This window comes from Dreissena polymorpha, chromosome 11, assembly GCF_020536995.1.
Source record: "Dreissena polymorpha isolate Duluth1 chromosome 11, UMN_Dpol_1.0, whole genome shotgun sequence".
Lineage (NCBI taxonomy): Eukaryota > Metazoa > Mollusca > Bivalvia > Myida > Dreissenidae > Dreissena > Dreissena polymorpha.
The window spans coordinates 50,724,771-51,237,441 of record NC_068365.1 but is presented as its reverse complement, the minus strand read 5'-3'; the positions used below and the strand labels follow the sequence as shown (position 1 = coordinate 51,237,441).

Genomic DNA, 512,671 nt, shown 5'->3' with positions numbered 1-512,671 from the left:
CGAAACCTAAACGCGGACCCTAAGTTCAAGGTCAAGGTCAAAGGGGTCAAAATGTGTGTGTGTATGGAAAGGCCTTGTCCATATACATATGCATACCAAATATGAAGGTTACATCTGAAGCGACATAGAAGTTATGAGCATTTTTCGAAACCTAAACGCAAAGTGTGACGGACAGACATACAGACAGACGGACGGAAATGCGATCACTATATTCCCTGCTTCGGGGGCATAAAATACAATTTAAGACGGAAAGGAAATTCAAATCAACCCGTACAGCATGAGTACGAACGCAACAGACAGACAATTAAATCTCTATGCCTTTTATACATAACGCATCATCAAAATAGGTTAATTAAACTGTTGGAAATGATTATAGTTAGCTATTTTATTCATCAATCGAATTTTCGAAATAAAGTTTCAATTGTAATTATGATAAAGGCTTTAAAATAGATTAACACTACTCGAAAACGTGGTATGAAACATAGAATTCGTTCATTCTGGATTTGATCAATACTTGAATCAAGTAGTTCGATTGCATTTTATGGCAAATAAATGTACTGCAGCACTGAATTCCGTATGGCAAAGTGCGAAACCTCATATTGAAATTTGTTTTAGGCAAATAACATCATCACATTAGTTTCATTTCAATTTAATGAACGCTAAACGAACTTCAAAGTTTGGCAAATGACGGTGTACGTCTGCGTAAAAAAGCAAGTACAGTCGTTTTGTATTTCGTATCTTCAAAGTATGATGTTCATGATCAAAGCAAGCCCCCTGTCAAATGCATACCCAAATCCGTTGGCACGGGATTTAAAAGATCTTTCCGATACTATAGTTGAAACAAAATTTCTCACTTGGCTATTGTTGTACATACATCAAAGACCTTTTGGATTCCGGCGATTTTGCGGCCAACGTTCATCTATGATTCCGCTCTTAGATCTCGCTAGAAAACTGGTTCGTTTTAGTAACTTCCCGTCTGTTAACTACATTGCATCGTTAACGAACTAGTGACAGGTATCTAAAGCATGACAAACGCACAAGAAAACGATCCGCGGTAATGAGTCGCTAACTGGTAGGATACATTCCACATCGGAATAATTTTAGGTTACATCCGACTATGTCCATAGAATACATGTATATAAACCTCTATTGAGATATATGCGTGTATGTTTAAGTTAGTATTTTACTGTAAATATACTACCTTTATATTTATATTTATAATATATATATATATATATATATATATATATATATATATATATATATATATATATATATATATATATATATATATATATATATATATATATATATATATATATATATATATATATATATATATATATGGGCATTAATATAGCTTTATCAATTTACTATATGGGTATTATAAGTGACACTTTATATAAAATAAATAGTTATCTGTTCGTTTATTTCAATAGACACTAGACAGGTACCTCGCATTTATATAAATGACGAAATTTAAGCTAAGTACGATAACGTTTTAATAGCTTTATGCGATAATGTACCCCGAATTAAAAATAGTATTTTTTAAAATACGAAAATATGTCAAATGAAACATATACTCAACGGTAAAACTTATTATATCCATGTCAGTGTTTGAGGTAACCCATTATGCCTAGCGTTAAAAAAAATGCCTTGGCAAACAGCGGTAACCCAGATGAGACGCCGCATGATGCGGCAAACAGCGTAGACCCAGATGAGACGCCGCATGATGCGGCGTCTCATCAGGGTCTGCGCTGTTTGCTTAAATGAATTTCTTTAAGAAATATTCAAGATATAGAAATAAATATACTAGACATCCCTAATTTTGGAAATAAATTGATAAAATTTAGAAGAATGGGAGAGTCCATTAGTCATAAATGGGTTAATCTTGCGCTTGAATAGGATAATTGCAAACTACACGCAGACGATTGGATCGCTATTTTACAACGTAAAATCATAGTGTGGTGTAACTCATATTTGAATCTGTATAATTTGCCGCGTAACGCATCGCAAATGTTTGCGATTCGATTACACAAGTAAATAATCCATGCGTATGTTACAAACGCTGTTTACTTACTTACGACCGGTATGGGACTCGAACCGGGATACTAGTTTGGCATCCTACAAACTGACATATTTTTAAGCATGAAAAAAGTATGTTTCAATCTCATTGTGTTAATTGAAAATAGTTCGACCCAGTACCCATGCTTGGCGTAGTTTACACAAGTCGGTATGTGAGGAATCGAACACTAATACGTTGTTTGCGAGAGTTGTTAACCGGCTGGTCGCAAACTTGATAAATGTTTCATCACGTTTTTGTACGTTTTACAATTCACCGTAGAGAAGTGCGATAACTAACGTTTCTACATACTCAATGATCGTGTTACAATAGCGAACACGGGGTGGTTCGATTCATTAGAATAACCACCAACAGGTTTTCGGAAATATTTGCTGATAAAAACTGTGAAAGTGTGAACTTTTATAATAAATACATCTTAATTTCTGGGTTAAGGACCTTGGTTAGGTCAAATCGCCATATGACATGGTAGTAAAACAGTGCGCTCCACGTAAAGAGGCACTTCTTTCTATACTTTCTAATTTCAAAGTGAAAAGTTATTCTGTTACTTTGAAAAAACAACCTTAAAACCCGGGACCACTGGGGTAGTAATCCGTCATTCTAGTTACGGGCATTGATTCATGTCCATAATAATGGAAGTGTGTTACACTTTTAAGTTGATATAAAAGTGCTTAAAAGTGAAAGTAAAATTCATGGTCACATTTCATGGTTGAAATTGAAAATACATTGCAGTTCGTCCAAACACTCATAATGTTTGGCTGTAACTTGCATAGGTCCTTTCGACCCGGTGTGTAAACACTGTTTGGATGCAACACACGCTAATTAAATACGTTATTCGCTTGCTTTATCAACTTGCTTGTCACAAATTTGACAGACGTTCCGTAATGCAATTGTATTTTTTCGAATTCAACAAAGAGAGGTGCTACAACTAACGTGGCAACATTCGCAATAACTTGTTAACAACCGCGAAATCGCGGAGGGTCTATTCATTAAAATCAGCACCAACAGGTTATCGGAAATATTTGCTAATAATAACTGTGAAAGAACGTGTTAGCTTTTATAATAAATACATCTTCGTTTTGAGTTAAAGAAACCACAATTTCAAATCGCCATAAAACATGGTAGTAGAACAATAGTACATAATATTTTTTTATATATTCAATTTTGAAATCCATTTTCTTGCGTGTTTGTTTCGTGTTGTTTTGGGGTTTTTTGAAGTTCTTTAATGGTAAATCTCGCTATTCTTTCTAACTAAAAAAAATGAAAAATACATGTTATGCTGTTAAATCGGGAAAAAAATACATTTCAAAATGCCTCTTGTTTGAAAGTGTTCATCCTAAAAAACGTGTTTGACGTGGCGAACGTGTAACATGTAATATTTACAATAACATTTCGACACGATAAAAATGTTGATTTCCCGTTGCATTTCCCAAAATAAGTTGGTAGGGTACGGAGTATGTTTTATATTTTAGTGATCATCTTGAAATTGTACATCTCAATAAAACATTCTGCTGAATGAATAATGCACATTTTGTAAACATTTCGCTAGTGCCATCAAACGGTAATTTAAGGAGCATGTAATATACACAAGCAGTTATTAAACAAAAACAATTTTCAGTTACTAAAAATAACTGTAAAATCATAAACATAACAAAGTTATGGACAATCGGGTTGTTACTTATCTTGTACATGAATGAAGACAGTCGCAAGTTCGAGTACTTTATATTAAAATTGATCGTTTGTATTTTACGGTTTGAAATGCAGCGGACACCAAAAAACAATCAAAACCCACCCAAGTACGAGCTTCTCAACCAACAGAAAATATGGATATTTGCATTTAACAACGATTGAAAGATGGCGTTTAAATCCATCAAAAGCAACACTAAAAAGGTGATGTTTAAATCTATCTATAACAACACATATCACGTTGAAGGTTAATACGGGGTTACCCACTCTTGAAGGGAATAACGGCAGATTCAGTTAAACCGTATCGCCTGATGCTAATACGTGTATCAGCTTTCCCGATACCTCCCTTTGTGAGCGCGATGTGTGGCCCAATTTAAATACCTGAGTTTATTTCGTATTGACATTGTCTTTACATTAATTGAAGTGCTTCGTAGCGCTCATTGATGAAATTGCGAGCCAGTTTATCAAAACAATCGCTAAAATAAACTATTATGCTTACATCAGCGACAGGCAAATCTCTGGTCGGTGAATCTCCGATGAGTAACGAAAGAGGAAAGTGCTCATAGCTTCATATAGAAAATAATATTAATAATGATAAATATATAACTTATGAGTCTAAAACGTGCTATCAGAATTCATATTACCCGTTACATAATTTATTTTCCTTGTCGCTATCAATTGGCACATGGTAATTAATATATTTAAATATCATGGTAAAGTTACGTGTATGTACATTACAATTTTGATTACATTTTCCAAGAAAGAGCGACAAGTATAAAGGTTAAATGGGTTACATAATTACATTTGCGAAAAAGAACCTATAAATTACAAGTACAGCGAGTAAATTTAACATAGCGAAAAACCGATCACAACACTTACTGTATTGAATGTTTGTTATTAATACTAGTCAGTCATTTGCCATATACTAGTAAAGTAGTAAACCATAAATAACTCAATAAGCCACGTTATTTTCCTCCGCCAAAGGCGGTGAAATATAGCATTGGTGTTGTCCGTCAGTTCGTACGTCACACATTTTTCATGGCTATATCTCAGAAACGTATGAGATATCAACATTGAATTTCATGGGTGTATAAATATCAATGGGGAGAAGTGTGATGCATAAGAACCATAACCCTACACTTCACTATATAAGAGTTGTTGCCCTTTTTTGTATGATGTAATTTTTCCGATACCATACACGATTTCAACATATAACTGGGTGTATTAACATCATGGAGAAATGCCATGCTTATGAATAATAACCCTACACTTTCTTAGAGTTATTGCCCTTTGTTGTTCCACTATGATGCAACTTTTCAGGGCTATACGCTTCAAGACTTCAAAATGAAATTTAATGGGCTATTGCAATCTCAAAAACCAAAGAGAGAAATAACGAATCTTTCAAATAAAGGTGTTTCCACGTGCAGGCGAGTGATATTTGCCCTCAGCCCGTGCGTAATAACCCCATTCGTAGATAATGACACTTAAACAATCAAAGTCAAATGAAAACATATGAATCATTATGTCTGTAAAACCACATTTCTATACATCAAAGGATTTTTATCTACTATTTGATTAAATATCGTCCGATTTTTTCCTTCACGTACTCGACCCTTCCTTGCGACTATTATACATTTTGAAATTTCGCGAACCAGGGTAGGGTAAAGACCTTTAACGAAGCGATTAATTAACGTCGCCTCGTTTCTTCGAATTGGAATTTAAGAATCCATAAACTCGCGTACCAATTAAAACAGAAGGAAAACAGAGTGCACTTAAAGTCTGACTGTCGGTACAAAACAGACACAAATAGCACCAAAATGACATGCGTTCTTTGTTTTCTCTAATAGTTTTAATTAATATAATCTCCGTTTGTATATTTTAATGTACAGACGTATCCATTTCGAAAGGAATATAATCAAAAGGCTTTTATGAAAATACAATACCACTGTCTTAATTATTGTTTGCTTTGATCAGTAAGACTGAGGCAATAATAGCGTAGTATAAATGTCTCACGGAATCATCCAACAAACATCGGTGTTGTTCTATGCGCAATTTCACGCATGATGGGAATATATCATACTAGCGTCGTAAGATAGTCTTTAAGGTGTCAGGTATCTCTATTTCTGTAGAAGAGAGGCTAAAGCTCGTTTAACAGTTACTGGTGTATAAGTACGGACGTACGAAATCAACGCAATGTACTGCCGGTATGTAGTCAGGTTCAATATATACTAAGTATTGTATCGTAATTAAGAAGAATACACATAACTAACATACATCTCAAATATAAGGGTATCGTACGACGTTTCACGATAACGCGTGTGAGGGACTATCGCTTCTTCCAGTATAACGCTTTATACTAAGATATTTCTAATACATTAGGGTTGTATGCAATTAACATACAATAATTATGGCTCCTTAGTATGACCTTTAACGAAGTCTTCATTTCCAGCAAGCTTCAGACGAACGCGTAGTAGATTATGCAGTTTTAGAATATAGTGTGTTACGTAGTAAACATATCAGTATCCGGTGTTACGTACCGTAGAATCGCGTCTCATTAAAGCGTCATACGCAGCATCGCTTCCAATTATCTTGTAATAAGTACACTAAGAGTCGCTTCTCACTACAACGTGTTACGTAGAAACGCTTCACAGTATAGCCCAATTCACAGTATCGCTTTTCAATATCGCGTGTTACGTAGTATCGCTTCAAAACACCGAGTCTTACGTAGTATCGCTTCTCAGTACAGCGTGTTACGTAGTTTCGCGTCTCAGTATAGCCCAATTCACAGTATCGCTTTTCAATATCGCGTGTTACGTAGTATCGCTTCAAAACATCACGTGTTACGTTATATCGCTTCTCAGTATCTCTTAATAAATAGTGTGGCTTCTGAGAATCAAGTGTTACGTTGAATCGATTCACAGTTTTGCGTTTTTACATCGTTATCGCTCCAGATTATCGCGTGTAACTTAGGGTAAGGTTTGAGTGGTACGTAGTATCGCGTTTTAGGTTCGAGTGTTGCGTATTATCACGCATTACGAAGCTGTCGTTTTGAGTGTTGCGTGTAATGCAGGATCGTTTTGAACTGTCGTTTTAATGACATATTTGGGGATTGCGATTTCATTCCAAAAGATGATTTCCTAAAAATTTACAATTCATAAGCTTTCAATTTCCTTTATTTATAATCCCTCAAAATAATTGCATAACAATATGATAAAATAACAAACGCTTGTTGATTTAATCATGAAAGAGTTTTATCTAGGGTGGGGTATAACGAGTCAAGCTCAAAATAAAATGTATTTTTTCCTTGCGCCATTTTAGTTAATTATTCTATTTCATACAACCATTTAGCCTTCACATATTTAAGATACAATCTAAAGGGACTTTCATTAAGTTGAAAACGTCGATCCGCGCCGACTGGAATCCATCTAATTCCCATTAGAGAGTGGTAAATTATTCTCATCACAATGGCATACCCCACCCGCGTCTCCTAGCCCAGTAATCGAGTCCAAAATGCTGTTACTTTTCCCGCATAATGAGGCCGCAATAAGCATCTTGCGAAGATCGTATTGTTATTTAAGCCTTTGATCTACCTGGGTGCGAGGAATACATCAAAGCTGTCTCCAGAGATGTGTCAGTTTAAATGAATACGAAGCGAAAGTTAGGAAGGCGGGAATGGGGTTTTATTTGTGACATTGTATTGCATCCTACCTAAGCTGGAATGACACTCACAATTGCGCGTGCCTCTTTGTTGACACTATGTTAAATAAATACGAGTTGGAACGAATACAAACGAGCGATATCTTGGCAACATGGTTAAAGCTATAAGAGCTCAAGCTCTTCAAATATATGTGTCGCGTTCTGAGAAAACATCCGCGTTTATGGTATTTTTAAAGGAAGTCCCTTCTTACAGAAAATCTTGTTAAGGCGGAAAGTGTCCTCCCTGATTAGCCTGTGAGGACTGCACAGGCTAATCTGGGACGACACTTTACGCACAGGCATTATGCCCAGTTTTCTCAGAACGCGACACATATAATTGTCTGCAAACAGACTCAGTCCATAGAATATGGTGGCTGATTTCTGCCTATTGTGTTCTAGTTCGTATGCGGGTTTGAACGGCGACAACACGACGGCATGCCAGAACGACCCATGTACTCCGCTAAAACGAACAATAAAGCTACTGGTCGTTTTTGCTCCTCGTCCCGTGTTTGTGACTTTAAAACTAGCAAGCGAGCCGATAGAACAAATCCGAGGCGCCAACACGAAATATGTTCCAGAACGACAACAAATGAAAATCTCGTTCTTTCGCCCATTTTTGTCGTATTGAAGCCTCTCTGAATTGTAATAAACTTTAATTGTGCTTATTGTATGACCTTTAAATGAGTTCCGAGAAAACTGGGCATAATGCATGTGCGTAAAGTGTCTTCCCTGATTTATATATATATATATATATATATATATATATATATATATATATATATATATATATATATATATATATATATATATATATATTGTGACGTCACTGATGTTGTTTACATTGGTTTCAATGATTCAATAAGTTTCAAATAGCTGTCGCTTGTTTACAGACGCCAAGAATACCGTGTGTGCAAATGCACCTGAGGCACATCTTAGACGCCACGTAAATTAAGTAATATACACATCAACGTTGTGCATGAAAATCATCCTTGTTTGAGATGTCCGTAAGACACGATATATGTTTACACATTTTTACATTGTAGATACTGAAAGAACCCGGTGAATACAATAAATGTTTGCACTGATTGTCCCTAATCGTCCAATATTTAGCGCATTCAGTAGGCCCTACACTTCAATATTTAATCACACGGACGATGCAATACAGTTTCAAAGCATGAACCTAGAAAAAAAACAGAAACGGTACAAGTTTTCTTGCTGTTCGCCTCTTAAAGATATGTTTTTTGTTGTCAAAGATTGCCATGAATGACAGTTTACTTATACTTCCCGCGTTATACTGCATTGAACACCTTGAAATAGATGGTTATTGGCGTACTCACCAATATCAGCAACTGCCATGCAATTTCGCGGAAAACCAGATCCATATTTGGAGTTGCACAAAGACCTTCCTGCATGCATCTATTTCAAAGCGGATTTGAATGCATGCATTCAGTCCATATGAATCAGTGTACTAAATGCTCCGGGCCGTTATTTAGCAAAGAATTGTGGTTTGATACAACGTTGTCGCCGTAGTACTTTCCGATGTTAAAAAATATGTAATAAAGTATATATTTATTAATTTATAAACTGCACGAGAACAACTACGTAAACGCAATGTATATTATCCTATTAAATCAAAAGTTCATAAATACGTAAACATATATCGTTTCTTACGGACATCTCAAACACGGCACAATACCGGTAGTCTGTAGACACGGCACAATACCGGTAGTAGACATACATGACTCAATACTATTACTATGTAGACACGACACAATACCGGTAGTATGTAGACACGACATAATACCGGTAGTATGTAGACATGACACAATAAAGGTAGTATGTAGACATGACACAATAAAGGTAGTATGTAGATACGACACAATACTAGTAGTATGAAGATACGACACAATACTAGTAGTATGTAGATACGACACAATACTAGTAGTATGTATACACCGGATGTATGAAGACAAGGCACAATACAATTAGTATGTAGACACGACACAATAGAGGTTGTATGTAGACACGGCACAATACTAGTAGTATGTAGACACGACACATTACCGGTTGTATGTAAACACGGCACAATACTAGTAGCATGTAGACTCGACACAATACCGGTTGTATGTTAACACGGCACAATACTAGTAGTATGTAGACACGAGACAATACAGACAGTATGTAGACACGATATAATACCGGTCATATGTAGTCACAACACAATACCGGTCATATGTGAACACTGCACAATACCGGAAGTATGTAGACAGGACAAGCTTATTTTTTTTAAAGCGAAGCGACGCAACTTTGTGATTGACGTAATAATCAAATGACGCGTCTCACCAGTTTCAGTTGCGTATGAGATAATCGACGCGGCGCACTATTATGACATGCGTATAAGGCAATAGACGCGAAGTACTATTTTATTAAGCAATCGACGTTATTCAACGTTGCCACAGTCGCATAAGGCAATCGATGCGATTCAACGCTATCACATGCGTATTAGGCAATAGACGCGATTCAACGTTGTCACATGCGTATTAGGCAATAGACGCGATGCAACGTTGTCACATGCATATTAGGCAATCGAGGCGATTCAACGTTGTCACATGCGTATTAGGAAATAGACGCGATTCAACGTCGTCAAATGCGTATTAGGAAATAGACGCGATTCAACGTTGTCACATGCGTATTAGGCAATCGACGCGATTCAACGTTGTCACATTCGTATTACGCAATCGACGCGTACAACGTTTTCACATGCGTATAAGGCAATCGACGCGATTCAACCTTGTCACAAGCGTAATAGGCCAAAGACGCGAGTCAACGTTGTCACATAAGTTATAGGCAATCGACGTATTTCAACGTTGTCACAGTCGTAATAGGCAATCAAGGCGATTCAACGTTGTCACATTCGTATTAGGCAATCGAGGCTATTCAATGTTGTAACGGTTGTATTAGGCAATCGACGCGATTCAACGTTGTCACAGGCGTATAAGGCCGGTATTCCATGCATCCGCGTCCGCGCTCCGCGTTCCGTGTCCGCGTTCCGTATACGGACACTAAGTATCTATTCCATGCATCCGCTTATTATTTTAGCCTTTCCGTGTAAAAAGCTCATTCCGAAGGTGGTTTTACTTGAACTTAGATGTTGATATTAGAAGAGCACACAAGATGACTGCTGCAGCGGTACTGCATGTTAGTAGACGGAAACGGAAACGCGGAACGCGGATACATGGAATAGCTCCAACAGATTTCAACCAGTTTGCTTTTTCACGGACACACGGACAATGAACGCGGACGCGGGGACATGGAATACCGGCCTAAGGCAATCGACGCGATTCAACGTTGTCACAGGCGTATAAGGCAATCGAAGCGATTCAACGTCGTCACATGCGTTATAGGCAATAGATGCGATTCAACGTTGTCACATGCGTATTAGGCAATCGAAGCGATTCAACGTTGTCACAGTCGTAATAGGCAATAGATGCGATTCAACGTTGTCACATGCGTATTAGGCAATAGACGCGATGCAACGTTGTCACAGGCGTATAAGGCAATCGAAGCGATTCAACGTTGTCACATGCGTATTAGGCAATAGACGCGATTCAACGTCGTCACATGCGTATTATGCAATAGATGCGATTCAACGTCGTCACATGCGTATTAGGCAATAGACGCGATTCAACGTCGTCACATGCGTATTAGGCAATAGATGCGATTCAACGTCGTCACATGCGTATTAGGCAATAGATGCGATTCAACGTTGTCACATGCCTATTGGTCAATAGACGCGATGCAACGTTGTCACAGGGGTATAAGGCAATCGAAGCGATTCGACGTTGTCACATGCGTATTAGGCAATAGACGCGATTCAACGTCGTCACATGCGTATTAGGCAATAGATGCGATTCAACGTCGTCACATGCGTATTAGGCAATAGATGCGATTCAACGTTGTCACAGTTGTATTAGGCACTCGACGCGATTCAACGTTGTCACAGATGTATTAGGTAATCGATGCGATTCAACGTTGTCACAGATGTATTAGGTAATCGATGCGATTCAACGTTGTCACAGATGTATTTGGTAATCGATGCGATTCAACGTCGTCACATGCGTATTAGGCAATCGACGCGATTCAACGTTGTCACATGCGTGTTAGGCAACAGATGCGATTGAACGTCGTCACTGGCGCATAAGGCAATTTATCCTGCCTCAGTTGCAAACATTGACCAAATAAAGCAGGGTCGGATAAACTAGTTGATATCCGGCAGTACATCACGTGACCGTGATCTAACCGTAAGTATGTATTCATACGCGCCGATTAACATGTTCTAATATTTGACCTTTGAAATTTATTGGGACGCATCATGAAAGTTATCGTAATATTATATATCATCAGTTTTATCTTCTTAAAAATATATTACCGAACCAGACTTCCGTATTTATCATGTTCATTTACTTGATTACGCAATTTATGACGTATCTAGTGTGACGTCATTTCTCTTACAAAACATACTATCTAGTTTCTCTCAGGATTTTAGGGACAACAATTTTGACGTGGTGGTTTTTACAGTATTTTTAAATATTTTAAAGCATCGAACGAATCATAAACGATTTTCGGAGTGTGTGTTTGTCATTCATAAGTGTTAACTTCGATAGGAATAAAATAATTCGCCACGACAAGATTACAGTACGGTTTCGTTAATCGGGTTCTGGGTCAGAATGGTTAGCATTCGATACAAACGCTATCAAAAAAGAGTGTGGTTTAAAATACATTCCGATAAAAGAGATGGAAAAGCAGAAAATGGAATCCGACAAAGGGATGGAAGCACAGACAATGAATGTGTATATCGTTGTACATTTATTGTTATAAGCAATGGATTAAAGTTGTCATTAAGGTAAATAAAATTTAGTTTTTGTTTTGCTGATGCATTTTGATTTCATTTTTTTACCAAGAAAAATATCACATTCTCGATTCGTTTTTATTTCTTCTCTTAATAGTTTCGATAGGAAAGTATTAAAAGGAACAGTTTAATGTGGAACTATTTTTAGCGTGACACAATCGGTAGTTATTCGGTCGTCAGGAATGTAGGGGGCCCGACAAGAATAATTATATTGTTATGTAAATTAATCATTTGTCTTTGATAAAATGTGTCAACGGCATGAAGCAGGATAAATCATATACATGGTTGGTGCCGAGATGGAGAAAGTTTATCCGGTTCGGCCCGAAAAAGAAAAATAGGGCTCGCTAAAGCTCGCCCTATTTTCTTTTTCTAAGCCTCACCGGATAAACTTTCTCCATCTCGGCACCAACCATGTATTCTCTATTTACACGACTCTCAATTGGCGTGCACATCATATGCAACCGACGTGACATGCCAAATATTAGGCAAATAACGCAATGGGACGTTGAATGATGCGCACATGTATAAGGCTGCCTAAGGACGTTTAAGTAAAATCGACGCAAAGAAAAATTATTACCTGATGTCTTATATAAATGATAATTAATTATTTTTTGCTATTTCCTCGTCGAAAAAGAAATTTGCAATGTTTTAAACTGTTACCGGTGAATATCGAACTGTTGACCGGTCAACAGTTTGAACTGTTGCCCGCTGGAATAATGACGTCATTTCGCCGAAAAAATGACGTCATTTTACAGTTAAACAGTATACACTTATTTCATGGATGCGCGGTGAACAGTCAAAACTGTTTCACAATGTATCAGGGATGACTTTGGTACTGTTGCCCGAGGCCGATAAGCCGAGGGCAACAGTTCCAAATGTCAGCCCTGATACCGAGGGACAACAGTTTTGACTGTTCACCAAGCATCCATGAAATAAGTGTTTTATTACCTGATCAAATTTCCAACATAGAAATAACAGCAAACTAACTTTTTATTTACACACAACAGTAATTGATAAAATAGATAATTTTGACTGTTTAACTGTAAAATGACGTCATTTTTTCGACGAAATGACGTCATTATTTCAGCGGGCAACAGTTTAAACTGTTGACCGGTCGACAGTTCAATATTCACCGGTAACAGTTTAAAACATTGCAAATTTCTTTTTCGACGAGGAAATAGCAAAAAATAATTAATTATCATTTATATAAGACATCAGGTAATAATCAAAATTATTTATTTTATCGATTACTGTTGTGTGTAAATAAAAATTTAGTTTGCTGTTATTTCTATGTTGGGAATTTGATCAGGTAATAAAACACTTATTTCATGGATGCTTGGTGAACAGTCTAAACTGTTTTCCCTCGGTATCAGTGCTGACATTTAGAACTGTTGCCCTCGGCCTGTCGGCCTCGGGCAACAGTACCAAAGTCATCCCTGATACCTTGGGAAACAGTTTTGACTGTTCACCGCGCATCCATTAAATAAGTGTATACTGTAACAGCCTTATTATGCAATTACGGCGACTCACACTTGTCAAAGGCGTTAGAAATTATAGTCATAGGCGTATAATGCAATCGACGCGATACAGTTATTGCAACATATATATTAAGCTTTCGACGCGACTCTCAATGCCACATGCGTATTATTTAAAGCGATGTTGGCTGTATGAGTCTTATTACATATTTTATTTTGTCAGTTATCAATCGCAGCTTTTATATAAGTCCATCGACGTGTTAGTGTACTGTTCTCCGTTAGGTAAACTCTCAAGATTGGAGTACCAGGCTTATCATTAGTGTAGTCTCGCAGACTCTACGTTGGGGGCGGGCACTCCGATCAAGGCATAATCAGGGTCAAACAACAAACACTCCGAACAGATTAAAGAAACGATTTGCGTTATTCAAAGACTGTGAAGATCAATTAACATCAAAGACGCCAGTTAAGTGTATTGGCTGAAGTGGCGCACAATCATCCTGATGAGTGTAGTATAATAATCATTATTTACATAGCTAAGTAGGAAGGGACGGCGTGTTGAAAGTCAAACTTTGACCCATTCTGCAGCCTTTGAATTAACGCCAAAACGCTTGACTCACAGACAAGTCAGGTAGGTATACGAGTATAACTGGAGGCGGGAGCGACTTATTTATGTAGATCTTTCGATCCAGTTTCCCTTTGATCTTGGTAATACTAATTGGCGTTTGTGTTTGCCGTGTGATGTTGTTAAAACAATTACGACGTTTCGCGGTCAGGTACGAAATTCAAGCTATTATCAAACGAAGCCTTTACTTGTCGAGTGACCCATGACGTTTGCATGTAAACAAGGAGTATGTTGTACGTAAAATTGGTAACTATATGAAGTGATGAATAAAAACACCAGCGGAAGTAACATGCACTACGGCAGTATGTTCATAATGTCGTAAGATGTTGGGATAGTTGTTTTTATTTTTTGTAAAAAAATGTACATGGATACAAAAGTTACCAAGGACATATTGAGAATAAAACGTTAGATTGAGAGAACACTATGGAAATACTTGAATACAATGTTTTGTAAATAAATATTCAAAAAGAATTGAGCTTAACTCGGCGTTCTAAATTATACACAACGTCAAAATAAGTGTACAGAAAAGCATTGTTGACAAATTTTCAAACTATACTTGCCATGTATCGGGCTAATTATCGCTCCTTTGGTCATTGTCGGCTCGGGTACTGCTTATATGTACCCCGGGTACTCTAAAGTATACTTACATGTACCCCAGTCACGGTATATATACTAAAACGTACCCGGGAAATTTAACGCTAAATCGGTCGTTAATTATCAGTCTTTAACTAGATTTCTGAGAGTCGCGCGCTGTGTGAACGCGAATAAAAACTCGCACTATAATTACCTGCTATTAACATTTTAACTTAATGATCCCTGCGTACATCAAATGTAACACCTGTAGAAAAACCGTACGCTCGCTGCATGCACACGAGATCTTGCCACGCGTTTGAGAAAACCCAGCCGCACGTGGCAAAAGACAAAAATCTCTATTAAAATCTCAGTGTATGATGATTGTTAACCTACAGGGGGTCATAAATCACTAAAATATAAAATACCGAAACGAGCAATAGTCCGTGTGCTTCGAACATCTATTGTTCGTTGTAACTATCCCACCCCATTCGAAGGATCAAACAAGTTTAGTTTAGAGATTAATGTCTATTGCACAGTAAATACACGCCGTGTTGGTTTGAAACAAGGGTATCCGATGTCAAAATCGTTTACAGGGATCAATCACTCTGAAGCAAAGGTGGCGACTTTGGTGTCGTCAGTGTCTTTACTTAAAGGCTATAAATGCTATACATTTGCGATAATGCGCTTTTACGGTGTTACTCTAACAGGTTGATGTTCAACCCAGATGAAGGCTACGTCAAAGCGGAGTCAAGTGGCTTTTAAAAAATTATGTTAAAGCAGTTCACTCACCCATCGATGGCATTGTATTGCTGAAATGTTTGATAAATATTCTCGATCAATTAGACGACTGACTAATACAAGCGATCATGAAACGTATGGACCTTCCAACGAACGGACGGACGTACAAACAAAGGAACAGGCCGGAAGAGGATTGTTTCCCTCACCGAGGGAATTAATATAAGAAGAATAGTTCGACCGACCGACTGGCCTCCTATCCAAACGAACGGGCACGATGATGGTTACGGAGAAGAAAGTGTTTGGAAGGCTGAAAGTGTCAAAGTGAATTTATGGGCATTTTTCACTGTTGAATTGAGCTGAAAAGAATAAATAGGTCGAAAGAGTTAGTTAAAATTTGGTTACTGACCAACTATCTGCAACTCATCTTGCTTCCAGTTGTTGATAAAACATATATATTATATTCGATATTTTAGCTAAGCGGAACTGTTTTTTTATTAGGATCGGAGTTAGTTTTCGTGTGTAGTATGAATATACATCGTTGCAGGAAAACGAATCACTTCTGTCGTTAGTTGTCAAACGAAAGTACGGTTGCTATTCAAATTCTTTATTTTTTCTCTTTCCGGGATATTGATTTAGTATGTTGATGCTGAATTAAAAAATATAAGTTTATCTGAAGTGAAAACACCAAAAATAAACAACGTTTGCTATAGACACCTATAAACATCGCATATACTGTTGGATACGTCTAATGTAACTCTTCGAAACGATACATGTACTATATATGTACATACAACAGTGTTAATTTATGTTTGTTTTCTACAAATTACAATTCCTAATTAGAGAAAACATAAATTAAAAGTCCTTTTGTTAGCAATAGCCATGTAATTGTAAGTATATTTACGCCATTCATGTTCAAATAATGCGAAATACTTTGAATCAAATTATTGTGTAAATAAACAAAAGGCAGTTGCGTTTGTTGGCTTCCAGTGTTTTTTTTATCAGGGCCAAGTTTTTGATATGTGTTTCCTTTTCTATTTAAGGACAATTATGGTAAAAGAAATCGCTCGGCCTATTTCAAATGAAAGGGAAAACGTGAATTAGAGAGAGCTTCATTGTAATTCACATTTTATTGGGATTTTATTCCCTGGTTAAACCTTCAACAAGCACGCACGGGGCGGACAAGTTAATTACTCAAATTAGTTAACGGAATAGTATATTTAAGATATAGACGATAATCTACTGACTATAAATCGTTGTCAATCACTGCTGAGACATGCGATGTTCCAAATATATCACTGCGGCCAAGTCGGGGCACTTATCAACAACTAACATCTCCCTTAATTCAATAATTGATTATCAGAGAACTACACGCGGTAGGTCTAGGCCTCGTTCGCAGGTGAACGAATAATTGTACTTGATAATCCACGCTGATTATGTCCCACGTTAATAACTCGGCGAAAACAGATGGGATTCGTCACACGAAAGCCTGTATATTTCATTAAATAAATGCGATTCGCCCGATATTGTCTTTAATTTTCGAGTTAGGTCTCGCGGAATGACGTCACGATTATAATGCACATGGACAGGAGCTTCGCAGGATGTTTGCGGTTTGTTAAGATAATCAACCTGTCCTGGTCTTTGAGTTTGTGTTGTCATTTTAGAGAGATCGAGCGACGATATACTTTAGTTACAATATACCAGATTTTGCTGTTTAACCGCATCACGCCGGGTATGCGAATACTTCGTTTACGGATGGCACTTCACTAACAGAGAACAACAAACGCCACGCGCTAGAGGTAAGTTCCTCTGTTTTATTTAAAGTTATATCCTAAAGATTAGTTTTTAAGACAAGACACATGGTCGAGTTGATAAATGGTGTATCCTTTTGTATTGGGAATACACAATTTCACGGAAGAATGGTACAGTTTTGCCCAAAAATTAGAAAATTCGATCGGAAAACAGGATAAACGGGATGAACAGTAAACATTTTATCAAAATATAACTACTTAGAATTATTGCAAGAAATTGTTTGCTATTCCAGCATGTAGAGTAATCACTGTGCTTCAAATACTGAAATTTTGATAGTATTCAATGAAATATAAACAAAGATAGTGCATGTTGTAATAGGTGGCATACATAAAGTTGCAGCCACTTTGTTTACCGATAAAGGGCACTTCAGATTACGGAGACTTTCAACAAAGCGGGCACTCTAATAACTGAGTTTTATCTTCTACCTTAAATGCATTTATTTATATTATTGCTATTCATACGAAACATTTTGAAAATATATTTTTCAAAAATCCCATTACTATTAATTTATACTACGTTTATTATAATTGCAATTTTCAAATAAGACAATATTTATTATTAAGTAAATGTGTACGGATAATGCGGATCAACACAATCGTGTTTAATTTTACTTATAGCAGGGCTCTGGATAACGGTAGTGAAGGGGTCTTTATGAGGCAAATACACATTTGTTCTTCATAAAATCCTATGTCGGTTGTGCTTATTTGAATCGCATCATCAAGACGATACTTATGCGTAGCAACAAAATTAAAAAGAGAATGGTAAAACTCCCTTAATTTTGAGCCCTGCTTATAGGGAGCACTTCCCTTTACGCAACGCTAACGTTTGCTCGAAGTGCGATTCACTTGACCCTAAATCACTGTATTGGTTGAGTTTTAAGAATCACGGTTAAAATTAAATCGTAAAAACAACTGATTCTGGAAAAAGGAATGCGTACATAAAATGTTTAAATGTCATATTATGGAGTCAGTACTTAGTATACCCCCACAAACGAAGTTTAGGGTGCTATATAGGACAGAACTTCATATGCAGCATGTGTTGTGTTTATATTAAAAACAAAGACTGTTATGCATAATTTTTACACCACTGTCGTGTGATTAAATCAACCCCGTCCGTTCTTTTATTGCTATTTTCGTTTACTGGCATTGAGCCAAACAGTTCCAATAGAATTTCGGACCTGCATCGCTGCTGATATTAATCTCTGAGAGGCAGTTTAAGCAGAGTGATTATTCATTACATGCTATCTACTATATAAGTAAATAGCCTTAGTACCTTTCATTTGGACATAAAGATAAATGCTTTAGATCAACCACTTAGAACGTAATTTAAAATATATGGTCATATAGATTTTACTCATTAGACATATCCAATTTGTTTAACATTTATCTTTCAAATTTTTACCAAATCATAATCATATTTCAAAGGGATAAGAACATGCTTCGGTAATTCGTTTTTTATTTGCGTACTAAGTACATACATTTTTATTTATTGCCTGCTTACTTTAACAGTATTCCACAGCGAATTCTGCATTTTTGATTCACAAAAAACGAGTGTGTTACATCTGGAAAAAAGTGTCTAGATGTCGGGAAACGAAGTGCCATTGTTTTTTAGATGATCGGTAAACGAAGTGCAGATGAAAAATGTGCATGCGACTCTTAAAACATTTGAATTTTCTCAAATACATTAGTAAACTAAAATGTAACATGTTGTAACATTACTGGATATATTGATCTTTTATTTCGAATAGTAAGCACGTTCTTGATTTATTTCCAAGTATGTTTATTTTGTTTAAATATGTACTGATAATTCAATTCATGCTGATTATCGATCGAATTTTATCGTTTTTTTTAAATAATTCACCGTTTTTCCGCGAATTTCTTTCTTCGCAATACGAAGTGCTATACCATTAATCACCCAAACAATGTTCTGTGTTTAAAAACCAAATAAACAGAACATAAATACAAAAAAGCTGAAGAACTCACCTCTCGCGCGTGGCGTTTGTTGTTCTCTGTAAGTGAAGTGCCATCCGTAAACGAAGTATTCGCATACCCAGCGTGCGCATGCAGCGACCGATTGCGTGGGACATAATCCATTGATTTATACGGTCATTGAATGCTCCGGGCTGCAAACATTCTACAGCAGCTGCCCTGAAATACTTTTAACAAAATCAATCTTAATGGACTGCAGAGCGGCCAAAATACAAAAGAAATGTCATTCAAATTTTATCAACTAATAATTTTGTTATTTTATTCATATTAGCATTTTATGAAAAAGCTAATATCAAGCAAAGCTGAAAAATTACCGAATTTTCTGCCGAATGAATATCAAAGACTGTTCGTATAATAATTATGTTCTCTATCCTTGCTTCTAATATCATGAAACCATTCCAATCCGATCCCGCTGCTTAGATGGCTGAGTGTTACCATATGAGCCGTGCTCTGTGAAAAGGGGGTTTAATGCATGTGCGTAAAGTTTCATCCCAGATGAGCCTGTGCAGTCCGCGCAGGTTAATCAGGGACGACACTTTCCTATAAACTTGATTTTTGCTAAGAAGAGACTTTCTTTAAACAGAAAATATCATAAAAGCGGTAAGTGTCATCCCTGATAAGCCTGTGCGGACTGCACAGGCTAATCTGGGACGACACTTTACGCACATGCATTAAACCCCCTTTTTACAGAGCACGGCTCATTTTATTCCGGCATGTTTGCGTTTTTGAGGATAACGATAAAGTAAGAAAGACAACTTTGGAAATCCCCCCTCAATTACAAGAACGACAAAAAGTACATATATCATTTGTTCTATCGGCCGGTGATTGGCGTGTTTGCACCTCGAATACGTCGTTATTAGTCGAACAATGAAAGAAATACGGTTTGGGTAGTCTTTTCTTTTCGCGCCTTTCGCAAGCCATGCGTAAACACACACAAAAATCATATATGTGGTGTGTTTGTGAGTTAAATTGTGCAAAAAACAACAACAACAGCACACAATAAAAACAAGAAACCGTCGGAGACGGGTTATGCTCCCCAAAGTGTTTTTGTCACAATATTGCACTATATATTCAGATAAAAGGAAACGTCTTGAGGGGCATAACTTTGAACAAAATAATACGATGGATGGTTTAGCAACTTAAAAATTTCAAAGGGCCATAACTCTCTAAATAAATCACCTAACCAGAACCCACAAATAACATGCGCATCTCCTCCAGGTAGTTAAGCTTCCCATAAAGCTTCATTGAATTCCAGTCAGTAGTTGGGGAGAAATAGCCCGGACAAGAATTGAATGTATATGTACAGTTTATAGAAAATTTCAAAGGGCCATAACTCTGTGAAAAATCATCCGACCAGAACCGGCTGATAATATGCACATCTCTTGGTAGTGAAGCTTCCCATAAAGTTTAATTGAATTCCGGTCATTAATTGCTGAGAAATAGCCCGGACAAAAATTGTGCACGCACGGACGGACACACGCACGGACGGACGAAGCGCCGACTTTATGCTCAAGTCTGTGAAAAATCATCGGACCATAACTGGCTGATAATATGCTCATCTCCTTTTGGTAGTGAAGCTTCCCATAAAGTTTCATTGAATTCCGGTCATTAGTTGCTGAGAAATAGCCCGGACAAGAATTGCACTATATGTACAGTTAATGGAAAATTTCAATGGGTCATAACTCTGTGAAAAAATCATCTGACTAGAACCCGCTGATAATATGCACATGTCCTCTTGGTAGCAAAGCTTCCCATAAAGTTTCATTGAATTCCGGTCATTAGTTGCTGAGAAATAGCCCGGACAAGAATTGCACTATATGTACAGTTAATGGAAAATTTCAAAGGGCCATAACTCTGTGAAAAATCATCCGACCAGAACTGGCTGATAATATGCACATCTCATCTTGATAGTGAAGCTTCCCATAAAGTTTAATTTAATTCCGGTCATTAATTGCTGAGAAATAGCCCGGACAAAAATTATGCACGGACGGTCACACGCACGGACAGACGAAGCGGCGACTATATGCTCCCCCCAAAATTTTGGGGGAGCATAAAAATAAGCCCGCAAATACGAGAAATAAACCGTTTATCCTTTCATTTTTTTGGTGTGTCGGTGCCTTTTGTCAAGAATTTTCGAACACGAAAAAACGGCGTCCTTTAACCCATCAGGTTTACATCTGGCACTGAATGTCACTTCATTACACATTTGTTAAACCACATTCCGAACATGAGTTCACTTACAAAATCTTAATATCTTTTCCGGGGAGCACGCTTAATGATATTTCAAATGACATCACTTCCTCGAGTTTTTTCGCGGAAATACTTGAATTCATCACTTCGAATATTTTCGGATGAGTCATGCGAAATGATATAAGGTAAGTTGTGAGAAAATGAAAAACGCAAATTATCGATGTTTTTTTTTTTAAGTGACGCAATGAAATCGTTATACGCACATATAGAAAGAATACTTGTTTGTGTTAAAACAAGCCAAACATGCCCAAAATAAGATGTTCAGTTTGGGTGCCGATAATTTATTACGTTTCACCACCGTGTTTACCGGCATTTTTTTCAGTTAAAGGCCCTAGAAAGGTGACAAATCCAATTATTATGCATATAAACTGGTTTAATTTTTACCGGATGTCAGTTACTCTTGCATAAAAAAAATGCTAATAACACAGCTTAGGTGCAACGTTGTCAAGAATTATGGAAGATATACCCGTTTCATAATTGGAAGAAATGTTTACAACTTTGCAATTAACGTGATGTGTAACCTCAAAGCGGTTACGTATGCTAAAAATAGCCGAAAGAAAAGTAAATTTTAATTCTATTTTAAACAACTTTTCACCAGCAGAAAGTAACTTATTAGATCACTACAAACGTTTTAACCATTTAGAAGAGACCTACTTTGTTAGTGATACCGGAAAACGTTGAAAATCAACTATATATTTTTGGTGACCTGAGTCACTTTCACTTTCACTTTCTCGAGTAAACAGCGATGTAAATAAACTGATTGTTTGTAAACAATTGACTTGGAGGACACTGTATTTTGAGCTCAAAACAAGTTGTATTACTATTTTTGTATGGTAATGTCCAATAGCATATATATATTGTTTTTTTGATAACCTTTATAAATAAAATATGAAAAAAAATCGGTAAATAATAACGGATCGTCACCTTTATAGGGCCTTTAAGCTCTTTATATGTATATTCCACTGTTACACTGATTTAAGAAAAAAATATATAAGCTGTATATTTTATATAAATCCATCTGTACATACATTCCAAAAGTTATTAGTTTAATGTAAAAAATCAGTTATTTATAATGGATGTAAATATATCAAAGAAGCTCTTGTTATAAGAAATACGATTATAAATAATACTGTTCAATGAATTTCACTACCATCTTGTAAGTTTATTAGTATTTGAATTCGTTAATGTGTATTTTATGTTATTTAATGTTATGTTATTATACATAGTTACGTGACAGAAAATAATGTGTATACTTAAGTATGAAAATGATGTACTTTTGTATAAGTCTAAATTAACTGTCTGTCTGTCTGTCTGTCTGTCTGTCTGTCTGTCTGTCTGTCTGTTTGTCTGTCTGTTTGTCTGTCTGTGTGTCTGTCTGCCTGCCTGCCTGCCTGCCTGCCAGCCTGACCGCCCGCCCACCCGCCCGCCCGCCCGCCCGCCTGTCCGCCCGCCCGCCCGCCTGCCTGCCTGTCTGCCTGCCTGTCTGTCTGCATTACAGAAAATGCCGTAATTACTGTCCGGTTCGGAAGCATGTCAGGTACCCAGAAATTGTGAAGACAGAAGAAAGCACGTGAATTGGCCAAAGAGAACAGAAAACGTGAACTTGGAACAAGAAACACCAGAAAGCTCTAGATGCTAAGAAGAAGAAGAATCAGAGAGGACAAAATACAAGAGAAGCGAATAATGAAACAAATGCATGCACGTAAAACGTCGTTCCAGATTAGCCTAAGCAGTCCGCACAGGCTAATCAGGGACGACACTGATCGCCTAAACTGGATTTTCGGTTAGAAGAGACTTCATTTAAACGAAAAAGTCCATAAAAGCGGAAAGTGTCGTCCCTGATTAGTTTGTGCGGACTGCACGTGCTAATTTGGAACGACAGTTAACGCACATGTATTCAGACCCGTTTTCCCAAAGAATGTCTAAAATTAAATCGCCGACAGAGACAACGATAGTAAGGAGAGGTTACTTCTTTTCTGGGTCAGAGGAGGACGCAGATACTCAGAAGACTCCGTGGACGAATTTTATGTATGACCCTGGTGCTTCGTAGTCCATTTGACTGAATATTTGACATTTGTTCATTCGGTTGGCGCATCAAATGTGCTGATAGTTCGGAGTTTTTTTCTCCTTGAAAATAAAGGATGGGACGATGTTGCCTTCATCTTGCCAGTCTGTTTGGGTTTCTAAATGCATTAGTACTTACTACTTAGTCGATAGAATTACCACATTAATGTCTTATCTTATTTCTCAGTAATGTTACGTTAAACAATCATAATCATGTGTGATAAAGTGAGTGTCTGATATGTTCTTTTTATTGTAAGTTGCTTTTTCATGTTCACTTTAATAAATAACGTGCTTTATAATAGTGCCTTGAATGACCATTATAATAAGCATGATATATCCTGTCAGTGAAGCAATTCTAAAAATATTTTTTTAATTTTAGGATGCTGAAATCCGGATTTTTAATATTTATTTAAACGTTTCAGGGTGGCGATAATTGCAGAAGAAGCCGGTAATTTACATACCATATTTCCAATTGAACAGTTTCTAACATTTAAAGACATGCCCACAAATGGATGTAAAAAGCTAGTTGTATTGATGCCACTTTTAAGGGGACTGGTTTTTAAAGGTATCAGTTTAGTTATCGGCACATCTAAAATACAAAGTAAAGGGTTGATAACAGTAAGTGCGTTTAGTTAAATAACATATGGAATGAAGGGACAACTCGTGTCATATCCAATATCAATTTTCAATGCATTGATCTCCCTTATGTTACTACCACGCGTAAGACATAGTTTCCCCTTACCATAACCACGGTGCCTAACCTACGGATAATACAGGAAACTTGTGTGCGTTTTTAATTCATACGCAAAAAGGCACCAGATCATACCCGAAAATATTGACTGCTTTGAGGTAAGTGTGTTCTTTTATTCTAAATATTCTCTTCTTACTTTTGTGCGTCTCTAGCTCATACGCGAAACGGCACCTGATCATATAATAAAATATTGACTGTTTTGAGGTAAATGTGTTCTTTTATTTTCAATATTCTCTTCTTTAAGTCAACATTTTTCACCAAACCAAATTTCACGGGCGAGCGAAGACATTAATTCAGTAAATTTTAAACTCGTTCTCAGTGACGAAAACGTCAATTTGCCGATGGAACCTAAATTACCAAACAATGTGTGCACAAAACCTGTGGAAACGTTAGTAAAATGCAGATATTAGCCCTCATAAACAATGAAGTTCAAACTTCTGAACTAGTTTTCTTATGAAAAAAGGCGGCATAATTCTTGTTTAATCATTGTCTTGATAATAACGAGTCATTTACGTGCGTCAGATATTTCGTTGCCAGGTTGTCGTTATATGACACAATACACTAAATGTTTTTCTTATATAATTTAATGTAAAAGCGACGACTTAAGGCGAAAATAAATGCAACATTTTGCACATAGAGACTCCCATAACCACACCTTTTCTTACTTTTTAGAGAGTACAGCTCTACACACTCGAGTATTTAGTACACGAGTTAGTATGTCGTAAATAAATTGTGATAACGATATAAATAAAATATAAACCTTCATTCTCTTTGCCACCGTATCTATGCAACCGTATGAGACACATGATATTCATATGAGTATCTCAGGAAGTAAATATAAAAATTGTGAAACTTCAGCATCAGCAGCATGAGTGAAATTAGCATAGCATTTATGGCAAGGAACCAATAACCAACCAGTATAACACAAAACAAACTGTTACACCCTTTCCCACTCAGAAGCAAAGTCAAAAAGCTATGTGCAAACAGCATAAAAAAAAACAGAAGAGCCTGCGAGTAACACGCAGTCTGTTAAGGTTGTATGCTGTTTGCTACTCATCATTATCTTAGTGTTTGAAATGAAACCTTTAAAGCTTAAATCTAGTGAGAAAGGTTAAATAAAATTTGACTGTCTAAGGGACTACAAATGCGTAAAAATACGCATCTAAGTGTGGAAAAAGCTTAACACAAATGAGCCTCGCTCTGGGAAAACCGGGCTTAATGTGTCCCCGACACTTCACGCACACCCATTATCAGGAACGCACATCCGGCTTATCAGGAACGAAACTTTCCGCTTGTAAGGTATTTTTCGTTTAAATCAAATCTCTTCTTAATGGAAGTCCAGTTAACGCTGAAAGAGTCGTCCCTGAGTAGCATGTGCGGGCTGCACGGGTTAATATGGGACAATACTTTGAGCAAATTCAATAAGCCCGCTTTTCACAGTGCGAGGCTCATATGTAGAATGACAATATGGAGTCTCTCTCGTGAGACGGATCATGAAGCCTCCTGTTTCGCAGGAAATCTTCATCTCTCCATTTTCGTCACGTTAAAGGGGCCTTTTCACGTTTTGGTAAATTGACAAAATTAAAAAAAAATTATTTCAGATTTGCAAACTTTCGTTGTAGTTATAATATCTGTGAGGAAACAGTAATACTGAACATTTACCATGCTCTAAAATATCAATTATATACATCTTTTAGTTTAAACCTATTTATTTTAGCTCGATTGCATCGAAAGCCTAAGGCTTATATAAATGCTCTCGAGTCCTCTACCTGGGCCTAGAACCAGTACTTGGTGTCTTTGGGGGAGATCTAAAGAACGCTCCCACGGTGGGGATCGAACCCATGACCTCCCGGTCGCTAGGCGGACACTATGTCCATTACACCACGACGACCTTAAATATGCATCTTTTGACGATTTAAAAACCTGAAAATTAAAAAGCGTTGCAACGCGAAACGATTGAATAATTTGGAGTTTTGTTGTTGTCCTTATATTGTGTGATACTACGAGGATTGCGTATATAAAGTATAAAATACCTCACCCATGGTATGAGCACGGATGGCCGAATGGTCTAAGCATTAGACTTATATTCCAGGTGTCAGTGGTTCGAGCCCAGTTGAAGGTTCCTTTTTTCTTTCTTTAATTTTAGTCTTGTTTTTTCTGGAGCTTTTTAGATCCAATCTTTACATTTATAACTATAAAGCATTTAATGACAAACTTTAATACATGCAAAAAATTGTGAAAAGGTAACTTTAAATGCGATCATAACTATATCGGACAGTATCGATTATAAGATGAAGATCATATGATCACAGCCTACACAAGATATGTGGGAATAAACTGAACACAAAACTAACATTTGGTAATAATTGCAATAATCGGTTGCAGTTTATTTGAAATTCATTGATTTAAAGAAACAAAACTTATTATTTTTTCATTGGTCTTAGGTTACCACATTTGAACAGGGTTATGGGCAATATTGATCTATCGAGTATGGCTTTACCCTAAAATATAATATTATGCAGATATTGTGATGGTTAATCACTTGTTTTCGGGTTATACAGCGCTCTATCGGTAGTCGAGCGCCACCTCATGGGATTCATGTCAAAACGGTCAAGATGTTGTACCTAAAGGCACCTTTGGGAACACAAGATCATAAGCAAATATTGTGTATACAAAATGTCTATCATTATTATAAATAGTAAAACATGTCAAATGTTCTTTTTTTTTCATGACCAATTACTCAGAAAAAAATCAGCTCGCAGCAAATTCTAGCATCGTCCTTACATCCTGCAATTATTTGGTACAAATAACATTTGATTTCACGGCATGAAAATGTAAAGGCACTCTAATAGTTTAGTGTGTTCATACTTATTTCTACACATCACGCATTTACTTTTTGTATATATGACTTTTTAACGGGTATTGATTTTCTCCGGTAAAGACGGAAATACTAAGCGTCCTTGGGCCAATGAATAGTGTCGTCTGCTACTCTGCTACCTTCCGCGACATATACAAATACAACAGTTATCGGCAAACAAAACAAAAAACACAGACGTCACAACAATCGTCACCTCGGCGTCATGGCAACTACGAAAAACCTCTCTAAATCTTCTCATACATTCGCTAGTACAGATTGTCAATAAATAGGTCCTATATTACGAGGGTGTTCAGAAGACTGCCCGACTCGCACGAAGAGTGTCAGATAGTTACACGTATGTTATTTTAGTTATATGTTTATTTACTTGTTCATTTATCTATTTATGAATTTTAAATCATTATTATAATAATTATCTTATTTTATAACATCACCTTCATCAGCATATGATCATCATCCTTATAAATATAATAATAATCATCATCTGTGTTCTTTTGTTATTATTTTTGTTATAAAAATAATAATAAGTTTGATGTTGATTTGTACTATTATTAGTATTATTAGTATTAGTCTAGTAAAATTAGCCATTTTGTTTTTATAACGCCATGTCAGTTATACAAAAATTGCGATATAGTTTGCATAAATGGTCATAGAAATATGTGAATAAAAGGAAGTTCGTTAGACAGACAGACAGACAGACAGACAGACAGACAGACAGACACTTTATTCAGTCTTATATAAAAACATCGTCTTAATACACAAATATACACATTATTTTCCGTTAGAAAGGTTTACAGTAAAGAAATGGTAAATCATGCTAGGGACTGGTTTTTTCTACCCCTCTAACTATTAAGAGTGGTGTCCCTTAAGGTTTTATTTTGGGCCCTCTCTTGTTTCTAATTTATATAAATGATATTGGGTTATTACTAAACCAATCAGACATAGACTTGTATTCTGATGACTCGACACTATATGCTGCACGGGCCAATTCTTCAGAAATTCAGACTAACTAACAAAATTATATTTATTCCATACAAAAATGGTACACCCTCAATAACATGTTGATAAACCACAATAAATAAAAATGCATGCGTATTGGCTCGAAACAAAAAAAATAAGAATATCAACCTCGATCTGAAAATAAATAATAATGCTATTGAAAATGTCACTAGCCATAATATTTTAGGACTTTATATCGACTAACATCTGCAATGAAAGTACACATTGATAAAACATGCTCTAAAATAGGCAGTAAAATAACTCTGCTAAAAGATATCAAATTATCACACTTCGGATATGAGGAAATTATTTTATAATTCATATATTCTAACCACTTTCGATTACTGTAGTACGATCTGGGGCAACGCCAATAAAAAACAATTAAACAAAATTGAATGTTTTACAAAAACGCGCAGCAAAAGTAATTCTACAAAAGCCAAATACTAGTAGAACACCATGCAAAGAATTGTTTTTACAGCTGAATTGGCTGTCGTTTAATAATAGATTTAATACCACGGGAAGAGGACAAGGAAGAGGACAACGACAACGAGCGAGGCATGATATTATAATGCGCATGGGGGTTAGAGGGTAAGGGATAGGGTTAAGGGTCGGGTTTGGGTTAGGGTTAGCCTTAACCCTAACCTTAACCCTAACCCGACCCCTAACCTTAACCCTAACCCTAACCATTACCCAGGGTTATCACCCCTATACCATGCCTCGCTCGTTGTCGTTGTCCTCTTCCCAAATACCACACGACAATCTTGATATATAAATGTGTCAACAATCAGACTCCAGAATATTTAAATGATATTATAAATTTTTCTCGAAATCCCAAATATAAATTAAGATCTGCCACCCATAACGATATTGTTAATACCAACGCAAATAAAGGTTATAAGAAACGAGCTTTTTCGTATAACATGGATTTTTGGAACAGTATACCAATTGGAATAAGAATGGCATGCTCTATCTTTGCTTTTAAAAGGCAATATAAAACATATTTATGTTCTAATCAATGATATGTCATATTATTTTCTTATCAATGATATATCATGTGTGTCTGTCTAAAAGGCAAAATGTATGTTATGTATGGGTGTAAGAAATATTGTTTGGATGTTTTACTTGTTATAGACCTATATGTGTATGTTATTTTAAGAAGGCCACATTGTAAAAAAGTATTGATTCATCTGCGTAATATGTATAAAATGTCATTGTCTTTATGTGTAACCTTCTGTAAATAAAGCTTTTATTATTATTATTATTATTATTATTATTATTATTATTATTATTATTATTATTATTATTATTATAATTATGCATGGGCATAAATGGTAAGAGTTAAATGTAAATTTATAACCAATACATGCAGTAAAAATGGTAAACTGAGGTCAATAATATCATGCATAACAGAAAACAGTCATACTGAACGGAAAAAAACGTTTATGTATTCCGGAATACGTTATGGTTATGACCCGTCGTCGTATAACAACAAATTCCGATCTATTGGTCAATCACAGCAGTTATTGCGTTGTTAGTTATGTAGGTTGTAGAATTTAAGTAATATTTATCACATTTATAAAGCGCAGACTTGATTTAACTTAATTTAAGTACTTGTCATAATTATGTTTATAGGTCTATTAATGTTGTTATCATATCGCATGTACCAACATGTGTCCACATGGGCCAATGGCTTTCTGGAAATGTTGCAAATAAATCTTGAATCTTGTCATCATTGGGGTATTTATCGTGCGATACACTTAAGTCATGACAAAGCCAGCCTCATCTTGGTTAGGCAATATTTGCACACGGTCCAATATATCACTCCGATGTGTGCATACACATGGTCAGGCAATATTTGCACACAGTCCAATATATCATTCCGATGTGTGCATACACATGGCCAGGCAATATTTGCACACAGTCCAATATATCACTCCGATGTGTGCATACATATTTGCACACAGTCCAATATATCACTCCGATGTGTGCATACATATTTGCACACAGTCCAAAATATCACTCCGATGTGTGCATACATATTTGCACACAGTCCAATATATCACTCCGATGTGTGCATACATATTTGCACACAGTCCAATATATCACTCCGAAGTGTGCATACATATTTGCACACAGTTCAATATATCACTCCGATGTTTGCATACATATTTGCACACAGCCCAATATATCACTCGGATGTGTGCATACATATTTGCACACAGTCCAATATATCACTCCGATGTGTGCATACATATTTGAACACAGTCCAATATATCACTCCGATGTGTGCATACATATTTGCACACAGTCCAATATATCACTCCGATGTGTGCATACATATTTGCACACAGTCCAATATATCACTCCGATGTGTGCATACATATTTGCACACATTCCAAAATATCACTCCGATGTGTGCATACATATTTGCACACAGTCCAATATATCACTCCGATGTGTGCATACATATTTGCACACAGTCCAATATATCACTCCGATGTGTGCATACATATTTGCACACAGTCCAATATATCACTCCGATGTGTGCATACATATTTGCACACAGTCCAATATATCACTCCGATGTGTGCATACATATTTGCACACAGTCCAATATATCACTCCGATGTGTGCATACATATTTGCACACAGTCCAATATATCACTCCGATGTGTGCATACATATTTGCACACAGTCCAATATATCACTCCGCTGTGTGCATACACATACAAGTTCTTTATATGTGCCACTGGTAAATATCAGAATTTTACTTTAATTAAAAATGCAGCAACAAGTTATAGTTTATGTTAAGTTATCGTGTGTTCAACATGTACATGCACACAAACGACCTGATTCCGCATCATATTTGTAGGTTATTCCTCAGAATTCAATGTATCTGGGTACAAAGTTTACGAATATTAAAATATATATATATATATAGAGGTATTAAACTTCATGCGGTTTCTTAATGTGTTAAACATAGAAAAAAACGCATAATTTTCTTCAGTTACATTTCTAGATTGTTTGCCATCACGATATTAATTTGCGTTGCCACGCAACCAGGGGAATTGTTTTACGTAACACGCACGCCTCTGTAATTTTTTTTTGTAATTCAAGTTCGTGTGTCATTAACTTGTCATTTGTGGTTGAAATCTCTGCTCCGCAGAATCTTTACAGTACTCGGGAGTGGCTAGCCTTGGCGACATTTTCACAGATTAAGGTTGTATTGAAGTTTGTAAATAAATGTCATAAGGTAGCGCACCTCTAATGGGCACATATCCAAATATAATCTAAGTAATTATTTTCTTAATCAGCATCATTTCACTGAACTACATGCAAATTTGTAGGTAGGCTTTCCATGCTTTTTAAAAAAAAATACCGATTTTTTCAAAACCACCCCCACGCTCGGCTTTTGTCCAGTTTATTTTCACCCCTGGGATATATAAAAGTTCCATAATTTATTCAAATTTCCAAATATGGGCATGCAGTTGGTGTATACAGATGCTGTAAAGGTGTTTAAAGTTTAAACAAGATGAAATAAGTATTTCTTTTACAGACATTTATTTTTTACAAATTGTTATCTATGGAAGAGCGCCATGAAATGTAAGTGATTTCAGCCAAGTAAAAATTGGGTCGGTTAAAAACAAAGTGTCATAAAATTCAAAATAGTATCATTTAAGTCATATTTTAAACTTAGTTTTTTATAGAAACACTATATACAGCAAAAATACCAAGAAATAGACAGATTTACCGTTTACTTTTTGAAATAAAAATAAAAATGCAACATGCATGGTTCGTATTTTCAACAGTAAAACACCCAATTTCGCTATAAAGTTGTTTTAATTTTAATATTTGAAGAATATGCATAAAAATTGCAACATATTTAACAAGAAAAATAGCTTATATGCCATATTAAATCAAATTACGTTAGAAAATAAATAAAACGCGTCGCAAAAAAGTATACGTCGTCGGCAGGATTCGAACCTGCGCGGGAATATCCCAAAAGATTTCTAGTCTAACGCCTTAACCACTAGGCTACGGCACCTAATAGTAGGCTCTTCAACCTTCGAAGAAATCGCGGGAAATCATTAGATGATCAATGATAAATAATCATATTATAACGAAAAATCAACTTTTCTGAAAATAACAGCCATGACTTCGTCGAATGTGCAGCGATTTTCACGAGCTCGGTCTTATTCAACGCAGAAATGAATTTCCTTTCTGGAATGTACATGTCTTGCAATATTTTTACAAATACAGGGTCAACCTTTAAGAAATAACACGATACACAACTCGCATGACCCACTTAACATCGATCAGACATTATCTAAGACTGAAATCTTCACGGAGTAAAAGGCATTTTCCATGCAAAGCTCACGGACCTCGATACCATAATTCAATAAAACGTATGAAAAAAAACATTCTTAATGTGCTTGCCGTTGCATTATGCATCAAAACTAACTGTCCAGCGCCGTTTGAAACCTTTGTTTACATACATTTCAACTAACTGACATTTTAAACACACGAGTGATTTCATTGGTCCAATGCGAAGGTGTGTCTTTACAACTGGAGAATTCATTCATGAATTCTGTCTGATCGGTATCAAGTAGGTCAAGCGAGTTGTGTATCGTTTTATTGCTTAAAATTTGACCCAGCATGTGTAGAAATATAACAAGATATTTACATATTCAAAAAGAAAATTCATTTCTGCGTTGAATAAGACCGGGTTCATGAAAATCGCTGCACAATTGATGGAGTAATGGCTGTTCAAAGCGATGCACCCCGTTTTCGGGCGATTTCGAGTTGAATACCTTGTTACATATATATTTGATAGTGAATTTTTTTTTCCAGAAAAGTTGATGTTTCGTTATAATATGATTATTTATCACTCAAAATGATGTTTTCACTAATTAATATCATAGCAACACGGTAACCACCTGTGCTTTAAATTATAAATGTAAGCATTGAAACTTAATAGCTCCAATAAAAACAATAATACATTTTTTAATTCAAAAAATAACCCCACACTGGGCTCGAACCCTTGATCCTTGATGTAAAAGTTTATCGATCAAACTACCCGACCATCCTAGCTCTTAGAAACATTGGTGTATTTTATACTTTGTACAATCAATCCTCGTAATGCCACAAAATGTAATGATGACAAAAGAACTCTCCAAATTATTCAATCGTTTATAACAAGTATATTTGCTAGCCTTTTCGTAACCTTATACGATACTGCTTATGTTTATTGTATGACTATGTTTATCTCATTGACATAGTTGTGTGTGAAAGTGTTTAGACGCGGTACACGGTCTGACAAAATATGTGTCTGGTCTATAATTGTATGTGTTTTTAACCAGGTTTTCCGAAGGAAAAAACTGGTTATTAGATTGGCGAATGCGGGCGGGCTGGCGGGCTGGCTGGCGAGCTGGTGGGCTGGCGGGCGGGCGGAACAAGCTTGTCCGGGCCATAACTATGTCGTTCATTGTCAGATTTTAAAATCATTTGGCACATTTGTTCACCATCATTGGACGGTGTGTCGCGCGAAATAATTACGTCGATATCTCCAAGGTCAAGGTCACACTTTGAGTTCAAAGGTCAAAAATGGCCATAAATGAGCTTGTCCTGGCCATAACTATGTCATTCATTGTGAGATTTAAAATCATTTGGCACATTTGTTCACCATCATGGGACGGTGTGTCGCACGAAAGAATCACGTCAATATCTCCAATGTCAAGGTCGCCACGACTAAAAATAGATTTAAAAAAAAACAAACTTACAAAGGGGGTTAATTTTGTTTGTTCATTTCAAAAGTTCAGTTTGAGTTTTCTCCCTTTATCAGATTTTTTTTCACAATGAAAACCTGGTTTTGTGACAATTTTGTCCCTTGTTAATATATAATCGATGAATATAATTGCTATTTTGGATCATTGTAAATGTTCAGTATCACTGTTTCCTTGCAAATATCATAACTGCAACGAAAATGTGCGAATCTGAAACAATTGTTTTTAAATTCGTCATTTTACCAAAACGCTAAAACGTCCATCGTACTTTGGTTGATCATAATTTCTAATGGCGTCAACTTCAAACGTATACAAAGTCACAAATATCAACAAGTTTTGATACAATATAGTATTTTACATTAAGAAATTCTATTAAAATATATGTACAACGTGTTTGGTGTGTGCGAAATTAATGACTTAATTCGCAACAGAGACCGAGCGTATGTTCATATGTTTGCAGTATGTATTGATAGTATATCCGTCTTTGGGAATCGTATTGTACACTGTTATCAACCTTTGATAACAGAGACATAAGAAGTTATATGTTGCCTATGTATACTACACTACGCGTTCGATTTTGGGGTAAGGGATATTATTTGGTACAAACTAAACAAACTTGATGTAAGAGGTAACATGCTTAACATAATTAAACGTTTGTAGATGAATGTAAAATCAAGGGTACAGATGGGAAATGTAATAAGTTAAGAACAAATCGTATGCTTTGTTAAGGTACGGCAAGGGAGTCACTCTCACTGTTTCTGTTCTCGATGTATTTATAATTTTATATAATATAAAAGAACACTATATGTTGCATGGCTTTAATGGAATAGATTTAGGTATGCTGAAATTATTTTTACTACTTTATGCCTATGATATTGTCATAATGGCAGTAACTGAGGATGAGTTGAAAACGGGTTTGTCATTATTAGAACAGTTCTGTGATAGATGGAAACTACATGTTAATTCTTCGAAGACAAAGGTAATTATTTTTAAGAAAGGTGGAAGATTAACTTGCCATTAATCATTAAGTAAAAACTTACCATTCTTTTATAAAGATGAGCTATTGGAAATTGTGAGTAATTCTACTTATTAAGGTATGGCTTTAACACCGGAGGATTTTTTACACTTTGGAAGGGTAGGTATCAAAGGCAACTTTTAAACTAAAAGAATGCATGTTTAAATACCCTACAATGTTTGTAAAATGTAAACTCGACTTATTTGATAAGCTTATATTGCCTAATTTTCATTATGGGTCTGAGCTGTGGGGATTAAACGACGCTCATGTGATAGAAAGAAATCATTTAAATTGTTGTAAAAGAATACTGAATGTGAAAATACAGACTCAAAATTATTTTTTTATGGTGAACTAGGAAGAACTTCTCTCCGTACGATCAGAGCTGTAATTGAAGCTGAATATTGGTTAAACATTTTTAAGTTAGATGACTGTAAATATGCCAATGTATGTTCAACACTATGTGTAGAGGAATGGAATGCAGACTAAATGTTCAAAAATGGGCTAATTCTGTATGTTTCCTTTTGCAATCACTTGGATTTCAATATACATAGATATTACAAATTGTTGGCAATTATAAAATATGTTGTCTATGTTAAAGTTGCGATTACATGAGGAATTTCTATACAACTAGCAAAAGGAGCTAAATAATTCGTCTAGAGCTAGGACTAATGTAACTTTTTATATTTTTTAAATGCACCCTTATGTAACAATCACCGGACAAGTGGGGCTTATTCCAGGTTCTACGGTATCACCGAACAAGTAGGGCTTATGCCTTGTTCTACGGTATCGCCAGACAGGTAGGGCTTATTCCTGGTTCTTCGGTTTCACCGGTCAGGTGGGGCTTGTTTCTGGTTCTACTGTATCACCGGACAGGTGGGGCTTATGCCTGGTTCTACGGTATCACCGAACAAGTAGGGCTTATGCCTGGTTCTACGGTACCGCCTGACAGGTAGGGCTTATTCCTGGTTCTTCGGTTTCACTGGACAGGTGGGGCTTGTTCCTGGTTGTTCTGTATCACCGGACAGGTGGAGCTTATTCCTGGTTCTACGGTATCATCGGACAGGTGGGGATTATTCCTGATTCTACGGTATCACCGGATAAGTTGGGTTTATGCCTTGTTCTACGGTATCACCGGACAGGTAGGGCTTATCCCTGGTTCTATGGTATCATCGGACAGGCGGTGCTTATTCCTGGTTCTACGGTATCACCGGACAAGTGCGGCTTTTGCCTGGTTCTATGGTATCATCGGACAGGCGGTGCTTATTCCTGGTTCTACGGTATCACCGGACAAGTAGGGCTTATTTCTGGTTCTATGGTATCAGCAGACAAGTGGGGCTTATTCCTGGTTCTACGGTATCACCGGACAAGTAGGGCTTATTTCTGGTTCTATGGTATCAGCGGACAAGTGGGGCTTATTCCTGGTTCTACGGTATCGCCGGACAGGTTAGGCTTATTCCTGATTCTACTGTATCACCGGACAAGTGGGGCTTATTCCAGGTTATAAGGTATCACCAAACAAGCATGGCTTATGCCTGCTTCTACGGTATCGCCGGACAGATTGGGCTTATTCCTGGTTCTTTGGTTTCACCGGTCAGGTAGGGCTTGTTCCTGGTTCTACTGTAACACCGGACAGGTGGGGCTTATGCCTGGTTCTACGGTTTCACCGGACAGGTGGGGCTTATTCCTTGTTCTACGGTATCACCAGACAGGTGGGGCTTATTCCTGGTTCTACGGTATCACCGGACAGGTAGGGCTTATTCCTGGTTCTACGGTTTCACCCGACAAGTGTGGTTTATGCCTGGTTCTACGGTATCGCCGGAAATGTAGGGCTTGTTTCTGGTTCTACGGTTTCGCCGGACATGTGGGGCTTATTCCTGGTTCTATGGTATCAACGGACAAGTGGGGCTTATCCTGGTTCTACGGTTCCAGACAGGTGGGGCTCATTTCTGGTTGTACGGTATCACCGGACAGGTGGGGCTTATTCCTGGTTCTACGGTATCACATGGCAGGTTGGGCTTATTCCCGATTCTACGGTATTACCGGGCATGAGGGGCTTATTCCTGGTTCTACGGTATCACCGGACAGGTTGGGCTTATTCCTGGTCCTGCGGTACTATTTTATTATTTATTTTGACCTTGCGGTCAAGGATAACCCATGAAAGTGCAAGCACTTATTTCCAATAGGGTCCTTTTTTAAGTTTTTTTTCTGAAGAGACAGCATACAGAAGAGAAAAGAGATACAAGGAATCCGGGTGCGATACCCTAGCTCTTTGCGAATAGATCCCTAGGTTCTTTTACGTGTTCAGTGTATAGCACCGATACACGCGAGAATTACCTGGGTTTCATACCAGTACATCTCTAGTTGGGTGGGAAACACTTGAAGCATTTCTAACATTTCCAGTGCCCCGGCCAGGAATTGAACCAGGGACCTCTGGAATGTTAGACCAGTGTGTTACCACTAGACCACCAGACTGTTGTGGCTAATTCCTGGTGCTCCGCTTTTGAAACTTGCACGAAACTACAAAAAAATATGATATCTTCAGTAAAAAAACTGCTGGAAAATTGCAGACACAAATAAAACATTCAAATTTGATTTAATAGGAGGAATTTTGGAGGAAATTCCCTGATAATTTATTATTTCAGCTTCATGCAACGAATGGTGTCTTAATCTTGGTAAAGACACGCACCGGTTGTGAAACGGAACATAGGAACACAACGTATTTTAACATAACACTTGAACAAAATACAAGTGCAAATCGAAATTTGATTTTTTTAAAATATTTATCGCGTTATCTTGTGAGATGATCTTAGAAATCTCATGGGTTTTGTGTCAATGCTTATCAGTAAACAACAAAATACGAGTTTTCATTCTAACAATTTCTCGTGTATATGCGTAAGTCTCATACAAACCAAGTTTATTGGAACAAAAAAAACTAGAATTAAACGTGGTGTTTGGAGTTGGTCTGATGGTTGGCTGTTTCGTTGGTTGAGTGGTTGGCTAGTCTCCTAGCAGTATTTGTCCTTCGAACCACTGCATGTTCGTTTTCCGTAATTAAGTATTATAACCCGTTTTTGTCTTCACTTGTGTTATTGTAAATATGATTGAGCCATTAAGTTCGTTCTTTTTAATGTATAAATTTAAATGGATGACACAATTTTAAAATTCCCATTTATGAGAACAAGACCAGTTTAACCCAATACTAGCATGCATGCTTTTCAGACAGTAAACCTACTATCCTCTAAGTAAGTATCAGGCGATCAGCCTGAACAATTTTATACCATGTCGCTGCAATAATTAAAAGTGTTGAAAGATTAATATGTTGTCAATATTAAAAAAAAAGAAACAAAACACATCATATTGAAATGATGATAAAAATGTTATGAAACAGAGAAGGTCAAAGAAGGAGTCTTTTGTATGGTAGCAGATCTTTTCTTACCAATATTGTTAGTGGAAAGTAACCATTGTGCAACTTTTGCAACTGAACTATTTGCGTTACATAATAAACATTACAATAACAAAATAAAAGAATTTCGAATACAATTTAAAGGGTTGTCATGGTAAGAACCTTCAATTCAGAAAGAAAAATGATCATACAGTTGTTGAATTCATAAAAATGGCTCCTCTTATATTTCTTCATAATACCTACACATTTACCGTAATAGCAATAGTTTTCGGATAATACATTTTTCCGGACACTCTTTGTAAGCCAAACTTATTATTTTTGGAACTAAAATGTGTAATTTTGTTTTATTATGAACTTAAAGATTTATCCGCTAGTGTTAATTCACAATTCAGTTACCAAATGATTTATGTTCTTGCTTAAAGTGGGTATGCATGAATTTGATATGTGTTAAATTGTAATATATCCAGTCTTTGAAATTAGCTTTGAAAAGTAACATACCAGTCAGGCAAGTTACGTAAGAATTTTTACATGCCCAACATATTTTGTACATGCCCAAACTTTTTCTACCAAAAATATTACAAATCACAACATTTTAGCACTTAAAATGCTACTCATAGTAAAGCGGAACATTTGTTTCAATAGTAGTGAATACAACGAAATATGATCAGTCACTAGGATAAAGACAGTCGATAATTACACCAGTGCTCTTTTCTCTGGTGTCCTCGCACCGTTTCTAGGCTTCTAATTTATTGTCAATTTTCTATTTTGAAAGTGCTTTACCGGGCTAAGGCCCATCAACATACCTTAGATACTGCATAGCCTCTATGTCAACAATCACATTTGTTGACATTGACGAAAACGGAAGCATATTGCTTGATTGAAATAATCTATTAAAAAAGCATCTACTCCATTAATTGCTAAAGAAACCGTCGATAAGAACTGAATGTGACCGAAATGCACCGGTCAAAAACAATAATGATGACGTGAGCAAGCAGGTGCATGTTGTTAAACCAATCAAATTCTTGTATGTGCCCGGCAGTAATTTTACTCGCCAAGGGCGATCGGGCGTGTGCTAATTTCGAAGACTGTATATTGATAAAAATATGTTACAATTAAAAATAGGCAAGAAAAATTAAACATTGAAGACAAATTTTATTAACTGCAGCAAAGATAAATTAGCGCCCTGAGTCAATTGTGACAAAGATATTTCGTACATATTTTCCTACAATAACCAAAGCATTCGTCTTTTTATTAGGATCGGAGTTAGTGTTTGTGTGTCGTATGAATAGATACAGTTGCAGGAAATTAAAATGATCCGTAAAACTAAATTTAGTTTCACATCATATATGCATGATATACATACTGGCAAATTTGACTGTACAGACATGTTTGATTTCAGAATTGAATATATGGCTTATTTCGCATTTTTCGACACATGTTCTTCTTAACTTTTATTTTAATTTATATTGAAATTTATGTATTATAAGTGTTTTACACATTTTATATAAATTCATAAATATTTGACAAAATCGTGCATACCCACTAAGCGTGACAAACAAAATTTGATCACTGCATCAAATGTGAATGTCTTAAGTCAACAACAGTGCTTTCCAAAGGAATTTATCCGCGCCCCCGTGCTGTTAGGGATGGGTAAGAGAAGGGTTTCCCCCTTCAAACATTAAACTTTTCTGTTTGTAGAGTCAAATTAAGCTATTTGGATTGTTTTGACTTTAAAAAAAGAGCTTTAAAAATAATTGATTATGATATCATATATTTTTAGCTCACCTGAGCACAACGTGCTCATGGTGAGCTTTTGTGATTGCTTTTTGTCCATGGTGCGTGGTCCTTCGTGCGCCGTCAACATTTGCTTTGTTAACTCCCTAGAGGCCACATTTATTGTCCAATCTTCATGAAATTTGGTCAGAAGATTGGTCTCAATGATATCTTGGATGAGCAGCGCTTCTGTTAGCTTTTAAAAGTTGGAAGTCCTGACGTCCAAGCCTAAAATTTTGGACGTCCAAGACATACATTTTAAAGTCACACATTTATTTCAGAATTTTAATATACGTAAATGTTCAAACTCTATCCATTACCCGATAATCCAGTATTATTATGATTGCTATTTTCAAAACCAAAGTACGGCCAATATTGACGTCTGCAAATGTCCGCCATTTTAAGCAAGTGTTAAATTTAAATTTTACCGAGTACACTACGTTCCGAATTGTGATATAGCTTGTCAGGTCATTCATGCATGTAGACCAATATGTATGCATAGTTTGGCAATCTCAAAACACGTTATTTAACTACTTATTGCATTATGTGTTATGGCCGTTGATATAACAAAATACATTATTCAATTTTAGTATTTTCAAATGGGTATAATTAAACGTGTTATCCGAAATCATTTCCAGATTTTATAATTCACAGAAAGTTTAGAAAATTCTACCAACAAATAAACATTTCTCGTGTATTGCATGTACAGACAAAAATCATGCAAAAATGAGACTTCATGTACAACATCACGTCATTCTTCCTCAGGGAAAGTGTGGACTTAAATAAATATTTGATTGCTGAATGAAAACTTTCAGGGCCCTTGTTTTGCACTTTTTACCGCCGATACCGCTGAATATCGGCGGCTTCCCCCATGAAAAAGTATACTTTTTTCCCCTATTTCAGCTAAAAATTCCCCCCTCCAAAATTTTTTTTTTTTTTACTTTTAGACCTATGTTGCCAGCTGGTATCATGCTACTAACCTTTTATTAAATGTATATCTATGTAAATCACATTAAAATATTATAGTGCAAACATGTACAAAACAAGAGCTGTCAGAGGACAGCGCGCTCGACTATTTGACTTGACAGTATAACGTAAGCCATCATGGGGAAATTGTTCATATTGAATAATTTATTAAACGATCTTTCAAAAATAAAAATAAAGGAGAAAAAAAAATTGGGGGGGGGGGGGGGGTAGGTGGAGGGGTGAGAGAGGGGTATAATGTGGGGTGTGGTAATTTATTAGATGATGAAAAAAATAATGGGGGTGGGGATTCTGGGTAGGGGTGTGGGGTATTGTTTGGGTGGAATCCATTGTGGTATTCAGGTAAGTGTTGTTTTGTAAAAGTAATAATAAAATGTGATCATAAATAAAGAAGTTATGGCAATTTTAGCAAAATGTTCAATTATCTAAGTGTAAAAGGGGCCATAATTATGTCAAAATGCTTGATACAGTGGTCTGCTCTTGTTTATAGGTTGGGGTCATGTTGGTTAACAAGTATGCAACATATAAAAGCAATATGTCAAAAGATATAGGAAATATTTGGGGTAGTACACAAACTTTAACTTAGATTTATCAATAATATGCATATTCTAAGTATAAAAGGGGCAATAATTATGACAAAATGCTTGATAGAGTTGTCTGCTCTTGTTTATAGGTTGGGGTGATGTTGGTAAACAAGTATGCAAAATATGAAAGCAATATGTCTAGGGACAATGAAAATAAATGGGGTAGTACAAAAACTTTAACATTTGAACTCAGAACGGAAACTCCGATGCCGGGGTGAGTAGGATAGCTCCACTACATATATTTCATATATAATAGTCGAGCTAAAAAATGAAGTAATGAGAGACTAAGTAAACAAGAAACCGTCAAGACGGGTGATGCTCCCCAAAGGTTTTTTTTGTCACAATATTGCACTATATATTTAGATAAAAGGAAACGTCTTGAGGGCACAGTAGTTTGGGGGACATTAATTTTTTTATAGAAAATTTCAAAGGGCCATAACTCTGTGAAAAATCATCCGACCAGAACCCGCTGATAATATGCACATCTCCTCTTGGTAGTGAAGCTTCCCATAAAGTTTCATTGAATTCCGGTCATTAGTTGCTGAGAAATAGCCCGGACAAGGATTGCACTATATGTACAGTTTATGGAAAATTTCAAAGGGCCATTACTCTGTGAAAAATCATCCGACCAGAACCCGCTGATAATATGCACATCTCCTCTTGGTAGTGAAGCTTCCCATAAAGTTTCATTGAATTCCGGTCATTAGTTGCTGAGAAATAGCCCGGACAAGAATTGCACTATATGTACAGTTAATGGACAATTTCAGAGGGACATAACTCTGTGAAAAATCATCCGACCAGAACCCGCTGACAATATGCACATCTCATCTTGGTAGTGAAGCTTCCCATAAAGTTTCATTGAATTCCAGTCATTAGTTGCTGAGAAATAGCCCGGATAAGAATTGCACTATATGTACAGTTAATGGAAAATTTCAAAGGGCCATAACTCTGTAAAAAATCATGCGACCAGAACCCGCTGATAATATGCACATCTCCTCTTGGTAGTGAAGCTTCGCATAAAGTTTCATTGAATTCCAGTCATTAGTTGCTGAGAAATAGCCCGGACACGGACTGTGCACGGACGGAAACACGGACGCACGGATGGACAGACGAAGCGGCGACTATATGCCCCCCCAAAATAAATTTTGGGGGAGCATAAAAAAATCGCTCATAAAAGGTAATCGATGCAAAAAATTCCCCCTCATGACGGCTGTGGGTGGCTTCCCCTGGCGGCAAGATAGGGGCCTGACTTTGTAGCGCAGAGGTCGCTAAAATTATTGTATACAGCTTCATGTGGGGTCGGCGTGTATTCGGCTGTCTGAGCGCTGATTGGCTGATGCGCTTACCAAGAAGAATTTGATTGACAGCTGGACAATATTGGCCACTCGCTGAGAAATTCATTGATAACAGTAGCTCTTAGGTGGAGTTAACGGTCTGAATAACCCAATTTACTGTTGACATTAATTTTGTACGTGTTGTGTATTAGAAAATAGCGTACATGCATATTATCAGACTTCCAAAGTACATCCACCATTTGCATAATAGACGTACGACTGCCGTTTTGGGGCGTAATTTACGCCCGTACGCCTACTAATGGAAGTGCTGGATGAGTTCGAAAATGGTAACGTTTGCTTGAAAAAAATGGCTGCCAAGGTGCGGGGCATTTTTCCTTATATGGCTACATGTATATATGGCTATAGTAAAATCTTATTAACACTCTAGAGGCCACATTTATTGTCTGATCTTCATGAAATTTGGTCAGAAGATTCATCCCAATAATATCTTGGAGGTGTTCAAAAATGATGTCCGTTGGTTGAAAAACATGGCCCCCAGGGGGCGGGGCATTTTTCCTTATATGGCTATAGTAAAACCTTGTTAACACTGTAGAGGCCACATTTATTTTCCCATCTTCATGAAACTTGCTCAGAAGATTTGTCCCAATGATATCTTGGATGAGTTCAGGAATGGTAACCTTTGCTTGAAAAACATGGCTGCCATGGGGCGGGGCATTTTTCCTTATATGGCTATAGTAAAATCTTGTTAACACTCTAGAGGCCACATTTATTTCCAATCTTCATAAAACTTCGTCAGAAGATTCATCCCAATAATATCTTGGACAAGTTCGAAAATGATGTCGGTTGGTTGAAAAACATGGCCGCCAGGGGGCGGGGCATATTTCCTTATATTGCTATAGTAAAACCTTGTTAACACTCTAGAGGCCACATTTATTTTCTGATCTTCATGAAACTTGGTCAGAAGATTTTTACAAATGATATCTTGGATGAGTTTGAAAATGGCAACCTTTGCTTGAAAAACATGGCTGCCAAGGGGCGGGGCATTTTTCCTTTTATGGCTATATATGGCTTTAGTAAAATCTTGTTATCACTCTAGAGGCCACATTTATTGTCCAATCTTCATAAAACTTGGTCAGGTCATAAGATATATCCCAATAATATCTTGGACGAGTTCAGAAATGATGCCCTTTGGTTGAAAGACATGGCCACCAGGGGGTGGGAAATTTTTCCTTATATGGCTTTAGTAAAACCTTGTTAACACTCTAGAGGCCACATTTATTGTCCAATCTTCATGAAATATGGTCAGAAGATTTGTCTTATTGATATCATGGATGAGTTCGAAAATGGTTGCGTTTGCTTGAAAAACATGGCTGCCAAGGGGCGGGGCATTTTTCCTTATATGGCTATTTATGGCTATAGTAAAATCTTGTTAACACTCTAGAAGCCACATTTATAGTCCATCTTCATGAAACTCGGTCAGAAGATTCATCCCATTAATATCTTGGACGAGTTCAAAAATGATGCCGGTTGGTTGAAAAACATGGCCACCATAGGGGCGGGGCATTTTTCCTTATATGGCTAATTTAAAACTTTGTTAACACTGTAGAGGTAACATTTATTTTCCGTTCATCATGGAACTTGGTCTGAAGATTTGTCACAATGATATCTTGGATGAGTTCGAAAATGGTTTTGTGTGATTTAAAAACATTGCCACCAGGGTCGGGGCATTTTTCCTTATATGGCTATATATGGCTTTAGTAAAACCTTGTTAACACTCTAGAAGCCACATTTATTGTCCAATCTTTATGAAATTTGGTCAGAAGATTGGTCTCAATGATATCTTGGATGAGTTCGGAAATAATTATGTTTGCTTGAAAACCATGGCTTCCAATTGGCGGGGCATTTTTACTTATATGGCTATAGTAAAATCTTGTTAACACTCTAGAGGCCACATTTACTGTCCAATCTTCATGAAACTTGGTCTGAAGATTCATCCCGATAATATCTTGGAAGAGTTGAAAAATGATGCCGGTTGGTTGAAAAACATGGCTGCCAGGGGGCTGGGCATTTTTCCTAATATGGCCATAGTAAAACCTTGTTTACACTCTGGAGGCCACATTTATTTTCCGATCTTCATGAAACTTAGTGAGAAGATTTGTCCCAATAAAATCTTGTTATCTCATGTGAGCGACTTTGGGCCTTTCAGGCCCTCTTGTTTTATGTTTTGACCTTTCCAGAGTAAAATCTCCATTGGATTTGTTCCCCAATACCTCTGTATCAACCAGACGCTTTTTAAAACTGCATACTAACTACTTTTCCCATCTCTATTCATTACCCAATAATCCATTTTCAATTTTGTATGTATATTCCATTTTTAAAAGAAAATTCTGATATATAAGAAAAATGCTCAAGAAATTCACAAACAGAAGTGTTAGCATTTTTTCTAAAGATCCAAATGAATTATGGCATGTGTTTCTTGATGAAATAGACGTCCAATCGAGACAGGGGTATTCCCACTAAACATGCGTAAATCACCTTACCTGATGGGTGCTTTTTATTATAACATTCATTTCAATACACCAACAGTTTCCATGCTTATGATATACCATTGTACACGTGCTGCATAATTTTTGTGCGCTTTTTATTTAGACAAGAGATCAACTGGGAATATATGAGCACTGTTCATTTGAGGCTATTAATGTCGCATATACATTAAAATTCCGAAGTATGTTTCTGTTATAAATTTAAGTATGCTCATTTGAGAATTCAATCAAACATTTACAATTGTGTGTAATGAATTCAGCAATGATTTGTTTAAAGGTTATTTTCTAAAATTTAGTAATAAATAAATAATTGTCTGTAATTTGCCATGGTTGTATACACCTGCCAACGAGTTTTGTCACTCACTCAAATTGCACGCTCACATTGGCCAATATTGATTTTCCAATACAATGACGCTCCGACTTTAAGCAGGATTTAGATGGGTAAAGAGATACATGTAATTGAAAGAGAATCGCAAATGGGCTCTCAAAATTTTCGGCAAGTGGCTATCGCTATGATCTTAAGAATGGCTAGTTGTCGTTTCTAAAAAAAATACACTGGAAAAATTCCAGTGCCCCGCTACTCTGATTTTAACATTCAAGCACCTCGTCAAGGGACCGTTAAATGGCCTGTGGAAAGCTCTAAACAAAATGAAAATTTCCAAGGTTTGTTTTGGTGCAAATTATTTTTTTTTATACTGTTTATAAAATGCTTATCATTGCTCTCTGTGGTCAAAGTACAGCCTTGGAATATCTCTCAGTACAACAAACTATAACACAATGTCAATGAAATTAGATTTAATTCATGCAAACATGTCCTTTGGTAATTATGAAAACTAAGAGTAATTACGGTATTAAGTACATGTAAAAGCATTTTTTCATATAGTTATTTTGCTCCTACGAATGTGGTTGTTGGAAATTATATGATGATATGTGCTACCTTATTTACAGGAAAAGGCTTATTTTATCAAATTTAGTAATTCATGAATAATTTTAAGGATGTTATGTACAAAACTTTTGAATAATTTTGATTTAACAAAAAAAAACCTGTAATTTAGCAAACAAATGAAACGCAGTCAGTTTCTAAATGAAATAAAATGCTCCGTACATCTTTCAAGCTGTTAGATCAATTATACAATTGTGTGATTTTTGTTATATTTTTCTTAAGTCTCAGGAATATTAAAGCAGCATGATGTTTCAAATACATTTTTATGGTGAAGATATCTATCTATGTAGAAGTAGAACAGTATTTTTGGCCATTGAAATATTTCATAAATATGGGTATCTTGCTGGGTATAAATTTTCTTTCCCCACCAAATGTCTCCTGTTCAAAATGTGTTGCCATTCCAAAAAAAAATGGCCAATCAACAAGCAATTTTGGAGTAATTTGTAAATCAAAGTCTACATTTAATTACTATTTTATACAATGTAGTTGAATTGAATGCAAAGAAACATAAAATATTATCGCCCATTATTGCATTATTCTGAATTATACATTCCAATAACACATACAAGAAACATTCATATACGTACACAAATGTATCTGAATTCATATCAGGGCTCTTGCTGGGTTAACATTTTCTTTCGCCACCAATTTTTATCATTTAGATTGTTTTGTCACCACTAATAAAAATAAGAGCCATTTTGTAGCCATTCTTAGTAAATTCTTCTATGCGTATACAATTAATGTATTCTTTGTTTTATTATTCTTCGAAACCCACTTACTTGAATGTCATGTCTGTGGTCATTCAAAAAATTGTAACTCCAATAAAATCCACAAACAAACATGTGTTATTATAAGGGACCGCACTATTAATAAGTTTAATTCTTATATATTGCCATGTGGTGTTGTCATTATAAATTCTCCTGTATCAAAAACTGGATATGAGTCTAGTGTAAATGTATTTTTGATAATCCTATATAACCACACATTAAATTAAAAATTAATAATTCGGGTGGTCAGAACGTTTACCTTGACAATATCTAGAAAAAATGTAAATCTGAGTCACATGCGTCCAAAAACTAGGTCACGAGGTCAAATCTTAGAAACCCCCTCCCCAAATTATGAAAACATATCAAATTAATGCTAAAGAACATCCAAACAAAGTTTTCTGTTACAGGCGACCTCAACCATGCCACCGGCCCAGACTTCAAGTGACTCTGTGGAGGTAAAGAAGGTAGCCATCCACTGGTTTCGCCACGGTCTCCGTATCCATGACAACCCTGCCCTCCTGGAGACGGTTGAGGAAGGCTGGGAACTCTACCCGGTGTTCATCTTTGATGGAGAAGTAGCGGGTGATTTACTTGTTTGGATTTTTCTGTCATTCATCAAATTAGCATACTGCTGCATATTGAATAAGCAAATAGTAGCTAAAATGTGTTTGGTGACAACACTTTGTTCATTAAACTCTTTTAAACAGCCAAATGAAAAGATTTTTCAATGTTCTGTAGTTCTTTTTGTTAAAAACAATTGCCCTATGGTGACCTTTGCCAAGTCTGGGAAAAGCAAGTGTGTCTGTGTTGTTTGGGTTGTCCCATGGCATGAAATATGATCATAATTTACTAGTGTATTAATTGTTTTTTCAATCAATGTTGTTTTTTAAAATTATAGACGACTAGTCAATGTGAAACTTTGACACTCCTTCGAGTCCATTGTATTTAATCTGTCAGAATCCACACTATGCTATGCTATAAATATGAAAGAAAATGTACATTTTTTCAAAATAAAATAATAATATACAATTTAAAGCCACACACCTTGAAATGAAATACATGTTAATCAATACATAGAGATGCAATTTGAAAGTGTGCAAAATTGTCATTAAACCTATAGCCTAGTTAGCAAGTAATTTAATTATTTTTTAATTTTAAAATCGAAAGTAGGATTTCTAAACGTATACTTCCATTTCGACAAACGCGATTAGTTTTAAGTTTTAAAGCGCAAAAAGACAGATTTTTACCTTGTAACCACCAGATATATTCTAATTGGCATATATAAAATTAAATCTATAGCCTAGTAAGCAAGTAATTTATTATTATTTTTTTAATTTTAAAACCGAAAGTAGGATTTCTATACGTTTACGTCCATTTCGACAAACGCGATTGTTTTTAAGTTTTAAAGGGCAAAAAGACGGATTTCTACCATGTAATCACACTATATATTCTTTCTGGCATAGATAAAATTATATCTATAGCCTAGTTAGCAAGTCATTTATTATTTTTCAAAGGGTACTGCTTTTATAACAGAAAGTAGGATTTCTAGACGTATACCTCCATTTCAACTAGCGTTATTACTTTTAAGTTTTAAAGCGCAAAAAAGACGGATTTCTACCTTGTAACCACCAGTGATATTCTAATTGGCATAGATACAATATGTTTCTTATTTTTACTTAAATTAACTTTCATTTCAAGCTGTGTGGCTTTAATCTCTGATGTAGTTTGGTTTGAAATATCTTGCTTTTATTGATGAAACGTGTGCAATTATTGCAAAATCAAAAGAGAACCTTAGAAAGATTTTGTTTTAGAAATAATCTGAATTACCAGTAATCAAAATTACCCTTACTACCATTTTTTTGTACTTGAGACTGATATTTCAAAGCAGCCTAAATGAGTCTTATAATTGGAGCAAGCCTGGATTTAAAATTTACCAGGGCAGGGCTTCCAGTACAAATTTTGATTACTAAATAATGACAATAATTACAAATTATGCTTCATGAATTCTCTGCAGGGACGCGCACCGCTGGATACAACCGCATGCGATTTTTGATTGAGTCCCTTCGGGACCTTGACGAGACCTTCAACAACTATGGTGGACGTCTGTATGTGTTCACCGGAGACCTGATGAACATTCTAGGAAACCTTATCAAGGTATTATCAGGGCTTTCTGTAATATATAAAACTTATCATATTTGCCATTTTGTAAATCAGCTGTAATTTTTTAAGGAACATCTAGCCATTTTTTTACCAATTTAATGCTTCAACTTCAGTGACAAAGCATCATAGAACTTATATTTATGTGACTATTGATGAAAAACTTGAGGTGATAATCATTTATCCAAAACATTTTTTGGGGGTTTTGGTGTTTGCTGGTTTTCTCATGTCCTCTAACTGTAACAGTTGTTTCTCTTCATTTTATGACTTAGAGTTTGGTTTTGTGCATTTATATAAATAATGCCACATTTTTTGTGCATAAATAACAGACAATTTTCCATGCAGTAAATGCATAGGGTTAGTACAGCAGTCAAAGTTCCAGGTGTATCGAAACAAAAAAAGGACTAAATTACTGATAATAACTCTGAAACCATGGCGAAATACATAATAACAGTTTATTCTTAGAAACTAGGTTCTGAAAGTTGATATGGTGTTTTATTGGTCTGTGAGACATTTAGAATCTGACAATGCTTGCCAACAACAGGTCCATTTTCAGTTTTACTGATACATAATTTTCTGTTATTATTCAGAGAATATGGATGTACTTGAATCTTTGCATTCAGGTTTCTTGAAAAGATGTGTATAATAGTGCCTTTTGAATTGACCCGACTTGCTTTCTTAGATGGTCATATCAAGAAAATGTGGTTTGTTTTCAGATAAAAGAAAGTTCTGTTTTGATATTTATATGTGCACTGAATTCAAAAAAACATGTGTACTAAATTTAAAGATAATAGGTGGAAACTTACAGATCATCTGTTAGTCTAGCATCAAAGATTTATTACCAAACTAACAACTTTTGGCTAACGAATGGCCATTTATAGCTGAAAGCAAACCAGGATTCAATTTTTTCAGACCGTTGATTTAAAAACAGATTTTTTGTAGACCCAAGCATAAAATGGAGGCAAAGACCAATAACCAGCAAAATCCCTTGAGTCAGTTTTAGTTTTTGCTCCTGAATTTCTCAAAATAGGGCGTGGTCATGATTTCTGGTCTTTTACTCAATCAGTTTTCATCTTTTCCAACTTTTTGAAAATGTTTATTTGCACAAAATTAAGGCCAAGTTTACCCGGTAATAATAAGCCAAATCTCACCAGATTCTTAGGAGTTAGCTTAATTTCTAAATATATTGTGCTTTGATGATTTCTGCTCTCTAACTGAACCAGTTTTTGTCTGATTGTCACCAAATGTTCTGAAAATGTTAATCAGCATAGAAAGGAGGAAAAATTTAATAATGAGCCTTATCCCACATTGCAATGTGGAGTTATTGCCCTTTTATATCAAAATAGTGCTTTTGACATATGTGGAGTTTTGGGACATAAATGAAATGTAGGGGCATCCGTGGAAGCATGTCTTGTTTCACCATAGATAAAACATCTGTTAAATGCTAACTAACTGGGAAAAATACACAAGTTTTTTTCTGTGACAAGTTCTTGCATAAAGGTCAAACATTTGGTAAATGCTAATTAACTAGCAATTAGAGATTTGTGTGTCAAAATGACATGGGATTTAATTATAAATGTTACATAAGTACAGATACAAGGCAATTTGAAGGTAATGCCATGGTGCGGAACTTTCTTTCTTTTTTGTTTACCTATTTATCATACACACACAATATAATATAAAAAAATTATTATTCAATATAAAACATACAATGTATACATGTATATGATCATATAACTAAGTGATATCATGTAGCAGCAATAATGTTTAAACATGCGGAACTTTCTACACTGCATAAATATTTTATACCATTACTCTTCATAGGACTTCTTCTTAATTTGTTATGGAAACTTGTTTCCAAAGTTCAAACATTTTATGCCTGTCATTTGATTTTGAAATTTACAATGCTTAATATGTTATTTACACTTGTCTCCATAAATGGAACATTTTATACCTGTCATTTGTTTTTAAAATTAACAATGCTAAATTATTGACTTGAACTTGTTTCCAGGAATGGAATGTTTCCCGTCTGTCGTTCGACGCAGATGTTGAGGCAATCTGGCACAAACGTGACCAGGATGTGCGTAGACTGTGCTCGGAGCTCGATGTGGAGGTTGTGGAGCGCGTGTCACATGTGCTGTGGGACCCAAAGGAGTGAGTGCAGGCTGGGAAGTTGTTGGACCCTAGCAATTGTTATTACGAGCGTATAAGGATAGCTTAACCCATTGCTACTCAGAAACGCTCTTTGACGCGTTCAAAGTCTCTGAGAAACTCAAATTAAATTTAAGACCTTTCTTACTAGATTCAAAATTTAAAGTCTTCATTTCCAAGCTTAAGATGCTGATTAGCAGTAAAAAGCATAAAACTTGAACAGCCTGCGAGTTTTATGCTGTATGCAAATAGCCATTTTCACTTTGAATCTGAGAAGGAAAGGGTTAATCAGTGGCACAAAAGTCAAGGGCTGCCAAAAAACTTGATTGGCAGCCAAATGTTCTGACAATATTTGTCGATCAATCATATTTTCACACTTACAGAGGAACATGTTTGTTAGTATCACGAAGTAAATTAATTTTTGTAAAAACGAAATGATTTTTTTTGCATTCGAAAGGGATTTTTCAACAAACCTCAAGACAAACATTTTCAAACGAGCACCAGTTATTAATATTGCATAGAAGTAACCTTTTAACACATACGTTCTTGCCTTTTACAGTATTTTGGAGAACAACGGCGGCAAGCCCCCGCTGACCTACTCGTTGTTCAATCAAGTCGCCCGTGCTGTTGGGGATCCTCCGAAAACTGTTGATGACCCAGATTTCTCAAAGGTCACCTTCAAGGTCAAATCAAACCATGACAAACTGTTTGGGATCCCGGACGTTGAAACATTGGGTTTGTATTTATCATAACTGTATAAATGGACTGAACTTGTAATCATTTGGGTTTTGATAATGTTTTGATGACTTTGATACTTAATTGCTGATTTTTTTAGGACATTAATACTTGATTGGTACCATTTAAAGCCTCTTTAACGCTCAAAATGAACGAAAATATCGTAAAGCATTTCGTAAAATAAAGTTAAACAATTAAAAATCAGTGTTCCTTATGGCAATTGCTGAAATTTATACGCCAGATGTGGTCTGGTAAAATAGATGTTGTAGATACAAAATGCTCGTTTTTATTATTGTTTTGCATATGTAATTCCATTTTAATTTCCCGCAACGATATCTATTCATACGACACATGAACACTAACATGGTGTTTGTGTGTCGTATTAATAGATATATTCGCAGGAAATTAAAAGTGAATTAATTGTGTCACAAATAAATAAAAACGAGCATTTTGTACCTACAAAAACTTATGTAATCATACCACATTTAGCGTTGAAATTATGGCTATTGTTATAAGGAACACTGATTGTTTACCGGTGTGAACTTTATTTTATGAAATACTTCACAAAATTTTCGTTTATTTTGAGCGTTATAAAGGCTTTAAAAGTTTATATTTACATGCAACTTAGCATTTTAGAATTTTTGGAAATTTTAAAGATTTTTATTATCTTGTACATGACCAATAAATATGGACCTAGCTGTGGATGAACCAGCCTAAATGCAAGTGTGTTAAGTGTTGTCCCACATGAGTCTGTGCTGCTAGCACAGACTTATCAGGGACAATGCTTTTGGCCTTAAGTTGATTTTCACTAAGAAGAGACTTCCTTTAAGCGATTAATGCCATGAAGGTAGAAAGTGTCATCCCTGAGTTGCCTGTGTGGACTGCACAGGCTAATCTGGGATTTAACTTTTGCACATGCATTAAGCCCCATTTTCAGAAAGAATTCATTGAGCCTGTGTTTCAATAAGCAGGTGTTTTCCCCGAGTGTGAGCAGCAGAATCAGCGGCATAACAACTGGGTGGGTGGAGAGACAAGGGCCCTACAGCTGCTGTCTCAGAGAATGCAGGTGGAGAAGATGGTAAGACAGGGGCCTTGGTCCCTTGGTAAGATGGGGTCCTAGCCCATTTTCACAAACCTTCTTAAAGAAAACTTAAAGAAATTCACACACAATTCATTGTTTGTTATCATTCTTTTAAATTGAATAATTGCAAGCAACCAATTATGTCCCACTTTACAAACCTCTTTTTGGAATAATTATAGAGTTTCTGAAATTATGAAAATTCTTAAAGTCTGTGTGTGTTTCTTTTTACTGTAAAATGTTTAAAACAGTCAAATATTGATGAAATATCATATCCTTGTGTTCTGATAGCTGTAAACTTTATCTTTGTGAAATCTGAAAATATTTGATTTTAAATATATTTTTTCTGCTGAAATGCTCTCTACAGTACAACTTGTAATATAGTTAGTACCAGCAAACATATCTATATTACAAGCTTACACATTTTAGCACTATCTGAATAAAATTATTTGCAAATAATGATGTAACCAGTTATCATTTCAAAATCTGAAATGGGAATTTTGGGCTGTCTATTTATGCCCCTAAGTGCCAACTAAAATACTCAGTAACTGACATTGGTAACCTTGCATACATGAGTGACCTCCCCTCCCCAGGCATTCAGCGTTGGCATGGTGATGCCCAATCAGACGTTCCCCAATGTATCCGGGCCGCCTCTTAGCATGAGCGCCCACCTCAGGTTTGGTTGTCTCTCCATACGCAAGCTGTACTGGGTGCTGAGGAACGCATTTGAAAAGGTAACTGGACCAATTTTGAAGTAAATAGTAATATAAGAAGTGTTTGCTAATTGCATGACGTCTATTTCTTGCACAGTTTTAAATATTTATGCCCCCCTTCAAAGAAGAGAGGGTATATTGTTTTGCTCATGTCGGTCTGTATGTCTGTCCACCAGATGGTTTCCGGATGATAACTCAAGAACGCTTACGCCTAGGATCAAGAAACTTCATAGGTACATTGATCATGACTTGCAGATGACCCCTATAGACTTTCAGGTCACTAGGTCAAAGGTCACGGTGACTTGACACAGTAAAATGGTTTCCAGATGATAACACAAGAAAGCTTACGCCTAGGATCATGAAACGTCATAGATACATTGATCATGACTCGCAGATGACCCCTATTGATTTTCAGGTCACTAGGTCAAAGGTCAAGGTCACAGTGCCAAAAAACGTATTCACACAATGGCTGCCACTACAACTGACAGCCCATATGGGGGGCATGCATGTTTTACAAACAGCCCTTGTTATTTTTTAACTTAATGCATCTGACTTTTATGAATTATGGAATTAAATAAATAATGTACACAGAATATATATTTATTTGACCCGTTTATATATGAGGTCAGTAAATACCTACCCATATCACTAGATGATTTGTAGTGCTGTTGGTTTTCATATCCAGACAATCGACCATAAAGTAACTTTATGTGGCTTTGTTGCAATAATTACTTGTATTTATGCTAAATGAAACAATTGTAGTGAAATTTCAATATTAAACTGAACGACATGAGAAAGACCATTTGATGGATTGATATCAATTAAAAATGAAAATAAGAATAATATTTCTTTTACTTTTGCAAATACAAATGTATATCTTTGATTTTGAATGGGTTATTACAAACAATATTCCTTCACATAGGAAATGCACAACTTAAACAATTACAAACTGCATTTTATTTTGAAAAAGATATGGTGAATTATACAAAGTAACTAGCTATGTTTACCAAACCAAACATCAACTTTTCTCAATTGCATTAAGACAGAAACCCATAGTAATTGCATTTTTTTATGATTTAAACAAATGAATATAAATGGGCAGTGCTCTGTGAAAAGGGGGGTTTAATGCATGTGTGTTAAGTCTTGTCCCAGATTAGCCTGTGCACTTTCTGCCTAAACTGGATTTTTTTTAAAGAAGAGACTATCTTTAAAAGAAAGATACCATAAAAGCGTACCTGAACAAAGCATTCTTTCCCGCAGTCTCATCCCGGGAAGGGGTTCAGCAATTCCGCCATCGGTCAGCTGCTGTGGCGTGAGTATTTCTACACGATGTCGGTGAACAACATCAATTATGACAAGATGGAGGAGAACCCGATCTGCCTGAATATTCCCTGGTACAACGACCAGGAAAAACTCAAGAAATGGGAAAATGTATGTAGGGTTCCTAATTTTGTTTGTGATTTTTAATTCTGGGAAAACAGAAGAAATACATTTTGCTTTGTTTCAATGTGATTACACATTTGTTTTTCTGTCTGTCTGTCAGTGTAAAGTTAACACAAACTGGCTTATTCCTTATACCATCATTTATGCTTCCCACAAAGCCTTATTACTATAAACACACCCACATCACTGACCTCATGTAGACCTTGACATGCCTTATTACTATAAACACACCCACATCACTGACCTCATGTTGACATTGACATACTTTTGGACTTATTCAGAAGGTCTTTCTTAACCTTAAATGGTGAACTTTGTTTAACATCATTGATTCTCCCTACATATCTTTGATACTTGCATGGATGATGTTTATAAAGACTATTTAACCATATCAATCATCAGATCTCAATAATTTTAAAAACAAAATGAGATTAGGTGATGTGGGTATGTTGAGAAAGTTAATAATGACCTACTTTTTAACTAATTCAGAAGGCCCAAAGTATTGCTAATCGTAAATGAAGTATTACATCTATCTTCAATATCCCTTGCTACAAAGATTTGTTACTTGTATGTCTGTTATCTGGGAACTTTCTCAATACACCCACATCACCTGATCTCATTTTAAACTGAAATTGAACTAACTTTGGACATCTTCAAATGGGCCCATTAACCCATTTATGCCTAGCGTCTAGAAAAAAGGCCTTGGCAAACAGCGTAGACCCAGATGAGATGCTGGAACCGAATTTTGAAGGCCCTTGCAAACAGTTTGGATCCAGATGAGACGCCACAGAACGTGGCATCTCATTAGGATCCAAACTGTTTATTATTCTGATAGTATTCTTTGAAGAATAAAAATAAAGAAAATGCTAATTTTAAAAATTCAGCAGAAGACATTTTAGCAGACGACAAATTTCCCAGCATGCAAAGGGTTAAATTGGTACACTCATACAAAAGCAGCATTAACCGCAAGTTGTGAAAAGATACACATGAATACTTGTTATGTTAAACACACAGTATCTTCACCCGTCTAAAAATGGAACACCATGTTACTAGTAATCTTATGGATATTTACAATATAAAACATACAAGTAGTCTGCTGTCAGGGCTGTTGAAAATCAAAACAGTTTTCACTAGGTATTTAGCTAGAATAAAAGAACGGCAAAGGGCCTGAAAAGGGGCAGGGCAAGCTCTTCATGAGGTACAATGTTTGTTCCTTATTAAACATAATTTTGTTCTTGTACCAAATAACACTGTATTTTACTTGATAAAACAATCAATAGCCAATAAAAACACTTTTGATGTGTCTGTATTAAAGAATGTTGTCAAATGAAAGGGAACAACAAAAGAGTGGGATATATTTTAAATGTAAAACTTTTCAAGACTTTTGAAAATCTTTGAGAAATTTCAACCATTTGGCTTCATTTAATTTTTATATAGCAAGTACAATGTAAGCATAGTTAACGTAATTTGAAGAAAAAAATCCACATGTGCTGTTGTGACTTAAACAAGGTGAGACTTTTTTTAAGACAGTACACATGTTGTGTTGTAACTATAACAGGGTGAGACTGGGTTTCCCTGGATTGATGCGATCATGAAGCAGTTGAAACATGAGGGGTGGATCCACCATGTGTGCAGGCACGCCACCTCCACCTTCCTGACCAGGGGCGATCTCTGGTTGAACTGGGTTGATGGACTTAAGGTATGTGCCTGATAAGGGGCGATCTGTGGTTGAACTGGGTAAATAGATTAAAGGTATGTGCCTGACAAGGGGTGATCTCTGGTTGAACTGGGTTGATGGATTAAAGGTATGTACCTAACCAGGGGTGATCTCTGGTTGAACTGGGTTGATAGACTTAAGGTATGTGCCTGAAAAGGGGCAATCTCTGGTTGAAATGGGTCGACTGACTATAGTTATGTGCCTGACCAGGGTGAAATCTGGTTTAACTGGGTCGACGGTCTAAAGGTATGTGCCTCACCAGGGGATATCTTTTGTTTGAACTGGGTCGACAGGTTAAAGGTATGGGCCTTCTCCCTTTGCTGTGATCAGTCTTCATCTTAGTTTAAGTCCTGATTTTAAAAATGTGATCAATGAAGAAATGACCGAAATGCCACACACATTTTTATTTGTCATTATTGTTTATTTTAACCCATTTATGCCTAGTGTCTAGAAAAAAGGACTTGGCAAACAGCTTAGACCCAGATGAGACGCCGCATGATGCGGCGTCTCATCAGGGTCTGCGCTGTTTGCTTTAAGGAATTTCTGTAAGAAATATTCTAAATATTGAAATAAATGTACTAGACATCCCTAATTTTGGAAATAAACTGATCCAATTTAGAAGGATGGGAGAGTCACTAGGCATAAATGGGTTAAGTTGAAAGGCTATTAGCCAGGGGTTCTGAAATATGCTGTCCGAGTTGTCTGAGTCGTCAATTTCCCCTTCCCGGCAAGCAGTTTTTGAAAGCTGGCTTGTCCGGGGACAAGTAAAATTTCCGTGGTAAATTTTGTTTCGAGAACGAAACTTCAATATTTTCCGAAAATAAAAAACGAAAGTTTATATAAATAGCTTGTGATTAATCTGCGGACTAGCACACTTTTTTTAACTGGAGGTAGGTTATTTTCCGATAATAATTATTTAATGTAGTAAACAAGTCCACGCATATATAGCAAAAGCCAATCACGCATAAGGTAACATTTATAGTAGAGAAACCAGCGCACATGTATAGCAACAGCCAATAACGCATTAGATAACATTTTTCGTAAATTGCAAATGGCCGCAAACATGTTTTACCGACCTGCATTCGATTTTTAAAAATAAAACCACTTTAACGTCAAGCCATGACACTAATCAGACCAATGATAAAATCAGTTCGGCTTCGGAAAAGAAGAGAAAAGCCAAGTATGAATATGATAAAGCATACGACGCCAAGCGTAACGAGAATTTGTTGAGTCTTGGCTAATTGAATTTCCTTGGATTGAAAACGTTACCGGTGTGTGTAAATGTAAACTTTGTAAGGAGTTTCCTTCATAAGCGGAAAATTATATACTTATATTTAGCGGAGATTATTTTATTTCAAGTGAATTTTCTAGTCATGTTGAGATTATTAAATATCCGAGATGGTTTGTGACTTAAACGTGTTCTTATTGTTTGCACATCTTGCTTGTATTTTCTAGTTAACTATGTATATAATCAAAAATAGAACTTAACAGAAGTGTATGTTTGTATTATTTGCTTAATTAGTAATGATGTTTTCCTTTATTTATCTTATAAGTACGGACAAGTACTTCTTTGGTACGGACAAGTGAATTTGTGGGTCCAACTTGTCCGTGGACAAGTAGACTCATAAAATATTTCAGAACCCCTGTATAAGCTATAAGAATATGCACATATTCTTCCTCAAACTCTCGGTAAGGCGGACTCAAAACTAAAAAAAACATGGGCCAATACCAAAGTGAGCATTATGGGCCTAGTATCACAAACATTCTCAATTGTTCAGCTCATCTAAGAAGATCAGCTTTTAGTTTCCACTCAGCTGAGCATTGAGGATGTCGGCTCATGAATAATCTAAAGTCTCATCTGTACAAGTTGACACATATTTTTCTCAAACTCAGTGTTGGGTCTGTCTCAAAACTTAAAAAAGTAACTTATGTGAACACCAAATTGAGCATAATGGCCAACCTCATTGCTGAAAATTTAGAACAAACTCTAATGTTGAGTAAGAATATTGACTGAAGTATGTTCCTTATAAAAGGCCCTGGTTTAAGCCTTTTTTGTTACGCCCTTGTCGCCAGCCCAGTGTTCAATATTCCAGTGTACTGGCACACCATGTGGGAACAGTGCAGTGACCTTTATTAGGAGTGATCAGTACACAGGGGCAGGTCGGTGAAGTGCAGTTAACCATTAATAAGTCGGCTAAAAGAAAAGATTATAGATTAAGATATATTATGATGGATTAAAACACTGAGTTGAATGCCCCAAATAGAAGCCACACATTTTTTTTAGCTCACCTGATTGCTCAGGTGAACTTTTGTGACCGGTCTTTGGCCGTCGTACGTCCGTCCGTCGTAAACACTCTAGAGGCCACATTTATTGTCCGATCTTCATGAAACTTGGTCAGAAGATTTGTCCCAATGATATCTTGATTGAGTTCGAAACTGGGTCATGCTGGGTCAAAAACTAGGTCACTAGGTAAAAAAAACAAACCTTGTGAACACTGTAGAAGTCACATTTAATGCCCAATCTTCATGTAACTTTGTCAAAATGTTTGTCTTAATGATATGTTGGTTGAGTTCAAAAGTGGTTCCGGTCCGTTGAAAAACATGGCCGCCAGTGGGCGGGGCATTTTTCTCTATATGTATATAGTGAAAACATGTGAACACTCTAGAAGTCACATTTTTGGCCCAATCATCATGAAACTTGGTGAAAAGATTGGTTTTATATATATCTCAGATGAGTTTGCAAATGGTCCAGATCGGTCAAAAAACATGGCCGCCATGGGGGGTGGGGTAGTTTTCCTTATGTGACTATATAGAGAGAAACCTTGTGATCGAACACTATAGAAGTAACATTTTTTGCCTAATCATCGTGAAACTTAGTCAATACATTGGTTTTATTGATTTCTTGGACAAGTTGGAAAATGGCTTAGATCGGTGAAACACACTTTTTAGCTCACCTGATTGCTCAGGTGAGGTTTTAGGATTGGCCTTTGTCCGCTGTCCGTCTGTCCACATTTGGTTTGTAAACACTCTAGCATTCACATTTCTCAAGCATTCTTTATCAAAGTTGCTGAAAGATCTCAGTTTCAGTTTGATGATGAGCAAAATCACATAATGAATGCCATAATTATTGCCCTTAGATTGTCCTAATTTTCATTATATTATACAAAATCCTTGTAAACACTCTAGGGGTCACAATTTTGTTTCAGATTTTATTAATCTTGGTCATACTATGTATTTTTGTAAGCAAAGTTTGATGTTTGGTAAGTGGGGTCAACTCAAAAATAGGTCACCATTTTAAATCTTACAAAAACAAAAACACTCCATACGCCAGAGTTTTGGTTCAATAACAATGAAACTTGACCAGGATGTTTTCTGGTCAATATCTAGGTCAAGTTTGGCATAAGTTACATTGAATGAACCGACTCCTCTCAGGTGAGCAAACTAGGGCCATCTTGGCCCTCTTGTTAAAACTTGGCTTTTAAAACTTAGTTTAAGATAGTGGGAACTAGATTTTGTTATGACTGTATTTGTTTATTATACTTTTTGTACAAAGCAGAATTTAGTTTTCTCAGAAAATCTAGGGTTCAATCACAAATCTATATTCGATTGCTAGGTTGGTGCCAAGAAATCAGAATAAGTAGCCAAATTGACTGGTACTTAGAATGTTAACTCATTAAATGGGAAAATCTGCTTTACTTTAAAATAGTTAAGATAAATTGTAATAGCCAGTTAAAGGATTTAGGAGCCAATAGGTTATTTTGGCTAATGGTAACTCTAACATAGTAATTGGGTAGTGGGGCTTTGCCAATTTCTATCCCAACACATACTAAATCACTATAGACTGCCAAACAATGCTGCTGTTATTGGGCAGGTGTTTACCAAGTACCTGCTGGATGCTGATTGGTCAGTGTGTGCGGGAAACTGGATGTGGATGTCAAGCTCGGCATTTGAGAAGGTGCTGCAGTGCCCCAAGTGCTTCTGTCCCGTACGGTATGGACGCAAGATGGACCCCGATGGTGTTTATATCAGGTACGCGGTCCAAGTGGTGCCGTTTGTATATCAGGTTCATGTTCCAAGAGATGCCGTTTTATATCAGGTTGATGTTCCAAGTGATACCGTTTTTATGCCCCCTTTCGAAGAAAAGGGGGTATATAGTTTTGCACTGTCCCTCTGTCAGTCTGTCTGTCTGTCTGTCTGTCTGTCTGTCTGTCTGTCTGTCTGTCTGTCTGTCTGTCACACTTTTCATGTCCGCTCTCTATTTCAAATACTTTTCATCCAATCTTTACCAAACTTGGTCAGAAGTTGTATCTAGACAATATCTAGGTCGAGTTCGAATATGGGTCATGCCGCGTCAAAAACTAGGTCACGGGGTCACTTTGTGCATTTAAAGGATTAAGCATGGTAAAATGCTCATAACTTTTACAAAGCGTTGGCTATAACTTTTGCATTATTGAAGATAGAAACTTGATACTTGGCATGCATGTGTATCTCATGAAGCTGCACATTTTGAGTGGTGGAAGTTCAAGATCAAGGTCATCCTTCAAGGTCAAATATCAAAGGTAAAAAAAAACATTGTCAAAGCAGCATTCTCATGAAGCTGCACATTTTGAGTGGTGGAAGTTCAAGGTCAAGGTCATCCTTCAAGGTCAAAGGTCAAACAAAAAAATTCAAAGTGGCGTTCTCATGAAGCTGCACATTTTGAGTGGTGGTAGTTCAAGGTCATCCTTTAAGGTCAAAAGTAAAAAAAAAAATCAAAGCGGCGCAATAGGGGGCATTGTGTTTCTTACGAACACATCTCTTGTTATATCAGGTTCATGTTCCAAGTGATACCGTTTTTATATCAGGTTCATGTTCCAAGTGATACATTTGCCTGGAGGCCAGGGCCTGTATTCATCAAACAATTCTTAGAGTTAAGTCTTGAAATAAAGAACACTCTTAAGATATTTTATGATGGATTAAAACACTGAGTTGAATATCACAAAGAGAAGCGCACGTTTATTTAAAACTTGGCTTTTAAAACTTGATAGTTATGTCTAACATGTCAGTTTGGTGCTTTAAATACATCATACTTCATTTAGAAGTTGAACAATATGTGAATGACATAGGCACCAATATTATAATGCATATATTCACATTCTCAAGTATGTTTTCTTGGTTTTAAGTCTTTTCTTAATTCTTAAGTCTCAAAATGGTTTGGTGAGTACAGACTAGGGCCATAAGACCATAAGAATGAGAATTCTCGACTGGCTCTGTGGTAAAGCGATAACAAAGTGTTGCTGAAACTCAGGGGTTGCAGGTGCAATGACCTGCTCCATCCATACCTAATAACTTTCCTGTGAGGTGCAGCATACCAGATGTTTGGCATTCACCTTAAGATTCAGGGTGGTCTCTGCAATGGGATGTCTTTAGTATCTAGCTCATGTAATTCAACCAAACATTTTGTGAAGGCAGTGGTTTATGTTAGACTCCTGTACTACACAAACACATGAACATTCTTAAGTTCAATTTAAGTCTTAATCTTGCTCAGCAAATGGAAAGCAAAGCTCATCTAACTATCTGTCTTATCTGTCATATATAATGTTGGGATTATTTTTTAAAGTGCAATTAATGTGTGCAATTGCACTAATAATCATATAAGCCTCATTTGGGAAAAAATTGGCTTAATGCATGTGCATTAAGTGTTGTCCCAGATTAGCCTGTGAAGTCTGCACATGGTAATTAGGGACAACACTTTCCATTTGTATGGTATTTTTCGTATTAATGAAGTCTCTTCTAAACAAAAATCAAGTTTATGCCGAAAGTGTCCTCCCAGATTAGCCTGTGCAGACCGCACAGCCTTATCAGGGAAGACACTTTACACTCATTCATTAAGCCCCAGATTTCCCAGACCCTCATCATCATATCTTCAGGCGCTACCTACCGGTGCTGAAGGACATGCCTCTGCGCTACCTGTTTGAGCCCTGGAAGGCCCCAAAGTCTGTGCAGGAGAAGGCCAACTGCATCATCGGTGTGGACTACCCCCTTCCTATGGTGGAGCATGGCAAGGCCTCCAAGCAGTGCTACAACATGATGATGGAGGTCAAGAATAAACTCCTTGCCACTGGAAAAGGTGCATTGTCATTATGTGGTTACACATTTTACAACCTACCTTAGTATGGTCCCATAATTGGCGTTTTTGCGAGATTGAACGTGGGACAAAAGCTATAAAATAATGATAGAAAAATAAAATCCTTGCCACAGAAAATGGTGCGTTTGAATGATTTGTTTTTGTTATTTGAGTCATGTATTGTAAGCTTTAGGTGTGTGCATCTTAAACTTTCCAAAAATGATAAACATTATGATGGAGGTCAAGAATAACACCTTGCCACAGGAAAAGGTGCATTTTATAGTAGATTTGTTTTTCGTTATTTGGTTACACTTTGCTATAACATGATAATGGAGGTCAAAAATAAACTCCTTGCTACAGGGAAAGGTGTGTTTGGGAGTGGATATTTTTTGTTATTTGGTTGCAAATTTTACATCTTTTAACTCAGTATGATCCCAGAAAATTGGGGGTGGTGGTGGCAGACAAAAGCTCTACTGAGTTTTTCCTACCAAAGACATAAGCTCTTGCGTGATTTAACTTCCTGGAATAAAAAGCTAATCATAATATTTCTCACCTGTAAAGATGCCTGTGAGACATTTTGCAAAGTTACAAGCAATAAGATATTGCCAGAAAATCAATTAAGAGAGAAAGACTATACTATTTAATATTTAAATTATAAGACAAAAAAGCTTTCAATCTACCGTATAAGAAAAACATCACAAATACATAAAAGCCATTATAAAAATTATATGATACAAGCAGTCAGGTATTGTATGCATAATAAAAAAAATATTCAAAGACATAAAAATTATCTATTAGTTAAGTTCCCTAATGTTAAGCATACAGAGTAAAATTGTTAGCTAAAACATGCTCTGAAAGAGTGACCAGCCACCTGTGTATGCTAGTATAATGTGTTAAAATAATTTTATTTGTACATGGAGACATGTGTGGACTTCTTGTTAACACATAAATACTAAATGTCACATTTAATCATATTTACAATTAAATTGTGTTTGAGCATTAGACCCTCTGATCTAATTTTATGTGTGAGGGTATTATAATGGCAGGAAAGCTTTTGTCCTTTTTGTCCACACAACCCAAAACCCCAAACCCCTAACTAATTTGATGCGTGAGCTCCTCTCCAGGGTATTAACATGGCTGGAAGGCGTTTGTCCACACAGCCCCAAACCCCATACCCGCATCTTATTTGATGGGTGAGCTCCTGCCCAGGGTATTAAAATAGCTGGAAGGCTTTTGTTCACAAAACCCTAAACTCCCAACCCCCATCTTATTTGATGGGTGAGCGTATGTCTAGGAGAGCCTTTGTCTGGATACCAGCAAGATTTGATGGACGTTGTGTTCTGTCTGAAACCCAGGCATAAAATGTAGGACAAGCAGGTCTTGTAGCAATATGTGTTACCCTCAATGGCGTTTTACAGATCAACATTTAAGTAGGCTGGTATGTAAATCCCACAGGGTATCTGGAATCGTTGTAACGGAACTGAATTTTAACAATATTGTGTAATATTTCAACATGCCATTATCAAGCTTAGAAATTGTTACGACGGTAAATAAATCCCATAGCATGTAAACATCTTAATTTGACCTCTTGAGGAATGGACTGTTCATGTAAACTTTACAGTTCTGAATTGATTTCAACTGTATTACTTGCAAGTGCTGATTTGATTTATGATATACATAATTGATACTATATGTTCAATGAGGCTGATAAAAAATTATATATACATGCACAATGCGTTTGAAAATATAAGTGTATTGTGTATATGACGACCTATCAATGAACGGAAAATTAGGTTGGTTACTTAAAGTGTCACTTTAATTCACCTAAAATGAGCATAGAAAATGTAAAGAATAAACATTATGTTACATCTAAGTTTAATGAATTTTATGAATAAAAGCATAAAGGATGAAAAAAAAATGAATTATTGGAAAAACACCCAGCAAGTGGAGGACATATGAAATAAAAAATGTAGTCACAGTATGGCAAGGGTTAAGTTAAGGTGTGTACATGTTAAACTGATCTTCAGAAATGGAGCTGTGTGGCCCGGCCAACACGGAGGAAGTGGCTCAGTTTGTATGGATGCCTGGTAACCACGCAGGCACCTGTCACCAGGGTGAGGAGGAGGCCAATCCCAGCATGCTCTGTGATGGCCTCATGGGAATGTGAACTGTGGAACGTGAGAGGTTGACCAGCAGATTGGCTTGTTATGTGAGCTTTAGGTTTCAGGATTCTGTCTTATTAAAGTTTTAAATGTAATGGCATTATAAGTTACGTCTGGGTAAACAGATCAGGTACCATATTCAGATTTTTACTTATGTTAAATAACATTCCTCATTAAAATTTATATGTTAAATTATGATTATGAAAATAAATTATTGACATTACAATCAAAGTAATATATACCCGCTTTGGTGTTAAGGACATGTGAAAGATAGATAAGAAGAGCTGCATAACAAATTAACAATGACTGGTAATAAATTGTGTAGGTGTTGTTGCTTAGCATCCATCCCAACTTTTTTTTTTAAAGTAAAGCATAAACAATCAAAATGTGCTCCATTTTGTTTACTAAAATGGCTCCTAGACTTGTATTTTGTTACAACAGCCATGGTCTGCATTCATTGTGCAATAATTATATCTAGAAAAGTGAATCGATTTCTTAAGATAATTTCTGTTTGTTGGCATATGTACATGTATTTTCTTATTCTATTTTATTATCGAAATTCGAACTAGTTTCTCCTATCAGTAAAAATTGCTTCCTTTAAATGCATATGTGAGTTCCATTTGCATCGCACACAGTTTGAACATTTTTGTGTTGTTTTTTTTGCAATGATTATTAAAAATGAATTACAGTGTAACATTAGTATTGGATCTGGTTTTGTCATTTGTGTTCATGTATAATCCAGAATTGCTTAGTAGATGGTAAAGGTAGTTATGAAAATTATCGATCTGTAAATTTGCAGGCGTTTGTCTGGTATTTAAATTGACATTAGACATTGGTACATGTATGTGTTTGAAACAGTAAACAAATATTGAATTGATATATATGCATTATCACAGTGTATGAATATCTATACATTTTATTGCATTTTCTTTTAATTGTCTAAATTTGTACATTACATGGTTGTGTCAAAAAAAGATTATATTTTTGATATGTTGAAATCATGAACATTGTCTTACAATTAAAATTTGATTTATAGTTGATATATTCTGTTTAGGTGCATTAACATAGTATTTGCTTTTTGAAATAATAGCCATGATGAAATTGGGACCAAACATTTATAAATTTAATGACAAAAATGCCAATATACTACCATTTTGTAATGCTGATGTTTTTTCTTTACCTTACTTTTGTAGATCTAGTTTTAATTTTCTATTTCCTTCACAGTTTTCCCATGTGAAGTTGTAGTAGGCTTGGTGGTGGGGGTGGGGGGGGGGCTCAATGTTTGGTTGAGATTCTGTTTCTTGATGAAAGTGACCATTCCACAAAGGCACTGTTATTTCAATACCATTGGTTTTGTTTAACCTTTTGGGTGTTCATAAGTTTGCACAGTCTTGTTTTTATAGAATAAAACTTACAAAAGTGAAAATGTTTTTATGCCCCCGAAGGAAAGCATATAGTGATCTGTCCGTCTGTCCTTCCGTCACACTTTGTGTTTAGGTTTCGCATTTAGGTTTCGTAAAATGCTCATAACTTCTATGTCCCTTCAGATAGCAACTTGATATTTGGCATGCATGTGTATCTCATGGAGTTGCACATTTTGAGTGGTGAAGGTCAAGGTCATCCTTCAAGGTCAAAGGTCAAATATATGGCTTCAAAGCGGTGCAGAAGGGGGCATTGTGTTTCTGACAATCACATCTCTTGTTTCAGAATGTGAATGCTAGTGAAAAAAACATTTGAACTGTATATGACAAACAGCATTTCAATATCAGTATATATAGTATTGTCTAAAATTAATAAACACGTTAAACAATGAAAATATCTCAGTGTGTAAAATTATCTTCTTGATGTATGAATGTAACTATGCACAAAATGCATAGTTTTTTTATAGATAAATTGTAATTGCATAAATACTTTACACTTCCCTTGCCAAATTTGAAAACTTTAAAGGCACATGTCCACAGTTTATGGTTTAAAAGACAATTCTCAAAACATATAATAGTTTTTTATGCCCCCGAATCGATAGATCGGGGGTATATTGTTTTTGGCCTGTCTGTCTGTCTTTCTTTCTTTCTTTCTGTCTGTCATTCTGTCCCAAAACTTTAACCTTACAGTAAAGTTTTGCAATAACTTTTGAAATATTGAACCTAGCAACTTGATATTTGGCATGCATGTGTATCTCATGGAGCTGCAAAAAAAAAAAGCGGCGCATTAGGGGGCATTGTGTTTCTGACTAACACATCTCTTGTTAAAACTGTTATGCCTATGGTTTTTTTTTGTTGTATTGCAGAGCATATTCATTTCAAAAGTTTATGCCTGTTTTGGGCAAAAATGACAAGCTAGAATATGGCTACGAGGAAGCAAATTGTTCTGGAAAAACTACAGAAAAGTGAAAAACATTGAGCATTGCGCAATCATTTCCTAAACATAATCAATAAATTTAGAAGTAATGGAAGAATCAAACATGTAAGTCAGTTTTAGCAAATAAATTTAACCCTTTCGCCTCAAAAGCGAAGTGAAAATGGCTATGTGCAAACAGCTAAAAACCAGAACAGCCTGCGAGTAACTCGCAGTCTGTTCAGGTTTCATGCTGTTTGCTGCTCATCAGTATCTTAGGGTTATAATTGATGCCTTTAAAGGGTTATAATTGATGCCTTTTAAACTTGAATCTTGTAAGAAATGTTTTTAACTAAATTTCACTTTTGATGGACTTCAAATGCGTGAAAATACGTATCTAAGTGGTAAAGGGTTAACAGCCTCTAATGATGATACTGCCCAAGTTGACAAGCTACTTGTACACTTGACGTGATCCATTTCCTGTTACATGGTGAAATGCACAATCGGAAATGGTGAGCAAAATGCAGTCACTTTTACCACTTCTTTGTTTTGCACATTGTTATTGTGAAGTAAATAGATTTATTGTCCCATAAATGCTTGTTTGTGTTTTTTGCTAGTCATATAACATATATGGACTTTTTAGTCCATATTATGTACATGTATTTTCTTGTAACTGTTATTTTAAACTAAAAATAAGGGTATTTCGTAAGAAATATGTTTTATTTGTCATTTTTGTAAGCTACAAGGTACAAAAATTTGGAATTATGTTGCATCGGAAATAAATTACAAGGGCATTAGTCTGAGTCCGTTCAAAGCATCCTATCAGAAAGAAAAATATTTGTTTAATAAACAATAACAATTGGACAATTATTTGTATTATTATATTGTAATTATATGTAAAAAATCTGCAAAGAAACAATATTTTATTTTGATATTAAGGGCTGTATTTAGTAATAATTGGGCATTTTAACGAGATTAATTGTATTCTATTGTGTCTATAGTACAGATCTGAACAAATGTTTTGTTACTTTGTATAAGCTTGTGTTCAGATTTTTGTATTTTTGAAACATGTCATTAAATGAATTAACTTACAAAACTGCAATATTTGGAATAGTTTTAGATAATAAATAATAGTAACAAGTGTTAGGATAAAAAATTAGTGCCTTCCCCTGGGGTTTCAAACATGAGATTTCAAGAAGCAAAAGCATTCATGCTACCATTACATCATGCAGGATTTTGAGGATAGTGTTACCACTGTGACAGTTTTACACATTTTCGCTCAATTATCCAGTCTGCACTGCATGTTTTAAACACACAAATATGTATATATTATTCATAGAAAGTTTATCTATTCGTATTTGAGAGTAATTAACATAAATTATCTTAAAAACATATAGTTAACGTACTTTGTACTAATGCTATATTTGTATAACATATACATTTATATTTTTATGGTCTAGATATGCCCTTTGTAAGTGTGTTGTTAATATACATGTGAAGTTCCATTTGATGCTATATTATGCTGTTGGTGATGAATACATTGTTGTTCTGTCTACCATTCTATTAAGTTGCTTTTGTTCATACAATTTTACATTGCTTTTGTTAATACAATTTTACATTGCTTGTGATGTACATAATTCCAACCTGTACCTGATTATTTGGCAAAGTGAGATTCTTACAGGAATGTTGCGGCCATTAGTACAACACTAGTATGGTTTTAAAAGGAATCAAGATAGAGAATAACAAATTTTCAGAAAACATGCTTAATGCGGATTTTGCTTTAAAAACATTTGGGGTTGTTGGGTCAGTCCAGGTTTTAGGCATGCTTTTAATGGTTGCAAATTGAATAAAAACTTAAGAATTCATCTTATATTTTGATGAACCCCGTCACTAATTATGTATCACTTTAGTCAGTAAACGAGTGACTTTCCTTAGTCTGCAATATATTCATGCTGGTGTCTTCGTGTGAATTTACTTTTTGCATATTATATGGTCAATACATTTCTTTTGCTTATTTGAATTTTTCATGACTGTTGTACTGTTTCATTTTTGGAAAAAAGTATTGTACTGTAAATGTTTGTATTGTTGTGTTTGAATTAAAATTTTCAACAAAGATTCTTTGATGATACATTCAGAACAAAATGGGGATAATGTCAACATTAAGAGACATTAATTCTTTCAATCATAGGCTAACCATGCAGTTAAGTCACACAGGTGAACTGCATGGTTGCCATTGAAATCAACCAACCCATCGCTAAAACCAATTCCAAACAATTTTCCTTAATTTATTATATCGAAATTATCTCACAAAACTATTTGTAATGTATCAAATTCATTTCTGATCAGATTCAAGGCCAATTGTCTGCATAATATATTAGCTCACTTCACTGATAAATAACCACATTCCTTTCCTGGCATACTGAACATCATTGTTTCACATAAGAATTTCTTATTTTATTTTTATGCCCCTGAAGGGAGGCATATAATTTTTGAACTGTTGGTAAGTCTGTCTGTCCGTCAGTCAGTCTGTCAGTCCGTCCGAAAACTTTAACATTGCACATAACTTTTGCAATATTGAAGATAGCAACTTGATAGTTGGCATGCATGTGTGTCTTATGGAGCTGCACATTTTGAGTGGTGAAAGGTCAAAATCATCAATGTCAAATATATGGCTTCAAAGCGGCGCAGTAGGGGGCATTGCCTTTCTGACATACACATCTCTTGTTAAGTTCTTATTTTCATTTAGTGCCTGTAAAATAACTCGCTTTACCATTTTATATCAAGTTATATTCGTATCTTCATATATGTATACAAAATCTCATTGTTAAGTTAGAAACCATATTTTGCAGCAACCAATGACTTCATAAGAGAATAGCTCATTGTCTAATTGAAACACCTATAAATACTGGTACATAATCGCATGTATTACAAAAATGAACTGAGGGCACTTCATTTGAAACTTCCTACTCTGCACACTGTTGTTTTCTAAATGTCTTTAGAACGTGCTTATTTTTTTAAACTATAGCAGCCACTGAGTGCTCGATTTATTCTAGTTAAACAAGTACACGGTATAACTCACTGGCCGTCCGTTGTGACAAACGAATAGAGCTTTGAGTTGACCTTTCTTTTACTGACCTAAGTGGGGACGTTTTGACGAGGGGACGTTTTGACCTGGGGCTGGTTTGACTAGCTACCGACTGCTATCAAAGCCTCATAGGTAAGATTAACACATCTAAAATTCATGTAACATTTAATGTATAAACTTTGGAACTAGAGTATTGACATCGGAGCCGGAACTATTTTCCTACTAAATATTGTACGAATACAAACATAAAGGGCAGCACTGCTGCGAAATAAGTATCGGCTAATTTAAATTAGCTTTAAGTGAAGCCAAAGTACAAGTTTTAAAGGGATCTTTTCACGCTTTGGTAAATTGACAAGATTGAAAAAAGTTGTTTCAGATTCGTAAGTTTTCGTTTTAGTTATGATATTTGTGAGGAAACAGTAATACTGAACATTAACCATGCTCTAATATAGCCATTATATGCATCTTTTGACGATTTAAAAACCTAAAAATTATAAAGCGTTGCAACGCGAAACGATTGAATAATTTGGAGAGTTCTGTTTTTGTCGTTAAATTTTGTGAAACTACGAAGATTGCTTATATAAGGTATAAAATACATCATGAATGTGTACTCGGCGGAATAGCTCAGTAGGCTAAAGCATTTTTACTTCAGGACTCTGGCAGGACTCCAGGGGTCACTGGTTCGAAACCTGCTCCGGGCAATGTTCTTTTCCTTTTTTTAATTTTTTTCTTGATTTTTTACTGGAGCTTTTTTGATCCAATGTTTACATTTATCAATATAAAGCATTTAATGAATAAGTTAAAAAAATGCCAAAATCTGTGAAAAGGCCCCTTTAATGGACAACTTTTAATCTTAACAATCTAAATGGGTTTTTTTACCGAGAAGGACGATTTAAGTTGTCAATACGTCCCCATGCTTCCGACTCATCTGTAGGGCCACTTGGACCAGATTCTTGCCCACACACAACAAGGCTGTATTGACGCTTGATGCACAGGAAGAGCCTATTGACAAAACGCAGTTCACGGTATTATGACGGCAGAGCAATTAAAAAAACATATTGAAGATCTGACAATGTGTAGAGCAATTTAATGTGGAGGATGGTTATCTTTGATTGTCGCTTGTTTTAAATATTGAAGGTTCATTTAAAATATGGCAACTGTCAGTATATGTGTGTTTGTGCGGGTTTTCTTTGCATTTCTAGCTTTGGCATGTTTTGGTGAGTATTATTATGTACAATATGTGTTTACTTGTCTAAACAAATTACATATGTACATATTAGTTTAGCTCAACAAGATCTAAACTACATTATAGACGCTTGAACATTAAGAACAGTAATACGTTTTGGATAAATATGAATAAATTAGTATAGACCAACTTAAACGTATCAGGAGTCTAATCTTGTATAAAATATCATCACGACAGAACCGTTTATAAAAAGAATGTATTTTTGTAATGTTTTTAGGTCCGAATATTCTGTTTAATTGTATGTTTAAATATTCTTTTTATTTGTATGTTTAAAATAACTTACTATTGCAAAGCTTGACATCTCGCGCCACAGCAAACACATTGGAATAGTATTAGCCTCGATCTGGAAAAACTGGTCTAAATGCATGTCCGTCAAGTGTCGTTCCAGATTAGCCTGTGCAGTCCGCACAGCACATAGAAAAGACTTCATTTAAACGAAAAATACCATTAAATGGGAAAGTGTCGTCTCTTATTAACCTGTGCGGACTACACAGGCTAATCTTAGACGACTCTTCACGCACATGCCTCGTTATCCAAAAGCAAGGCACTTTTCACTTTAATGATATTTTTGTTAAAAGAAAGTCTCTCTTAAGCAAAAATCCAGTTTAGGCGGAAAGTGTCGTCCCTGATCAGCCTGAGCCGATTTCACAGGCTAATCTGGGACGACATTTTACGCACATGCATAAAACCCTATATTCCCAAGTTATGTAATTGTGATTCGATTCCAGTATCATCGAAGTGCGAATCCGATGAAATACCGGTCGCTAAAATGTGTCAAAACTCAAGAGTTTCCGGTTCTGCTGTGTACATTGACACTTCAGACGCCATGTTGACAGATCATACCAAGCAAGTTCCTCTGTGTCAATGCACTGCAACATTAGCTATGGCACATTTTTTCTCAGCAAATATTTTGGGACCGAAAAACACGTGTGGTTCAATCGTGAAATTTCAGACACCAAAGGACATTAAAACAACTGCTGAGAATTGCGAACTGACCAAGCACGATTTGATCGAGGTACGCGATGAAGACAACGCTGTCAACATCTCTTTGGTGAAGCTACACACTCCGTATGAGACAGACTTCTGTGTTCGTTTGACATTAGGTAACGTACCTAGGTCGGTCGTCAAGGTAGTTGGTACCGAGCGAAGTAAAAAAAACAACTTGCGTTAAATATATAGGAAAAATAACATTTGAAGCGAATGACATCTTTTTATGACCTGCAAACAGAAGTAATAACAATTTAGGCGTGCATTGAATATCGTTTTTATTTTCTACTGTAAATTTAATGCGACTATTCATATAACAATCGGCTGCTATATTTTTATGTTGTGAAATGTCTTTTAGATGAAAAGAGGTATTTGAAGTCAGGGTCTTCCCCAGGCCATTTAAGCGCCCCTTGCCGGGGCGCTTGAATTTCGAAATTAGAGTCCCCGGGGCGCTTGAAATTTTCCGATCAGTGTATTCTTCAGTAAAAGAAATTGGAGATTGTCCAAAAAAATCAAGGTTTCCCTATAAGTGTATCAATATTCCCTGTTTTAAAAGAGCACTCGGTACCTACTTTCACAAGTAATCGCCATAAACACCACATGGGGTAATGGATAATCCACTGATAAGAGAATAGCATGACGCGCATATCGATTATTCTAGCCACATTATATGGGATACCAAAGGGGTCGAAACTTTAACTTCTGCTCGAGCAGAAAAATCCTGCTCGACCAGCATTTATTTTTAGATTATGGCATTAGCCAATCAGAACTCTTGTTATATTTGCCTTTTGGTGCGAAACTGGTTTGTTTGGAAAAAATGGCTGCTGCCATGATGGTGCCTTTTTCACATCTTCTGCAAGTTTATGTGACGACCTGTTTAAAGTTTAACATTGACACGCGGTAAGTGCTTTATATTTTGGCTGCAAACTAGTCGATCAAAAAATTGTTGCCATTCGCTTAATAAGAAAATCGATCATAAATGTCTAACGGCTGTTAAAACTTTTGCGAAAATCACGACGATGACTGATAAGAATTGCTCAATGGGTGCGCAAGTGTAGGTTCTCTGTTTATGATTTATTTTCTTAATGATTCTTAATAATTGCTTCCGTCACAGGTGCCGATTGCCTGTGATTGTGCCTTTCTGGTTAACATTGTTTACGTTTCTCGTTCTCCCCATACATGTCCTAACTTTTACAATTATCCAAAATATCATGTCTGTTAACCAGTTCTCAGTGCCCCAGATAAGCTGCGTATCTGCGTCTTTCACCCTATTAAAATGTTTAAAAATGCAAAGAAATACAATATCATGAGTATTGAAAACGCAACCAATTTGACTTTTACGCAAATTCGTCAAATTAACGATACAAAACTTCGATTAAAAATGATTTGCTCATTTTAGGTATTTTCTCTTTGGAATTATTATCGTAACGCGGTGACGCTTACATTCAGCAAGCTCAGCAAACGGTCATAGTTATTCAAACGCTATGCGTTTTCAATCTGGCCTAATTCGTCGCTTATTGTGCATGTATTTGTAAAGCGTCTGTACTTTCAGTTTCTATTACAATGCGCAATAAAAATAGCTAAGAGAGGTCGAAAGACGTCCGAGAATGTTGCGCCAAAATATCAGCCGATCGCAAACTTTTTTGAATCAAGAAAGCAAGAGCCAATAAGTGCCGAATCATTCGTGTTATCGATTTTGTTAGAAACTGTGTATACAGCAGTTGAGTTGACATCCAAAAAACATGATGGAAAGTCTGTGACTTAACAAACCTGTCAAAAGTATAAAAAGGCATGTCATTGGTTAGAAATTGTCGACATTTTTTAAAGTTTATATCATGGACAGTTTAAAGGATTAAAGATATTAGGAAACATCAGTTTATTAAAATTTATGATGATAGTTTACAGTTCTATTGAATCAATACAAGTGTGCAGCGTCAACGGAAGTAAATCAGCAATTATTTTAAGGTATGCATTTTTATTACTCATTTCACTCTATATGAAGAATGAAATCACCCTATTTTTCAAAATCAATGGTTGAAAACCCTATTTCCCAAATAATTATCTGGGGCACTGAGTTCTCGAGGACTTTTCTCAATTTCAATGTAAATTATTTTTCACCGAGGCCAATTAGCTTGTTCAAAGCTAACAACAGGTAAAATGTGAGTTGTGTCTGAATTACAAGTTGTTTAATTTTTCATAATTGAAATGTTTACAATTTACTATTTATTGAATAACTTAGCAGTGGATAATTAAGTTCTGGGATGTTATTTTCAGCTCTGAACTGCGAAAAAATTGCATAATAATAACATTGGTGGCACTATAATGAGTTACCTTTCATCTGTCCTTCCATTTAAATGTCCCTAAAGCAGACTTCCCAAACTTTGCAGAAAGAGTTTAGGCATTGTTTTACACACTCATTTTAACCATGGCATGCTATTGTACAACATGTCTTGACGGAAATAATTTCGATAAAAAATATTTGCAGGAAATAATTTTTCCATTGCGAATCGTTTGTATCTTTTTATCTTTATTCTGAAATGCCCCTCTTAAGAATAATGTCATGTATAGCTGGTTTAGAATTAAGGATGATGATATGTCCTAACAGCATTTTGTCATGTCATTTACTGTACTTCTTAACCTACATGTATTTGAATATTCAGTCCCCATATAACTACGCCCATATGTTGTGGACATTTTCATACAAGAATACAAACAGGAATATGTATTGGAGTTTGCTGTATAAATTGACAGTCAATCGGAGGGTAACAGGTTTATTTTTAACCAGATGTGAGGAACTAAACGCAATTTGCAGGGAAAAAAATATATCCCTTAATACCACTTAAGTATATTTGCATCAAAGGAGCTCTGGTGTCGTGAGGTTGAAGAAACTAGTGTTGAATCTAAAACATTAAGCATCATGAACTCAAAAGTGAGAAGCCAAGTCAGACACCGCTAAATGTAAAAAAATCTGTCAGATGTTTGGTCTGACAGGCTAGGAAATTCTGTCAGACTGAAGGATAATTTTTGGATTCTACTTATTAGCATACCTGATAATAGCATATTTATGTTATTAGCATATAGAATGTCAAAGCACAGATTAATTCTTATATTTTAATGTATTTTTCTTCTATTAATAGCATAATTTTTAACCCCAATATTCAGAATTCACTTAAAGTCTTTATAGCATATAGAACATTCTCAGAATGCCAAGAAAATATGCTTTAAATCTGCTAAAAAATGCTCAAATGCAAATGCAAATACCTTAGAATACAATTCCATTTGATAAATAGTTATCTTAAACATCAATCATATACAATGTTGCATTTACATTTCACTTTGACGATCAATTATTAACAGATTTGACTTATTGTATGCCCCCAGTTGCTATATTTATGCTAAAATGTGTGTTCCTGTGAATAGCATATTCCTGTTATTAGCATAATTTTTGCTGACATGGTATGCTAAGAACAGGAATCCACTGTAGCAACATATTAATCAGGTATTATGGTTTGAATCCGTGAACTATTATTTTTAATGGTGAAAGAAAATCTCCATTGCGCGTTTTCAAAAATTCCTAATCAAGCTTGGTAAAAGAACACACAGAATAGCAAATTTATAACAGCGCCAAGTTCCGGGTAAAAATGATTGATATTTTTTATATTCCGTAAAGACAAATGCCGCATCATATCCTATGGGTGATTTAAAAAATAATGAAGCCTAAATAAAACATGCATTTATTTTCATACCATTAAGCATGTTTGAGTTCTTTTTCTATCTTACAGAAGTGTTTCCATGTGATTAACTTAAATGTGAAAATTCTTCTCAATAACTTGCTTCATTAACAAAATATATTGAACAATATCCTTAAAATTGCCCCAAGTGTACTGGTTTTGCGTGACATTTTTTGTAAAAGGCAATTTTCAATTTTATACTTCAATAAAACTTTCAGAAATATAAGGTATTGCCAGATTTGTTTGTTTTGGATTAAGCTTCAACACCTTGTTTCGGAGGCATTTTTTCTGTATTATATATGACTAAGTTACACAAAGTTAAAGCAGGTTTTCATCCGGGGATTCGAGAAAATATCATAACACATTCTATTTAAAAGGTAGATTCTAATTAGTTTGTATTATACAACAGCGGCTCGACTAGAGCCAATCAAAAGACTTGCTGGAGTCTTCAAGCCTCATTCGGTTAATTTAACTCAGCGTTCATTGCTACACTTTTGACTCATACACAAGATGGTTTGTGCTTATCGTGATTCGCGTATGCGGTAATGGATACAGTTCAGCAATGCGTCCGAGTGGACGCACATATTTCAAAACGATGCGTCTATTTCGATATTAATTTGTGCGTCATAGACGCGAGACGCACATGTAGATTATACCCTGGAATAACTAAATCAACAAAAGGTTACCAGACAACAACTTTTGAATGACCCACGTACATTTGTTCAAAACACATTAAATTAAAAATTTATATTTATTATAATGTGATACATTGTAATGGTTTAATTATACTCTTAGCATTGAAGTGCAATTTTATGCCTGGGACTTCCAAAATTTAATGCTTACAAATGGCTAACATGAGAAGGCTGAACTCCAAGGTCAAAGTCGCACTTACAGGTCAATAGTCAAATATGGCTATTAACAGGTTGTGTTTGACATAAGCGTAGTTTTGCGACAAAAGTGGAATGTGGGGGTAACTGTGCCTTATGAACACGTCTTTTTTTTTAGGTCTATCATATTTTTCTTTTACTAAGTTCATGCCTTCTATCAGGTAAATTTGTGTCCGTGAACTCATATGAGCTCTTAAGGGCCATCATGGCCCGCTTGTTATGTTAAATAGCTACTTTATTTCAAAAATCTGTAAAATTGATAATTTTTAAATGTGTGAAAACAACACAGACTTCAATTGGTATTAGTCTAATTAAGTCTACAACAAACATTTGACATTTTGCAATACATGTATAGCAAAACCATAATTTATATTTAATGAAATTTTATATAATACAGTTTAGAAAATGTCAATATGTGTGTCACACAAATAATAGAACATACATTATGCCACAGTGGATGATTGGTGTTTGAGACGCAGTTCGTAGTTCGGAAGACGCGCAAAAGCAACTCACAAAGTGTTGATTATTTTAGTGTTTATTTTCATAAAGTACTCAATTAACAGCAATAATAACAATTATCTTTAGATAACACAGTTCTGACACACAGTATTAATTGTTTAGTTAAATTAATGTTTGTTTAGAAGCAATGTTTTCTTGTTACGTTTAATGCAATTTATATATGTATCACAGAATAACACAAAGTCAAGTAAACAAGGACTTGACACATTTTCATCCCCTGCCAAAGGCGGAGGGATATAGTTCTGGTGTTGTCCGTCAGTCTGTCATCTGTTAGTCCGTCCATCACAAACTTTTCAGGTCTATATCTCAGAAACTATAATTATAAGAATTTGCATCATGAAACTTAATGAATTTATAGATATCAATGAGGAGAAGTGCCGTGTAGAAGAACCATAACCCTACACTTTCTTAAATAAGGGTTATTGCTCTTTGTTGTTTTTGTATGATGTAACTTTTCAGGGCTATATCTCAGACACGATACAAGATTTCAACATGAAACTTCATGGGCGTATAGATATTAATAAGGAGAAGCTCCATGCACAAGAACCATAACCCTTTACTTTCTTAAATGAGAGTTATTGCCATTTGTTGTTTTTGTATGATGTAACTTTTCAGGGCTATATCTCAGATATGATACAAGTTTTCAACATGAAACTTCATGGGCGTATAGATATTAATAAGGAGAAGCTCCATGCACAAGAACCATACCCCTACACTTTTTTAAATAAGAGATATTGCCCTTTGTTTTTTTGTATGATGTAACTACAAAAAAGTAAGAAAAGGCACAACCCTACAAATAAGCTTTAATTAAGTTATTCACCCATCAATAAACAAAATTTATTTGGTGGGGGATATCAATTAAACGAATTTTCTTGTTGTTTATATTATAAAAGTGAGGACTTCATATAAAATTTATTTATCAAAATGAAGACTTGCCCTAAATTAGTTGTTTGCAAATAAGAATTTTCCCCAAAAATCTTTATATAATTTAAAGTGAGGACTTAAGACACACAATTCATTTGATGAAAATAAAGACTTGTCCTACAATTTTTTTTTTTGGAAAATAATAATTTTCTCAAATAAATGTGAGAACTTGATACACAATTCATTTGATCAAAATAATACTTTTCCTTCAATTACAATGTAGTTTTTTTTTTTGTTAAATAAGATTTTTCTCAAAAACATTCTAATCAATCAAAATGAGGACTTTACACAGAACTTATTTTATTATAAAAGTGATTATGCACTTCTTAAATAACTTGCCAAATGTGTTTAACAGTTACATGTAGAAACCTCTTTCATGTTCCTTTAAAGGTTAAGGTAACACTTAGATGTCAGTTGTCATATTTGAGCATTATACAGCTTGGCGAAACTTAAAAATGGTCACGCATAAGGCATGTCTCCCTAATAATAATTACAGCGTATTATTTTCAGGTTTGCAAAAATGATATATTTTGATGTCAGATAGATCATGTGTTATTGCTAATTTAAACAAATTCATTTCAACATGCAATTTCAGCTAAGTAACCAGTTTATGTGATTTGCATATTAATAGCGTGTTCATGTCAACTTGTCAGTGTTATAGTTTATTGTACGTGTATTTCATATTCCTTTTTATTCACTTGTTTGAGAAATGGCTGAAATAAGGAAACATCAGACTTAATCCAAAGCATAAAGTTGTCCACCAAAAATGGACTGAATACAATTTTACATTGTGCTAACTTAATGGCAGTAATAAAAAGCTTGATGGGACAGTCAAGGTCACAAAGATGGCTTGGGACAGCTCTGGTTTGTTTACACCCCTTTTCAGTGTTTACATCCTGTATGCCAAGTAATAATTACTTTACCTTATTAGTGCACATAGCTTTTTAAAGGGGTTTATGGAAAGGGGTTTTATCCTCTGTATAACACTTGCTTTTTTCTTAATATTTTGTTATGTATTTCATTTTCATTTTATGTGATTCAATTGAAGGATGGAATTAACAAATTCCAAAGCAGGGTATTTATCATACAAAGAAACATGATATTCCCGTGGTAACTAAATTTACATTTATAATGATATAAAAATTTAACATTTCGTAACCATATCAGCTATAATCTCTTTACAGTCGAATAAAACTTTACTGCCATGTCATGTGGTGAATTAAAAAATAACATTTTTTTGGTGTTAATATGATACCATTAACAACTCTGTCATATAATTTTGATATCACATACCACATCAATTATGTTAATTCGTTTAGGATAGGTGGATTTATTTCAGTTGGATAGCATATATTCAGGTGTTCAGTAGCCTGGTAGGCGCCTTGTATATCATTAAAAGCGGGATAGCATCTTAAAATGTCACATTCAAATGAAATATCACTTTTCACATAGTCACAATGAAACATGTTTGTCTATATTTGTGTATTTGGTATTGCAGGGTGTGTTTGTATCACCTGTAGTGATAGCTCTATTCTGTTTACCCTCTGTATACAAAAAACGATCTTGATGAGAAAAGACAGAAACAAACATGTACCGGTATTATTTCTGTAATGCCTTTCTATAATGGACAAAGAAATCTTGATATAATACTCTTAATTTTCTTTTTTGTTTGTATTCAGTGTACTTATTGCAAATGCTAAACCAGGAAATATGAATAAAAGTATGTTTTCATATAACCTTGAAACCTGTGTTGAAAAAGAGAATGTTTTTTTTTAATTTAGGACAATTTTTTGGTCTGTGTAGCCCTTATTTCACTAAAATGGACATGTTTTATTTTCAATAATCAGATTTTTCTTGTGATCAGATGGCATCGAAGAGTCGAAAAATTGTTAATAGGTCAAACTAAGGATATCTGAGCTGAGATTCAATTTGTTAACTTATAATATGATTTGAAAAAATCTCAACAAGATGCTATGCAAACTATGTGTAATTTACTGATATTTTAGTCATAAAGCACAGTGTATTAGAATTTATCATACCACCACATTGATATCTGCCTGATAAAACGTTGCATGATATATTTTTAGCTCACTTGAGACTAGAAGCACATGAGGACGCTCCAACCCAACCCTCAAACCATAATCTGGGACAAGACTATACGCACATGCTCTGGGACAAGACTATATGCACATGCTCAAAGCCCAGTTTCCCAAAACGCGACTCAAATTTTAATGCTTCTCTTACTACATAGAAACCATACAGTGTGAACTTCATTTCAATTTGTAACCCTGATATAGTGATCAGTTATCTCAGCAGTCTCAAACATCTCACTTTTCATTATTCCCCTCAAAATCAGCATTCATATTGGCCGTAAAGAATGTCATAGTGGTATAAAATTGCATAAGCTAAAATTCACCAATCCATACAACTCCATCATCAGACATTCAGTTGCAACCATCAGTTATATATATGAAATTTATGCAACTTTTAATTTATTCAACGTTTTCAAATAAATGAAATTCTTAACATATCATATCTTATTATCCATTCATTTGTAGCCGACCGTCAAATATATATCATACATCAAAACATGATACAAAATATATCAAATTTAAAACGCATTTCTACCGAACAAATGTTAAAACATATTCTAGGTCAATCACATTAAATTAAATATATACCCTACAAACACATAACTTTTGTTTATTATAATTTCTCAAATATCAAACATATTTTTTATAGGTCAATGACACAAAATTTTAACCCATTTATGCCTAGCGTCCTGAAAAAAAGGACTTTGCAAACAGCGAAGACCCAGATGAGACGCCGCATGATGCGGCATCTCATCTGGGTCTGCGCTGTTTGCTTTAAGGAATTTCTGTAAGAAATATTCTAAATATAGAAATAAATATACTAGACATCCCTAAGTTTGGAAATAAATTGATCCAATCTAGAAGGATGGGAGAGTCCACTTGGCATAAATGGGTTAATGACTATTTGATTGAGAACATTACATCAACAAATAGCCTTCATCAGCTAACCAAACTGATGCGCTACCCTGTCTAATTGGGGATTAGCATGTGAGAACATCATATGTCAGCGCTAATTAGATAATTAATCTATTTCCAACCGTAATTAATTTATGTATGAAAGGTCTTGTATTAGCAAGGTGTCCCATCAAGCAAATGACACACTTAAGATCAACCCTTTGCATGCTGGGAAATTTGTCGTCTGCTAAAATGTTGTCTGCTTAATTTCTTAAATTAGCATTTTCTTCGATTTTTTTTCAAAAAATACTATCAAAATGGCAAACAGTTTGGATCCTGGTGAGACGCCACGTTCTGTGGCGTCTCATCTGGATCCAAACTGTTTGCAAAGGCCTTCAAAATTTGGTTCCAGCACTGAAAGAGTCAAACAAACCATCAACCACTTTTTCAAAGGTGTATCATGACCCAGCAGAGGTTTGTATAACCCAGCTATGCAGGTTTATGACAATAATACAATGACCCTGTCACAATTTCCATTGAAGTATTGCATTATTGACTCTATCATTACTTTGTATAATGATTGGGTTATGATAGTATAGGTATTGATGTTTGTGTTAATTTGTATGGTATGCCAGTAGTGTAAATGTTGTAGTTTACATTAATCCTTTGCCAGTTTGTTTTCTGTTTTCTTTGGTTGGATTCTTATTGAATGACACTTAATTGTGTGTATTCTTTTACTTGATTTCTCATTATTTGGCAAGATTGTATTTCTTATTCTGTGACTGGATTCTTTATTCTTTGACTTGATTTCTCATACAATTTAGCAATTTTGACTGTATTCTGTATTTCATATTCTGTGACTCCTAGCTGGTTTTATTAATCTTTGACTTGATTTCTTATTAAGTGGATTCATGGATTGGATTCCCTATTCTTTCAATGGAATCTAAAATCCGTCCTTTTTGTCTGAATTCCCATATTATTTGACTGGATTATGTATTTTTATATGTTTTTTTTACTGTCTTACTGAATTTCTTGTTTATGCTATATACTTTATTAATGTACATAGCCGGATTCCTCATTTGTTTTCTTAAATCTGTAAGCTTAGTAGTCTTTGGCTTCATTTCTTATCCTTTGGGTTAATTCTTAGATCATTTTGCTTATTTTATTCTTTGGATTAATTACAATTTGTTTGTCTGGATTCTGTGTTGGCTTCATTTATCTATCACCTTCCATTCTTTGACTTGATAGGTTTCTATGTCTATACTGCACTCTTGGGATGTATTGATATGGCTTGGTTATGTCATCAGCAAACTTAAGATTTGTTTGAACTGGGGTAACATAAACATTTAGTGCCTGTTGATGTTAAAGAAGGATGTCTAATGCTTTATCCTGGCACCTATCAACCAACCACATGCTGTTGTTTCAATCGCTTACTTTCATTTTATGAAAGTCCAATGTTTACTTCATGCATTTACTTCATGTGTGTTGTAAAGTACATTTTTAAAGTACATTTCTTTTAGGATGGAGATAAATTATTTTACCCTTTCCCACTCAGAAGCAAAGTGAAAATGGCTGTGTGCAAACAGCATAAACCAGAACAGCTTGCGAGTAACTCGAGTCACTTGCGGACTGTTCAGGTTTTATGCTGTTTGCTGCTCATCAGTATCTAAGGGATGGAAATGAAGCCTTTAAAACATGAATTCAAAGGTAATAAATGGCCATAAATGAGCTTGTCCGGGCCATAACTATGTTGTTCATTGTGAGATTTTAAAATCATTTGGCACATTTGTTCACCATTATTGGACGGTGTGTCGCGCGAAAGAATTACGTCGATATCTGCAACGTCAAGTTCACACTGTGAGTTCAAAGGTCAAAAATGGCCATAAATGATCTTGTCCGGGCCATTACTATGTCATTTATTGTGAGATTTTAAAAAAACCTGGTACATTTGTTCACAGTCATTGGACGATGTGTCATGCGAAAGAATTATGTCGATAACTCCAAGGTCTAGGTCACACTTGGAGTTCACAAGTAAAAAAATGGCCATAAATTTGGACGGCATGTCATGCGAAAGAATTCAAGATTTCAAAAGTCGAAATGGCCATAAATGATAATGGCATTATAATTCTAAAAAATTGCCATAAATTTAATTCTCTTGTTTTGTAAAGACAGCATGCAAAATAGTCTGTGTCAATGCGGCACGTGGGGGTATACATCACGTCTGTGACAAAGCTCTAGTTTGCTTAGTAAAGATCTTCATTAACTTTTATTCAACAAAATAATGGGAGAATGTAGAATATAATCATCGTACCTTTCTGTTGGTGCATTGGTTTTTAGAGCCTTGCATTTTCCTTTAATTTATAAAGGTCATGATATTTCAAACTGTGTTATAGAGTCCCACTTTTGTCAAATAACCCTGAAAATTAGGTTAAACAAGAAGATTACTCATATTTTAATTTATTAATGTGTCATATAATGAAATACAGCATTCTCTTTGCTCCATTATATTATTTTGTATAAAAAGTAGTTTTTTTGTGTCTTAATGTGATTGTATATTTATGATGCATAAAACATGAATACTTTTCACTGTCAAACTATCGTTCTTGCAATTTTATTTTCAGAAATAGTATTTTTTGTGAACACTTAATCTAGTGAATATAATGCTTTTCTTATTGCAAACAAATGTTGTTGTTTTTTACGTTATGTATGAATGACTTTTACTTTATTTCCAGACTGCCGAATGTTTGGTCAGGAAAAAGCATCCCACAATGTTGCGACAGGCCCATGTTTCAGTTTATCGAGACTAGTCGTGAAACACAGACTTCTGATTCATGGAGTGCGGCAAACATATCTGTGCGACTCGTTCACTCCACTGTAAAGACCCGCACGGCATTAAAATGGATATCATCCGACGTTTGCAAACGATGGCTGCATGAGGTCTGCGTCTCACAACCTACATCCCAAGATAGCTTTGTGTGTGATGTTTGTATTGCACAATATAGTTGATGTATTGAAACCAGGCTTTAAAAATAAATCAAGGTCAACTACAATTTAAAATTAAAACTAGAAATGGCGCGGCAGAGGCCGACGAGTATCCCCACGCCGCATGTTTGACCCAGGGGCGCCCTAGGTTTGGTAATGGGGCCATGCATAGTCGAGGCTTTGTTGATTCTGGTGGCGGTGAAAATGTTAAAATCGAAGTCCTTAATACAAGAGTAAAATTCACTTGGATTTAGGTCCTCATCCTGCTCTCCTAAAAAATCTAATACTGAATCAACTTCACTGACGTCCATTATGTACATATCATCCTCATTGGAATGAGATGGCTGAACTTGCTCTGTTATAGCCAATCTTCATGCTTCTGCTTTGGAAAAGTTATGTTTTGAGGTTAAATGGTTGACTAAATAGTAGCGTCTCAGAAATTTTATATCGCAATCTTGTACACAACAATGAAAATGTTAAATTTCATGTCTGTCATTGATGTGCCTGTTCAAGAGTCCTTTTTGCTTTAAATTGTTTGTCACATTTTTCACACTTGAACATTTTGAAAGATTTTCATAATGAGTCTAAAAGTGTGATTGAACAAATTGAAAGTTTCAGCCCTTTTATAGATTCTTGAGGCGCTATTCCATGAGTTTCTCATGCTTTATATGCTTGACTGCATTCTTTCTCTTCTCTAAAATACAGGTGTCCCTTTGCACCAATATTTTATAATCCCTTGTATAAACATTAGATGGATGAGCTAAACCATTTCACAGATGAATAAACACAAATAATTGACTACTAAATACATCTCTGCGCCACTACTGTGTAACTCTATATATGTTTTCAATACACAAGCTTCATTGTTGAATAATTCCTTTGTCCGATGAAAATGCTTGCACTTCTTCTGATTGGGTAGATAACCACTTAATAGATTTCGAAATTTAAACGCGGACCTTAAGTTCAAGGTCAAAGGGGTCAAAACTTTTTAATGCGCATGGGAAGGTCTTGTCCAGATACACATGAATACCAAATATGAAAGCAATATCTGAAGGTACACAGTAGGTATGAGCCTTTTTCGAATCGTGTTTGCAGATTTCGAAACCTAAACGCTGGCCTAAAGTTCAAGGTCAAGGTCACAGGGGTCAAAAATTGTATGCGCATGGTAAGGTGTTGTTCAGATACACATGCATAGAAAATATTATACCAATATCTGAAGGGACACAGTAGTTATGAGCCTTTTTCGAATCGCGGTCGCAGATTCAGAAACCTGAACGCTGACCTCAAGTTCAAGGTCAAGGTAGCATGTACAAAATTGTATGCGCATCATAAAAAGATGTTGTCTAGATACACATACATACCAAATATGACAGCAATATCTGAAGGGACTCAGTAGTTATGAGCCTTTTTCGAATCGCGGTCACAGATTTCAAAACCTTAAAACTGGCCCAAAGTTCAAAGTCAAGGTCACAGGGATAAAAATTTTCATGCGCATGGAAAGGTGTTGTCCAGATACACATGCATACCAAATATAAAAGCAATATCTGAAGGGACACAGTAGTTATGAGCCTTTTTCTAAATCGCGGTCGCAGATTTCGAAACCTGAAAACTGACCCCAAGTTCAAGGTCATAGGGGTAAAAAAATTGTGTGCGCATGGATAGGTGTTGTCTAGATATACATACATACCAAATATGAAAGCAATATCTGAAGGGACACAGTAGTTATGAGCCTTTTTCGAATCGCGGTCACAGATTTCGAAACCTTAAAACTGACCCAAAGTTGAAGGTCAAGGGTAAAAAATTGTATGCGAATGGATAGGTGGTGTCTAGATACACATGCATACCAAATATGAAAGCAATATCTGAAGGGACACAGTAGTTATGAGCCTTTTTCGAATCGGGGTCGCAGGAAAATCACTGACCCGGCCCCACCCTGACCCCAATAACTTTTGGCCAAGGGGTCAGATCAAAATTCCGTCGCTGTCACCGTCGTATATATGCTCATAGCTACCATGTGTGTAAGTTTAAAGGTTCTAGTGCTAATAGTGTAGGAGATAATAGTGTCCAGGACGGACAGATAGACAGACGGCGGAGCTAAACACAATATCCCCACGCTTTTAAAAAAACATGGGGATAAAAAAAAAGGGTAAAGATGAGTACTAAAATTTTGTGTGTACATGGTTTACCTGCATAAATAGTTTGAAATTGCATATATATTTAAATTTTAGAACAACAAAGTAAATGTTGAAAATGGTTCATGATAGTTCTTTGTATATTGTTAAATCACTCATTTTAGGGCAATTATAATTTTTTGTTTAAAAAGGCAATCTTACTCAACATCTGCGGATTTAAGGTGATACATGTATTGATACTGATTTTAAGTTGATGCCATGTTTTATACAGATAACTTGAATGTACCGATAGTTTTCAATTCATTGCTTTGTAACTGAAATAATGAATTTTTTACCACCTTCCTGTTACTTTTAATTTAGTGTTTTGTGGAAAATGAGATTTTCATGTTAAAAATTATGCATTATTCAAGATAGATTAAATCAAAGACAACTGTTGATACCTGCACATGGATATTTCATTCCTTATGTGTGTAATTTCCTATCCTTGACATGCATAAGTAATCATGTAAGAAACAATTTGTTTGCAGCTGGTTGTTACTGCATGTGTAATTTCTATTCAAAATGATGGTTTTAATAACATGTGATTCAATGAGAAATGCATTTCTCAACTGAAACATTTCTTAATTTATATATAAATCATATTTACTATATCATGTGCTCATGCATACATGTTGCTTATTGTTGATGTCTTAATAAATCAAGAGTATATTATCAATATGTGTTGTTGCTCGAAAATATGTTTTTGTAGCAGGAAGTGCTTTGGGCTCGATTAATCTGAGAACTCAACAAAATATTAATAAAATCCTTCTGTGCCTTTTAGTTCTGAAAACAGAAGTAGCCAGTTGGTATTACACATCTCCTAAACAAGTACAGCACAATGAAACTTAAGGTCCTAAAATCATAAATTTTATAAAATCTTTATATCCACACAAAAAAATTGATGATTGTGGTGCTCAGATTGCAAAACCACCTGTTTGGCAAAAATAATGCAGATGGTTAGATTATGATAAGTGCAAGAAAAAAAGAATAACTCTGGAGATAATAATTGATATGATAATCATTGCTTGACAGAATCACAATTGACCTAGATATTTATTTATGTAGTGATGTATTTTTCAATGAGTGCCTTAAGATTCCAAAAACATATTGACTTAAAATAAATAATCGCGATGGCGGAAATGACTTATCATTTCATGTTCATGAACCGGTTTTAAAATACTTTGTAGACTTATCTGCTAGGCGGTGAGGACTTTTAGACCACCTGATAAACTTCAACTATATTTGCCCTAGTTCAGTAATCGACTAAAGATATGCTAACATAATACTGATGACTGATGAGTCTGTTGTGTCTTATATTCTCAATGCTACTTAAAATATTAAGTCCATTTCAAAGTTTAGACTAATAATAAGCAAATTCGTTAAATTAATATCCCCCTCCAAATAAATTTTGATTATTGATGGGTGCAGAACTAACAGAAAAGTTTATTTGAAGGGTTGTACCCTTATCCCACTTATTTAAAAGTTACAGCATAAAAAAAAAACAACAATTGGCAATAACTCTTATTTAAGACAGTGTAGGGTTATAGATTTTGTGCATGACACCTCTCCTTATGATATCTTAACATCCAGTTAATTTCATCTTAAAATTGTGTATAGTATCTGTGATATAGTCCTGAAAAGTAACGTCAGACTGTTCATGTCACTTATTCTCATTGACAATTATACACCCATGAAATTTCATGTTGAAATCTTGTATTAATAGTTTCTGGGATATAGCCCTGAAAAGTTACATCATACAAAAACAACAAAGGGCAATAACTCTTATTTAAGAAAGTGAAGGGTTATGGTTCTTATGCATGGTTCTATAAATGAGATATAGCCCTGAAAAGTTACATCATAAAAAAAACAATAACAAGAAAGGGTAATAACCGTTATGTAAGAAAGTATACGGTTATGGTTCTTGTGCATTGATAATTATACACCCATGAAGTTTCATGTTAAAATCTTGTATAGTATCTGAGATATAGCACTAGTTACATCATACAAAAACAACAAAGTGCAATAACTCTTATTTCAGAAAGCGACGGGTTATGGTTCTTGTGCATGGCACCTCTCTTCAGCTATATTTATACACCCATAAAGTTTCATGTTGAAAACTTATATTGAGTTTCTGAGATAAAGCCCTGAAAAGTTTGTGAGTGACTGCACTGACAGACACACCGACGGTACGTTTAAGTATATTTAGCGTACCGGGGGTACATTAAAGTATACTTAAGAGTACATGGGGTACTTTAAAGCATTACCCGAGCCAAACCGACAATTACCAATCAAGCTTATTGACAAATAAATAAATGATGATAGTGGTAATTATGATTGTGTGAAATATAATACAATAGTTTTCCTGAATTGAGTGTACATGTGAATTAGCTAAAATAATGATAAAAACACTGATTGGGATTATACATTTCTGGAATATATATATATAATCTGAAAATATTTTCTTAAATCAATGTTATATCTTTGTATAAAAACACTGAAACACTCATGACTGTAAATTAGGCATTACCATATTTCTTTACAACGTAATGCATGTACATCATCGATATATATAACATTTAAAACGAAAATCGTTTTAAAATTCAAATGTTTGCATGGTGTTAGAACTACTGTTTTGATATCTTTGTTGTGAACAACGTGTTTAGGTTCAACGTCCGAAAAAAAGATGTCCGAAAATAACTGCAAGCTGTTAAAACGCGAAATTAAGTTGAATTGAAACAACATTGCGTTAAATATTATTTTTCATCAATCTGACATTTTTCACGGCGACTGATCGGAGAAATCTCACGGGGTACTATGAAAATCGTCAGATTTCCGATTTATGTGACAGATCTCACGATCAAACAATATTCACGCTACACCGGTCTATTTCGTTTCCGTAGAGATAGCTTATGTCGTCCGTTTGAAAGCTTAAATTTGATTGGCTGACGGGTTCAATGGTTTATTCTAAAAATAAATGCTTCTCGAGCAGGAAATTGCTGCTCGAGCAGCATTTAAATGCTGCTCGACCAGTAAATTGCTGCTCGAGCAGCAATATGCTGCTCGAGCAGCATTAAATGCTGCTCGAGCAGCATTTTTTTCTGCTCGAGCAGAAGTTAAAGTTTCGACCCCTTTGGTGCGCCATAACATTACACGGTCATTTAAATGCTGACAAGGATGTATCTGGTAACTTTCCAGTCGTCAAACTGTGAAGTTCATCGTCCAATCGGTTACGCGAATGCTTATGAGGGCGGGGTTAACTATCGACCATTATTTTTGATTGACGTCGGGCATGAAGTAAGAGTTTATCGCAGCTTGATTAGCAAGTAGTTGTACCATTTGAGTAATATAAAACCGGTAATTAGTACAGTTCAGAACATTAAAGACGGTTTCGGGCATCATCATCACACCTTTTTACTGTAAACAAGTGTTACCTATGACTCATAATTAATACGAGAAATTAATTGCAAGTGGTAAACAATTATTATAGCGGTTACAATTATGTGATAACAATTTATTTAATTCCAGAACATGTATATTTCAACATGTCCATTTATAGAACTGATTCACCTCGTTTTTCTGACATTTATTCGACACGTAATGCGCTTTAACAAATTTACGCACACTTGTAAATGTTTCGTCCGATAATCGATAGTTAGAAGACTGATGATGGCAACCGGCCGTGATCCTCGTGGACAACGTGAATTTCATGCATAATTCCGTCAAAACATTTATTCGACTCGTAAAGTGTAAACAAATTATCGTTGAATTTATAACGCAACGGTTAATATTTGTTGAAATCTCAAATGGGAATAATTAAATTTGTAATCCGAAACCCATTACCGTAAGTCGATGTTAACGCGTTTTTAATCCGAAACACACTTCCGAATGTGAATGTTACCGCAGCGTTTAATATTTTTGCTTCAAATTAGCAGTGCAAATTTATTTTGTGTCGAATCTTTTTCTCAATTAAAAAGAGCGCGAAAATTATGCAGCATGTACAACGTTGCGTCTATTGCATACAAATGGCGTGTATTGAGCGTTTTAACAAGCACACAACAGGTGAGGGGATTGACGCATATTCAGAGGCAATATTTCATCAAATCTATAAATAGTCACTTAAAAAATGTCAAGGTTTGTGTTAAAGAAATAACTGAAAACTTTTATCGTAAATATTTACCAGAAAGAGATTGATAAAAACGGAATAAACGGGATTATCGGGTAATAAATAGAAACTTGAAAAATAGTAAGTATACAGTAATAGAGTCGAGTTGAAACGGATGTATTGGGGAATCGTTCGAGTCGGGATTTTACTATCTGTGCGGAAAAGTTTTAAAACAATTAAACAATAAAAAAAAATATATTTTTAAATGACTGGGGGATTTTTTTGAAGAGTCATAGCGCACCAAATGACGTCTTTTGACGCTGTTTTTCTTTGAGTTATAACGCACCACAGAACGTGAATTGACACGTTAAATTAAAAAAAAATCAACGTCGGGAGGGGACCCCCCTCCAGAACCCACCCCCGGGGCGCCTGAACAAATTCCTGGGGAAGGCACTGGAAGTTTTTTAGAAGAAGTGACTATGAACGATAAAAACATTAGCAAGGTTAAAAATTATATATTGTCAAATGGCCACGGTGTCTGTAGTTGTCCTTACTGGTGCATTCTGGCTTACAAAGGCGTGAATCCATATCATGTTCTATTAGGGCCGTGTTATGTAAAACGGGGGTTTAATACATGTGCGTAAAGTGTCTTCCCAGATTAGCCTGTGCAGTCCTCACAGGCTAATCAAGGACAACACTTTACGCTTTTATGATATTTTCTGTTAAAAGAAAGTCTCTTCTAAGCAAAAATCCAGTTCAAACGGAAAGTGTCTTCCCTAATTAGCCTGTGCGGACTGCACAGGATAATCGGGGACGACACTTAACGCACATGCATTAAACCCCTTTTTCACAGAGCACGGTACATTTATATGTGTAAATGTTTTCCAGATCTCTGTCTAGATGACAAATACCAATGTCACATGACGGGAGAGTGCATTCCCAGGAAATTCATGTGTGACGCTAACCCAGACTGCCCAGACCAGGACGATGAGCTCAACTGTGAACGTAATAAAGCTTTTAATTGAAATTAACTTGATAGCCTTGTGGAACGTATGCATGGTCGAATTAACGAACAAATGGGTGAGATTAATGATTGTGTGGAAGAAATTATGAAAGGGAGAGAGAAAAGAACGAAGGAAGGGAGGTTATGAAAGGGAGAGAGAAAAGAGCGAAGAAGGAAGTAGGGGTGGTGGGAAAAAGGTCTTATGAAAGAAAGGAATGGAGTAATAAAAGAAAGAATAGATCTGTGTGGTATTGGTATATATGGCGATGGTCAGAAATCGAAGTCACTACAGGGTATAAACGGTGGAAGGAACGAAGGATATAGGAACGAAGAACGGGTTGCTTGCACGTGTTTAAATACGTCATACATATGTACATGCGCGTAGACATACAATTCTCCATTTAAATATTTCTGGTCATGTATTTCCGTGCAATATATGTTTTAGAACAAATGTGTGCAGAAGGAACGACGAAGTGTGGTGATGGCAAATGCTACGTCTCATGCGAAGGTATACATTTTATTGAAAAGGTGTCCCAACGTTTTTAAAGCAGTGTTTGGTACGCGAGATAGAAGAGATCCGTACTGCTGATACTCTTAAATTTGATGCATTTGGTTTGTGCATAAGGCGCTTAGATGTTGATTAAGATGTTGCTGAAGCACTTCTAATCTTCTTGCCAAATATATATTAATTTGCAAGAACACGTTAGTCCGTGCTATTTGGGGTTATTTTAAAATATCAACTTGTCTATTGCGGGGATTGCGGTCGTGCAAAAGAAGATCTATACTGACCCAGCGGACATTAAACTGATAATTGGTCAATGAGACGTAACTTGAGTGACAAAAAGTCACGACCCCACGGCCCTTGTTTGATTGTCAAAACTGTAATAAGTGGTATAATATGTAAGACTTGTGTTAAACATTATGAGCCGTGCTTTGTGAAAAGGGGGTTTAATGCATATGCGTAAAGTGTCGTCCCAGATTAGCCTGTGCACTTCGCACAGGCTAACCAGGGTCGACACTTTCCGCCTAAACTGTATTTTTGCTAAGAAGATACTTTCTGTAAACGAAAAATACAATAAAACCTGAAAGTGTCGTCCCTGAGTAGCCTGTGCGGACTGCACAGGCCCAGATATATATTTGTTCCCTTTTATATGCGTGAACAGTTACCATCCAAGTCGGTGCCGTCAATGTTGTAATATTAAACTCACCAGTGGATGTGCACATGTTAAGCCTTTTGGATTGTCTTTTGTCCGTCATGCGCACGCGTTTCGTTCAAACTACATCTTCTCCTTATATGGTGAACAATGAAACTCCAGGCTGAGCAGATTCATTAAACCTCAAAGTAATGACCATCTGTTTACCTTCTTACAAAATTGTTCAAACGTTTCGGATTTCTTATTATGTATTTCACTTGAGATCAAAATAGATTTTAAAATTGAAAAAATTACAAAATTGGAAAACCTCAAGGGTTAAAATTGAGGGTGTAGCATCGTCAAGTGGTCCTCGTTCAAATTCGTTCAAATCAGGTTCCTGTGGCCAAAACTGGCCGCTTATCAAGGTTCACATGATTTAATTTAGCAGTATTAAGCATAATAACTGTGAAAAATTAAATGTTCGTCTTGAAGCTTACAATTCCATCAAATGGTGCTGTTCTATAAAGATTGTTACAATCACGACCCTTTTATATCATTACATAGTTAAATTACTTTTTTTTAATCTTCAACTCAAAAACAATAAGTAAAAGGCTGAAACAGATGTGATATGTCATATGAAAAATTATATATGTAGTACTCCACTGGGTATAAATCTTGCCCCGGTGGCCACAACTGACCATACCATGGGTTATGGAGGTAAAATATTACACATTGTCGTATTAGCATAATTATTTTACAAAATAAAACGCTATCACAAAGCGACATATTTTATAGAGTAACTAGAAACTTTTGAGTTTGTCGCAACTCTTATCCGGAAACATAATTAAGATGTATTCATGTCGACATTTTGACAATACAGTATATTTGAAAACTAGTTATATTGAATAAAATTCATTTTATTAAAATGAATATATTTTCAGATGTGAACATTACCAGCACCAACTTAACAACACATTCATTTGGTAAGTATCTTGAGCTTTTGACAATATGTTGAATCGCAGTCTTTCAACTTTGGGCGATCTTTAATTTGCTCGATGCTTCGTGTTTTTAGATACACTGAAGCCGATCATCGAAGTTGTGTGTATACAAAGTACACACTTTTCTACGACTACACCAACAACGACTACGACAACAACAACAACTACTACTGCACCACCAACAACAACGACAACAACGCCCACCGCAACAACCACGCCGACCACAACAACAACGACAAGCACAACAAAACTACCGAAAACAACAATGGCAACAACAACGCCGACCGCAACAACCACAACGACAACAACACCAACACTAGCTATCAATATTCCCCCACGCACAACCACAGCGTCTACATTACCAGCATTCGAATCGCCCGATATAAGTTGGACACCAGAAGAAACTACGGCACTTAAGGAGCTGAAAGCAACAGCGACTTCAAAAACCGTTCAGGATGACATAGAAAGCGGAACACCGCAGACTTCACTCGATAAAACTGACAGTGGCAAGAAATCAATACTTACAAATCCCGGTCAGTATTAAAAACGAGCACTGCTTTCTTGGGGCTTATGACGGACTTTAATTACTCAAAAACTGTACATAAGTAATGTTACGTTTTTGAGTAATTGAAGTCCGAATGCAGTTCGCTAACATCGTTTAATTTTTATCAATATCCTTTTACATATTGTCAAACGGGAGTAAAGCCCAAGTCTCACTATTGCCGGTAGAGCCCCGGTCCACCCCGGTTTGCTAACGCCGGTAGAATTTTTTTAACGCGGTCACACTATTTCCCGGTTCCGCCCCGGTTGAAGCCGGTCAACAGCCCGGCAGAGTCCCGGTAACCCCGGACTGGCTTCGGTTTATCCCGGTGAAGCCCCGGCAGAGACCCGGTTGTCGCCGGTAATGCCCCGCTTGAGCCCCGGTTAAAGCCGGCAGCGTCCCGGCAGAGCCCCGGTATACCGTAACTCCGCCGGAACTCACCGGGGCTATACCGGCATCAGACCCCGGCAGAGCTACGGCAACGCCACGGTTTGACCCCGGTCGTCGCCGGTAATGCCCCGGCGGAGCCCCGGTGAATGCCGATGGCGTCCCGGCAGAGCGAAGGTTTACTTATGTACCGTAACTACAACGGGACTCTGTCGGCATTCACCGGGGCTCCACCGGGGCGTTGTCGTAGCTCTGTCGAGGTCTGTATGGGCCTCGGTGGAGCTACGGTGCCGTCCCGTTTGTCCCCGGAGCCGTCCCGGTTGTTCCCGGTGCCACGCTGGTCGTTTCCATTCCTTCCCGGTGACTCCCGGAGGTATTAAACATTTCAATACTTTCCCAGTGGAGCCACGGATGTCCCCGGCCATCCCCGGTTCATCCCGGTAAAGCCACGGTTCATCCCGGTAGAGCCCCGGTTCATCCCGGTAGATGCCGGATCAATCACCGGGTCTCCGCCGGTATCATAGTGAGACTGGGCCTTAAGATTTTTTATATTTGATACTGAAGTGATAGCTTGAAACTACATTGGAATTTAATGTTTTAAGTTAAAATATTATTTAATTAAGGATTGTTATTTTTCATTGAAAATATATTTGCGAGCATATATTTGCATGGGAAGTTTATCTTTTTTTTACATTATTACACTAAAGCCTTTCGTGATTTTGCAAAAAATTTTGTAATCAAATGCGTGAGAACTGTGATAACAGACTATTTATATTACGCGCGTTTATAAGTTTTCATTGACTGAAAAATAACAAAATAACTATTTACTTTCAGTTGCACTGGTCGGAATCGTAGTAGGTGCTGTTGCATGCGCGGTTATTACAGCTATTATTATTTACGCCGCCAGAAGACGCATGAAGAAGTAAGCCACCACAGGTTCACATATGTAAAATCATACTTGGTGCCTTTCTCTGTAGTGAAGTTGACTGTCCTAGACGTTTACTTCATTGTTGTACTTTTAAAATAATTTATACAAACTCAAACTGTTCTGACGTTAAACTTTCTTTCAAAATTATTTATTCCATGTATGGTTCCGTGATCAAAATACAAATATGTATCGAATAGCCAGAGAGTCAACGTTGCGTGTCGATCAGACGTATTGTTTGATTAGTTTTAGAGCTATACTTGCATGTTTACGCATTGTGTCTTACAACAGCCTTTTTGCCTCAAAAAGAGTTGAGTTGGAATATCGTCCGGAAATTTTTGAGAACATTATTATTTTCTTTACTGTATATTGCAGGAAAAAGTCCCATGACATTCCACCATCTGACCTTTGGATACCAAACGCTGGAGAACCCAATGAGCTGTCATCCATGAATACCTAAAATGGAACTAAACACAATGTTGTTACAAGATAACATTGACGTGATGCCAACGAAATGCAACTGAAAACGTATTAAGTAAACATTGTCTATATGTATTTTTACGCCATCCTGTCATTTCCCGAATTTGCATTGTATGCTGATTTTGTTATATATGGTGCATGACCGTACTGTATATTTATGAAAGTAATGAAATCTATTTATTTGCTGATTTTATTGTCATATACATTGTATTCGAGGTTTATGGTGAGGAGTAAAAACTCTGCGTTTCTTAGTAGGAACATGAAAAATGAGTTCATTGTGTTGATAGATTCTTCACTACTTTGATCTTTTTAGTTGAAATGGAAATAAGTTAGGTCAAGACTTGTAAGTCATACAGCAAAATTTTAGTGAACTCCAACACGGAACTATGTTGAACATTTCTATATACTTCGAATGCGCTAAACGCGTCTTTCTGTTATTAATTGCATAATTTTAATCACTGCTTAATTGGACTGGATGCATAAGTTCGAGACAATGAGGTGGATCTACACGTTTTTTGTATGCTTTCTATGGCGATTGATGTAAAATAAGTCGACGTGATTCATACACATAAGACGATGGAATCTATGTCCAAAATAGAATATTAGTCTATCTTAGTGCTGCTCATTGGGTCATTGTCGACCTGAAATGACTTGAAGTCACCCGGGGATGACTAGAAGCCGATTCTTGTCACCCTCAGGTGTGAAAGTAATAATTGCAGTCAGAACATTTTTAGTCCGGAACGGAATAACATAGTTGAAATACACAAATTGTGTTGTCTTACCCTTACAAATAACTCATTTTCTGGTGATATCTGGGAAAATGTCACTCATTTGTACATAATTGGTAATTGGAACACGTACGGCATATTAGTGGACGCTAATGCATTTGAAAGTCTCAACCGTTAAGAGGAGTTACGGTTCAGTGGTATCCCGCGCGTGACTTTTTATCCCGGCAGCTTCCGAGGGCTGGACAATCTCCGAACGCTGGATCTGAGCGATTGCGTGTACTTGACTCATGACCGTTTTATGTCCGCGTTTGAGTCCGATTCGGCCCTGCCTAAACTTGAACAACTTCTTTTACACATGACCGGTAACCAGGCGACAGAGCATTTTGTATTTAAAGACGCGTTCGCTAAGTTGCTAACGACTAGACCTGTGAATTTGATAGATATATCGGACATGATTATCGAAGCATATGATATGAAGGAGTTTGGTCGATATGCAAACCATCTGCGTATTTTAAATGTTTCTTGAATTTCTGTGATTAATGTACAAGACAGCAATGACGACATGGATTCTTTTGCAGCTCAATTGCAGATTCTTGATATCAGTCGTGCAGTTGCCATGCACAACATATTCTCTTTCATTTTGTGCATGTTCCCAAACTATATAACTTCTATGACTGATAGCGGTCAAATAGGACGAATGACTGAAACACTCTATCTGGACAATATATGTGATTCACAGCGAGAAATGCGGATGCCTTCAGGAATAAAATTGTATTGCATGGAAGGGACGAGTAAACTGAAAAGCTTGTATTTGCGTTGGAATCACTTTTTGGTTTTAGAATTTAATTTTATAACTGAATGTTTTCTGCCAATCAAACTTCTAGACCTTTATAACAACGATCTTTCGTTTATAAATCCGCGGATATGGTCAAATTTGACCGCTTTATCAACACTGATTCTTTCCAACAACAAGCTTGGCCAAATGATACCAAACTATGGAGAATTATTTACTCAGCTGTTTATTCCATTTATTCAACTTGAAAACCTGGATCTATCAACAAACACCATTGTTGCATTACCAAAGAAAACATTTATGAACAATCCTTACTTAAAGCTTCTGAATTTAACAGGAAATAATTTTGTCCACGTAATGTTCTATTTTAATGATCTGAATAATTTAACTATACTAGGCGTGAGCAAAACGCTTCTTGACTTGGATCCATACACTATTTCTAAACTCGTTTCAGTCTCAACGCCTAAATACGCATTAACAAAAAATGATTTTCGAGCAATACAATGCTCGACATGCAAACACCATGCTACCGTAAAATGGATCGTTGATAATGTGATTGGTAACAGTAATATTACCTGTATCGATATAAATACACACATCGTTGTATTTAGATAATCTATTTACTCAATCTATTTACAATATGTTATAAAGACATTTATATTAGAAATGCAATAATTATTTCAATTTTGACAACCTTATGTGGCGTCTGCATCGGTCTTTGTTTCCTTAGACGAAGGAGACGTACAGAACTTAAACGACGGCAAAAGAAACTCCTTATCAACAGGATAGCCTCTCATGAACTGCGTTATGCAGTGTTCATACTTTACTCAAGCTAGGACGAGGAATTCATAAGGTCATACGTCTACACAAAGTTTGAAGAATACATGCATCATGAAATCAACTGCAACCGGGAATTAGTGTCCTTTGGCGACAAGGATTTAAAAATCGGTCATTGCATTTTAAACGAGACAATTAGGTGCACAAAGCTGTCTGCAGTCATTGTGGTTATATTTTCAGACAACTTTTGTAAAAGTGGGTATTGTCTGCAAGAGTTTGATATAGCCTTTCGCGTAGGAAAGCCGATCGTCCTGATGCTGAAGGGGGATGTTGATATTAAAAATGCTCCACAGGCAATTAAGGACCTATTTTACACATATGTGCGAATTGTATGGCGCCTTAATGATGATGGAGAATACGAACTGATGACGAACTAGAATAATGTGTTCAACTCAATTCTGGGATTGGGGGGGGGGGGGAATAATATTATCTCCACAAATTCTAGCAATGATTTTTACTCACATAAATGTCCTCGACTCGATGATATGTAAAGAACATTATATAACATATACATGTAATCGAGGCTGTACACCTTTGTGTAATTCAGTCGCATACTACCATCACACAGGGCACCGCTAATTTATCACTCCGTAATTAATGTTTATGTATTAACATCATGAATATAAATGCTAAATTGTAATACTTAATACAAATGTAAATAGTTTTACTGAACGCTTAAGCGTTGTTTAAGCCTTCTTAATTTGACCTCTAGCAATCCCATAATTTAAATATTCCTTCAAACTGGAGCACTGCTGTGTTCAGAGTGCAGCGGACCTTCATCAGAATTAACGCATATATTCTCGGAAAGCATTGCGGTCAACTATTGATAAAGTGTAAACAAGTTGTGTGTGTGCGTGCGTGCAATTATATACCTTTTGTACTTGTTTATAATAAATATACGGTGTTTTATCAATTATTTATACATTTTTAACAATACTAAATTACATATACCGAAAAATATATATCTACACATTTAATGCGTTCCGATATATACATGGTTTTAAACGGAAAGTACATTATACTTTTTGTGTGTAAACGGTTAACACCTCACAAAAATATGCTATTTGTGTGAGACCTACCATTCTTTGTATTTGCTAGCTTCAATATTGCTTTTCATGAATTGATTTGGTCAAGTGTGTCAAAAGCATTTTAGATTTGCACCCATTGCTTTTTGTATCGAACAATGTCACTTTAAATATACAGTTCATATGTCTCATATTTCGCTGATCTCTGTCGACATAAGTCGAGCATAACTTAAATGATATTTAATACGACATTCTTAAATTTGCATGAGGTAATACATAAGTGACATACATGACTATGTCGCTCTGTAAAAAAATATGTTTATTGAATTCGTGATAGGCTATGTCTGTCAATTTCTGTAGCATCGTCCTGTTGCTCAAAACGTTAACGTCCAATAAAACTGAAGAGCCGAAAACTGAGCCCGAAACTGTGAAGTCCGTCGTCCGTCATTACAGGCGTAAAAGCTCGCATAAACTTTTTCTGTTGCAAAGTTGTTCAAATCGTGCGGTCGGCTGTATATGTAGGTCACCAGAGTTAAACATATATTTCACAAGTGGAAACCTAAACATTATTTTCATTTGAGACCGTACCACTCAAAGGTGTACTATTTGGTAAGTAACTTCAATCCAATCCCATGGGATCAAAATTGGCACCGCGCTCTGGGTAAAATGTTTAAATTTTATGTAGATTTTTTAAAATCTTATTTAGAAACTCTTAATCAGCGTATAGAAGTCTTCTCCTTATAACAGTTTAACAGTTTATCTTTTACACAATAGACAAGTGTCCGTGAGTATACAGCACATAAATGTTATGTATGTAACAAACGAGTGGTCAAGTGACAAGTAAATTGTATAAAAAATAAGTACATTTTCATATACAAACACATTCAAAACGAAAGGTCTATCCTTGTTATCATAATAAATCTACATTAAATGTACGAATGTGTTATAATTGTCTAAAGATAATCATAATAGAGATTAAAAAAGTTTCTTAGTTTAAAGGCTTTGTTCACATATAATGCAAGATTGTTATTGGTTCGAACATTTTCGGATTTCATTAATTCAACACATTTAAACATAGAAGTAGATTATTGCTATCTCCCGGACTCAACTTTCAGTCTATGTGAAGATACACAAAGTCTACTTTAGACACGTCTAAACTTGTTTTTTATACTTAATAGATGAAGTTACATTTTAAAATCACAAAACTTACGTCCTAGCTAAAGACGAATTATTTAGCTCATTTTGCCGTTTGTGTATAAATGTGTCATGTTATCGCAACTTAAACAAAGACAAAAATATTATATCATCGCCAATATTTTGATATAACCATGCATATTGAAATCCAAGTGATTGCAAAAGGCGACATAAGAATTAGCCCAGTTTTTAACATTCGGTCTGCTTTCCATTTTCCTAAACATAGTGTTGTACATACATTTAACATAGTATAGTCCTCTAACTTTTTAACCGATATCTAACTACATTTACAGCTCTAATCATACGGAGAGAAGTTCTTCCTAGTTCACCATAAACACATTTTTTTTTGTTTTAACATAATTATATCGGAATGCATAAACATTAATAACATACACAACAATATGTGGATTGACCTGGAAGCTAATGAATAAACGATGCATTAGACAAGAAGGACGTCAATTTATCAAGATGTTAATGTCGAGTGGTTGTAGTGGAAAGTACTTACTGGAAGAGATAGGTATGGGAATATATAGTGAAATGGAAGCGGACTAAGAGTGGAAGAACGAGGTTGGAGCAAGACTTGGAAGAGAGCTGGGATGTACGTGATGATTATGAGAGCATTGGTACCGAAGGCGTCGGCGTCTTTTCGAAGCGTTTAGATTTGTCAATAAAGGTATGTTCTGCTGCAAAAATATTGCAGTTGACCTCCAAATATAAAAGCAATACCTTTGTTGAGGGTATGCAGAAGTGCGATACAGAGTTCAAGAGGCGCACTCGAATGGCGGAGTACAATTGCAAGTGCAAAAAATAATGGCTACCAGTTTCTTTTTCGCCACAAGAGCAACGAGGTGATTGTATTATGATTTTACTAAAACGATCTTGTGAACGCACACTACAATTTGTGCATAGTCGCGTATGCATTAAAAGAGTTGTGGTAATGCGCAATTCTAGCTCTTGGGGTGTAAAGTGATTGATTTTTTTTTAATTAAAGCGTTCGTTGGTATTCATGGGTGGACATAAGTCAGAAAGATAAGTTGGGGTTAGGTTGTTATTCATTTTGTAATAAAGAATGAGTTTATGTTAAGCTCTACGATTACTTAAAGTTTCCCATCCGACTTCTTCCAAAAGCTTTTGAATTGAGACTTATTCGTGGCATCTGTGACTATAAGTGCAAGCCATCATTTAACCCATTGGTTGATTCTTTTGAGATCGGAGTAACGTGTAGCTGCAGCGTTGACTGGATTGTAGAATACAACATAAAGGCTGGTATCGTCGGAAAATAACCTGATATTTGCTTTAATCTCTATTACAATATCATTAATTAAGATTAAAAACAGAAGAGGTCCAAAAATTAAACCCTGTGGTACTCCAGCGTTGATACAGGACCAATTAAATTCTGCGTTTGGGAGAACAACTTTTTGCTTGCGGTTCGTAAGGTTAGATTTGAACCATGATAAAAGACTGCCTCTTATGCTTATATTGTTAAGCATAAACATCAATCCCTTATACCATACACGGTCGAATGCTTTGCTAATATCGCAGAATATAGCTCTTACCTCTTTTCCTAAATCGATAGTCTCGCTCAAGAAGTTATAAAGAAACGTAATCTGGTTAATGGTTAAGTCACCAGGGACAAATCCGGATTGTAAGGGGGAGAGGATATTATGAGTGTTTAGGAAGTTAAATGTATGTTTAAATGCAATATTTTCAAATAAGTGTGCTAAGTATTGAAATAGGACGATAGTTGTCCGGGTTAAATGGGTCTTCTGATTTGAAAATTGGGGTGACAACAGCTTCTTTCCATGGTTCTTGGACAGAGTTGCGTAGGGAAGTATTGAAAATATCACTTAGAGGAACAGAGAGTTCAGGTTAAAGTTCTCTCAGGATGCGGTTGTTAATTAAATCTGGGTTACCAGCTTTGTTTAAGAATAAGCCCCGTAGCACTTATTCGACCTCAGTTAGAGTACCCACGAGAGAACTCAGATATTCGTAGTAGTGGCTTAGGTTAGGTGCTTCTGCTTCATCAAGGAGCGTTTGTTCAGTGAAGAAGTTATTGAGGACAGTAGCTTTTTGTGTGTCGTTTTCAATTATTGAATCTTGATTGATAAGTGAGGGTACAGATGAAGTCGCTTTCGGTCGAACTAGGCTTTTTAAACATTACCACCATGATCTAGAATTTGGCGTTGATTGAAGCTTTTCATCCAACTTCTCTTGGTGATTTAGTTTTGCGTGTCTAATTTCGGCAACAACTTTATTTCACACAGTTCTTACGCGTTCAATGGTTGTTTGTTTTGCTTGGCAAAACAACCATCTACGACACCGAATCATATTTGGTATGTGAATGGTTCCCCAGGGTGGTTGGATGGGGAGAATTGTTATCAGTATGTTTGGAATATTGTTTTCCGCCGTGGATATTATGTACTCGGCTATTTTCTTTAATATATATTATTAACCAGGTTTTCCGAAGGAAAAAACTGGTTATTAGATTGGCGAATGCGGGCGGGCTGGCTGGCTGGCTGGCGGGCTGGCTGGCTGGCGGGCTGGCTGGCTGGCTGGCTGGCGGGCTGGCGGGCGGGCGGAACAAGCTTGTCCGGGCCATATATATGTCGTTCATTGTCAGATTTTAAAATCATTTGGCACATTTGTTCACCATCATTGGACGGTGTGTCGCGCGAAATAATTACGTCGATATCTCCAAGGTCAAGGTCACACTTTGAGTTCAAAGGTCAAAAATGGCCATAAATGAGCTTTTCCTGGCCATAACTATGTCATTCATTGTGAGATTTTAAAATCATTTGGCACATTTGTTCACCATCATGGGACGGTGTGTCGCACGAAAGAATCACGTCAATATCTCCAATGTCAAGGTCGCCACGACTAAAAATAGATTTTATTTTTTTTAAACAAACTTACAAAGGGGGTTAATTTTGTTTGTTCATTTCAAAAGTTCAGTTTGAGTTTTCTCCCTTTATCAGATTTTTTTTCACAATGAAAACCTGGTTTTGTGACAATTTTGTACCTTGTTTATATATATATTAAGGTTATTCTTCTTTGCGTCCCAGTCTATGTTAGCCATAACTTCGCGAGGGGTTTCGCATTGTACCTGATCGAAAAGCCATACTGCTTAAATGTGCGTTTATCTGCCTTTTTAAAGTTAAGACGGCCATAGATAAGACAGTGATATCTTATATTTTGATCAAGACAGGGGTCTCCCACCCCCAATGAGGGAATACGGTTAGGGTCAGGGGTAAGTATTATGTCATTTTGTCGAAGAGGAACGCTCAGTGTAATGTGTAGGGTCATTTAAGGTTTAGTATAGCCTGCATTGGTTGCGTAACAGTTTGAGTTTGTTGTTAGGGTCCTGGAAGTTAATATTAAAGTCACCGGTTATAACAATGTTAGTGATTCCCGTGTCAACAGAAAGATGTATAGAGTTTTCTATAGCTAAGTTCATATTTTCAGATGTATCTGGGGTCTGTAAAATACACCAAACAGGGTATGTTTAGAAAATGTACCAAGTTCAATCCAGATTGATTAAATACGATTGATTTCGAAGTCAGTGCGTCTTTTTTAATGAAGATTACGTTTAATGAAGACTAGAAAATCACCGTGGCTGTCTCCAGTCCGATCTTTTCTGTCAGGGAATGGAAATTGGTGGAAATCAGACCTTGTATTTTGGACGTTTCGGTAAGCCATCTTTCTGAGAACGATAAAATGTCAAAGTCCATAAATCAGTAAATTATTTTGAGTGTTTATCTTTACATTGAGTATTCTTTTACAAAAATGTAAATGATTTCTTTCTAAAATATGAGCTTCGTTTAAACCCCACACCTCAAATTGTCCCTAGTGACTCAACAATGAGTCAAATTTACATTTAACAGACATTGTAGGGTATTTTAACATGCATGCGAGGTTATAAGTTCTCTGTGATGCCTGACCTGCCAAGGTTTTAAAGGTTGATGTTAAAGATCCTCCCGTGGTAAAAACAATACCTGGTAAAATTACTGACAATTTCCAATAGTTCATCTTCATAACATAATGATATTTTTCTTAATTTACCCCCCTTTTTAAATCATTATTTTTGTCTTCAAAGAATTTACATTTAGTTTCTATTTATTACAGTTATGTTATAATAATAACAACTCGTCCAGAGTTTCTGCCATAATAACAATATATACCATCCGCATAAAGTAGTAAAAATAATATCAACATACCTAAATCTATGCCATTATAGCCATGCAGCATATAGCATTCTACTTTATCATTGAAATAAATCGAGAATACAAACGGTGAGAGTGACTCCCCTTGCCGTACCCCAACAAAGCATAAGAATTTTCGTTACATATTACATTTCCCACCTTTACTCTTTATTTTACATTCATATACATAGCTTTAATAATGTTAAGCATGTTACGTCGTACACCAAGTTTGATAAGTTTGTATCAAATAATATCCCTTACCAAAAAAACGAACGTTTTTGTGAAGTCCAAATAAGCAACATTTAATTTCTGATTATTCTGTAACAAATGATTTATTACACCAGGGAGCATAACAATATTTTCTACAGTACCCTTTTTTCTAAAACCTGCCTGAGCTTCTAAATATACATGATATTTTTCAGCCCAAACTTGTGTAACTTTTCGGGATTTGGGTTTCATGTTGTGGTAACGTAAGACAGTGAACTTTGAATATTTAGTTTATTATTGTTCTAGAACATATAGATGACGATATTCAATGTAAATGTCCAGATGTTCAATATAGATGTTCGATAAAAGATGTGGGATTTAGTCAAATTGTGAATTTGACTCGACCATACCGCTCTCCCAACTTCTCTCCGAACGTGATGTTAGATGGAATAATACATCTACTGCCGCCAGCAGTCAATTGTCCGCCCTAAACAAACAATTGCACGTGCAAATAATAACACACCTCACAGTAAATGCTATTTAAAAAGGTTACACTCAACAATTTAAAAACAAACGGCGATTGTCCAGTCTTGTCACATTCTTCCTCCATGTGAGAAATGACCTCCCGTCATTAGGTTGATCAGTTCGTAAATAAAGCTCAGACTCATACTTATCAGCAATCTTATGTTTGCCTTTATGAGCCAAGATTATTATGAATGCATTGTCACCTATATCCAATCTACTAGCTTTTGCCTTACTATCATAGTATTTCTTTTGTTTAGTTCGGGCATTTTCAATAAATCTACGGGCAACCTTTCTCGCTATACTCATTCTTTCTTTCAAATCACTGTTGTAAGTTGTTTCCGGTTTCTCAAACATGGCATCTATGGGTAATTTTTTGGTGAACGTCCGAACATTATTTCAAATGGACTATTTTTGTTGTTTCATGCTTGGTGCAATTAAAGGCAAAGACTAATGGTGCAATGTAATTTTTCCAGTCAGATTTTTTATCAGGCTCTAAAGTTCCCAACATGTTCAGTAGTGTTCTATTCATTCGCTCTGTACAACCGTTTCCAATTGGATGGTGTGGTGTTGTTCTGCTTTTTTCCTTCCTATTAGGTCACACAACTCTTTGAATAATTCCGACTCGAAATTTGCTCCCTGATCTGAATAAAGCTTTTTGGGGATTCCATAGTGGACAATACAATTACTGAACAAAGCATCTGCTGTTGTTTTGGCAGTCTGATTTCGAGTTGGAATGGCAACTGCAAATTTTGTGGAGTGGTCAGTGATCACTAAGATATTACCACATTCTTTAGAAGATTCAAGAGCCAAGTAACCCATGGATACTAATTCAAGAGGGAAAGATTATGAATGTTTACCAAATCAGCTTTGGTGTTGGTAGATGTTTTTCTTTTCAGACATCGATCACAGTTAGTAAAAAAAAATACCTACTTCTGATCAATAAAGTGTTCGGTCCCTTCCAGGATTACCAATGTCATTGTGTAAACCCTGCAGTATTTCACCCCTGTATACTTTGAGTAAAACTAATTTTTATGTCTAATCTTTTCAGAACTTTCAGGCGCCATTTCTTTGTACAATATTTCACTAACGATCTTGAAATTCTGGAAATGTTTCTGGAAAAGTTGTCTCATCATAAAGTATTCTTTTCTTCTCATTTGGTTCTTGTCCGGTAAAAAGTTATAAATAACCATGCGTTCCCATCTCTCAACCTGGACTTCAGACTTGGATAAAGATCTGTTGGCATATGCGAACACTTTTTTGTCCTGGTACAATACAGCACCTTAACCAGTGCCACTGGGATCAGTGTGAAGTTCAAAAGGTTTGGTGAAGTCGGGATATGCTTAGATAGGCGGAGATGTTAAAATATTTTCAATTCATCAAATATGTTTTGGTCTTTTGATGTCCACTTCCATTCATTTTTTCTTTTCGTGGATCCTTTCTTACATGCAGTTGGTGGAAGGAGATAAGTTAATGGTTTGGTAATAGAAGAAAAATTCTAAATAAATCACCAATACTATCCTGCAAAAGTAATGAATGATCTTAATTCATAAGAATATGTTGGTGTCGGCCAATTCTTAATATTGTCTATCTTTCCTGGATTAGTCTCAATGTCTTCACTTGATACAATATAACCAAGAAATCCAATTTTCTCTTTAATGCAGAAGCATTTCTCTGAGGCTAACTTCAGTCCACATTCAGCAAGTATCTTTAAAACTATCCCAAATGTTGTTTGTTCGGAAAAAATAATGAAATCGTCCAAGTATATGACGCATATTTTCATATTTAATTCGCCAAAACAGTCTTGCCTGAGACGTTGGTAGGTTGCAGGACTATTTGACAAACCAAATGGCATTTTATTGTATTGAATGAAACCTAAAGCTCCAATTGTTAAGGCTGTGCTTTGTGTGTCTCTTCTTTTTCTACTTGATGGTATGCTGCTTTCATATCGATTGTTGAACAATGTTTGGCTCCATTTAAAACATCAAAACCCTCTTCTATTCTGGGCAGAGCAAATGAATATTTTACTGTATTTTTGTTAAGTTCCCTATAATCTACATACATTCTTAAATTTCCAATCTTTTTATCTAATTAAAACAATATTGCCATTTTTCATCGGACTGAATAAATGTCAATCTCCAAACAGAAATATATTCAGGATACGTACAAATCAATGCATGGACAGCCCAATTACAAGACGATATGAACAATAGAAAAATGCAGATGAAAAAGACAAAGATATGTATATACTATATCAAAATCTACTGTTTATCAATTTTGTTAACAATTTACCAAAAGTGCTAAGCAGTGTAATACCCGCGTATTATTTACGTTGCTTTTTCTCTCTTTTTATGTAAAGGAACAACCCAACACTTATCATATTAATCATATCGTGCACATGGAGTCAACATTTTCCCCAATCCAGCGTGCTTACTTAAATGTATATATTTTTTTAATTCTGGGACCGGAAGGATTTGTATTTGGCATTTAATATTATACGGTGGTCCACTACCACATTTGATCAATGTATGCCCCCTGTAGTCAAAATTGACCCAGCCCTCATGGTTACATCTTTTCCTCATATGTATATATTATGAACATCTTAAAAATCTTCTCTCAGACCGCAAGGCCAAAAGGTTTGGTATTTCGCTTGTAACATCAAACGGTTGCCTTCTACCAACTCGCGCCCAGGGGTCCACATTTTCCCCCAACGAATTGGTATTAGGCATGAAATATCGTACGGTTGTACTCTACAAATTTCGTTAACTTCAAGTGTCTTGGTGAAACATTGGTACCGTCGTGAGGATGTCTTGTTTTTATTATATTGTATATAAGGATGTGTGTTTTAAATGTGCAACTTTGAATACTGAAGGCACAGAGGTTTGATATTTGCTTTGTATGATCATTTAATGATGTATTTAGTGAAATTAAAAAATATTATTCTCTGAATCTGCAAGGCACATTGGTGTGTGTTTTTTAACTTCATAGTTATGGCCATTTACCATGTGTGTTCTAATCATGTTTCTAGATTCAAACAGTTTGGATGTTTAGTATTTAGGCATCTTAGAGTTCTCGATCATGCGCTTTAAAAAACTAGCTATATGTATACGTTTGAAAACAAAATTACTTGATACCGCTTATAATTCACATATTTTCTATTTTGCATGAGGTATTCGCTACATGGCATTTGGTCTTCTTTTTTATGCGGGAAATATATATGTCATTATAGAATTTTAAGATAAATGGCAGCTGTATATTATATCATTTTAATATATTTTATTATTAAAACGACTGTAATTGCATATCTAGGTCTACTTTTATTGTGTGATTTGGCAACACATGAAAAAATAATAGATATGTACAGTTACATAATAAATCAGTGCCCATCGACAGGTTCTGTTCCATTAATAGTTATTTTTCATTATTTTTGTTTAGCCTTCAGAGCTTATTCCATTGATTTTGTTCACCAATGAGCAATAAGTATCACAAATTATTCTCCGTGAAATTGTACTTCAAAATCAAACGTAAGTTTAAAGTAGCTGTGTTAACACTAGTGTAGGTGTTATTTAGAGTAATATCCATATTTGCATTAGACTTTCAAGTCGAGTCAAGTCAATTTTAATTTGCAAATACATAAGTACATAGCCAAACAACATACATAAAACATGTTATAGCGGTGTAAAAAAATGCTTATACATCATGATGAACAGTATGGTTTATATAAAATTGGCATGAAATAATAATTAATAAATGGTTATAGAAGTATTTACCATAGTAACATATGAAAAGTGAAACCAACTCGTACACAACATAAACTAGATCAACTGTGGTAACATTGGTTGCCGTAATACTACACAGACACAAACAACAACGACCAAAAAAGAACACGAACACTTTATACATATATACTAAATTAATACTAATTTTGACTAGATCTTTGATGAAATGTCATTATAGTAAATTAAGCTAGGTTAATTATTATCTTCCTATTCGAAGAAGTCATAAGTTGCATAAATTTTATAACAAAAGGCCAATGTATTTAACTATTTAGGTAACAACAGTAAAGAGTTGGTTTATGTCGACTCATGTAGTACCATATGATAACATTATTCGGAATTGTTGACATCGCGCCTCTGTTTTAGATCTTGTTGGCACAAACGTTGGTCATCGTACGAAAATTTTATGGTGTTAACACGGTCGCATAAACCGATGCCAACTGTGTTTCATGAATTTAAAAGGCGCGGCCCTAAAGCCGTCTGCAAGCTTATTGCAGCCTTAAACCGACGTATGCGCTTCCGGAACAAGGCACTCGACTGTAAGTGGCGAATAACATCATCACAATACATGAGACAATAGGTTTAAGTAGTGCATATACGAATAGTGCTAGTGGTACTTCAGCTTGTACACATGAAGATTCATTTACACTACACTCTAATGAATTATGCGTTACATGATTAAATTATAATTTGTGGCAAATATGGAAATTATATGTCTCTTTTTGCAGATCTGCTTTACAAATCTTGTATGTGCATATCATGGTAAGTACGCGCACTTTTGACGATAAACCTTCCTTAAACTACTCATACGCTATTGCACTGTGATTTGTGCTTTATCAAAGTTAAGCTGTAAGTTTCTTTTTCTGCAATTATATTTTCACGAAAATCTATCGTTTTATCATAGTGTCATCTGGATGTGCAAAAGTGGAATCTGTTGCAAAAATGTGTCAGGCATCTCATGCATCCGGCTCCACCGTGTATATTGACACTTCGGACGCCATGTTGACAAAGGATTCTAAGAACATTCCCCTATGCACATGTACTGCCACACTTGTGATGACCAATTTCTTCACTGCGGAGATTTCTGGACCTCAAAGCACCTGTGGTTCAATATTGAAATTTCAAACATCAAATAAGGCCATTAAAACAACATCAGAGGATTGCGCACTGACACAGCACGAGTTTGAGGTACGCGGTGACGACAATACCGTCAATATCACTCTCACGAAGCTGCATCCTCCTTTTGAGGCGCAATACTGCGCTCGTTTGACATTAGGTAAGACATAGTGCCAATGTCACATTCGCATCTATCTTCTATAACGATATTCATTTATAACCGCTTCATATTAGATTTGTTTGTTGGTCATGTGAGAATATTTGCTTGTGTCTGATTACAAAACTTTTTCCTGAGATGCATTTCAATAATTTCTACTATAATTGAATATAGTGAATCAATAGCCTAAACTATTCTCAATGTAAACCGAGGATTTTTTTACTCCCCATTAAACGTTAGTTTAATACGTTATTTTACAGGATTGTTTCCTATAGTTCCTCTGTGTTAAAGCTTTGATTCAAATGGACCAATTTTCATATCGTCGTAATTCTGACAAAAAAATGTCATTTTTAATACCATGACAATAACAAATGGAATACTCAATAACAATACAAATAATGTCGACAACGACGACGACGACGACGATGACGATGATGATGATGATGATGATGATGATGATGATGATGATGATGATGATGATGATGATGATGATGATGATGATGATGATATCCAGAAAAGAAAGGTTGGATAAAAAATTGCCTTCATCAGGAATTGAACAAAGGACCACTGGGTGTAAAAGACCACTAACTACCTCTGTATTGCCCAGTCTTTCGTTTTTAACGGCGCTTTTTTAACACTTCGAGGCCGTCAATCACGGGCGCCATCTCTTTTTTAAATGTTTTAATAAATGAGCCAATGCAACTTGCAAAGTGGCGCTCATGCCCGGGTGTTTTGAAATTTCATGGATAATTTTACAGGGTGATACGGTTTTATGTTTTGTCAGCATATATCGCATTATTTTATTTTGTTTCTGTACATTTTTTTGATGAATTAATCTTCGCTGAATCGCACTACATTTGCCGATTATTAAATATAAAGAGAAGTATGTTGAAAAAAAACAACATATTTAACTTAATCACCCTGTACAATTATCCGTTAAATTTCAAATTATCCGGGTTTGAGCGCCACCTCAGAAGATGCATTGGCTCATTTATTGATGCATCTAAAACAAAGTTGGCGCCCGTGATTAACGGCCGTGGTTTAAAATCATCTAAAAAAATACGCGTATTAAGGCGTAAAAATTATGGGCGATAAGCGTTATAAACGATTTATAGTTTTATCGATTTCGTTTGATTGTTTCCCCATCTAAAGAGTGTGTTATTGGTTTTATTTTGGTTATTTACTAGTAAGTTTTGTGCATTATTTAATCTTTTAAATTTATGACGATATTCTTGGGAAACAAGCCCTTTAATTAATTTGATACGTATTCTTTTGCAGAAATGTGCCCAGAAGACAAATACCAATGTCACAGTAGTGGAGAGTGTATTCCCCTCAGCTACGTGTGTGATGCCAACCCAGATTGTCCGCTACAAGACGATGAGGAGAACTGTGACAACAGTAATATAGATTAAATCGAAAATTATATACATATAATATGCAATAATTATACTTGGGTGTCTATTTTATAACGCAATATTGGAATAATTATTACAAACCCAATGCACGGTATACACGTATAAATATAGTACATGCTTAATGTTTTGTTTAATGAAAAAGACAATAAATCAGATTTTAATATAAATAATTGTAATATACACATATGTGAATAAAGCATATAGCCTATCAAGTAGGTGTTTATTACATGTACGTTTATTTGGCGCTGCTTGAAATGCATAAACCTAAATTTAGCCTTAGCCTAAACCACACGTCTTTGCGAGTTGTTTATGCTTGATAATTTATGACAACAGGCTTATTTGTTATCAATGAACGATCCTGAGATACCTATATAGTTTTAGCCACTAACAACATTGACATACAGTACGAAAAAGTGAAGAAAACAAGTAGTCAACCTTTCTGTTTATTGTCCTTTTATATGTCGATTCATCACCATATATTTGGTCAAACATGTAACAACCTGGCAAACTGTATTGTATGAATCAATTTATTCATCAAAATTAAGTGTAGAAATACAGTATTATCAATTTCAGACGTCATGAAATGTAGCGAGGGGCTAACAATGTGCCAGGATGGAATTTGTCGGAATTCTTGTAATGGTATGGAGTTACATACGTATTTTATACTCTTGATCCATAGTCTTATTGACAACGTGTGTATCGAGCCGTGTACAATCAAAATGTTTACACGAATTCTGGAAAGTTTATGTATTGAAACGATACGAACAAATATACAAAAAATATATATATAATGTTCCGCTGTGTCTGACAAATACATGTCATCTAACTGACGAATATACTATATGATGTTTATATATTTATGAACATTTACATTAAAACCGTCCTCAAAATATCATACAGTGAGTTAGCAGCGAGAATTGAATCATTCTTTAAGTAACCATCAAGGATCATGTACATGTATTTTCACTTCTTGTAAGAAAAGCTTTGTACAATTTATAAATGTATAAATACAATGTATCAACGGATGGTTGTTATATTGTATGCAAAAAGATTAAAGTTCATTGAATAGTTATGTTGTTGTAATTATATGTCCAAAAATTCATGAAATCTCAGAATTAAGACCACCTCGCTATTAATACCACTTTTCATAAGTCCCACAAGTGGTCTTAATAAGGAAAGGGTTTCACTGTATTATACTTGCATTATTCATTATTCATTCTGCTTTCAGATGTAACCAAGTTAACATACCAACCGCAGTCCTTTGGTACGGATGTTTTCCTGAATATAAATGTTTTACTTATTAAAATAGTATGTATATATGTTAGCAGCATGGGTCGTTGACGACAGTTGAACAGCTATACATACGTTTAATATGGTAATTAGCACTCTTTCCTCGATCGCTCCTTTTCCAGACAAAGTAAAACATTGCACTGAGCGTAGTTTAATGCAAATGTATACAAATAAAATATTAACATTATATTTTCTTTGATGAATATTAACATGATGTTCATACAAAATGATTGAAAATGTATGGTAAAACAAAATGTGAAGGTCATTGTGTTCCTACATTGTGATGTCCTCATGTCCATTTTGCAGTGAAAGTAGAGCCAGTCATTGTGGTTGTGTGCGAGCAAAGTATCCACTTTTCAACGGCAACGACAACTCCAACTACTACAACAATACCAACAACTACGACAACTCAAACTACTGCAACTACTACAACAATACCAACAACGACGACAACTCCAACTACTACAACAACTATGACAACTCCACCTACTATAACAACTCCAACTACTACAACAACTACGACAACTCCAACTACTTCAACATCTTCGACAACTCCAACCACTACTACAATACCAACAACTTCGACAACTCCAACTACTGCAACAGTACTTACAACTACGACAACTCAAACGACTGCAACTACTACAACAATACCAACAACGACGACAACTCCAACTACTACAACAACCATGACAACTCCAACTACTATAACAACTCCAACTACTACAACAACTACGACAACTCCAACTACTACTACAATACCAACAACTTCGATAACTCCAACTACTGCAACAATACCAACAACTACGACAACTCAAACGACTGCAACTACTACAACAATACCAACAACGACGACAATGCCAACTACAACAACTACGACAACTCCAGCTACTACAACAATACCAACAACTACGACAACTCCAACAATACCAACAACTACGACAACTCCAACTACTACAACAATATCAACAACTACGGCAACGCCAACTACTACAACAACTACGACAATTTCAGCTACTACAACAATACCAACAACTACGACAACTCCAACTACTACAACAATATCAACAACTCCAACTACTACAACAATATCAACAACTACGACAACTTCAACTTCTACAACAACTACGACAAATCCAAATACTACAACAATATCAACAACTACGACAAGTCCAACTACTACAACAATACCAACAACTACGACAACTCCAACTACTACAACAACTCCAACTACTACAACAATATCAACAACTACGACAACTCCAACTACTACAACAACTACGACAACTCCAACTACTACAACAATATCAACAACTACGACAACTCCAACTACTACAACAACTACGACAACTCCAACTACTGCAACAACTACGACAACACCAACTACTACAACAATATCAACAACTACGACAATGCCAACTACTACAACAACTACAACAACTCCAACTACTACAACAATACCAACAACTACGACAACTCCAACAACTGCAACATTACCAACAAATACGACAAAAACACACTCTGAAATAACACAAATAATAACAACAATTGCTACATCGCCGATAACAACTATGCTTTCAAAAGCAACTACAAAAACAGCATCACAAATCCCTATATCACAAACTTCTTCATCAACAACAACTACTACAACACCACCGACTGCTCAATCTTCACTTACTACAGCAACGACAGAATCATCGAGTACGAAAACATACATCAACATGGGAAATGAAACGCCCAAAGTATTGGATGTATATGTTCGTCCATCAACAAAGAAAACTGATGACAGAACCTCATTCTTTATCAGTGTTGGTAAGTTACAAAACATTATTAGGCTTTGTAAACATGTATGATAAGAAATGCGTAAGTGAAGCATTTCAAGTTTAATGAAATTGCCATAGTTCATCGGTAGCGCCATGAGAAATACACCTTTAAAACATCAAAATATGCTCAGTCCTGCAGTACAGGTCACTACTTGCCGCGTATAGTATAGCAAAATACAACGTTAAAAAAATGCAAGCCATAAATGTGATTCTTAATGGATCTATGTATGGCAAGCGGTTTGACGCATAATCCCAAGAAACTAGGTTTCTAATGAGAAGCCTAGATTCTCAGAATGAGAACCTAGGTTCTCATGAAAACCTAGGTTCTCATTTGAAAACTTGGGTTCTTGAAGCCATGTGCAATCTTCAAGCGAGAACCTAGGTTCTCATTTTGAGAACCTAGGTTCTCATGAGAAAGCTAGTTTCTTGGGAATTATGCGTCGAACCGCTTGCCATATCTATGCCTTTTGACATCTGTCTGATTTTGGCAATATTTTAATTTTAAATAATAAGTCCATGTGATTTGATTAGGTTTGTCTGTTGCTGCTGCAGCTTTAGTTTTACTCCGTTCATACTGGAACCATCATAATTATTCAAAGAAATAGCTTTGCGGCTATGACAGTCATTTGAAACCGATTATTTTCTTTGCAAAATAGAATATACCGGTAAATAAGTGTTTATTATACATGCACAAGTTGCCTTATATGAAACATTTCCAAAGTTTTATTCAAAATTAATTCATGAACTATGCATGTTTGCAAAAACATGTTTTGACAATTAGAACATTATTCATGTGGACACGTCACATAAATGAGCCGTGCTCTGTGAAAAAGGGATTTAATGCATGTGCGTTAAGTGTCGTCCCAAATAAGCCTGTGTAGTCCGCACAGGCTAATCAGGGACGACATTTTCCGCCTAAACTCGATGTGGGCTAAGATGAGACTTTCTTTAAACGAAAAATATCATATAAGCGTTAAGTATCGTCCCTGATTCGCCTGTACGGACTGCTAATCTGGGACGACACTTAACGCACATGCATTAAACCCCTTTTTAACCGAACACGGCTCAAATGTAACTATATTGGCTGGCCATTTTCAGCAACATGGGCGGGCAGTCTGGTGGCAGTGTCGGTTGTGATTTTACTCATCGTAGCTTGTATTATAGCTGTCGTCAAAAGACGTCACAAGTAAGTGTGATAAGCTATAGGCAAAGAGCATTTACGTGAAAGTATAAGTAAGATACGAAGCACTATGACAAATAAGTGTTGGGGTGCAATAGTTAACTTTTCTTGTGTTCTATTACAATAAGCCATTGGCAAATTGGTCAATTAAATGTTTGATGCAATTAGCATCAACATTGTTGTGTTCTTTATCCATCATATAGCCTTCAAAAAAAGGTTTGATTTTTTTCACATTTTATACAAAGTGAAATACTCCAACCTAACGTTCTTAAGAACAACAACAAAAACAGTCTGTATGTACAATAACTTATCGTAAATTACAGGTACACATGTAATTGTTACATTGATAGTAACTAATGCAATCAAAGAGAAACATTCATACCGCCTAGTGTCATTAGCTTGCATTCTACTCGATTGTGCATTTCAGAAAAGATTCTTACGAGTTACCATCGTCGAAATATTGGATGTCAAACAAAGAGGAACCTAACGAGTTGTCGCCCTATGTTTAATCGGGAAGCGGACAACGACAACGAGCGAGGCATGGTATTGTAATGCGCATGGGGCGGGGGGGGGGGGGGGGGGGGGGGGGGTTAGAGGGTTGGGGTAAGGGTTAGGGGTCGGGTTTGAGTTAGCCTTAACCCATACCTTAACCCTTACCCGACCCCTAACCTAACCATAACCCAGGGTTATCTCCCCTATACCATGCCTCGCTCGTTGTAATTGTCCTCTTCCCCTATGGAACGTGGTGAGCACGTCTAGACCTCAGTAGGATATGCAGCAAGACCGCGAATAAGTGTGGGGTGGTAAAATTATACGGCTTTCTGGTACCTTCAACTGTGGACATGATGACCTAACAATTGAATAAGTGCCTCGTATACTATTTATAATATAAATTTACTACTTGCCATTATAATATGCCATTATAATAACACTACTCTAAATATGATATGGTGTGCGAGAAATCATCTTAACCCGTAGTAGTTTCTTGAAGGTAAACCATCTTAATTTTAAATTTAACGACGATAGTCTTAGTTTTAAGATATTTCTTGGTTTGAATGCTATTGCTTTCCTTTTCAACGTTAGAAAAATAATTGAACATGTCGCTTGAACATTAAAGCAGATAGTCGTATGTTGGCACGAGATATCATTAAATCATTGATAATATACATGTAATGGAAACCAACAAATTTGTATAAGCTCGCGTGTACTTAAAATTAAATTATGTAGAGCAATATTTCTATGTTTATGTAACCTAAGGGCCGAGTAAGAAAAAAATGTTTATCAACTATAGTGCGATGTAGTTTCATATAATTGTTTGATGTAAATATTGTGTATTTGAATTACTTATAGTTATTGATCTGGGTGTATTAAACGTATTTATATTGATGTATTGTTCTAACTTTGAATATTTAAAAAATAACACTACATGTGCACTATATTTACTATTAAAGCAAATATAGCTTCCTTGAAATATTATGAAGGCAGGACCTTTCAGGGCGAGTGTCCTTTTTACGTAGAACAGAAATAGGACACAGTATTGACATAAGTGTAATAAATATATCCGCAATTGGCAATGTTACCACTTAACAAACAGATGGCATCACTTCAGCGAAACTATAATAATAACAAAGGAAATGCCGCTAAAGCCATATATAAAATCAAGTATATCTTTACGATGCCGGAAATTCTTAAAAGTTTGAAAGACAAATTTACATACATGTATATTTTATTTATTTCTGAAATATATTTTATAAACTGTAAACTTGAATAAGAAGACAATAAATAGACAAAACTCTCAGATCAGCTAAGAAATCGTTTAAGTCCACACAAAAATCAATGATTGTAAAAGTTAAAAGGCAACCAACAAAACACTTGTAATTTGTAAACGATTGTATTAAAGAAGTTTAATAGTATATGTTAATTTATTAATATATGTTTTGTTTCAGACACATCAATTCATTACAATGACGTATCAAAGTCTTTTCTCCTTTTCCCACCATTTGTTCTCACACAACATTCCCATACGGCTGCAAAGTTGACCACTCCCTCGTTTTCATACGCCGAAATAAACGTCAACTCCCTGTTCGAACGCATTGTTGACTTCAGCTCGTACAAAAACCCATACTTGCTGACATCATGACGTTGGAACACGTTGCTCATAGAAGACGTCTTTTTCCAAACAGCGCTTATTTCTGGATTATCGCCAGTACCATAGAATTGGATGTACACCAGGCGAAACTTTTTTTCAATAATTGACTGAAGGTTTGCAGTGAAATGCTGGACATCCATTCGGGTCCATCTTTCACATTGTCTGCCGGTTACCTTCTGCATTCGTTTATCTCCATGCTAAAAAATATACAAGAGCACCGCCTTGCGGGTGCAGACCGCTCATCTATTTTTCTTTTAAAGGTGAAAGGACCTATCTCAATACTTCAATCACAAAGGAGGGAGGGGTGGGTGGAGAGGGTAGTATAGTGTGGGTGTGTGGTCATTTATTACATTATATTCCAAAAATGCAAAAAAATGGCGGGGGGAGTATTCTTGGGTGGGATGGTTGGACAGTATTTCAAATATACCGTAAAATAATTATAAAAAAAATAGTTTTTTAACCATGTTTAATAAAAATGGGGGCGGTGGGGGGTATAGTGTGAGCCTGTAGTCATTTATTAGATGATCTTTAAAAAAATGAAAAAAAAAATTGAGGGGGGTGGGGGTATTCTGGGGTGGGGGGCGTGGGGGATGGTCTATTGTGGTATGTCAGGTAAGAGTTGTTATGTCAAAGTATCAATCAAATCTAATCATAAATAAAGAAGTTATGGCAATTTTAGCAAAATTTAATAATTTGACCTTGATAGTCAAGGTCATTCAAAGGTCAAGGTAAAATTCAACTTGCCAGGTACAGTACCCTCATGATAGCATGAAAGTATTTGAAGTTTGAAAGCAATAGCCTTGATACTTTAGAAGTAAAGTGGATCTAAACACAAAATTTAACCATATATTCAAAATTACTAAGTAAAAAAAGGGCCATAATTCCGTCAAAATGACAACCAGAGTTATGCAACTTGTCCTGTACTGTCCCCTTATGATAGTTTGCGAGTGTTCTAAGTATGAAAGCAATATCTATGATAATTTAGTAGTAAAGTGGACCAAAACACAAAACTTAAATCAAATTTTCAATTTCTAAGTATAAAGGGCCCATAATTCTGTCAAAATGCCAGTCAGAGTAACATAACTTTGCCTGCACAGTCCCCTTAAGATAGTTAGTAATTGTTTCAAGTATGAAAGCAATAGCTTTCATACGTTAGGAATCAAGTGGACCTAAACACAAAACTTTACCAAATTTTCAATTTTCTAAGTATAAAAAGGGCACATAATTCTGTCAAAATGCCAGTCAGAGTTACATAACTTTGCCTGCAAAGTCCCCTTATGATAGTTATTAAGTGTTGCAAGTATGAAAGCAATAACTTTGATACTTAAGGAATAAAATGGACCAAACACAAAACTTAACCAATTTTCAGTTTTCGAAGTATAAAAAGGGCACATAATTCTGTAAAAATGCATTCCATAGTTATCTAACTTTGCCTGCCCAGTCACCTCATGACTAGTAAGTAAGTGTACCAAGTTTGAATGCAATAGCATTGATACTTTCTGAGAAAAGTAGACCTAAACACAAAACTTAACCGGACGCCGACGCAGACGCTGACGCCAAGGTGATGACAATAGCTCATTTTTTTCAAAAATAGATGAGCTAAAAATGGAAATATTCTGAAAGACAAATAAAGGCAATGACCCGAGAAATCATTGTGTAAGTATCCAATGCATGTAGCTAGCGGTGTTGATTGAAGACAAAGCGGTAAATTAAAGGCGATTAAATGATTGGCATTTGATTACTTGAAACGCTATTGAACTATTCGAAAGTCTGTGTTAGACCCCATCGATTACTCTTGTAAAACGTTTCCAAATACATTCATCACCAAGTTCCAGTTAGCCCCAGTGTCATATAGTCAGACTCGGATATTGTGACTAATCGTATAGTGACAATCAATACACGAGATTTCATCGGACGGTATTCAACCATTAGTGTTAATTGGTAACATCGCTTTCAGTATTGGTGAATTGATTCCATAACAACAGGAAGAACAATCACAAATTCAATCATATAAATGAGACACTTTGCTTACATTCACTATATAAAACAAGAGATTGTCAAGCAATATGGTCCCCTACCGGTGAAACTCCACCATTGTCAGAATTGTTTTATTTTCTTATTATATTTGTTTCCATAGCAACCAGAATTTTTGAGGTAGGAACAAAATGAAATGATGTGCATAATTTCCATATTGCCATCTATCCATGTTTCAAGTTTCATGAAAAAATATCAAAAACTTTCAAAGTTATCTCAGGATCCAGAAAAGTGTGACGGACAGACTGACTGATTGACTGACACACAGAGCGCAAACCATAAGTTCCCACGGTGAAAACCGGTACGGGACAAAAATGTATGCTTATATCAGTTTAGTTTTTTTACTTTTGTTTACAAGTGCTTTTCAGATGGGTCAAGTATTTTGTTAAGTTTCGTCTATAATTCATTTACATGTTAGCTTGTTTTTTAATCATTTATATGTTATACAGAAATGATGCGTGACTCTTAGAACGAAAAGTACAATGTAGTAAGCACATAGCATGCGCATATTCGATTATTTAATTTAATGAAAATGCGATTATTCGACCACCGATTTTGATATTCAAAGCCATTCCTAATATTTAGAGAATGGTCATAATCAACAACTATTCAGGTAAAAAAAGTTGCAGGAAAAAGTGAGATGGAATAATAACATGAACCACGAAGTCATCAAACATTGAACTTACCTGTTCAAATATGCAGGCAAGTATGGTCTTGTCTCCGTATTTCAGTGTTGACTGACTTTTCTGGGTATATCCCAGCTGCAAACACGCGTCACAGTTCAATAAATGTGCATCTACATTATCAACTGCATAAATATTTTGTTTCAAAAGATTTAGACTTCTGGAATCATTTCTTTTCATAACAAACACACACATAACGTCATTATTAAACGCATACACTTCAAGAGAAACCAATTTCCACTTATTGTTAATTGCCTCCCATTCTTTCTCTAAATTCTCTAAAGGTATATCCATTTTTATATCCCAAATAACAGTTGGGCAGTAATCCCAAATAATATTAAATTTCACGTCATTTTTCAACGTCAAGATATTTAAATGTTTTATACAAAACCCGTCGGACTTCATTTGCAAGACACAACTCCATATCATTCGATACGGAACTAAAATATGTACAGCATTGTCTCATATCGGCCGAGAGCACTTGAAGACCCCGTCCAACATGGACACCATGCCACAGTGGCAACCGCTCCACTGTTGACAGTGCATACTTCACAACTCCATCCAGGTCCATATCTTTGGACCAAGCGTTCAACAACAGTGCCCAAGTAAGGCCGGACGGACCATGGTGACAGGCAGTGCTTGACGTGCCCTCCATGGTCCCGGTGTGGCCATAGCTCTTGCCGCAGTCTTCAACACTAAGGCCATAACCGTACCAGGCAAACTCGTCTGTCTCATACCTGAAACATAGCATGATAACATAGCCTTGCTCTTTGAAAATGGGGCTTAATGCATCTGCGTTAAGCATCGTCCCAGATAAGCGTGTGATCCAGTCCCCACAGGCTAATCAGGGTCGACACTTTCCGCCTAACCTGGTTTTCGTTAAAAAGAGACTTCCTTTAAACGAAAAGTAAAATAAAAGTTGAGAGTGTTGTTCCTGATTTAGATTAGCCTGTGCAGTTCAGCGACACTTTACGTACATGCATTTAGCTCCATTTTTCAGGAACAAGGCTTAGCTACGGGTAAATCACATGACACCATCCAGCAGAAAACGAATAGACATATAAACAGTTACATAAGAAGTAAACGCTCTCTTACTGCTAGAAACGTACAACGTAGCACTTTGATAGATTAAACATGGGAACTTGTTGTAGAAAATCAATAGAGGCATATCAACATAAAAACAGATTTATTGCTTTTTTCTATGTGAGAACGAAAGTAGAGCAATAAAATAGAACAAGATTGTCAGAGGAACTAAAGATAAAAAATGACAGAAAAAACATCAACCCTATAACAAATGTGATGCGTACAGTTACCAAATAATGTACGTTAAAATAAAACTTTGAAATACAACATAACAGATAGATCACTACGGGAAGTAACTTAAAGGGAACATTGTAATGTAATATTGCAAACACAATAAAAGAATAACTTGAATGATGATTCTAAAATCTATTTTGATTTGTGTATTATATACAGGTCATTCACATTTTAAGGAAACAAAATCGATTTTGATCCAATATTAAACACAAAAATATTGATAACTATTTAAATCACCTGAAAACGTGTAGTATGAGCTTACTTCACGCGTGCACTTGCATGAAAACAGACAAGTACACAATTTTACGACACAACATGCAACCAGACCACAACGCCTACCCAGGCTTCGCCAACATTTGCTGAACCACTTCCGGTGGTAATATTGGCGGAACACCAGAAACACGTGCGAGACTCTCCAGAATGCGCACCAGGCTCCGCGCACATGTCACCAGACCCCCATAAGCCCCTGTCGTCTCTATTGGATACGAACCGTACTGTGGAACGACCAGACCTTCGTCTTGAAACACAGACTTCTGTACTTTAGAGTCTATGTTGTAGTATTTGACCTGTAAAAAGGGCAATAATAGATAGAATATAGAAACTGGATTTTGTAATAGTTGACCTGTAAAATAGTATACAAATTGATAGATAATATAAAAGGATATAGCCATATATGTATGTGGAATATTTATACCTACAAACATCTGATAACATGAACGCTGCGTCGCACAAACAGTGTCGAACAACTGCAAGTTTCGCCTTTGTTTTATATGGGAAACATACATTTTTGTAAAACAACGCCTGTTTTGGACCACCTCTCCGACGGACACCGTTACCAGTCTATCAATTCTTTAAAAGTATAACAATTATGTATTTATACCAAATGAGTCCTAGCTACTTTTCTAAATCGCAAAATACTATGTCATTTAAATAACTAACCTCTTCATAATGTACTACTTGCTGCCGCGTATTTCCAACAATGACGTCGTTAATATCTAAAACCTCCAACATCGCGTTGACGTATTCCTGATACGTCATTCCGGATACGGCCTCTATCACCATGCCTAGCACTAGGTAACCGAGGTTCGAATATGCGTGCTTGCTACCTGGAGTGGAGAACTCATTCAATTAATCTAGTATATGTTCTACATGTTATACATATTAAATAAGTTAATTCAACAAAAAAGAATAGAATTGAAACTTATCTATGCGCACCGATAATGTATTGATGAATAGAATCAGAGGAAGAAAATGATGTTAATACTCTAAGAAACATCAGAAGACTAAAACAACCTGGCACTAAAACTTAAAATTGTATTTTAAATTAGCAAAATATATTCAGAAATCTTGCACAGCAATGACATGTGGTAATATTAACCATCAATAAATCCCTGAAAAATCATCAGCGCATATGATTCGAGCAAAACAAAATTCATAAAAATGTCCTGTGTTTAATGTCAATAACTTTCTGAAAATCATTGAAGCAGAACAAGATGACCATATGCGATCTCCACCCTAGAGGGAGGTTACATTAAAAATTGGGATCAATATTTTCCCATATCAGCCAGGCAAACAAATTATTACTCAAAGAGCAATACGTCTCTGATAAAATTGGATTGAAACGACCTGACAACATGCGCATGTCTACAGTATGTTGATGCTGTAGTTAAATTTTTATCAAACTCAGATTTTTTTTCCTGGACAAAATAGAATCCTTAGAAAAAATTATATTAAAGAGCAGTTACCAACTTAAATATCATTGGAGCGGAACGACCTTACAACGTGCATATAACCACCATATATGGGTGCTGCATCTAAAGATTAATTAATTTCTGATCATTCGTTTCTGAGATTTTGCGCGGAAACGAGGTACCGGACAGACGAAAGGAAGGACGGACATCTACTAGGGTGGAAAATATTAGGAAATTCGATTTCATTTCTCACAAACTAATTTTCTTAAATTGAGACTTCCAACGGATTGGCAAAGCGTAGGCTATATGCTCCACCTTTCAGAATAAAATGAACATTACTTGAACGGACAAATACATTTAAACAGTTAACATTTAATTTGTCCCACAATTATACTATACTATAAGAAGCAGTTTAATGGATTATGCTCAATATACTGCATTCCTTACCAAGAGAACCTATTCCGTTTGCCGTTTGTCGTCAATAGGAGTTTCTGTAGTATGACATATAACATTGATCATAAACAAACCACCACCCATATATCACCTGGTGTAAAGTCCAAATCTCGCCGAAGGACATATTGAACAAGCTGACGTGCGTCCCAAGGGTCGAGGTGGGCGTGGCCTTCTTCCTGATACCAGAACACGTGATCACCGACTTGTTCCCGGTCCCAGCCCGCCGAGTGACGCAGGAGATCCTCTATCGTTATATGCAAGGAACCACCACAAGCCGAGAATCCGCTCAGTATCCCACTGTTGCCTGGAAATAAAAGCATAAATAAGGCATGGGAAATGGTCGGGCGTTTGTTAGATTTTGTTTTGAGAAAAAATTCTCGAGCCAAACAGATGAGCATGTAATGGTTAAATGAAATGTTTACCAATAATTTAGTATGATGAAGAGCTTGAAAACATGGACTTGAAATACGACAGACTGAATGTGTTATTTTTGAAAAGGGGTGTACAAAAGAAATATAAATAATAACGAGTTAATAAAATTATCTTGAATTCATTTCGTAAAAAGAAGCTTAATAATAACCGATAATAACCCAGGATATAACAGCTCATACTTTCATATAGGTCACTTCACATATTATAGTCGTGACTATGTATGATTCTATAAACATGTTAATGTAACATATAAATCCTTGAACGTCATGACTGTTGTGAAGATATTTAAAAAGATTCAAAAAGACTTTATAAGCAGTTAAGGTGACATAAGTTTTCATGGGCTGTCCCGTAAGACGAAATTGATATGGGATCAAGACACAAAATCCTAGCATTTGAGACAAATGTTCTTTAGATGTTTAACCAATGAAAATTACCTTTTTTATAATTAATAAATTTTAAATGTTTAGTTTTAATAAAACGAATTAATAAGTTATGGAAAAGGGAAATAAAATAACATTTGCAATGGTTCAAACGAATATTAATAACTGTATGTCAACAACATGCATGTGTTCATATTTCATGAAAGTACCGAACATACCGAACACCTGTGCAGTCAGTTCAAGCTTTCGTTCCTGGCACAGCTTCAACACTGCCATGGCAGTGACCACCTTGCTAATACTTGCAATGCGCATGAGCGAAGACGAGAGCACGCCCTCACCAGCTTGACTTGTGCCATAACCTTCACATGAGAACGAACAAAATAACAATCTTGACGCTACATATTATTTTCTCAATGTTCATTTTCTTAAATATACCTGAAATTAGCATGTTTGTTAAAAAAAACTAATCTAGCAACCGTATAAGCACTTTTTGTAGTGTTTGGCTTAGTGAAATTTTCATGACCAAACTAAATATTTACAAGCGATGGTATATATTACTGCCGTTGCTTGTTTCAAGTTATTCAACAGACCCGTGCCAAATAAAGGATACAAAAGTCAAAAAGAGCGAAGTCTAGTTATTAATAACGTTCACAAATACCACACACCTTGCTGGTAGAATGGTCTTCCATTCAATGACACGTACAGAGATGCTCCTGGCACCCCTTGCTCACGAAGGAAGTCGCATATGACGTCATCAAAGCTCCGCATGTAAGCAGGAGAGGGTTCATTTGGGACAACGCATGCTGGTTGCAACGAAATCATAAATTCAGCACGCAAGTGTTCATATACTTGTTATAAAACGTCATCAAAAGTCAACAAGTGAATATACAGCGTTGAATGTATTGATACTCTCATGTGTCCATTAAGTGGAATAAATCCATCGTGTTAGTATTTGACACTTACGAAAAGAAACTTACACATGTATATCTGTTACAATGAAAACAATAAAAAATGCGTTCTCATTTAATACATAAATAAAATAGGAGTAGCACGGATGATTTCTTATGCCCTATTCTAATAAAAATGTGTAAAAATGACAGTTAAGCAGCTACTTCGTACCTGATGCTATGCTGTATGTATGATCGCAATATGTTGCCCAGCATGTTGTTGTGTCCCAAAAAGCATTTTCAAGAAACGCCTGACTCTTGGATCCTACCTCTGTTGCATCCATCGACTGTAATTTTAATATGCAACAAACAGTTACAAACTGTACATATCCCTGTCGGACTGTGACGAAATTGAATTTATATTTTTTAACACTTCATATGGCGACCTATAACCATTAAACTCCCCAATAAATCTACGAAATCGGTTGTGGATATGTTTCCAGACGACACTGGTTCGAGTTCATATAAACATAATTATTAGTACGATATGATGTCAATTGCCTTACTGAGAAAGTGCGAGTGATTTCTGAAAATGCACGACGTGTGACGACATGAGTACGAGTGTATGTCGCATAGATATTAAAACGAAAATAATTGCTAACCCGTGTTATTTTCTTCACAAATAATACACAACAAAATTAAACTATCAGGGAACAATTTGTACTAAATGTGCTCGAGAGTATTGCTAGATTCCTTCAAGAAGTCTTCTAGACGCATTCGAGATTTAAAGTAGACGAGAGGCAACAATCAGTTGAACGGTGTTAAATTATGCCAATTGCCGAGAAATGGCAACATTAATACGAAGACAGTATACATTAGAATTACGTTGTGTGTTCATGTATATTCAATACAATATTAACAGATTCTCAATAAAATAATAAAAGCAGAACCCAATGGGTGCCTTTAAAGTTTATTGTTCTAGAATAGACCGCAATTGAACGTAGCCTGCAACCCGGGTGAGTCGCGGTACTTAAGGAATATACTGTGTGTGCATGTTTTTTACTCATAGCATTGTATATAACATATGAAACCAAACGTATGCCATTCTGTATATGGAATCAAACTGCTGACACTGTGTACCGGTATATATGGAGCCAAACTGATGACACTGTGTATAAATGGCACCAATCTGATGAAACTGTGTGTATCAGGTGCCAAACTGATGGCACACTGTATATATTGATACACATTGATAGCACTGTGTATACATTATATTGATTCAAACTGATTGCACTGTGCATGTATTGATTCAAACTGATGGCACTGTGTATATATTTATTAAAACTGATGACACTGTGTATGTATTGATTCAAACTGATGTCACTGTGCATATATTGATTCAAACTTATGGCGCTGTACATATATGGATCCAAACTTTTTTAACTGTGCAAGGATGGCTGCAAATAAATGACACTGTGTACAAATGTAACCAAACTAATGACACAATGCATATATGGCACCAAACTGACGACACTGTGCATATATGGCACCAAACTGATGGCACTATGCATATATGACAACAAACTGATGAAACTGTGTACCCATAAAACCAAACTAAAATCACTGTGTATATAGTCAGTGAATCAAACTGATGGCACTGTGTATATATGGCATCAAACTGATGGCACTTGGTATAAACCTCATCAAACTGAAGGAACTGTGCATATGTCTAACCAAACTAAACCATGTGGAGTTACAGCCTTTGATATCAACACACTTCTTAAAACACAGATGAGCACCCCTACATACCAGGCTGGAGAGAAACTATTAGATCTGAACAGTCTAAGTACATCAAAGCCACAGGCAGACATCCACAACTAAGTCCAATAAAATACAAGAGAGAAAATTACCTGTGTGAAATATATACCAAGAGACAAAGGGGCCAGTAAAATAGTATATATAGGAAAAAGTTCCTTTTTCTTATATATACTTTTTTTTTATAATTTTTTTTGACTGGCCCCTGTGCCAAGAGACTAATGTATACCAAGAGACACTTGTGACGAAGAGTCCGTGGATCGAGGATCGAGGAGAGAATGGTAAATTTTCAGCATTACTGTTCTCGCAAATATTATAACTAAAACAAACAGTTGCGAATCTAGAACATTTTTTTTTCAATTTTGTCAATTTAACAAAACGTAAAAAGGTGTTAATCAAAGATCTATAACATAGAAAAATGTCATATCATGCATGTTACGAGAAACCGTAAACCATTAAAAACAGCCTACACTCTTCACAATCAACCTCTGTCTGTTGTAAACCAAGCTCAACTTTAAACTGGTCACCTCACGTAAATAAAATAAGTAGTAAAGCAAGCCAGAGCTTAGGATTCTTAAAACGAAAAAACATTCATTCTTCTAAAAATGGAAACTAAGGCAGCGGCATATAACAGCATTGTTAGACCATCATTGGAATATTGCTCTAGTGTGTGGGACCCTGACCATCAGAAAGATATTGATAAAATTGAAAATAATCAGCGTCAAGCTGCCAGATTTGTAACGAATAATTACAGCAAGACACCGGGCACGGTCACAAATATAATTAAGGATTTTAATTGGAATACATTGCAATCAAGAAGACAACAAGCTAGACTCAATTTGTTCTATAAAATAGTATATAATCATGTTGACGTCAATCCCCTTCACTATCTCACTCCATACATTAGACACTCACGCCATCATCATCACATGGCATACCAAATACCACCAAGTACAGCTGATTACCACAAATTTTCTTTCTTTCCAAGAACAGTTGTACAATGGAACACACTTCCATCTTATGTAGTCAGCGCTGATACGATACCTGGATTTAAATCAGTGCTGTCTACATCAGTGTTCCTTCCTTAGATCACATGTTTCTGCTTTTATCCTGTTTTTAACTCGACTAATAATCTCACCACATGCACAGTTGTATACAGTATGTATATATTTAAGTCTTAAGGGCTTAAGGTGTTAGGTTTTGCACCTTTTTTTATCACTGTTGATAGGATTTTTCTGAGTGGATTGAGTAACTCGGGAAACCTATCAATCTATTTCTTTTAAACCCCCCACGCATGGCCATAATGTATCAGTATTGAACATAGCCATTATTATAAAAGAAGAACTTGAAAGATATTGCTTTAAACAAATCCTGAGGACCAATAATATTATTAATATATTATATCCAATTACAACTAATGTATTGCACATTGCTTGTTGGACAAAAGGTAAATAATTAGATACAAATCATTTATCACTGACCAAAAAAGTGTGCCCTTGTCACAAAACTTGAGTTAAATAATTTCCAAATAAGTACATACACTTTTTGTTGTTTGCAACTTTTACAGCGAATATATTTTACACACTGCTTATAAAATGTAGTGTTTTTACGGTTAGCTCTTTGGGGTTCTTTCACAACCACTACAGCAATTACTAGCAACGACAAGATACTAAACTACTCACATGGGCATCAACTGGAATGCTCGTCAGGATGGCACCAATCGTCCTCGTCGTCTTCGAGGGAACTCGTCGGCTATACTCGTCGGCTATACTCGTCGACTCGGCGGGTGGACACTCGTCGGCTACGGCTCGTCCACGTCACAAATAGCACTATACATATACTTCTGGGAATACACCTCCAGGCAAATACGTACTTAAACACACAGTCACCGGCTTACATACACATATACTTCTGGGAATACACCTCCAGGGAAATGCGTGTCATTGACACAATCACAGGCAACTCACAGACTCACATACACAGTCACAGACTCACTTATATCTTCTGGGAATGGCCTTCCAGGGAAATACGTGTTGAACACACATAAAATACAATATAATACAATATGATACAATATAACCTATACTCAGGCTCACAATTACTCACTCAGGCTCACAATTACTCCAAGCAATACTCAGCTTGGGAAAATACGTCTACTCGCATCAGTCACCCGTGCATAAGAGACCGTACAAACTCGTGCTGCCCAGCATGCACTATTCCGATTTGTCGCTGGTTCCCAATCACGAGGTATGTGCGCATTTTGTAGACCGGGCACCGGCACAACACTCCTCCCACTTTTCTCCTTTTGGGACGACGCCACACAGCGAAGGAATTATACCGGCGCAACCGATGAAGTAATAGTGCCCCTTGCGTAAGCACCTTGACCTAACACCTCAAAGTTAGGTCTGCATGCCGGCCGGCTTTCGTCCGACCTCTCTTTTGGCGCAACGCCTGCCATAGACCACAACTAAAGTTAATGCATCTCCATTAAATGACCATTTGTGTTTAGCACCTTCGCACAAATATGAACGCATATGAGCCATAATCTTTGTTAATAAAGAGTTAAAAATAAAAGTTCACAATAAGGTCCGGTAACTCTTGCTCCTTTTCTTGTCTGCACAATAATTGGACAAGTGTACCCACCTTACAACCTATTTTCACAAATTTTAACAAATAACATAACTTATCAAATAAAATCATAAAATATCATACAAATACATCCCCTCGCAGCCCATATGAGAAGGCCTACGCCCTCTGCATGTGACTGCATAATATACAATAAAAATCCTCTTGGTTATATTAAAATAAAAATCACAAGAAATGTAACTTTCTATAAGGTACTACAAATGCGTTAAAATAATATCTAAGTGACAAAAAGGTTAAAAATATAAGAATAAAAATAATCTTATTTTTGTCCAAATAATACATATAATTGCTTTTAATTTTATACAGAGAACGTATTTTGCAACATAATCATTGACATTATATGGAGGAAAAGACAATTAAAATAAAACTATTGTACCCACTACATTCCTCCCACTTTTGTCCTCTTGGGCCGCCGCCCTACGGTCGCACCCAAGGCAGAAGAGACAGAGACTCAAATGGGACCATGATCCCCCTCCCGCAGGCACAGGAGTGCCAGCGCATAGCGGGGTACATACAGACCGCTGCATTCTAGCGGTTAGTGACCAATATGTTTCTTGCATAAGAAAATTTCCATCACATTAGTTAATTAAAAAAAACAGTATTGTCGGCTATCGTCCGACAATTGCTTAATCAAGAAAAAAACATTCTTGTTGGCTTTCGTCCAACAAGTACAGTCACTTATGTATTAGAATGTGGTGATCACACTGAGAAATAATGTACTTTACAAAAATAAAAACAAAATAAAAGTGTACATGCACCGGGAAACAACTCCGGCAAATCAAAAAATTAAAATGACGCTACGAGACAGTTGCCGTCAAGCACGGTCACACACAAATTTAAAAAGACGTGCAAATATTGTTTAAAAGAACAACTCCGGGAAATACCACTTCCGGCCAACAGTATTGAGTGTGACAGTGGTCGTCAAGCACTGTCACCTATAAAAAACAAACTCATTCGACAAAATTCTACGACATTGCTCGGCATATGGTTGGTAGAAAAGAATTTATAGAAAATTACGGAAATAAATGACATGATACAGCAATGACGAAGTGATTGAAGTTAGATCGACTCACAAATCTTAACATGGAAGGATAAAAGGTGACGGAGGTGCCAAGACTGGGATATTGCAGGGGAAACCGGGTTCCTATTCACCATCTGCGTAGTTACCACATCCGATGGTGCGGTGTGACAGCGGTCGTCCGACAATGTCACACCCGACCATAAGGAAAAAAAAACACCAACAGACTTCACGGGAAATAATCAAACACATCCGTGACTGTGCAAAGCACTTCTTAGCGCGGTAATACAAAAATTACAGGAAGTTAAGCGCGGACGGCACAAGATAATTTGGGACGACACTTTATGCCTATTCATTAAACCCCCATTTCGCAGAGCACTGCTCAGATTAATTTCAATTTTATAGTTCCAACAATATTGCAATAAAAGACTGGGCTTAAACTGAGACAATAGGACATATATATATTCAAAACAATCTAATCAAACTAATCAAAATGTCTAAGAGAACTATTACTTTTATTATCCGCGTACTTTAGGTAATATTCATTTGGTATTTGGGCATAATATATACAACTATAGTAACAACTAGTACAGCAACTACTTTTACTACTACTACTACTACTACTACTACTACTACTAATACTACTACCATCACTACTACCACTACTACTACTACTACTACTACTACTACTACTTCTACTACTACTACAACTACTACTACTACTACTTCTACTACAACTACTACTATTACTACTGCTGCTGCTTTTAGTGTTACTACTAGAGTATACCCTAAATTTCACATGCTTATTATTATCGAAATGTTTAAGAAAAATATTACTTTTATACTCCGCGTACACCGTAATACATTATCAACACCGCGAATAGAATGTCACAGCAACTTTACTGTATTTTTTAAATTGGGGGAATATTGTATTTTGCATTGTTTTCCTAATTTTACTAACACTTAACCTCGCCATTTACAATTTTAGGCGGTACAGATTTTGGAAGTTAGACGCTCTGGTGGTCGCCAACCTAATTTCCACCGCTGGGACCGCTCCCAGCGGCGAGAACTAGAGGGTCGCCACCCTTTGGAACCACGCCTAACAAGTCTTCGAACACCACCTTCCCAGCTGTCATCTGGGGTAACTCGGCATCCGCATGCGCCGCCCTCACGGCGGTCACACGCGGCAACTTCTGTCGCCCGTCTAACAGGGACTGACCTTCCGGTGGCCGGAGTAGTTTCAGCAGCTTTTCGTTGGGCTATTTTGGCCCCCACCTGGTCGGCCCTGTCGGTCGCCATGCTTTTAGCCGCCTCCGCAGACTGAACCGCAACGCGCTGCACGCGAAATTCATCATCGCACACAGGATCTCCATGGTCTCCTTCAGTGCTCTCGCCAATGACCATCCTTGGATCACTGACGACATCTGGCACTGTTGGCAGCACCAAGGGAACTGCATCGTGCACGTCCTTGGCATGCTGCACCTTCATGCAGAACTGGGAAACTGGACCTAGCTGGTTTACATGATCCACTTCCGGTTGGCCCAACTGCTTAGTCGTCGCAGCTACCACAACGGGCTCCTTCTCCTTATGGTTGGGCAAGGACATGGCATGGAAATGTCCCCAGTTGGAACCATATCTGCCGCGATACGATCCCTCAGGGCGGACTTTTGAACTTTGGTTCCGATGCCCACGTAAACCTCCGCCAACCGCTCCCGCAGGATACATAACCTGGCGTTGGTCGTTGTACCACCGGTTCCGGACCTTCCCTGGGTAGGGGCACTCCACAGGGTATTCGGCATAGCCTTTTTTATTTCGAAACGGCTTACCCGGTTGTCGGACAAAGGGATCAACGGCCGAACTTCCAAAAGAGTTTGACAATCTCTCCACAGCATCCAGCAACTTCTCGACCACCTGGGTCAATTTGTCGACCGCCGACACACTGACCTCATCCGCAGTGGGTGCTTTCTTCACCTCGTGAACCCACATTGACTCTTCTTGCTCAGTCTTCTGGGTATACCTCGGAGCCGCGGCGCAAGCCGACTGAACATGGCAATATATCTTCAGCATGTTCATCGCATCTCCCATAGATGTTGGTAACTGCAGACTAACATGCTTGCCGGCCTCCTCGTCAATCAAACCGTGACAAAACTTCGTCACTGCCTGTTCAGCGGCGTATGCATAGGGCAGATCACGAAACGCCGCTGTTGCCAGCTTCAGCGCCCGATCTGACCAATTGTCTAGGGACTCGCCTACTTCCTGATGGGCAACGTGGAAACGGCCCTGCGCGGTGGCGGTAAGCTCCCTGGCGCCAAAACGCTCCTGCAGTCGCTGCATTAGCTCTGCGTAAGGTACCGTCCCTCTCCCTTCGGTAAGCAACGCATAGAAATCGACCGCCTTTCCTGTCAAACACCAACCAAGGCAATCGGCGCATTCTGCGTCAGACCAATCTTGCACCCTTGCGTAGCGCTCAAATTTGCTCTGAAAAACAAACCAATTGCTCTGCCCATCATATAGCAGGCTCTTAGGCAATTTTGTCAGAACATCCCGATCTTTCTGTGTCGGGGGAATACTTGGGCCAGGAGGGTTGCTTGGTCCGGGCAAATTATTGAAAACCGGTGCATTGCTGGGTATGGGAATAGTGATGGTAGATGGAATTAGGACAGGTAGACCATTCGGGGCAAGAGGGCCCCTTGAGGCACGATGGGATCCCGTAGGCCCATTGTCCCTACTCTGGGGCAAACCTAACAAAGGGGGCGAGGCGGGGACGCTTGATGCGACATTAAACGGTTTCGGTATGCTTGTCATCATATGGTCCGGCTGTAACAACAGACGCTTTGGGAACAAAGGCTTTGCAATCTGGGGAAGAAAATCGTCCCATTGAGCTACGTCCGCCTCAAGAGCCGAAAGTTGGGCTTCTAGTTGGGCCCTCTCGTGATCCTGACTTACCGACTCCTTCTCGAGCACAGACATATCTATCCACCTTTCGTGTGGGTCCATGGGCCTATTTGCGATTGACCGCCCCATTCCACCCTCCCCAACATGTTCCGCCCCATCCCCATACCCCAGGGCTTCTCTAAATAATGCGGGGTTAGTACTAAAATCCAACTCGGTCATGTCACCAAAGGTCAGCGGCCGCCCTATAATTGCCTCTAAAGTATGTGGTAACAAATTTCCCGTATTTTCCCGTATCAAAACAATGGCCTGTGCCAGTTGTCTGCCCACACCCAGAATATTGCATAATCTAGTGGGAGTTTCGTAGTTCACTCGAATTTTTCTTGGGGCTACCAGTAAAAATGGTGGGGTATATCCACTTCCCATATCCATTGTTAATTTAGAACTTTACAAGTAAATATAAAAAAGTTAAATTAATAAACAACCTAAAATAAATGGGCCGAGAAATTCTGAAATAAAAACTTTTGTATCTACTGGTAGACAATTAAAATTGAATTGCCCAACAACAACCAATTAACAAAATCGCTATCACTGTTGTTGCTATCAATAATCAATAAAAACTGAAAGTAAGAAACACGTCGCTTTAACTTAACGTTAAGCACCAATTTCCCGGGACCCAGTTTACATTCGCAATAACACTGCTATAAAAAAAATGCCAAGGACAAAACTCGTGCGTGTAAACTTCTATTTCCTCGGACTTTAGTTACCGATATATCAGCAATTTACACTGCTATATACAACAGTCAACCAAACACGTTTTTCATGAACTGCTGCGCACAGAATACGCGCCAACTAATCACGGGAAAATTGCCAAATAAAAAAAACACGTGGCCATCCGTTGATTACACAAGCAATTAAACTGTAACAAACAGCATTGGAAAATCACGTTTTTTAAGAAATATTTCACCAACTGATAACATGGCCAGCGAATGCCAACAATGGAAAAAAACTACGATGCCGTCTATTTGTTACACACTTCTTAAAATAGACGAACACTGAGTTCAACAAGTTAACAACAGAAATCACGTTTTATGAAACGAACAGTTTCTATACACTTCAAATTAAATTTGATCCGTCGATTGAAAATAAAGTATGCGATGCCGATTGATTTTGCAACTAGCCTAACCGTTAAACACAATTTTCACTTTGCCCCACGTTGGGCGCCATTGTAGTGTTTTTACGGTTAGCTCTTTGGGGTTCTTTCACAACCACTACAGCAATTACTAGCAACGACAAGATACTAAACTACTCACATGGGCATCAACTGGAATGCTCGTCAGGATGGCACCAATCGTCCTCGTCGTCTTCGAGGGAACTCGTCGGCTATACTCGTCGGCTATACTCGTCGACTCGGCGGGTGGACACTCGTCGGCTACGGCTCGTCCACGTCACAAATAGCACTATACATATACTTCTGGGAATACACCTCCAGGCAAATACGTACTTAAACACACAGTCACCGGCTTACATACACATATACTTCTGGGAATACACCTCCAGGGAAATGCGTGTCATTGACACAATCACAGGCAACTCACAGACTCACATACACAGTCACAGACTCACTTATATCTTCTGGGAATGGCCTTCCAGGGAAATACGTGTTGAACACACATAAAATACAATATAATACAATATGATACAATATAACCTATACTCAGGCTCACAATTACTCACTCAGGCTCACAATTACTCCAAGCAATACTCAGCTTGGGAAAATACGTCTACTCGCATCAGTCACCCGTGCATAAGAGACCGTACAAACTCGTGCTGCCCAGCATGCACTATTCCGATTTGTCGCTGGTTCCCAATCACGAGGTATGTGCGCATTTTGTAGACCGGGCACCGGCACAACAAAAATGAAAGTAGGATTTTGAAAACAAGAACAAGTATTTGAGATAATGGAAAATCTTTCCATCGATTATATCCTGCGGGAACTGTCAAGTATGAAGATTGCCACGGATGTGCCCAGGTGTAGACACTGTTTGTCAAAGGTAATAACCCAAAGTGGATTGATATTTCGTAAGTTTTTTTATTTTTGCTCGAGGGTTACACACCGCCTTAATAAAGGTTACAACGCACTATGTCATAAAAAGTTTTGAAGATCTGATATATTTGACTTAGTTCAATAAATATAGTCCTGTTATAATAATAAATTATTGTATCATGAACATTCAATCGTGATAAAAATTCCATTTTATATGTAGTCCTCTAACGCATATCCCAGTGTGACCCAAATTCGACGATGTAACGGTTACATGAAGCAATATTTAGCAAATAATGAAAGAAATAATGAAATGTTTAATAGCACAAAATATTAATTTTAAACTCGGCTGTATTACTTTGAAATGATTCAAAGTCAATAATCATCCATTTAATCAATACAAATAGAAGATCGTCTAATTTAGGTGTCGTCGAATTTGGGTTGCGGTAGGATATATACTGACAACTGTAATGTTCTGGGACCCACATCCAAACTGGACGAATCAGTGATCACTAAAGGTGAAGAAGCTGTATAAGTGAATTAAGTTTACAATGCTGCCATATGATTATAAATGTTGACCCTATTTAATAAAATCAAAAGCAGAAATGTCTTGATCCAAATGCAGTTGCATTTCTTAAAAAGGGCATTTAACAGAATCTCATGGATTTATGTGGTATTTTTGTATGGCTATTGGTCTCAAGCCAACTTGACTATCAACTAGAGCTTCTTTGTATATTTATATATAAATATATATGTTAAAAGTCACGTAAAGCTTTTAAGGGCAATATTGTGATTTAGATGGTAAATGATGTTATAAATGATAATGACAAAGGTGGCGATGGTGTAGTGGATGAGGTGTCCGCCTAGCAATTGGGAGTTTGTGGGTTTGATTCCTTCTCAGGGAGCGATCTCATCTCCTCCATAGACACCAAGTACTGGTTCTTCCCAGGAAACGGACTCGACAGTGTCCATATCTGCTTGTAATAATCGAAAGAGCGGTAAGCAGTAAACAGAGATAGATAGACTAACGTGTTTGACATTTTATTTAAACATTCAATGCGTACAACTTTCTTTTACATATATAAGCAAACAGTAAAGTATTTTCCTGCAGTACATAATCAAGTGGAGAACATTTATGTATGTCATCATTGACAAATATCTGATATAAGATTGTCAGATCACATAAATTGGAATACATGTACATGAAAAATTTACATTTCTAATTTCTTTAAAGTATTGGTATCTGATATGAATAATTCCATCATAATCATATTAGGTATACTATTCTTCTTCCAGGTTCTGCAACTCTGTTCGTCAATAGTTGCTCAGGACTTATCTCCCTTTCTTCCTCCTGTCGTTAACCTGATGGCACACTCTGATCTGCTCATCAAGAAGTCAGCATGTCTCATCCTGACCAAAGTTTCAGGTAACTTTAGAGAAAATTCTAGGATCTATCATCATAAAAAGTACTAGATGTTGCTCCAAAGTGGCAGCGTGAAAAGCTTGACCATTCCAGTGTAAAATATCAACATATGTTTTAATACATTGTTGTGTTTTACCAAGCAAGACTAAGAAGGAGATGAGGTTGGAACCAAAAAGCTACTTTAAAATCACCGAAGTTATTTTAATATTTAATTTTCCAATGTTTACATTAAAGAATAGCAATATTAAAGCCATGAATCTAAAGAATGTGTAACATATTCTTTATATTCAAGACTTAGCAGGGCTCAACATTAACAGTTGTCCTATTGCCCCTGGCAAGTAAAAGTTGGGTCCGGGCAAGTGATTTTATAATCTAGTTGCCCGCCCAGGCAAGTGCAAAAAAGAACAAAGAGCTTTTAATTTAGACTTTAATTGCTGTAATCATTTTGTTAAATGTGCAAAAATAAAAAAGATTTAGTGGTGTATCATTTTGATCTTTATTTAAAAATATGACTTATTATGAGGTTTACAGTTAATGTGTTATTTCATGGGCAAGTGGCTTTGCGTTCAGGGCAAGTAGATTTTCTAAGTACTTGCCCGGCAGGGCAAGTTGGTTTTTTGGTTAATGTTGAGCCCTGCTTAGTAAGTACTTTTCTTCAACTTGTAACTTGTTCCTTGTACTAAAAGTTTGTATTTGTATTCAGGGCTTTTTTCTTTCTTCAGCCTGGGCCTTATATAAACCCTTCCCCCTTAAGTAAGACCCTTCGTACACGAGGATTACTGTAAAATGAAGCAATTTTCCCTTAGTTTCAAGTTAACCTTGGGAAATTTCTTCCCTCTCTGGGTTATATAGATATATTATCCCAAAGAAAATGTACGGCTGTTCCATTAAATCCTCATCCAGAAAAAGCCTTTTGTATTTTGCTCATTGACATTCTGCACTAAAAATCCTCTTTATATTTAAAAAGCAGTAGTATTCATAAAACAGGAAATGTGCTTTAAATATTCATAACATTTACAGGAAATTATAAATTACATCATATACTGTTTAATTCATCTTGATTTAGTTACGATTGAAAAACATAAAGACATAATATTTAACAAAGGCATAATGTTTTTCTAATATTTTCTTTTTCCAGAGTGTAAGTCAGAGTTATTCCTGTTGGCTGTGAATACTTTGCTGAAGGACATTGAAGACAGTAACCCAACTGTTAGAGCCCTATCCCTACACACTCTGTGTGCCATGAAGCATGCAACATTTGTGGAACACCGCTACAGCTCTGTTGTCAAGCTGTTGAGCGACCCTAGCGCCTATGTGCGACGTGCTGCTGTCATGTCAGTGGTCACCATGTATCACGATGAGAAATCGGTATCCAAAGATGCTGTTGTTGTTAATAGGCTGTATGAACTTGTTCGTGATGATGACCCTCTGGTGGTGGTGAACTGTCTGACGGTTTTAGAGGAGATTCTAGAATCAGAAGGGGGTGTGGTTTTAAGCAGAAAAATGGTCGGGTATCTGGTTAAGCGGTTGGAGTCTTTTACGACTTGGGGTAAAGCATACGTTATGAAGCTTCTGCAAAAATATAAACCTAAGTCTGAGGAAGAAATTCTGGACTTAATGAATGTTTTGGATCCGTTTCTAGATAATAACTGTGCTACAATCTCCTTATATACCTTGCAGTTCTTTTTGCTGCTGATCAAAGATTTGCCTGATTTTAAAGACGATGTTTTTCTGAGGTGTCAGAAAATGTTTCTTGGTGTATTTACATGTGGTAACAGTGAGTTAATAAGCTGCTTTCTAGATTACTTACAGAAAGAGCACAAACCTGATAAGAACGCCATCCAGAAGCTATTTGCCGACCACTACAAAGTGGTGTTCTGCAAACAAAAAGAGCCAGGTTATTTAAAAATTCAAAAACTGAAGTTACTGGTCGAGCTGATAGAAGAAGAGAATTTTACTGCAATTTTGGAAGAATTAATTCTCTACAGTTCCGATAGGGATCCTCAAGTGTCCATATGCTCCATAGGCTGTCTGAAGAGGTTGGTCCTAGAATGGCCTGGCGTGAGTACCCAACTCTTGAAAGCTTTTCATAAGCTTCTGAGAAGTGAGAGAAATCATGTGGTGTCCAATACGCTTCAGGTCCTAGTGACTTTTTCACCTGAAACGCTGAAAAATTTGTCTGAGGTTTCGACGCAGCTGTGTTTAATTGCTCAGAAGATGTCTGATGCTGAGGCAGTGGTTGCTGTGCTTTATTTGATTGGCCAGTTTGAATTGGATAATGCAGACTCACTAGATGTAATCGAGGAATTTATAAACAAATTCTCAGAACTTGATGTCAAAGTGAAAACCCAGCTGTTGATGACCTCCTTCGCATTGTTTTGTAAGCAGCCAGCAATGTTTCAGCCGATTCTAGCAGAAGTGATAGATCTCTGTATGCATGATGACGACTGTGACTTGGTCTACCAGGCCAAGTGCTATTTCTCTGTTCTCCATACAGATGCTCAAACTGCTATGAAAATATTTTGTTAAGCTTCTTTTGACTGAAAACCCTGGTTGATGACCAGAAAATTGTTAATGTAATTGTTATGTTCAGACATCAGAATCTGAAAAAATATCAGACAAAAGTATATCTCAAGTCGACTTACTTATATATCATCACAACAAAATGAATAAGTAAAATATGTATATGTGTTTTTTTTCTTTAAATTTAATATCTGTTTAATGTAAAGATGCGAAGTAAACATACATTGTGATGTGTTTTAACCATCAATTAGCATACTGGATTCTATCTTCATTTAAGAGGCCTGATAGCTGGATTTCCAGTCATTACACCCCCAGACATTACACCCCTAGTCATTACACCCTCTAAGCATGGACATTACACCTCTCAAGGTGTAGTCATTACACCCCCAAGATATTAACATAATTGATTAGATCACTAAGGTGTGATCACACCTATAAATTATTGGGGCACACTTCAATTGATTAATGATGTTCCTGCTTTAAATATATTATATTTCATATTTGATTTTGTTTGTGCCGGGTGCCTATGCTTAAGTCAATATCAATTTGTGTTTCAGTGATAAAACTCAAATGAAGATGCAGAAAATTAACATTTACGAATGCATTTACTATTGAATATCTGTTTCTATTGTTTTCTGATATATGCTAATTAAGCCACACAATAACAGATGAGCAGATTACGTAAATATTTGTAAAATTTTCAGTGGTTCATAAGTTATCTATTGGAAGGTGTGATCACACCTTACTAATCTAATCAATATCATGGAGTGTGTAATGACTACACCTTGAGAGGTGTAATGTCCAGGCTTAGAGGGTGTAATGACTAGGGGTGTAATGTCTGGGGTATGTAATGACTGGATAGGGCTAGCCGCTGGAAAAGTTGTATTTCCATTGCACATGTGTGTTAAAGTTTTGCATGTTCCAATTGTAATATGAACGAGATACAATGTACATTAAAAATGCTTTTATAAGGGTTTTATTTAATTTCAATTCAAACAAAGAAAGTGTGAATTTCTTTACTTCAGATTTTACAGATTTGATCCAAGTATTTAGAACATTTAATAAAATGCGACAAAACATGTACATTGTATTTATGCACATAACATCTTAGTACGACTGGAAGTATTGAGCAATACGTTTGGATTTTTATGCCACCCTTCGAAGAAGAGGGGGTATATTGCTTTGCTCATGTCGGTCTGTCGGTCCGTCCACCAGGTGGTTGTCAGATGATAACTCAAGAACGCTTGGGCCTAGGATCATGAAACTTCATAGGCACATTGATCATGACTCGCAGATGACCCCTATTGATTTTGAGGCCACTAGGTCAAAGGTCAAGGTCACGGTGACCCGAAATAGTAAAATGGTTTTTGGATGATAACTCAAGAATGCATACACTGCCAACAGGGCGAACTCTGAACAATATAACTGAAGCAACTGGTCTGTAATCCTAAATCTATAATTATCAGTCCAACGAAACATCATCCTTTGAGTAAAATAAAGTGGATCAGTAAAAATATCAGAATATGATTTTTTTTGTATATTTTGTATATTAAATATTGTGTTAATGTTTAATTTTGTTGATTAATATTTATATATATAAGCAGTAAACATCATCTAATAAATAACCACACCCCACATTAAACCCCCCTCTCAGCCCCCACCCCCCTACCCCCCACCCCCCCACCCACCCCCCAATTTTTTTTAAACATCTAATAAATAACCCCACCCCACATTATACCCCCCCCTCTCACCCCCACCCCCCTACCCCCCTCTTACTCTCCACTACCCCCCCCCTACCCCCCACCCCCCCCATTTTTTTAAACATCTAATAAATTACCCCACCCCACATTATTACCCCCCTCTCACCTCCACCCCCCCTACATTCCCACCCCCTACCCCCCCCCACCCCCAAAAATTTTTTTTTTTTAAACATCTTATAAATTACCTAACCCCACCCCACATTATACCCCCCCTCTCACCCCCGCCCCCCCCCTACCCCCCCACCACCACCCCCCCCCAATTTTTTTAATATCTAATAAATTACCACACCCCACATTATTACCCCCCCTCTCACCTCCCCACCCCCTACCCCCCACCACCCACCCCCCACCCCACCCCCCAAATATATTTTTTATTTAAACATCTAATAAATTACCACACACACCACATTTTACCCCCCCCCCCTCTCAGTCCCCCTACCCCCCAACCCCCCCCCCCCCAATTTTTTAGACATCTTATAAATTACCCCACCCCACGTTATACCCCCCTCTCACCCCACCCCCCACCCCCCCCCCTTGATCATGACTGGCAGATGGACCCCTATTGATTTTCAGGTCACTAGGTCAAGGTCACAGTGACTCGAAATAGTACAATGGTTTCCGGATGATAACTTACATTAGGTCAAAGGTCAAGGTCACAGTGACAAAAAACGTATTCACACAATGGCTGCCACTACAACTGACAGCCCATATGGGGGGCATGCATGTTTTACAAACAGCCCTTGTTTTATACTTAAATTGCAATTTTGAACGTGTAATTAGTTCTTCAACCAAGGTCAGGTATAAATTATTTCCAAAATATGGATGCAAGTCATTTGTGCCTATTAAATTTTATAAAATACTTTGCATCCATTTTGGGTAGCACATATATGCACTGAATATGCATATGAACTGAAAATGCATTAATTAAGTTTATTTTCCTGATACAAAAACAGACGGTCACATGCGGACGTCTGCCTGCCCAAGAAGTCAGTGTGCTGATTTTGTATAATGGAGCTTTCAACATAAAGAAGTCCAATAAAACGCTGTGTATTAAATATGATTATTTTTATGTACAAATGTAAATTGTGATTGACATTCAACAGTTCAACAAGTTACAAATAAACACAAAATTACAATTTTCAAACTGTAATAAAGAAAGTTTACAAACATCGCTCTCTTTAAACTTAACACAAGTCATGTTCTTTATTGCTCGAATCAAACTCCAAAATACAAGGTGCAGTGTCATTTTTCTTGGATTCTGACTTGCAAATTGTTTGACACTGTCGCTTTACGATTAAAATCCCTAAAATGTCACTATGAACTGATATGAGACACATACCAGTGAGTCCATCTTCCCCCATAGTTGAACGGCAACTTTTTTTACATTCCCTATAGTCGAAATCCTCCTTTCGCATTCACAGCTTGTCACTCGAATTGCTGCTGCATTTTTTAAAATTGTATACATGTTTGGGAAACTTTGTATATGTCATGCTTTCAATGCAGCACTTAAAGTTGTAGGGGGTGGTGGATCATTACCCCTCGTGCATCTCCAGCACTCAACGTCTGCCGGACGTGTTCCTGGTGAAAGGAGGTCATCCAAGTATACTCCAGACTGGTGTTGTCTAGGTCCTGTCTACCTGGGGGATTAGGATAAGCGCAGAAGAAGCCATCTCATGAAGCTTCGTAACGCGCTCACTAAACTGCTGCAGTAGGTGGTCCAGAAATGGAATTGTTAAATTCGTTGTTGTTAAACTACCGGCAGTATGTTTCTGGAGTGCCTGCTGGGACGTTGTCTCGTGTTGTCTGTCTGCCACATCGCCGAGGGATGGAAGTGTCGACTCCGACAGCATTGGCTGCAGCCGCAGCCTCCTCATACAGACAGCCATGGAAGTTGTCAACAGAGTCACGCTTGGTTTGCAGGGTGTCCCTGACATGTAAGGTTATGGATGTAAATAGCGAACTAGCTGGGGGGGGGGGGGCACTTCCTCTGTCGGAAATCGGGGAATTCAGAAAATCTGACCAAGCTGGTTTCACAAAAACACACAAGATGGTTTCAGCTGCTGTGGGGCACGTGCCTCTCGTGCCTGTCAAATAATGATTCCAATTTATCATCTTTTCTTCAAATGCCGTTTGAAAAATGTAATTAGAAATATCTGGTTACATGTGATGTAGAAATTTAAATGAAACAGAAACATATTTAAATCTTTTTATGTATATTAATGTATTTCGAACTTCACCCAGAAGATCTAAATTGCAATATTTAAAGTTTTGTTTCGTATACAACTTTTGGGTTACATAAACCATCAATTCATCCCATTTATTTGTCACAGTCTAGCAAAAAACGCGATTTTGTTCAATTGCCTGAGCGGCACGGGAAGAGGACAATTACAACGAGCGAGGCATGATATAGGGGAGATAACCCTGGGTTATGGTTATGTTAGTGTTAGGGGTCGGGTTAGGGTTACGTAATGGGTTAAGGCTAATCCTATCCCTAACCCGACCCCTAACACTAAACCTAACCCTCTAACCCCCCATGCGCATTACAATACCATGCCTCGCTTGTTGTCGTTGTCCGCTTCCCGAGCGGCACAGTGGTTCTCGTTTGCTAATAAGATCCCATGTGGTCAATTTTTATTTAATCTGTTGTAATAATAGGAAACTGTACCAAATATCATAGATTTATTATATGAACGACTTTATTATATTTATAAAGCACACATTTGTGTAAAAGACCCTTTGAAAATGAAATTTCTGATGAAAAACTTTATCATCGCTTGGTTTTTCATCAAAGACATATTACTCTTCGTATGCCCATGATCCGCATGAAATAAATATGGCGGTAAAATGTACTACGCGAACATTATTACAAAACACAAATGACGTCATCATTGTATTTCAACTGACTGTAAAAAAAAAGCTCTTGACGTTGGAATAGATTGATTACGCTTGACAAATTTCATCAGATCGATAGGTAAGAAGTCGACGCATTTTATTCTTGGGATGTTTGTCAACATTGTGATTATTTGTAATTAGTTGTTTAACTTCACGTTAATGTTTTTTATATTATGAGCTCCGGCTAGGCAGTCTTCGACTTTTTTTCTTTTTTTTCTTTAAAAGCAACCATAGACTTGGATTGAAACCGACTGTAACAATTAAACGCAATTTAAAGAGGGATCTTTTCACGGTTTGGTAAATTGACAAAATTGAAAAAAATTGTTTCAGATTCGCAAATTTTCGTTTTAGTTATGATATTTGTGAGGAAACAGTATTATTGAACATTTACCATAGTCCAATATAGCCATTATATGTATCTTTTGACGATTTAAAAACCTAAAAATTATAAAGCGTTGCTACGCGAAACGATTGAATAATTTGGAGAGTTCTGTTGTTGTCGTTTACATTTACGAAACTACGAAGATTGCTTATGTAAGGTATAAATTACTTAACGTGTGTATACCCGGCGGAATAACCGTGAGGGCTAATGCGTTTTTACTTCAGACTAACTCCGGGGGTCACTGGTTCGAGCCCTGATACCTGCTACTTTTTTATTTTATTCTTGATTTTTTACTGGAGCTTTTAAGATCCAATGTTTACATTTATCAATATAAAGCATTTAATGACAAACTTAAAAATATGACAAAATCTGTGAAAAGGCCCCTTTAAAGCATGAAGCAAGTATAAATTGGCTAGATTGAACTTTACCGGTACGCAGTTGTTTACCACTATCGACAAAGCGGGGGTTTGGGGGCGGTAGCCCCCGATACTAAAGAAATACATTGGATAAAAGGATTATAAGGTGTTGCGTTAGTTGTTATGTGTTAGGTGTTAAGGGTTAGGGTTAGGGTACGCTGTTTGATGTTAAGTGTTGCGTACCGGTAAAGTTCAATCGTCCCTATAATTTAAATAGAATAAGAGTAACAACCTCCGTAAACTGTTATTTTATTATTATGAGCATTGTTTTCGTGGTTTGTGTTTATTTACTAGACCGATCTAGATAAAAAAATATAAAGATATGGAAAAGCTACAATAACAAAAAACTTTTTAATTTGGTGCTCAGAAAACGTTGAAAATGTTTATCCAATAGGTAATTCAAAGAACGAACTTAACGAGACAGTCATATGTTATGAAAGACAAATTAATTGTATAAAGCTCTTATTCAATTCGATCTAATGGCGGCCAGGGACGTTCCTGATGCTATTTCAGCTATACGCACGATTGAGCAGCGAAGCTGCGAGAGGGGGGTAGGTGCGGGAGGAAGGGGGGTCTCCCCCATGAAAACTTTGGAAAATTAATTGCAGATGGTGCGTTTTTGGTGTTATCTTTCAACCGTGTTATGGCAATTGTATTCATCAATTTCTTGCTTGAAAAAGACCGATAAAAGAAATACACATGTATTTCATTAAACATTGTCAACAGCAAATATGCTTTCGACTATAAAAAAGTATACAGTTTGAGTTAAGATAATTATATTTTTCTACTGAGATTAAAAATAAAAATAGGAAATGGTTATACTAGAAGGAAAAAAGTAAAGTAAAAGGTTCTAGTGGGGATCGAACCACTGCTCTTTATGTGAATAATGGGACAAAATGACGACGTGCTAACCGAATGCGCTACAGGGGAAAGTACTTCATGATGTCATAGATTTTTTATATATAAGCTAAATAGTGGTTAACAATTTCGAACAAAGATACCTATAATAATTTGAATGAAAATTAATTTGGGCATTCCCTATAATTGTATCATATGAACGTCCAGAAATGTGAAAATTCAAATAAATGCTCGATTTCAGATATACATAATTCAAATTCTAGATCTATAAATCGACTTACCTTAAGTGAAATGTAAAGCTGTGAACATTTTCCCACTTATCTGTCAAAACAGCTAGCTTCTGAGTATCATCTAATGAACATGTTTCTCGGACGCTATCTCTAAAACATCTGGATAAAACGGAGCGTTCACCGACATTTTGAAAATTTGCGCCATGTAAACATTATCTGGTACCCGTGTCCGAATATTGGTTTCCAAAAAATTGAAGGTCGTAAAACGAGTAAAGTCTACACAATCATTACTACCCATCATCCGTGAAAAAAGACTTTACTTCGTATGTTTGGAGTTAAGACTGTGTTGTGTTTTGTACCCACTGTTGTTTTCTAAAAGTGGACGTCTTGTTTGCTTGTTTACATAATTATACCCCTACACCCCTTCGCCCTCACTTTTTATTGCATTTTCGAATTTTAAGAGTTTTCATTTTTTAAGTTTGAAACTGAATTATACGCACGGGCGTACTGCCGTATGCCTAGGGACGCCCCCGAATGCTATATTTTATGTTTCAGCATAATATAGAAAGTGCGATACTTTCGAGGGTAATATATTATTTTACACGCTAAAAATTAAATCTAAACTCTACCAGGGTACGATAATGGGCGTTTAAGGGCTCTAAGCAAATTTTAGGGATCATGCTCTTATGGGCCTGCTAATGTATATTCTAGTAAAATAGTAGATATACGATGTTCAGGTAGACACGGGTGATAATTATTTACGTACAACGTATAACGACAGAGACGAAGGTAACACGTTGTCTACGTCTCTGATAACGCATATCAAATAATGTATGGTCGGCAAATAGACATATTATTATCAGATTGTATTATATTATTTGTTTAATCATATTTTAGTCATATTTTGAAATACACGTTTAAATTGTTTCCAAAATGAGAAAATGTTATCCAAATATGACAACAACCCAATTACTTTCATCAAATATACAGTACTTGTTTGTGATGTTAGATTTCATGAAAGATCATGATCATAGAGCTCTGTGCATACTACAAATCCTCTTCGATGAGCACTGAAGAATGCATGCTTTGCAATAACGGTTCATAGGCAACTCGCGATTGTAAGAGTTTATTGTAAAATAACGCGCGTGCCCAGATAATCACCCAATACGCTTTTCTGTGTTTATATTGAGACATTATTTAAATAATAATTTGAAACATATATTACAAAACTGGCTATATATATATATATATATATATATATATATATATATATATATATATATATATATATATATATTTATATATATCGACGAGTATTTGAATAAGTTGGTAATTTAGGTAATTTAATCACAATTACCTTATAAATTATATCATTTGATACGCGTTGAAAACCCACAACATTAAACCCTACTGATCAGGTTACATTATATTTCTGCTGTAAAGTTCACACTTTCGCTAAGTTGTAAGAACCTGTTCGAGAAGGATTAAAGTAACCATAATTTAACAAAACTTTCATGAACACACTTTTACATTAAGAACGTGTATTTTATATTTCCAGGCAACGCGGTTAGTGATGGATGGACCGTGCATTTGCGGAACGGTTTCTGTTGTGGAAACGACAACGAGGACAACCTCTGACGGGTTTGCTTGTTGAGAAAAATAGTTCTCTCCCTTTCCTCCCTCAATGTTATATTGCGCACATTAATCTTGATATTTAAATTCTTCAGCAATTAACACGTGAATGATATATTAAAATGTTAACAAACACGTCTCTATCGTGTAATTTTCAACTAAATAGACATATTGTTAAAATCAGTGAAAACACAAAAAAGTTGTATAATGTCATATTCGTTGTAATAAACCGATTAAAGGCCCGTCTCAATGTGTTTCGAGGCTTATGAGGTCTAGCCTCAATATGCGACTCACTGAAATACAACACGGTCGACGTGGCAGTTTATTGTTGCTTGTAGTACAGAGTTTTCAAGGTAGATTTTGGAGTTTATGAGACGTGAATACAGACTATTTCTTGCGTTGATTATCACAACAGTTTGTGTTGTACTGTTACTGGAACGGTATACGTTGAACTTTGAGGACCACAAAAGGTACATTTTCGCTTAAATTTCATTTTAATGCGCTGAGCACAAATGTCTGTCGTACTGATATAATCTTCTTCCTATTCGCCTTTGCAATCTTTTTTGCTTGTAAAATTATTACTTTGCATCCCTGTTTCTTCGTGACCATCACCGCTATCATCAACACAATCATCAGTTACAGGAACTCAATTCTGGCGATGCTTATCTGTTCTGTCTGTGTAAAAAATTGCTGTTGATTTCGATTAACACTTAATTAGTGTAACAATTTAGCATACTGTTAGCAATTGTTGCCTCCAAAAATGCTAATCTCCTGTCGATTTTACTGAACAGATTTATTGGAGTGTTATAAATCATTGATAGATGTATGTTTATTCATTTTTAACGCAATTCAGTAATAAAACTAAGCTGGGGCCCGCCAGACCGTGGTCCCTTTAATTTGTGGTAGGCGACAATACTTGCCGGAAAATCAAGTCAATAACTAGCTAGTAGCAAATAACAAAGCAGGTGAACCGTATTAGTTACATGTTAGTTAAAAATCCCGAAATGTGCGAACCCGATGATGCGTGTGAGGGGTATGGAGGGGGGGGGTCTGAGTGAACCGTGCTGTACAACTCCACATGTCGCGCCCACCAAACCAAATCCATGGTAGTACAGCACAGGCTCCGCGATCACAAATTCAGATACAAAGATTTATTCAAAACGTAGGAAAAAGCTATCGTTAGTAAGAAGAACAGTAATTATATTTTTGTCGAAAATAAAAAAGTGTGTCTGTATTCTAGATCAGATTAAATTCACATTGGTCCTGCACTTAATCCTTTTAGAACGGGAGGTTTTGCATGATCTAGATGTTTACTTTAAATTTATAAAAACATAAATATGGCTAACACAATAAAGGTCTTAAATTGCCATGCGCATTGTTTGAAACGGATTTGATTGACGTATTATTTTCGTTGCTCTACATGTTTAAAGGCGTGTGGTGATATGCAATGAGTTTGCTATGAATGCTATCTTAACTTGTGTTTTATCAATGTTTCCGTAATTTTCGCGAAGATGAACATAATAATGGAGAAAGCTGACCACAGACCCATATTTTAACTAACACGTATTTCAATATGACTGTATGTTATCTGATATTTAAATAACGTAAATAAAATTCAAATGCCAAGTTGTTCAATTATATAAAAACGCGTAGATACAATCTTTTATAAAATGTAACATTGGTCAATATGTATACATTGCACGCATACAATATAAGCCAAACTCTGGGAAAACCGGGCTTAATGCACGTGCGTTACAATGTGATCTACGTGTGATTGGAAAAACGATTATGTTGCAAAAAACTAGTTAAACCATTGTGAAATATAAATCCTACAGCGATTTCTGACACAAGATTGAGATAAGGACGGTCTGTCTACGTTATTCCTGTCCGTAAACCGATATGTTCAGCATACAAATGTGTATTCAATCGATAAATGTTTACTGTAGATACATAACTATTGAACGGAGCTTGTAGAAATCTGTTTAATCTTCTATGACCGTGGTTACTTACTAAGCTTAGGAAGCCTGTGAAAAAGGTCTGAGATTTCCACATTAAAAGCACACAATTTACCGGTAAATTCACGTGTTTTTCAAGCGTCTGGAAAACCTCGGATACTGTGCAGTGAGTAGCGAGCTGAAACAGAGATCCAATCAAATCGTGCGCTATTTTCACGCGCTTGCCTAGTAACCAGTCAGATTTAAGTATAGACCGTCGACTAACAATAGTCTGATATTCGGCTCACAGCCAGAAATTTTCCACCATGTACAGAAAATACGTCAGTCAGTTGGATCCGGCGCAGTCGAAAGGAAACAGCGGAGCTCACAACATGTCTGACGAAGATCAGTGGAGACAACAGTGGATTTCCAAGCCAGTGGAGGAACTATGGGACTCGCTGCAGAAGGGAAAGTCCCAGTCGCTCCTGAAGAAACACCTGACCGAGGCTACTTACAAAAAGCTAAAGGATAAGAAGACAACCCTCGGAGGGACCCTGGCTCAATGCATCAGCTCTGGTGAGTTGTATTTTATTTTATTATTTCAGCCGCGTTCTGAGAAAACTGGACTTAATGAATGTGAGTAGAGCGTCTTCCCAGATTAGCCTGTGCAGTCCATTCATGCTAATCAGGGAAGACACTTGCCGCTTTTTTATGGATTTGTTTGTTTAAAGGAAATCTTTTCTAAACGAAAATCTTGTTTAGGCAGAAAGCGGACTGCACAGGCTAATATGGGACGACACTTAATGCACATGCATTAAGCCCCATTTTCCCAGAGCGTGGGTCATGTATTGTATTATGCATACACAGTGTTTGGGTCTGTTCTTTTTCAAATCTGCTTTAATGACACATTGTGTTCCTGAGCGATGCGTTGTATTTCAATTGGTTTCCTTTTTTGCAAAAAAAACATGTGTTCATCGTTAGTGTAATTGATGTTTACATTTAATGTGATTGCGTTTTACCAACTGCTTGTTGACATGTATTACCCTTTTAATTGCATTTTTCTTCACGGTGTATAACACATGTGTAGGTACATGACTTGTAGAAAGTGTTAAAGCACCCATGCGTTCGTTTTCGACGCATGATTATTGTTTAAAGTTGTATGTATATATAGCGCATCCAAACCACGTTCTTTTCTGACCTTACAGGTTCACTGAAGTCACACACGTTTGTCGTTTAGTTACTATAACCACTTGGATATCTGTGTATCGATTATTCGATTTGCATGCTAGTTCAACCGTTGTTAAATCGATTGAGCATGTACCTGACACATACTCTGTTGTTCCTTTGACCCATGTTAAATACTTGCGAAGGGGTTCAGCAAAGCGGAGAAACTTGATATTGTTATTAGTTTCGCCCTATATGTGTTTTCTCTGGCTCACTTGAGATGAAAAGGACTTGTTAACAGTTTCTCAAAAATGACAATTTTCCACACACAAATGCCATAGTTTACAACAATGAATGCACTGTCTTGAAAGAATGAAAATAACACGCCTCGGAGGGACCCTGGCTCAATGCATCAGCTCTGGTGAGTTGTATTTTGAAAGAATGAAAATAACACGCCTCGGAGGGACCCTGGCTCAATGCATCAGCTCTGGTGAGTTGTATTTTAAGGGATCTTTTCACGCTTTGGTAAATTGACAAAATTGAAAAAAGTTGTTTCAGATTCGCAAATTTTCGTTTTGGTTATGATATTTGTGAGGAAACAGTAATACTGAACATTTACCATGCTCTAATATAGCCATTATATGCATCTTTTGACGATTTTAAAACCTAAAAATTATAAAGCGTTGCAACGCGAAACGATTGAATAATTTGGAGAGTTCTGTTTTTGTCGTTAAATTTTGTGAAACTACGAAGATTGCTTATATAACGTATAAAATGCGTGATTTATGTGTACCCGGCGGAATAGCTCAGTAGGTTAAAGCGTTTTTACTTCAGGACTCTGGCAGGACTCCAGGGGTCACTGGTTCGAAACCTGCTCCGGGCAATGTTCTTTTCCTTTTTTTAATTTTATTCTTGATTTTTAGCTCATCTATTTTTTGAAAAAAAAATATGAGCTATTGTCATCACCTTGGCGTCGGCGTCGGCGTCGGCGTTGGCGTTGGCGTTGGCGTTGGCGTCGGCGTCCGGTTAAGTTTTGCGTTTAGGTCCACTTTTCTCAGAAAGTATCAATGCTATTGCATTCAAACTTGGTACACTTACTTACTATCATGAGGGGACTGGGCAGGCAAAGTTAGATAACTCTGGCGTGCATTTTGACAGAATTATGTGCCCTTTTTATACTTAAAAAATTGAAAATTTTGGTTAAGTTTTGCGTTTAGTTCCACTTTTCTCAGTAAGTATCAATGCTATTGCATTCAAACTTGGTACACTTACTTACTATCATGAGGGGACTGGGCAGGCAAAGTTAGATAACTCTGGAATGCATTTTGACAGAATTATGTGCCCTTTTTATACTTAGAAAATTGACAATTTTGGTTAAGTTTTGTGTTTAGGTCCATTTTATTCCTTAAGCATCAAAGCTATTGCTTTCATACTTGCAACACTTACTAACTATCATAAGAGGACTGTGCAGGCAAAGTAATGTAACTCTGACTGGCATTTTGACAGAATTATGTGCCCTTTTTATACTTAGAAAATTTAAAATTTGATTAAGTTTTGTGTTTAGGTCCACTTTATTCCTACAGTATCAAAGCTATTGCTTTCATACTTGCAAGATTTATGAACTATCATAAGGGGACCGTGCAGGCAAAGTTATGTAACTCTGACTGGCATTTGGACGGAATTATGGGCCCTTTATACTTAGAAAATTGAAAATTTGGTTAAGATTTATGTTTTGGTCCACTTTACCCCTAAAGTATCATAGATATTGCTTTCATACTTGGAACACTCACAAACTATCATAAGGGTACAGTAAAAGGACAAGTTGCATAACTCTGGTTGTCATTGTTACGGAATTATGGCCCTTTTTTGACTTAGTAACTTTTAATATATGGTTAAATTTTGTGTTTCGATCCACTTTACTTCTTAAGTATCAAGGCTGTTGCTTTCAAACTTCAAATACTTACATGCTATCATGAGGTTACTGTACCTGGCAACTTGAATTTTACTTTGACCTTTGAATGACCTTGACTCTCAAGGTCAAATTATTAAATTTTGCTAAAATTGCCATAACTTCACTTCTTTATTTATGATTAGATTTGATTGATACTTTGATGAAACTACTCTTACCTGACATACCACAATAGACTCCACCCAAACCATCCCCCGTGCCCTCCCCCCTCCCCCCTCCCCCCCTCCCCCCTCCCCCCTCCCCCCCCCTATTTTTTTTTTTTTTTTTTTTTTAAGATCATCTCACAAATGACCACCACACCCTCACACTATACACCCCCCCCCACCCCCCCCCCCCATTTTTTTTTTTTTTTTTTTAAGATCATCTCACAAATTACCACCACACCCTCACCTTCACCTTTAAAAAGAAAATAGATGAGCGGTCTGCACCCGCAAGGCGGTGCTCTTGTTTACTGGAGCTTTTACGATCCAATGTTTACATTTATCAATATAAAGCATTTAATGAATAAGTTTAAAAAATGCCAAAATCTGTGAAAAGGCCCCTTTAAAAAACATTTTTTTAAATATGTTTGTATTTGATCATCAACATTGGAAAAAAAATTATCAAAATCTTGTAATGCCGAAAAAAACGGATTAACTTAAATTTTTATAATGTTGCAAAATACGAAATATGTTAACAAGTTCGTTTTAAAGCGTTGCGAAAGTAACATGTATTTTTGGGCAGGTTGTTCTATTAAAAGCTACTGACATTTGTCTAGTTTTATCAAATGTCTCACATATGGCCAAGCAAACTTAACGGTTTGGTTTAGGTTTAGCGTCAAGCTGAAAGTAATAAAAAAAAAACTAACGTATTGATCAGTGTTCATCACATGTATTAAATCTCAGCGTAACATAATGTTCTCTTCTTCACGATGCTAATAAACTATAATCAGCTTGCTGTTTAACATTGAAGAAGAGGACAATTCTTAATGAGCTCTACAGGCAAAGCTCTCATTACCGAGCGTGTTTTGTTGACGGGGGGTGGTTTGTATAAGCCGTAGGGGATGCTGTCTGAGAGACGTTTTACATCTTCCAATGCATATGAAAGTTGAACCTAAAGAGAAGAGAAAACGCATCAGCCGTGCTTAAAGTTTGTTCGCTTTCACGTGTTCACTTCATTCCATACATTTCGACTCTTAAGATTTGACTTCATTCCACACCGAATGACACAAAGATCTTTTTTTTGTTCTTGTTCTTTTAAGAAGAAAAACAACCACATAAATGGTAGCGTACAAATCTCATGTTCTTATAATTTATAGTCGCCCTAATGGCGTTAGATGTCGTCAAAATTGGGAATGAGTGCACTCTGTATGCACTATTCATTGATCGATCAGCAAGCTGTTACATTAAGTTAAACCTAAACACCCAGTGAACCTGCTATCGATGACTCAAACAGTGTGCAGTGTTTATTTGACAAAGATTTTTGTCGAATCCGCTTGGGAAAGCTCTGTATAGCAGTCACACTAACCGAGTGTATTTGCGTGCGTGTGTGCTCGATTCCGTACCAATCTTGTATGGACTGTAATCTAGTGTGCAATTTCACCACAAATGTCCCCCATCATGAGTCGACGTGTCGCGTGTAACACACGTCTCCCTGCTTCACCGGTCAAGGTCACACTTAAGAGGTCAAATGTTAACTTTTGCCATAGAACAGCTTATCTGGATCGTAACATTGTCATTCATTTTACAATCTATAATTATTTATCGCAAATGACCCATCTTGAGAAGAAGAATGCATGTCCGTGTAAACGCGGTCTCCCTACCGCATAGGTGAAGGTCACACTCAGAGGTCTTGCGTCAAATTTAGCCTCAAAACAGCTTATCCGGTCTGTAACATTGTCATTCATCATACATTTTGAAAGTAACTTAGTACATCGCATGTCCTTCCATGAGGAGATGTGACGAATGAAAAATCCGTCTCGTTACATAAAATGTCAAGGTCAAACTTAAAGGTCAAAATTCAAATTTTGCAAGTCAAAAACTAGTTCGCACTGTATTTTCGTCATTTATCAATAATTTACAACAACTGTTCGCCATGTTTAGACTGCGTTTCATGTGTAAAATCGTTGTCTTACCTCTAAGGGCACACATACATGTCAACGATTAAATTTTGCAAAAAAACGGCTTGTCTAGACTTACGCTTCATCATGCAATTATAGGATAAAAAAAGTCCATCATGAGAAGGATCGTCACTCCTTATTTAAAGGTCAAAATCAGACTTGAGCCGAAATGTCAAGCATACAAATGTTTTACTGGTTATATGCATTATTTACTATGGAATGACAGGCATCTAGTTATGCAGAGCTCTGGTAAAACAATTTTGGGCCATATCAAGTATTATGTAAGGATATTGATATACGCGTACTCGCCTTAGGAAAAGTTCAGTCAAGTTCGTTTTAAACTTCTGTTTATTTCATGTATACTGCGACATGAAGTAGCAGTTTTTCAGTTTAAACGCAAGTCTGAAGTTGTAAAAAACGTTTTAAATATTAACTTTAATCTTATGGCGAGAACACTTTAGCCTCGTTCTGTGAAAATTGGGCTTAATGCATGTGCGTAAAGTGTCGTTTCAGATAAGCCTGTGCAGTCCGCACCGTTATTAGCGAAGAGACTTTTAACCACTTTCTGTAAACGCCAGTTGTACATTATTTAAGTTCAGTTTAAGATGATACAAGGTTTAGAGTATTTTTTATTTGTTTTGCCCGCGCGCTTAAATAACTGCTCCAGGAACAAAGATGACCAGTGACTGAACTTCGCGAACTTAGGCGTCATTTTCAATCATCACTGACAAGTGATGTGAGATGATCATATCAAGGGGAAACTCCACTCTAGGTGCTTGATATAACGTACGTATCCTTTCGCCAACACTGTTGAATGATTCCCAGCACATTTCGTGAGCACTAAAGCGAGACCGTCATAAGTTAATTGAAGTTCTCAAACTAATTACTATGTATTTGATCGGGATTTTGAAAAAAGCATAAGCTCATTTTCTAAATGGTGTGTGATTATTTATAAAGAGGAAAGAGGAATTCAACGAAGAAAATATCATGAAAAACCGTTATCTCCACCAAATAAAGACGATATAAACTTTGGAATTTATTGGATTGCACTGTACCTTAAAAAAAAAGCCATTAAACTATCATTGCATTCAATCTAATAGGTATGTCCGAATTAACAGATGTTCGTATTGTATAAGGCTATTTTAGTGGTAAAAAAAGCGGTTTCGCTAATTACATTTTACATATTAATTGTTCCTATTTTAGTCAATACACATTAACTATCCTGTTCGTTTAAGCTTAAGTATTGGTTATTCTGATTTACTTAAATGGTCGGTACGTTGCTCAACTCGAGTTATGATCAACGTACCGTCTCGTTAAATAAGTCAAATTATATTTATGATAAGAAGTCGGACCGTCAACGGTCATGCTTGTTGCATCAGACATATTTCACTGTCATTAAAATCACCTCCACCGCCGGGTTACATACCACTATATCGCACCATCTGTAAACTTAAGCTGATTTACGTTTTCATGATTCCTACGACACACAGGACATCACCTGCCATCGATATTCATTATATATACGCGACATCGCTCTGGGGAACATGATACATAGGAATATTGGCGATCTTTATCAAAGCTGCGTCATTTGAAAATGGGGCTTATGCCATATGCATTGGAGCTTTCCTGTCTGTTCCCGTCCGATAATCATACCATGATACCTTGCATGACTTTCTTCGGACAATTGAGCTCATAACTAGACTGTGCAAATGCGAAGACTGGTCTGAAACTTCGCTGGGCGCATGTGTCGTAAGACCTATTTTCGCACGACGCGGCTAATTTGAACATGCATCCAGTTGAATGGATCATTAAGCTGATAAAGTACAGCATGCGATTTGATTACCGGTAATAACCTGTGTCTACTAAGCAGGACTCCAGCATGATAAAAACATATTTGACTTTTTTAATGCAATCTCAGATTGTTATATTTAATCGTCTTACAGGTGCTTAAAGGTGTAATTTATATGAAATGCTTTTGTAGCATTCATAATATGTCACTTCGCTTAATACCGGATTTATTTATTGTAAGCCGAAAATATTGCATGCATTAGTACGTGTTGTAACCGTATCATATGCAAAGCTGGAATGCTTTTGAAATCATACCTTCTGGCAATGTGAACAATATTAAAATAGGACTTGCGTCGTATAATATGACGCGATCTGATTATTCGAACATTTATTAAAGAAATAATTTCCGATAATGTGTTGGTAATTTCGGGTATATTAACATAATATTGATACTTTACTTTTCTTTAAGAGCTGTCTACTGTCATTATTGAAACATCTCCGGGTTTTATGGTTTGTCGAAATACTCATTGAATATAATTGATAAAATAAATAAATAAATGCTATCTTTGTTAATTTGTATATTCTCACACCGCACCATGCGCATGCTAGAACATGGCTTTGGCATTTTGCATTGGTTTGGCAGCTTTTTCGATTGAACAATCTTCATTAATCTCCACGTACAATGCCCCGCAATCTTTTTTGTCGGAGGTTATTTGGTTCCTAGCCAGGAAAGTCTATTCGAAATGTAAAAGAGGAATGACAGGCGGCTAAAATGTTCGCGATTGCAGACTGTGTAAGAAGCTAAACAGGTAGAAGACGAATATAATAACCTTGAAAATCAGGAACTGGTTATCTTGCTGACGATGCATTTTATAAACAATTTTAAGATAGAGAATCATGACTGGGGTTTCTGTAAAAAAATAATCAAATTTAAATATTCTGTGTCGTGTTTGATGCACTCAAATTTGCCGTCATGGCGTACTCGAAGTTCATACCTCAAATAAAAATATAATCAAATGCCCCCCTTCGAAGAAGAGGGGGTATATTGCTTTGCTCTGTCGGTCCGTCCACCAGGTGGTTGTCAGATGATAACTCAAGAATGCTTGGGCCTAGGATCATGAAACTTCATAGGTACATTGATCATGACTCGCAGATGACCCCTATTGATTTTGAGGTCACTAGGTCAAAGGTCAATGTCACGGTGACCCGAAATAGTAAAATGGTTTCCGGATGATAACTCAAGAACGCATACGCCTAGGATCATGAAACTTCATGGGTAGATTGATCATGACTCGCAGATGACCCGTATTGATTTTGAGGTCACTAGGTCAAAGGTCAAGGTCACGGTGACCCGAAATAGTAAAATGGTTTTCGGATGATAACTCAAGAACGCATATGCCTAGGATCATGAAACTTCATAGGTAGATTGATCATGACTCGCAGATGACCCCTATTGATTTTGAGGTCACAAGGTCAAAGGTCAAGGTCACAGTGACCCGAAATAGTAAAATGATTTTTGGATGATAACTCAAGAACGCTTTTGCCTAGGATCATGACACTTCATAGGTACATTGATTGTGACTTGCAGATGACCCCTATTGATTTTCAGGTCACTAGGTCAAAGGTCAAGGTCACAGTGACAAAAAACGTATTCACACAATGGCTGCCACTACAACGGACAGCCCATATGGGGGGCATGCATGTTTTACAAACAGCCCTTGCTCATTTAAATACATTGAGGTAAGATTCTAACGATAATTTGAAGCAGTCACTTTTGTTAAGTAGCTTATTGCTACTTGTAATCGTTTATAACTGATTTCAAGGGCCGAAAAAAAAACGAGAAATGTATCATTTGCATTGTGTCAATATTTGACAAGCCAGCATAAGGCATGATTTGATAATGGTTGAACATCCGCAAAAAAATATTTATTCAGATCGCGCGTGTATTGCTTCCGTTAGCAGCATTGGGCTTGAAATTGTACTGGTGGATTATGCAAACGGACATCAACATGTGGCACACGGCGTTCAATATGAACGTGTAATCGAAATGAACACATTTGCAAGCCAGGAGAAACATATCTTGAGGGAATCCCGTAAACATTCCATGGAAGTTGTTGATTTGAGGAAACATTCATTTGCAGGAAACCACATGTGAATGTTAAGAAGGATCGTTGACTGCCACTTTGCCATAGCCTTACATTTTTTGTCGTTTACGTATGTGCAGTCGCCAATAAAGTCCCTTATTGATATATTTGATGGGTTAAAATATCATGGAATCTTACTAGGAGGTGTTGGCTCCCTTTTGCTGCGGTGCAATTTTCTTCTTCCTTGCTATTGTTCACGCAATACCGATAGTTGGCCCTCCGTGGGATTGTATCCGTGTTGAGTCAAACTTACAAACTTACATCAAAACACGTAAATTATTTGCTATAAAATCACATCGTTTGCATCAACACAATACCGTATATTTCAGAAACAAATGTAATATAGCATTGCCTAATTGCCTGTCTGTTTTGCCTGTTCCGTGTTTTAGCAGCTGCTATTACCTGGAAATTGAGAGTCTTCTATAAAACGTTATTACGGCTCCGCTTCTCCTGGAACCGTTATTGCTATGCCATACAAAATGCGGAATGGTATTCCGCTTTTGAAGCAGTTAATACCGGTAGTTTACAACTATACTATAAATATAGGATAAAATGGTGTTCAAATCAGTGTTGTTCAAAACATATAATTAAATAATTAAAGTTGTTAACTGCCACACTGGACTTTACTTTTAATTCGTTATAGTAAATTAGAGTATAAAGAATATGCATTATTTGGAGCTTCAGTCTAAGAATGAGTTGTGAGCCCAGGGCTGCATCATATGCATTGTTTTCGCCATTGCCTTCATAGCATCTGCAGCATCAATCTTTGTCGTTGCATTTGTAAAAGGCATAAGCAGAACAGACAGCATACAAATAATCGTATCTTTTTATAAAACCTTGCACATATCAGTATCAGCACATAACGACAATTCATGACGGCTTGACGTAAGCGACACCAGATGGTTGGAAATATTCCAAAATTCTGTCACAAGCCGATTGAATTATTACACGAAGCTGTACTTTCTGCATCCTTATCGATATGACCTCGTGTATACCGCTTGGTGTAAATCATCATAAAATGGTTACTATTTAGCCTTTATGTTACACTAATCTTAATATGTTTTGCCATTATTATTGTTTAGATATTGTCGCAGACAATGTTGGAATGGGTTGATACATTTGGCATGGTTTGTCCAATAAATCAACAAACCCATATTGATTACTTTTTGTTGAGCTGGTCAACATGAGACGCCCGTATTTCAAATGACCAAACCGCATGATTGTCGTCTGTTATGTTTGCATTTTGCTAAGCAATTTTTCATTCAAAGCTGTTTGAAACAAAAGGGGTGGTAGCGTTGCTACCATGCTAATCTTTCTAAAAAGATCGAGTGCTTTACATTAGACGGCTTGTGGGTTCATTTTCAATGCCTCAAACGACGTTATTAGGTGAATGCCATTTGAAAACATGCATGTCTGGATTGAGAGCCATTCTGATCAATAAGTGTCGCGTATTTAGTGCACATGTCTTGTATTTGATTGTAGATTCGATGTTAAACCCCTTCATGAATATCCCATCAATCGCGTTTCTCTTTGCGGTGGTCTAATATTTGCGTTTATCTGTATTATAGAGTATTAAAAGACTGCTTACATCATGTTAAAGTAAATTCCACACAATCTAGTGAGCATCGGAAATATTGTATTTGTTCTATATTTTATGCACGAAGTAGGCATCGATTCTCTCGCCTTCCCGCCATTAATATCTTGCCGTTTGACTCGTCATTTATTGACAATTCTCTACATTATATTTGATAATGACATTGTAATGTCTGATCAGAAATGGAAGTTATGAAAAGGTCTTTGCATAGACCTATGCCGCTGTATGTTACTGCATGTGGAAAGCATTGTATGTGTCGAGAAACCCAATGAAAACGATATTTTTCTTTCAAAAGAAAATACCGATAAAATGTACACATGATTAGTCCATGCAGTGTTTAGAAGTACCGACAAAGAGCAAAACGGTACATGCTTTTTAAGTACGCCGTACATCTACATTAATAAGGGCATAATTACAGGGGGACAAAATGGTTAAGAACTTATTACTGTTTGTGCTTGAAATGATGCCAGCACAAACTATCTATTGTCATCCTCTTCTCTAAGCTTAACCAGATTTGTCGTCGCGCGTGTCTCCAGTGATATCTACGCATAAGCGTCGTATAATATACGTAGCCAACGAATAATCTGATGGAGTTTGATGCATCGATGCCAAAGGCTGCTTTGTATTCGCAAGCAGATAAGAAAACCCATGAATACAAAATAGGCACCTACAAGTAGCTGTAGTGCACAATGGTGCTGTCCGTAACATCCTTACAGTATTGAATGAAAGCCTTTCCATGACACTGGTCATTTTACGTTGATCGTTCGAAAAAGTTTCAGGCAGTACATTGTAGCGATGAAATGATACCCCAACGGTCGATGTCCATCCCCTAGGCACTTGAATTTAATCAGTTAATGTTTCACACATGTTTCTCTGTTGTCTATCAAATGTGTGAACAGATGGAATATGCTATGCTTAATATATGTCGGTAATACGAGGGAAAATAGGTCAATAAGTCCCATTAAAAACGGAAAACTTATAAAATTGAATTTTTTATATACATGTAGTAAATTAATTGAGCCTTGTTCCGAGAAAATGGTGTTTAATGAATGTGCGTATAATGTCCTCCCTGATAAGTCTGTGCAGTCCGCTCAGGCTAATTGTTGACGACACTGTCCGCCTTAGCTGGAGTTTCGTAGAAGCGTAAAGTGTCGCCCCTGATTAGCCTGTGCGGACTTCACATGTGTATCTGGGACGACATTAACACACTTGCAATCAACCCCGTTTTCCGAAAGCGGACCTCGGATACATATTATTATCAACTGTGCATTCTATGTTCTCTAACCCAGGCGCCCTGCACGAAGGCAGCAAGGTGGGAATCTACGCCTGCGACCCGGCCGCATATTCGGACCCTGACTGGAAGGAGCTGTTTAACCTCATCATCCAGGACTATCACACCGGAAATGCCGCCGGCACCGTCAAGCATCCACAGCCCAGTTTCGGCACAGACGCCGAGATAGACAGCCTCGGTGACCTTGATCCCACCGGTCAGTTCGTCGTATCCACTCGCGTCCGAGTGGCCAGGAGTCATGCGGGCATGCCGTTCCCTCCCGCTGCCAAGAAAGAGGTGATTACATGAAAATGCATATGTTGTATACGGTTTCCATGGACTGATTTTCTCATTTTTTCACTTGTTATGATTTGAACGAAAAATACTGATAATAAGCATTAGGAAATTCACAAATATGTATTTTGTTTGAAATGTTTGTTTAATGTTATTATTTAATTGATCTTTACAGTAGTTTAAGAGCAATGCAGAACTTTCTCACAATAAGCAAAATGTTTTCTTTCTATTACAGTGATAATTTATTTTTTATTCGAGTGCATGCGTGGTTCTCACATATAAACCATTATTTCCTCCGGAAACATTAATTTCTTGAAAAATAAATTATGTGTTGACCCCCATCCTCCGTCCCCCACGTAAAGTCATGCCTTCTGTCCTCCCCCTCAGGACTTCGAGAAGATGGAGAAGCTGGGCTGCGAGGGCCTGTCCACACTGACCGGGGAGCTAGCAGGAACGTACTACCCACTTCGCGGAATGGACAAGGCGACGCAGAACAAGATGATCGAGGACCACTTCCTGTTCCGTGCAGACGACTCGTGAGTTCCCGGATGCTATTGTCGTCTGTGTTTGGTTTTAATTTGGCCTTTCGAAATGTGACGTATTTGCTAATATGCAGTTATTCTTTGCAGTCGGTAATGTACTCGGGGTTTGTTTTCACTCCCAAATGTTATGTTTAAAATAACATCACACATGTACAGATGTGTCGCCGTGATATGTTTCTAACGAAATAACGAATATGAAACTTGAAAGAACAGGCTTGAAAAAAAAGTATATAAAATCTATTATGATAATTTTCATTAAGTTATTGTTGTGTTTCTTAACACTAAACATTCTAATGAATTCGTTTATAATAAATCCCTTATTGACTTATTTTAACCAACTTTGTTCCAATACAGAATGTTGCCATTCATTTGATCCATAACTGAGAGCTCAAAAATACTACATATTATGTGTTATCAATGCATCATTCACATTTTATTCACCGCTATCTTCAATTTCACAGCGTTCTCGGAGATGCCGGCGGATACAGCTGCTGGGACACTGGCCGTGGTATCTTCCACAACAAAGACAAAACCTTCCTCACCTGGCTGAACGAGGAAGACCACTTCCGGTTCATTTCCATGCAGAAGGGAGGCAACCTCGGACAAATCTACAAGCGACTTGTGTCGGTATGTGGAATTCGTGTACAATATCGTTTTCATGCAACTTTCGCAGTTAACAACGTTGCAAATTAATGCATTAGAGGGACTTTTTTCATAGATTCAAAAAGGATGTACCGGTATGCGCTATGTATAAAGGACGAAATGACACCCTTGACTAAGAAAAATTATACATGATTGGTTTATTAGTGAATAATCATCATTTAAAATCGGTAGAATAATAAAGTAGTTGTAATACTTCTTCGTTAATGTGGAAAATACGTGAAAATCTAACATAGCGTTTATAATTCGCAGATATATGTTTAAGCCTGCATTTGTAAAGTGAACTACTTCCTCATTTCTAAATCAATGAAATTAAACGTCGCCGTAAAATGCAGATGTTCAAGAAACTTTTTTCATGCCCAAACATCCATTTTCCTAAAATATTTGCAATTGACAAATCTTAGCTTTCAAACCCGTCCGAAGTATAAGTCGCGTTTGCGACAATAAGTCTCTAGTTCCAGTCTTATGTTCACCATCGCTGTACCTGTATTCCCAACTTTTTATAGGCCATCAAGCATATGGAGACCAAGATGAAGTTCGCCAAGATGGACGGCCTGGGCTACCTGACCTTCTGCCCCACCAACCTGGGCACCACGCTCCGCGCTAGCGTCCACGTGCGCGTTCCCATGCTCAGCAAGGATCCAAAGGTGCTCAAGGACATCTGTGCCAAGTACAACCTCCAGCCCAGAGGTACGTTAATCAAAATGTAATTTTTTTAGACGATTTAACACGTGCACATTGCTTAGATATAAGGAAAAGAAGAGCTTACGTGAAAGAAAGGAAAATACGGATTTATTGTATAAGAATTATGGACATTACAAACTTTTAAACTAAAACGTAAGTATGGGTTTTTCATTCAAAATTCAGACAATTGAGTTCTTAAAGTCAATCTTTATTTTTTTTTTACAAGTGTAAGGTTATTTTTAAATTAATCATGAACATCATATACATATATCAACAATTTGAATTCGTATATTTTTTATTTCCCTAACCCCGCCAGGCGTCCACGGCGAGCACTCAGACAGCAAGGGCGGCATCTACGACATCTCCAACAGACAGCGCCTCGGCCTCACGGAGTTCCAGGCCGTCACTGCCATGAAGAACGGCGTGCTCGAGATCATCAAGGAGGAGGCAAAACTCACCTGGTACGCCTGCAAGGGCTCATTGGTTCATTTACTTCTTTTATCCACGTATCACAGAACACATCAACCCTCGTTTTGTATTTTGTCGCGTTGTTGGAAAATTTAGCTTAATGCATTTGCCGTAAATGTCGTCCGCACAGGCTTATAGGGGACGACACTTTCCGCATTACCTGAATTTTCATTTCGAACAGACATACTTTTAAAAAAAAAACACAATCCATAAAAGCGGAAAGTTTCGTCCCCGATGCTCGGATAGCATAGGCTGACCTGGGACGATACTTAACGCACATACATTAAGCCCAGCACGGGCATTATTCATTGGTTCTTTTACTTCTTGTATCAGTCCGCATAGTCCACACGGGCTAATCAGGGACGAGGCTTTCCGCCTTAAATAGAGTATTTTTAGAAGAGTCATCATTCAAATGAAAAGTACCAAAAACGGAAAATGACATCCTTTATAAGTTATAAGCCTGTTCGAACTGCACGGGCTAATCTAGGATGATACTTTACGCACATGCATTAAACACAGTTTTCCCAGGTCGAGGCTAATATTATAATTAGAATTGTTGGTGTTTCTCTTGTAGGATGCCCAAGCCAATGCCGGAGCTCTGGGAGCGGATCAGCAAGAGCGACTCGCAGTCCCTCATGAAGAAGTTCCTCACCCCCGAGGTGTACGCCAAGCTCAAGGACAAGAAGACGTCACTCAACGGCACATTGGCTCACTGTATCAACTCAGGTAAACAATTGTGTAACCATATGGTTATATCTGGTATTTTCGGTACCAAATAGTCTGTGCAATATTTCGGAGCACTGAATATGTGCACGTTTATGTGCCCACATAGATGTTTGTTAACATTTCGGAGGTGTTTAGGTCTGACTGAAAAGAAGCTATATACCTTTCGGATTTTCGTAGAGACTGGGTTTAAGATTGGATCGTTGTTTCTATTTTATTGTCCGTGTAAAAGACGTATTCGTTTATTTATGCGCACGCAACGTAAATGTGTCTGAAACAACATTGGCAAGGTGATTATGGACAAGATAATATCCACACAAATCTGGGCTTAATTCAAGTGCATACAGTGTCGTTCTAACAAAAGCCTGTGCAATTTCTGCATTTAGCCATGTTTTTTTCCAGAACGAGGCTTATTATATAATAATTAAAATTTAAAGCACCAAATCTATATTCATTCCAGGCTGTTTGCACCTCGGCAGCAAAGTGGGCATCTACGCCTGCGACCCGGACGCCTACACGACGTTCGAGGACGTGTTCAACCCCGTTATCAAGGCCTACCACAAGGTGGACTCCATCAACCACCCCGTGCCCACGTTCGGCACCGAGGCGGAGATGAAGGCCCTCGAGAACATCGACCCCGAGAACAAGATGGTGCTCTCCACCAGGATCCGCGTAGCCCGCAGCCACAAGAAATACCCTTTCCCGCCCGCCTGCACATCCGAGGTACGTAGCTTGTGAGGCGTTAAAACAATTAGCAGCGCTCTGCGAAAACTGGGCTTATTGCTTGGCCATAATGTGTTCCATATTGCCCCATATTGCTCTATGCAGTCCGCACAGGCAGATCAGGGACGACACTTTTCGCTTGTTTGGCATTTTTTGTTGAAAGCAAGTCTCTTCTTAGCGAAAATCCAGTTAAGGCGGAAAGTATCGTCCTTGATTAGCTTGTGCAGACCGCACATGCATTTTACCCCGTTGTTCCAGAACGCCGATTAAATTGTCACCCCACGTTTAGGGTCATGGACTGGCTTTATTTCTATATGCTAGTTAGTTTCGAAGAGCCCTGTTAGGTGTCGATTACTTTCGCAAGAGGAGACTTCCTCTGAAACCAATACAATTTGTAGTTGTGTTTGTTAAGAGAAGACGTTCTTCAAATTGCTGGTCGGTTTTGATTTACTTTTGCAACTAACCGTTTCGTTCTGCCACGCTGTTTTTACGAGTAATTTTCGAGAGTATTATAGAAGAAAATCGTTATAAATGTGAGACAGTGTGTTGCATGGGCGAAAACGGTTAAGTTTTATGTCGTTTCTGCTAGAATCTATATTGTACAGTATTTTATTGCATTGAAAATTATATATAATATCATAGTCGCTATGGTAACGAGCTTCGTCATATGACTGTTTGTGTTTGCTATTGATATTCTTCAGCAAAATGCGTAATTGCTTATAAACTTAAAACATAAGGACATTTGCTGCTTTAAATCGTTCATCAGTCCCGCCATACTCCATTGTAAAGAGTCTCGCGCTGGAAAAACAAGGCTTAATGCATATGCTTTAAGTATCGTCCCAGATTGACCTGTGCAGTCCGCAGAGGCATATTAGGGACGACACTTCTCGCTTATATTGTATTTTTTTCGCTTGAAGAAAGTCACTTTTATGCGAAAAGCGGATAACACGGGTTAACAAGGAACGACACTTTACTCACATGCGTTAAGCCCCGTTTACATAGTGCGAGGCACATTTACATTTTGCTTTTATTATGTTCGTCAAGTTCTATAAAACGGATGGCATAACAATTGCCTCTTCTCATTTATGTGAGTTAAACAATAACTTCATCGAGATAAAAACAGAAACAAACTACTTTCTGTGACCTTACTGTGAGCACCGTTTTTGTTAACTAAACGATGATTTAAGGAGATTTGGATCAGTAATATGCCGATATTATTATGCATTCGTTCTTCATGCAAGATCGAAATAACCATTAATGAGCAAATTATCAAGTAGGTGTGATCTTGAAACCTTCGTACGGTTTAATGTATTATGACGTAATTCTAAAGAAACGTACACAATTACTGTTCACTGTCCGATGGTTGAACTACGGTAGTGAACATTATACGCGGGGAAATCAATAATGTATTGATTGGCGCAAATTTCATGGGGGTCGGTTCATTGAAAATTCATTGTTCATTAGCTGAAATTGTAATGGCCTATAAATGTTAATTGATCGAGCAATTTTATGGGCCTAATTAATGTTATTTGACCCAGAAATTGCATGGGTCTGATTAATGTTATTAGATTGATATTTGATCGTTAATTTCAAAGTGGCGTTCATTTACCTACCACCATTGTATGAACACCAATAGACAGATTTTCGAATGCATGAATTATTGTATTCATTATTGAACCAAACGCCGTGTTAATTTCGGAACATACATGAATAGCCTATAAGTACAGTAGGAGCCGAATTTGCAACAAAAACGTATCATGCCTGATGTATTTACACAATTATTAATGTGTCATATCAGGATTGGAAACATATCGGCCTTTTATATCACTTTGTTTTACAACTGAATGTTTTAAAAGTATGTGGGTATCCAGATATTTTACGCCCATTTTGGATACTATCGGAAACAGTAAAAAGATATCCGACAATCATTTAAAGGTACTGCTCGGTCCCAGCTAACCTGAATACAACATTACAAGCACTTACAAAGCAGTTGCTGACTCCATTGTAATAATTCAAATGGGTATTGTCTTCTGAAAAACCTAAAGTCTTACGTTACGACTGATAATTTAAATAAGTAGCGAACTAAAGATATATAACGAATAAGTTAATACGTTCACCAAATTTTGTATTGCGTAGCATCTTTTCAAAAAATTGTTTCGTTATTTCAATATGTTTAATAAGACGGACCATACGTTATAACTTATCAGCCTTCGTTTATTGCTTCGTCGTCCAATAGCTGTATTTTGTAAATACTGTATGCAAGCATGACCTTTGGTGACCTCGTTTCAGGACTTTGAGAACATGGAGGCGGACTCCGTGGCGGCCCTCAGCACGCTAACGGGCGAGCTGGCCGGAAACTACTACCCGCTGCGCACCATGGACGCTAAGACGATGGAGCAGATGATCCAGGACCACTTCTTGTTCAGGAACGACGACGAGTGAGTCCGCTCTAAATTCAACCTTTAAATTAGATCGCCGTGGTTTAGGTTGCTTGCATCACATGCATGTGGTCGTCTCGAAATCGCGACAAATTATGAAAACATTAAGATCGCGATCGTTTACCGTTTAGGGAATATTGGTTGACTTGTGATCGCGAAATCATGAGAACTTTATGAGGTCACTGAACTGCAAATACTGGTTCAATCTGGGAAGAAATTCAATAAGACTATATTGCTTATCCGACAATTATGCGCTCGATTGCACCTAAGGATATCAATAAAGATTTGAGTATTTTTTTCTTAGTTACATCTAGAGCAGGCTCGGCCGAAAGACAATCTTGTCCTTGATATGTTGGATAGACCAAGAACACATCAGATACAATTGATATGCGTCTTTTCACACTTTTAATGTGCGTGTATGACCGTGTGAACAGTGTATAAGCAGCGCTGCAATTTTATCTAGCAAATGCTATGATTCTATTGAGAATAATTATTCGTGCTGTTTTTGCTAAAATAATATGGTTGTCAAGAAAACGAAACAACCTGGAAAGTCTTCTGCTTAATTTACCTGTGCTGTTTACAAACTGCAGAAACATACGTTTCCTGCATGCGATAGTTTTATGAATAAACAGCTTCCGTGCATCTTTGACATTATAACATTGGAATGGCGTTTATTGTTTTTTTCTGACACCTGTTCACAGCGCGATATGCTGAGAAGACGGATCTGTAATTAAGAACAGTGAGACTTTATTCAGGGGCATGTTTGCATTAATTTATGGAAATCAAAGGGTGTATTCGTTGTACTTTGAAGTATTATTTAAAACTGAAATGTGTACCGGGTAATAAGCATTTCCACTTGTAACTCAATATGCCTCTATGTAAATTGATTGCAATCTGTTTTGTTCTGTTGAAAATTCTTTGTCGAATGAAAACGATTAATAATTCGAAATAAATGAATATTTTAACTTTCCCAAAACACCTTACGCAATCATTCCATTAAATATCATAAACCACAAAGCCTCTGTCCGCCAAAAGCTTCCTAACAAACATTAATAATGGTACTCAGTGCTTTGATTACTAAAAAATTTTGGCCGTTTTTATTACATATATTTTTTCGAATATTTCCAGCGTTCTTGGCGACGCCGGTGGCTACAAATACTGGGACATCGGGCGTGGCATCTTCCACAACAAGGACAAGACTTTCCTGACCTGGGTAAACGAGGAGGACCATCTTCGCCTCATCTCCATGCAGAAGGGCGGCGACCTGGGCACCGTTTACCGGCGTCTCGTCAAGGTCTGTTCACGTGAACCATGACATGATCATGTTGGTCATAAAAGTGATCCATATTGTCCGTTGATAAATGGTCCGTTTTTATCATAATATATTTCATGTTGTCCCTAAATAAAGTATTTTTAAAACAAAAATAACTTCATCGCCCAGTAATGATATTGGGAAATGCGTATATTATACAAGCATTCAGATGACCGGACAACAACACTTTATAATTCCAGCCTATTATTGATACGGAGCATTGGCCTAGTTTAACTCCCCCTTACGTGCCAATCTACCAAGAGTAGTATTTGCCAAGTAACAAAAGTTACTACTAATAACAAAACAACAAAACGCCGTGTTTGTTCCAACGACTAATTACTTACAGTTGCAGCTTGTGCAAATAGTCAGAAAATTGATTTTTGCTGAATCGGTGAAGACCTGCTTATTTAGCAAATGCGCGTTTTAAACACTTTGGCCGAGGTATTGATAAATATTTGTAATGATCTTAAATATCTCTATGAAATTTACTGAATATTGAAAACAATGCCAATACCTTGGATGAACAAAGACTTTGTAAAGTCCTTTGCTATATAATAAAGGACTTTTAATGTAGCAATGTACATTACGGCCCTTGTTGTTCTTTAAAAGGATTTTTATTGTCGTTTGATAAGTAAGTCTCCCATAATTGTGGCATACCATTCAGGACAAAAAAAAAAGAATTGTTCAAATCTCTAGAGAAGTTATATTGTAAAAAGCGTTCGGTTTCAAACTGTTTATACATTATTTTTATTATGGTTTTCTAGTATTTCATTGCATTACTCTTTATATTCCATATCATGAATGATGGAGTGATTTAACATTTACGCGCAAGTTCAAATTTTACTATTTTTTTAAAGTTGCATTATGAAATGCAAATTATTTTATCTTGACCAATTGTTGTGTTTATGTTAGCTGTTCTTGTAGAAAATTTACATAGGTCGTCTCAAATGTTTAACAGCTCTTCTTTCCCATCTAGGTTTTCTTCATTACCATGCTTTCAAAATTGTCCAACCTGCTCTTGCACAATTATTTTAAGTCCGCAAAACGCCGAAATATTTTTTGTTAAATAAACACATCCATTAAAATATAACAAAAGACGGGGAAAATGCAGAATATTATCAAGAATGATAAATCCACGTAAACCCTTTATTATGAGCCTTGTTCTTGGAAAACTGGGCTTATTTATTGTGCGTTAAGTGTCATCCCAGATTAGCCTGTGCAGTCCAGAAAACTGGGCTTAAATGCATGTGCGTTAAGTGTCATCCCAGATTAGCCTGTGCAGTCCAGAAAACTGGGCTTAAATGCATGTGCGTTAAGTGTCATTCCAGATTAGCCTGTGCAGGCCAGAAAACTGGGCTTAAATACATGTGCGTAAAGTGTCATCCCAGATTAGCCTGTGCAGTCCAGAAAACTGGGCTTAAATACATGTGCGTAAAGTGTCATCCCAGATTAGCCTGTGCAGTCCAGAAAACTGGGCTTAAATGCATGTGCGTTAAGTGTCATCCCAGATTAGCCTGTGCAGTCCAGAAAACTGGGCTTAAATGCATGTGCGTTAAGTGTCATCCCAGATTAGCCTGTGCAGTCCAGAAAACTGGGCTAAATGCATGTGCGTAAAGTGTCATCCCAGATTAGCCTGTGCAGTCCAGAAAACTGGGCTTAAATGCATGTGCGTAAAGTGTCGTCCCTGATTAGCCTGTGCGGACTGCACAGGCTAATTTGGGACGACACTTTACGCACATGCAATAAGCCCAGTTTTCTCTGAACAAGGCTCTTATGATCACCACTTAACAGGCCATCAACGAGTTGGAGAAGAAGCTGACGTTTGCAAAGCGTGACGGCTACGGTTACCTGACCTTCTGCCCCTCTAACCTAGGCACCACGCTACGTGCTAGCGTTCACATGGCCATCCCCCACGTCTCCAAGCAACCGAACTTCAAGGAGTTCTGCGAGAAATATTCCATACAGCCAAGAGGTAATGCCACCGATATTAATATGTGGGGCTTTTCGTAGGATGTTCTGCTATAACGGGGTTTAGAACTGTTACGTTAAATGTATGTGTTTAATCGTTATTTGTTTAGTATATTATTCGTGGGCATCGTAATCTAATCTTCTGATTCGCTATCTTACATGGGTTACCTTAAGTATTACTAGTTGATGTACATGCGAACTTTGTACATCTAAAATTTATAGAATGATGACATGGCTTTATTCGCGGTAATATTATTATAGCTCGCTAACATTAACATTAACACTGAACTTTTTTCATGATTTTACTAAAGTAACGTTTCGAAGTATATAACAGTTGCCGTTCTTGAAGCGATTTGAATCAATTGAAGCCTCACTGAGTATGCTGTTATGGTGACGTTAAACCTCATGCACGAAAGCGGCTCGTGTAAACCTCTCCGTGCGTTATTTCTTCCAGGAATCCACGGCGAGCATTCAGAGAGCGAGGGTGGCGTGTTCGACTTGTCCAACAAGCGCCGTCTGGGCCTCACCGAGTACGCCGCCGTGCGGGAAATGCTCGACGGTGTCCTCGCCATTAAGAAGTGGGAGGAGGAACTCGCCGCGAAAAAATAGACCGTTTAAAGACTATTTTTCAATTTTGAACAAAACAATCCTTATTTTGAATCTCATTTGTATGTGAACAAAATCTTCATTTAAATTGATTTTGGAATATGTGGAAAGGTTTTTGTGTTATCTATCGACTTTGTATTTACGAGAAAACAGTTGTGAGATTTCTATGCATTTATTTAGAGACTATTTGTGGGGGATTTTGTTGTTGATTACTATTTTAAGTCGTGCTTTGCTAGGTCTTTTAGATGTTACGTGATCAAAACGACCCAACCCCGTGGTGCAGTGTGGTGTGTCTACATATTGTTTTCCTATTTTATCAACTACACTGTGATTTTTTTCAAGTTGTTGAGTTTTCCTATTTATATCTGTGTTTTCCAAGAACCAAAGAAAAAATATAAAAACACCCAACAACATTGCTTATTTTCTTCCATAACGTTTCACCTACAATGTCAAAATAATGTCTGCCGTTACACACAGAATATTCATTATTAACGAGGGCAGGTCCACACTTAAACGTCTCTACTGTTAAAAAGAATTCGATTAATTCAAAATTGTATGTTCTTATATTCTTAAATACGGAAACAAAACATATTTTTTTTTAAAAACAACCGTAAAAACAGATTTTGTATGAATTTGTATGAAATATTTTAATCTGATAGAAATAATTGTTATGCGTTCCGCCTTCGCGGTCATCAAAGAAACCAGTATCCAATCGAAATCGTTAAATTTAATTTGACCAACGTATACATGCAATAGCCAAAGATTTATTGTAGCGATGGGGCTACAGTATACTCAACCTTTTTATGAAATGGTAAATATACTACTACATAAAATCCGTGTCGCGTTGCAAATATTACCCTGCACTATGTATGCCAAACGACAAGAGGGGTCAACAAGAATCTCCTGATCACGTTTCTAGTGATTACATAATCCTATATATTTGCACTCGAAGCTTTGTAATATAACTCCTTGCATTTAGGCCATAAGCAAGTTGTAGATGTTAACTGAGTATTTTCGCGCGATGCTTACGCAAGTCCTCATGCAAACCATCTAACGAGACATGCATCTAAATTTTTAAAAAGTTCAAGCAAGAAAGAAAGAAGAATCGCACCAGTTTTCAGCCAACGGCACCAACTGATTCAGATAACTAATACGATATTGTAAAATTGATAGTTGCCCTTCCTGGCACTAGGCTACAGAAGGATTGATGTTGAAATCGGACGAAAGTTTTGTGATCGCCGTTTGTCTGTCGTCCGTCGTCATTATTTACCTTGTTAATACCTTTAGAGGCCACATTTATTGCCAACTCTTCATGAAACTTGGTCAGAACATTTGTCCCAAAGATGTCTTGAATCAGGCCCGTACCCAGGCCATGGGCCCAGGGGCCCGGGCCCCCCAGCTGGCTGTCGAAGTATGATTATTTTTTAATAATCGGCCCACTGCAATTTTTTTCCTCGTCCAAGGGCCCACAGTACACATTCCCTTAAAACAAAAGAGCATCTATGTTTTATTGTTCCTGATAAACAAGGGGATTAACACTCGCCAATCGAGATAAGCCTCTAGGCAATGTTTACTTATCGCCTTGTACACACATCCCCGATCAGTCCCCCATTGTGGTCATGAATGCTCATCTATCGATGGTTGATGTAACATGTATTTAATACGTGCAGTGAATGGAAGCAACTGCTACAGGAGTTCGTAGACTATGGTCTGATAATTGCAGAAGTAAGTTTTTTTTCATTCTGCGAGAAGGCCCTAGACGTATTTTTCCCTTCTAAAAGTTTAATTGTTTTTTTTTTAACCTTTTATTTGGAATTTTTAGGTCCCAATATATACTTTTTGCATTGAGAATAGGGCCCTGAATTTGAACCGGAACAAAAACACAGACAAATGTATTAAAACTGAGTATTTTTAATTTTTGAAAGGAAATCACTGAAAAAGACTACGATGTTAACATGTTTGTTTAAAAGAAAAACAGATTCATAAATTTGCCGAGCAACAGATAAGAATTTGGCAGAATTCAGTATTTAAAATAATTGAGTACCGAGAATTGAGTAATATCAACTTATTAATGGCTCATTGGTAAAAAAATGAAAATTGAAACAACAAATTGATCTCATTATATAGATCCTGATCCAGTGTAGAAAAATATTGTATAACTAAATTATCTTTTTACTTGAATTTGTTTGAAAACAGTAAAATATGTTAAATTGATTATTTAAGATTTTCATTATTTCACCCAAAAATTAGGCGTTTCGCGCAATTTCTTTCCTCAAAAATGGCAAGGTCTTTCCCAAAAAATCAGATTAAAAAAACCTGTGACGTTATTGATTTGTGAAAAAAATGGTGGAAGCAATACGAGAGTTGATGTGGATAATCGTCATTTTAAACCTGTAAGTTTCGGAAATCTAAAGCTTTTATTATTGTTGTGAATTCACACCAATGTTTAAAGCTTAAGACTTCCGAAATGTGCTGATTTACTTGTTATATTCCATTAATTCATATCACAAAATACGTTTTTTATAAGCATTAAAATTCACCTTGCAAAGTGCCAAATAAAAAAAGTATATATATATAGGGAGGGGGGACCCCTCCCAAACCCTCCCCGGTTGGGCCCCCCAGTAAAAAAATCCTGGGTACGGCCCTGTGAATGATTTCGAAATGTGTTCTGGTCCGTGGAAAAACATGGCCGCCATGAAGCGGAGCAGTTTTCCTGGTATGGCTTTAGTAAAACATTGTTGATATTCTATAAGTATTATTTTAGCCCAATATTCATGAAACTTGGGCAGAACATTTGTTTTACAGATATCTTTGCTTCGTTCGAAAACAGTTCCGGACTGTTGAAAAACATGGCTACTAGGGGGCAGGGCAGTTTCCCTACTATGGCTATAATATTCCTAATATGGCTTTAGTAGTTAAACTGTACATGTCACATGTTTAATCCAATCTTCATGAAACTTGTTAGGAACATTTTTTTCTTGAGATATCGTGCCTGAGTTCGAAAATGGTTGCGGTCTGTTGAAACACATTACCGCAAAGGGGGAGGGGGGGGGGGCAGTTTGCCTTAAATGGCTATAGTAGCTATAGTAAAACCTTGTTAACACTGTAGAAGTCACATTTCTAGTCAAATCAGCATGCAACTTGATAGGAGCAATTGTTCAAATGATATCTGAGTCGAGTTTCAACAGGATACCGTTCCGTTGAAAAGCATTGCCGCCCTGAGGGGGCGGGTCAGTTTTCCTTATATGGCTATAGTGAAACCTTGTTAACACTCGAGAAATCACAATTACAGTCCATTCTTCATAAAAATTGTGGGATCATTTGCTTTAATGCTTATTTTTGAAAATGGTTTGGTACCTTGAAAAACATGGCCGCCATTGGGTGGTAAATGTGTGTATTGAAACCTTGTTAACGCTCTAATGACCACATTTATTGGCCATCCTCATTTAACTTGGTCAGAACATGTGTCAAAACGAAATCTCGGCTGATGTGAAACTGGTTCACGTTAACTCAAAAATAGGTCAATAGGTAAAATATTTTAAAAAGTATATGTATACTCTTAAAGTCTCTGTTATTGTAAAATCTTCATTAATCTCGGTTTGAACATTTGTACTAATCTTATCTCAGTCGAGTTCAAAAATAAAAATGGGCCGAAATTATTATTTTCTATCTTTCATAAGGTACTAGTACTTTCATTATTTTCAACTCCACTTTGTCAGAAAAGTTAAGTTCCTTTGGGTCCCAGGTTTAAATAAAAACACCGTTCGTTCCAAGAAAACGACGTAATGTGGTAAAAAACTTGGTCTCCGACCAGTTTCAAACTCCCTTACCCCGAAGAATATGTAATAGCCATTACAAATTTAAAATTCTAAAACATTAAGAATAACACGGATGATGGTTGACTGCTTAAAACTAATCGAAAAGATCGAATAAAATACCATTAATAATAAAACGTCTATAGTTATATAGTAAAATTATATTAACTTAAAAAAACTCTGATCAACGCCGTCTGAGTGTATTGCAAGTCGTCCTGGTATGATGCAACCAGTCCCAGTATAATGGACATAGTCTGAGAATGCTGCACCCAGTCCGAGTATATGACACCCAGTCCGAGTATGGTGTACCCAGTCCGAATATGTGGCACCCAGTCCGAATATGTGGCACCCAGTCCAAATATGTGGTACCAAGTCCGAGTATGATGCACCCAGTTCGAGTATAGGCTTATACTGGCTTAGGTGATAGCTCAAAATGCCAAGAGATGACATGGAATCCCAGTCAGGATGTACGCCGAATTTCTTTTTTAAACATATTTCTTGTTTATTCTATAAATCTTAAAATCAACATCGTAGCCATGCTGAGGAACAACGAGTCACAATTTTACGAAAGTCGGTAATTGTCTGAATTTAATCATGTAATTCTAATTTCATATGTAAGCAAAGCTGGCTTGTGGCGTTTAACACTTCTTGATAACTAGTAACTTATAAACATACATTTAAATTTTGAATTTCTTTCAAACATGCCCGTGTTTTTGTTAATGCGAACAAGGCCTCAATTTCTCTTCAAAAATCGTCGACTTATTTTATAACACAGACACGTTGACCACGGAAATATTTCAGTTTTGTGCAACTATTACTGAATAAATGGATTCAAAAACCGTTCCGTAGCACGAAGACCTATGTCCGCACCGTGATAGTCATAAGGGGGGGGGGGGGGCATAGGCACATCAGAGATGTTTTAATTCCAAACTTTGGAAACTCTTCACACATATGTTCTGTGTGTGGTCTGGTACCGGAGTATCTGAGGTGTGTGTGTGGGGGGGGGGGGGAGGGGAGAGGGCACCTGTCCGGTATGGCGACCACAAACGAAGTTCGCATGCTCCAAAACAGCGCGGAAAAAAACTAAATATTTATACCACAAAAGAAGTAAAACTTTGCACTAAGAAAATAAAAGTGACTTTTAACATGTATTTATTTCAATACAATTCGATATGCTTCATCATGAAATCTTCTGTAATCCGTACTCAGCCAGCGTATCAAAAAGATTTGTATGAATCAGTACGAATTGACGGTTAACATGTATAAAAAAGAGATGCATGAACTCGATATCATCTTATACTGCATGAATGAGGATATTATTCATATTTTGGCAAGATTTTAATAATAAGATACATTAATTATAAAGTTTGGTATTCACGCGCATGACGTACACTAAACATTCGGCAGCCATTTTGAAATTGAAGGAATTATTTTTGAGCGACATTGGATTATTACTTGAACAATCAACACTAGTGTGAACTAAACAAAAGGCACATACACGTAGTAAAAATGAGTGTACCTTTTCTGACCATATCCTGCTTAAACAAATTATTTTCGATACGACACAATTTTAACAACAATACAGTAGCGTAATTTCTGACGAAAATAATTCCGCAAAATATCATATACGAACATGTACATTACCGTGCTGGCCAAACAGGGCATAATTTTATTCAACTTGAACATGGTTTTTATATATTTTCTGAGATGATTCTAATCAACGCTCTACCCGTGTATCCGCTCTACCCGTGTATCCGCTCTACCCGTGTATCCGCTCTACCCGTGTATCCGCGATAACGTTTGGTAATATGAACGTCCAATCAATTGGCTTTTAATATTATTAATATTAACGGAAAACTCCAAATGGACCACGGTAATAATGTAGCTCATGTACGATTGGACGATTTAGCAACGTCACGACGGCATTGACGTTACTTCCATCATTCACGTTACTGCCGTTAGAAACGCCTTTAGCAATAAAAGAGAACAGACGAAACGACATATCGAGAAATAGTTAAATGAACAAATGTACGACATCGCATTGAATCAAGAGACGCGCAATTTATTCCAGCTTACCCCAGTTGGAAGGTATTTTGTATCCCAATGTGGCTATCCAGCTTTCACGAACAACGTGATTATGCCCATGATTGCGAAACTTGCAGTCGAACTTCACGAAGCAGGAGTATCATGCAGTGAGATGTACCCAACGGTACGACGGCGAGTGCAGAACTACGTACTGGAAGAGGCTACACAAGAAGGATTTCTATGTGCCAGGCCGCGTCGCAGAATAAGGCGTATGTTTTATCTTAGATCTTTTATTAAATGTTAAATAATTCCGCGTTTACACTTCAATACAATGCAAATGTATCGTCTTAATCGATGTCCAGTTGATATCATTATTTTAATTGTAAAATATATATAATTTTGTATCTAGTATTTTAAAATAAATATCCTTATTTCATGTCTCGTTGAGGCGCCGAAAAACATCTTTAGTCATTAATTCTAAATTGTATTCCACTGATTAACTTTGTTCGTGTTCTCCTTACCAGATAATATTCAGAATGGGAAGTAACGGTTTACTCCCCGTTTGTTTTAAACTTATAACTTTAGTTTATCGTCGTTATTTTGAAAACCGTTTATCCGAATTTCTGATTATTTCGAAGTATTGCATTTTCAATTCTCGTTCTTTCGTTAGTTAATTAGAAAAAAGTAATGTTTAAGTCGAACTCCGGTATTCCTTATTATCGCTATTTCAAACCCGGTCCTATCTCGACACTTATCATGGCTCGATTGCTCATTGTCGGCATAGGTATTACTTAAAAACTACCCCTGATACTCATGCATATTTTACAAAAAATTTAAAGAACCCAGTGTATGAAAAAAATACTAATACGCACCCCAGGAGTATGGCCGGGTGCTTTTAAACGTATTTTCCATACACGGTGTTCATGGACGTAGATTTAAGAGTACCAGAGGTACTTTAAGTAGTACCTGAGTCGACAACAACCAATGGAGAATTAAAACGATTATTTATTAAATGATAAATCGACATCTAATCGTCTAATTTCCAATTCTATTTTCACTCCTATTGATATAAACCAACGCTTTCCTCATAATTTCACAGAACAGAAGAGAAAAGAACAGAACAGAAAGGGCTGCACAGATGACAAGGGCTGCATTGATGACAAGTGCTGCATTGATGACAAGAGCAGCACAGATGACAGCGGCTGCATTGATTGCAAGGGCTCCGCAGATGAAAGGCGTGTAATGATGATGCCAAAAGCCGCCAAGATGACAAGGGCTGCAGAGATGACAAGAGCAGCACAGATGACAGGGGCTGCATTGATTGCAAGGGCTCCGTAGATGACAAGGCGTGCAATGATGATGCCAAAAGCCGCCAAGATGACAAGGGCTGCAGAGATGACAAGGGCTGCATTGAATACAAGGGCTGCAATGATGATGATAAGGGCTTCACCGATGACAAGGGCTACATTGATAACAAGGGCTGCATCGATGACAAGGGCTGCCCTGATGAAAAGGCATGCACCTATGAAAAAGAATGCACTGATGACACGGGCTGCAATGACGATGACAAGGGCTTCACTGCTGATGACAAGGGCAGCACAGATGACAAGGGCTGCATTGATGGCAAGGGCTCCGCAGATGACAAGGGCTTCGATGATGCCAAAAGCCGAATAGATGACAAGTGCTGCATAGATGACACGGGCTGTACAGATGACAAGGGCTGCGCATATGACAAGGGATGCATTGATAAAAAGGGCTGCAATGATGATGACAAGGGCTGCACTGATGACAAGGGCTGCACAATTGACACGGGCTGCACAGATGCCAAAGTCTGCGCAAATAACAAAGGCTGTGCAGATGACAAGGGATGCACAGATGACAAGGGCTGCGGAGATGAAAAAGGCTGCGCAGATGACAAACGCTGCGCAGATGATAAGGAATGCACAGATGAAACGGGCTGTGCAGATTACAAAGCCTGCGCGGATTACAAAGGCTGCACAGATGACAAAGGCTGCGAAGATGACAAGAATCTCACAGATGGCAAGGGATGCACTGATGACAATGGCTGCACAATTGACACCGGCTGCACAGATACCAAAGTCTGCGCAAATAACAAAAGCTGTGCAGATGACAATGGATGCATAGATGACAAAGGCTGCGCAGATGGCAACGGCTGCCTGGATGACAAAGGCTGCATAGATGAGAATGGATTCACAGATGACACGGGCTGTTCAGTTGACAAAGGCTGCGCAGATGACAAAGGCTGCCTAGATGACATAGGCTGCGCAGATGACAATGTATTCACAGATGACATGGGCTGTTCAGATGGAAAAGGCTGTGCTCATGACAAATGCTGCACATATGACAAAGGCTGCACAGATGACAAGGGATGCACAGATGACTCGGGCTGTGCAGATGACAAAGAATGTGCAGATGACAAGGGTCTCACATATCACAAAGACTGCACAGATGACAAAGGCTGCGCAGATGACAATGGATACACAGATAACAAGGGCTGCGCAGATGACAGGGGATGCACCGATGACAAGGGCTGCACATATGACAAAGGCTGCGCAGATGACAAAGGCTGTGCAGATTACAAAGGCTGTGCAGATGACAAGGGCTTCACCGATGACAAGGTCTGCTCATATGACAAAGGCTGCGCAGATGAAAAAGGCTGTGCAGATTACAAAGGCTGCGCAGATGACAAGGGCTACACAGATGACAAAGGTTGTGCAGATGATAAAAATGCGTAAATGACAAGGGTCTCACATATGAAAAAGGCTGCGCAGATGACAAAGGATGCACAGATGACAAAGGCTGTGCAGATGACAAAGTTTGCACAGATGACACAGGCTGTGCAGATGACAAGGGCTGCGCAGATGACAAAGGCTGTGCAGATTACAAAGGCTGCACAGATGACAAGGGATGCACAGATGACACGGGCTGCACAGATGACAAAGAATGCGTAAATGAAAAGGGTCTCACATATGAAAAAGGCTGCGCAGATGACAAAGGCTGTGCAGATGACAAAGACTGTGCAGATGACAAAGACTGCGCAGATAACAAGGGATGCACAGATGACACGGGCTGCGCAGATGACAAAGGCTGTGCAGATGACAAAGACTGCGCAGATGACAAGGAATGCACAGATGACATGGGCTGCGCAGATGACAAAGGCTGCGCAGATGACAAAGGCTGCGCAGATTACAAAGACTGCACAGATGACGAAAGTCTCACAGATGACAAGGGATGCCCTGATTACAAGATATGCACAAATGACACGGGCTGTGCAGATGAAAAAGGCTGCGTAGATGACAAAGGTTGTGCAGATGACAAAAGCTGTGCAGATGACAAAGGATGGGCAGATGAAAAAGGTTGTGCAGATGACAAAGGCTGCACAGATACCAAAGGTTGTGCAGATGGCAAAAGATACGCAGATGAAAAGAACCTGCAGCCATATAAGGAAGACGCCAATATTGGCTTTACAAAGAAGAAGGCCTCGGACACAGGATGGCAACTCATTAAAAGAATCCGTGCAGTATAAAGACGATTATGTTGTATTCAGAAGATCAAAGACTAACTCGAAAAAAAATGTGTGTGCACTTTTGTTCTTCAATCTAAATAAAGTTTGATAAACATACTTATCTTCATAATGTGTCTGATATTATTCAATTAACCAAATATGTATTACATGCAACAGGTTTGTGCATTCGAAATGTATTATATGTTACATGTATAAGTCTGCGATGTTAACATGCACAAATTTACACAACATAACCAACAGCGTATTGCCGTCGTAATAAACCCGACTGTATTTACCTTATAAATACATCTTTGCCAGTTTATGGGAACGCTAGTATAAAGTCCATCTATTTGGTGTTTGTTTTCATTTTTACTTGTGTTCGTTCCTTAAATTTGATTTATTCTGAAAGAATTTCAATTTCTGAGAATGTTTGATCTAAAAATGGTCGCGAAGATGTACCAAGTGTAGAGATTTTTGTGGTAACCACATACCAAGCTCGTATATTGTGTTCCACTCCCGAGTTTGTTGTAAGTAAAAATCAATAACAACAAAATAATCGTTTCAAAAGTGTATTCTTCGCATGCTAATGTTTAATTCAGACATAATTAGTAAAATTATATTTGGTATAGTGCATGATTATCATTATAAATTATGCTTATGTCAACCTTCTCTATATGCGCCTATATGAATTCCACCTCTTTTTGCCAACCAGTTGGCGGAGTCTAATATTTGCAGTTGCGCGTGACGTCACTCGTCAACTGGTCTATAATGCACCCAGTCTGAGTATGACACACCTAGTCCAAGTATAATGCACCCAGTCTGAGTATGACGCACCTAGTCCAAGTATAAAGCCTCCAGTCCAAGTATAAAGCCTCTGGTCCAAGTACAATGCATCCCTGTCCGAGTAAAATGCACCTAGTCTGAGTATAGTGCATCCGATCCGAGTTTGTGGAATCAAGTTCAAGTATGTGGCGTCCAGTCCGAGTATGATGCATCAGGTCCGAGTCTGATGCACCCAGTCCAAATATAATGCGCCCAGTACAAATATGATTTACTCAGTCCAAATATGTGATACAGAGTCCGATTATAGTACACAAAGTCTGAGTTTATGGAACCCATTTGGAATATGCGGCACCCATCCGAGTATAACGCACCCAGTCCGAGTATAATGTACGCAGTCTGAGTATGATGCACCCATTAACGGCCCGTGTATGTGTCACCCAGTCCGAGTATGTGTCAACCAGTCATAATATGATGCACCCAGTCCGAGAATGTGGCTCCTAGTCCGAGTATGGGGCACCCAGTCTGAGTATGTTACACCCAGTCTCATTATTTGGTACCCAGTCTGATAATATGACACAGTCCGAGTATGTGGAACCGAGTCCGAGTATGTGGGACCGAGTCCGAGTAGAATGTAAGCCTAAGTTTTAAAGACATATCAGACAGTTCGTTAAAAATGCTTTTTCCATACATGAACGTCGATAAACCAAACTTTTTCATATCGCTACACCTGAACATTGTTCACGTTTATACTTTCTGTACTCCGTGCCCATCCACCCTGGATTAAAACAAGAGGGCCTAAAAGGCCCAAAGTCGCTCACCTGAGATAACAAGATATTATTGGGACAAATCTTCTGACCAAGTTTCACGAAGATCGGAAAATAAATGTGGCCTCTAGAGTGTTAACAAGATTTTACTATAGCCATATAAGGAAAAATGCCCCGCCCCTTGAAAGCCATTTTTTTCAAGCAAACATAATTATTTTCGAACACATCCAAGATATTATCGAGACTAATCTTCTGACCAAATTTCATGAAGATTGGACAATAAATGTGGCCTCTAGAGTGTAAACAAGGTTTTACTATAGCCATATAAGGAAAAATGCCCCGCCCCTGGTGGCCATGCTTTAAAAGCAACCAAAACCATTTTTGAACTCATCCAAGATATCATTGGGACAAATCTTCTGACTAAGTTTCATGATGATTGGAAAATAAATGTGACCTCTAGAGTGTTAACAAGGTTTAACTATAGCCATATAAGGAAAATAGCCTCGCCCCTGTGGTGGCCATGTTTTTCAACCAACCGGCATCATTTTTGAACTAGTCCAAGATATTATTGGGATGAATCTTCTGACCAAGTTTCATGAAGATCGGACTATAAATGTGGCCTCTAGAGTGTTAACAAGATTTTACTATAGCCTTATAAAGCCATATAAGGAAAAATGCCCCGTCCCTTGGCGGCCATGTTATTCAAGCAAACGTAACCATTTTCGAAGTCATCCAAGATATCATTAAGACAAATTTTCTGACCATAGTTCATCAAGATTGGACAATAAATGTGGCCTCTAGAGTGTTAACAAGGTTTTACTTTAGCCATATAAGGAAAAATGCCCCGCCCCCTGGCGGCCATGTTTTTCAACCAACCAGCATCATTTTCCAACTCGTCCAAGATATTATTGGGATGAATCTTCTGACCTAGTTTCATTAAGATTGGACAATAAATGTGGCCTCTAGAGTGTTAACATGATTTTATTATAGCCATATATAGCCATATAAGGAAAAAAGCCCCGCCCCTTGGCAGCCATGTTTTTCAAGCAAACGTAACCATTTTCAAACTCATTCAAGTTATTATTAAAACCAATCTACTGACCAAATTTCATGAAGATTGGACAATAAATGTGGCCTTTAGAGAGTGAACAAGGCAAATGTTGATGTCGCACAACGGACAACGCACGACGGACAACAGGCGATCATTAAAGCTCACAATGAGCACATTGTGTTAATGCTTTAAACGGTGATGTGCACTGTGTACTTGAATCAGGAGACAGATATGAATGGAGTAGAATTAATTGTATGGCTTAATTTGTATTTTGATACATCAAGTAAGCATGTACACAAAACAAACAAACTGAACTGTATTAAAAATGAGTATTTATTTCTCATTAACACCGAGTAAACTTACATGCAAACATATTATTATTAACATATTGAACATTATTGAAACTTTCAAATGTTTGATTACATCACTTCTGTATGAAATATTCGTTTTAAAGTGTTAACTTTTAGTATAATACTGCATCTAGACTTATGTGACAGTCAAAATTGCCATATAAGTTGTCCGCAAATAATACCCGTTATCAATATGTAGTCACTTTGCTATACAAGTAGAATGTATATCTTCATTATCATATTTAACCAGTATGTTCATATTACTTATATTGGGCAAACAAATAAAAACATTCAGCCCTAAAACTGTATATCCAGACAACTTACATGTAAAATATACATTAAGTAACATTTGAGCCCCACTCTGTGACAACAGGGCTTATTTCATGTGTGTATTAGTGTTATCCTAGATAAGCCTGTGCAGTGTTGTCCCTGATAAGGATGTGATGACTGTGCACACAAATCTAGGGCACCACTAAAGGAAAATGCATTAAGCCCTGTTATCACAGAACGATGTTCATATTAACAAGTTCAAACTAATATTGCACATAATGACATCAATCTTTAACAACACAACCACTTGTTACAAAAAAGAAACATTGTTCATATGAATAATTGCGTTTAATATAAAACTGATATTTAATATTTGTATAAGGATGAACATGATAAAATGTACAAGAATGTCCTCTTTGTATTGAAATTTGATTCAATCAAAAAATGTGTCTATACTAAACTAAACCAGTACGTAACACTGGAATGCATGAAATTTTAGTATAAATGCCACAAATTTACTCGAATAAGAAGCACATTTTGTTCCAACACTGTATTTATAAACAAGGGACAAAATTGTCACAAAACCAGGTTTTCATTGTGAAAAAAAAATCTGATAAAGGGAGAAAACTCAAACTGAACTTTTGAAATGAACAAACAAAATTAACCCCCTTTGTAAGTTTGTTTTTAAAAAAAATATATTTTTAGTCGTGGCGACCTTGACATTGGAGATATTGACGTGATTCTTTCGTGCGACATACCGTCCCATAATGGTGAACAAATGTGCCAAATGATTTTAAAATCTCACAATGAATGACATAGTTATGGCCAGGACAAGCTCATTATGGCCATTTTTGACCTTTGAACTCAAAGTGTGACCTTGACCTTGGAGATATCGACGTAATTATTTTGCGCGACACACCGTCCAACAAATGTGCCAAATGATTTTAAAATCTGACAATGAACGACATAGTTATGGCCCGGACAAGCTTGTTCCGCCCGCCCGCCAGCCAGCCAGCCAGCCCGCATTCGCCAATCTAATAACCAGTTTTTTCCTTCGGAAAACCTGGTTAAAAACCTGGTTAAAAAATTCTATGAGGTCTTGTTACACAAACGCATAAGGTATACATAATGAAGATTGTAGAAAATAATATCTTTTCTTTACAGCGAAATCAACAGATTTCTTTCTATTTTCTTTCACATATAGTTGATCAATGTTAATTGGAACATAATTAATCTCAATACTTTGGGTTTTTTCAAAATATTCATTCGTCCTGATTTTTTTCTTAATTGTATAAGAAATTCGGTGTTAAATTCATAATTTGCTTTCTTGATTAATAACAGTTTCGCACCCATGAATCTTTTCTCAACTTGACTTTTTGTGCATATTTATCAGTTAGTAATTGAAATGCTTATCTTCACATTCCGAGTCTATTTTCACTCCTATTGTTATTCATAACAACAAATTGTTCTGTCCTCAAGAATTTACAGTTTGTAAGCATTTCAGCATTTAAAAAAATATTATATTCATTTTGCAAAAAAAAACTCATAAATTTGAGCAGAGTCAATGCATGAGTTCTATAAATGTAATTTTAATGTGTCACCTGTCAGAAAGTCTCATGAACAGGCTTTAAATGGGCCTTTATTTAAATAGCTCTAATTAATATAACTAATGTAACAACCACAGTTAGTCAAAGTCACTGTCATCTTCTTCTGACTCCTCATCCTCACTGTTGGAGCTAAAATCATCGTCATCGTTGGCCTTTGTGGTACCACCTGCTGGGGCTGGTGCATCCGGTGTGCTGAAATATTCATGTGTTGTGATGTTAGCAAAAATGCAATGCATTTAGGCTGGTGAAATAAAAAAATATGTACAAGTCAACACAAAAAGGCAGAACCAATTGCTTACCAAAAACAGTGCACCAAATGAATGAATAAACTGACATTTATATTTATAAGAATTGCTTTAAGAATGCATAGGTCAATACACCTGTGTTTAAGCCTAAAGTATATCTAACAAGAGTGCCAAACTGTCACAAGATACACCTGTTGGAAGGTTTTAGACAACTTGATAACTTAACCATGACCCATATTTGAACTTGACCTACATATCATCTAGACACAACTTCTGACCAAATTTGGTTTAGATCAGATGAAAACTACTTCAATTAGAGAGCGGACACCATGCTTAATGCTTGAAATGCACTAGGTGACCTGGTGATCTAGTTTTTGACCCGGCATGACCCATATTTAAACTTATCGAAGATATTGTCTAGACACAACTTCTGACCACATTTGGTGAAGATCGGATGAAATCAAACTTCAACAAGGGCTGTTTGTAAAACATGCATGCCCCCCATATGGGCTCTCAGTTGTAGTGACAGCCATTGTGTAAATATATTTTTTGTCACTGTGACCTTGACCTTTGACCTAGTGACCTGAAAATCAATAGGGTTCATCTGCCAGTCATGATCAATGTACCTATGAAGTTTCATGATCCTAGCCATAAGCATTCTTGAGTTATCATCCTGAAACCATTTTAATATTTCGGGTCACCGTGACCTTGACCTTTGACCGAGTGACCTGAAAATCAATAGGGGTCATCTGTGAGTCATGATCAATCTACCTATCACGTTTCATGGTCTTAGGAATAAGCGTTCTTGAGTTATCATCCGGAAACCATTTTACTATTTCGGGTCACCTTGAACTTGACCTTTTACCTAGTGACCTCAAAATCGATAGGGGTCATCTGCCAGTCATGATCAATGTACCTATGAAGTTTCATGATCCTAGCCATAAGCGTTCTTGAGTTATCATCCGGAAACCATCTTTCTATTTCGGGTCACCATGATCTTGACCTAGTGACCTCAAAATCAATAGGGTTCATCTGAGAGTCATGATCAATGTACCTATGAAGTTTTATGATCATAGCCATTAGCGTTCTTGAGTTATCATCCTGAAACCATTTTACTATTTCAGGTCACCGTGACCGTGACCTTTGATATAGTGACCTGAAAATCAATAGGGGTCAACTGCGAGTCATGATCAATCTACCTATCAAGTTTCATGATCCTAGGCCTAGGCGTTCTTGAGTTATCATCCGGAAACCATTTTACTATTTCGGGTCACCGTGACCTTGACCTTTGACCTGAAAATCAATAGGGGTCATCTGCGAGTCATGATCAATGTACCTATGAAGTTTCATGATCCTAGGCATAAGCGTTCTTGAGTTATCATCCAGAAACCATTTTACTATTTCAGGTCACCGTGACCTTGACCTTTGACCTAGTGACCTGAAAATCAATAGGCTTCATCTGCGAGTCATGATCAATGTACCTATGAAGTTTCATGATCCTAGGCATAAGCGTTCTTGAGTTATCATCCGGAAACCATTTTACTATTTCAGGTCACAGTGACCTTGACCTTTGACCTAGTGACCTGAAAATCGATAGGGGTCATCTGCGAGTCATGATCCATCTACCTATAAAGTTTCATGATCCTAGGCCTAAGCGTTCTTGAGTTATCATCCGGAAACCATTTTACTATTTCGGGTCACTGTGACCTTGACCTTTGACCTAGTGACCTGAAAATCAATAGGGGTCATCTGCGAGTCATGATCAATCTACCTTTCAAGTTTCATGATCCTAGGCCTAAGCGTTCTTGAGTTATCATCCGGAAACCATTTTACTATTTCGGGTCACCGTGACCTTGACCTTTGACCTCAAAATCAATAGGGGTCATCTGCGAGTCATGATCAACGTACCTATGAAGTTTCATGATCCTAGGCCCAAGCGTTCTTGAGTTATCATCCGGAAACCACCTGGTGGACGGACCGACCGACAGACCGACCGACATGTGCAAAGCAATATACCCGGAATGACCCATATTCGAACTTGACCTAGAAATTGTCTAGATGAAACTTCTGACCAAGTTTGGTGAAGATCGGATGAAAACTATTTGAATAAGAGAGCGGAAACTGCTGTGGACGCCGCCCGCCCACCGTTAAGGTAAAACTATAATACATTCCGTTTTTTTTTAAACGGGCGTATAAAAAGAATCAACATTCATGCAATGAGAGACATCCTGGAGACAAGAGGACCCTGAGATCATTGAACGCTCACCTAGGCAACTGTAGCTCAGTAGAATACATGTAGTGCTAGAGAACATATCTTGCTATGTAAGTCTATATAAAACATTTTACACCACCACAAGGATATGGCCAATTTCGACCCCAAAGTAACAGAAGAATTTGAAAAAAAACTCAGTTATTATAAACTAATTTTAAATTTAAAAGCCTTGTTCTTTTAAGGAAGAAAATTAATTTTCCTTCCAAAATCTATATTAACAAGAGATGAGTTCGTCAGAAACACGATGCCCCCTATTGCGCCGCTTTGAATTTTTTTTTTTTGACCTTTGACCTTGAAGGATGACCTTGACCTTGAATTTCCACCACTTAAAATGTTCAGCTTCATTAGAACGCCACTTTGAAATTATTTATTTTTTTACCTTTGACCTTGAAGGATGACCTTGATCTTGAACTTCCACCACTCAAAATGTGCAGCTTCACGAGATACACATGCATGCCAAATATCAAGTTGCTATCTTCAATGGTGAAAAAGTTATGGCCAATGTTAAAGTTTTTTTCGGACGGACGAACAGACTGACTGACATACTGACCGACGAACAGTTCAACTGCTATATGCCACCCTACCGGGGGTATAACAATGTGAAATATGGGGAGTGGCCTGAACAAAATTTCAACAAACTTTGGAAAGACAATTTTCAAAATTGCATATTTAATATTAAATCTATGTTACTTATTGTTGCAGGAAAATAAAATAATTTTTGTTGCTATATGTCCAAATTAAAAATGTGACTCCTGGAGTGAGGTCAATTTTGACCCCAAAGTCACAAATATAACAACTTTTTAGAGAATCTCTAGATGATGCTACATACAAAATATGAGAGGGCTTTGAGTTTCAGACTTGAAGAACTGTACAGGCTTTCGCTATTTAAATCAATGACCAATTGGTTAGCACCTGGGCCCAGCCAGTATTAACTGGGGAAAATTATTTTGAAACAACTTTGTAGAAGACCTTCAGATGATTCGACATACACGATTACACAACATTAGAGTCTTTGACTATGTAGTTTGAGATAAGATTTTTTCCATAAATAGGTCTTTGTCAAACTGATGAACAAGGGGCAGGGCCAGTTTTGACCAAATGGGCATTATTTACAAACTTTGTTTAGGACTTCTATATGATGCAACATAGCAAATATGAAAGTCTTGGGTTTACCATCAAGAAGATTTTAAAAGGTTTTCCATATACAAATCAATTAAAAAAAAGTGAAACCCAACTTTCCAAGGCAGAGCTTATTTTAAACAGAGAGGCATAATTTCAACAAAATTTGTAGGGGACCTCTAGATGATGCATTTTGCTCAGGGGTTTCAGAAACGATATTCCAGGATTTCCCTTAGTCTGTGTAAAACTAATGACCCCCAGGGCAAGGCCAGTTTCAACCAAAGGAGCATAAATTGAACAATCTTTGAAGAGAATCTCAATACATGACTACATATATTTAACCTCTGGGCTTTGCAATTTCTGAAATGTTCATGTTTAAAATCCTTTCTTTGTCTTCTATGACCTTATTTACCAAGAACCACTCAAGGAATTCTGACCAGCACTTTAGAAAAGTTCACAGACAAACTGATGCAGGCACAGACAGACGAAGGACATCCCTCTACCCCAGAAGCTCACCATGAGCATGTATTACTCTGGTGAGCTGAAAACAAAAGAAACCCATATATCATAAACAGAATACAATCTTGAACTTTCCCAACATGATTAAATATCAAACTAAGTTTTAAAACACACTAATTTTCAGATACGTACTCCAGAAGGTCAGGATTCAAACCTTCCACTGACATCTTGGTTTTTATAGCAGGCACTGGTACACCCTGGGAACAAATAAGGCATTAGACTGGTACACCCTGGGAACAAATAAGGCATTAGACTGGTACATCCTGGGAACAAATAAGGCATTATACTGGAACACCCTGGGAACAAATAAGGCATTAGACTGGTACACCCTGGGAACAAATAAGTCATTAGACTGGTACACACTGAGAACAAATAAGGCATTAGACATGGTACAACCTGGGAACAAATAAGGCATTAGACAGTCATTTTATTGCAAGTGACCATAAAATTAACCATTTACCACTTATTTACATTTTTTGACGCATTTGTAGTCCTTTTAAAGTTTACATTTAATTAAATACCTTTCTTACTAAATTCAAGTTTTAAACGCTTCATTTCAAACTCTTAGTTACTGATGAGCAGCGAACAGCATAAAACCTGAACAGATTGCAAATTACTCGCAGGCTGTTTTTATGCTGGTTTCAAAAGCCATTTTCACTTTGCTCCTTATGGGGGAAAAGGTTAAATCAATGAAGGGTGCAGATATCTGGAGTAAACTTTCTTGTTAGTTCCACAAAGTTTCTTGTTAGTTCCACAAAGTGTTTCACATACATAAAGGGTAATTCTCATATATATTTCCCTAAATGTAGTGTTTCTAATGTTTCAAAGTGAATATGGTGAGGTTTTTATTTGAAAATGTGCATGATAATTCAGATATCAAAACTTCTTTAAGGTGAAATTACATCAGGTTATTCTTGCAAAATACCCTTTGACTTGGTATTGTATAAATTTAGTTTCATCTTTAATATAAGTGTACTCACAAACTGAAGCATTTTGAAAAACTTTTGATATCGAGGGTCCTTTGATACAGGGTTTGCTGCCACAGGTTCTGCAGGGGGTGGGGGTGGAGCTTCCTGACTCCCAGGGGCCGGTGCCTGAAACAGGCAATATTCTGTCTAGGTTGGTGCAAAGAAATCTACATTTGAAGCCACTTTCTTTTCTTTGCCAATAAAACCTGTAACTGACAATTTTCCAACTGTGAGACACAATTTTGTTTATCCCTTTTCACCCCTTTCACGGTATTGTCCTGTTTGGTCTTAAATAGAGTCTGCTAGTCATTAGAAGGGGAAAGGACTGAATATACATGAGCTTGCAAATAAATTTGATTTGCACATGCAAACCATCATTTTTTTAATTGGTTTCTTGCTGGTCATAACAACTTGCTTTTGTTCTTACATTTTAAATGAGCCTCACTCTGTGAAAAGGGATGTTTAATGCATTTTGTAAAGTGTAGTCACAGGTAAGCCTGTGCAGTTTGCACAGACTAATCAGGGATGACACTTTCTGCCTTAAATGGATTTTTACTAATAAGAGACTTTCTTTAAACAGAAAAATATAATACCAGTGTAAAGTGTCGTCCCTGATAAGCCTGTGTGGACTGCACAGACCGATCTGTGTCGTCCCTGATAAGCCTGTGTGGACTGCACAGACCGATCTGTGTCGTCCCTGATAAGCCTGTGTGGACTGCACAGACCGATCTGGCACTTTACTTTATGCACATGTATTTTCTTTACCGCTGGAACAGCAGGAGCTGCAACAGTGGGAGGGGCTACAGGTCCCGCCCCTTCTGTTGGTGCTGCTGGTGCTGTGGAACTACTTGATGAGGATGATGACGATAATGGTGCCGTCACATTCTCTAAGCCAGGTATGGAATTGATCTGAAATATTACAAGTGCGTGAATATAGGCAAATGTCATTATATATTTGTGTTCATAAACTGTCAACTGACACACAGATGATAATAGATTCTTTACTCCTGAATGTGCTTAGTTTTACCAAAGTGAATTACATAAATTCTTTCAAATTCACATACAATATCAACTTAAATTATTTGAATAAAAATAAAATTAGTACATAATAGAGGCTACATTTGTATTTATGTAAAAACATCACCATTGGTACATAAAATTTGTTGTGTTGTTTTTAATTTAAAATTTGATATTTTTTCCAAAGTTGTGGGGATAAATATTTAAAACAAGGGACAAAATTGTCACAAAACCAGGTTTTCATTGTGAAAAAAAATCTGATAAAGGGAGAAAACTCAAACTGAACTTTTGAAATGAACAAACAAAATTAACCCCCTTTGTAAGTTTGTTTTAAAAAAAATAATATTTTTAGTCGTGGCGACCTTGACATTGGAGATATTGACGTGATTCTTTCGTGCGACACACCGTCCCATGATGGTGAACAAATGTGCCAAATGATTTTAAAATCTCACAATGAATGACATAGTTATGGCCAGGACAAGCTCATTTATGGCCATTTTTGACCTTTGAACTCAAAGTGTGACCTTGAGCTTGGAGATATCGACGTAATTATTTCGCGCGACACACCGTCCAATGATGGTGAACAAATGTGCCAAATGATTTTAAAATCTGACAATGAACGACATAGTTATGGCCCGGACAAGCTTGTTCCGCCCGCCCGCCAGCCAGCCAGCCAGCCAGCCTGCCTGCATTCGCCAATCTAAAAACCAGTTTTTTCCTTCGGAAAACCTGGTTAAAAAAAAGAAGATATGTTTAATGCTAAAAGAATAAACTTGCAAATTCAGGCAGGCATGAGATCATTGGTTAATTAATATGCCATAGTCAAGTGTCTGAATTGATTTTTTTTTCAAGATTCCCTGATCTCACTCTTAAGGTTGATTTCAAGGACAATACCTTTGCTTCAAGGAGGCTCATTGTGATATCGAGTTGCTGAATCCTGTGAGAAAGGTGCTCCAGTTTCTCCTCACATACACATGAAAACCTGTTCAGGAATCCTGCTGTGTGAGTTACAAAATGGTTGATGAAGGCAATCAAACGCTTTTGGTTAATGGCGTCTACCTGAAGAACAAATAATATACATGTGCTGTAGAAGGGTGAGGTTTAAGAAGCACTTTATATTACATGAAGTGGCTCTGATAAACTGCACATTAGAGCGGCAGCTCCAGTGGCTGATTAAAATTTTAAAAGGGGGACTTTTCTACTTGGGTTACAGTATTTTAAAATGATCATTCCTATTGAAATTAAAATTATGTAATGTTATTCTCTACAGAACACCATAAAACCAAGATGACTGAATTTTTGGACAGCCTTTGAATGGCTCTTCACTTTTAAGGAAGAACTGCAGTAAGTGCAAATGCCCATAACTACGCAGCAACAACTAATATTGTTTGGATACATAAGCATTTAAGATGATATCGAGAGACCGGACAGGAACTAACTCTGGCTTATGGAGTTTCGCCCCAAACAAGGCCCGGCAAACTGACATTTCTTGTATTGCAGTCCAGTATGGCTGTCCAATTTACAGGACAGATTGTCGGGAATATTAATTCTGGATCAAGACCATAAGTTAAAGCAAAAACTTTAAGAATATAGAACTATTCAAATGGAAAATTCCCATTCATACAAAATGTTTCGTACCCTTGTTTTAAAATAGTAAACTATGATGTCAATTAAACTTTCAAGATTGTGAAAGCTTGTGTTTATGTAGTTTTTAAACACACTTGTATTTATGTACATATTACTGTTGCTAATGTACAGGAGAATATATTTGAATTGAAAGAGATAAGAACATGTGTCTTAGAAATATCGTTACGCACAAAAAAGAAGATCCTTGAATGGATTTTCTGGCTAAAAAATTATGTATGAACACAAGAGTTAACGTTTTAGCATTCAGCACCAATATTTGGGCATGAATAACTAAATAATGTTCATATGTACACTTAATGTGACTGATGAAAGCATTTACACTAAAATGAAATTTAAATTGTGAAATGGCTGTTTTTGAAATTTGACACTTTTGAGCCAAAAGTAGGATTTTTACAGTTAAAAATGACCATTTTTAACAAATATTGTGGCTGTGTTAGATTTGTGAAATGTCTGTATCAAAATTGTTAAATGGTTGCCTGCGGCCGTTCTCTAAGAAGGAAAAAAGCCCTGATTACATACAATTGATTTGGTGCCTTTATTGCTTTTGTATATGAATTTTGCCCTATGGTTCAGACAAAGCTGTTGTGCAGGAATTTAAAATAAGTATCCAGTGCTTTTCACAGGTTTTTTTTCAGGCGCCCCCGGGCTTATAGGGGTGGCTTTGGAAGGGGTGTCCCTTCCTGACGTTGATTTTTATTTGTTTATTTGAAGCAAGAATCCGTTAAGGTAGAGTTTACATTTACATTCGGAAGTGGGTTTTGGATTACAAATTTAATTATGCTCAATTGAGACTTCAAGAATACATTAACAGTTGTGTAAAAATTCAACGATAATTTGTTAAAACGCTTTTACGAGTCGAGTAAATGTTTTGACAGTATTATAATATTCATGAAATGCACAACTTCCACGAGGGTTACAGCCATCATCAGCCTTCCAAGTAACTGACCAAGATTTCTGTGGCAATTACATGTACTTCACGAGTCGTCTGCATGATTTAACTGCATGTAGTGTCTGCCTTATAGTGCTGTCGCTTATACAAAGCGTACGCTCTCATTGGCCAATATTGATTCTCCAATACATCGACACTCCGCCCTTGTGCGGGCTTTAGTTGGGTAAAGCGTTAGATGTAGTTGACAGAGCATTGTAAAGCGGCTTTCAAAATTTTCGTCCAAGTAGATATCGCTTTTATCTTAAGAATGGCTTGTTGCAGTAACAGCCAAAATACAATGATCGGAAAATTTCAGGCACCCGCGGACTCTGATTTTGAAATTCACGCGCCCCTGTGAGGGACCGTTAAATGGCCTGTGGAAAGCGCTGGTATCGATTGTATATAGTTAGCAGTATACATTGGGTTTTATTCACAGGGTATTAAGGACTAGTCAAGCGAAAAAGTCAAGTTACACGTCCTGTTGTATTATTCGTTGAACTTGAACAAGTTGAAGGCCCCATTGGATTTGGTTTAACCCAGGCCAATGGTAAATGAAAAAATGCGCAAAGGAATATAAATAAGCAACATTACTTTTGTATAATCTATCCCTGGGCCAACTAAAGGAAGACCGTCAGCATCCATTTCTGTAGGTTTTGGTGTTAAATTCTAAAACAATGTATTAATCATGTCACTGCTCCCACTTCCGCTTTTTTACTTTCGGTTTTGTTTGAATAACTCGCAGTAAATAATAAATGGTGAATGAATATTAAAATTGTTTTTTTAAATATTTACTTGAAACTTTTTGTCGTTAAATAACTGTGCACTATTTTAATATATATAAACAAAAATAAATATTTTATTTGTTATTTTTTATTATTATTTTCTATTTATTCCGATCCTACAAATCTGTCAGACACACTTCCTGTTAAGGAAATTCGTGATTTGTTTGCCTTGCAAGGCATTTAATAGTTGAAAATGGAGAGTCCTCCGTCTATTGAGACGGTTCAACAAGCTCTCCAAGCCTTGTATAGCGATCCAGATGTTGTTGGAAAAGAAAGAGCTTCCGTATGGCTGGGAGAGCTTCAAAGATCGGTATTAATTTTTTTTATGCGTGATTTTTTTTACTATTTTAGCCAATACATTATTACTTATAAACCAGCAATGCTATTATTTTCACTAACTATTGCATTGTTTGAATTTAAAGCCACAATACTAAGATGTTCTTTAATAATGGAAGCCTAATGCAAGATTGTAAACATGTAACTCAAAGTTGCATGCATTCATTTGATTAAATCATTTATTGCTGAATACTTAAAATATCTGAAATTCCAAATTCGTTGGTCAAGATTTACTTACTTATTGTTTTCCAATGCAGATTCTGGGTGGTTCCTCTTCATCAGACTTGCATATGTTAAACTTTGTTCTGACTTCTGGTTATATTGATAACAGGGGTTCTGAAATATGCTGTCCGAGTTGTCCGAGTCGTCAATTCCCCCTTCCGGACAAGCAGTTTTTGATAGCTGACTTGTCCGGGGACAAGTAAAATTTCCTTGGTAATTTTTTTTCGAGAACGAAACTACTCTATTATCCGAAAATCAAAAACAAAAGTTTATATAAATAGCATATGATTAATCTGCGGACTGGCACACTTTTTCAACTGGAGGTAGGTTATTTTCCGATAATAATTATTGAATGTAGTAAACCAGTCCACGAGTATATATATAGCAACAGCCAATCACGCATAAGAAAACAATTTTAATAGAGAAACCAGCACACATGTGTATAGCAACAGCCAATCACGCATTAGATAACACTTTTCGTACATTGAAAATGGCCGCATACATGTTCTAACGACCTGCATTCGATTTTTATATAATAAAACCACTTCAACGTCAAGCCATGACGATAATCAGACCAATGATAAAATCAGTTCGGCGTCGGAAAAGAAGAGAAAAGCCAAGTATGAATATGATAAACAAACGACGCAAAGCGGAGACGAGAATTTGTTGAGTCTTGGCTAATTGATTTTCCTTGGCTTGAAAACGTTGCCGATGTGTGTAAATGTAAACTTTGTAAGGAGTTTCCTTTATTAGCTGATAATTATATACTTATTTTTAACGGAGATTATTTTATTTCAAGTGAATTGTCAAGTCATGTTGAGATTATTAAATATCCGAGATGGTATCATGTGTGACTTAAACGTGATCTTATTATATGCACATCTTGCTTGTATTTTTTGTTCATGTGAATTTTCTAGTTAACTATGTTTATAATTTAAAATAGATTTAACAAAAGTGTATGCTTGTATTATTTGCTTAATTAGTAATGACATTTTCCTTTATCTATCTTAAAAGTACGGACAAGTACTTCTTTGGTACAGACAAGTGAATTTGTGGGTCCAACTTGTCCGTGGACAAGTAGACTCTTAAAATATTTCAGAACCCCTGGATTACTTTTTCAGCTTTAAAATCCGTATATTTAAATTTTAAGTTCCTGAGTTTCCCAATATTTATCTAATCTATTTTTAGTTAGTATTTAGTGTTTTTATGCCATCCGTAGGGTGGCATTACGGGGGGCATATAGCAGTTGAACTGTTCGTTAGTCAGTCCGTCTGTCCATTGGTCCGAAAACTTTAACAGCCGTTACTTTTTCAATATTGAACATAGCAACTTGATATTTGGCAGCCCTGTTTGGCATGCATGTGCATCTCATGGAGCTGCACATTTTGAGTGATGAAAGGTTAAGGTCATCCTTCAAGCTCAAATGTCAAATATATGGCGTCTGTACGTCCGTCAGAAAACTTAAACATTGGCCATAACTTTTTCAATATTGAAGATAGCAACTTGATATTTAGCATGCATGTGTATCTCATGGAGCTGCACATTTTGAGTGGTGAAAGGTGAAGGTCAAGGTCATCCTTCAAGGTCAAATGTCAAATATATGGCCTCTGTCAGTCCATCGAAAACTTTAACATTGGCCATAACTTTTGCAATATTGAAGATAGCAACTTGATATTTGGCATGCATGGGTATCTCATGGAGCTGCACATTTTGAGTGGTGAAAGGTCAAGGTCATCCTTCAAGGTCAAGGTCAAATTTTGCAATATTGAAGATAGCAACTTGATATTTGGCATCTCATGGAGCTGCACATTTTGAGTGGTGAAAGGTCAAGGTTATTCTTCAAGGTCAAAGGTCAAATATATGGCTTCAAAGCGGCACAGTAGGGGGCATTGTGTTTCACAAACACAGCTTTTGTTGAATTTACAATGCTTTCTGGTAGAGTAATCCATATATATGCTGATCGCACTCATAGGCACTGTTTTCTTATATTTGTTATAATAATAAATACCTTTGTGGGTATATCTTAAGACTGTTGCCCCTCAAGCTTGATGGCGGCTTCGTTTCTCAACATCTTTACAAGAAACATATGTGTTGTTCAATCCTTTGACTATTTTATATTTCAATCATGTCCTTATTCTTCTATAACTGTCAAGTTGGGAGTTTGAGCGTATGTAGTCTTTCAGGATTTGACAGTTTACCGTAGGTTTCCACGTATAGCGCGCAGTGTTTTACCTCCAAAATTCAAATTTAAAAGCTGGTGCGCGCTATACATTGATACAACGCTGTCCTGGCTGCTAAATTGGTAAAAAATATGTTGTGTAATCGTAAATAATCAAAATGGCCGCCATGTTTTTTCTAGAAAACTTCCACCCTATAATCGTACAGACTGAGGGGCCATTGTCAAAACAACAAAAAGTCGCTACTGGTAGATATGGAAGTGGAAGAAGAAGTTTTGGTAAAAAATAAATTTGTTTGAATAAACTTGCGGATATTTCTTTGTTTGTGTTTTTACACTTCTTTATTGATGAATTCCGATGGGGATTGTTGTCGACATTCTGGAGAGCAGGCAAGGGTAGGTGAGAACGAGGTCTTTTTTGCGGGTAACGGTAGGTGTAAAGGGGGTCATTTTGCACTTTGTAATTGGCAGATGTTCTTGAGTAATATGTGCCACGACTTGTTAAGACGCTAATTGACATTTGAGACACTAATTGACACTTGAGAACATGAAGATATGCAATTTCATTTTGTGTTTATAAATATTGAACATTCAACAGTGGTGTACCTCAACAACTGTATCCCTGTCTCCCATGCCACATTCAAATTTACCGGTAATGCCCATGCTGTCCCCGAGGAAAAATCTCACGATGTACACTAATTCTTATTTTCTCACGTTTTTCACGAAAAGCACATGGACTGTTAATCTTTTGCTAGAAAATTACAAAATTGTCAGAAAAGTATAGTGCTATGCAACCCATGATCCTAATCATAATGACGCTTCCAATTTTGAATGCTTAATTAAGCTTTCCAATGCTCCCGATTATTGGATTGTGCAATAGTAAAATGGCGGCCATTTTCGGTCTGATTTGGTGGTTTTATTGTCTTTAAATATTTTTTTCTCCATTTTTGCATTTAAAAACGACCTGCGCGCTATACACGGGAGCGCGCTATATGTGGAAACCTACGGTACTTAACACTGGATTTTGCTTTGTGGCCCTCCTTTATACTCCTTCTATGAGATTAACGTGCCTTGCTTTGTATGGCGCCCAGAGAGAGTTAGCGTAATCCAAATGGACCCTTACCAGCAACTTAATTACATTTGATTAGTGAAATTTTGAGCTCAAGAAAAATTACTCTGGGGACTTTATTTGTCTTCTCTATTTACAGGTCCACGCTTGGCAGATTGCAGATCAGTTGCTGACATTGCATCAGAGTCTGGAGTCGTGCTATTTTGCAGCCCAAACTATGAGAACAAAGGTGATATTTGTATTAGAATATATATAAATTTTGCACTGGGATGTTTGTTACCATCGGTTTGTTTAGTGTATCACCAATGATTTCTGTTTGGAAATGTCTACCTTATGTATGGGGACTTCTGTGAAAAGAAAATTTCAATATAAATGGTAGTACATTAAGTGACAGGTATAAGTAACTACGGAACATTTCTTGTTTATGTATGCATTTGATTGTTTTTGCAAAGCACTAGCAAATGCATACTTCAGATAATGAAGCATGCACATTGTTACAAATATACCAACTAAACAACTTTATTTTGTTTATATTCTTAATAACATATTATTTTTAGCTCACCTGAGCACAACGTGCTCATGGTGAACTTTTGTGATCGCCTTTTGTCAGTCGTCCGTTGTCCGTCATGCGTTGTGTGATGTCAACATTTGCCTTGTTCACTCTCTAGAGGCCCCATTTATTGTCCAATCTTTATGAAATTTGGTCAGAAGATAGGTTTCAATGATATGTTGGATGAGTTTGAAAATGGTTACGTTTGCTTGAAAAACATGGCTGCCAAGGGGCGGGGCATTTTGCCTTATATGGCTTTAAAAAAAATCTTGTTAACACTCTAGAGGCCACATTTATTGTCTGATCTTCATGAAACTTGGTCAGAAGATTCATCCCAATAATATCATGGACGAGTTCAAAAATGATGCCAGTTGGTTGAAAAACATGGCCGCCAGGGGGCGGGGCATTTTTCCTTACATGGCTATAGTAAAACCTTGTTAACACTCTAGAGGCCACATTTATTTTCTGATCTTCATGAAACTTGCTCAGAAGATTTGTCCCACTGATGTCTTTGAAGAGTTCAAAAAAGGTAACTTTTGCTTGAAAAACATGGCTGCCAAGGGGCTGGGCATTTTTCCTTATATGGCTATTGTAAAATCTTGTTAACACTCTAGAGGCCACATTTATTGTCCAATCTTAATGAAACTTGGTCAGAAGATTCATCCCAGAACTATCTTAGACAAATATGAAATGATGCCGGTTGGTTGAAAAACATGGCCACCAGTCCAGGGGGCGGGGCATTTTTCCTTATATGGCTATAGTAAAACCTTGTTAACACTCTAGAGGCCACATTTATTGTCCAATCTTGATGAAATATGGTCAGAAGATTTGTCTTAATGATATCTTGGATGAATTGGAAAATTGTTATGTTTGCTTGAATAACATGGCCGCCAAGGGGCGGGACATTTTTCCTTATATGGCTATATAAGGCTATAGTAAAATCTTGTTAACACTCTAGAGGCCACATTTATATTCCGATCTAAATGAAATTCGGTCAGAAGATTCATCCCAATAATATCTTGGACGAGTTCAAACATGATGATGGTTGGTTGAAAAACATGGCCATCACAGGGGCAGGGCTATTTTCCTTATATGGCTATAGTAAAACCTTGTTAACACTCTAGAGGTCACATTTATTTTCTGATCATCATGAAACTTGGTCAGAAGATTTTTCCAAATGATATCTTCAATGAGTTCATAAATGGTTTTGGTAGCTTTAAAAACATGGCCACCAGGGGCGGGGCATTTTCCTTATATGGCTATAGTAAAATCTTGTTAACACTCTAGAGGCCACATTTATTGTCCAATCTTCATGAAATTTGGTCAGAAGATTGGGCTCAATGATATCTTGGATGAGTTCGAAAATAATTATATTTGCTTGAAAAAAAATGGCTTCCAAGGGGCGGGGCATTTTTCCTGATATGGCTATAGTAAAATCTTGTTAACACTCTAGAGGCCACATTTACTGTCCGATCTTCATGAAACTTTGTCAGAAGATTCATCCCGATAATATCTTGGATGAGTTAAAAAATTATGCCTGTTGCAGTGTCCGACAAATTTCCTATTTCTCAGGTAGCCCACTGGGCTACCAATAAAAATATTTGGTAGCCCATACAATTTTCCTACAAAATGATAAGAGACAGGTTTTCATCTTTATTTTATTTCTTCATTTACATATACATAATATGTATACATACATATACATAATACAGCAAGTAGTCTGATGTACACAGTCAATATCGTAAATCAATGTTACAGTACAGGAACCTTGTACTTCAATGTAAATGTACCAAAGAAAATCGTATACTACATGTAGATATTACATGTATGTGTACTTAAATTCGGACAGCACGTAAAATCAGAAACGTAAATGAAGCGTTTAGATGATCAATACGATTGACTCGTATGGTGTTAATAAATGAAATTGCCCTTTTTAACAACAAATACCGAGTTTCAAGAAATCAAGATTATTAAATCATTTTTTTACTTGTGTCCGACTTTATGTACTGTCCGAATTTACGTATTGCATCCGTATGTTACGACACTTTTGTGCAATCAGTATACAATACAATAATTGTTTCAGTAATGAAGGAACTGATACAGCGTAACGGTAACGAAACAGCGTGTTTACATTATATTTTATTAAGAGGAAATGTCAATGCCAAATAATTCGCGAGATAACCCGGTACTTTAGTTGAAATTCACAACGATACTTTTAATGGAAATTAAATGATCTCAATTTTGTACCCGCTACGAAATTTTTATTTATAAATAAATACACTAACGCAAATTTTCGCGCGCATTTTATCTGGACAAAGAAAATCATTTATTAAATGTAGAATTTTGTAACCTAAAATAGCGTGCACACAACGCGTGCAAACCGTGGCAGGTGATTTACGCATGTTGCAATACAACGGTCCTGATTGGGAGCTTATTTCATCATATCTTTAAATAGATCCATATGCCGAAATTCATTTGACACTTTAGAAAAATTCTAACGTTTTTGTTTATGACTCTTATCGTCTATATTACCCACCCATAATTTGGTTTTAAAAATATAAATCGGGCATATATGGGATGATTGATTAACAGTCGATTAATCAAATTATTAATTGACAATGCAAACTAATTAGCAGGTGTTAACCACGTTCACACCGTTGTTATTAATATTCCTTTTCGGTTTTGTTACCGTTTTGAAGATTCCGCTATTGTTTTGTATTATTTAATGTTCGGCGTCCTTGGATATTTAACGACATCAAAAACGTTGTCGCTTTTACTCATTGTTGCGGTTAACAAAGAATTCCATACTGCGAAATGATGTTGCATCATGTGCTATCCAACCAGCTCTCATTATATAATTAGCAGACGACAAATGTTGATTCTGATTGGATGATTAAAATACACTGTTACTGTTTACGACATTACCGCAAGTGATCGGTGACTGATTAGATAATTGATTGCACTTTGTTATCGGATTATAAGCAATACACAGTGTACAAACACATGGTCAGCGTGTTTATTCTACGTATGTCTGTCAATAAACTGGGCTACCGCTCTTATAGATTTATAGTAGCCCGGCGGGCGTCAGCTGGAAAATTTCAGTAGCCCGATGAAAAATTTCGGTAGCCCCCGGCTCCGGGCAATGGATTTGTCGGACACTGCTGTTGGTTGAAAAACAGTGCTGCCAGGGGGCGGGGCATTTTTCCATATATGGCTATTATAAGTAAAACCTTGTTAACACTCTAGAGGCCACATTTATTTTCCGATCTTCGTGAAACTTGGTCAGAAGATTTGTCCCAATAATATCTTGTTATCTCAGGTGAGCGACTTTGGGCCTTTCTGGCCCTCTTGTTTTAATTTTGTCTTTTTGTTCCAGATACAGTATGCCTTTCATGAGTTGCCTGAAAATGTGCATCAGGTAAAACTTAATTAGTGACGTCATTACTGGTGATCAGTTTGTGGATGGAATGAAAAATTATCTTTAATTTTGATTGTTAAAAATGAAAAATATTGATGTCTGTGGTGTCTTTAATCTGTAATGTCTGGTGGTGTGAAAAAAACCCACAAAATAACCCAAAACAGTAACAACATAAAACAATAAAGAAACGTACACATCAACAACTAAAAACAATTACCAACACATAGCAACAACATGTCACAACAATAAAAAATAAATAGAACATACAAAAAACAATTATCAAAACATAGCATCAACATAATATACCCGGTAGCCGCTTTATGAGCAAAATACAAATAATTGAAATTAATAGCAACAACTAAAAAACAATAAATGATTCATAGCAACATCATAAAACCCAGGGCCTTTCACCCTTATATAACTGGGGCCGAAATTCGGCCCCTTCCCAATTGAAAATAAGGTAATTTTTTGCCAAAATTGGTAGAGGAATTTTCCAAATTAATCCAAATAAAGAAAAAAAAAATTATTTTTTTTACTTAGACATATTGGGCAACTCCCAAATTGAAAGCAATGAGCTCTAATATGATTAAGAATGCACCACAATGTGTCTTTTAAAACGTCTGCACAATTAAAAAGACCCTGTTTCAAAACTTTGTTAAAACACGGTCTTCCCAAAATGAGCAGTTATCGCGCGTGAAATTCTCAATCTGAAAGGCTTGGGCCTCTTCCCAATTTCCTGATGAAAAGCCCTGAAACCATTGACAATACATGAGAACGACAAAAACAATTAATTTTTCAAATGATTTTTTTTTAAATTGCGCATGTTTTTTGCTCTCCACCTTTTGAAATAGAACAGACAAAAGTCATTTAAGAAAACTACTTCAATCCTTCTTCTTGCATAAAAAGAACAAAAACTTTGAAGCTGCCATTTTGTGATAAATATTGCATGTTAGATTCAAAACATAATTATACATTTTCACAGGTGGGTCTTATTTATAAATTTTAAAGTTTTATTAGTGGTTGAAGGTTTTATCAGAAATTCAGATCAAAAGTTGTAATCAATATGTTGAATGAGTAGTCATTTATGAATGCCATCTCATCCATGACATTTGTTTTAGGCTGAAACAAGTTTGAATACCAGCTTGTCCTGAAACTGTATCTTTGGGAAGAATCGTGGGTTGGGGAAATATCTAGCTACAAGAACTTTGCTCAAGATCTACTTCCAGAAATGTGTCTTGGCTGCTCTATAGTTGAGTGGGGTACCGTACATGCACTCTCAATAACAGAACAATTTAACACACCTCTGTTTAAACTGGGGAAACACTTGTGTTTAGGTCGGTAAATATATGTTGGTATGTTACATTTTCCAAACTGTGACAACTATTGGCGTTGATTTTCTATGTGTTATGTGTATGAAATGTCATGAAAGGCTCTTCATTTTCTTAAAAAAAAATTTTGAACAAGATATTTTCTTGACATGGCCTGTTTAAGATAATAAATTGTACATCCAATTTGAAAACTTGAAATACAAAAAAATATCAATAGAATAGACAATTGCTATTTCAATTGAAATGATTTGTTTGTGTTTTAATGGGTTTATAAATAACATAGTTTCGAGTCATCCAGTTGAAGTCTCTTTTTTGTGAACCCGCTTATTGGTGAAAATGTTTAAGAGCTATTCAGAAGAGTAAGTTTTGCAGTGCAAACAGTTTTTCACATTTTACCAAAGTTGGGGCCAACCTTCAGCCCATACTCTATCTCAAAAGAGTATGTTTGTTTTTTCAAAATGACTTCCTACAATTTACCATCTAAGGTTTCAAAAAATGATTAGTACATTTCTCTATCCAGCTCTATAAGTTGGACTTAGTTTATTTAATATTGAAAACATTTTGTTCTAAATTTTAAAGTTATTGTTTACAAAAACATAATATTACCAACTTCCTAATTTTTAGGAAAAACAAAGTGATTTTTTAAATCCTTATAAAGGCCCCAGCTCCATTCCCAAAACAGTGTGAAAAAAGGCTGGTTTATATTTCAGTCATTGAGGGACTCTCTGCTGGAACACGCTGGGAAGGTGACCTCGGACACTGCACATGTGATTGTTACCCAGGTGAGAAAATGTGGTCACCGTGAATGTGATAAAAATTAGCATTAGCACATAAACCCTGCATTTGATGTACAGCCTAGGCAATACTATTGATTTAATTAGCGAGGCTTTTTCGGAAAAAACTGGAGCTATTGTCATAGCCAGCTTGTCGTCCGACGTCCGCGTAGGCGTCGTGCTAAAACCTTCACATTGGCCATAACTTTTTAAATATTGAAGATAGCAACTTGATATTTGGCATGCATGTGTATCTCATGCAGCTGCACATTTTGAGTGGTAAAATTTCAAGGTGAACATCATCCTTCAAGGTCTAGGGTCGAAAAAACAAAGTCAAGGAAAGTAATAAGCTTTAAATGGACATAGTTATCTGACCTGCCCACGAATATATTTTTGTTAAATTAATCAAATCGGTGCAGTAGGCAGCATTGTGTTTCTGACAAACACATTGTGGTTAAAGGTCAAGGTCATCCTTTACGGTCTACGGTAAAAAATACAAATATAAGGGAAGTTATAAGCTTTAAAGGGAGATAATTATTCAATATTGAACATTGCCACTTATATATTTGGCATGCATGTGTACCTCATAGAGCTGCACATTTTGAGTGGTGAATCTACAGTCACGGTAGTGGCTTTTAATAATTTCTACTTAAAATAGAGATTTGTTACAGACAATTATTTTTAAGGGAAGTAATTTATATAATTATAAATCTCCCCCCCCCCCCCCGCCCCCCCCCCCCCCCCCCCGTTGGATTGGACAAAATTCAAGGGAAGTAATAACCTTTAAAGGGAGATGATTTCTATACCTGCCAAATGATAAATATATATTTTATTTCAATGCGGCGCAGTAGGCAGCATTGTGTTTCTGACAAACACATCTCTTGTTGGGTCACAAGGTCAAGGTCACTGTGACCTCTAAAAAAAATAATTTTTGACAAGCTTTCGCAGCCAAGCGTGGCACCCGTTATGCGGTGCTCATGTTGCATTTGGGTTGGTCAGTTTGATCAGTATTTTTTTGTATTTTTTTTGCTCACCTTAGCATTAACCCTTTACCACTTAGATACGTATTTTTAGCTCATCTATTTTTTGAACAAACAATTATGAGCTATTGTCATCACCTTGGCGTCGGGGTTCGGTTAAGTTTTGCGTTTAGGTACACTTTTCTCATAAAGTATCAATGCTATTGCATTCAAACTTGGTACACTTACTTACTATCATGAGGGGACTGGGCAGGCAAAGTTAGATAATTCTGGCTTGCATTTTGACAGAATTATGTGCCCTTTTTATACTTAGAAAATTGAAAAATTTGGTTAAGTTTTGTGTTTAGGTACATTTTATTCCTTAAGTATCAAAGCTATTGCTTTCATACTTGCAACACTTACTAACTATCATAAGGGGACTGTGCAGGCAAAGTTATGTAACTCTGACTGGCATTTTGACAGAATTATGTGCCCTTTTTATACATAGAAAATTGAAAATTTGGTTACGTTTTGTGTTAAGGTCCACTTTTTTCCTAAAGTATCAAAGCCATTGCTTTCATACTTGCAACACTTACTAGCTATCGTAAGGGGACTGTGCAGGCATAGTTATTTATCCCATTTTCACCGCGACATTGACGGTATAACACGTTGTGGAATATACTTGCTTGTATTCAACACTGTGGAATATACCTGTCGCGTGCACGGACTACTTTTTAAATGACGTCATGCGATATGCGCTAAAATTAGGTTGATATTGTTTGGTTCATTGATCGAATTTTAAGGTCACCCATGAAAATAAAATGTGCATATTTTGCAGAAAAAAATATATATGACATATTCACCAAAAGAAATGTTGAAATAAAATATAAAATTACACGATTTTTGTTTTGTTATTTTTTTATTTATATTTACTTTACCACTGAATGATTTTGCATAAGAAACAAAGTCGACAAAACTTGAGCTTCAAAATTATACGACCTTCAACCTTTAAATCTAGTCATATGACATTATTTAGTGTAATGTGCATTGTTTATAACCAAAGCATATACTTTTGACATGTAACTTAAATATTAAGAATGTACAACAAGCCATACACATATCGCACAGTTCATGAATAATCTGCTATGTTTGCTTTCCTATTTAATTAACGTTAGGCATAGAGCTGTGTAAAGTATAAGATGGTAAAAATAGCACCACACTGGAATTGGGAACGTCCCATTTGTACACGGGTATTTTCTACTCATTCATCTGTTGTGTACTTGAATGTTTTCCATTCTTTGTGTATTTATATATTAGATTATTTTTTCGTACAATAAGCGCATTTACCATAGATAAAAAAAACATTGTGCAAGTTTAAACATAATTATGTTTATATGCAGAAATCTGCAAATGCAACCGAGTTTACCAACGGCTATTATTAGATAAACTGCTCCGGTTCATTTGAACAGCAGTAATGTAGAGTACATGACCACTGGGGGCTGACGAGGTCAAAGCGTAGTCCGTTTCACTACGACGTCGAGTATATGTTTTACTACGAAAACATTGTTTAAATACACATGACATCGAGAACGGATTAGTCGAAAATTGTGTTTAAAACATGTAAGATTATGATTTTGTAATAACAAAACTCTGAATTTAAGCACAATGTCATTTAATAGGTCTGTTACATCAAATTATAATCCAAGATGAGTCTGGTTTATGCTGTTAAACATGAAATAGACCGCTGACTTATCAAACCGAAGTCAAGTTTGACTTAAAAAAATGCAATTAAGGTTTACAACTGTGTTTAATTGACACAATTTTACAATTTCCATATTGATCTATGTATTGTTAAGCCACTGGTGTGTTTAGAAATGTGTAGGGTGACCCAGTTATCAGAAATAAAGGCTACATATTATTATAAGGCATGATCATGTCTCTGACAGTATACGTATATGCCTCGCTACGACAACGCTTTAGCGTGCATGCGTTTCTCACAGAAGACATATTGGTTATCTCTCAAAGGCAAAATAAAGAAAAAAATATTTTAGTACCGAGTCATGGAGTGGCTGGATGTTTCCTTTGAGACAGAGGTAGTAACAACGGCACAACATGAGCCGAAGCGCACAGTCGACATGGTAATGCACATTATTATGATATAATTACATTCACGAAACGGAAACGATTAAAATCGAAAATCCATATATAAGATAAGATGACAGTTGAGAGTCGAGAACCTAATGTCGTCGGTCTCAATAAAAATGACGCATCTTCACCTTTTGACAATCCCTTATACGTTCATTTTGATAGAGACCGACGATAGGTTTTCAGCATACGGTACTCTTTATCAAATGACATTCGATTCTCGTTATCCCCAACTCGCTTATCTCGAAACTCTGCATATGTCAAAGTAAATCCCATGTCCTAACTTCGATCATTATTTATCTCATACGGATTTTGATTTTTACATTGTATATATCAAAGCGATTTTCTTAAAAATCGGTTATCGTCAACTAATTTTGAGGTGAATTTCATGTTCGTATACATGATTGTACCTGTAAAATCCACACCTGTAACAGCCGTAAGGTGTGGAAAGTAGGACCCCAATGGCACAAATCCGCAATTGCATAATCAATATATTGTTGTAAAGGTGTGGCAGTGGGTTTCTGTCACAACTGCGTACATGACGGCCGGTAAATTTACCTCGTGTTACAATGCGGTTAAGGCTCAGTCTCACTATGATGCCGGCGGAGCCCCAGTGCGTGATCAGGCATCTACCGGGATGAACCGGGGCCCTACCGGGATGAACCGGTGCTCCACCGGGATGAACCGTGGACGACCGGGGACATCCGGGACTCCACCGGGAAAGTATTAAAATGTTTAATACCTCCGGGGTGAACCGGGAGTCACTGGGAAGGACCGGCAACGACCTGCGTGGCACCTGGAACAACCGGCACTGTACCGGGAACAACCGGGACGGCACCTTAGCTCCACCGGGGCCCAAACACACCCCGGCAGAGCTACGGCAACGCCCCGGTAGAGCCCCAGTGAATTCCGGCAGAGTCCCTTTATAGCTACGTTACATAAGTAAACCGGTGCTCTGACGGTACCGTCCCGGTTGTTCCCGGTGCAGTCCCGGTTGTTTCCAGTGCCAAGCCGGTTATTGCCGATCCTTCCCGGTAACTCCTGGTTCATCCCGGAGGTATTAAACATTTGAATACTTTCCCGGTGGAGCCCCGGTTGTCCCCGGTTAAACCGGGGCGTTGGCGCAGCTCTGCCGGGGTCTGATGCCGGTATAACCCCGGTGAGTGCCGGCGTAGTGACGGTATACCGGGGCTCTGCCGGGACTCTGCAGGCTTTCACCGGGTTCAACCTTTTCGTTTGGATGTTCATGCGCACAGTGAAGCACGGCATCTTTTGCACTGGGAAATGGCAGTCTGCAGTAACTGCAAACTGCATGTGATATGTCCTGAAATGGATACAGAAACTTCGTTGAGCCACCTATACATTATATTTGTACTTCGTTGCGGAACCAATACATACTCTGTGCGAAACCTTTACATAAAGCGACTTGTAATTTCCTTCGAAACAAAGCATTTGCATAATTAAAATATATGTTCGTAACCTGTTTTGTACTTTAAAATGTGTAATGTACACTGAATCAAAGTAAAATGTAGTTTTATTTAATTTAAGTAACCGTAATTGGCTATTTTAACAGAATAACCACCTTATGCATTGCTTCAAATCAAAATATTTCGATTTTAGCTCAAAATAAACTTAAAGGTTGCAACTACGCGCATTTGTTATTAGTTTGTTATTGAAAATAAGTACCTACCATTACTGGATGTTCCGTTCTCTAATCCATAAACACCAGAAAATATGAAACTCGCCTGATTTAGTAGTGTATTTACACCATGTTTTCGTAGTAAAACATATACCCGACGTCGTAGCGAAACGGACTACGCTTTGACCTCGTCAGCCCCCAGTGATGACGTAGCGTGTGACGAAGAAGAAAGTTTATCGCGTTCATATACTCATTTGAATAAAGTGATAGAATGGCATAAGGGTCTTTATTTAACTATGCTAAAATAATTATTAAAGACCCTAGATGCAAAATCGTCAATAATTGAGTTAAATGGATTATTAGATGGATTTTAAAGGATAATTAAAGGTAAGATACTAGTTCTTACATGTTTTGATTTTTGATTGTACTTTTGTCGTTCCCTGATCTCGGGGAAATGATTTTAACATGGGCGCCATTGATGCATCGGATCACACACGGCATACCCATAACATTATATAAAAAACACGTTCTGCGCGTCCTGAAATTCGTCGTCCGAAGTCGGAAAACGTATTGCCCTGTATATTTTGTCAAATAAAGTGTCAGTCGCTGCAATTGTCTGTTTACTCGTCAAAATTGTCAAGGTCTTCGATAGCTAAAGAAACTTCAGCGTACAGTTTATTTAGTATTGACAGACCTGTACAAAGTCGCGCCAGTCAAAAATCATAAAAAGCGACATTTAAAGTAATGGTAGCCAGAACTAGGTCGTCGATGGTGTACATGTATGTTGACATCGACAGCATTTTGTCAGGAGTAATGGCCGCCATATTGGATTTTGATCATTTTCTTTCGAAAATAAAATAAATTGTAGTAAAGTAAAATCTTCTTTTCGCGGTCGTAATTTGTTAAAATTCGCATACTGCGTAAAATTGAATGTAGGCATATGGTGATATTTTTACTTGTTTTACAGTTTGTGTGTGAATTTTTTAAAGACTATTTCGCGTACCAGAACAAATACATGTATATCACTACGCATGGTTACATTTGTTAGATTTTAAGCGCTTTAATGACGGAATTAAAATTATTGTTAAGGTTATTAGCTCTATTTATGTTAAACGTCACGTTGAAAAATCAAATGGGATAAATAGAATACTAGGATTAGCGTTGAATACAGAGAAGTTTATGTTGCTCGGCTCGAACACCGAAAGCGCTCGCCAAGGCTCGCGCTTCCGGCGTTCTAAGCCTCGCAACATAAACTTCTCTGTATTCAACGCTAACCTAGTATTCTCTATGTAACTCTGACTGGCATTTTGACGGAATTATGTGCCCTTTTTATACTTAGAAAATTGAACATTTGGTTAAGTTTTGTGTTTAGGTCCACTTTTTTCCTTAAGTATCAAAGCCATTTGGTTAAGTATTGTGTTTAGGTCCACTTTTTTCTTAAAGTATCAAAGCCATTGCTTTCATACTTGCAACACTTACTAACTATCGTAAGGGGATTGTTCAGGCAAAGTTATGTAACTCTGACTGGCATTTTGACGGAATTATGGGCCCTTTATACTTGAAAATTTGGTTAAGTTTTGTGTTTTGGTCCACTTTACCCCTAAAGTATCATAGATATTGCTTTCATACTTGGAACACTCACAAACTATCATAAGGGGACAGTAAAGGACAAGTTGCATAACTCTGGTTGTCATTTTTACCGAATAATGGCCCTTTTTTGACTTTGAATATATGGTTACATTTTGTGTTTAGATTCACTTTACTTCTAAAGTATCAAGGCTATTGCTTTTAAACTTTAAACTTTAAATACTTTCATGCTATCATGAGGGTACTGTACCTGGCAAGTTGAATTTGACTTTGAACTTTGAATGACCTTGACTCTCAAGGTCAAATTATTATATTTTGCTAAAATTGCCATAACATCTTTATTTATGATTAGATTCGATTGATACTTTGACAAAACAACTCCAGTGCCTTCCCCAGGAATTTTTTCAGGCGCCCCGGGGCCAATCGGGGGTGGGTTCGGGTGTCCCCTCCCGTCGTTGATTTTTTTTTAATGTAACGTGTCAATTCACGTTCTGTGGTGCGTTATAACTCAAAGAAAAACAGCGTCAAAAGACGTCATTTGGTGCGCTATGACTCTTAAAAAAAATCCCCCAGTCATTAAAAAATATTTGTTTTTTATATTGTTTAATTGTTTTAAAACTTTTCCGCACAGATAGTAAAATCCTGACTCGAACGATTCCCCAATACATCCTTTTCAACCCGACTAGTACTGTATGCTTACTATATTTCACGTTTCTATTTATTACCCGATAATCCCGTTTATTCCGTTTTTATCAATCTCTTTCTGGTAAATATTTACTATAAAAGCTTTCAGTTATTTCTTTAACACAAACCTTGCCATTTTTTAAGTGACTATTTATAGATTTGATGAAATATTGCCTCTGAATATGCGTCAATCCCCTGACCTGTTGTGTGCTTGTTAAAACGCTCAATACACGCCATTTGTATGCAATAGACGCGACGTTGTACATGCTGCATAATTTTCGCGCTCTTTTTAATTGAGAAAAAGATTCGACACAAAATAAATTTGCACTGCTAATTTGAAGCAAAAATACTTAACGTTGCGGTAACATTTACATTCGGAAGTGTGTTTCGGATTAAAAACGCGTTAACATCGACTTACGGGAATGGGTTTCGGATTACAAATTTAATTATTCCCATTTGAGATTTCAACAAATATTAACCGTTGCGTTATAAATTCAACGATAATTTGTGTAAACACTTTACGAGTCAAATAAATGTTTTGACGGAATTATGTATGAAATTCACGTTGTCCACGAGGATCACGGCCGGTTGCCATCATCAGTCTTCTAACTATAGATTATCGGACGAAACATTTACAAGTGTGCGTAATTAATTCAACGAAAATTTGTTAAAGCGCATTACGTGTCGAATAAATGTCAGAAAAACGAGGTGAATCAGTTCTATAAATGGACATGTTGAAATATACATGTACTAGAATTAAATAAATTGTTATCACATAATTGTAACCTGGAGTCATTTGCACAACTTACTCGCTATAATAATTAATTGTTTACCACTCGCAATTAATTTCTCGTATTAATTATGAGTCATAGGTAACACTTGTTTACAGTAAAAAGGTGTGATGATGATGCCCGAAACCGTCTTTAATGTTCTGTACTGTACTAATTACCGGTTTTATATTACTCAAATGGTACAACTTGCTAATCAAGCTGCGATAAACTCTTACTTCATGCCCGACGTCAAACAAAAATAATGGTCGATAGTTCACCCCGCCCTCATAAACATTCGCGTAACCGATTGGACGATGAACTTCACAGTTTGACGACTGGAAAGTTACCAGATACATCCTTGTCAGCATTTAAATTACCGTGTAATGTGGCTAGAAAAATCGATACGCCCCTCATGCTATTCTCTTATCAGTGGATAATCCATTACCCCATGTGGTGTTTATGGCGATTACTTGTGAAAGTAGGTTCCGAGTGCTCTTTTAAAACAGGGAATATTGATACACTGATAGGGAAACCTTGATTATTTTGGACAATCTCCACTTTCTTTTACTGAAGAATACACTGATCGGAAAATTTCAAGCGCCCCGGGGACTCTGATTTCGAAATTCAAGCGCCCCGGCAAGGCGCTTAAATGGCCTGGGGAAGACCCTGAACTCTTACCTGACATACCACAATTGACTCCATCCAAACCATCCCCGACGCCCCCCCCCCCCCCCCCCCAGAATCCCCCCTCAATCCCCCCATTATTTCTTTTTTAATTAAACACACTATTCACACTATTCCACCCCCACCACAAAAAAAATAATTTTTATGCCCCCAGTAGGGTGGCATATAGCAGTGGAACTGTCCGTCAGTATGTCGGTCAGTCTGTCTGTCAGTATAGCAACTTAATATTTGGCATGCATGTGTTTCTCATGGAGCTGCACATTTTGAGTGGTGAAAGGTCAAGGTCATCCTTTAAGGTCAAATGTCAAATTTATGGTGTCTGTCCGTCGGAAAACTTTAACACTGGCCATAACTTTTTAAATATTGAAGATAGCAACTTGATATTTGAAATGCATGTGAATCTCATGAAGCTGAACATTTTGAGTGGTAAAAGGTGAAGGTCATACTTTAAGGTCAAATGTCAAATATATGGCGTTTGTCCGAAAACTTTAACATTGGCCATAACTTTTTTAATGTTGAAGATAGCAACTTGATATTTGGCATGCATGTGTATCTCATGAAGCTGCACATTTTGAGTGGTGGAAGTTCAAGGTCAAGGTCATCCTTCAAGGTCAAAAATAAAAATAATTCAAAGCGGCGTTCTCATGAAGCTGCACATTTTAAGTGGTGGAAGTTCAAGGTCATCCTTCAAGGTCAAGGTCATCCTTCAAGGTCAAAGGTCAAAAAACAAATAAAAATAACAAAGCAGCAATATCATGAAGCTGCACATTTTGAGTGGTGGAAGTTCAAGGTCAAGGTCATTCTTCAAGGTCAAGGACATCCTTCAAGGTCAAAGGTAAAAAAAAAATCAAAGCGGCGTTATCATGAAGCTGCACATTTTGAGTTGTGGAAGTTCAAGGTCATCCTTTAAGGTCAAGGTCATCCTTCAAGGTCAAAGGTAAAAAAAAATTAAAAAATCAAAGCGGCGTTCTCATGAAGCTGCACATTTTGAGTGGTGGGAGTTCAAGGTCAAGGTCATCCTTAAAGGTCCAACAAAAATAAAAAATCAAAGCGGCGTTCTCATGAAGCTGCACATTTCGAGTGGTGGAAGTTCAAGGTCAAGGTCAACCTTCAAGGTCAAGGTCATCCTTCAAGGTCAAAGGTCAAAAAATAAATTCAAAGCAGCGTTCTCATGAAGCTGCACATTTTGAGTGTTGGAAGTTCAAGGTCAAGGTCATTCTTCAAGGTCAAGGTCATCCTTCAAGGTCAAAGGTAAAAAAATAATGATTTCAAAGCGGCGTTATCATGAAGCTGCACATTTTGAGTGGTGGAAGTTCAAGGTCATCCTTCAAGGTCAATGGTAAAAAAAATAATATTTCAAAGCGGCCTTCTCATAAAGCTGCACATTTTGAGTGGTTGAAGTTCAAGGTCAAGGTCATCCTTCAAGGTCAAAGGTAAACAAAAATACAAAAAAATAATAATTTCAAAGCGGCGCGATAGGGGATATGTGTTTCTGACAAACACATCTCTTGTTGTTTTTCAAACATGTTTAAAAAACACAAATATTAAAAAAAAAAAAATTATTTTTGAAATACCGTTCAACCATCCCACCCAAGAATCCCCCCCCCCCCCCAATTTTTTTGTGTGCATTTTTGCATTTTTGGAAGATAATGTAATAAATGACCACACCCCACACTATACACCCCAATCCATTCCACCCCTCCATCCTTTGTGATTGAGATTGGTCCCTACCCCTTAAAAAAGAAAAAAAGATGAGTGGTCTGCACCCGCAAGGCGGTGCTCTTGTTACACATTTGTGGTTCCTTAGAAAGTTAAATGTAATTAAAGACCTTTTTTACTAGATTCAAGTTTTTATGGCTTCACTTCCAACCCTTAGATACTGATGAGCAGCAAACAGCATAAAACCTGAACAGAATGCAAGTTACTCGCAGGCTGTTCTGGATTTATGCTGTTTGCACATAGCCATTTTTACTTGGCTTCTTAGTGGGAAAGGGTTAAGTGGTCACCATATGCCAAGTGTCGTGTGTTGTCTATTGTCAACATTAAGCTTGTTTGTATTCACAATATTCTTGACAATAGTCTTCACAATATTAAAGAGTAATTCTAATCTGGATAAAAAGCCTCCAAAAACTAGGTCACCAAGCCAAATAGTAGAAAACTGAGTTTAAAGCAGTATGTTGGTCAATATAGTGTAAGAATATGTTACTTGAAATCGCAAGATCGGTCCTCTCTCCACAAGCCGTGTCTAGGTCTTTCAAAGGCACAAAATTAAATATAGGTAGAATGCTTGCAAAATGTACATATATATGACATCATCTTCTTGTTTCAGCTAAGTTTGGCGCTTGCAGACCTTTCACTTCAGATGCCCTCATGGAAGAATTCAGTACAGGATCTGGTCCAAAAGTGAGTTTGCTCAAGAAAATTTCTGGGTATCTTTACAATTATCCAAAGGCCAATTCAAAAGATGATAATTATTAATATATATATTCACACATATCGCCAGTTACGGGGTCTCTGATTTAGAAATAGGATATGGGGTTCCCACTTTAAATACATGTATCTCCATACCCTTTTTTTATCCAATATTAACACGGTTTAAGATATATAGGGGTACATAATATATATTATATATATATATATGTCATTTATTTAACGTCTTATACAAGAAAATATATAGCGACATTAATTGCGAGGCAGCGCCCTCAAACTACTTTGGGGGAAGAGGTATGCAGCCCTTAGGATGGGGAATTTTTCGTAAATGGGGGAATTTTTATAACGAAAAAAAAAACTAGAGCTTTGTCACAGACGTTACGAATACCCCCACATGCCGCATTGACACATAATATTTTGCATGTCGTCTTCACAAAAAACAGCGGACACCATGCTCAATTTTTAAAACGCACTAAGTGACCCCTTGACCTAGTTTTCAACCCAGAAAGGCCCATGTTCTAACTTGGCCTTAAGATCATCTCCATAAAACTTCTGACCAAGTTTGGTGAAGATCGGATGTAAACTACTTGAATTAGAGAGCGGACACCATGCTGAATGTTAAAAAACGCAATAAGTGACCCCGTGACCTAGTTTAAGGCCTGGAATGGCCCATGTTCAAATTTGTCCTAGAGATCATTAAGATAAAACTTGTGACCAAGTTTGGTGAGGATTGGATGAAAACTACTTGAATTTTTATTATTATTTTATGTTTAAACTTGTCCTAGAGATCATTAAGATAAAACTTGTGACCAAGTTTGGTGAGGATTGGATGAAAACTACTTGAATTGAGAGCAGACAACATGGTGAGGTTTAAAACGCACTAAGATACCCTGTGACCTAGTTTTTGACCCGGCATGACCCATATTCAAACTTGACCTAGACATCATCTAGATACAACTTCTGACCAAGTTTGGTAAAGATTGGAGGAAAACTGCTTGAATTAGAGAGCGGACAACATTGTGATGTTTAAAACGCACTAAGTGACCCCATGACCTTGTTTTTGACCCGGCATGACCCATATTCAAACTTGCCCTTGACATTATCAAGATACAACTTCTGACCAATTTTGGTGAAGATTGGATAAAAACTACTTGAATTAGAGAGCGGACAATGAGTGAGGTTTAAAACACACTAAGTGACCCCGTGACCTAGTTTTTGACCCGGCATGGCCCAGGTTCGAACTTGACCTACACATCATCTAGTTACAACTTCTGACCAAGTGTGGTGAAGATCAGATTTAAACTACTTGAAATAGAGCGGACACCATGCTCAATGTGTAAAACGTACTAAGTGACCCTGTGACCTAGTTTTTGATCTGGCATGGCCCATGTACCAACTTGGCCTTCAGATCATCTAGATAAAACTTCTGACGAAGTTTGGTGAAGATTGGATGAAAACTACTTGAATAAGTGAGAGGACACCATGCTGAATGTTAAAAAACGCACTTAGTGACCGCACTTAGTGACCCCATGACCTAGTTTTTGACGCGGCAAGGCCCATGTTCGAACTTGGCCTTAAAATCATCAAGATACAACTTCTGACCAAGTATATATATATATATATATATATATATATATATATATATATATATATATATATATATATATATATACTGGTTATATAAATCATCAAAACACTTATCATTAAAAATAAATAATTATCAATATTAAGTAAAAAGTGTTGCTCAAAAATGGATTATGCTTCTTACAGATTTGGTTCCAATGCATCACAGTTGTCATTCCTGCTGGAAGTCCTTATAGTTTTACCAGAAGAGGTTTGTTGTGCCAGTTATGGTGACGATTTTATCAGTAAAAATTTGTATTAATAATATTCTTAACACCACAATGTTACATGGCAGTAAACATAGATTCAATGTAAATTTAAATGACATCATATTAATGCTCACGATAATAATGAAAAACAGATACTATAATCATATAAACATAAGAGAACAAAGTATTGAACAAAAACCATGGCAAATGATAACAAAACTTAAATTGATTTTTTTAATGAAGGATCTATAATGTGAAACAGAAGAATAAGTAAAAATAATAATACAGTTAAAACACAAAATAAAGAGAACTAGTATCAATACAATTTTGTACCTTGTGTCTTGATATGAGCCTTATTCTGACAAAACTGGGCTTAATGCATGTGCGTAAAGTGTCGTCCCTGATTAGCCTGTGCAGTCCGCATAAACTTATCAGGGACGACACTTTCCGCCTAAACTTGATTTTCGGTAAGGAGAGACTTCCTTGAAACTAAAATTACCATAAAAGCGGAAAGTGGATTCCCTGATTAGCCTGTGCGGACTGCACAGGCTAATCTGGGACGACACTTTACACACATGCATTATGCCCAGTTTTCTCAGAACACGACTCATATATCCGACAGATCAGCAGTAGGTCGCTGCGTCTCGGAGCCAACCGTAGACAGGAGGTGATAGAGGAGCTGAAAACTGCCTCACAAGTCATCATGCAGCTACTGGTAGGGAGGCGTGTAGTTAAAATAAACATTCAAAGTATGTTGGTAATTAACCCTTTACTACTTAGATACGTATTTTTACGCATTTGTAGTCCGTTAGAAAGTTAAATTTAATTAAAGACCTTTCTTACTGTATTCAAGTTTTAAAGTTACTTGCAGGCTGTTCTGGTTTTATGCTGTTTACACATAGCTATTTTCACTTTGTTTCTGAGTGGGCAAGGGTTAACCTCTCTGATCTTTAGTAAAATGAAGGCTTTTTATAGCCATACAAAGATAACTTAATGCTTGTTTTACGCCCACATACATAGAAAATGTACGGCTTTTTGTACCACCACAATCATTGTTTAAACTTTTATCCTCCAACAATAATAGTAAAGTTTGGGTCTATTATCCCCACCACAATCCAGCGTTGTTTTTTTGCGCAATTGGGAAAAGTACCGGTATCGTAACTTTTGGGGAAATTTAGCATTAAAACCCCTGAAATTTGGAAAATGCAAGTTATGAAATCTTCAGATTGGGAAGTGTGGGTCTTCTTAAATTGCGCAAACCAATTCAATTATTCATTTATATGCTTTTTTGTCTTGAAGTGTTCAGTTTCAGTTCTCATTTTATTTGTTCACATGCAGATAATGCACTTTTGAAACAAAATTTCACAAAATTTTACTTCCATTTGAGAATTTTTTCTGACTGCAATTTGGAATTTTGTAGAACTTTTTCCTCAAGAGGAAAGTACGTTTTACAAGTACTTTATAAAGAAGGAAAACAAAATGCTGACAATCTTAGTAAACGTACTGCTTTTTATATCCCCTACAATCTTAGTAAGCTATGGGCTTGTTATACTCAACAAGCACAGAAAGCTTCAGGCTTTTTATTTCCCAACAAACTTAATAACTTCTGGCTTTTTACATTTACATTTAACTAGAGATGGCATCGAATACCAATATCGGTATTCGAATGTTCGCAAATTCATTCAATCGAATATTCGAATATTCGCATACAACGGCTGGATTGATTTTACCTTGTTATGTGTTAATTTCTATGATTTCCAGTCCTTACACCCCCTGGACGTTACACCCCTAGTCTTTACACCCTCTAAGCCTGGACATTACACCTCCCAAGATGTACACATAATTGATTAGGTTACTAAGGAGTGATCACACCTACCATAAGGCACACTTCACTTGATTAATGATGTTCCTGCTTTAATGTGTGTCCAATGGGGGTATGTCCAAGTTTTTTTATATTGTTTGTTTGTCTGTATATCTGTCATTTGATGTGCAGTTTTAATTAGGAAATAACAATTTTTTGGTGGGAAAAACATTGTTTTTTGATCTTTTCAAATAATTTGTTAATTATCAAAGTGTAATAATAACACCTAAAATTAAAGGACTTTGTTCACACCATTATTATTAAATTTCATAAGTCAGAGTTGGTCAATTGGATTTTTCTGGTCAAAATGTGTGTTGTTCAACTGTCACACCTTACCTGTCATGTATTCTTGCCTAGGTTTTTTAAATTCTTTTTAAACAAAATAGTGAAAAAAATATTTTATTTTCAATTGATATAAAAATAAAAAACATAATAAGAAAAATTATTAAAACAAAAAAATAATTGAATAGGAGATTATAGAGTAGACCCACAATTTGAAAACATTATTTGTTGGCAAAATCAAGAACTTTGATTGCTTATTCATTTGAAGACCAATTGAACTTTTAAATATGAAAGGAAAAAAACCTCGTAATACTCTGAAAGGAGACAAGTTAGAAGTAACTATTAAATTAATAGCAAGTTACCTCCTTTTGTTTGAGTGATATGAAATAGCCTAAGGGCAGATTTGCTTTAATGTCAATATCAGAGACATAACACTGCATGCATTTTATGCACTGCTAATCAAAGAGATATATCAATAGTGAAATACTATGGTTACTACAGTAGTAATACATTTAAGTAACAGATGTGATACACTGAGATAAAGATATTGCTGAAAAAAAGTATAAATGATTTAGATGCATATTATTACATAATGGTGAAATAAAAATAAATGTATAAATTAAAGATTGTGTTTTGTTTATTCTAAATATTTTTTTTATTTATCATTATTTTTATTTTATTTTCAAAGTTTTTTTCTGTCTGTTTATTCTTGAAAAAGTATTTATGATTTAGATGCATATTATAACATTATGGTGAAATAAAAATAAATGTATATTAATTAAGATTGTGTTTTGTTTATTCTAAATAATTATTGTATTTATCATTATTTTTATTTTGTTTTCAAAGTTTTTTCTGTCAGTTTATTATTGAAAAAAATATTTATGATTTAGATGCATATTATTACATTATGGTGAAATAAAAATAAATGTATATGAATTAAGATTGTGTTTTGTTTATCCTAAATATTTATTTTATTTATCATTATTTTTATTTATTCAAGTTTTTTTCTGTCTGTATATTCTTGAAAAAAAAGTATTTATGATTTAGATGCATATTATTACAGTCATTCAGGAGAAAAAAAAAATGTTTTAGATGATGGCTGCTCAATTAAATAATTTGAGCAACCATTAATCTCATCAGTGTCATCTTACATGACAAATCCAATTAGTGGTTCATAAATTGATCACACCTTTCTAATCTAATCAATATCTTGGGAGGTGTAACGTCCAGGCTTAGAGGGTGTTAAGACCAGGGGTGCAACATCCAGGGGGTGTAACGACTGGACACCATTTCCATTGGTTTGTAAGTTATATCCGTTTGCTAAATACGAGGCTGTTTATGAACGTTGCTATCGAATAATTGTATCGCTGTCGACTAATACTATGACCGATACTGTGATCGGGCACAAATAGAATGAAAAAAATCATGTCATAGAATTTTTATTTTTTTAATGATTCCACAGATTTGTAGCAGACCGCGCATATGTAAAAGTAAGTTTACACACATTACACCTTGCGGTCTTCTTATCCACAGACCGTGTAAAGTATTCCATACTGCAGAAGGGGCTGGTGGCATTTTCAGATTTGAATTATGAGTCCTTCATTGTTTAATTAATATCATCTGTTACTTTTGAGTAATTCAAATATTTAAATGTCTGTTCAAACTGTGATCACAAAAACTAAATTATTATTCGCAAGTAAATTGAAGCCCTTAATTGGTACCTAATTGACAAACAGCAGTTTGGGCCCTTTCTTATATTAAGTATATTGCATTGCGCGATTTGAGTTATTCACACATTTTAATGGCTGTACATACTGTGATCACAAAACTTAATTATTATTCGCCAGTCAATTGAAACCGTTAATTGGCACCCCATTGGCAAACAACAGTCGGGGCCTTTCTTAGAGCGTGTATATTGCATTGCGCAATCAACACTGATACGGGCCGCGTTATCAGTTTGACACGAAAAACGTCACGTCAAACATGTTGCTCGCAAGTGATTTCGGTTGCTTTTTAGTAAGCGGTTCGCAGGTCATTAAATATTGGTGAAATTACGTTTGGAAAAAAATGCGAATATGCGAATATCATTTTTAGTATTTGAATGCTGACCATTCAATCGAAAATTCGATGATTCGAATAATTTTGCCATCCCTACATTTAACGTAATAAACTTCTGGCTTTTTATACCCCCACAAACCTGGTAAATTTAGGGCATTTCATACCCCCTTAACATAGTAAACCAAGGCGTTTAAAAAAACTTTAAAAAAAAGAACACTCGAACAAATTTTACAAAGATGTATCTCATTGGTAAGAAAGCTTTTGGGAAATCTTTTGTTTTTTGCAAATGGTCAGTGGTGTGTAATTTTTTCATTTAAACAACTACTCCTCTTTAAACTCTGGGTGGACTTAAACTTAACTTCATAGGCATGCTACTTTTGTGACTTGTATAAAGATGTTGTACTGTTTCTGGTTTCAGAATGGCTGCATAGAGAATATGTCTTCAGATGTGCAGATCCAAACCAAGGTGCTGAAATGCATGAGCAGCTGGTACAACATTGACGCCATTCCGGAACATGTGGTGCACACAAAACTCTTCTCGGCTCCATTTGATGCACTGGTAGGGCGATATATTATCAATTAACACTGTTAGTTTGATTTCAAATTGTATTTGTAATGTAGGCCATTTATGCTGTTAATTACCCAGCACACCACAATTCTTGTCCCAATTACATGAGAAAATAAATCCTGTCTGTGAAGTGAGATTCTGCAGATGTAACACTGTCTATTTGATTCCTGTAAAATATGACTAGTGCAAAAAAGGTATGATCTTTTTGTTGGAAAATTTGACTTGATGCATGTGCACTCTGTAAATGCTTATCAGGGACAATGCTTTATGCCTAGACGGGATTTTCATTTAGAAGGGACCTCTTTTAAAGGAATAATTTCATAAAAGTGTAAATAATAGTCCCAAATAAGCATTTGTGGACTTAGCTGGCTAACATTGGATTATACTGTACACAAATACCTTAAGCCCAGTTTTCCCAGTGTCCCATCTCATATTATATCCTTACAAATCTTTACAAAAGTTATAGTGCTGGATGCTCAAACTGATGATGCCTTAATGGCCAATCAAGAGCCTAGACTACAAACTGAGATATCTCCCCCTATTGTTATCCATGTATGAAGACTGCTGTGTTTGCTCATTGTTGTATGTTGTGCTATTTAGGTGGCCAAGGACTGTTCCAGTGGTCTACATGAGGCAGCCACTGAATGTATCTGTAGTGCCCTCTACTGTGTAGAAGTAAGACAAACACTCCCAAGATGGGCTATGTATAAACAAATTTTTGTTGTTGTTTGCATCAATGGTTATGACATCAAAATAAGCCAACGTTCAGCGTAGTTGGTGACTACTTGGCTTAATGTTGTTATTTCATTGAAATAAGGCAGTATGTTTATGGCCAGATATTACAATTATTGCATATTGAATTACATGGGCTTGTCAATAAATTTTGGTTTGTAAAGTTATTGAGTATCTACAATTTTTATTATATATTTATTTAGGACCTAGTTTTGCAGTGATTATTTGCCTATGTAAACCTTGACTATTCAGGACATGTCCAGCCACCCTGCCAAAGCTGAGGCGTTGTTCAACGCTGTGCTGCATTTGTCAGAACCCTACCACAGAACTGTAGCAGAGGAAGATATTGACAAGTGGGTAACAGGAATCATAGCAATAGTTCAAACTTTACTCTTTTAGCTTTCGTTGATTTCGTTAAATTCCTCGTCGGGTTACAGATTAATGAGTTTAAACTGCTTATATCGCACTTTTTATAAATGAGGAAAATGTGGTGATTATTGTGATAAGCATATGAATGCAGTGACCTGTATTTACAATTATGCATTTTCCTTTTGAAGTTTTTTTTTTACACAAATTAAAAAAAATATGTAATAATTTGCTTGAACCTTTGATGAAATGAGGCATATGGCAGTTATGGCATCCTTTAACAATCTTGCAGAGAAATATAGTTAAACAAGAGATGTGTTTGTCAGAAACACAATGCCCCCTATTGCGCCGCTTTGAAATAAAATTTCAATATATCATTTGGCAGGTTTAGACATTATCTCCCTTTTAAAGCTTATTACTTCCCTTGGATTGTATTTTTTACTTTTGACCTTGAAGGATGACCTTGACCTTTCACCACTCAATATGTGCAGCTTCATAAGATACACATGCATGCCAAATATCAAGTTGCTTTCTTAAATATTGCAAGTTATCGCAAAACTTAAACCAAGGTTAAAGTTTTGGGACAGAATGACAGACAGACAGACAGACAGGCCAAAAACAATATGCTTCTGATCATTTGATCCGGGAGCATAAAAATGTTCATCAGTATATGAAATATATCTTTCCAATGTTAGATAACTATTTATTTGCACACACTATCTCTGTATGGGACACTATATTTTCAGGTCATTAAATTACACCAGAATATTCACAGAGCTAGCAGAGTCGTTTTTAGAAGCCATCACTACTGCACCAAATAAGGTGAGTGACCTCACTACATTGATACAAGCCTGACTCTCTGACGCAGGGCTTAGTGCTTGAGTGTAAAGCCCTGGCTAACTAGGGAAAACACTTTCCATCTAAACTGGATTTATGCTTATAAAAGTCTTCCTTCAAGCAAAAAGTACTATTAAAGCGGGAAGTTTCGTCCCTGATTAGCCTGTGCAGATTACACAGGCTAATCTGGGATGATACTTTACATACAGACATTAAGCCCCATTTTCCCAAAGCAAGGCTTTTATTTATTATAAAGAAATGTTTATAAGGCTGGGCAAAAGGCCAAGGCCACAAAAACTTACAGAAAAACATTTAAAATCCTTAAGTATGGAGTTGTTCTTATACCAAAAAGAAGGAAATCTTTAAAAGAAGTCTAAAATGAAAAAATATATATAATTATTTATCTTATACCAGTTTTTAGCTCACATGAGCACAACGTGCTCATGGTGAGCTTTTGTGATCGCCTTTTGTTTGTCGTCCATTGTGCGGTCTTCATGAAACTTGGTCAGAAGATTTGTCCCAATGATATCTTGAGTTTGAAAATGGTTTTGGTTGCTTTACAAACATGGCCACTAGGAGACGGGGCATGTTTCCTTATATCAGCCATTCTGGTTTTTTTTGGTGCCATTTACCTTGCAAAATAGTAAAAAATCAATTTCATTAGATCATACAATTAGAAACGGTTTTCAAAAGAACAATTATTCAGAAGTATGAATTTTTTTTGTTCTAATCAATTATTTACCGTTTTCAAAATATTCACAATCGTATTAATTAGAGTATTTTTCAAGTAACGGAATTTAAACTTCTACTTGGATCATTTTATTGTCAATCCCTCTGTTCCGGAGATATAAATCGGATATTTCTGGCAAATGACGATATCATGAACACATTCCAACGTATGGTACGATAGAATCATGATAAAAATCCCCAACAGCTGATGAGATATTTGACTATTGAGATGGCATTGCTTTTGTTTACAGTTATTCCTTCATTTTGCATTAGTAACATTGACATTGCGAGAAAAGAAAAAATCAACATAATAATTTTGTGTATTTTTTTTTTTTGAACCAGCCATTTATTATGTATCTGACATAACAGCATTACAAGTGCTAGAAACCAACTTATTTGCTGTGTAACACTTAAACAAACAAACAAAGGTAAAAAGTAACAGAAGTTAACAGTAACATCAACTTTTTCTAAATGACAAACACGGTCCTTATTTTCTTAGAATACAATAAAATATAATACAATATTTAGTAGCTAAATATAAATAAAAGTTTTAGTAAGGTTACTGGAAACATATTCGCACACATACAAGGCATTTTGGGAGCGTATCAACAACCTCACAAATAAGAAGAATGTAGTTTTAACTGAAACATTTTAATACAACACACAAATGACTTTCTAAATTGCAAATTATATCATACAAGTATTAATTTATATGTAGCGTTGCGTTAGAAACATATTGACACTGACCTTTGCGCCGCCACGTGTGAGTACAGTCCACTCTCGTTATCTCGAAGTCGGCGGGAACAAGAAAAAATATCGAGAGTTCGAGATATCCGATTAGGCGTTTTCAAAGAAAAAATGAGACGAAAATTTACCTTGTTTTTAACATCTTAATACCTGCTAAGTGATCTAACTAAAGCCGTCACCGCGTGGCATAATACTCTCTTCCTGATATATACGCGTTTTACGAGGCACGATTTATTTTGCAATTTAAATGCTTAAAATGACGTTTTAAGTATTACAGAACTGCATGAACACATGCAGTTATAATTTTTCTAAACTGTCGAGTAAACGACGGTGTATATACGCAAAAATTTAACTCAATGCATTTTGGAATGTTGTTTGTAAAAACAGTTAGTCTTTCGGCCTTCGGCAGGCTGTGTATTAATTGCAGTTAATTTATGTTAAAGTGACACTTAAAGTGACAGGCCTTAATCAAGAGTTAAAGGCTAACGACATTACACACGTGTGATCATTGATGCAATTAACGGATCAATTTCCTACCGCACAGTATTGGGAGCAGCCGGGCGAAGCGGGACGGTGATGTATCAAAGAAAAAGTTTCTCACCTTTTGCCGACACTGGGAAAGTTATCCGCACTTCGAGATAAACCACAGTAAATACATGTTAAATCGGGACTCGGGACAAAAATTTATATCGACATTTCGAATTATTCAACATAACGAAAATCGAGATAAGCGATGTTTATTTATATAGATAAAGAAGGGAAAAAAATGGGACATTGAGCGTACTATGACATATCGACAATATCGAGATATCCGATGTCGAGATAACGAGAGTGGACTGTATATATATTTTTAAGAAATGTGGAATGTAATGGAAGTTAATTTTCCGTCAACTTGTTGTAAATTTAAACAAAAAAAAACATATGCTAAGGCTAGTTTTATCACAACTATGTAAGTATTTGTCATTATACACTGCAGAAATGGCTGTTAATATTTAAATAAACATACATGTCACTGAATTACTGTGGTAACAGCCCTAAAAACTAGTAACATTTTGAACTCATGAATATTGGATCAGCTACTCGAACTTCACCATATTATATATAAATTCACACACAGATTCGATCGCCTAGGCAACATTCCGTACATGTTTAAGACGACAAACTTCTAAATAGTTAATATTTGCAAACTTTACATGCGTTAATGGTCTTTCAGATATCAGTATGTTTGGAAACGGAAGTTAATAATTTTTTACCACTTTTCATATATTCGCTCAATAAGATCAAGAAGATCACTCCCTGGTGTAAAGATTCTTTTTCTAGACCCATAAGGGTTACGGCTCTGGGATCTTCGTTAAGATATCCAAGTTTCGTCACGTTTTGATGGCCAGCGGAATGATATTTCTTTCTTCCCAACTTCGTCCATAAAGTTGATTTTGGTTTTGCTTTCTGTGTCATCAATTTCCGTAACAAACCCTATGTAACAAACCCTATGTACCACTCAGAATCGTACAAAGCTGCACAATAATCACCGATATCAACTTCATTCCATTCCTCAACGTTACTATTGTCAGTGTCTGTGACTCACTTAATGTTAATCGATTTATACCGATTTTGTAACAGATGTTAACGGTCACAGAAGTTAAAATATGGCAATGTTTTTGGCACTTTAGATAAGAAAACAATACAATTAAAGAAATTAAGTGGTCCCGGTTTTGTATATAAGCATAAAATTAAATTGAAATGCAAGCGGTAACATGCAAACTTATTAGAATCTGTACACGGCAATCACGGAGGTTAATTTCGTTTTTATCCTTCTGTATCCGTGATTCTGTATGTGATCATTACCATAAATATCTTTATGATTATATATAAAAGGAATCGATCTTTGAAAAAGCCGAGTTATACAACTTTCAAATAAAATCAACCACTGCTTTATATAACGTGCATCTGTGTAAAACAGTATTCTATAACAGCAATCATGGAAGTTAACATCTTTTTGGCGACAAGCAATAATGTTGTAGAAAAAACTTAAAAACTATCTTGTATTCAAGAAAAACCTTTTGTGAACTTCTGTTCGATATTGTCACGAATGTTTGGCCCGAACTAAGTGAGATAGGGTATAGACAATTAAGTATAAATAACTTCTATAAGTAAAGACCCATGCCGGCGACATCCAAAATTCGGTAATTTTCGCATATTCTGAGGCATACTGCGACATGATTTTGTGTTTAAGCAACGTAAAAACGGCTTACATATGAGGTTTACCATATGACATATGCATAAAAATACATACACCTTTTGTTTTAATGTGTAATTCAGAGAATGATAACGGCGACATGCAAAAATGCAAATGGCACCGAAAAAAACGAGAATCACTGATATGGCTATATAATGCTTTAGTAAAACCTTATTAACACTCTAGAGGCCACATTTATTGTCCGATCATCATGAAACTTAGTCACAAGATTTGTACCAATGATATCTTGGATGAGTGTGAAAATGGTTCCGGTTGGTGGAATAACATGGCCGCCAAGGGGCCGTGGCATTTTTCCTTAAATAGTAGGGATGGCAACGAATACCGATTTTGGTATTCGAATATTCGGTCATCCTTCCGAACGAATATTCGGATATTCGGTCAACATCTGTTGCAAAAAAGTCAACTTTGTTTACCGTACCATTACTCCAAGAATTCTACTTTCGTTTTTACCGGAAGTGCACCGGAAATGACTAAATATTGACACAGCATTGCCGTCGATAATTCGAAGCTGATTTTGTTGATTACTTTTTATTGTTAAAATTGAATGACATAAACTGTTTTTAAACTATTAATATTGTACATTAACAATAGAACGAGAAACATAATATTACATGACGACAAAACAATTACATGACAAAACAGAACTTAAACGAATTATGTACATAGGAGGTTTTGGGGATTCCGATAATGACGTCACGTTTGCGCATACTCAAATTTTGGCCGTCAAAACTGCGGCCATTCTGCTATTGTTTGCATGTGATGAACCGCATCGTGATAAGGTTACAATCATATTCGCGACCCTTTTGAAGAACAAAAAATACTCAGAACTTGAAATTCTTTCAGATTAAATTGAATCCAATGAACGAACACAAATAAGTACGAAAAACAAACAACAAATTGATTGAATTTATGTTACCAACATACAGTATAGAAACTGATTTGAACCTATTTGTCTGTAAAAACTTACCTTATTACAGATTAACTAAAGCCTCTTGTTAAATGTAAATGCTTTTATTTACTTGTTCACACCAGTTTTGACACGCCTTGTTTCAGCATTTTTAACCCAGTGTTTAATTGCCCCTTTGTTTATCACAAACCGATTATCTCGATATGATCGGATACTGTCCAGACAATTACTCAGAAAACAGTGTGTAATAAAACCAGGGACCTATACTTGTATGACTCTGTATGGGGTCTCTGCATAAACCACATGTGTCTGGTCATTAAACACAATTTATGATTCCTCCATGTCATCTCTTGGCATATTAAGTAAAAAACTTGACAGTTGCTTTAATAAAATATTTGAACATATTTAAAAAAAATAATAGACATTTGTCCGAAATGGATTAACAGCTAGGAACTATTTAGTATATATATTAGCCAGTTTAAACATAACAATAAAGTGTTTAATAACTATACATTTAAAATATTTTACAAATTTACTGCTACACAATTAACGTATTTAACGGGTACCTGCAAATGTAAACTCTGCTATAATGTGTAAAGATCGTGCGTTACTGCGGTGTTCGAAACATCATCATGAAAACAAGCAATCGAGTTTGGTCATTATACGGATATAAAATACTTGCGTAAAATAAATTAAATGTGTAGATTTATGGTATCATAAAATGCTAGATTTGTATCGCTCATTATCACTAGAGAAGAGTTTTCAATATACGTGTACATGCAAAGACAGTTCAATTTGCAAAATATGCAGGTGTTTTTTCAATTGGAATGCTTAAATTTATTAATATTTTCATTCAATGTAAACGAAACGAAAATTCATTCAATGTAAAAGAAAATTATAACTACATTTCAAGATTGAAATGTATTGAGCTATTTAAGGGCTTTGTTTTATAACTGATTCAATACACCCATTACACTAAATTTCAATCTCTGATGAAAAATAAAACTATCACATCCACACCACTTATAATAATATTCAAATTATTGCATGTTTTATAATTTTTGAAATATCATTTATTAATGTCTTACTTAAAATAGAATACGGGTATTTATAATTTTGTTTTGTGAAATTGTAAGTATTAAGTCTTCCGACGACCTTTACTCTGATACAACTTAATTGGCCGCGATCGAGAAGTTGACGGCCAATCTATTTTTAGTAACGGAAAACCCCTCTTGTGACGTCACACAAAAACCTCCTATAGCCGCAACACACTTTGAACCTGTTTAACAGACTAAACAGTCAGTCTTTTAAAGTTGCCACGTTTAAAAGTCACTTGGATCGGCGACTTCTTATCGGATGATGTCGTGAAATACTTCCAAGCATCGGAAGGCGTAGGTGGCATTTTGCTTGGACAGAGATTAACTTTGTGCGTGTAGCAATTATAATATTTTCAATTAAATGAGGGCGAACTACCAAAAACATTTCTTTAAGTATAATACCTGATTGAATATTGAGTAATAAATTAAAGTTTGGACCATACGATACGCAAATACTCGTTAGAGGTTGATTAAATTATTTTCTAAAAGCTTTTTTGATTGGACAACGTGATTATAACCATACGATCTCTTTGTTTTTCACACCAAGTCGGCACTTCCTTTACTCATTTAATCTTGGATCATTTTAAATGTAATTCGAGTTATTAGATCAAGACGGGTCGGTGGTTTAATTGCCATACGGTCTTATTCGTTTTTTACACCAAGTTGGCTTTTCCTTTACTCATTTAATCTTTGATAATTTTAAATGTAATTCGAGTCATTGGATCAAGTGCAGGTCGGTGTTTTGATTGCCGACGCGATTTGCACCTATCATAATTTTGACACAAAGTGTCTGTCTTTGTTAGGCAATTAGCGGGATTTATGACCGGTATACTGTCATCACCATAGCGACGCATTATCGCGCGTAGCAGGAATAAACATTATGACACGAGGAACAACTTTTTTTAACAATGTTTGAAGCAAATTTCACGAAAACAAAGTCTTTAAATTACTCGATTTTTTATTTTTTCTTCCGAATATTCGATTCGGAAAACTGTATCCGAATATTCAGTCCGGGACCGAATATTCGGATATTCCTTGACATCCCTATTAAATATCTATAGTAAAACCTTGTTAACACTCTATAAGCCATATTTATTGTCCAATCATCATGAAACTTTGTCAGAAGATTTGTCCCAATGGTATCTTGTTGGACAAGTTCTAAAATGGTTTCAGTTGCTTGAAAAACATGGTCACCAGGGGGCGGGGCATTTTTCCTTTTTTTTCCTATGGCTTCATGAATCTTCATGAAACTTTTTCAGAATATTTGTTTAAATGATATCTTGGATGTGTATAACAATGGTTCTGGTCTGTTCAAAAACATGGCTGCCAGGGTATTCAGTAGTCATGAAAGTTGGTAAGAACATTTTGTTCTAATGACATCTTGGGCTGCACAGAACAGGTCAGTTCCTTTGAATCTCAGGTGAGCGACTTTGGGCCTTTCAGGCCCTCTTGTTTTATGATTTTGGAAAATCAAGAAAATTCTATGGGTACATTAAAGTAAATATTTTAATTGCGCCAATAGCAGGCAGACATGATCAGAATCAAATGTATTTATAGGAATATATTAGTTTTCAATGAAACAAGCATGATTTTCTTTCATTTGAACTGATGGCATTTAAGCTTTTGATGTTTTTAACTTAAGTTGTTTTCTAGAATGTTAATGTAAGGTGATGTCTACAGGAGCCTTTGCTTATCTACTCAACTATATACCTGAACAATAATTTTGCATCACCTAATTTGTATATTTTTGCCCAGCAAATTACTAATTATTATAAGTTGCAAATTTAAAGTTTAATTGAATGTGGAATGTAATTATTGGGTTTTTGCAAAGTTTAATGTCAGATCAATTTATCTTGGATAAGTATATGGGCATTTTTGCATGTTTATCACCAAGTATTAACATATGTATGATCAATTTCAATATTTGATGTCATTGTCATGTTTCAGGGTCTTGGAGATTTCCGAGTCTTAGAACTACTGCTCATGTGTGTGGGGCATTACCAATATGAGGTAATGTATGTAGAAATCAGGGATCATATTTTCCCGCAACATCAATCGGTCCGGATATAAATTGGGAAAAAGTATCCGAAAAATTTATGTCCGAAATCATGACAAATTACGTTAAAATATATACCATTGATTTTGCCATTCATGAAGGTGGGATAATAAATGTACAAGTAAAATTCCCTTAGGCATTATTTTTAAACGGAACATACGAGATTTCTCAACTGGTTTTATCATTTGCTATTTCATTGTTGTTTCGTGTGCTTTTTTATCAGACTTTTTCATCGATGTCAATATTTAATCTGTGTTAGTCTATACCGATGTTTTAAATTGTTGTCGACTCCATAATAGCTTACAAACATGCACTGAACCAAACAAATGTCTGTGCGTAGGTTAGCTACTGACAATAACGAACCAAATAATAAAGAAATAATTCGTGTACATTATAGTTTGTTGTCAAATAACCCACGGCTGATAGTTTAGATGCGTAGGGATTTAATCGCGAGAGCGAAACATATGAAACCACGCATCGAATTTTCCGGTCGTGAGTTATTCAACAACAAAGTATAAAGTATACGAATTATTATCGATTCTTACAAGGTTTTACTAAAGATTAATACAATGCATAATATTTTTCTTGTGAACTATTTTATGTGAAGTTCCGCCCATAAAAATAACTTTCGGCTGTTCTGTCGATCAGATCTGTCGACTTTCATTCATAATTATATTACCGGATTATTACGCTGGTGAAAAATATATCGGCATGTTTTGTTTAGTTACAGCGCTAGCTTTCAGACGCGTCTTTTCCGATGCGTCTTAAATCCGCTGTTCACAAGTTTTTGATTCTTGTCTCACGTGCAATAAACCGGTCCTGACCGGTTTAGAGACTGCAGCGAATGGTTTATCACACATAATCGAGATAAAAATGTCATTAGGGTATGTTAGCATGTACACGGTGTTATCGATTTCATATAACATGGGAATTTAAGCAAACAGAACTGTTTGGGATTTTCAATCGGTCTTTCATGACCCCAATCGGTCTAGGACCGACAAAACCGAAAAAAATATGATCCCTGGTAGAAATATACTTACTCCAGCAATCCCTAATTATATTATATATATATATATATATATACCCGCTGGGGGCAATCCGTATTTAGCTGACCTGAGCACAGTGTGCCCATGAGGAGATTTTGTCACCGCCTATTTTTGTAGTGTGTCTTCTGTTGTTAACATTTGCTTTTGGAATATGTAAGAGACCAGATTCCCAATCTTCTGAAATTGTCCAAATGATATCTTGGCAGAGTGCAAAAATGGGTAGTGGTACACTCTAGAAGTCAAATTTTTACATACTCATAGTAAAAATTGTTGAAAATAGTGAAAAATATTTATCAGGACTGAGTTTGAAAACTATTTTGTTTTGTTCAAAGTCAAGGCTTGGCTGCGTTGTGTTGGGCAGTTTGCAGTGTTCTTATTATATATTATAGTTACACTAAACACTAAACATGTGATGATTGGATAATATTGCAGACTTAATTAATTATATATTACATGTATTTTGCAAAACATTTTAAACATAATATATAAGTGACCTAAGTGTAGAAATACATGTAATTGTATAATACTCTGAAACTTTAAATTAATTAATGTTATGTCATTGGAATGGCTTATTTGAATTGTTAAATCAGTATTAACTAATATGAAGAACAAAAAAAGTTAATAAATATTGCCATTTTTCCCTAGGTTGCAGAGGTTACATTCAACTATTGGTACAAGTTGTCAGAAGACCTGTACCAGAAGAACAGCAGCGAGTTGAACGAGGTGTTCAAGCCGTACATACAGCGACTGATCATAGCCCTGTGTGAACACTGCACCATGGACCCCGACCATGTATGGCATTAAGACAGCTTTTAGACTGTTTATACACTGAACACTGATCACCTTGTTCTGTATGTTTATATATATCTCCCCACCACCAGGAACATTATTGAAAATTGCGGCGTATCTTGGTTTGCTAAGGACAGTCCTGTCGCAGACGGAATTCTTATAATTTTGACCAATCTTACCCAAAATAATTTCTCTTCAAGTTCTCTTTAAACCTCGTAAGTGTATTTAACCCTTTCCCACTTAGAAGCAAAGTGAAAATGGCTATGTACAAACAGCATAAAACCAAAACAGTCTGCGAGTAACTCGTAGACTGTTCAGGTTTTATGCTGTTTGCTGCTCATCAGTATCTAAGGGTTGGAAATGAAGCCTTAAAAACTTGCATCTTGTAAGAAAGGTCTTAAATTAAAAATAATGTTCTATGGGACTAAGCATGAAAATATGTATCAAGTGGTAAAGGGTAAAGCTGTCTTTCAAACAGCCTTAGTTTTGATACCACTCATACTTGTGATGCCCATATTGCTCTTAGTACTATTTTGGGGGGAAATGGCTTTTCAAAGAGTCTTATGTGTGGAATATACATGATAGGTTAGCGTTGAATTGGTTCTTACACTTTCAGGGTTAACACTGTCATTCGCTGAATTGGGCAATAGCATCAAATTGACTAAAGAAATTTCTATTTGGCTATAATTGTTATTTCATAAAAACTCGTATATCAGGTAACCCATAAGATAGCAAAAATGAGAAACAAAATTGCCAATATGGAGCAAACTTTGCTGAAGAAAATATATTGAGACAGGGGAAGTCTTTATATCCCTTGTTCGTTCTAAGTAGTTTTGGTATTGAATGGGTTATTGTTCTATTCTCGACATCCACAGCTTTTTAAGTTTGTTTGATATTTAATGTGGTATACAAAACTTGTTTAGTTGTTATATAAAGAAACTCACTTTTAGTTAAAGTAACGCTCACTCTGTTCAGGTTTTATGCTGTTTGCTGCTCATCAGTATCAAAGGTTTTGAGATGAAGCCTTAAAAACTTGAATCTAGTAAGAAAGATCTTAAATTAAATGTAACTTTCTATGGGAGTACAAAAGAGTGAAAATACATACTATGTGGTAAAGGGTTAACCATTCTCAGTATTTTATCACCCATTTCAGGAAGGAGTTTTAGAGGCCTCAGATGACTTCTATGATTTTCGACAGCGAGTCTCAGAACTAATCAAAGATGTGATATTTATTGTCGGTTCATCAACCTGTTTTACTCATGTGAGTATAATATTACCCTTTTTGAGCTACTTAGTAACGATTTTCTGTTTTGCAGTGATTTTGTTGTTTAAGTAGTAATGTTTAGCTTAAAAACAATATATATTACTGTTTTGTTAGTTGAATTATATTTGTGACCCTCTGACTTTAAATGGAAATGTTAGTCATGTGCAGCCCAGCAAAAACAAGTTTAACACAGTAAATATGAACCAAGAAAAGAAATACAATAAAGCATTTCTAGTAGTGAGCCCATGATTGGTTTTCCAATCTTGGAAGTCATTCAATTGGACATCATAAGTAGCTAGGTTAATTCCAGGTTTACAGTTGAAATTATGGCATGGAATGGCCTTTTTTAAGATAAAATATTTCAATTAAAAATTTTCATTATAAGCTTCATGTTGTATGGTTAGTTGCTTGATTGCAGTGTTTTCTTGCAGATGTTTCAAAATTTGAAGAATCAAACAACGCAGTCCACGTGGGACATGTCAGAGGCGTCATTGTTCATAATGGCAGCAGTGGCGAAGAACATTCTGCCGTATGTATACTTTTAGTGTTGAGGCAGTGATGTTTAGAATTGTGAGCTTTATATTGGATTGATAAAGATCTAACATATATAAGGGTCACTCTGGGAAAATAGGGCAGAACGCATGGAAGTTATGAAAGGTAATAATAAGTACATGTAATATATGGGAGCCTTGATCTGATGAAAACAGGGCATAATCCACTTTCCACTTTGATTGTACTTTTCATTTAAATGTTTTCTTTCAATGGAAAACACCTTAAAAAAGTAAAGTGTCGTCCATAATTAGCCTGTGCAGACTTCAAAGACTAATATATTAGTCTATGAAGTCTGCACAGGCTAATTATATATATCCCATATATGGGACAATACTATACACACATGCATACAACCCTGTTTTCCCAAAGACTCATATGTATTACATGTACTTAATATTTATAACTACTTTCATAACTTTAGTTTACTCTAAATTATTCATGCAATAAATGTAAAATAAATTACAAAACAAAAACATATTAATTTAAGTGTTCTTATGTATTGATCATTTAAAATATTAAATAATATTTCTTGAACATTTTCAAAAGGACGCTTAATTTTGCATGATGTATTTTCAAATGTATAATTTGGAGAGGATTATTGAAAAATGGTTTTAAATAATTTTTAACTGATTACATCATAATGCTTAAAAATGCTTTCTCTTTATAGTTTAAATAACTTTAATACTTAATTTCTAGTAGGGCAGTTAATTAGTACAACTAGTATAATTGTGTGCAAGCTTAGGAAGTAAAAGTGTGAATAGCATAATAGGCTGTAATAATGTGATTAAAATACTGTTGAAAACAGTGAAATCTGTAAACAGTAAACAAACAAAAATGCTTCATAAGCAATATTATAATTTGCAATTATTAAAAGGTGGAAACCACAAATCTGCTAAATGATTCTTTCTGTGGGCAAGGTATGTGCCTTCATGCCTTTTCCTTGTGTTGCAGAGATGAGAACGAGGTTGTCCCCCAGGTAGTGCAGGCTGTAATGTCCATACCAAACACAGCGCACATCGCAGTAAGATGTACCACCTTGCAGCTTCTAGGGGAGCTCTGTGAATGGATAGAATCTCACCCACACGTAATTGGTATGTCCAAGATTCAATCACTTGTATTGTAAAATATTTTTGGGCCGTGCTCTGTGATAAGGGGCTTAACGCATGTCTTAAAGCGTCGTCCTGTGCTCTGTGATAAGGGGTTTAACGCATGTCTTAAAGTGTCGTCCTGTGCTCTGTGATAAGGGGTTTAACGCATGTCTTAAAGTGTTGTCCTGTGCTCTGTGATAAGGGGTTTAACGCATGTCTTAAAGTGTCGTCCTGTGGTCTGTGATAAGGGGTTTAACGCATGTCTTAAAGTGTCGTCCTGTGCTCTGTGATAAGGGGTTTAACGCATGTCTTAAAGTGTTGTCCTGTGCTCTGTGATAAGGGGTTTAACGCATGTCTTAAAGTGTCGTCCTGTGGTCTGTGATAAGGGGTTTAACGCATGTCTTAAAGTGTCGTCCTGTGCTCTGTGATAAGGGGTTTAACACATGTCTTAAAGTGTCGTCCTGTGGTCTGTGATAAGGGGTTTAACGCATGTCTTAAAGTGTCGTCCTGTGCTCTGTGATAAGGGGTTTAACGCATGTCTTAAAGTGTCGTCCTGTGCTCTGTGATAAGGGGTTTAACACATGTCTTAAAGTGTCGTCCTGTGCTCTGTGATAAGGGGTTTAACACATGTCTTAAAGTGTCGTCCTGTGGTCTGTGATAAGGGGTTTAACGCATGTCTTAAAGTTTCGTCCTGTGCTCTGTGATAAGGGGTTTAACACATGTCTTAAAGTGTCGTCCTGTGCTCTGTGATAAGGGGTTTAACACATGTCTTAAAGTGTCGTCCTGTGCTCTGTGATAAGGGGTTTAACACATGTCTTAAAGTGTCGTCCTGTGCTCTGTGATAAGGGGTTTAACAGCATGTCTTAAAGTGTCGTCCTGTGCTCTGTGATAAGGGGTTTAACGCATGTCTTAAAGTGTCGTCCTGTGCTCTGTGATAAGGGGTTTAACGCATGTCTTAAAGTGTCGTCCTGTGCTCTGTGATAAGGGGTTTAACACATGTCTTAAAGTGTCGTCCTGTGCTCTGTGATAAGGGGTTTAACACATGTCTTAAAGTGTCGTCCTGTGCTCTGTGATAAGGGGTTTAACACATGTCTTAAAGTGTCGTCCTGTGCTCTGTGATAAGGGGTTTAACGCATGTCTTAAAGTGTCGTCCTGTGCTCTGTGATTAGGGGTTTAACGCATGTCTTAAAGTGTCGTCCTGTGCTCTGTGATAAGGGGTTTAACGCATGTCTTAAAGTGTCGTCCTGTGCTCTGTGATAAGGGGTTTAACGCATGTCTTAAAGTGTCGTCCTGTGCTCTGTGATAAGGGGTTTAACACATGTCTTAAAGTGTCGTCCTGTGCTCTGTGATAAGGGGTTTAACACATGTCTTAAAGTGTCCTCCAAGATTAGCCTATTAAGTCTGCACAGGATAATATGGGACAGAACTTTCGGCTTTTATGTTATTTTTCATTAAAAGAAAGAATCTTCTGAGAAAAAATCCAGTTAAGGAGGAAAGTGTTGCCCCTGATTAGCCTGTGCAGTCCACGACACTGTATGCACATGCATCCCCTGATTAGCCTGTGCAGTCCACGACACTGTATGCACATGCATCCCCTGATTAGCCTGTGCAGTCCACGACACTGTATGCACATGCATCCCCTGATTAGCCTGTGCAGTCCACGACACTGTATGCAAATGCATTAAACTCCCTTTTCACAGAGTTCGGCTAATTTTTAAGTATTACTGAAGGGAACTATTACAAACTTAATAATAATGAACTTTTCCTTCAAAACATGATGCATGAACATTGATATGTATGATTTAAGATTGTAACTAAGTTATTTTACGGTATCAGTTTTTGTTTAATTAGGACTTTCATTGATAAGTGAAAGTAAATTGCATGGTGCCCATTTTAGACTCAGTGATGTTGTCATAAGTGTGTTATAAGTGTCAAATTTCAGGCAGTTTGTTTGCCTCATTCTCAATGTCAAAAGGTATATATTCTCACAAATGACTGCCTTAAATTCCCAATTCAAGATTTAAAAATAACATTTTGTAAATTTTTCTAAGCAGCTGTTGTGTTGAACTTTAATAAATATAATATTAAAACACTCTCAATTTTAAAGTATTTGTTAACAAAAAATAAACTTAACCTAGTTCCTTATTCTAGTCAAAGCAAAGCGTTTTTTCCCAATTCAAAGGGCCCTTGCCCCATCCCCAATATGGTGGAAAAAAAGATGTTAGTACCTACTGGTTCCCATTTCAGACCCAGTGCTGCAGTACCTGTTAGCTGGCCTACAGGAACCCAGACTGGCGTCTGTAGCAGCCACGTCGCTACAGAGCATCTCCACCGTGTGCAAGGATCACATGAAGACACACTGCGAGGGGCTCATACACATCGCGCAGGCTGTGGACACATTCAACATCTCCAATGACGCTGCAACTGGTCTTCTCAGAGGTGGGTTGGTGGCAACCATGACAACCATCACGATTGTCTCGTTTGTCATGTTGATGATTCTCTTGGTGCTGCTGCCTCTGCTTGTCATGTTGATGATTCTCTTGGTGCTGCTGCCTCTGTTTGTCATGTTGATGATTCTCTTGGTGCTGCTGCCTCTGTTTGTCATGTTGATGATTCTGTTGGTGCTGCTGCCTCTGCTTGTCATGTTGATGATTCTCATGGTGCTGCTGCCTCTGTTTGTCATGTTGATGATTCTCTTGGTGCTGCTGCCTCTGTTTGTCATGTTGATGATTCTCTTGGTGCTGCTGCCTCTGCTTGTCATGTTGATGATTCTCTTGGTGCTGCTGCCTCTGCTTGTCATGTTGATGATTCTCTTGGTGCTGCTGCCTCTGCTTTTGTTGTGGCCATCTATTAATAATACCAGGTTACATTCTGATCACTTACAATTAAGTTATCACTTGAGTTTTCGGTAATATACTGTTGAGATTGGCAAAAAACACACACAAAAAACATTAATTAAATTAAAGCAAATTACTGTAAAAATTTGCATAAAATATCTGAAGCAAAACATTCTTCATCATGATGTAATTTGATGTATGCATGGAGACGTGAATTATAAATAGTTTAAGCATAATTTGTTATAAGCAGCCAAACAAAAAAGTACTTGTGATCATAAAAAAGACTTTTGCAGGAGTTGCCACCATACTTGCCACGATGCCCCATGACAAGTGTACAGAGGGCATGAGTCAGCTGTGTAGCTTCCAAACAAATGGCCTCAGCAAGGTAAGAAAACAAGCAAGAATTGTTTCATTACTGCATCTCTTGGAAGCTTCTTTCGTATTACCTGAATTAAGTTATTTGGGTAAATATTAACAAAAGAATGACATGGAATTGATTTAAGTTTGATTAGCTTAAAGAAAGATAATACAATTCATAATATTTTGTGTGTGTAATATTCCTGAAGTAAAATTTAGATGTATGTATTTAAATGAAAAAACAAAGGGGGTCTTTTTTAAAGAAATTGTTCAACAACAGATTTTACAATTGAAAATAATCTTGGTAATATTACGATAATAATTAAGTTTGTATGCCCAAATGACTAATATGTGTATGTGATTCTCCATGGTGACAGCTGCTGACCGGTGGTTCAGATACGCCCAAGCAAGGGGCTGCTGATGACCCCACAGTCTGGCTGGACCGACTGGCAGCTATATTCAGGTAGGGAGAGTATCCAGGGCCAGTACATTTCATAGAGAAACTTAACATAATTCCTTCAATGCATACATGCTTATGTATGTTTAGCTTCCCAGAGGACAATATGCTCATGGAAGGCTTTTATTATCACCTTTGTTGGTTGCTATAGTTGGTTTTGCCTGGTCAATTGGCTAGGTGCATAAGCAGATCTTGTCGGTATAAAAGCTAGGTCACTTGGTCAGTTTATCTTAAGTGTTTTTTTTTGCACTTCAAAGGCCCCATTTATTTGCATCATCTTTATGAAACTTGATGAAAACATTATCCAAATAATATCCGTGCCAAGTTTGAAACTTGGTCAACTGAGTTAAAAAAACTAGGTCACTAGGTTAAATTAAAGAAGAGGTTTGTGAACACTATAGAATCAACATTTATTCTCAATGTTTATGAACTTGGTCAGAACATTGGTCCTAACCCTTTGAAACAGGGTCATGTGGGGTCAAAAACTAGGTCACTATGTCCAATTAGGAAAAAACTATTTTGAATGCTCTAAGTAGACTTTAGAGCATTCAAAAGCTTTTTAGCTCACCTGATTGCTCAGGTGAGCTTTTGTGACCGGTCTTTGTCTGTCAGTGTGTCCGTCAACATTTGTTCGTAAACACCCTAGAGGCCACACTTCTTGTCCCCTCTTCATGAAACTTGGTCAGAAGCTTTGTCCCAATGAAATCTCGGCCGAGTTCGAAACTGGGTTGTGCCGGGTCAAAAACTAGGTCACTAGGTCAAAAAAAGAAAAACCTTGTAAACACTGTAGAAGTCACATTTCATGCCCAATCTTCATGTAACTTTGTTAAAATGTTTGTCTTAATGATCTCTTGGTTGAGTTCAAAAGTGGTTCTGATCCATTTAAAAACATGGCCGCCAGTGGGCGGAGCAGTTTTCCTTACATGGCTATAGAGAAACCTTGTAAACACTCTAGAAGTCACAATTTTTGCCCAATCATCATAAAAGTTGGTCAAAACATTGGTTCAATTGGATCGGTGAAAAAACATGGTCGCCAGTGGGCGGGGCATTTTTCTCTAAATGTATATAGTGGCAGTTTTCCCTATTTGGCTATAAAGAAACCTTGTAAACACTCTAGAAGGCACAATTTTTGCCCAATCATCATGAAAGTTGGTCAAACATTGGTTTTATTGATATCTCGGACGAGGCTGAAAATGGTCGGGATCGGTGAAAAATCATGGCCACCAGTGGGCGGGGCATTTTTCTCTATATGTATATAGTGAAAACATGTGAACACAGTAGAAGTCACATTTTTGGCCCAATTTTATTGAAACTTGCTCAGAACATTTGTTTCCTTGATACGAGAGTTGAGTTCAAAAATGGTTCCGGTCAGTTGAATAACATGGCTGCTGGGAAGGGGGCAGTTTTTTTATTATGCCCCCCCCCCCCCCCTTTCGAAGAAGAGGGGGTATATTGTTTTGCTCATGTCGGTCCGTCCGTCCACCAGATGGTTTCCGGATGATAACTCAAGAGCGCTTATGCCAAGGATCATGAAACTTCAAAGGTACATTGATCATGACTCGCAGATGACTCCTATTGATTTTCAGGTCACTAGGTCAAAGGTCAAGGTCACGATGACCCGAAATAGTAAAATGGTTTCCGGATGATAACTCAAGAACACTTATGCCTAGGATCATGAAACTTCATAGATACATTGATCATGACTCGCAGATGACCCCTATTGATTTTCAGGTCACTAGGTCAAAGGTCAAGGTCACGGTGACCCAAAGCAGTAAAATAGTTTCCGGATGATAACTCAAGAACGCTTATGCCTAGGATCATGAAACTTCATAGATACATTGATCATGACTCGCAGATAACCCCTATTGATTTTCAGGTCACTAGGTCAAAGGTCAAGGTCACGATGACCCGAAATAGTAAAATGGTTTCCTGATGATAACTCAAGAACGCTTCGGCCTAGGATCATGAAACTTCATAGGTACATTGATCATAACTCGTAGATGACCCCTATTGATTTTCAGGTCACTAGGTCAAAGGTCAAGGTCATGGTGACCCGAAATAATAATGGTTACCAGATGATAACTCAAGAACGCTTATGCCTAGGATCATGAAACTTCATAGGTACATTGATCATGACTCGAAGATGACCCCTATTGATTTTCAGGTCACTAGGTCAAAGGTCAAGGTCACGGTGACCTGAAATAGTAAAATGGTTTCTGGATGATAACTCAAGAACGCTTATGCCTAGGATCATGAAACTTCATAGGTACAATGATCATGACTCCCAGATGACCCCTATTTATTTTCAGGTCACTTGGTCAAAGGTCAAGGTCACGGTGACCTGAACAAGTAAAATGGTTTCTGGATGATAACTCAAGAACGCTTATGCCTAGGTTCATGAAACTTCATAGGTATATTGATCATGACTCGCAGATGACCCCTATTGATTATCAGGTCACTAGGTCAAAGGTCAAGGTTACAGTGCCAAAAAACGTATTCACACAATGGCTGTCAAGGTGACGGTGACGCAACTTAGAAAAATGGTTTCCGGATGATAACTCAAGAATGCTTACGCCTAGGATCATGAAACTTCATAGGTACATTGATCATGACTCGCAGATGAACTAATGATGAAACTTGACCAGGATGTTTGTCTGGACAGTCACATTAGTGTACGCAATCTTTATGAAAGTTTCTCGAACATTATTTCTAATTATTTCTCAGCTGAGTGATATATGGCTCAGGTCAACTGAAAATTTCCAACCTCATGAGGCAGAGAAGTACACATATTTCAATGTTTATATTTTTGCATCAAATACCAATAGTTTTAATAATATTTCAAGTTTAAATGTGTAACAGTCTAGCTTCCAATAACAGAGATATACTATTTGACTAGGATAGTCTGGGACAGCCCTCATAGTTTTGTAAATATTACAAGCTATAGTTGTTCAAATTAGAGGTTACCTTTTATTGTTAAATGCACATCAAATAAAGGCACACTAATATGTTTACGAGTTTTTGTTTTCAGTATGACATGCATGATCGCCACATTATTGAAGGACTTTACATTGTCGAGGTGAAACTCAAAACAACAGACAAACTAACACTGCTACACAAATGCTCATTATGTACAAAGTCATAGGTCAATCCCATATTGGTTCGTCTTTCTGGCTAGTTCAGTTGTTGGCATACCCACTAACCACCTATGGGGTGTTATTGCGAGTCTAAATGAATGTGAGTTTTGGTGATGGTACTCTACCAGACAGGTGCAGTTTTCTTCAGAATGAAAAAAAAGAAAATCATTAGCTGGAAAACACAGCTAGAGAATGAGAATAGACGGCCACTTATCCAAATTTCAAAAGCTTTAGTTTGAGACTGTTGGATCTGTGTATAACATGCTGAGCTCTCAGTTGTCCAATTTCCAGTTTTAAATCTCATGTTTATATTGTATCCAGGCTTGAATGCATTATATTAACATCCTATGATGTTTTCTCCTTCATATGATGTACACCCTAAGATTGCAAAATATAGTTTCAATTGAGACTTTATACACCAGGACATATTAATACTGTTAATGTATGCTTATAACATCATTTTACTAGTAGAAAAATCAATTTAAACTCCCTTATTGTATTGTTTTCTTGATATCACAATATCAGTAAATAAATAAAAACCATTGATAATTATTATAACATAAGTTATTACAGGGCATTCTCACAATTACATGTATCAGGTAAATGGACAAACAATTTTAAGTTCATTTTGATAAACTTTGCGGAAAAAGAGTTTTAACAGTACCATTATCCCATGATATCAAATTTGAATAACCAAGAATCATTGTTCTTGTTAATTGTACATATATTTGCTATGTACTGTGGTAGTGCGTGTGTTTTTTTTAACAACTATTGATTTATTGAGCTTGTTCATGACAAGGAAATAAAACAGTTACTTTGTAGCATATGACCATGTCTATCAAATCTAGGGCCATTGTTGAAATTATGGTCACTCAAACATGTCAGGTTAAGAAAGCTAAAGTTGGTATTTATGAGACTTCAATATGGCCCCTTATCCAATTGTGTATGGAAATTAAACCAATGAAACAATGCTATTTCATCCTGTTTTAAAAGAGCAACTGGTCATTAATATTATCCCCCGCCATAGGCGGAGGGATATTGTTTTGGCGTTGTCCGTCCGTCCGTCCGGAGCAATATCTTGGAAGTGCTTTGGTGGATTTCATTGAAACTTGGTATGAGTATATATATATGGATAATTGGATGATGCACGCCAAATGGCATTGTACACCAACTGATAATAACAAAGTTATGGCCCTTTGTATCTTGAAAAAATGCTTTTTGTGTGTCCAGAGCCATATCTTGGAAGTGCTTTGGCGGATTTCATTGAAACTTGGTATGAGTGTCGAGAAGCATATTGGCGGGGGATATCAATTCAACGAATTTGCTTGTTTGATATCCTGTTCATACCATGTTCTTTTTAAGTCTATTTCAACTTTATTATTGTATTCAATGTGTCTTGTCTCACTTCAGATACACCACTCCATTAGTAGAGAATGGCTCAGTGCACCCATGTTTACCTGTGATACAAGAGGTACGTTGTCAGAAGCAACGTGAAAATGGCCATGTGCAAACAGCATAAAACCAAACAGCCTGCGAGTTACTCTCATTATTAAAGCAGGGATTTCCTAGGATCAGCTCTTTTATGTCATTAGAACATTCCAGTTTGTTGCTGAATCAACTAAACTTGTCTAAAGGCAAATTGTAAACAGATTTCTTATACCCATGATGAATCAATTCTGACAAGGCTTCCACTGGGAATATAGCGTTTATTGAATGCAGCAAATTGTTTTTAGTTTTCTTTGCTTATTATCTATTGAATTGTTGTAGAACCGTCCTTTTCTCATAGGTTTATAATCCTTTACCATGTTGACATGTTAATTTTCTATGGATAGCCATTTCTCGCATCACTCCTTGAATTTGCTTTTCAATGAATGTTTAAATCAGAAGGCAAAAGACAAACTTATTCAACAGTGTAATGTATTGTCCCGCCAGGTATGGCCAGTTTTATCCCAGGCCTGTACAAAGTACCAAGCAGATGTTCGGATCATAGAGAGATGCTGTCGATGTATACGCTTTGCTATCCGCTGCCTTGGAAAGTCCTCTTCACCGCTCTTGCAACCTTTAGTACCACAGGTATAATTCATCGGGGGTTAGTTTGTAAGTTGAAATATATTAGCTCATTCGATTTTTCAGAGATTTAAATAGTGAAGAAATGTGCATTTTTGGTATTTAGCAGGAGCATAGTTTGAAGTACATTACCAGCTTGAAAATTGTTCTAGAATTTTAAACATTGCTGTCATTTAATTTTGTCTTTTGCTGTTCTAATAGCATATTTCCCATGATACATCAGTGTATCTGTTAACCATTGTATTTATCAGTATTAAAAGACTTTCTCAATCTAATGCAGTATATATAGTAGCAATAATTGCTATTAATTTAATTTAAAGTATTCAAATTGAGGTTCTTTTCTAAACTAATGATTCTAGAACAGTATGTATTATATCTGCAGATGGTGACGCTGTACCAAGTGCATTCCCACTCGTGTTTCCTGTACCTGGGCAGTATACTGGTGGATGAATACGGTTCTGACAAGGACTGCACACAGGGACTAATTGATATGTACCAGGTGAGGTGTGCTTCGGTTGGCAAGATTTGGTGGCCAGTTTACATCATGTGTGACTGGCGTATGATTACATGTCAGTTAGTAAGAAGTTTACATAGAGACTACTTACAAGAACCAAGTGAGGTGTGATTTGGTCAGCCAGTTTTCTTCAGTGTAACTGGAATATGAATTCAAGTCAGGACTTCTATTTTTATTAATGTATAGCATCAAGATACAGATAATATTTGCAACAGTGAACTGTCTTTAATTGTACTGTTAATTGTAATAATATAAAATAATTCGAGCTATATTTGTCATGGCAACGCTTTTTTGAAATGATATGACGAAAATCATACATCATATTTTTAGAGCAGCATATCAGTATTGCAAGTAAATCAAGTGTAAGAATTGAGAAAGAAAGTTTAACTGTTGATACATGCCAATGTGTTTGTGTGTCAGGTGATACATGTCAATGTGTTTGTGTGTCAGGTGATACATGTCAATGTGTTTGTGTGTCAGGTGATATATGCCGATGTATTTGTGTGTGTTCAGCACTTCTGCCCGCCTACGTTCAAGCTCCTTGAGGAACAGAATGGGCTGCGTAACCACCCTGACACGGTTGACGATCTCTTCCGGCTTAGTCTAAGGTGAGAGAAAGAAGTGTTTTATCAAATAAAAAACATTGGATATCTGTTCAGGTTTTCTATTTGCTGATTTTTTTTTGTAAGGCGAATTCACCTAATTTTGTTCATAGAAATCAGACTTCAGCATGTATTACCACAATTTTGTAGGCAAATAGATTTATCTTTAGACAATTATTGTTTAGTTACATCAAAATTTGACATGATTTTTATGCTCTGGTAGAGTGGCGTATAGCATTTGCACTGTCTGTCCGTCTCGTCCGTCTGTCCGTCCGAAAACTTTAACATTGGCCATAACTTTAGCAATATTGAAGACAGCATCTTGATTTTTGGCATGCATGTGTATCTCATGGAGCTGCACATTTTGAGTGGTGAAAGGTCAAGGTCAATGACATCCTTCAAGGTCAAAGGTAAAAAAAAACAAATCCAAGGGAAGTAATAATCTTTAAAGGGAGATAATTATATGTACCTGCCAAATGATAAAAAAAAACAACAACAAAGCGGTGCAGTAGGGGGCATTGTGTTTCTGACAAACACATCTCTTGTTAATGTTACCTTGTTATTTTGAAATATTTATATGATTATTTATGAAACTGCTTTGCTTGTTAATAAATGCATTGCCACGCAGTCTAAGAACTGTGCTTATTACTGTTTGCACAGGCTAATCATGTATGACACTTTTCGCTTTTATGGTATTTTTTTGTTTGAAGGAAGTATTTTCATAGTGTAAATCCAGTAAAGGTGGAAAGTGTTGTCCCTGATAAGCCTGTGCATTATGTCCCGTTTTCCCACAATGAGGCTTTAATGTATCCTTCATTACATGCAGATTTATACAGCGGGCTCCCAGGGCGTTCCTGCAGAGTGTTGCAGCCAAGCCTGTGTTGATGTGTGCAATAGCGGCCTGCTCTGTAGACCATAAGGATGCCAACGCGTCAGTCATGAAGTTCATCACGGAATTGATTAGGGCAGCAACTAACAAAGATGTAAGGGAATTAACCCTTGACCTGTCAATGCATTTGAAGTCCTTAATCAAATTTAATCTAACACCTTTTCTGGTTTTATGTTGCTTGCATGTAGGTTTTTTTATCGTGCTTCTGAGTGGGAAAGGGTAACGTTTGTGTTATTGTTTTACTTGACAAGTCTGGTTTTAAATGTAAGACAAATGGTGATCTGACATAAAGGGTAGTCAGTTTGGTTTGTAATTTAGGATGTAAAATTAAAAACTGGATGATCATTCTTTGAGTAGATTCTACAATTGTTAAAACATCTGTCTCATTTATCCAGTATATCTCTAAAATAGAGTTTTCATATGTTTGTTACAAACCTATACCATATCAATATTATATTATACTGTAGAGTTTGATAACAGGAACTTGAATGAGTGTGTCAGGGTCCACTTGTGTTCAGGAACACTATAACGTTAAGTAACATTAGCATTTATCGATATTTTCTTTATATGTGAGTTTACCATGGTGATTTTTTTTAGGAGCGGGAGGACTTTGAGGTGAGGAGTACGCTGGTGAGATCTCTGCTGCAGGAGCACGGCCAGTCTCTCACCCATTCTCTCGTCCACTCTATCGTCTTCTGTCTGCCAACGTACATGTGTGCCGATATCGCAGACGTCATCTATGAGATTATGCAAGTTGATCGACCGGTATGTGTATCATGTGATTGTGGGTTGATAAACTGGATCATGTTGTTGAGATTTGACATATTTTTGCCAAAATTTAATAGTAAATGAAAAAGTTATCCTTAAATATCTTATTTACAATTGTTAAACTAAGAAATTGCTGCGATATGGACATGTGGTAGAAAATTTAATGTCCCTTTGAATGTTTCTGTATTGAAACTTTGTCTGGAGCGAATGTTGAAAACAATAAGATGTTTTAATTCAAAACTTAAAGCTAAATTGGTAGGTATATCTCTTTGCTGGGATTTGAAGTTTATGTTAGCCATTACTTCTGATATTTTTAGGTATTTCCCTTCACAAGTCTTTTAAAACAACTTTTTTTTTTGAGCATATCTTGAAAATTATAAGAGGTACCGAGTTTGTACTTACTGTGTAGGTAGCTCTCAATAAGGGGACATGCAGAACATAAGAATAATAACTCCTGCTTTCATAAATAAAAAGAAGTGAAATAAAGCTCCTGACTTGAAAATATGTTTTAAATATTGACTAATTAACGGATAAACATTATTGGAAATTAGTAAAATGTTAAAGCCTTTGTGGCGCTATTTTTGATTATTTGGTTAATACATTGATTATTAGTATATTGGTTATGTTTTGTCAATCGATAAGAAAGGCTCTGTGGCACAGTGGTAGAGCGTTGGCTTTTGCTTCCAGAGGATGTGGATTCAATCCTGGGAACGTCAATATTTTCTATTTAACTTTACTGTTTAACAAGTTATAATTAGGGAAGACTTAAAAACATTATACATTTGTTAATAAATATATTAAAGGAATTTTTTCAAAAATACGAATATCTGTGAACAAGTCCCTTTAAACTGAAGTGCCAATGCCCTCTGACAAGTGTTATTTCAGGCTCAATAGTAACAGTTTTAGTTCCTGTTAGATCTCCAGCTAAAAGTCAGATTTGAAAATATGTTGTGCATGGATTTTTGCAATGTCACTATAGTCGTTACTCATATTGTATGTTAAGAGTATTTATTTTAAAGAATGAGGTTAGTAAATTCAATATTTTATCGTCTCAAATTCCCTTTTTGTTTCTTTCAGACATTCTGTGTTTGGTTAGAAAACGTTTTGAAGGCGATGTCAACTGAGAATACAGCTGGTGCAATAAAGGTCACGCATAAACAATTGACAGATTTCCATAAAGCTGTGACTAGTGCGGAAAAAGTGACTCCAATATCAGACGCTCTTAGAGAATTTGCCAGACTCTACAGATAAAAGTGTGTGAAACAGTTTTATGGATTTATACTTGGGCTGTGCTCTGTGAAAAAGAGGTTTTATTTATGTGCATAAAGTGTCATCCCATATAAGCCTGTGTAGTCCTCACAGGCTAATCAGGTGCGACACTTTTCGCTTATATATTTTCGGTTTAAAGAAAGTCTCTTCTTAGCAAACATCCAGTTAAGGCAGAAAGTGTCGTCCCTGATTAGCCTGTGCGGACTTCACTGGCTAATCTGGGACAACACTTTACGCACATGCATTTAAATCCCTTTTCACAGAGCACGGCTCAAGTTTATAGATTTAATTTTTATAGATAGGCCCTATATGTGAGTCAAATTGTTAAAGCCTTGTTACTTTCACTAAAGTAGCTAATTTGGCAAATCTGTGGATGGTCGGTTCAATTGGCAGTAAGATTATTTTATGTTTTAGTGTTTTGTGCATGGTTATCTATTTTAATGATATATGTTTTTGTATTAATTTCAAAACCATGAACTTGTGTCAGTGACTGAATTGTCCATACTGGTTGGAAAAAAAGTGAAATCTATATTTAATTGTCCGAAAGGCACCAACTACAAAACGCTAAAACTAAAAAAAAACAGCCACTTTTATGAATCCAAAACCCTATAAAGTTAGGCCCTGATTTCCCAATAAAAATTATCTTTCTGATTATTGGCCCTGGTACACAATGGCACATTTTAAAATTATCTTGGCGTTTAAGAGCAGGTGTTGAATAAACTTCATTTTAAATAACATACTTATTTTCCATTGACAGTGCAATATTCAAAGATAAGATAAACACATTGATTATTGTAACACGAGTTTTTTTAAGGTGACTGACCTAGTTGAATCAAAGATAAAACAATATTTGCTGCTAACATAATGTCCTACATGGCTGCACAAATATTTACGTTTCTGTTTTTTATTAGCTAAAATTTTATTTTATTTTAAAAATGTATAATACATTGTGAAATCCTATATTGTCACTTTGCAATTGCTCAAAAGCTTTTCTATTTACTTTGTTTTACTATCTTTTTTTCAATAAATAAAATCAATTAACTTATTCACCAGAATTAATTAGGATATGTTTGTATAATATGGATCAGTACTTGATTAAACACTGATAAAGTGATGTAAATTATTGAACTAATTATTATCTAAAGGAAGGTATGTAGGGTTCAGGCAGGCTGAAATGACAGAAATCTTCCTGGTATAATTCTTTACCATTTGTTCAAATTATTCAGCAACTGGTGAAAACTTTGCTTGCCATGACCCATGAAAATAGTGGTAAACAATCAATTTGTATAAAACCACGATGATGAACTTCAAAATAATTTCAAACAAATGTCCCTGGAATGACCTTCTACTAAGTTTTCTTCATACTTCAATTTGATTGTTAAAAACATCACCGACAGGAGGTAGGGATTTTTCCCAATATGGGTTAAAAGATTTTGACAATCTGGTTGCACTTCAAAATAAGCTCTCACAATGTTCCTCGAGTGACCATTCACCATCAGTCTTTGACTCATGGCAAAACATTGCCGCCAAGGGAAGGGGGCATGACAGTTTTCCTTGTATGGCTCTTTGCGAACCTCTTGGTCATCAGTCGGTCAGAAACCACTTGGAGTTGGAGATAATATCAAGGAAATCTATCTCCATTTTACTAGTACACAATTATGTATTACATTAATTGAAATTATTTGTTGTGATTCTGTTAACCTTATACCGCTCAAAAACGCACTTTGATGCCTTTGAAGTCCTTTTGAAAATCAAATTGAATTTTAGTCCTTTCTAAATATATTCAAGTTTGAAAGACTTCATGTCCAACCCAAAGTTACTGATGAGCAGCAAACAGCATTAAACCTGAGCAGACTGCGAGTTACTGGCAGGCTGTTCCGGTTTTATGCTGTTTGCACAAAGCCATTTTCACTTTGGCTCTGAGTGGGAATGGGTTAAAAGAACAAAAATGAAATATTATACTAACATTTAATAACGTGCTTGCACATCATTATGGTTCCTTAAACGCAGTTGAGCGAAATGGGTCATTTTTGCTGTCTTGTAAAGAAATGTTGCAAACTATAATTTTCTTTAAGCCAAATATTCTTTCTGGTAAGTCTGCTATGTATTTTGCAGGGTAAATGAGATTTGTGCGTTAATTGTTTTGTGTTCAATTAAGATATGCTAGTTGAAATTAAAACATGAAGAATTTGTTTTGTGATCAATTATTATACATTAACAAATTATTTCGTTTGGTTGTGAAGGCAATGCCACATTTCTAGAGGTCTGGGTTATAACTGTTTACTATGTGGACAAAGGGGGAATTTAAACTTGTTAAAGTTACAACAATTTTTTATCCCTTGTCAACAGAATTTGACCCCTTAACATTGATACTAGCAAGCTCAATAACAACAAAAATATGTTTTATTCCATTTTCAATGTACTAAAATGCAAGTGCAAATGGCAGAAAATAATTTTGTGTACATATTTTTTTGACATATCTGCCAAACCCATTCAGCTTATTAAGTGCTGCCATTTTGTGCTGTTAATTTTTGGAAAAAAAGTATCTGTTGTAAAATATGTAGGCTTAACTAAATTGAATAAAATAAACAACAACAATGTTTAAAAAGATTTAGATGTGGGGCAAATAGACCATGCACATGCAATGTTTTTTTCATTACATTTTACAAATTTAAGGTGCAGCATATCTGACAAACATCTGATCAATTTGTTGTGGCCTATTTAGAATATTTCAAAACAAAAAAGTTTTTTTGTGAGAATTAAGTGTTATCTTAATAATTAGAATTGTATAGAATAAACTTGTTTTGAATGCAACGTTGAAGCTGTAAGCAAGCTACTACCATTAAAACTAAGCGTAACTTTAAGCAGATATCTGCAAGATACAAAGGGGCCTATGATTTTTTTAGGTCAGTAGGTGTGATATCACTCAATATTATGGGGTTTGTCATATAAATCATGACTGTTATTTTATTTGTAAACTTTACTTGATATTTTGCATAACAATAGGGCAGTCACCTGTTATTCTCAACATACAGCATAATTGGGTAGATTTTTGAGTACCTGGTCATTGTATGGTTTACGTTGAAAAACTATTATATGTAAACATATTTACAAAAATTTAAAATTGCATGCCAAACAATAGTGTGTTTTAATGAGATTAATAACTTAATAGTTGTGTTCAAAAACTTCACATACACACGTAATCTTTGTAATCGACTTTGACGTAGGTTGCAGCTGTTGCTTATAGATTCATTAGTTTTTATTGATAAATCATTATAATGGAAATAAATTATTTAAACACTGCAAGTTACAATTTAAACACATAAGCTTGTTTTGTATACAGATATTCTTTGTATTATCCTACATCATAGTGCAGCTTAACTTAGCTATATTGAAGTCCTGAGAATTTTAAACGAATTCCATATAATTGATGTTAAAGTATTTTGAATACATACCCAACAAAAATATTAATCCAAAAGTTTTAACTCTTTTATGATGAACTCAGAAATATATGTAAAAATACTACTTTAAAGAACTTCTTAAATATTGTTTTTCTAAAGAATTTGGAAATTAAACAGAAATTGTTTTCCTCTATCATTCATGAAGAACTCAGTTTTTTATTAGCTGTGTCATATAATAAGAGCATTTTGAATTTTCGCATCTCTAATTTGGATTCAATTGTTGGACAGTTAGTTGAATATTAGTTTATTTTGAGAAAATAAATATGTCATAAGTGTAATTTCTTTTGCATATATAATATGTCATTCTATGCTTGATAAAATGTATGTGTACATTTGTTAATGTATTGATCATGAACAAAATGTACCAGTAACCAACTTAGGTATAATCACATTCGTCAAGGCAGATACCATGGTAGTGTTCCTAACGTTGGCCTTATGTTGTAATCACTGTCCATAAGGCAGATACCATGGTAGTGTTCTCAATGTTGGCCTACTGTAGCTTTAATTTGTTGTGAGATACACATCATTTTATTTACAATTAAGTCTGAACAAGGTATTGCATTGTTTTAGACTTTTAGTTTTCTATTTTCAGGGACAAGAACTATTTTTATATAGTTTCATTTCAAGAATTGTTAAGCTTTATTGGGCTCTTGAATAGAGGGTCGGTTGTGCTTTTAAAGCAATTCATTGAAGGCATGATTTTGGGGTTTGAATTCCGGGCATTGTTTTATTACTTTTATATCATTCTTTTGGCGAAAGGCTCTTCATTAGCTCACCTGAGCACAACATGCTCATGGTGAGCTTTTTTGATCGCCTTTTTGTCCATCGTGCATCGTCCGTCGTGCGGCGTCAACATTTGCCTTGTTAACACTCTAGAGGCCACATTTATTGTCCAATCTTCATGAAATTTGGTCAGAAGATTGGTCTCAATGATATCTTGAATGAGTTCAAAAATGGTTACGTTTGCTTGAAAAACATGGCTGCCATGGGGCGGGGCATTTTTCCTTATATGGCTTTAGTAAAATCTTGTTAACACTCTAGAGGCCACATTTATTGTCTGATCTTCATGAAACTTGGTTAGAAGAATTCATCCCAATAATATCTTGGACAAGTTCGAAAATGATGCCGGTTGGTTAAAAAACATGGCCACCAGGGGGCGGGGCATTTTTCCTTATATGGCTATAGTAAAACCTTGTTAACATTCTAGAGGCCACATTTATTTTCCGATCTTCTTGAAACTTGCTCAGATGATTTGTCCTAATGATATCTTTGATGAGTTTGAAAATGGTAACCTATGCTTGAAAAACATGACTGCCAATGGCGGGGCATTTTTCCTTATATGGCTATAGTAAAATCTTATTAACACTCTAGAGGCCACAGTTATTGTCCAATCTTCATGAAACTTTGTCAGAACATTCATTCCATTCATATCTTGGACGAGTTTGAAAATGATGCCGGTTGGTTGAAAAACATGGAAGCCAGAGGGCGGGGCATTTTTCCTTATATGGCTATAGAAAATCTTGTTAACACTCTAAAGGCCACATTTATTTTCCAATCTTCATGAAACTTGGTGAGAAGATTCATCCCAATAATATCTTGGACGAGTTAAAAAATGGTTTTGGTTTCTTTAAAAACATGGCCACCAGGGGGCAGGGCATTTTTCCTTATATTGCTATATATGGCTTTTGTAAAATCTTGTTAACACTCTAGAGGCCACATTTATTGTCCATTCTTCATGAAATATGGCCAGAAGATTTGTCTTATTGATATCTTGGATGAGTTCGAAAATGGTTACATTTGCTTAAAAAAACATTGCTGGGCAGGGCATTTTTCCTTATATGGCTATATATGGTTATAGTAGAATCTTGTTAACACTCTAGAGACCAATTTTATTGTCCGATCTTCATGAAACTCAGTCAAAAGATTCATCCGAATAATATCTTGGACGAGTTAAAAAAAGATGCCGGTTGGTTGAAAAACATGGCCACCACGGGGGTGGGGCATTTGCTTATATGGCTGTAGTAAAACCTTGTTAACACTCTAGAGGTCACATTTATTTTCAGATCATCATGAAAGTTGGTCAGAAGATTTGTCCCAATGATATCTTGGATGAGTTCAAAAATGGTTTTGGTTGCTTTAAAAACATGGCCACCAGGGGCGGGGCATTTTTCCTTATATGGCTATATATAGCAATAGTAAAACCTTGTTAACACTCTAGAGGCCACAATTATTGTCCAATCTTCATGAAACTTGGTCAGAAGATTTGTCCCAATGATATCTTGGATGAGTTCAAGAATGGTTGTGGTTGCTTTAAAAACTTGGCCACCAGGGGCGGGGAATTTTTCCTTATATGGCTATATATGGCTATAGTAAAACCTTGTTAACAATCTAGAGGTCACATATTTGTCCAAATGAAACTTGGTCAGAAGATTTGTCCCAATAATATCTTGTTATCTCAGGTGAGCGACTTTGGGCCTTTCAGGCCCTCTTGTTTAATATTTATGCCCCCCTTCGAAGAAGAGGGGGTATATTGCTTTGCTCATGTCGGTCTGTCGGTCGGTCTGTCGGTCTGTCCACCAGGTGGTTGTCAGACGATAACTCAAGAACGCTTGGTCCTAGGATCATGAAACTTCATAGGTACATTGATCATGACTCGCAGATGACCCGAAATAGTAAAATGATTTTCGGATGATAACTCGAGAACGCTTTTGCCTAGGATCATGACACTTCATAGGTACATTGATCGTGACTCGCAGATGACCCCTATTGATTTTCAGGTCACTAGGTCAAAGGTCAAGGTCTCGGTGACAAAAAACGTATTCACACAATGGCTGCCACTACAACGGACAGCCCATATGGGGGGCATGCATGTTTTACAAACAGCCCTTGTTTATGTAGTTCTTCTGGGATTTTCTGTCAACCTGTGTACGATAACGTCTTTTTAGTAATTATCTGTTTTCCAAGAATAAGTTATTTCAAATACCGGTATGTTTCAGCAAAGAGGGTCAGTGTTATGCTTTTCCCATGTTCATTCAATATTGTTTTGTTTTTTTAAAGAACTTAGTTCTTCTCTATGAAACGGTAACAAAGAATTCTGGTACATGTTTTTGTGGTTAGTTCGTGATTTATAATGTCTTTTATCACCTTAATTTGATAAAATAGCTGTGACCATTCTTGTAATTGGGCCAAAGTGACAATTGGAACTAGAAGCCATTGTAAATTGTCTAGTACAGTTTAAAATCGGCTCCAAGAAAGTATTAATGAGATTGGTAGAATAAGACTTTGTTTGTTATTGAAGTTCTCCCTGTAAAGCACATGAAAATTGTCTCTAAACTGAAATCTTGGTTTATGTAACCAAACATTTAAAAATTTAATGGCTGACTCCAGTAGTTTAAATCCCAGGTTGAAAGTTTTTCTGCTGCTTATGTTTTTAGCAGCATGTGAGAAACATTCATTCAAAATGTTTTATTTGTGTGCTATAGCCCTGTACAGTCTTGATTTGTACAGCCTCTGCATTAGCAACATATTTTATACATCTGTTTTACGCTTTTTGTTAGCTTATCATGATTTTCAGTGAAATTATTGCAGTATGACATGGTAATGAGTTGTCATATGATTAGTAAACTGTTTTAAAATTTTGAGTTTGTGTCTCCTTCCAGTCAGATATAAAATATTATTATGCCCCCCTTCGAAGAAGAGGGGGTATATTGCTTTGCTCATGTCGGTCGGTCGGTCTGTCGGTCCGTCCACCAGGTGGTTGTCAGACGATAACTCAAGAACGCTTGGGCCTAGGATCATGAAACTTCATAGGTACATTGATCATGACTCGCAGATGACCCCTATTGATTTTTAGGTCAAAGGTCAAGGTCACGGTGACCTGAAATAGTAAAATGGTTTTTGAATGATTACTCAAGAACGCATACGCCTAGGATCATGAAACTTCATGGCTAGATTGATCATGACTTGCAGATGACCCCTATTGATTTTGAGGTCACTAGGTCAAAGGTCAAGGTCACGGTGACCCGAAATAGTAGAATGGTTTCCGGATGATAACTCAAGAACGCATACGCCTAGGATCATGAAACTTCATGGGTAGATTGATCATGACTCGCAGATGACCCCTATTGATTTTGAGGTCACTAGGTCAAAGGTCAAGGTCATGGTGACCCGAAATAGTAAAATGGTTTTCGGATGATAACTCAAGAACGCATAAGCCTAGGATCATGAAACTTCATAGGTAGATTGATCATGACTTGCAGATGACCCCTATTGATTTTGAGGTCACAAGGTCAAAGGTCAAGGTCACGGTGACCCGAAATAGTAAAATGATTTTCGGATGATAACTCAAGAACGCTTTTGCCTAAGATCATGACACTTCATAGGTACATTGATCGTGACCCGCAGATGACCCCTATTGATTTTCAGGTCACTAGGTCAAAAGTCAAGGTCACAGTGACAAAAATCGTATTCACACAATGGCTGCCACTACAACGGACAGCCCATATGGGGGGCATGCATGTTTTACAAACAGCCCTTGTTTCATTTATAGAATATAGCACAAATGTATTAGCAGGCTTTTGTGAGCATTTCTGTTGATCTGGGCAAATATTCATAAGGCTTTTTTTGGAAAATTCTTTGCCCAATCTCATGAAATTATCTTTTTATGCCCCCGGTAGGGTGGCATATAGCAGTTGAACTGTCTGTCTATCAATCTGTCTGCCCGTCCGAAAACTTTAACATTGGCCATAACCTTTGCAATATTGAAGATAGGAACTTGATATTTGGCATGCATGTGTATCTCATAAAGCTGCACATTTTGAGTGGTGAAAGGTCAAGGTCATCCTTCAAGGTAAAAAAATGCAAGCCAAGGGAAATAATAAGCTTTAAAATAAAGATAATTTCTAAACCTGCCAAATGATAGTATATTGAAATTTTATTTCAAAGCGGCGCAATAGGGGGCATTTTGTTTCTGACAAACACATCTCTTGTTTTTTTAGCTCACATGAGCACAACGTGCTAATGTTGAGCTTTTGTGATCGCCTTTTGTCTGTCGTCCGTTGTGCAACGTCAACATTTGCCTTGTTCACTCTCTAGAGGCCACATTTATTGTCCAATCTTCATGAAATTTGGTCAGAAGATTGGTCTTAATGATATCTTGGATGAGTTCGAAAATGGTTACGTTTGCTTGAAAAACATGGCTGCCATGGGGCGGGGCTTTTTTCCTTATATGGCTATAGTAAAATCTTGTTAACACTCTAGAGACCACATTTATTGCCCAATCTTCATGAAATTTGGTCAGAAGATTAATCCCAATAATATCTTGGACAAGTTCGAAAATGATGCCGGTGGGTTGAAAAACATGGCTTCCAGGGGGCGGGGCATTTTTCCTAATATGGCGATAGTAAAACCTTGTTAACACTCTAGAGGCCACATTTATTGTCCAATCTTCATGAAACTTGCTCAGATGATTTGTCCCAATGATATCTTGGATGAGTTCAAAAATGGTAGCCTTTGCTTGAAAAACATGGCTGCCAAGGGGCGGGGCATTTTCCTTAATATGGCTATATATGGCTATATTAAAATCTTGTTAACACTCTAGAGGCCACATTTATTGTCCGATCTTCATGAAACTTGGTCAGAACATTTATCCCAATGATATCTTAGACGAGTTTGAAAATGATGCCGGTTTATTGAAAAACATGGCCACTAGGGGGCGGGTCATTTTTTCATATATGACTATAGTAAAACCTTGTTAACACTCTAGTTATTTTATAAAGTGCTGCTTTCATGTATTCTTACAATGAAGACAATGTTAAGTTAATATCCTTCCTATTTCGCATATTAAACTTGCAATAATCTATAGATTCTTAAAATTAAATAACACCATTAATTCATTACCTCTTTAAAATTATTTATTTAATTCAGTTGCCCAATCTTCATGAACTTTGGTCAGAACATTTGTTTCCTGTGTAGTTAAGTTTGGTTTTATTATGTCATTATTATTTACCATTGACTGTATTATTTAATTTTTCATAACACAGAATTTTCATAACATTACTGTTTTAGTCATTATTACTTATTGTAAGCCTATCAACTAAGAGATAGCTGAAAGAAAGACAACATGTACACAATTTTGCAGTATCTATCTCCCTTGTTTTACCTGCTGAGTCATGTTTCCCAATTTTTTTTAGCGAGGCTGTTTTCGGAGAAAACCCGAGCCATTGTCATAGCCAGCTCGTCGTCCGACGTCTGCCTTCCGCCATAGGCGTCGTGCTCAAACCTTAACATTGGCCATAACTTTTTAAATATTGAAGATAGCACCTTGATATTTGGCATGCATGTGTATCTCTTGGAGCTGCACATTTTGAGTGGTAAAATTTCAAGGTGAACATCATCCTTCAAGGTCTAGGGTCAAAAAAACAAAGTCAAGGGAAGTAATAAGCTTTAAATGGACATAGTTATCTGACTATGTGTTTCTGACAAACACATTGTGGCAAAAGGTCAAGGTCATCCTTTACGGTCTATGGTAAAAAATACAGATTTTAGGGAAGTAATAAGCTTTAAAAAGGGAGAAAATTTTTCAATATTGAACATATCCACTTTATATATTTGGCATGCATGTGTATCTCATGGAGCTGCACATTTTGAGTGATGAATCTACAGTCACAGTATAGTGGCTTTTAATTATTTGCTACTAAAAATAGAGATTTGTTAGAGACAATTATTTTCAAGGGAAGTAATTTATATAATTATAAATCTCATATTATATATTTCCTTACTAAGAACTGAAGTTCTTTTCACAGTTGCTGTACAGATTTATTATTTTGATTATTTATAACCCAAATGATTGATTTTTCAAAGTTTTTTTTTAAATGATATAATTATAATTTCTTTGATGTTCATTACATACCTGTGGACTTATGTCCATAGATACTCTAGTTATGAAAAAGAAAAAATCAACTCTGGTTATGATCTCTTTTAAACCACAGGCCTTGGTTGTCGGTGATGTCTGACATGGTCATAATTGACTGTGAGACCCTCCCCTTCCCCCCCCCCCCCCCCCCCGATGGATTGGACAAAATAAAAAAATTCAAGGGAAGTAATAACCTTTAAAGGGAGATGATTTCTATACCTGCCAAATGATAAATAGAAATTTTATTTCAATGCGGCGCAGTAGGGAGCATTGTGTTTCCTACAAACAAATCTCCTGTTGGGTTACTAGGTCAAAGGTCAAAGTCACTGTGATCTCTAAAAAAAAAAATACAAAAAAAATTCTGACAAGCTTTCGCAGCCGAGCGTGGCACCCGTTATGCGGTGCTCTTGTTACTTCTGCTCTAGAATTTTCCTTATATTTATATAGTAAAAAAGCTTGTGAACACTCTAGAAGTCACATTTTTTGCCTAATCATCATGAAATTATGTCAAAACATTAGCTATGTGTATGTCTCGGACGAGTTTGAAAATGGTCGTGATAAGTGGAAAAACATGGGCACCAGGTGGTGGGGCAGTTTTCTTTATATGTATAAAGTGAAAACATGTGAACAGTCTAGAAGACACATTATCTTCATGAAATTTGGACATATCTTGGAAGAGTTTAAAAATGGTTCAGGTCTGTTAAAAAAAACAACAGGGGGCCATATGTTGTTCATTCTTCATGAAACTTGGTTAGAACATTATTGTGTTTCATTGATATCTTGGGCTGCAAAGAACAGGTCATTTCTTTTTATCACAGGTGAGCGACTTTGGGCCTTTCAGGCCCTCTTGTTTTAAACTTCACTCTGGAGATAAAATTTGAGTTTCCATTGAACTGCGCGATGCGAATTTTGGTCAGCTCACAAGCAATCTCAAATCATATAGGCAGATTACATATTCTTGCTCAAACTTAAGGTTGACCCTGACTCAAAAACTTGGTTGGTCGTCTCAAGAATTATGGACACACTTAAGTTGAGTGAGAATATTGACTTAAATAGGTATGCTATATGTTAATAACATTTCTAGTGTATGGTTACATTCTGAACCCCTTCATTCAGTGGGAATGTGATTTTTAGCGAGGCTGTTTTTGGAGAAAACCCGAGGTATTGTCATAGCCTGCTCGCCATCCGCCGGCGTTGTGCTAAAACCTTAACATTGGCTCTAAAATCAAAGTGCTTCCACCTACAACTTTGAAACTTCATATGTAGATGCACCTTGACGAGTTCTACACGCCTCACCCATTTTGGGTCACTGGGTCAAAGGTCAAGGTCACTGTAAAAATATAAAAAAATATAAAATTCTGATAAGCTTTTGCAGCCGAGTGTGGCACCCGTTATGCGGTGCTCTTGTTCTATTACTATTCGATTCTATTATCTAATACAGAAATGATCTGAAGACACAATTGCCTGTTTCGCAATAAACTTTCGATATTGAATTACACAGCAGAAAAGGTTCCAAGATTTCTTCCAAGAAAGTCAGTGGGTATCAATGCATTTTGCAGTTATGGAGGAAGTTAATATCAGGAAAACATTAGAAAATGTATTGACATTTCTTTTATAAAGAGAATGAATCTAGAAAAGAACACCTTTAAAGGGGCCTTTTCACAGATTTTGGCATTTTTTTAACTTATTCATTAAATGCTTTATATTGATAAATGTAAACATTGGATCGTAAAAGCTCCAGTAAAAAATCAAGAAAAAAATAAAAAAAAGGGAAAAAACATTGCCCGGAGCAGGTTTCGAACCAGTGACCCCTGGAGTCCTGCCAGAGTCCTGAAGTAAAAACGCTTTAGCCTACTGAGCTATTCCGCCGAGTACACATTTTTGACGTATTTTATACCTTATATAAGCAATCTTCGTAGTTTCACAAAATTTAACGACAAAAACAGAACTCTCCAAATTATTCAATCGTTTCGCGTTGCAACGCTTTATAATTTTTAGGTTTTAAAATCGTCAAAAGATGCATATAATGGCTATATTAGAGCATGGTTAATGTTCAGTATTACTGTTTCCTCACAAATATCATAACTAAAACGAAAACTTACGAATCTGAAACAACTTTTTTCAATTTTGTCAATTTACCAAAGCGTGAAAAGATCCCTTTAAGTATTAGCATGCAGCTTTGGTAATTGCAGAAAATCAATGTAGAAAGAAGAAAGGAAACATAGAGGACAGATTTTTCTTAATAATGCTGCATCAACAGAAAACTGAATATGGGCCGTGCTCTTTGTAAAAGGGGTTTAATGCATGTGCGTAAAGTGTCGTCCCAGATTAGCCTGTGCAGTCTGCACAGGCTAATCAGGGACAACTCTTTCCGCTTTTATGATATTCATTTAAAGAAAGTCTCTTCTTGAAAAAAAAAATTTGAGGCGGAAAGTGACATCCCTGATTAGCCTGTGGGGACTGCACAGGCTAATCTGGGACGACAATTTAGGCATATGTATTAAACCCCCTTTTCACAGAGCTCAGATATTGTTTTTGGCCTGTCTGTATGTCAGTGTATGTGTCTGTCATTGAATGTGTCACTTATAGTGATCGCCTTGCAATCTGGATATTAAGTTTGAATTGTTTTGAAATGCTTCTCATGGGAAATGTTCCTAATAGATTGATATAATATACTTAATGGGTTATTCAGAAACTGTATACAATACATGTTTATAGCGAACAGTTGAATGATTATCTGAGTGTTTCCAAACTTGAATCAGGAATTAAATGTCAACAGGGTTTTCGAGTTTTGTCATGTGGATACAATCTAAGAAATAATAATGAAAATAATACAGTATATGGATTTACTATACATAGAGATGTAACAATTTGCTAAATGTATATAACAATATGTAAAAAAAGTAAGAATATTATCCGTAAAATGGATAAAAAATGTTGTAATTGAAAAATGTAACAAGATCCAACATGACGCTGCAACATTTTGTATTACCAATGACAAAATCATGCAGAGAACCAAGTCAGTGACATTCTTACATTACAGCTATTTAAAATGACTTCCAATGCAAATTTTTTTTCAATAAAAAAAATGGACCCAGTTTTCAAAAGTCAATAATTCTTTTTTTTTACTCTTATACATTGGCTATTTTTGAGATGAAATGTTTAACTTACTTATCAAGGGCTACGTACACTTTACAAATCAAATAATGTACCTTTAATACATAATAAACATCATACTATAAATCTCCTCATGGTCATTTTAATTAATAATAATAATAAACAATGGCTGTATTTTGGTGGGTGTTCTATGAATCACAGAAAAAAAAAATCCTCAACTGGGCTCGAAAAAACTGACCCGTGGAGTAAAAGTCTATTGCTTAGACCACTTGGCCATCCATGCTTGTATACAATGAGTGATGTATTTTATGCTTTATATAAGCAATCCGCGTAGTATCCCAAAATATAAGGACAACAACAGAACTCTCCAAATTATTCAATTGTTTCTCGTTGCAACGCTTTATGATTTTCAGGTTTTTAAATTGTCAAAAAATGCATATAATTGTATTTTTAGAAATTGGTAGATGTTCAGTATTACTATTTCCTCACAAATATCAGACCTACAACAAAAATTTGCGTGAATGAAACAATTTTTTTCAGTTTCATCAATTTACCAAAATGTGAAAAGGACCCTTGAATTGGACATTTTCACAAATTTTGGCATGCATTGAAGTTTGTCATTAAATGCTTAAAATTTATCAATGAAAATATTATACCTACAGTAAAAAAAGGAAAGAATAAAAGTAATCCTTACCTAGACTCAAACCACTGACCTTTAGACTACAAGTCTAAAACTTAAACAACTCAGCCATCCCTTCTCATCCAGTGAGTAGTTTATTTTATACTTATATAATATAAGCAATCTTCAAAGGTTTCACAAAATATAATGATAACAACAGAACTCTCCAAATTATAAAATCATTTCGCATGTAACTCTTTATAACTTTCAGGTTTTTAAATCGTCAAAAGATGCATATAATGTATATTTTAGAGCATGGTACATGTTTAGTATTACTGTTTCCTCATAAATATCATAGCTACAATGAAAATTCTCGAATCTGAAACATTTTTTTGTCAATTTCACAAAATGTGAAAAAAGGTCCCTTTGAAGGACAATCATTCCATATCAGGAGGCAGCTGGTACCACCCAGCTTAAATGCTGACAAATGAAACCATCGCCACATAATACCATAGCAGCAGATTGTCTCCAATATTGTTCTCAACACCGTCACCAACATAAACCTCCAGGGGAGCTCAGGTAACTGCCAATCTAGGAGCTATAGCGAAAAACACAGGTTGCCAGGGAAACCAATCTATAAATTTCCATCAATACACCTGCTGGAAAATCCTCAGGGCGTTGTTTGATTCTTTTCAGCTTGATTTAAAGGTGGAAGAAAAGTATTTCAGTGAAAAAAATGCTTTTAAAGTGATTTACATGTATTGGTTAATGTACTATTAATACAAAATATGTAATTAATATGACTCAGAAATGTTGGTTATGTGTTTAGCTAAAATGCAGCCATTGTATGATCTAGCTGGATGTTAAGTTGAAAATCATAAAGATTTGTTAAATGTATTGGTAACAGTGGATACAACAAGTCCAAGAACATTTTAGACGGCATGATTCACATAAGTGCGGTATTTGCTAAATAATGAGGAGTAATTGTGGACACTGGTGACCACTAATTCTTGTGTTTGGTCATTTGATGATGCTCTGGTATGTTATTTCTGTATGTTCCCTGGAGTATGCATACACCAAAGGTAAGACAATGGTCTCAATATATTGAGTTAGTTTTTAGTGAATAAAAGACCCTGTACAGATAATATATACATTTTTAGCTCACCTGATTGCTCAGGTGAGCTTTTGTGACCGGTCTTAGTCTGTCGTATGTCCGTTAACATTTGCTCGTAAACACTCTAGAGGCCACATTTCTTGTCCCATCTTCATGAAACTTGGTCAGAAGCTTTGTCCCAATGAAATCTCGGCCGAGTTCGAAACTGGGTTGTGCCGGGTCAAAAACTAGGTCTAAAATAAAAAAACCTTGTAAACACTGTAGAAGTCACATTTCATGCCCAATCTTCATGTAACTTTGTCAAAATGTTTGTCTTAATGCTATCTTGGTTGAGTTCAAAAGTGGTTCCGCTCCGTTGAAAAACATGGCCGCCAGTGGGCGGGGAAGTTTTCCTTATTTGGCTTTAGAGAAACCCTTGTAAACACTCTAGAAGTCACAATTTTTGCCCAATCATCATGAAAGTTGGTCAAAACATTGGTTCAATTGATGTCTCAGACCAGTTCGAAAATGGTCGAGATCAGTGTAAAAACATGGCCACCAGTGGGCGGGGCATTTTTCTTTATATGTATATAGAGGCAGTTTTCCCTATTTGGCTATTAATAGAGAAACCTTGTAAACACTCTAGAAGTCACAATTTTTGCCAGTATCATCATGAAAGTTGGTCAAAACATTGGTTTTATTGATATCTCGGACGAGTTTGAAAATGGTCGGGATCGGTGAAAAAACATGGCAGCCAGTGGGCGGGACATTTTTCTCTATATGTATATAATGAAAACATGTGAACACAGTAGATATCAAATTTTTGGCCCAATTTTCATGAAATTTGCTCAAAACATTTGTTTTCTTGATACGAGAGTTGAGTTCAAAAATGGTTCCGGTCAGTTGAATAACATGGCTGCTGGGAGGGGGGAAGTTTTCTCATTATGCCCCCCCCCCCCTTTCAAAGAAGAGTGGGTATATTGTTTTGCTCATGTCGGTCCTTCCGTTTTCCAGATGGTTTCCGGATGATAACTCAAGAGCGCTTATGCCAAGGATCATGAAACTTCATAGGTACATTGATCATAACTCGCAGATGACCCCTATTGATTTTCAGGTCACTAGGTCAAACATCAAGGTCATGATGACCCGAAATAGTAAAATTGTTTCCGGATGATAACTCAAGAACACTTATTCCTAGGATCATGAAACTTCATAGATACATTGATCTTGACTCGCAGATGACCGCTTTTGATTTTCAGGTCACTTGGTCAAAGGTCAAGGTCACGGTGACCCAAAGCAGTATAATGGTTTCCAGATGATAACTCAAGAACGCTTATGCCTAGGATCATGAAACTTCATAGATACATTGATCATGACTCGCAGATAACCCCTATTGATTTTCAGGTCACTAGGTCAAAGGTTAAGGTCACGATGACCTGAAATAGTAAAATGGTTTCCGGATGATAACTCAAGAACGCTTAGGCCTAGGATCATGAAACTTCATAGGTACATTGATTATAACTCGTAGATGACCCCTATTGATTTTCAGGTCACTAGGTCAAAGGTCAAGGTCATGATGACCCGAAATAGTAAAATGGTTTCCGGATGATAACTCAAGAACGCTTAGGCCTAGGATCATGAAACTTCATAGGTACATTGATCATGACTGGTAGATGACCCCAATTGATTTTCAGGTCACTAGGATCAAAGGTCAAGGTCATGGTGACCTGAAATAGTGAAATGGTTTCTGGATGATAACTCAAGAACGCTTATGCTTAGGATCATGAAACTTCATAGGTACATTTATCATGACTTGAAGATGACCCCTATTTATTTTCAGGTCACTAGGTCAAAGGTCAAGGTCATGGCGACCTGAAATAGTGAAATGGTTTGTGGATGATAACTCAAGAACGCTTATGCCTAGGTTCATGAAACTTCATAGGTATATTGATCATGACTCGCAGATGACCCCTATTGATTATCAGGTCACTTGGTAAAAGGTCAAGGTCACAGTGCCAAAAAACGTATTCACACAATGGCTGTCAAGGTCATTGTGACTCAACTTAGAAAAATGGTTTCCGGATGATAACACAAGAATGCTTACGCCTAGGATCATGAAACTTCATAGGTACATTGATCATGACTCGCAGATGAAATAATGATGAAACTTGACCAGGATGTTTGTCTGGACAATATCTAGGTCAAATTTGGATTTGGTAAAGATTGAATGAACCGACTCCTCTCAGGTGAGCGAAATAGGGCCATCTTGGCCCTCTTGTTTATTTTAGTGAATCTGTGTATTTCAAGTTGAATAAAAACAGCAATATTAATCCTGATTTCATTAGCACTACGTTTTTCGTAATTCAATTTTCAAACGTTGAAACGAAATACAATTGATAACACATTTTTATGGGAAATATTGTTAGAGCATAAAGGATCACCTGAAACTTGACAGTAATGTGCACAGGAAATAAATTTAGTTTCATTAATCTTTATTGCAAAAGAGAATTTTATATGGTGGTTATCATAGCTTTTAGAATGGTTACAGGTACTGTGTCTGATAGGATATTAAGTTTTTTAAGGCCCTAAATCACTAAACAACTGCATGATGAATGAAAATGACATTTAATTTTGAAGATATATGGAGCCATGTTAGATAAGAACATGTGCTTTAAAGCAAAAAGGGATACAAATACTATGTAGCATAAACACACAGGACAGATTTTAATAATTTTTTTTTAATATCATATAATTACATAATATGAACAGATTTGGCATTTTTATAAGTTCTTTATTAGTTTTTTTTATTAAATATTTTATTCTATGATAATAAAAGATTGCAAACAACAACAAAATTGTACGAATTGCACTAAAAATGTTTGTTAGCTTCCCTTGCAATTTGTTTGCTGTCTGTCCATTCTGACTCATTCTTAAAATTTGAACAATGGGTAAGGGCCTTGCATTCAAATAGATGGATAATTGTTCAGGGCATTAATTTAATCAGTGACTATGTAAGCGGTTCTGTTAAAACCAACCGATAAGGATGCAGATAAATTGGAAATTATAGACTATCACTTTACCTAGCTACATTATAAGGCCAATAGAATTACTGGACCGGGTTGAGGTCTATATATCATCGGCGTTTTGACTGTTTTTGGCATGCTAATAATACACTATAACTCAACTGAAAAGAGTAAAATAAAAAGTTTGTGTCCCTTTTGAATTTTAGAAATAACAACATAAATTCAATATAGGAACTTTGATGTATGAAAATGGTTCCACTTTAAAATTTGTATTAAATCTGTTGCATTTTCATGCATTACTTATTTCTTTAAAATATATACTTTACTCATGTCTTTAATACATCCAGAACATTTTGTGTTACACTTGCAGTGTATCATCATTATTTAAAATCATTCACAAAAATCTATAAAGAAGCTTACATTAAATACAACACTATTATAAACTGATGTAAATACATAGTCATGTCGAGTTACCACATAGTATCTATTGGAAGCCCAACAATTTTATTATTGGCCTATCAATGTGGTTGACCATTTATTACTGAACAGGGAGGTAACACAGAGGGAGTTTTCATTGTTTTACGTGGTTTTCCTAATTTAGAAGACAGTCATGTTTCAGTTGATAAAAGTGGATGCAAAGCAGTGGACACATGTCCGTATTGAAATTAATTTTACTGATTAAATATTGTTTTTACCTGATGCTTGTGACTTTATCATTAACATATCAAGGCTACAGGAAAATATTGATACTTGTTTAGAAACTTGTGAATAGTGATCATAAATAACTCTCAGCTATAAGGAAAATAGAAAACTGAAGGGAACTAATTTGGATGCAAATCATTCAGGTACATTTATTTTTTATAGCTTGTTATTCCTTTGTTTATAAATGTTCTTTACACCTGAATTGAACAGAATAGGTTGTTGTTTTACAAGAAAAGCAAATAAATGAGTTACAAGTAATAAACAGCAAACTATTTTCATTATAACTTGATAGGTTCAACTAATTAAGATTTTTGGTGTACTCAATTAGTCATTCAATGTAATGTTTTGAAGGGAATTGACTATTGGTATAAACTTCATTCTAAGAATTCCTTTAATCTGGCTTTTAATATGGTAAATAAAAATAATTATAAACACTGTATATTGTATTATATAAATTTGTAATATTAGACATCAAACTTGGAATAGGCATTATTTTGGTGATTTTTTCAAATAGAAATGTTCAACTTGTGTGTTTTAAGTATTTTGTTTAAATTTTCTGTCTGTATTATTAGTTTAATTTGAACTTTTCCATGAAGTTTTTATTTACCGTTATTGTATTTTTTATCATATTATAACTCGCATTTTAAACTGTGTTGATGCACACTTGAACATGGCTTTTTGAGGAGTAAAAAAAATCCAGTTTTGATGTACAATCAATTGATATTATTGAATTGTGAATGCATGTTTCTATTTTACTAAATTATAATTTAGATTAAAAAAATTAATATAACTAGTAAAACTGCATATCATGAATTATTGACAAAATTGGTAAATTTAACAAAAATAACGCAATAGTTGTTGCTTAGTGTCACCCTCTAATAAGTATGAGTACTGTAGTTTTGTCCTAATGTTAATGCAATTCAACTTATTAATCAAGAAAACAGCCATATTATACAGAATTATTGGCAAATACCAAGGTTCTGTGAAACTGTGTGAGGAAGTTCAAGTTATGAGGTCAACAGTTAGGCTTGTATTCCATCTATCCGCATCCGTATCCGCGTCTGTATCCGCAAAATCATAATACGGACGCTATATTACATTATCTGCATACGTCAAACATATCTTTCTCTTATTATATGGATAAAACTGAAAATTATAATTGAGATGATTATTATGAAGGACAAGCGTGAATTTATGTAGATATAAGGTAAAAGTCATCATTCTGTCTGTAAAAGAATACAAATGGTAAATACCTGAAACATCTTCTTGTGTCTTGGCTATGCTTTTTCAAACATTTGAAGTGAAATCAGAGTCCCGATATGCAGAACTGCTTTGGTTGTATAATTCCGGGTAATTTTTCACGAATTTGATTAGTTTTTCAGTTGATTTTTGAGATGACACCTCCTCATCAGGCTAAATGCCGTCCGTATCTTGTCCGCATCCACATTAGAATGCTCACATGAGCGTTCTTTTGCGGACACCTATTGCACATGCAGGATATTCGGATGAATGGAATAAGGGCAGTGCATTTCAACTAGTTCTATTTTTTTGCGGATATCCATATGCGGATACGGACAGATGGAATACTACCCTTAAATGGCACAGTGCATTTTAAAGTCACTGAACTCAGGATTGACAATTTTATTATCTTATATGACAGAGTCCACAAGTAAAAAAAGTCTATATACAGGAGAAAAATACCTTTGCAGTTATAGAATATACTGAGAATGTTTTAATATAATGTTTTGGTAATAAGTATTTATGAGTTGATAAAAGTGCCTCATACCGGTAAAAAAGCTTAAGCTCCTCACAAGATTATAACTTTTGCCGAGTACCTGAGTTTTCATTACAGGGACCTCTTTTTTTTTTACAGATTTTGGAATGTATTTGGAATGTATTTAAGTCTGTTATGTAATGTTTTATATTGATAAATGAATACATTGAAACTTAATATGTGCAGTTAAAAACAAGAATAGCATTTTAAAAAGTCCCTTCAAAATTAATTCATGCAGCAGATTATAAAAACAATAGGCTCTTGACAAACTGTTCAGAGATGAGATATTTTGAGTTTTTTTACCTCTTACCTTGACTTGTAACCTTAACCACGCTTAAACCTAGAGACCCTTGTGCAAGACTGAGACACTGGCTGTATCAGCATGCTTGTCATCTTAAACGTGCTGTTGGCTTTGTGCGAAAAATGCTCTGTTGTCATTCTCATATAATTTTTCATTTTTATGGAGATATTTGATGTCACTTATTTGGCAGTCTGAGTCATTAAAATCATTATATACTAAATTATCAATCATTTTAAGAAATTTTCTGAAAAGCCCCGTAAATATTTCTGTTACATTTAGTGTTTAAAGCAACATTAAGGCATGCATAAGGCTGGGAATGTACTTAAAGTAGGTGAAGGGGCATTTCTTAGGAGAAATATGATTAAGGACTGTGTTTCTATGCCAATTAATGAACGTTCAGACTAGTACTTCTGCATTTTATGACACATTTTATTCGCAAACTTCCATGTTGCATCGGTAAATAAAGAACATAAAATTCTGCATGCAGGTGATCGATGGCTTCTTAATTACGAGGGAAGACTTTCTGACTTATGTTCTGGACATGGGAAATCTTTGGAAATTCGGTATTGATCCTCGTCAATAATTAATTAAACCAGGAATATTACATGTTCAAGGCAAATGTGTCGTTGGAACATTCAGCATTTGTTGTTGAGGGCGTGCAAAGTCAAATTCGCAACCAATACCTGATTAGGTTTTTTATTGGATAACATGTACAGAAATAACTCTAAATCTAGCTTTTATGCATTTATATGGCATATCTTGAGAAAGGTGTCAGATTTTTGTTGACTGTTGGTCTGTTGTTATTTTGTTGAAATTTCTTTTTTATATAATGAAGATTTGGATTGTGTTTATTATACTAGTATGTATTTAGTGGGGGTATTTAAAGAAGAACCCCCTTTTTGAGTTGGTTTTCATTTTAATTATCTTTGTTTTTATTGTTTTATTTATTTTAAAAGTTGCTACAAATATCGTGCCCAATATAAGCTTAAATGATAAGATATGATATTTTGTAAATATTGCATTGAAGGCATTTTTATTGGATTTCTCTCAATCAAAATTAACTATTGGTAATGGCTTTTAAAGAAATCAAATAAAGTGACTTCAGCCATTATTGTTGTGATTAATCTAATAGTGCAAGTAGGTAGTGTGTGACATGTATTGCCTTTTAACTACTTTTAAAATAAGATGTTGAAAAAGTGTTCATGGTACTGATACCTGAGGCTATGGAAAATACTTTACTACCAGAGATGCTACTCGCTATCTTTATCAAAATTAAGGTAATTACTCTTTAAAATACACAATGGAACAGCCTAAAGATATGTGGGTGATTGCTACTGGCAGTACTTAAGGTAAAACGTAATACAAAAACAAAAACCTCATTATGGTTTTAATGTTGATTTAAGTGTACAAAATTAATGTTGATTGTAAACTGTACAAATGTTGAGTTAACATTCCATTTAACGGCAAGGCGTCTGATTAATAGACGCAGCTTGTCCTTTGGGTAGATATTGCAGCTTTGAGGCAATGAAGACGGTATACTTTAACATTGATTTTTTGTTTACTTTCTGACAGATAAAAACAATGAAAAAATTTAGTTTGTTTGGCGTGTTAAGTGTTTCAAATGCTAACGGAAACGTTGACATAACAGTTACGACTGTTTGTCAATCTTCGCATCCATTAATAGCCTTCATAGTGCTGTGATGAGGAATACTTGGTGAACAAGGATTGTAAGAGAAATATTCAGGTTGTAATGCTGAGTTTTTATTTTATTCAGCATCATTTTCTTTATCTATCTTCAAGTGTCATTAAAACTGTTTATTTAAAGATATCATTGTTTTTGTCAAAAAGAGCGTGTTTTCTGTTTTTTTTTGTTTTACTGCAGCAGAAACTGCAGTTCTATTGGTAACACAGTGATAAAATTAATCCAGTTATTCTCATTATTATATGTGAGTTTTGTTTCTTTAATGATGACTGTTACAAAGATTTTTTTATTGATGAATGTGTGCAGTTGTGGCGGATAAAATTTTAATTATTTATTTCCTTTTGTCTTCCTAATCAATCTAAAAAAATTCATTTAATGAAAATTATTTTTAACTGCGGCAAGTATTGTTCCACTTGTTAATATCATATGCTATTTGCGCAATCATAAATTCAATTGGTTCACATTTACAACTGTTTAGTAATCTGCATCATTTAAATGAACTTCAACAAGGATTATGTGTGATTATTACAGTGTTTTCTTGTCTTATCTTTTCTAGTGACCCATTTACATCTTAAACTTTTACCACATTGAGGCAACTGTGTCACATGTGAGAATCTACTGCCTGCCAACCTAATAAAATAAAGTCGTCAAGTTGATCAAAAGACATATCTGAACGTTGAAAGTGTCCAAACACTGACATAGTTATGTAGCTATAAAATGCAGTTATTTGTTTTCAGGCCCTAGGCTAATTGGTCACTCAAAAACTGCTCACAGGTAAACACTGATATTTCAAGATGGATGTCTTTCCAATATCGATGAGCATAGGGGCTAATTATCTGTTAAATTGGAAAGTTGTCAACTAAGTTTTTTTTCAGTTTTTCAGCATTTTCACATATCAGTTGAAAACATCTGCTTAAATCGAGGTGTTGATAAAGATACGTTTATCATATTTGAAACTAAATATTTCTGACATTGTGTACTTGTTTTATCGAAGTAATTAACCGTCTAATTTGGAATTTTATTGGAAAACATTTTAGTGTATAGTATTTTTGTTATGAGTGAATAGAACAAGATTATCAGCCGTGTGAACATTTTGAAGAAATTTGGATTAAGATCATGACAGTTTTCAGGTTTGTTATTGTTACATGTAGTTTGCATTTTTATTAAAAGAAATGTGTAAATTTAAGAGTATTTAAATATATTAAATATTAAATCCTAAAATAGTACAATTTAGGCATAATGATTTATATTTTTTTGCTGTCATTATTGTAAAAAAATGCAATATTGAGTACCATTGTTTACTAAAGTCCCATTAAAAGGGCCTTTTCACAGATTTTGGCATTTTTTAACTTATTCATTAAATGCTTTATATCGATAAATGTAAACATTGGATCGTAAAAGCTCCAGTAAAAAATCAAGAATAAAATTAAAAATAGGAAAAGAACATTGCCCGGACCAGGTTTCGAACCCGTGACCCCTGGAGTCCTGCCAGAGTCCTGAAGTAAAAACGCTTTAACCTACTGAGCTATTCCGCCGAGTACACATGCTGAACGTATTTTATACCTTATATAAGCAATCTTCGTAGTTTCACAAAATTTAACGACAAAAACAGAACTCTCCAAATTATTCAATCGTTTCGCGTTGCAACGCTTTATAATTTTTAGGTTTTAAAATCGTCAAAAGATGCATATAATGGCTCTATTAGACCATGGTAAATGTTCAGTATTACTGTTTCCTCACAAATATCATAACTAAAACGAGAATTTGCGAATCTGAAACAACTTTTTTCAATTTTGTCAATTTACCAAAGCGTGAAAAGATCCCTTTAAGTGCCTAGATTTTGCAACTATTATTTTTTGTTTTCTAGTTTGTGAAAAGAATAGATACTGGTGCATAGGACTTTTCATCAAAGGTCATTGATGCCATTGTTTCTCAAAAAACAAGTCATTCCAAACTAACAATGCTTGTGTTGAGAACTACAATTTATAAGATGACAAAAGCACATACTTCACGTAACTTTCTTCTGTGCTTGTGCTAGCCGGTCTGAGAAGTAGTTGTTCTTGAATGCTTTGAGCTTTTATGAGTACATATGTACATCTGATAACGGCTTTTTTTTGTAAACTTTAATTGGTAATAATTATGAGCCCCATAAACTATTTTCTGGCATAAATAAACACAAACAGATCATAAATATATCTCTAATGCGCATTAGTTAAAACAACTTATTTCATATAGTGTGCTTGCAGAATAAGTGTTTTTAAATCCAAGTTTGAACCATGTCAATAGTTCATGGAAAATCTCCGAAATGTGTAAGTTTTTGCAATTGACAATACCGAGTATTCCGAATGATAAAATATGCCAAAATTATACATCAACTATGTCTGGAATTCTCAGCAAGATAGATCTCGTGTCTAATCAACCAATCATGCTACACTGACAGTCAACCTCCGTAAGATAGATCGAATTACAATTCAAAACCTTGGCTTATGGTATGACCACGTTTTTAGCTCATCTATTTTTTGAAAAAAAATTATGAGCTATTGTCATCACCTTGGCGTCGGTGTCGGCATCAGGGTCCGGTTAAGTTTTTCGTTTAGGTCATCCTTTCTCAAAAAGTATCAATGCTATTGCATTCAAACTTGGTACAATTACTTACTATCATGAGGGGACTGGGCAGGCAAAGTTAGATTACTCTGGCGTGCATTTTGACAGAATTATGTGCCCTTTTTATACTTAGAAAATTGAAAATTTTGGTTAAGTTTTGTGTTTAGGTCCATTTTATTCCGTTAAGTATCAAAGCTATTGCTTTCATACTCGCAAAACTTACTATCATAAGGGGACTGTGCAGGCAAAGTTATGTAACTCTGACCTGGCATTTTGACAGAATTATGTGCCCTTTTTATACTTAGAAAATTGAAAATTTGGTTAAGTTTTGTTTTAAAGTCCACTGTTTTCCTAAAGTATCAAAGCTATTGCTTTCTTACTTGCAACACTTACTAACTATCGTAAGGGGACTGTGCAGGCAAAGTTATGTAACTCTGACTGGCATTTTGACTGGAATTATGGCCCTTTTTTGACTACGTAACTTTGAATATATGGTTACATTTTGTGTTTAGATCCACTTTACTTCTAAAGTATCAAGGCTATTGCTTTTAAACTTCAAATACTTTCAAGCAATCATGAGGGTACTGTACCTGGCAAGTTGAATTTTACCTTGATCTTTGAATGACCTTGACTCTCAAGGTTAAATTATTAAATTTTGCAAAAATTGCCATAACTTCTTTATTTATGATTAGATTCAATTTAAACTTTGACAAAACAACTCTTACCTGACATACCCCACAATAGACTCCACCCAAACCATCCCCTGCCCCCCCCCCCCCCGAATCCCCCTCAATCCCCCATTATTTATTTTTCTAATTAAAGATCATCTAATAAATGACCACCACACGCTCACACTATACCCCCTTCCCCCACCCCCCCACCCCATAATTTTTTTTTTTATGCCCCCAGTAGGGTGGCATATAGCAGTTGAACTGTCCGTCAGTATGTCAGTCAGTCTGTCCGAAAAAAACTTTAACATTGGCCATAACTTTTTCACTTTTGAAGATAGCAACTTGACATTTGGCATGCATGTGTATCTCATGAAGCTGCACATTTTGAGTGGTGAAAGGTCAAGCTCAAGGTCATCCTTCAAGGTCAAAGGTCAAATTTATGGTGTCTGACCATCCGAAAACTTTAACATTGGCCATTACTTTTTCAATATTGAACATAGCAACTTGATATTTGGCATGCATGTGTATCTCATGGAGCTGAACATTTTGAGTGGTGAAAAGTGAAGGTCAAGGTCATCCTTTAAGGTCAAATGTCAAATATATGGCGTCTGTCCGTCCGAAAACTTTAACATTGGCCATAACTTTTTCAATATTGAAGGTAGCAACTTGATATTTGGCATGCATGTGTATCTCATGAAGCTGCACATTTTGAGTGGTGGAAGTTCAAGGTGAAGGTCATCCTTCAAGGTCAAAGGTAAAAAAAAAATAAAAAAATAAATGTCAAAGCGGCATTCTCATGAAGCTGCACATTTTGAGTGGTGGAAGTTCAAGGTCAAGGTCATCCTTTAAGGTCAAGGTCATCCTTCAAGGTCAAAGGTCCAATTTTTTTTATAAAATTTAAAAGCGACGTTCTCATGAAGCTGCACATTTTGAGTGGTGGAAGTTCAATGTCAAGGTCATCCTTCAAGGTCAAATAAAAAAAAAAAAAAATTCAAAGCGGCGCTATAGGAGGCATTGTGTTTCTGACAAACACATCTCTTGTTTTAGGTTATTTTACATTAACTTCTTTATTATTACACCAATTTACTTCAAATTGATACTAAACATCTCTTATGACAATACAGTCAATCTCGACTATGCCAGGCCCCATTACCAACCCTTGGGCGCCCCTGGGTCAAACATGCGGCGTGGGGATACGCGTCGGCCTCTGCCGCGCCATTTCAAGTTGCAACTACATGTAGTTGAGAAGAAACCAATTTCTGTGTTAGTGCTAGTGAGAAGTAATTTAATTCTGTGCAAGCCCATGTGAGAAGTTGAGCTGAAACATACTTGTCAATGAAGGATTCACTGGTGACCAATTGTGTGCTTTAAATTTATATCAACCTTGGGCAAACAGTTATACTTAGTTATCTATATTTGTATGTTGTAGTTCTTCTTATACATGTGTAATACAAAAATTATGTAAAATTAAATGTTTGACATATGGAAGTGAACTTATCCTGTTTGTTGCAAGTGAAAAAGCTGTTCCTATGATGTGGGTAACTAATTAAAGTGTAAGTATACCTAACTGAACCAAGAAATACTCTCTGAAATATGGTATATTTTACACATGTGGACCATGCTATCAATTATCAATACACTGTCCAATAGATGACCAGTACTCTATAGTTGATCAATATAATATATATATTATAGTCCTCCAATATTTGACCGCACACATACCGTAATCCATCTTCATTACTTGGTTATATGTAACATATTCACCTTTCCAATGACAGGTGAAATCTTGATGCTACATGTAATACATGAACTCTTAATTGATTGAATCACTTATAATTGAATTACATGGCTTTAATTCAATCATCAGGAATTAACTGCTTTAAATTTGTATTGATAAGTACTAGTTACTTACTTATTCTAATGTCGGTATATAAAGATGTAAATACAGCCCTGTGCTTTTTTTCACATGTTTTTGAGACAGCTTTTTTCCATGACAATTGGGAAAAAAATGTCTTTTTTGGCAAATTGGTGAAAACCATTTCTAGCAGGGCCACCCTTAAAATAGTTTGTTTGGGATGAACCGACCAATTCACCCATATTGACCTTATCCATTTGTGGGGGTCTTCATTTAAATTTGTGTTTGCCAAATTAACACAAAAAACGTTCTTGTTTTTTCACTCATTATTAGTGAACAAAAGCACAAAAAGGGTGCACATTATATCTTTCAGGTGCTAAGTTATACACACTAATGTACTATAGCTATAAATCAGTAGATCTTAATTAAAAAAAAAAAAAACAGAAACAAAAATTAAAAATTACCTACCTAACCACTCTCTGTGTTAAGGGTGGCATTTATTCCAAACTAGAGCTTTGTCACAGACGTGACAAATACCCCCACATGCCGCATTGACACATAATATTTTGCATGTCGTCTTCACAAAAAACAGCGGACACCATGCTCAATTTTTAAAAAGCACTAAGTGACCCCTTGACCTAGTTTTTGACCCTGAAAAGCCCATGTTCTAACTTGGCCTTAAGATCATCTCCATAAAACTTCTGACCAAGTTTGGTGAAGATCGGATGTAAACTACTGGAATTAGAGAGCGGACACCATGCTGAATGTTAAAAAACGCACTAAGTGACCCCGTGACCTAGTTTTAGGCCTGGAATGGCCCATGTTTGAACTTGGCCTTAAGATCATCTAGATACAACTTCTGACCAAGTTTGGTGAAGATCGGATGAAAACTACTTGAATTAGAGAGCGGACAACATGCTGAAGATGGTGTGGTGAAGATCGGATTTAATTTTAATACTTGAAATAGAGAGCGGACACCATGCTCAATATGTAAAAGTACTAAGTGACCCTGTGACCTAGTTTTTGATCTGGCATGGCCCATGTTCAAACTTGGCCTTCAGATCATCTAGATAAAACTTCTGACCAATTTTGGTGAAGATCGGATGAAAACTACTTAAATAAGAGAGAGGACACCATGCTGAATGTTAATAAAATTCACTAAGTGACCCCCTGACCTAGTTTTTGACCTGGCAAGGCCCATGTTTGAACTTGGCCTTAAGATCATCTAGATACAACTTCTGACCAAGTTTGGTGAAGATCGGATGAAAACTACTTGAATTAGAGAGCGGACAACATGCTGAATGTTTAAAACGCACTAAGTGACCTTGGACCTAGTTTTTGACCCGGAAGGGCCCATGTTCGAACTTGGCCTAGACATCATGTAGATACAACTTCTGAACAAGTTTGGTGAAGATCGGATGAAAACTACTTGAATTAGAGAGCGGACACTTAATATGGACCGACAGACCTACCGACCGACCAACCGACCGACCGACGGACAGACAAGTTCACTCCTATATACCCCCCTAAACTTCGTTTGTGGGGGTATAATAAAAATTTTTTGTAAGGATGGCCCAGGGAAAACTGCCTTCTTTAATAGAAATATTCTGAGCTGAGGACTTCTTGTAATGGAATCTGTTGTAGTTGGAAACAGCCACACCTTTTTTTTAAAGCTTGATTCCCAGGTATTGATATTAACATAAATCATTTTGATATTTAGGGCATATATTAAATGCATAATATTGTTAGATGTCTCTGATAGTTATTTAAAGTGTGTATTGAAAAGCAGACAGCATCTGGAAGTCAAATCTCTGGCATAGTGGATATGGTGTTTGCCTAGCGATCAGGAGGTCACAGGTTCGATCCCCACTGTCGGAGCATTCTTTAGATCTCTCCCAAAGACACCAAGTACTGGTTCTGGGCCCAGGAAATGGACTTGAGAGAGTCAAGCTAAAATAAATAGGTTTTAACTAAACTAAATCAGTAGTGAAAAATTCCATTAAAGCTGGTGTGTTTTTTAATTCAGATTGTTTGAAATGATTATTATTACAGTTAATGCACCTATGTTTGAACTTGTGACATTTTGTATGTAGGGCATCTTCCATATTTATAAGTGCATAACACCTCATTAGGTGCAAATGCTATTTTTAATACCATCAGACAAATTAAGTAGGTATGGATGGATACGCTGATAAAAAAAATAACTGCACACATTTATGTTGGAAACAGCTGTTGAATCTATTAATCAAAGTTATGAAAATTAACATGCCAAATTAATCACAGTTTGTATATTTTTGCACTCTTATTTATGCCTTCGTGTTTAAATTAACTTAAAATTGTTGTATTTTGCGCAACTATTAGGGGAAGCAACTCAAGGCAGAATTTAACTACCTTGGTTATGACAATTTCTCCCACACCCAGCCTGCTACAAATTAGTAAATTGCTATCAAGATTATTTTGTTTTTGAATTCAAATGGTGGATATCATGTTTGAAAAATAGGAAGATAAAGTAAATGACAAGAAAACACCCAAAGAAATTAATTTTGCCAGAAGAAGTCCGGTTATAAATGACATGCCTGTGTAAAATATAATGCATTACCCATTTGATTTTAGTTAGGGGATAGTTGAGTATCATTGCATCATATCTGTGGTTTCATGACAAACATTCCTCAAATGATGGGAGATTCATTTTCTGTTATTTACTTAAGTATAGTTGTAATACTACTAAGTGAAACAGCCCCAGGTTGACACAATAATGAACTGTAGGTGAGGGAAATAAAAAGACACATATATTTACTGCACTTGTTTTAGGATGTGGAGAAAATGATGTTAACAGGAAAACAATTCTTCAGATGAAAAAAGGTAGTTTAATTTACAGAAATAATGTATGAAGAGGAGATATTATACCTTACAAGGAAAAACTTTTCACTGATAAATAAAGTAAGTAATTATGCATAAAGAGTCGTAGCTCAATATTGTACAGATCTTTATCAACTGGAAGATAATTGCTAAAAGCTATTTTTGTTATTTGTGTTTCTCTGTGTTTGTATTATGATCTAGAATTAGAATAAATCAGAATTGGTCATAGCCACGAAGCTTTCTGTATCATCTATGTCTTGACATAAACATGTAATTGCTAATTGCCAAGTTAATTGTAAACTTTTGTTTAACAAGACTTCCATACATCTCCCTTGTGTTTAAAACTCAATCTGATCTCAAATATATTGCAGATTTTATTATGTCATCTTACGAACCCTTCAAACGAGTGTGATTTATAGACTACAAAAAAAGAAATAAAATCCAACTGAAGTTTCATTTTATGATTCTGCATGTACTCCTATAAAACAGAAGCAAGTTTTGAATGTATAACATTTTTATTAACTCCTATGTTGGTTATTTGTGTTTTTGCTAAGTAATCAATAAATAGCAAGGCTTTTTTTATTTTAAGCTCGGCTGTTTTCGAACAAAACCCGAGGTATTGTCACTGAGCCAAGCTTGTCCACCCTCTGCATCGTGATAAAACCTTAACATTGGCTCTAAAATTAAAGTGCCTTCCACCTACAACATTGAAACTTCATATGCAGCTGCACCTTGATGAGTTCTACATGCCACACCCATCTTTGGTGTCCAAGGTCAAGGTCATTGTGACCTCTATAATATTCTTCTGACAAGCTTTAATTTATTCAAAACTGTACCCGCAGCGGAGCCTTGTCGCCCGTTATGCTGTGCTCTCGTTATGGCTTGGATTGATGATGATTAATCCTTTGAGTGCTGGAACCGGATTTTGAAGGCCTTTGCAAACAGTTTGGATCCTGATGAGACGCCACAGAATGTGGCGTCTCATCAGGATCCAAACTGTTTGCTATTCTGATAGTATTCTTTGAAAAAAATCGAAGAAAATGCTAATTTTTGAAATTCTGCAGACAACATTTTAGCAGATGACAAATTTCCCAGCATGCAAAGGGTTAATATTGAACATAACATTTTTTAAGTCTTGAGCTTTCTTTTGATAGTTTGAATATCATGCATGCAATTGTTTTTGAATCCATGACAACTGTTTTTAACAATTATTTTGGTAAACTGTGAACAAGAACATATAAATGCTTTAATTATACTGCAATCTCAACTTGCTTATAATTTATAATGTTGAGCGAATCAAAATAGTTTGCCAAAATTAACCTGATGCTGACCTGTAGGTATGAATAATATGAAAATGCCTTTTAGATGAAATATGTGTATGCACAGGAATAAAGTTACATCAATTATAGTGTATCATTTATAATATGCTGTTATGGTATTATTAACATAGTGACAAACATGTAAGTTTTCTGTGTTTTCTTTTGTATATATATCATTGAATGGAAACACATGATGCAATACAATTTTAGCACAAAATATATATGCTGAAAAAAGTAAGTAAATAAAAAATAAGTTGATAAGTTTATATTCTTGGCACAAATTTATAAGTTTATACAGGGATTTTTTTAACTGAATTGGGAAATGTACCGGTACCAGCCCTGTGGGGAAGATTTTCGCGAAAAAAACCCTGAAATCGGGATTAGATTGCATTGTGAAGTCTTCATATTAAAAATATGTGTATTTGATTTTTTTGCTCCCAAATACTTGGAAATTGATAACCAAGTATTGTTAAGTTGTCAATATTTCTAGCTTGGCTGTTTTCGGAGAAAACCCGAGGTATTGTCATAGCCAGCTTGTCGTTCCCTGTCCAGCATCTGCCGTCCGCGTGGGGCTGAAACCTTAACAAAGGCTCTAAAATCAATGTGCTTTCACAACTTTGAAACTTCATGTGTCGTGTTTTGAGAAAATTGGGCTTAATGCATGTGCGTAAAGTGTCGTCCCAGATTAGCCTGTGCAGTCCGCACAGGCTAATCAGGGACGACACTTTCCGCTTTTATGGTATTTTTAGTTTCAAGGAAGTCCCTTCTTGCCAAAAATCAAGTTTAGGCGGAAAGTGTCGTCCCTGATTAGCCTGTGCGGACTGCACAGGCTAATCTGGGACGACACTTTACGCACATGCATTTCTCAGTTTTCTCAGAACGGGGCTCATATGTAGATGCACCTTGATGTGTTGTACATGCCACACCCACTTTTGGGTCACTAGGCCAAAGGTCAAAGTCACTTCTTACAAGCTTTCATTTATTCAAAACTGCATCCACAGACGAGCATTGGCACCCGCTATGCGGTGCTTTTGTATAAACTTTGGTTCAAGTCACAGAGCTGCAAAAGGAACTTATTAAATGTTGCATTTTATTAATTTTTTAACCTTCAATAGGGAATGTTTTAACAGCGATTGGGAAATTTGTATTTTTTTTCCAATTGCCGTTTTCGATACTTTATAAAAAATGAGAAAAAATCGCTGTTATTAAGTACTCCACACAAAATGTGAGTGTCTCCCAAGGCTTGTGGTTGGGTGGTATATATATTCATCCCATAATGGGGCGTAATAATTAAATTTAGCATGGTAACTCATTGGATATCAGGATGTCTAGATTTTATTGCCCTCTGATACAAATTGCTCATTGTTTATACATACATTGCATTCATTTGAGGAAAACCTTTTGAACTGTGGGGTTACAATCATAGTTGGAAATTATGTGAAGTTTAAAGATGCTGGTTCATAGATGGAAAGAAGGGATTGTTTTTTGGAAGAGTTCATAAATTGCTAGTTAAATGCAAGATGGTTTGGATTTTGATTAAGTTGGAAGGTACAGTGTGTCAACTTATTTTATCTGAATACATATGTGATTTGAGTTTTTATGTCCAGCACCACTATAGTGGGGGACATATGCGGTGGGGGACATATTGTTTTTGCCCTGTCTGTTGGTTGGTTTGTGTGTTTGTTTGCTCCAACTTTAACATTTTGCCATAACTTTTGAAATATTGAAGATAGCAACTTCATATTTTGCATGCATGTGTATCTCATGGAGCTGCACATTTTGAGTGGTGAAAGGACAAGGTCAAGGTCATCCTTCAAGGTCAAAGTCAAATAAATAGCTTCAAAGCGGCGCAGTCGGGGATATAGTGTTTCTGACAAACACATATCTTGTTTTTAATCATATTTAAACCTAACATTGCAACAAAAGCATCAGGCTTATTCAGAGAAAGGTTCTTGTCTATTTTCTTCAGGTAAAACTGGTACTTGGTGTCTTGAGAGGAAATCTAGGGATTACTCAGTGAGTGGGGATCAAACCCACATCTTCCTGGACCCAATTTGTTTACCAATAAAAATCAATGTACCACAGCGTCCTGACCGTAAAACAATTATGTTCTTAAATTACCAATAATATCTGAGAGGCCTTTTTGCTGGATTACAAAAACATCATGATCGATAATATTGGCCCCGGTACTCGTTATATCACTTAGCATAAATTATATGCTTGCATTAATTCCTATATTTGCATTCGGTTCTGTTTGTTAATGTTTTGCATGAGTTTAATGAAGGTAATAGCAGTATAATTAGTGAGGAAATTCTTCAATAGATTTAAATTGCTTTCATTACTGAAAAAAATATATTACAGCGTAAAGTTTTTTTAATTTAATCATGTATAAAGGTGAGTGCCAACATTTTAGCTACACTTAAAGGTTTTGACACGAGTAACAATATATACTGATTGTATTCTGTCAGCACATTAATGTACCTCTGATGTATTTAACAAATAGACTGGACATTTTGATAAGGTAGCTTTAATAATCACTTTTTAAAACAATTTAAATTCAAGTGATTCAAACTGCATTAATATTGTGTTTTGGGTGTAACACTAAAACAAGGAAACAAGCTGCTGTTAAGGTTGAACGTTATGTCTCAGAGAAAAAATGCAAAAATCCAAATGCCTTTTGATGTTTAGATTTTGGGAAATGATAAATTTATGTGCCTTTTAGAAACTATTTTTGAGTTGATTTGTCCACAAAGTTTGCTATTTCTTAGGTTTTTTACATTCCAATATTTTGAGTTTTGGGCTGTAAAAGGAAATGATTTGTGACTGTTATTATAGTTGTGTGTGCAAGCACACTTTTTTTATCAAAGGACTTTTCTATCATTACCTTTCATTTAAGGATCAGATCAGTTGAGTCCTTATAACAAAAAGGTGACCATAAAAGAAATTCAATGAGTTTAAATGTACAACTAACAGAAATAACGTGTATACAAGTCAACATAATTTTCACATCCAGTTAATATAATATAATACCTTATATAAGCAACTTGTAAACTTCAAAGATAATGATAGCTGTTAGATCACAGGCATGTTCCATCTGTTGAGGGCCATGTTGGCTGAACTATTTGTACAGGATATCAACTGTTTTATTGATATATAGGCAACTACAATCAGTTTATCACCAGATATTGGCAGGGCTCTCTCTTTGTGTCTGTGTACTTATCACATTTGCACCTGATGGCTTTGTTTTGTCTTACTATCTAAATAAAGGACCCGATGATTGTCATAATTATTTAAGTTTCCATAATTTGATGTCATTTAATACAGTGATAGGATTTGTGTGTGTAGCACTGTATATGGTAAGCCTGTTTTTTTTCCTGGCACTTTCAATATTTAAATAACCTATTACATTCATGCACTCATGTTTGAATTTATTATAATATTACATATTGAACTTGTTACAGAATGATTATTTATAAACGTCAATTTAAGGTTGTTCCTTGTGTTAGTCTAGTAATGCAAGCAACTGCTTATATTCATTCTATCAAAACCTTACACAGGTTGGAAGATTCTTTCTATTCAAGTCAGACTCATGATCAAATCAAGATGGTTAAAAATTAACTTGAAAACAACCAAAATATGTTTTAGATACAATGTACTATCTCCTGATTATTCAATTGATTTTTACTCTCCAAACATATTACAATCCGTGAAATTAATATCCTTTTTGTCTTATCTCATTCAGATATCTACCTGATAGTTCATGGTATTCACAAATGTGTTAATAAATTGCAGAATTGATGAAACTGGTTTTCATTTGTGTTTCTGTTCACCAATAAGACACCATATAGTTATGTTTTGGTATTGGAGAATTAGGCTAGTAATCTATCCGCATCCGTATCAGCATCTGTACCCGCATCTGTATCTGCAAAATCATAATACGGACGCTATATTCCATTCATCCGCATACGTCGAATGTATCTTTCTTTTTTGGGAAAACTTCTGAACTGAAAACATGTATACAGAAGAAGAGTTTTTACCATGTTTTGTTAATTGGTGCTGCTGTTGTTCATGCGAAGAAGTGTAAACGTAAAATATGTCAGTTTAATTTTTCACAAAATTGTGGAAAATCACGGGTTTTTACATTTGGAGTGAAATCAGAGTCCCAATATGCAGAACTGCGTTGGTTGTATAATTCCGGGTAAGTTTTCACGAGTTCGATTAGTTTTTCAGTTGATTTTTTAGATGAAAGCTTTTCCCTCATCAAGCTAAATGCCGTCCGTATCTTGTCCGCATCCTCATTAGAATGCTCACTTGAGCGTACTTTTGCAGACGCCTATTGCACGTGCGGATATGCGGATGAATGGAATAAGCGCAGTGCATTTCAACGTGTTCTATATTTTTGCGGAGATGCGGATGCAGATACGGACAGATGGAATACTAGCCTTATGTAATGTTGCTTATTTTTATGTCCTCCACCACCATAGTGGGGGACATATTGTTTTTGCCCTGTCTGTTGGTCTGTCTGTCAATTTTAACATTTTGTAATAACTTTTACTATATTGAAGATAGCAACTTCATATTTGGCATGCATGTGTATCTCATGGAGCTGCACATTTTGAGTGGTAAAAGGTCAATGTCAAGGTCATCCATCAAGGTCAAAGGTCAAAAAAACTTAATCAAAGCGGCGCAGAAGGGGACATAGTGTTTCTGACAAACACATTTCTTGTTTTGCCCTGAAATCAGATTATGAATATCTTAATAGTTGATTTTTGGTAAGTAGTTTAAGTAACAACAATTTTAATCAAAATGAGTTTAAACTTTGCTGAATAAAAAGATTAAAAAAACAACGTATTTCTATTTTAAAATGATGAAACATAAATATTATATGACTTCCCTTTAAGTGAATGGATTAGTTTTCACTATAAAGTCTTGCATAAATAAGGTTTTGGGGGAAACATGGGTATTTCTTATTTAAAGATTAATACATAATGTACTTCTGACCAGTCAAACTAAGGGATTAACCAATGAGGTACTGCTTCAGTGCAGCCGCATGGTATGACAAATAAAGAATGTCAGAGAAATGGAATAAGTGTTCTATGTAAGGACTCAGTTGGTGAGATGATTTTGCAACTCTAAATGTGTCATATTTGGTATGTAACAGGGAAGCGGACAACGACAACGAGCGAGGCCTGGTATTGGAGAGATAACCATGGGTTATGGTTAGGGTTAAGGTTAGGGTTAAGGCAACCCTTAACCCAAACCCCTAACCCTAAATCCTCTTACCCCCCTTTGCGCATTACAATACCAGGCCTCGCTCGTTGTCGTTGTCCGTTTCCCTATGTAACAAGGTATACTGGTCCCCTACTAAGTTTATTTAAATAATACCCTGGCTTTAATGCTGGAAACAACTCTGGGGTCACATGGTTAACTTAGACATATTAGCAACATGTACATTTCTGCATTCAAAAACATTTCAAAGGTGAGCAATCCAGAGCAATCTTTGCCCTCTTGTTGCAAATCCTCTACAAATTACGCTTAAACATCCTTAAGTAATTTCTGAAACATTTAAGTACGTTTAACAAAAACACGATGAAAAATCATACATACATGTACTCATAATATTAACCCATTTACACCTAACGTCTAGAAAAAAGGCCTTGGCAAACAGCGTAGACCCAGATGAGACGCCGCATGATGCGGCGTCTCATCAGGGTCTGCGCTGTTTGCTTTAACGAATTTCTGTAAGAAATATTCTAAATATAGAAATAAATATCCTAGAAATCCCTAATTTTGGAAATAAATTGATCCAATTTAGAAGGATGTGAGAGTCCACTAGGCATAAATGGGTTCAGTTTATTAATATTGAGGTAAGTGCTCTGCACATATGTCAAACAAACGGATAACTGCAATTCATCCACTGTATTTCAGCACCAACAGTGTCCTCTAGTAAGGTTTACAAGGTTTATTCCACTTCAATGAAGGGATCAGTGCAAAACTGTTGTATTTGCTTAACATGTCTATATCAAATAGGAATGTTTCTTGCTCAACCGTCCATATTTAATTTTAATAATAATCATACCAAGGTACTGAGGTGCTGACAGATGAGAAAAATATTTCATAAATAATAACAGTAAGGTGTTATGTTATCTTGCTTGTTTGCATATCTTTATGAAGATCAGTAGTAGAATAGATTATCAAAATTGAGTCAATTATATTATTTACATGGGTCTGTAGTCTAATGCAGTGACTGCAGTAAGACATCACATGTTCAGTTCAAATTCACACTAAGAGGTCAAAGGTAAAATTTGGCCATAAAACAGCTTGTCTGAACTGTATAACTATTGTAAAAGAGCATGAAAAATCAAAGCACTGAAGGCACTGAATTTGTTCGCTATTGTATAATCTTAGACGCAACTCAGTTTTCAAAATTATGTTATAGCTTTTTATATCGCATGTTTGAAATGACCACAACCCATTCAAATTTATAAAGAGTGTGTCTTAAAACACCGGTCGAGATGTGTGTTGTTGTTTTTTAAATCATTGATACAGCTAATCAGTGTGCACATGCTAATCTTATTTGACATGCATTAAGCCCCATTTTCCCTGAAAGCAATATGTACAGATTTCAATGATAAACTCTAGTCTAGACTGGCCAACGTTTTCTTACAAGCTGTTAAATACACACTATGTAGTGTACCAGTGAGAACAGGCAGATTCGTCGTCTGCTTAAATTTAATGGAGTTATCCACACACAGGCAGTCACGGGTTACGGTTCCTACCGTTGGTAAGGCATACTGATTTGCAAAATTGCATCTGCATAGCTAACGCTCACAAATAAAAACAGTTCACCAAACGTCAAAATTGGGCTTGAAAAACAGAATTTTTACATTAGTGGAGTTTTGAGACAGAAGTGGAATGTGGGGGTATCCCTGGCCTATGGTCACATTTTTCATGGCTTAAATTGGTTAATTATTCTTAGTATGGATATAATATAGAGATCCCCATATTTCACACCCACAATTACATTTCAAATGTTTTAAATGCACTTATAGATTCTGCATGTTGGCAATAAAAATAGCTTTAGACTTGTGCAATAAAATGTTGATACATTAAAAGAAGCATGTTTTAATTTAAGAGAAATCAAAGGTATTTTATTTGACTGTTAAAGGTGACATGTACAATAATTTAAAGTAATTTAAGTGCCAATTCCATTATGTAAATAAAGTATTGATTGTTATTTTCCAATAAGAAAAATCTGATTAAATACATTTGAAACAATTTCAGCTCAATAAATTACGTATTTACGCAATTTCGCATTAAGTATTCAATGCTTTGGAAAGATTGCAAAAAAATATTGTTCATTTTGTGCATGGCGCACAATTCAGTGATTACTTATTCATTGAAGTCTAAGAGGTTATCAAGTTATACATGCATCATTTTGCTGAAGAATTCCAAACAAGAATAAAGAATTACATAAAAAATACTTTTAATTTTCTGCATGGTGCACTATCAGGTGATAACTTATTAATTGAAGTCTACAATGTTATCAAGATATTAATGCAGCAATATTTGCCAAAGAATTCCAAACAGGTATGAATGATGTTTGAAGCTCGGTTTGGTTTAACTAAAATAACATGTACAACACACAATATATTTCACCAATTTGTTTGATTAAATTTTTCACATAAGACATTTTTGTTAATAAATACATTGCACCTTAAGTGTCAAAATATTAAATAAACCTTAACTGACATAAAAGTTATAGAATCCAATTGAATTAAATACTTTATTTATTTATTTCTCCACAATAACAAAGTCTGTATCATGATATTGCATGGCTCTGGTTCATAATGGCCTGAAGGACTGCACTGAATCAGAAAGTGAGATACTACTACTACTATCACATCAGAGCAATAACACAATATTTACACTGCAAAATATAAGAACTTTTGTAGTTACTGCACTAAAGAGTTTATATGTCATAGAAGGCATTGTTTTTGTTTAGTCACGTGCCTAACTACATGTATTAGCCTTATACAGTAACCAGTTTTATATGACTGTGACCTGTCTATATCTGGTAGGTCATCACCTTTTTCCTGTCCATGAATTGTAAAAGTTAATTAACCTTAAAGAACAATGCCTCACATTGTGGCCATATGCAGGTGCAAGTAAATAGACAGGTATGTGTGTAGTAGAAAGACATGTGGGATAACTACCGGTAGGTACCAGTAATACAATTACCGTATTTTTCGGGGTATAAGACGCAAAGACAAAAGTTACCTGCGACTTATTTACCCAAGCATCTTATTTATGAACAAAAAATAAAAACATGATAAACAGAATATCATTTTTTTTTAATCAGATATGTGTGAATAACCCCATGTAGCTATCTATCGATAATTTCAGGCGTTTATTGCAGTTATATGGCTTTGTTTTACCTATGTATCTATGAAGAACATAGTTGCTGTTGTATTGTGTGTCTAGGTTTCTATTGTGTCATTAATAGAAAGATTCATATCGTTAGAAATAAAAGACTTTTCTCCAAATATCATCATTTCGGATACAACGTTACGGACATATAACAGAGATTTTTTGGTGAACATTGGCCTTCAACCCCAGGTAATCAAAGCTATTTGTGATCTCAACATCGCCCGCCGCAAGAAACATCGGAGAGGCAAACGCGGAGGGATAAAAAGTTTATATTGAAACCTAACGGTTCGAATCATCTAAATCTTATCTTCCCAAAAACGGTCAGTATTGTTAGCAAATAGCTTGAACAGATAAACTGTGTAAATCTAAACTGCCGGTCAGTGGTGAATAAAGATGTGCTAATTGGTCAATATTTGAGAGAGAATAAAATCGATTTTGCACTTTTAACCGAGACATGGTATACGGATGATGAACAATATAAATTTGAATGTTCAGATTTGAATCAAAACGGTTACAAAATAAGTGTTGCAAATAGACATAACAGAATAGGTGGTGGCATCGCTGTTGTATGTAAAAGTAATATAAATATGGTTCTACTGAAACGCGGCTGTAAAAGAAGTTTTGAGTTCGGCATATGGAAGCTAGTATTCAAAAACATTACAATACATGTCATTGGCGTATACAGGCCCCTGTCATTATCAACAGTCAGTTTGTCAGAGATTTTTGCGACTTTTCTTAAACAATTCTCCCGTCATACTCCAATATTCTCATATCTGGTGATTTTAATATTCACATCGATGAGAACAATAGCCATGTCGTGTTGGAATTTCAGGAATGTCTTGTTGCCTTGGGTCTAGACCAGCATGTAGATTTTATCACTCATATAGGTGGGCATATTTTAGATTTGGTCATCAGTGAGTCAGTTCAGGGTGTTACTTTAAAAAAATGCGAAAAGGGACCATTGTTTTCGGATCATTTTGCAGTGAAGATTACTCTGGACATAGAAAAGGAAAACATAATACAAAAATCAGTTACAAAAAGAGACTTTAGAAAAATTGACAAAGAGTTGTTCTCGCGTGATTTACAAGATACTAATATTGATGCTGATGATGTCGATGATTACGTCGTTTCTTTTAAATCGCAAATTGAAAGCACAATTGTGAAGCATGCGCCTTGTAAGCAAGTTATGAAAATCTGTAGAGCGCCAAAACCATGGTTCAACAAAGATATTTACCGATTGAAATGTGCAGTGAGAAAGGCCGAAAAATATTGGTTACCTATTGTGAGAACCTAGGTTCTCATGAGAAACATAGTTTCTTGGGATTATGCGTCGAACCGCTTGCCATACAATTATATCGCGAATAATTTGACATTTCCTCTAATTTAATTTCAAATCAAACATGTGCTATCTTTATTGTTATGGTCTTTTAGTTGAGTAGTTATTATCCCCCGCCATAGGCGCAGGGATATTGTTTTGGCGTTGTCTGTCTTTCCGTCCTTCTGTCTTTCCATCCGTCCGGAGCCATATCTTGGAAGTGCTTTGGCGGATTTCATTAAAACTTTGTATGAGTATATATATGGATAAGAGGATGATGCACACCAAATGGCATTGTACACCATCTGATAATTACGGAGTTATGGCCCTTTGTATCTTGAATAAATGCTTTTTGTGTGTGTCCTGGGCCATATCTTGGAAGTGCTTTGGCGGATTTCATTGAAACTTAATGGAATGAGTATATATATGGATCAGAGGATGATTCATGCCAAATGTCATTGTACACCATCTGTTAATAATAACGGAGTTATGGCCCTTTGTATCTTGAAAAAATGCTTTTTTAAGTGTCAAATATAACACTTTTGTGTCCAGAAGCATATTGGCGTGGGATATCAATTCAATGAATTTGCTTGTTGAAACAGTTATTGTACTGTATACTGATTTAAGAGAATATCTGGACGAAGCTGGATTTAGTGTTGGGCCTTGAAAACACGCTTAGCACGTCTACTGACCTATTGTGTGGAATTCGGTCTGTGATGTTTCGACAAAAGGGATTAACATGTGTGAATGCAACTCTGTTGATTTGGTCCATAATTACCGGTAATACATTGTTTTGAATGTCATTATTGTTGATCAATACATTCTTATAAATATAATGGAGAAAATAAATAAAGTGATGAAAGATGTGAGGTCACGAATGACCACAATCCCTTTGACTAGGCATCTTCAATCTAAAATCAAGCATTAAAGAGAATTCAAATTTTAATGGATAAACATTTTGATTGCATATTTGGGATTATTTTAGCAGGGGATACGTGCGTTGTATACGCTGATGTGTCTTACATGTGGACAAAGTTTGAAAACGGTAAAAAAAATAGGGGATGCGTCTTACATTCCGGTGCGACATATAACACGAAAAATACGGTATTGTTTTGTAAAGGAGGAGAACTGCTTAACCCTTTACCACATAGAAACATACTTATACGCATTTGTAGTCCCTTAGAGAGTTGTATTAAATAAAACCTTTCTTACTAGATTCAAATTTTAAAGGCTTCATTTCCAACCCTACGATACAGATGAGCAGCGAGCAGTTACTCGCGGGTTGTTCTGGTTTTATGCTGTTTGCGCATAGCCTTTTTCAAATTCCTTATTAGTGGGAAAGGGATAAAGGTGGTACTAAAGCAGAAGAAAAAAAAATGTGTTAAACACAGATTTTATTTCCACCTATTTGTCTAAGAATCATTCCATCATAATCCTTTGCTTGTTGGTGACAGTCTTGAGTAAATTTACTGAAATACATGTACCTGCAGAAAGATGTCTTTGAAAAGATCTTGTAGTGCTCTGTATGTGGATACTAGTATTGCAACTGGGACCCCCTTGCCTGAACCTTATTGGTTGAATCGTGTACTGAATCTTTGATATTTGAATCTTTGCTATAGCAAACCTATATAATTTCAATATGAAGTTAATACTGTTAGGATCATTGTGTTAAAGGGATCTTTTCACGCTTTGGTAAATTGACAAAATTGAAAAAAGTTGTTTCAGATTCGCAAATTTTCGTTTTAGTTATGATATTTGTGAGGAAACAGTAATACTGAACATTTACCATGGTCTAATAGAGCCATTATATGCATCTTTTGACGATTTTAAAACCTAAAAATTATAAAGCTTTGCAACGCGAAACGATTGAATAATTTGGAGAGTTCTGTTTTTGTCGTTAAATTTTGTGAAACTACGAAGATTGCTTATATAAGGTATAAAAAACGTTGAGAATGTGTATACGGCGGAATAGCTCAGTAGGCTAAAGCGTTTTTACTTCAGGACTCTGGCAGGACTCCAGGGGTCACTGGTTCGAAACCTGGTCCGGGCAATGTTCTTTTCCTTTTTTTAATTTTATTCTTGATTTTTTACTGGAGCTTTTACGATCCAATGTTTACAGTTATCGATATAAAGCATTTAATGAATAAGTTAAAAAATGCCAAAATCTGTGAAAAGGCCCCTTTAACATAAAATAAGATTTTAAGATCACATAATGTATTTGGATGTATAAAATTTAGCTCATCTGATAATCGGTGCATATTAAGTATTCATATGACAATTCTATTATACATTTAAAGTGATTATTATTTAGTTCACTGAATTTTATATTCTGGAGTGTTAGTGGAACAGTTTTAATAGTCCTGCCGTTGAATTGTAGAATAAACTGTTTGTCGTCACGGTTGCAAGCAATCTAAATAAACATGCTAATGTCTCTAATGGCCCTTGGGACAACTGCAGGACAGCTAATGAGGAATCTCTTAACATTGGTGTAAATCAGTGGCAAACATGTCACATGCCCATGTTGACTTTCACATGATAATACATGGAAATGAGGCGGAGAAGGTATTCCAGGTTGTAACTGTATTCAGTAGTTACAAATTGAAGTGTGGGATGCAATAAATTAAAACCTTTACTGATAATTGGTGAAATAAGATTGTTCCACCTTCTTGTTTGGCCAAGGAAGTTTGACCTACAATTTGAAGAAAAATCATAAGATTATACAACAATTTGTGCTATTCATTTCCACTTAAATATTTGGTTGGAGTGATTCTTCACTTGTCCCTAGCATAGCCCCAATACACTATGAATACACTTGCTGGATCTCAATGTGGGTAGTTGCTATGCACTGTTAATACTCTGCCCCTCTTAATTGTGGAGTTAATGCCCTTTGTTAATTTTCATACTTAATATTTGTCCAGAGTATATCTGTGTAAGACTATGAAAGCTTTATTATAAACATAACATGCATCTCATACTAATCTTGACTTTCTATCGGTACCCTTTGTTTACTTCAAAGAGCTTCACAAAGCATGCTTCGCCATATATCTGCCCATACACCATACATCACATAAGCTATTGAAGGTTTTGTTCCACACATCTGACTTTCCGAGTTCTAAGTTTTGTCATGGAGTGGATATTTGCAAAATTATTAGTAACATTAACATTTATGTAATACTACTGCACAACTTATCAATTGTGTGAGATGAATGTGTCTGAAGATTTTTACCATTTAATTCAATAAAGTGAAGTTTAAGATATCAATAAAAAAATATTCATAAAATGAAAAGAAAAAGAAAATTTAACATCACAGATAACTTGAATAAGGGAAGCTATGGAGCTATAAATGGTTATAAATGCCACCATGATTTGGATCCATTTACAAAGGTATACATGCATTAAACTACTGGTTTGAAGATAACCATCTGAACCAATGATGACCATCACCATTAATGACTCGGGGCATCTATATAACCCTATCTGGGTGGGTCGCAGGTTGGCAAACAATATAAAGAAGTGAAACTTCGGCTGCTGCAGCAATATTTGCATTCTTATAATACACAAGTTTGTGAACCTTTATTTATGGCAAGTGACCAATTTCCCAACAATACGGCACAATACGAAACAACAAACCCACATAGTAGAATAAAGCTGGGGTTACCGCCTTGGAACGGTCTTATAATGCTTCTGTTTTCATTACACCACAATCAATAGTCCAGACATGACATGATTTACTTATGTTAACAATATATATGGCCCAAAATCTTAGAAAATTTTATTTGAATAAAAACTGAGTTGAAACTTACAATTTTCCAATGAAATCCATTGTCATTATGGTACAATGTAGGGCTTTTAAATATTCTTTATTTCATGGTTCAATCGCTGTGTGCAGTCTGCACTGGGGGTGACGCTTTGTTTAGATTGGATTTTTGTTTAGAAAAAAATTATGTAAACGAAAAAATTCGTCCCTTATTATTAGCCTGTGAAGAATCCCTGTGCTCATTAATATGTTAATGTATTTGATGTGTGATTGAAATGATATGTCTCCGGGACAATTAGATATGCAAATCACATAGGTGTTACTATCTAAATCTAAGTGTATTGGATCTGAATTTCAGTATAAACTGGGGTTGACTAGTCTAAGGTCTAAGTGGGTATTCACTTGTACTTGAATATTTCATTCATGACTAGGGGATGATGTTTTGTGAAACATATACTAAAAAAAAATAAAACTTGAATAACAAATATTTAAATCTATTTCTCATATGATATGTCATAATTATATTAATTATTATGTTTTTTAAAAATAACTCATGTACAGAAGTATGTGTGTAGATACATTGATATTAAAAGTGATGAAATTAACCTCTTTAACAATATTCTGATATATTTGACAGCTGTTCATCATTTGGCTTTTATGGTAAACAAACTGTCCAAGTAACAACCAATATTGTCGGACAAAGCTTGTATGCAAATATTTTTGACAGTTTGTGAACACTTACACATTGGCTGATCTGATGGATGGCACAGTGTCTTGTGACATCAACTTGTCAATTGTGGTCAATCAAATAAATTCAGTCTGCACTTGAATCATTGCAGTTTTATTGGTCTCCTCCATAGATGCTTGCTGTCATTAGAAATATGTTCAGAGACCTCAAAACCATGCAAAAACAAGTAACACAAAATTATTTAAAGAACCTGTGGTATTTAAAACCATTATTTTGTTGCCTATTGCATGCATTTTTTGTTTCTTGTAAAAGATGACTTGTTGAAGCACCTGTTGAAATGATTATTTGTCATGACTAAGATCTCATTATATGTTTTTGTCCAAGATTGATTGTCCAAGATTTGAAGAAAATTGATTGGACAATACACTGAGGCTTGTGCTTTTTTACCCCATGTAATATAAACCTATTATTAATGGTCAGCTCTATCCTGTATTGATAGTTTGCAGCTGGTCAACAAAATCAAGGTTTAATCTACCATGAAAATTATGAGACACACCAACTCTTTCATATGTCCCTGCACTTCATTATCTGTGATTGTAAAATGTGCAGCATTTTGTTCTTAGAAACATCATTTTTAATGGTTGGGGAGGGGGGGGGGGGGGGGGCGGGCTAGAATATTTTTTTTTAACTTTGTAAAATAATATGCATCTGTCTGTTGGACTTGAAAATTCCATTATTTTCCATACACAAATTTCATAACCTTTTCATAAAAAAAGAAAAACAACAACAACACTTTGTTCATGACAAAGTTCATGAACCAATTTCATGAACATATTCATGAACCATAGCAATCCTATTTCATTAACAAAGTGGTCATTTGTTGCTGTGCATGAACCAGGTCATGAACATGTCCTTGAACCAGTTAGTGAATTAGACTTGTTGCGGTTCATAAAAACATACAATGAGTTCATTTACTGATTAAATTGAACAATTGAATGCATAATGCCGTCGACAATTGTTCTGCGAACACATTTTAAATTCAAATAAACAAAGATAATGAACAGTTTCAAACAAGTTATTAATAATACTGCTGATACGTACAGGTATTGGTAATTACAATCCTTATGATCATGCTGCTGCTAGTGCTGTTGTTGATGATGATTATTAGTTCAATTTTTATTTTTTTAAATAACAATTTATCATTTTGAAGTATCCCTATTGCCAAAGGTAAATCAAAGAAAATTAAGCTCAAGTTTATTTTACATTTAAAGCAGTATAAGGTTATTGAACTGCAAAAATGGTTCATGAACAGTCCATAAACTCATGAACTTGTTTTCCCACGTGTAACATGAGTGTATACATAAACTAGAAAAAGGCATTGTTTGCAAAAGTGAGTTCAACAATTGTTATCTAAAAGGTATCTGATAGCAATAAAAAATCGATGTAAGCAGATGGTGTATTAGTCATAATCTAACGTCCTTTAAATTGTATATATTTTCCCGAAGACATTTTATTTCAGTACACTGTCATTATGTGATAACGCATGCTACAATATGACAGCTTATAATTATTGCTTGTGTCATGTTGTTAGCTTTGAAAACTGATGTCATATGCACAAAATTACTGCTTTCAGGTATGATGGATGTCTTTTATGTTTGTTGTTGGGGAGAGATTCAGTTGTTGAGGATAGCAAAATTAACATCATGTGCAGGGGGGGATGTTTAACAATCATGCCAGAACTATATTGTGTCGTGATTATGTAACATTTTATTGCAATTTTTCAGATTGTGCAATCAGTTATGGAAAATGTACTAAAATTTTGTCAGGATTTATACTATTTGTAAATGTTTACAAAATGAACCTGGAATTTTGTGACAGTGACGTTAACGGGATTAAATACAATTCTCAATTGTGAGACCTTAGCCTAAAGCTGAGGTTTTTCTTCTTTTCTACAAATTGATTCTAATGTTGTTGATGAGTCTAAGACATATATAATATATTATTTATTTCCTATTTTTTCACATTTGTATTTTTCTAAACAGATTTGGTGTATATACAAATAAATTGTTACTTGTAAGACAGAAAATCAGCTTTGTTGCCAAACAATATATAAAAAAAAATCCAGCAAAATGCAGCACCTTATTTTGGAGCGCACTTGAGGGGTGTTTCAATGTCAAACATCTTGTGTGTTTTCAGATCTACATTAAAATCAGAACGTGACTGAAGTAATTACACATTTTAAAGCAATCATGTCGACATAGAGAGACACAAAATGGCGGATGACCGTGGAGGTACGATGAGATCCATTGACCAGACGCCCCGGGGAACTCTACGAAATCGTGACGAGAATCCCACTTTGTATCGGGAGATGGCTGTGGACAGGCGATCGACATTGCGGGACGCTCAGTTTGGGACGATGTCCTCGTACATGTCTGAACATCACACAGGCACCGTGTTTATACGGGTGTCTGTGCAGGATCTAAAAGTACAGGTAAAAAAATCCACATGGAATTCTGAGAAACCTATTCCAAGCAGAACCAGTAACCCAAATAGCCAATTACAGTTAAACAAAATCTCAAAATGGCTTTCAACTAAAATTTCTTATAATATATTCACACTTTCTTGGTAAATAACTATAACTTACAGCATTCAACTAAGTTTCTTAGCACTAACTTAAAGGCCCTATAAAGGCGACAAATCCAATTATTATGCATAAGAACTGGTTTAATTTTTACCTGATTTCAATTACTCTTGCATAAGAAATTCTAATAACACAGCTTAGGTGCAACATCGTCAAAAATTATGGAAGATATACCCGTTTCATAATTGGAAGAAATGTTCACAACTTTGCAACAAATGTGATGTGTTGCCCCAAAGCGGTGACTTGTGCTAAAAATAGCCGAAAGAACATTCAATTATAATTCAATTTAAACAACTTTTTACCAGCAGAAAATAACTTATTAGATCACTACAAACGTTTTAACCATTTAAAAGAGACCTACTTTGTGAGTGATATCGGAAAACATTGAAAATCAACGATATATTTTTGGTGACCTGAGTCACTTTCATTTTCACTTTCCCGAGTAAACAGCGATGCAAATAAACTGATTGTTTTTAAACACGATTGACTTGGAGGACACTGAATTTTGAGCTCAAAACAAATTGTATTGCTCATATTTTACGGTAATGTCCAATAGCAAATATATATTGTTTTTTGATAACCTTTATAAATACAATATGGAAAAAATATTTAAAAATCGGTAAATAATTACGGATCGTCACCTTTATAGAGCCTTTAAAACAGACCGTTTGTCAGTCTGCCTGTCCTTCTGTCTGCCTGCCTGTCCGTCTGTCACACAATTTAATTTTAGCTGGGGATTTCAATGCAAAGAATTTGATTCTTTAATTTTAAAACTGTCCAGTTTGTCTGAAATCTTTTCAACCATATTTGAAGCCAAACCATAAATAAGTGGTATTTAACAGTTTAAAGGGGCCTTTTCACAGATTTTGGCATGTATTAAAGTTTGTCATTAAATGCTTTATATCGATAAATGTTAACATTGGGTCTAAAAATCTCCAGTAAAAAAACAAGAATACAATTTAAGAATTTAAAAAAAAAGTAACCCTCAACAGGGCTCGAACCACTGTCCCCTGGAGCCATGGAGCAAAAGTCTACCGCTCTATCCACTAGACCATCCGCTCTCATGCCATAATGAAAGAAATTTTTACTTTATTTATGCAATCCTCTTAGTATCAAAAAAATACAACAACAAAAACAGAATTCTCCAAATTATTCAATCTTATCGCGTTGCAACGCTTTATAATTTTCAGGTTTTTAAATCATCAAAAATTGCACATCATGGATATTTTAGAGCATGGTAAATGTTCAGTATTTCTGTTTCCTCACAAATATCATAACTTCAAAGAAAATTTGCTAATCTGAAACAAATTTTGTCAATTTTGTCAATTTACCAAAGCGTGAAAAGGCCCCTTTAACAACATTATCTTTGAATTTTACGTAACTGGCAAAATTGATAAGTTTTGATAATATTCTGTTCCTAAATTTGTCAATAATGGCTGGGAAATGTTTACTGTTTTCACTTGTTACCTTAAGGCTTTCAACATACATACATCAGCATATTGAACATATGTTACAATGTGTTATTATGCACAGCTGTTCCCAAAGTATACTAGTTATTGCATAACCTAACAAGTGTGGTGGGTTTTAGGAATAAAATTAATGACAGAAATTCTTTTAGAATGTCTGTGTTGGCATACACTCTCTCTTATTTAAGTTCCTAAAAAATGTCGGCATTTAAAGAATTCACCGTTATTAAACATAGAAAAAAATATAATGACAGGTCCTTAATATATATATGGCCAAATTTTTATTGTATTTTTCATTTACAGAAAGCCTCCTCTTTTCTTTACGCACATGCATTAAACCCCCTTTTCACAGAGCACAGCTCATATTAATAAATTTGCAGATGTTGATATGATTGTTCAGGGATATGTATCAAATCCCCTGGATAGGCAGAAATCTTTTATTGGAATTTATTGCAATTTACTGATAGGAATTGTTCAATCACATTAGTTTTATACAGAATGGAAATTTGGGTCTTTATTATTAATTGATTCATTTTCAAATATCAGTGTTGGTGATGATTTACATTATAATGACTATTATAATGATAATGATGATGCTGCTGCTGCTGCTGATGATGATGAGCGTATCAGTTAAATTACCTTCCATATCTCCTTTTGGGTCTATGGGAGCTTATAATATTAAAATTATTTTCCACAACAAATTCTTCTGTATCCAAGATGGACACTTTTAAGTGACAGTTGTCCATTTAAAGATAATCAAAGGTTCAGATTTAATCCTTGTTTACTTTTAAGAAGGGTCATGATATACAATTATTAAGGAATATTATGAAACTTTGTCATTATGGTCAGTTCCTAGTTGCTAAATTAATAGTGCACTTTTCTTTTAACTGAAAAGGTCAGATACATGTTCTTTATGCACATGTTTGAAGACTGTGTACATGTATTCCATTTTATTTTAACCCTTTTCCACTTAGAAGCAAAGCGAAAATGGCTTTGTGCAAACAGCAAAAAAACAAGAACAGCCTGCGAGTAACTCACAGTCTGTTCAGGTTTTATGTTGTTTGCTGCTCATCAGTATCTAAGGTTTGGACTTGAAGTCTTAAAAACTAGTAAGAAAGGTCTTAAATCAAATATATCTTTCTTATAGACTACAAATGCATGCAAATAGGTATCTAAGTGGGAAAGGGTTAATTTTTTGCTTAATTCAAAGATTTCCCATTATTTATTGTACAATCACTAATGAGTTAATGTCAAGCTATAATAGGACATTTTTCTACTGATGCCCTCAGTATTTTCCTTTAATTTGATTGATTTATAAACAGCTGGTAAAAAATTACAAGACAAGACATGACTTTCTGGTATATTCTTAATTGCTTTTCATGACGTTTTAGTTCACATGATATTATTACATTAATCTTTTGTCATGTCAACTAAATTTTCAACCAATTAGATTCAGCAAGATTATGGTTTTTTGAAAACAATATTAAATGACTCATACAGAGAGTGAAACAAAACGTATCCTGAAATATTACCACATACTAAGGATTTAAAGTATAATTTTTGCAAAAACTTGTGTTTACCTTTTCCTGTTGGTTTTCCAACACTGACCCAAGTGGTTCAGAGTACAATGCACTATCATACCTTTTTGTTGTCGTTGTTTAAACAGTTTTACTGTTGTTTTCAAAACAGTTTTGCCATGGTTGTCAAAAAACCTTTGCTGTGGTCCTCCAAACAGATTTGTTGTACTAGTTGTCCTAACAGTTTTGTTGTGTGTGTAAAAACTTTTCTACATAGGTTTTCCAAACAGTCTCACATCTGTTTTTCAAACAGTTTTGATGATTTTTTTCCAAACAGTTAAATAAAAAAAAAGCAATTTTGGTTGTGCTAGCCACTTTTGATGTCTTTGTCCAAACGGGTCGCAGTGTTAATCAAAACAGTCTTGCTGTGTTTGTCCAATGAGTTTTACTGTGGTAAGCTTATCTGTGGTACTTGTTCAAACAGTTTTCCTACGGTTGTCCAAATAGTATCATAGTGGTTGTTCATAAAGATTTTCTGTGGTTGTCCAAACAAATTGTCTTTACTTGTCTAAACATATTGTCTATTGTTGTCCTGACAATCTTTCTGTTTTGGATCAGTCTTTTTTTCCAATCAATCTTTCTTGACTTGACTTAACTTGACTTGATCCCGAGTTTATTTGTCATCTGCTGCGGGATAAGTCCCAGTAGCTGGGGTAGGCAGCAGGCGGCTAGAGCGTCTAACCCCTGATTTCCACGCTCCTCTGTTCTGTGGGTCTATGTCTCCCATGCCACAGGTGTGCAGGTCATCCTTAACACAGTCAGACCACGATTTTCTTGGTCTCCCTCTACCTCTAGCACCAGGAATGGCCATCTTCATGATAGAGTTGATGCAAGAAGTGGCAAGTTTGAAATGCCCATACCATCTCAGACATTTGGCTCTCAGTGATGCAATGACTTCTGGTATCCCTAATTTACCATACGCGTGTCAGTGTCGACTCCGTTGTCAGGTTTGACGCTGCAGTTCCAGCGGGCCATTGCTCTGTCGTTTCTACGAAGTCGTTGTAGATCAGAAGCAAATGGTGCCCACGCTACACTACCATGTAACATGGCAGACCGGACACAAGCATTGAACACTTTGCACGGGTTTTAAGGGAAACATGCTTTGATTTCAGTATTGGTAGTAGCTTCTTAAACTTTCCCCAGGCAGTGAAGCATCTGGTGATGATGGCAAGTTCGCAGCCTTCCCCAGCACATAGCGTTTCACCCAGATAGGAGAAGTTGGCCTCGACATCAAGCTGTGGGCCGTCGACGACCACCTGGGTAACTGGTCTTCCATCAATTGGACGTGCCTGGTCAAGGCATCTCGGACATACATAGTCCGGGATGCTGGTGATCCTTCCTTTGATGCCACTGCATTTTTTGTTTACCCACAGTTTGCACTGGGTGCACTCAATGGAGTTCACTCCCACTCCACTCCTACATACCACACAGGGATTTGCTCCAGCGTCACGCCTGAGATTCAGTCCAGGACCGGTGATCAAGAGCTTTGTCTTTTGCATATTGACCCTCAGCCCTTTGCTTTCCATACAATCCTTCCAACCTTTCAGTCTGGAGAGACACTCCTCCAGTGAGTCCGCGATCACAGCAAGATCATTAGCGTAGAGGAGCTCCCATGGAACCCCGGTGCGGAATTCCCTTGACAGAGCCTCAAGGACTAGGATGAAAAGCAGGGGACTGAGAACAGAACCCTGAAGCACCCCTACTCCAACTTCAAAATCCTCACTGTACTGTCTGTTGACACATACTCGGCTCCTGGTGCTTGTGTACATGCCCTGTATGACACGTACTGCCCATTCCATTCCTGAACCCCCAAGACTCCTCAGGGCCCACCAGAGGACCTTCCTTGGTAGTCTACCAAATGCTTTCTCAAGGTCGATGAAGGCAATATACAGTGGCTTGTTTGCAGCAATGTATTTTTCCTGCAGCTGCCATATGATGAAGATTGCATCAGTGGTACCTCTATTAGGAACAAAACCAAACTGCATACCATCGATGTCAACCATCTCGCGTAAGAGGGTGTCAAGTACACGCTCAATCAGTTTCACTGTCTGGTCCGTAAGCTTAAACCCACGGTAGTTTCCTAAGTCTAGAGCCTCCCCTTTACCTTTGTAAAGGTTAAGGATGTGGCTCTCCTCCTAGTCATTGGGGATCACACCATTGCTGAAAACGACCTCAGCCAGCTGTCTCAGCATTTCTGTTCCCTCCTCACCAGCTGCTTTCATCATCTTGGCAATCACTCCTGACGGACCAGCTGCATTGTCGCATTTCATCTTGCCAAGAGCTTTGTGAATTTGTTCTAGTGTGACTGGTGGAGGAGGCCCTTCTACAGGAGCAACTTCAGGAAGTAGCTCACTGGGCCATTCAAACTCGACATTTAGTAGCCTTGAATAGTGCTCCACCCAGGCTTTCATTTTCTCTTCATCACTGAGAGCCAGTTCACCCGCATCATTTCTCACACATTTCTCACCCACAACACCCTGATTTGTCCTGTCCATTTGCTTGGCCAGCTTGAAGATACCTCCATCGTATGAAGAAAGGTTGGCGATTTTCTCCTTATCAGCCTTAGATTTGGCTGACCAGACTGCTTGCTTAATAGAAGCACGTTTAGCCTCGCGGTAGGCAGCTTTGGCAACGTTTGTCTCAATGCTAAGGCCAGCTTTGTCCAGAGCTTTGAAGGTTTTGTAGCAGGTTCGCTTTAACTTCACCACATCTTCAAACTCACTGTCCCACCACCAGGTTTCCCTCTTCCACTGGTGTTTTTTGGAGAGACCTCAAACTTCACTTGCTGTTTCAAGTAGAGTGTTCTTTATCCTCATCCAAACCTCTCCAACAGTGTAGGCAGGATTGACATCACCAGTAACAACTTTTTCAGTGAAGGCATCATGGAACTTGTCTGCCACAGCCTTATCCCTCAGCTTCCAAGTGTGAATGGGAGGGGTGAATTTGCCTTTGTTGACTTTGGGGATGAAAATAGTGATATCACAAACAACAAGGTTATTTTGTTGGAAACACTCCTCAATTGGAATAACCTTTACATCGATGATTTCTCTGCGATACCTCTTTGGGTAGAGGATATAGTCAATCTGCGTTCTATAATTTCTCGAGAAGAAGGTAACAAGATGGCTCTCCCTCTTTACAAACCAGGTGTTGCTTACAACCAGATCGTTGTCTAAAGCGAATTCTCTCTCTCCCGCCTTGTTGCATTCACCGAAGCCTCGACCACCGTGTATGTCACCAAAACCATCACTCATGGCGCCGACATGGCCATTCCAGTCCCCAAGTGGTACAAGAATTTCTGAAGCTGGGATTTTGGTAACAACACTCTGAAGCTGGTCGTAAAAGCGGTCTTTCTCAGCCTCAGGGAGTCCAGACTGTGCTGCGTATACGGAGATAAAGGTGAATACCGCCTTGCCAATTATCAAACTCACCAAGATGATCCTGTCAGCAAAACACTGGACATAAAAGACTTTCTCAATCCAGCGCTCCGTAGTTGTCAATCAAGTCTTGTAATGGTTGTCCAACCAGTCTAACTGTGGTTATCAAAAAAACCCACCTTGCTATGGTTGTCCAAAAGTATTGCTATGGTTGTTTAAACATATTGCTATGGTTGTCCAAAAGTAATGAAATGGTTGTCCAAAAGTCTTGCTATGGTTGTCCAAAAGTCTTGCTATGGTTGTTCAAAAGTATTTCTATGGTTGTCCAAAAGTATTGCTATGGTTGTCCAAAAGTATTGTTATGGTTGTCCAAAAGTATAACTATGATTATCTAAAAGTATTCCTATGGTTGTCCAAAATTATTGCTATGGTTGTCCAAAAGTATTGCTATGGTTGTCCAAAAGTATTGATGTGGTTGTCCAAAAGTATTGATGTGCTTGTCTAAACATTCATTGCTTTTCATGCTGTGATTGTGGAAACTATTTTTCGTTGTTTGTCAAAATAATTAAATGGTGCAAAATGTGTTTTCTTGGTGCAGTGCTTGTTCTTAACAGTTTTGGTTCATGTACATACAGTGTTTTTTTGGTTTTCCAAAATAGTACTTGCTTTGGTACTTTTCTAAAACTTCTTCTTTGCTTAGGTTGTTTTAGAAAGAGGTTTAGCTTTGAAAAACAGTACTGTTGTCCAAGCAGTGTTGGGGAAAATAGTTTGAAAAATAGAAATTTTGTTTGTCCAAATTACTGAAAATTGTCCCAATAATTGCTGCTCTGGTCAGGAGCTACCTGTCTGCACTATTTGGCTCATACATGTATATGAATTAATCACCACAGTCTAGTGTTTAGCCTCATGCCATGTCATCAACACAATCTACATGTGGTGTATGTCCTCATAATGTCATTAATCAAAACATCGCTCAGCTTCATTTGTATTAGAATGTTGCATGCATTATAAAAACTGTTTACATATGTTTTAAATTGGGAAGAACAAGATGAAGATGAAGTTGTTGTGCCTTTATTGTTGTATCTTGACCTTATTTGAGTGTCCTTACAGCAGTTTGTAGCATTTAATAGGCAACAAAAAGTCCATGTAATATATAACTTATAATTTAGCCTGGCCTCACAAGAATATCCAGCGATCAGTATCTCTTGTTTTGTTATTAAAGAATATATTATATTTAGGGTCACATTCTTTGCACAGAGAAGACAGTTCAAAATGCATTATTTTGCTCTGTAGTTTAATGCCTACTCGGATATATGAAGTCGTGTACAGGAAACCAATGTACACCTATTTGATTGTTCTTCAATAAATCTGCATTATTTTTTAATTTGTGAAATCACATCAGAAATAAAAGTTTTTAACAAGAAATTGTTTTATCATTATTCAAAAATATAAAAAGGTGAACAAGAATATAATTTCTGCCACCTGAAAACCGGTATTATGGCTCTCTGAATATTTGCAAAGAAGGCTGATCTTCAACGAAGATTTTGCAGTACATGAAATTATCACAGGCTTTGCAGTGCACAAAAATAATCAAAGTTCTGGCAGTACACACAATTATCAAAGGTCTCGCAGTACACAGTTCTTGAGAAACTCACAATTATTTAAGACCTTGCAGTACGTAAAACTATCAAAAATCATTTCAAGTATCCAAAATTATCTAAAGAATTATTTCCAGAACAAAAACACGTGCATGTTCAGGATTTTTATTTAATGTATTGTTTTTCATATTTTAATGTACATTGATTGTATTTGTTCAGGTGGTAATAACATAGTTTTTATTATTTGTTTCCATGGTTACAGAAGTGTCTGCAGTTTGAGCTGGATGAGACAGTATGGGAGGCTAAACAGAGGATCTTGGCAGTGTTCTCCAAGGTAACGGCACTTCTTTTGCTGTGTTGCAAATTGCAGACACATTTCCCAAAGCAATTTAATTCAAATATCCAATGGTTCATTACCATAAAGAGTAATTATAAAACAAAAATCTCAACCCAAGGATCAAAATATTCTTGATTGCTTTGCTCTTAAACATAGCTTGCAATTGGTGCAGAGAAATTATGTTGTGAAAAAGCTCAAGTTTGTTATGCCTCTAAGGAGTTAGAGAACCAAAGAATTAGATTTGTTAGTCCGAACCTATGCACTTCCCCAAGATATTGTTATGAACTCCTCTTTAACTGTTGTATGAATCGAGGTTTACCCCTTTCCCACTAAGAAGCGAAGTGACAATGGCTTTTGCAACCAGCATAAAACCAGAACAGCCTGCGAGTAACTCGCAGTCTGTTCTGGTTTTATGCTGTTTGCATCTCATCAGCACCTAAGGGTTGGAAAGGAAGCCTTTAACTAAGTGATAAAGGGTTAAACGTTCACAGTCTTATGACCTTTATGTCTATGTGATTGGAAAGAAAGGAATTTCGACTATGACTATTTTGGGCTGAATTAAGGCCCTTTTCCTTTTTGAAAACTGTAGAATATATAGTAGATTTTTTGTGTATAAAAACTTGTTATGTGGGGACATTAGTGTCTGTGACACATTTCTAGTTTTTGTCTCTATATGTCCACCATTATGTCTGGACATTGTTATTTCTAGTCAAACTTTAGCTGCAAAGTACTGGTTCTACCCAGGAAATAGATTCAAACATTTTGACTTACTTTAGAGCTAAAATAATTCGTTAAAAGTAAGAAACAGAGCATTTTCATAAACAAGTTGCAGCAATATTTTGATAAACGCATATGACTACTTTTTTGTCACATAAAATTATTCTGGAGAAGGAAGACATATAACAAACCATGAGTTCAGCTCTAAATGGGTAACACTTTTTTATTGGGAATCCAACTTTGAAGGATGTTGTTTTATCTGATGTATTCATTTATCTGTATGTGTGTTTTTTGTGACAGCACATCTTCCTAGATATTAACCCTTAAAGCGCTGGAGCTGAATTTTAAAGGCCTTTGCAAACAGTTTGGATCCAGATGAGACGCCACAAAACGTGGCGTCTCATCTGGATCCAAACTGTTTGCTTTTCTGATAGTATTCTTTGAAAAAATTCGAAGAAAATGCTAATTTTAGAAATTCAACAGACGACATTTTAGCAGACGACAAATTACCCAGCATGCAAAGGGTTAATCATTTAGAAGCGGCTTTTTATGTTGACAAAAACAGGTCTTAATAAATGGAGACTATATTTATTTTGACATTTGTTGACACCATGTTAAGAGGAAAATTGCTTAACTTTACAGCATTTACAGCTTACGTTAAAAATTATGTGGCATGATTTTATAGGCTTGTATATCAAAATAACCCTCTGAAACGGCAGGGGAGTGTTTTGAATATAACATTGTTTTACGTTGTTCAGTTTGTATTGTAATTGTAATCCTTAAACTTGGAATGTTCCACAACGTGTCATTATATTATATTATATAATATTTTAAGGAAATTGATGTTTAAATCTCAGATGTTCAATATATAAGCCTGGGTAAAATAAAGCCCTCTAAAAACAAAAAAAAAACTTTTTGGACCCAATGCTCTTTGGTTTTGACAGGTTTCACAGTATATCCTGTCTGTTCTTGTGATTGTAACTATCCCAGTTTGCTATTTATTATGCCCTCCTTCGAAGAAGAGGGGGTATATTGTTTTTCACATGTCGCTCGGTCCGTCGGTCCGTTCCTAAGTCGGTCCATCAATCCGTCCGTCCACCAGATGGTTTCCAGATGATAACTCAAGAACGCTTAGGCCTAGGATCATGAAACTTCATAGGTACATTAATCATGACTGGCAGATGATCCCTATTGATTTTCAGGTCACTAGGTCAAAGGTCAAGGTCACAGTGATTCAAAATAGTAAAATGGTTTCCGGATGATAACTCAAGAATGCTTAGGCCTAGGATCATGAAACTTCATAGGTACATTGACCATGACTGCAGATGACCCTTATTGATTTTAAGGTCACTAGGTCAAAGGTCAAGGTCACAGTGACGCGAAACAGTAAAATGGTTTCCGGATGGAAACTCAAGGATGTTTATGCCTAGGATCATGAAACTTCATAGGTACATTGATCATGACTGACAGATGACCCCTATTGATTTTCAGGTCACTAGGTCAAAGGTCAAGGTCACAGTGACTCGAAACAGTAAAATGGTTTTTGGATTATAACTCAAGAATGCTTACGCCTAGGATCATGAAACTTCATAGGAACATTGATCATGACTGGCAGATGACCCCTATTGATTTTCAGGTCACTAGGTCAAAGGTCAAGGTCAAAGTGACTCGAAATAGTAAAATGGTTTCGAGATGATGACACAAGAATGCTTACGCCTAGGATCATAAAACTTCATAGGTACATTGATCATGACTGGCAGATGACCCCTATCAATTTTCAGGTCACTAGGTCAAAGGTCAAGGTCACAGTGAATCGAAACAGTAAAATGGTTTCCTGATGATAACTCAAGAACTTTTAGGCCTAGGATCATGAAACTTCATAGGTACATTGATCATGACTGGCAGATGACCCCTATTGATTTTCAGGTCACTAGGTCAAAGGTCAAGGTCAGAGTGACAAAAAACGTATTCACACAATGGCTACCACTACAACTGATAGCCCATATGGGGGGCATGCATGTTATACAAACAGCCCTTGTTTATGTTATTTATGCAGACATTTATCTAAAATTTCTGCACATATTTATTGTTCATTCAGGACTTGAAAGATGCTCTGAACTACGGTATCTACATGCCACCAATGAACGGACGCGCGGGAAAGTTCTTGGAAGAGGAAAGACTTCTCCGAGAATATCCTCTGCATGGACCAATAGGATTTGTGGAGGTATGTCCCTCATTGACCAGTTGCAAAACACATTGTTTGTTCTGCCTCTCTGCATGTCTGAGGTTGTTTTCCAAGGATTTCTAATAAATTGATTGAAATGTCAGTGATTTTTAAACGGATAATAATGTTGCCCGATTGTTCTGCTCAAAAAGAAAATATTTCCCCTACAATTGCCTTAAAATTTCCTGTTCATTTTAAGGTTTGTTTTGATAAAAATACTACTTTATAGGGACACAAATTTCGTTTGTCAATAAATACAAGTATAACAATATTAAGCATTTATAGTATAGCATTTGTTTTCGGTTTTAGCGACAAAGTAGAATACAAATATTTGTAATCATGGTTATCTGAATAAAAAAATATCCCCTTTTGTCATTTAATTCCCCATCCTAAAATACTGAATGTGCAACCATGGGCTGTTATTTATCACTGAAACATAAACCGATCAATGGCCAAATCACTTTGCAACCTTACGACATTTCACAATTTTAATCTCACTCAATTTAGCAATACATCAATTAATTAGGAGTTTTAGTTTTCATTTTCATAGAATCAAAGAATTCTATGATCAATATTAAATATATGACCACACCTCCCTAGTATAAACACTGACAAACACGTATTGCCAATCAAACTGAGTTTTCTCTTTACCACTTAGATACGTATTTGTACGAATTTGTAGTCCTCAGTTTACCGGTTACCACTTATATACGTATTTTTAGCTCGGCTGTTTTCGGAGAAAACCCAAGGTAATGTCATAGCAAGCTTGTCGTGATGGGTCGTGCCGTCTGCCATCCGCGTCATGCTAAAACCTTAATATTTTGTCAAGGTTTTGAACATTGGCTCTAAAATCAAAGTGCGTCCACTTACAACTTTGAAATTTCATATGTACCTGCACCTTGATGAGTTATACACGCCACACCCATATTTGGGTCACTAGGTCAAAGGTTAAGGTCACTGTGAACTCTATAAAAAAAATAATTCTGACAAGCTTTCATTTATAAAAAAATGCACCCGCAGCCGAGCGTTGGCACCCGTTATGCGGTGCTCATTTTATGCATTTGTAGTCCCTAAGATGGTTAAATTTAATTATGCCCCCCTTCGAAGAAGAGGGGGTATATTGCTTTGCTCATGTCGGTCGGTCGGTCGGTCGGTCGTTCTGTTGGTCTGTCGGTTCGTCCACCAGGTGGTTGTCAGATGATAACTCAAGAACGCTTGGGCCTAGGATCATGAAACTTCATAGGTACATTGATCATGACTCGCAGATGACCCCTATTGATTTTGAGGTCACTAGGTCAAAGGTCAAGGTCACAGGTGAAGGTCACAGTTACTGGAAATAGGCATTTTAAGGATTTACCACCACCACCACCACCACCACGTATTCACACAATGGCTGCTACTACAACTTATAGCCCATATAGGGGGGGCATGCATGTTTTACAAACAGCCCTTGTTAAAGACCTTTCTTACTAGTTTCAAGTTTTAGAGCCTTCATCTCCATCCCTTAGATACTGATGAGCAGCAAAAAGCATAAAACCTGAACAGACTTCGATTTACTCTCAGGCTGTTCTGGTTTTATGCTGTTTGCACTTAGCCATTTTCACTTTGCTTTTAAGTGGGAAAGGATTAATATGTTTAACGGCTTTGTATAGAACAGTATTTTCCAGGAACATACTTGTATCCCAACTAATCCTGTTCAAGAAGTTTTAATGCAAATTAGCAGCGCTCTGGTAAGAGATTAGCCTGTGCAATGGGACTACACTTTATGCATGGACAAGATTTGTGTTCATAATACACGTTAAGTTCAAAAAAGTTCCATGGAAATGGAAAGCATTGTACATCATTAGCCTGCGTATACCTCACAAGCTAATTTGGGACAACACTTTACATACACGCATTTAGTTGGGTTTTTTCAGACCGAGGATTCCAAACAATTCCAGCTTAATTAGGTTTTATGACAGCTACTATGCAACAGTGGTGATGAACACCAATTTCTATACGTAGATATAATGTCATAATGATAGTTGTTGTATTTTTTCACCAGTTCAAGTACAAGAGACGGGTGTACAAGGTGATACATCTGAATGCCAGGAAGCTCAAGCAGTTGCATAATAAGGTAAGTCATACTACAGGATGTGAGCGACACTCTGTGAACACTAGACTCAATGCATCTGCTGAACCCTTAGACTTTACCACTTAGATACGTATTTTCATGCATTTGTAGTCCCTTAGAAAGTTATATTGAATTTCAGACCTTTCTTACTAGTTTCAAATTTTTAAAGCTTCAACTCCAAACCTTTGATACTGATGAGCAGCAAACAGCATAAAACCTTAGATACTGATGAGCAGCAAACAGCATAAAACCTGATGTTTGGTGTTCTGGTTTTATGCTGTTTGCACATAGCAATTTTCACTTTGCTTCTAAGTGGGAAAGGGTTTAAGTGTCCTCCCAAATTAGCCGGTGTATTATGCACAGGCTAATCAGAAACAATTATTTGACCTGAATTCGGAAACAAGTATAAGTACACATGACGAGTTGCTTTTAACCCATTTATGCCTCGTGGACTCTTAACATACTTCTTAATTGGATCATTTTATTTCCAAAATTAGGGATGTCTGGTATACTTATTTCTATATTTAGAATATTTCTTACAGAAATTCCTTTAAGCAAACAGAGCATACCCTGATGAGTCGCCGCATCATGCGACGTCTCATCTGGGTCTACGCTGTTTGCCAAGGCCTTTTTTCTAGACGCTAGGCATAAATGGGTTAATAATATATAGAATAATGATTGTTTTTTATATAAACTATAACTTGTGTTTAAAAGGAAGCTAAGAGAAGTGGTCAAAATGGCTAATTAACGCAGGTGGTTGCTTAAAAGTCAGGTGACCACATTTTAGATGATCAGTTTGTGAGATGATAGTATCATCTAAATGCAAAGAAACATACATTAATAGCAAAATAACTGATAGTCTTTTAATGTCTAAAGAAATATACATGTACCATTTCCACTTATGTCTATATTTAGTTAATAAACTTTATCAAATATCATGTACATGGTCTAAAGTTGTATAAAAATCGTTCTGAGCTTATCAAAACTAAGGCTAATTGCAAGAAGGTAAAAGTAAAATGGACTTATGTTAAACGACATACTTTTTTATCAGATAAAATTAAGTTTTATAACACTTGTAAAACTTCTTTTTTGAATGTTGTGCATGTGGTTGATTGTTTTGTTAGCTTTCAAAAAATATATGACACAATTTCATGTGTTGCCTATCCATTAAACCAAGCAGAAAACTGATGCTGGCACAACAGATATAATGTTTGTCGGAAACAATAAGCTATAACTATCTGATAACAAACAATTCCTTAGAGCATGTGTTTATGCACTGACAGGACTTGATAAGCTCCAGTAAGCAGATGGATTGTGTTATTTAAATGCTGGCCTATGGCGATGGTGGTTGACAGCAAGTGACCGTTAATAAAACGTTTAATATACTCTGACATATTTTATTTTAAAGATATTCTTCTAATTATCAAAGTAAAACAAATCTTCTCAATACCCGAATATTAGTTTTTTCACAGATCCATAAATAGTTCTGTAAAATGGGTGCATGTGTCCCATCATTATTCCAGAGTACATACCACTGTAATTATCATATGAGCTGAGCTCTGTGAAAAGGTTTAATGCATGTGTGTAAAGTGTCGTCCCAAATTAGCCTGTACAGCCTTCACAGGCTAATCAGGAATGACATTTTCACCTTAAACTGGATTTTTGCTAAGAAAAGATGTTAAAACGAGAAATACAATTTAAACGTAAAGTGTCGTCCCTGATTAGCCTGTGAGGACTGCACAGGCTAATCTGGGACGACACTACGCACATGCAATAAACCCCCTTTTCACAGAGCACGGTCCATATATTTTTCATAAAATGGTTTGCACATGAACCAGATGAAATAATGCCATCATGATCAGAAGCCTCATAAAATAGTTTTCCTGATTATTGCAGACAAACTACCGTCAGTTCATGGAGAACGTTAAGCAAGGCAACGTGTCCAAGATAAACAAACTGACCACAAAAGGCATGGACCCGAACTTTCACGACTCTGCTGGAGGTATGAGTGCTGATTGATATGACCCTGGTTTTGTAAAAAATGGGCATATGCGTAAAGTGTTGTCCCAGATTAGCCTGTGCACTCGAAAAGGCTAATCATGGAAAATTCTTTCTGCTTTTATGGAATTTTTTGTTTAACGGAAGTCTTTCCTTAGAGAAAATCCAGTTTTTGTGCTGGTAATAGATAATGCTTAAAATGAAAATTATCCTTTTGTTGATAATGAACTAATTAACAGAAAAGACAACCAAACCTAAACCATAATGCTATTATTTATTCTGTATGCTTTTATATGGCTCACCATTTAAACACAGAACACATGAATTTTTTTTCCAATCATTACTGATCCTTCTCCGTGAAAAAGCTTTTAATCTGAAAACTACAATACGCCAAAATTTATGAACCCAAACATTGTTCATACCTTCTTGCAGAAACGCCTCTGTCATACGCTGTATCGTTGCCCAAAGAGAGATGTCGTGAGATGACGATAGCGCTCTTCAGTGGAGGTGCCCATCTTGACTTCCGTACGCGCCAGGGACAGACGCCAATGCACAAGGCCATCTTGAACGGAAACCAGGCTGCAGTGAAGGTAGTTTTTAAGGCAGCTGACAATATTAGAATGGTATTTGTTTTGGAGGGGGGTTGCATGCATATATATTATATGTAAACCTAAAGACTGAAATGATTAATCCGGAAGTGATAAAGATTAAAAGTGGAAAAAGTCAAAAGTGATAAAAGGCTGAAAGTGATTAAAGCTGAAATCAGTTCAGGCTTGAAGTGATTAAGGCTCAAAGTGATTGAAGCAAAGAGTGATTCAGACTGAAAGTGTTTAAGACTGAAAGTGTTAAAGACTGAAAGTGATTTAGGCTGAAAGTGTTTAATACTAAAGTGATTAAGACTGAAAGTGATTAAGGCTGAATGTTATAAAGGCTCAGAGTGATAAGAAACGAATGTGATTAAAGCTGAAAGTGATTAAGACTGAATGTGATTTGGACTAAAATGATTAAAACAGATAGTGATTTAGACTGTAAGTGGTTAAGACTGAAAGTAGTTAAGATTGAAGTGATAAAGAATGAAAGTGATTAAGACTGATTAAGAATTAAGTGATCAAAAATGAATGTGATTAAAGCTGCAAGTGGTTATGACTGAACATGATTAAGTCTGCAAGTAGTTATGACTGAACATGATTAAGACTGCAAGTGGTTATGACTGAAAGTGATTAAAGCTGCAAGTGGTTATGACTGAACATGATTAAAGCTGCAAGTGGTTATGACTGAACTTGATTAAAGCTGCAAGAAGTTATGACTGAACATGATTAAGACTGCAAGTGGTTAAGAGTGAACATGATTAAGACTGCAAGTGGTTAAGAGTGAACATGATTAAGACTGCAAGTGGTTAAGAGTGAACGTGAGTGCGACTGAATCTGATAAGACTGAAGCTGATTTAGACTAAAGTGTTTCAGACTAAAAGTGATTGAGGCTGCAAGTGTTAAAGGCTAAACGTGATTAAGACTGAAGATGATTGAGGCTTAAAGTTTTATAACTTAAATTGGTTAACACTAAAAGTGGTTAAGGTTTAAAGAGACTCGGAAATAATGCTTTTAAGGCCAAACTGATTAAGAATGACATTGATAAAGACTGAACAGGATTCAGACTGGAAGTGATTAAGAGTATGCGATTCCAGATAGGAGTTTGCAATGGTACTGAATCTAAGGGGTTAAGGACATGGATGGCTTAACTGTCAGGCTATTTGGTAGACAATAAGCATATTTCTGTTTGGAGATTCAGGCAAATATGCTGGACTCTAGAGTGTATAGCATCTGTTCTACATGTGTACATTATTATTATTTATGGGAATTTAGATTGATGTACTTTTGATGTGATCTTTGATCGTAATAACATAGTCCCGAAAGCTTTTAAAAGAAACATAACCATCAGATGTCCATTTTCCCATTGCCCATGGTTACACTGAGCTATAAAATGTCAAGCCATGAGCATGAATTTCTCTAAACAAGACACAATTAATACCTACTATAAGGGTTTGTGTGACTTAAACAAGAAAATGCTTTTAGTTTTTATAAAATCTATTCAAATTTGGGTCATATTATTTGATAATGAGAGTCAGATTAGTTTTTCTGTGTTACAATTTACATGTTTTGTATTGAGGTCATGCAGTTTACTGTATTGAAATACTTCTTGGGAGAATAAGTATCCTCACTTGTTGGTTTGTCTGTCGTCAATTATTGCCCAGATTGCGTTGACAAATAAAGACATTATTATTTCTTGTTTAAAATTTAAATTTTAAAAAGCATTATTTATTGAAAATTATTTGTCAGATGTTCAAATGTTATATGTCAAATGGAAAGAGAAGTGCCTGAATCAAGGAAACAATAGTTTTGAGTGAGAGTAGTATATATTGACATTTTAAAAATAAAACCATTGGTATGGCGTGAAATTGCCACATGTCTTTCAACACATCAACACTTCAAAAAATATGTTTATATTGAGTGAACATTCTTTGTTCTATGAATGTCAAAACTTGTAACAGCACTAAAATATACAACACTATGTTTGAGAGACTTTTATGGTGTGTGTTCTTATACCATCACCTGCCCGCCTATCTCTGTGTCACTACCACCAGTGACCACCACTGCCACCAACATCAGCAACAATAAATGCTGAAAAAGATGTCTAGAGAAATATCATATTTAATTGATGTATTGATATGGGAATCAATAAATCTGCAGCATTAATATCATAACATCAGTATTTGTTTTAAAATTGAAAACACACGGTTTGAAAAGTCAGAACCAATTAAAAACAAAACAAAATAAAAACACCTTAAATGCATAGGACGAATTCAACACCAGAAACACTATCAGGATAGAAATCCTTGTCAGCTAGTCTTTTATTTAAGGCAAATGGCTAGATATAAATAGCCTACGTCATAAAAGATAGATGTATACAACATTAAACATACAAGGACATGACCAATCAATACAAAGCAGTCAGTTAAATAAAGTCACTGATGTTAACAAGACTACATATATAACACACACCCTTTTCTCATGTTATAGCCTTGATAATTTAGAATGAAGTGTTCTCAGTAAGATAAATTTGTTACACAACCTTGCATGGTGTGATACAAGGAAGTAAATTTAGATTCGGCTCAGCTGTGCTTCAGATATTATTTCTTTACCATTAACATGTTACAAGCCCATCAATATAAAACCAAGTATCATGACCCTTTTCCCATAAGAAGCAATATGAAAATGGCTTTTGCAACTAGCATAAAACCAATAGCCTGCGAGTAACTCGCAGTCTGTTCAAGTTTTATGCTGTTTGCTGCTCATCAGTATCTTAGGATCGGAAATGAAGCCTTTAAAAGTTGAATCAAGTAAGAAATTTAACTTTCTAAGGGACTACAAATGCGTCAAAATACATATCTAAGTGGTAAAGGATTAAATACGTATCTAAGTAGTAAAGGGTTAAATACCTATCTAAGTGTTAAAGGATTTAAAGGCAAGATTGAAAACCAGAGCAGGGCTTGCAGACTTATGCTTATTTAGATCAATGTTTTTCTATTCTTCAGGCACTCCTGGATCTTGGTGCATCCACAAACTACAAGGATGGCAAAGGTTTGACCCCGCTCTACTACAGTGTGCTGTACGGGAAGAATGCCACATGTGCAGAAATGTTGCTTCACGAGAGAGCGTTGATTGGTTGCCGTGACGAGAACGGGTGGTATGAAATACATCAGGTATATTTGTTTATTAAAGAAGTTGGATGATAAGAAATATTTTTTAATTTGCTGTTGTTTAGAGGTGCCATATATGTCCATTTTTAGATATATAAAATAATACATAATTCAAAATTAGCCGTTGTAATTAATCTGGAAAAAATTGCCATTGTTAATTGGTCAATAAACAAGATATTTAAGTTCTATGAAAAACACCTCTTCACCATTATTTGCCCTTTTTTTTTCGAAAAATAAATATTTCTTTTTTAATTTTGATATTTTTATTGGCATATAAAACAAACATAAATCACTCTGTTAAATGCATTAGATAAAATTATCAAAACATTGGAAAAATTAAAAAAATGTTCATTTTACTGGCAATTTTTTTAAAATACATCAGATATGCTCATCTATATTTTAACATAATTTGACAAATAAACAAGTTATCTAAGAGTTCACTGATGTTCTGCATTACTCAATACACTGTAACTCCAATATAGCGCGGTCAATGGGGTCCAAGCCGCGGAACAGCGTTATAACGGATCCGCGTTATAGGTTTTGAGCTCATTTACTGCAGGGCGCTATAAAAAAACAGGTATAGAATAGCCTATAATATAGGTCATGTATATTGCCATGCTGTGTTGACGCAAATACATGCATATAAACCGAATCGTATCGATAACAATACCGCTTTTCTAATGTGCACATATATCCGATAAACCAATAAAATTGCAACATCACTTAAAAAATAATAATCTTGAACATTAATGACCATATATGTTTAAGAAATTCGTAAACACAACCGTACGCATATATGCCATTTTCAGAAGTGTTAAGAGTACAGTGCATTATGGGGCAGAGCTTTCATTGGACGAGCGACTTTAAATTTAGATTGAATGCAAAACGACTCATGTACAAAAAATTGTTTTATTTCGTCATACGCATGCAAAAAACGTGTTTCCCGGGGACTTTCTGATACCTCGCGAAAATGAAAGTGAAACTCTCTGTTAACAATTACCGGTACACTGCGATCGCATGTAAATAAATCGTCTGCATTATTTAATTTTTTATACACGAACTGAAAGATTAAATGACATAATACTAGAATGATAATGAAATGACAGAAAAAAGTTGTTTTATACAGTAGGCAGTATATTTCACAGCCGCTCATTTAATATAGTCAAACTTCAACCATATCAAAGTAAGAATGTTTCAATCGGTTTGAATTACTTAAAATTGTATAACTATCCCGCTTGCACTTAACTTATGGAAATTATCGCACTGAACGGCTCTGATGAGGAATACACGTAATAAACACTGACACGCGAGTTTTTAACACCTTTATTGACATTACATTACAGATTTACACCAATTAGCTGTTGGTGTTGTTAAACCTCGGGGCGATTATAATCGGTTCAACAGACGGTTGAATAAAGCAATCAACATGTGATTGCTACCATCTTTGAATTGTCTGAAAATACATGAAGTTGCATAATACGGATTTGAATCAGAAATCAAATGGAAGGTTGGAGAAAAAATGTGATCCAAGCACCCTCCGCGTTATATTGGATTCAGCGTTATAACGGAGCGCGTTATATTGGAGTTACAGTGTAGTCATCAAAGCTTGGTGGTTTAATTATATAAAAACAATTTCAGTCTTAAACAATGAACAGTTTATATATCATTATATCAAAAGCACAGAAAAAAGTCTTCTATAACATACAGGCATTCTATTTTGTCTTTTCTTATTATTTCCCCAAACTTTTCAAAATACCCCTGTGAACATTTATTCTAGAATAAGATCTCATTATTCAATTCTTAAAATGTAATTACTATTGTTGACATGTGTTTCTGAGATACTTGTTATTCCGCATTCTTTATAATTACAAAAAAATTCACTCACAATTTTGAGGTTTATTTTTGCATGATAAGAACACGTTTCTATATCACATTACCTATTTGCACATAACCTTACGTATATGTATAGTTGATTAATTGATGTATCACGTTACATACACAATTTGTCATTATACCTGCCAAATATTCCTGTTTAGGAACGTCTAAATATGGAACCTCATTAGAAAGACTATCCTGTCATCCACTGTGATATATTGTTAATTATTTGGTGATATTCATTTTTACATTGTGCATAGGAGAACATTATTTATATGAAAATAATTCTTAATTAGCTACTTTTCTGGTGGTGAAAGGCAAATGAAATTTATGTTGGCACAATGGAAATATTGTTTAAGGTGACAATTTTTGCATTCCCAGCTCTTTTGAAAACCCAATTATCTTTGAATCTTGCAAAATTTACCTCTAGCAATGTATTACACAATTGTATCATTGTTGAAAGTTCTAGGACTATGGTTGCTTTGGTGACATTGTTACTTTCTTTTTCTGCACGCTACGTATCACCATTACCATTAGTTACATTCATTATTGCGATATTTATTTTTGTTTGACTCTTCACATAAATTATATTCGTTCAATATAGGGTCACTAAATTGTTAGAAGATAGAATATATTGAAATAAATTAATAAATAATCATAATTTAACACAAAGAATCTTTGAAAAAAGAAGAAAAGAAAGAGATAAGAAATGCAGTAATTATAAATTTACGACACTGCACACATGTTAATCCTATGCATGCTGGGAAATTTGTCGTCTGCTAAAATGTCGTCAGCTGAATTTTAAAATTAGCATTTTCTTCGATTTTTTTTCAAAGAATACTATCAGAATAGCAAACAGTTTGGATCCTGATGAGACACCACGTTCTGTGGCGTCTCGTCTGGATCCAAACTGTTTGCAAAGGCCTTTAAAATTCGGTTCCCGCACTGAAAGGGTTCATTATTCAATATTTTTTCATTCCCTGTTCCAGGCTTGCAAGCTTAATTTGATCCAACATTTGGAACACCTCATGTTCTATGGAGCAGACCTCGACGTCACCAACGCAAGCGGCAACACAGCGCTGCACATCTGCGCAGTAAACAACAACGAGCAGTGCGCAAGAATTCTGCTGTTCCGGGGTGCGAACAAGCACGTCGGAAACTTTAACAACCAGACCCCTCAGCAGGTGGCAATAATTGCAGGGAACGTTGCACTGTCAGAACTCATAAAGAATTTCGAGGAAACTGATGTTGGTAAGAAAGACATGTGGCTATAAGTGAGAGCACTGTGAATGATATTTTAGCTAAAAAGGTCTAATTGTGTGTAAATTAATACCTAGACTTAATTAAAGGGAATATAACTTTATTTTTCCTATTTGGAAACTTTTAATTTTCTGGGAGAACTAAAGCATATAAATGGCATATAATGGCATATATAATCATACAATTTAAGGCTCTGAGGCCCAAATTATTTGAAAAAATATAATTTCCAATCATCAACCTAAACATGCCCATCATTTTGTGTTTGATGTATTATTTAATTATATTAATTTATTATTACACTGGCCATTTCATCCATTGTATATATATAAACCCTTTCCTGCTCAGAAGTGAAGCCAAATTGCTATATGCAACCAGCATAAAACTAGAACAGCCTGTGAGTAACTCGCAGCCTGTTCAGGTTGTATACTGTTTGCTGCTCATCCATATCTTAGGATTGGAAATGAAGGCCTTAAAATGTGAATCTAGAAAGAAAAGTCTTAAAAATGATATGATTTTATTAGGGGCTACAAACGCATCAAAGTGCGTATCTTAGTGGTAAAGGGTTAACAATTTTTGAACTTCCTTTATCTAGTGCCATTCCGAGAACTGCCATCGGTCAGTGAGCGTCGACCGCGCCTCTCCATGTACGCCAGCACGATGTCACTTATCAGCCGTAGCCGTAGCGACCCAAAACTTAACGTAACCATGGCGATGGACGACAGCAGCGTCGTTTCACCTCCTGGGTCCATGAGGAGTCTCCCACACCAGTATAACATGTACTCGGATTCTGGGTCGTATTCAGCGTCCAAAGGTTCCAACTCTCCGAGGTCCATGAGCATTTCTAGCAACAGTTCTGGTCATGGTATGTTAGGAAATGTGTTTTCTTTTGTGATGGTAGAAACATAATTTTATTTTGTGATGGTAGAAAGCGACTTTTTTAGATGGTAGAAGGAGAATTTTCTTTTGAGATGTAAGAAACAGAGTATAGGAGCTTGCTTTTATTTAAAAAACTTGACTCATCATGATTATTGAATGCTAGGATAGTTTTCACTGGTCTTTCATTGAGAAAGTAGAAAATGAAAGGAGCTTATTTATGTTTACATGATTTTTTTGCTTTTTCGCTAAGAATTTTTGCCTTTACCACCTGCCTTTTGCTTCATTTGAAAATAAAAAAACAATAGTTTGGCCTTGTGTTTGTATGGCTTTTTAAGGTATTTTCCATTTTATTAGTTTGTTTATTTTAGCAGCAAAGATTCCTATGCTTTATAGTTTGAGGTTTGAAATCATCCATAGCAACCATTTGGAATGACAGGATACATTTAGTATTGATTTTCACGATATTGTTTACGCTTTTATTTTTTAATCCAAGCCTTATCAATTTCCAGATATGTTTTCTCCAATTTTGTCCATGTTGTAATTTCTTTATTTTTTGAAATATCTTATTTATTTCTAGAAATATAAAATGTAGCTGTACAAAATAAGCTTGAAGAAAAAAACAAATATTTATAGTTTGGCATTTTTGTATAAATAAATAATTTATATTTTCTGGATAAAATTTCAAATATGTTCCATTTCTGTTCGTTGGTATTAGAAGCATAACAAGAAGCCACAGTATTCACATTAAATTTAAGTGAAGTTATATATTACGCTGAAAGGAAATAATTTCAGCTTAAATCCAATCAATGAGCCTGTTAATAAAAAGCGATACACACTAAACACAAGTAGCTGTTTACTCAAACCCATTAATGTACATTATTACTAACTTTCACCCATCGTTCCTACTTGCATTCTTGTTGTGCACTGTTGATGCATACTTTCATCATTCTTACACTTCATAATTTTCGATGTTGCAAAGGGTCCACAGGTACTTTGAAAAGCAAGATTTCATTGGTGGAAAGCAACCACGGAGAGGCCAATCATTTAAAGGAACAGGGAGGGACTTTGAAAAGAAAAACAGAGGCCAATAATAACAAGGAACTGGGTGGAACTTTGAAAAGAAAAACAGAGGCGAATTTGTATGCCGTTCATAAACTTCAAGTTCCTGATGTTGAATCAAATTGTGAGGACTCGAAATCCCGCCGACACACTGTTGTAGACCCCTCTCAGTTACAAATTGCGCTCAAAAACAGGCTCGAGAAATTACAAGAACGAGAGAATAGAGAACAAAAACTCGCATCACAAAAACTATTTCAGCCAATTGAAAGTGCGAAACCTCAGGACCAAAATGGAATATACAAAAAAGGAATGGATAAAAATATGAATAGTCATTTCTTAACTCTTCAATCTAGAAGAAAATTAAGTGATGGAAGTATTAGTGTAACAATGAAGAAGCCTGAAAGAAGGAAAAACAGTGATGATAATAATTATGGCAGAAATCTGTCCATCTTCATGCAGGAAGCTTATTCGACACAGAAAGAAGGTGTCAATAATGATGACGATAATGATGATGATGATGATGATATTAATGACCTTTTTGAGTTTCCTGAACTAGAAGAAGCTGAAAGGCGTAGAATAAGTTACTTAAAGGCAGCTTACTATCAGAATCACGTGCAATCAGCCATTCGTCAAAGATTGCCCTCGGATAATGTCTTTGATGACATGCAAGCTTCCAGTGAATCGGATCATTTTCAGTCTGATTCAAGATTTACTAACATGCAAACCTCCAGTAATTCAGATCATGCGAACGCTTCTGAAGGATTCTATGAAATGCAACCTTCATCAGACGATTTTCTAGGTCGAGTTGACCTTCAGAATGTTAAAAAGGGTCAAATGTTGCTGCAGACGACATCAGACCGAGTATTTGTCTGCATTGAAGCGTACAAACCGTCTGATGCGGAAGGTTTGGAGTTAACAGCTGGAGATATTGTTGAAGGTGTTATATTGAGTTTTACTCAGTTTTCTACTAACACTGTACACAGAATTGTCAGTTTACTGCAGTTAATTATTTTGCATGACTTCAAAATATTGGACACTGAATGGTCAGAGATGATTTCACTTATGTTTTGAACAAGTATTACTGTTGTATTTCCTTTCAATGACCCCCATACCAATTACTACGGTCACACGGCAGCTGTCTTTCAAGTTACCTAATATTTTGTTTAATTAAGGCTTAATAGACAAATTGGACTGTTATTATTAATTGATGCTGAAGTAAATATTATGGAGAATAGCTAGACATACTCTTAAATATTAATTCTGATGGTTGAGGTAGCATGTTAGTTTCACTTAAATGATGCGTGCAACGAAAGGCCAAGTTAATGAGTTATAACATTTTGGTTGATTTATTGAGTGACACTTTCCATAGCTTAAGAAGACGTTGTCAAATTTTAATAAGCATGGGCCATGCTCCGTGAAAAAGAGGTTTAATGCATGTGCTTTAAGTGTCGTCCGCGCAGGCTTATCAGGGACGATACTTCCCACCTAAACTAGATTTTTGCAGAGAAGAGACTTTCTTGAAACAAAAAATATCATAAAAGCGGAAAGTGTTGTCTCTGATTAGCCTGTGCAGACTGCATAGGCTAATCTGGGACGGCACTTTACGCACATGCATTAAACCCGTTTTTCACAGAGCACGGCCAAAATATTATATTTTTGGAAAATGTTTATCTTCTCTATCAAATATTCAAAGATGTTTCATTTTATATGAAATCACTATAAACACATATATGCCTTACTTTGGTTTTTAACGAACAAAATGTCCAATTAAATATCCAAAAGGGATGAAAACTTATGCATTTTTACTTGGTCAATTCAAGTTATATATCTCTGACCACGGGTTACACATGTACATGTGTATGCAGTTCTTTGGGTTATTTTGGTGTACATTTAATTCTTTTTACACAGGTTCCATTAGACAGCTTTATGTGTATGCAAGATATTATCATCAGCAAGTTTATGCTTAATGATGAAATAAAATATTTAGACTCTAATATATGGTATTTCTATTATATGTGTAACATTATTTATATGAATATGCAAGCTTTGTCATTATCATCACTTGTTTTAGTATGAATTCATAAAAAATACATCACAGCATAATAAAGATTTAAAATAAATCAAGATTACGAATTAAAACCTTATTTAATAAGTGTGCTATTTAAAAAAAAAAGCTTGAACAAAAATATAATTGAGATATTACAACAAGTAAATACTCATACGTATTCATTTTATTCAGAGTAATGTAGTATCTAATTGGTAGAAACTCTTTTGGAAAATATTATCAAAGAGACTGTAAGATAAAGCACATACAATTTTGGATGCATACACAAGTTTTTATGAATTAGATTTTGTTTACATTTACAAAGATCGTCATCTTATAAGTGATTGTATGATTCTTTTATGGTTTTAAATGACTTATTGAGCCTCGTTCTGGGAAAATGGGTTTATTTGTGTCTTGTTCTGAGAAAACTGGGCTTAATTCATGTGCGTAAAGTGTCGTCCCAGATTAGCCTGTGCAGTCCGCACAGGCTAATCAGGGACGACACTTTCCGCTTAAACTTGATTTTTTGTAAGGAGGGATTACTTGAAACTAAAAATACCATTAAAACGGAAAGTGTCGTCCCTGATTAGCCTGTGCGGACTGCACAGGCTAATCTGGGATGACACTTTACGCACATGAATTAAGCCCAGTTTTCTCAGAACAAGACACATTTCATGAGCGTAAAGTGTCGTACTAGATTAGTAGAGCAGTCCGCACAGACTAATCAGGGATGACCCTTAAGGCAAATGCATTAAGGCCAGTTTTCCCAGAACTATTCTTGAATAATGTCCACACTTTAGCACAATTAAGCATGGCATGCCCCACAACTTTGAAATGCTTCCGCTGGATTTTCCTTTGCATGTTGTTTAAAGATGCCTTGGCTTTTATTTTCAAATACATTTAGACTTCATTGAAGCACCTTAAAACATTATAAGCTTTTTTTTAAAAACTTTAAATGTTTTTTTTTCAGTTTTCAATGACCGACAAAAAAGAAAAAAAATAAACCATGCATCTTTAATGGACTATTTAAACTTGTTTTCCCAATCTCCCTATTTTCCCACCTATATTGTTGTATGAGATGCTTTGATTCTGAATGATAAAATGTTTCTTCTTTTCCATTATAACACAGGTTGACATGGTATCTGTTTTCTTTGTGGCAGGTGTAATAATGTTCTTTCTTACTTTTGGAAATTTACTGTTTATACCTTATCATAGTATATTTCATAGCACCATAATAATATTATCAAATATACCAGTATATAGCATCATACCTTATTAGCCTTATCAAATATTAACTATTAATTACCGTTTTTTTTAATTATTATTTTGTTCACAAAGTTTTATACTACAAGAATTTCTCAACTGTAACATTTTGGCTTTGCTAAGACAACTGAATATTATGTTGTCCTTTTTGTCATTGGATACCAGTATGTATGAAAAAAATATTCACATGTTATATGGTTATAAGTTCTTTTGTAACTGTGAATTTTTAACCCATAATGTGATAAAGTTAGTTTGTTTCTGACATTTCGTCATCAATGTAATTCTAGCACTTTATGTAACAAGCATTGTCATTGGTTGATATTTGATAGCCCATGGGTTTGATTGGCTGTTACAGTTGCCAGTGTTGCTGACACAGGATACTGGGAGGGCAGTGTGGGAGATAGAGAGGGGTGGTTCCCGGCTCACCATGTGCAGGAAGTGAGACTCAGAAATAAAGGTACCAGCTGTCATACATTTAAAATGAGCCTTGATCTGGGAAAACAGGGTTTAATGCATATGCTTAAAGTGTTGTCCCAGATATGCCTGTGCAGACTGCACAGTCTGATCAGGGACAACACTTTAGCTTTTTTGTTTTTGTTCGAAAGAGTCCCTTTATAGCAAAAATCCATTTTAGGCGGAAAGTGTTTTCTCTCATTTTCTCTCATCTGGGACGAGACGAAACAAACATGCATTTAGCCTAATTTGCTCAGGGCATTTAGCTCAATCTTTTTATTGATTGGTTGTCCCATATAAGGCATCTCATTCTGGACAGTATAAGCTTTCCTCACTGTTACCTAGTTTCCCTTAAATGATGATTCATTTTTATCACTAATGTTTTTCACTAAATTTGATAATGAATGTCCACTTAAAGATAAATATTAGCTATAATTATCCGTCAATTTGTAAAGGGAGGTAATATTTCGATTTGAACATTCACACAATTTTGATGTAGTTACTCCCCTTTGATTTTAAGAACACATTCTCTGTTTTATGTTTGTGAAATGTGTCAAGCTTGAATTGTAAAAATTAAACTTGAGTGAGCCTGTTTAAATAGTATCTGTAGCAGCTGAAAACCCAATAAATTTAAGTTCAATTTAACAATTGATATTGTTAATAATAAAATAACTGGCGTGCATAGAGTGTCACATTCTCTACTTTGTTAACATTTACGAAATCATTGTATGCACCTTTTGTTAGAGTGGGTAGTGGGACTCAAATAGTTTAAGATTGAATTTTGTTTTGAAGCTCTTATTGTTTTTATTACTTGAAATAGAAAGCACCTCACCCATTAATTAGCAATTCATAAAGTTGTTTTTTTTGGATACCAGATATCATTATTTTTTCATCAAAGAATGTAAATCAAACTTTTAAGAGAGTTGATAGCAAAATCTCAATCATTCTGCACAGTAATGTAATCTAGGATGACATTAACCCAAATAACTATAATGTAATGAATAAATAAACTTGAGTAAATCAATTACCATACAGAGACACTAGTTTGGCACAAAAACAATTACATAGTACTTCACACAGTATCAATTGTCATTAATGGTTATATCTGTTGGAATTTGACTCCTTGAGGTATTACAATGGGTGAGTTAACAAATTGTTTTACTGAAACTATCTTTCTTATAAGTTATATCTTGATCATGATTTGTCATAGTATTCTTGGAAGGTGTCAGTTTCTTTGAAAATGGAAAATTATTTCTGCTATTGTGGATTGTTCGCGGAATAAAATTTATTTAATCCTCTTTCTCTGTTTGAAAGGATCTGAAGTATTAGTCAGATTGTATGTAGTGAAGTTTTTATATTATTCCTTTCATTTTTGAGTGGAAATACTTGTAAATAAGTTTAAACATTGTTCCAAGTATTTCTAATTGATGATAACAAGCTATTGAAGTAAATAAATTACCACATTTATAAGTCAATACCTAATAGTTAATGTAATCAATTGAACAGCATTTTGGGAAGTGTGGGTTTAATTCATGTGGGTAAAGTGTCATCCCAGATAAGCCTGCACACATACATTTGCCGAGTTTTCCTAGAACGAGACTCAAATATTTTGTAAACCGATGTTGTATTTGTAAAGTAATACAATGTAGTGGCGTATTGTTTATAATTTCTAAAGTAATAAATAAAGAAGTAATGGTTTGATGTTGATTATTTTGAAGCCAACTCCATGGGCGATCTTCTTGCTGAGGATTCTGGGGTGACCTTGAGAGCCCACAACAGAAACACCCTTGCCACACTCGTACGCCAAGATACCAGGTAAGAAGCATAGGACTAGAATGTGCTCTTTGCATGTTTTTCTTAGCTCTTTCAGTGCTGGAACCGAATTTTGAAGGCCTTTGCAAACAGTTTGGATCCAGATGAGACGCCACAAAACGTGGCGTCTCATCAGGATCCAAACTGTTTGCTATTATGATAGTATTCTTTGAAAAAAATCGAAGAAAATGCTAATTTGAGAAATTCTGCAGATGACATTTTAGCAGACGACAAATTTCCCAACATGCAAAGGGTTAGCCTGTATTATGCAGACTACTTTGACTGATCCAGAATAAGACTTACAGCAGATGCATTTTAACCCTTTGCATGCTGGGAAATTTGTCGTCTGCTAAAATGTCGTCTGCTGAATTTCTAAAATTAGCATTGTCTTCCAAAAAAATTCAAAGAATACTATCAGAATAGCAAACAGTTTGGATCCTGATGAGACGCCACGTTTTGTGGCATCTCATCTGGATCCAAACTGTTTGCAAAGGCCTTTAAAATTCGGTTCCCACACTGAACGGGTTAACAGGGGTTTCTGCAGGAGTCACTTCATATTTATTTGTATGAAAAAAATATGCTTATTTTGTTGTCGTAAATAGGAAAAGTCAACAATATCTAGTGGTACAAGTTAATTCATTTATTGATGTTTCAGCTGATGCCTTGATCAGGTTCTTAGATGAACCGTTATTTTCTTTATTTTTATTCAGAATATACTTTACTTGATTTATACACTTAATTGATTCACTGACTGTTTTCACCGCAAAATACAATCTGAGACTTGTTAAAACATAAAAAGTGTTTTATTTCTCTGATATTATTTCCTGCTGATGTAAGTATTATGCTTACAACAACGAATAAAACATAGTATAGATGAGAGTAGAACAGTTTCCTGGTCATCATATTTCATTGGTATTCATGATGACCACAGAAAATAGTCTAACAAATAAATATGGGCTGTGCTCTGTGAAAAAGGCGTTTAATGCATGTGTGTCAAATGTGGTTCCAGATTATTTTATTGGTATTCATGATATTAATAGTATTGCTACAGAAATGTTCTAACAAATATATTTATTTGCGGACTACACAGGCTAATCTGGGACGACACTTTATGCACGAGCATTAAACCCCCTTTTCACAGAGTGAGGCCCATAAATATAATTAATAAAAAATATCTTCTTTGACATTATAATATTAAAAGTTACATTTATTTATACACAAAGATCAATCATGTCAAACAAGAAAGATTTAATCAGTTGAACCACTTCCTTGTATAGGAAATAAAAATTTATGAAGGTAGATCTAGAAATTTATGGATATTTTAGTTCTTGTCAAGAGATATTGAGATGAATGTCTTTACTTTATTATGGAGAAAAACATGAGTATACTACAAGTGGCACACATTTAGAAGACAACAGTTGTGTTATAAACATGAGTATACTACAAGTGGCACACATTTAGAAGACAACAATTGTGGTATAAACATGAGTATACTACAAGTGGCACACATTTAGAAGACAACAATTGTGGTATAAACACGAGTATACTACAAGTGGCACACATTTAGAAGACAACAATTGTGGTATAAACATGAGTATACTACAAGTGGCACACATTTAGAAGACAACAATTGTGGTATAAACATGAGTATACTACAAGTGGCACACATTTAGAAGACAACAATTGTGGTATAAACATGAGTATACTACAAGTGGCACACATTTAGAAGACAACAATTGTGGTATAAACATGAGTATACTACAAGTGGCACACATTTAGAAGACAACAATTGTGGTATAAACATGAGTATACTACAAGTGGCACACATTTAGAAGACAAGAATTGTGGTATAAACATGAGTATACTACAAGTGGCACACATTTAGAAGACAACAATTGTGGTATAATCCAAGATTTTACTGAAGCTGAACAAAAAGCCACATTTTTATGTCCCCCACCACTATAGTAGTGGGGGACATATTGTTTTTGCCCTGTCTGTTGGTTGGTCTGTTGGTTGGTTGGTTGGTTGGTCTGTTTGCGCCAACTTTAACATTTTGCAATAACTTTTGCTATATTGAATATAGCAACTTGATATTTGGCATGCATGTATATCTCATGGAGCTGCACATTTTGAGTGGTGAAAGGTCAAGGTCATCCTTCAAGGTCAAAGGTCAAATATATAGCTTCAAAGCAGCGCAAAAAGGGACATAGTGTTTCTGACAAACACATATCTTGTTTAATATATTTTTTTCACACTGTTTGATACGGACTATTTAGTGTGAGACTAATGTATCTCATATAAAATGTAGATAGGTTCACATGGAACTTTAGATACATGTATGGTTTATTGAATATCCCCTGTATATTTGTCTAAGGTACATGTAGCAACGTGGTCTTAGTTATGAACAAGCCTTAAACTTGTATAATTAAACGACTACTCATTTCTTGTTTTGTAGTATTTGAATTCAGTTATAGAACATATCTTGACCCCTGGTATTTCAAGCCTCGTTCTGTGAAAACTTGGCTAAATGCATGTGCGTATATTTTCCTCCCAGATAAGCCTGTGCAGTCTATTCAGGCTAATCAGGGAGGACACTTTCCAATTTTATGGAATTTTTTGTTTTAAAATCAGTATCTTCTAAAGGACAATCAAGTCTACTTTACTATTGGCACTTTACACACATGCATTAGGCCATTAGTTTTCCTTATAACCAGGCTCCTATGAACTTATTTAACGGAAACTTAGTTCTGTCTTTATTTATAAGTTTGTTGTTAGAAAAAAAATTGACAATGAAATTGGATATAGAATCAAGCAATAGTCTATGACAGCTCATTGTCTAATATGTATTTGATATAATGAAATAAAATACATTATGTATTATGTAGAAGTTATAGATAAAATCAAGATATATTCTAACAAAGTTAAAATCAAGATCAAAGTACTCAGCTATGAAAATGTTAACAAAGACTAACAAAGGCAACTACAAATACATTGTATATGAACTTGTTATGATATACAGCTTGCAAGGGTACTCATTCAGGAGTCATTCAGGTGTTATCATGTTCAGAATGTTTTGAAATATGACTTGAACTAAGGTCTGAAGTGTCATCATACTTGGCTTGCCCAAAGCTTGGAGAAGAGGAAACTAGAGTATGGTAAAAACTGTCATTAAAGTTGCAATATATTCTATCTATCTCAAAGCTTGGAGAAAAGGAAACTAGAGTTTACTAAAAACTGTCATTAAAGTTGCAATTTATTGCATGATTTTAAAACTTATGCTTATAATTAGAAAAAAGCAGCTTTTAACATTGGTTGATTAAAATATTAATACTAGCACAATTTAAACTTGCAAGCTATGGAGGTTTTCCTAACTGAAAGGAGGAAAACATATAATTAAATTAGATAACATACTCAGCTATTATTAATTATCAGCTCAAAGCATGTGGGAGATTTTTCATTCGTCTGTCTGTCTGTCTGTCTGTCTGTCTGTCTGTCTGTCCGTCCGTCCGTCCGTCCGTCCGTCCGTCCGTCCGTCCGTCCGTCCGTCCGTCCGTCCGTCTGTCTGTGTGTGTGTCTGTTAGTCACTAGGGTTTCAGCTCTTTAATTTATCTCTTATAAAATTTGCCAGATATTTGTTGGTGAGGCATTATAAAACAATTAATTTTCTGTATGTGACTTTTATTTTTATGTCCCAACTTCAAATGCATGGACATAAATGTTTGCTCTTGTCTGTCTCTCTGTCTGTCCGTCCGTCCATCATCCGTCCATCCGTCCTTTACTAGAGAGGTTCATAACTTGTTCATGGTTGTAGATGGTATTCTCTGATTGTGCCTTTAAAGCAACTAGAGCATTAAGATGTTATCAAGACTCCAAAAATAGTAAACAAGACTTTATGGTAAATTAACCTTTATGAGTCGTGAGAAAAAATTATTTATCACATTATTGTTCACTATCGCACATTTACATCTATGTAATATTTAAGCAAAACAGCTTTACATTATGATGAAAATAAAATCGAAAATAAGTCATAATAATGGCAACACATTTTTGAGGACCAATTTAAACTCATTTAAATAACATGCATATTTGGGAAAATGTTTTACCAAGCATCTGAGTAATTGACATGGCACAGTGATTTAAATAATTACATGCAGTATAATATGAGGTATTGACAAAATGAAGCCAGAACTAAATTAACTCATAATTGGACCGTTTGTATTTAAAAAAAACATGTACACATGTTTAAGGGATTTTTTCATGTGAGGCACAAAGTGAAATTTGGAACAAAGTGAATGGAAGTAATATAACTTGACTATAAGCGTACAATTTAGTGCAGTGTAAGAATTGTTTACCACTTAAAATGTTTGAGGTGTGTTTTTTATTGTGTCTCACTAGATCTTTTACTGAAAATTTTATTTCTGTAATCCTCCAGACAGTGAGTGTAGTGCTTAAGGGATTAACCAGTGTTAGTAGTGTTAAAATGTAAAATATGCACAAACATGTATGAATTAAGGAATGTTATAGTACCTTGCTTCTCTTTAATGACGTAGGAATTTACAGTCTAGCCAAAACCATAATTCATGAAATTTGGCTTGTTTTAGCCTTTCACATTTCATGATGCATGGTAGTATGTAGCCATTTGCCAGTCTGTTACTGGTAGTTCCTTTAAGGTTAACAGCAAAGCTTCGATACTTGAATAATGCTGTCTTTGAATACTATCAACACATCTACATCACCTGACCTCGTTTTGCTCTTAACCTTGACCCACTTTATAACTTTGACCTCTACAGAGGTTGACGCATATAGACGGTCCAAATTCTTGGTTAACCCATATTGAATCTATGCTTAAGACCAATACTACTCGATGAAAAGCTTTGATACTTCCATTCAATACATACAGAACACTCACATTACCTGGTCTCATTTTGACCTTGATATTTGCCCTATTTTTGATGAATGAGTACCGGTAAATACTGACAAGATTTCCAACAGGGGCATCTGCATAAATTCAACACATTATCTTGTTCAGTCAGCAATTTTTTGCCTTCTACAGAAAAAAATTTGGTGGCAAAATTGGTACTCAAAGTGCCATGCCTGATTTTCAATTTGTCTCGCTTGATTAAAATCTTTTGTTCTGCAAAATATAGTGATTATGTGCAAACATGTACAACGTGCAAACATGTACAGCGGCAAAACATCCAGACGAAAATCATGAAATGCGCAGGCATATTAATAGTTGAATAAAATCTTTGTGGCACAAAGAACCATGATATCTTCATTACTTTATGAAAGATTCGTAGTGCATACAAACTTTTTTATCCATAGCCAAAATAATATTTAGTCAATAGTACTGTTCCTCTTTACAAATGAAACTGTTTCAAATAAATGAGGTGGTAATCATTCAGATTGGTCAGTTTTATATTGTGGGCGATTGTATAGACCTGTTGATTGGACAGCGAATAAAACTGCTGCTTATAAAAGGTACTTCTTGAAATGAAAAGAAGTTATCATGGACAGAACACGTGATCTACTTCTTACTTTTTCAATTTAAGCGACAAGATAAGTTGATCACTAAACATGTGATCTGACATGTGTCTTGTGGGTGTTGTAAAACAAATCAATTGAGGGTATTGAATTGTTGTAGCAGTCCGGCTAGCGAATTGGTTGGTACAATCGCTTCTCACTAACTCAACCGGGTTTAATTCCTGATTCAGGCAGCATGTGAGTTTGGTTGGTGGTCACCATACCGGACAGTAGGGGTTTGCTCCGAGTTCTCTGGCATGTAACTTCCATCAGTGTTTTTGTTGATTGACTCAGGGACAAACTGAATCTCAGCCGGATGCAATCTGTCACTTTTTGTGCCAAAGATGCTGATATTCCAATCATCAAAACAATTATCTTATTAATGACAGCTGTTATAAGATCATACATTTCTTCCCTTCCCTGCTATTATTATTTAGTAAACACTGGCTCCTTTTTGCTAATATCTTTGCTTGGATTAGGTCAGTCAGTATTGTCATGCGCTTTGACAAGTTCACGCTAAATTTAAGGAATATATTATAGTTTATATTATCCTGGCTCTTGATGAAGTACCTTGTATAATATACCTGTACATTATGGTGTCAGGAAACTTTCCAATTCATTTAACTTCTTTATCTCTTTATAAATGGATTTCAAAATCTGACCACAATTTGATAATTATAATATGGGCTACCCCATTTGCTATTCAAATATTCTAATGCCTGCGATATTGTCATTTTATGAATTATCTCGAACTTGAAAACACCATTTTCGATTAATATGCTTTAAATGGTTTTTTATAAACTTAAAGCCATCAAACTGGTTTATTGATAAATTTATCAATGGATTTCAATTTCATTTGACATAGAAGTTGATTTATTCAATATTGATCAGTTAATTGATCATTGAAATTGGAATTCTAAGTTGGCTATCTACCATATATTAAATCCTAAAAGTTTTTTTAAAAGATTACGAAAACAACAACACATATTTGAGGCTGAGAGTATACCATACACAGCTTTCTGCTTTTATATGTGAGAATGCATTTGATTTATGTCAAACATTGGAAAGGTAAGCTGTTATGACATTCAAGATTTTTATGCTCCCCTAAAATTTTCGGCATATAGTTGCCAGTTTGTCCTTCCTTCCTTACTTCCTTACTTTCTTACTTCCATCACACTTTTGTTACAGTTTCTCATAGCACCTTCAATACTTTACCGTCTCTTTGATATTTGGCATGTAGGTACCTTGCATGGACCTCTACCTTTTGATGAGGTTTGAGGTCACTGGGGTCAAGGGAAGGTCACCAAGGCTAATAATAGATTTTTCCGTCACACTTTTGTTACAGTTTCTCAAACCGCCTTCAATACTTTACCGATCTCTTTCATATTTGGCATATAGGTACCTTGCATGGACCTCTACCTTTTGATGAGGTTTGAGGTCACTGGGGTCAAGGTCACAGAGGCTAATAATAGATTTTGTCACACTTTTGTTACAGTTTCTCATAGTACCTTCAATACTTTACTGATCTCTTTCATATTTAGCATGTAGGTACCTTGCATGGACCTCTACCTTTTGATGAGGTTTGAGGTCACTGGGGTCAAGGTCACTGAGGCTAATAATAGATTTTTCCGTCATGCTTTTGTTACAGTTTCTCAGAGCACCTTCAATACTTTACCGATCTCTTTCATCTTTGGCATGTAGGTACCTTGCATGGACCTCTACTTTTTGATGAGGTCACAGGGGTCAAGGACAAGGTCACCGAGGCAAATAATAGATTTTCTGTCATGCTTTTGTTACTTTACCGATCTCTTTCATATTTGGCATTTAGATACCGTCCATGGACCTCTACCTTTTGATGAGGTTTGAGGTCACTGGGCTCAAGGTCACCAAGGCTAATAATAGATTTTCCGTCACACTTTTCTTACAGTTTCTCATAGGGCCTTCAATACTTTACCAATATCTTACATATTTGCCATGTAGGTACCTTGCATGGATCTCTACCTTTTGATGAGGTGTGAGGTCACTGGGCTCAAGGTCACAGAGGCTATTAATATATTTTCTATCAAGCTATTGTAACAGTTTTTCATAGCACCTTCAATACTTTACTGATTTCTTTCATATTTTGCATGTAGGTACCTTGCATGGCCTCTACCTTTTGATGAGGTTTGAGGTCACTGGGGTCAAGGTCAAGGTCACCGAGGCTAATAAAAGATTTTTTTTTTAGGTGGCTATTAACACATAGATTGACAAAGAGCATCATCGGGAGCATCCATCTGTTTCACTGATATTCTTGTTTTATAAAAATGTTTGCCAACAAAACATGAACATCATGCAGTTATGTCTAAATTAATTAAAAAAATTCTTCACATAGCATTTTGTTCAACACTTATGGATAGTGACAATTGCTATCATTTTTGGAAACACCAGTTCTTCTTTTAACAAAAATACAAACATGTTAACATGAATACATACTTAAATTTACAATAATAAAAAGACAATATATGATACACGATAAATTGAAATAAAATACTTACACAAAGGAAGCACAAACATGCAGCATGCATATATTCATACATACATTTACAACTAAATTTGATAGTGTTATATCTATGAGCCGTGCTGTGTAAAAAGGGGATTTAATGCATTGTGCTTAAAGTGTCGCCCCATATTAGCCTGTGCCGCACATACTAATCCGCTATTCTCCGTTTAAAGAAAGCCTCTTCTTATCAATAATCAAGTTAAGGCGGAAAGTTTCACAGCTGATTAGCCTGTGTGAACAGCACAGGCTAATCTGGGACAACACTTTACGCACATGCATGAAACCCATTTTTCACAGAGCACGGCCCATATAAATGACTCCATACAGCAGCCCTTACTGTTCACACACAGACTTAAGGTCCCTGTGTAAGGTCCCTGTATCAGTTTGAATAGGCTCAGACCAGTCTACTTTTTCCTTGAGCTCGATTGTTCCTAACTTTATTTATGACATAACATAGTATGTTTGCATTTGAATGCTTATTTTAAATTGCTCTATTTACATTATTTTCAAGATTTAGTGGAAGATAATGCTTACAATGGGTGTTCTAAAATATTTGAGATTCTTTACATGTTTTTTTGTTCAGATATCATTCAGGTTTTAATGTTTATAAAGATTTAGGTTATCGACATGTTGTCAATTATTTTGTTACGGTAAAAGCCTTTAAAAATGGGGCTTAAATGTACTTGGAGGATTGTTTTAAATCTTTAATTCCACCAAAGACCTGAAAAACCTGCTCAGGGTTTAGATAAATATTTATTCTCAAGTGCAGACAAAGGGAGTGAAAATAAATGGATTCTTTGATTTGATAATTGGCAATTTAGATTCAAATTTCTCGAAACTTTTCGATATATTCTTGTCTTGGATGTATTCTTGTATTGGGCGTATTATGGTACTTAAAATGAAGTGTATACGTCATATACTTTTTTAGTATTGTAGTTGTTGTTTTTTGATAATTTTGTGTTTTTCAATAAATAAATGACACTTGTCTGTCTTTCCATACTTTCCATACAGCTTGACTGTCTTGTTTTATAAATAAGGGTATAATTTGACAATTTCTAAAATAGTATCCGTTATTCATTTAAGTATAATATTAAATGAAATGGAACATTTTGATGTGTATTTTATTTGATTTGGATTAACCTTATTGTCATCGAATTTGAAGAATTTTTAATATTGAATCTCTTAATGTTATTTTCATTACAATTCCACATTAATATTTTAACACGCTATTTTGTTGAAATAGAATTAGACCTCAAGCATTGACACAAATTCTTTATTATATAGATATTTCAAATATGCATCGAAAAAATGTTAGTTTTAATAAAACTTTATCACCGATAATTGCGTACTATTCAGCTAGTGGAAATGTTTTATTTGGCCATCCCTTAAATGTTTGTAAACAAATTCACAGGTAGGCAACAGTATTTTTTAAATTAAGACATCCCAATATCCCTGTCCTACCGCTTTATATTCATTTAAATAAGCAAAATAGCTTCATCAGTCTTATTATTTATATCATTTACTGAAGAATTTCCAAGTGAGATATACTATAAACCTTGATGAAGTGTGTGTGTTTCAGAAAATACGTTACAACAGGTTGGATACTCAAAATGAATTTATAAATAAGCAAAATTACTTCATTATATTCATTTTATCATTTATATCACTTTAACAAGAATTGCCAAGATTTGTCATAAACATCCATGTTGTGCCTGGCAGAAAAAATGTTGCAACAGGTTGCAAACTTCAGAAATTGTTGCATGGGGGTTTATTTATACAGCATGACAGTCGCATGGCTATTGCTTCTGTCAGGTGATTGATTCCATATGGTGCCATGTAAAAGATTATTGACATTTTAGTGCATGAAAGTGTGAAGAAATTCTGCCAATAGGTGATAACTGGGGATAAAAATTGTAATGGGAATGTAAAAATCAATAAATAGTCGTAATTTACTTGTGTGCTTTCTATTTTTATTGTAAATGTTGACCTCAGTGGAGTATGAAATACGGATATGACATGAACGTGTTAAGACAACATCTTAGGAATGAGACATTTTTAAAGAAGCGAAATGTGTATGGGACAGTGTTTGTTGATGAACATGTTTGACTGGACAAGTGGCAGTGAATGGTTTGAAAACTTGCTAAGTGTTTAATAGGCTTTCTTTACTTTACTTAAATTTGATGCTGTATTTGACATGTTTCATAATAACAAGAGCTGTATATTACTATGTGTTAAAAGCTTCAGAAGAAATTTGTGTGCACACTATTTTGGTAATGAAGTTTTTCAATCGCAAATACTGGTTTCAACAACAGAATATATCAATAATTGATTACTGGGTCAATACATTCAACCATTGGACCGTTTAATGGATTTATGGATGGATTAATGTTCAATATTGTATATAACCTAAATATTTCAAACCAATATGGAATGTTAAGCATGATTTAAAGTACGGGTATGTTTTTTTTGTATAAAGAAATTGTACAATTATTTTTTAATCAATTTGTGTTCAATTTTGCTTCAGTTATTTATTGTTATGAAAGCAATAACTGTATGCAAATTATTTTAGGAAATTAATTATTTTATGTTAAATATTCTTTAATATTGGTAAAATGAGATCATGCAAGACAAACAATAAAATGCTGATTTATTTATATGCTAATAAATTTTCTACAAGAGATCGGTATAAAAATATGACTTAAGAGCATTTTTTTTACTTCAATGATATGGAAGTATCTTTTAGTCAGAACTATGGCATTACAATTCTATGCAATATAAACACATTTAATTTATAATAAAGTTTTAGCTGGAGATTTGCACAATCATGATAACTTGTAACAGCCTTCTGCACATTTTTTGTTTGTTTGCACATGTAATTAATTTCATGGAAGTAATTAATGCTTTCATAATTATCAAGGCTTAAAACGTCAGTTTTGTCTGAATCAGTGCAAGGAATGATTCAGTGGGACAGGACTGTTATCTTTCGAGATTTTCCAACGAAACAAACATCCATTATCTAACAGACTGATAAGCGTTTTGTGGATTGATTTTTTGCGGAGCAGTGTCGGATATCATCATGTGACAAGAAGTCAATAACAAAAATGCATGTGGAGTGATGGATTGAATTGAATGGACAAAAGTTACAGAGGTTTGATTCAGGCTGATACTAATTTTCTAGAGTATTGATGGTAATGTTCAATGATCCTCTGTTTATAAGACAAGAAATTTCACTTTGATGTATGTTTCATAAAAGAAAACCATTCACTAAATATGGACTTAAATGTTTAAAAAAACACTTTTAGAGCATATGAACAATCCTTAAATTGTTTCAAAAGTTACATTTGATTATGATAAAGTCTTAAAAGTATATTTTCCTATTGATTAAATGAATTAATAAATCTCTGTCAGAGAATATTCAGTAAAATTACCATGTTTTGACAACATTTTGTAGAAGAGAACACATGCGTTTATTTAGAGTCAAGTATGAATGTTTCTATTCAATCATTATATAAAAATTCCAAAATGCAAAATATATAAAATTATTATGTGAAAGAAAATCAAAACTTTCAAATTAAGAAAATTGGAACTATAAAGTGGGGTAATGGTTTGTCATGTAGGAAAGGGTGTAACTCAGTCAACCTACTTTCATGTTCAATTAAAACCTAATTAGTTTTCTGATTGACTTCACTGAACTCTGGAGTATTTGTCAACCAATATAAATAAAAGTTGCCAGCCACAATAATGATAACTTTTATTGAGATTTTTCTGTTGAAAGATTCTTATAAAAAAGGAGAACTTAAATGCAACATTAAATACAAGAATAATATAACTGAAAACAGAACATACAAACATAAAACATATAAGGCAGAAAAGAGTTGAAAATATTTTCAATGTATTCAAATGTGACTCCAATTTAAATAACCTCTGTGCTACAATCATTGGTTCAGCTTTATAACTTGTAGGTAATTTGATCACTGCCTTTGCATGACATCATAAAAAAAATACTATTGAAAATAATTATAAATTTGCAAACACATCCAATTTATTTTCTTCTTCTAAATATACTTTTGCCTGTTAATTTGTCTGTATAAAGTGGTCTTTTCTGTTCTGAACATACCTGTATTTAGTAGTACAACATAAAATAATATCATACCAAAACGATGTGGATGTCTGATATCTGTTATTTGTAACAAAAGGTCCAGTTAAAAAATGGCACAAAGTGTTTACAAAAATTGTATATAATTGTATACAATTAAGCAAACAGTTGTAAACTCGTTGTTATTGTTTACGTGTGGTATTTAGTATTGTCTATTTATTGGCGTCGCACTGAAGTGTGGCGACTCGTATGTAATACGTTTTTTTTCGCTTATGGGAGGAGAAGTTATATTACGGATCAATGTATATATTCTTGTTGTCAGAATATCTTGCATAGTGGTGATTTTTTGTTTAAATTAGTGTAAATAAGTACTGCATTTGTGCCTTATATTACATTAACTACAACATTTATTGCCAATAATGCTAAGCTAATTCTTTTAATTAATAACTGATCACAGGGACTGGGCAATAATAAAAGATCACAGGGACTGGGCAAATACGCGAACCGGTGAAACTTTCTGGTTTTGTATAAAAACAAAACATAATCAAAATATATTTATTTTGTGGTTTTTGTAACAAAAGCGCAGACTTTTGCTGTTTGAGTTTTGTTTAACGCGTATTTTCTTCAATTTTACAAGACGACAGCAATTAGACGGTTTATTGCTTTATTGATAACCGTTACACAACAGTCACTCATTTATATCTTAGTTTGAAGGCGATTTGTCGAGCGGTTCGTAGTGTAGTGGTTACACGCTCGCTTCACATGTGAGAGGCCCAAGGTTCGAGCCCCAGTAGAATCAAATTATTATCCCCCGCCAGAGGCGGAGGGATATTGTTTCGGCGTTGTCCGTCCGTCCGGCTGTCCATCCGGCCGGCACTTTTGTGTGGGGAGCCATATCTTGGAAGTGCTTTGGTGGATTTCATTGAAACTTCATATGAGTATATATATGCATAAGAGGATGATGCACGCCAAATGGCATTGTACACCATCTGTTAAAAACAGAGTTATGGCCCTTTGTATCTTGAAAAAATGCTTTTTACTATAGGCACTTTTGTGTCCTGAGCCATATCTTGGACGTGCTTTGGCAGATTTCATTGAAACTTGGTATGAGTATATATATGCATAAGAGGATGATGCACGCCAAATGGGATTGTACACCATCTGTTAAAAACAGAGTTATGGCCCTTTGTATCTTGAAAAAATGCTTTTTACAATAGGCACTTTTGTGTCCGGAGCCATATCTTGGAAGTGCTTTGGCGGTGTTCATTGAAACTTGGTATGAGTATATATATGCATAAGAGGATGATGAACGCCAAATGGCATTGTATACCATCTGTTAAAAACAGAGTTATGGCCCTTTGTATCTTGAAAAATGCTTTTTACTATAGGCACTTTTGTGTCTGGAGCCATATCTTGGAAGTGCTTTGGCAGATTTCATTGAAACTTGGTACGAGTATATATCCCCCGCCAGAGGCGGAGGGATAATGTTTTGGCGTTGTCCGGCTGTCCGTCTGTCCGTCACTTTTGTGTCCGGAGCCATATCTTGGAAGTGCTTTTGCGGATTTCATTGAAACTTGGTATGAGTATATATATTGATAATAGGATGATGCACGCCAAATGGCATTGTACACCATCTGATAATAACAGAGTAATGGCCCTTTGTATCTTCAAAAAAATGCTTTTTTAGTGTCAAATATAACACTTTTGTGTCCAGAAGTATAAAGGCGGGGGATATCAATTCAACGAATTTGCTTGTTTTATTTGTGTTCTATGTTAACTTTTTGTTTTGATGTAGACATTTTAGTTTAAATAAATATGATGTTTTATTATCACCCGCCATAGGCGGAGGGATATTGTTTTGACGTTGTCCGTCCTTCCGTTCCTCAGTCCGTCCCTCTTTCCTTCCTTCCCTCCTTTGGCGGATTTCAATGAAACTTGGTATGAGTATATATATGGATAAGAGGATAATGCACCCCTATTGGCATTGTACACCATCTGTTAATAACAGAGTTATGTCCCTTTGTATCTTGGAAAAATGCTTTTTTTATCCGGAGCCATATCTTGGAAGTGCTTTGGCGGATTTCATTGAAACTTTGTATGAGTATATATATGGATGAGAGGATGATGCACACCAAATGGCATTGTACACAATTGGATAATAACGGAGTTATGGCCCTTTGTATCTTGAAAAAAACGCTTTATTGAGTGTCAAATATAACACTTTTGTGTCCAGAAGCATATTGGCGGGGAATATCAATTCAACGAATTTGCTTGTTGTAACCATTTTTAGTTTTTATTATGCCCATGAAATATATGTGTGAGAGGGTGGCGTGGGGGTTCGTAAACACATTAAAACTTTTACAGTGTTTTCATATCAATGAGTACTCAACCCCTATCGTAAATGAGCAACGTAAGAATAAGTTCAGAATCATCTCCCCTTGAAGTTGAGAAAAATATGAGATTACGCTTACAAGATGAAGCAGATTTTTTAAAACCTACACAGTTCTGTTCCATTAATGAAAACTGCACACGGATGCCAGTAAAAAAAAAAAGGAAACCAATGTTAATAAAATGAACTATGAAATATTTGGGGGTTACAACACAAAATCATATATTTGGAAGTTATAACACAACATCATAGATAATGGTTATTTGGGGGTTATAACACAAAATCATAGATAATGGTTATACCAGTATCTTTTTCTATTTTGTTTAAAATAATCGGCCAATATATGAATATTTACAGTAGAAAAAAAAGTTCCATGTAACTTCATTGAGTGCCTTTTACACTGAAATTCCCGACGCCCTTTGATGCTTTGCATCAAGAGTTATCTTGTTTGGTGTTTTTATATTGAATTTTGCAATGTCAGGGTGTCACATTATTTTGGTTTCTTCCACTGACTGCCTTTAAATTAAATTTAATGTTTAAGGTGCAATTAGCTTAATTCTAATGTAATGGTGGATCACATAGATTTATTTAATAGAGTTTACAAACTTGTAAGGTGCTGATGTTGCTTACAAAAGTACAAAAACATAACAAAATAAAACAAATACTTAATTTACCTTCATTAAATGTATGTCATATAGCATATAACATAATTGTTGCTGTTTCAAAACTTTAAATGTGGCCTTTACATAATAAATTTGCTGTGTTTTATCAGGAGTACTTTTTTCCATTTTTTCAAGGGAGGCTAATCAAAATGCCTTAATGCTGTAAGTGCATATGGTAATTACTGCCCTTGCATCAGTTACATTGATTAAATCTTTCTGAAACAACTATCCCGCAAATCAAATTTAATTAAATAGCCACCCTTTATACAGATTGCGCAATGTTGGGAAAACGCCTCTTTATTTAAACATAAATATTTCCAAGTCAGTCCATTGTATATTGATTTTATCTTCATTTTTCCTCATGGTAAACATTGGGGCGTCAATTAACAGATGTTGCCATGTATTGATAAATGAATGATAAACTCTCTAAACATTGGGAAACCTGTGTCTTACTCATATTAACCAGTTATCGATTCTGTCTGAGCTTTTATTGACGTAATCTAGGAAGAACAACTTAACAGCACATAATTGCTATTCAGTACTAATAACATCTTTATTTTGTTAGGTGTAATTGCCAATTCTGTCATATTTGAAAGAAATTTTTAGCCAACACCCAGAGATTTTCTACCATACGTGAATACTTTTTTAAATAAATAAAATGCCAAAAGACATGTCAAATTATAACAAAAAATTCTAAATAAAATATATCTGTATATCATGCCCAGAAAACACTTCTTGAGAATGCAATTTTTGTTATCACCATTTCCCCATATAAAGGCCATCGTATTTTTGGGGGAAACAATTTTCATTGCAAATTCTATAACCCTTAATGTATTGACAGTTGGTATAAATGGACACCTCTTATCAACAAATATTTGAGATTGTTCCCTAAAATGGTCTGAATAACCTTAGCAGTGGCTTATATTGAAGCCTGTTATCTATTTCACACATTTTTAACTGCCAATAACTGACGTTACACAAGACGTGCATCGTTAACTGTGATGAAATTGTTGAAAAAGTTGGACAGAATTAAATTATAAATGTATTAGATCTCAATATATATAATGTATATTATATTACCAATCTATTAATAAAAAAAACACATATGAAGACAAGTGAAGATATTTATTGACCCCTAATCTTAGTATATTTCCCTCAAGTATGTTTCTAATGTTTTGGCTCACCATTTTCCCTGCTTAATTATTAAATATTATCCAAAGTCGATGGTATCACATGTAACACAAACCAAAGCAGTAGCTAATTTAAGCCTTGTTCTTGCAGTTTAATGATTAGAGATAAATTAGTTTAAATGATAATTTAAACGTTTCTGACATTACTGATGGTTGTTATGCTGAAAAATGTAAATCCACCAACTATATTTATCAGAATTTCATCCTAACAAATGGGCCGTGCTCTGTGAAAAGGGGGTTAAATGCATGTGCGTAAAGTGTTATCCCAGATTAGCCTGTGCAGTCTGCAGAGGCTAATCTGGGATGACACTTTCTGCTTTTATGATATTTTCTATTTAAAGAAAGTCTCTTATCTTAGCAAAAACCTAGTTTAGGCGGAAAGTGTCATCCCTGATTAGCCAGTGCCTACTGCACAGGCTAATCTGGAATGACACTTTAAGCACATGCATTAAACCCCCTTTTCATAGAGCGCGGCCCAAATTTATGCGTAAAGTCTCTGGTGGCAAATCCTTCTCAGATAGGATTGAGTGACAAATTATTTGTTTCCAATAAGCCTTCCTTGCTAGCAACAATAACAACAATGGCAATGACTGGTGTTCGATCAATTTCAAGGAGCTACATTCCTGCCCGGAATCAATACGGTGCGATTGAAATAGTTGTGATTCATTTGCACCTGGAATTTTCTGTTAATATCACTTAGCCTCCAAGTTTGATTCTTTTGTTACTTCTTTTGTGCAGTTCTTTCCATATTTGGAAGTTATAATGTCCTTTGTGTGTACTTGAGTGTGTTGGTGTCTGAGCAGGACTCGAAGTCATGTGTAAGAAATATCATGGAACTTTGTGAAATTTTATGGGGAGTATTAGTGTTAAGGTTGTCAAAATGACACTGTATGACACAACTGACAAAGATGAAAATGACAGATTTGATATGTTACAATACTTCTTGGAGGTTACAGGTTCAGTCCATTGATGCTTGAAGTTAAGTACCGGTATAAAATATGATTCAAGTGTAAGTGTGATTTATAATTGGCTGTAAAACATAGAAAAATAATATATAACATTGACTAAGCATCAATCATCATAGAACAACTAACAGGTTGACACAAAAATAATATTAAAGACTATGACTTGTATTATTTTACCAAATATCCATAATTATTGGGTTATAATGAGGTAACTGTGAGTTTTGATTTAGATATAATTAATATTAAGATATTATTTGAATGAAGGAAAGAGACAGTATGAAACAAATGGGTCATATTGTTTTACCTTTCTGAAAATCATTGCGTGCGAGTATTTAAAATTATATGCTGCTCTGTCAGTTATCTAGTAATAGGCATCAGCATGCAAAAATGGGTATTATGCCATATGCGGCCAGCATAGCTCTATTTTAGCCTGCGCATCCGGTTAGTCTGTTCAGGAGCTGCCCTGTCCAATTATGAGGCCAAGAGAACTTGGGTGACTTAATAGTGGACACCGTAGCTTTGTACTAGACTGTGCATTTTGCATAAGACACCTGATGACGATATTAAAATAACAGTACAATTAACATTAAATTGTATGACAAAAGCAATGTAAGAAAATGTTTCTCAACTTTTGATGTGATGTTTTGAGATATTAGGCTATGCCATGGCAATCATAATATTTCATATGTAGGAAATTGGCCGATTACATGATGTTTTACCGACAGGTTATTAAAAAAAACACATTTCCGTTACTTACTGTAGGTTAAGGCATAAATCGTAAAACAACTGTTAATGGCTATCTTTTAAGGAAGTTTATTAATACTTTAGGATTATTTGACATTTTCCTTGAGGAAAATGAAAGTTGATATCATAGTTTTTAAGGCTTATACTGAAGGTTTAAAGACACGGCATGTATTTGCAATACAGGTTTCCTTTTGAAATCAATAGGCACTGAAACACAAAGCATTTCTTTAGTTTAATATATTTGGAAACATGAGACGAAACTCCGGGTTAATCCAGACTAAATCCTAATTGGCCAAAACAAATGCCTGTGTATTGGGAAACCGAAACTTATGTTGGACTAGACAATTTTTAGAACAACGCTAATTTCTAGGTACAAACAATATTTAACTGCTATTATTAGGCATATGTTTCGCATGAATATATTGGTATATTGACGAACAAGTGATCACCTGATTTGAATTACAATTGGATATGCTCATTTTTGTTTGTACCTAATGTAAATTTGCGGAAAAAAACACTGTTTACAGAGTTTTGAATGACAACTACTCAGCTTAATAAATTATAGTTTTTCCATCAAAACCAAGTTGTAATTTTTGATTTACCAAATCACATAGAAAACAATTTATTTTCCAGCAATCCATTAAATATTCATGTTTTTGTTATCCATTAAAACATAAAACATTGACATGTGATACCTTAAAAGCCTTAATATAAGTGCCGGAATTTCAAAGGAGAAAAAAGTAATAATCTTATTCATGGTATATGGTATTTATTCTGCGTTTTTAAAGCACTTCTAAATAAGTGTATGTGTCTGACCATAAAGATTTACAAAAATAAATAATTGTTCCAAATATGTCTGAAAACATAGCATTACAGTTCTGGAATATTGTTTATAAACTCCTATCAATAGAGAATCTCCATGGCTACATTTACTTTCCATAACTATTTCTATTAATTGCTTTAGGAATTAATTTATGACATATTTCCCTGTACTGGAGCTGTTAACCCTTTGCATGCTGGGAAATTTGTCGTCTGCTTAAATGTCGTCTGCTGAATTTCTAAAATTAGCATTTTCTTCGATTTTTTCAAAGAATACTATCAGAATAGCAAACAGTTTGGATCCTGATGAGACGCCACGTTCTGTGGCGTCTCATCTGGATCCAAACTGTTTGCAAAGGCCTTTAAAATTTGGTTCCCGCTCTGAAAGGGTAAAAGAACTCCCTCATTGTCAATTAAATGGCATGCATGGTCAAGCTACTACAAAGCAAGTTTCAATACTTAAATCATGGGTAATAAAATGCCAGTAAATACGTGAACTGCTATGTTTACAAAATTGAATTATAGTTGTAATAGTGCTGTAAGCAAGTTATTATATATTTTTGAAAACTTAGTTAACTATTCATTTCCTTTATGAAAGAAAATGTCAGAAAATGTAGATTAAGTAATGAATTGTTTTCGGTCCCTGGCATTTACACGATGCCAAGTGGCATATCAAGTTTTTTAGGCTTCATTTCCAACCCTTAGATACTGATGAGCGAAAACACTTCATAAAACCATAGCAGACTGCATGTTACTCGCAGGCTGTTCTGGTTTTATGATGTTTGAACATACCCATTTTCACTTTTCTTCCTAAGTCGGAAAGGGTTAATGAATACAAAAAATGCCCCATTTTCCTTACATCAATAATTCTTCATACACAGCTTTGATACATGCAAAGATGATGCCTTTAAACACAATCAACACAACCTCCTCACTTGACCTCATTTTTTCCTTGACATTGACCTACATTTGGACTAATACTAATTCAGAAGGTTCAAATTCTAGCTTACCCAAAATACAGTGTATCGTCTAACCTCATAACCTTTAGCTACAAAGCTTTGATACTTGCAAATATGTTATCAATAATCATTCTTAACAAAGCAACTTCACCTGACCTCATTTTCATGATTTTGACCTGGACATTCACCTACTTTTTGACCTAGACTTACAAAAGGGTCAATTTATCAATACTCACCGTAGGCTTCTTTCTACCTGGGGCATTATTGCACACAGCATCTTGTTCTAAATCAAGTCAGTGTCTGGAGAAATTATTATTTACTAAAATCATAAAAAAATCAATGAACATTTCCAGTAGCTTTTATTATGCAAGCTAGATAGATAGGATCCTGCTTTACATAGAGGAAAAACATTTACGAATAGTTATTGTTTTGAAGCGAAGTGCAAATGACTATGTGCAGCCAGCAGAAAACCACTGAAAAGCCTGCAAGAAACTCTCAGGCTGTTCAGGTTCAACCCTTTGCATGCTGGGTAATTTGTCTTCTGCTAAAATGTCGTCTGCTGAATTTCTAAAATTAGCATTTTCTTCGATTTTTTTTCAAAGAATACTATCAGAATAGCAAACAGTTTGGATCCTGATGAGACGCCACGTTTTGTGGCGTCTCATCAGGATCCAAACTGTTTGCAAAGGCCTTCAAAATTCGGTTCCCGCACTGAAAGGGTTAAAAATGAAAATATTAAGAAAATCTTTAATTTAATCTGGTTATCTGATATTCAAAGGGACGTGAAATGTGTATCTTAGCCTTAAAGGGTAAACATTGGATTTCAGACTATTGTATTGGTATACCTCGTCTTAGATTGCATCTCAAAATCTTGAAGGTATACAGTTCTAATGCATTTAATATAACCTGGTCATGCGACAATGGGCCTTAGGCCATATCTCAAATGTCTCTGTATCAGCATCCAGGGATGAGGAGTTGTAATGTCCACAAACGAGACCATAACAATTTGAATGACTTTATATCAAACAGAGTGGCTTGTGACCAGACTGCGCAGATGCACAGGCTGGTATTGAGTTAAATTGGCTGCATATGACATAATACCCGTTTTCGCATCGCATGTCTCATTTTTGATACACAACTAAGCTTGAGAGTAGTTAATAACAAGACATTAATGTTAAAATGAATCTGAGCCAATAAAGAAAAACATCATTTGCTTAATCTAAAACGAAAACAAGTAGTTAATGACAAGACCTTGATGTAAAATTGATACTGAGCCAATAAAGTAACACATCATTTGCTGAATCTAAAAAAAATAATAATAAATCTTAAAGTTTCTCACATCAATTTTATATTCTTTCCTAGTAAGTTTTCATACATTGATCAGCAAAATAGACATTTATACAATTATGTAGGTTAATACAGACAATTAAAACAAACACAACAATACAAATAATCATGAAAGATATTTTTTTATTGTTATGTTTCAAATAGGTTTATCTTCTGTGTTGTTTGCACTGTATGTTAGGTAAGGACAAATATTGGAAAGATTGTGAATGGCTGACAATCAATGATCTTGGCCATTGTTCTGCTGAAATCTTTTGTCCATTCATTTCAAGCCAGACATGCCTGTCATTGTAGTACCAGACATGTACAGACATATAAAGTTATATTGATCAATGTGAACTATTTCCAACTTGAGTATTTAAATACCAATATTTGCGGTTTGTTGACCAAACAGATCGATCTGGACTTGCTTTGATAGCAGTGTGTTTCTCAGTTGTTGACAAACAAATAAAAATAGACAACTATGAGTCAAAAGGCAATTAAAAAGAAACAAGTGAAAGAGGTTAAACATGCGGTGTCCATTGCTGTTAAATCCATCAAAGAAAAGGAGGAAAGCAACACAAAGCAACCTCCTAAGTCTCTTCCTGAGAAGAGTTTCCCCCTGAACAAGTTCATCGCCTTGCCACTGAACGGTTTGAGACCCAAATCCAGTCATAACACTAATGAAATATCAAAACCACCGAGAAAAAACTTGCCAGTGAAAGCCATAGCTATCCCCCCAGGGACTTCCTCCAATGACAGGAGAGCTCAAGTTTATATTGTTGACAAGCCTGAAGGGTCTATACATGACCTGTCTAGTGAGCCGTTCACCATAATTACAACCATAAACAATACCGACTTTGAGTCTGTCAATCATCAGACATTGTCCACAGGTAAAGGTGTTGAGGGTAGTAGTGTTTATGGTGGTGTTGGGATAACTGATCGCCTTACAAACCAAGAAAATAGCAAGGCGTCTAGCGAGCCATTTGCGACCAGCACACCTCGGGTTTCTAGGAGAGGATTGTTTAGTGCCCAGAATTCACCCCTGCGAGACAAAAGGGGTAGTAGTGGAAGTGTCAACTCTACAGACTCTTATCAAAGTGTGGCTAGCGCTGATAACACTCGGAAAAGACGTTATAAGAAACGGAGCCAATCGGCACCAGTTGATCAGAACCGCAGAAAATTGCAAGACACTGATTACGTGTTAAGGAAGTGGTCTGATAATGAGTCAATTCCTGGCTTGGTTTATGATACAAATACCAAGATAGTCCAAGATGGAATAGTTATTCATCGAGAGAACTGGACCTCAGCCAAAACTGGATTGCAGTCCACTGGAGCAGTACAAACTATTTATCGGAGTAACAGTGCAAATAGACTGTCCCAAAGTGGTGACGAAGTTAAACCTCCACCACAGCTGAATGGCAGTGTTTATTCAGAGGTGGAATTTACCAATCTAATAAGTCATGTACAGTCTTCTGAGGGGACTGATAGCCAAATTGTAAAATCCTGTGATAATTCATTTCAGCATGGTAGTCTGTCGAGCAATGACCCCACCTTGGATAATTACATTTTAACAGGTATTGAAGGTAGAAATAATCCCAGCCATGCATGGGATAGTAAAACCGAAATTGTAAACACAAAGGGGACTCTGTCACATAATGGATTTACACTAGTTCGAAGTAAGAGTGATTGTAACATGAATAAGGCAAACATGGAGTTTAATCGAGATAGAAATATGTCATCGTACAATTCTAACACTTATGTCATGAATGGCACGCCACAGAGTGGAATAGTGATTCGAAAACCTGGGGGAGATAACATTATGATAGATGATATGCATGGAAGGCCACTCCATTCAGATTATTACGGGCAAGAGTTTTATACGATTGGCAGAAAACAAGGAACATTAATGCAGTCGAGACAAAAATTTTCAAGTATGCCGACCTTACTTACAGAATCGAAAGGTGATAAGAAATTGTTGAAATTGTTGAAAAAACAAGAAAAAGAGGAAAAGAAAAGACGTGAAAAGGAGGAAAAGAAAAGAGCTAAGGAAGAGAAAAAGAGGTTAAAGTTGGAGAAAAAATTGAAGATTAAAACTCTACCAAGAAATTTCGAGAGGTCCAGTCATGCATTCACAAATGGGCACGTGCTTAGTCAGGGAATGGAAAACATGTACCGGCGGCCGAAACTGTCAATGACAGCGGTGAATATTGACATAGACGGGGATGATAATGTCAGTGTTGCTTCACGGACCCCTGCCCCTAAAATGGCCCCTCCCCCTCTCCCAGGGCCGAGTCAGAAGACAATGGCGCTATACGCGAGCGCGCCGGATCTGTTACGAATTGAACAGGTTTACGGGGCCACTCTTAGAGGAACCCAGAAGGAGCAATATACAAGACCGTCTTTAAATTTAAGGTAGGTATTTTATGTTTAAAATATATCAATTTTGATGTGACTGTTGATATTATGAGTGTGATGTTCTTGGTGGGTAAGATATTGTGTTCATTTAAAACTTTCATTTATTTTTGTTTTTGTATTGAAAGGCTGCTTGTGCTTGAGGATTAATTGTCATCTTAATTTTACTCAATTTAAAGTTATTAAATTTAACTTAATTTAGTAACAATAAAGTGTTTTTTAAATGAAGTGTTTGCAAGAGGTTTTGTTTTTTTATCACAGGAATGTGCCAAATTTATGTTCTTATGGCGAAACAATCACTAAAGTTTGTTGTTTATCTTTATGATAAGGAGTGTTTTATCTTTCATACAACCATACCATTGGTTTTGAAAGATTTTTTTAATGCAATTAATAGGTGTGTGTGTTAAACATCATTCAGTGTGCATGAATGACCTCATTTGGGTGTATTTACATTGGACCATTCCTTCACTAGGAATTTTACATCCACTATGATAAATTATTGTCTGGTTCAATGTGAATTGAAATTCTTGTTTAAATTGAACATTCTTAAGGATACATCGAGCATGAAAATGATTATGAAGTGTTCAGTGACCGCAATTCTTCACATCTTTGCTATGGGGTCACATTTGTACATATTTTAACTGTTAAATTTTATAAACAAATAACCCAAGATCTATAAAGAATTTTCAAATATCATTAATGAAAAATTATTGAATTACCTTATGTATTACATGTATTATAAATAATTCGTTTATTGCTTTATGTGATGAAAGATATTATTAAAATAGCAATTTAGGTTGGTTAAAACTGGTTAAAACGATTATAAAGATTTCAGGTGCTATGAGGCTCATTGTGAAATAATAAGAACAATAATGAACTTATTGTACATGTAATCATTTAAACAGCCAATCATTACATGATGTACTTTCAAATTACATAAAATATTGATTTGGAATGATCTTCTTTAAAGAGCTATGTTTGTGTTGATATCAAATATTTTGAAACACTCAATTGTTGTATATAATCCTGGCTTACCCTGTTTTTTAATTCTCATTTGTAGCACAAATAGATCATAAAAATGTGCACACAAAGTTTTAATACATCTGTGCCTGAATTTTGGGTATTTAAATGTTTCTTTTCTTCTTAAAATTCTGTAAATAATACGGCCAATTATGCAATTTCAAGTGCCTGAATTTTGGGTATTTAAATGTTTCTTTTCTTCTTAAAATCCTGTAAATAATAGGGCCAAATATGCAATTTCTAGTGCCTGAATTTTGGGTATTTAAATGTTTCTTTTCTTCCTAAAACTCTGTAAATAATACGGCCAATTATGCAATTTCGTGTGCCTGAATTTTGGGTATTTAAATGTTTCTTTTCTTCCTAAAACTCTGTAAATAATACGGCCAATTATGCAATTTCGTGTGCCTGAATTTTGGGTATTTAAATGTTTCTTTTCTTCTTAAAATTCTGTAAATAATACGGCCAAATATGCAATTTCGTGTAACATAATATGTTGCTTGTCCATGTATTATGTTCTTAAATGCATACTAATCTGTTTTATATACTGGAAACTGAATGGCATCTTCCCATGCAAATTGTCAACAATTTTTATTAATATTTAGGATTTTATAAAAAAAAATAGTTATTGAAAGAAATAATATCATCTAGTTATTACAAAATGGCAATGACAATTTTGTCACCTTATATTATAAGCTTTTTGGTATATTTTTGTCCCACAATGTTATTAGATGAAAGAATTTATCTGTTATGAATTATGAAGGTTTTGGTATGTTTTGTCTCACGATTATATCAGTCCGCATGTAATATGATACCCATACTCTAACTCTGTTTTGTTAAGGACTATTCAAAACATGATCTTATCTTATAGGCTTGTTAAATTCATATTGCAAATTTATGAAAAGGTTCTTAAGTGTGTTTACACAAATTTCAGCCCATATTGATTAAGACTCCAAAAATATTTAAATGCCCTGGGCACAGGAATTTGACAGTTTATTGAAGTTTAGAACATATTGACAAATTTTATAATGAGTAATTGAGAATGGACATTTAAATTCATTTAAATTCATTTAAATTACTTTTATATCTATGAAAAAATCATAATACCGGTAGATGGAAGATTGTACTATTTCTCCAATTCTTAAATAATATAAGGGTATACTAAAAAATATATACCTCACATTATACATGTAAATGTGTAGGTTTTCCAAAAAAGACATCATTCTGTAAAGTTTATGTTTTAGTGTCACTATCAATTATCACATCATGTATGGCATAATACATAATTATTACAAAGTGGACAACAATATATACCTTGTTTGAAAAATGACCAGTTAAAGAAAACTTAAGTGACCAACCTAAGATTCAATAAATGTGTAGAAATGCCATAAATATTTATGGAACCCTTAACATGTAAGGTATTTAATCAAATAAAGGTTATATGTTAAAATGTCTTTGAGGCATCATACTTGCCAATATATATTAGAAAATGTTTAATCTTGAACCAAAAACTGGAGTGGATTCCTTGGGTAAATATTGACTCTGGTCGAATGTTAGGCCGAAACCTAAGTTTATAGCTTATCATGTCGCCATTTTAAAACTAGGTCAAGCATTGTGTTTCAATATTATGGGTGCTTCAGACCTTTAACTTTTTGAACCAGGTCACAATTGATATTTTATATATTTTTTATAGAATTATATTATGTGTGTATGTTGTTCATTTTTCAATTTAAATCAAGACATGGTCCGAATATTTACATACGACTTAATTCTGCTGGAAAAATGTTGTTACAATTTTACTATTTTACTTGCACTTGCTAAAATGTTACAACTTTGGTCTACCAATTGTGCAGCCGTTCAAATAGTTTTGAGTCTGACCACTTTAACAATCTAAACAAGCTTAATATCAAAATAAGCATCTCTATAATGACCATAATTTATTTTTTTCATGGGCATTGTGAACTAGCACAATTATGTTATATCACTTATACTACTGGGAGTATTTATGTACTTTTATCCAGTATTACGGATGTTTAAAGGGTTTTATCAGCAAATATACCTAAAAAAACACCTTAAAATCTACCAAAACTGTCTTTTTCTCTGAACTTGATGTTGGGATGGTTTGTCCAGTTAAGGTGGTTTTTATTCTGTTTGACTGCATAGATAGTTGTAATTGTATATTTTATTATATAATCAGATGATTTTTTTCCTCATTTTGTATGATATCACTGGAATAAGATTACTGTTAAGCACTTTCTATTGGATACCCCTAAAAAGGATTCATGAACAGTTCATGAACAGCTCACAAACTAATTACCATGATGTTAGAGAAATGGTTAGTGAAATTCATTAACCTTTCTGTATATAATGCATTTATTAATGAAGGGTTTTGATTACAAATTGTTAAAAATAATACATTTGGTGTTTAAAGTTGTCAACATTATTTTTTTACAAGATTAGATTACCCTTAATTTCATTCGTTTCAATGTGAAAATATTGCTATCAGTGATGAATAAATGCATGGTTCTTAGTGCCAGGTTTGTCCATTTCTTAGTGCCGGGTTTGTCCATTTCTTAGTGCCGGGTTTGTCCATTTGTATACATGAAATTATTTTATTTTTCTTCTGGTCAATTACTAGAGTCAAACCATACTCAAATCATGATCAAAATATTCCGCCCATGAAATGTGAACATTGAATAATGTTTGACCATGGTTAAATATGATTAAAACATGGTTGGCAAGGTTGTAAAGCTGTCGATTATGAATCAAAGTGATTTGACTTTGGTCTGACCATTTGAAAAGTCTTGTTTTTTAAACTAAGAAACATGGCCAATCTGAAATATTTACCAAACATACTTATAAGTCAGCATGCCTTCACAAAACTTAAAACTTCTAAGACTTCTTTGCAATAATATTATATTTTATGATGTTTGCCATATATATTGTACACTTTTCAATAGTGTCCATGATTTTAAATGATTCAGACTAGCTTTTAAATAAATTTCTCTTCGTTTTCCATGCACTATTATATAATAGCTGTGTAATGTTGTCCATATTGAATCTTAATCATTTAATGTATAATAATACTTAATTTTGTTATAGGCTAAACATTACCAGTGTGCTATGTGTGCAATTTTTACACCTGTCCCCTTGTTGTTTCTGTACTTATTTCCGTGCAGGGGATGATTATAGAGCTACATTTGCTCAGGTGACAATGGTAATGTGAAAATAATGATGGAGGATTTTATATTGACCAATTGACCTGTTTGCACGCCAACGCATCTTTGTTCCTTTATGACCAAGCCATCGTATATATTTGTTGGGTTTCTATGGTAATAGCAACCGGGTGTGGTGTCATTTTTAGGGCTTAAAATATTGGGGTTTAAATGGTACTTTCCAACTTTTTCAAGCAGTTTCAATGCTCTAAATTGTGTTCCCATCATTTAATACTTTCAATTTTAGTTTGTCATTTCAAACATCAGGTCATTGGTCAGTCTATATCACTCAATCTCATATCTGAGTTAGCTTCATGGTAATTTTTGGGAATTCAGTATTTTGTATTTTGTAATCTAAATAATGAATGATGTTTGTGTGTGAAAAATTACAAGTATTATAAAAACATAAGACCAAGAATACATTTTATGATACTATGTTTTTTAAAGCATTAACATTCACAATTCTTAATAGATATTTTCTCTCTGTGAACTTTGCAAAAAATAATGGCCAAGATTTGGGTGTGAACACCATAGATGGTATTTCATGTGACAGGGATATGCATCATCATCTGTTGTGGATGTTTAGTGAGGATGCAATCTGGGTCAATTATAGTAAAGCATCCTAGATAAGTCTTAACTTAGGTTTAAGATCAATTATTATCAAATTGCCTGTTATATTTGTAATCATAACTTTAGGTTTAAGAGTATTTATTGTAAAATGTTCTTTTCCAAAGTCAAAATTTTACATGACTTTTGTGCTGTATTATTTTGCACATATTTTTTTCATTATGAAAAAAGTGTGCCTCTTAATTCTTGACCATAATAACAAACATATATGTATAATAAATGGAATTGAACATTTTCTGTAAAAATCGCTAGGAACACACATTATATAATTGGAGGAAAGTTTAAATTGTATAGTGTCAACCAAAATTTAACATGTTTTTGAAAGTTTGTAGAAATAAATTTAGAGCAAAATACGAAAATTCTCTTAATACATCTACATTACAAATTGTCAACAATGGAGAACTCTACTATTTTAAAATGGATTACTTTTGACTTAATCATTATGTTGTCTGTAACAGGGTTTAGTTATCATATTTCTTCTGATTAAAGTCATTATGTTGTCTGTCAGAGGGGGATTGGTTATCAGATATCAATAAATACACAAGCAAACTGTTTTGCACTACTCTAACCACTTTTCCACCAAAGAGTGGGTGTGTCCTGCTTTGTTTATTTGCAATAGGCTCTTGTTGAAATCCCTCAAGATTTGTTAAATAAATTCTTCCAAATAGAAGACTAGATTAAAGCATTGACAAAGAGTGCATTTATTTTATGATGCTTACATTTGATGGTAGATTTAATGTGTGTTCAAACAGTTTCCCAAATAAGTGTGAACTAAGCAAATTAACAAATGTAGCTTGTAAAAATACAGGAAAAATAAATATGTGACCGCTTTGTACATTTGATGAACCTATATTCAGAATTTATTTCTGGGCAGCCCTTAGGACATCACAGGTCTTTTAGCACTTAGTAACATATAACTTTGTTAGTATAATAAATTGGATTTGCAGTAAATTGATGGCTCGTTTGTATATGGTTAAATTCACTGGAACTTGTTCAGTAAGAAAAGTTGCGCTTAATTGTCCATTATGTAAAAAGTAGCGGTCATTTCAGGGCATATATTGGTATTGCTATAAAGTCGGAGTAAATTGCAAAATGTCCAAGTGACCCAATTTATTATACAGAGGTGTTATTATATAAGTGTTCATATTTTTTTTCAGCTTTTCGGAAAATATTTTTCTCCAGGTGAAATAGAAGAAACAATAATTTTCTTCAAAGGGAATCTTAAGTTGGTTGACATGTTTTTTTGGGACGCTATTGGCAGCATTTCCATAAAGGCTTGGTGTCCTATTTCACATCTGCTGTAGCAATTGACATCATCCCCAGTGTCACATGACATGAATGAGTCAGAGGATATCCGCAGCATTTGGGAGTACAAAAGTTTAGAAAAAGTCGTGAAACCGTAATTAATCCTTGACATGCAAATTGGTAATGTTAAGGTTTCAAAATATTCAACTTGTAGAGTCCAGTCTTATAATACTGTTGAAAAAACTGTTGAGTTGACAGTTTTGGTTTTTACTGGGTATTTTATCAGCTCGAGTCACATTACCTGATGTATTAGCTTTTCACATTCAATATTTTATGCGTATACTATTTTACATTCTGCATATCTCTTGTTTAGTTCAATGGGATGTGTGTAACAGTTGGTTAGGCCTTGGAATGGAATTTGGTTTAGAAAAAAATTGCGAACATATGTAATCTGAATGAAAAGTTGGAATTTCATATCTGCTGGCCTGAGTATTTCAGCATGCATGTTACACTTATTAAATGGTATGTTTTACTTCATATGAATGAAGCATGTTTTGTATTCATTGTTAATTCATTTCTGCTTTAAAATTCCAAATTATTCCATAGTTTTGCATTTCACCCAGTTTATATTAGTTTTCAACTGATTGTTTATGCATTTATAAAACAGTAATGATATTATATTTCTTTCATTTATTTGAATATCTGTATTGTACGGAAGAGTATATGGTACACCCCAATAATATGGTCATGCCGGATTAATTTATATCGACTTACTGTAAAATAACACGGTATCTAGACATAGTTTTGTTGCTTTTTCCTACTTAATTTTACTTGCCATAACAACATTAAGTTAAAGTCTTGATGTAAATGTTTCCGGCTTTTCCCAAAAAAATATTTGGTCGACATGATCTAAGTTGACAAATCAACATAATTTTTTGCGTCATGCTCTAATGTGAAAATGACTTGCCATCATAGTTTTAATTGACACGATGAGTTATTTTTTACGCCATAACACCTTTTTCATATCATGCCATCATAGAATGTTGACATCATCACAGCATCAGGGTGTACCATAACGCTTCCATAGTATTTTGTTTTTTTGCTGCTTTTATAAAATACACAATTTTTTCATAAGGGATCTGTTTCCAATACAAGGCAAATTGTCAATTTGATAATTATGTAATCTGGTCCCTGTGAGTGATTGTCGCACAACAAGATGCTAAAGAAAATGAGTAGGTGACATATATTATAAGACTGAGAAAACATCATAATAAATTGATGACCCTTAAGAATGTTAGGGAGGTGGGCTTGTCATTGTTATCTTTGAATTTACACCTAGATTTTTGGGTGATTAAATGCAGGTGTAAAATGGTTTATGTCAGACTCAGGAATTTTGAAATTTAATTTTGATTATCATGTTTGTGGGAGGTAAGACTTGAACCAAGCTGGAATGCCCATGTCTTCGATATAAAGTTTTGTTAAAATAATTAAAATCAATCTTAAAGGTTAAAAATTGTCAATAGTGTATGACCCAAACCTTATAAAGTTTTATTACAAATCATTGCAGTTTTTATTGGACACAAAGATGCAATGTTTTGATGCAAAGATGACATTTATTATGGTATGAATTTGTCAATAATCTTATCATGTGAAAAACTAGACTAATAGTACAGGTGCATAAAACTGGACAAGGGTTCATGTTGTCTGATTTGTATGATACTCTTCAAAACAGAGCTAGGAGTCTCAAGAATACTTTTAACTCTTTCAGTGCGGGAACCGAATTTTGAAGGCCTTTGCAAACAGTTTGGATCCAGATGAGACGCCACAGAACGTGGCGTCTCATCAGGATCCAAACTGTTTGCTTTTCGGACAGTATTCTTTGAAAATAATCGAAGAAAATGCTAATTTTAGAAATTGAGCAGACGACATTTTAGCAGACAACAAATTTCCCAGCATGCAAAGGGTTAAACTTTACAGATACTGAATACATTTATAACACTGCAACAGCTGACAACTGATTTTGAATTACTTTAGTAAAATTTAATGAGCGTAGGTACTATAAATTATTAGGTTGACTTTTGAAAAGTGTAGTAATCTTATTTGTTTGTCGTTTAATCCAGGCCTAATATGTACCATCTTATTGAAGTTTGCCACCTTAAGGTCCTTGGGTATTACCTGTAACAAAACTCTGCTTGCTAATGAGGTATATAAATGCCTTTTGATTCATGCAATGTAAATACAATGTAAACCTGGCTGTCTAATATGGTGTTGATACATAAATTTATGACTAACCCCTTGAGAAATATGGGTGGACTATTATCTACACCCAGCTACTAGGGAGCTTTGTAAACATGGGCTCATATTGTCAAGGGTGGTATTACAAGATCCACTTAATATTGTCTAGGGTGGTATTTCACGCTTTGGTTTTTGAAGTACAAAGAAGACACCTTTTTTATTTGTTTAATTGCTGAAGTTTAATTGATTACATCATAGCTTTCGTAGCTCATGAGTGCACCATTATGTTATTTGTATCAGCATATGTGTAGTTAAATGATTGTGTTGTCTTTTTAAATAGTTTGAATTTAAGTAGCACAGGTATTTAGTGGTTGCATGTTATTAATTTCTTACATAGCTAACAATTATCTTGTAATTTTGGGACAACAAATTTAACCAGTCAGTTCCAGGTCATATTTCTTTAAAATTAAAACACAGCATATTATTATTAAAGACAGGAAATAGATGTTTTTGTTATCACAAATAAAGGACACTACTGACGCATTTGGTATCATTAAGTAAGGTTATCTCCAATATGTTATAGTGTCTGATTAGTCTTGGTAGATAAAGGGCTTGTCCGTAGATAAAGGGCTTATCAAAGATATAAAAGATATAATTAAACACGGAGACTTAAGTGGTCCACTCCAAGTGAGACTCAACCATCTTGACCAAAACGCAACACATATATATTATCAAGACAAATCTATCTGTCACACTTGACAAGTTTGCGTAAAGGACATTGAATGTATTTTTAAGTCTTGTAATTAAGTGCTGTATGATTTTAAAAGCAAATCTTGAAAGTTTAAAAATCCAGTAAAGTTTTTAATATCTATCAATAACACATTTTTGCTTAACTTGTGTCAATTTGCCGTTAACCCATTAAGTTGGTCATTAAACCATGTTGTCAAATTTCAGTCTAAAAAATGTGTGCTTTTATTTCTTGCAAAGCAATACATGCTGATCTGTTCACTACAATATTATAATGCTTTTCTAAAAAAAAAGTTATTTGTCTTTAAATTCTGCTTTTGAAAGGTCAAGGATCAGATGCTACTCCAAAAAAAATAACAAGACAACTCACTTATTGTCCATCATTTGTTATGTCCTTTTAAATGTTCATTAATTCTCATTCTAAATTGTCGAGGTTGTCACATAGTTAGGTTGCCCACAACAATGGGACAAAGGTGGCTTAATAGTGCAAAGAGAAAATACCATGTTTCTTGTGATAACAATAACATTATTGGGCAGGTGTGTTTAACTGCTGACCCTGAGTTACAGCAGGACACATTTGCATTCCACCTTGATTTCTTTAATTAACCTTGCTCTTGGGAACCGGGGTTGAAATCATGTGAGTAAAGTGTCATCCCAGAATAGCCTGTGCAGTCCGCACAGGCAAATTAGAGTCAACATTTTCTGCCTAAACTTGTTTTTTTTTCGCTTAAGATTATAGGCATCCTTTAAACAGAAAATACGATAAAAGCAGAAAGTGTCACTACTGATAAGTATGTGCGGACTGCTCAGACTAATGTGTGGCGACACTTTATGCACATGCATTAAGCCCTGTTTTCCCACATCTGTGTATATTCCATGCAAACAAAAGTTTTTGGAACATAAAGACAATATAAAAAATTGGCCTGGCATAATTGATATGGTGCCTACTTTGCAACCTAATGGTCCCTGGTTCAATATGCACTCAAAGATCAGTCTCAAGATCCTTCCAAAGACACCATGTACTGGTTCTTCCCAGGTAAATGTCTTCAGAGTGACTCTAATTTAAGCCCCCCCCCCCCCCAAAAAAAAAAAAAATAATTAGCAAATTGTAGGTTTTAACTGAAAGCATTTCATTCACAAGAATTAGCTAGTTGTCAGTAAAAACAAATGTCATTAATGTTCATAAAAAAATAAAAATGCATTCACTCATATTCTAGTTACTGTTGCTTTAATGAGCACAAGATGAATGGTTTTTGTTTGCTAAAGGAATATAAGATACTATGAATGTTTGATAAGAAGCACAGAGGTGGTGAATAATTTAACAGCAGTCTGCTTAATTATTCATTAAAGCAACCTGAACTAAAAGTGCCAGAAGTATGTTAATTTGTACCATATCAATTTGTTTCCAGTTTAGAGTATGTCATTAAACTGTATGTTGTGAGAGCAGAGAATTGATGGAAATGAACTTTTTCTTGCATAAACAACCTATCTGTGTTTGTTCTTTTATTAGTGATGCAAATAGTACTTTTGCAAAGGTCAAGATTGTTTTGGATGACAAGCCATTTTTAGCTTGTCTGTTTTCGGAGAAATCACGAGGTATTGTCATAGCCAGCTCGTTGTGTCGTCGTGCTAAAACCTTAACACTGGCTCTAAAATCAAAGTGCTTCCACCTACAACTTTTAAACTAAATAATTATGTAGCTGCACCTTGATGAGTTCTACACGCCAAACCCATTTTTGGGTCAATAGGTCAAAGGTCAAGGTCACTGTGACCTCTAAAAGAAAAGAAAAAATATTCTGACAAGCTTTCATTTATTCACAACTGCACCCGCAGCTGAGGGTTGGCACCTGTTATGCGAAGCTCTTGTTACAAATGTTTGCTACAGCTGAGCGTTGGCACCTGTTATGCGAAGCTCTTGTTACGAATGTTTGCTACAGCTGAGTGTTGGCACCCGTTATGCGAAGCTCTTGTTACAAATGTTTGCTACACATCATTATAGCCATGCTCTGGAAAAAACGGGTTTTATGCTTGTGTTTACCCTTTGCATGCTGGGAAATTTGTCATCTGATAAAATGTTGTCTGCTGAATTTCTAAAATTTGCATTTTCTTCTATTTTTTTTCAAAGAATACTATCAGAATAGCAAACAGTTTGGATCCTGATGAGACGCCACATTCTGTGGCGTCTCATCTGGATCCAAATTGTTTGCAAAGGCCTTCAAAATTCGGTTCCAGCACTGAAAGGGTTAAAAGTGTTGCCCATTAATTAGCCTGTACCGTCTGCAGAGTCTAATCAGGGACTTTTGGCCTTAATTGGATTTCTGCAAAGAAGAGGCTTCCTTTAGCAAAAAAACATTTAAGTGCTAAGTGTTGACTGTGATTAGCCTGTGCAGATTGCACAGGCTAATCTGTGATGACCCTTTAGGTACATGCATTAAGCCCCATTTTTCCAGAGCAAGGTTCATATAAATTTCTTTTTTCAAAGTGTTTTACCAATAATTGATAATGGTTTTGTTACAGACAATTTATTGTTATTCCACAAATGTTGATAAATGTATTTATCACATGCTATACCCTGTTTCCCATGTAATATAACCATTACATATTTTTTTGTATTAATCATGTATTACAACATTTTTAAGCGTTTTCATTGGCTTAGTTTTTGTTTATTGAACATTTTGCTGAAGTTGCGTTCCAACGTCAAATGACGTCACAAAATGTAAACAACATTCGGGATTTATCATTATGTTTGGGAACATTTTTATTTAATTTGCTCATTTAAAAGCATGTGATAAAAAAGATCTGACACTCATTGTCATATCATACCATATTTTATTAAACTCGTCCAGGAAATTTGTTAGTAAGCTCGCCAAAGGCTCGCTTACTAACAAAATTCCTGAACTCATTTAATAAAATATGGTATATGACAACTCGTGCCTGCAGATCCTATCTATCTTTTATAAGGGCATAAATAAGGATAAATGTACAGATAAGTGTTTTTAACCCTTTGCATGCTGGGAAATTTGTTGTCTGCTAAAATGTCGTCTGCTTAATTTCTTAAATTAGCATTTTCTTCGATTTTTTTCAAAGAATATTATCAGAATAGCAAACAGTTTGGATCCTGTGGCGTCTCATCTGGATCCAAACTGTTTGCAAAGGCATTCAAAATTCGGTTCCCGCACTGAAAGGGTTAACTTTCTAAAATCCTAATACCTGACATGTTGCATCTTTACAATAAAGTATTATTTCAATTCATTTGTGTATTGTACCAAGAGAAAAATGTCAAGTCTTGTAATTAAATGTAATTTACATCCCTATATCATATGTTGTCATGAATTCAAATGTGCTGTCATAAAGATTTAAATTATTAAAATTACTAAAAACAGTCATTTAAAATCATATTCGTTGGATATATTTACAGATTGCCTATATCATATCTGTCATTTAACGCAATAAAATGCTGCATGCGAGACGTAATAAGCCGGTCTTGTGTAATATATGTCATATTTGGAAAGTTAAATGTTATACTCTTCTGAAATGTTGTTAACATGAAGTTTTACTCTGTATCGCAAACTTTTTGGTGTTCAGGAAATGCTTTTTGCTTGTAGTTAATTAAGTATGGTTGTTTCCAATCTAAGGTAACAATTTTGCCACAATAGGATGATTCTGAATTGTTCAAATGTTGACTACTGTGTGCTGTTTTGTCATGATTGGATATTAAAACATGGAATATTGCCAAACAGCTTTTAATTTTGGTGTATCCATTGATTATGAAGATTATTTTACTGATTGCAAGTAAGTGGAGTGATTTTTAAAGGATTTTATTATTTATAATAGCTTTATGTCTGATAACCCTGATGACTTTAAATAAAACAAAGTTAGTTTTCAGCTTTAATTAAATTGCTTGCAACGTTCATTATATGAAGGATTAAGTATCTTTTATTTCATGATTAAATGCCCCTTCAAATAACCTGGCTCCATTATCGATAGCAGCTGCACTTACTGTGTGTATGTCTGTATGTCTGTGAGCATCCCTTGTATCTCATTACCTGAAAGGTCAAGGTTACATACAGAGGTCAAAAGTCAAATTTTCCTAATTTAGTTGTTTGTGACATAAGCTGAGTTTTGAGACAAAAATGGCATGTGGGGGCACCGTGCCCTATGGACACATTTCTTGTTGTTCACGATAATTTCACCAGAAATAAATTAAGTCAGTTATGCAAATGTATGCACTTTTGTTTTTTTGTTTCTTAGAAAACTCGTCAAATAAAACAATAATATTGCAGTAAAATCAACCGCTCAAGTAATAAAAGATCCTTTTATTACTTGGAAGGAAAGACACCAGTATGCGATAAGAATAAAACCAGTCGCAATGCTTTCTATTTTTTTGCACATATTTGTGTAAAATGTGATTACACCTAGCAGCCAAATAGTGTACATGTGTGTAATGCGTTTTCTCATCATTAAAATAACACAATTTTAACAGAGTATCTTTTCAGGTTTTGTGGTTTATATTAATAGTCACTGTAATACAATTGTTTAGGCTGATATGTTAATTTACAAATGTCCATACAAAGTAAATATAAAACTCTTTTATGGCCCATCCCTTTTTGAAGTAAAACATGTTTTTGTTTATATTTAACCCATTAATGCCTAGCGTATAGAAAAAAGGCCTTGGCAAACAGCGTAGACCCTGATGAGACGCCGCATTATGCGGCGTCTCATCAGGGTGTGCGCTGTTTGCTTACAGGAATTTCTGTAAAAAATATTCTAAATATAGAAATAAATATACTACACATCCCTAATTTTGGAAATAAATTGATCCAATTTAGAAGGATGGGAGAGCCACTAGGCATAAATGGGTTAAATTTTTACCCGTAATATATCCCTGCATTAGTTTTAATCTTCCATTGCTTGTTGGCTGATAATGCAAAGTGCTGATTTGCTTTTTGCAATATTTGAACACATGACAATTATAATTAACTAAATATAGATCACTTGACAAGAAGCATGTCTAGTCAATTCATTTGGTCAAAAGAGGGTTCAGTGAATGTGAGTAAAGTGTCGTCCCAGATTAGCCTGTGCAAACTGCACAGGCTAATCTGGTATGACACTTAACGCTTTTATGGTATTTTTCGTTGACAAAAAGTGTTTTTTGAGCAAAAATCCAGTTTAGGCGGAAAGTGTCATTCCAGATTAGCCTGTGTGGACTGCATAGGCTAATCTGGTATGACACTTTACGCACATTCATTAAACCCCCTTTTCACAGAGCACGACTCTTTTAAAAAAGAGCATTATATTAGCAAAATGTCAACAGAAAAGAAAAATGGCACGTGGTGTACCTAGTACAAATGTACATAATTATTGGTATGAGCTTAAACGCTATATATAGTTGTTCTGCCCAGCTTTATATACTAGTATATATATATGACAATAATGTTAATTGGTTACATTACAAGTGATAACTGCTACAAAATTCTTTGTGATAACTTGATTATAGGGTTGCAGTATTGATAGTGGATGAAATAATTGAATGATACCATAAGTTAGGGGCAAAGTCCAAATCAGATGATCATGTGACCGCAGATGGGAAATAGAAAGGACACGATGTAGCAAGATAGACAGGCTACACATTTTGTTGATAATTTTGTCATTGTTTTGTGAAATTAAATGTTACCTTATGGGTGTTGTTTCGATGGATTTTAACATCACCTAAGTGTCGTTCATGACTTTGATGACTGGCTTAACAACTAGCATAAAAATTGTTTGATCTTTTTCTGCTAACACTGGAGGATTTTATATCTGTGACAAAAAATGTCGAAAGTTTATAAGAAAAATAAAAAAACTAGGGAAGATAAATACGGAACCAAAGTGTCAAAATATGGTCGTGAGACATCAGTGCGAACTAAGACCCTGTCTGTTACACATACCCCAAAATCAGGAACTTTGAATTCAAGAACTGATACTCTTAATTCTCGAATGGGGACATCCAGTACTTTAAAATCGTTAAAGCAATCGCAGGGGGCAGCACAGTCATATCAATTTACGACTCTTAGATAGTAAGTATCAAATCATAGCATTAGTTTAAATAACAAAAACATAATTAAGAACAACACGTTTTTTTTTAACAGGTTTTTTTTCCCCTTTTTTGGGAAGATAGCCCATGGCTTTGGAATTGGGAATTTTATCGGCATTTTCATGAAATTCGGAAAATTAATTCATTAGCCTTTTTTTCCACACAAAAAGTCCACTAATTAGGGAAATACTAAATTTGATATAACACTTTATAATCATTAAAATTAAAAGAACGAAATAATAAAATACTTTGTTAGATGTAATTGAATTAAAATTGAGATAAAATATGCACAAGACACTTCTTTCTAAAAAAAAAATAATTTTTTATTTTTTTTTTATTTTTTTTTGGAAATTGGGAATTTTTTGCCACATTTTGGGAAAAAAGTATGCTTTTTGGGATTGGGAACATAGCCGAATTTCGGCTATAAAATCGGGCCAAAAAAACCCCTGTTTAATCCAAATTTAAATCATATATATATTTTTCTTTTTATTGAAAACTTTATTTTATCTTCATAACTGCTTTGAGTTTGTGTGTTATCAATATTCAGCAAGAAAAATATGTTTGTTTGTAAATAAAACGTTATTATGACATTTTATGTTTTTGTACTGGTAAAATTACAGTGTTGGCGAACTACATTTCTAACCTAAATTATTAATTGTGTTAAAAGATATGTAGTGGAAAAATCACTTTTGTGACTTGAGATGGTATTTATCATCACATAAAAAGAATTTTTTTTATGTACTCTTAAAATCAATGTATGTTTGGCATTATGTATTTTTTATGATTAAAAATGCTTTTTTCCAGCATGTTTTGTCATGAAAATAAATTACATGTTGTTGTGCAGACATTGCAAAATAATTTCAATAAGACATTAAAAGTACCGGTACCAACAGTGTGCATGGGTAACAACATCTTCAAAAGTACTTTCAGCACATACAAATATACTTGAGACACTGATATACCAATTATTTGGTCACCATTGTGACATTTTTGTGTGTACAAACAATTGAATGTTTAGGCTTTTCAGACAATATTTATATCACCTTACTCTTGTTGATTTTTGTCATTTCATCTTGTTGATTGTTATCAAATTACTGCTAACAAAACCTTTTTTGTTTGCAATATCACTGACAATAGTCAGTTCTGGATATAAAGCCTTCTAAATACACAATGCAATATCGTCCCATTGTGTGATCACTTCTTACCTGACAAGAACAAGGGCTGTCCTGTTGAACCCTAAGGGGAAGTAAAACACAATGTCTCAGGTGTCATGCATGATTGGACCTCATTGAATAGAAGTACCTGCCCAGATCATGTGCACAGATTAATACTCTCAAAAATGTCTTTGCAGAATTTGGTTCATTTTTGTTTTTGAATATTTTTAATGAAACTTTTGGATATATGTGGAATAGTAAGCTGTATGTGTGGAAGTGTTGTGTTTTAGGAAATAATTAAATTTAATTATTTTCCTTATTAGAAACATAGTTTTGCGATTGTACCTGGATGTTAATACAACTAGTAAAATAATAAGGAATTTTATTTGGATTATTGGATAATATATTTGTGTTGAAAAATAGATTTTGTTTAAATTGCCTGTATTATATAAAGCATTAAATCTTTATGACTGTGAATTTGTTAAAAAAATGACTGTCATCTTTCTATGAATTGCAAGTGGTACTTGGATCATTAATAATAAAAAATACTTATATGAAACTGACATTTTAAATTTTGTATTTGTTTTACTGAAAGTCATATGTAAAAATTTCAAGCTAATAAAACAAATCAACATTACTTAGAAATGCCTGGAAAACTAAAAAGGTTTTTCTCAAGAAAACTATCTCTACAAGTGAGCGTTAAAAAAGACCTTGCAATCTTTGACAATCTATACGAGCCTCCGACACATCATGTGAGATCTGTGTCGTTGATTTCGGAACGGAAATATAGTGTGTAAGTTGTAATCTGTGTTGAAATAATTTTAACAAATTAGTATCAAAATGTTGCTTCATTTGTTCTTGGTTGTTTATTAAGGTATTTGTCATACATGAACAGTGTACCCTTAAATCCAATGCATCAATTTTTTTGCAAAGAAATTATACTCTTCTAATGACTTAGTGGTTATGTCATTTACTCATCAGGAGCTACAAGGCAATGTTTCTGATATTGCTGGTTGCCTAACCAAGCACCTTGTAGAAAAAAAGTACTGATTGTCATCAAGCCTATTGCTTGCCAGGATAGGAACCATGAGTGAAAGTTGTTTACTTCTTAAAGTGCTTATAATTGAGCTCCGATCTGGGAGAACAGGGCTAAAATGATGTAACATATAAAGTGTTGTCCTAAATTAACCTGTGCAGTCTTGTTTAAATCAGGTTTCTTCCTAACAAAAATCTAGTCTAGGCTAGTCTAGGCTGAAGGGGGCGTTTCTGATTACCATAACCTTTACAGACTGTACAGGCTAATCTGGGAAAACACTTTATGCACCGGCATCGAGAATGGTTTTTCCCGAGCGTGGATTATTTCAAAACAATTTGGCCCTCTGATTGTAGGTTATGTGAAAAAATATACCAAGATTTTTTTGGGGTTGTGCGTAAAATTTAGATATCATATAAAGTTATGAATGTTTCTGTGAAGTGGATGTTATGTCTGCCTAGGAGGTCTCGGGTTCGAATCAAAGGAACATTCTGGAGATCTTCTATTAAATTGATAACTTCTATAATTAAGATTTCAAGCACTGGCTCTACCCAGGAACCAGACTTGAATGTCTCAATAGACCAGAGTGATTTTTATGCAATAAAACTTAACTGAATATGTATTTCGTTTCAGTGACTATGGTCCGAGAACAGTTGTGCTACAGCGTGCCCCGGAGGGATACGGATTTGTTCTGCGTGGGGCTAAATGTAAGTGTTGACCTTGACCTTTATAAACCATGAAGTTGAACCTTTACCTCAGTCACTGAAACCCAGTCGAACCCACAGTATGTAAGGATAACTGGTGTATACTCTAGTTGCAACAGCTGGTTATTTACATGCAAGCGCAAAGAAAACTACAACAACATTTGTTAATGAATCAGACATTAATAACAAGATTAATATTGAAGATATGAAATATGACCATATAAATAGTAATATTTGGTATTCATATGTTTATATGATGGCATTACATCTACACATTAAATTCAAATTCAAGGCCACACAACACCAAGTGGTGTCTGTTTGCCAAATGGATGTTTTCATTTGAAGTGGATTCTGACATAGATTGTAAGATGAATATAATTCTTAACAATATTGTCTAATTAATAAATAATACAGGGAGGAGATGGATGTGTTTGACATGTTTTTGCCAATCAGTCATATTCTTCACTCTATATAGTTAGGCTTTTAAACTGTCAATTTTCGTCAGGTCCAAAATGGCCGATTTCCTTGTCAACAATATTTAAGTTGTTGAAATGATGTTTATTACTTGTTTGCTCTAATTTGAGTCTTTTTTAATTCTGAAAAAAGTATAATTGGTTAATGCTTAAAGGTTAATTAGTAGCTTTAATTACTTTTTCTTTTGTTTTGGCAGCCAATGGAAATATTAAACTGAAAGGATTGTACTGGTCATACAGGGTCATACATTTTCTGCATATTTTGTTTTTATAGTTATTTGACTTTGTATTTTGTTAATTGGTCTATATTTTTGGGAAAGTGAGAAACAGATATTTGATATTGAAAAACAAGCATTGCTTGTGTTTGGTGTAAACAGTGTTCATAGGATATATATATCGTTCACAGACATTGAGACTTTGTTGGGATATAAAAATGTAAAACAGTTACCGGTAATGATAACAATAAAGTATGTTGGCATTAAGTGTTTATTTGCATATTGAAAAACTCAAACATGGCAGAATATTTTAGTTAAAAAGCATACATTTACAAATCAAAATATATATGTGTAGGTTGAAAGAACATTGACCATCGAACATTGACCATCTATTGCCACCATAGTTGAAGCCATTTTAGGAACCACAAAGTGACAAGCAGTTAATTTAAGTGTTCATAGAGATATATTGAAAACATGAATATTTCTTCTTCGTAACAGTACTTTAATATATTCGTGCATAAAGGTCAGTGCCAGGTTACTGGCAAGCTACGGCTATCATTTTCTCTTTGTTCATCAATAGTGTTGGAAATCATCCGAAGTGTGTAAATCAGCAATTATTGATTGAAGTGATACAAATCGGACACAACATATTTTTGTCAGCAGACTACATTCTAGTAATGGAGGTTCATTATATTCCAACAAAAAAGTTTTGCTTAACTTTGCAATGAGTGCATACCTCAAATGATGAAAAAATGGAACGTTTAAGAAAAACATTTTGACGATTAAGCACAATAAAAAAACGACTCCGCAGGAGTAAATCAGCTGACAATGCACCAAGCACTGGTGATATAATTAGTAATGACACCCAAGGTAATCTGTCTTCGCTGATATTATCTTTCAGGTTTTAAAATATTGAATTGCTTAACTAGATAATATGTAAGGAACTGAATTTGATAAGATAATTGCATAAAAAAATGCTTATTCACATACACTTTTAAACTATGACTTACACTGATGACATGGTCTTGTGATGCATTTATAAAATCTTCCAGGGTTGTATAAATGACGGTAATATTACCAGTATTACATTTTGTATGGGTGTATAAGTATTAAGTAGGTAAGATAGGGACACATATTTTGTACATGTTTGACTTAAACTGCACGTATTGGATTCGCTTCTATTGCAGTTTTACTTCATTACTGCTACTTGTAAAAGTCTCTAAAATTATAATAACTTTTGTTTAGTTTTCTACTAGTAATCTGTTTGCTGTTGGCAGTTTATTATTTAGGTTAATAAAATTTGCAGTCAGATCATTACATCAACCATATGTAATTGTCCCAAGGTTTTATTGTTTCTGACCTATCAAAATCATAGTTTTACGGGCACAAATTTGTTGATCAATTTGTGTTACATGCAAATGATACATGTAATAAGCAACAGGTATGTATGGATGAGCAGGTAATTTATTGGTAAAAAAAGGGTATCTATGCAGGAAACTCGTGTTTGAATACTTATTATGTGATTTAAGATATAAAATATTTATATTGACTATGCAGTGTGCACAGGCTAATCTGGGATGACACTCTGTGCCTAAACTGGATTTTCTGTAAGAAAAGACTTCCTTTTATCCTTTCCCCCATAAGAAGCAAAGGGAAAATGTCTTTTGCAACCATCATAAAACCGGAAAAGGTATTTAATGTAATGAAACATTCTAAGCGACTACAAATGCGTCAAAAAACTTATCTATTGTGGTAAAGGGTTAAACAAGCAAAACAATTAAAACAGATAGTGTAGTAAACCCAGGCTAATTTTGGACACCACTTTTTGCACATACACTTCTATACAATTCTCAGCATTTCAGACATTACTGCAGGATGTTCCAGGTATTGTAATCCTATTTTGTTTATATTTGCAGCCCAGATGAGGCCAAATGGTGACCTAGATTTCCGGCCAACCCCGGAATTCCCCGCCCTACAATACCTTGACAGTGTGGACCCTGGGAGCGTGTCTGACAGGGCGGGGCTTAAGGGCGGGGACTTCATCCTTGAGGTAAGGGATTGTAATGTGTAAGAGGTAATGAATTGTAATGTATAGGAGGGCATGCTAGAGATTATAACTATTTGTTTCAAGCCAGTGATTAGTTGCTTGTGCAGCAATAAATAATTAAATAAACATTTATTTTGAAGAAGGAACATGTGATTTGATTAGAAAATAAAATGAATAAAAATAGTAATTAAACATACATGTAAATAATGTTCATTATCCCAAAGTAAGCCCTAAATATGTTTCTGCTTTAATATTATTTCAGGGTTCTCATTTAAAAAAAGGATAAAACAAACAATATAATGGTCATGTTTCATTTTCTCTTAACAATAATGTCAAGGGAAACTTCACTGTGAAATATTGTTAAAAGGCATATGGATATATTTTGAGCCCAAATTAAATTAGGGAATATTTTGTTATCAGTATGTGAGGTTTATCAGTATACAAATAATTCACAGCAAGCGCTTGAAACTTGACATTCCTTCCTGTTTCGTAATATTAACAACACATGCACAATTTACTGTACTTAAGATTGTATATTTTTTTTTATTTTTATGACTAAGATGAATTAGATAATACTCGCCAAGAACTAGATCATTTCATATTATTGCAGTATTCATTTTGTGCTGCATAAACATTGGAATTGACTCAATACAACAAAAATTTAGTGTGACTGAAAATCAACTAGAGTTCAATCAACCACACTTATTATGTCTTATATACACCATTTTATATATGGTTGATGTCATGTTTTATTTAAAAAATTTACTTGGTGATTGTTGCACTCTTATTTTTAGTCATTACTAAAATCATGATTGTGAATAATAAATGAAACTCAATTATATGAAAATATGTATCAAGTGATTCATTAACATACTGAATTGTGTTTATGAATAAATAATAACGATATTCAATGATATATTTTTCATGCAGCGTGATGTACATAATACAAATGACTCACAAATCATGTAAAGCTGTTAATGATAAAATTTCAGTCACAATTTAGTCAGAAAACAGCACTGTTGAATGTTGTCTGAGTGCTTTTATGTTAATAGCATATGACATGTTCAATGTCACCTTTAAAAGGCAGTGAACCAAACTTTGATTTTAACCAGTGACCGTTTTGGTCAGACAGACTTTTAATGGCATAAAATTTATTGTCACCTTCATATTACTTAAGTGAACGTTTTTAGTAGTGGTTGAAATTATCATTGGACATGCCACCATCGGAAAATTTTCACAAATTGTCAAAAAACACAGAAGTAAATGCTTTTCTTTAGTTGTTAATTACCCAAGGCTACATACTGTACATTTACTTCTTACTTGCAAAACACATAAAAGTTATCGCTGATGTTTACTGTTTGGGAGGATGAAGTTAGACAAAATTGTTATCAATAACATTTGTGTTTAGGTAACGCAGATAAAAACTCCAGGACCAGTATTGCTCCCTAGCTGATAGGTTGTTTGTAAAGTGATAAAAAAGTTTGAAGTGTATAAGATAAGTACTTCAAATATGTACCTTTTAGGCTATCAGGTGATTAAAAATGTTAATTACAAATAAGAACTTACCAACACTGAAATGTCGTTTAATGAAATGAATGTTTACAAATTGTTCTACAAGTTAAACTATAATTTATCTGATTTTAAATTCACTGAATTTATTAATACATGTAATCAGTTATGCATTTATTGTCCCCTACCGGTTTCACCGGAGGGGACTTATGGTTTGCGCTCTGTCTGTCTGTCTGTCAGTCAGTTCGCCAGTCAATCAGTCTGTCTGTCACACTTTTCTGGATCCTGCGATAACTTGAAAAGTTCTTCATATTTTTTCATTAAACTTGAAACATGGATAGATGGCAATATGGACATTATGCACGTCATTTCATTTTGTTCCTACGCCAAAAATTCTGGTTGCCATGGCAACAAATAATAATTTTTTTTTTCTGAAATTCTGACAATGGTGGAATTAAATTTCTGACAATGGTGGAGCCGGTAGGGGACATAAATTGCTTGTCAATAGTCTTGTTAGTTTTTTCATCTACAATTTGATGAAACTGTTGTTTACAATCTGTACAAGGATTGTTCTTTTTGACATTTTAATGGTCATGAATATTTGAGCTAATTGTCCTTGAATATGCAAAACAGATACTCACATTTTCATATTGTCAGTCAAACATGTCATGCCGGTGTGGAAATGATGTACGCGTTAAGTATTGACTGATGTTGGTTGCACAATAACTAATGAAACAATCTACAAGCAAATATTGACTGATGTTGGTTACGCAATGACTAATAAAACAATGTACAAGCAAATATTGACTGGTAGTGGTTACGCAATTTACTTAAATGAAATGAAATAGGAGCTTAAGTATTGGTTTTTGGTTACATAATGACTAATGACAACTAAGTCTGGGTCACTTGTTTCAGCATTAACGGGCAGCACAATGTTCCCAAATACACCCAAATACACCCCAAATACAATCCCAAATACACCTTAATACGCTCAAAATACCCAAATACTAGTAACTTGCTGGCTGTTCAGGTTTTATGCTGTTTGCTGCTCATCAGTATCTAAGATTTGGAAGTAAAGCCTTTAAATTTTGAATCTAGTAAAAACAGTCTTAAATTAAATTTAACTTTCTAAGGGACTATAAATGCGTCAAAATACATATCTAGGTGGTCAAGGGTTAAGTCAGAATATTTGACTAGGTACTGGGGCAAACAGTCCTTTAAGTGTGGTTATTACAAGGAATCAATTTGTGAAAAGTTCTAAACCACCAAGGAAGTATTCTTGAAGTTAAACTATTTGTTGACATGAAATGAACCCAGTGTAGAAGTTATGACATGTTAATGTTGTGTTCATGGTTATTTTTAGATGGAGCTATGTGAGTTTTAAATGGCTATCAGTTTAATACAGTTTAGGTCTGCCTTAAACAAATGTCGTGACAGGTACGCAATTCTGTGAAAAAATGCTGAAACAAGGAAGTAATCTGCTAGACCTATTGTGTATCGCTAAATTTATTGCAGTTTTCCAGGTGCTGAAACAGATTATGTGGCATTATTTTAAATGATTAACTAGGTTAATAACTTATAGTCTAACATATGAATTGTGCAATTTATGAGCCATACTCTGTGAAAAGGGGGTTTAATGCACAGGCTAATCTGGGACGACACCTTACGCACATGCATTAAATCCCCTTTTTACAGAGCACATCCCATATGGATGTCAATGAAACAATGAATATCATAAGAGCCACATTTTGGGAAAACTTTGCTTAATGCATGTGCATAAAGTCTCGTCCCAGATTAGCCCGTGCCGAGACACCCTTTAAACAAAAATACCATAAAAGCGAAAAGTGTTGTGCCTTATTAGCATGTGCTGACTGCACAGGCTAGTCTGGGATGACTCTTTACACATTTGCATAAAGCCTTGTTTTCCATGATTGAGGTTCAATTTATGTAAACAATTGTTTATCTGCTATATTTTCAGATCAATGGAGAGAATGTGGTGCGTGCTTCACATGACCGCGTGGTTCACCTGATACGCAGCACAGGAAACACGCTGGCAATGAAGGTGGTCACGGTACAGCTGGGGAATCGAGGACAAGACTGGTTCATAAATGAGCAAGACCGCAACCTCACCATGCCCAACAGACAGAAGAAAAAAGGTAAACCAGTCAAGGAAATTATATTTGGGCATAGGCTAGGGGAAATGGAGCTTAATTCCTGTGCGTTAAGTGTACTCCCAAATTAGCTGTTGCAGTCTGCAGAGGCAAATCATTGAAATCACTTTAAGTGGATATTCGTTTAGAAAAGGCGTACTTAAAAAGGAAAATTCCAGAAAAACTAAAAGTATTGTCCTAGAATAGCCTGTGCTGACTGCACTGGCTAATCTGGGAAAACACTTAACGCACATGCATTAAACCTTGTTTTCCAGGAGCGTTGCTTATATATGAGAGTATTTTCTGTTGCAAGACAACCCTGATATTTCTGAGATTAGTGGCAATGTAAGGAAAATAAATGTAAACCTTTGGTATTGTGAATGGTTGCATTCGTTTTGTTGTGATAGCATCAACAAACCTAGAGGCATTTCAGTCTCTATACACATAATTACATTTGGAATGTAAAAACAAGTGAATAGCATTATTCTGCATTTCATCAGAGTATGAACAGTTTTGAAAATGACACCTAGTTTAACGGCCATCATGCCAACATGAATATGAATGCGAAAAATGAAAACTTACTAACAAACAGGCAAACAATAAAAGCTCATTAAAGTTTAAATAGTGACTTTTTGACATTGCTGAAATACCATCATTTACACAAATATACACAAACAGACAAACAAACACAGCTGACATGTGCTGTTAACTTACAGCGGCCCCAATGCCCCCTCACAGGGACCCCAGGACCTCCCTGTCCATCAGCAAGTCAGAGGGACAGGCTATGGCAGAGGAAATGGCAGCCATGGGTAAGCAGGCTGTGATCTTTTTGCAGTTATTTAAATATGGGCCAATTAACATTTTAGCCTCTTTTTTTTAAAATTGGCTTAATACATGTGTGTAAAGTGTCATCCCAGACTAGCTTGTGAAGTCAGCTCAGACTAATCAGGGATGACACTTTCTGCCTTCACTGGATTTTGTTTTGAAGAAACCTCCTTTAAACAAAACATTCCACTTTGGAAAACAAAAAGTGTTGTCCTGATTAGCCTGTGCAGACTGTGCATAGTTCACACTTCTGTAGCCTGTGCATACTGTGCATAGTTCACACTTCTGTAGCCTGTGCATACTGTGCATAGTTCACACTTCTGTAGCCTGTGCATACTGTGCATAGTTCACACTTCTGTAGCCTGTGCAGACTGTGCATAGTTCACACTTCTGTAGCCTGTGCATACTGTGCATAGTTCACACTTCTGTAGCCTGTGCTGACTGTGCATAGTTCACACTTCTGTAGCCTGTGCATACTGTGCATAGTTCACACTTCTGTAGCCTGTGCATACTGTGCATAGTTCACACTTCTGTAGCCTGTGCAGACTGTGCATAGCTCACACTTCTGTAGCCTGTGCAGACTGTGCATAGTTCACACTTCTGTAGCCTGTGCAGACTGTGCATAGTTCACACTTCTGTATTGTTTTATTGTTGTTTTCATTTATGTAAATGCAAGGGTTGAAATAACCAACATGTATCCACTGTCGGTGTATGTAGACCACAATATCAGTGAGACCCAAACCCTAACAAACCCAGCAAAGAAAAGCTGTATATTTCATGTCCTAGTGTCTTGACATGTGACACAAGGCCATATCATGAAGCATTGAAATCAAATGACATCTCAATTGACTTCAATAATGTTACTAACATTTTTTTTCCATCTTTTTTTAAAACAATACTGTGTGTATTGTTGTTTAATTCTGTTACCATCTCCTGCTTCAGCAAAACTTGACCTGGCTATTGGGGAGAAGAGGGAGGAAGAAAAGATTGCTTCCATAAGAAGCCGAACGGCCGCAAAGCGTGTGTCAGTCGTCGACATTGAGAACATGGGTGTGGAAGGAAAACTTGAACGTGCAAAAAGCACACCTGACCTTTTGGAAGCCAATAAAGTTACAAAACACTATGCAACACCTACAGTTCCGGATGACCACCGCAAGTATGTGATCACAAGTTCAGGAAGCACATCACCGTCTGGTGCAGTTTCCCGCCCAAAAGCAGCCCCGCCTGTCCCGCCAGGGGCAGATAACTCCCCGAAAAAGCAAGCCCCCAGACCCCCATCAGAGGTTGTTACGATAAACACCAACATGGGGTCACCGTATGCAAGTTCAAAAGTGGTTGTTACCTCAACAACAAAATCAGATTACGAATCAAGTTTCAGACCTGGAGATTCAGCCAAACTTGCCGATGAGCCAAATGAAGGTCCTAAAGGTCACAACCGATCACCCAGCGCAGGTGCTGTGTTAGTGCGTCAAGGTGGGGCAGTTGAGACGGAAAAAACAAATGTGTCGTTTGCTGATGACAAAGTGCTAGACCGTGCAGCAAGCTTCCTTAAGAAGCACCCAAATGCAAAACTGTTGATGACTGCCAAGGGGCAGGAGAGTTTGAGGAATCGTACATCAATGCGAATGTCACTGCATTCGTCTGAACCAGACCCTGACTATGACAGTGATAGTGGCGATGAAAAACCAGACTCTCCTCGGAAAACGCAGGACCCCAAAACACAGTCAGTAACGGTGATTTCCGTCGGCGATCAAAACAAGAAAATGGCACCGGCCCCTTCTCAGGCCGCAAAGCGATACACTATACATTCGAGCATTCCCTCAGACGACAAAGGATTTGTAATCCCGCCCAAGCCAGATGTACCTGCACCATCTCCGCCAGTTCAGGCACGACATGAATCACCGAAGAAATCATCATCTTCACCACAGCAGAGCAACAGAATGGCTGTAAAGGTTGAAATTAACACTCGACAATTTGACTCAGAGCCTCCGCAATTACCTTCCACTCCTCCGCCAGACTTCATAGGCAGTGGGCCGCTCATTAACATTCCCAAGGCACCTGCACCCCCTGCGCTTGTTTCCAACGGCACACCTCCCCCACCACCACCACCACCACCACCTCCGGCACCAACATCCGAAGAAATCAGAAAAACTAAATCCAGTGCTAGTATGGATTACATTTCAACCTCTGTTCCTCACAACGCGATCGCTGCTGCAGTCGCCAAAAGACAGGAACGACTCCAGAATGGTGGTCCGCAGATGGCGGAAGTGAAAGCAAAGCCAGAGATACCACAGATGGATCCAACGCAAGCTGCCATCATTGCTGCAGTTATGAAACGGAGACAACAACTGGAGAAACAGGACGAGAACATGGTGATCGACTCTATTGAAAGCAGGCTTCAGAAGACGAAGAAGCTGCAAGCAGCCAAGTTTTCCCTGGCTGGTAACAAACCACTGAAAACTGAGGCTAAACCGAATGAAGGAAACAAACCAGTTAGCCCTGTGCAATCCAGTGTAAAACCATTAGGGCCAAAAACAAGTCCAGCCCCAGTCAAGATGGAAAAGGAGGAGTTTTCATTTAAAGTCGAACCAGTAAAAGAAATTAACACGATCAACAAAAATCAACCAGGACTAACGCAAATTAAGCCAAACTTTTCTTCGCCAGCAAAGAACACAAAACCAGTCATTGAAACGAAACAAACAAACGGAATAAGCAAAGGAAAACCTGTTGAAGGTTTAAATATCAAACCATTAGAAAAATCCTCCACAACCACTTCAGAAAGCAATAAATCTTCAGAGCGATTAACAACTGCCATGGTAGAAACAAATAATAACACAAGTGACAATGGAAAGACTGATTATCTTGCATTGGCAGAAAAGAAACGACTCGAGTGGCTCCAAAAGAAACAAAAGTCATCTGAATCCAAATCATCCCCATCAGGTACACCTGAAAGGGACTTGGTTAAATCAAAAACTGTGGAAATTAATGGCAAGCCCAAACCATTGTCTAATGGAGACGTGTATAAAAATGTGCCTCCCCCACCTCTGGGCTTTAGAGATGGTGGTAAAACAAATGCGAATATTGTGCAGTTGGAAATTATTCCCCCGCCAGAACATTTTAGCAGTGACGGCGGATCTGAGCCTAACACACAGCAAAATAGTCCGGCATTTTCACCGGATACGGCGAGTTTAGTATCCTCGTTGTCAACACTTTCTTCATTGTCAGGCGAAGGACGCAGCAATGGTTACGAAGAACTTATTGCTCCACCACCACCGGGGTTTGGGGACGATTCATCTTCTTATATTCCACCACCCCCTGAATTCGGGAATGTTAATGTGAAGAAAACATTCAGTGATAAAGCTATAGATCAGTGGTTTGGTAATGATGTTCTTGATTGGCTGGACAGTTTAAATATGAGCCAATACAAAGCAAGCTTTCAGAGGAATTCTGTTGATGGCAAGAAATTACTTGACTTGAGCAGAGACAATTATATCGACCTGGGAGTTACACAAGTTGGACACAGAATGACGATTGAACGAGCTATTAAAAAAGCGGAAATTAAACAAAAGACATCACATGAAGTGATAGCGGTAGAACATTTGTGAAGCAGAAAATAAAAGTGTTACATTTTAAGATTTATTGTGCCAGTGTTAAATTTTGAATTAAGCATGAAAATATGCAAGTGATTTTGATAAAGGCTCTGCATGTTAAAATTTACATTCAGTGTAAAAAAAAAACTGGGATATTTTGTTTTGCCCCTAAATATCAGTTTAGACTCACATTTGTGAGAATTTAATGTATAAACTGTTAATATATAAACAGAATGTATCTGTTAGAACTAAATATAATATTTGGAATTATCTATATTTCATTAATTCATTGGACATATTCTTCCATTGAGGCTACATTTTTTTCATTATAAAAAAGTAACATATTCTTCATTTCTTTCAAAATACTTTAATTTGCATTTTGTGTTATGGCTTTTGATTAAGCGTGTACATTCCAAATTGTATCAAATTGAGTTGAAATTTAAAATACAAAATGTCTTATAATGGTAATTGTCATTTAAACACTACAATTCAGAATATATATTACAGTTTAAATATCTATAACTGTATAGCAGTTGCTTATCCCAAATGAAATATGGATTATCACACATTAAGTATGAACAGAAATATAATATAGTATTAAAATAACATAAACTGTTCTTCACTGTGTTAGATAAGTACATTTTGTAATATTTTTTGTCACATAAAATAACTATGTTGTCAAAATATTAACGGGAGTTTATTTTTCAAGTCTTTGATTACAAATCTGGTGTACAGATGCATGTAAGCATTTTGTCATGAATTTATATGGGATATTTATTTATTGAAATGTTATTTCGTGTGTTACTTCCGTTTTGAAAATCTGTGAATCATTGTGTCTTTCAAAGTGATGTTAAAATTTCTTCAAAACTTTCACCATTCCAAGAAATATTCCAAGAATATTTGGATAGAGTTGGGTGATTTTTTTTACAAATATGTATTTTTATATTTAATATATTTTTCACTGCAATGCCCTTTCTCATGAAATGCTATTATGTGAACATATCTTTACAGGTAGCTTATTTTTATAATTGCTTTATTAGGCCTGGTAGTTATTAAACATTTTCATGAGTTCATATATTAGGTAATTGTACATAAATTTGTATATATATTAATGTTATATTATACGACTTCGTAAATTATTTGTTCATAAGAGATATGCCCATTCAAACTGTAAATCCTGTTAATTTTATTTACTTTTAATGCAAACTTAATATTGGGTCATTGTAATTCAATTTTGACAGAATGTTAACCCATTACCACAAAGATATGTATTTGTACGCATTTGTAGTCCCTTAGAAAGTTAAATATCACTCAAGACCTTTCTTACAAGATTCAAATTTGAAAGGCTTCATTTCCAACCCTTAGTTACTGATAAGCAGCAAACAGCATAAAACCTGAACAGACTGCAAGTTACTCTCAGGATATTCTGGTTTTATGATGGTTACAAAAGCCATTTCACTTTGCTTCTTATGTGGCAGAGGGGTAAAATGTGGTTCTTAAAAGTTATTTCACAAAAGAAAAATAGAGCATCTCATACAATCTTAAAATGAATACCGGTAATAGTCGTACAAAAACTGTTAAACAAATCTTACAAATATTGGTAACAACTATGTCAACTTAAACCAACCTATATAAAAAAAGAAAGGAAATTGAGACACTATTTTTTTTATTGACATGTTATTTCTTTCAGTTGTACCAGGTCAATTTTTTATGATAAAGCAGAACATTGTAGGTATTCTTTTTGAATAGGAATGAAAGGTTTACCAAACTGCTGCATGATGTACAACCTACACCTATTATCAAGTCAGCTCCTACAACAATATTTAACTCTTTCAGTGCTGGATTCGAATTTTGAAGGCCTTTGCAAACAGTTTGGATCCAGATGAGACCCCACAGAATGTGGCGTCTCATCAGGATCCAAACTGTTTGCTATTCTGATAGCATTATTTGAAAAAAAAAAAAATTGAAAAAATGCTAATTTTAGAAATTCAGCAGAAGACATTTTAGCAGACGACAAATTTCCCAGCATGCAAAAGGTTAAATAATGTATAATTTATTTGCTCGTGACAAATATTTTGTGTGTGTCTTATAGCAATCATCCTTTATTCTCTATGTCTGTCTGTCAACAATTGTCATGTTGTTTTTCAAAGCATTGGAGCTGTTTACTTGAAACCTTTAAGGTTGAATGTCTTCATTGGAGGGGGATAGCTGTGTGTAAGAACCTTTACTCAGCACTTCATAATCACAGAGTTATTGCCCATGATTTATATTTCATAAAGTTTTCATCTTTTTCTTTTATAACTTTAAAGCAACCGCATTCTGTAATAAAATATTCAACCAAAATTATTCATCTATGGACCTCTTTTGGCATGCAACATAGGGTCACCACCACTCGTCATGTGACAGAGCTCTTGCCGAACCCGACTTCCAAACATAACACCTATGCATTTGTTACAATAGAAGTTGTATGATTTATAAAATGTCAGTTACTTTTATTCCATTTTGTGGTTAAGGGTCTACAGTGGGATGTATACAAAAGTTCTTCTGAATTTCTGTTATCTTGTGAAATTTGAGATGGAAACATATGCTCCTTTCCACACCAAAATCTGTATAAGTGACATCAGTTATGACTTTGGGATGCTTCTTCAACATGTTGCGTTAACATTTTGTTGCCAAATCAATACAAATGACTTATAGCCGTCGTTTAAACAATTTATTTTTGTTAAGAATTATACATTAAACATGTAAAATGTAAGAAAGGAAATTCTTGTCATAACATCAGATTTCTTGTGGAAAAGCATTTATATATATTTCTTTTAATGCTTGCCATATAAATTTGAGACTTTCTGTCAAATATTTATGAATTTTGATATTTTGTTCAGTATTGATGGATCTGTACTAGACGCCATATTTACCTCGGATTTTACTCGAGTTATTTGTTTCATTCAGTGGTCTGAGACTGATATTTTGGCATTCCCTGTTGAATGAGCACATAACAAAAAACTTTAGCTTGTGTTTTTTTTCACAAGCATATTTTCTTTGAAGTTTGGGATAACAGATTACTAGTATGTAGTTATGTGGAAAAAATCTTCATTAAGTATTTTCCTCCAGTGGCCTATTTATCATATACTGCTAGCGGTTGAATCAATGTTTTGTAACATTAGTAAACTAACAGAATATCATGCAAAATTATCAATCGGGTATAATTATTATTTGCATAATGCTAATTCCATATTTATATAGCCAATGTTTGTTGTTTTGTTATCAATTCTGATTTTCATGGAAATTCCATGAAGGGAACTATATTATCTATTAAACTTTGTAACAACTAACAGTGTTGTTGTTAATTTATTTAACAATGGGTGGAATACTGCACTAGAACCAGTTTCCCATTTCTGCTTGACACATATGAGCTCTGAGAAAATAAGATTTAATGCATGTTCATAACGTGATTAGACTGTGCAGTCCGTATAGGCTTATCAGGGATGCAGACTGTTCAGTCCGGATAGGCTTAACAAGAAAGAAAGTTTGCCCTTTTATTGTATTGTTCGTCTACAGTAAGTCTCTTCCAAACGAAAGGCCAGTAAGGTTGGTTTTCCCAGAGTTCCGCTCATATATGAAGTCCTTGTATTTTGTGTTTAGACAAGGGAGAGCACCATCAACAAACAAACTTTGTTCTGAAGAGTTTGCCCCCTTCCACAACTAAATACTTACCAGGTACTGGGTGGGGAAGTGGTAGTGCCTGTCCACAACCTGCCCAGTCTGGTTATCACTGCAGTCGCCATAGCAATTCTTATTCAGACCGCATCAGTATTGGTTATATCCTTGGAATGAGTTGCTCCCAAGTACTTAAAGCTTATTGATGTTTATGGTAATGTCTGCACTGGTGTTATTCATTCTAATCAACAAGGTCAAATGTCAGTTGACAGCTATAACTGAAAAGTACACTGCTCTGGATGCTTATCAGGTACGACACTTTCCGCATAAACTGAAAATTCTCTTTACTCCCCTCAATCCTTTACCACTTAGATACATATTTTGACGCATTTGTAGTCCCTCAGAAATAAAAATTTAATGAAAGACCTTTCTTACTAGATTCAAATTTTAAAGGCTTCATTTCCAACCTTTAGATACCGATGCGTTGCAAACAGCATGAAACCTGCACAGTCTCCGGCATGCTGTTCTGGTTTTATGCTGTTTGCACATAGCCATTGTGCTTCTGAGCACGAAAGGGTTGAACAAAAACAACATAAAAGGAAAGTGTCATCCCTGCAGTCCGCGCAGGCTAATCAGGGACAACACTGTGCACCTAAACTTGATTATTGCTAAGAAGAGAAGAGAAACAAAAAATATGTTGTCCCTGTCTGCACAGGCTAATCTGGGAAACACTACCCACATGATTTAAACCCTTTTTTCACAGAGCACGGCCCAAATATATTCTCAAAAACAAGTAAATAGCTTTGTTAGGCATATGTTTTACATTTGGTCAAATGTCCTGTAAATGAAACAAAACAAGCAAATTACTTGAATTGATATCCCCCCTCCCCCCCCCCCCCCCCAATATGCTTTTGGACACAACAAGTTTTATATTTGACACTCAAAAAAGCATTTTTTTTCAAGATACAAAGGGCCATAACTCAATTATTAACAGATGGTGTACAATGCCATTTGGCGTGCATCATCCTCTTATCCATATATATACTCATACCAAGTTTCAATGAAACTGCCAAAGCACTTCCAAGATATGGCTCCGGACGGACGGACGGACAGACAACGCCAAAACAATACCCCTCCGCCTATAGCGGGGGATAACAAGCTTAAATACTGCTTTGACGACTGGACTTTTGATTTTATTAATAAATATTACACATGAAGATGCACCTTGTGGTAAGGCTGTTTGCCGGTAGGAGATTCATGCATTACTTGCAATCCTGTCAAAGCCTTGATTTGTTTAATGAAAAACAAACATAAAAGGGATTTTAAATTTATTTTCATAGCATTGCATTGAAGAATCAAACAAAAGTCTCTAAATTAAAAACCTTGACTCATATGGATGCTCTACAACTGACTATGTCCCACAGTGAATGATGCAAACTACACAAGCCAGCTTTGCTAAAATGTGTCACATTAAAACAACTTTACCATATGGCTATAAAGGAAGAATATTCATTAATAAAACTAGAGCTTGGTACGGTAGTAATAAATACCCCCAACACCATATGTCTTTACATGTCTTGATGTGACAAGTTGTAATAATCACATAAAAAATGTCTTAATTAAAGGCGCATAACAGCTTTTCATGAAAGATATTAACAATATCATGTACGAATCATGACATAGGGAACAATCTATGCAAGTTTGAAGGTAGTGTGTTGAAAGGCCTAAGAGTACTTTGTTGGTAAAGTTAACCCTTTCCCACTCAGAAGCAAAGTGAATATGGCTATGTGCAAACTCGCAGTCTATTCAGGTTTTATGCTGTTTGCTGCTCATCGGTTTTTAAGGGTTGGAAATGCAGCTTTCATCATTTGAATCTAGTAAGAAAGGCCTTCAATTAAATTTAACTTTCTAAGGGACTACAAATGCGTCAAAATATTTATGAAAGTGTTAAAGAGTTAAAGTGTCTACAGACTCATAGACGGACTAACAGACAGATGTCCCTGTGGAATCCAGTATATAGCTGCCACATCTTCAGTTTAGGAGGGGGTGTATATACATTTTAGTAAATGAACCTTCACTATTAGTAATAAATTATATAATTTACAGATTCAAGCATTATGATAACAACATTGAAGAGAAAAACCCCACAAAGGGGCTATGAGGGGTTCACTAGTCATGTGGCATACATTATTCATAACTTGGTTATAAAGTCCATGTTTCTCCTTACAAAGGCTACATCAAGACAAGACTATTTCTTGGCTAAACATCAATCATTTCTTAGAGATACTTCATTACTCTTAAAACTACCTTGCAGTTAACAATACATGTATTTAATATGTTTAAAATTTATATTTTAGATGTGTTAAAGCCGATTTCAAATGATGGTCAACATTCTGTTTAAGTGGAAAACAAAGATTGTAAAGACCGTTACCGGTATCTAAATTAGTCATTTAAAGCATGGTTGTTTCCAGGTCAATACATTATTTTTACAATAATTTTATGGTTATCTCAAATTGGCTTTAAAATTAAAATGGTTACAGCCCAGTGTATGCACATCAGTGTGTTACTTTGAAGACGGATTTATCAACAATATCGACAGAAAAAAAGAATGCATGTTTAATGTATAAAAACATAACAAATTCGAATTCTTCACCATGTTTCGGTTAATATATGTTCAACCATATCTTTAACTTAAAAACCTACATCTAGTGTACCTCTAAACCAGTCAGCTTTTATATAAGAATGACTAGTTCATACTGTTAAACTAAAATTCCCCTCACCGGTGTAAATAACTGGATAATCAAAATTATCTTTGGTTCAAAAACAACTATCCTAAACTGCCAAAATCTTAACAACATATGTCAATATTAAATCCTATATGTAAATCTACAAGTATTTGAAGAAAAAAGCATTTTAAATAATGATTTTAATAACCAATTTTGATTCTTGTTTTTATTAATGCCTGGTGCATCACTATACAAACACATTTGACTCTATTTCATTATCACGAATATTTAACTTAATCTTTTAATACACATAATTGTACAGTAAAAAATATTTTAAATAGCAATGCATGATACATAATTATATCAATTTTATTATGTTCTTTCTAAAAATATATTTTGTAAGGTGAACTTTTTTTTAGGTCAATACCAAACAGTAGCTGTCAAAAATACACAACATACATTTCCTCCAGAATTGAATAGCACTGTTAATATATAACAGTTAGAAATATAAAGATATATTATCAATATATTTATGTATTATTATATACAATGTGGATACAACAAAAACGAAGCAATATTTACAAGTAACAAACAACAAAGCAAATGTGTGCATACCATACTCATTAACATTTTTATAACTTAATAAACCAATGTTTACATAAATGGAAACAGCTCTTTAAAATGCTTTATTTTAAAGGCTTACTTTTAGGCAACTGTAAAAGACAGCCATCATTTTAACAAAGATGAAAATCAGGTTAGTTGTGTTTATTTTTTACAATAAAGTAAAAGAACCTCATGAACAAATTGAAACATATTTGAGATGTTGTACATGTGGTACTGCAGCTTGGTATGTAAGTCCTTGTTGTACATGTGGTACTGCAGCTTGGTATGTAAGTCCTTGTTGTACATGTGGTACTGAAGCTTGGTATGTAAGTCCTTAATAATACAAAACATAGAAGTCGAGGCTTAACGTTATGCATACACAGAATATCTACAGTAACTATCAATTACATACTGAAGGAAGATTTAAACTTTGGCAACACAAATTAGACAAGTGTAACATCAAGACCAGAAAAATAAACACATAAAAAACTTCTATATATTGGCACTATAATATGACGGTGAGAAATAGTCATATGTCGCACACACTAATATGGAATCTATGGAAAATAAAGCATTCAAAATACAGTTATGGAATCATTTTAAAATTAATAAAGCACACAAATAGGTAAATAATTAAAGCACTTAGTCATGCTAATATTGTTAACAATATTATTACAGATTAAGATGTCAGATTTGTGTCCACATTTTGATGATATAACTTATATTTTGAATGAATGATATAACATATTTTGAACAAATATCCACCATTTCAACACACAAGGACTTGGAGAAATTACACTCCATGCAAGTGCTTTAAAGTACCATCATGATCATTACAACTTCTCATGGCATTAGATTAAATGAGCCTTGTTCAGTGAACATTGGGCTTGAATTATTCATGTGCATAACATACAGGTGAATCTGGGAAAACACTTTCCACTTTCATATAATTCTTATTTTATGTTTCTTTGATAGGAGGTATCTTCTAAACAAAACTCCAGCAAGACAAAAAGTGTTTTCCCTGCAGTGCATTACACACAGACTAATATGGGACGACACTTTACACACATGCATTAATCCCAGCTGACCCAGAACATGACTCAAATAACACCAGTAGAGCACAGATCAAAACAAGATGTAAACAAGCAAGTACTGCATATAATTTTAACCCTTTAAGGTAGGAATCTGGGCTACCTTCTAAACACATGAGCGGCATAATGAGCCACACACTGGGAAAACAGGGCTTAATGCATGTGCACAAAGTGTAGTCCCAGATTAGCCTGTGCATAAGGCACAGCTAAATAAGGGACAGCACTTTCTGCAATTACTGAATTTTCACCTAGAAGAGAGTTCCTTTAAACAGATAATAACAAAAAAGCGGAAAGTGTCAACTCTGATAAGCATGTGCGGACTACACTGGCTAAATTTGGACAACACTTTAGCCCCATGCATTAAGCCCCATTTTCCCAGATTGCTACTCATTTTGTTTTTCAACAAGCCAGTAAATATGTGGTTTATTGAATCACTGCTTTATAGAGAAATTGAATGGTCATTTACTTATATGATTGAGTAACAACACACTGGCCTATTCTTGAAACCATAATTTGATAATCAGCATCCGTTTAATCTTTTTCAATTCAACAAACAAAGAAGAAATCATACTATTAAATGTTCAAAAGCCTTTTTAGGTGACACATAAGAACTATTGAGGCAAGTAATTTGCATACAAGACAATTCAATCATACACCCCTGAGAATTTTTTTCTGTAATTTCCTGACCAAGTATAAGTACATTACACCACATATGTTAAGAAAAATATGATGTCATTCTATGCAGAACCACTATAAGAATGTTAATAATTCTATTATGAATATGGAAGTTTCAACTTTATGTTATACTATAAGATAAGTTTTTAAATTAAAGACTTCTTGTAAATCTCAACGATACATGAAATTAATGTGTCTCAAATATAGCAAATAATTGTCAGTATAATTAAATAAATAACAATATATATGAACCCAACATATTCCTCCCAGTAGCAAGACTTGTGCAAAATCTACTGATAAACAATATATAATATCAAAATACTCTAATGAAGTGCAATTAGCCAAATACAAAAGCAGAACGCTTAAAAATAGATGGTGCTCTAAGAACATTTGTCTTCTATAATATATTTGACTCAGTTAATGTCTTTGCAGAAACTTCAAGGTCCATAGTCGTAAAAAATAAAGATGTCAACACATGTTAAAAAAAGTATCTCAACATATTGCTTAACTTCTAATATGTGCTGTATTTTTTTAATTCTAGTAAAGACAGTGTCTCCAATATTTAATTAATTACAAACACATGAATTAGTATTACATAACAAACATAACAAGATGAGACAACATTTACAAACGTTTACTTAGCTCCTACTAAGGTTATCTATCAAAAGCTTTTTGAATACAGGCTTCCACACTGATGCAACAGCAATATTACATGATCCTTGTAATGAGAAATCTGGGCTTATAAGTGCATGAGCGTAGTGTCATCCAAAATTAATTTGGAACAACACTATCCTCCTTATATTGATTTATTCCTTTGCATGCTGGGAAATTTGTCATCTGCTAAAATGTCATCTGCTCAATTTCTAAAATAGCATTTTCTTCAATTTTTTTCAAAGAATACCATCCGAATAGCAAACAGTTTGGATCCAGATGAGACGCCACGTTCTGTGGCGTCTCATCTGGACCAAAACTGTTTGCAAAGGCCATAAAAATTCGGTTCCCGCACTGAAAGAGTTAAGCTAAGAAGATGCTTTCTTTAAACAAAAAATACCATCAAATCAGAAAGTGTGGTCCCTGATCTGGGATGACACTTAACCCTTTCAGTGCTGGAACCGAATTTTGAAGGCCTTTGCAAACAGTTTGGATCCAGATGAGACCCCACAGGACGTGGCCTCTCATCAGGATCCAAACTGTTTGCTATTCTGATAGTATTCTTTGAAAAAAATCGAAGACAATGCTAATTTAAGAAATTCAGCAGATGACATTTTAGCAGACGACAAATATCCCAGCATGCAAAGGGTTTACACATATACATTAAGTAAAGCTTTCCCTATACAAGGCTCATACGTGTACACAGTTCGTGATTGTAGTGGTTTGCTGTATCCCCGACAAAGAAGTTTGTAATTTGGATCTATAGGAGTCACTCTGTAGGAGTGTTGGTTTGGAAGTACTGCCACATTTCTCAAGCAATGAAATCGATTGAGTTTGCTGTAAAAAGTTTGAGTTAAATCATCCTCAAACCATGATTCATTATATCTCTACTACACTACTTCCAGCTTCAATTTATGTAAGAGTTGTTGAGGAATGAAAGTACCAGCTATGTATTGCCTAGAAAGTTCCAACCATTTTTGCAACAGAGCCGCATATGATTTAACTAACATGTTCTATCTAATAATATTAATAATCACTTCAACTTTTTCCCCATCTTAAACTATTCGCAGACAAAACAATTGCAATGGCTGTAACAATTGCCAAAACAAAACGTCAATAAATATATTCACAAATAAAAATATCAAGTTTATCTAAGGGTGATAATTCTCAGCTGTCATTCGAAGATTTAGTGTCGTTTTTATCGTCCCGAGGTGAACTGGAGCTACTGTCAGCCTTGCCGTTGGATCGTTTTGAATTCGTCTCCAACTCAAAATGCTGAAATACACAAGCATCATATACATAGAATGAGTCTGAGGTCCATATTCATTACTTGCTTTGAGGTCAAGGAAAGTTGTAAAATTGCAACTACCTGCCACTGATAATCTTTCGATGAGTAGAAAAAAGAAATTTATGCAGTGCTTGATGCTTCAAACTTTTCACATTTCAAACTTGGCCTCAATGTACAACATCGAGCATTTATATTACTTGTAATTATTGGTAAAATGTTACAGATGAAAACAATTTTCTGGATTAACACCATGGAATACATAAAAAGAATAAGATTTCTGTGAAGCAAGCGGAAGTGAGCTTATAGATTTGCTTTATGAGAAATGGATGTTAATTTACTCGTTATCATAATATTCAGTGTATGAATTAAAGAATATACTAAGACATTAAATGTCAATATATACAAATTATACATGTATAACCTTAATGTGTTTACATTATGCTAATGATCATATTTCAAAGATATTAAATCAGTGCTTCATATATCTACCAGCAACCAACACATTTCTTCAAAACAATTACACAATTTAAACATGGTCATAACAAGACACTAAATATAAATTAAAGTTAAAATCTAAACTATAACCAAAATTATTCTACTCTGAAAACAGGCTTTGGGAAATGGAATATAAAAGTTTGTTGTTCAGTGTTCTTTTTAAACACAAATTTTTTAGATAACCATGAAGAAGTTTAGAATTAAGTCAATGGAAACCATAATTAATAACCTGTTATGAAGTGTAAAATAGTTTATTCAAAATTATAAACAGCAGGCCTGAAGATTATAACAAGTACCCACATTAAAAGTGAAAATTCTGGGATAAAGGAATATGTCTCATCTTAAATAAAACAAAATAAATCTTTCACAAATTATTTTGCATGGTGTGCAATAAACACTGTGCATTTCAACTTACCAAATCTTAAAACATCTGATTAGAAAAACAACAAAACATGAGGTAACATACATGCATCAGCTGTTCATTGTTCTATCATCAAATACTTATATTAAAAAAAAAATACACAAGAGGACTTAATAAATTTAAATAAGATTAGGGTCACACAAATTAGATAATCTCACATATTGTATGGTCATTATTCACTTCACTGAATACAGAGAATTTTAAAATTATGCTCAAAATTAAAATATCTTAGCCTTTCTTTTGAAAGAATTTGGAAATGCACACTATTGCAGTTGAAAAATGCTGGCAAAATTTGATATTGTCATTTTGTCTGTTTTGGAAAAAATGTTTTTTTTTGCAAATTGTCTGCAAGGTAATTATACAGTACACTAGCCAAAGTGTTGTATATGCATACATGCCAGACGCCCGATCTTGGCGGGACAGTCCTGCTTTTGGGGTGTTTGTCCCGGTGTCCCAATGTGACACAATTTGTCCCGACATTCGTACAAAACAACATATGTTCTATAAGGTCATATTCAAGCTCCCTCTGGCTTAAATTACCATCGCTAATCCCTTTATTGCCCCCTAACTAACAAACCATATCTACTATTCAAGTGATTCAGTGTTGTTTCTGACACCTAATCAGTGCTCTATCACCAATTTATTGATTTTATTGGGCATTCACACCATGGTGTTTGTATGTTAGGGGTCGATAATTGCTGGCGATAGATGCATCATAGTGAATTAAACGCAGACTGCTTTAGTATTTCATGGCCCAAATCAACTCCAAAGATTCTATTATGCGGTATTCTGTGTATTATACCACCTGAGGCTAAAAAACCTGTCAAAGCACCAGTTTTGTATATCAAACAAATTGATACACATTGATCTTTCATATAAATTTACTTTCGATTTTGACTGATTTTCAGAAAATAATTAGTACCTATTGCATCAGTCGAAATTTAGAGTTAATTGATGGTTGGTTGAATAAAAACAGTGCTCGATGCGCTCACATCGCGTTGAACGATTTTGCATGCCTCTGTCCCAAATTGAAGTCAAATAGAGGCATGCCCTACATTTAAGTTATGGATTCATCCGTATAGTACACATGCATTGTGTACACACCGTTCTTACTGTATAGAATGAGTACACATGTAAAAATGTTTACTTCCGGAAAATGGTGAACGTCTGTGTTCATGAAATTCTAAAACACATAAATCGTCAATATTTGCCAGAAAATATGAGTTTTTGTAAGTAATAATATTACTGATTACTGACTACAGTAAAGGTTTCATGATTGATCGTTTTAAGTGTCCTGCTTTTTGGTCAAATGTCTTGACATTTGTAATGGAATGTCCCGATTTGGACCTGAACAGTTCTGGCATTTATGGGTATATGCTATGGGACAACACTGTAACTACACGGTCAAGCAATCAAATTAGTTAATACCTACTTATTTAAGCCTGGTTGCATTGAAAGCGTCAGGCTTATTGAGAACCTATTGAGTATGTCAGAATAAAACAAAGAACCTAATAACAATTGCTGGCCAAATCTGAATGGCTAATTGCATTATAAATTAACTGTGAACAAAAGCTCAATAGCAGCTAAATCACAAACATGATTTAAAACCACTTTGACAGATTACCGGAATAAACCCCCTTCGGAAGAAACCCCCTTCGCTAAAAACGGCAGGGCGGAAGAAACCCCCTTTCATAGTTTGCATACGCGGAAGAAACCCCCTCGCTAGTTTTGCATACGCGGAACAAACCCCTTTCGAGTTTTCAGACAGGCGGAATAAACCCCCTTCGTGTTTTCAGACAGGCGGAATAAACCCCCTTCCTAAGTGTTAAGTCTTTCCCTTGAACATGTCGGCGGCATGGGTGTGCTCTGTCACTGACTTCACTACGGTGAGCTGAAACATAAAGCATACATATCGATGAAACAGGTCAATCGTTTTACTTATAATATCAAGTACTTATTCATTTGTCCGAGCCTTTTTAAAAATGTTAATATGACTAATATAGCGATACTCAGATGTGACGAATTGGAATTTTATGCAAAATTAATATTATATAAAAATAATCGCAATACATGGGTTTTGTAGAAAAAGACTCATTTATTTTTTAGTATAAGTACATGGTATAATATTACTTACCTCTAGATCAGTGGTAGCAATAGCACGGCATTTCTGTGAACCCCGTTGGTCACACTCCCAACGCTGGCTAACCGCTGACTTTGCTTTCTTCGTGTAGCAGTACCCCTAGTAACACAACTTCTGCCCACCCTTGTTGTTCTTGATGATCTCCATTATTGATATATTCGAAATACCAACGATGTGTATATATATACATACCAATTAATCGAGCAAATTAAATTAAAAAAAAACTGTACATAACTTCACACGAGCCGCAAAGGCGCCGATCATGACACAACTTCTCATCATTATCTACAATAGCCGGTACATTAAAGGACCTTTTATATAATTAAATGCAGGTGCGAATATCTATTTCCAAACTGTTATGTGCTGAGTAAAGAGGTGTACCGGCCGTTTGTTCACAAGTTGTTAATGATGAGATGCTCGTGTGTATTTGTCTTGCACGCGTTTCAGTGAGATTATATAATTTTATATGCGTTAACTTGTACTTGATTGACAAAAATAACAAACACACAAAATTAGCGCCCAGAGCCGATAGTGACGAAGATATTTCGTACATATTTTCCTATAATAACCGAAGCATTCGTCTTTAAAAAAAATTGAATCATGCAAAAAAACGTGCTTACCGAGAACTTTCTGAAAATGAAAGTGAATTTCTGTAAACAATTACCGTGCGTTTAAATGTAACTAAATCGTCTGGAAGGGGGTTTGTTCCGCTATGGAAGGGGGTTTATTCCGCCTGTCTGAAAACTCGAAGGGGGTTTGTTCCGCCTATGCAAAACTAGCGAGGGGGTTTCTTCCGCGTATGCAAACTATGAAAGGGGGTTTCTTCCGCCCTGCCGTTTTTAGCGAAGGGGGTTTCTTCCGGAGGGGGTTTCTTCCGTACACCCTTTGACAAAATGGTCCAAGGGCAAATAACTAAGGTAAATTGGAAATGTGGATTGCTGAGGATTTATTTTTTGTTTTTACATCTGCACTAAATAGTGAAGACATATGAACATTTCATTAGGACAAAACAACCAACAAACTGATAGAACAAGCAACAGAGTGACTCCTTTCTGCAAGGATATAGAAAGTCAATTTCCCATGTTCTGAACAAATGAACCATGCATTCAGATTAACTAAAAGCCCTGGTTACCTCCAGTTCTCTCATGATCTCATCCATGAAGTCCGTGCTGTCGTTCTTGTATGCGACTGCAGCTCGTATGGCATCCGTGAACATCTGGAAAAGATGGTAGATTTGCTTATCTGGGATGACACTCTACGCACATCCATTAAACCCCATTTTCACAGAGCAAGGCTCATTTATATTAAAGGGCATGAAATGTTGATTTAACTTCAATATCAATGCGAGTTTGTTACAGATTTGACTATTAAAGCAACTTGTGTTAGTTTTGTTCAAGGGCTCATGATTTTGTGATTTTACTTTTCAAAATAATGGCTTGAGAAATGTGTAAGTAATTTGCTCCACAAAGTTGTATCATTTTGAGTGGATCAGCACATTTTTTTCAATTTTCAGGGCTCAGACTTTAGCCCTACAGCAAAAAGTGTATCCGCCCCCCACCCCCCTAAAAAAAACATCGTATCAAAGTAACATAATGGACACTTAAGCACTCACTGGAGTTCACGGACACCAATTATTGAAGACTTGACTTGGTGATCTTTTATCCCCCCTTGCCAGATTTTCACATGGCCTCAATATTGTCAAGATTAATATTCTGACCAAGTTTTATCAGGACTTATTTATATATTTTTTTTACAGATTTGACCAGGTAACCTAGCTTTAGAATGCACCTGACCCAAAGTTTAACTTGGCCTAGATCCTGTCAAGATAAACATTTTGACAAAATTTCATCAATATTGAGTCATAAATGTTGCCCCTCGAATGGTAAGAATTTGGTTTTTAATATTTGACCTGGTGAACTTATATTTTTTATGCACATGACCAACATTGGAACTTGGCTTTGATATTGTCCAGATAAACATTCTGACTTAGTTACATCAAGATTGAGTCATAAATGTGGCCTCTTGAGTGTCTTTTTAAAGCTTTTTCTTGGTGACCTAGTTTTGGGACCCAGATTAAAATTTCACCTAGAAAATTCCAAGATAAACCTTCTGACATAGTTTCATCAAGATTTAGTCATAAATGTGGCCTCAAGATTGGTAACTAGCTTTTTCCGGTAACCTCGTTAAGGACACACATCAACCAAATTCCACCTCACTAATGTCAAGATAAACATTCTGACCTAGTTTAATTAAGATTTAGTAAAAAATGTGACCCATTAAGTCATAACAAGGTTTTCTACTAAAATTTGACAAGTTGACCTAGTTTTTAGATGCACATGAGTCACATTCAAACTCTGCTTAGATATAGTCCAAAATGTGGCAATTTGAGTGGAAACAAGTTTAAAGTTGACGAGGAAAACTAAACAACAGCAGACGCCCATATAAAGTGATCACAATAGCTCACCTTTATTAAATTGAAAATGTAATTTATTGCTAAAAATGGGGCCATAACTCCGGTAAGGCAAACAATATCCAAACCAAAATATGAAGGCTCATAAGATCACATGTTGGCAATGTTTCACCCCTCTAGCACCAATACTTTTTGACTTTAATGTCATACAAAAAAGGGACAGACGGAAGGAAAAAAGGACATGGGCTAATCTATCGTGAATTGTGCAGTACCTTTACAACATTTGTACCATCAGATGCTGATACGAAGTAAAATGGCATTCGATGTTTCTTGGCAAAACCAAAACTCTTCTTTGTAACATTATAATCAACTGAAACAAACAAACATACATGTATATGAATACATATTGTCTAAAACACACATTGGTTCTCAACATAATGTAGTTTGGAAGTGTATGATTCTGGAGTAATATTTACACCAATTAGTAAAACCAAAACCACCATAATCATAATCAACATAATTTGATTAATAACCATCTTAACTATCATGAACAACATCAAAGTTGTCAATAAAAAAATACAACTATTTATCGATAAATTTACCAATTTTAAAGCCTACCAGTATCATATCACTGAAAATTGTACACCATTAATACAATAAATACCAACATCGAGGCAAACAACACACGAGCCCCCAGTTGGAGCTTAACAAGTTAACAGCCCATTGGAATCATTAAAAATTTTGTTTAAAACAAGGTAGGATGATATCTTTTGACTTGAAAACTTATATAACAAGAATTACTGCCCATCTTAATGTATGTTGTATTAATAACTGGTGTTGGTGGTAAAAGAAACACTTAAAATCAGAAAGTATACATGATCACGACCAGACTTTGGGACATACAGGCAAATCACTCCATGCCTCAATGATCTAGATGCTAAGGGGTATAACTCTTTCCCACTCAGAGGCAAAAGCGAAAATGGCTATGTGCAAACAGCAAAAAACCTGAACAGCCTGCCAGCAACTTGCAGTCTGTTCAGTTTTTATGCTGTTTGTTGCCCATCAGTAACTAAGGGATGGAAATGAAGCCTTTAAAAGTTAAATATACTAAGAAAGGTCTTTAATCTAATTGAACTTTCTAAGGGACTACAAAAGTGTCAAAATATGTATCTAAGTGGTGAACGGATAATTACATGAAATAACTTACCATCTATTTTATTAGCACAACATAAACACGGTATCTCTGGCCTGTATTATAACTTACCATCTATTTTATTAGCACAACATAAACACGGTATCTCTGGCCTATATTATAACTTACCATCTATTTTATTAGCACAACATAAGCACGGTATCTCTGGCCTGTATTATAACTTACCATCTATTTTATTAGCACAACATAAACACGGTATCTCTGGCCTGTATTCCCGCAACTCTTTCAGCCACTGAGGCATGTTCTTGTATGTGACTTTTCTCGTTGTATCAAATACCTGGAATAATAAGCATTATGAGTCTATAAATGCTACTGAAGATGGGACAACAACAACAAACATTAGTCACATAACTGATAACACATACTTTACTTGTTTATAACCTCTAAATGAAGCATAACTTATTGATATAAATCACAAAGCTTGTTTAGAATATGTGTACTTTGAAGGTTAAATCAATGAGTCTTAATTTCAAATACTGGTAAATAATGCATTTAAATAAGTGGTCGTTTATCTAAATGTTCACTAAAAGTTTACCAAAGATAATGTTTTCACATGTCAAAATATTAAGGCGCACTTGCCTTGTGACTCTACATTATCATACAATATAACTATCTTCAGCATTCATCATATTACAAAAAACAAATACACGAAGCGTGCAAATACTAGTTTAGATAGGAAAACCATCAAAATAACCATAGCTGGAGATAACCATAAATTGTGTACTTCAAATTAGAAGGAAACTGCTTTACATCTTGTCATGTTATTTATTTAAATCATAAAAAAGCACAGACCCAAGGCCCTATTTATTGTGATCATATCTAGATAAACATACATACCAGTATACATGCATGAGCTTGATGATAATACGAGGGGTGCATGTTGTTGAACCGCTCTTGACCAGCCGTATCCCAGAAATCTGCAAGAAGAAAACTAACATTATTCATTTTTATTTCATGATTTGTTAAAATGCTAAGCATTCATCACACATTACCCAAGGGCGCAGTGCAATATTCTCTCAAAACACAACAAGTACTGGTTTTACACAAAAATGGTCTTTAGTGTTGCAATAACATTTGGGTGTTTGATGATTGCAATAAAGCTTAAATACGTAAGTTTGAAATAAATCCTTTTGAATGTCTAATGAATTTTTGTTCCACACATTTTTATTTTATTTCAAACAATGAATTCCTATCATTTCCTTGTAGTTGTAAAGTCTATTTCTTTAAACCTCTTAAAAGTCATCAATAAATATCCCATTATTATTAACAATCATATTAGTTGCTAAATATCTGCAATTTTGTGCCCTTGCATCCCAGCATTACTCACATTCTTCATATGACTTTTTATTATTTTACCTTTTATCTTTCACTGGTGTAATTAAACTGGCCCTAAAATACCCTATCACTGTATTCACATACCAACACATCCTTATCTTATTACAATAGACTGGGATACTAAATAGAAGTTAAGACACAGCATGCAATACAAATTGTTGAATGACACATCACATTTAAATTCCAACAACTTAAATGTAACGTTACTTACCTACTAAGACTTTGGTACCATTAACTTCTGTTTTGTAGTTGAACAGTGTTAATGCGTATGTAGACAGCTGCTGAGGTTTACTACATACTGGGTGAAAGAAAACTAGGCCATGCTTAATAAAAATTGTAATACATAGGATTTTCATTATATAATAAAAAAATTAATATAATCATCATTTATTATCCATGATTGTCTTGTACTTAACACATCACCATTTAAATTCCAGAAACTTACACATAATGATTGTGCACTATGATTGAGGTTAACCCTTTGAATTAAGAGAATTTGTTTGGGTGAATTTTAAATCACCGAAAACTTTCTTTTTTTTTTTTTTAATGAAGATATATGCAGTAGTTTTCAAAGAAATAGTAGAATGGTATCTTTAAATTTGTCCAAGCTAATTTTATCCATAACACAGTTTGCTGTGATCAAAATAAAATTTGACTTTAAATACATGGGACCCATTGATATCTTAACATATTGCTACAAAACATGTGCATCTTATGGTCATTTTTTCAAATCCTCAAAATATTGATGTTTAAATGTGAGTGTTCGGTACAACTGTTCTATTATGATATAAACTACATTTACAATTTAAAAGTTTTGTATTTTTGTTAATTTTCCAAACAGCAACAACATGTGATGTTACAAAGACATCCAATGTAGTAATAAATATAACTCCAATAAATCACAGGAGTTTCTCCCATTACTTTAATTTGATTTCTTTTCTTTTCCAAAAGATACTATCCATCCATAAGGAACCGTTCAACCAATCTGAAAAAGAAAACAAGAATTGAAGGATGACAAGAGTATCCCAGTGTGACCCAAATTTGACGATGTAACAGTTACATGAAGCAATATTTAGCAAATAACAAAAGAAATAATGAAATGTTTAATGGCACAAAATAATAATTTTAAACTCGGCTGGATTACTTTGAAATGATTCCAAGACAATAATCATCCATTTAATCAATACAAATAGAACATCGTCCAATTTAGGTGTAGTAGAATTTGGGTTACGGTAGGATATGTGATGATATAAATAAATAAAATGTGGAATTTACAAGAAAAACATTTTGTTCCCACAATTATTCATTATTTATTGAATTTGTTCTTTCAACTGCTAAATAATCACAAAATTTACAATCAGTAAAAGATGCAAGCCATGTTAAGTGTAACATTTATGTTTAAACAAATATGTAAACAATCGTTAACAGACATGAGGATACTCTAAATAGGAAAAAATTAGGACTATGTTATTTGTTGACATTCATATTTATGTCATTTTACACAAAACAACAAACAAAACATTCTGAGAAAGTGTACAACAAAACACACGTATAAATAATGGTTCGAAAAATTGTGGGAACGAATAGATAAGCATGATTATTTCGTGTATCTTAACAATATTTCACATACTTTGACTTGCCAACCGCACTATCCCCTAAGCAGATAATTTTGACTTTGCATTCACCCTCATCGCCGAGTTGATCATAGTCAGGTTCGCCATTTTTAGCCATTTTAAAAATCTAATATTGCAAACTACGAATGGAATGCACTGGCGGAAAAGCTTCCTTAGTTTCCGTCGGTGTTAAAATAGTTTTTCGTTGTAATTATTTTCTACACATATTACATCACACCATTCAAATGTACCTTCCAAATTCCCTAAAAATAAAAAATGTTAATTATTTATCTACAAGATAAAACGGCTTTAGGATAAGAAGAATGTCATTCGTCCGTCCATCCGTCCGTACGTCTGTTTTTAACACATTTGTGTCCGCTTCTTAACCTCGAAACCATTTGAAGGATCTTTCACAAATCGTGTCTAAAATGTTAAAGACGAAGTGCAGAAGGCATGATTGCGTTATGATTGCTCAATGTGAAAGGTTTGAGAATCCGCTTCCAAAATCGTTAAATATTTAGTATAAACTTTGAAAGACTGTCATGACACTTGGCTAAAATATAAATACTATTGAAACGATGCGCAAGTGTCAGTCATTTTTTCTTACGGTAAATTTGTTACTCAAATGTCTAAAGATTGGGCCTGTACTTTCGTGTCCGTTCCCATTGAACTTGGCTACACTTGAGACAATATGCACAAGGCATAAGCTAGTCATGCCGTCGCATGGTCAAGATCGCACTTCGAGGTCAAAAGTATAAGACTCTATTTTCGTGTTCGCTTCATATCTCGTGTAAACTTTGAAGGATTTCCCATTACATAGTGTAAAAATATTAAGGACACAGATACTTTGTTAAGACAGCAAGAGTCCATCATACTAGCTCAATGAATATGTACTACTTAAAGTTCAAGGTCAAATGGTTGACCCTCCATTTTCGGTCAATATCAATATCCACATCTCTTATTCCATTTGAACGATTTTCATGAAACTTGACGAAGTCCTTAACACAATGTGCGGAATGGGTCAATCATGAGAGTCATGTAAAGTCAAGATTATGGTTAAAGTTAAAACATTGTGCTTTCAGTTTTGTGTCTTCTCGATAAATATTATACCCATAGTTGGGTTTTCATAAAACTATGCTACAGTGTTTATGTCATGGTTTTTATGTGCATAAGGCATAAGTCAATCACTCTTGCTCAATGCCAAGGTCATACTTGAAAGGCAATAATTTACTTTTCATTGTTTTCGTATCTAATTCATATCTCCTACTCTCATTGAATGATTTTCATCAAAAGTTAATGTCATTCAGAACATATCCGGTAGTCACGAGGCAATCACGCTGGCTAAATTCAAAATCACCACTTTAAAGGGATCTTTTCACGCTTTGGTAAATTGACAAAATTGAAAAAAGTTGTTTCAGATTCGCACATTTTCGTTTTAGTTATGATATTTGTGAGGAAACAGTAATACTGAACATTTACCATGGTCTAATATAGCCATTATATGCATCTTTTGACGATTTTAAAACCTAAAAATTATAAAGCGTTGCAACGCGAAACGATTGAATAATTTGGAGAGTTCTGTTTTTGTCGTTAAATTTTGTGAAACTACGAAGATTGCTTATATAAGGTATAAAACACGTCAAGTCTGTGTACTCGGCGGAATAGCTCAGTAGGCTAAAGCGTTTTTACTTCAGGACTCTGGCAGGACTCCAGGGGTCACTGGTTCGAAACCTGCTCCGGGCAATGTTATTTTCCTTTTTTTAATTTTATTCTTGATTTTTTACTGGAGCTTTTACGATCCAATGTTTACATTTATCAATATAAAGCATATAATGAATAAGTTAAAAAATGCCAAAATCTGTGAAAAGGCCCCTTTAAGGTCAATAGAATCTCGGCGGGAAATTTTGCTCTTGGGATGCCTTCTTTTAAATTGTGCATTGCATTTTTATGTCACCAATGATTGATTATCATGACACTTGGCTAAAGTGTTAAGACCCTTTAATCGATGGGCGGAAAGCATGAGTCAGTTTTGCCAACTCAAAATCGATGTTAATTTTGTGTTTGTCAAGTGGTTACAATCTTAAGATCATTGAGGCGATGCGCAGATAAAATGATTCGGTCATGTCCGTTCAAGTTCAAGGTAAGACATGAATGCCAATAGTTTAGCCTTCATTTTTAAGCTCACAAGCACGTCCTTTGTCCGTCGTCCGCCTTGCGTCGTGCTTTGTGGGCATCAAAATAACCTTTTTAACGCTCTGTGAGGCCACATTAATTTAGCAATCTTCAGGAAACAGCCAGAGCACTTTTCTTAATGAAAACTCGTTCTAGTTTGAGTTTGGTTCTCGCGAAGTCGAAAACAAGTTTACTAGGTCGACTTAAATGATTTGTGAACACTTCGAAAGTAAAATTGTTTGCCTTAGCATTATGAAACTTCCTCGAATACCTCTGGTCAGTTCGAAAATGGTTTTGGTCCGTTGAAAAACTTGTCCGAAAATGAACGTGGCGGATTTTATTAAATTGTTTAAGTGAGACTTTGTTACCATTCTAGAAGACTTATGGAGCCCAATAATGACACTTGCTAAGGACATTTGGGTTCCGACGAGGTTCAAAATTATTTTACGTCTATTGAATAACATGGCCACAATGGAGCTCGGGAGATTTTATTATATTTGTATATTTAAGAACAGGTATTTGGATCGAAAACAGAGGGCACAATATTCATTACACTACAACAACTTGATAATAGTTTATTTTAGCAAACAACTTATGCATACACATAAATGAAACCACGCAAAATCTGAATGAAACACATGGAAAAACACAGTTTTTAGTTCATTCCACTGACAATTTTATACAATCAAAATGCAAATATATTGAACTAGACGCATAAAGTGTTCAGACAATTTAGAGCATTTATCTACTCTCACCTAACTAAAGAATCAATCGGATCCTTTGCGTGTAAATTATGTAGTTTATAATCCTATTCAAGTTAATATTAGTATTTTAAAATCTGCTTTTAAACGAATATACATAAATTGTGACATTTTTTGCATTATTTTATTCCTCAGACTTTATCGAAGTGTATGCTATGTTCTATGTTCTATGTTCCTCGTCTTGACAGCCCTTGTGGGCTAACCGTGCTACACACGTCGTTTTGAGTAGTTGTCCCAGCACTATCACTGTTATCACTGTTCACTAGCTTTCTCAAACATATCGTAATCTTAGCACGCGCGGATGCAGCTCTTTTCGAGACCGGGTTGTTTATTTCGAAAAAATTGTAGCGTTCGTTATGTAGAGAAAACCAAAGTCTTCGACATTGAAAATCTATACGCCCTAACCTCAACCACTCAGCTTTAGACAGTTTACTTTTATTGTTAAGGAATTTACAGTCAATAAGAACACTTACTTTTTTTCGGCCGGGGACGTTTCCCAGAAATGTGGGGATACCTGATCAATTTCCTTTTGGATAACAGTCAGGATAGGGTCACGGATCGAAGTGAGACCGGGGCACTCTAGAGCCATGTGGGTGAGAGTCTCTGGTGCTTTACAGCATACTTGACAAATATTTCTGACTTTGCTGCCATTGAATCTGGAACGGGTGGTTTGTAGTAAATATGTCCCTGACATAAAATTCAACTTTATAGCCTGCCTATTTGCGTCATAAGATGAAGATGTTGATTGTAGGAGTGGATGAGGTTTCCCAGGTTTAACTATGCTAAGATTTAAATTTTTGAGTAATGACATATATTCTGATTTATCAATGCATCATTATACCAAGACTGATCTAATTTGTTTTTCACTATTTTCTTCCAGTGTATCTTTTTCATAGATGTTGTAAGAAGGTCATCTGGGTCACCTGAGTCGTACTGCCAGAATAATTTTCTTGCATCGACAAATCAACTAGCACTTTTATGCCCTTTAACCGTTAATTGCCGACATGCCAGGCGCCTTTCAAGTTCCCGTGTTGTAAACATACGTTATTGTAGAGAATAAGAGCCCTCTTGTGAATTTGTATTGGTACTGGTAACAGTCCACTAAGTGCGTACACTGCAATATCTGAAGTATTAGGTGGCAACAGAAAAAGTTGTTTTAAGATTCTTTATTGACATAGTTCAAGTTTGTCCATTAATGTTTGTCTAGGGAGGATGACTTCAAGTCCGTATAACAAAATTGGTATCACAAAGATTTTTATAATGTGTAGCATAGTTGGAATATCTAGGCCACCTGCGCCATGGAAGCCTGTAGGCATGAAACTATACACAGATTTCCTCGCTTTCTGGATGTTGTTATCTACATTTTCTTCTGCACTTGACCTGATGGTAACCGATCTTTTTAATCCTAGATGTGTGCTTTCTTTACTGTTTGTAATTTGTTTGCCATATATTTCAAAGTTGTCTGTATTTGGAGTTTTACTGTCACTTGAAAGAACCTTAAGAGCCTCGGTCTTTGTTGGCTGTAAAATATAGCGCTCACAGTTTGCGAAGTCTTCGGCCATACTGAATAAAACTTTTGTGTCTTGACTATTTGTTGAATTTAGGGTTATGTCGTCGGCACAGGCACTTGCGTTACATTTGATATCACCTATGGTACACCCATGATCTGTTGATTCTAGCCTCTTTAGAAGAGGGTTGACGTAAATTTTGTAGAGGTCGGTGCTCAAGATCCCACCTTGACGTACCCCTTGTAGGACTGGGAACGGTTCAGAACGTGAATATGCCCATTTTACTACACTTTGAGCGTTTGTATGAATGCTATTTATTATCGACCAATGCCTGTCCTTTACTCCTGAGTGGTAAACACGCCTCAGAAGATGCTGGTGGTCTACTACATCGAAGGCAGCTTTAGCGTCGAGAAAGACCATATCAACAGGAGTCCCTATGTCTTTGCACTCTCTCGCAACGTCTTCAGCATTAAGGCTGCATGTAGCGGTGATGTATTGGCTGTGAATCCACGTTGATACGCAATTTGATTCTGCTCTAGGGTGGACACCAGTCTGACTTTAAGAATAGTCTCTAATAGTTTTTCAATTACGGGTAGTACTGTTATACCACGGAAGTTTCCTGCTTCAGTTCTAGATCCTTTATTTTTAAATACTGGTGTTAAAATACCTATTTTAAGACTTTCAGGTACCTCTCCATTGATTAGAATGGCATTTAATAACTTAAGGATTGCACTATGAAGTGTTTGTCCGCCGTTTGTGACACTTTCAATTGTTATTTCATAATATTCTGGAGCTTTCCCTTTGTTCAAATGAGAAAATGCTTTTTCAAGTTCTTCAGATGTGATTGATGGTACTTCTTTATCGAAAACTAGATCACCGATGTGTCTGTACTCTTCGGTCACTTGTTTATGGTATTCACTGTCAAAGTTAGTATCGGTGGAGAGTTGTGCAAGTTTCTGAAAATGTTTCTATCTATCTACTCTATCTATCTATCTATCTATCTATCTATCTATCTATCTATCTATCTATCTATCTATCTATCTATCTATCTATCTATCTATCTATCTATCTATCTATCTATCTATCTATCTATCTATCTATCTATCTATCTATCTATCTATCTATCTATCTATCTATCTGTCTATCTGTCTGTCTGTCTGTCTGTCTGTCTGTCTGTCTGTCTGTCTGTGTCTGTCTGTCTGTCTGTCTGTCTATACTGTCTAACTCCCCTTGCGGGTATTATTGACAGGTGCGCAGTCAGTGCAAGATAAAAGTGTTAAAAGTGAATAAGTGAGAAAAATAAAAGTATGTTCGATTAATCATGCATGGTGAAGTGATTTAAAGTTAAAGCTGATAAAAACATGTCTCTCGGAGTTCAAGGGGCAGAAGGGGAAAGCAGGGACCGCTTAAACCCTTCAAGATCAGGATGTAATACTGTAGTGGCAGGGAGGTTGTTCCACATCACAATAGCACTTGGGAAAAATGAAAACTTATAATAATTTGCAGTGGTATGGATATTTCTGAAAGAGAGGGGGTGCATGTGACGAGTGAATCTGGTGGGTCGCTCGATATATGATGGTAGCGGCACGGCTACTAAACCTTGAACAATTTTGAAAAAGATTATAAATTTAGTGTCATTTCGTCTGTCTTGTAGGGTCTGCCAACCAAATTCCTGTTGCATGGAGGTGACACTGTCATATGGAGAATAATTATGCTTGACCCAGCGGACTGCTCGACGCTGTACTTTTTCAATTTTTTTGTATATTTTGTAAAGTGTGAGGACTCCATACGGAAGAAGCATATTCATCCTGTGGTCTTCTTGTATGCCAGCTGGCGAATGTTGGAATTTCTTGTCTGTATGTTCCTGCGTAGAAAACCAAGAGATTTATTAGCGTTATTTGTAATTCTATTTATATGGGTGTTCCAGGAAAGGTCTTTTGAGATGTCCACACCTAAGTATTTTGCATTGTCAACAGTTTCTAGTATTTGTCCATGGAGTCTGTATTTAAAAGAGAATTTTGATTTATTTCTGGTTATGTTTAAAACTTGGCATTTACTTGGGTTGAACTCCATGTCCCAAAGATGTTCCCATTTCATTAGTTTATCTAGATCTTCTTGTAGAGTATGGCAGTCATGCATATTGTTGATTGTTAGATAAACCGCAGTGTCATCTGCAAATAAGCGAACTTGAGAAGTAATAGATTTAAGTAAGTCATTTATATAAAGAAGAAAAAGTAACGGACCAAGCACAGATCCTTGTGGTACCCCATATGTCACTGGTACCTCGGATGATAATTCTCCATCTAGAGCAACACGTTGAGTACGACCTATAAGGAATGATTTGATCCATGAGAGAGTATCTTTATCCACACCATGTTCCTGTAATTTGAAAAGCAATTTAAGATGGTTCACTTAGTTGAACGCTTTACTGAAATCAAGCAATATTAGATCAGTTTGTTGTCCAGATTACATATTTCTTAAATCCTGTTGCCGCTGAATCTGAACCATTAAAGTGTTCGTCATCCACATATAAGTCTTCAATAATACACTGTTTTTTCTTTCTCTTCTTATTAATCAGTTTGTGAAATAATTTTGAATCTCTTGTTCTGGCGTTTATATTGTTATCTTTATCCTGAGCTGATCTCCTTGCTTGTTCACACCGATATGAGCTCCTAAATATCTTTTTGGCAGTTTTTAAATTCCCGAATATTATATTATCTGTGTCTCTCGGTTTACCCTCCGAACACCACAACTTGTATGCTTCTCTCATATCTTTTAGACAATGTCCAATTTTCTGTGTCCATACTTTTAATTTAGGATTAGATTTACGTTTATTCAGAGATGTGGAATTGGCTTCTATAGTTTGTGTCATAACTGTCATTAATTTAAGTGAAAATTCTTCTATTTCAGATGGATCTTCTATTTTAGATGTGTTTTTTTTTAGATCCGTGGGGTCTAGCATCAATATTCTTTTTCGCATTGCATCGGAGTAAAGTTGTGTATCAATTTTGTCCCATTTAATTCTTAGCAGTTTGTTTTTAGCACTTGTTTTTGTTCCTTTCACTGTAAATTTTTCTGTAAGCGATATACATATCGGGTAGTGATCCGACAGATTTACGTCCAAGTTGTTAATGATTGTTTTCACAGAAACGCACTGTTGCTGTCTAGTTTTCACCGAGAAGTAATCTAGTTCACTCCAATCTATTCCTTGTGGGTTGATGTATGTCTTCCCAACAGAGTCAAATTTTAGACCGTAATAATTTATGAGTTCCCTGATGTACGAGGTTCTAGCCAAAACAGGATGCTGACTCGCCAAGTCCACATTATGGTCACCACCGATAACAAAATCATGTGAATTTTCATATTTTTCAACTATTTCTGCAATTAGGTCTACACATTCATGAAATTCCATTTCGCTCTCAGATTTATGCACAATGTGGTTGGCTTTCAGAACGGAAACACACAATATGGGGCGACCCACGGTGGACGAGCAAAAGCTTAACATAAATTTTTTCATATACACGTTATTTCATACCGACAATATAAATAAATTTTGATTTGATTTGATTTGAAGCAGAGCACGCTTTCAGAAAATTGCTTTGTATGGATTTGAGTGTCGAGCAAGTGGAAATTTTTACAACGATAACTATTTTCATGCACAGGATCTCCAATGACGCAAATAAAATAAAAACAACAAACGACTCGAGCAAGTTCACGTTTGTTTATACCTATCATTTAATGCCAAATGTGCACTTTGTTTCTTAAGTTTGAAACCTTACATAAAAGAATAAGACATTGAATATGGGAAACGGCTTTAGCCCCGGTCATGCAGGTAAATGCCAGTGTAAGAATTTGCGTGAACTGTTCCAGTCGACGATCATTCCTAAGGCATTTTGAACATTGATTCAAGAATGGTTATTTCAGATAATTATTTGAATCTGTATTTCATACTTGTTTTAAATTGATTGGTTATTTATATTATCATTCAGTGCTTTCCACACTCCACATGATTTTTCAGACGCCCTGGGGCCGTAAGAGGTGGGTTTTGGCTCCCCCAAAATATTATTTGTTTAAAAAAATTTGTTAAGTCAAATGACATTATTTCTTGTGTAATGAATCTTTAACAAATTGCTATAACGTCATCAATAGCCATATAGTTTTTAATGGTTAAAACCCTTTCCTTCATTGATATCATGGACGAACCATCTTTTGAACCTCTTAATTTTTGACACGTCAATTTGACTCAAATATAATTTTTTAAATAGTGAAACATATTTATAAGTACTCTATTTGATAAATAACTTGTTTCTTCATGGCTGGCAACTGTAATTACTATGTAAATCCTCTTTTGAAAACAGATTTTTTCAATTTTCCAGAACCACCATATCATGTAAAACTACCAATGCCTCCCAAGCAACGGATACCTGCTTTCGAACCCTTCAGAGTACAACATTTAAAATAAATAAGTCACATGTTTTGACCATGGTCACGTGACTTATTGCAGCAGCTGAAATGTGTAAATTGTCAAGCAAAGTTGAGAACAAAAATTAGACCATGTTTTTTATAGTTTATTAAGGAAAATCCTTATATATGTAAAAAGCATTAAGAAATACAATGATTTTTACGTGTTTTATGATTAATCTACTTATTCTATCGGTTTTTGACGCATTTTGTCGATTTGCAGCTACGCCCTAGTCGGCGTAAACAAATTACTTATACACTAACAAGGGTGATGTAGTCTGCATGCGCATAAAATGTAAACAAATGAAGGGTTCGTAAAGAGTTGAGGTTCGAGAAGAGGTACTTTAACGATAATAATGGGACTCAATCAATTCCCCAATACATCAGTTCCAACCTGACTGCAGAATAACAGGTTTTACAACTTGATTAAACTCAATAATTTGAAAACACTGGTATCATGGTATGACTACAAACTGTAATGAATAAGAACAATCATTTTCTGACTATAACCTGTCAAAAGGTTATCAATACAACCTAATAAACTTGATAGAAGAAGTCATAATCTCTATTGAAGACACTCTTTCGAAAACACTGTATTATGGCCTTCTTGTTGTTCACAATTTTATACTCATTGTGATTTTTATTCTTGTCTTTTTGGACAATGTCCGCCATGATGTTTCATCATAGCTGTGACTACAATCTTTGTAAATCGAATGCTTCAAAGACAGGTTTAGAATGTGGAGTCAGCAGAGACCGTTATTAAATATCCGTAGAGTTTTGACTTTTCCTGGACTTATTCAGCATCTAAAGAGAACATGATTCGGAAGTGCCATGCTTTGAACGAGTAATATACTAAAGAAAGAAACTATAAAATAGAACTAGAAATGGCGCGGCAGAGGCCGACGCGTATCCCCACGCCGAATGTTTGACCTAGGTGTGCCCCAGGGTTGGTAATGGGGCCATGCATAGCTGAGATTGACCGTATTGTCATAAGAGAAGTTCATCATCAATTAGAAGTGAATTGGTGTAGAAATGAAGAAGTTATAGTAAAAGGCAATTTTGGGTGGGTGTGACATATGTGGGCAGGGCGCCCCAGGGTTGGTAATTGTGCCATGCATAGTTGAGATTGACCATATTGTCATAAGAGAAGTTCAGTATCAATTTGAAGTGAATCGGTGTAGAAAAGAAGAAATTATAGTAAAAGGCAATTTTGGGTGGGTGTGGTCTATGTGGGCGGGGCCCCAGGGTTGGTAATGGGGCCATGCATAGTTGAGATTGACCGTATTGTCATAAGAGAGGTTCAGTATCAATTTGAAGTGAATCGGTGTAGAAATGAAGAAATTATAGTAAAAGGCAATTTTGGGTGGGTGTGGTCTATGTGGGCGGGGCGCCCCAGGGTTGGTAATGGGGCCATGCATAGTTGAGATTGACTGTATAGTCATAAGAGAAGTTCAATATCAATTGAAGTGAATCGGTGTAGAAATGAAGAAATTATAGTAAAGGCAATTTTGGGTGGGTGTGGTCTATGTGGGCGGGGCCCCAGGGTTGGTTATGGGGCCATGCATAGTTGAGATTGACCCTAATGTCATAAGAGAAGTTCAGTATCAATTTGAAGTGAATCCGTGTAGAAATGAAAAAATTATAGTAAATGGAATTTTTTGGTGGGTGTGGCCTATGTGGGCGGGCGCCCCAGGGTTGGGATTGGGGCCATGCATAGTTGAGATTGACCCTAATGTCATAACAAAAGTTCAGTATCAATTTGAAGTGAATCCGTGTAGAAATGAAAAAATTATAGTAAATGGAAATTTTTGGTGGGTGTGGCCTATGTGGGCGGGGCGCCCCAGGGTTGGGAATGGGGCCATGCATGGTTGAGATTGACCGTATTGTCATAAGAGAGGTCCAGTATCAATTTGAAGTGAATCGGTGTAGAAATAAAGAAGTAAATGTAAAATAACCTAAAAAAATGAGTGATAATTTCTGACGCGGCCCCACCCCAACCGCTATAACTTTTGACCCAGGGGTCAGATCAAAATTCCAAATAGTGCAGGGTCGCACATATGCTCATAGCTACCATGTGTGTAAGTTTCAAGGTTCTAGTGCTTTTAGTGTAGGAGGAGATAGTGGCCAGGACGGACGGACAGACAGACAGACGGACGGACGGCGGAGATAACCACAATATCCCCACCTTTTTTTCAAAAAGCGTGGGGATAATAAACATGTTTCTGATAATTATGAACTTATTTGCATAGCAAATTTATAGGTCCCAACTTCCCAAAAGGTACAGAACCATACAGGCTTGTATAGATCGGTATTTTAAACGTGAAAGTTAAACATCTACAGGTAGAAGCGCTTGCATGACCTGGATATTAACTGATTATTTATTTAACACTTTAAAATGGCTTGTACAGTTTTCAAAAGGATAATTATTCTCTGTGTTCATAAAAGAATAATTAGATATTAAAAAACGGTGTGGCAATGCCAATCTGCAGTGAGATTATTTTAACGACATGCACAGCGATATACCAATTTACCGATGAATTATGACAGCCTATTAACGATAATTTGTTAAAACGCTTTAAGAGTCTAATTTATGTATTCACAATATTATGCATGAAATGCACAATTTCCATGAGGCTTACCGTAATAACCCTAAGTATTCGGACACTTAAACATTATTCATTGTTTTCCTGTCCAAAATTTTAGATACAAAAAATATTTAAAAATTACAGGTGTCCGAATATTTAGAGACAAAACTTAAAAATTCCAAAAATTATAATTATATTGACATAAATGCAATAAATCAATGTACAATAATTATCTTGTGATTAACTCTTCTTTTCTGCTTAAAAAAATAAATACAACTTAACAGTTTGTCCAAATCTTGTCTAAAATGATTTAGAACAAAAACATAAAAACAGAAAAAAATCTGCTTCCTTAATAAGACAACACTGTATCAAATGCCCTTGGGTGAATCCATTACTTTCTATCGGTATACATGGTTATTTACCAAATTATGCAAATGAAATGGTCCATTGCCCTCAGGCGTGAATTTGCTAGGTGTTATGACTTTAATCCCGTTGTAAAAATCCATGATCGAAGTGTCACAAGATAAGCCAAAACAGGGCCGAAGTCTGTAGAAAAGCGTGGTAAAATATACTGTCCAAAAATTAAGAGACATTAATTATGGACAAAGACCCCTATGTCCGAAAATTTAGAGTCACAAAAAATAACTATTTTTGCTAAAAAAAGAGGGTGTCAGAAAACTTAGAGTAATTATGGTACATTCGAATGCCATCATCAGTCGTCTCAGTAACTGTCCAAGATATTGTCATGGAGGTGTACACCGAAGGGTCCAATGAGTGTGGAAGGTATAACAAAGCCAACAAATTGCCACAAAACCACACCCTTGTAGCATTCATGTCACTTGTTGTCTGCATGATTTTACTGCATATATCGACTGCTTTTGAGTGTTGTCGCTCATTCAAAGCTTGAGCTCTCTTTTGCCAATATTGATTTTCCGATACAACAACGCTCCGCCTTAAGGCGAGCTTTTGTTAGTTTAATAGATACAGCGTTTTTTGCAATTGAGTATTGTAAATAAGCTCTCAAACTATCAGCAAAATGTATACATTGTATCTTTTTGATTTTAATACTGTAGTGACTGAAAAAATACAGTGCTCAGAAATTTGTAAGCGCCCTGTTGACTCTGATATTGAAATTGAAGCACCCCGGCTAGGGAATGTTAAATGGCCTGTGGAATGGAATTTTCAGGGCTTTTTGCTTGCATTTTTGGAAAAGGCCAGATTGGGATTTCATTCAGCTTTACATTGTTTACTGATTTACAATTTACAGGTATAAAGCCTTAAACAATTAAAATGATTTGTTGATAGAACATATGCAAATTTAATATAAGTGATCACATTTTGATATCTTAGCATTCAAACTAAACTCCAGTCTGAGTACAGCACCAAGTCAAGGTAACATTGGCTGGGAAAGGCAGGTATCTGCTATAGTCAGATGATCACTTGTAGATGACTGGTCAGCTGTAGCATTCTCATTCAAACAAACAATACCAAAGGGTATCAACCCTTTGTACACCAACTACATAACACAGACATTATTTTGACTCAAATAACCACAAGTTTCACACAACTAATCTTCAATTAGTAAATGGTTTTGTAACATTGAGTCCATCCTGATTTAGCGGTCGTCTGATAATAGCGGTCATCTGGCGATATGGTTTAGTCCAGATCCCCCATCATCATCCCCTGGGCACAAACCATTCTGAATTACACCTGAGTATAGTTGTCACCTGCTGATAGCTTTATATTTCACACCAAAAGCCTTTTTACACCTTTGTTTGGGAAATATGTTTTACACCTTTGATTAGTGGTCACAAGGCATTCATTTTGAGGTGCAAAAAAAAAAAAGTCAAATCAATCTGATTTTTTGTCTCTTACTTCTGACGTAAAATCTTGTATTTTGCATTAAATAATCTGATTTACTGACCGCTTACTCCAGGTGATAACTATACTGAGGTCACAGTAACACGTAAGGTTGGACTGTAATTTAATTTTATGCTTAAATTGTCAACACATTTAAAGCAAAAATGCATAAAAAATTCTTCTTAGTTATTGAAATGATCAACACTAAATTGTTTTTATTGTTGTTAAACGTTTAGCATGATAATTAGTTTTTATGAAGTATGTCATCATGTGGGTCACCAAAACAGTTACCTAGACGATAAATTCTTAAAGAAGACAAAAACTTGTTTGATATTGACAATTAAGCATAACAATAAAAAGATAATTTATAGCTATTCACATTTTGGCACCAAATTTGATCAAAAACCCACCAATTGTTTAAATACAATTGAAACTTTGTTTGATGGAAAGGACGTTAAAGTAAAGACACAATTCCCTTGCTTTACACCCAGTGATTAAATGCAACAAATATATATTTCCTTTTCCAGTGGAAGCCCCTTTGCCTCCAACGCCCGAGTTGCCATGTATGAAGATAGCACTTGTTGGTAGGCGCCATTATTATCCTTCAACACATACAAGCTTATAATTTAAAAAAAATGCTGTTTTTTGTGGATAAATCATGAAACATGTTCAGTGAAACAGCATATTTATTTCAGTGCTCCATATATTTTTATGAGCTCTAATTATGAAATTTAAGACCATTTCTGTTGTGATACATCAGAAACAATTATTTCTGTTTAGAATTTCCCTTGTCAAATAAAAACGCACTTTTTACCAAAACACACATTTAGCGCACTTAAAAGTGCGTTAATTGTGTGTTTTTTGTTAATATGTGCGTTTTCAGTGTTCAAAAGTGCATTTAAGAGCGTTTTTTGTGCGTTTTTTCTATTAAAGTGCGTTATTTTAGTGAAAAAGTGCGTTTTTTGTGTGTTTTTTTCATCTGTGAGTGCGCTTTTGAGAGTAGATGCGAGCAAAATGTGTGTTTTTTATCTAAGAAGTGCGTCTTTTATTTAGGAAGTGCGTTTTTTGTGTGTTTTCTTCATCTGTAAGTGCGCTTTTGAGTGTAGATGTGAGCAAAATGTAAGTTTTTTATCTAAGAAGTGCGTCTTTTATTTAGGAAGTGCGTCTTTTATCTAAGAAGTGTGTTTTAAGGTTTACAGATGTGGGTTTTTTCTCACAAAAGTGCGTTTTTCTATTTTGATGTGCGTCTTTTTTAAGCATAAGTTAGTCTTTTATTTCATAAGTGCGTTTTTATCATATGATCTGTTTTAAAAGGATGTATCTAAAAAGACACATCTTAAAAAGTGCGTCTTTAACAACTGTTTAGCAAATGTTGTACAGAAATTGAACAAGAAACAAAATTGTTGCAGGCTCTAACAATTTATTTACATCAAATGATTAAACATAGACATATATCTCAGTAACCTGTAATAATATAAGGGGCAGTTTGAATAATTACTGGTTGTCCATATTTACCTGTTTAATGTGTACATACTTTATCATACAATTTCAATGCATACCTATTGCTTACGTTTTAATCTCAAACATTTCTAAAGATTTCCACCTAAATCAGACTGTGCATAACTAATTAAAAATATTGAAAGTGTCAAAAGTATTATGTGGGCTTGATAGTATCAATTATATTTCCTCAACATAAATAAGTATTTGAACTTTCTTATACTGATATTTATACCCTAATACAATTAATGTCTACCACATTGACCATAAACATACATTTTAAAAGGCAATTAAAATAATATTTATACTATTAATATTATTTGCTAAAACCATTCAGCATGTTATATTTAAATATTTACAATTAAATATAATGTGTTAAGGGTGCTGTGTATTATTCAATAAATATTTTGGTGTTGAAATGACTGCCTTATCAGTATTTCTCAAATTATGCAATTTTTGGCTTAGACACAGCATGGTATCAGATAAGAGAATAGCCAGTCCCTATCAGTCCTCCATCTAAGCCTAACTAAGGGGTGTTGATATACTTTTGATTTGTTCAGGCACCATCTATTTAAGAACCACAGATAGGAAGTTATTTTTTGAAAACAAGCAGCATCAGCAACTGACTTTAAGCTAGAATTAAGACTTATTATTCTAGTGTAAAATGTCTTGAAATACTTTCAGCATGAAGTATTGTGTGATGAAAAAAATGTGTATTTACTACAATGTGTAAATCAACAATAAAGGAGATTAAAAGTGGGTGGTTAAAGACATATAAAGTGATATGGTCTAGTTCAACAACTGCCTGTATTTTTGGAATACTGAAGAACAGTCTGTTGTAACAGGTTCGTATTTTCAATTCTGCATCCCTTTTTTATTTAGTTTATTGAATTAATTATGATGATTATCATATTTATGTATTGTCACTGGGAAATGTAAATGGATGAGTAAATGTAATGCAATTTTAAAGAAAAACAACACCATTTGAATTATTATGGCTGTATTTTATGGTTATTGTCATCTTAAAGTTATTTATACCTATTTTTGGTCATTAATGAACAGATTTTTCCCCCATATTAAATGAGAACTTTTAAATTAAAAGGTTAAACCCCATGGAAAGAATGTGCATCATCGCATCCCCTGCCAAAAAAAGGAGCAAAAGAGAGACTACCTGATGTATGGACTTGAATACCAGGTTTTACCCTGCACAAGCTGGCCGACATGAGGAGAACAGGAGTGGGAAAACCGCGCCCTCTCCTTGACCAAGAAAAGCAGAGGTAAAACTATACAGGGTACTGGTTATTGCATTTTAAAGGTGTCACACTTCCGACCAGTCCACACAGCAAAATGAGACCATGTATCTTGGTACATTTTCGAACCGTATTTTCTATCAAACGTATTTATTTATGAAAAGCATTAAGTCACATGTGATCAGGGGTTTAAAATTGCAAAAAAAACAACCAAAAACAACAAGCAAACAAACTTGTTTTGATTTAAATTTATAATTTTTATAGCAACAAGATTACCATAACAGCAATATTCAACACTTACATTATAAAATATCTTTCAGGACCTGATCAAATGAGATCATCACGAGACGCATCGCGCAAAGGCCATGACAGTATAATAGTTGCAAAGAAGTTTGACCGGCTGGTGGCAGACTTGGAGAGAAAGATGAGAGCTGCACTCCGCTGCCTCAAAGAAATGCTGAAAGGCCTTGATTGATATGCATCTTTCTTATGTATATAGCTGTTCGTGTGTATATAGTACTGTACATGTTATTATAGTATGCTATTATTTTTTGTTTATTTATAATCAAATTATGTTTATATTTATTTCATCAAATTGCCATTGATATTTAATTACTCATGTATGTTAAAAAATGTGGGGTACATTAAAGTATAAAATTGAATTATCTTGTAATTATTAAAATACACAAAAATATATGTTTATATAATTATTGGTTTTTATTGCATATCTGAATTAAATTAACTTTGAACAGCATATAATTGAATCAACTGTTAAGGCAAAAGATGCACCTTTAACGCACATGTGTGCTTTTTGTGAGTGCGTTTTTTGCTGCCATTCATGTGCATTAATTGTGCGTTCTGTGTGGGTTATAACTGCGCTTAACGTGCGTTAAATGTGCGCTTTTTGTGAGTTAAATGTGCGCTTTTTTATTTAAAAAGCGCACATTTAACGCACATAAAAGCGCACATTTAACACACATGTGCGCTTTTATGTGGGTTATAACTGCGCTTTTCGTGAGTTAAATGTGCGCTTTTTAAATAAAAAAGCGCACATTTAACTCACAAAAAGCGCACATTTAACGCACTTAAAAGTGCACATTTTACACACATAAATGGCAGTCAAAAACGCACTTATAAAAAGCGCACGTTTAACGCACATAAAAGCGCACTTAAACACACATGTGCGCTTTTATGTGGGTTATAACTGCGCTTTTTGTGAGTTAAATGTGCGCTTTAAAAAAAAAAAAAGCGCACATTTAACTCACAAAAAGCGCACATTTAACTCACAAAAAGCGCACATTTAACGCACTTAAAAGCGCACATTTTACACACATAAATGGTAGTCAAAAACGCACTTGTATAAAAAGCGCACGTTTAACGCACATTTAACGCACATAAAAGCGCACATTGAACACACTTATAAAAAGCACACGTTTAACACACATAAAGCGCACATTTATCCACAAAAAGCGCACATTTTCTTGTTTGTTTTTGTTAAAAACTCACTCGGTAAGAAAAAGCGCACAAAAAACGCAGTGCCAATACCGCCACGTTTAACGCACGCAAAACGTACGTAAAACGTACATTTCACACACTTTTTTGAGAAGGGTTGTTTTTCTTGTAAAACAGAATGAACTTATACAAATTCCCAACTGAGTGTAAATATAATGAGTGTTATCATAAATCTGTTAGTTTGCAGCTTAGTTGATCCAGGTGGTAATTAAGTGAGAGTTAATAAACTACTGTTGTAATAAAATTGTTGCACAACTACAACTTCAGGTGATCCGGGTGTTGGTAAGACCAGCATCCTCCTGCGTTACCTTAGAAACCAGTTCAGTCCGCTCTATGTACCTACAAAGAAAGTGGCTATTGGTATGTTGTGTTTTTGTTTCACATATATTTTTCATCACAAAGATTGCAAACTGGGATGTGGTGGACATTTAAAAACTTAATCATGATTAATTCTAAATTAGCAGCACATGTGGCTGCCACATATTTATATGAATAAAGATTACTTATATTAAGCCCAAAAGTAAAACATGTGCCATGGTGTCAAGCATTATTGATAATAAGCCTGAATCTTGCCAATAGGCATTCGGTTCAATTATAACTTCAGTTTAGTCATCAATTTGCCTATTTACTGTTCTTGCATGGCCTTAATATTATCCATTTCAGAGAACGTTGTGCGGAAGGTGAATGTGCCAGCGCACACTGTGGTCTCCCTGACTTTCTGGGACATACCTGGCCGTGAAGATATGGACATGCACAAGTCCTACTTCAGAAATCTAGACGCAGCCATAGGTATATTTGTGTGAGACTAGTTTTTGAGGGGGCATTTTATTTTGGAATAGCAGCTATGCACCGAGAGACTGTTACTGATCAGTTTGGGAAGTTAGAATAATTTTTAATCATAATTAAAATTTGATTAATTTTAACAAACTTTTTGAAAAATAAATGTAAAGGGTAACTTATAATAAATAAACTATGAACTTCCCTTTCACCAGTTTATTTTTACTTTAACTGTATACACGTTTTTTCAGTAAAGTAAGATTGTTGCTTCCCCTAGTATTAACAGTCACTGAACTTAACTGTGATAGCTGCTTGGATACAAGATATGTAATGTAAACGCATATCTTTCATCTTTAAGGAATCTTTTATTTATTTTTTAATGTTGATTTTCGAAATTTTATCCTCACATTGGGAAAAATGGTAAGAATATCTGACTGTGAATGGTAGCATTTTCCTGTACCAACTTGATATGGAGGGAGAACGTTGCCAAATAAGGTGTACTGGTTTTTGACTTTATATTGGCACAGTTTTAAATACTTCTTTGTTTTACTTTGAATCTAAATTAAATTCAGATAGATTGAGATACTGCTGATAACAAGCCATGACCTATTGGGCTTCTAAAAAAGAACATGGCTATTTGCACAGTTTTATACCATTGTAAAGGTCACTATGCATGCTATTTTTCATGAGTGGCTAACTCTTGTAAATTCCATAATTCCTTTCTGTTTGGATTTTCTCCCTTCCATTAAAAAAGCTTAATAAAATGGGTAGTGCTCTGTGAAAAAGGAGTTGAATGCATGTGCGTAAAGTGTCGTACCAGATAAGCCTGTGTAGTCTACACAGGCTTATCCTGTGCAGTCTGCACAGGCTAATCAGGGACGACACTTTCCCCTTTTATGATATTTTTCGTTTCAAGAAGTCTCTTAGCAAAAATCAAGTTTAGGCGGAAAGTGTCTTCCCTGATTATCCTGTGTGGACTACACAGGCTAATCTGGGACAACACTTTATGCACATGCATTTTCTTTTTAGTACAGCCCAAATGTTTTGTATGCTTTCAAAGAAGGAATACAAGTAGTCGCACCGTCTGTCTTGATGGCTAGGACTATTGTTTTGTCTGTTTGGATTTGTTAGTGCCATGAAAATGTTCCAGGGTGGATTTTTCACAATTTTAAGATCACATAATTATTTTTCATTAGCAGGTGATGTGTCGCATACTTCTCTTATGCCCCTTTGTCAAAGGTCAAGTTCAAAACTCAAGAAGATAGAGCAAGAATTATTTATTATTATTATTTCTGCTCTAAACTTTATAATGTCTTGATGGATTCTGTCTAATACATGTATAACTTACTCCTAAGTATTTCCATTAATCAGACAAGTCGTGAACGACTCTGCTTCATTGTTTAAGCTCAAGATAGCAAGTCAATGTTACAATTCAAGGATTTTGTATCTGCCATGGAATGTTTAAATTCCTGGATAATTTTTTATAAAACTTTGGAGGATTATCCTGCATAATGAGATTATATGTCCCTTCTTTGGCCAAAGGTGACAATGTCACAATTCAAGTTCAGAGATCAAAGATTTAATTTTTACTTCACAAATAAACAGAAATCAAAGATTTAATTTTTTCTTCTCAAATTAATCAATGAGTTGACCTCTTATAACATTTGTTCTGATATTTATGCCCCATGAGTTGAGCTGCACTACCACAAAGTTTGTTCGTCAAAAGTTAAGGTTTTATTTCATAGTCAAAGGTCATGATTTTTTGTTACCACTGCATTAGTTCTTTCATGTTACATGTTAATGTAAACAAATATTAGTCACCTCCCTGGGACAATCCTATACTTGAAGGGGTATCTATAACAAGTGACAACTTCAAAGTTTGTTTTATGTCAAAATTGCATGATTAGAACTGTATACTTTTCTATGATGCTACATGAAAGTTGCATTAATAGTATACTGTTCTATTTCTTATTCAAAGTTGCAGAATAAGTAAACCTTTGCATATACCAGTATATTACAATTGTTTAGTTGGAACTGATCAGACTGACAATATTACAATAATAATATTTTCTTTGGGCAATCTAGTTTAACATGTAAATCCATTTAGGCACAGCTTCATATATCGAGAGTTCAGTCTAGGACTGAGAGAATATTCAATTATTGGGAGGCTCTATCTGTAATGTAACACAGGGACTTTTAAGAAAAATAGTCTACATACTATAAACGTACATATATCTATATTACATGTATGTAGAGTATTTCTCTTAAAGACCACTGTGTTATATAAGCCAATAAACAAATAAAAAATGAATCTTATCGTCCTATCATTTCCTTTTTGCTGTATATGCGTTGAGTGAGTGAGGTAATTGTCAACCGTTCGCAAGTGTAATGTTATACATTTGTATATAAGAAACTTTCTTTCTTGTTAAACAAGCAAATACGTTGAATTTCAAAATTTTGTAAAAGACGGACGGAGGGATGGAATGACGGATGGAATGATGGACGGATAACACCAATTCTATATCCCTCTGCCTTTGGCGGGGTATACAAAGTATTGATATGTCTAAAAAAAAGTTGACTTTACATCTGGATGTTTTGTTGCCTACTGTTTGCCAATTTAATTTAAATATTAATATAAGTGCGGATAAAATTGTTGAGACCTTGGTCCCCACTTAATTCCTTATGACTTTTAAGTGGTATGTGAGTTTAACAATAAGCAAATCAATTAATTGTTTATTGTAATTTGTATTTATTCATTGTTAATTTGTAGTTATAATCTATTTCAGTATTGTTAAATTTGGTTAAAAAAATACTTCTTATTTAAACTGTTCTTGAAACAAAATTTCAGTTTTCTATTTATTTTACTTAATTTGTAAATTTCTTATGCTTAATGCCAATTAATTTACTGTTAATTCTTAATTCTTAGATGTAATGCAATATGGACATTGGAAATTGCTTACCAAACTACCAATTAAATTAGCTCTAACTGTAACTAGGTCAGTGACTAGGTTGTTGGGATTGTTCAATTGATCTGTGGTAAATGGTACACAATATCAATAAGTGTTTCTATTTGAATGTTCTATATTTGTGTGTGTGTGTGTTATTCTGTAGGTTAGTTTCTTAACTAGGTTTTTAACCAGGTTTTCAGAAGGAAAAAACTGGTTATTAGATTGGTGAATGTCGGTGGTCAAGTGGTTGGCGGAACAATTTTAAATTGATTTAAAATTATATGGCACATTTGTTCATTGGACGGTGTGACATGCGAAGAATTATGTCAATATCTGCAACTCAAGTTCACACTTTGAGTTCAAAGGTCAAAAATGGCCATAAATGATCTTGTCAAGGCCATAACTATGTCATTTATGTGAGATTTTAAAATTACTCGGTACATTTGTTCACAATAATTGGGCGGTGTGTCATGCGAAAGAATTGCCTCGATATCTTCAAGGTCAACGTCACACTTTGAGAAAATAGATTGCATTTGACACAAAGGGGGTAACTAGGAACAATCAGTAACAATGCACATTTTGAATTGTCTCCCTTTTTTTTTTTTTCTTTCAAATTGATAACCTGGTTTTGTGACAATTTTGTTCCTTGTTTTGTGTTTTACATCATAAATTTGAGAATTCAGACTCATTTTCTGTACACAATATAGTTACTACAGCCATATCCTAAGATTCTATAGAAATTGTAGAATGTGCACTACTTAACTAAGCAATTCTGTTGTTTGATCTGGAATAAGAGCAATGATAATATTTTATTGTCCCCTACCTGTGAAACTGGAGGGGACTTATGGTTTGCGCTCTGTCTGTCAATCAGTCTGTCTGTCACACTTTTCTGGATTCTGCGATAACTTTAAAAGTTCTTCATATTTTTTCATGAAACTTGAAACATGGATAGATGGCAATATGGAGATTATTCACGTCATTTCATGTTGTTCCTATATCAAGAAAATTCTGGTTGCTATGGCAACAAATAGACTAGAAATATTAACAAATAGACTAGAAATATTGCTGAAAATAGTGGGTCCTGCGATAACTTAAAAAGTTTTTCATATTTTTTCATGAAACTAAATTGAAACATGGATAGATGGCAATATGGAGATTATGCACGTCTTTTCATTTTGTTCCTACGTCAAGAATTCTGGTTGCTATGGCAACAAATATAGAAAAAACAAATTCTGACAATGGTGGAATTTCACTGGTAGGGAACCATATTGCTTGGCAATCTCTTGTTAATACAATTATATCAATCTGCAAACAATATTGTGGGCTTTTTCATGATAGATTGTGTGATACATTTTTATGTTCCACAGTCTATATTGTTTTTGCCCTGTCTGTTGGTTTGTTGGTTTGTTTGCGTCAAACTTTAACATTGGCCATAACTTTTGCAATATTGAAGATAGCAACTTGATATTTGGCATGGATGTGTATCTCATAGAGCTGCACATTTTGAGTGGTGAAAGGTCAGGTCATCTTCCAAGGTCAAAGGTCAAATATATAGGGGGGGGGGCATAGTGTTTCACAAACACATCTTGTTTTAAATTAACTTTTGGCATCCATGCCATGAAGTTAACGATTAAAATGGCACCATGACATAAAGTGTGATCATCTAGGGGGGGGGGGGGGGGGGGCAAAAGCTAACCATATTAATAGTACCAGAAGTCCTCATATCTGATGTCTATCACTAGAGTAGTTGGTTATTTAAAAGCATGCAGTTTAGTCAGGTTGTTGCCTAGTGGTAACGCACTGGTGCCAGCACTTAGGGGTCGCAGGTTTGATCCTCGCCTCAACACTAACATTCTTTCGTGTCTTGCACTTTTCATAAAGTAAATAAACAGAGGTGTAGAATACTCAGTGCTTCACACTAATTAACTCATGGTTACTACACAATCAACCCATCAGACACTCAGTGTCAGTATGAAAAGCATTTAACCCTTTGCATGCTGGGAAATTTGTGGTCTGCAAAATGTCGTCTGCTGAATTTCTAACATTAGCATTTTCTTCGATTTTTTTCAAAGAATACTATCAGAATAGAAAACAGTTTGGATCCTGATGAGACGCCATGTTATGTGGCATCTCATCTGGATCCAAACTGTTTGCAAAGGCCTTCAAAATTCGGTTCCAGCACTGAAAGAGTTAAACTTCTGAATGTCTCCAATTTATGTTGTTCAGTTTAAACAGTACATTTGGTCTGATAACTGAAAGCTTGGTTAATCCTTGGAAAAAAATCGGATTAGTTTAAAAAGTACAGGAAGCAAACCTGTCTTCCAGAGAACTATTTCTGGATGTATTTTTGTTGTTAAAATCTTTCAATTAGAGAGTACTTTCAAGATGAAGGAAATCAACTGTCTCAAAATATAAATCCTTTATGTATGTTCATGTTTCTTAATCATTTAATTACAAATAAGCATTATGTTATTTCCTACTTAAATTACTCATTACTGCTTGAAAGAACTTTGAATTATCTGGTTTTGAAGCCTTCATTATGTTGTTTGATTTGTCCAAAGGTCTCTTGAATGGAAGAATGTCACAAGATAAAGCTGTCAGCGTTTACTGCGAAATAAAGGCATCCTTAGACCACACATGTACATGTAATTATTGATATTAATTGAATGCCCTGGACATATATATGAGCTTAAGTCTCAGAAAAAAACGGGTTTAATGTATGTAAGTAAATTTTCGTGCTAGATTAGCCAGTGCAGTCAGCACAGGCTAATTAAGGGACAACACTTTAGGCCTTTATTGTATTTTTGGTTTGAAGGAAGTTTCTTCTTAGCGAAAATCCAGTTTAGGCAGTAAGTGTTGACTTCACAGGCTAATCTGGACTTACACTTTACGCACATGCTTTAAGCCTGGTTTTCCCAGACCAAGGCATATATTAATATCTTTTTAATGTTTGTAGTAATAAATGTTACAGCAGTATTCCTTAATTAACTGCCAGTTATCATTGACTTGGCAAATTTAATACAAAAACTGTAAATGTTGGTGATCAAAATATTGTATGGAAAAGTGCTTTAGCATTCCTGTATTAAAGTATTGTAAGTGAAAGAATAATATTTAATATCTCTTAGAACAGTATGATTACAATGTTAAATAACGCTTGCTTGTACATGGCACTAAACAATAGATAATGACACTTAAACTGTCAAATTCCCCAGTAAAGGTTCGTCTCTAATCGATTAAAATTGAGCCATTATAAAATCAGCACATCGGCCGCCACCATATTGGAATGTCAAGAAAACGCTCTAGACTGAAGTGGAAAGTTGGAGAAAAAACTGGAGCCAAGACCCACCCGCGTTATATTGGATTCAGCGTTATAACTGAGCGCATTATATTGGAGTTACAGTGTATAAACATGCATAACATCATGTTTTTATGTATCTGGTTACTATTTTTTGTTTTTACCATTATGTCAAAATGTGCATAATATGTAAATGACCAAATTTCATTTAGTATTGCTGACATGTTCATCACTCTGAGTCTCACATATTTACTTGCATACCTATAGTTATTATTGTTATTCAAGGAAATGATATTTTTGTGTGTCCAGACACTGTTAAAGAACACTAAGACTGTTGTTTTGAGTCTCCTGCGCCAATCCCACATAGCCAGTAATTGAATGTACCAGCATTATGTTGACAGCATCTAAAAAAGGGAGGCTATTTTCATATATCTCTCAAGGGCTGATGGATGAAGATAACTTTATTTTTTCTCAAGGCCCAAAGAAACCAACACCATCTGCGAACATTCCTGATTTGGCCTAGGATATCACATTCACTCTGTAACAAAGCTTATCTGTCATACAAGAATCTATTTGTAGATGTTTCTGTTTCTATTTAGAAGAATAGAAAGCGTGATTGATAGAGAAGTTTCTGTTTTTTGACTGTAGGGGTTTGATTCACAGGTCTTCTGTCTAAACTGTTACTGATTTTTTTGTCTCCAATAGCTGCTGTCAAATGAAATAAGATGGGCAGCATATTTATTTATTTAAGGAAAATTCACTGTTAAAGTTGATAATAAAGAGGCTGATAGAATTTATATAATACTGTTTTATTTAGAACATACAAAAAACAATGAATACAATTATTATGTGTCTTGAATCCAACAGGTATTTGTCAACTGTTTTTTGTTTCCACCATTGTTTCCAACATATGTCATCTTGTAAATGTGGTTGTTGCTGCCCATGGTTTTGTGTGTTAAATTGTAAAATACAAACAATTTGTAATCTCAGTGTTCCATATTCAATCAGCAATAAGGGGTCATTGGGTAGGGATAGGGTGTGGAAAGGTCACTCAGCGTGTGCAATTACAGTGACTGATGCTCTAAATTCAGACTTTCCCTCACTATTATTTCAGTGAATGTTAACCTACATAATGCCTCTGTAATTTCAGTGATTGTTGACCTCACCAACAAAGCCACCGTTGACATGGCGAACGTTTGGCGGCAGACAGTTGTCAACAAGCTGACAAGAACAGTACCCAGTGATGACAACAACAACAATGGGAACCAACAAACCATGAAGGACATACCAGTGGAAAACCCGTTTGATTTTCCTGTTCTTCTTCTGGGCAATAAACTTGATATTGTGAGTGTAAAGGATGTTTAGTTGCAGGACTTGAGTGAGCATATATTATATATTACAATATATTAGCTAAATCAATAAGAGTGCGAAGTCACAGAATTGAATGTGTTTCCATTTCTTATGGTACCATGCAACTCCCTATCTAATGTAAACCCTTCATGCTTCTCATCAATTAGCAGATTAAAATTTTGTCAACTCAATTTTGATAACAATAACTTTACAATTATTCATCAATTTATTGACAAAACACATGCCTGTATGCATATGTTTGACATTTGTATAATTAGTTTGAGTGTGCATGAAAATCCAGAATGTACACAATAACAATCAACTTGTTTATAATCATAGATATTCTCCGCCATTTGAATAACAAAGGAAACAAAGTGACACGTTGAGCCTTGTTTGGAAATTTGATGCGTCATATCTAAAAATAGTAACAGAGTTAGTATTATGAAACTGGTCTATAATGGTTATTGGTAATGTCCTGTTTGTGTGTGGTCTGTAAGGCCACTTCACATTCCTAATCCCAGCGCAATTAAATGAACTAATTAAGAGTGCATATTTTTATCTATTTTCCAATTTGTGAAAAAAGTCTCAAAAAATGTGATAAACAAGACCTTTTTGCAGTGTGAACATTCTCATGAACAGTTTTAAAAAAGAGAAGAAAAATCTCATCTTAAACTGAATTATGTCATTATAAAAAATCTGCTTTCAGTCTGAATGAGGACAATCTGATTAATAAATGTGTACATTTTTAGCTCACCTGAGCACAACGTGCTCATGGCGAGCTTTTGTGATCGCCTTTTGTCCTTCATGCGTCGTGTGCCGTCAACATTTGCCATGTTAACTTTCTAGAGCCACATTTATTGTCCAATCTTCATGAAATTTGGTCAGAAAATTGGTCTTTATAATATCTTGGATGAGTTCGAAAATTTAATTTGCTTGAAAAACATGGCTGCCAAGGGGCGGGGTATTTTTCCTTATATGGCTATATCAGGCTATAGTAAATTCTTGTTAACACACTAGAGGCCACATTTATTGTCCAATCTTCATGAAACTTGGTCAGAAGATTTATCCCAATAATATCTTGGACGAGTTCAAAAATGATGCCGGTTGGTTACAAAACATGTCCGCCAGGGGGCTGGGCATTTTTGCTTATATGGCTATAGTAAAACACTCTAGAGGCCACATTTATTTTCCGATCTTATAATGAAACTTGGTCAGAAGATTTGTCCTAATTTGTCCTAATGATATCTTGGATGAGTTTGAAAATGGTGACCTTTGCTTGAAAAACATGGCTGCCAAGGGGCGGGGCATTTTTCCATATATGGCTATATATGGCTAAACTAAAATATTGTTAACACTCTAGAGGCCACATTTATTTCCAATCTTCATGAAACTTGGTCAGAAGATTCATCCCAATAATATCTTGGATTACTTAAAAAATGATGCCCTTTGGTTGAAAAACAATGCCGCCAGGAGGCGGAGCATTTTTCCCTATATGGCTATAGTAAAACCTTGTTAACACTCTAGAGGCCACATTTATTTTCCAATCTTCATGAAACTTGGTCAGAAGATTTGTCCCAATTATATCTTGGATGTGTTCAAAAATGGTTTTGGTTTCTTTAAAAACATGGCCACCAGGGGGTGGGGCATTTTTATACCCCCGTTTAAAAAAAAGGGACGTATTATAGTTTCACCTTGGCGGTGGGCGGGCGGCGTCCACAGCAGTGTCCGCTCTCTAATTAAAATAGTTTTCATTGGATCTTCACCAAACTTGGTCAGAAGTTTTATCTAGACAATATCTAGGTCAAGTTCGAATATGGGTTATGCCGGGTCAAAAACTAGGTCAGAGGGTCACTTAGTGCATTTCAAGCATTTAGCATGGTGTCCACTCTCTAATTGAAGTAGTTTTTATCCGATCTTCACCAAACTTGGTCAGAAGTTGTTTCTGGACAATATCTTGGTCAAGTATGAACATGGGTCATGCCGGGTCAAAAACTAGGTCACGGGGTCACTTAGTGCATTTCAAGCATTTAGCATGGTGTCCGCTGTGTAATAGAAGTACATGTAGTTTTCATCCGATAATCACCATACTTGGTCAGAAGTTGTATCTAGACAATATCTAGGTCAAGCTCGAATATGGGTCATGCAGGATCAAAAACTAGGTCACAGGGTCACTTAGTGCATTTCAAGCATTTAGGCATGGTGTCCGCTCTCTAATTGAAGTAGTTTTCATCCAATCTTCACCAAATTTGGTCATAAGTTTTGTCTAGATAATATCTAGGTCAAGTTCAAATATGGTTTATGCTGGGTCAAAAACTAGATCACGAGGTCACTTGGTGCATTTCAAGCATTTAGCATGGTGTTCGCTCTCTAATTGAAGTAGTTTTCATCTGATCTTCACCAAATTTGGTCAGAAGTTGTGTCTAGATGATATGTAGGTCAAGTTCAAATATGGGTCATGGTAAAGTTATCAAGTTGTCCAAAACCTTCAAACGGGCGTATCTTGTGACAGTTTGGCACTCTTGTTCCTTATAAGGCTATATATGGCTTTTGTAAAACCTTGTTAACACTTTAGAGGCCACATTTATTGTCCAATCTTCATGAAATATGGTCAGAAGATTTGTCTTATTTATATCTTGGATGAGTTCGAAAAAGGTTACGTTTGCTTGAAAAACTTGGCTTCCAAGGGGCGGGGCATTTTTCCATATATGGCTATACAGTCCAACCCCTCTTAAGCAGCCAGTCAAGTGAAACGGCCAAATTGGCTGCTTAAGCGGGGTGGCCTCTTAAGAGGGGGTTGGGTCATAGGGCGTCTGGAGTTGATGAGTGCATGGCCAACCGTTCAATTTTTGTATAAACGAAATGGTAAATATGTGTACATATACTAAACAAAGTATAGACTTAAAATAATTTTATTTCTTCCTTTCTAAAATCAGCTATAAAACAAAATTTTCATTCAAAAAAATAATATTCATCTTTGTACTCATCATCAATATCATCATCATCATCATCATCAGAATCAAGTCAATGAAAAAGAATCATTCTCATGATTCACAATGAGCGTTGTATGGTCCCAATGCACTTAAGATGGGAACAGTTGTGAATCAGTTATGCGTGAATAACTCCCGTGTCATTATCAATCGATAATTTAATTGGTTTATTGCAGTTTTATGGCTTTGTAATACCTACTGCACAAGTTGGTAAGGACAGTGATCTCCTCCACGATAAAATCGTGGCCAGTTACTTAAGAGACTGATTATAGCAACCAGGTGTAATCCTCCTGGCAATCGTGCTTTTCATGCATAAATTATAAAAACATTTTTTCGCCGCGTAAGGGTTTTATCAAAATTAATATACTGAAATAATTGTCAATATAAAACAAATACTAATGCTTTGTTTAATTCCCAAATGAGAATACTGTAATAATTTGTAATCCAAAACACACTCCAGATTGTTTTATGTTAACAAGACGTTTACAAAATTAGCATCAAAATAGTCCTCATGTATTTCCTTTGTCCCGACAAAAGCGCGCGAAAATTATGCACCAATGTACAATGTCACGAGAAAAGCGTGCGTGTATTGATTTTTTGATAAAAACTTTGTAGCACAGAGAACATGTAGATCAGTTGATTTCGGCTAAAAGTTTCATTGTTCTTTTTAACTTTTAATTGGCCGATAATTGTCATAATGTGTGCTCAGGGGTTTTTCAGCACTGTCTGCGCCTCCGGAAAACGGAGGCACTCCAAAAGCAAACGGACCCGATCCCAAACCGAAATTATAATTTTTTTCCCAATTTCCAAAAAAACAAAAAACAAAAAAATTATTTTTTATTTTTTTTTTTTAAGAATGAAGTTTCTTATAACTTGTGTGACTAACAAGTGTTTGTTTTGGTAAAAAATATCTGCTATAAGGTTTTTATTGTACAGTTCTTATCTAAGAGTGTAACTGTAACTGAAAAACAAAACTGCAGTACTTGAATTAATGTTGAACATGCCCAATATTGCATCTGTTTATATAAAGAAGACAAAATAACAAATAAAAACAAATTTATTTGTTAAACTTCTGAATTATTTAAGCATGGTAAATTCACAATTTTTTCCCAAATGAGCCGTTTCATCGAAGCAAAAATTCCCAAAATGGCCAATTTTGTCGATAAAAAATTCCTAATTTGGTCAGACTCCTTTTCCTAAAATACGCAGAAAAACCCCTGGTGCTTGAAATAGTATGATTCAACAACTACAAATAATAAATTATAAATTAATAATCTCTTTTCCAGTAATAATAGGTGATATTCGCACATGCGGAAACAAAAAGATCAAACGGTCGCATATTACTTTTAACCCGATAATCCGCCGCTAATCATTTGCAATTTGCAAACTGGCTGTCAAAATGTTTATCACACAACACGCTTCAGTACAACAGAGCCTAAACTGCAGACTGGAAGTAAGTATCGATGTTATCCCCATTGCGTCGGTGTAATTTTGCCAATATACATGACTGACTTACTCACTCGCGCGAGACCACTCATATGGGGGAAATTTAACATTTGGGATGCAAAATAGCTGGCCGCTGGCTGGAGAAACAGGGTAACCGCTTAAGAGGGGTGCATTATATAGTGTTTATCGAACGGTCGCGGCACAGACTGGCCGCCTACACGGAGCGACCGGCGATGAGGGGTGACCGGAAGTAGGGGTTGGACTGTATATGGCTATCGTAAAATCTTGTTAACACTCTAGAGGCCACACTTATAGTCCGTTCTTCATGAAACTTGGTCAGAAGATTCATCCCAATAATATCTTGGAGGAGTGCAAAAATGATGTCGGTTGGTTGAAAAACATGGCCACCACGGGGGCGGGGCTTTTTTCCTTATATAGCTATAGTAAAATCTTGTTAACACTCTAGAGGTCACATTAATTTTCAGATCATCATGAAACTTGGTCAGAAGATTTAGATGGATGAGTTTGAAAATGGTTTTGGTTGCTTTAAAAACATGGCCACCAGGGGTGGGGCATTTTTCCTTATATGGCTATATATGGCTTTAGTAAAACCTTGTTAACACTCTAGAGGCCATATTTATTGTTCAATCTTCATGAAATTTGTTCAGAAGATTGGTCTCAATGATATCTTGGATTAGTTTGAAAATAATTATGTTTGCTTGAAAAACATGGCTTCCAAGGGGCGGGGCATTTTTCCTAATACGGGTATATTAAAATCTTGTTAACACTCTAGAAGGCCACATTTACTGTCCGATCTTCATGAAACTTGGTCAGAAGATTCATCCCAATAATATCTTGGAAGAGTTTTAAAAAAATGATGCCAGTTTGTTGAAAAACATGGCTGCCAGGGGGCGGGGCAGTTTTCCTTATATGGCTGTAGTAAAACCTTGTTAACACTCTAGTTGGTATTTTTCAGCATCATTAATACACAATTTTGGATTTAATTTTCTCCACGTCATAGAAGCTTTGATAGCACATGTCACAAAAACCTATAACCAGTTATAGAAGGGTGAACATCGAGACTTTTATGTAGCTCATTATGTTCTATATTATATTTCAGATTGAGACAGAGATTTATGAAAGTCTGGCCAGCAAACAAGGTAAATGAGCATGATGCACTGTTAATATGACATGATTTTACTTCATGGGAGTGTATGGTTTTCCTGACATGAAATTAGCTGAGAACTGGTTGTCTTCACTAGATACATGTACATGTATTTATGGTATGATAAAATTGATAAATTTTGGTTTGAGATTATTGTCGAGAGGGTGATTGATTCATGTTGTTTTTGTGGACAGTTTCAATTATTACTTGTACTGATGATTAATACTGCTGGTGTCAGCGCTTGTCTATGAATACCACACTAAAAACTACTATTGCTCTCTTACTGCTGCTAAAATTGCTGCCACTACTTATTTTACTATTTACTATAGAATTGGCCTTGTCTGTCCGTCTGTCAGGCACAAAACTTAACAAGGCTTTATCTCAGAAACTACATGTATTAAATATATCAAAATGAAACTTCATCGGTGTATTGAAATCAATGAGCAGAAGTGCCATGCTGAAGCCTTAACCCTTCACTTTCCTAAATAAGAGTTATTGCCCTTTGTTGTTTTTTGTATGATGTAACTTTTCAGGACTTTATCTCAGATACAAAACAAGATTTCAACATGAACATTCATGGGTGTGTAGAAAGCAATGGGAAGATAAGCCTTGCACAAGAACAATAACCTTACACTTTCTTAAATAAGAGTTATTGCCCTTTGTTGTTTTGTACTATTACTACTACTGCCACTGCTGCTGCTACTTCTGCAGCTGCTGCTGCTTACTACTACTACTACTACTGCTACTACTACTACTACTACTACTACTACTACTGCTACTGCTACTGCTACTGCTACTACAACTGCTACTACAATTACTGCTGCTGCTGCTAATGCTACTTCTGCTATTTCTACTTCTACTCTACTGCTGCTGCTACTACTACCACTACTGCTACTGCTGATGCTGCTACTAGTTACTGCTTCTGCTGCTGCTGATGCTTACCACAACAACCACCACCACTTATTTATCATTTATCATACTCAAACTACAAGAACCAAAATCATCCCAATACAATGGAAAACCCTTCTGTAATTTTATTTCACTGATTTCAAGACATCTTCCTATAATATAACATGTCATCAAACCTTCTGTTCACAAAAGGATTATTAAAGTGTGTGCTTTTTTTGTCTGTCATTGCCAAAGGCTTAAAGCTTTGACTCTCAGAGCACATTGATGGATGAAATACGTTTGACTTAATCCCTTCAGCCTTGCTGTAGGCAGTGATGTCTTATTCTTGGATGCCACTTGATTGCTGAAAACAAGATTATAATATTGTTCAATTTCGGAATACTTTCATGATGGGATTTATTGTGTTTTGAGCATTTTTTTGTTGTCGATTCAGTTTCAAATAGAAGCATTTGGTACATTGTAGAAGCTTCTTTTTCTGATAATCCCTTCATTTCCTTTAATGATTGTCATTGTATGTTGATTGAAGGTTTTGTTACTGTCATTAGTATGTTGATTGAAGGGTTTGTTACTGTATATTGATGGCGTATTTAATGTCTAATGTCATGATGAGAGAAAGACTTAAATGTTACTTGGTCAGCGTGGGTGCAAAAAGGGTAAAATTGTCCATTGACTTATTTATTGCATGTCCTTTTTGTCCTGAAGCACTTATTACTTAAATTAAACATGAATGCTGTTCTTTCTCAGGCCGCATACAAATATTTTTCTTTAACCCTTTCCCCCATAAGAAGCAAAGTGAAAATGGCTTTTGCAACCAGTATAAAACCAGAACAGCCTGCGAGTAACTTGCAGTCTGTTCAGGTTTTATGCTGTTTGCTGCTCATCAGTATCTAAGGGTTAAAAATAAAGCCTAAAAACATAAATCTAGTAATCTAATCTAGTAAGAAAGGTCTTTAATTAAATTTAATTAAACTTTAAAAGGGACTGCAAATGCGTCAAAATACATGTACATGTCTAAGGGTTAACTTATTAACTGATAACAATTTGCTGTTCAAATGTGTGAGCATATTATACTATGACAACATTTTACAACTGAGGTAATACTGCTCACCTTTGATTTCTTTTTTTTTGGACAGCTTCCAGCACATGGGTTACTTAATTCCCAGTCCACTGAAAATAATTAAATTCATAATATTATGATATCAGTTCTTCAAAAGAAAGAAAAAAGTTTGTTCTTCCAAACACTGTTCCATTTGTGTGCAAAACATGTTTATACAAGTTTGAATGACAGCTCTTGATGCAAATAGAAAGACTTCTTCACTGTGTGCTTGGTACATAGCTAACTGTACTTTATAGAAACAATACAATAAATAATCACCAAATCTTTTTTTAAGTTTTATTTTAGTAATTTTTATTTTATTTTTGTTTGTCAAATGTCCCTAAGAAAAAAAATGTTCATGTAAATTTTCTCATAATTAGACAGGGACTAAAAAAAATTATTTCCTCAACTGAGAGTTTTGTGCATGTTTATGTCACATTCATGTCTAATTGTCAACCCTTTTTGTGAAGCCTTCCTGAGGCGATCTTATTATTGCATTCACAATAGGTGAGTGTGTGTGCGTTTAAAAGTGTGTGGGAGCCTCACACCTGGTACGGACTGTAACTTTGTTATGTGTTGGACATAAACAAACTTTCTACAAATGTTCACTATCATTAGAAGATATATGGTGATTAACACCCATCTCCCTACCTCAAAGAAAGATCACATTCAGAGGTCAAAGGTCATAGGTTAAGGTCACACTTGGATGTCATAGATAAATCAGGTCCCAAAACGAACAGCTTACCACAACTTCATGTAACACCTGTCTTCCCACCTCAGAGGTCAAGGTAATTTTTATATGTCAAATTAAGTCATTAAACGGCTTGTGCCAACTAAAACTTTGTCCTGAATCATGCAATTTTAAAGTAACTCATCACAAACGACCAACATAGAAGGAAGGTGTTTTGCATTTAACTTTCATCTCTCTATCTCAAAGGTCAAGGTCACACAAATGTAAAATTTTGCTATCAATAAGCTTTTCTGGACTGAAACGTTGTGATTCATCTTGCAAATTTAAAATTATTTACCACAAATGGCCATTATGAAAAGACCATGGGTCACTTGTGAAATCAATCTCACCTACCCAAAAGGCAATATCAAACTTAGAGATCAATGGTTAAGTTTTTACATAAAAAGCTTTTTTGGACTGTAACTTGATTGTCCATGATGCAATTTCAAAATTATTTGCCACAAATGTTCACCACATTGAGGCTAAGTTATGTGTAACAACTGTTTCCAAACTTAAAATATCAAGGTCACAGGTTCAGGTCGAAGGTTAAGGTCAATTGTTTAATTTGGCTATTTAACAGTTCATCTATGCTTTAATTTCATCATTCATAATGCATTTTTTTAACAACAATGTACCCAGATAGACATCTTTCACACATTAGTGAAAGGTCAAAGGTCAAATGTCTGCAGTGTTCAGCTTGTTCAATAATTACAAAATGGGCTCAACATGTTTACAGCAGGCATCTAGTTTTTATTTGTGTCTTAAATTATAAGACATTTGCTGCATGATGTCAGTAATGGTTTTGGATCATGCCTCTACAATAATAACTTGTTCATTCCAGTTAACCCTTTCAGTGCGGGAACCGAATTTGAAGGCCTTTGCAAACAGTTTGGATCCAGATGAGACGCCACAGAACGTGGCAGTCTCATCTGGATCGAAACTGTTTGCTATTCTGATAGTATTCTTTGAAAAAAAATGAAGAAAATGCTTATTTTACAAATTCAGCAGACGACATTTTAGCAGACGACAAATTTACCAGCATGCAAAGGGTTAATGAACCCTTCTTGGCAAATGTGTGGATTATAAATGATATGCTCTATAGAAATAGTTTCTTTCAAAAAATTAATTTGGCTGACATTTCTGTCAAATGATAATACTGTGTAATTGCTGTTGAATAAATGGGCCCTGCGGAACTTTCTTTTTGGAGACTGTAATTAAGTCGTCGTCAAAGTTTGATGAACTCCATTGCAACGTGATTTATGTAGGTCAATGAATTTAAGTCATATTTTGTCAGACCTAGTTCTAAATAGAGTGCAATGTTTGATGGATGGCTGGGAAGTACATTTATGAATATGAGGTGACATTTTTCTTGGAAAACTCCACTTTGGTGAAGTTTAAATAAATATAATTGACAAATCTTCATTTTTTGTTGCTGCCTTATTAAAATATTTTTTATTATAAACACATATTGGAACTTAAATTTCCTTGCTTAATATGACAATAAGTATTTAAGTCTTCAAAGAAAATCATCACAGACATGAAACTTTATATATAATTTGTCTGAAAATACTGGGTATAATTAGAGAATTTGATCAAATAACTCATTTTTTTTCATAAGTTCAAAATAACGGATTTGAATTAAATTAATTAAAATTTGCAGACATTTGCAATAATTTACAATGGAAATATACTAGTGATCCCAGAATTTGTCGAATCTGTTCTTATGGAATTAAGCAAATGATAAATTAATGTGTATGCCTTGCAGAAAAGTGTAAGGATATAGAAATGGTAGGTGTCATTCTGTGCTTGTGTGCATGTGTTTGTCCGTCGATCACAATATGTATCCTGCATTAAGTAAAAAAATACTAAAGCTAGGTTGATGAAACGTGGTATGTGGATAGAGGGTCATATTGGGAATATGCACATTATTTAAATGGTAAGGTATTGTTACAGAAATAAGTGAAAAGTTAATTTTCTTATTTAATAAAAACAGTTTTTACTAACTAGGGCTTTGTGAAAATGTGTGAATACATAAGAAAATATTTTTTCCCATTGTCCACATTTCAGTGTCAGTAAGCATGGATGTGAATGGAGATGTGGAGTTGAAGCATCCTGCCATAGATCATCTAGGAGTCTGTGGCCCAGGCCCATCATTTTGTAGGAAGGTAATATTAGCTGAAGGCAAGATATGGCATTGAAATAACAGTATCTAAGCCCATTACAACAACCCTTTTTATGCCCCCGGATCGAATGATCGGGGGTATATTGTTTTTGGCCTGTCTGTCTGTCATTCTGTCTGTCATTCTGTCCCAAAACTTTAACCTAAAACTTTAACCTTGGTTAAAGTTTTGCGATAACTTTTGCAATATTGAACATAGCAACTTAAAACTTGGCATGCATGTGTATCTCATGGAGCTGCACATTTTGAGTGGTGAAAGGTCAAGGTCAAGGTCATCCTTCAAGGTCAAAGGTTAAATATATGGCTTCAAAGCTGCGCAATAGGGGGCATTGTGTTTCTGACAAACACATCTCTTGTTTGAACAGACTGCCAATGTAAATTGGATACGTCCCCCCAACCAAGATTCAACCATTTTCTGCTTCATTTGCGACAAATAAGCTTAACATTTGCTTTCAAATTACAGATGTTTAGTTTTTAAATATTTATTTTCAAGCTTTATTGAGGAAATTATTTCATAGTATTACTTCAAGAGCAAACAAATATCCTCCATAAAGATTGGAATTCTTGGAAAAGCCATGCCAGAACTGTTGAAATCATTCATTCATTCAAGCTCTAAAAGCTCATTCTAAGTTTTCTGTCCCCTTCTGTTATAGCTGTGTTTAAACAGCCAATGGTTGGTCATCATGAAAAAATTGTCTTTTTTTCAGTGTGACAGTATCGGCCAAGCAGGCAGACAACTCTGTTGCCATGGCAATCCAATCCCTTGTACGCAACATCCTTGAGAAGAAGAACGTGCCCAGGAAGTGGAGGCCTGTAGTGGAGGAGTCCAAGCCCGAGAAGAAAGATCGCCCGTTCATTTATGACAAGCTGGAGAAGACCTCTATTGACAAGGTAATTAACCAATTGCGAAACTTACATCAACAACAAGTTGAAAACAACCTCTTTCAACAATTTAGTTTTAAGTTATTTATTTTAGCTTGATTGCATTAAAAGCCTACAGGCTTATTTGAAATCCTCTCGAGTCTTTTTCCTGGGAATAGAACAAGTGCTTGGTGTCTATAGGGGAAATCTAAAGAACGCTATTGATAATTTGATACTCCAGTCTGTGCAGACTGCACAGGCTAATCATAGATGACTCTTTACACACATGCATTTAAATGTCAAAGAATTTCCTGTTCATTTATGACAAGCTGGAAAAGATGTCCATTGACAAGGTGGTACTCAAAGGGAGTCTCTTCTAAACAAAAATCCAGTCTGCACAGGCAAATCAGGGACAACTCTCCAGTCTGCACAGGCAAATCAGGGACAACTCTCCAGTCTGCACAGGCAAATCAGGGACAACTCTCCAGTCTGCACAGGCAAATCAGGGACAACTCTCCTGGTCTGCACAGGCAAATCAGGGACAACTCTCCTGGTCTGCACAGGCAAATCAGGGACAACTCTCCTGGTCTGCACAGGCAAATCAGGGACAACTCTCCTGGTCTGCACAGGCAAATCAGGGACAACTCTCCAGTCTGCACAGGCAAATCAGGGACAACTCTCCAGTCTGCACAGGCAAATCAGGGACAACTCTCCTGGTCTGCACAGGCAAATCAGGGACAACTCTCCTGGTCTGCACAGGCAAATCAGGGACAACTCTCCAGTCTGCACAGGCAAATCAGGGACAACTCTCCTGGTCTGCACAGGCAAATCAGGGACAACTCTCCTGGTCTGCACAGGCAAATCAGGGACAACTCTCCTGGCTTTTATGGAATTTTTCATTTAAAGGAGGTCTCTTCTTAACAAAAGTCCAGTGTAGGGAAAGTGTTGTCTCTGAGTCTGCAAGGCCAGTGTAGGGGAAGTGTTGTCTCTGAGTCTGCACAGGCTAGTCCAGTGTAGGGAAAGTGTTGTCTCTGAGTCTGCAAGGCCAGTGTAGGGGAAGTGTTGTCTCTGAGTCTGCACAGGCTACTCCAGTGTAGGGGAAAGTGTTGTCTCTGAGTCTGCACAGGCTAGTCCAGTGTAGGGGAAAGTGTTGTCTCTGAGTCTGCACAGGCTAGTCCAGTGTAGGGAAAGTGTTGTCTCTGAGTCTGCAAGGCCAGTGTAGGGGAAAGTGTTGTCTCTGAGTCTGCACAGGCTAGTCCAGTGTAGGGGAAAGTGTTGTCTCTGAGTCTGCACAGGCTAGTCCAGTGTAGAGGAAAGTGTTGTCTCTGAGTCTGCACAGGCTAGTCCAGTGTAGGGGAAAGTGTTGTCTCTGAGTCTGCACAGGCTAGTCCAGTGTAGGGGAAAGTGTTGTCTCTGAGTCTGCACAGGCTAGTCCTGTGTAGGGGAAAGTGTTGTCTCTGAGTCTGCACAGGCTAGTCCAGTGTAGGGGAAAGTGTTGTCTCTGAGTCTGCACAGGCTAGTCCAGTGTAGGGGAAAGTGTTGTCTCTGAGTCTGCACAGGCTAGTCCAGTGTAGGGGAAAGTGTTGTCTCTGAGTCTGCACAGGCTAGTCCAGTGTAGGGGAAAGTGTTGTCTCTGAGTCTGCACAGGCTAGTCCAGTGTAGGGGAAAGTGTTGTCTCTGAGTCTGCACAGGCTAGTCCAGTGTAGGGGAAAGTGTTGTCTCTGAGTCTGCACAGGCTAGTCCAGTGTAGAGGAAAGTGTTGTCTCTGAGTCTGCACAGGCTACTCCAGTGTAGGGGAAAGTGTTGTCTCTGAGTCTGCACAGGCTAGTCCAGTGTAGAGGAAAGTGTTGTATCTGAGTCTGCACAGGCTAGTCCAGTGTAGGGGAAAGTGTTGTCTCTGAGTCTGCACAGGCTAGTCCTGTGTAGGGGAAAGTGTTGTCTCTGAGTCTGCACAGGCTAGTCCAGTGTAGAGGAAAGTGTTGTCTCTGAGTCTGCACAGGCTAGTCCAGTGTAGGGGAAAGTGTTGTCTCTGAGTCTGCACAGGCTAGTCCAGTGTAGAGGAAAGTGTTGTCTCTGAGTCTGCACAGGCTAGTCCAGTGTAGGGGAAAGTGTTGTTTCTGAGTCTGCACAGGCTAGTCCAGTGTAGAGGAAAGTGTTGTTTCTGAGTCTGCACAGGCTAGTCCAGTGTAGAGGAAAGTGTTGTCTCTGAGTCTGCACAGGCTAGTCCAGTGTAGGGGAAAGTGTTGTTTCTGAGTCTGCACAGGCTAGTCCAGTGTAGAGGAAAGTGTTGTTTCTGAGTCTGCACAGGCTAGTCCAGTGTAGAGGAAAGTGTTGTCTCTGAGTCTGCACAGGCTAGTCCAGTGTAGAGGAAAGTGTTGTCTCTGAGTCTGCACAGGCTAGTCCAGTGTAGAGGAAAGTGTTGTCTCTGAGTCTGCACAGGCTAGTCCAGTGTAGGGGAAAGTGTTGTCTCTGAGTCTGCACAGGCTAGTCTGGGACAACTCTTTATGCAGATACATTAAGCCCAGTTTTTTCAGAACATGGCTCATTTGATATACTTCTGAAGTACTCTAATCCTATACAGTATTCATGGACCTACTGGCATTTTTTGGCAAGCTTATATCATTAAAGTGTTTAATCAATACTATTTTGTGTCTTCTAAGTTCTTACTGTAAATCCTCAGTTAAGGGATCTGCCAACTGTGTGGGCATGATAATTGCTTGCACCAGAACCAGTTGGTGTGTTTATTACATTGATATCAGTGAAGTACCATTCTGTAGCAGAGACATGGCACAAATAGCTAGCCCAGTGGGCTGAATGTCAATGTTTTAGAATTCTTGCTCTTCTGCACAGTGATTTGTATGCAATTAAGCTTCATTATAAAGAAATGCCAAGCAGGATAAGACCAAATGGAAGTTGATTTTCGATGCACACACAGTGACAAATTGGAAATAAAACCCTGTCTGTACACTTTGTGTGGCTGATTGAAGTGCTCGTCCATAATTGTAGGTGATTCGCTGCCTTTATTTGAACTTTTTTGGTCATAATGAAATTCTTGAATAGATTAGCATTTATCCATTAGAAAAATTGGTTGGCATTTAAAATCAGTTTTCAGGTCTATTTAATTATGTTTGTAATTGTGTTTGCAAACTGCTTACAAACTTTCTTTTGCACAACTAAATTATTTTCAGCTTCAACCAGAATGGAAAAAAAAAAGGAAATTATTTTCAGCTTCAACCAGAATGGAAAAAAATAAATAAAGTGCAACATTTCACCTTTAAAATGATTTAAAAAAAATGAATGTTCTTGAAAAAAAGGTGTATTGTAAATACGGCTTGATAAAATATTTTTATGTCCCCCACTATAGTAGTGGATGACATATTGTTTTTGCCCTGTCTGTTGGTCTGTTGGTTGGTCTGTTGGTTGGTTGGTTTGCGCCAACTTTAACATTTTGCAATAACTTTTGCTATATTGAATATAGCAACTTGATATTTGGCATGCATGTGTATCTCATGGAGCTGCACATTTTGAGTGGTGAAAGGTCAAGGTCATCCTTCAAGGTCAGAGGTCAAATATATGTGGCCCAAATCGCTTATTTTATGAATACTTTTGCAATATTGAAGATAGCAACTTGATATTTGGCATGCATGTGTAACTTATGGAGCTGCACATTTTGAGTGGTGAAAGGTCAAGGTCATCCTTCAAGGTCAGAGGTCAAATATATGTGGCCCAAATCGCTTATTTTATGAATACTTTTGCAATATTGAAGATAGCAACTTGATATTTGGCATGCATGTGTAACTTATGGAGCTGCACATTTTGAGTGGTGAAAGGTCAAGGTCATCCTTCAAGGTCAGAGGTCAAATATATGTGGCCCAAATCGCTTATTTTCTGAATACTTTTGCAATATTGAAGATAGCAACTTGATATTTGGCATGCATGTGTATCTCATGAAGCTGCACAATTTGAGTGGTGAAAGGTCAAGGTCAAGGTCATCCTTCTAGGTCAAATATATGGGTCAAAATTGCTCATGTAATGTAACTTTTGCAATATTGAAGCTAGCAATTTTATATTTGACATGCATGGGAATCTCATGGAGCTGCACATTTTGAGTGGTGAAGGGTCACGGTCAAGGTCATCCTTCAAGGTCAAACATCATATAGGGGGACATTGTGTTTCACAAACACATCTTGTTTAAAGGAGGTATTAATACACTACTGCATTTAAGTATTGTATGTTTTATAACGGATACATTCATAAAGACATTAATCAGCTCGATCCCACTGTTATTAATTATTTAAATTTTCTTTTAAAAAATCATGAGAAGAAGGAGAGGTTATTACTTTATGCAATTAAAACAAAATTTAATGAAAGAACACATAAGAAATGTTAAAATAATTTTATTCATTTAACATTTGTTGTAAACATATATTTACTGATAGATAGCTACCATCAAAATTCTTCCCGGGGATTTCATGTGACAAGTGTATTTAAAATAAATTATTTATATTACTTTTATTACAACTAGGTGTTCAAAATGTACCAGTATGCGAAACTGGAAACCACAGGAATAGAGAAGGTACCAGCACCATAGACTGGGACATTTCTTGTCTTATTATGTAGATCTTTGGTATATTGTGTACCCTATTTGTACCCTCAATCGGCTATCTGTACCCTATCTGTACCCTATGCACCTATCAATGTTCCTCCATAAGAGTTTCTAGAGATTTTTTTTTCAAGTGAGACTTACATTAAGAAAGATTTTTGGTTCAATGTACATAAACATGGACAGAAATTAAGTTGCCTCTTGTTGTTAGCGCGGCGTTTTCAGAGAAAACCCGAAGTATTGTCATAGTCAGCTCATCGTCTGACGTCCGCGTCATGCTAAAACCTTAACATTAGCTCTAAAATGAAAGTACGTCCACCTACAACTTTGAAACTTCATATGTAGATGCACCTTGATGAGTTCTACACGCCACACCCATTTTGGGGTCACTTGGTCAAAGGTCAAGGTTACTGTAACCCAAAAAAAAATAAAAAAAATTCTTACAAGCTTTCATTTATTCAAAGCTGCACCCGTAGCCGAGTGTGGCACCCGTTATGCGGTGCTCTTGTATAGTACACATTATGCGGCTTAAAACTAATATGTTATAAAATTTTATGATGCATTAGAACAAAAAAGAAGTTGTCAATTTATCTAGGTCAGTCTGATGCAAGGAGAAATATTGACAGGTGTAAACTACATTGACACAAATATTTTCACTATGTTCATTGGAATCAGACATCCATACCCTAAAACAAAACTTGTGAGGAGATATATTCAAGTCACTCTGATGTCTGTCTGTCTACATAAACTGTAATAACTCTGTGGAGGGACATACTAATATATTTATTTAGCCATTGGATAAAAACGTCAAAATTGTCAACACCATGAAGTGAAGATGTGCAAGGCACAGTCTTTACACGCAGTAATCTACTAAGACCTGAGTTATGTGCCCTTTAACTGAGAAATGGGCAAGCTGTCATAACAAGTACAGGGCTGTGAAGGGGTGGGAGATGTCTGATGCAGGGGTATTATGTATGGAGTACCATTTGGGTAGAAAGTCAACAAGATATACTAGGTAAATAGAGAAATGTACGTCGACGTACAATATGTACGTCGCCGTACAAAAATTGTACGTCAACGTACAATTATGAAATACACTTCGACGTATATTTTTGTACGTCGACGTACAAATTGTCTGAACAGCCAATCAAAACACTCGTCTCTTGAGCCGCTTTTCCTTCAGATAAAATCATAATAAATGCTTTAAATCTCTTTTTTAATTGAGGACAAAATGAATAAAAATATCAAAATTGAAATAAAAAAAAATAAATTAAAAATAAGTATCTACCTGACAGTGTTTATTCTAAATCGGTTTAAATAATAAATATTATACACTTTATTAGACAGCCTGCCGATGTCTGATCTATATGTCATAACTTGACGTTCAAATGGATAGGGATCACCACAGCAGGTTGCTAATACCCAGTGTAGACTTCCGCTGTATTATTGTGGTAACACGATTGTTTAGAAAGCATAGGCAAAATAATATGGAATCAAATTTTGAAATAAAAATCGTATAAAGAGTCTTAAAATAGTGCAGTGAATGTTTTACATGCGGATCAAAGCAACAGATGTAAGGGGTCTTCTGATTGGCTAACGACTCAAGGGTCGGTAAAAATTGTACGTCGACGTACAATTTTGTACGTGGTAGTACAAAAAGATGTACGTCGACGTACATATTGTACGTCGACGTACATTTCTTTTTATACCTAGTAGGTCTTGTTGACTTTTGACCCAAATGGTACGTCATAATTATGGGCAAGCTGTCATAACGAGTACAGGGCTGTGAAGGGGTGGGAGATGTCTGATGCAGGGGTATTATTCTTTTTGGTTACAAAGCTCTAATTTAGACCTATGTTAGATTGTAGTATTCTATATCTGCATGCTTAGTTTGTGGTATCAAGCTATTCTTCCTACAACTGTCATTTAGAATAACACTCTCAGCTGTAGTAAAGTTACATTTAGAAAGAAGCTGTCCTCTAGAATAAACACTCTAGTAGTACTTAGCAAGAATAAAGCTAGATTGAATAATACTCAAATAAAGCTAAGATTGAAGTTAAAGAATACTAGAATAAAGCTTACATCTAAATTATCACACACTAGAATGAAGCTCAATTCTATTTGAGAGAACACTAGAATGAGACTAACATCTATATTAAAACACAACAAATTGACCAGTTGTTCATCGTAACTTTGCCCCAAACATTATGCAAAAAAGTGCAATAATTGCAAACATTTTAGTTACATTTTTGGAATTCAAAGGAACTGAGTGATAAAACCCCAAAAATACTTACCGGTAGATATTATTAGTTACACCGTTAGTAATTGACGGTGTATGGGATATACTCCCTCAGTAATTTCATACCATACGAGAGCGAAGCGGTCTCATACACCATCAGTTACTAACGGTGTAAGGATTATATCTCAACCGACTACTTGATTACTCGGCAGGGTATGGAAATTACTCGGGGTAGTATGAAAAATACTCCATGGACATGTTAAGCCAATTGGATTAGGTCATTTTTGTAGGAGGTATACAAGAATACATTAATCTTGTACTCTTGTTCTTCAGAACAAACTAATGTTTAGAATAATTACATACACATGATAGCACACACATCTGTAATTATTTGAGAAATTATGTTCAGAACTTCAGGTTAAGTGGATGAGGTAATAACCAATGGTTTGGACTTCAGATGGGTAGGAATTAAACCACGAGGTCAATAGCCCATTTAGTTTGAATACAAATCATTGGATTGAAAAATATTTGGTTGTACCTTAATCATTTAGTTAGATATTATTTTGATTCTACAATAAATATATATTAATTAATCGTCCATGTGAAATTAAAACTTTTTAAATCTGTAGAAAGCCATTTTTCTGAAAAAAAACTACAACAAACACTCATGACGTTATTGGCGTCACTATCCAAAATAATAAAAATGGCATCAGCTTTTTTACTAAATAATTAGTAAATAATAAATGTGACATCATATATGCGGTGGAGATGATACAGTGAACATATTATTAATATAGATAAAACACACATTTATTAATTTTTTTATGAACTTTAGTTTAACTGCTTTACTAATGTGTTGCAGAAATTATGTTTGTCAATTTTTGCACTGTAAATGCTTAAGTGGGATATATTTTTTTATTGGGTTGTTTCCCTTTGACTACATTTTTCAATAAGGAACTCTCCTGTTCCCCAGTTTTGGTGTAAAATGTGAGATCCCATTCGGAAAATGTCTGGCTAGTGCAGTTATTGGCTCACCCTCTTCTCACGTCTCTCTGACCTTGTTCATGCTCTTGTTTTGTTAGTTGTCACCATAGCTGGCAGGTGAGGAGGGCCCTCCTGTTCAATGGTTGCCCAACACAATTAATACAAGCATACCCCAAAATTATAAATACATTAGTAATAGTAATAGCTTGACATTGCAGTTTATACATTGTAAGATTTGTCCCTTGTTCATGAGTCTTATAAGAGTTATCTTGGCAGGTGTGGGATTTTATCATAAGTCTTCTCATAATTCAGCATTCTAATGGAGCAACCTCATTGACATAAATTAACACACAGATTATTTAAACATCTTATGAATACTGTATACAAACTTTCAAAATGAGCATCAATTTGAAATGTTTTTTCATTGACATTATTCAGGATATTGATTTTGAATTGTTTATCCTGTGTCTCCAAAAAATGTGATATAATTGTTCCAACCCATTTAAAGTGATATTATGGGCATTTTTCACTGTTGAATTGAGCTGAAAAGAATAAACAGGTCAAAAGAGTTAGTTAAAATGTGGTTACTGACTAATTATCTGCAAGTCATCTTGCTACCTGTTGTTTATAAAAAGTATATATTATATTCCATATTTTTTCATGACCGGTGAGTCCTCTAAGCCGAAATGATTCATAAAACAAAATAGTGTCTTTGTGCCGTATGAACGAATCTGCACTAAAACTACATTAGATTCACATCGTAAATCGAATCATTTCTGTCGTCAGTTGTCAAAACGAAAGTACAGTTGATATTCAAATGCATTATTTTTCTCTTTCTGGGATAGTGTTTTAGTATTTTGATGCTGCATTAACAAATATAAGTGTATATGAAGTGTAAAACAAGAAAAATAAACAAAGGTTGCGTTAGACACCTATAAACTGTTAGATGCCCATAATATCATTTTAAATGAACATCAGTTAAAATTCTTTGACCTGCATATCATGATGTTGAATTCCCTTGAGCAGGATTTTTAGTGCTAGCATATTAAACATATTAGATATCCTCCCACTGCCACTATTAGTAATAACCAATAATTATTTTATTTTAGTACCAACAATTATAGGATACTAAATAAGGACAATATAACTGCTACTGCCTTAATGATTACTGGGAATTAATAAAACAATTGTGTGAACTTCTATTTCAGTAGCAATTTTGAGATAGAAGCTAATTAAACTCATAGTTAATGTAACAATTGTACACCAGTCTAAATATAGAAACACATTTTTGTGCAAAAAGTACAGTTATTTTTACATACATAGTTTCTCATGTGTTTTTCTATTTCCTTTAAGACAAAAACATACATTTTTTTAATGTTACTCTTCCATTAAGACCACACAGGCAATCCGGAAATGAGAGAGAAAGAAAAAGAATTAAGATACTTAATTCAATGGAGATGTGACACGTTTTTTTTGCAAATTATTGTGTTGTTTTGTCGGTATTGATTAGAATCTGCAGGATTCTAAAAGCTGCTTACAATTATTTACTTTATTATTCTAAGCACGAGACCTCATCAAGTTTCATGGACTTACAACTGATAAGTAATGTGATAAAAATCTCAGCTTGGTCAGGATAAAGGATGTTGAATGATGAATAGTCCTTGTTAAAAGATATGGAATGTTGGCTAGCTATGACCAGAGGTCATAGTAAACAGATATTGCATGTTGGCTAGCTATGATCAGAGGCCATAGTAAACAGATATTGCATGTTGGGTAGCTATGGTCAGAGGCCTTAATAAATGGATATTGAATGTTGGGTAGCTTTAGTCAGAGGCCATAGTAAACAGATATTGCATGTTGGCTAGCTATGATCAGAGGCCATAGTAAACAGATATTGCATGTTGGGTAGCTATGGTCAGAGGCCTTAATAAATGGATATTGAATGTTGGGTAGCTTTAGTCAGAGGCCATAGTAAACAGATATTGCATGTTGGATAGCTATGGTCAGAGGCCATAGTAAACATATATTGCATGTTGGCTAGCTATGGTCAAAGGCCATAGTAAACAGATATTGCATGTTGGGTAGCTATGGTCAAAGGCCATAGTAAACAGATATTGCATGTTGCCTAGCTATGGTCAAAGCAATAGTAAACAATATTGCAAGTTGGGTAGCTATGGTCAAAGGCCATAGTAAACAGATATTGCATTTTGGCTAGCTATGGTACAAAGGCCATAGTAAACAGATATTGCCTGTTGGCTAGCTATGGCCAAAGGCCATAGTAAACATATAATGCATATTGGGTAGCTATGGTCAAAGGCCATAGTAAACAGATATTGCATGTTGGCTAGCTATGGTCAAAGGCCATAGTAAACAGATATTGCATGTTGGCACGCTATGGTCAAAGGCCATAGTAAACAGATATTGCATGTTGGCTAGCTATGGTCAAAGGCCATAGTAAACAGATATTGCATATTGGGCAGCTATGGTCAGAGCCTTGGCTAAAATATATTGAATGTTGGCTAGCTATTGTCAGAGTCCAGGCTAAAGATATTGAATGTTGGCTATCTATGGACATAGTCAAGGCTAAAAGATATTGAATTTTGGCTAGATATGGTCAGAGTCCATGCTAAAAGATATTGAATGTTGGCTAGCTATGGTCAGAGCCTAGGCTAAAAAAATTGGATGTTCGCTATCTATGGTCAGAGTTTAGAAAAAATATATTGAATGTTGGGTAGCTATGGTCAAGGAGTCCATGCTTAAAGATATGGAATAATGGCTAGCTATGGTCAGAGTCCAGGCTTAAAGACATTGAATGTTGGCTAGGCTATGGTCAGAGTTCAGGCTAAAAGATATTGAATGTTGGGTAGCTATGGTCAGAGCCTAGGCTTAAAGATAGTGAATGTTGGATAGCTATGGTCAGAGTCCAGGCTTAAAGATATTGAATGTTGGCTAGCTATGGTCAGAGTCCAGGCTTAAAAATATTGAATATTGGCTAGCTTTGGTTAGAGTCAATGCTTAAAGATATTAAATGATGGCTAGCCATGGTTAGAGTCCAGGTTAAAAGATATTGAATGATGGCTATCTATGATCAGATCCTAGGCTAAAAAATATTGGATGTTGGCTAGCTATGGTGAAAGGCCATAGTAAACAGATATTGCATGTTGGGTAGCTATGGTCAGAGCCTAGGCTAAAATATATTAAATGATGGCTAGCTATGGTCAGAGCCTAGGCTTAAAGATATTGAATGTTGGCTATCTAGGATCATTGAGTTGACACAGTTTTTGTAGTGTATTGAAAGGTTAAGTTTGAGTCACTTCAAATCAAATGTTAAATCTTAGTGATTATTTTTGCCTTATTTATTATGATGATAAAAATAGACTGGATCATTTCCAATAAAAATACAAATGTGATTTCATTTACTATTGTCTAACTTCCAAACTTGAAGTCACAAAATAGGTAATATGAAGCTTAGTATTACACCTACGTTATCATTACTGATTGCCAAAATTGCATTTGGCGATTACAATTTCTGGTTGGCGTTCAAAAATAAGTTTTTCATGAATTGGAGATTGAAAAAATGGACCCTGATGATTTTCAAATTCTCTCTATAAATTCCTGTTTAAATCGCCAGAAAAATAGTTTATCAATATTTCCTACTTTAAAAGAGCACTCTGTACCTACTTCCGCGTGTAATCGAAACGCCGTATCAGGGGTGTTAGATAATCCACTGACAAGAGATTTACCATTATTTAGTAATGGTATCAGGAAAAAGTTATTCCAGAGCAAAACATTGATAAATGTATTGGTAATTTTTAATGTTGATAACAAATTTTAATGTTAATTTAATTGTTTAAATGACTGTACCATTTTTATCACTTGTATTTCTATGTAAATTACAGGATATCATAAAATAAATATTAATTTATTATATGATTGATATTGAACTGAATCTTATAAATGAATTAACCTATTTCTGAATAGAGTTTCTTCCCATATACCATCATAGATCATACACATGTATAATTTAGAAAAAAATGAGTTATTTTTTAAAATTAATATGAAGAGATAAAAATACTGAAAATGATGTAAAATAAAGCATTTTTGTTGATAAGTACACTGTTGCTGTTAGTATTTAAATCAAAGATTCATTTTTATTGAATCATCCATGTTTATAATTGTTATCTTATGCAATTCGTCGATTTAAAATGATTTATTATATTTGTTGCATTATTATTTGTTACTAAAAACAATGTATTTGGCTAAATAATTATTATTTTACAATAATAATAAAATAATAATGCTGATTATAGTAATATTAACATACTATATGCAAGTCAGCAATTTCACACTGGGTCATGACACTGTACCAACAAGAAACATTGCATTAGCAGTTTTTGCTGTTGTTAAGCCATGCAGTGAAACTTTATTTTGTATTCTCCATCATAAAATTGGATCAAGTAACAAAATAGGTTAAGATTCTTTAAGAAAACAGGTCAATTATAAAAAAGAACTTAACCCTGTCTCACTCACAAGCATAGTGAAAATGGCTGTTTGAAACCAACATAAATACAGAAAAGCCTGCTACTAATTTGAAGTCTGTTTAGGTTTTATGCTGTTTGCTTCGCATCAGTGTATTGAGGGTTGGATATGAAGCTTTTAAAACTTGAATCTATTAAGAAAGGTCTTCAATTTAATTTGATTTTCTAATGGACTATAAACACTTCAAAAAGCATACAGGAGTATATAACGGTTATAATAATATTATAGATACACATATGACAAAAAACTCATTATTAATACTATCCTAGCTAGCAATTGTCTTTGTCATGCTGTGAACGTAGAAGAGACCCATTCACTATTAACAATCTAAAATGTTTTGCTATAATTCCCCTTGAGAATACATAGATTTAAAGTTAAAAAATGTCACATCCTCAGATTTGCATTTTCTGTCTGCTGCCACAGATTAAATGTTATGTACATTAAGTTCCAAATGATTGCTCTTTTTGCCAATAAAATCTCCCTGGGCTTAATTTTATTGCCCGTCTGATGATAGGTACTTTTCTGAGGATGAAGTGGGAATTACTCGATGCTATTTTCTCCCGTTTCATTCCATTTTGCATTACGTCTAATTCAGATGTTCTTGGTTCGGAAATTGAATTACATGAATTACGGCAAATGTCTATCAAGGTTTATCTGTATGCACTACAGGATTGTTGAACGCCAATTGCAGAAAATACGAACAGAATATTGGAAAATTACCGTATATAAAAAACTAATAACATCAGTCATTCTGGTATGTTCTTGGTAAAGGTCAAGACATAGAAATCACCAGTTCAAAACTTGTCTCCTAAATAGCAGTAGGTTATGTACTTGTTTTATTGAGAATGGGAAAATAATGAGAAAAAAAGCCTCGTCATGTGATATTCATGTTAACATTTATAGTTTATTTGTGAAAACTGCATCATTTTAAAAAAGCATTTCTTAAGCATGAAGCAATATGTACAAATCTGTAATAAAGCAACAAAGCAACAAACAAATAAAGGGTGCAAACAATTTATTTAACAACAACAAGTAAGCACAGACAACAAATATCATTAAGCATAGATGCAGGATTTTGTTGAAGGGTGATGGGGTGGGGGGGGCGTTAACTTTGATAATTTCCAATTAAAGTTGTAAGCTTATTTTCTTTTTTGATGTTATGCCAGTTACAATTTAATAGGTTAAAGATTTTGTTTGGTTTTAAAATGATTCACTCAAGAGAAATTGCATTTTCTTCAAACACAAATGATTTTTAATACAAACAAGAAATATCTTTAAAAAAGCTATACGGCGTTGATTGTGGTTGCAGTTAATGAAAGGTAAAGACTTCAATGAATGAGATCAAAGATAGCGAATGTCTTTTTCTGTGCAGTTCTTAGCTGCAGCAAACGCAGTACGGGATGATACGCGGAGTTTTCGCGGCTTATTTTACATTATTACATATTGCTGGTCATAAACGTATAGATACAAAACAGAAAAACAAAAGAAGAATGGAAGTGGAATTAAAACATATGAGTCAACCGGCCACACGCGAAGTATCCGTATATATTTTTAATATTTATATGCGCGTTCTTCGAACAAACCTGTATTAGTGGTTTGTCTGGCGTTGCTATTTGATTCGATTATTAACAGTATCGAGAATAATTGCGCTCATGCTTAATTCATTAGTCAATATGATGGCATAATTCTTGTTAAATTAATTAAAAATAATATTTATCATGGTATTGTTGTAAAACACATTAAGAATCTATTATTGACATACCATATGATATCGCTGGATATCTTCATTTAACATCTGTCTGGTCTAAAGAAAATTCCAGTTCACCTAGTTCACGCTATAGCGTCTTTATTATGTAACGATTATTTTCCTGGCCGCGAACTCCGATCAGCACATAGGGTAGAGACGCAGCGATGACCTGTATGTTAACTCTGACATTCACACACAGTGGCCGCAAATTGACCCAATATACCTCGCGAGTTGAAATGCAATGCATTAAAGTGAGTCTTCGCTTCCACTGCTCTCTATACTTTAACATGTTAACATGTTGACAGGAATATGGAAGTTAGTACTAAATATGAGAAAATAGCCTTTAAGTGCAAACGTTCTCGTGCTGAAAATCTTCTGAAAATAAAAGGTGGACGCACAAACTGTATTGATGTCGAGATTGAGTGTAAAACTGTCTATTAAGCCTTTTCATTAGATATAAAATTGTTTCATGCTGAACACGCTGTAAACCAGTGTTACAAAGACGCGGACATGTTTCCAATGTTCTGGTCGTATTCTCAAATCAGCCAATGCAGTCAATGAAGTGTATTCATCTGTACTTGGCCGCTGGAAGTTTTATTTGAATTCTTTTGGACGCTAACAAAGGTTAGGCTAAGGTGAAAAGCTGGCGTATACAGCTAACGCCGAAAAAAGTCATATATACATGGACATTGGACAATTGATATATGAGAAACATCCTACAAGGGTATTTTCTTGCATATGCCTTTATATTAATGGTTTCTTCTACCTTCCAACATAACAGACGGTTCATAAATATATATTCTAAACATTATGTTTTGATTTTACCTGAAACCTTCGATCCAATAGACTCCTGAAGCAAATTTACCATATTAGTCTGTATTGGGGTGTCTTAGTGACAATCTGGACTATTTTGTGCCTAAGCTGTACAATTAAAAAAAATGATGTTGCTGTTCAGAATCACAAAAAAAACCCATAGAGTTTAAAGTTTAAAAATTAAAAATTTGTATGCCAAATGTACAACAAGCTAGCGTTTCAGTTTGTTCAACCAATTGCTTGCATATAATATGGTTCCATTTGCCATGAAGCACAAGATGTGATGAATCATTTCGATAATTCACCACTTTGATAGCAGTAGGTTAGGACATTAAATAAAAGTGGAAAGACCAACATAATAAAAGTAGCAACAATGTTGCGTTTGCCATTGATCAAATTAAAGGCACAGAATAGTAAAGATTAATAGACAAATAGAAACTCTCTTTAAGAGCAATAAGTTACATCAGCTTATCTTGTTTGCATAATATAGATGTAAATATCAAAGGTTGTCGAAAATAAGGAATCTAAAGAAATATCTGTTGATCTAATACTTTTCAAGATAATATGTGGAGCTTTGAACAAATGGTAAAGGGTTTCTTAAGTCTTTCCAGCTTTTAACACAATTTTCAGAACTAATGGAAAAAGGATTTAAAGGACATATCTCAAGTTATAATTGGGACAAGCTATTTGCGGTTATTTTTTATTTTAGGTAAGATGCACCAAAAGATAGTTATGAAATGGTTTTATAGTGCGTCAGATCAATTTATGATTGATTTGTTTTGTCTGGGATTTCTTCTGTAAGTGTAAAGTAATGAAATATTATTTAATATTGTTGAAGGCATGGCATTTGCAGACTTCACAAAATGCCAATGTCTTCTTTTGACTGAAAATGATTAGTAGAGATAACATATGTCATTGACATTTACAAACTGCCAAATAAATTTGCAATAAAATCAGGCAAATATAAGTCTTTTAGTAATATTTCAATATTTTCTTGGAATGCCTGAACAAATATTTCTGTTTCTAAGAATTTAATGATTGTCCTCTTAAAGTAAAAATTTATATTAAAATATTTATATTAAAACATTTATATTAAAAAATCCATATTAAAATAATCATATTAAAATTTTAATATTTGCGAGGCTGAGAAAATCTGAACCACAAGCCTTTCGGCACCGACCTAGTATTCGATTTATCCCATCAATTTTCTTAGTTGTCAATTATTTCTTTAAAAATAGAATAGGAAAATAGAACTACACGGAAAATCCTAAAGTTATTTTAAGAAAACATTGTTTTATTATTTTATTCGTGCCGAGCCTAATATATTACAAAAAGATCAGGCACTAACCTGTTTTTCTTTTTATCATATATGTCCCTGATTTTAAAGAAATAATGAAAAAAATACTAAAAATCTGCAGCTTTAGCGGGAAAGAATATGACTTTTGTCGTTTGACGTGTTAATAATGACGTCATGAGTACGCGCACTTTATATTTGTAAACAATGTTTTTTTGCTTTTTGTGTTGCATTTTGTGTTTAAAATATTACACATCTTGGTATCAAATTGTTTATTTTGTTGAATCTGATTCGATTTTACTAAAATGATTACTTTATAGTTGATTAATATGACTATCCTCCACACAAGACTGATATAAGAGTCTGCCGGGCGTGACAGCTATATTTCAGCATTGCCGAAATAAAGGAAAATATATTCCACATTGGTCTATATTCGACAATTTTGCATGTCTGATGATGGGATAAATTAAAATATTTATATTAAAATAAGTCACACTGTGAAAAGGATTGTTTTGGACATCAGTTTAATAATTAAACAGCAAAGTGGTCTGGAAAGAGCAGACACAAATCTGATAAAAGGAAATATTTAATTATATTTTGGATTGACAACTTGGTAATTTTGATTATATTAAATGTATATTACATCGTCTGTGGGATTGTTGGCCTGTCTGCTTTAAATGTTGTAAGATTGTGGAGTAGACTTCTACATTTCTTAAATGATTGAATTGACACTTAAAATTTGTAATAACTATTAAGTTTTTTTGTGCAAGACATAATTTTCACCAGCATGGATCTATTTCTTAAAGCTTCAGATTTATGTGCCTTTGCAAGTCGCCATTTTTTTCATAAAATATTGCGAGTTTGCAGAGCTAAGTCCTTTTACATTCCTAAAGCTATAAATTGCAACTTGAAAAAATGTCATCACCACAAAGGGTAATTGTGTAAAAGTGCAAGCCATCACTTTCATGATTAACATATTCCTAAGTAATGTGCCCTTGAACTTTTAAGTTTTTTAATGGAAGAAGCATTACATGTTTCTCAAGCGAATTAATTTAAATGACTTATGTCATTACCATGAAGTGCATACATTCAAGACACCATTTTACATGAAGCAATCAATTTATTCGGAGTAACATGTCCTTCAAACAAGCCTCAAGGATATCTGCTTTTACTTTGACAAAACTGGGTTTGTGTGAGGAAATTTGAGTCAGATTTGTGTGTGTGTTTTGGGGGGGGGGGGGAGTTTAGTAAGGATTGTGGCAATGTATTATGTTCTAGTTTGCCATTGTCCACAAAACCAGTTAAAGTAACTGGAGACACATCTGCAACATTATTTTTATTATTCTGCATGTTCAGCAAAAGCTTATCCAACGATTTGTGACAGTGTATCAGTAGCAACATATCAACCAGTATGAATGTATGTATATTGTGAATGTCCAGATTTTTTTCAACACATATTATTTCAAGATTGCTCACAATTACATATAAAATATGAGCAATAACAGAAAAATGTAATGCGATCAGAGATGAGATAAGAACATACGCAATTTCGTGTTGAAAAAGAAAATTAATGAAAAAGAAAATTAATAAAAAGGGGAAAAAAAGCCATTTTCAAGTGTAGAAAGACAATCGAGGATGTATAAATTGTATGAGCAGATGAAAAAGGCATATATATATTAGATAAAATATAAAAAGTGCATATAATAATATAGATATGTTCAATGTTTTGGACAGACAATAGTGTATAAGTTGAAATAACAGATGACAAAGGTATTGAGAAACACAAGTAGGTGTATGTAATTATATTTTATGACACTTTGGTCCTACATTTAATTTTTTTGAGTAACAGTACGCGATAACTAGCATTTGTAAAAAGCTGTAATAACAACTACAACAATAATCTAGTTTAAATTTCATGTTTATGAGACATTATGGCATTACATAGTTTCCATTCACTGTCAAAGGATTCTAAATTATTTTTTAAAATTGATAATTTTCTCATGACCAGATTAATGTCTGGGTCAACATTTTATAGAAAGAGACAGTGCATGATACGTTACTGTATAACCAACAATTTTCTATTTTGTAATAATTTTACCCCTGCAGATTTTGAAGGGCCTATACTAGTGTCACTTTGTATGTTGATCAGTTGGTCTGCACAAAATGTTATACATTTCTCAAGCAATTGAATTGGAACTTATATATCATCTCAATACAATTTGGCTATGTGCGACAAAGTTTTCACTTTCAACGTTTTTCTGAGTGTGTTCCTTTGAACTTTGTGATGAGTAACATTGCAGCGGTTGTTTAGTCCCTAAGATGTATTTGAACAAGCCAGAGTACTATTGGTTTTACTGGAAGACAAAACCCTGAATAATTTGTGGACTCTATTAGCATCAACTGCATGCTTGAATAATGTCCTATAAAAAATTATTTTCTTGTTTTATTGATGCACATATTTTAAGAGATAGTTCACAATGTAACAGTAAGTAAGTGGGATATTCTTTTATTTAACCCTATTCCATTTAGAAAACTAACGCACTAATCTTAGTACTTCTTAAATATATTAACACTTTCCCACTCAGAAGCGAAGTGAAAAAAAAGGCTATGTTTAAATAGCATAAAACCAGAACAGCCAGTGAGTCTCGAAGTCTGTTCAGGTTTTATGCTGTTTGCTACTTATCAGTATCTAAGGGATGGAAATGAAGCCTGTAAAACCTAAATCTAGTATGAAATGCCTTTAATTAAGTATCACTTTTTAGACTAAGGACTATAAATACGTCAACATACATATCTTAGTGGTAATGGGAAAAGGCATAAAGGTGTTGGGTTAATGTTTGTATTAGCTGTACGTAGTCATTCCTACATTGGATGGATGGGATTCAGGTAAGTTCTTAAAGCCCTTTATATAAAGTAACTATAACTGCTTTAAAAAGATCCAGTAAAGTAAAGAACATAAGTAAAGTTATCTATTAAAAGATCCAGTAAAGTAAAGAGAATGTTTTAATTGATATTAAAAAGGAGGAAGTCGTCTCAAAAGAGGGGAAATCAAACCCATGTGCAGAAGTATTGAAGCATACTTATACCTATCAAAGATATAAATTGCATGATCAATGAGCACTTGGCCGCATAGATTTGTAGTGGGCCTAAAAATTCTGAGATAAACTCAAATGGTCTCATGACATCAATAATTTAATTATAAAGACGGTATATTGTTTTACAGTATGACCAGATTATTGAAAGGGCTGACGTATTCCTGAAGGAGACGATGGTGTTGCGACATTACTACACTGTGGCCCTGGCACGGTTCAAGCACACGTGCCAACAAGGCGAGCTTGTGGAGAAGGGGGAGGAGCCAAGTCTTGAAGATTGCATCATGGGATTAAAGGGCGCGGTTTCAGAAGGGTCAAGCTTGAAGGTTAGAATAAATGTTTTATTTTATTTTAAATTCAACGTAATTTATGACACATGCAGTCAGGGTTTCATTCAAGGAAACTGTGGCTTTCAACATCCCTTTTTAATCAAGGGTAGGGATCTTTTGAAATCCATTAATTGACACAATTTGCCTTTTTTAGCGACTTGGCCTGTCATAAAGTAAAAAGCATGATCTGTGAATTTTTACACACTATTGTACCAGAGGGGGTAATCACGTGACAAACAAGATGGCGAGGTCCATTCCGAGGCAGGTATTTTTCGTCGTTTAATACCCTTTACTACTTGTATTATTATTTTTTATTCTGCTCACTTTCCAGCCATATTAGAAAGAAAGGCTTTTATTTCGAGGTAATATTCGCTTTATATCTTGACTTTACTCGGTGCAAAATTTCTTAGCAAGATGACCTAATTAGGGCTCCACTAAGAAAATTTGCACCTGAGTAAAGTCGAGATATAAAGCGAATTAAAATATGAAGTATTGCTAATCACCTTCTTACTGATATGGCTGGAAAGTGAGTGTCATTTAAAAAATAAACAGAAGTAATAAAGGGTATAAAACAGCGAAAAATAACTGTCTCGGTATGGACGTCGCCATCTTGTCTATCACATGATTACCCCCTCTGTGTACACTCTAAACACAAAGTATTGGCTTGTTTACATGTGTGCCCGGGTAATCAATTAAATTAGGGGTCTTTTAATTGCACAAGCTTTATAAAACAATTACTAAGGTTACAATTAAAGACACAAAATATATCAAGTAAGGCATTGATTTTATATTCTTTAATGCATTTTTATCCTCTGGGGCTGCAAACTTTGTTTATTTGTTTATTTTTAAGTAACATGATATACAAGTCATGTAATTACCAGTAATATATGTTTCTCCCATACAATGCTCCAGCTAGTATTTGAAAAGAGCAGGGGGGGGGGCTATTTTGTCAAAATGGCACTCTTGACGCGAAGTATTTTGTCAAAAGGGCACTTTTTAGTGTGCGGTCGTATCTGGAATTCTCACTGTTGCAGTTTAATTTTTGTGTTATTTATAATTGTTAGAATATATTATTTCCAGTATTATTAAACCATGCAAATAAAATGTATAGAGTGAGGAATACATTAATAACAATGTAATAAGAGATTTAGAAATTTTTAAATGTGTAAACATGTAAAAAAGAAATGCAGGGCAGGGCCTCAGGATGGCAGGGTGGAGCTTCAGAAGGGCAGGGCAGGGCTCCCTTCCATTTAGGCCTGCCCATATATATAATTCTATTTATGAGTTTACCTTTTCATTTTATCAAAGTGAATGTGATATGTTGGAAACTTTTTATATGAATTCTGTGATTTCATTGGCTGGGTTCTAAAATTTCCCAGCGCCATGTTTAAGCATTATTTTACATGTTAGAACTTCAATATTTTGAGAATGTAACACTAAGTGAGAATATATAGATTACTAAATGACATTAAGGTTTTTTCAAGGTATTCAATTTGCTTTCTTAAGTATGGTGTTACTGTTCTGTAATTCATTGTAACTAGGTATTTTCTGGCTGAAAGTAGGCATTTACCTCGACAACCCTGCGAACAAAAATGTGGTATAATTGTTGCAGAGAAAACAATTAGGGTTAAAAATGTAGGGATACAATTAAGGAATAGGCTTTATTCGTATTTTTTAGTTTAAAAAGTTCAACATCCTCTAAGATCTAAACAAGTATTAATACAGTTATGTACATCTAAGAGTGAAAACGGTAATATCTGGTTCTAAACAGTATTTCAAGTGGCGTTATTAATTATGTAATGTTCTGTGAAAACTTGGCAAAATGAATGTGCATAAAGTGTCTATAACCCAGATAAGTCTGTGCAGTCTGCACAGGCTTATCAGGGACGACACTTTCTGCTTTAATGGCATTTTTCATTTAAAGGAAGTCCCTTTTTACAGAAAATCTGGTTTAGGCAGAAAGTGTCGTCCCTGATTAAATGTAAATGTTGCACGTTTACCTTAACCACAGCATCAAACTGAAGACAATGCCGAAATAACATTACGGGTATTAATATAGCTTCAAATTTGATCAATTGTGTCTTGTTCTGTGTAAACTGGGCATAATGCATCGTGCAAAGTGTCAGTCCAGATTAGCATTTCATTGAACAACCTTATAACTTCAACCAGCCATAATGCATGATAATGCTGCATTGTGTACTAAATGTAAGATTTAGGTTTGGGTGCTATATAGTTGTAATTTAGGTTGAAGTTGCATGTAACAAGAAGGTATATTTTAAAGGGGCATTTTTACAGATTTTGGCATGTATTGAAGATTGCCATTAAATGCTTTATAATGATAAATGCAAACATTGGATCTAAAAAGCTCCATTAAGAAATCAAGAAAAAAATTAAAAAAAGAAAAAAAAGTAACCCGCATCAGGGCTCGAACCACTGACCCCTGGAGTAAAAGTCTACCCACTTTGACTACTTGGCCATCCGTGCTCATACAATTAAGAATTTTTTTTATACTTTATATTAGCAATCCTCGTAGTTCCACAAAATATAATGACAACAACAGAACTCTCCAAACAAATTATTCAATCGTTTTGCGTTGCAACGCTTTATAATTTTCAGATTTTTAACCAGGATTTTCCAAAGGAAAAAACTGGTTATTAACCTGGTTTTCCGAAGGAAAAAAATGGTTATTAGATTGGTGAATGTCGGCGAGGGGGTGGGCGGGCGGGCAGGCTGGCAGGTGGGCGGGCGGAACAAGAATTACATAAATATCTCCAAGGTCAAGGTCACGCTTTGAGTTCAAAGGTAAAAAATGGCCATAAATGAGCTTGTCCGGGCCATAACTATGTCATTCATTGTGAGATTTTAAAATCACATTTGTTCACCATCATTGGACAGTGTGTCGCACGAAAGAATTACGTCAATATCTCCAAGGTCAAGGTCACCACAACTAAAAATATATTCATTTTGAAACAAAGGGGGTTAATTTTTTACAATCAGTGACTTGTCTCCCTTTATCAGACTTTTTTTCAAATTGAAAACCTGGTTTTGTGACTATTTTGTCCCTTGTTAAATTGTCAAATGATGAATATAATGGCTATTTTAGAGCATGGTAAATGTTCAGTATTTGTTTCCTCACAAATATCATAAATATAACAAAAATTTGCGAATCTAAAACAATTTTTAATTTTTTTTTCAATTACTAAAACGTGAAAAGGCTCCTTTAAACTACTACAGATATTCAAATGAAGCTTCAAACTTGTCATCAAGATCACTGTGCAAAATCACAGACCAAGGCCAATAACTTTAACCAGCAATTATGCTCCTTATTGTGCTTTTTGTATTTCTGAAATTAAAATAATTAAGGTGTGTATGGCAACTCCTATCTCTATCTTAACTCTATCTAGACTTAGAATGTGGTTGTATTTGAGGGCCAGTTGGGCCAAGGTCACTGAAAATATCTACAATGATTGCGCATAATAACTTAAGTGTAGATGGAAATATTGTTCTGAAATTTATCGTGTTGGTACCTTACATCACGGTTCCTATACCACGTGACTTTCGAGTCTGTGTTGGGAGAATAAAGCGTGACCCAGTTAACATGTTTAAGGATCTCTTTTTAAATATTTCACCATTTTTAATGGGATAAAGTGTCGAGTCCGCTCATGTCGTAAGAGTTTTCTATAGGTATCATGATTTTTAGCGAGGCTGTTTTTGGAGAAAACCTGAGCTATTGTCATAGCCTGCTCGTCCGCCATATGGGGTCGTGCTAAAACCTTAACATTGGCTCTAAAATCAAAGTGCTTCCATCTACAACTTTGAAACTTCATATGTAGATGCACCTTGATGAGTTTTACACGCCACACCCATTTTTGGTTCACTAGGTCAAAGGTAAAGGTCACTGTGACCTCTAATATCAAACTTTAACATAGGCTCTAAAATCAAAGTGCTTCCACCTACAACTTTGAAACTTTATATGTAGATGCACCTTGATGAGTTCTACACGCCACACCCATTTTGGGATCACTAGGTCAAAGGTCACTGTGACCTCTAATATAAAACTTAAACAAAAACCTTAACATTGCCTCTAAAATCAAAGTGCTTCCACCTACAACTTTGAAACTTCATATGTAGATGCACCTTGATGAGTTCTACATGCCACACCTATTTTGGGTCACTAAGTCAAAGGTCAAGGTCACTGTGACCTCTAAAAAAAAAAAAAAAATTCTGACAAGCTTTTGCAGCCCAGTGTGGCACTCGTTATGCGGTGCTCTTGTTTAAACAAATAAGTATTTTTTCAGTAAAGTGCAACCACGGGTTTAAGCGGTTAGAATAATGTTGGATCAGTGTGGGTACTTCATATTACAAACGCGCGTCACATTTCTTGTTGATTAACTAATTTTTTAAATGTTTACCTTATAGATTACACATCCTATACTACAGATATTCAACCTTAACTATATCTTTGTTGTCTAGGTAACAGGTGACTGACAGAAAATGTACATTATACTTCAAAACGGAAGAATAGCAGAGCATGCTGTCTTGGTACAGCTCTTGTAAATTCTAAAGCAATATGGGATAAGTTTATTATGTCTCTAATGAACTATTTGTGAACTCTCTGTGTATCACTTTCAAGGTCACAGCGGATGATGGGTTCTGCAAGCTGGAGGTCATCTCGGATGATGAAGGTCAGGAGGTCAAGCAGTCCAAGGCATTGAAGCAGGCGTACAGGGTCTTCCATAATGAGGTGAGGGGAGCTGGTCTCTCAAGAGTTCTGAAGTTAAACATTCAGACTTGCCTTTTTATACGCCCGTTTTTAAAAACGGGACGTATTATAGTTTCACCCTTGGCGGGCGGGCAAGCCGCGGGTGGGCGGTGGGCGGTCAGCGTCCACAGCAGTGTCCGCTCTCTAATTCAAATAGTTTTCATCCGATCTTCACCAAACTTGGTCAGAAGTTGTGTATAGACAATATCTAGGTCAAGTTCGAATATGGGTCATGCCGGGTCAAAAACTAGGTCACGGGGTCACTTAGTGCATTTCAAGCATTTAGCATGGTGTCCGCTCTCTAATTATGCCCCCCTTCGAAGAAGAGGGGGTATATTGCTTTGCACATGTCGGTTGGTCTGTCGGTCGGTCGGTCGGTCCGTCCACCAGGTGGTTTCCGGATGATAACTCAAGAACACTTATGCCTAGGATCATGAAACTTTATAGGTACATTGATCATGACTCGCAGATGACCCCTATTGATTTTGAGGTAACTAGGTCAAAGGTCAAGGTCACGGTGACCCGAAATAGTAAAATGGTTTCTGGTTGATAACTCAAGAACGCTTATGCCTAGGATCATGAAACTTGATAGATAGATTGATCATGACTCGCAGGATGACCCCTATTGATTTTCAGGTCACTAGGTCAAAGGTCAAGGTCACGGTGACCCGAAATAGTAAAATGGTTTCCGGATGATAAATCAAGAACGCTTATGCCTAGGATCATGAAACTTGATAGGTAGATTGACCATGACTCGCAGATGACCCCTATTGATTTTCAGGTCACTAGGTCAAAGGTCAAGGTCACGGTGACCCAAAATAGTAAAATGGTTTCCGGATGATAACTCAATGATAACTCAAGAACAATTATGCCTAGGATCATGAAACTTGATAAATAGATTGATCATAACTTGCAAATGACCCCTATTGATTTTCAGGTAACAAGGTCAAAGGTCAAGGTCAGGTGACCCGAAATCGTAAAATGGTTTCCGGATGAAAACTCAAGAACGCTTATGCCTAGGATCATGAAACTTGATAGGTAGTTTGATCATGACTGGCAGATGACCCCTAGAGATTTTAAGATCACTAGGTCAAAGGTCAAGGTCACGGTGACCCGAAATAGTAAAATGGTTTCCGGATGATAACTCAAGAACGCTTATGCCTAGGATCATGAAACTTGATAGGTACATTGATCATGACTCGCAAACGACCCCTATTGATTTTGAGGTCACTCAGTCAAAGGTCAAGGTCACGGTGACCCGAAATAGTAAAATGGTTTTCGGATGATAACTCAAGAACGCTTATGCCTAGGATTATGAAACTTGATAGGTACATTGATCATGACTCGCAGATGACCCCTATTGATTTTCAGGTCACTAGGTCAAAGGTCAAGGTCACAGTGACCCGAAATAGTAAAATGGTTTCCGGATTATTACTCAAGAAAGCTTATGGCTAGGATCATGAAACTTCATAGGTACATTGATCATGATAGCAGATGACCCCTATTGATTTTCAGGTCTCTAGGTCAAAGGTCAAGGTCACAGTGACAAAAAACATATTTACAAAATGGCTGTCATTACAATCGAGAGCCCATACGGGGGGCATGCATGTTTTTCAAACAGCCCTTGTTGAAGTAGTTTTCATCTGATCTTCACCTAATTTGGTTTGAAGTTGTGTCTAGATGATATGAAGGTCAAGTTCGAATATGGGTTATGCCGGGTCAGAAACTAGGTCACGGGGTCACTAAGTGCATTTCAAGCATTTAGCATGGTGTCCGCTCTCTCATTGAAGTAGTTTTCATCTGATCTTCACCAAATTTAGTCAGATGTTACATCTAAATGATATCTAGGTTAAGTTCAAATATGGGTCATGCCAGGTCAATAACTAGGTCTCGAGGTCACTTAGTGCATTTCAAGCATTGAGCATGGTGTCCAAAACCGTTGAACGGGCGTATCTTGTGACAGTTTGGCACTCTTGTTAATAGACTGCCATGAGTTTAAAAAAATCTGCTATGACTTTAAATTCAAGTTGACAAGTCTGCAATTCCTTTTAATTCAAGTTGACAAGTCTGCAATTCCTTTTAATTCAAATTAAATAGTCTGTAATGCCTTTAAATTCAAGTTGACAAGTCTGCAATTCCTTTTAATTCAAATTAAATAGTCTGTAATGCATTTAAATTCAAGTTGAATGGTCTACATAGCTTTGAAATGGAAACAATTTAAGTTGACAAGCCTTAAAATTCAAACTGAATAATCTGCAATTCTTCTAAAATCAAGTTGAAAAGTCTGCAAGGCCCTAAAATGGTCTGCAATGCTTTTACATTCAAGTTTAATACTCTGCAATGTCTCACAATTTAGTTGAATACACTACAGTTCCATTATATCGCTGCTTCACAGAATCAACAGAATAAACATATTAAGATCGCAATATATCTAGATGGAAAAACAACTTGTCAGGTCATACATGCATATATATACATATTAATTATTAAATTAAATTAATTAATTAATTGGCAATCTTAAAAAGTCAAAACAGATTTTGAATTCCAGTTGAAAAGTCTACAAGGCTTTAAAATGCAACTTAATAGTCACAATGACTTTAAATTCAAGTTTAAGTCTGCAAGGCCATCAAATTTAAGTTGAATAATCTGCAATGGCTTTAAATTTGGTGGAAGATCTATTATTTTTCAATTTCTTAAGAATTGAAATAATATTATTGAAGACTAAATAATCTTGCAATAGCTGTGTAAAGCAAGTTGCTTTCTGTCCTCCAATTAGTTCTCCAATTGAAATATACATTTAGGATTTCATGATTGATATGTGCATCAACTTGAAAATTTAGGATACATATTTCATGATTGATATGTGCATCAACTTGAACATTTATGATACATATTTCATGATTGATTTGTGCATCAACTTGAACATTTAGGATACATATTTCATGATTGATATGTGCATCAACTTGAACATTTAGGATACATATTTCATGATTGATATGTGCATCAACTTGAACATTTAGGATACATATTTCATGATTAATATGTGCATCAACTTGAACATTTTGGATACATATTTCATGATTGATATGTGCATCAACTTGAACATTTAGGACACATATTTCATGATTGGTATGTGCATCGACTTGAACATTTATTATTAAAAATGTAAAATACGTTTCTTAACATTCTTAAATAGAAATGATCATGAAAACCCCTCAGAACAAAACAGACAGTTTATGAAGACTAAAACATATGTACATAAAAATGAAGCCAAATGAAAATTTAGCCACAATTTTAATACTGTTGAAGAAATTTGACTTTTAGCATGTGTCCTAAAAAGAAACATTCTTTAGTTTAAATATCAGGCATTTAAAGTAACACTGAATCAATTCATGAATGTTAAAGACAAATAACTGAACAAGCATCATGACATTCAGGTTCAAGTACAGTAACTTAGCATTCCATGCGACACATGTATTGATGTCAATATGTAACCTTATTCATTTGTTCTACAATTCAGTATGCTTCAGTTGCAAAAGCAATACTGAAGGATGGCCCAAACATTTGCACAGCACTTGAGAAACAAGACAATGGATTGGATAAGATCTACATGGATCACTCGGCAAAGCAGGTTTCAACCAATGAAAAGGGTCCTACCAAAGAGGAGCAAGAGCATGAGGTAGTGGCAAATAAAATTGTCCGTAACAGGGCCAAGGTGCAACATGCACGCAGGGAGATGGATGAGGCCTTGAAAATGGTTGAAACTGCCTCTAGAAAGATTGCCAATGTTGACCATTGGTAGAGGATACGTCAAGATCTTTGATTATACAAATTGCTTTTTAAGAAACCTGAAGATATACTTTAATTTGAAAAACAATCTGTACAAAAATTGACCGTTTAAGTGAAATCAATAATGGCAAAAATTATATAAATTTATTCTTTTTTTTTTTTTTTTAGATTTGCATACCAGAACTGCATTTAAGAGCATTTTAAAGCCTTTTGTCAATTAGCAGATGTTATTGACCTTTTGTATACTTTGAAACCATTATTAATCGCATTAATTTTCGAATTTAAGATCCAAACAAACAATCATGTCCCATATTTGAACAAAATTAAGACTGAATTTCTGAAGGCATTAATATCGAAAGTAATTCACGCATGCATACTCCGACTGTTTCGTAATCAAGATAATACGGTTTTGACACAAAGGGGTGTAGATTACACAGTGTACTTAACTGACACGTGACATTGCTGTAAAATGCGAGTGCAGTACAGCTGTATCGACTGTGTTGACTTCGTTTAAGTAGAGTAGTAATGATTAGCGCTAATTGTTTACAACTTTATTACCCATCGTGTGCAGTGTGTTTTCAGTGTTGTTGCAGATTATACAGCCTCCACGCAGCAGATCCGGATCAAATACGATACACGAAATTAAAAGATGATGATGTGTGATCAACACCTGACTGACATACATTCTCCGCATTGTATACAAATTAATACAGAACATATTGATTTGTGTTTTCTTGTAAGCGTTTAACTACAATACATGTGTGAAAAAATAGTGTTTCGTTTATGGGCTATCGATCTTATTAATAATTGACAACTTTGACAAATTTTACGATACATGTTTCAAATCATTGTTATTTGTAGCTATTGAAATGGTAACAGGTAAAGAGAAATTAGCAATTATGACGATTAGTTTTATTCAAATGAGGGTTATTGTTTACAGAAATTCACTTTCATTTTCGCACGATTTTGGAATGACTTGAGTATGACGAAATTAAACAATGCTTTGTATCCTATTGCATTCAATCTTATTTAAACTCACTCGTCCCTTGGGTGCTACAATTAAATCTTAATTTTTTCCCTATGAAACCGCTGTCCCATAATGCAGTGTTTATTTTACACTTCCGAAAAATGGTGTATGTTTGTGTTTATGTAATTTATTTAACACATTTATCGAGACTTAGATCCCGTCATCCGCGTTTTTATTGGAGTTAGTGTATTAATTTGAATTTGCTAAATTCATTGACATTAATAAAAGTGACATGTCAGACAAATTACTGTTCTTAAAGATATCAAATATTTACGATGCAAAATTCTTGATACTGTATTGAAAACTAACCAAATAGTTTGCTAAAGATTATTATAACCAATAATGCTCGCACCTTCTCTAATTTGCGCGGATAAAGGTAAGGTTTTTATCAATTTGGTCATGAAAGTAAATGAAAAGGACTAATTGGCAATTGGCTTCACTGTTTCAAACACTTGTTAATGGTTATTCGGTCCCACTTATCCGCTAATTATAATAATGATACACTAACGGGGGCCCATTACTGCTAAAAAAAGACTAGTATTTTGGCATGTGACAAACCGGCCCCACCTCCTGCAAGTGACTTTCAAGTGTCCTCCCTCTTCCCCCACTACGATTTATCACAACCGCGATATATTTCGGACATTTTTGACAAATAAATCGGATATTAACTTACGCATTTTTTTTTTCAAAGTCAGGAATTGGCGAATTTAAGTACAGACGAAAATGTAATATTTAAAAAAATGACGAAATTTCGTGCTGGCGAAAATAAATGGTTTCACAGTATTTGTGATATGATATTTCTTACATGTCATTAAATGTATTTATTTATAGTGTATTTTATGTGTTTTGCTATTATATTGAATTGCAGAGATTGAGGCTTTTCAAGCAATTAACACTTACACACTCCCTTAATGATCATTGGAAATAGGGAAATACAATCTTAGTTTCATACTACAGGATTATTGTTCAATAAGATAGGACGAATATGTTAGCCTAAAAACTTGTGAAAATAATAATTAGTTGTTACTTTTTTTTCAAATACTAAGTTTATGCAATTACAACATTAATATTGCTAGTAATGCATTTGTATTTGGTATATATGCCAAGACTGATATAGTATTTTATGTAAACTTGATTGCAATAAAACCATATTTCTGTAACAAACAAAGCTCTATTAACAACAATTCAATTCACTCATTTGATTTTTTAAAATAAAAAATAAGCCACAAATATATAATCCTTTTCTCCAGCTCTATATATTATAAAGTTCTCATGATTTGTTTTCTTATATTGATTTTTTTATAACCTGTACTTATAATAATAGTCCTACTTTGTTTTCACTAATATATAATTCTTACTAATTACTTTATATTTTTTATGCAAGTTACACACACTTGTCTATTTTAGTTTCTGTTATTTTATATTATCTGTACAATAATTATCCTGAATGATCATAAAGATTTTGTGGTAATATTGTAACAATTTTTATTAAAAGCATGATTTATATTAATGCAATTATATGTTATACTGTGTTATTTATAGTTTTCTTTTATGGACAATTAACATTTTGTTTTGAATTTTATATATTTGCATCATATTGTTGTATTACTATACATGTAATATCATATATGGGTTTACGCAAATGCAAATTTAAATGGCCCTGTGATGTCAACAGTGTTAATTAAATTTTCAGAACTATTTAATTGACCATTCCACTAATTAGATGATTTGTTGAGGCCCATAATTAACGTTAAATTTTTATAAATCCTCTGGCATAGTTTTCTTTGATAGTAGGACTTTGTCTCTTGCAATATTTTTGCAACATATGTTATGTGTATTTTTTCACCTTCTGTTATATAGCTTGCGAGATGGCAAGTTAAAATAAGTGGAGTATTTGATGTAATTTTTCAAACCTTTAAGTTTAAAACTTGTAATAAAAAAACTTGTATGCAAGTATTCTTAATCAAACCAAAAGAGTGCCTTAGTTTTTGTATAGTGTTATATGGCATTAGGTATTTTGACATTATACAAATGCACTATTAGTTAAATAAAAGTATGTGTCTTTAACACTATAGTGAGGGACATTTTGTCTTTGCCCTGGCTGTTGGTTGGTTGGTTTGTTTGTTTGTTTGTTTGTTTGTTTGTTTGCTCCAACTTGAACATTTTGCCATAACTTTTGCAATATTGAAGATAGCAACTTGATATTTGGCATGCATGTGTATCTCATGGAGCTGCACATTTGGGGTAGTGAAAGGTCAAGGTCATCCTTTAAGGTCAAAGGTCAAATATATAGCTTCAAAGCGGCGCAGTAGGGGACATAGTGTTTCTGACAATAGCTTCAAAGCGGCGCAGTAGGGGACATAGTGTTTCTGACAATCACATATCTGGTTTATGTTGTATTTATAAATTAGTTAATTTTATAGTGTTCTGTTAGTTTGCTATACGTCAAGGGTTTACAGCTATAAAATCATTTTTAGCTTTGCTGTTTTCGGAGAAAACCCGAGGTATTGTCATAGCCAGCTCGTTATCCGGCATCGTTCTAAAACCATTACATTTTGTTAACCTTTTGAACATTGGCTCTAAAATCAAAGTGCTTCCACCTACAACTTTGAAACTTCATATGTAGATGCACCTTGATGAGTTTTACATGCCACACCCATTTTGGGGTCACTAGGTCAAAGGTAAAGGTCACTGTGTCCTAAAAATAAATAAATTCTGACAAGCTTTCATTTATTAAAAACTGCACCCGCAGCCAAGCATTAGCACTCGTTTTGCGGTTCTCTTTTTTGAATATCAGAAATAGATTTTTACATCAGTTTTTATAGGTAACACAAAAAATTGTTATCTTAAAAAACACAACATATAAATTAATTGAATATCGTTGTCTTAAAACATAAATATGTGCACTTACAAGCGGTATATGTGCAAGGTAGGAGTGATCTAGAAATTTAAATCATGACAAAATATGTTTTGAATGCTCTTATTAGATTACAGGATATGCTTTCATACAAATTCATATGCCACATAAAGGTTTAAAAAATATTGTTTTTTGCAACACATATCCGACCAACGCTTAATTTTGTGCCTATCCTAAGCTTGCCATTGTGAATTTTGTATCATGTTTGCTAAATTTTGTTCCATATTGATTTATTTTGCAATAAAGTTAGCTAAATTCCATGATATTATCATAATTAACTTACAATTAAATACTAATTAATTTATGTTTGATATAGATTTGGGAGAGTTTGGATGTCAATGCATATTTTTAATTTGGGAATGGTAAAAATCAGTTAGTTGCTAAAAAGTGTTGATTACCTCCCTTACTTTTGTGCGATGTTTAAGTGGAAACAAGTCACTTTTTGCTTAAGAAGGCAGTAAAGATCTTTCACTTGTGTAAATGTTACTTGCTATTACATTTATATTGTTATATAGATTATCAGGAGCAGGTCTTCTATTGATTCGGTCTTTTATAATTGTAGTTTTATTAATAAACTCTTTGTAGATAAGATATTGCGTTGTTATATCTAGAAAAAAATGATACTTTTTAAATTATTACTGTTAAACATATCAGTGATAAAGTAAGTAAATGATGCATCAAAGACCTATCAAGAAACATCTGTATGTATAGATCTTTGGATACATCTGTTAATGAACCAATATCAAGTTCGTTATAATTTAACCAATCAAGTTATAGAGTTTTTAATGTTGTGGGATCGTTTTCAAATGCAACGTTCTGTCACACACAACAAAACGTATAACACGAGACTATTGCTTAGTGGTATGTAGCCTTACAACTTCTTACCGAGGTTATCTCCCTTAGTCTAAAATTCGACGAAACAAATAAAATAACTGAGTTTAGTTTGTTTGCCAGATATTGGACCTATATGAGTGCAAAGGTAAGGCACATTTTTATAATAATAATTGAATAGTTTAATTAGAATGAGATAACAGAGTGTATGCTAAGTGTACATTTTTTCGGATAAGAGTATAGTACAATAAAACTGTATTTCAATAGTATCCGAAAAAATACTATATTTCGGATACTATTGAAATACAGTTTTATTGTTTCAGGGACCCGTTCATAGAAGTATTTCCGAGATAAACTTAAGATGGTTTGTGCCATAATGCACCTTGCAATTAGAAAGGCCCATCATTCCTAATATGAAGATTTTGGGACACACATCCTCCCAAATGGTGTTCTCCATAAATATTGAGTAGCCAGTTATATTTTCAAAGTAGCCAGCGACTACCTGTACATGTAAGTACTAAAATGGCAGTTTTTTGCAATGTTTGGAATTTATATTTTTGGGAAAAGTAGCCGGCGCCAAGATTTTCAGTTTGTCAACCAGTTCCAGATAATCCGCAATTCCGATTAATTTGTATTTTATTTTCCATAATGCCCCAATAAAAACAAAATGATAAGTGTCTACGGTATACATTAGGTAAAGGAATAAACTAACAAAGTTTAAGCAAAAAAGCCTTTGTATTATGCTTACAGGGGGTATAAATGCAGCAAAAGGTTAACTGGAACTGGTTGAATGAGTTATTTTTTGAAATGTGCATATGGATATAGAAGGCTTTATTATTTTCAAAAAAAAACTTTTTGCTGATTGAAAACAAATGCCATGACAATGTTTTGAAATGCTAATTCTGAAAGTTGAATGATTTTTTATAATTTTCAGAAGGGTGAATTTTAATTGGCTATTTTTGGCAAAAAACTGCATATGCCGTCTGGCCTAACCAGCTGTTATCATACAAAATAAATTTTACCCTTTATTAGCTTGTCTATTATATATGAAATATATATAGTGGAGCTATCCTACTCGCCCCGGCGTCGGCGTTCCAGTGTTCGTGAGTGTTGGAATGTTAAAGTTTGCGTACCACCTCAAATATTTTCTATGTCCATTGACATATTGCTTTCATATTTTGCATACTTCTTTACCAACATGACCCTAATCTATAAACAAGAGCAGACAACTGTAAAAAGCATTTTGTAAAAATTATGGCCCTTTTACCACTTAGAATATGCATATTATTGATAAATCTATGTTAAAGTTTATGTACAACCTCAAATATTTTCTATGTACCTTGTAATATTGCTTTTATATTTTGCATACTTCTTTACCAACATGACCCCAATCTACTAACTAGAAATGGCGCGGCAGAGGCCGACGCGTATCCCCACGCCGCATGTTTGACCCAGGGGCGCCCCAGGGTTGGTAATGGGGCCACGCATAGTTGAGACTGACCGTATTGTCATAAGAGAAGTTCAGTATCAATTAGAAGTGAATCGGTGTAGAAATGAAGAAATTATAGTAAAAGGCAATTTTGGGTGGGCGTGGCCTATGTGGGCGGGTGTCCCAGGGTTGGTTATAGGGCCATACATAGCTGAGATTGACCATATTGTCATAAGAGAGATTCACTATCAATTTGAAGTAAATGGGTGTAGAAATGAAGAAATTATAGTAAAAGACAATTTTGGGTGGGCGTGGCCTATGTGGGCGGGGCGCCCCAGGGTTGGTAATGGGGCCATACATAGTTGAGATTGACCGTATTGTCATAAGAGAGGTTCAGTATCAATTTGAAGTGAATACATGTAGAAATGAAGAAATTATAGTAAAAGGCAATTTTGGGTGGGCATGGCCTATGTGGACGGGGCTCCCCAGGTTTGGTAATGGGGCCATGCATAGTTGAGATTAACCGTATTGTCATAAGAGAGGTTCAGTATCAATTTGAAGTGAATCGGTGTAGAAATGAAGAAATTATAGTAAAAGGCAATTTTAGGTGGGCGTGGCCTATGTGGGTGGGGCGCCCCAGGGTTGGTAATGGCGCCATGCATAGTTTAGATTGACCGTATTGTCATAAGGGAGGTTCAGTATCAATTTGAAGACAATCAATGTAGAAATGAAGAAATTATTGTAAAATAACCCAAAAAAATGAGTAAAACTCTCTGACCCAGCCCCACCCGAACCGCCATAACTTTTGACCCAGGGGTCAGAGCAAATTCCAAATAGTGCAGGGTCGCTCATATGCTCATAGCTACTATGTGTGTAAGTTTCAAGGTTCTAGTGCTAATAGTGTAGGAGGAAATAGTGGCCAGGACGAACGGATGGACAGACAGACAGACGGCGGAGATAACCACAATATCCCCACGCTTTTCAAAAAGCATGGGGATAACAAGAGCAGACAACTGTATCAAGCATTTGTTAAGAATTATGTTCCCTTTTTATACTTAGAAAATTGAACATTTGGTTAAGTTTTGTGTTTTGGTCCATTTGACTCCTAATGTATCATAGCTATTGCTTTCAGACTTGGAAAACTCGCTAACTATCATAAGGGGACTGTACAGGGCAAGTTGCATAACTCTGGGTGGCATTTTAGCGGAATTATGGCCAGTTTTGTCTTAGTAACTTTGAATATTTTGTTACATTTTGTGTTTACATCGACTTAACTTCTAAAGTATCAAGGCTATTGCTTTCAAACTTCAAATACTTTCTTACTATCATGAGAGTACTGTACCTGGCAAGTTGAATTTAACCTTGACCTTTGAATGACCTTGACTCTCGAGGTCAAATAAATAAATTTTGCTTAAATTGCCATAACTTCTGTACTTATGATAGATTTGATTAATACTTTGACAAAACAACACTTACCTGACATACCACAATAGACTCCACCTAAACCATCCCCCAGAACCCCCCCCCCCCGGACCCCGTAATTAAAAAAAAAAAGTTTTATTTTTATTTCTTATTTTTTAAAGATCATCTAATAAATGACCACACCCCCACATTATAATAATACTCCCCTCTCCACCCCTGCCACCAACCAAGAAGACATATATATATTTTTTTAAATATGGTAAAAAAAACAACAACAATTATTTATTTACTTTATTTTTTAAGGACCGTCCAACCATCCAATCCAAGCTATTTCGTTATACTGGCAAGCACTCGAATAGTCAAGCTCGCTGTCTTCTGACAGCTCTTGTTTTTACATCTTCTGACATTGACACTTAATCCCAAAAGAAATTATTGTGGTCAAAAGAATTAACATTTTTAGCCGGGTTATTCTAAACTGGTTGACTGACTGTAATTCTAAGCATTTGTCAAAATTGTAGTTAAACATGCTAACTGAATGATAGGTTTCACAAAGGCCTTTAATGTTTACTACAGAACAATAGTAGAATACCAATATAAATCCAAACACTTTTTTATAAAAGATGTTATATCAAAAAGTTTAAATGGAATCAAACAGTTAATTAATTTTTGTCAGGATGGTCTAAAGCTATGACGTCCATGCCGATGTCTTCCAAATCAATAACATTAAAAATAACATAAAAAATAGACACTTTTTTGTCACATAAATTAAATACACATTTAGGTAATTCAATTCGTACGAGTTATTCACAAGATTGATTTCAGAGAGAGTCCCCAAATTAAAGAGGTTAGTTTGTAATATATTGGAAAGCATGTGGTCGAAATCTGAAATTCAACAAATCTAAAATAGATTCCTTTGGAGATTATTTGTTTAGTTAAGTGAAAAGCAGGTACCACAAACATAAGAACAACAGTAGTTAGCTTAAACCATATCAGTAATAGAAAAAACTGTTGGTCAATATAAAGTCACAGAAAAAGGCCTATTTTTAGCTCGACATTTTCCGAGAAAACCCGAGGTATTGTCATAGCCAGCTCGTCGTGTCGTCCGACGTCAGCATTTGCTAAAACCTCAACATTTTGTTAAGGTTTTGAACATTGGCTCTAAAATCAAATTGCTTCCACCTACAACTTTAAAACTTTATATGTAGTTGCACCTTGATGAGTTCTACACGCCACAACCATTTTTGGGTCACTAGGTCAAAGGTCTAGGTCTCTGTGACCTTACAAAAAATAAAAACAATTCTGACAAGCTTTCATTTATTAAAAACTGCACCCGTAGCCGAGCGTGGCACCCGTTATGCGGTGCTCTTGTTAATAATAAACATAGACAGTGAAAATTGCATAAATATAAAGTAATGAAACCTTTTTTTATTATCCATGCACAAAAAAGTTGTAAGTTTAGTAACGGTCTTAACTTTACTTCAAAAAGCAACAAATAGCAGCTACATTTCTGAATTCTCAATGAAAATATCGATCTTAAAACAGTTGTTCCATTTGTAATGAATACTTCAATTCAGGTCACTATTTAACATTAAAGTATCCTTTTTATGTAACTGAATTAGCCCAAAACAACAAAACTTTGCGACAACTTATAATAATCTTTTATGACAAGCTTTTGCAAAGGGTTTTGGGCCATCTAGGCCTGTTAACTTTATTTTTTGTATGATTTGTTATTTCTTCCTTTATTATTTCCATTTACATATGTTTCTCCATTCAAAGTTTTCTCAGGAATGTTTGATTTATCCAAGATACTGTTTTTTATTTAAACTCCGATATGTTATTTAAAACTTTGCATAGACAATTAAAATATAAGTAAGTACCGTAAACAAAACCCACTTGATTCTGTTGAGTACTTGACATTTGCAAAATTGTTGCCAAGACCGGCATGTGCATCAATCAATACCATTTACTTTTTATGCCCCCGAAGGTGGGCATATAGTTTTTGAACTGCCCGTCAGTCTGTCCGTCCGTCCAAAACTTTTTAATTGGTCAGTCCGTCAGTTTGTCCATCTGTTCAAAAACTTTTTACTTGGTCTTAACTTTTGCAATATTGAAGATAGCAACTTGATATTTGGCATGCATGTGTATCTTATGGAGCTGCACAATTTGAGTAGTGAAAGGTCAAGGTCATCCTTCAAGGTCAAAGGTCAAATATATGGCTTCAAAGCAGCCCAGAAGGGGGCATTGTGTTTCTGACAAATACATCTCTTGTTTTTTTGGTGTTTTTATGCTCCCCTGCCCAAATTTTTTTTGGGGGAGCATATAGTCGCCACTTCGTCTGTCCGTTCGTGTGTCTCTCCATCCGTGCACAATTTTTGTCCAGGCTATTTCTCAGCAATTAATGACCGGAATTCAATTAAACTATATGGGAAGCTTCACTACCAAGAAGAGATGTGCATATTATCAGCCGGTTCTGTTCGGATGATTTTTCACAGAGTTATGGCCCTTTGAATTTTTCCATTAACTGTACATATAGTGCAATTCTTGTCCGGGCTATTTCTCAGCAACTTATGACTGGAATTCAATGAAACTTTATGGGAAGCTTCACTACCTTGAGAAGATGTGCATATTATCAGCCGGTTCTCATCGGATGATTTTTCACAGAGTTATGGCCCTTTGAAATTTTCTATAAACTGTACATATAGTGCAATTCTTGTCCGGGCTATTTCTCCCCAACTACTGACTGAAATTCAATGAAGCTTTATGGGAAGCTTAACTACTTTGAGGAGATGCGCATGTTATTTGTGGGTTCTGGTTAGATAATTTATTTAGAGATTTATGGCCCTTTAAAATGTTTAAGTTGCTAAACCATCCATCGTATTATTTTGTACAAAGTTATGCCCCTCAAGACGTTTCCTTTTATCTGAATATATAGTGCAATATTGTTACAAAAAATCCTTTGGGGAGCATCACCCATCTCTGACGGTTTTTTGTTTTTTCATGTAGTGTTGAGAATTTCATAAACAAAGTATTTCATGTACAGCTACTTGAAGGTTGTATACATTTAATTGTCGTACATTCAACATACATTCATATACAAATCTAATTGTGTTATACTTAAAGTATTCTACAACAAAAACTAACAAAACTTAAGCTTGTACCATACAAACTTAATAGATGTTGAATATAGATACATGTTTAGTGTATGTATATCATTTGTCATAAAAATATTGCAAAGAAGAAAATTTAGTAGTAAGTGCTGAATGCATTTTATAAGGAAAGTGATGAGGCAAAGTTTACACAAAAAACAATGTATGTGATAAACATTATTTATATTATTTATTGTAATAAGTAATGTCGGTATATGAGATGTCAGTAAATATTTCAACAAGGGACCAGATTCTTAATTCTTTATCTGATACAATTGTATTTTTGGTAAATTTTAAAAGCGTGCTTCATTCTGTTTTCAAGTCCATACTTTGAAGGGATTCTGTTTTTTCTCTCAAAATGAAAGTTATATCGTTTATTTTTAAGCTCTATGTTTACCAGTAAATTGTTCATTTTTGGATTACTAATTCCAAGGACTAGATCCTGACATGTAATATGAAATGGTATGCTAGGTCTACTTCTAAAACGAATTTAATGATTTCTTTGTTAAAAGGACAGGACCAGAACACGTCATTTAACTGTGCAAATGTACAGATAACTTATGTGTCATCTTTGTTATGTATTATGTTATTGTGATAATTTAAGTTAGACAAAAATCTTTTCAGGTGTGCTGAACGCACCACAAGAAGTATGTCCTCAACAGATAAACAGAAAAAGGTTGCGGAATACGAGGCGTTTCTCAATGAGAAATTAAGGGATGACTTGAAAAGAATTCTTGAACAAAGAGATGACATTTATGGGCAAATTGCTGAATATTTGCAACTAAAGACAACTATTGAACAGATTAAAGGGGCTGGCATAAAAGAAGACCTAAAGACCAAAGTTGATCTAGGTTGCAATTTTTATGTTCAAGCAAAGGTAGCTGATCCTCAAAAGGTGTTTGTTTTTGTTGGGTTTGGATTTTTTGTAGAGATGACATTAGATGAGGCCTTAAAATTCATTGAGAAAAGGACTAAATTTCTTACAGAACACACTGAGCACCTTACTCAAGATGCAAACAGTGTGAAAGCAAATATTCGTATTGTAATGGAAGGATTACGTGAGTTACAGAACCTTGCATATATGTCAGAGGAACAATGGCCCCAACATGATCTATTCATGTAAATAGATAATGAAATTTTTTTAGAAAAATTGTACAGTATTGGATGTTTTTAATGAAACATGCAACATCTGGTATTGTAACTATAAAGAAATTTTTTTCAATAAAAGGTGACTAGACCAGCAAAAGCCTTACTTCAGTCAAATAAGAATTTTAAGTTTAAGTATTCTTCAAGTAATTTTTACAATGAGCTATTCTTCTTTCCCATTTGTTTGTTTAAGTGTACTCCTTAGGTTCTGGTCTGCGGGCAACAACTCTAGATGTGTGAGGGTTTGCATTGATCATATTAAAAATGTGTATCTTTGTTATGTATAGATTACATAATACTAAATTTGGAATAAATAACTAAAATGATAGTCATCACATAGATGTTTATCTTTATTTTTATATCACTTGAGCGTGGCATGCTCGTAATGACATATTGTGATCACCCTTACTCTGGTATCATGTGTGGTGTACTTTTAAAATGTTCCTTTTTTTAGCTGGTTACCACTCTAGAGGCAATATTTTCCATCCAGTTTTCTTCCAATTTTTATGAAACTTCTCAGGGTGTTTATATTGAAAATATCTTTGCCAAGTTTGAATCTTGGTCACATGCATCCAAACACCAGGTTACCAAGTCAAAGCTTGGGAAAACCTTATGACAACTTGGTCACATGCATCCAAACACCAGGTTACCAAGTCAAAGCTTGGAAAAACCTTATGATAACTTGGTCACATGCATCCAAACACCAGGTTACCAAGTCAAAGCTTGGAAAAACCTTATGACAACTTGGTCACATGCATCCAAACACCAGGTTACCATGTCAAAGCTTGGGAAAACCTTATGACAACTTGGTCACATGCATCCAAACACCAGGTTACCAAGTCAAAGCTTGGAAAAACCTTATGACAACTTGGTCACATGCATCCAAACACCAGGTTACCAAGTCAAAGCTTGGAAAAACCTTATGACAACTTGGTCACATGCATCCAAACACCAGGTTACCAAGTCAAAGCTTGGGAAAACCTTATGACAACTTGGTCACATGCATCCAAACACAAGGTTACCAAGTCAAAGCTTGGAAAAACCTTATGACAACTTGGTCACATGCATCCAAACACCAGGTTACCAAGTCAAAGCTTGGGAAAACCTTATGACAACTTGGTCACATGCATCCAAACACCAGTAGCCAATTGTATAAATATGGATAGCTCTTATCCAGCGGATAACTTTTGGCTATCTTCAATTTTATGATAGGATAACCAAAAGTTATCCGCTGGATAAGAGTTATCCAGATTTATACAATTGGCCACAGGTTACTAAGTCAAAGCTTGGGAAAACCTTATGACAACTCTAGACCACCTTGGTCACATGCATCCAAACACCAGGTTACCAAGTCAAAGCTTGGGAAAACCTTATGACAACTCTAGACCACCTTGGTCACATGCATCCAAACACCAGGTTACCAAGTCAAAGCTTGGGAAAACCTTATGACAACTCTAGACCACGTTTGAATCTACATGTAGGTCATGGAGTCAAGAGTTTGAAAAACCTTATTTACACTCTAGAACCCACTTTAAATGACTCAACCTTGATGAAACAGTGAAATAATGTATATCTTGACAATGTCTATATGTTTGAATCGTGTTTCCAAAAATTTGGTAACCAGATCAAAGCTTAGAAACCATTATTATCACTGTAGACGACATATTTATGTCTCAATCTTGAACAATGTTTGAATGTGGGTCAGGCGAGGTTAAAATCTATAACCTAGGGTGGTGTCTTTGACAACTGGTTAACCTTGAAAGCACTAGGATTTTAGCTCGACTATACACAGAATAGTTTGAGTCATGCTGCTCACCCAAATATCTGTGTCAGAATTGGGGTCGTTAAAATGCTCTAACCTGACAGCAACTGAGCAAACTGGTACCCATTTTGGTACTTTGTACTTGAAAAGTTGGTTACGGTAAATAAGCAAAATCTCAATGTCACTGTTTTCTCTATAGGCATTCAATTGAAACTTTACACATGTATTCGGGGTCATTTTGTGAGGTCACTGACCAAATTCCATAACTCTGACCTGCAATTTAGACGAAGAATACCCCTTCTTGCATGATACTATTCCATAGTTTTATATTGACTACATATATTGAAAGAAAATGTTACATTTGTATTCAGGATCTTTCACTGATTATTCACTGCTCATGACTTACAACTTTGACTAAGATTTAACTCAGCATGATGGTGCTCCCTTATGTATTTTAAGAAAAAATCATGTTTGCATGCATGTTGAGATTAACCTTTCTGAAATTAGTTAAAAAGTTTATGCTCAATAACTGTATTTACAATCAAGATATTTTGCTGAGGTACATTACAGGCTGATTGATCAAGGGATTGTATTTGGGGCCAATTGTGTTTAGGTCACTGTTAGTCTGTTACTAAATATAAAAAAATGCTACCGCACAATAACTTAACTTGGATTGAGATACGCTGCTTTGATTTCTTTTGTAGGTAACTGTCATGCACAGCTTGGGTTGCTTTCAGGGTAAAGTTAATTCAAGGTCATTGTTACTAATAGAAAAAATAGTTTTATTGAATACCTAATATTTGAATGAAGATATTGTGCTGTAAATTGTGTGTATAGTTTTTTCTTTAAAAGTTGATTAAAGTCTTCCATTCATAATTAAAATCTAATTTCTTGGCCTGGCCACATTTCTTGTTTTTCTTTGTAAATGTTCAGCTTTAAGTTTACGAACACATGTAACCACTACAGAAATTCTGCTTCAAACATGACTTTGTGGTCATCATATCAAGTGACTGACCTACAATGTACATTATGCTATAAAAGCGGAATAAAAAGTTGAGCACGCTGTCTTGTGACAGCTCAGGTTAATTTGGATAGAGTAAGAATGTTGTTAATACTTTTCCAGACAAAACAATCACTATATGACAACTCAACATTATGTGACAGCAGCCTATCATCCACATACAAACAGCGTGGATAAAAGAACTATTAAAACAGTTATAAGGTTAACTTTAGTTTGTGTAGACAGTAGAGGTCACAGTTTTCATCCAATCTTTATGAAATTTGGTCAGAATCTTTATCTTGATGAAATCTGGGTTGGGATTGTATTTGGGTCATCTAGGGTCAAAAACTAGGTCACTAGGTAAAATAATAGAAAAACCTTGTGTAGACAATAGAGGTCACAGTTTTCATCCAATCTTTATGAAATTTGGTCAGAATGTTTATCTTGATGAAATCTGGGTTGGACTTGTATTTGGGTCATCTGGGATAAAAAAACTAGGTCACTAGGTCAAATAATAGAAAAACCTTGTGTAGACAATATAGGTCACAGTTTTCATCCAATCTTTATAAAATTTAATCAGAATGTTTATCTTGATAAAATCTGGGTTGGGATTGTATTTGGGTCACCTGGGGTCAAAAACTAGGTCAATAGGTCAAATTTTAGAAAAAACCTTGTGTAGACAATAGAGGTCACAGTTTTCATCCAATCTTTATGAAATTTGGTCAGAATGTTTATCTTGATGAAAAATGGGTTGGGATTGTATTTGGGTCATCTGGGGTTAAAAACTACATGTAGGTGACTAGGTCAAATAAAAGAACAACCTTGTGTAGACAATAGAGGTCACAGTTTTCATACAATCTTTATGAAATTTGGTCAGAATGTTTATCTTGATAAAATCTGGATTGGGGTTGTATTTGGGTCATATGGGGTCAGAAACTATGTAACTAGGTCAAATCATAGAAAACCCTTATGTAGACAATAGAGGTCACAGTTTTCATCAGATCTTAATGAAATATTGCCAGAATGTTTGTCTTGTTAAAATCTGTGTTGGGATTGAATTTGGGTCATCTTGGGTCAAAAACTAGGTCACTGTCAAATTAAAAAACAACTTTTGTAGACAGTAGAGGTCACAGTTTTCATCCAAACTTAATTTAATTTGGCCAGAATGTTAATCTTGATGAAATCTGGGTTGGGATTGTATTTGGGTTATCCGGGGTCAAAAACTAGGTCACTAGGTAATATCATAGAAAAAACTTGTGTAGACAATAGAGGGCATAGTTTTCATCTGATCTTAATGAAGTATGGTCAGAATGTTTATCTTGATAATATCTGATTTTGGATGATAATATCTGATTTTGGATCGTATATGGGTTATCTGGGGTCAAAAATTAGGTCACCGGACCAATTCTAGTAAAATCTTGTGTAGATGAAAGAGGTCATAGTTTTCATCACGTCTTAATGACATTTTGTCGGAATGTATTAATTAATGAAATCTTTGTTGGGATTGTATATGGGTCTGATAGAATTTAAGTTGATGTGGCAAGGTTAGTCAGGTGAGCGATTCAGGGCCTTCATGGTCCTCTTGTTTAAACACATTTTTTAGATATTGGCCGGATATTTGGTGTGTGAGTCTACCTACATGACAAATAGATGAAGTGTGAGTTTCGTTTCAGTCCATTGATTTTTGGCGAAGTTATGGCCATGGACTCTGAAGTTTCATTTTCCGGAGGTTTTGTAACGCAACGCTTTGAGATATTGAGCAATTTATTTTATATGTGAGTCTACATACATAACATACCGTCAGGGCTGTAGACAGTAATTTATTCTAGGGAGCCCAGCTGGGAATGGTGTGTGAAGGGTGTACCCTCCCTGATTTTTGTGTGTGAAATTTTGGTACTTTTCAAAGTGATTTTTAATGCTTAAAAACTTATTTTGTGATATAAATTGATGAAATAAAACAAGTAAATCAGCACCTTTCTGAAGTCTAAAGCTTTAAACATTTGTATGAAGTTCACACCAACGTTTAAAGCTTTAAATTTAAAAAATGTATGAAGTTTGATGAGAAAGAATGCAAACATTGAAAATCAAAAACCTTTATTTAGAAATGTTTAATTAAGTATGACTGACATATAAGTTTGATATAACCATAATAGTATATTCTTTTTATGCCCCCCTTCGAAGAAGAGGGGGTATATTGCTTTGCACATGTCGGTCTGTCGGTCGGTCTGTCGGTCGGTCTTTAACTTTATGTAAAAAACGTTAAACATATGGACAATAGAGAATGCTGTAAGTTTAATGAATGTATATGTACATGTATATCGATATTAAAACAATCAAGAACAGATGATCTCGGTTCGACACCTTAATACCACTTAATACGTGAGACGAAAATCGTATTGACAAAAGCAAACCACACTGGACTCCTAACAAATAAACAATTAAATAAGTCCTATAAGTATGGAAAATTTAATCAGATATATTTTTTTAATCAATTACCTGGAAAACGTATGTCTTTGTATATATTTAGGCAACTAATATATCAACGTAAAAATGCATAAACCCTTGTGTTTTGTTTTAAAGTCAAATATATTTATAAGTTTTCTAACAGATGTGTAAAAATGTGCAATTGCTTTACCTTTGCATTTGTATTTAATCTTATAGGGTTGTTATGCAATCTTGTACTTTATAAACGTGAGTTCAGCATTGCCGCAGTGTGTTAATTAAGCAGTTGCATTTATTGTCAAAGAATAAAACCCACTTAATTAATAATATGTCTTAAAGTGCAACGACGTGTTTGAAAGTATAAATGCTATAATTATCTGTTAATGCATCATATCTGAACGACAATGAACATTCCCGATTATTCATTCAGATGTAATACCAGAATGATTAGTATTCCATCAAAATTCGGTGTGAAAAAAAAAAAATTGTTTACATACACATAACGCGTTTATATGAAACATTTAACGGACTACATAATCTTTTATTATTTGCAAGTTTAGTTAGGCACTTTTGTGTCTCCGCTGATATCTATAACCAAACATCCAATTTATCTCAAGTAGAACAATGTTTCATAGAATTGTTATCATGGGACGCATAGGGATTAGATTAATATGCTTGTTGTAACACTTCTCGTATACAATGTGTATTACACCACATATAAACTTGCACCCCGAAGCAGAATTAACCAATAACCTAACAGATTTTAGTTATTTCTTTTCTGGTTTGTACAACCGACGTACCAGGCTTTGCATTTGGAAATCCGCCACGAAGATTGATCATGTTTTAAGTGCCAAACGATATTTTCTGCCGGATAAAATATACACGAAAATATTGATCCAGTTTTGAACAGAAACAACTGTCAGAGCACCATATGTAATAAATAATGTAACTGCTAGTTTTCTTGGATCCGACCTATTAATATACTGGTCCGGGAACACGGTCAAGTATGTCAGATAGGAAATATAGGGTTTATGAAGAATTACAAATGTAACACACACTGAAATTAGTGTAACGGATAAAACTCGTTTTTTTTAAACTAATGAAGAGATCGCCTGTTAGTTGAATCCGTGAGTGTGTTCGTTGTATTAACTTTCGAATAATTACTATGTTACATACAACAATAAACACCAACGGAGCAATATAATGATAGACCGTTGTGGCCATTACCCAGAAAGCTGAAAGAAAATGCTAAGGATTACAAAAGGATCTCGAAGGGTTGCGCGGGTTAGGCGCTGCGACAAATTCGGTAAAATATGGGACCGATATTAAAGAGCATAAACACCATACTATGCTTAACAAAAGTGTAGCCTTTCTGAAAGAAAGCCATGTTTTCAGCATTAATGGAAATGTAACTGCAATTGTCCTTTCAAATGTCCAGCAAAGAAGTATATAATTGGAATATAGAGTTGATGCGGCCAACAAATATACCGAAGCACTGCATATATAGTCTGTCCATTTAAAACCAATGTTAATGAGATAAAACCTGTTGAAACGCAGTACACATGCACTAAAATCTGTAATGCTTAATACAGCTATATAAAGTTCAGTCCTTCCAAACGGTTTTACTTGAAACGATAAATGCAATGACAATGGGTTAGTTATAAATCCAGGTGTCGTTACGTATTTAGAGTATTGTCTTAATGAATTTAATGTGTCAATCAAGTTATAGGCCAGATCCGAAGAAATTGCATTGTCACCTCGTGAACTATTACGTACCACAAGGAATGTAGTCGCGGACTCTTCATCATTTGGAATTCCAGTCCACACAGACTTTTTCAACTCAAAATCAGCGGTTGTGTTAACTAGATTAACTTTATTGTCGGCGATGGTATCCGTATGTACATTTGAATATCGTGTCAGGAGAAATATAAGTAACAGTAAATGCGCTGAACCCGACTTTGGTCTCATTCTGTAAAATAATACAAATAAGATTATGTCGTAGATAACATACATTTGAACATGTTAAAACCAATAAGATACGTTTGTATTACATGTATACATTATGCTTCATTTTTTTCATCCAATCAACTATACTTTATCAGAGTCCAATACCTTAAAACAAATGGTACTTAAATATGTCTATCCACGTCTGCATAATAAAATCTGTCTGATGTTTCAATATAGCTTTCAAAAAGTAACTTCTTGTCGTGTTTTTCATTTCACGTTCAGTAATACGGTTTAATTTGCCTGAATCTGGACGAACGCAAACAATAAATGATTGCGATAATATAACGATTATCGTAAAAGCAACGAATTGAAACTTATTTACCTTCTTTGTTGAATGTTGAATGATAGCACTTCCTATAGCCGATTTTAAATAGCAAATGTCGTTTTACATACTCATTACACCTTTTTATACGGGTTTTCTTTGACCTTTTAATGTTACTTTACTTGTATGAAACCAACATATTATCTAATACTGTTGATTACATGGGGAGTTAAATCTACCAGGCCACGAAGTCTCACTGCTAATCAGCGAATTACTTTTCTTAACGACGTACATCATTATGAGTTTTACGACGAATGCAATCATCGAATTTACGAACGCAACGCCTACATAAATGATCTAACAGTAAATGAGCTATGATAATTGTTACAAAAGTTAAATCAATAAGTCGGCTCAAAGCCCAATAAAGCATAACTTCAAATAATGTTCAGAATTTACAAAGAGAAAGTTTACCTCTGACCTAAATGTGGAGTGAAGCATGCTTTCACATCCTACACTTACCTAATATGTTCAATTCATTTCACGTTTATTAACTATATATTGGACTACGAGTTAATACAGTTGCATCTACCTTTTTCACGGGAATACGGTTGATGAAAATTTTACCTATACACTTATTTTTTCGTAACGTATGCCTCCATTAATAAACCAAGAATTTTCCATTATACACCTTTAGTAGTGTAAACTGATATCTTGGCGGAAAATTGAAACGTCAATCTTTGGATTCAAACTTGCTTTATTGAAAGAAATTTTACACAAAAAAAATTGTTGTTTTTTAAATTGGACATAAGGCAGGAATTGCAAATATGATAACAATTGACAGCCACATACGAAAAGGACGAACACACGAACATACAGACGAATACATTGGATACACGCATATGATCGTCTTCGAATCTTAACGTTTATCGAATTGCCGGAATAATCTATAAACAACGCGATAAACTCATGGTTTGCAAAAGATGAATTTTGACTGTGATATACAAAGATTAAAACGTGCCATATCGGATGGTGTGTACTGAATCTTCTATCTTTTGATAGGAAAGAAAACCGTTTCACTTTTACACATACCTAATTGTTATCTGGTAACGAAATGTGTCTGATTCAAGTCTTAAAACGCTGTCGAATAACAAAGAAGAGTATAATTTGAAAAAACGTTTGTCAGAAAAATTGTAATAAAGGCTTTAACAAATGCAACATTTTTGTATTCCAGTAGTGGCCTTATGTCTGTTTATTTGATGTGTAAACTAAACGTTTTGTTATCGTTGTTGTTGTTTTGTGTCCACCATTCGTTCTGTACTCCCTTGATGAATATTTAATTGATTTACACAAACTATTTTTGTCCATTGTGTCGACTACATTTTTAAATATTGATATATTCATAGTTAATGAATAATTATTCATATTAACTCTTTTATTCCTATCCACTTTTTGCAGCTAGATCGGTTTTTATACATATAGTTATACATACCAAAAGATTGACCTACTGTGTACTTAGTGTTTAATCAACTGCAATCTCAGTCTGCAGTCATCTAAACATCCAATTTGGGAAAAAGCCACATTGACATTTGAAAAATATAAACTATTTAATTCATATGCATGCCTTACCTGCTAAGGGGTTATTTGCAATAAATTGAACGAACATTTGAAAATCAGAGTGTCCATTTACCTGGAATATGAAATGCTCCTTAATTTGTTTCTTATATAAAACATTTTTCATTACGCTTAGCATTTCCTTTTTTAACATCATCATTGTGCAATAGTATTTTTTACATTTCGGACAAGATACAACATTTTGTGTGACGTTATACATATACCAGATGATTAAACATTTTGTCTTAGTTAATAATCACTCACTGAAAGTGATTTGATTGGAGGTGATTTATAATAAAATGTTAAGAGATGAAGCATTACGTGTTGTTTGTTACTAGTTCATATACATGTACCCCTACTCCACATAACTATACTTTGGAACACATTGACATTGTTCAGGAGCCTGTCTTATTCAATATCTTTCAACAACTTTTCAGGACTTCTTTCTAAAAGCGACAACTTAAGTGATAACTAAATTTCAGTAATTCTTATCATTCTTTTCAAACTTACAAAAAACAAATATTTCAGAAACCTATAACAAATTAAATGTATATTTTGTGTTAGCTATTCAATTTTAGTAATTACTAAAGTTGTCATAGGACCTTGAATACGACAGGGCCCTGGGGCCGTTTCTGGTACAATGCGTAACTTTACGGACGAAAATGTACGTACGTATAAAGTTACGTACGCTTTTCTGAATGCGTAAGTGCGTTTCTATAAACCGAACGTAGCGTAAAACTTAGTTGCTATGTTTGAATAATCTCTAAACAGAAGTCTGGTGATTGCGCGGACCTTATAGAGAACATTTGAAGAAATTCATAAAGTAGATTTAAATTGCTTTCTCTAACAAACTTTCGGTAGACTAAATATTTATACATTTATCCTTAAGAAGTACCTTATAAAGAGCAAAGTTCTTTCCCTTGTCTGCGAACTTGCGACGAAAAAAGGGGTCAACTGTAAAAAAAAGTTCAATCTCTTGATTCTTTTAAAATTAAGTGTGGCCATTCTTTGTTGTGCTGGATATGCTGGATATGCTCTTTGTTAAAACAGAAGAGATGATTCTTACTGAAGCAAATCTTTTACGAAGGTTAGTCAGATATATTTCAAACTGGAATTGCTGGAGCAAACTGGAAAAAAATGGATGGATAATACTGAGAAGACAGGCATGTGTATTGTAGCTTACACATCTGAATTTACAGAAACATAATCAAGGAGTTTCCTGACAGGAATTCAATTTACCGGAAGGGTATCTTTGATTATGTTTAGTGCGTCACTGAATTACAAATGGAATGTCCTATAATGAGAAGAACATCAGCAATGGCCTCTGTAAAGAAGGCAATATTTAAAAAAAATGAATGGATTGGTAAAATATATGTCAGGGTATGTACCAGTTGTGATTAGTTCTAAATACAAAAGTTGAGAAATTGGGATCCATCCTGGGTCATTGGTATGGGGTAATTGGTATGACAAGCGGGCACTTGCGTAAACCTGAATCACTTTACATGCTTTACCAACACAATGACTGAAATATTTGTGAAAAATTTCAGTCACTCATAATATACTTAAACATAATGCCATTCACTAATGGAAACTAATGCATCAATTTAAATTCATGGAAAAGTTTTACACATCTGGCTTAATGTACATATGAACAAAACACAGGGAGAAAGCAAACCATTTTTAAATGTTCCTATTTTTATGAAGTTATATTTTACTGGTTGAATCATGTCAGGATGACACAATTTATTCTTGCAAATTCCCAATAATTATGCTATTAAAAAATATGTGTCCATATACTTGATATTAAATTTCTATTACATTTTTTTTAAATCAGTAAAAATTGTGCTATTCAAATGTTTTTTCATGTGTTTGGGTAAGATACATAATTATGAGAATAAATTAAATCTGTTGTTTTTTTCAGTTCAAATCTTTAATACTTTTTTTATAGTTGACTTTTGAACACATACACTGATACCATACATGTCCGCAAAAAGCTCTAATTAGTGCAAAACAAACAACTTCTTTTGAATTTATATTGTCTTATAAGTTATGTTTTTGACAAATAACTTAATTTAGATATTATGCATAACTATGGTGTTAAAAGTGAAGAAACAAAAATGGTATTATTTAAATTATTTGATTGCAATTGTAGTAAATGCTATACACAACACAAACATTGTCTATTTTATGTTTCTTATTTATTTGTACAAGTTAATGGATTTAAAACATTAAAAAAATACATTAACTTATAATAATAAAGACAGTATACCTTATTCTAATATTTCCCAACAAAAAATGGTATAAAATAACTGAATGTAAAAAAAAATGAGAAAATTCGCAGCATTGCTTTTCACAATATAAGATAATATAAAGTGGGTTTTGCAATGTTTACAGCATTATTATTATTTTATAGAACTTTAAATGGTATAAATGGACATTACAGTATGTACAAAAACACAGTATAGAGTTTAAAGAAATGTGTTCAAAGATATTGGAAAAAAAATGATTGTTGATAGTTTTCTGTCAATCTGTGTGACCACCTATAAAGAAAAAAGGTTCTAAATAACTTCTTATGACATAACAATTTTACTTGAACATATCAATCAAACTTCATTTAATGTGTCCATATGGTTTATAGGAAACTAAAAAATAATCTTAAAATTAGTAATTAAATATTTCAGACAGTAAAGATTAACAATGACCTTAGTTAAAATTTGACACTTCTTCTTCATGGCAAATGCATTTATAATAATAAAATTAAAGATTTTGAATGTTGATGATACCATATATAAAACAAAATGAAATGATTTTGTATTGTCCCCATGGTTTGTGTTCTAAAATTTCTTTGTACAAAACCTAAAAACTCAGAAAAAATGATTGTAAAGCATACAGCAACAACAAAGTTTTGCCATCAATATGATATTAATATGATTGATTACCGATGAAATCTGATAATAAACAAGAGCACCGCATATCTGGTGCCACGCTGGGCTGTGAAAGCTTGTCAGAATTTTATATTTTTGTAGAGGTCACAGTGACATTGACCTATAACCTAGTGACCCAAAATGGGTGTGGCGTTTAGAACTCATCAAAGTGCATCTACATATGAAGTTTCAAAGTTGAAGGTGGAAGCACTTTGATTTTAGAGCCAAATGTTAAGGTTTTAGCACTTTGCCTACATCGGACGGACGAACGTTGGACAACTAGCTGGCTATGACAATAGCTCGGGGTTTCTCTCTCCGAAAACAGCCTCGCTAAAAATACAACTTTGAGCATCTTACAACTGTAACTTACCAAAAACAAATTTCATTGGTTTAAAAGTCATAGTGTTTTGACAGTTTTTGTATAAAATGACATATTTGGTACATTTCAATACATGTTTTCAGTAAATTTACTTCAACAGTGAAAACTTTTCAAACCTACTTTAAAATTAGCCATTTTTAATATTCAGATAACTTAAGTTTAAGTTGTTACAATAACCATTGCGCAAAGTTAGCCAAGTGTGTGAGCCTTGACCTTAACTTCCAGTTAATACTTGCAGCCCTTAAGGTTCATGGGGGGGGGGGGGATAAAATTAATTAAAAATTCGCTTTGGTTTTTCTTCATTCAATGTGGTACAATATGGTCAAACTATATATCATTTTAAAGCTAAAGACGGATAGAATAACATAAACACATTTTTGACATTCAATATTTGTGTCAAGTTCTTTCTTGCTTTGTACATGACATATCTTTTTTATTGCATAAATCGATTCCGCTTAGAATGGCCTTTAAGAAAAGGTATGCTTATGGGGGTCTCTATGTGCAAAATGTTGCATTTATTTTCGCTCAAAGTTGTCGCTTTTACATTGAATTATATAGGGAAACTATTTAGTGTATACTGACCTTATACAATTCGGTTGTCGGCTCTTTCGGCCCCAAGCTCTTTCGGCCCCGGTTTTTTCAGGCTTATTCGGCCCCAATTTCAGGCTCATTCGGCCCAAGTACCAGGCTTTTTCGGCCCCATTTTTTATTTGAATTAATCGTTGCAAATATGTTGGTCGAAACTCTTTAAAACTATGGAATATTGTTTATTACAGTAATATATTATCTTTATTGAGGATAAATGCATTTGAAAAAAATATTTTGTCTTTTGCTTCAGGTATATTGTCGTCAAAATGAGAAGAACAGATACAAGAGTATGAGACTCCTTTGAAAATAAAACAAACTATAAAATAATTTTCATTACATATATTTGGATAATGTTAAAGTTATAACGATAAGGAATACACACGTCTTAACAACACAATACATTAATTTACTTTAATTACATAATACATAATTTACTGCACACAAGTTGTTCATTGTAATGCAATTACATCATCATAATAATCATCGCATTAATATTAATCATCATCATTCATCATTCGCGTCGTAATCATCAGCTTAATAATAATCATCATCATAATTATCATCATAACCAATAAAGTATCAATTTTTATTCTAATTGACAGCATACACTTGTTCACACATTGTTAATGCATTAAACAAATGTTGTTTTCTATAATAACTCCGACCCCGTCATTCATTATCGAATGAAGCCATTGTCTAGCACATTCGCACCTATGCCCGGTTTTATTACCTTTATCAGTTTGTTAAATACATGTGTGGTGTGTATTCGGATTAACAGGTAACAAAAAAAGTAGATTTAAGTTGATGTATCAGTAAACTTTGAACTGACAATAAAACAAATTAAAAAATTGGCAAAGTATAACCATGACAATAAAATAAATAAAAAAATGGCAAATTAGACCCATGTTCAAGCTTACTTAGGAAAATAATTTATTTTTCGATAATCTTAGCTAGTCAGTTGGCATTGACACTAACCTGTATTGCATCATCATCTTAATGTTTTATATAATCAAAATTATGAAAAATATAAATATTGGATGAAACTATAATAATAAACACCATATCATAATTCATTAATTACTACGACCCCGTCTTTCAATTTATCGAGTGAAGCCATTGAATAGCACCCGCACCTATGCCCGGTTGTATGACCTTTATCTGGTTGTAAAATACATGTGTGTAACCAGACTAACAAATAGTAATAAGGCAATTAGATTAATTCACGTTTGCATTAAATGTCTCAGATCCCATTTAAAAGCATTTTTACAATGTTTGCGAGAGAATTTTGAATTTTGTGTATGAAGTATCAATGTATGCATACTAGGGCGGCTATAATAGATTTTGTCGATATCCATATACAACTTTCTAATTTTGGAATATTGGTATTTGTATAAACGAAACTTTTGTAGAATAAAGATCGTTTACACGAAACATATGTAGATTATAAATGAGAAATACACTCAGAAATAAAAACTTGTGAGGGAAGGGCAGAGTGGAAAATCTTTGTTACTTGGACATATAAACTAAATCGCTTTTATTGGACAATTAATTGACTGTCGAAAATCTAAGACATTATATTTAATAAATAGAGTTTGAATTAACACTTACCTGTATTGCAGGTGCGATGCTGCCATTTGTCGCAAACGTCACATGTGATGCCATGCTGCAGCGAGCGAACGGCCTTCTTACACACCAAACACTTGTCCTCCTCCATCACAAATTCACAATCACAAACACTAACACTTACACTGTTTGTTAAAATTTATTTACGATTTACACAAGTAACATCCAATATCATACCAAATTTCACAGCACAATTATAAAACTAGTTACCAAAGTATAACATAGACAGCAAAATGATTAATGATACCAATGAAAACACTAATAGCACTTTTATACGTTTTTGCAATATTCCGTTAAGAATTGCTAAATAACCAACAAAAAAAACAACAATGGAACATATGAAACAAATACCTACATTTACACCTTTAATCAAACGCAATATTTAACAAACAAACTGACAATCGATGCAATTAAAAGCAGGCACAATTTAACAATTAAAACAATTACCTACATTGGTAACAGTTTGTAAAACAATAATGGTTTTCAATTAATTTCATTTTATCATCAATAATCAAAAGCATTACAAAGGAACAAACCGACAACACAATATATATCATTTTGAACACCTTTATTCAATCATACACCCGCTGTTAAAAGGTGTAATAAAATATGGGGCCGAATGAGCCTGGTCGATTTGGGGCCGAATAAGCTTGGGGCTGAATAGGCCTGAAATTTCAGACTGGGCCGAAAGAGCTTGGGGCCGAAAGAGCCTGCTACCTACAATTCTAATACATAATTCTTACAGAAAAAGTAGACTTTTACCCATGTTTACAATGAATCAATTCTATCACTCAGCAAACGTCACATTCGTTGAGTTGAACTTGGCGTCTTGTGATGGATAAAGCCTTGTTCAAAACGAAAGTTGAATGAATTGTCAAAAGGAAAATCGAACAAATCATAACAACAATCGATTCGAACATTTAAAATTTCCTCTTTTAGCAAAACTCCAATCCACAATCGTACACAATAGATCCTGCACAATCAACGCAGGATTTCCGTTACAGTATCTTCCCATGCCCTACCAAGATCTTAATATAGATAAAGGTTTATATTAACTAAAATGAAGTTGCGCTCGTAGATTTCGTAGTCTACGTTCGGTTCTCCGAAATATCGGTGCATACGCCGCCATATTTACGCTAAATTACTGAGTTACGTGAGCCTTTGAGCACACGTAACTTTACGTGCAAAAATACGCTAAACGTAACTTTACGAAGTTTATAGAAACGCTACTAACTGAACGTTTTGCACTTACGCGTGATTTTTGAACGTACGTAGTTTTAAGAAACGGTTCCCTGGTCTACAGTAATTTTGACATTCTGAAAGCACAAACAATAAGTAGTTTGAAGAATTATGATAGCGTAGCACCAACCTATATGATTGCGCTATGTTCTCTGTATATAATAAACACATACTGAAGTTTCTGCAAACTGAAAGCTTTACGTATATGTGATAACACTTCGGTAACAACAAAATCTTTAAAAAATGTGGGATTGTTTTAACCACATTGATTTGAACAGATGGCGTTTTAACCTGTGATGTCGTGTTTCCTACGGACCGTTTTCAGTGTTTTTATAATAACTTGCACCTTTACTGTCCGGAATTACAACACTTCGAACAAGAGTTCTTTTTTTTCTATATACACAGTTGTTCTGTACCGGTACCTTTACTTTGAACAAAATTAGTTTGTATTGGATTAATTAAGTGCCATTTGTATTGGACATCGGTCCTAAGTTTGTATTGATCACCGACCTGATAAATCTCATGATGGGTAACGATGAATTGCAATACTTCCGGTTGGTTTCTACGTTGTTTTGCATCTTACGCTACAGCGGATGAGACCACCACGATGCAGCTGCGCAGGTCGTCAGGTAAGCTGATACATACAAGCGATACTTATGGGTAAAGGCCGATCTCTGCGTTACGGGAGAGCTACTGTTCGATTATCTTATCCATTAACTACGAGTGCAGCCGATGAATTTATATAACATAATAGCATATGGTTAAATGCGTATAATTCGTTGTACTTGGATTAATGAGACTGCTGAAACTAATATACGTGCAGTAATTGCGTATTTTAAGACTTTTGGGTTTAAGGTACTTTTTGTACGAATATATAGCAAGTTGGTATATTTATCCCCAAGAGACTTACTCATTTTGGGCAGGATGCCATAGAGCGATCAATTAATGTTTGGTTTAATGTTAATGCTAAGCTATTAGTAAAGAAAACAGTTATTGATAACTTAAATTGCACCTCCATAGCTGTTTACGCATGAAATGAGGTTATTTTTTATTTGTTACTTCAACCGGGCACTTTAAAACCTATATTCGTCTCTGGAACGGGGAGGTTCTGGTTCTCGTATTTTCTCCGCAAGTCAGCTAACATGTCTTCAAGAGGCGCTTAGCATACAGGAAATTTCGGGTGCACTCTATAAAAATATACTACTCTCTTTCATTATCGACCAAAATGGAGACGATCAACGGTATCTGATTAGGTGATCCGTTAGTTTTCTTGACATCTGGAGAGTATGAATGCTAGTAATGCAAATGAAAGCGTGACTTTGATTGTTTTCTACATTAACTTGAATTTAAATCTGAAATTCAAAATCAATTCAGTTTTTTTGAATCAAAAGGACAAATGTTAATTTGTTAAATGAAAGCAATTTCGTATGATAAGCTTAATTAGTACACGGTTGGAACAGGTAATGTAATTAGCCGCTTTAAAAAGCGTCTTAGGTATATTTTTTAATGTACCAAAAAAGGCAATTAGTCTTACGCTAACTTTCACCTATCTAAAATGTGTTACCTTAATTAAGTACCATTTCTTTTCGAACGTTGACTTCTTTTAAGTAGTGTTATTTGCAGTATATAAGAACTTGTTGACTGGTCAGTGTTGCCAATAAAAACATACAATAAGTAATGTACCACTTTATGAATATTTTTTATTAGAAACTTCAAACCACAATACAATTACAAATTATGAACAAACATGATCCTTGATCTGGAATCGGGGTATGTTTTCTCTGTCTGCATGATAACGGCGGAGATTTTGCACAGTTGCAAGCATCCATATTCTGGAAATTATCATGGGCGAGCATATCTTTTAAGGTAGTAATACAGATTACCTTTTCGATGAATGACTTTCTAGACATATCTATTTTCAGTAAATGCCTATCCGGCATGGTAGAACATTAAATTCTTATTCTTTGTAAGCTCAATGGTAAACACAAGTGAGCAATAGAAAATGGAACAAACATTTTAGAAAGACGTTAACGGTTTACTTCCGGAAACAATGTTATTATCAAAAACGGAGTTAAACATATTTTACTGTCACGCTTAAATATTTGATCAATTGTTGAACCAAATAAAACAACGTTATTAAATAAATTTCCGGTAACAAAACAATGAGAAAACCTAATACTACGACATCTAAATTAACACATTTTTGAACGTAACGTTACGTTAGTCCCGTCAGACGAATACAATTCGTTTCGTACAAATGTTTAATACACAAAAACGCCTTTCAAGTTTAATGAAGATTTGTTAAAAATACTCTATATGTCTGTATAATTCAGGAACATTCGATTCCAAAACGAGAGTTTTGTATGGATGACTCAAAGGTCATTGTCGACATTATCTTTTACAACGTCTGACGGTTTTTTTGCATTTAACGAATCAACTTTATTAAAGATAAACTTCTTTCGTAACAAAGGAATTGTTTGTCAAGCTTAATTTAAGTGATTTTCGGTCAAACCAATAAAATGCACTTTGTATAATTTTTTTTAACAGTTTTGGTGTGATTTCTTCATGATAAACTCGTTCTTCATTCAAAAAATTATTTTTTTTTTCTGTCACAACAAACATTGTGATTGTTAATAATATTGCTTGATAAATTTCGAGAAAAACTGTTTCGAAGTGGTACAAATCAAACTGTGTTTTCATAATAATTGGAAATCGACTTATTTATTTGTATATTTGCTTGATGTTTCCTTAATTTTTGTTAGCATTCTTCCGAGCTGAAGTGACAGCATGCGAAATACTCAACAACGCAGCGATTCTGGATCCAGCAAGCTAACAAGAGACTGAACATAAGCAATGGTTGACTTGTAATGTTCTTATATTCTTAGCATTGGCGATTAATGGCCTATAGAGATAATGCAAATTTTATGACGAATACGGTTACATGTTTAATCACACACGTTTCACGTGTGGCTCATATCAAACAGCTTATTTTTACTGTACACCCAATGACATCCAGATAAAATTGTCAGTCGCCAACTTAGTTTGTACCATTTGAAAGCTTTTTCCGTTACTACAAAAATTTAAGAGTAGGGGCGTAGTCTAGGGGTAACAAAATGGTAAAAGTAATTAAGAGTCGCAGATTCGATTTTCACATCTACCTAAAGTCTTTCGCAGTAGACTTTAAACGAGGTTCAGTGTACTAGGAACTGCACATCAAGTGTAAAGACAAACGTACGTGTTTGAAAATGATTGAAAGGTGCGTCATCTGTTTGTTGCATTATCCACCGTAACTAATTTTATTCGGAAACACAATACTAAATCCGCTTTTCAAATCAAGTGGACAATAAATGATTATTAAGACTAATGAACGCAAGTGCTAACACCGAGCTTAATAATATCATTTTGTCAAATGAGCTTCGTTAGAATAAAATAATTGTGTATAATTTCAAAGGTCAAATTAGAAGCAATTAAAACTTCGCTATGTAGCCGCTAGTTTCTAATTAGTTATGTCAATTAAATTCGATTCCTCTCTGCACATTTATTTAAATAAACATAGCTTACATAAAAGTATATAAGAACCAACAGAGGTATCCGATTTTGCAAATACAAACAGGACAAATCTAAAGGTTATGTAACTCTTTATGGATTTGCAACTCTTTATGAATTATGTATTATAAGAACCTCCAACACATTTTTGAAATTATGAAGAAACATTCTTTTTAATGTTTTATGGTGTATGGTTTGTCTGCATGATTTCGCTGAATGTCAGTGGTGGCACATATGCATTTTATATAGCCTGGAAATGAATTGAGACACGCGCATCGTTTAATGTGGTTATACGTGTCGCTTTTTGTGCTAAATCTCGGAATGGAATTTTGATCTACATTTTAGATCATGATACTCCGGTATGTTTAATCATTTAAATTCTGAGAAGTCTGTGTATGCCTACGAATTAACAACAGAGTTTAAAACAAAGGAACACACCCATAGGAATGACTTTCACGGCTGGCAACAGTGATATAAACATCGCGAATAAATAATTAACTGATTTGCTAGGTTTTATTCAATGTGCAATAATACGACAGCGAGGTGTTTGCTCACTTTTTCTTTTTCAAGTATTCTCATATTTAAGAAATTATTATTTATTTAGAAAAAAAGACATGCGTGAAACACATTTTTTCCATCTAATAGTATTTTTAATAAAGGACATGTACATTATATTTAAATAATTAAATTATATTATAGATTGTTACTATATATTTTTATTTTATATAACATGATAAAATGTATGAAGAAAGCAAACATTCAATGCATCTTTGTTTACATATACATATCGCATAATGGTAGCTGCTTTTAAAATGGTTTCATAGAATTTATCTGCTGACTAAGGTTAAACACGACTTGAGAAGTTCAATGAGAGTCGACAAATTTACGAGAGCGTAATGTGAATACGTTATTAACAATAACTCAGATGAAATGGTATATTTACAGTTTACTCAAACATGTCACATACTGCGGCTTTGAACTTATTCCTTACCACGCTGAACGCGCTTTCATATCACTGAATGACATACCTAAATTATTTCGGATATATTAATAAAGATCTAAGATCTCTGTTGGATCAAATTTGCGATACTGTTCATTAAATGAACTCACAATCTAATGCTACCATTAGTAGATGCGGTTGGTCTGGACAAGTAATAACCTTCGTTTAAAAAAGTTAATTTAAGATAACTGCAATGAACCAATAAAAAACAATTTGCACAGCGCATTAAAAGCAATCTACACAAAGCATTAAAAGCAATTTGCACAACGTGTAACTATTTACATTTCCGTTAACTTCATTAAATGTCTAATCCCAACTAAATTGGTCATCGTAATTAGTTGGCGCCTCTGTTAGCTCCAGTATATAAGAACTATTAGAAACCTTCATAAATACCCACAGGACGTATGCAAATATACCACGTAAGGATTCGTTTAGTAATATAAAACTTAAGCATATTAGTAAATTAGTTCGAAATAGGATACGTGATCTGGACACAAGGTATGCTTTATCTGTATCCATGGTTTTTCCGCGAACATTCGTTGAGACACGTACACAACGTTTAAGGTTGTAATAAGGAGCATCTTTTGGACAAATTAGTCCCTAAATGGAATGTAAATTTTCAGGGCATGACATTCGTATATAGTAAAAATATCAGATTCAGTGTGCGTTAGGGTTAATGAATCCCCGTTATTATTAAAATATGGGACATCGACATAAGAATGAATCGTACGGCTAGAAACAATGTGATAACCACACACGTGTCCTGTTTGTACTCGTACAACTACTTATTAGCATAAGCATGCGCTCATTATGGCAAACGGCTTAGGGGCTACACATGGAAGAATTGAAACATAAAACAATAATTTTCTGAATATTCATCAACATGGTCTTATACATAGTTTAAGATATTTCAAGACAAATGCATGTATTAAGCGCAACATATCAATTAGTTTACAAATATTTCAGAATGGCGATTGGTGCAATCTCGGGTTTCGTGACACTAAAAATGTTGGTCGTTTTGACGATGTTGGCACACGTCTTCACGGAAGCTGAAGAAGTAAACTTCGAGGATTCTACTTCAAGTGATTCAACATTATTACGTAACGTTACATGTGAGCAAACATGTGCTCTAGAGAAATTTGTGTCCGGAAACCAATCAAAATCAAATAAAATGAATGAGCTTTCAGCTATAGAGAAAGTTCCAATCTACTCAAAATTCGTAGTCGTGCCTGGATTTGTAACAAACCCGCTGACGATTATATTGGTACTTCAAATTAAACCTTTTAAAACAACGGAATTTTATATTTTAATGTTAAGTATTGCAGATTTTTGTGCCTGTATAATGCGTTTTATGTCATTAAGCCTCTTTGATTTTCGATTTCAATGGACCGATCTTGCTTGTAAAATCTTTCACTATTTGATAAATGTTGTCTTTTCATGTTCCAACTATATCTTACTTTGTTGGACGCTTGAGCGGACGTTAGCTGTTATATTTCCTCTTAGGATTGCAGACTGGTTTACGTTTAAAAGGGTTTTGTTAAGCATGGTTTACATTATGCTCTTTAGTTTATTACTCTCTATTCCTTTTTTGACTGAGGTCAAAAGCGGGTATTCAAAAATAGATACAAATACTTCTAAATGCGACTATTCTCCGTTACTATTATCTGTTTGGACTATTGTGGGGTCCATATATCAACCAATCGTCCCGATGCTTTTTATTGTATCGTGTAATATTATAATTATTGTAAAACTTGTCCAAAGAAGCGATGCCAGAAGAGAAATGACATCTAATTCAAACACTATTCTACGGACAATACAGATACAACGTAAATTAACAATAATTCTAGTCTTTGTCTCAATAAATTTTGTAGTTCATCACATACCATACATCATAAGTATGGTTGTGCTTTACTTGATACCCGAGGAATACTTTCTAGACTCTCCTCAGAACTTTAAAAAATTTCTCCTTTTAACTGATATTTCTATAAGTATGATTTCGATTCATCACTGTATCAATTTCTTCGTGTATGTTTTATCTGGACAGAAATATCGCACCGCATTTAAAGTAATGATTTCGAAATGCATGAAACGCACGTAATCGGAACTTTTTTGTAGCAGAAACAGATGCTAAGGATATGTTTATCTGATATTTTGTGAACAATAATATTCACAGTTTCAAATACATATTTTGTAATATTATAATGGATTATGTACATTATATCTGGTTTAATGTTGTTGACTACAGTCAAATGAGGACAGTATATATTATTTGTTTAAATTGTGTTTTTACTGTATTTTGTAGGGTTTCGTATGTTTCATCATTATTTATGGGAATGAATACTGAAATGATATTCGAATATTCGTTTTTTTATTGTCCGATTGTTTTTCGAATATTCAATATTTTACATGACCGAACTTTCGAACGTCTGGAACAAAAAAAAGTGTTCCTGATCGCCACATAAACTACTAAAATCGATCTTACATGCATCTTTGAAAAAGGGGATAAAGTCATCATTTTTGAAAACGATAATTGATGATGATGTCCGTAAGTTTATTTTTATTAAGTATAATATAATCCTAGTAGATACTTATGAACGTAATCATCATCTTTTTCAAGACCACACTTAGCTGAATGTTTCCTTCGTCATATCATATGTGCGAGTGAAACAATTTCAAACACGAAATGGTTGTCTTGTAAATGGATAAATACTGCTCTTTTTTGCGGGACAATATATTCAACACTTGTTCATGTACCAAGTTAGTGTTCATGTGTCGTAGGAAATGAAATCGTCGCGGCAGATTAAAATGGAATATATTGTGCCACAAAAACACACACGAGGATTTTGTATCTCGTTAAATCTATGTTTCCATACGGCTATTGCTATAACGAACACTGATGTTTATGGGTTATCTTTATTTTACGAAATACTTCGCGAAATATTAGTTGATTTTGAGAATTTATGTTGCTTTAACACTATAGTTCATAAAAAGCATAAAAATGCATACATTCAATCCGTGTTAAAGAGGCTCATGAAATAATAGTTTGCTACAGTTTTAAATAATTAATGTGGCCAGAACATCTCGTCTGCAATTTTGTAGCAAAATGATTACATATTTAAATTTAAGCATTAGTAAAACATTTAATTTGTGAAAGCATATGTTTTGTCTGTTTTCTTTTTAAAATACAATTATGTAAACGATCAATACTTTATGTGAACCTGATTAATTTTGTATTAAATGCACGTTGTGTTAACGATCGCGTTTTCTGCATTTGTTTTCTTTTACTCGTGAAAATTGAGCTAGCGAACTTCGGGGAGTGAGGGCTATTAGCAAAGATGTAATTGACACATTTATCTAACTCGCGATAAATCAATTGGGCAGCTTATTTTGATGTTTTGTGAATCAACATACTACAGTGATTGCTCACGACAATAAGGTGTTTATAAGTAACAATTTTATCAAGAATTGCATTCGTAGTTGAAAACGTGTCAGAAATTAACATTATTATTAGTAATTTACGTCACCAACGACGCAACCACTTCCGTCTGAGGCAAGTTATATTTAAAATAGCAATTTATAAACTTATTTAATTAATATACATTAATTTAAAAGTTATTTTTTAAAATAATATAATTAAATTCAGTATGTGTGCAATTGCTTAAAAGTTGCGCGGTACGGTACGTTAACAAACATGCGAGTGAATTATCAACCCGATAGCGACCCGATGACAACCTGACAGGGCGAAGTGAAAATAAACAACGTTTTCCAACAATTGCGCATGTTTCCCGGAAGCTTTTGTCCGTGCCAACGACATCCGTGCCATCGGTGCGAGTGTTCTCGAAAACGGGTTGTCTTGTTACCAAGGCTCGCAACCGAATCAGCAACAAGCTAGTAGACAAAGTCATTTTCTTGACCAAATGAACAATGTTGTTTTGTGCATGTTCTGCATATACATGTATGTTTGCTGTTAAGTTTGAACTGTGAGATAGGGTTGCACTAGTTTAACAATAAATTAAACGCATTTTTATATCAAGTTAATTTAAGTTAAAAAATTAAAACAGAATAAACAAAGAAAGACAACAGTATTATGAGCGATACGACGCGAACGTAATATACAAGTAAGCGACCAAACCAACAATAAACTAATGACACGTGAAAATAAACATTGTGTAGTTCTTATAACTTTTAATTTATATGCTTTATCACAGGAAAAATAAATGCAAAATAAAGGAAACGAATACAAAATTATTAAAATAAATCTTATAAAACATTTGTATTAAAAAACTGATATGCGATATCAAATTACTTTCGTTTCTTTAGAAAACATGTACCAGCAGTATGACATGTTTAACGTATTCTTAAATCCCTACATTTAAATAAATAAATACACGTTTTCTGTTAAAGGTCAAGTTAAAGTTCGGGGAATCTCGGCACTTACAGTGACGCAACATTTTGAACATTCCGATGAGATTTTTGTTTTATTTGCTATTGTTAATTACTGAAATATTATTAATCAGTCACTTCAGTCTTCGATGAGTCAAAGGCAACACCTTGTGATCGATGGATCTGGTCACCTCTTACTGAAATCTTGTACACTCTGTGTTTAGAAAACAATATTTGAAAAAGAGCGAAGTAAGTTTGAGAGACTTACGGAATTTGCAATTTCGGGCCAAAAACCTTAGATTGTCCGACGTGGCTGTATGAACATGTGTCCCGAGAGTTCCCACATAATGCAGCCTTTGGTGCAGACGGGCTTAAAACTTTGAAACAATACAAAATTGGCCATAAAAACGATAGATTTAATTTGACTTTGTTATATTGGACTTACATAATCTAATAACTGTATAACACCAGTTTTCGATAAAGTGCTATTTAAATATGGGCCCTGGTAACTATAGCTGTATCAAGAGCTTGTCGCAGTAGTGATTAACATATTGAATAACAAATCAAATGTTAATCTAATTAACAAATCAAATGTTAATCGGACAATCTAAGGTTTTTGGCCCGAAATTGCAAATTCCGTAAGTCTCTCAAACTTACTTCGCTCTTTTTCAAATATTGTTTTCTAAACACAGAGTGTACAAGATTTCAGTAAGAGGTGACCAGATCCATCGATCACAAGGTGTTGCCTATGACTCATCGAAGACTGAAGTGACTGATTAATAATATTTCAGTAATTAACAATAGCAAATAAAACAAAAATCTCATCGGAATGTTCAAAATGTTGCGTCACTGTAAGTGCCGAGATTCCCCGAACTATAACTTGACCTTTAACAGAAAACGTGTATTTATTTATTTAAATGTAAATCAAACCTATATACTTAAAAGGTTTAAAGATGAGCATATTTTAATAATTGTAAAGTTAGAGTATAAACATAAGATTTTCAAAACTTTATATATAAAGGAAAATGCATGGATGTTTAAAATGTTGTATTTGAAAAACTGTTTTGAAACATCTTTTGACAAGTTGCGTCTTCGGACAGACAGACTTCCATGCATAATCCAGTATAGCCCGTCTACTATTTTGCGGGTAAATGGTATCAACGGAATCATTAATTTTGTGTTCCACATTTTAGGATCAGTCAGCATGGACATAAATGTTAATTCACCTTTTTAGCATAGTTGCTTGTTCCACTGTTTTTAAAACTAGTGTAGGTATGTCGACCAAACTTATTTTTATTAATTTTTCTTGAAAATTAAAACAGTTATTCTCCGTTTAAACAAGGATGTGCAATAACAAAAACCAGTTAATACAGCGAATATAATTAAGTGAAGCAAATATAACAACAAGCTGAATCTTGAATACCTCAATAAGTAATGGGTCGATGTGGAAAATCACGATCGGTCGGGTTAGTGAAAAAACACTATGATTTTGCCCAATTTTTACCTGTTCAGAAAGGTATCAAATCACAAGGGTGGATTTTTCCATTTCATCAATCCTTTCTTAAACGTACTTTGAAAACTGTGTGGGTATAATTATGTACTTCAATATGAGTTTACATTGATGCAAATGAACCAAATAAAATAGATTAAAAGCAATAGCCGTCACCTCATTGAAATGTCAAGTTGGATGAAACAAAATGGAAGTAACTCTTGTAACATAAACAAGCACAACATGGAAAAAAGACTGAAGACTGGTTGAAGTGCTCGCACAGAATTGCTAACGAAATTCTGCTTGCCATAAAGTGAACAATTGTCTCGGTCGAAATTATTGAACGCATTAACATTTATGGAAAAAAGATCGTAAGGAATGGTATAACATTGATATTGTTTTAAGTTTCACGTTTTTGGGATAATAAAAATGTTTACTTATATTTTAAGAGTGTTTGCTTTATTGTTTTTATTTCAGTTTGTCAGGATGAACTCACATGCATAAGTTTGCTTATAGCTTTAGAATTTTTTATGGTATTTTCTTGAAAAAAAAAGCTTGTTCTGTTTTGAATCTGTATTTAAACAAAAAGGAAATTAGTTGATATAAGTTTTAAATTCAATTAATATTTCTTCTGAAAATTGTAATTCTGTTGCGTTATTGCGTTTATAACCGTTAAGTGATTAACATGCAGTCTAATCAAATTTAAAATAATAATACATTATGTAGTAAACTGACTGTAGTAAATAGTTTATATCGTATTATGTACACATTTACCATAGCCAAGCTTATGTCCGTCATGTTGCCGGATGAGTAGTCCAAATTTACTACAGTCAATTACTGCACTCATGTAATTTAGCGTCATAGTGTGTCTTGTCAATTCTAGCACCAAATTTATCAAACAAAAGTAATAAAAAACAAAAACGAAGACAACATACAAGCTAGAAATATTACAGACATCGCACAAGATAGTTTTAAACTGTCATATTATTCTCTTTTTTTTTACCAAAAAGCTTAAAGCAACATATTATTAAATTTAACCAATTATTCACTTGAAGGGCTTCCCACATGCATAGCAAAGGCCACGGCCATTTACGAAATGAAGAAATAAACAATATTATATAAATATTCTTCAGCATAATATCAGGTTTTTGTTTTGATTGCAAAAAATACCAATACGTCCAAACCCAGAGTATAAAATCGTATCATGATTGAAAGTCTTGCAAAAGAGGAAAAGAAAAAATGTGATAACACATAATTTAAATAACATTTATTTGAATTAAATTTTTACCAAATATTTGAAAGTAAACTTGTTATAGCGTGTACAGAATGTTGTTGTTTAAGAGCAGGTCGAATCCTCAACTTATATGACCGTACAAACAAAGTTGGCAGCTTTATTCGATACTAATTTAGTTTTATTTATAAAGTAAAAAAGTTTGAAAAATACCTCCTCAAAACAGTTTAAATCCTCGAATCTCGGATCAGAGCAGTAGGACGTTTCGATCTTATGGTTATTTTGCAATGTCCTTAGCACCTTGAATTGTGCATATTGTTCAAATATTCTAACGAGTAAGTTATTCAAATAAAGGCATATATACATTTCATCTGTGCCAACAATAACTTATTCAATTTATTGATTTTTTAACTTCACGTAAACAATCAAGCTCTGTATAGTTTTCTTTTGATTACCCACTGAAAGTTTACAATGCATTATTTTAAAAATATGTAAATGTGTATAAATTGATAAACATTCTACAAATAAAATTATTACAATGCAATTGTCAATATCCACAGGTGTCAATTGTTTAACTTTAAAAGCATACATATTTGGCGATTTTTTCCCAAACACCGTTATACTTTCCATTATTTCTGTTTATTTGTCATATGGCATAGTTTTTCTTTTTGTCGATATATATAGCGTCCTTACTTCCAGTGGAAATGTCCGAGTAACGCCGCATAAGTAGATAGTATAAACGCGCGCGTTTTCTCTCTGAATAATCAGCTAGCGACCTCGTCGAGAACACATTCATAAATTTGAAAGTGTGTTATCATCTAGTACCCATTTTTCTGAATATGAAACTGTAATTTTGCGTGACTTCAACACAAATGTTTCTAAATCTAGATCCTGTGGTCTTGTGTCAGCTTTTAAAGATTTTATCAATATGTTTAGTTTAACACAATTAATATGTAATAATACAAGATTATGCAACACCACTTCTACCACTATTGATTTGGTTCTAGTTTCGGACCCGGAGAAGATTTCACAGTCTGGTGTTATAGAAACAACTTTCAGTGACCATCACATGATATATTGTACCCGAAAAGTAACAAAAGTATTCTTAGGATCGCATAATAACATTTCAGCACGTTCAATGAAAAATTATAACGGAGATTTTTCAAGAGAACCTTTTGGCTACGGATTGGAATCAGGTTTTAATGTGTGATAATGCTTCTGAAGCTTGGGATCTTTTTAAACATATATTTATGTCAGTGATAGACAACATTGCTCCTATTAAACAAATGAGAATTAAACAAAGGACTGAACCATGGATAGATACTGACATTTTGGAGGCCATCAAGCAAAGAGACATGGCTTTTAGTAATTACAAAAGTGATAAAAGTGCTGAAAATTTAGAATTATTTAAATTATTAAGAAATAAGTGTATATGCTTAATTGATACAGCGAAAGAAAACTTCTTTACAGAGTCTTTTGAAGCTAACAAAAATGACTCAAAGTCACTCTGGTCTATTCTTAAGAATCTTGGTTTACCATCTAAGAAAGGATTATCTTCCTCTTCTAATATTTGTCTTAACATTGATGGAAATATATGTTTTGATAAGGAAATTATTGCAGATTCGTTTAACCATTTTTACACTACAGTTGCCTCAAAGCTTGTTGATAAATTACCAACAAGTGTTCTTAAGTTTGGAAATCATTTGTCATTAATTTTTATGCTAGCTTTAGTGTAAAAGCTGTTAACAGTTTTTCTTTTTCTTTAGTTTCTGAGAACCAAGTGCTCAAATATTTAAACCAGCTTAGTTCTAATAAAGCAACAGGTTTAGACGGTATGCCCTCACGTTTTGTGAAAGATGGGGCTTCGATTATTTCTCAACCTCTTTCTCATGTTATTAATCTATCTCTTATACAGGGTGTTGTTCCAGAGGATCTCAAGTCTGCTAGGGTTGCTCCTATTTTTAAGAAAAGTGATAAAACCTCTGTTGGTAATTACCGTCCAGTCTCTATTTTGAGTATTATATCTTAAATATATGAAAAGGTTGTATATGACCAGGTTGAGTTATACTTCAAGGTTAACAAATTGTTGTATAAATTTCAGTCTGGTTTCAGAAGTGGTTTTTCCACGGACACCTGTCTCATACATCTGATTGATTATATCAGGTTGGAAATGGATAAAGGTAATATCTCGTAGGGATGATTCTTCTAGACCTCCAAAAGGCCTTCGACACTGTTAATCACTCCATACTTCTCATGAAATTAAGTGCAGCAGGTCTTGGTGATGATATCTTAAGGTGGTTCAAATCATACCTTTCAGATAGACAGCAACTTGTTGATGTTTCAGGCACTCATTCCGGTACAGCCCCAATATCATGTGGAGTTCCACAAGGATTAATTCTAGGTCCCCTGCTCTTCCTAATCTATGTTAATGATATGTCTGCTGTGGTTAATAATAAACTCATCCTATATGCAGATGACTCAGGTATTCACGTGTCTGGTAAGTGTTAAACTGATATTGAAAGGTTATTGAAAGAGGATTTACATCTGGTTAGTCAGTGGTTGGTTGACAATAAGTTGTCTCTGCATTTAGGTAAGACGGAATCTATTCTTTTTGGTTCTAGGCATAGAATCAGGTCAAACCCTTCTCTCGATATTTCTTGTAATGGTACAATTATTGAATCTACATCTTCCGTCAGATACCTAGGGGCTACTTTGGATCAAACTTTGTCCTTTGAAACCATGGCTCGTTCAGTCATTCAGAAGGCCAACTCCAGGTTAAAATATATATATAGAAAAAAGAATATCTCACCCAGCAAACCAAGAAACTTCTTGTCACGTCTTTGATCTAATGTCATTTTGATTATGCTTGCTCTATATGGTATCATAGTCTCACCAAAGTGTTACAAAATAAGCTCCAAACCACCGAGAATAAGTTATTGCGGTTTGTACTAGGTCTCGATACAAGGGCACATATTGGACCGGAACACTTTCGATTGCTCAACTGGCTACCAGTCAATAAACGTGTAGACCAGATTGTTCTTGGCCATGTATTTAAGATTAAAAATGGTTTGGCCCCTGACTATATGGGAAAACATTTTATTCCGCAGGCCTCTATTCAGGACCAGGTCAACTCAAAAAGGTGCATTTGCTGTCCCCAAAGTCAAAGGTTTCGGGTCAAAGTCCTTTTGTTACACAGGATGCTAATTATGGAACAATTTACCCTCCAGTATAACACAGATTGATAGACTGTCTTTTTTTAAGTCGTCTTTAAAAACTCTTTTATTAGAAAATATGTAACTTTTTATGTGTATTGTTTGATTTTTTGGATTAAGGAATCATTTCTAGTCATCAATTTTTATCAACACTGATCCTATC

At 35.4% G+C, this 512,671-nt stretch overlaps 12 protein-coding genes, 4 long non-coding RNA genes and 1 pseudogene across 33 annotated transcripts; 12 read left to right on the top strand and 5 right to left on the bottom strand.

Annotated features, from left to right (window-relative positions):
• The first annotated feature begins 27,689 nt into the window (after positions 1-27,689).
• Positions 27,690-66,096, top strand: LOC127850083 (cryptochrome-1-like). 2 transcript variants are annotated; one of them, XM_052382848.1, is made up of 12 exons: positions 27,690-27,853; positions 48,013-48,187; positions 49,620-49,759; positions 51,774-51,916; positions 52,473-52,648; positions 53,620-53,726; positions 54,320-54,460; positions 55,700-55,870; positions 57,438-57,578; positions 61,468-61,625; positions 63,506-63,705; positions 65,730-66,096. In XM_052382848.1, exons 2-12 carry the CDS (start codon positions 48,025-48,027, stop codon positions 65,867-65,869), a joined length of 1,680 nt encoding a protein of 559 aa, XP_052238808.1. In that variant the 5' UTR covers positions 27,690-27,853; positions 48,013-48,024; the 3' UTR covers positions 65,870-66,096. The 2 variants fall into 2 exon arrangements, with proteins under 2 accessions (XP_052238808.1, XP_052238807.1); XM_052382847.1 differs by lacking the exon at positions 27,690-27,853 and adding an exon at positions 38,783-38,870.
• A 6,111-nt stretch (positions 66,097-72,207) lies between these two features.
• On the top strand, positions 72,208-97,474 carry LOC127850086 (integumentary mucin C.1-like). Of its 2 annotated transcripts, none has more exons than XM_052382858.1 (8): positions 72,208-72,308; positions 73,258-73,632; positions 92,708-92,824; positions 93,268-93,330; positions 94,897-94,938; positions 95,028-95,486; positions 96,716-96,803; positions 97,182-97,474. In XM_052382858.1, the coding sequence occupies exons 2-8, from the start codon at positions 73,299-73,301 to the stop codon at positions 97,264-97,266; spliced, it is 1,188 nt and encodes a 395-aa protein (XP_052238818.1). In that variant the 5' UTR covers positions 72,208-72,308; positions 73,258-73,298; the 3' UTR covers positions 97,267-97,474. The 2 variants fall into 2 exon arrangements, with proteins under 2 accessions (XP_052238818.1, XP_052238817.1); XM_052382857.1 differs by lacking the exon at positions 72,208-72,308 and adding an exon at positions 72,334-72,500.
• A 14,035-nt stretch (positions 97,475-111,509) lies between these two features.
• LOC127849839 (probable serine/threonine-protein kinase clkA) lies at positions 111,510-116,222 on the top strand. The gene is made up of 4 exons (XM_052382590.1): positions 111,510-111,755; positions 113,119-113,180; positions 114,484-114,519; positions 114,852-116,222. The coding sequence occupies exons 1-4, from the start codon at positions 111,510-111,512 to the stop codon at positions 116,068-116,070; spliced, it is 1,563 nt and encodes a 520-aa protein (XP_052238550.1). The 3' UTR covers positions 116,071-116,222.
• Positions 116,223-119,262: 3,040 nt separating this feature from the next.
• Positions 119,263-130,968, bottom strand: LOC127850085 (protein flp-like). 6 transcript variants are annotated; one of them, XM_052382851.1, is made up of 9 exons: positions 130,930-130,968; positions 127,807-127,921; positions 127,353-127,490; positions 126,906-127,046; positions 125,967-126,179; positions 124,671-124,837; positions 124,071-124,297; positions 122,418-123,151; positions 119,263-119,894 (listed from the first exon to the last, which is right to left on the bottom strand). In XM_052382851.1, exons 2-8 carry the CDS (start codon positions 127,916-127,918, stop codon positions 122,764-122,766), a joined length of 1,386 nt encoding a protein of 461 aa, XP_052238811.1. In that variant the 5' UTR covers positions 127,919-127,921; positions 130,930-130,968; the 3' UTR covers positions 119,263-119,894; positions 122,418-122,763. The 6 variants fall into 6 exon arrangements, with proteins under 6 accessions (XP_052238811.1, XP_052238814.1, XP_052238810.1 ...); XM_052382854.1 differs by having other exon boundaries at positions 130,871-130,957; XM_052382850.1 differs by lacking the exon at positions 130,930-130,968 and adding an exon at positions 130,355-130,848.
• Positions 130,946-142,906, top strand: LOC127850084 (AP-4 complex subunit beta-1-like). The gene is made up of 4 exons (XM_052382849.1): positions 130,946-130,987; positions 137,868-137,999; positions 139,286-139,415; positions 140,551-142,906. The coding sequence occupies exons 2-4, from the start codon at positions 137,907-137,909 to the stop codon at positions 141,939-141,941; spliced, it is 1,614 nt and encodes a 537-aa protein (XP_052238809.1). The 5' UTR covers positions 130,946-130,987; positions 137,868-137,906; the 3' UTR covers positions 141,942-142,906.
• LOC127849838 (uncharacterized) lies at positions 130,988-136,377 on the bottom strand. Its single transcript, XM_052382589.1, has 2 exons — positions 131,496-136,377; positions 130,988-131,196 (listed from the first exon to the last, which is right to left on the bottom strand). The coding sequence occupies exon 1, from the start codon at positions 136,375-136,377 to the stop codon at positions 134,038-134,040; it is 2,340 nt and encodes a 779-aa protein (XP_052238549.1). The 3' UTR covers positions 130,988-131,196; positions 131,496-134,037.
• A 3,636-nt stretch (positions 142,907-146,542) lies between the features above and the next one.
• On the top strand, positions 146,543-174,887 carry LOC127850080 (arginine kinase-like). Of its 5 annotated transcripts, XM_052382841.1 has the most exons (14): positions 146,543-146,666; positions 150,032-150,114; positions 152,374-152,615; positions 164,086-164,363; positions 164,748-164,896; positions 165,364-165,529; positions 166,069-166,252; positions 166,563-166,707; positions 167,289-167,440; positions 167,898-168,160; positions 170,450-170,598; positions 171,727-171,892; positions 173,702-173,882; positions 174,333-174,887. In XM_052382841.1, the coding sequence occupies exons 2-14, from the start codon at positions 150,047-150,049 to the stop codon at positions 174,485-174,487; spliced, it is 2,298 nt and encodes a 765-aa protein (XP_052238801.1). In that variant the 5' UTR covers positions 146,543-146,666; positions 150,032-150,046; the 3' UTR covers positions 174,488-174,887. The 5 variants fall into 5 exon arrangements, with proteins under 5 accessions (XP_052238801.1, XP_052238802.1, XP_052238800.1 ...); XM_052382842.1 differs by lacking the exon at positions 150,032-150,114 and having other exon boundaries at positions 146,643-146,666; XM_052382840.1 differs by lacking the exons at positions 146,543-146,666; positions 150,032-150,114 and adding an exon at positions 150,399-150,575.
• Positions 174,888-178,732: 3,845 nt separating this feature from the next.
• On the top strand, positions 178,733-183,871 carry LOC127849837 (prestalk protein-like). The gene is made up of 6 exons (XM_052382588.1): positions 178,733-178,766; positions 180,417-180,593; positions 181,424-181,487; positions 181,583-182,874; positions 183,234-183,503; positions 183,621-183,871. The coding sequence occupies exons 1-6, from the start codon at positions 178,733-178,735 to the stop codon at positions 183,869-183,871; spliced, it is 2,088 nt and encodes a 695-aa protein (XP_052238548.1).
• A 2,892-nt stretch (positions 183,872-186,763) lies between these two features.
• On the bottom strand, positions 186,764-198,116 carry LOC127850092 (WASH complex subunit 3-like). The gene is made up of 6 exons (XM_052382867.1): positions 197,982-198,116; positions 195,710-195,874; positions 194,564-194,707; positions 193,811-193,924; positions 192,963-193,027; positions 186,764-188,867 (listed from the first exon to the last, which is right to left on the bottom strand). The coding sequence occupies exons 1-6, from the start codon at positions 198,030-198,032 to the stop codon at positions 188,753-188,755; spliced, it is 654 nt and encodes a 217-aa protein (XP_052238827.1). The 5' UTR covers positions 198,033-198,116; the 3' UTR covers positions 186,764-188,752.
• Positions 198,117-198,298: 182 nt separating this feature from the next.
• On the top strand, positions 198,299-254,264 carry LOC127850079 (transportin-3-like). The gene is made up of 26 exons (XM_052382839.1): positions 198,299-198,482; positions 202,115-202,204; positions 205,902-205,943; positions 207,982-208,053; positions 218,842-218,915; positions 220,713-220,776; positions 221,397-221,489; positions 225,394-225,534; positions 226,144-226,218; positions 226,528-226,628; positions 227,388-227,463; positions 235,163-235,225; positions 236,963-237,109; positions 238,260-238,367; positions 238,802-238,899; positions 239,874-240,013; positions 242,258-242,449; positions 243,141-243,232; positions 243,582-243,667; positions 248,206-248,266; positions 248,728-248,868; positions 249,245-249,361; positions 249,890-249,984; positions 250,805-250,961; positions 251,465-251,632; positions 252,713-254,264. Exons 1-26 carry the CDS (start codon positions 198,366-198,368, stop codon positions 252,884-252,886), a joined length of 2,784 nt encoding a protein of 927 aa, XP_052238799.1. The 5' UTR covers positions 198,299-198,365; the 3' UTR covers positions 252,887-254,264.
• An 11-nt stretch (positions 254,265-254,275) lies between these two features.
• Positions 254,276-262,419, top strand: LOC127850094 (uncharacterized). The gene is made up of 2 exons (XR_008035052.1): positions 254,276-260,218; positions 260,356-262,419. It is a non-coding gene; the product is annotated as an uncharacterized LOC127850094 (long non-coding RNA).
• Positions 262,420-271,600: 9,181 nt separating this feature from the next.
• Positions 271,601-387,366, top strand: LOC127850078 (SH3 and multiple ankyrin repeat domains protein 3-like). 7 transcript variants are annotated; one of them, XM_052382833.1, is made up of 17 exons: positions 271,601-271,975; positions 301,304-301,598; positions 310,026-310,097; positions 312,916-313,041; positions 315,086-315,157; positions 317,051-317,156; positions 317,585-317,742; positions 320,745-320,912; positions 323,774-324,035; positions 324,637-324,906; positions 329,642-329,743; positions 331,458-331,554; positions 373,155-373,228; positions 375,830-375,963; positions 379,448-379,625; positions 380,336-380,428; positions 381,387-387,366. In XM_052382833.1, the coding sequence occupies exons 2-17, from the start codon at positions 301,380-301,382 to the stop codon at positions 384,047-384,049; spliced, it is 4,794 nt and encodes a 1,597-aa protein (XP_052238793.1). In that variant the 5' UTR covers positions 271,601-271,975; positions 301,304-301,379; the 3' UTR covers positions 384,050-387,366. The 7 variants fall into 7 exon arrangements, with proteins under 7 accessions (XP_052238793.1, XP_052238797.1, XP_052238795.1 ...); XM_052382837.1 differs by lacking the exon at positions 271,601-271,975 and adding an exon at positions 275,546-275,651; XM_052382835.1 differs by lacking the exon at positions 271,601-271,975 and adding an exon at positions 276,352-276,739.
• Positions 387,367-389,007: 1,641 nt separating this feature from the next.
• Positions 389,008-404,541, bottom strand: LOC127850091 (rab-like protein 2A). Its single transcript, XM_052382866.1, has 8 exons — positions 404,370-404,541; positions 403,695-403,724; positions 402,951-403,030; positions 402,242-402,321; positions 401,570-401,681; positions 400,464-400,561; positions 398,914-398,997; positions 389,008-394,712 (listed from the first exon to the last, which is right to left on the bottom strand). Exons 1-8 carry the CDS (start codon positions 404,468-404,470, stop codon positions 394,605-394,607), a joined length of 693 nt encoding a protein of 230 aa, XP_052238826.1. The 5' UTR covers positions 404,471-404,541; the 3' UTR covers positions 389,008-394,604.
• LOC127850096 (uncharacterized) lies at positions 397,416-398,615 on the bottom strand. The gene is made up of 2 exons (XR_008035054.1): positions 397,776-398,615; positions 397,416-397,532 (listed from the first exon to the last, which is right to left on the bottom strand). It is a non-coding gene; the product is annotated as an uncharacterized LOC127850096 (long non-coding RNA).
• A 7,931-nt stretch (positions 404,542-412,472) lies between the features above and the next one.
• Positions 412,473-474,425, top strand: LOC127850093 (uncharacterized; annotated as a pseudogene).
• Positions 419,329-421,284, top strand: LOC127850095 (uncharacterized). Its single transcript, XR_008035053.1, has 3 exons — positions 419,329-420,041; positions 420,299-420,473; positions 420,767-421,284. It is a non-coding gene; the product is annotated as an uncharacterized LOC127850095 (long non-coding RNA).
• Positions 474,426-474,753: 328 nt separating the features above from the next.
• LOC127851597 (uncharacterized) lies at positions 474,754-481,434 on the top strand. The gene is made up of 3 exons (XR_008035837.1): positions 474,754-474,815; positions 474,991-475,177; positions 481,289-481,434. It is a non-coding gene; the product is annotated as an uncharacterized LOC127851597 (long non-coding RNA).
• Positions 481,435-512,671: the final 31,237 nt, after the last annotated feature.

Bases quoted from the DNA above. Each gene is read 5' to 3' on its own strand.
- LOC127850083 (XM_052382847.1), top strand. The intron at 49,760-51,773 runs GTATTATCAGGG...ACTTGTTTCCAG, and splicing joins TTCTAGGAAACCTTATCAAG to GAATGGAATGTTTCCCGTCT. The intron at 54,461-55,699 runs GTAACTGGACCA...TCTTTCCCGCAG, and splicing joins TGAGGAACGCATTTGAAAAG to TCTCATCCCGGGAAGGGGTT.
- LOC127850086 (XM_052382857.1), top strand. From the start codon at position 72,434: ATGGCAACTGTCAGTATATGTGTGTTTGTGCGGGTTTTCTTTGCATTT. The intron at 95,487-96,715 runs GTCAGTATTAAA...ATTTACTTTCAG, and splicing joins ATCAATACTTACAAATCCCG to TTGCACTGGTCGGAATCGTA. The intron at 96,804-97,181 runs GTAAGCCACCAC...TGTATATTGCAG, and splicing joins GCCAGAAGACGCATGAAGAA to GAAAAAGTCCCATGACATTC.
- LOC127849839 (XM_052382590.1), top strand. From the start codon at position 111,510: ATGTGTCAGGCATCTCATGCATCCGGCTCCACCGTGTATATTGACACT. The intron at 111,756-113,118 runs GTACGCGGTGAC...ATTCTTTTGCAG, and splicing joins TGACACAGCACGAGTTTGAG to AAATGTGCCCAGAAGACAAA. The intron at 114,520-114,851 runs GTACGGATGTTT...TCCATTTTGCAG, and splicing joins ATACCAACCGCAGTCCTTTG to TGAAAGTAGAGCCAGTCATT.
- LOC127850085 (XM_052382851.1), bottom strand. From the start codon at position 127,918: ATGGATGCAACAGAGGTAGGATCCAAGAGTCAGGCGTTTCTTGAAAAT. The intron at 127,047-127,352 runs GTGTGTGGTATT...TCTCATGTGAAG, and splicing joins AAGACCATTCTACCAGCAAG to GTTATGGCACAAGTCAAGCT. The intron at 123,152-124,070 runs GTAGGCGTTGTG...GCTATGTTTCAG, and splicing joins CAAATGTTGGCGAAGCCTGG to GTATGAGACAGACGAGTTTG.
- LOC127849838 (XM_052382589.1), bottom strand. From the start codon at position 136,377: ATGGATATGGGAAGTGGATATACCCCACCATTTTTACTGGTAGCCCCA.
- LOC127850084 (XM_052382849.1), top strand. From the start codon at position 137,907: ATGGAAAATCTTTCCATCGATTATATCCTGCGGGAACTGTCAAGTATG. The intron at 138,000-139,285 runs GTAATAACCCAA...TTCTTCTTCCAG, and splicing joins GTAGACACTGTTTGTCAAAG to GTTCTGCAACTCTGTTCGTC. The intron at 139,416-140,550 runs GTAACTTTAGAG...TTCTTTTTCCAG, and splicing joins CATCCTGACCAAAGTTTCAG to AGTGTAAGTCAGAGTTATTC.
- LOC127850080 (XM_052382840.1), top strand. From the start codon at position 150,475: ATGAGACGTGAATACAGACTATTTCTTGCGTTGATTATCACAACAGTT. The intron at 150,576-152,373 runs GTACATTTTCGC...CACCATGTACAG, and splicing joins AACTTTGAGGACCACAAAAG to AAAATACGTCAGTCAGTTGG. The intron at 152,616-164,085 runs GTGAGTTGTATT...TCTCTAACCCAG, and splicing joins GGCTCAATGCATCAGCTCTG to GCGCCCTGCACGAAGGCAGC.
- LOC127849837 (XM_052382588.1), top strand. From the start codon at position 178,733: ATGCCAAGAGATGACATGGAATCCCAGTCAGGAT. The intron at 180,594-181,423 runs GTATGTTTTATC...ATAATTTCACAG, and splicing joins GCCGCGTCGCAGAATAAGGC to AACAGAAGAGAAAAGAACAG. The intron at 182,875-183,233 runs GCTGCACATATG...CAGATTACAAAG, and splicing joins GGGATGCACCGATGACAAGG to GCTGCACAGATGACAAGGGA.
- LOC127850092 (XM_052382867.1), bottom strand. From the start codon at position 198,032: ATGGATGCTGACGGTCTTCCTTTAGTTGGCCCAGGGATAGATTATACA. The intron at 195,875-197,981 runs GTAATGTTGCTT...TTTGTTCTTCAG, and splicing joins CAGGGATAGATTATACAAAA to GTAGACGCCATTAACCAAAA. The intron at 193,925-194,563 runs GTAAAGAAAATA...TGCCTGTTTCAG, and splicing joins CAGCTCCTGCTGTTCCAGCG to GCACCGGCCCCTGGGAGTCA.
- LOC127850079 (XM_052382839.1), top strand. From the start codon at position 198,366: ATGGAGAGTCCTCCGTCTATTGAGACGGTTCAACAAGCTCTCCAAGCC. The intron at 208,054-218,841 runs GTGAGAAAATGT...TTCTTGTTTCAG, and splicing joins CACATGTGATTGTTACCCAG to CTAAGTTTGGCGCTTGCAGA. The intron at 243,668-248,205 runs GTAGGGAGAGTA...GTCTCACTTCAG, and splicing joins CGACTGGCAGCTATATTCAG to ATACACCACTCCATTAGTAG.
- LOC127850078 (XM_052382831.1), top strand. From the start codon at position 353,245: ATGAGTCAAAAGGCAATTAAAAAGAAACAAGTGAAAGAGGTTAAACAT. The intron at 355,176-373,154 runs GTAGGTATTTTA...ATTTCGTTTCAG, and splicing joins AGACCGTCTTTAAATTTAAG to TGACTATGGTCCGAGAACAG. The intron at 375,964-379,447 runs GTAAGGGATTGT...CTATATTTTCAG, and splicing joins GCGGGGACTTCATCCTTGAG to ATCAATGGAGAGAATGTGGT.
- LOC127850091 (XM_052382866.1), bottom strand. From the start codon at position 404,470: ATGGCTAAAAATGGCGAACCTGACTATGATCAACTCGGCGATGAGGGT. The intron at 403,725-404,369 runs GTATGTGAAATA...TTTCTTTTTCAG, and splicing joins AGTGCGGTTGGCAAGTCAAA to ATTGGTTGAACGGTTCCTTA. The intron at 402,322-402,950 runs GTAAGTAACGTT...TTCTTCTTGCAG, and splicing joins TGGTACCAAAGTCTTAGTAG to ATTTCTGGGATACGGCTGGT.